This window comes from Mirounga angustirostris, unplaced genomic scaffold (assembly GCF_029215605.1).
Source record: "Mirounga angustirostris isolate CCGP_5_RB_7025 unplaced genomic scaffold, mMirAng1.0.hap1 SCAF_2, whole genome shotgun sequence".
Taxonomy (NCBI): Eukaryota; Metazoa; Chordata; class Mammalia; order Carnivora; family Phocidae; genus Mirounga; species Mirounga angustirostris.
Window position 1 is genome coordinate 83,633,015 of NW_026991710.1, and position 576,716 is coordinate 84,209,730.

The 576,716-nt window shown below is 37.7% G+C and overlaps 2 protein-coding genes and 1 pseudogene across 11 annotated transcripts; 2 read left to right on the forward strand and 1 right to left on the reverse strand.

The window, feature by feature from the left end:
* The first annotated feature begins 7,946 nt into the window (after positions 1-7,946).
* BANK1 (B cell scaffold protein with ankyrin repeats 1) lies at positions 7,947-333,902 on the forward strand. 8 transcript variants are annotated; one of them, XM_064584867.1, is made up of 17 exons: positions 8,079-8,420; positions 41,695-42,093; positions 92,160-92,314; positions 106,709-106,847; positions 115,657-115,796; positions 131,824-131,929; positions 161,258-161,454; positions 278,000-278,078; positions 282,163-282,477; positions 286,651-286,956; positions 299,928-299,993; positions 310,840-311,015; positions 315,178-315,241; positions 319,903-319,932; positions 320,956-321,011; positions 329,452-329,516; positions 329,767-329,903. In XM_064584867.1, exons 1-16 carry the CDS (start codon positions 8,351-8,353, stop codon positions 329,491-329,493), a joined length of 2,340 nt encoding a protein of 779 aa, XP_064440937.1. In that variant the 5' UTR covers positions 8,079-8,350; the 3' UTR covers positions 329,494-329,516; positions 329,767-329,903. The 8 variants fall into 8 exon arrangements, with proteins under 8 accessions (XP_064440935.1, XP_064440939.1, XP_064440937.1 ...); XM_064584865.1 differs by lacking the exons at positions 8,079-8,420; positions 329,452-329,516 and adding an exon at positions 7,947-8,064 and having other exon boundaries at positions 329,767-333,740; XM_045880678.3 differs by lacking the exon at positions 329,452-329,516 and having other exon boundaries at positions 329,767-333,739.
* Positions 107,832-107,952, forward strand: LOC123849047 (U4 spliceosomal RNA; annotated as a pseudogene).
* Positions 333,903-459,383: 125,481 nt separating the features above from the next.
* On the reverse strand, positions 459,384-531,835 carry SLC39A8 (solute carrier family 39 member 8). Of its 3 annotated transcripts, none has more exons than XM_054508796.2 (9): positions 531,663-531,835; positions 530,458-530,937; positions 505,843-506,005; positions 498,397-498,566; positions 497,140-497,262; positions 496,300-496,467; positions 463,524-463,731; positions 463,147-463,331; positions 459,384-460,887 (listed from the first exon to the last, which is right to left on the reverse strand). In XM_054508796.2, the coding sequence occupies exons 2-9, from the start codon at positions 530,674-530,676 to the stop codon at positions 460,738-460,740; spliced, it is 1,386 nt and encodes a 461-aa protein (XP_054364771.1). In that variant the 5' UTR covers positions 530,677-530,937; positions 531,663-531,835; the 3' UTR covers positions 459,384-460,737. The 3 variants fall into 3 exon arrangements, with proteins under 3 accessions (XP_054364771.1, XP_045736631.1, XP_045736633.1); XM_045880675.3 differs by lacking the exon at positions 531,663-531,835 and adding an exon at positions 531,369-531,526; XM_045880677.3 differs by lacking the exon at positions 531,663-531,835 and adding an exon at positions 531,188-531,336.
* Between the last annotated feature and the right edge of the window lie 44,881 nt (positions 531,836-576,716).

Here is a 576,716-nt window from a genome sequence, read left to right on the forward strand (position 1 = left end):
ACGTAATTCAAACAGCCCTGCAGAAAGGAATATCAAATAGCTACCACAACCACCAATTGACAATAAAATACTGTTCCACATGGATTTAGCAAATTAATGCTAAAAGAAACTGAATATTCCTTTTTATTATTGTTCACCCCATGTCTTTTATTTATTTATTTATTTATTTTTATTGAGGTATAGTTCACATACAATAATAGCTCCAGGTACACAACATAGTGATTTGACAATTATATATATGAGGAAGTGCTCAGCACAATAAGTTTAGTTACTATCACCAAAAAAAGCTATAACAATATTATTGACTATATTTCCTAGGCTGTACTTTTCATCCCCTTGACTTATTGTTTCTGAAAGAGAGAGAGAGAGAGAAAATGGGGTGGGGGGGAAGGGGAGAGAGAGAGAGAGAGAGAGAATCTTAGGCAGGCTCCACATGGAACCCGATGTGGGGCTTGATCCCAGGACCCTGAGATCATGACCTGAGCTGATATCAAGAGTCAGACACTTAACTGACTGAGCCACCCAGGCTCCCCTTGACTTACTAATTTTTAACTGAAAGTGTGTACCTCTTAATCCCCTTCATCTATGTCACCTATTATCCCCCACCCATCTGGCAATCACCAGTTTCTTCTCTGTATTTATGAATTTATTTCTGAGTTTTTGTTGTTATTGTTGTTGTTTTTTAGATTCCACATATAAATGAAAACATATGGTATTTGTCTTTTTCTGTCTGACTTCGTTCACCTAGCACAATATCCTTCAGGTCCATCCATATTGTTGCAAATAGCAAGATTTCATTTCTTTATTATGGTTGAGTAAGATTCCATTTATATATAGATACAGATATAGAAATAGATGTAGATAGATAGATAGATATCTCACATCTTCTTTATCCATTCATCTATCAATGGACACTTAGGTGGCTTTCATATCTTAGCTATTGTCAATAATACTGCAATAAACATAGGGGCACATATATCTTTTGAATTAGTGTTTTTTTTTTTTCTTCAGGTAAATATCCAAAACTGAAATTAGTGGATCACATGGTAATCCTATTTTTAATTTTTTGAGGAACCTCCATACTGTTTCCCATAGTGACTGTGCCAACTTACATTCCCACCAACAGTGCATAAGTCTCCCCTTTTCTCCCATCTTCATCAACACTTGTTATTTCTTGTCTTTTTTATATAGCCATTCTGACTGTGGTCAGGTGATATCTCATTGTTGATTTGCATTTCCCTGATGATTAGTGATGTTGAGCATCTTTTCACATGTCTGTTGGCCATCTCTATGTCTTCTTTGGAAAAATGCCTATTCGGTCCTCTACCCATGTTTTAATTGGATTGTTTGGAGTTCTTTATAAATTTTAGATATTAACCCCTTGCCAGATATATCATTTGCAAATATCTTCTCCTATTCAGTAGATTGCCTTCCTGTTCTGTTGATGATTTCTTTCACTGTACAAAAGCTTTTTAGTTTGGTGTAGTCCCAATAGTTTATTTTTGCTTTTGTTTTCCTTGACTAGGGAGACATAGCCAAAAAAACATTGCTAAAGTCAATATCCAAGAGATTACCACCTGTGTTTTCTTTAGGAGGTTTAGGATTTCAGGTCTCATCCTGAGGTCTTTAATCCCTTTTGAGTTTATTTTTGTGTAAGGTATAAGAAAGTGGTCCAATTTAATTCTTTTGCAGTTTTGCATGTAGCTGTCCAGTTTTCCCAGCACCATTTATTGAAAAGATTCCCTTTTCCCCCGTATAGTCTTGCCTCCTTCATTATAGAGTAATTCACCATATAAGCATGAATTTATTTCTAGGCTCTCTATTCTGTGCCATTGATCTATGTGTCTATTTTTGTGCCAGGACCATGCTGTTTTGATTACTACAGCTCTGCAGTATAGTTTACAATCTAGGATTATGATACCTTCTTTCTTGAGATTGTTTTGACTCTTTGGGGTCTTTTATGGTTCCATATAAATTTTAGAGTTATTTGTCCTAGTTCTGTAAAAAATGTTGTTGGTGGGTGCCTGGGTGGCTCAGTCGTTAAGCGTCTGCCTTTGGCTCAGGTCATGATCCCAGGGTCCTGGGATCGAGTCCCACATCGGGCTTCCCGCTCTGCGGGAAGCCTGCTTCTCCCTCTCCCACTCCCCCTGCTTGTGTTCCTGCTCTCGCTATGTCTCTCTCTGTTAAATAAATAAAATCTTTAAAAAAAAAAATGTTGTTGGTATTTTGATAAGGATTGCATTAAATCTGTAGATTGCTTTAGGTAGTATGGACATTTCAACAATATTGTTCTAATCCATGAGCGTGGTATAATTTTACATTTATTTGTGTTTTCTTCAATTTCTTTCATCAATTTTTTATAGTTTGGAGTATAGGTCTTTCATATCCTTGGTTAAGTTTATTCCTAGGCATTTTGTTCTTTATTCAATTTTAAATGGGATTGCTTTCTTAATTTCTCTTTCTGTTAGTTCATTATTAGTGTATAGAAATGCAACAAATTTCTGTATGTTACTTTTGTATCCATAACTTTACTGAATAGGTTTTTCTTGGTGGAATCTTAGGGGCTTTCTGTCTGTCGTATTATGTCATCTGCAAATAGTGACAGTTTAACTTTTTCTTTACCAATATGGATGCCTCATTTCTTTTTCTTTTCTGACTGCTGTGACTAGTTCTTCTAGTACTGTGTTGAATAAAAGTGGTGAGAGTGGAAATCTTTGTCTTATTCTTGATTTTAGAATAAAACCTTTCAGCTTTTTACCAGTAAGCATGATGTTAGCTATTGGTTTGTCATATATGACTTTTATTATGTTGAGGTATGTTCCCTTTAAATCCACTTTGTTAAGAATTTTTATCATAAATGGATATTGAATTTTGCCAAATGCCTTTTCTGCATCTATTGAGATGATGATGTGATTTTTATCCTTTATTTTCTTAATGTTGTTATCACATTGATTGATTTGTGGTTATTGAACCATCCTTGTACCTCTGGAATAAATCCTACTTGATTGCAGTGAATGATCCTTTTAACATACTTTTGAATTCAGTTTGCTAATATTTTTTTGAAGATGTTTGCATCTATGTTCATCAGTGATATTGGCCTGAAATCTCCTTTTTTCTTTCTTTTTTTTTTTTTTTTTGTAGTGTCTGGTTTTAATATCAGGCTAATGTTAGCTTCATAGAAAGAATTTGTAAGCTTTCCTCCCTCTTCTGTCTTTTGGAATAGTTTGAGAAGGATAGATATTAAACTCTTCTTTAATGTTTGATAAAATTCATCTGTGAAGATATTTGGTCCAGGAATTTGTTGGGAGTTTTTAAATTATCAATTCAATTTTGTTACTAATGATCAGTCTATTCAGATGTTCAATTTCTTCCTGACTCAGTCTTAGAAGATCGTTTGTTTCTAGGACTTTATCCATTTATTCTAGGTTGTCCAATTTATTGGCATAATTTTTCATAGTGATCTCATACTTTTAAAAAAATTTACAGTTAACTCCTCCTCTCTCATTTATGATTTTATTTGATTCATTTCTCTCTTCATCTTGATGAGTCTCTCTAAAATTTTATAAATTTTGTTTATCTTTTCAGGTGTTAGTTTCATTGATCTTTTGTTTTAGTCTCTACTTTATTTTCACTATGTTCTTTATTATTTCCTTTCTTTTACTAACTTTGGGCTTTGCTTTTCTTTTCCTGGTTCCTTTTGCTGTAAAGTTATAATGTTTAAGATTGTTCTTATTTCTTGTGGTAGGACTATACTTCTATAAATTTCCCTCTTAGAATTGCTTTTCCTGCATCTTAAAGATTTTGAACCATTGTGTTTCCATTTTCATTTGTCTCAGGTATTTTTTATTTTCTCTTTAATTTCTTTCTTGACCCATTTGTTGTTTAGTAGCATGTTGCTTAACTTCCACATGTTTGTGTTTTTTCTGTTTTTTTCTTGTAATTGATTTCTAGTTTCATACTCTTGTGGTTAAAAAAGATACATAATATGATTTCAATATTCTTAAATTTATTAATAATTACTTTGTGATCTATCTTGGAGAATGTTCCATGTGCACTTGAAACAAATGTGTATTTTGCTGTGCCTGTTCTTTAATATATGTTTATTTAGAAGAATATACATTTTTTATTAATGAATTTCCCCAAACATGCAATTTATCACAAGTTAGTATGTTAGTTTCCTATTGCTGCTATAACAAATTACTACAAACTTAGTGGCTTAAAATAATACAAATTTATTATCTTACAGTTTGGAAGTCAGAAGTTCAAAATCAGTCTTACTTGGGTAAAACCCGAGTGTCAGCTGGACTGGTTTCTTCTGAAGGCTCTGCAGGGAACCCATTTCCTTTGCCTTCTCCATCTTTTGGAGGCTGCCTGCATTTCTTCATTTGTGTCCCCTTCTTCATATTCAAAGCACATTACTCCAATCTCTGTTTCTTCACTATGTCTCCTCTCTGACTTTTCTGCCTCCATCTTATAAATACCCTTGTGATTATATTGGGTCCACCTGGATAATCCAGCTTACTCTTCCCATGCCAAGATCCTTAACTCAGTCCCATCTTCCTTGTAATGTAAGGTAACATATACACAGGTTCTGGGGGTTAAAATGTGGACATCTTTAGGGAGACCATTACACAGGTTAGTATTAAATAATTAAGTTAAACCTGGGAAAAGATAAGAAAATGAGGAAAGCCTCTCAATAACAACAAAATAAGTTTTATTGCTAGGAAATTCCTTCAAACCTTCGAGTATTTCATCCAGTTTTGAGCTAGCAAATGAGAAGTATAACATCCTATGAGAATAACATATAATTCATTGTCTAAAGATCTGGACATGTTCTTCAAAAGGAAAATTGTCCATTAATATAGAACCATGAAGAAGCAAAATACTATTTCGCTTTTATAACAGGTTACTTAGGGGGAAAAAAAAGTTTTATTTTTTAAAAGGATCCAGAATCTAAAAGTAGAAATGAAGTCAACAGCATTAGCAAAAGCATTCAGTCTGCAAAGGGTACAGGGAATCAGCCATAGCAACTGCAACAGGGCAACAGTGAATAGCCTTAGCTGTCCATTTATTGGAACACAGAGTCAGCATGAGGCTCTTATAATCTTCACCAAGTGGGGTAATGATATTGAGGCATTCAATATGCTGCTAGAAAAAGAATACAAGGGAAGAAGTCAATGGATCCAAGAGTTTGATATATTGAGAAACAAGAAACCAACTGTGGCTAGCATTTTTTGTCATTCTGTAACAGGTAAAATCAGAAATCTGTGATTACATGCTGCTGGTGGCATTCTGCCTGAAAAAGCATCTCAGTGTGAGAATTACTGAGTGCCTCTTCCCTGAGAACAAATGTGAAACCCAACATTTCAGACAGTATAATTTCCTTAAGGGAGAAAACACAGGAAAATAAAGTCAACTGTGACTAAAGAACGTGCTTGACACTGAGAAAGAAGACCAAATGAGTGAAAACATTTCTAAAATATCTTTTTGTAAATGCACAGGCAGTTAGAATACATGTAAGACTTGGGCCATAGCATCTCTGTGTATCTGTGATCTCTACACATTTTCCTGTCTTTGTGAAAACAATGTCTACATACCCTCAACCAAACAGCGGCAACCTTATAATGAATTATGAGTGCAGTTCATGCCTATTCTTAAAGATACAGATGTTTACTTCCATGAGATTATTTCCTGTGGGAAAGTAGGTAGGAACACAAAAGCAACTTTTTCGATATGGATATGGGTATAACCTTGCCCATGATGTCCATGTAATCCTTAGCAATGACTTTATATAACCTTAAAAGGAAGGGGAGGATTATAAGAGGGCAGGCTATGGAATCAGATCTAGGATTAAATTCTACCTCTGTTATTCAAACCTTTTAAAACTCAGAATCCTCATTTGTAAAATATGGTTAAAGCCACATTATTTTGAGAATCAAAGGATATGAACATCGTGAAATACTTACATAGTGTTTGGCACACAGAATACAAAACACAATAGGGTAGCTGCTAACAGCAACGGTAATGAAACACAAGAATAAACAGGTAAAGGGACTCAACATTACTTCATAACTTTGAACAAGATACCTAAAACAAAAACAAAGCTGGAATAATTTTTGAACTTTAGTGGAGGATTTTTCAGTATTTTCTAGCACAAAGCCTTATAAAATAGTTTTTAAAAAGCAGCCCCAAGGGGCGCCTGGGTGGCTCAGTCGTTAAGCGTCTGCCTTCGGCTCAGGTCATGATCCCGGGGTCCTGGGCTCGAGCCCCACATCGGGCTCCCTGCTCAGCGTGAAGTCTGCTTCTCCCTCTCCCACTCACCCTGCTTGTGTTCCCTCCTCTCTCACTGTCTCTCTCTCTGTGTCAAATAAATATATAAAATCTTAAAAAAAAAAAAATCAGCCCCAAATTTTAAACACATTTTTGCTTTCATTTTTCCATTTACCAGAATTATATTGATGTAAATTGTCCAAGTGATGATCTGAAAATATGCTTAATTTTCCTGTGTATTTTACATCTTATTCTATGTGTATTAGAGAAGACAGTGTCATAAAATTGTATAGCTAGCAGAGAGTTGAATATAATTACTTCAAGTTCCTCATTTAGTGATTGCACAAGGCTCAGCAATATTCAGAATTGCCCTGGTTGCCCAGATAGCAAGGTGGAGAGGCAAGATGGCAACCATAGCCTTCTGATTTCCAGTCCAAGGCTCTTCCTACAGGAAAGTGACTCCATACATGTGACAGATACAATTTGCTCTCTGGAGACTATCCTTATTAACAAATCTTTGTGCGCATAGAGGGGATGAGCATTGTGTGTTTCCATGGAACAAACTGAGATGCCTTTGAAGATTTGGACACTTAATTGGGAAGCATAAGGTGGAATGTTTATGTCTCTTCCTTCCTCCTCAAAATCATGGTTGAAGTATTTGTGAAGAATATATAGTCTAAGACTATATATATATATAGAGAGAGAGAGAGACACACACACAGACATATGCATATATATATATGACACACACACATATACATATATGAATATATATGCAAATGTATCAGTTAGGACATTGTCTCCCCAGTGGGTTGTTTTAAAAAGACTCACATATTCCTAAGAATTGAATTTCTAAAAACATTTTCCAAGGGTTTATATGTTCCCTGCAAACCAAACCCTCTGTCTTTACCTTATTGTACTGAGATCTCTTAGTAAACAGGTATTTATAGATGACAACAAAGTTCTCAATATATTATTTCATGAATTAGATAAAATCTCTTGCTATATTAATTCAAATACAGAAAATCAACTTCAAGTTAATAATGACATTAAAGGAAATATTGGAAAGCACAAAAATACATCTGTGATAGTTTCAAAATTGTCGTCATTTCATATATTCCTCCAGGGTTTCTTCATTATGGTATAAACTATAAAAACAAATTGAGTTATTTGAGAAAAGCTAACATTTTGGATACTTTGGATACTAAAAAAGACCTTGCATGAGATAAATAGTTGCTACACAGCTCTCCCTTTTAGATTTATTTTCTAAAAAGAGGGAGAGGGACATTTAAGCCATGAATTATTACCAAATCTTCAATTTGATCTTCAAAAGTATTTTCAATTTCAAAATGTATATTACTGATTTAGAGATCTTGAGAGAACGGACATTTATATTAAGGCTCTGGGAAAAGTCTTAGTATTTCTGTCTTCAAAGCAAGCAAAGTAAACTCTTATTTGGAGAACCTATTTCAATCCATATCTAATTTTTTCCTGGAACCAGTTCTGTCTTGGAGCAGGAGAGGGAAATAAATTTTCTACGGGATTTTAAATCACTTTATAGGCTACAAAGTGTGGGCAAAATGAAATATTAAAAACATTCAACTGTATGTCTACATCTGCATCTTTCTATCTTTAAATTACCAGATCTATTTATCTATTTCTCCCCTTTCCCAGCAAGTGTCTCCTTCTGGTATCCCTATTTCTTCCAGGAAGTGGGGGCATGGTGGAAGATCTAGCATGGGTCAAGAGCTGGAGAAACAGGCAACGTTGCTCTTAGGTATTCCGAGTGAAAAGGTGAGGAGGGAACGGGACCAGAAAGTGTTGGGAGAACCTGAGCAGCCTAGAAAGCAGGCGAGCGCAAGCCCCAGGGCAGTTTCACTTCCTCAGGCTCCCCGCGAGGCCGGGCGGTGGCCCTGTGGCCTGAGCCCCGGGGCTGCGCTTCCGGACCCGCTGGCCACAACCGCCGGAGGTGCTCCGAAGAGGGGCGGTGGCGAGAGGCGAGCTCGCGGAGCAGCTCCGGCAGCGGAGTCCGAGGCTCGGCGGGCATCTGTGCGCAGGCTGCCCGGCTTCGGCCGCTGCGATGCTGCCGGCGGCGTCGGAGCGCACGGGCGGGAGCTGGGAGCGGGCCTCCGGCGGCCCAGCGCCCCCAGGTGGGTGTTCGCGCGTGCGGGCAGCCGGAGGGGGAGGCCGGCCGGGCTCCGGGGCTCGGCGGCTCGGCGGAGACCGAGCGCCCTTCCCCTCGGCGGTGACTGCGCCGCGGCCGCTGACGCCAGCGCGCCTCGGGGACCGGGGCACCAGGGCTGCCCCTTCTTCCCGCCGCGGTCTGCCGCTCCGTGGCGGGCGTCTTTGAGGGGCGAGGTGGGAGCGTTCTGTGCTCGGACCCGCGTGGACCGCCGACTCGGAGTGCTTGGAACTTTCCAGAGCACCTGGGTAGGGGCCTCCGGGTTCTCCAATCACCTCGGGACGGGTTTTAAAGTTAAGCGCGTGTTTTAAGGTCGTGCGTAATTCTAAAAATTCTGTTCACGTGTTATTGGCAAACCGCTTGTCCGGTTTATCCGCCCGGCAGGTAATCCAACCGGGCAGATTGCTGGGATGGGCTGTGATCCGCTGATCTGACGGGTTACTCTGTGTAGAGCCTCCTCACTCCGCAGGTTTTGCTAACTTGTTAAAAGCAGAAACCGTCGATGTCGTTGAATACGTAAATGGATTTATAGATCGAACGGACATTAAGGCAGTTGCACTCGTTCTTTTTGAGTGCTGCAGATGCGTTTGTGAACTTTATAATGACTATAAAGTGTTCAGTTTTGAAATTTTGAAATTTGGGTATTAAGATTGCTGGAGTTGTTCACGGTGAGAAATGCAACAAGAAAATCTGAGTGAAAATACTAATTTGCTGAATAGAATTTCTCATAGCTTACCAGCATTTTTTGAGGTAATGTTGCTTCTCTTGGCTAGTGTTTATTTTTAATATATAGATTTTAAAAGACTGCCTTTCTTAAAATGGGAAGTATGTTAGTGACGATTTAAAAGACAAGAAAGGAATTAGAGCCCTTGATATCTTAATATGTTAACATTTGTGATTTCAGCCTAACAATTTATTTCAACAGAATGGGCTACAGTTCGTTCAAACTTCTTGATTGAACAGTTTAGCCAGAAAGTGACTTTTATTCCACTTGATAGTCAAGAATACTTTGAGGTACTTGCTATTGTGAATAATGCTAGAGTGAGGTGATCCAACTCATTAGATAGGTGATCCAACTCATTAGTTAGCTCATTCTGATTATTCCTCTTCCTTCTGTGTGTTTTTCCCCCATTTACTTTTGTCCTTCCCAATATGGTATTTATCACTTGTTTCATTTACCTCCTTTTTGGCCAAGGTAATGAATTTTTTTTTCTTTTTTTCTTTTTTTAAAGATTTTATGTATTTGAGAGAGAGAGCACAGAGGGTGAGTGAGAGGGAGAAGCAGATACTGAGCAGGGAGCCGGATGGAGGGCTCCATCTCAGGATCCTGGGATGGTGACCCGAGTCAAAGGCAGATGCTTAACCAACCACCCAGGCACCCCTGAAATATTTTTCTTATAAGGAACTATCTTTTGATACTAACCCATGCCTAGTCCTGGGTATGAGTAGTCTTCTATGAGAACTAGTTCTGATTAATTCTTTTAACATATGGAGAACTTTTTTGTGTGACCTCTCTGTCTGCTTTGGACAAGCGTTTCCACAGCATGGTAGTAGATTTTAGCTTAACATGACACATTGTGGTAAAGTTAATCCGACTTCATTTTAGAGAAGTGAAAGCTGAGACCCAAGTAGTGATTTTCCCATGGTCCCATAACTAATCATTATTTGAAGATCATCTATTCATCACTTCACCAACTATCTTTTATTCCCCTACAGAAGTTGTGTAGTAATATGAGTATGAAACGGTAAACAGTTTCATGCCTATGAAGATTTTATATATCTAGCAGTAGGTGTATGGTATATTATAATGATACCTATGTATGGTGCCACCAGAAAGATCAATGAGTATCCAACTTGTCTTTTAATGGAAGCAGGAAAGATATGATAGCCTGTATTAAAACAATGTAAAAATGTTGCACAATAGATGAAAATTCCATTTAGAATGTATTTTTCTGGTTTATATTTAACTAGATACTGTCCTCCGATGTCCAAATGAGAAATTTTTCCTTTGCTTTATCCCAAAACTAGTGATTTTAAAAACAAATTTAATTTTAACTGCTACCTTCAATAAGGATTGTTTATTTATTAAAGCGCAGATTATTCCCCACCCCATAGTTTGTTTTTTTTTTTTTTAAAGATTTTATTTATTTATTTGACAGAGAGAGACACAGCGAGAGAGGGAACACAAGCAGGGGGAGTGGAGAGGGAGAAGCAGGCTTCCCGCTGAGCAGGGAGCCCGATGTGGGGCTCGATCCCAGGACCCTGGGATCCTGACCTGAGCCGAAGGCAGACGCTTAACGACTGAGCCACCCAGGCGCCCCAGTTTTTGTATTTTTTATAAACATTATTTGATGCCTTCGATGAAGAGAGTTAAATACATTATTAGTTTAAAAAGAGAAGGCACCTACCCTGTCCCACCACATGTTAGATGCTTATATATAACTCGTGAGGGACATCATAGTTCTCTCTTTGTCTTGAAGTTCTTGAAGATTTGAAGCTTTTTATTCTGAGAGCACTCTTCCAACATAGCAAATAACCTTGATTTCTCATTCCAAGGAAATACCCTGGTTCTATTCTGATGACTGGTAAAACTTGCCTCCTTTAGACCCGCTGGAGATGTTCCGATAAGGTTACTTAAGCTGAGATTTTAAAGAGAGGTAGCTCTCTTAGGGCACTTTCATTTTAACGTGGAATAATTCTACAATATCTAATTGCTCAGAGTTTTAGACTTAAACGGCAGTGTATGTGGTGCATACTTGGAATATCAGAGGGAATTTTTTCACAACACCAGTCTGAAAGATTGTAGGTGATCATGCCCTACTTATGATGGCCTCTGGACTCAGACTGCCTCACATCAGTCTAGCTTTATTACTTACTTGCTGTTTGAGCTTGGATAAATAACTAAATCTGTCATTATCTCAGTTTATCCATTTAAAAAGCAAAAGTGGAGAGAACAACAATACTTATTTGAGAGAGTGGTTTTGAGGATTAAAAGAGAAAATGCATGTGAAGTGATTTTCAGGGTGCCATAGCAAATAGTAATTGCTTAATACGTGTTAGCCATTATTTTAATTCTTAGGTCGTTGGTCAATGGTGCCATACTTACATATAAAAGATAGTTTTTATTGAGAAAACAAACTCTGTTGAATTGGGGGAAAACTTGAATGAAGCCATCAAGCTCCCACATGAAACAAATGAGGGAATATGGCTTCCTGTAGAAAGATACTGCTATATCCTTGGAGAAATATTATGGTTAATAGTTCTGAGAGGAGAAAAAAAAGAACCCACAATGAGAACTAAGGATAAATTGATTAAAAGGGCATTAGACTAGGGCATTTACAGGAAAGAATAAAATTGGAATTTAATAGGACAAAAATGAGAACATGTTTTATTTTCCCATATCACAGAGTACCAGTTGTGACCCAGTTAAAAAATACTTATGTAAATATATGTGGAAAAGTAAGGATCACGCTGAAAATTATGGGATACTTCATTGAATTATAAGAAGATGGAGAAGCTACTTTACCAAAATATTTACTGCTTGGTTAAAAAAAAAATCCAATATAAAGAATATTATTCCTGCCAAATATAAGTTGCAGGTTTTAAGAATTTAAATAACTGTCACCTGATTGCCTGAGTTACATTGCTATTTTATTATTTTATATATTATAGAATATCTTACAGTAATTTCAGATACAGCTATGAAATAAGAATAGGAAGGGCAAACATTGCAGAAGTTATTATTTAAAAATAAGTTGTTATATGGCCTTGTAATTCTTTGCTGTTCTAAATATAAAGAATAGTATCTAAGTTTCACTGCAGACATTGAAATAGTCCAGGTGGTAAAAATATCAGATATTATGTGGAATTATACCCCTCTTGTATTTATTTTTCACTCAGAGAAAAAGAATGATTTTTTTAGACATTTACCACTGAACAGAAATTTCTTTGTTGTTTTCAAGTGCTCCACATTGAAATAATCCAAAAAGATCACTTCCCTTTGTAATCATGAGAAGTAATTTTTCAATCCCTTGTGGTCTTTTATAAGATTTCTTGTGTATCCAGTTAATTAAAATAAGTTATGTTTTATCACACGATGTGTCGTATTTTCCTTTCTTTTAAGCTCTTATACTGCTTTTCTGTATTCGTAATTCCCATGCTTTCATTTTTAATGTGTTCCACTTTATAAAGAGATTCTAAAAAGTATAAAAACAGTTTCTGACTTGGAATTTCATTTACTGTGTGCCTCATTTTTTGGTTATGATCCATGCTGAAGACTAAGTCTCACCCTTTGGTAAGGATCAATATTCCATTCATTTTTTGTTCTAACTTAGCCATAAGAAGGATCATGCCTAACTTTAAAAAAAATAACATAGTGCCAAGACCACTTAAAATCCTGGCCTTCTTTTAAGACTGCATTTATTGTGTTAACTACTTTCAATTCATATGATATGGATATCACATTACCTTGATAAGTGAGAGCATCAGAAGATTAGCACCTACTTTGAATAAGAAGTTATATTGTTCAGTACAATTATATGAAAGTATGTAGTAATTCATTGTGTTATTTCTTTTCCTACAAGAGCTTTTCTAAACTATTAAAGCTGTAACTTCTAAGTCATCATATCTTTTTAGGGAGGGGATAGAGAGTGGGGAAGAAACATACCATATCAAAGTGGTATGATTCTATAAAATCATGTCACTAGAATGACAAACTGTACAGTATTTCTTGAGACTGTGTGAAGAATCCCTAAGATTTACACATTTTCCTCATTGGTTGATCACATTTTATTTCGATTTAATAGGCTGATATAAAATCTCAGGAGACAACTGCATTTTAGTATGATTAGTGAACTACTGGGTCACTAATAAGAAAGTCAGTGAGATAAAATTGAAGCAAAATTCCACCTTCATTTCAGTTAATGAGATAATTTCCTTAATTCTCTCATCACTTTCAATAAAACTTTAGAACTTTCACTACTCCAGGCACCTCTCTATAGACCAGAGACCCATTCTTTATCATGTCCTGTCCATCTGTACCCAAACCATGTATCATTCAGATTCTTGGAAACAGTCACTTGGGTCAAGAACGGGCACTAGATTCAGAGACAGCTTGCTGCTTTTGCCTACTGGCCAACGATGAGTGTTGTCTGGCTCTTGCAGATTTGTTGGACTCAACAAAGCCTTTCCTTTCAAAAAAAGAGAATGAGACTGTTGTCAGTGGAAGGGTAATGTTTGATGACACACAATAGAGGATGACAGCCAGTTGACCCTTGTCCACAATGGATGATTGGAAAGATGAGTTGAGGGACTTGAGGAGGACTGAAAGGGAGTAGTCTTAGTTTCTGACTTTTCATTTACAGCCCATGTGAGACCCAGCTGCACTTGTTTTTCTGATCTGGTCGCCATAAAATGCCTGTAGTATCCTTACAATTACCTTCTTTTTAGGTGACCTAGTTTGAACGAGTTTCTCTTTTTTTGGAGGAAAAGAAGATTTTGGACTATTCTGCCTTTATTTCTCAAATACTGCCTCTTCTGTTTCTGTAAATCTCCTTCTCTTTTAGAAAGTTATTGTTAAAATGATGTCTGCAATGCATCTTCCATCCAAAGTTAAACAATCTGTAAATTATATCTTTCATGCACTGAGAATAGAGTGACTTATAATATAAGTCTAGTAGTCCTCCTGATAAGAATATTTGGAATTATCTTGCTTTATTACTGAAATTTGAAGAAAATCCATCCAGTTATTTTTGTCTCTAAACTTGAAGTCCCTAGAGTTGATGAGGAAACAATTTATTCAAAGATTAATATTCTAAGAGTTAAGCACTGTTAAGTTTAGAATTTTGAATTACGTAGTTGTAAAACTGTATTAATTATAAAATTATAACAGTAGTGTTTTTAAATGTTTTTAGTAGTGTGTTTTCACTTAAAAATTGATTACATATTGTTTTTGGCAAATTTTTAAAATGTATTTAAATTGGGGCGTACAGAGTGAGAGAATGCCTGTGACATTTATCTTGGTAAAAGAGGAAGTGGAGGTATAAAAGTAGCATAGTTTACTAGCTATTATCTCAGTCCCCCTGGGGGATTAAGTTTTTCAAAATAAGGACAGCAGTTAAGAAATCAGTATTTATTAAATGAACCATACTTTTCCCAGTAAATTGAAATACAGTTGACCCTTAACATGGATTTGAACTGTGTGGATCCACTTATGTATGGGTGGTTTTTTTTGGTTTTTTTTTGGTTTTTTTTGTTTTTTTTTGATACAGTATAGTACTGTAAATGTATTTTCCCTTCCGTATGATTTTCTTGACATTTTCTTTTCTCTAGCTTATTTTATTGTAAGAATATAGTATATAATACATATAGCATACAAACTGTGTTAATCAACTCTTTATGTTATTGATAAGGCCTCCGGTCAATAGTAGGCTATTGGTAGTTAAGTTTTGGGGGAGTCACAAGTTAGACGCAGTATTTTCGACTGCATGGGAGGCTGGTGCCTCTCACCCCCACATTGGCCAGGTGTCGGCTGTACCACCTTTGCCATACGACGAAGTCTTATATATCTTAGAATCTGAATTCTGATTCTCTATTCTGTTCCGCTAATGTGTTTATGTCCAAGCCAATATCTGCTAAGGAAAGTACTCCCAAGAGATCTTCTTTTCCATAATTTTCTTGTTTATTATTAGATATTCTTCCATTCTTCCACTTCCATTTAGAGATTATTTTATCTACTTCTTCCATGGAACAAATGGAATGTTGTATAACACCTGATTTAGAGGCATTTAATGAAAGCAATCTAGCCATTTTAAACAGAAAGAAGTTTGATATAGGAAATTAGGTTTTTACGTAATTGATGTAAAGGGTTTGGGAGCAATCTCTAGTCTGGGCCATCAGGAATCATTTTCCTAACAAGGGTATGGAAACCAGTTTTCATGACTGGTCAGGGGGATCTGCTATTTTATCACCATCAGGAAGCTGGGGAATCTGAAGGCACTGAACCAGCTGTTGGCACCTGGAACAGACTCGTGCCAGGATCCCAAGAATTTCTGGCTCATGAGCCATCTCCTATTTTGCTAGATCTGCACCAGCAAAAATAGATGCCTTTCATTCCATTGGAATGGTATTATATTTATATACTTATTTGGGGAGAGTCAACTTTAAATGCTCTTAAATCTTCTATTGGATTAATTTGAGTAGAAAATTCTGTGTATGAAAGGTCTAGGTTTCAAAAGAAATATATAGTAACTTGGTTTATTTAAATCAAATGATAAAGTTGGAAACTTTCCACTCATTCATGTTATAACCACATGAAAGTTGAACTTTCCTGTTGTGGTTCTGTGAACAAATATAACAAGGTATTGCTTTCTGTATTTAAAATGTCCTCCCATGTAAATGAATTTTCTTACAAAATTTGTTCTTTGAATCATTAATTGTGACCTTTACATTGAAATTATAGGAAGGAAAATATCTAATGTTTTATTACTTAGTATTAAACTGTATAAGATGTTACAATGAAAAAAAAAGCATGCAATGCCTTTTTAAAAGAAATTTAAGGTAGATCTTTGGATATGCATATAGAATTGCAGTTTAAAATATATCAAGATTTTTATTTGTATTACAGAGCAGTCAAACTAATCTCTCACCTGTTTTCCTATACATTTTTCCAATTTAACATTGATAAATATTATTTTAAAGACAACGAAATGTGTCCACATTTGTTGACTATCTATACCAATATCTATATCTATCTATATCAACTCAAATATGGGAACTATCACTTATTCTGTGACTGAGCAAATTACTCATCTAAAATCCAATTTCTTTATATCTGAAATAGGTAACACACCTATTTTTGATATAATTAAATGTAATTCTGTTTGTAAAGTGCCTGGAGCATTCATAGCAGGTGCTTAGCAAATGGCAAATGTTATTACTTTCAGCATGAGATAGTATTCAAATTTCACTTTTATTAGAAGGAATGTGTTTACATGGCTCCTTCTCAGCACTTCTGTTGTCGCATACTTATGAATCTCAAGATGGAGAGCTTTATATAAATGTTTTTTCAGTTCTGTTTAATTTTTCTGATTGCTGTATTAAACACAGTAATATCTCAAATGTGTTTCTCTGGGTGTTCCCTATAGATTGAACTTGTTGAAACCTATGATCTGCTATGGAAACAAATTATATGATTTTATATGTGAAATTGTGTGTTATCTTCAGGGAAAATAGTTAATGGGTAAAGAACACTTTTCTCCCATTTTGAGAATTCTGTTTTTATATGATATTTAAAAATAAAAACATTATTTTTTTCATTTCTTTATTCTTTAAGATTTGTATATTATCCATATATTATCTTGCATCCCCTCTGCCACTCCCCCCAAAGAAAAAAACAACACACACACAGAAACTGGATCATAGTGGAGTTGATTCAGAGTCTCTTAACTTTTGTGATGAAGGCATTTCTAATATCCTCATATAGGTAAAAATAATAGTTGATATAATTGTATAGGTAAAGCTTTAGTGATACTTTCAGAATTGCCTGAATTATGTCTAAGCAATTTATTCCCAAACGAGTTTAAATCTATACAATGTCTCACCTAGATCTTTGAGGGTCAGAAGAATAACAGAAAAGTCCTCCTAAGCAAATTTCTAGTTCTGAGTAATCTATGACTAATTAGAAAGCACTAGTAATTATGGAAAGAAAGGGAGAGCTTTTCTATTTCTTTTGTGAACACCAGTCTGCTGAGAAGTTAGCAATTAACACACATTTCATTTCTGCTTCTCCTTAGGAAAATGTAGAAGATTCATTTAAAAAGAATGTTCATATTTTATTATTTTCAAATATTTTATTACTTTATGACTCCTTAGAATAATTTTCTCATCTGGTGCGTATAAAAATCTAGGCTCCTCATTCTTTAGTTAATTCCGTTACAAGATCTCTTTGTACCTCATGATGAAAAGGGGAAAAAGCATTTGGTAAGACTTGCAGCATAGTGGGTGCCCTGTGACTGATAGTTATCATGTCTGTTGCTAGGTGAGTAAATGGGTGGGCACATGGGACGTTATGAAGAGTGACTCATAACTTCTTTTATCTGATGGCCAATACCTGAAAAACCAGAGCTCATACTCCCAGGGCTTGCTTTCTTTAGTACTGTACTGCTCAAACTGTATTGTGTAGCATGTATGTTCCTTGGAAAAAGTGTTCTGTAAAATAAGTTCTGAATGTGCATACTGGGACATTCCAGTGGCCTGAGAAATTCTGCAATTAACAATGTATCTTCGGGGCACCTGGGTGGCTCAGTCGTTGGGCATCTGCCTTAGGCTCAGGTCATGATCCCAGAGTCCTGGGATGGAGCCCCGCATCCGGCTCCCTGCTCCTCGGGGAGCCTGCTTCTCCCTCTCCCACTCCCCCTGCTTGTGTTCCCTCTCTTGCAGTGTCTCTCTCTGTCAAATAAATAAAATCTTTAAAAAAAAAAAATGTATCTTCAATTTTCTCTAATCCATTGTTTCACAAATGTATTTAACCATGGAGTGCATTGTCATCTTAACACTGGTAGAGAAAAAGGATTTTTTTGCACCAAGTTTTCATCCCTGTTAAATGGCAAATAGTTCTTGAGAGAATAGTTCTTTCAAACCAGAGATTGGTAATACTGCTTTTAGCTATGTTTTCCTCAGTGCTCTGGCCACCTTTTGAGTGAGAGGGAGATAAGGCTATATCTATATTAGGAATAGAAACAGAAGAGGGTATAGAGTAGGGAGAATGACATTGGCAGGCTGTGTAGGGCACACATGATTTGCCTATTTCTTTAATTCCCTTATGATTAATTCTAACTATTCAAATGAAGGCTTTGATTGTGGGATGTGCCAGAGAAAATGGGAGGGAAATCAGAGGGGATTATCTGTTGAGGAAAGTAAAGTTCTATGAATGAAATAAAACTGGGAATGTGGGGGGCACCTGGGTGGCTCAGTCAGTTAAGTGTCTGCCTTCAGGTTGTGATCCTGGGGTCCTAGGATCGTGCCCCGCTTCAGGCTCCCTGCTTATTGAGGATTCTGCTTCTCCCTCTGCCCTTGCCCCGCTTATGCTCTCTCTCTCAAATAAATAAATAAAATCTTAAAAAAAAAACCAAAAACTGGGAACGTGCATACGGTATTCTAAATATAAGAATATTTTGGAGTGTGTGTGCTTTTGCAGTTTGTATTTCAATAACATGTATATGTCCCAACTGAGCAACTGATTTTACAGATATTTTCACATGTCAGACTATATAAAGCTGCCACTATGTCAATAATCATGTAAGCTATGTAAGTGGCCTCACATTGTTCAAATACAGGGATTTTATTCATCAAAACACTCCGAAATTAAGATCAATTTGACTATCTGGCCATAACCAGATTGTTTCCATGTTAGAAATGTTTGTCAATGAAACACACCTTTGAAGCAAACATAGGTTCTTAGGAGTCACCCAAATAAATTTCTCCTGAAATATTTTCCTAATGGAAAAAACAGTAACTGTTATAAGTGCAGATAGTTTAAGCTGACAATTTTATGTCTTGGAGATTGACAACATTGAATGTAAAAACAACACTTAGGACAATGACTTTTTATTACTCACATAGATTGGATGCTCTTTAAAGGAAGGAGTAGCCTTTGGCATCCATTTAGCAGAGGTAAGCACATTAATAGATGCTTGCTGATTTGCTGGTAGCACAAGAGTGACAGTAAGTAGCCAAATTAAGATATGAAAAAGGATAAATGAAGTTGTAGCCATTTCTGAATGCCCTAATTCTGAGGTGTAAATCTAACCATAGATAACAACCCTGGTTTTGGCTTTCTTTTTCAAATTGGTTTGCAGAAGGGCTTTCTTTAATTATGAAAAAAATATTAAAAATTCACAAAGCCTTTTACACAAAGATACTTTTAGAGCATTTTCCAATATCAAATTAACTTTTAATCTGATAACAACTGGTTTATTTTTACTGAAATGTCTATAACTTAGAATATTTAGCTTATTAAAATATCTTCTGGGGCAAATAAAAAATATGATTAGTGTCTAAAAACAAATGAAATTTAATATCCTCCTTGTGTATCTAGAAGATGAAATCATTTTGTTTTATTATTCTTTTTTCTAGAATAATATATGCACATAATTGAAAATATGTACAGTGACTAAAAATATAGGAAAAGACATGGTATATGTACTTGTAGTTTTTATTTTTCTATGTTTACTTTTAACAATTTTACTTGTTTAGCTTTGTAGTGTTAATATATTTAATATTTGTATATGCACTTTAAAGTTACAGTTGTATGGCAGTTTGATGACCTGTCATTCATAAATATTTCAATTTTGCTCTCTCTTCACATTAATCTATTGCAGTGTTCAAAAATAAAAGATGAGAAAAGAAAATCCACAATGATTTATTGGATAAAGAGTAGATCGTCCTCCATACAAAACTATTAATAACCTAAAGAAAGCCTGAATAGTTTTTTTTTAAAGATTTTATTTATTTATTTGAGAGAGAATGAGAGAGAGAGAGCATGAGAGGGAGGAGGGTCAGAGGGAGAAACAGACCCCCCACTGAGCAGGGAGCCCTATGCGGGATTCAATCCAGGGACTCCAGGATCATGACCTGAGCCGAAGGCAGTCGCTTAACCAACTGAGCCACCCAGGCGCCCTGAATAGTTTTTAATAATACAGAAAATACTTATTCACTGCTCTGGATTTGAAGTCAAAACAGCACAGGATTGGGCACCTGGGTGGCTCAGTCGGTTAAGTACCTGCCTTCGGCTCAAGTCATGATCCTATGGTCCTGGGATCGAGGCCTGCATTGGGCTCCCTGCTCACCGGGGAGTCTGCTTCTCCCTTTCCTTCTGCCTCTGTCCCTTGCACATGCTCTCTGTCTCAAATAAATAAAAATCTAAAAAAAAAATAAAAAGTACAGGCTCAAGTAATGACTCTGTCACTAATGAACCATGTGACTCTCTGATGCCCAGGAGACAGTATGTATATTGATGAGCACATTAATTATTCATGAGCATGATTGGCTAATAATAATAATAACTCAATTAATCTCTCTTATTTTAAGAGAAAAACACTACAGAAATTAAAATTGCTTTCTCTAGGCATTTGGGATTGAGGATATCCATCAACAAAGAGTGGACTGATGCCTCTTTTGTCTTATGCAGGAGTAATTATCCTTTATTCATTCACTCTTTAAACATTTATTCTTGATCTGTGCTAGGTTCAAGAAATACATAAAAAGGTGGCTCCAGCCCTCAGGGACTGTATTTAAGTGAAATAAGGATGGGAAAAGCTGAATGGCACTATATCTTTTTATCTACACTCTAATTGAACATCAGATGACTCAAAAACCTTCACTGCCTGAATAATTTAGATCTGAATAATTTAGTTATGAGAACTAGTTAGCAGGGTGAGCTATAGCTAAGAGTGTTTACTGTGACTACTCGGGGTGACTCTTGATGCATAACTTCTGTTCCAGAAAGTCACTACTCATTTCAGAATGCAGTCATGAGTACAGTCCCCTGGGACAGAGTTTTGCAAATTTCAGTCATTCTCAAAAAACCTTCCTCAAATTTTTGGCCACTGTACCCTCTTGTTTAAGAAAAAATTTTCTTTAACTTTTTTTTAGCTTAAACATACTTTAAAGGAACATTTATATCACTACCATAAATGAAAAATCATTATCACTTGCCCTAAAGAGAAGGTGACCATACAAATAAACAGATTGAAAATAAAATGTTGAAAAAATTATAGGTAAGGACAGGTTCTGGGCACATAGGTCAACCTCTGTTTGATAGTGTTAGAGTTCATGAAGTCACAAGAGCTTCAATCTAAAACACTGTCCTTGACTGAATCAGGATTGAAGAAGTATTCTAAAGTGAATGACTTTCTCTATGATTCCCTGTCACTATGTCTCCAAGTGCATCCCACCCACTAGCAAATGCTATCCTCCAAAGGCCAATTTCACATTACAGAAGATTGAAATGAAGTTTTAGTTAGCACTTATAGGTGTCAGGAATGATGATAAATTCTCTGCATAGTTTATCTCATTTAATTCTCATAACAACAGTCTCACAACAACAACAATTTCATAGGTGGTATTATCTGTATGTTGCAAGTGGGGAATCCAAGCCCAGAGAAGTTAATTATTTGCTTAAAGATGGCTGAATTTGGATTCCAAGACAGCCTGACTCCAAAGCCTGACCTCCTAGCCACTCTGTAACTCTCTGAAATGAACTCATATTATTCTCACACAAACACATGTGTACACTCTTGTCAGAAAAGCATTCCTCCCATATGGACATTTCCATTTTTGTAGTCAACGAAGTAGCCATGTATATAGAAAGTCATTTTAATAGAAAATGAGAAACATAAAATATGATAGTTTATATCATATTTTATATATTAATATATATATTTATATAATATGTTATAGATATTTATATAGATATTTATATATTTATTATATATATTATATATTAATAGGCCGACATTGAAACATTCTTTACAAGGGATAGAAGAGGCAACCACAGTTTCTAACTAATAATTGTAAACTTTTAGAAAGTTTTGCTGCTTTCAAGGTCCTTGTAGGTGACTGAAATAACAGGAAGTGAAATATCTACAACATAATGCTAGAAAAACAATGTCTTTAATGAAGGCCATTAGGGTATTTAAAATCATCCAGACTAATACAGATGTGATTAAAATATATTGCAAAATGGCTGCAATGAAGAGTACTCTAAAAATGCAAGGCTAATAATTTGTATCTGCCTAATGCTTTGTGTCCTCAAAGGAATTTTCAAATTCTTACTAATTGACTCTTCAGAAAATTCTTCTAATGTATCATTTACTTTGATTCAATGAGAAATCTAAACAATGATCATTTAAACTATTTAATCAGGGTTATCCTGCAAACACTCTGTGGGGAGAAGCAGAAAGTATACTTGCACATACAACCGTTTTACTTCAGAGGGCTTTAGGAAAGGAAGAAAAGGAACGAGAGCTGAAAGTAGTGTTCAGATGTTTGGTAGACAAAATAATGGCTCCCCCTAAGGTGTGTACATCTTAATCCCTGGAGCTATGAATACGGTAGGTTACATGGCAAACAGAATTAACGTTGCAGATAGAGCTAAGATTGCTAATCAGTTTACCTTGAGATGGGGAGGTGATCATGGATTATCCAGGTGGGCCCAGTGTAATCACAAAGGTCCTTACAACTGAAAGAGAGAGGCAGTAGAGGGGAACCAGAGACATGGCAGCATGAGAAGGACTCAGCCCAATTTTGCTGGCTCAAAGATGCAGAATGGAGCCAGGAGCTGTGGATGGCTTCTAGAAACTGGAAAATGCAAGTAAACGGAATCTTTCCTAAGGCCTCCAGAGGAACATAGCCCTGCCAACTTCTTGATTTTAGCTTAGTGAGACCCGTTTCAGACTTCTAACCTTCAAAACTGTCAGATAATAAATTTGTGTTGCTTTCTGCCACAAGTTTATGGTGATTTTATGTAGCAGCAATAGGAAATGAATGCAGATTTTTAAACACACGTGGACACCACAAGGACAAAGAGTAGCATGAATACCACAGATCGGGCCATATCCATCAGACTTCACATGCCATCAGTCTAGTTAAAACATGATATAACCATGAGGAAATAAGCTTTTATAGAATATATAAGCAGTATATCAATATTACCCTTAGGTGGTTATCCTTGGCAAGATATATGCTTACTCATTATTGGAACATCTCTCTGGAATTCACTGTTGTTTTTATAGTTAAATAAAAAAGGAATTCCCATTATTGTTTGTTCACTTTTGGTGTTTTTACCAGTTTAATAATCCTTATCATTAATCCTACTGGATGCTGTTGCTATTATAACTCTTACTAGTACCGATCTGTAAGCTTCAGCAAGATACTTACTTTCTCAGTGCCTCAGACACCACCAGTGCAAAATGGGATAGGAAGAGCACTTGTTCACAGGATTGTTACGAGGTTAAAAGAAGTTAATTCTTGTAGAACACCAGAACAGTCATCGGCACGTATTAGGCACTAGCTATATTTAGGTAGCCTTTTTTATAATTATCATCATCATTGTCATAATCACTGCTACGCTTATCAGTAGCTGCTGAATGCCAGGACCTACTTTGACATACAGGCTTCAGATTTTCTCTCTAGGAATTAGGGATCAGTATTTCCATTTTTTCAGGTTAAGAAACAGAAACAACTTAACCAGGCTGAGGAGTGAGGACTGTTCTATCTGGCTAAACTTCTAGGCTTAGTGCTAGATGCCATCTGCTTCCATTACATAAAGCCTTTTCTGTCCCAACCCTTCGAAGGACAAAAATACTCTGAGAGACAACTGATTTAGATGTGCACTCCTTATAAAAGGTCACTAATATTGTTTTATGGTCCTACTGTATTTAATATCTGAACATGAACCATCTTAAACCCTGATAGAGAATTATTTTGAGACTGTTTTCTCCTAATGATAAAAATTTGGTTGGAGCCAGGCTGGTTAGCCATGAATAGAACCATATGTAATAATTTTTAAGGGTATTTTCTTATAAAAGTAATATGTGTGCATTGTAAAACATGTGAAAAATAGAGAATAATATCAGAATAAAATTATAACAGTCTTCCCCTCAGAAATAGTGTTGCTAATATTTATCTTGAATTATATAAGTTTGTGTGTGCCTTCATAAAAGAGTTCACATTGTATACATTTTTTTTTTTTTTTAAGACTTTATTCATTTGACAGAGAGAGACACAGCGAGAGAGGGAACACAAGCAGGGGGAGTGGGAGAGGGAGAAGCAGGCTTCCCGCGAAGCAGGGAGCCCAGTGTGGGGCTCGATGTGGGGCTCAATCCCAGGGCCCTGGGATCATGACCTAAGCAGAAGGCAGACGCTTAACGACTCAGCCACCCAGGCACCCCTGTATATATGGTTTTAAAATGTTCAATGTGATTTGCACATTGATTCATGATACATTTTCATTCTTTTATGTCAAAAGAGACATTTTGTAAAATTTAAATCTTTCACATTTGTAAATAGCTCAATTCTGCATTTTGTGATACTGAAGGATTTATTGATACTTTCTTTCCAAGATAATACTTTTACACTAACCCTAGGATAAATAAAGTCAAAAGATTCTTCAACTACAGGTCTTAATGCAATATTATAATCAACTAATTGTGTTGAGGTAATTTCCAAAAATCCCTTTCCTTTTTATAGTATGTAAGTTCCTTTAAGGGCAGGAATTGTGCTTCACAATCTTTATATCTCTTAAAGTCTGAATAGTTGTTTTGAATAATAATCATTAAGTGATTATTAAGTAAATATATGAAAAGGTATAAATGATTATGAAATTGATATTGAGTATTGTTGTCAACATTATGATACTTACGGATGATTATGGAAAATATCCTGCTAAGTGTCAAAATGCTTGATCTGAAAATCCAAGCAACGAGTGAGACTATAAAATGTTAGAACAGTTTAAATAGGTGATGGGGATTAAGGAGTGCACTTGTTGTAATGAGCACGAGGTGATGTATGGAATTATTGAATCACTATACTCTATACCTGAAACTAATATCACACTGTATGTTAACTAAATGGAATTAAAATAAAACATTTTAAAAAAGAAATTAAAACAAAAATAATGTTAGAGGGGCACCTGGGTGGCTCAGTTGTTAAGCATCTGCCTTCAGCTCAGGTCACGATCCCAGAGTCCTGGGATTGAGTCTCAAGTCGGGCTCCCTGCTCCGCGGGAAGCCTGCTTCTCCCTCTCCCACTCCCCCTGCTTGTGTTCCCTCTCTCACAGTGTCTCTCTCTGTCAAATAAATAAATAAAAATTAAAAAAAAAATAATGTTAAAGCAGTGAGGGTTAAGATCAAGAAGGGAAGGGACAATTATGTGTTAAATATGACTGTCTGGAAGTATTAATAATTTAATCTTGTGCAAAATATTAGCCATGGGTAAAATAATTGAATGTGAATTTTTTTTTTTTTTTTTTTTAGCTTGGGTTTTTGTAACCTAACAAGTTAGTGCCTGGGCTGTTATTTTTCCTAACATGGCACCTGGAGAATGGTAATTAATAATAGTAAAACAGTAATTTTTATAAAAGTTAGTATGAAGTGGAATACTTTTAAAATTGCTTTTACTTAAGTACATACGGTATAAATCCTCCCCCCATCACCATCTATAGTATTTTATATAGTTTTGGATAAGCATCATAAACAAAATACTCACTTTAGAATTATAATCTAAATTTTAGATATATAATTTCAAATATTGTGTTTTTTGTCTGGAAACAGACAGTTTGGCTGTATATGACAAACAAAATCACATTGGTGAAATAAGGTAGATTTTGAGCAAGTTAATGATTTTAGTAATTTAAATTATATACATATGCATTCATTCCTTAATAAACAACATAAACCATTTGGATTTTTTTTCTCATTAAAAAAGACTAAAATCTTTATATTTTTATATATCAACAGAACTTAAGAGATAATAATGGTAACTGTAATCATCAAATATGGTAAAAAAAAAAAAAAGACTACAGTAATTCTCAAACTTGAGTGGACTAAAGAATTACCAGAATTGCTTTGGGTGCTTCATTATATGATGGGTGATAACCCTAATCCTAATTCTTTCCAAGTCCCAATCCTAATTCTAGAGTCCCAATCCCAACTCTTTCCAAGTTCCCAAAGTGGTTCTGGTGCAAGTAATACCTTGACCACATTATGAGGAGAGAATCGAGTCACAACGGGGCAGTGTAGCTCTTATCAAATGTGTAACAGGGTTGAGGACTTTTCTGGAGGTGCCCAGGGTTTTGATCCTTTGCCATTGTGTGAGCTCTACCCAGAAGTCATGTTTACTAAGAGCATAAGCCCCAGGAGGCTTTGGGTTGCTTCTGGGCATGGTAGGAGACACACTTTGCTAGGTCTGCTGTTTCCTTTTACTCAAGAATGGCTGCAGAGGATGCAGACAACAGGAAGGGGTGAGGGTTTACATGCTTGCTGGTGTTGCTTTCAACAAATGAGTAGACAATTATCCTATTCTTCCTTTCAGTATGTACATATTTCTAGTGTATAGCCATTTCTAAGATATTTTAGAATCCCCATAGTAGATCATGAGATAAACTTCCTGCAGAGGGTTTTGCTAAAGGTGTGTTCTTACTCAGTTATGTTCTCATTTTATGACATCATATATAGTTCTGCACATAACAAAACTGTTGAAACACATTAGTGTCTAAATGATAATCAAATCTTTGCTTATGTAATTACATTGCAAGATTACGTTAGGATTTGAGAACATGGAGTGTATTTGTCATGTCCTTGATTTATATACTTCAGTAATAGGAACTGAAGAGCATTCATTTGCACAATTAAATCTCCCCTTAAGTCCATGAAAGGAATTCAGGAAGAAAAACAAGCTATTTGGTCATTATTCTTAAGCCATGGCTAGCTGTACTTTTTTCCCCCCACCACTGCCATCATCTTGCGCTCTGGAAAGAAGAGGTAGAAATGGGGAGTGAGGGAGAGCAAAGAAACAAGGGAATACCAACACAATTTTCTCTGGCTCAGAACTAGGACAGCAAAATTAGATCTGCCCATGTATCTAAAGGTAATTCTCTTTTTATAATCTGATAACTGATCATATGCTCTTATCCACTGGAAACCTCAAGGAAGGGACTGCAGTTTAACTCATTTTTTCAAGAATATTGCCTGCATTATGACTTGATACCCAAGCCAGAGTTGGTAATCCATGTGAATTTAAGCCCAGCTCTGTGACTTACTCTTGATGCAATCTTGAGAGAGCTTGGGCAAGTCTCTCAAATATTCTAACTTGTGTTTTAAGTTTAAAATTTTGTTTTTAATTGAGTTAAAAAACATTTCTTAAAACTATAACACTATGAGTACCATAAAATTAATGTGAATGTACTTTGTATATTATTAGTACTGAATGGAATTTCAGTTCCTTTGAAGTACGTCCCATTTACATTTAAGTGTTAAGCCACTTTCCAGTAAAAGAAAACTCAGAGGTTTTTATTGGGAATGGTGATGGGATAGAACAATAAATATCCCTCTTCAATCCTTAAGTTGTTAAACAATTGAGAAATAAAACAAAAGAATAAGGCAGAAAGGAAATCAAATATTGCCTTAATTATTGATGAAGTTGGCATGGCTGCTGTGGTGTATATCCGTGAGATTGTAACATGAAATTTCAGAATTAGACAGAGTTACCCAGCCAAACACAGAAGACCTTGGACCATAGACCAAGAGCTATCAAGAACATATGCCCTTGTATGCTTCAGAAGCTTAACAAAACAACTATAGGTAAGAATTGGGATACTAGTTACAAGCTTATCCTGAATCCTGGTCCCTCTTAATGTCTCCTGGTCATTTAAAGAAGATGCAACTTTTAGATTAGAGATTTACTGAATTATTAGTGACTAATTTAGATTTGTATCATATTCTGTCTTCATATATTTTAGGATTAGGCAATATGGGTATATAATAAAGTTTAAAATAGTTGCCATTCTGGACATAGTTTTTCAATTGTTATTAATTTCTCAGTGAATTTATCTTTTATAGTCATGGATATTGAGGTACAATCTAAAGTGAAATAAATTTTTAGTGTACTTTTCTATGCATTTGACAAATCCATATAGTTATATAAATTTAGTCTAGTGACATAATTCCTCAAGGATATCCTGTTTCATGTCTTCAAGATCTCTACCTTTAATTCCCTAAATTTGTTTAATTATATGCTTTTCTTTGAAATGAACTTTGAATGTTTGTGGAAAGTACTTTTCCACAAGGCAGGATATTTCCAATATGAATTTCCTTACAACCATATAAAAACTGATAAAACCTTGAGCCTATTGTGACTCCAGTAAATATTCGCCATTGTGGCATTAGTGATACTGGCTGTTATACTGTCCAATTATACTTGTTATACTGGTCCAATTACTCAGAAAAAAACTGGGAAACGTGAGTTCAAATACATCTTCTCTTTATATAAGCCACAAAGAATATAAGGATATTATTGCATGGAAAAAATAATTTGTAAGGCTCATGTTGCCCAGATATGTTTTCATTTTATATTATTAATATTTTTATTTTAATTCCAGTACTGGTAACATACAGTGTTCTATTAGTTTCAGGTGTACAATAAGTGATTCAGCAATTCTGTACTTACTCAGTGCTTATCATTACAAGCGCACTCCTAAATCCCCATCACTTATTTGCCCCATCTGTCACCCACTTCCCTTTTAGTACCCAAGAATTTGTTCCCTGTAGTTCAGATTCTATCACTTGGTTTGTTTGTCTCTCTCTTTCTCTCTCTTTTTCCCATTTGCTCATTTGTTTTGTTTCTTAAATTCCACATGTGAGTATGAGTATAAGTCATATGAGTATTTGTCTTTCTCTGACTGACTTATTTCACTTAGCATTGTACCGTCTAGCTCCATCTATGTTGTTGCAAATGGCAATATTTCATTCTTTTTTATGGCTGAATAATATTCCATTGTGTATATATACCACATCTTCTTTATCCATTCATCAGTTGCTGGACACTTGGGCTGCTTCCATAATTTGACCATTGTAAATAATGCTGCAATAATCATAGGGGTCCGTGTATCCCTTTGAATTAGTGTTTTGTGGTTTTGGGGTAAATACCTGGATTGTGGGGTAGTTCTATTTTTAACTTTTTGAGGAACCTCCATATGCTTTCCACAGTGGCTGCACCTGTCTGCATCCCCACAAACAATGCACAAGGTTTACTTTTTCTCCACATCCTCTCCATTTGTTGTTTCTTATGTCTTTGATTTTAGCTATTCTGACAGATGTGAGGTGATTCTCACTGTAGTTTTGATTTGCATTTCCCTGATGATGAGTGATGTTGGGCATCTCTTCATGTGTCTATTGGCCATCTATATGTCTTCTTGATGTTTTCTTAATTAGTAACCTCATTTGTATATTTTAATTATGATATGAACATATCTCTTTCCACTCTTTCTTCTTTTACTGAAAGTGGATTAATAGCTCAGGTCTTTTCTTCAAATCAAAGTAGACATGTAAGAGATACAACCCAAAGTTCTGTCAAACTGGGAGAATTTGCTGTCACTGTTCTCTTTCAGGGACAGCTATGAATGGGCTCTAATGCAGCAAGCATTCACTCTGGACTGTTGCCCGTATATTTTCAGACCCATGCAAATACTGCTGTCATGCTTCGTTTTTTCTGTTGACAAGTTAAATAATTCTCCATGAGGCTATAAGTATGTATTGAGGGAAAGGTGGTAAAACAATAGGATCTGGTGTCATGGAAGATTTAGCCACATGCTCATAGAACTTATCGCATACAGACCTACGTGGGTCTGGTTGTGTATTTATTATTTCAGTTTCCTAATGGAATATGGTTACTCACAACCAAATGTATAATTTGGTGGGTCATATAATACCCAGTTTATCAATGACCAGTTAGGCTACATAAACACTTAGTGTCCTATAGGCAGACTTTAATGTCTATCTGGCCCCAAGTATAACTCACAAGTTAATTTTCAAATAGAAAAGAATCATTGGAAGAATAAAGCATGGTCTTTCTCCAAAAAGCTAGGGATATGAGTTGTGGATTTTCTTATTGAGAGTTATCAGAAGTATGAGATAGTATTATTAAAAAGCCCCAGTGACTTCTCTGCACTGCAACCTGGCCTTGTAGTAGAACTCTTTCTTAATCTGGCCCCACTCAGAGCTGGTATCCTTACTGGTTACCTGGTAAGTGGTCCAGATACTGACCCAGGTATATATGCTTCCTTCAAAATGCAAAAAGGCCCATCCAGTGGTAAAATTCAGTAACTTATTTTTCAATACACAGGGGTATCCTGATATGCCTTAAACCATTGAATGTGTAGAAAGTTTGCTGATGTTGCAGGATACTGAACTTCAGCATGGTGATAAACCTAACACTTTAGTACATAAGTGTCATATTAAAGCTTCTAGGGCAGGGGCACCTGGGTGGCTCAGTCGTTAAGCGTCTGCCTTCAGCTCGGGTCGTGATCCCAGGGTCCTGGGATCGAGCCCCACATCGGGCTCCCTGCTCTGCGGGAAGTCTGCTTCTCCCTCTCCCACTCCCCCCTGCTTGTGTTCCCTCTCTCACTGTGTCTCTCTCTGTCAAATAAATAAATAAAAATCTTTAAAAAAAAAAAAAAAGCTTTTAGGGCATTTGCTCTTTATGAGCAAGTTTAATTAGAATCATGTCATCAATTATACATTACATATGTATTATGATATACCTTATGGTATATCAATATTTCTGCAGATTATATTATGACCGAGAGCATAGCCTTGAGGTAAGTCAGTGACAGGTGCTCCTGTCCCTGCCAGGTGAATGCAAACTGCTTATTATCTTTATTGATTGCAATTACAAGAAAAGTATTTACCAGGTCAATATCTGTATATAGCTTCTATTAGCTGGTTTAATTTGTTCCAGTAAAAATATGTGTATAACAGCAGTTGATATTATGTTTATGAAAATCAACAGTTATTTTGTACTGGCAAACTGATGAGTTGAATGAAGATGTGACAATACAATCACTATTACATCTTTCACATCTTTCTTGGTGGCGCCAATCTTTAGTTATCCCAGGAATATAGTATTTGTTTTAGTTTATGCTTTTGATAGTGGGTGGTGGGTGGATGGAGTTGAACAATTCTAGACACTTATATATTTCCTTTCCTACCATATCTTCATTCTCTGTAAGGATTCTCCCATTTGCTATGTGTATGTATTGACATTATATATTGCCCAGGATATCTCTATGGGCTCACTGGAACTATTGTTAAATATACTCAAGGCAAGACTTCCATAAGTTCCCATTCTTACTAGGGTGCCATGCTGACATTTTGGGTCTTCAGGAATTTGTGTCAATGGAGATCAGTAACTAATAAGCAGTAGGAAATATGGGTATTCCTTTTTCCCAGTGTACATAGCTGCAGGTCTCTGGGAAAATGCTTAGAGGAAGATTCATTGTATGTATGTTTAGAAGCATAGAAGAAACCTTTCTCAAAGGGACGTGGCTTTCCCTCAGCCAAAGGGCTCTGAGTCTGTAAACCAGACAGGAGGCTGCGAATCTCCACTTTCCTCAACCGAAGTCATTTTTTGCACCCAAATCTAGAATTGTTTTGTTTACAAAGGTAAAACTGAAGCTTCATAGGCTATACATATATTTCATCTGAAGGTCCTTCAGATGAGTTAGTTACCACAACAGATCCCTGCAGTGAAAAATATGTGGATTACTTAAATAACCTCTAATGATTAAGTGCTGCCATTCAGACTTCTCTACCAATCCAGACTTCATTATTCCTCATTGACATAAAAAATTTCAATTTGAAAAAAAAAATTTTTTCAATTTGAAGATCTAATTGTTATCATCATGTCCAGGCTACACAGGACATATATCACAGGGCTTTTAATGATTGAATTTCTTAATGCTTAGTAAAGAGAATGTCAGAATACTCTAGAACAAGGATCAGCAACCTGTAACCAATGGACAAAATCCAGCTGGTGACCTATTTGTGAATAGTTTGTGAGCTAAGAATAGTTTTTATACTTTTAAAGGGTTATAAAAAAAAGAAAAAGGAAAAGGAGGTGAAGCAGAGGGTAGGGAAAGAGAAAAAAAAAGAATATATCTTATGTGACCCACAAAGCCTGAAGTATTTACTGTCTAGCTGTTTACAGAAAAAGTTTGCTTGCTGACCACTTTTCTTCATCATAGAAGGCAAGTCTGGCAATGTAATCACATTGACTACATAGTGATGGAGTCCAGATTTTAATTATCCATTCTAATAGGCTGCTAGTACCACCCCAGGCACTTGAGTTAACACATGAAGTTCTGAATCTTATAGGAATACAACCATATTGATGGATTCAGTCAGGTTAAGTCTTCTCTTTTGCCATCCCTCATCTAATAACTCTTAAAATCCATTCCATACATACTTTCCAGACTAGTGCTGATATATATTGGCAAGATTCTGTAATAATTTTTGTGTGTGAAATAGTTTTTCTAAATTTCCTTTTACTTATGGGATCTAACGCTAGTTATTGATCTTTTGGGCTGTCAGGGATGGGTGTTGGCATAGATGCTGAGAGAAGTTGACATCACTTGTAAGGCAGCTGCCTTAGGTAAAGTTCTTAAAATGTTTGTTTTGTTTTGTTTGTTTTTACAGGGGAACACACATTCCCTCAGTTAAGAATGATCCAGAGATGCTTGGGAATTTAAAGTTCTCAGCTTCATCTCTGTCCCCAGTCTCTCTTGAGTCTTATGATTCCACACTTTCTTAAACAGTGTCCTCACATTGGTTTAAGAATCTTGGAGGGATTTGCCTGCTACTGGAGCTGTAACTCTGTCTTTGTGCATAAGCATGCACTCTCGGACAGTCAGAGAAGCCATTATACACCCCTCGCCCCATCCCTGTAATTCCTGTTGCCACAATATTAACTAAATTCCATAGGCACTTGATCTCCCAAAACTTTCCGCTCTGTTGTAAGTCCATACCAAATTATCCCTGGTGAAAAATTGAGTCATTATGTTGCTTCTACATGCCATAAATTGCCAATCTATTATTTTCCTTTGGCAAGGCATTGCTTGTATTCTCTGCAATTATGAGAGCAACACAATTCCAAAATCCATCTCATAGAATCTATTTCCTGTGGCCACTCCTAGTACCTAGTATTTATCAGGATCCTGGCAGGAAACAGATATCACCATCAGAGATTTTAACTGAAAAAAAAAAAAATAATAAAGATTATTTATTAACATGTACAGGGCTAAAGAACCCAAGAAAAGATAGTTAACTATTGGAAGACTAACAGTAGGAATCCCTTACTACCCCTGTAAGGGAAGGGGAGGGAAGATGGTTGCTAGAACTGCATGAAAACTAGAGCCAGGGAAGAAAAGCCACAGAAAAGAGGGCCACAAAAGAAAGCAGGTACTGCCAAAACCAGAATGGGGAAGTGAATGAGAGAGTTAGTAGTTAACCCTATCATTCCTTTCTCTCACCTGCTAATGTTCTGATGGTGCTTTCCACTGGCGTGGGCACAGGAACCTAAGTGATTTAATACATATGGGAGGAATCAGTCTGAACAGATCATAAAAAGTATACAGGTCCTAAGGAGATTATTCTTTTTTTTAAATTTTTTTTTAAGATTTATTTATTCATTTGAGAGAGCAAGAATGAGAGAGAGTACATGAGAGGGGGGAGGGTCAGAGGGAGAAGCAGGCTCCTCGCTAAGCAGGGAGTCCGATGCGGGATTCAATCCAGGGACTCCAGGATCATGACCTGAGCCGAAGGCAGTTGCTTAACCAACTGAGCCACCCAGGCGCCCTAAGGAGATTATTCTTGAGGGTGAATTGAAGAAATGAGAAACACTTAAGAGACTGTGTAAGGTGATACTATTACCATATTCAATTAATTCTGACAGTGTTTTTTTGTTTGGAGCTAGTCAAATTCTCTGAAACTAGAATTCATCTTAAAATTTATAGTATATTGGGGCACCTGGGTGGCTTAGTCATTTTAACGTCCAACTCTTGATTTCAGCTCAGGTTATGATCTCAGGGTTGTGAGATCAAGCCCTGTGTTAGGCTTGGTGCTAGGACATGGAGACAGCTTAAGATATTCTCTCTCTCTCTGCCCCTCCCCTTTCCCTCTCTTAAAAAAATTATAGTATATTATAGTTTATTTGACCACAGTATTTTTTTCCTTAGAGGAATATCAAATAATAGCCTATTTTATGGTCAATGTTGTGTTAGATTGAATAATCTATAGAGTAATGGCAATAAAAGGAGGGAAAGGATATGGACATTGCAGAAACAGAATTACACAAATTTGCACTAAGTTTGAAATATTTTAAAATCTGCTCACAAGTATAGAATCTTTTATGTTTACAATTTTAAATAAACTATAACAATTTGTATCAGAGATTCAAAACTGGTAAAGGTGGAGGAGTTGAACATTTGCAGTTTATATATGAGGGGTAGAAGGTCTTTGTAGAATAATCTTGTAAGAGTTCACACCATGGTTTTTTTACAGAAAAGAAAAAAATTGTCCTACAAGGTTGTTCTGTGAAGCACAAAAGCATTTGTTTACATCTTAAAAGGAAGAAGAAAGAGGAAGTTTCTGCATTTATATAAAAATAACTTTTCCTGGTCTTCATCATAGCTGAAAAGCGTAATCTTAAATTGATGTGTTCATGCCTTCCTGTACTTGAGAGGAAGAGCTAAGTTGATATATATATGTATATATCTATATATACACACATATATATATATGTGTATATATAGATAAAGAGAGAGAGAGATTTCCCCTGAAGAAAACTCTGAGAATTGGACATGAGTGCAGGTAGTTGATTTAGAGGATGAGCCCATGAAGCACTAGTGAAAAAATAGGGAATGTGAAACAAGAGGAGAAAAGCTAATAATGTGTATATTAATAAGCAGAATAACACAATAGATGATTACAATTCAGCATCACTGGGGATCCTCTAATTACTGTGTAGAATAAACCCCAGAATTGTCCCACTGAAGGATGGGAAAGCTGTTATTTACACATTGATTTCCATCCCTTTTTGACTGAGAGTTGCCTCCCAGCCCTCCCAGCCCTAAATCCCCACACCTCCGAGCTGTCAGGCAGATACATGGCACTGAGGAAGCTCCCTCAGAACAGAGAAACTCCTCAGGCAGCAAAACAGAGGTTGGAAATGGTCAGTGTGCTTAACAGCTGACCACTAACCTGCAGCTCTTGGGCCAGGAAGATATGGGATGTACATTAGCAGAATCTGCTACACGATGTACACAGAAAACACCTGGTATTTTTTGAAACTACGAATAAGTGAAATTAACCAATTTTCCTGGAGGAGAAACATGAGTTATAGTGTGTTTTACTACCTTAATGCCTTTGAAAATATCCCCAGTTTTGTTTCCTTTTTGTACTAGCTAGAGTACAAAGTCAGAGCATAAGACAAGTTTGGTCCCACTTACTATGTATTTTGAATAATGATATATTTGTGTATGTGTGTGATTCTATCAAGATTAATGTTCATGTTATCACTACTGAGTCCATTATGGCTATAAGTCATTTTTTTGTAATTTTCTGCTCTTTTTTCTTCTGCACTTTGGTCACCAGGTAGAAGAATATAATATTGAAAAGATGCATTATGCTATCTTTCTTCATTATGCACAGACATGGGTAAGAGATGGGATCTTTATTCAAAAAGAAGAAAATATGCCATTTGAAACTACGCATGTGTAATAAGGATTTTGATTCATGATCAGTCTCATTCTTTTGGTAGTATGTAGTATAATCTGTTCTCAGTGCAAAAGCAATTATTGATATTAATTATTGATACAAATTTCCTTCAAGTTAAAAAAATTTGTTATAGTATTTTGTAGGATAAATAAAAGGCATCATTATGGAATCTGAAAGAACACTTTAGAGTAAATTTATAAAGACTGATATGGCTGTATTCTGTTCTACCATTATAAAATGCTGTCATTTACATTATGTTGCTAGACTGGAGATTTACATTTTAAATAATTTATTTACAGACCTTAATTGAATCTTCAAAAGTGATTTCCTTTTATTTTGATGAATCTTTCCAGGAATGAAAATTTTGTGTTTCTGTATTTCAGATTCATCTTTTATTGTTTCATTTCACAGCCTAGAAAAGTCGGCCAATCTTAATGACAATAACCTTCCTTAAACTGGCAAATAATGATTTAGGTTTGATTATTTCAAGTGCGTAAAACAAAGGCCAGTAGGTTCCTCATGAGAATCAATAGAGAACTGTTGTTGGGGCTACAGCCCAGATGTTACTCAAGGAGAAACTTCTGTTTTCTAGAATAAGGAAGAACACCATGGCTGTGAAAAGGCCTTTTATTAACTTTTGCATTTTGACTCAACATGGTTTCAAAATGAAAAGACTGGAAGGCATCTTTGTGGCCCTGACAAGTTATTACTGAACCTCTCTGAGGCTCAGTGTGATCAGCAGTAAAGTAAGAATAACAGGGCAACTCCATATAGTTTTATGAATATTAAATGAAATAATACATGTTACATGCTTAGCAACATGCTTATTACATGGAAGGTCTCAGTAAATAATAATTGAGAAAGTTAAAGATTAAATGATTGAAATGATTTTATAGAGAAGAAAGGGATGCCATTTAATGCTTATCTTAGGCTTTTGAAAATTGTCATACAGGGCTTATTGACTATAAGTCAAATATAAATTTAAAAAGAAGGCTCAATTTCAACCCAAGAATAAAATGGCCATAGAGTATTGAGAAAGACTACCTATCTACTTTTTCTTGGGAAGTTTTGAAAGATAAGTTATGACTGTCTTTAGAATTGATTTCCTATGGTAGTGTGATACCCAACTACATAACATGGAAATATTCATTCTGTACTTTAAAGATTTTGTTTGTTTGTTTGTTTGCTTTAGAGAGGGGGTGGGGCAAGGGGCACAGGGAGAGGGACAAGCAGACTCTGCACTGAGCATGGAGCCCTCAGTCTCACAACCCTGAGATCATGACCCGAGCCAAAATCAAGAGTCAGATGCTTAACTGACTGAGCCCCCAGGTGCCCCTCATTCTGTACTTTCAAATATCCTCAAACCTTGTTCTGTAATTTTATTGATTTAAGTTTTAGAGTCAAGAAGATAGTTCTAGAAGTTCTTCATAGATAACCATACTCCTGGAGTACATGGTATGTTCTATTTCCTCTTTCTCTTTGGTGGGAACCAGTCCCAGTAAGCTTGCACATGCTTTGTATACTTGACATTAACTCATAGGCTGCTAAATATTGACTAACTCAACTCATATCACTATGAAGAATCTGTCTTAATCTTTTAAATAATGTTATTGTGTCCTTTGCTGTTAGAGGTTAAAGTATAGGCGGTAGGGACAGACTGCCTGCACTGGAATCCTAATTCTAATACCACTTCCGTTTTCCCATCTGTAAAATGACAATAATATTTGAACCTACTCAATAGGGTAATTTTGAGAATGAAGTAAAATGATATATGTAAAACACATAGAGTCCTAGTTTATTTGAAGCACTTGATGGTTCACATTATTAGTTTTATCTTTACTCTTTATTTTATAACCATGCAGTAGCTAACCCTGGTTATGTATAATAGAAAGAAAGCTCTTTGTCTGCTCTTTCTCAAACATAAAAATACTGAGTTATGGCACCACGTTTGTGTTTGTTCAACAAGTATTTATTTAGCATCAGGGCTGGCTGAGAAACCTCACAGAGAATAACAGAACTACCCTGATGACTCATACACAACTTGTATATGATTCCCATGTGTTTTCTGCCAGATGTCATTTTCATTCTGCACATATAAGTATATTAAAAAATCTACTGAATACCTGTTCAAGAAATTGTGGTAGGCATTGTCTAGGAATCAGAGTTGAAAGAGAAAGCATCTGTCCTTGGAGATGATATTTATATCATGAGAAAAGACATAGATAATTCAATAAAAATACAATAGCTCTCAAAATCATTATAGTATTAATTGGCCCATCAGTGTTGTAGAAAATACAAGCTTTATATCCAGAGGAAAAAAAAAGATAATGGTGGATTACAAAGGTTTTGGTATTTTGCTCTTTGTATTCATGATAATACCTTACCACTGATTTTTAAGGATGATTATTTTGTTTTATAAAATAATACAGGTTTACTACAGAAATATAAGCAATATGGGAAGAGTTTTTAATTTTTTATTTATTTACTTTTATTTCTTAAGATTTTATTTATTTACTTGACAGAACAAGAGAGCACAAGCAGTGGGGAGGGGCAGAGGGAGAGGGAGAAGCAGACTCCCCGCTGAGCAGGGAGCCCAACATGGGGCTGGGCTGGATCCCAGGACCCTGACATGACCTGAGCTGAAGGCAGATGCTTAACTGACTGAGCTACCCAGGTGCCCCTGGAAGAGTTTTTTTAAAAAGAAAGCAATATATCTCTCACGGTCCTGTCTTTCATGGATAACTGTTGCTAACAATCAATAAAATTATTTTAAGCAGATGCTCACGGAGTGATTGTTTAAAAATGAGATTATATTCTACATGCTATTTTTAAATAAATTAATATAAAGTAAAATTGAAAGACGTTAATTTTCAGACAAAAATCTTTACTTGGAATACTCTCTAAATTATTATTGTTTAGGGAAAATGATACAAAAAATAGTGAGAGAATGGAATCATTTTTTAAATTCATATTTCAAATTTAGGAGGTATTAAATGACTAAATTCTATGAATGATGAGGTTAATATTTTATACTATTTTTTCCTCAAATGCTCAGCTTTCCTATCCCCTGTGTACTTTTATTTCATCAAGATTTTTAACATCTGCATTTTGTAGTGCAATCGTAATCCCCTCAATATTTTGTCTTTGTTCTGTATGTACTTGTATTCAACCTATCATGTGTTCTTTTTTCAAACTTCTTACATTTCCATTTTGTTTACTTTGGTTCTTCTATTTGTAGCCTGTATTTTCCTTTGTTATTTAAATTTTGATTATGGTTACACTTGCATATTGAACAATGATAAAACATCTGTAATGAAAACCAGCAGTCCTCTACTCTCCCGCTCACCAAAGACAATTCCATTCCCCATAGAACCTCAAGAACCGTAGTTCTTCCAAATTTTTCCTTTTTGTTGTTCTATTCCATGTTTCGAAAAGATACATCTATACTACAGCTTCTTGATTTACTAATTCTAACTAGTATCTGTGGTTTCCTGTAATGTGCTCTGGCTCTCTCTCCCTTATAATTATCACCTATTATAACTCCCTGCTGGTCTCTAGGCCTCTTGCATAGCTGTCATCATGGATCTTTCTTCTTTCTTTTGATACTTTACTTTTTTGGTGCAGAATAATTTACACACACAATCTAAGATATACAGATAAATAAATTTTATATATATATATACTTTGTGTGACAGACATTCAGACCCAGATGGGAACATTTCCAGAATCCCGGCAGGTTCTCCCATGCCAACTTTCATTCATTAATCCTATGCCCAGATATTCTATTTGTATCACCATGGATTTTTTTTTTCTGTTTTTGAACTTCATATAAACACAATCATGCAGTATACACTCTTTTTCTTCTTTCACCCCATCTTATGTCTTTGGATTTATCCATGTTGCATGTAGCAGTGGTTCATTTTCACTGCTATACAATATTCTATAATATGAATATGCTAGAAAATTATTTTTGTAAGAACTTTTTTATAATTCATTCTAACCTGAGCTTGAAATTGCTCTGAAGAAATCTTTGACTAACTTAATATTTTCCTCCTCCTGGGTGACTTGCTCTTCCTTCCTGAACACATGAAGACATTGTATAATAATCATTAAACTAAGGTTAATTTAATCAAGATAGGTTTTCCCTTAACAATTTTTCTTAGAACATGATAATGCCCCATTGATACATGGAACTGGTTCCTTTTTCTTTCATATTTTAAGGATTTTTAAAGTTATATTTTAAAATATTTTCTCTTCTACTTTAGCTTTTAGATTGTCTTCTTATTGAGTCTTTTTCTTTTTTGTCTCTTACCCAGATATATCATATCTTTCCCAATTGCTATAACATTGTTCTCTTTTCTGCATTTACTATGAAAATATCAAGCTTTTCTTTTCGTCCAGAAATTAAAATATTATCTGTGTTCAACCAGCTATTGCTTTTTCTAATTTTTATATTATCTGGGTAATGGTACTGTTTTGGCTCAACTTGTCTCCTTATCTTTTATATACTTTTAAATGATACTTTTTTTAAAAAGTTAAATAAACTTGTCTTTGAACTCTGATTTTATTTAATCTCAGGTCTTTTTATACTATAGGCAATTTTTTTGGAGTTTTTTTCTTTCCTGCTTATGATTTCTACTAGTCTCTGCATGCTATGTTACTTTCATTATTTTTATGATCATATTATTACTATTATTTGCATTAATCTCTCCCCACAACTACAAATTTATATTGTTAATCTTTTCATTTTGCTTGTGTTTCTCTTAGCTCCGTTTAGGCTTTCTGTATGCTTAATATAGTGTGGACAAATGATTCTTTAAATTCCCCTCCCCATCTTTTTTGCTACTTTTTATTTTTCCCTTCAAGCTACAGTTTAGGTGACAAAAATCTATATTCCAGTTACTTTTTTATAACCTGAAAGAAAAGGGGAGAAGAAGCAAAGTGTCTTGGGTTGGAGGTCCTGGGCTGTAGTCCTAATGAGACCTGTTAAATGTCTGCGAGGCCCCTCTCCTCTGCCCAAGGATGCACTTGAGTTCCTGTGGGATTTGCCTGGCTTTCCTGACTCAGCTGTGAGCCCTGGCTTGTGGAGAGTCCTGACAGTCTTCCTACTTCTGCAGACATCTCGTGATTAGTTTCCGAATGGGGAAGAGATGCATAAGCACCCTGGTGGTTTTGGTGATGGGTCAAGTTTCTTTATCAGAATTGGTTATGGGGTCAGAGAGAGGTTTAGGATTAGTGTTGTCCCATCAGAACCTTTTAATTATCTCATCAGCCTGAAACTTAGTTTATGACAGAAGATAATACCCCCTTTATTTCATTTCTGCTGTTGAATTTCTTTTTTAAAATTTTTGTTTTGTTAGTATTCTGGGCATGGAAATTCTGTCACCTGTCTTTATGCAGTCATCTTTAATAAGATTGGAAAGTTCCTTAAAGAAAATTCTCTCATATCTTCACAGAACAATCTAATTCCTTAGGTAGGGCTTATTTATTTATTTACTTTTACCGTCATTTAGTAGAAGAAGAAACAATAGCTCAAAGGAGTTAAATACTGTGATCTAGGTAAATTTTGTGGTCACTGGCACAGCTGTACCTGGTAGCCTAGCTCCTATAATCCCACAAAATATTCTTTTTAGTTTACCATGAAACTTCTCTCTTTGGGTTGAGCATCCTGGTTCACTCTGGTACAATGAGTACAGTGTAGACTCGCACAAAGCATGAACTGTGTTGACCTTCAGGATTACTTTAATCCTGTGTGATTTCATAATGGGGATAACATGAATTATATTATTGGTCTCTGGCATAATAAAAGTAACATACTCCCTAGAGAATACATAAAAATTTTTGAGATTAATAATATAATCTGCTGTTAGCATTTCAAACATAAGAAAATTAATACACTATTTTCTCTTTTTCCAGAAAATACAAGAGACATCATAATGATATATGAAGAAGATGCTGAGGAATGGGCTCTGTACTTGACGGAAGTTTTTTTACATGTTGTGAAAAGGGAAGCAGTCCTGTTATATCGCTTGGAGAATTACTCTTTTTGGGATTTGGAATTGCTGAGCTTAAACTCTTACAAATGTAAACTTTTGATATTATCAAATGGCCTGCTTAAAGACCTAACTCCAAGGAAATGTCAGTTTCTGGAAAAGGTACTTCATTCACCAGAAAGTGTGGTTACTCTGCTGTGTGGGGTGACGAGTTCAGATCAGCTCTACAAATTACTAAATATCGCTGGAGGCAGATGGGAGATGTCTACTGAGCAGGAGCCCCAAGATTACATTGCTGTAATTGAGAGTATCATATTCAGAGGTAGTGTTGCCAAATCTTCTTTATATTTTTTTTTATAATTAAGAAATCTAAAGTTTTTTTTGCACCAATGAATATTTGATATTAGGACAAAAAAGAAAAATGGAAGCCAACTCTATGTTGTAGGTATGTTGCACTTTTCTCAAATGAATGAAGGTTCTTAATTTTTAGCTATATTCCAATCAGGGCTTATCAGTTGTTTTAATAATGGTTTATAATATATTCCTTAGGGTAGTCTGTATAAGCTCATACTTGGTAGAACAAGTGTAGTATGCTATACTATACGGCAGTTTGGTTCTAAAAGCTGGTTTCTTACTCAACTGGTAAGGCTTGAGTTAGTAGCTACCCTATTATGTTACAAGTCAGTAGGAGTCCAAGTTTGAAGGTCTGTTTTAGAATTATAAAACTTCTGTTGTGCTGATAATTGTATGATATCTATTGGGATGATATGGAATACTGTTATTTTTATTAGTTTTAAATAAAAAAATTCGTTTTAATCATATAGCCACATGTCAAAGAGCAGAACACAAGGTTCCCCTTTGGTAATTAATTACAGTTCCATGTAATAATCAAAACTCTGAAGCTCTCTAATGTTAAAGTTTCTCCTTCCCCCTGTTCTGTTCTGCTTCTGCCTGGGTGTGGAGGCGGCACTGTGTCAGCTGCATTCCTGGTTTTCTCAACCTGTGTTTAGCCTCTTATTCCCAGTGTTCTAGCTATGGCTCCCTCTCCTGCAGGGAAGAGGTGGGGTTCTTATTTTCTATTGGCCATATCAAATATGTTGCCTCCTTTTCTTAGGGCATATTTCTGGGTTCTTTGGAGTTCCCTTCATTCACTGGGATGTGTCACCTGCGGCTCCTTAATGAGACGACTGTGTCCTCTCTTGAAGCTCCTACTTGTGGTGGTCCACCCACTGTGGTTTCTTACTGTTGATATCTATGGCTCTCTCCTGTGTCATTTTTGATAGATATCACTCTGAGATTTCCCCCAGCTGGCCTTTTCTTTCATTTGGCCCACATCTGTCTGTAAAAACATGTGTTTGTCTTTTCCCTGTCAAACTCTGGGCATGAAGGCCATTTTCAGTGTAGCCAACACCATCTTACCCTCAGCAGCAACACAGCCACAGCCTCTTGCTTTGAGTCGTTTCCGGGCACGGGTCTAGCGTGAATCTTGTTCTGTCAAACCAGAGAACATCTGTCAATCCCCGATGCTTTGCTGGAGGCCTTGTCACTGTGCTTGAAGATGGTGCCATCCATCCTTCTTCCCCAGGGGGGATGGTGGGATGCACAGCACACAAACTACTCTCTTTAAAAATCCTCTTCCTATTTTCTAGTATTCCAACCTCTTCAAATTCAGTTCTCTCTAAGCCATGTTTTATACTTAACTATTGTTGCATAACAAGTTACTCTAAAATTTAGCAATTTAAAACAGCAAATGATGATTGTATCACAGTTTCTGCAATTAAGGAATCTAGGAGCTGCTTAGCTGGGAGGTTGTGAATCAGGGTATCTTGTGAAGTTGCAGTCAAGCTGTCCAAAGGTATAGTCGTCTGAAGGCCCCACTGTCCAGTAGGGGAAGACTTACTTCCAACAGGAGTGTACATTGTTGGCAAGTTTGTTATTTTTTTATCATCTCATTGGATGAGAGTCATCTTTCATAGATTCCTGAGGAAGTCCCTTGGGAGCAACATTTCTGAAATTTTGCATGTTCAAAATTCTTGCATGTTTGTTTCTTGGAGTATAGTTGGGCTAAGGACCATTTTGCTCTTCTTTCTTCTAGCATTGTAGAATTTAGGGAATTCTTATTTACCTGGCTGAATAAATGATTCTTTTTTTTCTTTATTAACATATAATGTATTATTTGTTTCAGGGGTACAGGTCTGTGATTCATCAGTCTTACATAATTCACAGCACTCATCAAAGCACATACCCTCCCCAATGTCCATCACTCAGCCACCCCATCCCTCCCACCCCCCTCCACTCCAGCAACCCTCAGTTTGTTTCCTGAGATTAAGAGTCTCTTATGGCTTGTCTCCCTCTCTGGTTTTGTCTTATTTCATTTTTCCCTCCCTTCCTTTCCCTATTTGTTTCTCAAATCCCACATATGACTGGGATCATATGATAATTATCTTTCTCTGATTGACTTACTTCGCTTAGCATAATACCCTCTAGTTCCATCCATGTCATTGCAAATGGCAAGATTTCATATTTTTTTGATGGCTGCATAATATTCCATTGTATATATATATACCACTCTTCTTTATCCACTCATCTGTTGATGGACATCTAGGCTCTTTCCATAGTTTGGCTACTGTGGACATTGCTGCTATAAACACTGGGTTGCACATGCCCCTTCGGATCACTACATTTGTATCTTTGGGGTAAATACAGTAGTGCAATTGCTGGGTCGTAGGGTAGCTCTATTTTCAACTTTTTGAGGAACCTCCATACTGTTTTCCAAAGTGGCTGCACCAGCTTGCATTCCCACCAACAGTATAAGAGGGTTTCCCTTTCTCCACATCCTTGCCAACATCTGTCGTTTCCTGATTTGTTAATTTTAGCCATTTTGACTGGTGTGAGGTGGTATCTCATTGAGGTTTTGATTTATATTTCCCTTATGCCGAGTGATGTTGAGCACTTTTTCAAGTGTCTGTTGGGCATTTGGATGTCCTCTTTGCAGAAATGTCTGTTCATGTCTTCTGCCTATTTCTGGATTGGATTATTTGTTCTTTGGGTGTTGAGTTTGATAAGTTCTTTATAGATTTTGGATACTAGCCCTTTATCTGATATGTCATTTGCAAATATCTTCTCCCATCCTGTCAGTTGTCTTTTGGTTTTGTTGGCTGTTTCCTTTGCTGTGCTAAGCTTTTTATCTTGATGAAGGAATAAATCCCACTTGGTCGTGGTGAATAATCCTTTTAATGTACTGTTGGATCCTATTGGCTAGTATTTTGGTGAGAATTTTTGCATCCATGTTCATCAGAGATATTGGTCTGTAATTCTCCTTTTTGATGGGATCTTTGTCTGGTTTAGGAATCAAGGTAATTCTGGCCTCATAAAATGAGTTTGGACGTTTTCCTTCCATTTTTATTTTTTGGACCAGTTTCAGAAGAATAGGTATTAATTCTTCTTTTAATGTTTGGTAGAATTCCCTTGGGAAGCCATCTGGCCCTGGGCTCTTGTTTGTTGGGAGATTTGTGATTATTGCTTCAATTTCCTTGCTGGTTATGGGTCTGTTCAGGTTTCCTATTTCTTTCTGGTTCAGTTTTGGTAGTTTATATGTCTCTAGGAATGCATCCATTTCTTCCAGATTGTCTAATTTGCTGGCATATAGTTGCTCATAATATGTTCTTATAACTGTATGTTTTTCTTTGGTGTTGGTTGTGATCTCTCCTCTTTCATTCATGATTTTATTTATTTGGGTCCTTTCTCTTTCCTTTTTGATAAGTCTGGCCAGGCCTTTATCAATCTTATTAATTCTTTCAACGAACCAGCTCCTAGTTTCGTTGATCTGTTCTACTGTTCTTTTGGTGTCTATTTCATTGATTTCTGCTCTGATCTTTATTATTTCTCTTCTCCTGCTGGTTTAGGTTTCATTTATTTCCATCAATTTTTTAAATTCTTCTTTAATTTCCTGGTTGACCCATTCATTCTTTAATAGGATGCTCTTTAGCCTCCATGTATTTGAGTTCTTTCCAACTTTCCTCTTGTGATTGAACTCTAGTTTCAAAGCATTGTGGTCCAAAAATATGCAGGGAATGATCTCAATCTTTTGGTACCAGTTGAGACCTGATTTGTGACGTAGGAGGTGATCTATTCTGGAGAATGTTCCATGGGCACTAGAGAAGAATGTGTATTCTGTTGCTTTGGGATGGAATGTTCTGAATATATCTGTGAAGTCCATCTGGTCCAGTGTGTCATTTAAAGTCTTTATTTCCTTGTTGATCTTTTGCTTAAATGATCTGTCCATTTCAGTGGGGGGGTGGGTGTTAAAGTCCCCTACTATTACTGTATTATTGTCGATGTATTTCTTTGCTTTTGTTATTAATTGGCTTATATAATTGGCTGCTCCCAGGTTAGAGGCATAGATATTTACAATTGTTAGATCTTCTTGTTGGATAGACCCTTTAATTATGATATAGTGTCCTTCCTCATCTCTTATAGACTTTGGTTTAAAATCTAATTTGTCTGATATAAGGATTGCCATCCCAGCTTTCTTTTGGTGTCCATTAGCATGGTAAATGGTTTTCCACCCCCTCACTTTCAATCTGGAGTTGTCTTTGGGTCTAAAATGAGTCTCCTGCAGACAGCATATCAATGGGTCTTGTTTTTTTATCCAATCTGATATCCTGTGTCTTTTGATTGGGGCATTTAGCCCATTTACATTCAGGGTAACTATTGAAAGATAGGAATTTAGTGCCATTGTATTGCCTCTAAGGTGACTGTTACTGTATATTGTCTCTGTTCCTTTCTGGTCTGTGTTAGTTTTAGGCTCTCTCTTTGCTTAGAGGACCCCTTTCAATATTTCTTTTAGGGCTGGTTTGGTGATCACAAATTCTTTTAGTTTCTGTTTGTCCTGGAAGCTTTTTATCTCTCCTATTTTCAGTGATAGCCTAGCTGGATATAGTATTCTTGGCTGCATATTTTTCTCGTTTAGTGCTCTGAATATATCATGCCAGTCTTTTCTGGCCTGCCAGGTCTCTGTGGATAGTCTGCTGCCAATCTAATGTTTTACCATTATAGGTTACAGACCTCTTGTCTTGAGTTGCTTTCAGGATTTTCTTTGTCTCTGAGACTTGTAAGTTTTACTCTTAGATGTTGGGGTGTTGACCTATTTTTATTGATATTGAGGGGGTTTTCTGTGCCTCCTGGATTTTGATGTCTGTTTCCTTCCCCAAATTAGGGAAGTTCTCTGCTATAATTTGCTCCAATATACCTTCTGCCCCTCTCTCTCTTTCTCCTTCTTCTGGGATCCCAATTACTCTAATATTATTTCATCTTATGGTATCACTTATCTCTCAGATTCTCCCCTCATGATCCAGTAGTTGTTTATCTTTTTCTCAGCTGCTTTATTTTCCATCATTTGGTCTTCTATATCACTAATTCTCTCTTCTGCCTTATTTATCCTAACAGTTAGAGCCTCCATTTTTTATTGCACCTCATTAATTGCCTTTTTGATTTCAACTTGGTTAGATTTTATTTCTTTTATTGCTCCAGAAAGGGATTCTCTAGTATCTTCTATGCTTTTTTCCAAGCCCAGCTAACATCTTTATAATCATCATTCTGAACTCTAGTTCTGATATCTTACTAATGTTCATATTGATTAGGTCCCTCGCAGTTGGTACTGCCTCTTGTTCTGTTTTTTGAGGTGAGTTTTTCCATTTTGTCATTTTGTCCAGAGAAGAACAGATGAATGAGAGAACAAAATGCTAACAGGGTAACAACGACCCCCCAAAAATATATACTAAACAAATCAGAAGAGACCTGAACCTGGGGGGAAAAGAAAGGAAAAAATATATATATATGATCAGGCTGGTGAATAGAAAAGAGCCACACACTAGATTTTGGGTGTATTTGGTCTGTTAGAAGAAACTGCCTCCCAAATTTTTAAAGAAAGAAAAACTTATATATATATACAAAATAAGGGTAAATATGATGAAGGGATGGAATATGATTGTAAAAATGAAAATTAAAATAGATTTTATAAAAGGAATTGATAAGAAGTTGGTTGAAAAAAGAAAGAAGAAGAATTAAAAAAAAAAGAGGAGAGAATATGATCAGGCGGGAGACTAAAACAAAGCCATACACTAGATTTAGGGTATATTTTGTTCTGTTAGAAGAAACTGTATCCCAAAATTTTAAAGAAAGAAAAACTTATATATATACAAAAAATAAGATTAAATACAATGAAGGGATAGAGTATGAATGTAAAAATGAAAATTTAAAAAGATTTTAAAAAAGAATTGATAAGATGTTGGTTGAAAAAGGAAAGAAAAATTCAACTAAAAAAATAGAAAAAGAAAAAAATAAAATTTAAAAAATTAACTTTGAAAGACTAAGGAATCATGGGAAAAAAGCCATGAATTCTATGTGCTGTATTCCCCTAGTGCTGTCATTCTGCCATTCTCATTGATCAGTAAACTTGGTCTTGGCAGGCTGTTCTTGCTGATCTTCTGGGAGAGGGGCCCATTGCAGTGGTTCTCAAATGTCTTTGCTGGAGGCAGAATTGCCCTGCCTTTGCAGGGGGCTGGGCTAAGTAATCTGCTCGGGTTTGCTCTCGGGAGCTTTTGTTCCTGCAAGCTTTCCCTACAGCTTTGGAGGATGAGAGTGAAAATGGCGGCATCCCAATCTCCGCCCCGGGGGAACTGAGAACTCGGGGCCCCATTCCTCAGTGAGCCCCCAGAGAAAAGCAGTCACTCCCATCTCCCCGGTCTCCAGCTGCACTCCGTGCTCACACGGCCTGTGACCGAGCGTTTCTATCTCTGGCACACGACCTGATGTGGAGACCTGGTGTGGACCCAGCAGATCCCTGCGGTGCACTCATGCGCCACTCCTTCTGGGGGAAGAAGGGGAGTCTCCCCGGATCTGCCGCTTGTTGGGTCCCTGCTGGAAGAGCAGTGGCCCGACTGTGCCCCATATCAGGGTTTATGGCAACCCTGAGCTGGTAGCCCACTCCTGGGCTCTGTCTTTGCAGCCAGCTTCCCTGCTGTGTTACCTGGGAGCTCTACTGCACTCAGGCACCCCTGGTCTTTCTGTGATCCCCAGGGTCCTGAGACCACACTGTCCCAGCGAGAGTTCCACCCCCCACTTAGCCACTGGAGTGGCGTCCCTCAGCGGAGCAGACTTCTAAAAGTTCCAATTTTGTGCTCTGCTGCTCTTTCACTTGCTGGTATCGGCTGATGAAGGTTCACTCCCCCCCCCCCCCCCCCCCGTCTATCTTCCCGAATGTCACCTTGGATTCACTTCTCCACCCGTCCTACCTTCCAGAAAGTGGTCGCTTTCCTGTTCATGGAGTTACTGCTATTCTTTTCTTCGATCTCCTGTTGAGTTCGTAGGTGTTCAGAATGGCTTGATAACTATCTAGCTGAATTCCTGGGACCAGACGAAATTTAGGTCTCCTACTCCACCACCATCTTGCTCCTCCTCTCTGAATAAATGACTCTTAATTTATATTTGAAGTCTAGTGACTTTCACTAGAATTGTATTCTAGTGCTGACTGTTCTGAACTATTTGCCCATGGACATGGTTATTTTTGTTTTTGTTTTGTTTTGTTTTCTTCTTTCCCCCAAGATAGATTCAAGTGTTCTTGATGTGTCTTTAAATATTTGCACAATTTTATTGTTATTTTATTTCTCAGGGATTCTTTTTATATGTATGTTGGATTTATTTTGTCTGTGCTACACTCTATAATTTCTCTCTAATTCTTTTACATTCATTATGAATATATATTTATTCAGTTTGTGTCTATCACTTCAATCCTAGCTACTTTCTTACTCTTTCAGTACTCTCTCTTCCCCTATATTACTTCCAATTTCTCCTTCACTTTTATTGTGCTTTTATTTTTTTCCATTATGCCATTTGGGTGAGTACTGGAAGCTTACAATTCATGTCTTGTTCTTGTACTGCTAACCTTGCCTTGACCCCTTGCAGTTTTGTATTATATAGTTGCTTCAAAAAGGTGGTTGCTATTCATTACATTTGAAAAGTTCATGGTGAAATATTTGGCCACAATTTTCCGCTTCTTTAATGGTAATGTTTTTAGTGTGTGTTTCCCTGTATGCCATTGGTCTTCTGCTCCTCTCCTCTGCCATCTTTTTCTCCTGCTCCTGTAGTATCTTCATATAGACCCAGTGCTGGTCCAGTTTTTCTTTTCTATCACAGAACTGAGTTTTTCTTGGTCTAGTCAAAGGAGATAGGCAATGTGGGTTTTGTTGTTTGTTTTGTTCTATTCCTCTCACATACAATGAAAGACTTCTCTGTTTCCACAGATAGAGACTGCTTTCTACAAATTGGTCTTTTCTGTATAGTTTCTTATTTAGCCTCACTTTCTCTGCTTTCTGAAACCATCTACAGATGTTTCTACCTGAAACTGCTGTATTATATCTACAACATAAAAAAGCATGGCTCCTGGACTTAAGGAAGGTAGGTTTGTTAGCTCTTTTTTGAAATCTGCCACTTCTGGATTATTTCTTCAAGGTTTCTTTTCTCTTTTTCTTCCTGCACACCCTTTTGCTCAGTCATCACTGATTTTGGAAACATTCCATTGATCTGAAGATCTAGGATTTCAGTGTTTCCTGTTTTCAATACATGGGGAACTTGCATAACTGTTTTTCATTCTCTATGCTTCGGAATGATTTCCAGGAATAAAACGGGAAATATTTACTCTGCACTATAATTTTCAAATTGGCAGTCCCCAAGTTTCTTACAATCTGTGGGTTTTTTAGTCCTCCTCATGTACATTATAGGTTTTTGGGGTTTTTTGGTTGAAAAGGGAAAATGTTACAGTTGGAAATTATAGCAAAAATTCCATTGATGTACATAAAGTGCATGTGATTTTATGCTAATTTCCTCCCCTGAGACATAGGAGCACTAAAAATTGGTGGCAGAATTTTGAGTGATTGTCCATACCCATCATTTCTATTTCCTTGAAGAACTCAAGTTTGTTTTGACCACTTAAATTATGATATCACTGGTAGGTAAAAATATTGAGGAATATCTTTCTGATGTTTTACTTATTTTGTTTTATGATGAGTACCTTGGGGTGATTATGTCAGTGGTGTTCTGCTATATCTTCAAATTATATTTCTATTGATATTTGATAGGAGAAAAGCTTATACTTTTTGGACAACACAGAACTGACTTTGAAGACAGTGTCAACTCTCATCTTCCCACATTCAAGTTTTAGACTCTGATTTCTTTTTTTTTTTTAAAGATTTTATTTATTTATTTGACAGAGAGAGACACAGCGAGAGAGGGAACACAAGCAGGGGGAGTGGGAGAGGGAGAAGCAGGCTTCCTGCCGAGCAGGGAGCCCGATGGGGGACTCGATCCCAGGACCCTGGGATCATGACCTGAGCTGAAGGCAGTCGCTTAACCAACTAAGCCACCCAGGCGCCCTAGACTCTAATTTCTTAAAGTAACTTAGATGCACCTGCCAAGTGGGAAATATAACAAAGTTGTATGGGAAAATACATTCCAAGATGATAAATTTGTTTGAACAGCAAGCATGCAACTGGAATGTAGATCTATAAACAATCTGCAAACCATGCATAAAAGAACTTTTATGTGTAGGTTGTGTCCCTTGACAAGATTGGTGTTAAATGCTGTCATTTATGCAATAATAAATGTTTTAATAAATAGTTTAAGTGATCTGCTAAAATATTTTGTTTCATACTACTATTGGTGTTGAATACATAAAGTCTGGTTTTCAAATAGCATAAAAGGTGTGGAATTCAATTTTTATTGCCCCTTTTCTTACCTCCTCTCTATCCCACAGAGAAATTATACAAAGGAAAAGGAAACTTACTATTCAGAAACATGATAAAGAGAATAATAAAAATGTCAGAAAATCATGGAAATAATTAAATGTTCTAATATAGTCATGTAAGAAGGAAAAACCAGAGGAGATTTTTGTAAAACTTAATGAAAGAGAAAGATATTTTATAATTAATCAAGGTTCCGGAGAAGTTTTTAATATTAAAAAAAAGATGAAAAAAGATACATTCATGGTTAATCTGAGTATTTTTTTTTCCTTTTAAGGAATTAAGAAAGTTAAATTTCCTGTTTTCTAAATTCCCAAATTGAAAGTAATACAAACCCATCTGTGTTTTCCACATTTCTGTGTGTGGTACAGCCACTTTGACCATATTTCTTCCTTTTTTGGTCCTCTATTTCTTTTTTTATTTTTGGATCTTTACCTCATTTTCTCCATCTAGTCTTTCTACATATATAGGTTTCAGTATAGCATTGTTTATATAGAATATAAATGATCTAATCTCAAATTTACATAAAATAAACTAACATTTTTGAGTGTTACCATTGTGTACTTTGTTTATAAATCTTACCCCTAAAAAAATGATGAGTAGTTTCCTGATCATGGCACATTTATTGGTCTCTTTCCTCCCTTGCTCTTTGTTTTATATTGTAACATCTTTTGCCTTTGGACTCTTGCACGGAGGTTTGTTCTAACAGTTGGGTCAGTGCTCTCCATCCTTTATTTTATCATATTTTCATGTATGTGAAAATATAATATTCTCATTTCCTATTCATGTCATTACTGAGGGTGAGATGGAAAAGGAAAAAAGCCTGGGTTCTTTGTGCTGCCACAGTAAAGAATTACAGGACAACGAAACAAAAGTAAAACCAAGCAGTTTTATTAGAGTGCACTTCAAGGGAGGAGCGGGCCAGTCAAGAGAGACAAGGGCCCAGAAACTCTGGGGTGTGGGCTTATATTAATTTTTTCTTTTGGGTAGGTCTTTGCATCACAACATTTGAGAGACAGCTCTGGATTATATAATTAGCCAGCTATACATGTCCTTTCCCAGGAGGTATTCAAAATGCCTGCATGGGGTGAGAAGCTGCAACATTATTTCTATTCTAGAGACAGCTCAAATAAGGACTGCTTGTAATAAGCACAACAAACTTAACTCTTCCTCTTTTCCTCTGAGGGGATGCTGACGGCTAGATGGGTGCAGTGGGGTGGTGCCTAGGCAGTCCTCGGTGGGGGCTCTCCATCATGATGTGTAAGGCCCATCCTCCTGTTGCTGGTGCCTACCTTCCTGCCTAATAATTTTATATTCCAATATTTCATATTTATCTTACTTTCTTCATTGTCAAATGGTAGATGTAATGGCGGTGGGAAAGCTGCTAACTCTTTCATGAAGAACTTTAACATTTTAATTTTGTTACAATGTTACCAAACCAAGGATTCTGATTTTTAGCTTCATTAAACCTAAAGAAGAAGCCTAAATTAAGAGTAGGAGTGTTAGGGACGCCTGGGTGGCTCAGTTGGTTAAGTGTCCAACTCTTGATTTCTGCTCAAGTCATGATCTCAGGGTCGTGAGATCGAGCCCCAGGTCAGACTCTGTGCTGCTTGAGATTCTCTCCCTCTGCCCCTCCCCCTGCTTGCAATCACTCACTAACTCTCTAAATAAATAAATAATAAATAAATAAATAAATATATATTTTTTTTTAAAAAGAATAGCAATGTTAACAGTGGAGTTACTAGAAAAACAACAACACAACAGAAACAAACTGTGCAGAAGCATTTGTTTTTCTTTCCTCCCATTTGAGCGAGGTATTGCTGCAAGAGCTCTGGTTTGCTGGTCAGTGAGGTCACATGACCTTTCAAATGCAGTCCATCCTTACTGTGTGGGCTTTCAGCTTCCCGGGGGTATGGCTCCAGCATAGAGGGTTGGGCCATCTCTGTCGTTACCGTTAGTGTAGGCACATGCTGTACACCAGGGCAATTATACCACCTCCCATTGAACAAACACAGTCACCCATTCCTGCCTCTGTACCATTGTTATCAGCCTGCCTTCTTTACCTGGAATACCCTTCGCATATTTTCAGTTGAAATTCCAGCCATCCTTCAAGGTCAGCTGTGAATAGCTGCTTGATCAATGAGTTCATCTCAGATCCTTTCTGCTTGAAAAATACTTTCCTCATCACTAATTCTATTAAAATGTTACTTTTTACTTAGGACTCTCAATTCTTTGTAATTATTTTTGACAATTTCTTTTCTTCTCCCTATTTCAATTTAAGAATGTAATGCTGGTAAGTTTCTTTTTAAAACATTTCATCATTCTAAATATCAAAAAAACAACAGAAGAGTACAAATTGTGCTTTTTAAGTGCAGGTTTATAAATGTTTATTGGTGCAGTGGGCTTTTCCTTTTGATAATTATGAAAAGGTTTACTGCAGTATTCTTGCCAAGAATACATAACCTGAATCTAATCATGATGAAAATATCAGACAAACCCAAACTAAAAGAGATTCCACAAAAGAATTTGTTGTACTCTTCAAAAATGTTAAGGTCAAGAAGCTAAAAGAAAGGATGAGTTATTGTTCCAGATTAAAGGAATCTAAAGTTTTATGAAAGCTACATACAATGAATAATCTTGAATTGGATGCTGGACTAGGAAATATGGGATAATTGATGAAATGTGATTATCAACTATATATTAGTTAGTAGTGTTGTATGATGTTCTGTTCTCAGATTTTGAAATTATATTGTGGTTATGTAAAAGAGTATCCTGTTTTTCTGGAAGTATATATTGAAATATTTAGGGGTAATGTGGCCGGATGTCAAATGGCATATATATATATATATATATATACACACACACATACATACAGATATATAGACACACACATATATAGATAGTCATATGCATCTGTTTACACGGACATATGTGTCTAGGTATGTCTATGTGTGTATTGGCTAAATATCCTGAGTTATCTACTATGCATATATGCAGTTCTAAGAGATGATATAATTGTATGTATGATAATTGGTGTATGATATGTATGATAATTGGCTAAATATCCTGAGTTATCTACTATGCATATATGTAGTTCTAAGAGATGATACGATAATTGTATGTATGATAATTGGTGTATGATATGTATGATAATTGGCTAAATATCCTGAGTTATCTACTATGATAATTGGCTAAATATCCTGAGTTATCTACTATGATAATTGGCTAAATGTCCTGAGTTATCTACTATGCATATGTGTAGTTCTAAGAGATGAACAAAAAGCAAAGTAAGCTCATTCTTGTGCTAGGGGTTGATAGTTGTGTAGCTTTGAGAAATAATGCTTTTCTGAGGACATGGTGCATACGTTGTGAAGTTAGACCTAAATACCCTGTGATTGGCATCCACGGAGCCTCTAAATGTTTATTTCATACGTAATGATACAGCTTTCTCCTGGCATTCTTACTGTTGGGAAGGGGGAATCATCTGGCATGAGGCATGAGAAGTCAATCTTTTTTTCTATGTAATATTTAGCCCTTATGTCAAGTACCATATCTTAGGTCTTCTACTCTGGTTTGTTGTATATTGTGTTTTCTTCTTAGAAAAACTGAGTGGTTCGAAAACATTAGATGATGATTAGGAACCTTTAACTTACAATGAGTTTCTCCTTGAAATTTCCTGTATAAGCTGAATGTTTAAAAGATCAATTTATTTTATTCATTAAGCAAATTTTAAATAAATATAATTTCACACGGAAACCCTACTAGTTGCCTCAGAATAGTAGGGGTAGCAGAGAGGTGACTTAAGTAATAATACTTTTCACCTGATATTATTATGCTGATTAAATTCCTTGTACATATAAAGAGCTTTAAAGAGTTTCTGCCAAAGAATCAGTGCTCAATAAATATAAGTTGGTTTTATTACTTTTCTTTCTATACATAAAATGAGAGAAAGGAAGGAAGGGAGGGAGAGAGTGGGAGGGGATAGATAGATAATTGGGTTTGTTTTTCTCACTAGCTAGATGTGGTAAATATGGAGAAAAGTATATACATGTTAAAAGCAAGCAGAAATTCCATTTTGTAGTGGTTCTAGTTCATTTTCATAATTTGATGGGTCTGGGCTTTCTCTAATAAGATGAATGAAATAGAACCACTCCTCTTTTATTAAATGTTTGTAATTTTCAAAGTTTAAATATTTTTAAGAGTAAAGGGAACTTGGGGCGCTTTGGTGACTTGGTTGGTTAAGTGTCTGACTCTTGATTTTGGCTCAGGTCATGATCTCAGAGTTGTGAGAATGAGCCCCACATTGGGCTCTGCGTTGGGCATGGAGACTGCTTGAGATTCTTTCTCTCCCTCTTCTTCTGCCCTTAACCCCCTCTCCCTCTCAAAAAATTAAAAAAAAAAAAAAAGAGTAAAGGGAACTTACAAATAGTAAATTAAATTTACTGGTTTTATGAAATAATGGAAATCTTACTGTATTGTTTCATGAAGTAAAGGGAGCCTTCCTATATTGTTCCATCTTTATATAATAGCAAGAAGAATAAACACAAATCATGATTCACTTTGTGAGTCTCTATTCATCTCAGTCAGGTTATGCAAGGAGTGGGGAGAGGGCTTGCCAAAATTTCAGATACCTGGCACCACCCTAGTCCTACTGAATTACAGCTCTTGGAGTGAGTTGTAAAAGCAGAGAGCAGAGGTCTTGGGAATAAACATTAAATAAGTTCCCCTTGTGGCTTGTACACCCTGAAGTTTAAGAACCACTGATCTGGACCAAATTTCTCATGAATATAATCTTTGTTGGTGGATAATAAAGCATTGCTCAAAGAATAGAAATGGTGGAATTATGCATTTTAAATCAGTATCTCTCCTTTGATTGAAAATTTCTAAATTTTCTTTTAGAAAAGGAACTCATTTATGTTGATTTTGTAAGTGTGTATGCAATTATAACTTACCTCATTACTTTAGAAAGTAATGATTATTTTGAAACATGACTCCTGATCATTTTTACTGGTATGAAAAAGTTATTTTTGAAATTTTATTCTTGTACTCTAATGTGAAATACATTATGCATACATAGCAGAGTATATGTGTATAAGCATTTTGTAGAGAAATTTAAAAATCACACACCTGCAGGCTCACCTTCACCTTAAGATACAGAACATTACTAATTCCCTTGAACTCCCTGGGAATCTCTCCCCCCATCATCTTTCCCTTTCCCATTTTCTTAGATAACCACCATTCTGCAATTTCTTTTTATAGTTTTACTTCATGTGTATATATCTGTAAAATATCTGGATTGCTTGGGTTTTTTACTTTATATTAATGGAAACGTATTAACTCTTTTCTGATTCAGTGTTGTGTTTTTGAGACCTATCTATGTTGATGTATATGTAGTTCAATTATTTTCATTGCCCCATAATTGGAATGTACCACAATTTATCTTTCAACTTTATTATTCACATAAATTATAACTACTTACAGAGCTTTTTGGTTTTGGTTTTCTTTAATCAATGCAATTACAATCCCGGTGCACAAGTGTTAGTTTTGGGGCATGTGTCCAGGAAGAGAATAGTTGGGTCACAGGATATGTGCATATAATAGTTAACGTAAATTGTCTTTCCAGCGCTGTTGTGCCAGTTTACTTGGTAGAAATGTAAGAGTCTCCAGTGCTTCCCATTCTTTCTAATACTTGGTACATTCTGAATTTTTAGTTTTTGCAGTTTAGTGGCTGTGAAAGTATATTTTATTATAGATTTAATTTATACTTTCTTGATTACTAATGGACATTTTCTCTTATATTTACATATTTATATATTTCATATATTCAGTCTCTAATTTTGTTTTATGAGGTGCTTCCTTGTGTCTTTTACCCACCTTTTTTGGTCTTTGTAAAAATGATTTATAGGGCACTTTAAAAAATATTTTTTATATATTTTACGGATATCTTCTCAAAGTTTGAGTTTAGGGCTTCAGTCTTCAATTTAGTTTTTAACAGTTTTGATAAATATGCTCTTAATATAGTTAAGCGTGTCAATAATTTTTTAAGCTTTCTATTTATCATATCCTGTCTAAGAAATCTTTGCCTCTCTTCGGTCATACAAATATCTTCTAAAAATTTGAAACTTTTGACTTTCTCATTAAAGTATAACATCCATCTGGAATTAATTTTGTATGCATTATGAAGTTGGCCTACAGATTGTTTTCCATTGTGAATTACCTGTTCTTTGAATGTTTCAACCAAATATTTAAGAGTTTTGGAACCATTCAGATTTTCTCTTTGAGTCATTTTTGTTGTTTAAGAATTTGCTGATTTCACTTGTTTTCAAATTTCTCCATATGAAGTTGTTTATAACATTCCTTTATTTTTTATATCTACTCTATATGAAATTGCATGCTTTTTTATTTCTAAGATCATTTAGTTATGTCTCCTTTTTTAAATATCAATTTAGCTTCTCAGTTTTTCAATGTCATTTGTCCTTTCAAAAGAAAACCTTTAAATTATAAAATTATTTTCTATTGTATATTCTTCTATTTTTTTATTTTCTTGTTCCATTTAATATTTGTTTCCTTCTGTTTTTCTTTTTAATTTTTTAAATGCTTAGCTCATGGACATGTAACCTTTCTTTTTTCCCTTTTTACAATAAACATTTAAGGCTATAATTTCTCTCTAAATACTTCATCTATATCCAACAGGTTCTTAAAATTCTTTTCAATATTATTTAGTTCCACCTATTTTCTAATTCTATTTTGATTTCTTTTTTTTTATTTTTTAAAGATTTTATTTATTTATTTGAGAGAGAGAGAATGAGAGACAGAGAGCATGAGAGGGAGGAGAGTCAGAGGGAGAAGCAGACTCCCTGCCGAGCAGGGAGCCTGATGCGGGACTCGATCCAGGGACTCCAGGATCATGACCTGAGCCGAAGGCAGTCGCTTAACCAACTGAGCCACCCAGGCGCCCTCTATTTTGATTTCTTTAGAAGTGTTATAAATAAGCAGAAGTATGGGCTTTAATTTATCTTTTTGCTATTGATTTCTAGATTTTATTGTATGGTCAGAGATTGCAGTCTATATTAGTCAGGTAGTTTGAAATTTATTCAGTTCTATTTATGGCCTAGTATCTGACTGATTTTTAAAATATTCTACATGTACTTGAAGAGAACACTTATCTCCATATTTGATATGCACTGATTTATGGCCATTGGATCAAGCTTGTTTTTTATATGATATGTCTTTACATTCTTCTATTTTGAGTTGTCTTTGTATCTTTGCTCTGTCTTTATCGATTAGGCGTATGTTTTATAAATGGTATATAGCTGGATTTTTAAAATTCAGTCTCAGTATCTTAATTTTTAATGTATAATTTAATCAATGTACATTGATTATGAAACCTGACATATATGGATTTAATTGTCATTTACTGTTTCTTATTTGTTCTATTTTTTCATGTTTCTCTTTTCTTTAATCTTTTTTTGCCTCCTTTTAGCTTGAGTCCCTCCTCATTCCATTGGTGTGCTACTTTATTCTTTTAGTGATACTCTAGAAATTTCAGGATGTACACTTAAAGTGGCAATTAAATTATTATTAAAAATTGCCTTTAATTATTAACTATCTTTAGTTATTATATTTCCTTCATACTGAAAAATAAAAAGGTCTTTTATAATGCTTTAACTCTAATCATCTCTTTTCCAATTATATAGGATAATAATTCTTAGTTTTTTCCACATTTTTTATACTTATAGAATCAATATTTGTTCAACTTAAACCATATATTTACAGTTTTCTTTGTATGTTGTTCTTTCTTGCATCTCAAACTCTCTTCCTGAGGTCATTTTTTCCCCCCATGAAGTATATCTTTTAAGATTTTCTTTGGTGAGCTGTTGTGGTAATAAATAAAAATAAATAAATAAATAAATGTCCACTTCAATTTGCACCAAAAATATCATTATTTGCATTGTTATTGAAGATAACCTCACTAGATATAGGAGTTGTTTTCTCTCAGTTCTTGAAAATATTATTCTTGTCTTCTCACATCCATGTTGCTGCTGAGAAGTTGGTTATCTGGCATCTATCCTTCTGTAGGCAATCTATTTTTTTCATGATCAACTATTAAGGTCCTCTCATCGTATCTGGGTTTCTTCAGTTTATAATGATGTGTCCTAGATACTTAATATTTGTATTTATCCTGCATATAATTATTTGAGATCTGAGATTCCATGTCTTTCCATAATCTGAAAAATGTTCAGCCATTCCAACTTCTAAAATCTTCCCTCTTCTCCATTCTTTCATTCTCTCCTGGAACCCTGATTAAGCACATGCGCAGCCTTCTCATTCTCCCTGTATGTCTCTTAACCACCCTTCCACATTTGCCTTCCCTTTGTCCCTGTTGCTTCATTTTACTTAATTTTTTTCAGATTTATCTTTTAGGTAAGAGATGTTTCAGCCATTTCTCTTCTGCCTTTGAAAATTTCATTGAGTTTCTAAGTTCAGTTATTACCTGCCATTACACATTTTATCTCTAAGAGTTCCATTTGGGTGTTTTATCAAAGCCTGGCCCATCTTAATAATCTTGGATTTCTTCACAGCCTCATTTTCTTTTATTTCTTTCATTATATTAACACTTATTTATATTCTTTTCCTGGAAATAGTAATATGTGGATTGCTGGCCTGGTTCTCTAAGACTTTCTGCTATTTAAGTAATTTTTTTTCTTTGTAATTGATGTAACATGGAACTTTATCTATGGAAATCCTTTGAGGTCTGATTTTAATGTATTTTGCTAAAGAAAAGATTTAGGTCTGTTTCTGCCAGGAACTCGAATTTCCACCTGGGACCACTTTAAACTAAATTTTTGGCTTGCTGCTTTCTTGGCAGTTTTTTAGGTAGAATCTATCCAGATCCTAAACCCATGTGAATGCTTATAGTTTGGGAAATCTTAAGAAGCAGTCTTTCTGCATTTTAATTCCACCCTGAGCCAAGGCTGAGAAAGAAAATTTCTTTTTGCAGGTTTTGGTGCCCTAGTTTATAAAAAGATTTCTTGTCTGATCTCTCATTTTGCTCATGCCTGGACTTTCCTCCCTTTCAATGAGTATGGAGCTCCTTAAAACCCAGCACTACTAGGGATCAGCAGGAAACTCAGAGCAAAAATGGGTTCCAATGTATTCCCTTAACACCATGACTTTGTGCCTATTTATTGTTTGGTCTCTGAGAAGTTTTCTTATTTCATCTTCAGTTATTCATGAATGAATGTTGTTATTAATATTATTGTTGCTCTAAATATTATTTGGAATATTTCAGGTTTGATACACAGGGATGGATACTTCTGAATCTCTACTCTATTTATATTTCTGTAAACAGGTTACTAGAAATACAGATTGTAAATTGTAAAAAGAATTATTATCTTACAAGTATAAGAAGGACTGTGAACAATTAGAAATTTCAGCTAATTAAGGTCTCTGGCAAGCATCTTGAGAAATGGCCTCCAGGAGCCTTTGAACCAAATAACTAAAACTAAAACTGCCTTTTCTCTTTGTTTTTTCTCTTGAAGTTTTATTTTCATTGTCACAATCCACCCATGAAATAAAAATCCATAAAGCCTCAGTAGATTGTTACTGCAAATTTTTTTTTGTTAGTGCAAAATTTTTAGATATTCCAGTTTGAGAGGAAAAAATGTTTTTAAGTGATTCTAAAATGCTGCAAATAAAAATTCTTTTTAAAAATTCCAATGAAATAAGAAGCTATGTTTAAACACATATGAAAAAAATAGACATATATGAGGAAGGGCTTTCTTAGAAACAGTGAGATTTAATCAATATTTCAAAATAAGCCAACCAGGGTTCTTTAACTGAAAAGAAAAAAAATATATCGTAATAAATAATAACTGTGTTCTACTTTTCCCATCATCTATCAGTCATAAAAGATCTAAGTAGGCCCATGTCATTGTCGGAAAGATGTGATTTAATTAATATTCATGTTTTGTTGGCATTCATGACACATGCATTAGGTTGAGTTCAGATTCATATCAAAGAAAATACTAGTTTTTTCATAGTGGACCTAATAGTGAAGAAAACTTACTAATATAGAATAACAGTAAATTAGAAATAAGTGTGGTATGGCGTAGTAATTAAATGGAAACATTTGTATTATGGGGTGGTTTTTTTTGCAAATTTCTACTGTAGGGATACCTTTTGGGGGAGCTTATTGTATGAACGATGGTGTTCTGTAGTGGAGAGAATCTCTAGTAATCATGCATTTTCTTTGTGCTGGCATTTGGTCAAACGTGCTTAGGGAAATGTGGCATAAAATCTACTTTTAGCTTTACCGAGTATTCTTTTGAATACACTGTCCGCCAGTTTAGGGAGGTATGAGGGAGTTGGTGCAGGAGAGGCCGTATGATGAAACTAAGGTATAGCTAAAAAGAAATGTTGTAGATGAATTCATAAACTCTTAGCCTGTAACTAGAGTACATGAATAGTAACAATGAAGTTCATTACTTCAGTCCATTACAACTTTCTTTAAATCTCCAGTCAATTGCAGTGATCAGAAAGTGTAAACTTTACCCTAGGGTGACTGTTTTTCAGCCATGTAAACATCGCATTCAAATAATTTCTAGTCAGTTCTACTCTTGAACGATTGTTTACTGTATTAGAAAGAAAACCTTTGAGTAATTGTTGTCTAGCCACCTATTTATAGCAATGGCTGTCACTCATAAATATAGGGTGATAAAAAATGACTCTAGGAAGGCTCACTTTTTTTATTTATTTAAACTCTTTGGTTTGGGGAGTATACGACAACATGGACAAATACTCTGACACTAAGGCAAATCTGTTTCACTGAGAAAACATACGTAGCTTTAAATGACAATTCACATGTAGGTGTTCTTGTATAAAGAGACTGGAGAGCCAGCCTGAGCTATGCAGTCTGAAGGGCTTTTTCATGCTCCTGAGGAGTTTGAATTTTAACTTCAAGGCACTGGTTTCAAAGCCATCTAAAAGTGGATAAGATATAACTAGTCAAGGGTTTTAGAAGGATTTCTCTGACAGATAATGGCTATAATGACTGGGCAAGGAAGACGCTGCAATGATACAGAAGAGAAGTAATGAGAGCCTGAATTAAGGAATTAACAGGGGGATGGATTATAGAGAACAAATTGAAAAGATGTTTCAAGGATCAAATAAACAAGTTGTAAGGACAGATTGGATGCCTAGAGGTTGAGCAATCACAGGAAGGTGAGGATCTCTTTCAGATTTCTGTCCTTGGCCCTTTTATTCCGACTAACTCTCCCTAAATGTAGTTTAAAACATTTTGTCTTAGCTGAAAACTTTCATGTCTGTAATTCTAGGCTAGCGATTCTTAAACTTTTTGCTCTCAAAACAATTTTACATCCTTAAAATTTTTTGAGAACCCCAAAGAGCTTTTGTTTATGTCCGTTAAATCTCTTGATTTTTACTGTGTCAAAAATTAAAATGTAGAATTTTAAAAATTAATTCATTTAAAAGTAATAAGCTCATTACATGTGAACATAAATAACATATTTCTATGTAAAAGGGCTATTTTTCAAAAACAAAAATATACTTGCCCCACTTACTACCTGAAGAGAGATTCTAGGCCACAACACAGGAAGGAGTAACCCAGATGCAGTCAGTGGTGTCCCAGAGTTCAGAGATGGAGGTGGGAGTACAAGGGTGCAGGCGGACTGTGGCATCTCAAGTTAGCAGGCAGAGTTCTGGAGCAGTGAAAGCTGCTCATAGAGGGAGCTGTGGAGAGGTGCAGTGGATTCCCCTCGAATCCTCAGCTGAATACGCATCAGGACATGCATGCCAGGAAACTCCTCAAGGCCTCTGGAAGAAACATCCTGAGGGAGAGGAACATCTCAGGAGCTCACTCAGAGCTGGAAAGAGTTTTGTTGCCACAAGCAAGAGTGGAAAAACCTTATAATCCAAGAAACATTGGGTAGGATATTTAGAAGGGTATTGCCTGGGTAGGGGAGGCAAAATTAGCCATAGATTAAAGGCTCTTCTGGCCGCCTCTCACAAAATTGAAAATCAGGCCTTAAAAATATCAAAGTGTTTTCAAGTGACATAACTACATCCCAGGGCAAAGCTCAGGAATATCTGTAGGAACATAGCACCCAAGAAGATAAAGTTCATAATGTCCACCAGCAGATCAAAAATTATCCAGCTGGCAAAGAAGCAGGACAATTTTCCGATAATCAGTAGAAAAATCAATCTAAAAGGACTTGTATCCAGAATATAGCAAGAACTCTGAAAACACAATAATAAAAAGAATAAACATCCAATGAAAAAAGTAGGGCAAAAGATACTTAAAAAAAAAAAAAAAAGGATATCCAGATCACAAGAAAGCACATGAAAAGATGCTTCACATTACTAGTGGAGCATGAACTACAAACCTGTGTTCCAAAGTAGTTTTATCATTTTGCATTCTCACCAGCCATGTTAAGAGTTCCAGTTGCTCAACACCCTTGTCAACACTTGGTCAGTTTTTAATTTCAGTCATTTAAATGGTTGTAGAGTGGTATCTTACTGGTTTTTTCTTCTTATACAAAATAAATATGTATCTTAATCAGGAGCGCCCAGTGGTTAATACCACAGTTGGGCGCCACTGCCTTTATCCTTAACGCTTAGGTGACAGTTGGTTTACTCTCCATTGCTTTTGTGCCATCATAGGCAAATGACATCTTAGTATTCTCACGGAAATTGTTTTGGCTTCAGGGACTCCTTGAATCACTGTTCTACTCTGCACTTTTCCCCTAAACTTCACGTTGTTTATTTATGTCCCACCTTCAGATTTGCTAAAATCATTATTTCTTCTACCCTCCCTCCATAAAAAAAAAAAAAATCCCTATTCACGTGTTCCATATTCTAAAGGCATTACTACTGCCCAGTCACCCCAGTACTATCACAGAACCCTGTCTCCCACATTCAGCTAATTTCACTGCCTTAGAAAAATGTCTCTGCTTTCCCATTCTCCATCCCCATTGACCTGTATCATCATCTTTATTTTTCCAGCCTGATGCTGGTGGCTCCTTTCCTCTCTTTCTGAAACACAGACTCAATTACGGGATTCTACATCACCAACAGAATAAAGTCAAGGTGCCTTAGAGCAGCAGCAAGCTTGCCCATAAGCAAATATTTTAATTTCTTTTAAAGGTTTATTCATTCGAGACACAGAGATACAGAGAGAGAGAGAGTATGAGCAGGGGGAAAAGCAGAGGGAGGGAGAGAAGCAGGCTTCCCGCTGAGCAGGGAGCCCGATGCGGGGCTCGATCCCAGGACCCTGGGATCATGACCTGAGCCGAAGGCAGATGCTTAACCATCTGAGCCACCCAGGCGCCCCATGATTTAAGACACATACATCGATTTTCACTAATTTAGACAATAATTCATCCATTCTAACAGTAAATTCATAATGATAACTTAGTATATTTAGGACAAAGGCTGGTAGAACTGTTTTTGTACTTCTAGAATGTATTAAGGTTTGAGAAATTATTAGCTGCCAACTTTTTGATTCAAGGATTGAATATCTGCTTTTTTTTCTTTCTCTAAGAAACTAATAGTTCATTATAACTTCAGAATTCCAATTAAAATGATGGATTGTTTGAAAAGTATATTACTCAAAAATCTGAATTATAAATGTGAATTCAAGTATGTGATGCTCTACACAGGGTTTTATTTTGTCCCAGTAAGCTTCTCTGGCTTAGATGATTTAATATAGTAGCTCAAATTATTTCTGAGGCTGCAGAAACTTAGGGTTCAAAATGTTCTCCTCACTTTATGACACATTTTCAAATTCTTTTTAAAGTTTGTCTTTTTTTATTTTAATCAATTTATCTTTTTGAATCTTATTTTTCTTTATTTTATTTTACTTTGTGTCCTAATGTCATTTTTTGGTCATTATTATATATGTTGAAGAATGAAATTCAAATACCAAAATTGTTAACAGAAGCTTATTAAGTCTCAGACACCAGATGTAATTGCAAGTTATTTATTGCACATAAAAGAAAGGCATTTGGTCAGAATATTTTCAGTTGTCTTGGCAATGGCCTTTTAAAAGATTTATTTATTTATTTTAGAAAGAGAGAGCACAAGGGGGAGGGGCAGAGGAAGAGGGAGAGAGAATCTCAAGTAGACTCTGCGCTTAGTGTGGAGCCAGATGCAGGGCTCAGTCGCATGCCTGTGAGATCAGGACCTGAGCCCAAACCAAGAGTGAGACACTTAACCAACTGTACCACCCAGGCCCCCCAGCAATGGCATTTTAAACACTATGCTGGGTAGCTTTTCATCACATTCATATTATATAAACATATTGCCCTCTATTCCAGATTTCTACCACCTCCCTTTGTTGAATCAAAACTAAGGTGTACTGTTTCATATTACTCAGAGTCATTATGCTATTAACTACATACTACCTAGTTTGTGTCATTCCTTGCTACTCCAAATATACCACTCTCTTCATTTTTGCTGAAAGCTTGTCCTTTTCATGTTTCAGTACACATGAACATGCTCATCTGCTGCATTAACAGCACCAATCTGAGGCTTCTCTGAATATTAACTCCTGTGTTAAAGGGAATACACTATGTATAGAAAAGAAAAGCAAAAGATTGCCATTTTTTATTGCAGAAAATATATCTCTAGCTTTGAAATGTGTGTCAAGATAGTCAACATCTTGAAACCTATGAAATTGTAATCTGATGCCTATAGAACTTCACTCTCAAGTGAAGATTGAGCCATTGGAGGGAAATTTTACATATGAACTATGTTTTACTTAAACATGCCTTATTCTAGCTGGTAACTAACCATTTGTGAGTCTCGGTAATTATTTTCCTAGGCAGACACTTTAAGTTTTATTTTTTTAACATCAGTAACATTTTCCCATCCACACTTAGGTTTATAGTAGAAGATCAAATTTAGAATCATATCAGATTAACTAACAGCTTGAAACAAAACAATGTATCTAACACCGATTTCCCATAATTTTATATCTCACATAGGAAATAAAGTGAGAGGTCCTTATATTTTAACTTTTAATTCATCACTGAGAAACACAATATGCAGTTTTAAATTATGTTGTGTATTAAAAAAAGATTTAAAAAGTCAGACATTTTATGATATCACCAAATGGGAATTCACTTGCACTCATATATTGAAGATGTGTATTTTTCTCCTTAAGTTTGCATGAGAGATTTCAAATTACTTTTACTAGTGTTTTAATACTCCTATATACTGAGAGAGCTAAAAAATTTTAAATTACCACTTACAATTGCATAATAGCAGAGTTGGAATTGCAGTCTTCCTAGGAACTATATCCATTAACTTTTTATGGTTGTACTCTTTACTAGGCAATTAGGATTTCCTTTTGAATTGTAACGGGAATGTTTGGGCAGATGGAAATCAACAGAAGTCCTTCTCTTAAGTTTATCCTCTGTCGGTATTTTTTTTTACTGTTAATAGTATCATAATGCTATAGACTGTATTTATAGGGATGTAAGTAATGCTCATCAGTCTCTTTAATAGCTTCCCATATGAAGCTTAGCTTTTATTCAACATTTCCTTTTATTCAAGTACCTCAGTAAGAATTCAATTTGACTAACATTATAGTAATAGAGAACATGTATTTTTCAGCCCTGTTTGAATGCCACCCAACCCCCCAACAAATGCTCTATCATCCCTTTCAGCAGTCTGGAGCTTCTTAAGTAAAGGATTTGCTCAATCGTTATTCCATTATTCACAATGACTAGAACAAAACACAATAATTTTGTTACCCAACTGGCCAAGTTCTTTTTAACTCATTTAAATTCTTTAAAAATATGAGAAAATAAAGTTCATGTCTAATCTGCAAATGTTTCTTCATCTTTCAAAGCTGTTTAGAAGGTAGGAAAAAGGAGCTCTACAGTGTTGTTGTTTTTTCTTTCCTTAAGGATACTATATAATTTCACATATTTAATTTTATAGTTTTTTTAATCTCAACAAATATATGACACTGACTTTGAATTATGAGTATTTTTTTTTAAAGATTTTATTTATTTATCTGACAGATAGAGAGACAGCGAGAGAGGGAACACAAGCAGGAGGAGTGGGAGAGGGAGAAGCAGACTTCCCGCGGAGCAGGGAGCCCGATGCGGGGCTCGATCCCAGGACCCTGGGATCATGACCTGAGCCAAAGGCAGACGCTTAACGACTGAGCCACCCAGGTGCCCTGAATTATGAGTATTTTAAAGTAATAAAATATTTAAAGGTTTTATTCTTTTTAATTATAAAAATAATATATGCTCATTATAAAAATCTGAATAGTATGGAAAAAATAAAAGAAGCACACACACACAATAATGTCACTCAGAATGACAATACCTGGACGCAATCACTGTTAACATTTTGGCATTTTTCATTTCAAAGATAAATTCTTATATGTAGAATATAAGATACTTAAAAGTTGAGAGAGTATTTGCCTAATATGTACATACAATCATTTTTAACACAAAATCATAAGTTTTGTTCAAAGAAAAGGCAATGCACAGTAGGCATGAGACTATACTGCTGAAAGAATGTGGGAATGAAAATATTTTTTTTTAAGTTTTAAAACATCTGCAGTGATAGCCCAGGATCTCAGATTTTACCTTTGGCTTGAGAATGATGTATTAAGAACTGTTCCATGAGAAAATGAAAATCTCCCCCAAAATCAATGTTGCACTTTAATGAAAGATTCCAGTTTGGAACAAATAGTTCAAAATAATAAAACAAAATATTAATATATGGAAGCATAGATTTATTTTTTTAAGATTTCATTTATTTATTTGTCAGAGAGAAAGTGCAGCAGGCAGAAGGAGAAGCAAGCTTCCCGCTAAGCAAGGAGCCCGATGTGGGGCTCGATCCCAGGACCCTGGGATCATGACCTGAGCCGAAGGCAGATGCTTAACTGACTGAGCCACCCAGGCATCCCAGGAAGCATAGATTTAAATAGTAGTGATAGTTACACAGAATTGTGCAAAATATTGATGTAGGGATAAGCAAAAGTGTTTCAGAGATGAGCTACAAACAAATGAACTATTATGAAAAATGGAAAATGTTATAAAATTATAATGAAGATTTTTCTAGTACTTCATATGAAGAATTATTTTTTAAAAACTCTTTTTATAAATAAATCACAGAATTGAAAGTTAAAGTTTTCAGAGTTAAAACTCATCTCAAATAATATCTTACACAACATTGTTATTGACTGACAGGTGATGTCATTAGGCCCCAAGACATTAAATTATTTGTGCAGGCTCCATGCTGTTGGAGTGGGGAGGAATCTGGAAAAATCCATGATGAGTCAGAATGTTGGCTCCTCCATTCTGAAGCCCCACTCTCAAATGACACTAATGCTCGTATGAGAAAGCATATTACTGCTCTTCCGTTTTTTGTTCATGATTGATCCGTTTATTCCTTACATTTCAACAAAAATATTGTCTACTGTTCATGTATGAATTTCTGTGAGTCAAGCACTGTTATTATAACTTAATGTAAATATGTATTTAATTGTTACAAAACCGGTGGGGTCTAGATACTGGTACCATTCTGATTTTTAAGTAAAAATACAAACATAGGAGGGTAAGGGAGGAGAAAATGACAGAACTGGAATGAACCAGATACTTCCAGTGCCCGCATTTCAAATAAATACACTAGTGAACAAATTCTGGGTTGATGTTGAAAAAATAGCTTTTAGAGTACTTTAGGAATACCAGATCATTTTTAATTTTTTGGATGTACACATACTCAACTCTAATCAGAGTGTTCTTAAAATCGTCCAGGTCTTTACATTTCAGACACTAGTATGAAAACCTGAGGTAACGATAACTAGAAGCTGAGGTTACTAATGCTGTCACAAACAGTCAATCGTCTCCTTCATCATCTATATTTTCAATTGTGGGGAGATGCTAAGGTTTCATAAGGCACCTCCACATTCTAACTTTAATAGGAGTGTTAAAATTTGACATGTTTTGTGTCTTAAGCCCTACGTCTTGATTTACATTTACAAACTTGCAGTATATTTTATTTGAATAAAATATTATGTAGTTTTTCCATTCCAGTTATCTTTCTCATGGTAAATGGGCTTCAGAACATTTTCCTGTCTGAAACAGTATAGCAATACTTTAAAAATTAAAACTTTTAAAATAAATAGGTTTCTGAATTTTCCATTTGAAACATTTCCTTTTTTGTCCAAAATGTATTCTTTTTCATTTTAGGGATCACATTTCAAAATTGATATCACATTTCAATTGTGATACCTTTCAAAATTGCAAATAAAAAATATTACCCACTTTTCCTGATCTACCGTCTTCTAAGTATGTGTACCTCCCTCATTGATCTCATTTTATTATAGTAAGATTTGTTTTCATGTTTCCTTATCACTGTTACTTCCCTATTTTGTGCTTTTTATGATAAATATTCTATCATATTAACTGACTCAACAACATAAAATGGCACCCATAGTGCCTTCTTCATCAGTGTATTGATCATACCAAATTGTTCTGATCATCATGCACTTAAACACTTTCTTTGATTAGCCTTTTGATCTCCAGGATGTATTTTCACATTGTTAATTGAAACATTTGAATCAAGCATTTATTGTTTTCCCCTTTATTGTTACATTTACATATTAAGAATGCTTTTTTTTTCATAATTTTGAAGACATTTAGAAATTAGGAATGCTTATTCCATAACCCAGAAAATTCATATTTTCTATGTCTAATATGCTTCTTCACTTACTATGCTAGTTAGTACAATACCTATATTATTTATTTTTCTTCATTACTCAATTTTTAATGATTTTCCTTTAAAATATATATATTGGCTATAAGGATCCTTACTTTGCAATACATGTTTTCCCCTTTAGCTTGGTTGATTTTCCACTAAATAATGGTTTTAGCCAATTGACATTTGTTGGGTTTCTACTATGTGGCCAGTGTTTGGTAGTTACCGGAAATTGAGGTAGAAACGAAGATTATCAGTTGCTACTATCAAAAGTTCACTATCTACTGAAAGAGATAGGAAAATAAATAATATATAAATGATATGATCCATGTGACACTTTCTAATGATGTATAGTACATCCTATGAGCTATGATTACAGGGAAGTTGGGAAAGGTCTTCCACAAGGAGTAACCATTGATGGGAGTGTTGAAAATTAGGAGGAAAAAGGGGACTAGGTACAACACACAAAAAGAAAAGAGCAAATGAGTACTGGGCATTATATAAGACTGATGAATCACTGAACCTCTACCACTAAAACTAATAATACATTATATGTTAATTAATTGAATTTAAATTAAAAAATAAATTTAAAAAAGGAGTATACATGAAAGAACGAAAGATGATGGTTCTATTCAGGGACTGGGGAGGAGATTGGAGTGGCTGCAAGACAAATAAAGCATTGTCACAGATGAAGCGAACAAAGTGAGTCATTAGGGCTCCTCTGAGCTCTTAACAGAATCAAATTGGCTGATGAGGCCCGCTTGCTAGTACTTCTTGTGTGTGTAGCTGGGGACGGGCAGGGTGTATGCATCAGCAAAGGGTGTTTCGCTTTAGTGGAAAGTATAGCTCTGTGGCCAAGAGTGCAGTGTTTGGAATCAAAGAGTTTCATTCCAGCTCTGTGAGCTATGACAATTTGACTTTTTTAAAAAACCCAATCGTTCATCAGTAAAATCAGAAAACAATAGTATGCATCTCTTAGGATAATTGTGAGGTCAAAGGAAATTATGTATATAAATCTCTACCTAGGGTATTTCAGACTTAATCCGAAATCAATGCATGTTACTTCTTATTTTTACCCTAACCCAAAAAGACTTCTTTTAGGGGCTTATCTGTCAACAAGGTGAGCCCTCCCTCAAAAACAATTTTTTGGCTTAACTGCCAAAATTTCTTCCTCATTTTATTATATCACAGAATAAATGGGGAAAAAAGGCAAAACCTATTTCTGCCCCAAAGGTGGGTAGATTCAGTTTCTATAATATTTATTCAAGTTGAAGAAGAGTCATGCTTATATATAATATTTCAGTATCACTTAAAAGGCTGCTTTTACATGAAAGCAGGCAATTTCAAAGTCATTTTGTCTAGTCACATGAAAATATGAAACTAAAAACTACAACACATCCTAAAATTATTTACATATAGCAATTATAATTTAAATTGGAAGTTAAAATAACATCCTCAGGTACAGAGTTTCTACTACTTTATGGAAATAGTCTTAGATATATCAGGTTAAGATGTCGATTATTATTTAAAATGTGTTAAATGCTGGTAGACATTTTTCTAAAACATAGAAAAGAAAGTTTGTCATCAAAATTCAAGTTATGCTTAGATAATTGTAAAGAATTTGAAGATACTTGAAAGAATAAAACTCAGAAATGTATCTTTCTCCTTCAAATCCAATTTAGACTGAGAAGAATCGTCATTACCTATTGATAATGATTCCACCTGTTTGGCATTATAAAAAGAGTCATTTTCTCTGGTAGCAAGAGTCAATCCGACCACACATAAAATGCTCCTGGGAATTCTTTGTAAAATAAGACATTCTTGTGAGATAATTCAGTGAGCAACAAGACTGGTAAACATACACACTCACACATAAACTGCCATTTCTATGTAAATTAGCTATCCTAACTGGAACATCAATTTAATGTCAAATGGAGTACAGTCTTATGCTATCATGAGAATTAATGCCTTCGACATTTTCACTGGAGTTTTAGACCATATGTTGTTTTTAACAGCTCTGAAAATTTTGTGTCTTTGATTCTGTCAGATCATCCCTGTGATAAATTGCCATATGTATGATTTCGCTGAGTGCGGAGGGACGGTATAGTGTAGTGATTAGGCATCTCTGCAACCTGATTAGTTTCCTCTTTGTCTTCAGCAATAACTAGCAGTGTGGCCTTGGAAGACTTAATTCGCTGCCCAGCCTCTTATTTCCCTCATTTAAAACAGCAGCTCCCACTCCGTCTCCTTGAAGTCCCGTTAGGCTTCCTGGCTTTACTTTTCTCCCCAGCCCTTTCCAGCATCTGCTACACTCCACATTTTATTCAGGTAGGTTTGCCTCCATCCCATTAGACTGCAAGTCTGGGAAGGAAGGCTTGCCTCAGCATCCTGTATAACACTTGGCACGTAGTGCTTCATAAATATTTGTTCAAAGAACAAATGAATTAATTTGTAAAATGAGGATGATATTATCACCTATTTCATGGAATTGGTAAGTATTAAGTGTGTTAATATATGCAAAGCTGTAAAAACACTACTTAGCACATAGTAAGTGTTTAGTAGTTGTTAGGTGTTATTAATAATCCTGAGGAAGTTTATTTATAAAATCATGGGTATTCATTTTATTTATTTATTTTTTTGCAGGTGGATGATCTGGGATTTATTTATTTATTTATTTATTTATTTATTTTTATTAGGTTATGTTAATCACCATACATCATTAGTTTTTGATGTAGTGTTCCGTGATTCATTGTTTGCATGGGTATTCATTTTAGATCAAATCTCTTTTTAAATTCTCTTCCTTTTAGGCAATGAATTGACGATAGCTTCCTTTTCATTTACTAAACACCATCACTGAAATTCCAGCTTTCTGACAGTAATTTATGGCTGATCTTGCTACACTGGGAGAGGAAAAGTCAGGAGTTAGATCACCTTGTTAAGACAGTATATTCACTCACTGATGATGTCAGAGAAATTCAAGTCCAGTGGAAAGGGCATGAAATTTTAAGTGAAGGGTGGTTTTCTAATACATTTTTCATGCTTTTATTATTTAATTTAATCTAATCATTCATTCATGGAAGTTAAAAAAAAACATTCTATTGACTTATACTTAGGTAATTCAAATGTACAATCTATTTTTCTCACTCTTTCCAAGGGAGACTTTTTGGACGTTATAGAAGGATATGCCCTTCTCTCTCTTTTTAGTCTGTCTTTCTAAGATCCTCTTCTTGTCTTCCTAACAGCTTCCCTCCTTTCTTTTTCAGCTATTGAGTCATTCTTAAGTCTAGCTACTCAATAGCCTCATGCCCTTCTCTGCTGAGCCATTGAGGAAGTCAGATTAGACACACTTGTCTTGCTCTTGCTTCCCTGTACGTAGTCTTCTGTAGTCTCCTGAAACCTACCACATTAGAATCTGTAGCTATGTGTAAATACTTGACCAAAGGCAGTGGCAAAACCAAAAACATTATAATTGCCATTAAAATGGGTGGTTCCCCTTGTTTCAAAGGAAAGACAATTGTATGTAGACCCATCACAAAGAGAGGCTGGCACTTCTCTGCTTTTAGTCAACTTCCCTGAGCCTTATCTTCTTTAAGCATTTTCATTTGTAATATATTACTTCTTCCATTTTACAAATTGTTATGTGTTCAACAATGAATAAGATAGTCAGTTCCTCAATCTCATGTAGATTGACTGGAAGAGTAATAGGAGCGTGGTTCTGGTGATGAGAATGTTCTCCTCCCCCCCATCTTCAGTGTTTTATATTTAAGGCCCACTCTGAGAAGGCCAGTCTGAATGCTTGATCCTCACAGTGGTTTTTATCTTAACAACCAACATGTGGAGCATTAAGTGTTCTTAGTTAGGATATACACATACACATGCGGAGAGTAATGTCTCTAGTTAAACTACTTAAAGCTTAAGGAGGAATAAACTCAAATCATTTTATAAACAATACTGACATTTTATTTCCTACACAAGGACCAGAGGATCTTCATCATTTAATTTGCAAAATTTAAGATTTGAATTTACTATTTATGGTTCTATTACTTTCTTCCTGGGTTAATTATATCTACCTTTTATTTGTTTAACTCTGTTTGATACAAATACTGTATTGTCTGCACATAAAAGATTCTGTTCAGCTGAAAAATTTATGGGGGAGGAACAGTTTCTGATACAGAATTTTAAAACTCTCTGCAAATAGTTTTAAATGGTTGACATAAATTCAGTAATCCATCATTTAATAGGGATTATAGTTTTGTGTGTGTTTAAAATAAAATACAATGTATGTGAAAATCTTGATTGCAAAGAGCCATTGGAATACAGCCATACCTTGTTTTACTGTGCTTTGCTTCATTGTGCATCACAGTTTTTGTGTTTTTTACAAATTGAAGGTTTGTGGCAACCCTGCATCAAGCAAGCTTATCAGCACTGTTTTTCCTACATTTGCTGACTTTGTGTCTCAGCATCACATTTTGATAATTCTTTCATATATTTCAAACTCTTTCATTATTTTTATACTTATTGTGGTGATCTGTGATCAGTGATCTTTGAAGTTACTGTTGTAATTTTTTCTGGTGCCATGAACCACACCCATATAAGATGGCGAACTTAATGGGTAAATGTTGTGTGTGTTCTCTCTGCTCCGCCTACCAGCCTTCCCCATCTCTCTCCTTCTCCTTGAGCCTTCCTAGTTCCTGAAACAAAACCATATTGAAATTAGGCCAATTAGTAACCCTACAGTGGCCTCTAAGTGTTCAAGTAAAAAGAAGAGGTGCATATCTCTCACTTAAATTCAAAAGCAGTAAATAATTAAGCTTAGTGAAGAAGACATGTCAAAAGCCCAGACAGGCTGAAAGCTAGGCCTCTTGTGCCAGTTAGTGAAGTTGTGAATAGAAGGTCAAACCAGCCATGACATCCCCTTAAACCAAAACCTAATCTAGGGCAAGGCCCTAGCTCTCTTCAACTCTATGAAGACTAGAAGTGAGGAAGTTGCAGAAGAAAAGTCTGAAGCTAGCAGAGGTTGGTTCATGAGGTTTAAGGAAAGAAACCATCTCTATTACATCAAAGTGCAAAGTGAAGCAGCAAGTGCTGATATAGAAGCTACAGTAAGTTATCTGGAAGATCTAGCTAAGATCATTAATGAAGGTGGCTACACTAAACAACAGATTTTTTATGCAGTCATATGAAACAGCCTTTTATTAAAAGAAAATGCCATTTAGGACTTTCATAGCTAGAGAGGAGAAGACAATGCCTGGCTTCAAAGCTTCAAAGGACAGTCTGACTCTCTTGTTCGGGGCTAATGCAGTGACTTTAAGTTGAAGCCAAATGCCCATTTACCATTCTGAAAAGTTTATGGACCTGAAGACTTATGAAGAATTATGTGAAATCTCTGTCTGTGCTCTATAAATGGAACAACAAGGCCTGGATGACAGCACATCTGTCTACAACATGGTTCACTGAATATTTTAAGCCCACTGTTGAGACCTACCACTCAGAATAAAAGATTCCTTTCAAAATATGACTGCTCATTGACAATGCATTTAGTCACCCAACAGCTCTGATGGAGTCATACAATGAGATTCATGTTTTCATGCCTCCTAACACAACATCCAATCTGCAGCCCAGAGGTCCAATAGAAATTTTGACTTTCAAGTCCTATGATTTAAGAAACACATTTCTTAAGGCTATGGATGCATCGGGGCAAAGTAAATTGAAAACCTTCTGGAAAGGATTCATCATTCTAGATGCCCTTAAGAACATTGTGATTCATGGCAATATGATATCAGCATTAATCAGAGTTTGGAAGAAGTTGGTTCCAACCTTCATGGAGGACTTTGAGGGGCTCAAGACTTCAGGGGAGGAAGTAACTGCACATGTGATGGAAATAGTGAGAGAACTAGAATTAGAAGTAGAGCCTGAAGGTGTGAACTGAATTGCTGGCGATCTCATGATAGAACTTGAATGGATGAGGAGTTACTTGTTATGGATGAGCAAGGAAGTAGTTTCTTGAGGTGGAATCTACTCCTGGTGAAGATCGTTGAAATGACAACAAAGGATTTAGAATATTACCTAGACTTAGGTGATAAAGCAGCAGCAGGGTTTTAGAGGATTGAATCAAATTTGGAAAAAGTTCTACTATGGACAGAATGCTATCAAATAGCATCACATGCTAGAGGGAAAGCATTAGTGAAAGGAAGAGCCAATCAATGTGGTAAACTTCACTGTTGTGTTATTTTAAGAAATTGCCAAGGTCACACAAGCCTTCAGCAACCACCACCCTGATCAGTCAGCAGCCATCTATGTCAAGGCAAGACCCTCCATAAGCAAAAAGATTATGACCCCATGAAAGCACAGATAATGGTTAGTAATTTTTAGCAAATGTTGCTAAAAATATTTAGCAAATATTTTTTAATTAAGGTATGTACTATTTTTAGACATAATGCTATCACTATCACACACTTTACAGACTACAGTATAGTGTAAACATAACTTTTATATGCACTAGGAAACAAAAAAAATTATTTGACTTGCCTTTTTGCAATATTTGCTTTATTGCAGTGGTCTGAAACTGAACCCACCATAACTACAAGGTACGCCTGTATAAAACATTATTATTACACCCAGAAGAATGAATATGTACAGGATTATCCCATTTTACTCTTTCAAAAATATGCATTTATATTCCTCAAACAAAGGCTAAAAGGTATATATCAAAAAGTTAGCTGGAGTTATCTCTAGGAAATGAAATTATAGGTGATTTTATTTTCTTCTTTTTATTTGTGTGTTCTAAATTACATATAATGAATATTATATTTGTAAAAATATTATATTTATTATTTTGTAAAAAATACATAAATTTAATTATGAAAAATGGAATTGTTGCTGTCCTCTTATCCATTAAGAATGGTGAATAATTTTTTGATGTTCATTTTTGTCTAGTGACTAGAAAACGTAATATTTATGGATTGTTGAAAGTCTAGTGTATATTATAAAAAATGAAAAAGAAAATGACTTTTATTCCCACCTCTCAAAAATAATCAGTTAAGATAACTGTGATTTTTCTTGTCATATTATATATATGTACAAATAGTATATTTATATATACATATACACTTACATATATTTATGCATATATATATATGTATGTGCATATATCTGAACACATATGCATATATAGGCTTTTTTATTCAGGTAACATAACAAAAATTTTCTCAAGCTACTGCAACTTCATATGGAACACTGCTCAAACTATACATTTTATGAATCTCTATTCAAATTAATCTATGCTTTTTCTTTATCGTAACAAAAGAATAACAACATAAACTGGCAAATTGCTGAATATGTCAAGGTTGAGTGTGCATTATCATACTTAGGTATTTCAATGGAATATTTTGTAAGACAACAACAACAAAAAATCTTTCCTCTACTCATGAATTCTATATCCCATGTAAAATTTAACACTCAAACTTGAAATGATCAGTTCACACAAATATTTTTCTTGTAGCTTGATTTTGAAAATATAGCAAATAGATTCAAAGCTTTACAATGTTATTCATTAAAGGTAATAAATGAAAGTCTGATGGTCAGTTTTGTTTGCAATCTTATTCAACAGATCTTGGCTTTATTTCATTCTGGACAATCTGCTTAAAGGAATTATCTTGACACATGTTGAACTTCTTCAGAGAGGATGTAATTAGAGTTTGTTTCATTATCTGGCCTTTCAGTTCCTTTATCTCAGTGCTTCGTATATCCAGATAGAGGAGATAATGTTGATACAATGATGATTCTAAAACTGACTTAGCAACTCTCAGAAAACGTAACAATGGAAAATGTGTAGGAAGAGAGGCAAGCTTAGTGCTTTCTAAGCTATGGTGATTTTCTCTAGCTTTGTTCAGTTCCGTGTTTTCAGAGTCACTGACTGAAACACAGATGTACCCTTTTAAGACAGTCAGGCAGACAGTGTACTAGATAAATTACTGGCCTTGAAATTCAAGCCACTACTACCCCCGCCCCCATAATAAAAGCTAGTCATGGATTAATTCAGTCATTAAATCAGGCAACAAATACTTACAGCATCTACTCTGTGAAAGGCCCTTTTGTATGCACTGGAGACGCTGAGGTGAAGGAAAAGAACTAACTGCCTGATCTCAAAAGCTTGACTTCTAGATGGATGGGCAAGAAACAAGGAAACAAGTAAATACATGATATAATTTCAGTTAATGGTTTATGCTATGATAATGTAATGGAAAGTTATCACACTAAGGTAGAAGTTGTTACTGCACATTGCTTCTCAAACTTCATTGCGCATTCAGATCACTGGGGATCCTTTTAAAATGTATATTCTGATTTAGCAGGTCCAGGGCAGAGGCTGGGAGTTTGCATTTCTAATAGGCCACTGGTCTGAAGACCACACGCTGAGTTGCAATGTATATATAGTACCATTTCTGTGCAGCAAGTTTGACTAAGAGGTCAGTAGAAAAAAGCCCCTTAAAAGAAGAGTGGGTAGTAGGTGATGGATTAGGAAAAGGGAAGGGAAACGCTAGGAAAAAGGAGAAAATATAATAAACAAAATGAAATGGAAATGCAGGTAAGAATGGAACACACAAGCCACCAAAGAAAGCATCTCCTTACACACGCTTTGCCTCAGAAGTATCCCTACATGTTATGAACTAAAATTAAAAGGTAAAATATCAAGAGTCAAGTATAAATTTGCATTCATGCTAACGTTTGAGAGATTTTAGCTAGTAGAGTTTGTGCAATTAGAGTGCCAAGAAAGAAATGGGCATTTAAAACAAAGTAGATTTATCTTCTTATTGGAGACCAACATCTGCTTGGCTATACTGAGTAATATTCATCTTTGTATGTGTTTGGTAGGTAAGAAGTTTTATTGTTATCAGTATTATTTTTGTCTTGGAGGTAGCCTTGAGTGAAATATTTCTTATTTAGTGTCCACTATAATGTACAACATACAACAAAGATTGTTTGAGAATGTGGAAATGGAAGGTGCCTGGGTGGCTCAGTCAGTTAAGCATCTGCCTTTGGCTCAGGTCATGATCCTAGGATCAAGCCCCATGTCAGGCCAGCTCATGCAGGCAGGGGAGTCTGATTCTTTCTCTCCTTCTGCCCCTCTCTCTACTCATGCTCTCTCTCTTGCTCACTCTCTCTCAATTCAAAATAAATAAAATCTTAAAAAAAAAAAAGATGGTTTAAGAATACTAGTGACTAGACCAATATGTTGGTAAAAATTACATCTCTTTGTACAGGACATTTATTTTTTTTAACCTCTTGGAGAAATTATCTGTTTACTTCCCTGAATGGTGTAGAGTATTATAGTTTTGGTTTTGATCATTAAAACTCCAGAAAAGCATGCTAGGTTTTGTACTGCCTTAAGCACACTTAATAAAATCAACAGTACTGTGATGATAGAATCATTTACCAAGATTATAAATTTGACAAAAACAATGATACTCAGTTGTTGAAATTCCAGGGAAATGTTGTAGTCCTTTCTAAATAATAGTTGGATTATAAATTGAGAAAAATTGATTTAGAATCTTTTGAAAATATAAAATGTTGTTTTATGTTTTATGTTTCATTTGATGTAAGAAATCAGAAAAAAGAGAAGGAAACTAAAATTGAATGTCTGTTTTAGGCCTGACACATCATACATATTATTAAATGTAATGAAAACAGTCCAACAGGAAGGGCACTATTTATGCTGTTAAGTAATTGAGGATACTGAAGTTCATAATACATAGTACTTTTCCCAAGGTTACTTGGGAGGACAAGAGGGTTTTATTAGTAGTAGGTATATTTCTTCTAGATTAGTTTTTGTTATTGTTGTTGTTTCCAAAACATTTATGATGAAAAGTGAACCTTTGGTTTGTCTGTTAACTATTGCCAGATTTGAAGAGTCTTTGGAGGAATAGCGCTTTTTTTTTTTCCAAATCAATATAACAAAAGCAATTCAAATATGATAAAAATAAGATTCCACTTTTTTCCAGTCTTCACCTAGTTTTGTTGATTATCTGAAAACCTGTCCTCATGTCAAATGAGGATTTAATCAATTGACAAATAAATAGAAACAAAATTTTAAAAATCTAAGCTAAAAATTATACTTCTTGAAAAAAATATTATTAAAGAATGTCTGTTTTGGAAAGCATATGGCAAGCTTTAAAAATTACATATATGGGCACCTGGGTGGCTCAGTTGGTTAAGCAACCAACTCTTGGTTTCAGCTCAGGTCATGATCTCAGGATCCTGGGATTGAGCCCTGCCTTGGGCTTGTGCTCAGTGGGAAGTCTGCTTGAGATTCTCCCCCTCTCCCCTCCCTGCTCTCTCTTTCTGTCTCTCTCTGAAATAATAAATAAATATTTTTAAGAAAATTACATATATACCCATTTTTGTGACTTAATTCATAAAGGAAAATTTATTTTCTAGTGCTTTATTATTTTACAAAGCTTTACTATTTATTAGTTTGCAGTGCAATTTTATTGGTTGTTAAGAAAAATACACAAAATTATCTTGCCTTAGGGTATCTATAGTTATTTTTGCCTAATATTAAATTCATTTTAAAAGAGGAGAGTTAGGGGAGGAGGGTAGGGTATGGGTTAGCCTGATGATGGGTATTAAAGAAGGCACATATTGAATGGAGCACTGGGTGTTATACGCAGACAATGAATCATGGAACACTACATCAAAAACTAATGATCTAATGTATGGTGATTAACATACCATAATAAAATAAAATTTAAAAAAAATGAAAGAGGAGAGTCACCTTTGTTCTAGATGATATATTTTAGAATTGTTTAGATCACCTTAACATAGAGATGATTTGTGAAAAGCTGATTCATTTCACATACGAATTGCAGAGCAGTGCTTCCTACCCATTTTTGTCATGACCCATAAAGAAAATAATCTTTTCTATTATTTCATTTACATGTGTAGAGGAGGGGTAAAAAAACATGTGCTCAGTCTATAATCTTAATCAGTTAATTTTATTCATCAGTTATTCTTGATCATTCAAATCATTCAACTATTTGAGGAATGTATATAGTTCAATCTGTAAAACAAATAATTTTCATTATAGAAAAACCAAAATATATATTATGTATATTAAATATTATTAATTAACATTATTAGTAATATATATAATAAAATTACCCATAACCCCATCAGTCAGAAATAACCACTCTTGATATTAATGGAATATGTACATCTATATCTATATCTATAGATGTACATTTTGGCTGTTCTAACGAATAGATCTAATAATATATATATATCTATGTCTATATATTATTAGATCTATTCGTTAGAACAGCCAAAATCTGTACACTGACAATATCAAATGTTAGTGAAGATTTGGAACAACATGAACTCTCATATATATATTAGATATAGATAGATACAGATATATATGGCCAATGTATATGTCTTACCTACCAATCACATGAGGTTTCAACATATATATATGGCCAATGTATTCTTATGCATTCAAGAATGTATCTTAAATCCCTACCACATAGTTCTATATATGTATACTTTAAAAACTTTATTTTTTTAAAGCAGTTTTATGTTTACTTGAAAAATGAGGGAGATAGAGATTTCCCATATACTCCATACACCCCACCCCGACAACATGCATACCTACTCCCATTATCAACATCACTCACCAGAATGTTCCACCACTTAAGGATGGATCTGCATTGACACATCATAATTACCTAAAGTCCACAGATTATTTTAGGGTGCACTCTTGGCATTGTATAATCCATGTGTTTGGACAAATGTCTAATGACAAGTACCTTTCACTATGGTGGCATACGGAGTATTTACACTGCCAAAAAAATCTTCTGTGTTCTGCCCATTCACCCCCACCCCACCCCAGACCCCTGGCAACCCCTTATCTTTTTACTGTCTGTATAGTTTTATTTTCTCCAGAATGTCATATAGTTGGTATAATACAGTATGTAGTCTTTTCAGACTGACTTCATTCACTTAGTAATATGCATATAAGGTTCTTCCATGTCTTTTCATTGCTTGATAGTTCATTTCATTTTAGCTGTAAATAATATTTCATTGTCTGGATATACCACAGTTTATCCATTCATCTACTGAAGGACATTTCAGTTGCTCCCAAGTTTTGGCAGTTATGAAGAAAGCTGTGCTATAAACATCCATGGGCAGGTTTTTGTGTTCACATAAGGTTTCAACTGATTTGGGTAAATGCCAGGGAGCATGATTCCTGAATTACATGGTAAGACTATGTTTAACGTTGTCAGAAACCACCAAACTATTTTCAAAAATGGCTGTACCATTTTGCATTCTCACCAGCAATATATGAGAGTTCATGTTGCTCCAAATCCTCACTAACATTTGATATTGTCAGTATTCAGATTTTGTCTGTTCTAATGGATAGATGTGTACTGTTAATTTTTTTTTTAATTTTGCATTTACCTGATGACATATGATGTGGAGCATCTTTTCATATGCCTATTTGCCACCTGTATATCTTCTTTGGTAAGGTATTTAAGATTTTTGGCTGATTTTCTAATTTTGGTAATTTTTTGTTTGTTTTTTGTTTGTTTTTTTGTTTAAGAGATTTTTGAATATTTTTCAGAAGAGTCCTTTAATTAGATGTGTCTTTTGCAAATATTTTCTCCCAGTGTATGGCTTATCTTCTAATCCTTTAGATATTATCTTTTGCAGAGGTTTGTTTGTTGTTTTTTTTTTTTTCATTTTAATGAAGTCCAGCTTATCAAGGATTTATTTCATGGATCATGTTTTTGGTGTTGTATCTAAAAAGGCATCACCATACTCAGAGTTGTCTAGGTTTTCTCTTTTCTTATCTTCTAGGAGTTTTATAGTTTTGCATTATATATTTAGGTCTGTGATCCATTCTGAGTAGTTTTTGTAAGGATGTAATATCTGTATGTAGGTGCATTTTTTGCATGTAGATTTCCAGTTGTTCCAGCACCGCTTTTTGAAGAGACTTCCTTTGCTCCATTGTATTGCCTTTGCTCCTTAGTCAAAGATCCATTGACTATTATTATGTGGCTCTATTTCTCAGCTCAGCTCTCTATTTTGTTTTAATCATCTATTTGTCTGTTTTCTTGCCAAGACCACACTATCTTGATTACTGTAGGTTTATAGTAAGTGTTGAAGTTGGATAGTGTCAGTTTTCCAACTTTGTTCTCCTTCGATATTGAGTTGGCTATTCTGGGTCCTTTGCCTCTCCATATAAACTTTAGAATCAGTTTGCCCATATCTATAAAATAACTTGCTGAGATTCTGATTGGGATGGCATTGAATCTATAGGTTAAGTTGGGAAAAACTGACATCTTAACAATATTGAGTCTTCCTATCCATGAACATAGACTATCTCTCCATTTTGTTCATCAGAGTTTTGTAATTTTCATCATATAGCTCTTGTACATATTTTGTTAAATTTATACCTAAGTATTTCACTTTTGGGGGTGCTAATGGAAATGGTATTGGATTTTTTTCAAATTTTTTCAAATTTGTTAGTATATAGAAAAACAATTACTTTTTTTGCATATGAACCATGTATCTTGCAACCTTGTATAATTGCTTATTAGTTCCAGGAATTTGTCAGTGCTTTTGGATTTACAACATAGACAATTATATTTCTCCCAGCAAAGAAAATTTTATGTCTTCCTTCCTAATCTGTGTTTTGTTTCCTTTTCTTGCCTTAGTTGTATTAGCAAGAACTTCCAGTAGAATGATGAAAAGGAATAGTGGAAGGGGACATTTTTGCCTTCTACATAATCTTAGTGGAAAAGCTTTGAGCTTCTCACATTGAGAATGATGTTAGCTGTAGGTTTTTTGCAGATGATTCGTATCAAGTTTGGGAAGTTTCCCTCTATTCCTAGTTTACTGAGAGTTTTTATTATGACTTAGTATTGGATTTTGTCAAGTACTTTTTTGCATCTATTGATATGCTCATGTGATTTTTTTTAATTTTTTAGTCTATTGAGGTGATGTATTATGCTAATTGATTTTTGAATGTTTAACAAACTTGCAAAATTGGAATAAATCCCACTTGGTCATGGTGTATAATTCTTTTCATTCTTTGCTTTCAATTTGCTAATATTTTGTTGATGGTGTTTGCATCCATGTTCATGAGAGATTGATCTATGGATTTCTTTTCCTGTAATGTCTTTTTTATATGTCTACTAAGATTCCTTCTTTCTTGTAACTTTTTGGTATTAGGGTAGAGCTGGCCTCATAGGATGAGTTAGGACATATTACCTTTGCTTTTAGCCTCTGAAAGCAATTGTAAAGAATTGGTATAATTTTTTTCCTTTATTATTTGGTAGAATTCACCAGTGAACCTATCTGGGCCTAGTGCTTTCTGTTTTGGGAAGTTATTAATTATTGATTCAATTTCTTTAATAGAAATTGGCTGAAGACCTATTCAGATTGTCTATTTCTTTTTGTGTGAGTTTAGAGAGATTATGTCTTTCCAGAAATTGGTCCGTTTCATCTAGGTTACCAAATTTGTTGACATAGAGTTGTTTATAGTATTCTTTTATTATCCTTAAAGTGTCCATGGGATCTACAGTGCTGTCCCCTCCCCCTCTTTTATTTCTCATGTTAGTAATTTGTGTCTTCTCTCTCTCTCGCCTCTCTCACTCTTTAGTAAGCTTGGCTAGAGGCTTATCAATTCGGCTGATTTTTGCAAAGAACCAACTTTTGGTTTCTTAGTTTTTTTCTATTGATTTCCTGTTTTCAATTTCATTGATTTCTACTCTAATTCTGCTCTAATTTTCTCTTTTCTTCTGCTTGTATTTAATTTGATCTTCACTTTTTAGTTTCAAAAGACAGAAACTTGGATTTGATTTTAGATCTTTCTTCTCTTCTAATATATGCACTCAAGACTAAATTTTCATTCTGATTAAAAATATCTTTGTAATTTCTTTTGAGATTTATTCTTTGATCCATGTGTTATTTAGAAGAGTGTTTAATCTCCACATATTTTGGGATTTTCCAGTTATCTTTCTGTTATTTATTTCTAATTTAATCCATTGTGGTTTGAGAGCAGACACTGTATGCTTCATTTCTTTTAAATTTGTCAAAATGTGTTTTATGGCCCAGAATGTGGTCTACCTTGGTGAATGTTCCATGTAAGCCTGAGAAAAATATGTATTCTGCTGTTGTTGGGTGAATTAGTGTATAGATGTTAATTATATGCAGTTTATTGGTGGTGCTATTGAGTTCAGTTATATCCTTACTGACTTTCTGCCTGCTGGATCTATTTCTGAGACAGAAGTATTGAATTCTCTAACCATGATAGTGGATTCAACTGTTCCTACTTGCAGTTCTGTCAATTTTTGCCTCACACCGTTTGATGCTCTGTTGTTAGGCCCATGCACATTAAGAATTGTTAAGTCTTCTTGGAGAAACTCCTTTATCATTATATAATGTCCTTTTTAATCCCTGATAACTTTCTTTACTTTAAAGTCTGCTCTGTCTGAAATTAATATAGCTATTCCTCCTTCTTTGATTAGTATTAATATTGTATATTTTTCCCTGTCCATATACTTTTAATCATTATATATCTTTATATTTAAAGTACGTTTCTTATATACAACATATAGTTGGGTCTCATTTTCTGATCTACTTTGACAATGTCTGTCTTTTTATTGGTGCATTTAGATCATTGACATTCAAAATGATTACTGATATGGTTGGATTGATACCTACCATATTCATTACTGGTATTTTTTTTCCCTTGTTCTTTGCCTTTGTTCATATTTTGTCTTCCACTCTTTATCTGTCTTTTGTGATTTTAATTGAGTGAGCATTTTATATGATTCCATTTCCTCTCCTTTCTTAGTATATCAGTTATCCTTTTTTTCCCCAATTTTTTAGTGGTTCTCCTAGTTTGCTATATACATTTATAACTAGTTCAAGTCCACTTTCAAATAACACTATACCATTTCACGGATAGTATTATTACCTTACAATAGCAAAATAATCCTAATTCCTCCCTTCCATCCTTTGTATCATTGCTGTCATTCATTTTTATATATACATATACATGTACATATCATATACACATAAACATACATACTCAAATACACTGTTGCTATTATTATTTTGGGCAAACTATAATCTGTTAGATCAATTACCAATAAGAAAAATAAATGTTTTTATTTTACCTTCAGTTATTTTTTCTTTGATGCTCTTCTTTTCTTTATACAGATCAGATTCTGACCTATATTATCTCCTTCTTTCTAAAAAACTTCTTTTAACTTTTCTTGCAGGCAGGTCTACTAACAACAAATTATCACAATATTTGATTTTCAAAGAAAGTCTTTATTTCTCTTTCACTTTTGAAGGATAGTTTCATAGTGTCCAGAATTTTGTGTTTGTGGGTTTTTATTATTATTTTTTTACACTTTAGAGATTTCACTCTACTTTCTTCTTACACATGGTTTCTAAGGAGAAGTCAAATATCATTCTTGTTTTTGTTTTTCTATAAGCAAGTTTGTTTGTTTGTTTGTTTCTTTATGTTCCTTTAGGGTTTCTTTTTTCTTTATCTTTGATTTTCTGCAGTTTAAAGATGATATCCTTTTTTGGAATTTTTCTAGTTGGTGTTCTCTGAGCTGCCTAGATCTACGATTTGCTATCTGACATTAAAGTGGAGAAATTCTCAGTCATTATTCTTTAAGATATTTCTTCTGTTCCTTTTTTTCTTCTACTTCTGGTATTACCATTACATATATGTCACACATTTGTAGTTTCCCACAGTCCTTGGATATTCTGTTCTATTTTTTGTTTTTGTTTTAGTTTATTTTTTTCCTATTTGCTTTTCAGTTTTCAAGGATTTTATTGATGTATTCTCTAGCTCAGAGATTCTTTCTTGTCATGTCCAGTTTACTAATAAACCCATCAAAGGCATTCTTCATATCTGTAACAGTGTTTTTAATCTCTAGCATTTCTTTTTGGTTCTTTTGTACGCGCTCCATTACTCTGCTCATATTGCCCATCTGTCTTGCATAGTGTCTACTTTATATATTAGAGCCCTTAGCATATGAATCAGAGTTGTTTTAAGTTTAATTCCAACATCCTTGCCATATCTGGTTCTGATGCTTACTCTGCCTTGTCAAATTTTGTTTTGTTGCTTTTTGATATGCCTTCCAATTTTTCTCAATAAACATGATGTACTAGGTAAAAGGAACTGTGATAAATAGGCCTTTAGTAACATAGTAGTGAGGTATGGGGGTAGGGGAAACTTTCTAGAGTCCTATGATTAGGTCTCAGTCATTTAGTGAACCTATACCTCTGGACCATGAACTTCACACGAGTTCCTTAGTTTTTTTCTCCCCCCTTATGTGTGACAAGATGGCTGCAGTGGGCTATTGTTGGCTATTTCTCTTCCCCAGGTCACTTAGACTCTGATAATACCCCAGTAGTTTAGACTGTCATTAACCAGTCTGCCCTGAGGACAAACCTTTCTTAGAAAAACAGTGCTCTGGAGTATTTTGAAATGGTTTCTCCCTCCCATTGCTGGAAGCAGAGGGGAATTTTCTCTAGTATTTTCTGTGGGAATCTAGTCATGCTCCTGGAGGTAAATCTCAAAATAATGCGGAGCCCCTCCTTTATTTGCCTGCAGTTCTTAACTCTCAGATACGTCCACACTGAGCATCCAACAATTCATCCATTACAATTGAGGTTTCCTTACCCTGGCACTGGTTCCTGGGGTGGCTTTCACTCCTGACTCTTTACTCTGTAAGTTAAGACTCCCTGTATTTGCCTGACTGTCTCTCCAATTTGGGGACAGCAGTTTGTCACCCCTTTCTTAAGGATCAAAGAAGAGTTGTTGATTTTTCAGTCTGTTCAGCTTTTTGTTAGGAGTGGTGATTTCCAAAGCTCCTTACATGTGGAACCTGAAACCAGAAGTCCTATACTTTTTATTTTATTAAATTGGGAACCTACTAAATTGATAATTTTGTAACTTGGAATTTTTTCAGTTATATTATAAACTTGTTCCTTATTGGTAAATACTCTTTGATGGAATTTTTATTGGCGACAGTATCTTTTTCGTAGTGCATATTTTTATCTAGTCCTTTATTGGTTAGACTGCTTCCAATTTTCTGCATTATAAACAGTACTTGTGTGACTGTTCATGGAAATAAATCTTTTTGTACGGTCATGATTATGTCCTCAGGGTAAATAAAAGAGATCTTCCTAACCTAATGCCACAAAAGAATTTAGCAGAAAACATCTAGATACTGCCGTGGTAGAGTAACTTCCACCTCCTTCTAAGGTGATTACATAAAATCAATTTCCTTGTTCTTTCATCAATTCACAAAATGATTGAGCCAGTTCTACACAATCTTCCTTCTACTGTTTTGGTGTGTGTATGTGTGCGTGCACACGTTTGTGTGGGGGGGGGGGAGGAGAGAGAGAGAGAGAGAAAATGAAACTGCTAATGAAACTATTTTAAATTGTTAGAGAAATAAGGTCTATTTTTTTCTTTTTTTAATTTAAATTCAATTAGCCAACATATACTACATCATTAGTTTCAGATGTAGTGTTTGCATATAACACCCAGTACTCATCACATCACATGCCCTCCTTAATGCCCATCATCCAGTTACACGATGCCCCCACCCCCTTCCCTTCTGTAACCCTCAGTTTGTTTCCCAGAGTTAAGAGTCTCTCATGTGGGGGGTGGGTGGGAGGGATGGGGTGACTGGGTGATAGACACTGGGGAGGATATGTGCTCTGGTAAGTGCTGTGAATTGTATAAGACTGTTGAATCTCAGATCTGTACCTCTGAAACAAATAATGCAATATATGTTAAGAAAAAAAAAAAAAGAAGAACATAGCAGGAGGGAAAGAATGAAGGGCGGAAATCGGAGGGGTAGACGAACCATGAGAGATGATGGACTCTGAAAAACAAACTGAGGGTTCTAGAGGGGAGGGGGTGGGAGGATGGGTTAGCCTGGTGATGGGTATTGAGGAGGGCACGTTCTGCATGGAGCACTGGGTGTTACGCACAAACAATGAATCATGGAACACTACATCTAAAACTAATGATGTAATGTATGGGGATTAACATAACAATAAAAAATTTTTTAAAAAAAGAATCTCTCATGGTTTGTCAATAAAGGCTATTTTTCATTTCAAGGAAGACTAGTACTTGGAAGAACCAGGAAATCCCGGGTATTTTTTTTGCTTTTATTCTGCAACTTTCATAGGACAGCAATAAAAAAAAAAAGCACTGTCCTTAGATGTGGCATGGGGATAGCTCCTCTCTAGAGGGCATCTTTTTTGTTATTCTGCTTTACTGATAGAATTACCTCTATGAAGCTGGTGACTTCACTTTTTTTTTTTTTTTTGGATGAGATAGACAGCTGCTTCCATCTATATTGCCTTTGATCTTTTTTATCCTGTCGGTGTCCTTTTGCCACACACCACTAGGAACACACCTATACTTGAACTATTTGGATTTTTTGCTACCTGCAGTGAAGGGAAGGCACACCATAGAAAACCATGGGCCATCTCAGTGAAAGAGTATTAGAAAAGACTTACTATAGGATTTAGGCTTGTTGTTAAGTGATTTGAGGGAGGTTTCAAGAAAGCCATTTGCAACGACGTGGATGGAACTGGAGAGTGTTATGCTGAGCGAAATAAGTCAATCAGAGAAAGACATGTATCATATGATCTCACTGATATGAGGAATTCTTAATCTCAGGAAACAAACTGAGGGTTGCTGGAGTGGGTGGTGGTGGTGGGAGGGATGGGGTGGCTGGGTGATAGACATCAGGGAGGGTATGTGCTATGGTGAGTGCTGTGAATTGTGCAAGACTTGAATCACAGATCTGTACCTCTGAAGCAAATAATACATTATATGTTAAGAAAGAAAAAAAAAAGAAGATAGCAGGAGGGGAAGAATGAAGGGGGGGAAATCAGAGGGGGAGATGAACCATGAGAGACGATGGACTCTGAAAAACAAACTAAGGGTTCTAAAGGGGAGGGGGGTGGGAGGATGGGTTGGCCTGGTGATAGGTGTTAAGGAGGGCATGTTCTGCATGGAGCACTGGGTGTTATATGCAAATAATGAATCATGGAACACTACATCAAAAACTAATGATGTAATGTATGGTCATTAGCATAACATAATAATAAAAATAAATAAATAAATAAAGATGAATCTGAAAAAAAAGAAAGCAAGGCTTTGCAATAGTTTGCTTGCTGTAAAAAAGCAGTTGTAATTTTCTGATTTGATATATTAATGACTTTTATCCAAAATTAGGTGACCAACTATCCCAGTATGCCTGAGATTGAGGGGCTTCTTGGGACACAACATGTTCAGTGGCCAAACCAGGAAAATCCAAGGCAAACTGGGAGGAGTAGTTTACCCTATCTAGAGGGCAAGCGAAATGAAAAGAGAGGCTAAGGCTGAAATTGGCAAAGAAGTAATAGCTACTGACAGGAGCTAGGATTTGGGATGTTTGGTCATTTTTGTGATTTTGGCAATGTTCATGTTTTTGCTTGGATTCAGACATGACTACAAAGTGATCTCTCATCTCTGACTTGATCCATCATGGTGACAGGGTGGCCATGTCTGATGTTGCTTTCACTAGGAGAACATTGGGCCAGCTCCCAGCAACACCAAGGTTTTTACACAGGGTCAGAGCAATTTCTAGCTGTCAGGGGCTGTTTTCCTTTTTTCCAGTTCTCTTCTTTATGGATTTGAGGGATACTTTTGGAATTGACCTAAGAGTTTACACATGTGATCTAGTTGCTAGAGACTTGGTTTCAGCCACATTGATCTGTACCCTAATGAGATGCTTTAAGCTTTGAAACATTGAGTAATAAAACAGTTATCCATCACCCTTAACACAACTTTTTTTTTCTTCAATAGAGAAAAATGTTTTAACATTTGAGAACAAATGCTAAGTTACTAAATGTTAAAACAAGAAGAAATCAAATATTCTTTCCCCTTGAGATTCAAAACTCACATTAGCATATTTCACTGTTCTTAGTAATACTGCTGTAAAGAAACCTAGCTTATCTGATATAGAACAAATGTACTTTTCACAGAACATATAAACATTTGCATGAACATTAATATTTCACTATTAAACCAGTGTTGTATGGATATACTAGTTTATTTAGTGGTGTTTCCCAGTTGTGCTTTTTGTTTTTAAAAATTAGAAATATATTTAAGGAGTAAATAATTATTCTGATTTAAAATAAAATAAATTTTCCATGGGGCGCCTGGGTTTTGCCAAAATCACATTGCCAAAATCACAAAAGTGACCAAACAGTCGGTTGAGTGTCGGCCTTCAGCTCAGGTCATGATCCCAGGGTCCTGGGATCCAGCCCCCCATCGGGCTCCCTGCTCCACGGGAAGCCTCCTTCTCCCTCCCCCACTGCCCCCGCTTGTGTTCCCTCTCTTACAGTCTCTCTCTGTCAAATAATAAATAAATACAAATCTTAAAAATAAATAAAAATAAAATAAATTTTCTTATTTACAGTAATTGAAAAGATAGTTTCATCTTTTTCAGGTTTGCTAATTTAATATTAAGAAAAATGTTAAATGGTGGTTAGATTTTTTTTGAGAGAAAACCTTAAACTAATAAATGAACATATATAGTTGGTGTAGTTTAGTCACTAAGGTTATAATACTAGTTAAATTGTGAAACATTATTTTAATTATTAACATTCAGCTATCTTAAACTATTCTGTTGTCCTGTATATTAATTAAATTAATTATTTAGCAATTAATTTTTATAACAATGGTGGAAATAATATAACCTTAGCTATGTTATAATCATGATATAGTTCACATTCATGAACTTCTCTCTAGATTCTGACGACTACCTTGAGGTCAATATTCCAACAGACCTAGGAGTGGAACATTCTGGGGAAATAAGTAAGAGAAAGGAAATTGAAGAATTATCAAAAGCTTCAAGAGACACCATACCCCTGGCAATGGTGCTTCCTACTGAAATTCCATGTGAGGTGAGTAAGATACCTTATTTAAGTGGCTGGCTCTATTGTTTTCATAAATATTGCATTTCACTAGAATGTAAGCTCTAACATAGCTGGGCACTTCTGTTTACTTTGTTCATGGCTGTGTCCTCAGAACCCAGAACAATATCTGGCAATTAGTAGGCATTTGATAAATATTTGTTGAATAATTTAATATTAGAGAATATATGAAAGCCTAATTTTATCAAGTGGTATTTTACATGTTGCCAAAAGATATATAATTGCTATATATACCAAGCCACTTAAAATAAAAGTTGGATTCATATTAACCAGATCAAGGATTTTATTTTTATAAATGGAAACATATTCTTGAATAGGATTTGAGAATACTTATATTCTAGGATCACCGATTTTTCAATTCTGAATCATGTATTAAAGGCCTACATTATTAAGTGGAAATCATGTATTAAAGGACCACCTAGATGAGGTGGTCCTTTCAGGAATAAAAGGATAATGTAGCAGGGGATGGAGTGTGGATTTCTGAGAAGGTGACTATATGAGTACATGTCTTCCTCCTAAGTCATCATTGGAATGAACTACTAAAATAAACATACTGGTAGAGCTTGACCCGAAACTGGGTCTACATAATCTCCAGACAATAGAAAGATGCTGGTCCTCAGTGTCTGTGGTGTCCTTCAGTGGAACATGCCAAAGATACAGGAGAACGGGAGAGCCTTGGAAGTTGCATGAAAGGGTCCTTCTGGGAGAAGCCAGTGGATTTATGCCACTGGGTGACAGGGGCTGCATTTGTCTGTTTGCTAGTAGCTGTCTTTGGGAAAAGAATCTCCTGTTCTTGCTGGTACTAGCAATCCTGTGCAGTTGGGCAAAATGTAATTCCTTCATCCTCAGACCCCATCCCTAAGCAGAAGACTCATTGTTTTAAGCTATTATGCTATCAATTCCAGAGAGACAAGAACTTCTTTGACACTACCTTTCACATCTCTCTTTGGTATCCCACTTTTTAAGGAATCCTAAGAGTTGGAAGGTCATACAAGATTATTTTAGTGCCAGCCACATGCACTAAAAAATTCAAAATAAACCGATCTCTGGATGAAAGATAGTTATCCCAGCCAAAATCTTGTGTTCTTAGAACCTAGATCTTAGTGCAATCTGAGTCCATGTAACAATGGCCAAGTACCAAAGGAAAGATCATTTGTAGCCAAATGAGTGAAAATGGTGTTTGAGATTTGCCAGGATAACTTTCAGTCTATGCCAGTTGTCTGAAAGCACAACCTCAAGCTTACTCATTTCTGAGACATCTTCCAATTAGTGGGTAAGTAGAGACCACTGAAGAACAGGGCCCCCTCTCCCACTAAGTGAGACTTGAGACTTCGCCACCGTCTTACAAAATCTAGACATTTAGCATACTAACATTGCTAGTCACCAGGTCTTAGTTGACACATGCCTCTTTCACACCCAGCACCTTCGAAATCTAGTGAGTTCCCTTACAGTTTTGTGTTTCCAGCATGCCAGCGCTGAGCTGGGTAGGAGTTTTATATAATGGCATGACCTTCATTCTCTCTGATTAAGGGGGAGTTAAGGTCTCTCCTGCGGCAGCCTCTTGCTGTGAAATTGCTTGGGTCTGGACCTGCCTCTTAGAGAAGTTCCCTCCCTGTTCCCTTATCTGTTCTGGAGAATCAACATTACCTGGGGCAGCAGGCGATGTTGCTACTGCTTTTGACCCAGGAGCATGGAAGTAATGATCCTTCTGCCTATTAATCTTTCCCAGCATTGTTCCTTCCCTTGGATTTTGGATTTCATAGGCCTTGAAAATCTTGTGCCACTTTAAAAACAGCAGGATATATATTTTCTTCAACATTGTGTCTCATGTGCTAGTGAAGATATTCCTCCAATGTTCTTTTTATGTAGGTTATTCCCTGTCTTTTTGAAAAATACCTGGATAAGTCTTAACAGCTTAAATCTGCTACTCAATTTGGCCTCTTCTATTACCTTTTCTAGGATTAGCATTCTTTGCTATATTTTAGTGTTTTTAATTTTTTTTATTATGAGCCAACACATTTGTTTTTCTAGCATATTCCTCTTGATTTTTTCTTGCATGGTAATTGATCGTGAGAGGTAGGAAGTCAACAAGTTCTAGGCCTGCCAAACACATTCATTGTATAAATGAGTCTTATCCAACTTTATGTCCCTAGTGAGAAATCCACCTGGGAGGCATTTTTCCACTGGAAGACATCTAAACCAGAACTGGTCCTGCTCTATTTACCAGCTTTTCTTTCCTGTGCTGTGTATTACTACAAAGTCCTAACTTCATTAATTCCTTGGGCAAATTCCCTCAGAGCGGTAGTTCTCATCTGGGAGTGATTTTGCCCCTCTTTCCCCAGAAGGTTTTTGGCAAAGCCTCCAGACAGTTTTGGTTGTCATAACTGGGAGATTGATACTGGCATCTAGTGGGTAGAAGTTACAGATACTGTTAAACATCCTATAATACTAGGGTAGTCCCCACAACAATGACTTCTTCCAAAAAATGTCAATAGTACCAAGGTTAAATTGTGTCTCCGAGGATAGGAGATATATTTATGGCCCTTACAGTAATAAGTTACCTTCAACTCACCTAATAATGGCATCAAGAATTCAGCACCCCCCTTCAGAGGCTTCTCTGCAATCCACCTGGTTGTTCTAGAATCACTTGTTAGGACTGCACAATCTATAAGCAGTGAATCTAGTCGCTCTTTTTTATGGATTTTACCTGGAGCTTTAAGAGGGAACCTCTAAATGTTTTCCTCAGTGGGCCCTGTTGGAAGTATTGTAGGTTGCTCTCTGATGCCTTGTGCCTCGTATGTTTTTTCTGCAACCCTGGTCACAGGTGCATGAATGGCTTCACTATTTCCTCTTCAAGAGCACCATCCTAAGAAGCAGTTAGGAATGAGCTTCTTTTCTTTATCTTGTTGGGTTTTTTTTATTATGTTATGTTAATCACCATACATTACATCATTAGTTTTTGATGTAGTGTATATCTTGTTTTATCTGTATAGGCAGGCCTGCAATCTATCATTTTCCCTTCCTTTTGATAGAAATCTGTCTATTGCAATCTCAGTTTTTCTCTCCCCCCCCCCCGAATCTCTTACTTCCTTGAGTATGATTAACTGATATTTCTTTATTTTTATGTTATTGTCCCACTGCTGCTTTTCTGATAAGACTGAAACGGTTTTAAAACCAGTCCAGTCACTTGTTGACTTCTTGAGCAAATTTAATTCTTAAAGTTATAGTATAATTTGCAAGGCCTTTTAAGTGGCTTTATCAACATTTGGATCTATATTAATTATATTAATATAATATGTTATTATATTATTATATATTAATTTCATTGAATTGTCTTTGTATCTAAATCCTAGGACATGCATATTCGCTACAAAAGATCTTTGTTTTATTTGACCTGTTCCTTGACATACTTCTGTAGCTACAACTGTAATGTGAGTCTCCAAATCCATAGTGCAGACCTGATTATGTAGTCAACAAATCTAGAAGAAACCCTTAGACTATATGCAGCGGTATGATTCTAAGGACCCATGGGAAAGCCGCAAGACTTTGGGTACCTCCGACCCATTCATTCCTTGGCCCCAGATACAGTTTAAAATAATATACGGATGCTAACAGCACTGCCCACTTATTTTTCATACCAAATCTCACACTAGTTCTTGGTAACCAACCTTAATTTAAAATCTGATCCTGTGCCTTCATTGAAAGATACAGGAAAAGCAATAAAAGATTATTGTGTGTATCAGTGCCTAAAATGTCTATGTTGTGAGTCCTACCCCGTTGGTTGTAAGGTTTTACAGTGACCGAAAGACATCTTTTCTCTTTAACCAAGTGGCTCTCAAACTAAGCTGCACGTAGGGACTATTAGGTGAGGTTTAAGAAAAATAATGCCTGAATCCTATCCCCAAAGATTCAGATATAAACAGTCTGGGTGATGGCCTGGACATTGGCAGTTTTAAAAGCTTTTCAGGTATTCCTGAAGGTGAGAATTAACAGCCAAATTTAGAACTATTGCATAACCTAATCCTTGCTGTGCTGTCATGGGTCAGATAGAGGTCAGCTGTAGGAACCTGTACAATCCTGGCTTAATAAAGCGCATGCAACTCTGCTTGTTAACTAGTGCCTATTAAAGTAGTCATGAACACATGAAAAGAGCCAATGGTCTGTGTACAAAAGTCATAATGATCCACTGGGATAAAAATCCTTTGTTGCCTGTGTGTAATACATCCTTAAAACCTAAAGAACCAGAAACTTCACCATCTATATGTTATATCATAGACCAAGTTCTAGTCCTTTTGTTTAGGACTCAAGGATTGTGACCAATGCCACAAAACTTTAGACTTTGGAAGTGATGATTATCAGAATTCTTTCTGGCTCTGAATGTTCAGAACCAAATAAGGGATAAACAGATGAGTCAGAAAGAATGAGAGCAAAATAGCTTCGTAACTGATAAAACCAAATTTACGATCATTTGAGTGTCATAGTACTTTCTCTATTTAATTAAATGTACCCATATAATTGTATTTTTAATTAAGATGTGCATAATAGTTAAGGACAAGGCTGGACAGTGCAGACCTTCCCTCCTAGAGCAGGCCGCTTCCTCCTTGGAGATGCAGGAAACAGATGAAGTGGTGAGTCCTAAGGGGTGTAAGAAGTAGAGTTGGGCATGTTCAGTTTCAAAATATCATATTCTAACAGACTTATTCCATCTTAATTTTAAAAATATGTACAGATTGTCTCCTATGTACATAATTCTTGCAAGATGCCACAATGATATGAAAATACAAAAAATACTTCAGGATGTGGAAAATCTAGCTGGGAAGCCAAGACATAGACATGAAAAACTAATTAAGAGCAGAGGGCATGACTTTCAGAAAAGGTCAAATGAGGAGTATGGGTATGAAATGCTCCATGATTCCTTTGGAAGTTATTGTGGGCTAAAGTTGTAGGGAGGATTTATGGAGCTTGTGAAACCTGAGTCAGACCTTGATGGAGAGGATAAGTGTGAGGAAATGGAGGGAGAGTAGGAACTAAATGGTACACCAACATTAGGTACAAACAGGCCTGGTGCAAAGTGAAAATGTAGGGGCCCTTGTTCAAATTAGTAAGCACTTTAAGGGAGTGACAGCAGAACGTTAAACAAAGTGCAGGGCCTTCTAAGTGCAGGGCCTCTGCAACTGCACAAGTTGTATGCCATGAAGCTGGCCCTGGGTACAAATGAAGATGTCAGTGCTTCATTTAGGGTGGTCAGTATGATGGTCTTTTGTTGAAAACTGTTCTTTGGAAATGGTTGAAAGGTAGAGTCCTGCCCTCTATTAAGGAGAGAATCTGATGCACAAGAAATAACCTGTGTGAGCATTCATGAATGAGAATGAGTTAGCTGGGTGAATAAAACATTGGCAGAGGTTTCTTAAGCTTACTAACTTTGGGAGGGGAGAGGTCAAAGTTAGACAAGATATGGTGTACCTATGAAAGAGAGCTCTGAAGAACTTTGAAGCAGAGGATCTTGGGGATCTGGGCAAAAGTCAATGGGAAGTCATTAAATATTTGCAGTAAAGTGACAGATGTGAGCAACAAAGGAACTAAGGAAACTGAGCTAAACATGAGGTCCTGTGAAGAGGAAGTGGCAGATGTGAGGAACAGGAGGGGCTCACATTCCTGACCTCAGGGGTCACATGAAGCAGTGCCTTGGTGAGGCATGGGGAAAGAAACAGCAAGGCATTCTTGACAAGTGGGAATATGTGTTAACTGGAATAGTGATATCTTTTCTCCATTTGCAATGTAATTGATGAGAAATTTAGTTTAAAATATTCTTCAGGCAAATATTTGGGAGCACTAGACTCTGGTGGAAAAATTCCTGAGGTCTGTCAGTTGAACCAATTCTGTGACATCAACATATTCATAGAAACTCTTTGGTACAGAGCATTAAAAATACAAGTTTTATCTGTAGGTGATTTATGCTTAGGGAGATAACTTCTAAATAAGAGAACTTTGAAGTTAATGACTTTTGGGTAAACCCAGTTTTGTAAGAGTGTATAAATGAGGTTTCTATTTATTTTGTGAGGGACTGAAATTAGTTTGGCTTTCAAGAAAGCATTTGGAAGGTGATATCTGAGATAAACATAAAAATGGTATTTCATTTTGGTCACTTTGAAGGGTTAAACAGCACAATGTAGAGAACAGATTTTGATTTAAATAGCTCTGATTAATCTTCAGAATGTAATTCTCTGTATTAGCTACCCTGTTCTTAAAAGAGAAAACTAGGGGCGCCTGGGTGGCTCAGTTGGTTAAGCAACTGCCTTCGGCTCAGGTCATGATCCTGGAGTCCCAGGATCGAGTCCCGCATCAGGCTCCCTGCTCGGCAGGGAGTCTGCTTCTCCCTCTGACCCTCCCCTGTCTCATGCTCACTCTCTCTATCTCATTCTCTCTCTCAAATAAATAGATAAAATCTTTAAAAAAAAAAAAAAGAGAGAAAACTAATAGTCTTCCATTTTGGTTTCAGTGTATGTAGTTTTGGTTAGGATTAAAGGAAATATCTTTATATTAAAAGTGCTTCACATAATTCCTAGTATAAAATAGATACTCAAGAAATATTTATTTCTTCTTTTTCTCTGTATTAATGTCAATCTTTTTTTTATTATTATGTTATGTTAATCACAATACATTACATCATTAGTTTTTGATGTAGTGTTCCATGATTCATTGTTTGTGTATAACACCCAGTGCTCCATGCAGAACATGCCCTCTTTAATACCCATCACCAGGCTAACCCATCCTCCTGCCCCCTCCCTTCTAGAACCCTCAGTTTGTTTTTCAGAGTCCATCGTCTCTCATGGTTCGTCTCCGCCTCCAATTTCCCCCCCTTCATTCTTTCCCTCCTGCTATCTTCTTTTTTTTTTAAACATATAATGTATTATTTTTTTCAGAGGTACAGGTCTGTGATTCAACAGTCTTACACAATTCACAGTGCTCACCATAGCACATACCCTCCCCAATGTCTGTCACCCAGCCACCCCATCCCTCCCACCCCCCACCACTCCAGCAACCCTCAGTTTGTTTCCTGAGATTAAGAATTCCTCATATCAGTGAGGTCATATGATACATGTCTTTCTCTGATTGACTTATTTCGCTTAGCATAACACCCTCCAGTTCCATCCATGTTGTTGCAAATGGCAAGATTTCATTCCTTTTGATGGCTGCGTAATATTCCGTTGTGTATATATACCACACTTCTTTATTCATTCATCTGTCGATGGACATCTTGGCTCTTTCCACAGTTTGGCTATTGTGGACATTGCTGCTATAAACATCGGGGTGCACATACACCTTCGGATCCCTACATTTGTATCTTTGGGGTAAATACCCAGTAGTGCAATTGCTGGATCATGTGGTAGCTCTATTTTCAACTTTTTGAGGAACCTCCATACTGTTCTCCAGAGTGGCTACACCAGCTTGCATTCCCACCAACAGTGTAGGAGGGTTCCCCTTTCTCCGCATCCCCACCAACATCTGTCGTTTCCTGACTTGTTAATTTTAGCCATGCTGACTGGTGTGAGGTGATAACTCATTGAGGTTTTGATTTGGATTTCCCTGATCCCAAGCGATGTTGAGCACTTTTTCATGTGTCTGTTGGCCATTTGGATGTCTTCCTTGGAAAAATGTCTGTTCATGACTTCTGCCCATTTCTTGATTGGATCATTTGTTCTTTGGGTGTTGAGTTTAAGTTCTTTATAGATTTTGGATACTAGCCCTTTACCTGATATGTCACTTGCAAATATCTTCTCCCATTCTGTCGGTTGTCTTTTGGTTTTGTTGACTGTCTCTTTTGTTGTGCAAAAGCTTTTTATCTTGATGAGGTCCCAATAGTTCATTTTTGCCCTTGCTTCCCTTGCCTCTGGCAATGTTTCTAGGAAGAAGTTGCTGCAGCTGAGGTCGAAGTGGTTGCTGCCTGTGTTCTCCTTTAGAATTCTGATGGACTCCTGTCTCACATTGAGGTCTTTCAAGCATTTTGAGTCTATTTTTGTGTGTGGTGTAAGGAAATGGTCCAGTTTCATTCTTCTGCATGTGGCTGTCCAATTTTCCCAACACCATTTGTTGAAGAGACTGTCTTTTTTCCATTGGACATTCTTTCCTGCTTTGTCGAAGATTAGTTGACCATAGAGTTGAGGGTCCATTTCTGGGCTCTCTATTCTGTTCCATTGATCTCTGTGTCTGTTTTTGTGCCAGTACCATACTATCTTGATGATGACAGCTTTGTAATAGAGCTTGAAGTCCGGAATTGTGATGCCGCCAGCTTTGCTTTTCTTTTTCAGAATTCCTCTGGCTATTCGGGGTCTTTTCTGGTTCCATAAAAATTTTATAATTATTTGTTCCATTTCTTTGAAAAAAGTGGATGGTATTTTGATGGGGATTGCATTGAATGTGTAGATTGCTCTAGGTAGCATTGACATCTTCACAATATTTGTTCTTCCAATCCATGAGCATGGAACGTTTTCCCATTTCTTTGTGTCTTCCTCAATTTCTTTCATGAGTATTTTATAGTTTTCTGAGTACAGATTCTTTGCCTCTTTAGTTAGACTTATACCTAGGTATCTTATGGTTTTGGGTGCAATTGTAAATGGGATCAACTCCTTAATTTCTCTTTCTTCTGTCTTGTTGGTGTATAAGAATGCCACTGATTTCTGTGCATTGATTTTATATCCTGCCACTTTACTGAATTCCTGTATGAGTTCTACCAGTTTTGGGGTGGAGCTGTTTGGGTTTTCCACATAAAGTATCCTATCATCTGCAAAGAGTGAGAGTTTGACTTCTTTGCTGATCTGGATGCCTTTTATTTCTTTTTGTTGTCTGATTGCTGTGGCTAGGACTTCTAATACTATATTGAATAGCAGTGGTGATAGTGGACATCCCTGCTGTGTTCCCAACCTTAGGGGGAAGCACTCAGTTTTTCCCCATTGAGAATGATATTTGCTGTGGGTTTTTCATAGATAGTTTTTATGATATTGAGGTACGTACCGTCTCTCCCTATACTCTGAAGAGTTTTGATCAAGAAAGGATGCTGTACTTTGTCAAATGCTTTTTCTGCATCTATTGAGAGGATCATATGGTTCTTGTTCTTTCTTTTATTAATGTATTGTATCACACTGATTGATTTGCAGATGTTGAACCAAACTTGCAGCTCAGGGGTAAATCCCACTTGGTCGTGGTGAATAATCCTTGTAATGTACTGTTGGATCCTATTGGCTAGTATTTTGGTGAGAATTTTTGCATCCATGTTCATCAAGAATACTGGCCTGTAATTCTCCTTTTTGATGGGGTCTTTGTCTGGTTTGGGGATCAATGTAATGGCCTCATAAAATGAGTTTGGAAATTTTCCTTCCATTTCTATTTTTTGGAACAGTTTCAGAAGAATAGGTATTAATTCTTCTTGAAATGTTTGGTAGAATTCCCCTGGGAAGCCATCTGGCCCTGGGCTTTTGTTTGTTGGGAGATTTTTGATGACTGCTTCAATTTCCTTCAGCTTTATACAGGTTTTCTATTTCTTCCTGGTTCAGTTTTGGTAGTTGATACATCTCTAGGAATGCATCTATTTCTTCCAGATTATCTAATTTGCTTGCATATAGTTGCTTATAATATGTTCTTATAATTGTTTGTATTGCTTTGGTGTTGGTTGTGATCTCTCCTCTTTCATTCATGATTTTGTTGATTTGGGTCCTTTCTCTTTTCTTTTTGATAAGTCTGGCCAGGGGTTTATCAATCTTACTAATTCTTTCAGAGAACCAGCTCCTAGTTTCGTTGATCTGTTCTACTGTTCTTTTGGTTTCTATTTCATTGATTTCTGCTCTGATCTTTATTCTTTCTCTTCTCCTGCTGGGTTTAGGCTTTATTTGCTGTTCTTTCTCCAGCTCCTAATCCAGGTGTAGGGTTAGGTTGTGTATTTGAGACCTTTCTTGTTTCTTGAGAAAGGCTTGTATTGCTATATATACTTTCCTCTTAGGACCGCCTTTGCTGTATCCCAAAGATTTTAAACAGTTGTGTTTTCATTTTCATTTGTTTCCATGAATTTTTTAAATTCTTCTTTAATTACCTTGTTCACCCATTCATTCTTTAGTGGGATGCTCTTTAGCCTCCATGTATTTGAGTTCTTTCCAACTTTCCTCTTGTGATTGAGTTCTAGTTTCAAAGCATTGTGGTCCGAAAATGCAGGGAATGATCCCAATCTTTTGGTACCAGTTGAGACCTGATTTGTGACCTAGGATGTGATCTATTCTGGAGAATATTCCATGGGCACTAGAGAAGAATGTGTATTCCATTGTTTTGGGATGGAGTGTTCTGAATATATCTGTGAAGTCCATTTGGTCCAATGTGTCATTTAAAGTCTTTATTTCCTTGTTGATCTTTTGCTTAGACGATCTATCCATTTCAGTGGGGGGGTGGGTGGTAAAGTCCCCCACTATTATTGTATTTTTGTTGATGTGTTTCTTTGCTTTTGTTATTAATTGGCTTATATAATTGGCTTCTCCCATGTTGGGGCATAGATATTTACAATTGTTAGATCTTCTTGTTGGATAGACCCTTTAAGTAGGATATAGTGTCCTTCCTCATCTCTTATTACAGTCCTTGGTTTAAAATCTAATTTGTCTTATATACAGATTTCCACCCCAGTATTCTTTTGGTGTCCATTAGCATGGTAAATGGTTTTCCACCCCCTCACTTTCAATCTGGGGGTGTCTTTGGGTCTAAAATGAGTCTCTTGCAGACAGCATATTGATGGGTCTTGTTTTTTTATCCAATCTGATAGCCTGTGTCTTTTGATTGGGGCATTTAGCCCATTTACATTCAGGGTAACTATTGAAAGATAGGAATTTAGTGCCATTGTATTGCCTGTAAGATGACTGTTACTGTATATTGTCTGTGTTCCTTTCTGGTCTATGTTGCTTTTAGGCTCTCTCTTTGCTTAGAGGACCCCTTTCAATATTTCTTGTAGGGCTGGTTTCCTGTTTGCAAATTCCTTTAGTTTCTGTTTGTCCTGGAAGCTTTTTATCTCTCCTTCTATTTTCAATGATAGCCTAGCTGGATGCAGTATTCTTGGCTGCATATTTTTCTTTTAGTGCTCTGAATATATCATGCCAGTCCTTTCTGGCCTGCCAGGTCTCTGTGGATAGGTCTGTTGCCAATCTAGTGTTTCTACTGTTGTAGGTTACATATCTCTTCTCCCGAGCTGCTTTTAGGGTTTTCTCTTTGTCTCTGAGACTCGTAAGTTTTACTATTAGATGTCAGGGTGTTGACCTATTTTTATTGATATTGAGGGGGTTTTCTGTGCCTCCTGGATTTTGATGCCTATTTCCTTCCCCAGATTAGGGAAGTTCTCTGCTATAATTTGCTCCATTATACCTTCTGCCCCTCTCTCTCTTTCTTCTTCTTCTTCTGGGATTCCAATTATTCTAATGTTGTTTTTTTTTATGGTATCACTTATCTCTCGAATTCTGCCCTCCTGATCCAGTAGTTGTTTATCTCTCTTTTTCTCAGCTTCCTTATTTTCCATCATTTGGTCTTCTATATCACTAATTCTCTCTTCTGCCTCATTTATCCTAGCAGTTAGAGTCTCCATTTTTTATTGCACCTCATTAATAGCCTTTTTGACTTTGACTTGGTTAGATTTTATTTCTTTTATTTCTCCAGAAAGATTTCTCCAATAACTTCCATGCTTTTTTCAAGCCCAGCTAGTATCTTTAAAATCATCATTCTGAACTCTAGTTCCGACATCTTACTAATGTCCATATTGATTAGGTCCCTGGCAGTCGGTACTGCCTCTTGTTCTTTTTGTTGAGGTGATTTTTTTCTGTCTTGTCATTTTGTCCAGAGGAGAAAAGATGAATGAGAGAACAAAATGCTAACAGGGTAACAATGTCCCCAGAAAATATACACTAAACAGAACAGAAAAGATCTGAAACCAGTGGAAAAGAAAGGGAAAGAAAGAAAAAAGAACAACAACAACAAAAAGATAAAGATAAAAACAAACAAAAACAAAACAAAACAAAAAAAACAGAATATGATCAAATATGATCAGGCTGGTGCATAAATCAGTGCCACACACTAGATTTGGGGCGTATTTTGGTCTGTTAGAAAAAAGTGCCTCCCAAAATTTTAAAGAAAGAAAAACTTATATATGTACAAAAATAAGGGTTAATACGATGAAGGGTTGGAATATGACTGTAAAGATGAAAATTATAAAAGATTTTATAAAAGGAATTGATAAGAAGTTGGTTGAAAAAAGAAAGAAGATTTAAAAAAAAAGGGGGAGGAGAGAATGTGATCAGGTAGGAGACTAGAACAAAGCCATACACTAGAGATTTAGGGTATATTTTGATCTGTTAGAAGAAACTATCACAAAATTTTACAGAGAGAACAACTTATATATATATACCAAAAATAAGGGTAACTACTATGAAGGGATAGAATATGACTCTAAAAATGAAAAATAAGAGATTTTTTTAAAAGGGGTTGATTAAGATGTTGGTTGAGAAAAAGAAAAATTCAAAAAAATAAAATAAAAAAGTTTAAAAAAAATTAGCTTTGAAAGACTAAAGAATCATGGAAAAAAAGCCATGGACTCTTTGTGCAATATTCCCCTAGCGCTGGAGTTCTGCCGTTCTCATTGATGGGTAAACTTGGTCTTAGCAGGCTGTTCTCGCTGATCTTCTGGGGGAGGGGCCTGTTGCCCTGGTTCCTGAATGTCTTTGCTGGAGGCGGAATTGCCCCACCCTTGCCAGGTCCAGGCTAAGTAATCTGCCCGGGTTTGCTCTCGGGAGCTTTTGTTCCCTGCAAGCTTTCCCTACAGCTTTGGAGGATAAGAGTGAGAATGGCAGCCTCCCAGTCTCCGCCCCGGAGGAGCTGAGAACTCGGGGCCCGCTCCTCAGTGAGACCCCAAAGAAAAGCAGTCAGTCACTCCCTGTCTCCCCATCTCCAGCCACACTCCGTGCTCACCCGGTCTGTGACCGAGCATTTCTCTCTGGCACCCGATCCCGTGTGGAGTCTCCAAACCCAGCAGATCCCTGCGGTGCACTCCCGCATTGCTCCTCCCTGGGGAGGAAGGGGAGTCTCCCCAGATCTGCTGCTTGTTGGGTCCCTGCTGGAGGAGCAGTGGCCTGACTGTGCCTGGATCACGGTTTATGGCAACCCGGAGCTGTGAGCCCACTCCTCGGCTCCGACTCTGCAGCCGACTTCCCTGCTCCGATACCTGGGAGCTCTGCCGCATTCAGGCACCCCCAGTCTTTCTGTGACCCCGAGGGTCCTGAGACCACACTGTCCCAGCTAGGGTTCCACCCCCCGCTTAGCCACTGGAGCGACGTCCCTCAGCAGAGCCGACTTCTAAAAGTTCTGATTTTCTGCTCTGCTACTCTTATCACTTGCCAGAAGCGGCTGACAGAGGCCCCCTCCCCTGCCGTCTATCTTCCCGAATATCGCCTCGGATTCACTTGTCCTTCTACCTTCCAGAAGGTGGTCACTTTTCTGTTCAGAAAGTTGTTGCTATTCTTTTCTTTGATCTCCTGTTGAGTTTGTAGGTGTTCAGAATGGTTTGGTCCCTATCTAGCTGAATTCCTGAGACCATATGAAATCCAGGTCTCCTACTCCTCCACCACTTTGGTCCTCCCCCTTAATGTCAATCTTTTTATGCCTAATTATTTTTTCTAGATTTTTTTTTCCAAAAGAGTTTTCAATAACCCTTTTTTGCCTTATGTACATAGACTTAGCTTTTCTACCTCAATAAAATCTTAAAACTTTTAGATTTATAACCTTTAGTCAACTCAGTAACCTTCACAGATACTCATCACAAATAAAGAGAGAATCTCTATTAGGTAAGATTTAAAACTATTGGACATTTAAAACATTGGACATTAAAGCTCATATTTAAAATATTAAGAGATCTTAGAGCTAAACTTATTCAACCCTCTCATTTATAGATAAATGTACCAAGTTCTAGGTGAAGGAAAAGGATTTGGGGAAAAAAAGGATTTGGTTGCAAATTATAGCTCCCTGGAGATCTGTGAAGTGATGCTCATTACCCTGAGATAGGGAGCCTCACAAACAGGGACGAATCAAGAGGAAAAGGGAACAACTGTGTCCTCACTGTTTTTTCAGTTGCCAAAGATGGGGTTGGAGAAAAAAACAGACGCAAAGTTGATAAAGTTGAAATGTAGTGAGAATCACATTTATGTATTTTATTTCTGAACATAGTTGAAAATATGGACATGGTGGAAGACATAATTATCATGTGCAAACTTTGTCATTAATAAATATAATGTGTTTTTTGGTTAATGTAAACTTTTTCAAGGCCCTAATTGGGTAATATTTTTTATCTTATAGAATCCTGGTGAAATATTTATTATTTTGAGAGATGAAGTCGTTGGTGATACTGTGGAGGTTGAATTTACATCAAATAGTAAATGTGTTAGGACACAGCCAACCCGTTGGAATAAGACAGTCTGGTGGATGAAAGCTTTAGGTAAGAAACTTTTTTATGCATTAATAAATATAAAACATCATCCTGAGTTTCTTTCAATAAATTTATGATAAATAGTTTCACTTCCTTCCAGAAACTAATATTGTTCTGCAGGTGCTTCCTGTGTGTAGCTTTCACATACCCGAGGTGGTTGTTAGTAATCTGGATTCTCAAAAGCATGAAAGTGTAATTTATGAGAAATTAGCTTGTGCACCATGTGGTGAAATGACCACCCGCAATATCACATCGTTTTAAATACATCAACAGAGAGCACTTTAATATATGTCAGTAATTCAATATGGAACTAAAAATATTTGCTTTATTGTAATAGGATTAATGAACATTTGGACTTTCATTCATGACCTCTTTCCTTTCCTTTTTTTTTTTTTTTTTTTGCCATGCCTGTGAATATATTTTTGGATTCTTTGAAAGCATGATTCTTTTTCACTATTTATCACCATGGTACCATTTCTATGTACAATCTTCCCTCTTTTCCTTATTTAATTTATGAGGTTAACCATTTTATTATCCACCTTTGTTTGCAGCATTATAAATTGTATCAGATTTAAAATTCTAGATGGAATAGCCACACCTGACACAAGAATTGTATTTAAAATAAAATCTACTATGTTAATTTCTGATGTTTTGATATAAATGTAAGACTATTTGGTTTTTGAATTTATGATATCATTTTACAATCAAAGAATAAAATTACCTTATAAAAGTTGACAAATGTGAAATTTATAAAATATTTTACAATAAAAAGTACATAATCTTATTATGAATCTAGAAATGTAGTAAAAACATTTAAAATTAAATACTATGTCAAATGCATCCTGAACTTTTTTTTTCTCTTGGAATGTAGCTATTATGAAGCCCTTTTATAGAACACTTACAAACAATTCTATTGTGTTATGAAAAGTATGCATCTCCTCTATGGATTTCCTTACACAGGTTAGTCCAGAGTTGAATTATAGAAAAGGAAGGAGCTTTGCGCAGTGGCAGTATCGTAGCCAATGAGGTTTATCTGAGGCGTGATTATAGCTAATAGAAAAGGAAGGACTGTACACCAAACATTTATAAACATTTCAGATACTGGTCCCTGTCATGGACAAAGATATGTAGAAGTGAGATGAGAAAGAACTTTGTCTCTTTTCTTTCTCTTCCAAAGCCCCTTATTTATGCCACATTTTAAAATGATTTAATGAACATTAATTTCTAACTAATTAGTTTTCAAGTTTAAACTAAATCTAGTTAGACTAAAATTGCTACAGAAAAATCAATATTGCAAATTTATAAGTACTTAGATAATATTTCCCAAATAGCAAATCAAAGTGTCAAATAAAATTATTTGCATTAAGATTATATGTTCAGTTTACCTAGTAGCTAAGAGCAATACAAAGAACAAATTATGTCAAAATGCAGATGTTTTTCAGAAAAGCAGAAAACTAATAGTCTACACCTTTCAAGATATACATATCTTGTATGGTATGGCCAGAATATTGGCCAAGCCATATCCTGTCTATGTGGTTGAACAGCAAATTTGTAGTAAAAAACAAGTAAACCACTCTTTACCAGTTATGCTATTTAACCTCTCCAACTCTTATTTTCAATTAGTATGTTCTGGAAATTAATGAGAAATTTTCTTACCAAATGTAACAGTATATAGGACGGTTCCATGAATGTGTATGGGAAAATGGATGGGACGTGCCTCAGTAGAAATGGCCCCAGAGTCTTATTTTTTCTGCCTCATGCTACTGTTTGTTAACATTTTTTTAACCCTAGCAAGAACTTCATTTTACATCATAACTCAGTACATACTCAGAAATATATAATTAAAGCAAAGGTAGTCATTAGAGTAACAGTTTTAGCCTTGATATGTGAAGAACTTAGAAGTTGTCACTCCTATTCTTATAACAAGAAAAAACTAAACAAACTGAAAAATCAATGACTTCTTGAACTCTTCAGAGAACTAAGGTTGCAGGGCAAACCACCATCCCAAAATCTTGAGAGGAAAATAAATCAAGAGAGTGATGTCCAAGATCTGCTTGGCTGGAGCAGAAGTCACTGGAGCCATAAAGTGGTAGGCACACTTAAATGGTAATTTTGATGAATTGCTGGGGGTGGGGTGTGGACTAGCTCAAGAGTAAGAAACCCCTGACAGCATCCATAATTTTGTGGGATTCGCCTCCAGGAACCCTACCAGGTTCACATAGTGAAGATCTGAGGAAGATCTTCTAGAGGCTCTGCCAGGGTTAGAGGAAGAATAATCATGGTGAAATACTCCCCATATAATCTCCATAGCAGTAGCTTACTCTCCAGGGGAAACCACTTTAAGAATGCCTTATCCCAGCAGGGGAAGGGCATCTATCCCATTGTAGCCCCCTCTAGCTTTTCTGTCTCACTTAAGGTTGGGAGGAAAGCGATGTCACAGGAGAAACACTTGTGAATGTGACAGCCTAGAGATACCAGCCCACTTGAAGACCAAGATTTAATCACAAGATTAGAATGCTTTCCCCCGCCCCAACCTGACCACCACCACAAAAGGGACTCAGTATAATGGCAGAAGGTTACAGTTGGAAATACTGCAAGATGCAGAATCTTTCTGAGGAGGAGTAGTAAGGGAAACAGGTCAAAAGGAAACACAAAAACAAGGATAAGAGAGGAATTTGAAGCCTCTGGCACCTACAGCTATAGCAGACATGAAATATGGCCCACCTCTCAGCCAGATTACTACAAATTCTCTCACTACATGCCTACCTACTTCAGTTCTTACACCCGACACAACATGTCTGGTTTTCAACAAATAATTACAAAACATGCCAAACAGCAAGAAAAAACATAGTCTAAAGAAATAAAGCAAATATCAGGCCAGAATTAGGTATGACACAGATGTTGGAATTATCATAGAGAATTTTAAATAACTATGATTAATATGTTAAGCACTGTAATGGAAAAATGAACAACATGCAAGAACATATGGGTAATATAAATAGAGAGATAGAAATTCTATTTCTTTTCATTTTCTTCAGTGCTAGTCAAAACCAACTAAACTGATACCATGTTGTGTTAGTGGGTCACAAACCATAGGTGGAGAACTATGCTCTGTAGCTACGCTGACCAATATGTTGACCACTAGCCACCATTAGTTACTTAAACTTTATTATAATTAAATGAAATTTAAAATTAATTCCCTCAGTTGCACTAACCATATTTCAAGTGCTTCGTTAGAACATATCCATCCTCTTGGAAAGTTTCGTTGAACAGCACTGAACAGCACAGTACAATAGAGTTCCTTTTTCTCTACACCAATTATGGAATAAGAGAGTGTCCAGCATGCTCTTTAAAGGCTAATGATTTGTCCAGAATCTTTAGTGTAGCCAAAGAAACAATTAACTAGTGGCCAAAAGCATTGTTTTTATTGTGTTTTGAGCCATTTACTGGGTAACTTTAGACAAGTCCCAATCGTGTCTCAACTTCTTTGTTGATAAAATAACTTCTCTAATTACATTTCAAATATTTATAGACATTTGGAGATAAGAGAGATAAGTTACAAGACAACACTTAAACATATCCAGCTGAGGAATAAAGTGTTAATCTCTCCCTCTAGCAATTCCTTTAAACATAAGGAGTGGCTTTTCTGGAATACCTCACCCTCAGCTTCTGGATAGGGTATGATAAACCATTTAAAAATTGGGGGGATCATCTTTCTCTCTAAGTATTGTACTCCTCATATTACGCCCTCTTTTCTCCCAGTCCTCTGTTTATATCTCTTGATATGAAAGCCACCAAATTTGTTCGTCCCCCTTCACCCTTGAGGAATCATGTTCAACAGAACTCCTAATTCCATGTTATCTCATATATAATCCCTGAACTCATTGGTGATTTCCAGGGCGAGGAAAGATCTCAATTAGTATCCCACACTAGGAAGAGTCTATACAGATTTAAGTCTCTAAAAAATTTTTTCTGTACTTCTTTGAATACCAAGTTAAGATGGAGGGATCTAAAACTAAAGTGGAAACATACCAGGGATCCTTCCCTATTATGGATGTATCAAGTTTAAAAGATGGCCTCCATCCTTCCAGTCTCTTTCTGGTGTAGAAAAATTGTTCATGTGATTTGATTTCTGATCATCTGGCTCATGATTTAATCAGCTGTGTTACTCAAAATGGGGTTTGCTCTCTGTAAATATTCTCTTGGGTGATACCCAGAGCTTCATGTACTAAATCTGACTGGTATTGAGGGCTGGTATGGCAGCTTCACAATATTGTCCCAGAGCAGACTTATTTCTACTAACCATTCCATAATCCCTAGGGTATAGCCATAATCATCATGGAGTAAGATGGCTTCTAAGACCCTTACTATCACTCCCAATTTTCGAACAACCTGATGAAGCACTGGTGTTCCAGCACCATCTCATATTGGATTGCAAAAGTCAATTCTATGCATCTCTTCTCTACTTCATATTCAGTGATATTACCTTGTGTATTAGTCTCCTTTGGCTGCCATAACAAAACTCCACAGGCTGGGTGGCTTAAACGACAGAAATTTATTTTCCTCACATTTCTGGAGGCTGGAAACCTAAGATCAAGGAACAAAAAAATTGGTTTCTGGCAAGACCTCTTTCCTTGGCTTGTAGGTGGCTACCTTCTTGCTCTGTCTTCCTGTGGCTTTTTCTCAGCGCATGGAACTGGGGGTGTCTCTTTCTCTTCTTATAAGGATACCAGTCCTATTAGATAAGGGCCCTACCCTATGACTTCAATTTAACTTTAATTATCTCATTAAAGGCCTTATCTCTAAATACAGTCACCTTGGGGGGTTAGGGCTTCAACATAGGAATTGGGGGATGGATGGAACACAATTCAGTCCATTGACTTTGGTTACTTGAAATCAGCCATGGTGGAAGTATATACAACACAGAAATTGGCAAAAACTATAAATCAGAACTTTTTGATTTTCTTTTTGGAGAGTCAGTTTATCAACACAACACTGGGATAAAGAAGGCCTCATTAAATTGAGAAGGTTTCTGTAAGACTCATCTGCTGATATCACATTAATCAGGACCTAATCCCAAGGTCATGTCTAGCTGAAAGGAAGAACAGAAAATCGAGTCTTTTTAGTTGGATAGCAATGTGCCCAGCAAAAATAAATAAATAACTAAAATAAAATCAGGATTCTGTTTCTAAAAGGTAGAGAATAAACTTTGGGATAGGCAACTAACATTCTCTTTTAGAAAATGGTACCCCTTAAAACCAAATAATAATAAAATAAATAAAATAAAATAAAAACAAAAACAAAACCAACTATTATTCCTTATTATTCCTTCCTTTCTTTGGATAGTTTCTCTTAGTCATTTTAAGTGTCTGTGCGTGTGTGCGTGTGTGCGTGTGTGTATGTGATAATACTCTCAGCATGTCACATACTCTGAAACCTACTTACAGCGTTCAGACCTCTCAGATTTTTCACCACCCAACCAACTCTTTGCCGTATTAATGTTCTTTTTAAATGTATGTTTGTTTCTAATTTGGTAACAATTCAGAAAAAAACAAAATTATGTTCAAGTACAATTATGCCAACCAGTGAAGAAATCTTAAGATGCTCTTTTTCTAAATGGTATCTTTCCCTTCTCAGACACTTCCATGGCTTAACCTGATTTTTTTTATTTGAGAAAAATATCCTCTAATTCTGTCTTCTTTTTCCTCTCAGCTTAATAAATTCATACACTTATAATTACTTCATTTTCTAAAAAAACACACCTTTCTAATGGTATCCACAGGTCTGTCACTGACAGGAACTGCCTTGTGCTAAAGGAATTTGAAGTTACTCAGGAACTTGCAGTAGTCTCAGCTTATGCCAAAAGTTATAAAAATACATGTGGAGTCTTTAAACTAGAAATATCAACTAATGTTTACTCAGAAGGAAGAGGGTATTCCTCTGTTACGTGTAGCTCAGCCAGAAAAATACTTTACACAGCAGGGGGACAACCAATTAAGAGTTGAAAGGAATGTAAAAATATCCACAAAGATATAGAATCTCTTTATTAATTAAGAAACTGTTCCGGATAATGTAAATTATAATTTCATATTTCATTAAAAGAGCATGAAAAATACTTTAGGATGTGCCAAATATTATGCTTAACCTGCATAGAAAAATAACAACAATTGATAAGAAATTTTTCTAAATATCATAATTGAAGAGGGCAGTTTTAATATATATTAAATTGGTATCAATTTTTAGGCAAGAACAAGGTTTTGAAACCACCAATATTTACTTAATAATAATGTTCTAATCAAAAGAAAACCATATTGATTTCAGTTCCCATGGAAACACTAGGTGGGTTCATGAAGATCTACCATGTGATAAAGGGCTAAAGTTGGTTGATAAAGGAACACAGCTTCACAGACAAGGGAAATACAGAAAGCAAACAGCTCTTAAGTTACTGGATTTGTGAAATATGTATTTTTAAAGAATTAGTGAAGGTAGTTCTGACTATTCAAAAACACTTTAGTTTATGTTTTCTGTAAACTGTTTCAGTTTGTCCCTCATCTGGAAGGACAGACCACTTAAAATCCCAGAGACAGTGCAGGTTGACAAAGAATTTTAAATGAGATGTGAAATTTGAGTAGAATTCCTTTTTTACTGTTGCTCCTCTATAAGTTTGCTTTCTTGTGTATCTGTGTTTGATGTGGGCAAGAAGTTCCATCTTCTATCTTCTTTTTTTTTTTTCTTAACATATATTGCATTACTTGTTTCAGAGGTACAGATCTGTGATTCAACAGTCTTGCACAATTCACAGCGCTCACCATAGCACATGGAACACTACATCAAAAACTAATGATGTAATGTATGGTGATTAACATAACAATAAAAAATTTAAAAAAAAGAAGTTCCATCTTCTTACACTATAAGCATTTTTTCCTCTCCATAGCTGACTCCAGTACCCTTGCTTGGTTTTGTGATCTTGACCTGTATTCGTGTGTACTTCTAGTGTTAAATGTTACTTCCCGACTTTAGATAGTAAATAGCAGAATTCACTTTCCCTCTCTTCTGAGTCCTTAAGTTAATTGGCTTTTATTTGTATTAAAGAGCTATAAGATGTAGATATTATAATGGCCACACTCAAAATAAAATAATGCTCAGGTGGTACAGGGTGCTGTTTATGAAAAGGCCAATTCAACAATACATATTTAAGGAGGACCTCCCAGCCAGATGAATCCATAAGGAATCCTCCAAGGTCTTGATTTAATAACTGACATTCAATAGATAAGAAAATGTATACAGCAAAGACAGTACTTCAAAGGACATCTCTTGGGAAGATTATTCTAAAATCAATATCATTATCAATAGATCTAATGGTACAAGTTATCAAGAATAAATCAGTTCATTTGCTTTCATGTTAGATTTTAAAGAATTAGAATATTTTAAGTATCCTATATCAAAGAGCTACCAATACATACCTCATCAGGTATCTCTCATGATTCATTGCCTGACTTTCTTTCAGAAGGTGAACACCCCATTGCAAACTCTAATCTCTTTCCTGATAAACAAAATCAATATCTTCTTTCAAAATTGTCTTTCTGAAATCTACCAAAATTGATTTCCTTGACTACAGTAACTCCAGAACCCTCTTTACTATATGTAGGCCTCTTCAGCTGATGAAATATACTTTTGTTGCATTTTCTCTTACCTTATCTACTGGATGGACTTACTTTGGGAGGAGAGAACTTTTACACATATATTTTCTTTATAATACAGGTTAGGTGTCTAGTCAAGCAATATGGGAAGAGAAAATTACAGCTTCTTGATCTAATTAAGCTTAAGATTGCTTTTGCTGGCTTTAAATCTCTCTGAGCAAAATTATAAGAGGTCATTTAATCTCTTCAGGAGATAAAGTAAAATTAATGCTTAAACCTTAGAAACTTTTAAATATTCAAAGCTTCGTCAGGTGCCTAAGGTTAGAACAGGCATTTTTGGTTTTGTACCGAATGGCTTATATTCCAACCCCCAGATGTCTGGGTGACAGTCTTCCAGGAGAATTTGGGAAATATCTCCATGGCCGAGAGTCAGATTTTTTAAAGCAAATGGATTTCAAGGCTTAATTTTGTTTACTTTTGTTACAATAAAACAAAATAACTTTCTTACTGAAATGATTGTTTATTGTTATTCTTTCATAGGGAACCCAACATTCTTAGGAAACTCTAACTCTGTTGGTATGTTAATGCAGAATTCACAAGGTATCATATCAGTCACTTTGAACAACTTTTCACAAAAAGGGTTTTGATGAATGTATAGTATAAATAGTACTTAAATAGCAGGATATTAAACCTTGCCTTCCCAAGGGTTTTTCACTGTAATCAATTGCATAAGAGTTCAGTGATTTCAATCGATTCTACTCTTTCTCTTTCCAAATACAATTTTGAGAAACTTGCCTATAATTAATGCAAATTTTCTTAAGATTATTAACAGATACACAACTTTAAATGAATGATTGCATCATTATAAATTCTAAAGTATTATGTAAAGATAATTATAGATTCCATCAAAAAAGAAGTTTAGTAGTAGGAAGGAAGGATTTAGGGCTTTGCTTTTACCATAATTTTAGCATGTTTTGATCTTGTAAGGTTTTATTTAAGTAAGTATAAAATTGTACATTATATTCTTTGGATACTAAGGATAAAAAAAAACATTTAGTGCTAGAAGTCAGTAAAATTGTTATGAATTCTTAAATATTCCTCCATATTTTCTAACAGATATAATAATAGAATACATGCATTGTATACTCAGCTCTTAACTCTTGTTTGTATTTTATAAGATTTTCCTGCTGGCTCTGTCAATGTCCACGTCTACTGCGATGGAGTCATGAAGGCCACAACAGAGATGAAATACTCTACAACAGTAAAGCCTGTGGAAAACCTACTGGGAATGGCACATCCAGGAGATGGTGTGTGCCAGGTAAGTGGATCTTTCCATGAAGTTGGTAACAAGCCAAAGAGCCAATGCCTGTTAACAGAATGCATGCTTTGGTATAAAGTCTGAATGTTGGTTGAATAAGAATGAATTACGGATCAATAGGGAGGGAGGAAATGGACTTCTGTGGTGCAGAGATACAGATGAATTAGTTTGCTTAACTCAAGTCCTTCCAGATAATGTCACTGGGAGACAGGTTCTCCATTACAAAATCGCTTTTGTGATGGACTCATTTTAAAGTTGTCACAGAGCAGATGAAGAAAGACAGAAGGATTAGACAGAACTCTTTTTTGATTTTTTTTTTTAAAGATTTTATTTATTTATTTGAGACAGAATGAGAAAGGCAGAGAGCACATGAGAGGGGGGAGGGTCAGAGGGAGGAGCAGACTCCCTGCAGAGCAGGGAGCCTGATGCGGGACTCGACTCCGGGACTCCAGGATCATGACCTGAGCCGAAGGCAGTCGCTTAACCAACTGAGCCACCCAGGCGCCCGGATTAGACAGAACTCTTAAGAAACGAATATCCTCTTTATCCAGATCTGGACAGTGCAAAATAAAAGTCAGATCATCTGATGCTTTGAGGCTCAGGAGTCAGACAAACCAAGAACACTACCAAAAAGGGAGCCTAGGGCATTAATCTAGGAATTGTTATTTTCATGTGGAAATTTCCAAGCTTGGTGTGTTTTTCTTAGTTTCATTTATTACTGTTACCTGATAGTGAAAATTATTGCTTTAAATTGTGTGTATTAGGAATTCCAGAACTGCTCAGATTTTCAGGGAAGTGTGCAAAGAGGCATTTTCAAGCCCCAGGTTCTTTCTCCAGAGTGACAAAGCATTACTCAGCAAGGAGGACTTGGTGAGGAGTTTCTAGTCTTCTCAAAAGGCCCTTGTTTGAAACAGTTACCAGTGAACGCCAATGCCCTCATGGGTATGGAATGCAACAATTATATTTTGATTCATCTTAAACCATTGGTTTAATTTCTGCATTTTATTTTGGTTTTGTGTTACCTGACCCACTTTCAAAAGAGAGAAAGCTTGTTTAATGTGGAACATTTATCCTTTATGTGCTTATTCCATCACAGTTTCAGAGTGAACTAAATGGCATTTCTTTTTATAGCTACTTGATAATTAGATTATACCCTTACTTAATTGCCTTGGGTTTTTGGCAGTGGACGGGGAGGGTAAAAGGGAGTAAAAGTGAAAAGAGGTAGCTAAACAATGAGATCTTCAAATTTACCACAAGACACTCTATAACGAAAGCATCAATGATAGTGTGGCTGACAGGTTGTCATGAAGCCTTATCTGTTTAAACTAGTTTGAAATTGGAGGCTTTGTTACTTATTTTGTGTGACACATTTTTCTATTAGAGCAATGGCAAAGGTAATAATGTCTTAGAGAAGGTTCAGGGAATAAAGTACCATTTGTCAAACTGGTGAGTCTAAGGACATTTGATAAAATGTCTATATTGTAATTGCAAAGCAAAAACAAAAGTATTAGCTTGAAATATGGATTATTTCGTTTTATTGTGACAAATCTACCTTATCTTCCACTTTAAAAACTCCATTCACTGCTAAAAGATTAACAAAAGTGATATACTGCATTATCAGCATTCAGTTAGCATAGAGGTATAGTAGCCCCCCCACCCCAACACATTTTTGTGTGGATTTTGCCTTTGGGGAGAAAAAAATTTTTGTATGCAAGAAGATTAAATATAATGTATGACTCTTGGGCAATTTTTCAGAGTGCTTTATTATGCCATGTCATGGTTTCTTCTACAGCTTTGAGTGAATACAAACTGTTTTGCATCATTTTCAGATAACTAGAAAATACTATTTCCTTTTCATCCTCGGTGGGTGTCAGAAATGAGAGGTGAGAAAGGGTTACGATTACATCTTAGGATTCTCCTCTTCACCTATCCCTGGTGGCCTAGCATAAGGAAGGATGCTGGACAGTCACAGCTTGATTCAGGCTTTTACTATCAGGAGAGAATCCCTTTGAACCTGAGTGAGTACTGAGAGGTAGAATTATTCTAACTTGGTGACAGCAGACCACAGCATGGTAAGAAGAGACATTAGGAGATTTAGTTTAACCTATACCACTTAAGATAGGCTTACGAGTTTTGCTACTGTCGTCAGGGGACCTAGACGTGTGATGAAATTAGATCGAACAAATTCTGAGACTGAGATCCCGGACCAGACTGAGCTGTACTATCGCAGGCCTGAAGGAGGGAAAAGGCTGCAATTCGGTCAGCCTCCTCAAAGCTTAGACCAGGAATGATGTAGGGTTCTCCAGTCCACTGACATCTGGACCATTTAAGTTACCCCTAGTATGAATTCATGGAGATAGTGAAAGGCAGACTCTATCCCTGATGAAAAAGAAGGAACCACAGGGGCATTCCTTGGTGTGTTTTAGGGTTGTTTGGCCTCAAAGGAGACGGCCCAGTCCCCACTGGGCTTCTGCTTGCAGGCATTTGGATTTCCCTTTTGACATTTGGCTTTGTTCCCAAGTAGATTATATTTTTAAAAATGTGCAAAAAGTTTTGCTTTTTCTTGCCAGCATAGAACATTACAGTAATTGTTTCTTTCATATGCTTGCTACTCTGTGACTTTATTGGGAAATTTGGATATTTTGCAGATAGTTCACTGAACATCTCTAGTCAAAGAACAACATTCATTGTAATTTTATTCACTCTAGTTATCATGTATTTGTAAGAAAATAGACCAGCAGATTTCAATTTTTTCAGTATCTGATCTACTTCACTGAAATGGCATGGTGTAAGAGCCATCCTGAGTTTTTCTGTAAATTTTAATGGCAGATGTGATTTAAGTAATCTTAAAAATTAGTAGTAAGATACTTCCTATAATCATTTAAAAGCTATTGGGCATATAATAATGTGAACATTCTGTGAATTTGAGGAAAGGAATACTAATGAGAAATCTGTGGGTTTTATTTTTCAGTAATCCTAAAACTTATAATAAGAGACTTCATATTATCATTTAAAAGCTGTTGGGCATATAGCAAAATGACCATTCTGTGCACTTGAGAAAAGAAATGATGAGATACTTGATTTTCTTAGTTTATTTTTAATGATGTCCCTTAGATTTTAAATAGTTTACCTAAATCACCTTAATTATCCAACTGTTTCCTAAATCATTTCATCTTTTTTGGATAGATATTAAATCCCAGCATGTAGCCTCATAAAGGTACAATTTCCAGAGCATTACCTAAAACAACAAATTTAAGAGAGATTGAATGAAAAAAATCCAGAACCCAATTTGGGAAGATAATTAGAATTCAAATACTAGGGTTAGAAATACTAGTAACTCCCATTTAACTGAGATAATTAAAACCTTTGAGATTTTCATCCTATTTACAAAAGCATCTGGGGACAACCATAAAGTTAACTTTGTGTAGGAACAACTAGATACAATATAAGAAACCAAATTAGGTCAAAATGCTAAAGGAACATAGCAATTATTGATCAAAGCATTAGCATCCTATTCGTTAAAAGAGTTTTTGAAGTGGTAGCAAATACTTCTTCTTTGTTGTATTTCTTGTTGGTACAATGATATCTTTGTGCTGCATGTATTGATCATTTTGCACGGTTTACTTTATACTCACTGAAATCTTAGATTCATCTTCATGTTAGGGCACACTTCATTTCCAGTTTTTATTAAATTATGTATACGATTCAATCTTTGGTTTGCTGCTTGCAAATATTTTATACTGTATGAAGCCAGCTACAGTTGGGATGAGGGAGGATACAGGCATAGGGAACTCTGATATCATGAGGAACTTTGTAGTTGTAAATAGTTCTCTTAAATGTTAGTTTTTTCACAAGTTAAATTCAAATGTTAGCAGGGTTCTTCCTTAAAGAATTCTTCAGGAGATTCATCCCAAGGCCTTTGAGTAATTTTTTTTTTAGGTCCTTGTCTCCTTGGAAAGACTGGTGGACACCATCCTTCTTCTTATCATCAGCTCCTGTTGATAAGGGGTGCAAGTGCATCTAGTCTCTAAACTATACTGCACATAATGCCAGTGTTATCTAAGCTGCTCCCTTGCTACAGACTTTCGGTGACTCGCTGGATAAGGTCCAAACTCCTCTGAATGGCACACCAGGCTGCAGAGCCACAAATCTTTCCCAACATCAGCTCTTATGACAGTATACCCTCCATGTCTTCTTTTTTTTTTTTAAGATCTTATTTATTTATTTGACAGAGAGAGATAGCGAGAGCAGGGACACAAGCAGGGAGAGTGAGAGAGGGAGAAGCAGGCTTCCCACGGAGCAGGGAGCCCGATGCAGGGCTTGATCCCAGGACCCAGGGATCATGACCTGAGCGGAAGGCAGCCGCTTAACGACTGAGCCACCCAGGCGCCCCTCCCTCCATGTCTTCTTAATTCTCTCCATGAGTCCTATGTTTTAGCCCTCCAGGATTGCTCACTCTTAGAACATACTCAGCTCTTCCTTCCCTCCCCCTTCTTTAAGGTATGGGCATTGTGGTTTTCATCTTTGCATACCTAGTTACTTTCACACAATTAGCTCCTGACCCATGAGACACCATGAGACAAAAATGGGAAAACACAAGTGCTTGCTTTGTCCTCTAGTGCTAATTAAAAACATAAGTGGAAAACTATAGGTAATGTAAATGATAAGAAAGAGAATGAAAACTGCCTCTTAAAATACAGTTATTTATTTCTCAAACTGAATAAATGAATCTGATACTTATGAAAATGAAAAATGCTCAGAGGCCCTGGATACCAGAAAAGTGAAGAATTTGTGCTATAAACTTTTCACGTTCTACCTCAGAATGAACCGTATGTTCATCATGTAGCTCATTACTGACTTTTAACAGCTATACGGTTCCAGATTCCAGTCTTGCCTTCCTTTTGAATATTAAGGAAATGTTTGGTACTCAAAAAAAAAATGCCTACGATCTTCTCTCTCTTTCAAAAGGCTGCATGTTATCTTTTCTTTCCCTTTCCTGGAAAGCGACAGCATAGCACAGGAGAATCATTTAGTTCCGGATGGGGCAGGAGCAGGTGTTAGATTCTTTAACCAAATCAGCAGTCACTTCATGAGAGCTCATTCTCCTTAGTGTGAGAGGGATTTCCTCATGTGTACAGGGAGGAAGCTAGAATATATGATCTCTGAGGCCACTTCTGACTCAAATTGTCCACAATTTCATGCCAAGAAAAAAAAATACTTCAACTGGGGATTGCGACCACTCTCACCAAAGAGCACTGGCTTGCAAGTATGTGGGTTCTTGATACAGCCTTTATTTCACTTGTATTAGCACTTCTTCCCAATTCTCCCAGCAGAGAAGGAAGTGATGTGAATTTCATGTATCTTTCACCACTTTTATTACATGTTTCCTGTTTCTGGTGAAATATTTGAAATGAGTAGGGGAAGAAAAAATAAAGTGCAATTTGGGCATTTATTTCTGGATTCATTTTTCATATTTTTATGCCCCTAATTAGAATGGATCGATAAGAATAAGGCCTATTTATTGAAACTTGAATTTTACTGATAAAATAAGTGACATTTTGTGCCATGTCTCTGCCTGTGATAACGATTCAGCAATGGTTAAAGATGCCTTATTTGGGTAGTTCAGACTTAAACTTAAAATGGTTAAAGATGCCTTATTTGGGTAGTTCAGCAATCCCCAGTTCAGTTACCAATTATTGAGTCAAACAGGAACATGCCACTTAGTACCTTCATCTACCTATTTAGGAAAAAACAAATAAGTTGGTTAACTTTAACAGCAGATATAGCAGCTGTTGTAGGGGAAAAAAATAAATATTTCTGAGTGCAGTTACTTAGCCATGAACACAACCATACTTTTAGTTCCTGTTAATTCTCTATCTTATAAGCCATTATCAGTCCATATTGGCCCCATTCATTTTAACTTACGTTTAACTGTTGTTTAGAATATATCTTATTAATGACACTTTAATTTATAGTTTCTGCTTACTCAGTGGAAATAAATACTCCTTCCATTTTTTATTTCTCTCAATTTGCCTTTTATATTCCCCTCTCCTCTTGTCACTGGGGTGGCTTTGACTGCCCTTTGCAGAGGATGTTTGTGTGTCCGCGTGAGCGCTGTCCGTAAGCGACCTCATTCAAGTGCAACCTTCTGCATTTACTAGCTAGCTCTTTAGAGGCTTTGGATCTTCTTCAACCATAAAGAATGTTTTTAAACAATCCAGAAAACAAAGCACAAGCCAAATACAGTTAACAATATTCCTCCGTAGCTATTATTCATAACAAGACAATTAGAGAAAATTAGAGAATCTGCCTCTGGAATGAATCGCAAATCATCAATAACCCTTTGGAAATTAGAAGACTGAAAAATCCTTGCGGCAAAATGTGTTTGTTGGCATTTTTTTTAAAAAGTCATTATGCATTCTATGGGCCTCTTTACTAATAATAGTTGTAGTATCAACAATAAGATAAAGAAATAAAGTAAATATGTAATCTGGGAACTCTAAATTGTGTTTAGCATTCATGAACTATGCTTCTACAGTAAATAGCATCAAGACGCAGGAAATGAAGTAAAAGAAATCTTTGACAAGGAAAATTCAACTTCTAAGAATCCTGCCTCTCCCACCCACCCCCCATCAGCCATTTAGCCATCAACCTTATTACCCTAAGTATCAGCACACAAACAAATATAGTACATCAATTTTGCTCAAGTCCCACACAACAAATCCAGTGGATACTTTTCTTGTTCAATTTAACTTGACTGTCAGCAGCAACTGACACCATTGACCAAACTCACTTTTCTGATTTTTTTTCACCTTAGCTTTCAAGAAGCCCTGTCTTTCTGGTTTTCCTTCTACTGCCTTCGCCTTTTCTTCTCAATACCCTTTGTAATCTCTTCTTTCTGTGATCTAGAAAATAAAGTTTCAATTTCAGTGTTTTGATTCTTAGACTCTCTTCCTTTCTTGATAAATATTCACTTGGCAGGTTAGCTCATTAACTTATAAAATACAATCCAAATGTGGTTTTCCTTTAAGGCCCAGTCTTTCTGCCTCAGGATAGGCATCATCATCCAGTTTAAACACCAGAAACGTAAGAGTCTCCTTAATACCTTCTGTTGTCTCACCCGACAAATTCAATCCGTATCACTTTTACTCACTGCATATTGCTCACTTCTCTCCACATTCCTCCAGTTCTAACACCTCAGTCCTCTGCCTTTCCTCGTGCCTAAACTACAATGGGCTCCTAACTGGTCCCCCACCATGTGTTCTTGCACCTGACCTACTTATCTCAAGTCCATAGTCTGAGGGGTTCTTTTAAAAAGAAAGATCTCAGCAGGCGATGCTCCTACTCAAACCCTTCAGTAGATTCCAAAGGTTGTATGGATTAAAAAAAGAAAATCTTTAACGTGAACAATATGGCCCTATAGACGCTGTCCCTTCTCTTTCACTCCAGCTTAATCTCACTCTCATTTCTCTCTCTCTGCACTCCAGACACACTAGCCAGTTTCCAGTTCCTGGACTTTTGGTTCCTAATCTCCTACCACAGGGCCTTTATAGATGCTCCTCTTTCTAACAGAACCTTTTCCCCAATCTCCTTTCCCCTCACTGACGTCCCTAGTTAATTCTAATTCATCCTCCAAATTTTAATTCCAGCTTCTCTTCCTCAGCAAAGCCTCCCTTGACCTTGTACATCTCCCTATGTATCTCTTTGTAGTGCTCATCACATTCTAATCTGACATCTGTGTGTGTAATATTTGTCAATATCTGCTTCTCATTAAACTCCAAGATCATTTAGGGCAGAGATACTGTCTATTTGGTTCCCTTTCTCATCTCCAGAGCCAAGTACACTGCCAGACACACAGCTCCTGAATACCTATTTTGTTGGGTGAAAGAATGAGAGGGTGAAAGCATTTTATGATGCTGAAGTGACCCAGCTATCAGAGCCCCTTATTCCAACAGCCACCAGCTTCCCCATAGTACAGGCACAACCCTTTTTCAGAGCTCAGGTTATTGGACTGTTGGCTGAAGGAGTGCTGTTTCTGACTGAAGTAGAGAGAGCAGGGCAAAGAAGGGAAAGACGAAGGAAAAACCAAGTGAGTATAAAACAGTGAGACCAATTCTAACAGCCTACCTTGGGAACTAGTACCTAAAACAACTCAAAAAAGAATTTCAAAAATTTAGGAAATCATGGCATCATTTAGAGAAGTCTTTTTTGAAAGACATTTCTCTGGATACGTTAGTGCAATTTTTGTTTTAAAATTTATCTTATTACATATTTAACAGTAAGTTGTTACAAAATAATTGCTAAAGGGAGGTAAGGGTGAAAAGAGTCATGGTTCTTATGACTGCTCTTTCTAATGCCTGCATTAGGAAAACTAGTCTTTTGTTTGTTTTCATCATTAATGTCATTAAATATGTCTATTAATGAGTGTTCAGGTTTGGTCAAATTAAAGCTTTGAGCTTTTTGACATTATGTAAACGGGGGTTATTATTGAAAAATTCAGCATAATCAAGCTTCAATCAACTTCTAGGAAAGTTTTTTTTTAAACTTTATTAGATTGCCTTTACTAAATTACGATGTTTATGCATGACTGATAGAGATGGCAGAAGCTTCTATTTGTTCCCCAGAATTTCTTTTTCCTTTCTTATATAATAATATAACTTTTATCTGGGCACATGCTTGCCTAGGTAAATACTGACTTCCTGACTCCCTTGGAGCCAGATGTAGCCATCTAAGTACATAACCAATGGCTGGCAGCATGTCCGTAGAAGTGATATGTGCACATTTCTGATCATGTCCTTCAAAGAAGGATGGAGGCTCTCCTTCACTGACTTTTTTCTCTAACTGGTTGCAGTAAAAACAAGGGAGTGAGAGATGAACCATCTAGGACCATGAGGAGGAAGGTCAGCAGTGAACCAAATAGAGCCTCGATCCCTTAATCAGATTGCCTAATTCTAGGCTTTCGTGTTGAAGAGAAATAGGCTTCCATCTTGTTTAAGCCACTGGCATTTTGGGTCTCAGTACCACGATAGCGAAACCTACATTCTAATTGATTTATAAGATATGTGCCATTTAATTTAAAATTTTAGAAAGAAAAAACAAACTATTTTCTTCAGTTGCTACAAAAGCCAGTTTGGGGAGCAGTCTCCTCATTAGAAACTGGTGTGCCATTCTAAATCACAGTGATTACATTTCATGAGTAGTTATGAGAGCTCACAATATGGTATTTAGAGAAAAGGGAATTAATATGTACTGGACATTTTACACATTTACTCATTTAAACTCTTAAATAATTTTGTCAGTTAAGTATTATTAAGGTCCATAGTTAATGAGTCCTGGAGCAGGAATTTCAACACAGGTTTCTCAGATCTCAAAACATTTTTCTTATTATAATATCATTTTCATGTTATGTAAAGAGATGCCACAAGTCTGAATACTGAACCAATAATAAATATAACATATTTGAAAGGAGTGTTAAACTGCATTGTTTTTATATTTACTTTTGCATTGTAGTCAGATATAGGTTGAAATTCTAAGAACTGAGTCACTCAAAACTTAGAAAAATTAATTTGACAAAGAAAAATATCTCCTTTATCTTACCCTATCCACTTACTTAGATCATTCCTTTAACTGCTTATAGTTAAATACTCATAAAGTAAAAAAAAAAAAAAAAAAGAAAAGGCTTTGTGTAACCCCGGCAAGTATTTGCTTTGCTCCTTTGCCTGTCATTTTCTCTACAAGCTGCAGTAGGAAATTTTGTTTAAGAGATGTTATGTAAGCTATCAAATTCCCCTTTATATGGCTATTTTGGCTCACTTTCATGGCACACATTATGAACAACGGAACAGATGAAGTGACCTTTCTTTTCCTAGTTAAACAAGCATAATAATTTGTTATAATAAAAAGAACATGTTCTCAGCTCAACCGTTGACTTTCCTTTTAGATATCTGAAGGTAAAGAGTAAAATGGAATCATTTAATGGGCTTTGTCTCCTATAACATTTTACAACCCTCCTATGGTTATTTCACTCAAGTTGTTTCTCTTGCTCATCGAGGTACTTTAAAACTATTACTGTCTTTCTCTACCAGATCTGTAACATTACTTTAATATTCTGTGGCCAGCCTTACACGTTTCATCACCCACTGTCAATGCTTAAAACCCCTCTTCTTTGCCCACCTCTGCTGTGAAAGCTGGGCAAGCCAGATTCTCACATTTTTAACCATCCATGCAGCTAGAGTTTTCACGTAAGAGTTTTAGGCAATGAGACACAAGGGGTCATCTTTGGAGCTTTTGCTTTTGTGGTTAAAAAAAGAATAGATGTTATATGAAAACAATGAATCATGGATCACTACATCAAAAGCTAATAATGTATTGTATGGTGACTAACATAACATAATTAAAAATAAAAGAAGGAATAGATGTGACTGACAGTAGACCACTTTACCATCCCCCTTCCATGTATGCCCCTTTCCTTCCACTTTCTGGCTAAACATATGATGTTTGGAATTTCAGTGTCCATAATGAAACCATGGGACAATAATTTATTCTTTATTCAAACACTGTGTCAGATTTTATTCTTTTCTCCATGGCTAGAATGTAGTATTAAGTACAGTGTGTTTAGAATGTAAAGGTGTAAGTTAAAATTCTTGATGTCGCGCTTACTAGCTCTGCAGTTTCAGGTATTACTAAGTTTTTTGTACCATAGTTATCACATCTATTAAAAAAGGCATTTAAAAAGTCTACCATTCAGGAATGTTATAAAAATTAGAGACAAATTATGTAAAGCCTAGCATATTCTAGGTGCCCAGCATTTAGTTAATATTACTACCTCAACTCTTTTGAGTCTGTTTCACTGTATAGACTTGTATCACACTTGCAACATATAGCCTTTCATACCAGTCCAAACATCTGAAGTATCTCCTCACTGCTTCTATTATATGATATTGTTCTAAAATCCTGTTAAGGACAGTCTCTCAATGCAGTCATGCCCAAGCAGTGTTGATGCCCCTTATTCAAGAAAGGGGCACATCAGATTTTTTAAAAGGGTGCTGCTATGTAAATAGATACTCATCTCAGGGAATTCAGCTTTGTGTAATGAATATTTCCTGATTTGTTTTTATTTATTTTTCTGGTTCATTTTTTTCCTGGTTTGTTTGTATTTATTTAAATTTTTATTTATTAGAAATTACAGATGCAAATATATTTGTAAAAAATAAAAAAGATTATGTGTTTGGTTTTGGTTTGTGTTTGATTTGTGTTTTTCAAGGAATTGTCCATTTCATCTAACTGGTCAAAATTATGTGTGTGGACTTGTTCATTGTACTACCTTATTATCCTTTTGATGTCTGCAAGATCTGTAGTGATATCTCATGTTTCATTCATGACATTTGTCATTTGTATCTTCTCTCTTTTTTCTTCAGTCTTGCTAGAGGTTTGTCAGCTTTACTAATCTTTTAGAAGAATTATCTCTTCGGGGCGCCTGGGTGGCTCAGTTGGTTAAACGACTGCCTTCGGCTCAGGTCATGATCCTGGAGTCCTGGGATCGAGTCCCGCATCGGGCTCCCTGCTCAGCAGGGAGTCTGCTTCTCCCTCTGACCCTCCCCCCTCTCATGCTCGTTCTATCTCATTCTCTCTCTCAAATAAATAAATAAAATCTTTAAAAAAAAAGAATTATCTCTTTTTTATATTGACTTTTTTCTATTTTATGTTTTCTCTTTCATTGATTTCTGCATTATAGTTATAATTTTCTTCCTTCTGCTTGCTTTCAGTTTGTTCTAATTTTTTTGTTGTTGTTGTTAGGTTCTTGAAGTGGGAGCCCATTGTATTTACCTATATTTTTTACTTGCTATGTTCTTTCTTCCTTCTTCATGTTCCAGAATTCTTTCTTTTATCATATTCTTACTGTTTAAAGAACTTCTTTTATCCATTGTTGTAGGGTACATCTGCTGGCAACAGATTTTCTCTTTTCCTTCATTTGAGAATGTCATGATTTCCACTTCATTCTTAAAAAATGCTTGTGCTGGGCATAAGATTCTTGGTTAATAGTTCTCTTCTTTTAATTTTTGACAAATAGTGTGCCACTTCTTTCTAATACTACTACTATGTTTCTAATTGTTTTTATCCTATAGGGTAAGATATTGTTTTCTCATTCAAATTTTTTTCTTTGTCTTTAATGTTCAGAAGTATAACTATGATGTTTCTTGGAATGGAATTCTTTGGCTTTACCCTGTTTATGGTTTGCTCAGTTTCTTCAGTCTGTAGGTTTATCTCTTGCTAAATCCAGGAAGTTATCAGCCATTATCTCTTTGTGTATTTTTTCATGCCTCTCCTCTTTCTTCTCTCCTCCTGGGATTCTGATCACAGGAATGTTAAATCTTTTGTTATAATCTCACAGGTCCCTGACACTGTTTATTTTATTTTATTTTTTTTTAGTCTTCTTTGTCTCTGTTGTTGAGATTGAGTATCTTTCATTGTTCTATCTCCAAGTTCACTGATTCTTTCTTTTGCTCCTTGCATTATGCTGTTGAGCCCATCCACAGGAGGTTTTATTTTGATGATTGTATTTTTCAGTTCTAAAAATCCCAATTGATTCTTTTTTATACTTTCTATTTCTCTCCCGAAACTTTGTATTTCCTTGCTGAAGCTTTTTTAAAAAAAATTATTTCAAGAATTATTGTATTTGCTTGTTGAAGCTTTTTATCATGACTGTCTTAATATCTTTTCAGGTAATTCTAAAATCTTTGTCCTCTAGGTATTGACATTTATTGATTGTCTCTTTTCATTCAGTTAGGTTCTTGGTATAACCATTGATTTTCTATTAAAATGTGGACATTTTAGTTGTATTTAAGTAGAAGAAAAGGAGAAACTACAACTACTCCATCTTCTCAGAAGTGGAATTCCATAATTCTAAATATCTTTTAAAGCAGATATTTTATATATTTTTCTCTTTTAGGAAGAAATACTTATTATAATAAAGTTGTTTATCGGGAATAACTATATATATATATACACATATATATGTATCCTCAGATTCAGATAGAGTCGTGATTTATAAATATGTATGTGAATAATTTTTTTTAAAGTACATTAATTAATCCCACATTTCCTCACATGACACTGAAAGACTTATGGAAAAAGTTATATACTTATTTCATATGTACAAAGTTATTATTTTGTAGTATCTTTCTGTCATAGCTTAGTTTTTTCTGAATTCTTTTTCTAATATTCTTGATAGGTATAGATCTAAGCAAAAATGCATATGTATATATGCATATATATGTATATATGTTTATATTATTTATATATACGTAATTTTTCTTATAACCAAATACCAGTGTCAACATAATTTTATCATTTCATTCTACTCTAATTTTCACATGCTCCTTAATAACTAAAAACTTAGGATGGTTGTAAGTGTTGCTGAATAAATGTTAAGATACTCTATTTTAATTTCTTTATTTGAACAACCATTGTATCAATCTCATTAAGTATGTTTTAGGTTGCACAATTTATTTTAAGGAGAGGAAAATTTATGGTATTTTTGAATTTCAGTGTCAGTGTTTAGAAAGGATGCCTATTTGTGTTCTTGAAATTTAAAAATAAGCATAACTGCTCATATCAGATTTTTCTAGTTAGGATATCTTCTGGGGAGAGATCCTTTGGGGATTATTTTTAATAGCCATTTCTGTGATTTTTCATATGTTTGTTTTGTGTCCTATACCATTTTTTTTTGTAGGCATAATAATAGTAGTATAATTATGAAATGGAAAATAGACGTGATTCAACTAGTTATGGTAGACTGGAATATTAAAAGGTATCTATATTCTTTCCTAATTAAATAATTGTCCACATGGTGAAGGTTTTTTTCTTCTTCTGATTTTAAAAACACTGCTACTGCATTTTTTAAATTCAGTGTTATAAGCGGTAGCATTTCTCACGTTAAAGTGTCACAGTGCCCCAGGGGAAGAAATGGTACTTCTCAGATTCTTACTGGGAACTCTTGCTGTTTTGAATTCTCATCTGTGTCTCAGAATCTCAGAACTGGAAGGAATCTCAGAGGTGATCTTATGCCTAACTTATACGTGAGTGTGGTGATTCAATGACACACCAATCTGTCCACATTAAATCTTGTATACTTTGGGGAAGAAATACTAAGTCTATCTCCTCATACAGATATCATTAACTAGATAATAACCTATGCAGAACTCTCGTGGCCAATGGCACAATTTTTTAAAAAAATTTATAAACTAATGTTATGATTTTAATATTTTCATGGTCTCTTTCATTAGTTCGTATAGCTGAGCCATGTTCTTTTTTAGCTTTAGTATACAGAAAGTGTAAATATATTGCCAGTAATGTAAATAAGCCTAATTTAGTCCACATAATAAACATCTCCATGTTAATTATTATAGGCCTTAAACAACTCCTTGTTTCTCACAGGATGAATTACAAACTTTTTATTATATATACAAAACACTTTTTGAAATGCCCACTTCCTTCTCTCTCATTCTTCTGCAGTTTTATGGAAATTCCTAAAATCCTTAACCAGACCATGCTTTATGATATTTCCATGACTATATGCAATTTGTTCCTTTAGTCCAGAATGCTCTTTATATGCATGGCAATCTCAGTTTAGCTCATCTCCCCTATTCAGCCTTTTCTGACCATTTCATCCTGTGTGGAATTGAGCTATCTCCCTTTTGCCTGCACTGTACTTGACCCATGAAGATTTTCTATCATAGTACCTAGAACTCAATTCATTGCCCATATGTAATTAGATGACCATGAATTTCTTGAAGGCAGAACTTATTGTTGACTCTCCTCCCTTTAAAAAAAAAGAAAAAAATGCTCCAGAGCTAATGGCCTCACATAGTCCATAGCCATAGCATGAAGAAGATTAATGTTGTTTTTGCTTAGCATTCTATAGCTATAAGTTGAGAAGACTTTCATCATCTCTCCCCACTTTTAAGGAGGACTTTTAAAAATCCAGAGAAGCCTGAACCACTTTATTATTTAAGGCATGCAGATTTATTGAAAGAAATAGAGTAACAAAAATGTCTTTTTTTTTTCAATCCAGGCATTTAATTTCTGTGGCTGTGTATTGGTAAGAAGTCTAATTTTATTTGGAAATCATACAAAAATCTTAATTAGGAACTTTTGTTCCACAAACCTCTCTCTACTTGATGGCTTTGTTGATTGGCCCACCTCCTCAGATACAGTTATCTATGTCTCAAGTCAAATTGGTCACAGTCAATAGCTCACAAAATACAATTTTAAAAGAATGGTGGGTCCGTAATGGGTTTGCCCCCAGTAGTATGAATCTACATAGCTCATCCGAAAATGCTCAGTCTAGGGAAATAGAGTAGACATATAGTTATTCTATAGCTGGGGGTAGAGGGAGACCAAGATGAATATTCTCCCTCATTTTAACATAGGAATGAAATAATCAATTTAAAACTGTACCATTTCTGATCTTTAAGTTGAAAAACCAGACTCATCATTTTATTACCTCATTTATTAAAATGTAACATGTATTTTAACAGAATTTATTTTTGAAACAAATTCCAGTGTTATCATTGATCTGCTGTAATGCTTTGTTAAAATTAGTAAATATTTAAATAAAGTTATTCACCCAGACACAAAAGCTTTTATTTATTGCATCTATTTTTCCGTTGTTTTAATAACTGACTTTTAGGGGCACCTGGGTGATTCAGTTGGTTAAGCATCTGTCTTCAGCTCAGGTCATGATCCCAGGGTCCTGCTCAGTGGGGAGTCTGCTTCTCCCACTCTCTCTGCTCCTCCCTCAGCTCATGCTCTCTCTCTCACTCTCTCAAATAAATAAATAATTAAAAAAAAATAACTGAGTTTTAGTCAAGCCCCTAATGTTTTGTACTTTTCAAAAGAGGTGTTAGTCTTACTAGAAATATTAACCAATATTTACTCCAGCTAATAATTTTTATTATGTTGCACTAAGATGAGTTTCTCTGTAAATAATTGAACTAAGAAAAGTTTCCTTTTCATTTGAAAACAGAAAGACATTGATGAACTTGATGATATTCTTACATCCATATTCAAACGTGAGATACCATATTATGAGTTTCGATCATTCCAACCTGAAATCGATCCTCAAAAAGAACGTGAGTATTTTCCAACTGCATCAATTATTCACACTGTGTAACTATTTAATAAATATTATAGCCAAGAAAAGAGCTGGCTGCATTGCTGATTAAATGTTTTAGACAATTTTCATCCCCTGGCAAGAGAGCACATTTGTAACAAACTTCTAAAGGTCCATTTGGTAAATTGTTTTATCTTAAGCCCTAAAAATATGCCTAACTTTTAAAATCAGCAAACCTGCTTCCTGATTTTTATTCTAAGGAAATTTTTGGACAATTGGTAATAGAGATTGTTGATCATAGCTTTGTTTATAATTAGCGAAAGTAGAAATAACAATCTTCCAAGCCTAGGTAATTGATTAAATAAATTTTGGCACATCCGTTAATGCAACCATCATAAACAAATTTTATTATGAATTGATTTGTTGGCTGGAGTGATGCTTTGATATATGCTTAATTGAATAAAAGCAGAGTACATAGTCGATCGAGTGTGATCTTCTGCTTAAAACAGTACATGGGTTTAATAGTATATATGTATATATATGTATACACATATTATATATGTAAAATAGTATATATAGCTTATATATATAAATATATATGTATTTATTTGTGTGTGTATATATATATATGGTCTGGACAGACATGTACCTGTTAACAATAGTTATGCAATTTCAGGTATTACATCTTTTTTTCATTTTACTTAATCTGTGTTGTCTACAATGACTGTGGGGGTTTTTTGTTTTTATTTTGGGGTTTTTTTTTAAGATTTTATTTATTTTTGAGAGAGAGATTGAGAGAGAATACGAGCCGGGGCAGGGGCAGAGGGAGAAGCGACTCCTTGCTGAGCAGGGAGCCCGATGCAGGACTCAATTCCAGGACCCTAGGATCATGACCTGAGCGGAAGGCAGATGCTTAACGATTGAGCCACCCAGGCGCCCTACAATGACTGTGTTATTTGTGTCATAAAAAGAAATATATAGAGCTCCTGGGTGCCTCAGTCGTTAAGTGTCTGCCTTTGGCTCAGGTCATGATCCCAGGGTCCTGGGATCGAGTCCCACATCAGGCTCCTTGCTCAGCGGGAAGCCTGCTTCTCCCTCTCCCTCTGCCTGCTGCTCCCCCTGCTTGTGCTCTCCCTTTCTCTCTGTCAAATAAATAAAATCTTAAAAAAAAGAAATATATACGTATCAAGAAAAATTATAGAGGAGCTACTACAAGAAAAATCATACTTCTAAATTTTGTCATGAGCTCAGCAGTATATTTTCAAAATTGCCTGTTCCTACATAGTTTGTTGACAGACTGTTTATAATTTGCTTATATGCCCACCATGCGCCAAACACTATGATAGAGACGTAATGGTGAGTAAGACAGGCATGAAGCTAAAGAATATGAGAGGTCGACTATAGGTATACTCTAGGACTATTTAGCAGAGGCTTATTCTGTAGAGTTTCTATGCTATTTCAAGCAGTTTTATCCTCAGGCTGGCAAGCCTCAGGGAAGCAGGAAGAAAAGAGTAGGAGTCTAAAGTCATAGCCAATTGTGATTTACCTAGATATTCAAGAACCTGTAAGATGTTTACATTATGAATTTACATTATGTGGAAAGGTTAATAATGGGCTAGTTTTGAATAAGGAATCCGGTGAGAGTGGTAAAAACTTACTTTATTTCCCATGTACATTTTAACAATATATAACTCACTAAGGTTAGACATTAAGTAGGCTAGAAAAGGAACATAATGTGATTTCTCACTGGAGACACTCATCATTTGATTGGAAAACAAGATAATATATAAGTCATAATAGAAAGAAACAATGTACTAAACTCTATGGAATTGATTATATCAACAATAGAATTTTAGAGAAAAGCTATGTTATTTTTCAGGCCGTGCTTCGTAAAGGAGGTAGGATTTTACCTGGGTCTTGAATGATGTGTTCCAATAAGGAAAGAGAAAGGAAACAGGAATTCTAGGCAGGAGAATGTGCATGGAAAGGTATGAGGATGGAATTATGACACAATTTTTCAAATTCTTCAGCATTGCATTTATTTAGGTTTTTGGTAGGAGAATTGTGGAATTGGAGAGAATGGAATGGTCTCTAATTTATATGGGTTAAGAATTCTAGCTAAGTTTAAAAGTGCTTCTCAGTATCATATTTAGGTTATAGAATGTGAATGTTAAAGTTGGAAAGGATGGAAAAGTTCTGGTCCCTTGTTTTCATAGAAAAAGAATTCTGGATGTGTTCCTGATACTGTGGATAGAGTTAAGCTTCTGCTTTTCTAACAAACTTCCAGGTAAAGCTGATGCTTGCCAGTCTCAGATCTTTCACTGAGTATCAAATATTTAGATCAGTGGTTCTCAAACTTGGTGCATATTATAATTAGCTGTGGAGCTTTTAGAACATTTGATGCCTAACTGCCCCCCCCCCACCCAGTAATGAAGAATCCGCTCTCAGTACTTTTTTAAAGTTTTCCAGGTGATTCCAATGGGCAGCCACATTTATCAGCCCCTTGTTTCTTCAACATATTACAGATTTCTACAGCAAAATAATTCATCTTCCTACTGATCTTTGGCATAGAGAAAATACTATTCTCTCTTTACAAAGGTTAGAAAATTAGTAACATATGAAAGTTTTGAACCATTACTAGAATTTAATGATCATTACGTGTTTGGAAAAGATTTTTATAAAACAATTACATTTTTAAAAAGAAGCTAAAAATGGAAAGTTCAATATAATCTAGGTAATTCATTCAGAAACCTCATTGCTGGGTATTGTTAGATGACAGATGCTATTAAACCTGTAACAGAAGCAAACAACCCTCATAACTTCAGGCTTTCACCCCTAGTGGAAGTACAGAATAACAAAATACAAATCACGGAACAAAAATACACAAGATAGACATGAATATGACTGAACTCATGTTTTACTTGCCTCCTTGACCTCATAATCCTGAATCAGTGTCAGCTTCAAAAAGCTGGTCTTTCAGACCTTGCACCTGTATTTTCATAGTGTTCAAGTTAAATTGATGATAACATTTGAGAGGCCTTTACACACAAAGTGGAATTAATTGAGCAAGAGAATTTGAGTTGTTAAGGAAGTTCTATAGAAACATTTCTAGAGATGCACTGAGAGGTAAGTTCAGCAAACAGTGAATCGGGTATAGTTCCAGATGTCTCTCCCTGAAGACAGTTCTACAATTGTTTGGTGATATGTTTTATGTATTAAATATTTATTATTTATTACTCTATATTTTAGCTGAAGTAAATTGGAGGTTAGGACACTGTGGAGAAGATAGTCATAAGGAATTGGTAGGGTATATTTGGGTATTGACCTACCCTAAGGGTGAGCCATGGAATTACATACCAATACCTATGGTTCTTTAAAAATATGATGCTAAATGCTATATTAATCAAAACTGTTATATCATTATTCCATCCTCTTTTCTTTTCAAGTTGACTTTGGTAAATTCTGGGTTTAGTTCCCTGTCACTTCATTTATAATAAGTAAAATGCTGTTCCCTGTCATTATGCCGTGGCCATTTTCACTCCTGTCTACGAATAAGTTTCCTCATTTGGCTTCTTTTCCCCCAGGCAAGCAGCGTTGGGGTGCAGGATTATAGAAATAAGATAGAAATTATATAAGAAGCCATATCTACTTTAGTGTTCTCTTACCCTATAATGCTTGATCATTGATTTAAAAATAATATAAGAATTTTCCATAGGCAAAAATTCTCCCTAGGAGTAGAATAATAAAAGGTTTCTAAAAGAACTTGATTATGTTCGTGGAATGTAGGACTTTTGAACACAACAGTCATAGAAATAATTCATGAACAACTTTCCAGTATGTGCATCACTGGGGACTGTGAAATCACTACAGGGTATTTTAACAGGCAGTTTTCTACTGATACACAAGATACTAGAATAAGGAATATCAGAGTACATTCCTTAAAGTAAGTGTGAGTGTGATTTTTGAGCAAATTCTGTTTTGGTTGTTGATTTATGTATAAATGGTGTGGGCCACTGTGAACTCGGTTTGAAGGTAGAGAGCTCAGTTGCCAGACACCACTGCCTTAATTAGCCCCTCTGCAGCTCTCCCCTGTTCCGAGTTTCAAGCCCTCTTCTGCCGAGTCTTGGGAAAGTCTTGCAGCACGTACATGAATTTCCCCAACTTCAGAACCCTTCCAAAGACTGGGGTAATGAAGAGAATCTCCGATTATGGGTAGGAAAAAAATAAAAAGCTTGGCTTGTTTTTAAAAGAGGCTACACAGTGGCTGGTTCAATCACCAATGGCAGTTATTGCTCATGAAAAAAGAAACTAGGTTACTTGGAGGCAGATTATTTACCTTCACCCAGGAAAGAGTACTGGCTTAATTGAGCCCATTGCAGTTTTTAGTTTATGTCAAAACGTATGCATATACAACAAGTAGCAATATCTTAATCTAACAGAAGACCATATACACTCACTAGTGACAAATGAAAGTATTAACTAGGAATATATTATCTCCATATAAATCTACAAAATGTAGAGCATATAACTGAATATTTAGTACCATTGTAGTAGTCACTGTAGCTTTAAGATTTGTCTTAAATTTGTATTATGTCTAGGTTCACAGAAAATAGCTCATTTACCAAGTAGAGGAGAACCAAATCCTCTTGGGTTGTCTCTTTTTATATCATCAAATAATTTAAACATGCAGAAGAATATAGGGAACAATACAAAAAACACCCTTGTATCCATCACCTAGCTTTGCCAGATCTTAACATTTTGTCACATTTGCTTCAGATCTATTATTATAGCTCTATATGGAAAGAAGAGTTTCTGCAATCTTTTATTCTTTATAAACTTTATATATACAGTTGAATTTTTCTACATTTCCCTCTTTGATTCCACACACTTGAAAAGGAACTACTTTAATTAAATTTCTTTTTTTAAATTAAGCTTCTTGATGATCATTCCCATGCAGTCCATCTTTTTTATACATACGTTTGTTTCCATAGTTTACATATACTGTTGTACGATTTTGTGTATTTCATGTAAATGATAACCACATTTTTTTTTCCTTCAACTTACCATTTTTTGCCCAATATAATTTTTTTTCTATTTATACATATATATGTAGATCTAGGTCATTTATTTGAAATATTTTATAGCATTATATTGTTTGATTATATCCCAATATGTATGTTTCCTATTAATAGATAATAATGTTTCCAAATTATTTATCATTGAAATTAATGCTGCAGTCAACATTCTTACATATGATTTCCTATGCATATGTGTGATAATTTCTCAGGAGACAAAATTACCACTAGAATTTCTGAGTTAAACAGGTAGGTACTTATTCTATAGTGGCAGATATTTGCAAATTTCTGTGGAAAATATTTGTACCAATTTATAATTCCACCAGCAGTGTTGTGCCATTGCTCCACATCTTTTCTATATTAAGAATTGTGGGGCTCCTGGGTGGCTCAGTTGGTTGGGCGACTGCCTTTGGCTCAGGTCATGATCCTGGAGTCCCAGGATGGAGTCCCGCATCGGGCTCCCTGCTCGGCGGGGAGTCTGCTTCTCCCTCTGATCCTCCTCTCTCTCATGCTCTCTGTCTCTCATTCTCTCTGTCTCAAATAAATAAATAAAATCTTTAAAAAAAAAAAAAGAATTGTGAGGGAGTTTATTTTAGCCATCTGACGGGTGTGAAATGATATCTCAGGCTTTAATTAATATTGTTATTAAAATAGTGGTGAATCTTTTCTTTTGTTTATTTACAATTTTCTTTTTCTTCAGTGAATTTCCATTTAATAGACTTCATGTATTTCTATTGGTTGCTATCTTTTTCTTATTGAATTTGAGATTTTTTTCTTTTTCAGTTTATATTCTTTATAATAGCTATTTGCTAGTTTTATACATTGCAAATATCTACTTAATTGGTTGCTTGTTTTTTAGTTTATATGGTATTTTATGTAGGCATATAATTAAGTTCATTATAAAATTGGTATCTATTAGAACTCATCCCCACCTCATTCTTAAAATTATCTTTGCTCTTCTTCCTCCTTTATTTGTCCTTTGATATTTAGGATCAGCTCGTCAAATTCTATTAAAAACTCCTCTAATAAAGGGGTCAGTTAGGTGGCTGCCTTTGGCTCAGGTCCTGATTCCATGGTCCTGGGATCAAGCCCCACATGGGGCTCTCGCTCAGTGGGGAGTCAGCTTCTCCCTCTGCCCCTCCCTCCACTCATGGTCTTCCTCGCTCTCTCTTTCTCTCAAATAAATAAATAAAATCTTAAAAAAACTCTAATAAAATTGAAATAAAGTTATAGATTAATTTGATAAAAATTGCCACTTTTATCATACTTAACTCTCTCTGGCCATAAGCTGATAGTTTATTTATTTGGGTCTTTTTATTATATCTTTCAAAAAATATTATATTTTTATAAAATTCTTAAAAACTTTTGTTAGATTTATTTCTGATTATTTTATGGCTTGATACCATCAAAATTATTGCTTTAAAATTATGATTTTTAATTATTTTTGACTGTTCCTTTCCTTGTCACCTATGGGATTGAGCCATGAATCTTATAACATATTATAGCTCTATATGGAAAGAGGAGTTTCTGCAAATGAGGAATTACTATTCTTACTCCCTGAAAAGAAAATTAGGAATAGGTAAAATCAATATCAGGGATATTTTACAAAAACATTTTAAATTAAATATCTTCCCAAAATATAAATTTTGTAAAACATGAAGTTGTATGAACCTTTTCAGTTTTCTTTTTTAAAATTTAATTATTTTATTTGAGCATAGTTGACACACAATGTCACATTAGTTTCAGGTGTACAACAAAATGATTCAACAAGTTTGTACATTATGCTGTGTTCACAAGTGTAGCTACCATCTGTCTGGATACATTGCTATTACAATACACTGACTATATTCCTTATGCTATGCCATATTCATTCCATAACTTGGAAACTTCTATTCATTTTCATTTTAAATCACTTGAGAAGAAAATCAAAAGCAATGAAAAAAATCAGTCTGAAAGGAAAATAAATGGTCAAGATTATTCCTTATTCTGGGATAAGAAGTAATAGATGCAGTCATGTAAATTCATTTTAAATTAGTTACGAACACATCACTGTTTAGTAAATACACTAAATTAGGGACAGATTTACACATAACACACTATCAAAACATGAAGTGTTTGAGTCTCCAAATTGGAGATTTGGTATGTAAATTGACTGTAAAATTACAGATTTTTCCACTTCATTTTCTTGGTAACTCAATCTTACAGGTATATAGATTTTCACATCTTCTACCAAGGACATTCTTTAGCATATTCTCAAGTTAATTTCATGAACTGATGGTTCACTTTGTATCAAATAATAATAAAATAAAACAACCACTTTGAATCCTATAAATGTTTTCCATTTGAATAACCAAAAAAAAAAGTTATTCCTTTAGTATTATACTACTGGTATTCACTTTTACAGTGTTTCTTTGAAGATTCTATATTTCTCCTGGTGAGAAGTTTGAAAAGGTATACTTATAAGCATCATAACTGTGATTGGAGAATGTACATTTTTTTGAAAGCAAAAAAGATAATGTTTACACCTGGGCCAAAATTTGGCCTTCCCCACACATGAATTATTCCCCAGACAAGGAAGTACCTCTGGCCTTGAGTCCATAGAGAGCATAGGTAAGAAAGAACGGTATGTCCTACAGAATCAAAGAAAGCTCCCTGGCCTCAGGCTATATCCTAACATTGTGAAGATAGGCAATATGCTATGTGGAGTCCAGCAACCATTTATGAATGGTTAGCCCTTCACATTTCAACAACATTTGTAATTCTTTCCTCGTTATGCCCATTTTCTTTTTTTTTATTATTTTATTATGTTATGTTAGTAACCATACAGTACATCATTAGTTTTTGATGTGGTGATCCACGATCCATTGTTTTTGTGTAACACCCAGTGCTCCATGCAGTATGTGCCCTCCTTAATACCCATCAATGGGCTAACCAATCCCCCCCTCCCCCCTCCCCTCTAAAACCCTGTTTGTTTCGCAGAGTCCATAGTCTCTCATGGTTCATCTCTCCCTCCAGTTCCCCCCACCTCATTTTTCCCTATGGTAGCTCTATTTTTAAATTTTTGAGGAACCTCCACACTGTTTTCCAAAGTGGCTGTACCAACTTGCATTCCCACCAACAGTGTAAGAGGGTTCCCCTTTCTCCACAACCTCTCCAACATTTGTTGTTTCTTTCCCTGTCCATTTTTGCCATTCTAACTGGTGTAAGGTGGTATCTCGATGTAGTTTTGATTTGGATTTCTCTGATGGCTAATGATGATGAATATTTTTTCATGTGTCTGTTAGCCATTTGTATGTCTTCTTCAGAGAAGTGTCTTTTCATATCTTCTGCCCACTTTTTGACTTATTTGTTTTTTGGGTGTTGAGTTTGAGAAGTTCTTTATAGATCTTGTATACCAGCCCTTTATCTGTAGTGTCATTTGCAAATACCTTCTCCCATTCTGCGGGTTGCCTCTTTGTTTTGTTGACTATTTCCTTTGCTGTGCAGAGCTTTTTATCTTGATGAAGTCTCAAAAGTTCATTTTTGCTTTTGTTTCACTATCTTTTGGAGATTTATCTTGAAAGAAGTTGCTGTGGGCAATGTCAGAGAGGTAAGCTACTGCCTATGTTCTCCTCTAGGATTTTGATGGATTCCTGTCTCACATTGAGGTCTTTCATCCACTTTGAGTTTATCTTTGGGAATGGTCTTAGAGAATGGTTAAGTTTCATTCTTCTGCATGTGGCTGTCCAGTTTTCCCAGCACCATTTATTGAAGAGACTGTCTTTTTTCCATTGCATGTTTTTTCCTGCTTTGTCAAAGATTATTTGACCATAGAGTTGAGGGTCCATATCTGGGTTCTCTATTCTGTTCCATTGGTCTGTATGTCTGTTTTTGTGCCAGTACCATGCTATCTTGGCGATCACAGCTTTGTAATATAGCTTGAAATCGGGCAACGTGATGCCCCCAGCTTTGTTTTTCTTTTTCAACATTTCCTTGGCAATTCGGGGTCTTTTCTGATTCCATACAAATTTTAGGATTGTTTGTTCCAGCACTTTGAAAAATGTCTTTGGAATTTTGATCGGGATGGCATTGAAAGTATAGATTGCTCTGGGTAGCATAGATATTTTTACAATGTTTATTCTTCCGATCCATGAGCATGGAATATTTTTCCATCTTTTTGTGTCTTCTTCAATTTCTTTCATGAATGTTCTGTAGTTCCTAGAGTATAGATCCTTTACCTCTTTGGTTAGGTTTATTCCGAGGTATCTTATGGTTTTTGGTGCTATTGTAAATGGAATCATTTCTCTAATTTCTCTTTCTACAGTTGTGTTGTTAGTGTATAAGAAAGCAACTGATTTCTGTGCATTGATTTTGTATCCTGCCACATTACTGAATTGCTGGATGAGTTCTAGTAATTTGGGGGTGGAGCCTTTTGGGTTTTCCACATAAAGTATCATGTCATCTGTGAAAAGAGAAGAGTTTGACTTCTTCTTTGCCAATTTAAATACATTTTATTTCTTTTTGTTGTCTGATTGCTGTTGCTAGGACTTCTAGTACTATGTTAAACAATAGTGGCGAGAGCGGGCATCCTTGATGTGTTCCTGATCTTAAAGGAAAGGCTCTCAGCCTTTCCCCCATTGAGGATGATATTCGCTGTGGATTTTTCATAGATGGATTTTATGAGCTTGAGGAATGTTCCCTCTATCCCTATACTCTGAAGAGTTTTAATCAGGAAAGGATGTTGTATTTTGTCAAATGCTTTTTCTGCATCAATTGAGAGGACCATATGGTTCTTCTCTCTCCTCTTATTAATATGTTCTATCACATTGATTGATTTGCGAATGTTGAACCACCCTTGCATCACGGGGATAAATCCCACTTGGTCATGGTGGATGATTCTTTTAATGTATTGTTGGATCCCATTAGCTAGGCTTTTGTTGAGGATTTTGGCATCCATATTCATCAGGGATATCAGTCTGAAATTCTCCTTTTTGATGGGGTCTTTGCCTGGTTTGGGGATTAAGGTAATGCTGGCCTCATAGAATGAGTTTGGAAGTTTTCCTTCTGTTTCTATTTTTGAAACAGCTTCAGTAGAATAGGTATTATTTCTTCTTTGAATGTTTGGTAGAATTCCCCAGGGAATCCATCAGGCCCTGGACTCTTGTTTTTTGGCAGGTTTTTGATCACTGCTTCAATCTCGCTACTGGTTATTGGCCTATTCAGGTTGTCAATTTCTTCCTGTTTCATTCTTGGCAGCTTATAGGTTTCCAGGAAGCCCTCCACTTCATCCAGATTGCTCAGGATATTGGCATATAGTTGTTGATAATAATTTCTAATAATTGTTTCTATTTCCTTGGTGTTAGTCTCTCCCTTTTCATTCATAATTTTATTAATTTGGGTCCTTTCTCTTTTCTTTTGGATAAGTCTGGCCAGTGGTTTATCGATCTTATTAATTCTTTCAAAGAACCAACTTCTAGTTTCGTTGATCTGATCTACTGTGTTTCTGGTTTCTAATTCATTGATTTCTGCTCTGATTTTAATTATTTCTCTTCTAATGTGTGGCTTAGGCATCGTTTGTTGCTTTTTCTCTAGTTCTTTAAGGTGTAGAGTTAGTTCATGAATTCAGGATTTTTCTATTTTTTTGAGTGAGGCTTGGATGGCTATGTATTTCCCCCTTAGGACTGCCTTTGCAGTATCCCATAGGTTTTGGACCAATGTGTTTTCGTTCTCATTGATTTACATGAATTGTTTAAGTTCTTCTTTGATTTCCTGGTTGACCCAAACATTCTTGAGCAGAGTGGTCTTTAGCTTCCAAGTGTTTGAATTTCCGCCAAATTTTTTCTTGTGATTGAGTTCCAATTTTAAAGCATTGTGGTCTGAGAATATGCAGGAAATAATCTCAATCTTTTGGTATCGGTTGAGACCTGATTTGTGACCCAGGTCCATCTGGTCCAGTGTATCATTCAAAACTCTTGTTTCCTTGTTGATTTTCTGCTTAGATGATCTGTCCATTGCTGAGAGTGGAGTATTGAGGTCTCCTACAATTAATGTATTGTTATCAATATGACTCTTTATTTTGGTTAACAGTTGGCTTATGTAGATGGCTGCTCCCATGTTGGGGGCATAGATATTTACAATTGTTAGATCTTCTTGTTGGATAGACCCTTTAAGAATGATACAGTGTCCTTCTGTGTCTCTAATTACAGACTTTAGTTTAAAATCTAATTTGTCTGATATAAGAATTGCTACCCCAGCTTTCTTTTGAGGTCCGCTGGCATGGAAGATGGATCTCCATCCCTTCACTTTCAGTCTGGATGTATCTTTAGGTTCAAAATGAGTCTCTTGTAGGCAGCATATGGATGGGTCCTGTCTTTTTATCCAATCTGCAACCCTGTGCCGTTTTATGGGAGCATTTAGGCCATTCACATTGAGAGTGATTACTGAAAGATATTAATTAATTGTCATTGTGTTGCCTGTGAAGACATTGTTTTTATAGATTGTCCCTGTAAATTTCTGTTGTATATCACTCTTGGGGTCTTTCTCCTTTTATAGAACCCCCTTAATATTTCTTGCAGGGCCGGCTTAGTGGTCACATATTCTTTCAGTTTCTGCTGGTCGTAGAAGCTCTGCATCTCTCCATCCATTCTAAATGACAGCCTTGCCGGATAAAGTATTCTTGGCTGCGTGTTCTTCTCATTTAGTACCCTGAATATGTCTTGCCAGGCCTTTCTGGCTTGCCAGGTCTCTATTGATAGGTCTAACGTTATTCTGATGTTCCTCCCTCTGTATGTAAGGAATCTCTTCCCCCTAACTGCCCTTAGGATGGTTTCCTTGGTTCTAGGATTTGCAAGTTTTACTATTATATGCCGGGGTGTTGGCCTGTTTTCCTTGATCTTGGGAGGGGTCCTCTCTGCCTCTAGGACACGAATGTTTGTTTCATTCCCCAGATTAGGGAAGTTCTCAGCTATGATTTGCTCAAATACATCTTCTCGTCCTCTCTCTCTCTCCACTCCCTCCAGATTCCAATTATTCTGACATTGGAATGCTTCATAATGTCATTTATTTCTCTGATTCTATTTTCATGGATTCTGAGTTGTTTTGCCCTGGCCTCCTCTTTTCCCTTTTTATCTATTATATTGTCTTCCAGGTCACTTATTCGTTCTTCTGCCTCATTTACCCTAGCTGTTAGATTATCTAGATTGGATTGGATCTCACTGATAGCATTTTTAAGTTCTGCCAATTCAGCTTTCATTTCTGTCCTTAGAGACTTTATGTTGCCATTAATTGATTTCTCCATTCCAGCCATTGTCTTCACAATTGCTAGCCTGAATTCCATCTCCGACATCTTGGTTATATCTGCATCCATTTGTAAATCTGCAGCATAAGTCATAATCTCTGAGTCTTTTCTATTTTGGGGGTTCCTCCTCCTAGTCATTCTGTTGATGGGTGTTTGAGGGAATGTATAGAGTCCAAATTATTGACCAGAACCCAAGCAAGATGCACCTGTTTTCTTGGGACCTTAGGGTTGCTGGCCTCTTGTTTCCCCAGCCTGTCTTCTGGGGGAGGGGACTGCCATGCTGTTACTCAGGCAATGCTGTTTGGGCAGAGTTGCCCTGCCCCCCTGTGGTGGGGGATGGGCTCAGCGGGAATCAGTCTTTGGGGCTTTTGTTCTCTGGCTGCTTTCCCGGGCAGCTTTCTGCGTCTCTTCTGTGAGTCAGAGCAGAAGAGACCGTTTCCCATCCTCTGCCTCAGAGCAGAGAGATCGCAGTCTGTTCTTCAGTGAGCTCTCCAGGCCACACCATCTCCGTTTCTGTCCATGCTGCTATAAACTGCAGCGGCCTGGGTTGTGCGCCCCTCCGCAGTGCTCCCAGTCCTGCCTCCAGGTTGGGGCACGTCTCTGCCCTTTGTCGCCAGCCACTCCCAGTTCACACCCCCGACCCACCACTCTGCCCCTGGGGGCTGCCGTAAAGTCCTTTCCCCAATGCTACCGGTCTGCGAGTCTGTGTCTGTCTGCAGCGCACGAGGCTGTCACTCACTGGTGGTGTAGAATTCCCACGGCCAGGCTCCCTCTTGCTGCTGTTTATCCTCCGTTATCTGCCCGCAGAATCACTGTTCCCCAGCTTCATACCTCAAAACCAACTGCCTGCAATATTCTGTTTGTAGAGATCCAGATCTTCTTACATCTCAGGCTGGTTTTGTGGGTGCTCAGAATGGTCTGATAGATATCCAGCTCAATTCCGGGGACCAGTTGAAATAGGGTCCCCTACTCCTCTGCCATCTTTCCTTCATTATGCCCATTTCCATTAGCATAACAACACATATGGTGTAATAATTGAGAAGTCTCTAAATTATAGATAAAAAGATGAGCCTGCAAATGTATATTTTCTGCCACTTAAGAGTACTTTGATATAAAAGATTCTATTAAGCAATTTTATTTGTTCATTCATATTAGAAGTGTAAACAAAGTGCCAGATACTCTCCTAGGTACTCCGAGGTTGCCATTGTACAAAAGTCTGTCTTCATGGAACTCTTATTTTAATGAGGGCAACAGAATAAGCAATTAAACAGCAACCAAATAAACAAAATATTGTTTTAAATAGTAATTCTAGTTTTGAGAAAAATAAAACAAAGTGGGGAGGTAGAAAGTTGGGAGGTGATGAGATGTCATGCAAAGATTATAATATGGTTTGGTATTATCTACATGTTAGAAATAGTATCTTGCTGCTACGCAGAGAAGAGATTATAGCTGTGTAAGAATGGAAGCAGTGACACTGGACAGGAGGCCATTCTGGTCATCTTGGGAGGGATGTGATGATGGCTATCACCTGGTGGGGGCAGTGGAAGTAATGACATGTGCCTTTACTTGGTAGATATTTGAAGGTAAAGATGGTAGGACTTGCTTACAGATTGTCAAAAGCCCAGGAATGAGGTCATCGTGGTATTCACAGCCATTGCCTGGATGAGACCACGCTGTAGAGAGGGTAGTTCAGAGCAAAGTTCTGAGTCCTGGGCAATGCAATATTTAGAGGCCTGGAAGAGAAATTTTCATAAAAGGAGACTGAGATGGATCATTCGCTGAAGTAGGAGTGTGGTGTCTTGAGAGCAAGTAAAGAAAATGTTTCTGAGAAAAAGAAGTGATCAACCATGTCTTATCCTACTACCAAAAGTAGGAGTGGGAAAATGCCACATAATAATTCGTGATTTACAAAATCATCCTCTAATGCCCAAAACATCCCCCCAGTGGATCTAGGTATTCCTCAACTCTTTGCACCAAAAATATCACTTGGCCTATCAGTTTCTCCTGAAAGTCTGTATCGATAGATAGTATCTGTAGAGCAAATAATGGACAGATTGAGAATTATAGTTTTTTTTGTTTCGGTTTTTTTTTACATTTTTAAATTTTATTATGTTATGTTAATCACCATAAATTACATCATTGGTTTTTGATGTAGTGTTCCATGATTCATTGTTTGTGTATAACACCCAGTGTTCCATTCAGTACATGCCTTCGTTAATACCCATCACCAGGCTAACCCATCCCCCCACCTCCCTCCCCTCTAGAACCCTCAGTTTGTTTCTCAGAGTCCATAGTCTCTCATGGTTCATCTGCCCCTCCGATTCCCCCCCCCCCTTCATTTTTCCCTTCCTACTATCTTCTTTTTTTTTTTTTAACATATAATGTATTATTTGTTTCAGAGGTACAGGTCTTTGAGTAACTCCCCAAGACCCCAAAATTCTGTTAAAAAAATCTAAAAGTAGTTGGAAATGCAGACTGATTCAGAGAAAGCAAGTTGTTAACAAGTGAAATAAAGTGCTAGAGAAGACACAGAGAAGAGGATTATGTAAAGTTTCAATTAACTGCCTCTCAGGTTCATTTTCCATTGTAGTAAACGTGAATTTCATTTGTTATGTGCCCTTCCCCCCATTTTAAGCATCTCCAAAGTTGAAAGATGTGTTCATATATACACACATTGGGATAAAATATGAATAGAAGCCTACTGGACAAAATGATGAACAGAGCAGTGTAATATACAAGGGACAGTCTAGCAGATAAGTAAAAAAAAATGTAACAGATTAGGCTGAGAATCCAAACTGTCTGGCAACAGCAAGGTTAACAGCACATGATAGAGAACAGGTGAGGCCTGAAAGCTAAAGCAGTAAGCTGCTTTGTGTCCAGCTACTTTCATAGCATTCCTATCCTGAGAGCCAGTTTCTGACTTGGCTCATTCTGGAAGCCAGAAAGGTGAGCTGGAATGGCAAAAGTTGTATCCTTATGGAATAAATTGTTGACAATAATGAGAATCTGGGAAATAAGCATGACCTCTACCCATGATATCTGACTATAAGAAATTATATCCTTTGTGCTCATTTTCCACAGAATCTGAATGGAGATTACCTCTGTAAGAATATAATGTGTGATGTTTGGTTGAAATATTGTTTCTAACAGTGTTTATTTCTCAGATTGTTGTAAGACTATATTTCTCCAGGAAATAAATAAATAAAAATATATTTTAGCATTAAATTTTCTCTTCGATTATAGTCTTTTCCATTGACGACACAAAATGATATTTTAAAATTGGTAAAGCAGGGGTGCCTGGTTGGCTCAGTCAGCTGGATGTCTGACTCTTGGTTTTGCTTGGTCATGGTCTCAGGGTCCCAGGATTGAGCCCCATATCAGGCTCCACTGGGCTCTGTGCTCAGTGCAGAGTCTGGTTGTCCCTCTCCCTCCCCCTCTGCCCCTTCCCCCGCCCTCTGTCTCTTTCTCTCTCTCTAAAATACATACATACATACATACATACATACATACATACATACATAAAGTCTTTTTAAAAATTTTTTAAAAAAGTAAGCCATGACAGAAAAGGAAATCTCTTGGAGAAACAGTGAATAGAATGGAGAAAAAGTCTACCCCAGATATACTTTGTATACTTTGCAGTTTTATTAGCTCTCTGTGAGATTAATCTCAGTTTTCTGGCTATCCACTCTTGCTTAATTATTTGAACCAAGCCGCATTCTTTCTTGTATTTAGCATTTTGCTCTTAAACTTTGGTGGACATCAGAATTACTTGGAAGATTTGTTGAAACTCAGTTTGCTGGGCCCTACTCAGAATTTTTGATACCGTAGGTCTGGGATGGGCCCAGGGATTTTATATTTCTCACAAATTCATAGATGATATTGATGCTATTGGTCTGTGAGTCACCAGTAAAAACCACTGAGTAAACACAGCAGTAATGGGTGATACTGTTATATACATAAATAAAATTGACATGAATAAAATTAAAGTCAAGATAATGTATTTATTTTTATTTTATCAGCTGTGTTCCGGGATTTAAAGGATAGCTGCAGAATGAAGTAATCTTAGAGTGCCTATCTAAAACATGTATATTTTGTGTATATATCATTTAAAAAAAAACAAAAATCCCTCATGAATTCTTAGAAGTTTAACAGACTCTATCCTAGGTACTCCTCCAGATACTGAAGGAAGGCGGAAGAATATGAGATAAATAAAATACAACACAGTGATACAGTGCCACTGTATCATTTTATTTTTTTTTAAGATTTTATTTATTTGAGAGTAAGAGAGATCACGAGCAGGGGGAAGGGTAGAGGGAGAAGCAGACTTCCCACTGAGCAAGGAGCCCAATGTGGAGCTCCATCCCAGGACCCTGAGATGATGACCTGAGCCGAAGGCAGACGCTTAACCGACTGAGCCACCCAGGCACCTGCACTTTACTTACTTTAACTCATTTAATTCCTCATAAGAATCCCATGGAAAGTACTATTTTTAATCTCTGCTTTACAGATGAGACATTGTATCACTTGCCCGAATAGTGGCAGAGCTGGGATTTGGATCCAGAGAGCCCAGCTGAGGTGGCCACATTACTAACCACTCAATGACTGCAACCCTGTATACACTGTGATGAGCTATAGCTCCAGGGTGTCGTGGGAGTCCAGAGAAAGAAGGGCAGTCAGAGAAAGCTTCCTAGGGAGATGATCTTAAATTTAGAGGAAAGGTTATGAATTATTTTTACTAAATTATTTAAAATTACTACTTTAACGAATAATTTATAGAAGCAAGTTTTAAATTATCTCAGATGCTCTGTATGTTATTTTTTTGCAATCCTAGAAATATGATGATTTTTGTTTCAGAGTGCGTGATTTCCTTCCAATCACCCATTTTTACTTCCATGGGCAAATACTATCCTTGAGGATGGAGCTCTGTTTATTTTGTCCATGGATTTATTCCCAGTGCCTATAAGTGTTTCTAGCACTCAATAAACATTTACTACATTAATTAACTTGTTAATGGCAACCAAGTTAACTACAGAATAACATCAATAAGACCCTGGTCAGCAATCCATATAGACTCTAATATTTGAGCTCCAAAAAGAAAAGAGCTCTTCTTTGTAGGAATATAAGGCAGCTATTTATAATGTCATTATTTTGTCTTTTCTCTTCTTTTCTACCTCTGATCTGTGGTAACTGCCAAAGCGGAATGAAAAAAAAAAATGGCATGTGAGCTTTCTGAATATGCTGCTTGAATTCTCATGCACAAAACCCCAAAACACATATGTTCATCTTCTCTGGGCCCACACAAAAAAATACAGGGTTTTCAGGTTCGAAAGTAATAAGTTTAAATCTGTAAGTTTATCATAGGGTAGGGGAAAAAAACATAAACACTGTCCATTAGTAACTGATAACAGGAAAGAGGCTCTGTACTATGCATTTTATTAAGAAATGCATGCCTGGGTTAGCTTCAATTACACACATGCACACAGATAATGGAAATGGTCTTTTTTTATTCTATTATAGATTGAATAAGTTATTACTTAAGGGACTCCTCTTACTTTGCAGCTGCTGTGCAGTAGTGATCCTCAAACCTGGAGTTTCTGTCCTCTGAAATTCTTGACAGGTCCAGAACCCCCCAGCACTAACCTATTATTAACCTATCCCCGAATATCTTTCGTTTCTAAAAGGGACTCATTTGCTTTTGGGATTCTACCATTACCAAATAGTTACAGAAGATCTTTGCAGTGTCACTGCAGGTGTAAAGACTCTGAGAAGGATAGTAATTCAAAGACAGAACTTGTTTTTATGTCTTGTTTCTATAGGTTATGGTTTACCAAAACCACTGTGGTCATTTTCCTCACCTAATTAGTCAGGATGCTCCAGAGAAACAGAACCAATAGGATGTGTTAAGAGAGACAAAGAGACAGAGAGGTTTACTTTAAGGAACTGGCCCATGTGATTGTGATTGTACACAATTCTGAGATGTGTAGGTCATGCCAGGAGGCTGGAAATTTCAGCAGAAGTTGATTTTGTTGCCTTGAGTCCAAAGGCAGTCTGGAGACCAAATTTATTCCTCGCTGGGGATCCTCTGTCTTTCCTCCTACAGCCTTCAGCTGATTAGATGAGGCCCACTCCCATGACGGAGGGTAATCTGCTTTACTCAGAGTCTACTGATTTAAATGTTAATCATATCTACAGTATACTTTCATAGTTACATCTAGACTGATATTTGACTAAACAACTGGGCACCATAACCAAGCCAGGTGACACATAAAAATAACAATCACACTTACCATCATTCTATTGTTTAGAGGTCAGCAGCTCTAAACAACAGTAATTTACCCACACACCTCTTGGGATCCCTAGCAATCAGTTTGAAAAATGCTGGTCAATAGATTTGTAAAGCAACCATAACCTAGTAGATAGAAAATTTTCTAAAATATCCTATCCTAGTTAATAGACTGAGGATGTGTTGATAGTGTGGTTAAGAGAAATAATTTGAATCCTTGTATGTAATATAAATCCTTGATCAAGGAAAAATAGATACTGCTTAGAATGTTAAGACATACTGAATTATAGAGCTATTACTACCTTCCTGTTTCATGAGGGTGTCTTTTGAGTTAACATCTCCTGCTTAGTGTAATAAGCTAAATTATCCCTAAAGAAATTCATGTCCCAATTCCCAGGTCTGCAATTATGTTACCTTATATGGCAAAAATATGTCTGGGGCCTTATTTCAGAATATTTTCTCTTCTAATAAAAAAATCACCTCAGAATATTTGCTCTTCCCCAAAACAAGTTTTCTGTGGTGACCCAGGAGCTAAGTTTGTAGCCAATATGCTCTAGTCAAAGACCCATATGTCTAATATGACTTACTGTTCTATAATTTACTGTGGCAGCTACCCCATCAACACCCACACTTATGCCTCTTCATGGCTATCATTGGCACCTTCCCTAATGAATTTCTCTTTCTCTTACCTTGTAACTTTGTAACCATGAACCTGAATGTTATCTTAAATCCACCTCTTTCCTTCAGAGCAGGCAGACTCAATCATCAAGTCCTATTAACTTTTCTTTTGAAGTGTCTGACATTTCTGTTCTTCCTTGTCCATTCCAGTGTGTCTCCACTCTAATTCAGACCATCAGTTATTTCTCCTTGCTCCTGAAAAAGTCTTCTAGTAGGTTTTTCTAACATGTTTCATTTTCTGTCCTACACTTGGGTGCTCCCCTAGACATTCTTACATTCCATTTTTATCCTGTCCCTATATTATGTATGATGATGCTCCCAAAGGCATCTTAAGCTCTAACCAGTCCCTTTATTGCCCCCAGTACTGCCCAAATTTTCCTTGCTTTAGTTCATTTTTATTTTCAAAATTATTTAACATTTTTAAAGAATAAATCAGTTGCTAAAGACTATAAGAAGTCCTGAAAAATGCTGAATACTCCTTACTACCAAAATCAAGCATCCTTGCGTGATATGTTGGTTTACTGCCTGGCAGTGCATATCCCTTGGATTTCTATGTGAGGCCCATACAAAAGCCAGTGGGTAACTTTCCACCTGTAAGTCATGGCCTCATGGGAAAGTGTCCAGCTTTCTGATCTCAGCTTCACCCATTGTGTTTCCTCACTTATATTGTTCTAGGCTTCCTGACTCTTTCTAGATTCTTTCCTGGCTTCTTCCTGCATTCTTAGTTTTTTTGTTTTTTGTTTTTTTTCACTGTCAAGATTCAGCAGAGCAAAGTAATTTTCAAAAGTCATTTTTAAATGAACACAGAGGAACAATACAGTCACACATCTATAGAAATAAAGTTTCTAGAGATTTCTTAAACAGAGATTAGCCACAGATTGGCTGGATTGGTTGAACTTGGAGCAGCCCCACTCTTTTTATTACGTCATCACTGTCCGAGTTAGATAGTGGAGAATGGATAATAAACCTGCTCAAATGCCATGAGATTTCATTTTAATTGATACCATTCCAAGAACTGCTAATAAGGACTATACATCCTCCTTTGCTTCCTAACATCACCTCCAGGCATGGGATCCAAACTCCCAGGCTATTTATTATGGCTTCATGGATTTACTTCAGTCTTGTTTTACATGTTGCCTTATTTCTCCTTGGCCATTCCTGGCCACTGCCCTGGATAAGAAAGTGTTTTACAGTGTGTCCCCAAATACGCCTTCTCTGGGATCAGATCATCTTGCATCAACCTGCTGCTTACATGTTCTGCTGCTCTGCTGTCACTCATTGTAACACTACATGCCTGCGATTCCTCCTTTTCCACTCCATTCATTCATTAGTTGTCATATTTCCTTCCTTTTCTCTTCCTTCTTCCTCTTTTCCTCTTTCTCCTCCTCTTATTACTACTGTTGCTAATTTTCTGGTGGATTCTATCTATGAGGGTATTCAGTGAACAATGAACTCTTTCTGGATTCAAGGTTACATGCTCCATTCATTTCTCATGCTTCTTGTCAGTTCATCATTCAGATATTTTGCATGCCAGAACATCAATCCTCCAGAACTTTATTTTTATAGCTTTATAAAACTCCTAAATCTTAAGCATTTAGTTACAACAAAATATACAGAATCTAATCAAAATTAAAAAGATCTACAGTCACTCAAAGGAATTTATATTATCTGAGAACAACAAAGTAAGGATTCACTTTCATCCTAGATTTTCCTATTATTTTGCCTAAGCCTGGCAAGTGGGAAGATAAACAAGACAGAGTCAAGGCCCTAGGACTGTTCTTTCAGCCTCCAGGGTGGTTGCCAGTGTGGGCTTTAACCATGCCCAGTTTGTATTTTAACCTTGTAAGCCCTAAACACAGAGACAGGCAGGGAGAATGCCTCAGAAATCATGGGCTGAGATGTTCACAGCTTCCTCCTCTAGCCTGTTGCCTTTCCTGGCCTCACCCTGAGAAACAACACACAGGACTGCACCCAGAGACTCCTTAACCGTGTGGAAGAAAGAAAAGAAGGCACTATACTAAATGCCCCGCCGTGTTGCAATGGGAAACAAATGTTGAACTCTCTCTCCAAAAGGGAAAAGGGGCCTTTAGATTGCTTTACAATGCAATTGATTCTCATTGTTCACGGTAGTTATGTACTATAAAGTCACTGAATAGAGAATACTGAACATTGCTCGAGGAGAATACAGGATTAGCTTCCTGCAAACTTCTGGTCACATTTTCGTCAGCCTATCAATACATAGTCTCATTTTATGCATGTTTCTGTTTAAAAACACAGCATTTAATATGTATTTTTGAGTCATTAACATAGAACTCACCAACAATATCATTATAATTCATGCCTGAATGCAGCTTATCTAACACACTTATTCTCTTCATAAAGCGGATCACAGCCTTTTTATGCTTAGGAACACCAGACAGCACCCCTGTGCTATGCCAGGGGGCCACTTTGTAAACAACTAATCACCACCAACAACAACAAAAAAAACCCACAAAAATGGGAAACATGTGGCACTACATAGACCACAAAGAGGACATTTGTTTTAAGTATGAGAGTTGAAATAAGAAGGCAGGGTGTTGCCTTGTTTGACCTCAGCTGGGAACATGCACTCAGATTTTTTACTGCTCTGCACATGTCTACAAATGACCACAAAATGGCCACAAGTTTTGATTTGGCGGGGGAGGGAACAAATACATTTTAATGAGTAGGAAAATTTGCAAATATGAAATTCTGAATAATGAGGATCAATAGCACTTGTTTGTATGAAAGAATACATTGGACCTAGATTTAATAGCTTATTGGTTAGATGTTATCATCTTCATTTAAAGGTTGAGAAAATTGAGACACAAAGTTCAAGTAACTTGTCCAAATTACACCATTAGTAAATTCTGGAGTTGGGATTCCATCCATCCAATCTGGTTCCAAAGCCCTGATGTTTAAGCACATCTGCACAATATTGCCTCTCAAAATAAATATTAAGTTTTAGAATTCTAAGGTTGATAATAATAAAAGCTGTTATTTTGAACTTTATTAAGATGAAACCAGGATTCATTTGAATATAATGTTGATTAGGAATTCAACCACTTTAACTAAAACACTTATAAAAAAAAAATCTTACATGAAGTTTCCTGAGACAATTAACAAGGGACATACAAATCGGATACAATTTTTAATATATTTCTCTTAAATATTTAAAAGAATATTTTAGTAACAAGAATGTAATTGCAATAATTAATGAGGTGAATACAAAATTGAGATTAATACTAAAGTGTGTATCTTTGTACTTCCCACTCATATTTTATGTAATACAAAAGATAACAAAACTGCAGCAAAGGGATTTGATGGAACATTATTTCCCTTGTGCATTGAATTTACACTGTCAAGGCTTTAGAAATATAGTAACCCTGGAGGTATTTTTTTTTTGTTGCTTGAAATTCTAAATAGGATTCTATGTTTACTATTTCGACAGCATGTGGAGAATGGCACCTCACATGTTGCATTTGTGCTTCTCTTGTCACAGAACAATCAGATTCATACACCCAGCAATGCTCCATTTTACAGATCCACGGAAATACTAACATCTATCAGACTCCAAATCCTATGACGAAAGGAATGAAAATTATTACCTTTCTTCAACCTTCTCAAATATCATCCTTACTCTTTAATTGGTATCTGATTAGCATCCAGGGAAAATTACCCTAAGACCATCTGTGGCATGGCTTCTAACCCAGAAGAAAATCAGAAGTCCCCAACCCTCTGATTTTATAAATGAAGAATCAGAGGTCCAGGGAGATGAAGGAACTTTCTTAAGCATTACAGATTTAGTGGCTGAGCTGGGATTAGAAAGCAGATCTCTTGACTTATCTTCTCTTTGTTGTGTGCTTTATTGTTTTGTCCTGAAGTGGCCACCTGGTCATTCTACTTTGAGTGAATAAATATTTATGATTCCAGATAGTGATTTATGAGAACAAATGGATTACATGATCACGTACTTCCAGTTTGCATCATCATCTTTTAAATTTTTAAAGCTTATATTCCAACCTTTGGTATATTCCCATTCTATTATTCTAGTGAGCTAGGTTAATCTTTTGAAAACTTTGGTTTGATTACTTCAGTCTAATTATTGGCCACCTTTTATAGGGATTACCTTGAACTGTTAGAAATGGCTCAGCACAAATATATGACTCAATTTCTTTACTATGTACCAACTCACCTATTTATTTTTATTTGTAAAACTAATGAAATTGGAATTTCCTTGAAAGGGGAGAGACATTTAATTCTGTTCTTCTGAAATTACCATTCAACAAACATTGGTTGAAACAACTAAAACTGAAAATTTATTTCATCCAGAAAAAAAAGTCAAAAGCAAACTGACCACACTTTAGTGTGAATTGTGGCTTCTTATTTACACCTTGATAATAAAAACAGATGCAATGAATCTTGATTAATTCAGTGGAAATTTCCATGAAATGAAGCAGATGTACACCACAGATTAAGCAAACTTTAAAAGGCTTTTTATATCTTTTTAAGGAATCCATTATTTTAATCCAATAAGTAAGATTATAAACCACTTATAAAATAAATGTTGTAAGTTTAAGAAAATCGCTAAATGGTGTATAAGCTAAGACTAATAGGACTTCTGTTTCTCATTACAGTGTACATCATAAGAGTGTATTGCTCCCATTGTAACAACAAGCAAGATGATTTTCAAAATCAGTTTCTCTTTTTTAATCCAGCAGAAAATGAATGACAAAAGAAATCTAAATGAACCAAATTCCAGAAAGGGACAATCCTTCATAAGAAAGAAGAAATTCATGAATTCCTTTATCCTTTACAGAGCAACAAGAACTCACTATTAATGATGAGTAAAAAGAAACCAACTGAACATTTAGCAAACTTTAAGTGGATATATTAGGCTAGTGTGATGGACAAAAGTCCCAAAGAACCCCAGTTACAGATTGGGTCTGCATCACCCACTACCTCTCTTTTGTAGTCTAAGTACACAGAGGTAGTATACCAATGGCTGAAGGGCAGGAAAACTGAGAGGGGTCCTTGAAAAACATCCCGAGTCTTCCCTAAAAGTCTACTAATGGCTGCTGAAGAGTGAAAGGGGGACAGTTTGCTGAGACAAATCCCACCAAAGCTTTTACCATATGGAAAGCAAGTTCTAAGTAGAGAGAGGCATAAAAGCTGGAAGAAATACCTCCAAGCTATTGGGATGGTAAGGAGTCTGCCCTAACTCGGTATACTACAGAAGCCCCACAAAATCTGAGAGAGATATGCTGATGTGAAGTTTGGAGGCGGGACTGGAGAAAAAGAAGAATATCTGGTGACCCAAAAGCTGACAGCCAGTCTGTACAGCAGCTGAGTTTTCTTGTGTCTCAGTAGGGCTCAGATCCCAGCCTGTGCTGAAGAAAGCTGTGATCCTGCCCTCAAAATATTTGAGGCCAGTTGTTAATGGAAGCTAAGTAAAGACACAAAAATGACCAAACTCAGTTAGTTCATTGACAGATAAGTTTCACTCTGTTCCCAAGTGTAATTGTCTGACTGAGGAAATGGTGTGCCTTATTCTGGGGTAAACGTTATTTATTTCAGTTCTATAATACAATGTTCAGTGTACAATAAAAAATTACAAGAAATATGAAGAAGGAATAAAAGGTGACCCTTGGTCAAGAAAAGAGACAGTGATTAGAAGCAGACACAGAAATGTTCCAGATGTTGAAATTATCAGATGGAACATTAACTATGATAAAAACGTTATAGAATCTATTGTAAGAGTTGGCAAATGTGTAAAAAGTTGGCAATTTTATCAGAGCAATAGAAATTATAATAAAAAAGGATATCCTAGAAATATACAATATCAGAAAATTTTTAAAAATTAAATAGCCTTAATTGTAGAAACAACAAAGAAGAAAAGAGAATCAGTAAACTTGAAGACAGTCCAAATAGCTTATTCAAACTGAAAAAGAGATGAAAAATCTAGACTCAAAGTAAAACCATAAAAAAGAACAAGCTCAATTCATCTACATATTAATTTGACTCAATTCTAATCCAAGCTGTATAGGATAATATTAAATAATCTAACATATGTGTAATTGTAGTCCCTTAGTAAAGGTGACAGAGAATGAGGCAAAAAAATATTTGAAGAAATAATGGCCATGAATGATCCAAAGTTGATGAATGACTTCAATCCACAGATTCAATAAGCCCCATAACCCCCAAGCAGAATAAATACAAAAATATACCTACACACACCATAGTTAAACTGCTGAAAATCAAAAATAATAATAAAATCTTAAAAGTAGCTGTGGGTGGGGAGGGTGAGAGGGTGAGGAGTTTGTGATGGAGAAAGCACATTCCATACAGGAAAACAATTAGAAGAATGATATCTGACTTCTCATCAAAAAAAAGGGCCAGAAAATAATGCAATACACATGTATATGTGATTCCACTTATATGAAATCCAAGAAGAAATCAAACTTACCTATGTTGATAAAAATTAGAAAGTAGTTGCTTCTGAAGTGGAGAATTGACTAGAATGAGATATGAGAGAATTTGCTGCGGTGATACAAGCTTTCTTTAGCTTGTTTTGGGTGGTGGTTACATGGGTGTATATAATTGTTAAAACTCATCAAACTCATCAGTGCAATTTTAAATTATATTTTTATAAAAAAAATTTTTAATCCCTAGAAACATAAATATTACAAACTTGCCTGTTCCAGATACAGAGGAATCCATTCATATCTCAAATTCTCATAATAATTAAATCAAGGTGAAAATATAAAAAGTATGGTTTTACAAAAAGTATACATAAAAGCCTGAACTAGTTCTTAGCATAATCATACCTGTATTGATATGAATATCTTTATTCATATATAGAAATATAATATTATATCCACATGCTGAGTATATTTAATTTGATGTTCTACAAAAATAATGCTAAAGATCATGATTTAATTAGCATTAAAATAACTAACATAGTGCCTGTGAATCATTTCAAATTCTTTGAAAGGTTAACTCTGTCATATTTTAATTTTAAAAACTTAAAAATTTTTTAGTTATTGGTCATGTGTATTAGCAGGCTGAGCATTTCCAACTTAATGAAAATAAGCAGGCAAAATAACCTCATCCAAGATAATAAAAAGGGTTGCTGTAAATGATCATTTAGGCCAATTTAAAACTGTTTCATCATTTTATAAAGGACCAACTATTCTGGGGTCAAGCTCTCAGGATGGTTAGTACTTTGGAATAATGAAAAGAATTAGGGATCTTATGGTTGGAACAAAGATGATTTAGGACAAGAATGCTTTAAACTATTGACACAGAAGAGAGAATATTTATTGAATGCCTATTATGTTTCAGACACTCGCTGGCACTTTTTCTGTGTTACGTCACTTAATTATCTCAATAGCCCTACAAATTTGGAAGAGAAGGCTAGGCTCAGATAATTAGTAGCTTGTTGAAGTTCACATAGTGAATACCGACTCTAAGCCTGTGCATTTGTGACTATCATATTCTATATTGCCCAAAGGATATTTAGAGGAAATACAATTCACCTCAAGAGAAGTAAGAATTGTCCAATAATCAGTGTTGTCTAACCAAGACACAGGCTGCCTTAGGAAGTAAAGGACACTCTGTCATTAGAGGTATGCAAGTAGAACCCAGATCATCTCTTATGAGCTCTAGGAATACAATTCTTTTTTTTTTAATGTTATGTTAATCACCATACATTACATCATTAGTTTTTGATGTAGTGTTCCATGATTCATTGTTTGCATATAACACCCCCAGTGCTCCATGCAGTGTATGTGCCCTCCTTAATACCCATCACCAGGCTAACCCATCCTCCCACCCCCCTCCCCTCTAGAACCCTCAGTTTCTCAGAGTCCATGGTCTTTCATGGTTTGTCTCCCCCTCCGATTTCCCCCCCTTCATTTTTCCCTTCCTGCTATCTTCTTCTTTTTTTTTTAACATATAATGTATTATTTGTTTCAGAGGTACAGGTCTGTGATTCAAGAGTCTTACACATAGGAATACAATTCTATTACTGGGTAGGAAACTGAAAAGATACCCTCTAAGGCTCTTTCATGTCTGTAACCTCACAAAGTATTCTAGTAGATTAGTGGATTTTAAGCTACTACTAAAAATGAAGTAGAGAAATGGAAAATAAAGAAGCCAACCTTCAAACTTGTAGCACCCTTTACTATCACTATAATCTTAAATCAACAGAACTTCTTCCATTTACATATCAGAAAGCACGGTTCAGAGTAGCACGACTGTTAAGAAAGGTAGCCTGAAAAACCATGACCACTTATCATAGTCCTAGTTACTCTTTTTGATGTACAAGAGAGATTCTTAATGAAGTTTGTTGTTGTTGTTTCTATTATATTATCCTAAACTTGAGGGATTTACTGACCGGGGTTTGGTGAGGTTAAAAGGTGACTGTGTTCCCATAATGATTAAACATTTATTTAATGATAAAAACATTTTAAGTTGCATTGACAGTGATTTAAAAGTTCACCAGAATAATAGTGTGCAGGAATAATGCATAAAGCATTGATTTCCAGGTGATGTTTTTTGTTTATTGTATGATGTGTCAATGAGAGAGATGATCAAGGGTATGTAGAAATCTGACATTATCATGTAAATATTTTTCTTCATTAACTTTGCCCTGGTTTAATTATAGCAGAAAATTATATTTCATGGTGCCTTTTAATGAAAATAAATAAAAAATTATATCTTAATACCTTAAGTAACTACACTTTTATTTTGAAGATGGTACCTACTTTAGACAGTTTCAGCTTTCACAGGTTCATCTTCATAAAATATTTGATAAATTTTGACCCACTGCATACCACATAAGAAGGGACCAGTGCATTTATCACTGAAATACAACCATGGGATTTACCTATAGCCATTTAGTACTAACACATTTTGAAGGGTAAAATATTTCCTTACAGCAAAGTTATTAATGTATCCTGGAGGGCTTTGTTTTGTTTTCTGTTAAAACATACAAACCAACAAACTAAATAACACCCTGAAACACCCAAGTGAATTGAAAACTCAACATCTCATTTCCTCATTTCCTTTTTTGTTGCTTTAGTCTACAAAATAGCAAAGAGGTAAATGAAGCCAGATTCAGTTTTCCAAAACATTATGGAAGAAAACTGACTTTTGCTTTGACACCTTTGTTTCGGTTGCCATAAGTCTTCCCATTGCATGCTTCCGATAATGCCACAGCTATTCAAGCAAGCTGGTATGTAATTTCTGTGACACATTTTTTCCAGCTAGGTGTGAAAGTATAGAATAATAACAAACCATCACTCATCTCTGTATGTGTGTTTTTTCATTGAGATAGCAGTTTACACTCACCACTTTATAGTTATACATAATTAATACTCCTAATTGATAGCTAATAACTAATTATGAAACTCAAACTCTGAAACATTGACATGAAAGCTGTAAAATTCTGATGGAAATTTCCATACTGAAGATGTTTATAAAAGTGCTCACCTGTATTTTCTGTTGCAGTTCCTTTTTGAAAGAAAAAATTCACATAGAAATCTAATATAACCCCTCCAGCAGTTATGTGTCCATTTGACCTTCAGAAGGCAGCGAACTAGGCATGGCAGTAGAAAACACAGAAAGGTTTTATAGATGGACCTATTTAATATTGTTAGTGTTTGGCTAATGTTGAAATATATTCAAAAAGAGTTATTACAATATGATATTTGTGTTCTGTTTTATTTTGTATTTAAGGGGTTGATATGCCTTTCCAAATTAAACTTACCCCCCAAGTAAGATGGGGGCATTAATGCTAGTGAGAATATCAGTTTATATTTATTGTATGATGAGAAATAGGAAGGAGGAGATGCCTCATTGTTAAAACCACTGATGGTTTCTTATATGTGAAATCACACTGAAAGTCTGTTCTACTTTATGAGAATTACTTTTAGTAGATTGTGTTTGACTTCTTCTTATGGAATTCCAGACATGATAAAAACATATTAATCCTTTTACCTCTTATGCTTACAGATACTCATTTCAAAGAACTCACAACTCTTCTCCACTGTGCAGCAAAATTTGGTTTGAAGAACTTGGCTATTCATTTGCTTCAATGTTCAGGAGCAACCTGGGCGTCTACGATGAAAAATCTAGAGGGTTCAGATCCAACACATATTGCTGAAAGGCATGGTCACAAAGAACTCAAGAAAATCTTTGAAGACTTTTCAGTAAGGTTTTTTTTTTTTTTTTTTCCCCATTTTATCTCTGGAACTCTTTGTGTGTGTGTGTGTGTGTGTGTGTGTGTACATTGCCCTTTTGGAAATGATGCTACTGGTCAGCTAGAGTATAGTGTCTTTTGGTCCTGAGTCATTCACTGTGTTAAAAAGCATTTTACAAGATAGGTCAACTTGTTTTAGTATCACTATAAACCAGCTCTGATTCCATGCTTCCTCCCCTAAATAGCCCTTTTTAAAACTTTTTCTGGCTTCTATATAGCCTGTTCCATATTGAAGAGGAGATGATGAAAAGGCAATGAAAACCCATTACCTTTATTCTTTCATTCAAGAGTCTGAGTTAGACACTGTTAGGCTCATGAAATTAGATAATTAGGTTAAAGGAAAGCATTCTGATAATCATTCAAAGTCGTCCATAAAAAGTTAATTCATGTTACTTAAATTTGTTTCTCATAGGTGATTCCTTTTCTCTCTCTGTTAAGTCCTGGGTCCTTATTATGTAGGTTGAAGCCCCAAATTTCAGAAGGATATTAGCTTAGAATTAGTAAGAATACAACCAAGGGAAGATTTTGAAGGAGGGGATACTACCTTAGTATATAGAATACACTTTGTGTTTTCATGATCAACTTTAGAAGAGCAATTATTTTCTCTTGTAACAAGAGAAATGTGTGTACATTTTGCTCAAAAAGTGAATTATGCTTCTGATGGCTCTTTAGAAAATGTAATAAGACAATAATTGTTTTGGTGAATATGTCAAAATTTGTCTTTGGATTCTCAGAAGATAAATAATTTTATTGTCAATGAACAGTTAATAAGGAACATTGAAACGCTGTGGGAAGCTTCTGGTCTTTTTAGCATTCATTCTGATTATTAGATTAAGTCAATGTAATATTGGACTTCTATAAATCATTGGTATTTGTGGATTTCAGATGACAACCAATCTAACTTTTTCCACTTTTAAGAAATAGCAAAGTAGTTATCAGAATAGCATGGATATCATTCACAATGAATTACAATAAGAGATATTTTACTTGTATTTAAAATCAATACAGAAACAAATAAATAAACAAACATAGAAATAAATTTTTGTAACAAAATTGAAAAGGTACCTTTTTTATTCTGTATCCTTCAAATTAGGAATAAAAATTTTTATTCCTAAAAAGATTTCAGACTGTGATTCTCACATATCTGATGAGTGCATTCATTTTACTATCTACTCTATAAAGTCATTGACTGGTGCAACATGGTATCTGTCTCAGGTAAGTCAATGAATCAATACAGTCTTGAGCATATTTGCCTACAGTACTCTTGTGCAGGATATCTTGGTTGCCTGTCTCAATTCTCTATAACCCTAGTCTCAAAATTTTAACCACTGGTGGACTTAAGTTAAAATTTCCTGTGAAAATCTTTAGCATCCAAGGTTACTTTCTATGATAAACCCTGATTTTTAAAGAGTAATGCTTTTACTTCTCATTCTCCAGTGAAGACTCAGCTTTTAACAGGTGCAGCCCCATGCAAACTGCATGTGCCTCATAAGTAACATGGCACTAGATATAATGCCAGTAGATATGAACATAAGTTCAGAGATAGGATTTGATGGATATGGGAAATAATTTTCTTTTTCTCTCACATCCTCTGGGTATTTGTACCTCTGCTCCTGCAGTAATAGCAATGATACAAGTTGATGGTATTATGGTATTATAATCTATAATAGTACTGGAAACATGAAAGAAGTGTAGGTGTTAATTAGATAACATTCTCAAAAAAAAAAAAATGAAAGCTACTCATTCATAATGAAGAGATTCTGTTCAGAGATTAGCATGGATAACCTAGATAGCAATCATTGCCTTTAGGTCACTGTTCACTCTTTTATAATGGCTGCATTCTAATTTTGCAGTTATACTTGATCGTTATGCTATGAAATTTGTTAAGTGATTTTATATATTTTGTCTCTTTGTGAGCTGTTAACATTTTGCCAGAATGTCTATAGTAGACATTGCCATTATAGGTAGGATAGATCAATTACTTTGTAAATGTTCTGATGTCAATAAGGAAATGACAATAACAGTTATAAGGGACAGCAATTTTATAAGGGAATATTATGGTTATGGATAATTAGGTATAACAATTTTGTAAGCTACCAAAAGCCTTTTTGAAAATGCGTGGTTAAGGAAATAGGAACATATATTTTAGGTTGTGACACACATGGAAAAATGTGTTTCCTGTTGATTTATTTTTCTGATTATTCTTTTCATTATCAATTTTATTTAAAATAAATCCAAACATCTTATCTTCTTAGTGAAAGTATGCCATATAAACACACAGTGAGGGCGCCTAGGTGGCTCAGAGGATTAAGCGTCCGCCTTTGGCTCAGGTCATGATCCCAGGGTCCTGGGATCGAGTCCCGCATCGGACTCCCTGCTCCTTGGGAGCCTGCTTCTCCCTCTGCTTCTCTCTCTCTATGTCTCTCATGAATAATATAAATAAAATCTTTAAAAAAATAAATAAATAAACACATATGAAATTTTATATCTAAATTATTGTAGCTAAGTCTTTTTAAGAGTATATCTAACAACAACAACAAAAGAATACAGTTCATAATGCATATAACATACAAAATATGTGTTATTTGACGGTTTATGCTATCGGTAAGGTTTCCAGTCACAGTAGGCTATTAGTAATTAAGTTTTGGGGGAGTCAAAAGTTATATGTGGATTTTTGACTGTGTGGTGGGTCAGCATCCCTACCCCCCATGTTATTCAAGGGCCAATTGTATATGGAGATTTCCCAAAGGTCTTTCTGTTATTGAATTTTAATTAAAATAAATTAAATTAAAAATTTCAAAAAAAGGGGGGGGGCGGAGCAAGATGGCGGAGGAGTAGGAGACCTGGATTTCGTCTCCTCTCAGGAATTCAGCTGGATAGGGATCAAACCATTCTGAACACCTACAAACTCAACAGGAGATCCAAGAAAAGAAGAGCAACAACTGTCTCAGCAGAAAAGCGACCACTTTCTGGAAGGTAGGACGTGCGGAGAAGTGAATCCGAGGCGATATTCGGGAGGATAGACGGCGGGGGAGGGGCCTCCGTCGGCCGCTTCTGGCAAGTGATAGAAGCACGGAGCACAAAATCGGAACTTTTAAAAGTCTGCTCCGCCGAGGGACGTCACTCTGGTGGCTCAGCGGGGGGTGGAACCCTCCGGGACAGTGTGGTCTCAGGACCCTCGGGGTCACAGAAAGACCGGGGGTGCCTGAGGGCAGCAGGGCTCCCAGGTATCGGAGCGGGGAAGCCGGCTGCAGAGGCGGAGCCCAGGCGCGGGCTCTCAGCTGGGGTTGCCATTAACCGCGATCCGCGGCACAGTCGGGCCCCTGCTCCTCCAGCAGGGACCCAACAAGCGGCCGATCCGGGGAGACTCACCTTCCTCCCCCGGGAGGAGCCGCGCGGGAGTGCACCGCAGGGATCTGCTGGGTTTGGAGACTCCAGACCGGGTCCGGTGCCAGAGATAGAAACGCGTGGTCACAGGCCGGTTGAGCACGGAGTGCAGCTGCAGACCGGGGAGACGGGAGTGACTGACGGCTTTTCTCTGGGGGCTCACTGAGGAGCGGGCCCGAGTTCTCGGCTCCTCCGGGGCGGAGATTGGGAGGCCGCCATTTTCACTCTCCGCCTCCAAAGCTGTACGGAAAGCTCGCAGGGAACAAAAGCCCCGGAGAGCAAACCCGAGCAGATTACTTAGCCGGGAGGGGGCAAGGGCGGGGCTATTCCGCCTCCGGCAGAGACATTTGGAAACCACGGCAACAGGCCCCTCCCCAGAAGATCAGCGAGAACAGCCAGCCAAGACCAAGTTTACCGATCAATGAGAACGGCAGAACTCCAGCGCTAGGGGACTACTGCACATAGAAGTCACGGCTTTTTTACCACGATTCCTTAGTCTTTTAAAGTTAATTTTTTTTTTAACTGTCTTTTTGTCTTTTTATTTCTTTTTGAATTTTTCTTTTTCCCTTTTTCAAACAACATCTTATCAATCCCTTTTTTAAAAAAAAACATTTTTATTTTTCATTTTTAGAGTCATATTCTATCCCTTCATAGTAGTTACCCATATTTTTGGCTTATATATATAAGTTGTTCTCTCTTTAAAATTTTGAGATAGTTTCTTCTAACAGATTAAAATATACCCTAAATCTCTAGTATATGGTGTTCTCTATTCCCCTGCCTGATCACATCCTCTCCCTTTTTTTTTCTTTTTCTTTTTTCTTTTTTTAAATCCTCTTTCTTTTTTCAAACAACTTCTTATCAATTCCTTTTATAAAATTTTTTATAATTTCCATTTTTACAGTCATTTTCCATCCCTTCATCATATCAACCCTTATTTTTGTACATATATAAGTTTTTCTTTCTTTAAAATTTTGGGAGACACTTTCTTCTAAAAGACCAAAACACACCCCAAATCTAGTGTGTGGCACTGATCTATATACCATATAGATCATATTTGATCACATTCTGGTTTTTCTTTTGTTGTTGTTCTTTTGTTTTGTTTGTTGTTGTTTTTATCTTTATCTTTTTCTTTTTTTTTTCTTTTTTTTTTTTTCTCTCTTTCCCCTTCTTATCCCACTGCTTCAGGTCTTTTCTGATTTGTTTAGAGTATATTTTCTGGGGACGTGGTTACTCTGCTAGCATTTTGTTCTCTCATTAATCTATTCTCCTCTGCACAAAATGACGAGACGGAAAAAATCACCTCAACAAAAAGAACAAGAGGCAGTACCGACTGCCAGGGACCTACTCAATACGGACATTAGTACGATGTCAGATCTAGAGTTCAGAATCATCACTTTAAAGATACTAGCTGGGCTTGAAAAAAATATGGAAGTTATTAGAGAAACTCTTTCTGGAGAAGTAAAAGAGCTAAAATCCAACCAAGTAGAAATCAAAAAGGCTATTAATGAGGTGCAATCAAAAATGGGGGCACTAACTGCTAGAATAAATGAGGCAGAAGAGAGAATCAGTAATATAGAAGATGAAATGCTGGAAAATAAAGAAGCTGAGAAAAAGAGAGATAAACAACTACTGGATCATGAGGGCAGAATTCGAGAGATAAGTGATACCATAAGACGAAACAACATTAGAATAATTGGGATCCCAGAAGAAGAAGAAAGAGAGAGGGGGGCAGAAGGTATAATGGAGCAAATTATAGCAGAGAACTTCCCTAATTTGGGGAAAGAAACAGGCATGAAAATCCAGGAAGCACAGAGAACCCCTCTCAAAATCAATAAAAATAGGTCAACTCCCCGACATCTAATAGTAAAACTTACAAGTCTCACAGACAAAGAGAAAATCCTGAAAGCAGCTCGGGAGAAGAGATATGTAACCTACAATGGTAGAAACATTAGATTGGCAACAGACCTATCCACAGAGACCTGGCAGGCCAGAAAGGACTGGCAGGATATATTCAGAGCACTAAATGAGAAAAATATGCAGCCAAGAATACTCTATCCAGCTAGGCTGTCATTGAAAATTGAAGGAGAGATAAAAAGTTTCCAGGACAAAAAAAAACTAAAGGAATTTGCAAACACAAAACCAGCCCTACAGGAAATCTTGAAAGGGGTCCTCTAAGCAAAGAGAGACCCTAAAAGCAACATAGACCAGAAAGGAACACAGACAATATATGGTAACAGTCACCTTACAGGCAATATAATGGCACTAAATTCCTATCTTTCAATAGTTACCTTGAATGTAAATGGGCTAAATGCCCCAATCAAAAGACACAGGCTAACAGACTGGATTAAAAAACAAGATCCATCGATATGCTGTCTGCAAGAGACTCATTTTAGACCCAAAGACACCCCCAGATTGAAAGTGAGGGGGTGGAAAACCATTTACCATGCTAATGGACACCAAAAGAAAGCTGGGGTGGCAATCCTTATATCAGACAAATTAGATTTTAAACCAAAGACTGTAATAAGAGATGAGGAAGGACACTATATCATACTTAAAGGATCTATCCAACAAGAAGATCTAACAATTGTAAATATCTATGCCCCTAACATGGGAGCAGCCAATTATATAAGGCAATTAATAACAAAAGCAAAGAAACACATCAACAACAATACAATAATAGTGGGGGACTTTAACATCCCCCTCACTGAAATGGACAGATCATCTAAGCAAAAGATCAACAAGGAAATAAAGACTTTAAATGACACACTGGACCAAATGGACTTCACAGACATATTCAGAACATTCCACCCCAAAGCAACGGAATACACATTCTTCTCTACTGCCCATGGAACATTCTCCAGAATCGACCACATCCTAGGTCATAAATCAGGTCTCAACCGGTACCAAAAGATTGGGATCATTCCCTGCCTATTTTCAGACCACAATGCTTTGAAACTAGAACTCAATCCCAAGAGGAAAGTCGGAAAGAACTCAAATACATGGAGGCTAAAGAGCATCCTACTGAAGAATGAATGGGTCAACCAGGAAATTAAAGAAGAATTAAAAAAATACATGGAAACTAATGAAAATGAAAACACAACTGTTCAAAATCTTTGGGATGCAGCAAAGGCAGTCCTAAGAGGAAAGTATATAGCAATACAAGCCTTTCTCAAGAAACAAGAAAGGTCTCAAGTACACAACCTAACCCTACACCTAAAGGAGCTGGAGAAAGAACAGCAAATAAAGCCTAAACCCAGCAGGAGAAGAGAAATCATAAAGATCAGAGCAGAAATCAATGAAATAGAAACTAAAAGAACAGTAGAACAGATCAACGAAACTAGGAGCTGGTTCTTTGAAAGAATTAACAAGATTGATAAACCCCTGGCCAGACTTATCAAAAAGAGAAGAGAAATGACCCAAATCAACAAAATCATGAATGAAAGAGGAGAGATCACAACCAACACCAAAGAAATACAAACAATTATAAGAACATATTATGAGCAACTCTATGCCAGCAAATTAGATAACCTGGAAGAGATGGATGCATTCCTAGAGATGTATCAACTACCAAAACTGAACCAGGATGAAATAGAAAACCTGAACAGACCTATAACCACTAAGGAAATTGAAGCAGTCATCAAAAATCTCCCAAAAAACAAAAGCCCAGGGCCAGATGGCTTCCCAGGGGAATTCTACCAAACATTTCAAGAAGAATTAATACCTATTCTTCTGAAACTGTTCCAAAAAATTGAAACGGAAGGAAAACTTCCAAACTCATTTTATGAGGCCAGCATTACCTTGATCCCCAAACCAGACAAAGACCCCATCAAAAAGGAGAATTACAGACCAATATCCCTGATGAACATGGATGCAAAAATTCTCACCAAAATACTAGCCAATAGAATCCAACAGTACATTAAAAGGATTATTCACCATGACCAAGTGGGATTTATCCCTGGGCTGCAAGGTTGGTTTAACATCCGCAAATCAATCAATGTGATACAGTACATTAACAAAGGAAAGAACAAGAATCATATGATCCTCTCGATAGATGCCGAAAAAGCTTTTGACAAAGTACAGCATCCTTTCTTGATCAAAACTCTTCAGAGTATAGGGATAGAGGGTACATACCTCAATATCATAAAAGCCATCTATGAAAAACCTACAGCAAATATTATTCTCAATGGGGAAAAACTGAGAGCTTTCCCCCTAAGGTCAGGAACGCGGCAGGGATGTCCACTATCACCACTGCTATTCAACATAGTATTGGAAGTCCTAGCCACAGCAATCAGACAACAAAAAGAAATCAAAGGCATCCAAATTGGCAAAGAAGAAGTCAAACTCTCACTCTTTGCAGATGATATGATACTTTATGTGGAAAACCCAAAAGACTCCACCCCAAAACTGCTAGAACTCATACAGGAATTCAGTAAAGTGGCAGGATATAAAATCAATGCACAGAAGTCAGTGGCATTCCTATACACCAACAACAAGACAGAAGAAAGAGAAATTAAGGAGTCGATCCCATTTACAATTGCACCCAAAACCATAAGATACCTAGGAATAAATCTAACCAAAGAGACAAAGGATCTGTACTCAGAAAACTATAAAATACTCATGAAAGAAATTGAGGAAGACACAAAGAAATGGAAAAACGTTCCATGCTCATGGATTGGAAGAACAAATATTGTGAAGATGTCAATGCTACCTAGAGCAATCTACACATTCAATGCAATCCCCATCAAAATACCACCCACTTTTTTCAAAGAAATGGAACAAATAATCCTAAAATTTGTATGGAACCAGAAAAGACCCCGCATAGCCAGAGGAATATTGAAAAAGAAAAGCAAAGCTGGTGGCATCACAATTCCGGACTTCAAGCTCTATTACAAAGCTGTCATCATCAAGACAGCATGGTACTGGCACAAAAACAGACACATCGATCAATGGAACAGAATAGAGAGCCCAGAAATGGACCCTCAACTCTATGGTCAACTAATCTTCGACAAAGCAGGAAAGAATGTCCAATGGAACAAAGACAGTCTCTTCAACAAATGGTGTTGGGAAAATTGGATAGACACATGCAGAAGAATGAAACTGGACCACTTCCTTACACCACACACAAAAATAGACTCCAAATGGTTGAAAGACCTCAATGTGAGACAGGAGTCCATCAAAATCCTAAAGGAGAACACAGGCAACAACCTCTTTGACCTCAGCCGAAGCAACTTCTTCCTAGAAACATCGCCAAAGGCAAGGGAAGCAAGGGCAAAAATGAACTATTGGGACTTCATCAAGATAAGAAGCTTTTGCAAAGCAAAGGAAACAGTTAACAAAACCAAAAGACAACCGACAGAATGGGAGAAGATATTTGCAAATGACATATCAGATAAAGGGCTAGTATCCAAAATCTATAAAGAACTCATCAAACTCAACACCCAAAGAACAAAGAATCCAATTAAGAAATGGGCAGAAGACATGAACAGACATTTTTCCAAAGAAGACATCCAAATGGCCAACAGACACATGAAAAAGTGCTCAATATCGCTCGGCATCAGGGAAATCCAAATCAAAACCTCAATGAGATATCACCTCACACCAGTCAGAATGGCTAAAATTAACAGGTCAGGAAACGACAGATGTTGGCGGGGATGCGGAGAAAGGGGAACCCTCCTCCACTGTTGGTGGGAATGCAAGCTGGTGCAGCCACTCTGGAAAACTGTATGGAGGTTCCTCAAAAAGTTGAAAATAGAGCTACCATATGATCCAGCAATTGCACTACTGGGTATTTACCCCAAAGATACAAAAGTAGGGATCCGAAGGGCTACGTGCACCCCGATGTTTATAGCAGCAATGTCCACAATAGCCAAACTGTGGAAAGAGCCAAGATGTCCATCGACAGATGAATGGATAAAGAAGATGTGGTATATATATTCAATGGAATATTATGCAGCCATCAAAAGGAATGAGATCTTGCCATTTGCAACGACGTGGATGGAACTGGAGGGTATTATGTTGAGTGAAATAAGTCAAACAGAGAAAGACATGTATCATATGATCTCACTGATATGAGGAATTCTTAATCGCAGGAAACAAACTGAGTGTTGTTGGAGTGGGGGGTGGGGTGGGAGGGATGGGGGGACTGGGTGATAGACACTGGGGAGTGTATGTGCTCTGGTAAGCGCTGTGAATTGTGCAAGACTGTTGAATCTCAGATCTGTACCTCTGAAACAAATAATGCAATATATGTTAAGAAAAAAAAAAAGAAGAAGAAGAAGAAGGTAGCGGGAGGGGAAGAATGAAGCGGGGGAAATCGGAGGGGTAGACGAACCATGAGAGACGATGGACTCTGAAAAACAAACAGGGTTCTAGAGGGGAGGGGGGTGGGAGGATGGGTTAGCCTGGTGGTGGGTATGTAGGAGGGCACATTCTGCATGGAGCACTGGGTGTTATGCACAAACAATGAATCATGGAACACTTCATCTAAAACTAATGTTGTAATGTAAGGGGATTAACATAAGAATAAAAAAATTAAAAAAAAAAAAAAAAAAAAAAAAAAAAAATTTCAAAAAAAGAGTATATCTAAATCTGGTAGAGAAAAAATGTACAATCTCATTATGCTACTATAATACTTTATTATTTCTTTAATAATATTTACATAGTTTTAATGTTATAATCACATTCTGATAAATCTAAGATTGTGACATAATGTGTTCAAACTTTCCATTACAAAAAACCTTTCCATTAACTATTGTTTCAGAATTATTGAAAGGAGTAGATATTCTTTCAGGTTTGAGGTTGACAATCCAATGAGCCATACTTCTGTACAGAAGAAATATATATTTTTAAATTCAAACATATTTTGCACCCAACTGATTGGCTGATGCGTTCTATTCTTCCTAATCTCCCTTCAGTGAAACACTGTTAATTTTAAGATTTCACAGAGAATTACAACACAGTGTGTTTGGTCATCTCTGAATAAAATGGGTGGAAGGAAAAAGCAATTGTGATTTTTAAAAATACAGGAAAGAAAAGAGAACCATTGGCAAGCATTCATAAACAAACAAGTGCCCTATCTTAGTGAAACTATATGAATAATAAGGAAAAAGAAAAAAGGGGGGAAGCTTCAGATCACATCACTTACATTTCTTCATGACATTTTTCCTTTGAGAAGCTAATAATTTATACACAATATGTGAGCAGAATATTTTTACTGTGAATGAATAGCTTTCATGTTTTGAGAACATTATCTAATTAATACCTACATTTCTTTTCATGTTTTCAGTACTATTATAGATAGTAATACCACATATTTCTAAAATCCATAAGGTCTTTCAAATAAATTACTCTATTTTCAGTTTCTGCCAATGTCTCCTGGGAGAATCACTCTGAAAGGTGGATGGACAAAGAGGATTAAGGGTTGGTATTTAAATCTACAACCAAGTGTGAACCATGATTTACTTAAACTATCTTTTTTCTTCCACCACAGTGTTCACTTACGTAGTTTTATGTATATGTAAATAAGATCTTAATCATAAATCATTTTCATTAAAGTTTAGGAAACAGAAAATCAGCTTTCCATGCACTTTCTCTAGCTGGCTTTTCAGAAGGACTCTTCACTGGAAATCTTTCTCCTGCTCACATCTGTGATGAGATTTCTGTGACATCTTGCTCTCATTGACTTACCTCAACACTACTCTTTGACCCTGTGGACAGTGGGCGTGTGTGTGTGGGTGTGCGTGCGCGCACGCATGACACAGAGAGAGAGAGGAGAGAGAGAGAGAGAGAGAGAGAGAGATTCTGTTCCTCTAGTGTCTGTCTGACAGACAATGACCCTGCACTTTTTTCCAAATGGTCCAGGGTTTGGAATGAAGGTACAGAGAGTAGATGTTGAGGCACATTGAGAATCCCTTCATAAAGCAATGATTGACTGACTGGTATAGAGAAGCTATTATTCAGAAGTTAGACTATGTTTAGGCCAGTGAACATCACTCTTCTTGACTTTTTATATCTCTCAACCTTAGCATTGCTCACTTGGTGCTTTCAATACTATTTGTGCTCTAGTAGATTGCTCATTTAATTTAGTATGTATTACTATATACTAATTCAGTCTAAATAGCAGCATACCCCGCTTTGCCAATGTAGTTTTTCTTTCTTATAAGTCTAGAAGCAGATAATGAGCAATGGGTTCCCTTCCCCTTCCACTGTTAGGTGTACAGGAGGTGCTCAGCATGTACTTATTCATTGATGAGGCAGAAGGTAAGTGTCCAATTTAAGGGCTTGTTTGATCTCACTTACCCAACAATATCCTTAACTAGGTCCCGTGATGTAAATAAAATAATTGGTCATATCTCTTTATATTCAGGATTTTTTTAAGTTAAGTTTTAGAGAATTCATGGACAAATATCCCAACTGTTAACCTCAGCATATATTTTTAATAGGCCAGCCTACGATGAATTTTAAAACTCTGGCCTTTGTTCAGTATTGATGTTCTGTTAGAACTGAAGAACCTGGAACAAGTCACATAACTGCACTCGACTGCACACATTACAAATTCATGTTTCAGTTACACTTTTGGAACTACTTAGCAACCTCTTTCTAAAATCCCATTAAATGCACCATAGTGGCTATTACAGAATTTTACCCCTCTGCAAGTCTGCAAACCCAGGTTTAATGCCCTAACTCTGCAGCTCTAAACATCCTGTTAAACTCCCTCATCTCCTCTCTCTTGTTTGCCAAATTTTCCATTTTTCTCTACACATAGGGCCTTGGGATTCAGCCAGCTCTGGATTTGAATCCTGACTTCATCAAAGACCAAGTTTGCATCCTTGAACAATCTCTTTGCTTTCTCTTGGCTTCAGTTTCTTTATCTGCGGATGGAAAAAAATAATTCCTTACAGGGTGTTTTTAGGACCTGATGAAATAAATGTGGAAGTATTAAATACATAGTAGATCCACAATAAATGATATTGCATTCACCTTATTTCCTTGGATTGATTGTTGTTTATATCAATTTTAGTTCTCCCCATTAATCATACTGTCTCTTTCTTTTGCATCATTAATCCCTCCCATTATACTGACTCTTCCTTGAACAAACATGTTCAAATATACACGTATGCACATGCGCATATACACACACCCAGGCACACACACACTCCCAACAGCTCCGCTTTCTCTTCAGTTTGTTTTTCAATATCAGAATTAACTGATATAATTAACAGAATAATAGCTCTTCATTTCACTCTGAAGCTGCTCTGTCAAAGGCCATGAATACTCTAGCATAGATCAGACCCATTGGATTCCTCTTAGGTGTCCTTTGGCTCAGGCTTTGGCATGGGTTTCCCTGAACCTGCCATCTTCCTAAATCTCCACTGACCCCTTGTGAGTTTCTTCTCTTACCCCAACAGCTAAAGTTCTTCCTATACAATCTTTTCTTATGACTGATAAATAAGTCATTGTCTTTAACTTGGGCCTTTCCTCTGACTTAAAACTCCAGTTGCAAACTTGCAAACATCGTTATCTTTGATGTATTTGCTTCAGACATGGGCAGTCTCCAGATCCTAACAAGGGTCACACCCCTACTTGTGGTGGCTAGATTGTATTTAAAGTCTCTTGCAACCTTACGTTTTTATAATCATTTGTCTTCTAATTTCTTAGAAACCTTCCAAACGAGTTCTTTTGTTTTTCTCTGGCTTCATTAAAACCAATCAGCTTGTGTAGAACAGAATAGTCTCGAGCTGTCACTTACATGCCTGCTGGTCAAAAGGAAATGCAATTTCAGTGAGTACAAAATTAATCACAAATGTTAATTGGAGCAATCAGTATTGACACCACAGCTTTAGAGAGTAGACCTCATGAAATAAACACAATGATATTATGCTTTCAGAATGAAAGTATACAAAAGCAAGTGAACTGAAATTTCATTGGGAAAATATGAGTCTTGAAAAGTCTTATCTATTAATTGGCTTTGAATTTCAGTCATTCTTGATGGTTGAGGATACAAAAAGGTGTATAATGTAATTCAGTGTAGACAGGGTATATACTTTTCTACTGGTATTATGGCATGGTTTCTACTTTATATAAAGCCCTCTCCAAGGTCAGATTACATATGAGAAAAATACAGAACCATATATATTTTTTTAAAAAGAATATTCATCAAATATCATAGCTCTGTGCCAAGCAGTATGATTTCTTCATTCTTCTTATGTAGCAACACCTTCCTTGTGATATATATGGATGTGAGAAATTAAAGATTATGTCTGACTTATTTTGCCTCCAAAAATATAAAAGAAAAATAGATGGTACCAGTTGAAGACTAAATCTTGGGTTTGTTTTAAATAAATTAATCAACTTTCACTTGACCTGGAAATCAATAGTCTCTTTAAATTTAGTTTGGCAAGGGGCGCCTGGGTGGCTCAGTTGGTTAAGCGACTGCCTTCGGCTCAGGTCATGATCCTGGAGTCCCGGGATCGAGTCCCGCATCGGGCTCCCTGCTCAGCAGGGAGTCTGCTTCTCCCTCTCCCGCTCCCCCCTCTTGTGCTCTTTCTCTCTCTCTCACTCTCTCTCTCAAATAAATAAATAAAATCTTAAAAAAAAATAAAATAAAATAAATTAAAAAAAAAATTTAGTTTGGCAAGTCAACTCATTGACTTATTCAACAAAATTTATTGATACATATTAGGTATTGTTCTAAAGACTAGGAATTCAAAAACAGACCAAAACTCCTGTCATCATAGAATTTAAACTCTAATGGGAAAAAAAAAGACCATAAACAGTAATTAGTATATATAATGTGTCAGATGGACATTAGTGTTTAACACATTGTGTTGGGTGGTATGTAGGGGGAGATTTGGGTGGCAAATTTGAAATGAGTAGTGGAGAAATCCTCACTGTAAAGGCAGTCTTTGGGTAACAACTGGAAAGCTATGAAAACCATGCAGATATCTGGAGGGAAACTGTTCCAATAAGGGAAAACCAGCACAGCAAATGCAAAGCCCTGGAGGTGGATGTGCCAGGCATGTCCATAAAAGAGGAAGTTGCCCGGTGTTACTGAAGCAGAGTAAATGAGATAGAAGGAGAATAGTAATAGTGTCAGAAAGGTCACAAAGGCCAGTATCTGTAGACTGGTGTGGGCAACGGTAAGGATTCTGGAGAATGAAAGCCATTAAGGAATTCCAAAGAGAGGTATGACAAGTTCTGATTTAACTCTCTGGCTGCTACTTTGACAAGAGACTGTACAGGGCAAGAGCAGGAGGGATACGAATGATATGTGTGTATGTACATTTACACGTGAATATATATTTCTCCTTAAAAATTAATCATAATAAAGAGTCTTTCCAAATATTGAAAAGATGGAACAGTGATTCACTGGGAGAACAGAGAGATTAAGTATTTTCTAATGATGCATGAGCGCCATGATACCTTGGGAATGATTCTGGTAAATATTTTACTCTTAGTTTGTCCCAAGTATGTCTTATTAGCTGTGTGTGGAAACAAGTGTAAAGCATATTCTATATCAGACATACATTCTCTCCAAGGGGTTAGGAATCTCAGGTGAAAATCATGTAGGGGAGGAGACACACACGCAGCCTCCCGCTGGGGTGAGCGTCTTAGAGAGAAAGGGAGCTGCCAGGGGTAAAAATCAGAGCGTTTTCATCTGTCAGACATTAATGTCCACTCTCATTGACAAATCTGAAACTCAGATCCTCAATTTTAGCCTGTGGCTGAGACTTCAGCCTAAACAAGAACATCTCTGCCTTTATTAGTGTTTAATTTGCTTTTCTCTGTACTGCCGAGTCCACTTATTCAAATCTGGCTCTCACTAAAATATCAGTAAGCCAATTAATCCATTTCCTTAATGAGAACTCTCTATTACAAGAATGGTTACTGCATAGATTTATATTGAATCTATCAATCTTGCATTTGGTGGGGAGAATGCCAATTATCCGAGCAATCTGGTTCATTACCGCAGTATTGGACCGCATTGCTGAACAAGCCTGCAGTCGATTACAATAGCATCGTGGGAGTGGGGAGGGCTTGGAGTTGATTATTTGTTGAAGACCTATTACATATGTGGTTGGGCTAGAAGCTCTATGCACATTTCCCTGTTACGTGTTCTCCACTACTCTCTGAGTGACTGCTACTTTTTATTTTATGTATTTTGGGAAACAGAGGCTCATAATTTGCAGAGTCAGTGAAATTTGGATCCAGAATCTTCATTAGATGGCTTCCAAAAGAGATGGCTAGCCATAAAAATAAGAACCTACTAACTTTAGGGTCTCACTATGTGAATTCTGTAATGATTAGAATGGTTCTTCCCAATTTTAGCATAGACTATAAAAGTGGAAGAGAAAGGGAATGGATTTTGTATCAGCACAAAAGGAGCCAGAATGATCTAAATTTTAATAATAAATACTGAGCGAGCCAGGTCCTCACCTCCAATCTGCTTATGCTCTCTGCCCTTGGCATTCCAACCTTATACCCATATAATGCTTCTAAGTAGAATGTAACCTCATTGTTATATTGTTATCATTATAATCACTCCCCCATATTTATTGAGCACTCATTCTGTATCTGACATAATAGGATTGTTAGAGGAGGGAAGGAGAACAGAGAAAACTCTGTACTTTTGTTTTTCTCTGAAATCCACTTCATTAAATATCAGAATGTTATAAGTTTCAAATTATGTATACGAAAGGCCTTTGGAATTTATAAAGCTTATCATGATTTTTAAACTTCCCCATGAACATAATTTAATATTTCAATCAGTTTGTGAGTTATTTTAATACTTAGCATTTTATAGTTTTAAAAATTACATTACATATATGACACATGAATAGTCCATAGTATGATTTTTTTTTCTTTCCTGTTTAAGATATCACTCCTGAAGTAAATGCAGCAAATAATATTCATCAAATTTCCTTTTAAACAGGTTATACTGTAACATTCCCTCAAACAGAGAATGAATATGTTTATTATGTTTTATTTTAGTCTGTCTTCTACTTAGTAAGTCAATAGAGGTTTTCAGTTCCCAGAAAAACTTAAATGGTCATAATCTGTGTAGTAGAGATTGGCATTTAGCAACATTAAGCCAATGCTGTTAGCCCTTCCTGGTGCTTATATTCTAATTAGTTGTGGAGAGATAGTAGATGAATGAACAAACAAGGTAATTTCAGAAGGTGATATATGCTATGAATATTTTTAATTAAATAAATAAAATTCAATTTAAATCTAGTTATAAAAAATGGAAATTTGTCACATTATGCTTAATATCATATGTGTTATATAGACCTCCACTGAATGCAAGATCATGATTATCCTCATAACATAATCATGTGTTAATATAATTCATGTATTAACAAATTCAAGCCTAGAATCTATTTCCTTTATCACACTCTCAGTTTGGTAACAGTACATCAGAGTTTATAATTACCTATTAATGTATGTGGATATGTGGTTAATATCTGTCCCACAGAGCTGCAAATTCCACAAAAGCATACGTTTGTTCACCAGGGTATCTGCCATACCCACACAGTGGTTGTCTCAGCAGATGCTCTCACACACACATACCTACCTATATGTACATTTTATGTATTTGTTCCATAAAAAAGAATTGTTTCTATAAATATTAAGAATGTACTTTATGCCGGATATTAACATTTACAGTAATACAAGACAGACAAGTCATTCCTCTCATGAGCTCACATTTAAATGGAGGAATAAAGAATAAGTATTCTTTATTATCTGTCCTTCAGAATTCTACCATAAACTTTGCCCCCTATATCCAATCTCCAACAGTTAAGTACTTTGGAAAAAAGAACAGGTTAGTGTAAGAATCAGTAATAACAAAATTAGCAAAATGTTAGACAGAATTTGCTATGTACTGATAGACGTTTTACTGCTTTATGATAAAAGCTATGTTTTATTACCCCCATTTCACAGATAAAGGAATGTAGCATAGAGTGATTAAGTGACTGCCCAAAGTCACAGAGCTAGCAAGCGGTAGAGCTGAGGTTGGAATTCAGGCAGGGTAGCTCTAGCTTGTGTGCTTTAACGCTGCACTAGACTATATCTCAATACTTCAGAAAGGCACACATAACCTTTTTTTAGTGTTTTCTCTGTCAGCTTATCCCACTATAAATCTGACAGAAGACCTTTCTGCATAAAATTGTTGTAGTACATTACATACAATTCAATGCAAATGGAAGTCTTGGTCCAAATTCAGTTTCACCTGTGTTCCATGCAGATGGACTAAAAGCACCTTTAAAAATACAGAAAAAGAGACCAAATTCTAGTTTTAAGAGGTCAAATTAGCTAATGGCCTTTTTATCACTATAGTTTTATCACTATAGTTTCACTGACTCTCAAGAGTATTTGATGGTTACTTTTATGTTGACCTGACTGGACAATGGGTTGCCTGGATATTTGATCAAACATCAAGTCGGTTGTCTGCAAGGGTGTTTTGGATGAGATTAACATTTGAATCGACAGACTCAGTAAAGCCTATTGCTCTTTTTAATGAGTGTGGGCCTCATCCAATCTGTTGAAGTCCTGAACAGAACAAAAAGACTAAATCTCCTTTAAACTGGGACTTTGGCTTTTTCCTGCCTTTGAACTCAGACTGAGACATCAGTCCTTTCTGAGTCTTAAGCCTGCTGGCCTTTGCACTGGAGCTACACCATTGGCTCTCCTGGGTTTCCAACTTGCTGACTCGCCCTGCAGATCTTGGGGCTTTCCAGAACTGTAAGCCAGTTCTGTATAATAATTATCTGCTTATATATAGGCACACACACACACACATCTATCTATCTATCTATCTATCATCTATCTATCTATCTATCTATCTATCTATCTATCTATACACACACACACATCATGTTGTTGGTTTTGTTTCTTTTGGAGAACCCTGACTAATACAAGTATTCATTTTATTTTAAATTTCTTTCTATGATTTATTTTTTTTTCTCAATCACTCAATGGTACAAATCAAGATGAGGCAATAATCTGAGTGCTAGATTAATCCTGTCGTGTTGCTGTTTGCTACTGGGGATGAAACCAGTTATTGAGTCTTTCTCGTGAGGAGAGAGAGCTGGAGTGCCAGAGATGAAGCAAGAGATACACAGAGCCCCAGAAGGCAGAAAGACAAAAGCAGACAGATGGGCCTCAGACGAAGCAATAAAAATCCATAACAATTCAGGAGTAGGTAACTAAAATTGTTCTAGGGAAATATCATGAGAATCAGTTAAAATGTTTCCTTAAAAGAAAATGCAATCTTCGTATTGGTTTTCACGTAACTCCTAGGAGGTGTTTGGGTACATAGGCAAATATACTTTGGTGCCTGAAGAGTCTTACTGTCAATAGGTGGATGAAGAATGGGCCTGAACAAAATGCTAGTAGACCTCCCTTAAGAAATACTAGCAAAAGGGGGTGCCTGGGTGGCTCAGTAGGTTAAGCATCCAACTCTTGATTTCTGCTCAGGCCATGATCGCAGGGTTGCGAGATCAACCTCCATGCTCAGCAGGAGGTCTGCTTGAGATTTTCTCTCTCTCCTTTTCCCTCTGCCCCTCACCCCACTTACATGCTCTCTCTCTGTCTCTCTCTCTCAAATAAATAAATGAAATCTTTAAAAAAGAAGAAATACTAGCAAAAGATTTCAGGTAATCACACTATAACCTCAGTAAACATAGAATTCAGCTTTTTTCCATATTCTCTCTGATTTCCTTAACCCTTTGACAAGTAGATATGTTAAACAGAATTTAAATAATGGCCATATTATATGTTTCTATGAGTGTGTGACTATGTCTGTATAGATAATCCCTGACTTATGATGGTTTGACTTAGAGTGATTCAATTTAATGATTTTTTGACTTTACAGTGATGAGAAAGTGATATGCATTCAGTAGAAAGCATATTTCAAATTTTGAATTTGGATCTTTTCCCAGGCTAGCAATATGCAGTACAATACTCTCCCATGATGCTGGTGTCAGGGAGCAAGAATCCCTGTCCCCTTCAAGGGTTCTTCTAGCTGGACTAAGAGTCCAGTTGACCTGAGACAGATTAACGGGAGAAAATCAGATTTAACAGTATACATATGGGAAATCCACACAGCCATGGGAATTCCAGAGACAGTCAGGCAAAATGAAGTATACATGTCATTCTGAACTAAAGAAAAGGGGGTAAGAGTCTGGGATTTCATAAGAAAGAAATGCACTTTGCAGGGTAATAAGAAGAGCAGATGTTTGGTAATTAGATGTTTGCCATGCCATACACATTCAGATCATTCAGATAAAATTTATCTCTGTTAATAACCCTTATTCTGGGAAAGACTCCTAATTTAGATTTTTCTATGTAATCAAGGGAGGGACAGATTTTCCCTTGAGCCCACAGGGTCTCAGTTGCCTTTGGCTCAAAATAATCCGCATGCCAAATTGGTGCATTCTGGGGGGACCTGTCCTGAACCCCTTTACTGGGTAGTGGCAGTAAACCATAGCTCCCAGTCAGCCGTGCCATGACAAGCATGAACAACCAACACACTTAAAACAATTCTGTGCCCGTGTAGCCATTCCAATTTTTCACTTTTAGTATAATATTCAATGTTTCATGAGATGAATTCAACACTTAGTATGAAATAGGCTTTGTGTTAGATGATTTTGCCCAATTGTAGGCTAATGCAACTGTTCTGAGCATGTGTAAAGTAGGCTAGGCTAAGCTAAGATGTTTGGTAGGTTAAGTAGACTGAATGCATTTCTGACCTATGATCTTTTAAACTCATGATGGGTTAATGGGATGTAACCCCATCATAAAAGTCAAGGAAGATCTGTATATATGTTTGATAAAAGATAAACTGAGGCATAGCAAACATTTTAATAGTTTATTTGAGCAAAATTTATTGGAATCAGGCAGTGCCAAACCAGAAGTGGTTAGGGGCACTCCACTGACAGGAGCTGGGGGAGAGATTTTATAGAGAAAAGTGAGAGCCGAGCAAGGAAATTATTGATTGGCTGTAGCCTAAAGTTTAGTCAGCTGTTTGTTATTCGTTGTCCATGGGTTTTGATTTTGTACTCTTGAGGCATTTACAGACTTAGATTTTGGTTTGCCACAAGTAGACCACCATGACAGGAGAGCCACTTCAGTCTAATGGCACCCTTGTTTAATTCATTTAATTTACGTGTTCATAAAACTTCTCTCAGTTCCACTGACTTGAAGTCAGAATTTGGGCTTTCCTAAGGGGACTTTTTTATGGTTTCAGATTAGTTGTTCTACAGTAATTCCATTTTCTTAAATATTTATAAATTAAATACTATAATAAATTGTAGTATGTCAGAAAGCGGAGGGCACCATTTTGTGAGGCCCAACTGTCACCACAGAGCACAGCTTAAACAGCTGCTGAAAATAAAACTGAAGATGAAACTATAGCTGATGTTGTAATGCATATCATCCACTGAGTGGCTGTTTCCTACGTTAATGAGATGTCTTTCTTCTGTGTCAGTAACATTTTCACACTCCTGAAAAAAGAAATGTGAGACCACCCATTCTTCTGGGAAATATGTACATCTCCTAGAGGAGATAAAACATTTTCAAATAGAGTTAAGCCTATCCCTCAAACATAGATGAGAGGCAGAACAATAGATTTTGCGAATGGGCAAAAATTACAGGATAAGACTAAATATGAAGTTATGTGATAAGAATCATCATTAAAATGGATCTAGTAAAGATGTTTATATAGGGCTGTCTGATATTATTGTACTCTTTTTTCTGTGATTTTGAAATAGCCTATGCTGTGGAGATACCATAATATCATCTGTAGACTGTACCCTGAAAAATATTCTTGCCTCTCCCAATATGTGGTATAAATTAGTTACATCAAAAACCCTGTTTCCCTTGAAATGCAAGCACGAGTTCTAGACACACAAATGTCATGAATCATTGGCAAGGGGTGATTGTGAAATTTATCAAAAACAATGGCCCATGGTGGGACTAGGGCTATAGAAAGGGAGATTATTTGGAGAAACTAATGGACACAAGATTTAAGAATTTTATTTATGTTGGAGTAACAGTAGCATATTCAATGATCAGAGAAGAAAGGGAAAAAAAAGTAAGAAAAGTAAGAAAAAAACCAAAAAGTTTAAGCATGAGAGTACCCACAAAGAGTAATTTCTTTTGCAGAGAAAACAAGTCATTGAAAGAAAAGCATATTGAAGAGGTGCAAGGTTTTATATGGCTGTAAGCATTGGCACTTTTGACCTAATACAAAAGGCTATCATATCTGTACCTTAATAAGAAAGGTGAGTGTTTCTCAGTGTTTTCCCAGCAGTTCTCACTGCTATGTTACAGCCTCTTCACAAGTATATCATCATATTTTGATCCACATGTATTTTAAAAAATAACTTAGCATATCTAATGTTATAGTGATGACTGTCAAAAAGAATAGTGAGCTAGGTAGCACAACGTAACATAGAGACAGAAACAGCTTATTGCAAAAATAAGAGTGAAAGAAGTAACATCAAGTATGTAGCAAGAGAAGGTCAAGTATTTATTGAAAGAGTGACAATTCTGCCTTCCAAGTTTAGTGGAAAGTGTCCAGGACAGAAAACAATTCTACTCAGACCTCATGACAGTGCTGAAAGGCTACCAAATGGATGGTATCATGACTGTGGACTTTTATAAACTCTGCGAGACACTGACACTCAGCAGTCAGGATTCTCTTGTAATTATTGCTGGCTTGTTTAGAGTGATTTAAGTCTTTTCATCCATTCTAGCTGGCTGCCAAAAAGCTGTATTTCACAGTTTCTCACTGCAGCCACATAAATACTGTGAACTCTGCCTTAGGGCCTGGATACCACCAGCAAGCTGCCCAGTATAAATGTGAAGCCAAGAGCCAAAAGCAGAGGAATGGGCATGGGGCGTGGGATTGCTTATTGGCAGAAAGAAGGCCAACCATGTATTAGCATTAACTAAGGTAAAGCTTCCAGACTGAATTATAAAAGCCTTCGTTAGCAGTTTAAAGGGTATATGCTAAGCCTTTTGAAACAGTTTTGTATTCAACAAATGAGACTGTGGCCCTACAACTTCCTTTTAGAATGGGTCATTCAGTATCTCTCTACTCAGTAGTAACTGGATGAGTAGGCTGAGTTGTATATGTGATATGCTTACAGGCTGCAACAGGGAGGAGTAAAGGGAAAATGATCTAATGGCTGTTATCTTTGAAGGAAATGAAAATTTTAAGCAGTGAAAGCTTCCACCACATGTATCCCAAGTAAATTCTAGAAATCAAAACTACTCCTTTTGTTTCATGTTTATGAAGAGACTTTCAGATGTTGTTTCTGTCAAAACAAGACAATCACCACATCAAAAACCAATGATGTATTGTATGGTGACTAACATAACATAATAAAATTAAAAAAAAAAAAAAAGACAATCAAAGGTTGGTGTAGCCGGTGACCTTATGGCCATAGCTTATAAACAACCAAAACCAAAACAAAACCACTGGCTCACCTTCAGACTCTTAGAACAATTCATCCCTGAGTTAATGATTCCATTTGTGGTACCATAACAGGCTTTCTTGTGCTGTACTGATATTAGAATGCCATTTTCAAACAACTTTGCTAGGTCACCTCTTCCAAAGTACATACATATTTGCCAATACCATAGTTCTTCATTACATTCTTATTTTATGGGCAGTGTTTACCCACCTTTTTTCATAATCAGGACCATGGCTAATTCCCTCTCTTTCTTCTGGAACTTACTGAAATGTCATCTCAATGAGGTCTACTCTGACCCTCTGCTTGAACTGCCAACCCCAATCCCTCCTTCACCTGGCGTTCTAATTCACCTTTATGTTGCTCAACTTTTCTTTTTTTCTGTAACACTTACCACTTTCTGAAATACTACATAGCAGTATTAATTGTCTGCCCCCACCCTACCTGAGAAGATACGTATTATGAGGACGGGGATCTTTGTTTTGTTTTTATGGCATGAAAAATCTAAAGTTGAAGAAAGCAGAGCACTTAAATTAACATATTAAAATTGAACACCCACGCTAAAATTCTGAAAGCAAAGCAATGAATAACTTATAAGAAAAGTTCTTAAGGAGTCAATCAGGAAAACATCTGGGTCAGAAAATTGCCTTGTGAATGTAAATTAAAATATAAATCTTGCTGTGGTCTGTTAATTTTCTGGAAAATACATTTGGTTCATTAGTGGGGCACTGGGACTACTCATTCGCTGAGTAGAGAGAAATATACCATCAATACCTTAGCCCAATGCCCATAATCTATTTTTTGAGAAGATATCTATTTTAATTTTTGAAATTTATCAAGACAAAAGGGTGAGAGGAAAAAGGGCTCTGCCTTGAATTCAGCACATTCAATTTATCATCAAATGCCATTGAAAATACTATATAACATCATAATTGATAGAACCTGTCATATTTCCCTCAAGTAATTAGTTTAAGGAGGCCTTTAGGGAATATATGAAACATGGATCAAACCCTGTCACTACAATCATACTAAAAGGTTCAGTCACCAGGAAAAACAAACAAACAAACAAACAACCCTGACAACACATATATCAGGCACAATTAAGTGAATGGTATAGAGCCCTTGGGGAACATCCATCCATAACAGCCATTTCCTGCATTGAGTAATGACTAATCATACTGTATTCCAAAGCTGGTCCTTAAGACCTTTGCGTGCAGAGTAGGAATGTGTTCTCAGTTCATACCCCCATTTTTTCTAAAATTATACACAGCATCTTATAGTCAGTCCTCAAATTATTTTATTATTTTATTTTTTTAAGATTTTATTTATTTATTTGACAGAGAGAGAGAGATAGCGAGAGACAGAGAGAGAGCACGAGCAGGGGGAGCAGCAGAGGCAGAGGGAGAAGCAGGCTCCCTGCTGAGCAGGGAGCCCAATGTGGGGCTCGATCCCAGCACCTAGGGTCATGACCTGAGCCGAAGGCAGATGCTTAACTGACTGAGCCACCTCGGTGCCCTCAAAATATTTTAAACTATATTCAGTCAAAACTCATCTCTCCGTACTTCCAGAAAATACATGGCCTGAGTTTCTTCATCCCATGTTCCTAAAATCACAGGCCAAGCAAGTAAATAGTAATTACCGGCTCTCTCTACATGAGATGTATCCTTTCCTGAAATATTATGCACTGAAATCCTAATCTTTTGCTGAAATCCCCATTCTTTCAATATTTTGAATTTATATCATTTTTATTGGCTTGATAAGAGTAACTTTCCTTCCCAAATGGGTTCTGCAAGGGCCTCTGTCCCTACCTGTAACTTCTATACCTGCTGCCTTTTAAATTTTACAGCATTCTTTTGTGGGATAAAGCATTGTCATTTGGGTTCTGTGGTAGGTAAACCTTATAGTAATCCTAAAAAGCTACTTCTGACTACCTATTATAAGATAGCCTAAAATGCGATATTAATTTCTTGAACTACATTCATTTTTCCTTACTAGTTGTGGTAGGGTAATTACCACTAAATATAGCAACAGACAAATTTTTATGGCATAATACAGTATGTAACACATATCACATATTCAACATAGGTTGGCAGGGTTTGGAGAGAGGTATCCATCCTACACAATAACAGAAATTTAGGCTAATGCGTGCTACACCGTCTAATACCAGCAGTACATGGAAACTTGACTTCTGACGTCCCAATCTCAGGAGAACAGAGAGGTGGAGGATTAGAGACCTGGGCTCTTTGCTTCTGCTAGAAGTGACTGACCTCACTTCCTTTCACAAATCATCGGCCAAAACAGTCACATGGCCCCAACCCAATTACAAGGAATTTTGAGAAACGTAGTGGAATGCATGGAATATTTGGTAAGAACTCTCTTTGCCACACGTTTCGCACATCAGCTATCGGCACTAACTTAGAATAGATCAAACTTCAAACCACGTAATTTCAAGAAAAATACATTTTAATGTGTCCAGATATTCTGAAGGCATAAGAATATATAAAATAGAATTCATCAATAAGAAAGTAATTTTCAAGAATAACACTAAAATCACAAAATTGATCTCCTCTGACAAGCTAGCTTCTTTGATGCTACTCATAAGTCTTCTAAATGACACAATTAACTTGAGCAAGAGTGAATTCAACTAGTACTTCCTTCTTGACCATTGGGTGAGTCCATAAACCAAGCTACATACAGCTTGTTCATCTGTTGTCAATTTACTTCAATTTGTTTCTTTGATTATTGCCCCTAAGAGATGTGTTCTTTCAGTTTCCCTCCCCTGCGCATCATTATGAAGCATTCACATAGTTCTCTAGATAAATGAATGTAATTAGAATGACTAATGTTCCGTATATTAAAAATTGCAATGGCAAGGACTTTTCACTTTTCTAGGTAGAAAAAAAGTGATATATAAAGTTATTTTATTTAGTTTTTTTAAAAATAAACTTTATATTTAAGAATACTTTTAGATTTAAAGACAAGTTGTAAAGATAGTACAGAGTTCCGGGCACCTGGGTGGCTCAGTTGGTTAAGCGACTGCCTTCGGCTCAGGTCGTGATCCTGGAGTCCCAGGATCGAGTCCCGCATCGGGCTCCCTGCTCAGCAGGGAGTCTGCTTCTCCCTCTGACCCTCCTCCCTCTCATGCTCTCTGTCTCTCATTCTCTCTCTCTCAAATAAATAAATAAAATCTTTAAAAAAAAAAAAAGATAGTACAGAGTTCCCCTATACTCCCCACCCAGTTGTATTCTCTATTAACATTCTACATTATTATAGTATATTTGTCCCAATTGATAAACCAATACTGATATATTACCATTAATATACTTTATTTGAATTTTTATATTTCCTTAGTTTTTACCTAATGTTAATTTTCTGTTACACAGTCCCATGCAGGATACTACATTGCATTTAGTTGTCATGTCTCCTTAGGCTCCTCTTGGCTATTACAGTTTCTCAAACTTCCCTTGTTTTTGATGACTTCTCTGTGAAAGAGTACTGGTCAGGTATTTTGTAGAATGCCCCTCAAGAGGGACTTGTCTAATGTTTCTCTCATTATTAGACTGAGGTTATGGGTTTGGGAGAGGAAGACCACAGAGGTGGAGTACCAGTCTCATCACATCACTCCAAGTCAACAGAACAGACTGTCAGCAGGGCTCACTACTGCTGTCATCCTTGTACGCATGGCTGGAGCAGTGTTCCTTAGGTTTTACCACTGTAAGGGTGTTTCCCTACCCCCACTTCATGCTGTCCTCCTTGAAAGGACATCACTACGCACAACCTCCACTTAAGGGGTGGGGATTTATGTCTCACTTCTTTTTTCAAACCCTAATCCTGGCCAAAGCCTCCCACCCCAGTCGATCATAGTGTGGTGGCAGCTCACCTCCAGGGAATGGCCAGGTTTCTATGCCCTACTTCCCTGAGAGGTACATAAGTGTGCAGAATTCTTCTGCACAGGATAATTGCCTATTCTACCTCCACTTACTTATTTTTATGCAATCGTTTATTTATATCAGAATGGACTTGTAGATGTTTATTTTGTATTTTGAGTTATAACCCAATACTATGTTACTTTGTTGCCCAAATTATTCTAGCTTTGGCCATTAGGAGCTGTTTCAGTTGGTTTCTTTGTCGCTTTGATGAACCCATCATTATGGGTTTCTTTTTTTATACTTTTTTACTTTTGGGCACTATAGTTTGTATAATGTCTTCTATATTTCCCACCCCTGACCTAGTATCAGCCACTTCTCAAGGAGCTCTGGTTCCTTTTGTTGGAGAATGGTATTAGAAATCAAGATTTGAGAACAATCCATTGCTACTGGGTTAGCATTCCTTCTAAGCCCTGTTAGCTGACAAAGCAAAGAAAGCTAGGAGTTTTTCATTCGGTTTTGACTGAGGTCACCCTCAGGTTTACTGGGATTCCCAACAATCCTAGTCTGGAATAAAAGATTTTTCCTTCTTATCTGAATTACTTTGACAGTTGTGGAAACCTGCAAGAGGATAAGAAGAACTTCCAGTTCTGAAAAATAAATGTGGAAGTCTTGTCCTGGAGGAGAGTGTCCTCCATTTATTAGAAGTGTAAGGTGGGACTATGTATAAAGCCAGTATTAAAACTGTGAAAAGTGTGATAACTGTATGTATATATACTTTATAATATATACTTATATATATTTGATAAAAGTGATAGTTAAAGGTTTGCTTTTGAATAAAAGTAGGGAGGTTTGAATTTATTCCAAAGTTTTCACTTTAACAATTGAATTAGTACTGCTATTATTTCCCCCGCATTTCTTTGGAGTTGTTATTGCTCCTTATATTTTTGTGTTATTTTTGCTGATCCTCCTGATAGCCACTGGTGTAGGGTGGCTGAGACTCCTAAGCCATGAAATGGAACAGTAGACTGTGGTTTTTATTGTACCATGTTGAGCCTCTCCAGTAACTGGACTTCATGTGAGAGTGAGAGCAATACTTATTTATATCAGGAGGTAAGCCCAAGAACCAAAAGAGGGATCAGGAAGAGTGAACACTGATGTGCCAGTCAGCAGGGCTGAAACATCTGGGTGCCTACCAGCCTCAGCATCTTCATTTTTCCTCTGTTACTAAGACTGGCAACCAGGGACTTATTCAGCCTTAATTGATTCTGCAGCTGCATCACCCAAAGTCATTCCATAAAATTTCTCTGACTCCACAGCCACAGAGCCCCTTCTTAATGCACCCTGAAAGTTCTGTGCCATCAGACAAGCCTTTTCATCCCCATAGTGAGAAAACCTCTAATAAGCCACGCAGGAAGGTGGGCATCCTGAGCCTCTTCTTTCTCAGAGAGCTCAAGAGGCCCGGATTTCTCTGTAGACTGTTACATGCTGAGGGTTGAGCCAGAAAGCTAGAAGTGAGAAAATAACATAAGTAAGTAAAACAACCACGTGCGCATCTCAACATTGCTCTCTTACAGAAAATAAATAAATGTGCAAGCTAAAAGGAATTTTGAAATTGTTTCAGGTCTTAAAGTTAAGTGACTATACAGAAAAGAAGTTGAGCTCTTTCTTAAAAAAAATCGGAGTCTTAAACAATTTATAGTTCTCATTTTTCTAATCCCACAATTTAAGTGTCAATTTACAACCAGACTTTGTAGCTAATTCTGTACATAGACACGGGAGATAAAATGCTGAGAGGTAAAAGAAGAAAAAAGTAGAAAAATAGAAAAGTTTCATTTTTAAGCATTTGAGATGCTATGTCTATTAAAAATAAAATAAATTCTTTCATTCAATAAATCTTTATTGAATATCAGTCAGGGTGCTAGGTACTATGGCAGACCTTAAGGATATAAATATTAATGAGATGGACTCTGCCTTGAATTATATGACAATCTGGTGTGATTATAGTAAGTGTCATGAATAAGTATATCATCTAAACACTCAGAAGTTAATAAATAGATTATCCAAACACTCAGCCTCTAAGTTGAGTTCCAATGAACCAAGTAAGAGTAGCCAAGAGAAGAAGTAAAGAATGGACATTCTAGGCATAAGGAGTAGGATGAGCAGAGGCTGGAAGTGAGAGAGAATATGATTTATTTATTTGAAAAACTGCAAGTGCCTTTAATAGTGTTAAAATAAATATTTGGCATGTGACAGGAGAATTTTCAAGAAATCAGACTAGAAAAGTGAGCTTGAATCAGTCATATTATCAAATTAATACTTAGTCCTCGGGACAATGGAGAATATTAAAGGGGTTTGGACAGGAGAGTGCTATGATAGTAACCAAGATTTAGAAAGAACATTCTGGCCACAGGGTGGAGAATACACATCAGATGCAAAGGGACCCATCAGAGGAATGGGTATGGGGGAGCCCAATGGAGATAGTGACAGAGGGGAAGACAGAAAGTGGTCCAACCAGGAAGGCACTGAGGTGACAGGACAGGATGACAGGTCATGCTGGCTGTTGGTATGAGGACTGAGGGGGCAGGAAGTTTCTGGCTTAAATTTCTGAGTAAGTGGTGGGGCTTTTAGCTGGTACAGGGAATAAAGGGAAAAGAGGAGATCTGAGAGGGAGATAGGAGCTCAGAGGGAGCAGGCACAGGATGTGCTGCAGGGCGTGTCTTATACTCAAATGTAGGTGCCCGTAGAACGTCTGACCCCTAGATCTAGCTTTCAGGAAAAGGGTCCAGACTACAGACAGTGGTGTAGTGGAGTGTGTGTGTGCATAGACCTTAACTTATTTGATACTTCTTAATATACCGGTTTTCTTTATAGTCAATGTGTCAGTCAGTGAATTTTAGGATATGGCATATTGGTAAAAACTGTATGGGAAGCATAAAACACGGTGCTTTCCAACAAATTCACTATTTACAAGGGTTGCAAAAGAGTAAAACGGCAGGGGATAATGATACATTTTCCCTATTCTCCCCTCTGTCCCTCAGCTTCATCATGTTGGACTTCCCTTGGCTCTTCCATTGCCATGATGACCCCTTCCTTGGGGGAAGGGCCTTAGGACTTTTGTACCTGTTTCCTAAGACTTTGAAAACCCTTGACACTTGGCCAGCTTCCACCATCCATACGTCAGCTAAAGCATCCCTTTCTCTGACTCTAGACTAAATTAGATCCCCTATTATGTTTCCCATAGCCCCTAATTCTTCCTCAAATCATTTTATTCAAGTTATTCAAGAATTCTAGAGACAGAAAAGAAACCTGTGCGAATGAGAGTGACCAGAAAGAAGCCAGTGTGGGCAAAAAAATGAAAGCATTTCAAATGGATGGCAGTACTCAGGTCCCAGATATTTTCTTAAAAAAAAAAAAAAAGTTTCAGATGTTGCAGTTTTCTAAAAGGTTTGGCAAACTCATAGATGGAAAGAAGCTTGTAAATCCTTTCTAAAGAATGTGGCAAATTTGTCGATGGAAAATTCTCAGAAGGCTGCTTTATTATACCTCTCCTCCAGCTTTCGGGGTGAGGGGATGTGCTGTGGATATATGGACTAATGGCCTTTCTCAAGTAATTAAATCAAAAAAACTTTTGGAAAATTTAAATAAGTATGGTGTTATGATGGATCATGACTAAGCTTGCTTTGTTCATAGTTTTAAATGATTTTTATTATGGCCAAATGGATTTAACTTGAGTTGACAATGGAAAAGCCATGTCTGCCACTGATAGTTTTTAATTTTTTTCCTCTATCATTGTGCGGATTATTACTACAAACTTCCCTGTGTCTTGGGGACGACAGGGGCAAGTATTTTTGCATCCCTGCTATGTCTCAGGTGCTGTGTCATGCACTATGTATATGCCATTTTATTCACTGTTCAAAACAACTTGAATGAGGTATTATTGTGTCCATATTACAGACACATCTTTGCTTAAATAGTATAGCATTTATACTGAAAGCTTAATTCTTTCAAGTCAAAAAGGATTTGATGAGCCATGAATCAACAAACTTCATGAATCAACAACAAAAAAAACCCTAGAAATATAATACCAGACTGAGTTATGTGGTCTAAATGTTCCTGCTCAACTCAGAAGAAGACTTTGTATCAGTATTTTTTAGTGCTATTTTTCATTTTTTGAGGAAACTGCATACTTTCTATGCACTAGAATTGTACTGGGTTTTATAAGGAATATTGAGTAGAAATAAGGGAAAAGTTTGTTATACTTGTACAGTACCTCATACTTATATAAACTTTTTCCTCATTTGATAGTTCCTCATTCGGAGGTAAGCAGAACATTATTTTATTATCTCCATATAATTCTTTTTTTATTTTATTTTATTTTATTTTATTATGTTATGTTAATCACCACACATTACATCATTAGTTTTTGATGTAGTATTCCATGACTCATTGTTTGCGTATAACACCCAGTACTCCATGCAGAACATGCCCTCTTTAATACCCATCACCAGGCTAACCCACCCCCACCCCCCTCCCCTCTAGAACCCTCAGTCTGTTTCTCAGAGTCCATAGTCTCTCATGGTCCGTCTCCCCCTCCAATTCCCCCTCTTCATTCTTCCCCCCCCCCCCTTTTTTTTAACATAAAATGTATTATTTGTTTCAGGGGTACAGGTCTGTGATTCATCAGTCTTACACAATTCACAGCGTTCACCATAGCACAAACTCTCCCCAATGTCTATCACCCAACCACCCCATGCCTCCCACCCCCACCATGTAATTCTTTATCATAACTAGGAAACAGAAACATTTGGAAGCCCATGTGTTATTTGTTTCCTCCCCTAGTTGAAGTTTGTGACTTTGGAAAAGAAATAAATCATATATGAGAAGTGAAAGATAAATACACTAAAGCCTTCAAAGAATAGACTAGTGTTCTGGGCTTGGTGCATGATAGCGTAATGCTCATCTGTGGGGGAGGGATGGGATATCTCATGAAGACTAAGAAAAAAATATTTCAAACGGTTACGCCCAGTGTCATCTGGGCGTAATGTGTAATACTGTAAACTGACATTTGTCGGGGAAGGACAAAATAGAAGGTTAAAACAGTAAAACTGAGTGCTTGAGGTTTTAGAGACCAGAACATTTGGGGATAATTCAGGACAAGAATATTCTGGGCAAGAGTACAGCAATCTAGTCACATTAGTGATTGCTTCCCTGTTTTTTTCTCCTTTACCTTTCCTGTTCCCATAGCTTCCCACCCTTGGTTGGTACTTTTGTATTTAGCTACCTCCCACAGACTGCCAAACTCTGCCATCCGGGTGTAACATGGTGAACATCAGGTGTGATGCTTATTTCTCAGGGTGAGCATCAGTGGTAGAAGAAGCCCCCAGTGATCTTCAGGAGAAAGCAGAGTCCAATGGCTGTGTTGCATGCATAAAGCAGAGGTTAGAATAATATAAAATATAAATGTAAAATTCTGCCACATTCTGGTGAAAAACAATGAAAAAGATTTTACTGGATAAGATGCATAAATAGAATAGAGCAATGGAAGAAAGTTAGGTAGGAATAAGTATATAGAAATGATATACCTAAATGAAACATTTAAAATTGCACTGCCTTTTCTACTACATTTGTACTTCTGATACCTCTTACTCTGCTGGGGCATTTTTCTTCTCCATGCATATCACCTATGAACATACTGCCAATTTTCTTATTTATAATTGAATGTTTCCCTCTATTACTCTCTAAGGCCCATAAGCATAGAAATTTTGCTGTATTTTATTCCCGGTTATGTCCTAAGTATTTAGAATAGTGCCTAGCACAAAGGAGATTCTCAGTGTATATTTGTTGAATGAATGAATGAATGAATGAATGAACATAAAAAGGTTGTGAGTGGCAGCCTTTTGAAACATATTTGGGCCAGCATAAGAGAAGATAGAGATATGATGATATCAGCACATAGACTCCATGTTGCCCCTCCAGAAGAGTGTGGAATATGCTTTCCTACTGAGTAGATAAAACTGGAAAAACACAATATATATTAGTGAAAGAAGACTTCATTTATTATCCACATATCATGGGATCCTCTGCCTTTAAAAGTAACGCAAGAAACATTCTTTCCTTACCCTGCAGAAAAATGTATCTCTCAGAAAGCTGAACTAACAACAATAAGCAAACTCCATTTTGGATATCACATAGTAACAATAATTGCAAGCAAATAATAAACACAATCCAATAATAAACACAAACTGATGACATTTTAACTTTCCAATCACAATAAGAAAACATGGAGCGGAAAAGTAGAAATTTTTAAAGACATAAATGAGGTATTACAGTAAGTTCTCTGATGTGCTCATATTTAAAAAGAGCATGTAAAGAAGATTGAAGGAGAGGTGATCAGGCCAATAAGGCCAAATATAAATCATGTGAAACCTACAAAACTAAAGGCTGGTCCCAGGGGAATATGAGCCAGGTTTGTGGTTGAAGAGGCTGTACGTATGTATTATGTATTCTATTCCTCAACAAATTCAGGAGTGGCACCCTCCGTCTCATAAGAGATTAATCAATATGTGAACCCTTGGGTGCCCATGAGAGTCTGGAAGTAGAAAATTTAACTGAAGAGTATATTGAATTGAATTCACTAAGGATGTCTCTCAGGTTCAAGAAGAGGCCCAGATGCTGAAAGTCTGATTCATGAAAGCTCCAGGTGGCATTATTTTGTATTATCTTTCCACGTACATTTTAGATTTAGTGTTTGCAAATTTGTTCCTTATGATTCATTAATTCTACCCATAAACCATGAAAATGTAAATTATAAAATTAAATCCATGCATACACAAGGAAATACACATAATCATGCTTAACGTCTATTCATCTGAATAATTCCGCTGAACTTTGGTCTCAGCAATCATTTTCTTTTACCCCTACCTAATAATATATTGCCACAAGCATTTCAAGTTTTCTCCCATTGGCTTGTCATTCTCTTCCATTCCATCAAAAGAACCAATGATATAAAATATTTTTGAAGAATTTATTTCTCTGTTTCTGTAAGTCATTGAAAATCTCCGGAGACCGATGTAAATTTATAGTCAGTTCTCCCAGGCAAGAGTTCTTTCCTTCTCAGGATTTTTCATTCATCTGTAAACATGAATACATGCTTACTATATGCTAGACAAAAGAAATAATCATTACTGTTGTACTTTTATTAATTTGACACTGCAATTTGGTACATTAAGTAAACAATGAAGGTGTATTATTATTTTAAATACGGTGTACTCATTTTTTAAGCATTCCTGCTACTAGTGTTTTGCAAGGAAAAGAGTATGACCATAGCCCTACACAAGAGGAAGACAACAAAAATGTTAAAGGTGTAGTCATTTGGGGGAATACCACTAGATGAACACCTAATGGATGCTATTGGTCCGCTCCCCCAAACTCTTTCCTTGGCCTGTGCATCCCCACAGCAGAATTGCCCTATGAATGGGAACTTCTTTTCTCCAGAGGTTATGTAATCAGGTAACGGATTGCACTGTGTCACAGCTGAAACTCAGAGGTGCAAATAAAACATTTGATTTAGATTTTATCTTCTTCACAGTGCCTTCATCCCAAAGGGCGAGGACAGGAATCATTTATTGTGATCTTGTACATTCAGTACAGTTCAATAATCAAAGCAATCATTTTAGGAAACTCACTCTCTGTTGGATGACTGCTCTTCCTATTTTTCTCCTTGCCCCTTACTTCTGTCTAAAATGGCCTCAAGAAGTGAGACTATGTCAGACTCATCTCTCGAGAATCCTCACCACCACCCATGCAGCACTGCTCCTAAGGCACAATTATCATGGTGCTAGAAATAAGGTTGGCGTTATCCCAGGGGTCTTGATGTTCTTGGGCTATGCCATACCAGCATGCTACATCCAATCCTCCAAAGGGTTGTAGCTCCAAGAGGAGCAGGGAAGGTGGCATCTCATCCGTGCACCCTATAGCTATCTTCCTTCCAGCTGTAATCTACCAGATCTGGAAGAGCATGCTTTCCTATTTCTCTTTAAGTCTAAAAGGTATTTTATTTATGTAACACTCCATGATTGAATGGCCAGGCCTGCTTCAGATATAATAATATGGGCCAATGAATTTTAGGAATTTTTTTTTTCTATTTCACTGAAGTAAGTCTCTGAAAATGAGGCTAAACAATAACCTCACCTTTAGGGCGCCTGGGTGGCTCAGTCGGTTAAGCGACTGCCTTCGGCTCAGGTCATGATCCTGGAGTCCCTGGATCGAGTCCCGCATTGGGCTCCCTGCTCGGCGGGGAGTCTGCTTCTCCCTCTGACCCTCCTCCCTCTCATGCTCTCTGTCTCAAATAAATAAATAAAATCTTAAAAAAAAAAAATTAAAAAAAAAAAACCTCACCTTTACTTTCCCTGTTAGGATAGGCTTCAGAGCAGGTTAGGCTTGAAAGTAGAGGGTGTACATGGAGCATAATTTAAGTTGGAAAAGGAAATACATGCTTTTAGTATATTCAAAATAAAATAACATTTATTGAGCACTTTCTACATATTAGATTCCAAATTGTATTAAGCCTTATAATATGAATATCCTCATATAATTCTAATAAAAATTATGGCATAAAAGTTACTGTTCACATTTCAAGATAGGGATACTACATTAGTAACTTCCCAAAATAACATAGGTGGTAGGTTGGAAGCTTGAATTCAAACCCAGATCCATCTGACTTTAGTGTTTATACTATTAACCTTCCTAGTCACATATCTCAAGATCAGATTGTTTTCCATGAAATTTATCTATAATAAAATATATATCTGGTTAATGTAAGAGTGGAAAAGTGAGCGTTGTGGTGAAATTGCTTTTACTTGAATACAGGTTCCCCAAGTATTAATCTGTGTGACCTTGAAATTAACCCTTATCAGGGTGTTACTGATGGGTAGGAAACAACTCCCAAAATGGATTAGCTTAAAGCAATAATCATTTGTTATTTTTCGTGATTTCTTGGCTTTGCTGGGTGATTCTGCTGAACAGCACTCTGTCATGCTCTATGGGTGCCCGAGGCAAAAGGAAAAATCAGTAATATCGATCCTATCCTTATTTAAAATGTTGATATTTTGTTCGTCATGGATTTCTTTGCATTATTTTTGATTTTTTGAACTACTGCATTAAAATATTATTTCTTTTCATTTCTGATATTTTTTGGGGGTGCTCCCTTAAATTTTGCACATACTGCAAATGCCTCGTTACTTCATTCTAGTCTTGGTCCTATCACCGAGTCTTGGCTTTACTCACATGTCTGTGGTCAGCTGACAGGTCATCTGAGAGCCGGCTTGTTTAGGATACTGCTGACTAGGATGGCTTGGCCCTGCTCTGTGCAATCTCATGTGCAGGTATCTCTTGCATCTTCCCAGCAGGCTAGACCAGCTGTATTCTCAGGCTAACGTGGGTGTGTTCTCTAGATGAAGACAGAGAACTGAGTCAGAAAGCAGGCATGCAAGCTTTTTTTCAAGTCTCTGCTTCCGTCGTGTTTGCCCCTGGCCGGTGGCCAGACCAAGTCCCAAGGGCAGTGCGGGAGGGGACTATGAAGTGACGAGTTACAGGCAAAGGACATGAATTCAGGAAGGCCGTTACTTAGAACCATAATGCAATCAATCTAACATATTTTACACCTTGACTTCCTCAAATGTAAAATAAGAATACTGTGGAACCTACTACCTAACATTGTCAAGGGCACTGAATGAAGCATTTCAAGTAAAGCTCTTGATATAGTTCCTGGCATGTGGTAAGCTTTCAATAACAGCTATGATTTTATTATGTATTTGAATGTATGTTACATTCTGAATTGACATTTTGAACAACAGAGAACTGAACTATCCTTTGGTATGGGGGAAAGAAGGCATGCTCTGTTCTCTTATCTAGATAATAGAAGCAATAAATACACAAGATCGGTATGTAGATTTTCAAATATAGCATATATGAAAATGGCTATCAAAATGCCTCTCATACACAAACACTCAATATTATTTGAAAATGAGCCTGAGTTTCTTTATCAAGAAACACATGTGGTCTATCAAAGTGAAATTCTGGGGAAAAATAAAGAGCAAAAACAGGCCACATGAGAGAAGCCTTGACTTTTCTACGGTCAAATTGTCTCCAGAACATCTCATTAATTTAACCATGGGCAAGAACACCTATGAACTAAATTTTGTTTAAGGAAGTAAGGTGTGTGTGTGTGTGTGTGTGTGTGTTTGTGCACGTGCCTGCGTGGGTTAGACCCTAAGAAATCATATTCCCAGCAATGCTGGGATTGCTGGGCTCCTTACCTCTTAAGGAGCTGACTGATGAAGGAAGGTGGTGAAAGATGTGACTGGTTGGAGCCAGTCATGGAAATTTTCCATCATTATGCTATTCCCAGTTTCTTTTAGTAATAACTCCAAAATCTATAAGCCACGTAAGAGAGGCAATGACTAGAAAATTTAAGGAAGATGATTGTTATAATGTGCACTGTGGGTAAATCCTTGAAGAGTAGAGTAAGAGGTATGAGATGCACATAAAACTCTATGTGAATTTCTGGGATTCTGCAGATTTAAAGAGAAACTGGGACCTAAACCAATAAAATTCTCTAGGTGAGGAATAGCCCAGTGAGTCCTATCCCTATTTAGAACATCAGTCCCAGCTGTGTGCTTCAGTAAGGGAAGAGACTGATGTCCTATGCATAAATGTTCTTGTTCTTTCTTTGGAAACCAAATATTTCCAAATGTACTTAATTACCACTTCATATTGGGAAAAATGCAATCAAATTCAAAGCTTAAAATATGCTAAATCTGCAGATAGTGACTTCCTTCCAAAACTATGAAGTATGAAGTAGAGGTAGTACCTTCATAGTGGAGAAAACTGGCAAACACTACCCCGGCCAGGTGATGAAGGATTACATCAACAGTGATGAGTGGTGCTGACTGTTGGTACCATTGATGTGATGTGATGTGATGTGATGTGATGTGATGTGATGTGATGTGATGTGATGTGATGATGTGATGTGATGTGAGGAAACTTACTCCCCACCCCTTCTTCCCTCAAACTCATAATCTCTGTCTAATCATGAGAAAAACATCAGACAAACCCTTCTTGAGAAATATTTACAAATCACTGGACCAGTAATTCTTAACACTGAGAAGTCATCAAAAACAAGAAGTCACAACCTCTGGGGCCTTAGGAGACATGACATCTAAATGCAACATACTATGCTGGATAAGCTCTTGGAACAACAACAACAACAAAAAAGGACGTTAGGTAAAAACTTAGGAAGTCTGAACAAAATGTGGACTTTAGTTAATAGTAATGTACCAATATTGTTCACTAGTCAAGACAAAAGTACTATACTAATGAGATCCTAATAATAGGGGAAACTGGGTGTGGAGTATATGGGAATGCTCTACTAGCTTCAAAATTTTTCTTTAAATCTAAAACGATTTAAAAACAAAGGGAATATTTTATCTTAAAATTTTTATTCTTTTTTATTATTAAAGTACAATTGACACAATTTTATATTAGTTTCAGGTATACAACATATTGATTCAACAATTCTATATATTGTGCAATACTCACCACAACAGTGTAGTCACCATATGATATTATTACAATATTATTGATGATATTCCCTGTGCTGTACTCTTCACCTCTGTGACTTACTTATTTTATAACTGAAAGTTTGTACCTCTTAATCCTCTTCATCTATTACTCCCATCTTCCCACCCATAGCCTCTCTGGAAGCTACCAGTTTTTCTCTGTTTTTAAGAATCTGTTTGTTTTGTCTTTTAGATTCCACATAAGTGAGAAGATTATTTTGGTTTAGTTTAGTTTTTAAAGATTTATTTACTTTAGAGAGAGAAAGTGTGCCCACACGCGTACATGTGGGGAGGGGCAGAGGGAGAGGAGAGAATCTCAAGCAGACTCCTGATGAGCGCAGAGCCAGAGGGGAGAGCTTGATCCCAAGACCCATGAGATCATGACCTGACCCAAAATCATGAGTCCGACCCTAAACCAGCTGAGCCACCCAAGCGCCCTGAAAGGATTATTTTAAAAGACTGATTCTAACTTACTAAATGATTAAGAACTCAAAATTTTAAATAAAACATTAAAAAATGTGTTTTTATAAAAATTTGATTAATGTTTATTAGAAATTCATGGGGTTTTTTTCTATTTACCAAGGACTGTTTTAATAAACTTTAGCCCAAACACCAGTTTATAGGGAAAAGTTAGAAATAACTAAAAGCAGTTGCTTCAACTGTTCACATCTCAAGTTGAAGTATTTTATAACTGCATTATTATTCTATAGTGCCTTAAACAAAATCTAAAACATTTTTATTTTTATCATTTGTAATTCAAAAGCTCTTATCTTAGACTATCCCTTTGTAAGAACAAGTCCTTAGATTTTCTCATTTATACAGACATTTATAGACTATAAGGAGAAATAAAATAAACAAAAATGCTGGTTTTGACATTAAAAATATTGTTCTTGCTATAATAAATTCAAGTCCAAGAGGATACCTCTAATTGTTATTCCACTCTGCCAATGTAGAAGTTAAGAATATTATTTAATTACATAGGAAGCAATAGAAATAAACCTATAAATATTTGCTGGGGTTTTCCTTCAACAGTCTAGCTAAAATTAGTTATCAATACAAATGAATTTTTAAATTTTAGTTTTTAGTTTTTATACTCAGAGCCCATTCACATTTATAAGACAAAGGAATCATAAAATGCATGTTCATAGATAGAAAAATATGAAACGTGATCATTTCAGAGCTCAGCTGTACCAAGTGAATGGCCACATGCTGTTTTTGTATATTTCCCTCTAGAACAAAGTGGGTACCTGATGGGTGCTTTTTCCTAACAGTCTAGTGGTAGGCCATATACTTGTGGCTTTTATGTATTACAGAAATAAATAAATGTGCTAGAGTCCTTTATATTTAAGGATGCAGGCCCTTGTATGTGTACTGATAATATTCTGATTACTTTGATTACTTGCGTTTATCTCCACAGTGAAATTTTCTGAGGACAAGAATTGTCCAATGTATACAATAGATTCATAGGAGCTGCTCTAAATAGAAAATAAAACTTCAACAAAAAGGGCATTTATGTTTAGTAATTCTATAGTAGTTACAATGAAAATAGTGATAACAGTAGAAAGAACTATTGGTATATGTAATAACAACTATTAGTGTATGCTTATGATTTGGTACACATCCATTCTACTGAAATTCTGAAGATAGAAATTTGTTTGGGTTACTGTTGTGTCTGTGACATCAAAAACAATGGCATATGATAGGTATTCAGTAAATATTTGTCAGATAAATGAATGCCAGGCCTTGGTTATAGCAACTTAGTGAGGTGGGTGTTTTGTGTTGGACATGTTGGCGAAAGTTGGATGAGAACTGTTAATGAACCTTTTCAGTTGAAGCAGATTTTCAAACCCAGGACTTGATGATGTCAAACCTGTGTTCCCCCCACATTACTACATCACCATGTCTCATTCATGCCAGGTAAGTTTTACATAGAATTAAAATCAAGTCAATACTTTTGATCTTCCTAGCTGCTTTTTTTTTTTTTTTTAATGAACTGACAACCAAAGAAAAAGAACAAAAATTCTTACACTAATGGTTAATGATCACTAGCTAGGCAAGGCCTTTCACCCATATCTGCACCAATAGAGGGCACCCCACACCTATTTAAACAGGTGAGTTGGCTATGTTGGAGATGAGTCTAGGTTAATTCTTACACCAAGGCTTAGATGACAGAAATGAAATAAACAAGAAATTTTGTTACCTGAAGGTTTACTGTGCATAAGAACCCCGGGGGTAATACAATAGTGCTCTTTCAGCCATAAAGTTGATGTTATTTAGATGAGAACAAAGGTAGCATACATAATAGGTGAGTTGGGATTGAAATGTTCCCATCTGTTTTTTCCATCTCTTGTCATATTTATAGAAAATGCCCTGTGCAGAACACTTAATGTTGAAAGAGTGAACAATGAGAAATCTGCCCACAATTATGGCATCTCTGTTCTTGCTCGGTAAATATCAAGATCCCCTATATGGCAGGATTGTATGGTGAGAATAGACTGATTAGAAGAGATTTGTAAAACAAATGATCATAGCACGTTGAAATTTCACAGCAGCCCTGTTGTTGTGCATTGTTTGTTTTCTGGATCCATTTAGCAGAAAAGCCAAGTGTCTGAACTAGAGTGGATGAAGTATGCTGCCAACTGCCTTTCTCTTCCTACACTTCCCTCTTTCTCTCCTTGATTACAGATACTGGATATATGATAGTTCATTTTCATATGAATTTGTAAGTTGTGACCTTTAAAAAGTGGAGAAGTTGCCTGTATTTTGTGAACAAGATGGTACATATGTTAAGTCTAATATTTCTCTACTATCTTGTACCTCTTGCCTTCTGCATTTGTTTCCTAGGGCTGTGGGAACAAATTCCCACAAACTGTACAGCTTAAGGCAACAGGAATGTATTCTCTCATCTGGTCCTAGAGGCTAGATGTATGAAATCAAGGTGTCCAAAAGGTTGATTCCTTCTCAAGGCCCTGAGGGAGAATCCTCCATGCCTCTCTCTGAGCTTCTTGTGTTGCTGGCAATTCTTGGTGTTCCTTGGCACCACATGGCATTCTCCTTGTGTGTATCTCTGTGTGCCTTTGTCTTCACACGGCCCTCTTTTTTTTTTTTTTTTCGCTTTTCGCATTTTATCACATGGCCCTCTTAAAAGGACCATCAGTCATTGAACCTAGGACACATCCTGATGCACTGTGAATTCATCTTAACTTGATTGTACCCCATTTCCAAACAAGGTCTCACTCACAGGTGCCAGGAATTAAGACTGTAACGTATCTTTTGGATACCGTTCAACTCACAACACCCTCCTCATGAAGCCTCATTATGAGGAAATAATGAAGGTGATTTTTACATTCTGGCCAATGGAGGGCTCACTTGTGGTATCTTGCTATTCTCTTGACCTCCACACACAGTGAGAATATCATGTTCAGACACAGCTTCTGATAAATACAATTATGCCTGGAAAAGGTGGTGGTAAACTCCAATGTCCAAGAACTTTGTTTTGTCAAGCAGCCAACCAGTAAGGTGACCTGATTGACAGCGGGAAGAGACTGAGCAAGGGCTTGGAGGCCTGGCATGTTGACAAAGGAAATACCAAGATAAGAGCAGGGGAAAAGACCCACGAACCTAAATCCACTAAGTTTTGTGCATTTTTCTAAGTTGATTGTCATCACAGTTCACCAAATACACAGTTTTCTGAGTAGAATTTTTAAAAACTACACACAATTACTTGAAATATAATAGAAACATTCTATTTAATGGCACACACATTCAAATCACAAAGGGAGGAAATCTTGCAATTTACCAAAAAGGACTCTCCCACTGCTAGATGAGACAGCAGTTTTGAACACTACAAAGAGTATTTTCTAAGTTTTTATTTGTTTTCCTTGAAGAGCAGTGTATGGGTTGTAAAGCCAAACATTAGAAATGTAAAGGTCGGTGACGCATAAGCATGAGCTGAATTAGTTAATGAAAAGAAAAAAATCTTTCTTCATGAGAGATTCTGTTAATATGTTAGCTCCGTGGATATAAGCTGCGTAGTCCCCATTTATAGCTCATAAACGCTACAGTGACAGGTGCTCTAGAAAGGAAGATGACGGATGAGCTAGTGCACATGCGGTTAACGGTGCAGCAAGGGAGAGTGCGTTAGACCAAATGAGCAGCCAGAAACAGGAATAAAGTCATCACTGGGGGAGACTCTAGAGTTAACACAGGAATACACCTTCCTGCCCAGCAATTGTATTTACTGACAGACCACACATTTAAATAGGTTGTCCAAAAGATCCATTCTAGATTTAGATAAGACGGATAATTATCAGGTCTAGGGCTATGTCTCTTCCTGTTTCTCGGTGTTACTGACATAAACTTGATTTTCATTTCCTAGTGCAGTTCGGCTGTCCTTCTTTCTATCTGTAATCCCACCACATAGCTAGAGCCGTTGCTTCTTTTCCTTTCGTGTCATGTATTTTACCACTTAAGTTGTTAATCCATCATACAAAACAAGAAAAATGGTACCCTGTGTGTTATTTTACCATCAACCTCTTGAAAGATAATTCAGTATGGTTATGTAACAGGAATTTGATACATCGTTTCTTGTTGAGGAGGAAAGTGTCTCTTCCCTAGTCCCTTTCTTGGTTAAGGTTATATAAGATCATTCATAGTTTTGAATTATAAAATTTCTCTCCTTGGAAGTGACATGTAAGAATCTATATTTATGTGTATTAGCTGAATTAGCTTTGGTGCCAATTCTTTGCAGATGAATTATCTGATTACAGTGAGGAAGAGGAAGTAAATCAACCCTTCATTATTTTGTGTGTGTACAACAACATAATAATTTGATATTTATACATATATTGCAAAATGATCACCACAAAAAATCTAGTTAACATCCAAAAACTAACCTATATTTAAAGCAAAATAAGCTAGAAAATTATTTAATAATAGCCTTATGCTTAACAGTCTGTGTTTATGTCCCAGTTCCGTGAATTAACTATAGGTGTTTCGTGAGACAAACCATTCATGTATCTTAATCTGTAAAATAGACATAATAGTGTCTATCTCATATCTTGTTGTGGGGATTAAATGAGATCATAGATGTACAGTGTGTACCAGTGTCTGTATATTAAGGGCTTAATAACTGTTAAAACAAAAAGAAAACTAAAATATTTCCAAAATAAACATTCAAAATAACTTTATGGGTTTTTTTAAATTCTACACATTTAATTAAAATAATACTAAATATTTAAAAATATGATTTTCCCTATGATATGTGGGGAATATAGGAAAGTATAATTTGGGAGCTCAAGATAAGCAAGACTCTTCTAACAATCAAAGAGTTAAAACCCGACATGGGTTTCTTTGCAAGGAATATGTTCCTTGCGACTGGAAAGTTTAAGCAAAAGTGGAAGGGCTAGCATGGGACCCCCTTGTGCACAAAAGGCAGGACTAAATGGTCCTGTTTCCCCTCATGACTATCCTGTATTCCAGAGAAACTAGGTTTATCATCTTGTTTCTTTTTTTTTAAATGTGTTCTTTTTTTTTATTATTATGTTCAGTTAGGCACTGTATAGTACGTCATTAGTTTTTGATGTAGTATTCCATGACTCATTCTTTGTATCTAACACCCAGTGCTCATTGCAGTATGTGCCCTCCTTAATCCTCATCACCAGGCTAACCCATCCCCCCACCCCCCTCCCCCCTGGAACTCTCAGTTTGTTTCTCGGGGTCCATAGTCTCTCATGGTTCATCTCCCTCTCTGATTTCTCCCCCTTCTGATTTCCCTCCCTTCCCCTATGGTCTTCCGTGCTATTGCTTATGTTCCACGTATGAATGAAACCATATTCTCTGCTTGACTTAATTCACTTAGCATAAACCCCTCCAGTTCCATCCATGTCGATGCAAATGGTGGGTATGCATCGTTTCTGATGGCTAAATAATATTCCATTGTATATATGAACCGCATCTTCTTTATCCATTCTTCTATTGAAGGGCATCTCGGCTCCTTCCGCAGTTTGGCTATCATAGACATTGCTGCTATGAACATTGGGGTGCATGCACCCCTTCTTTTCACTACATCTGTATCTTTGGTGTAAATATCTAGTAGTAGTATCTTGTTTCTTACCACCATCTTTGCCTTCATTTTCTGTTTTTTTTTTTTCTTTTCTTCTTTAATTGTAGTTTAAAAATCCAGCTTGAAGGGCTGAAACAAATGATCCTCACTCCCCTAAAAATCCTAAACATTACATATTTCAGGCAACTTGGACAATCCCCTTGGTGATACCCCAGCCACTAAAAGTGCATCAAATTGGTCCCAACATCACATGTAGCACTTGAAGATAATAACGAGACCAGGCTAACTTAGAAGCTCTCTGCTTATCTGGAGAACAAACCAAAACCCATTGCAACATTCATCACTCCTACTCAGTCCCTGCCTTGCTCTGCCTTACTGCCGATGTAAAACAAAAAGAACAAAATCTGCCCACTTGAAATTTGCAGAGAAACCGTCTAGTATATATTTTCCCCCCTTGAGAAGAATTATGTAGAGAGGAGAAACCTCAGAGTCCTCATAGTACAGATAGAAAGTTGACAATTATAGAGGATGCACAGGAATTACTCAAGGTCAAATAGTACCGTGAGTACTGTCTTGCAAGAACAAAGTTCTCCTGACATCTTGCTCTTTCCCAAGCCCCATTGCTGCTGAATACAGGAAGAGCATTGCCCATTGTCTCCTTCCAAAGGTCCCATGGCCATTTTTTTTTCCCTGTAATGATATAGCTAGTGAGTCCATTCCATCCCATCAGTTATAAGCTTAATTTAACCAGAAACCATATCTACTAACAAGAAGGTAAGTATGGAATCTTCTTTAGCTCTGTATTGTTTTGCTCAAAGCCAGAAATGCCTTTGATAATCTTAACCTTTTAAACTGTATCTCTGCATCTTATTTTTCTTTAGTTAAACAGTATTACTGCCTTGGTCTATTCTGTTCATCCTCCCCCACCCCAGTCTCATAGTCACTCTTTCAGGGGTTCATTGACTTGGGAGTATGTTTGCATTGACATTAGCTGTATTCCTATGGATCCTGAATCCTGTTACCTACCATTAAACCAGCTTTATTCTTCTAATAAATAATAAGAAGTATGCTACACTTAGGTGATTATTCAGGGCCTAACAGACACTGAATGGATGTCTTTTCCCCAAGGAAGCCACCATTTAGGCAATGCACAGCCCTTTCTCCATTGAGTTGTGGTCTGTGAATCTACTGTGACTAGCACTGGCTTAGGGAAAGCTTACACATAATGAAGGAATCGTTGGCTAAACTCACTCTGGAAACTTAGAAGGGAAACAATTGGGACATTGTCCTTCCAATTTCTGAACATTTTAAGATTATGTGGAAAATTTGAAAGTGTTTCAATTTTCCACTTAAAATGAGAATTTTTTTTGTTTGCATTTTACCTAATTTATTAATCTCCTGCCTGAAGATCTTGGTGCTAAAAGTGTAACACAGACTTCAAAGCCAGAACTTCTTTTTCCATTTCGTACACATGAAAACTATCCTTAAAGTTTGCTATATAGACATCAGTGTTTGTTTATATTTACCATTTATTTACTGTCTGCTATGTGCTGGGCACTAGGCTATGTATTTGACTTACTGAATCCCTACAATAACACTGCAAGAAGAACACTACCATCCCCATTTTGTATAGATTCTTTAAAATTGAGACTCATAGTTGCTTGCAATTTCCTAAAATAGATTAGAGTAAGTTAAATAGCTGGGATTTAAAAGAAAGTCTGAGATTAAAACCCATAATACCCTTTTTCCTAAGTGATGTTAAAAACACTGTCTCTTTCTTTTTGCTTTGCAGACTGCCCCAATGCCTTTTTGCTTAAAATATTTCTTGCTGCTTCTCATAGTTATATGCCAGCTTGGCCCATCTGGTGTTATTTTCCCAGAATTTTACAGTACTGCCTTTTTATTCAAAGATATACTTTAAAATTTCCTTAAAACATTGCTTATGCTCACCTTGCAATGGTGCCTCTACCGTGGTCACCTTGCTGCAAACTGAATTCTGATGAGCTAAGTATGTGGGCCTGAGGATGTCGGGAGGATCCCAGGCAATTGTGTGGGTAATGGATACTGACATCCATCCTCTACACATGCTCGGCTCAGCAGAGTTCTGATGCAGCAAGCACTGTTCGCTGCTGGCACCACGGCTGCATTCCAGAACTCTCTAGTGGTAGACTGAATGGTAGTGCAGGTATTTTGAGACACTCTTACACCTCAACTAGCTAAGAATGTATATGATCAAGAGTCCTTGAGAGGACTATGTGATGTGTCGATAATTTCACTTTGATGTACAAAACCTCATGGCTTGTCTTGTAAAATCATCATTCTCCTGTGGATTCATGATTGGGCACAGAAAGTTAAAGGCACACACTCTACAGCAGAGAAACCTCATGTCCAGTGAGAGATGTTTACTTCCAATACCATAAGCTATTATTATTTTGCTTCCTTAGAAAGTAAATTACTGATGTTTTGATGTAACACACAGTGTTATATTAATTTCAGGTGTACAATGTAGTGATTCAGCACTTCCATACAACACTCCTCTTTAGTTAGGAGTCTGTTTCTTGGTTTGTCTCTCTCTTTCTCCATTTTGTTTCTTAAATACCACATACGAGTGAAATCATATGGTATTTCTGACTGATTTATTTCACTTAGCGTTATACTCTCTAGCTCCATCCATGTCCTTGCAAATGGCAAAATTTCATTCTTTTTATGGCTGAATAATATTCCGTTGTATATATATACACCACATCTTTCTGATGTTCTGATTTATACAGACAAGGAAAATTGAGATAGGACATCTTTTTGGAATCTGAAAGATCAATTCTAGCATGAAAATGCCCACAATGCCAAGGCAAGACTAAAAGTATACGAGTAATAGCAGTACCTATGAAAACATCGTAACAATATCAAAAGGGGTTTCTCCAATATATTCCCCCATGTTATCTGCAAGCACCTTTAGGATTAACAGGAAAGGCAGTCTCGTTGGCTAATCGAATATGGTCAGTCTACTGGAACAGGAGTGATGCTTGCTTTCACACAGCTTCTTTGGTCAAGGCTAGAGGAGCAGAAATCCATCCATCATGAGTTAGGTTGACAAGAAAAATCTTATGTGACTAACCTGCTGCATACTTTTTAAAAGCAACACATAAATTATGGCATAAATAGTCAGAGATTTTAAAGTTCAGTATCCTCCCTCCCATAGTAGCATAGTGTCATGTTTAGAAAATGTAGTCATTACCTTCCCTGATCTCATCATCATGAGTCAGGATCCTGACTTTGACTCATTATATGTTAGAAGAAGAAGGAACCTCAGAAATGGGTAAGTGCACTCCCTCACTTTATAAATGAGAAGCCTGGTGTCCAGATGAATGATTATGGGTAGATCTACTAGTAAAACCTCTAATTCTCATTCATCCTTTCTTTTATAAAGGAAAGTAGAAGGGTGTTTTTACTGGAAATCATCAAACCACCATAGTCTAAGAATACAAGTGGAACTTATTAAGGGGCTTCTGAGTCCCTTGCAATACTGCACTATGCTGACTTGTAAGAAAAATGGATGAAAGAAAGTTGGGTCACCACAGTCCTTCTTGAAGATCTTATTTTCTACTCAAGAATACATGTAGATAATTTACAGAACCATACACAAGCAAGTACAAACTGATATAGTGGGATGGGAGGCCAAAAACAATAAGCAGCTTTAGTCACTGGGAACTCTTTGTCTCTTCATTAAGAGTGCTGGCAGTCACTTTGAATTCCATGGCTGTGCACGTTTACAAGTCCCAGTGTGGCATGTGACTAGGCAGATGATTACTTAGTGGGCAGTAGAGAACTGGAAAAGGTCTGAGGACGCCACAGACTGAGAAAGCAGGCAGCGGGGAAATTAACAAGGCCAAGAAGTGGAAAAGAGAAATTATTTCCACCTGTGGTGAAGGAAAATGGAGGTGATGAGGAGAGTCTGTCTTCAGTCTGATTCTAAGTTTTCTTTTCATTACTCTAACCAGCTTTGCTCAAACATACCAAACCTTCCTGAATTAAATAATCAATGAGCAATTTTAAATATTTTATTTATTTATTTTGAGAGAGAGAGAGCATGAGAGGGGGGAGGGTCAGAGGGAGAAGCAGACTCCCTGCCGAGCAGGGAGCCCAATGCGGGACTCGATCCCGGGACTCCAGGATCATGACCTGAGCTGAAGGCAGTCGCCCAACCAACTGAGCCACCCAGGCGCCCCTCAATGAGCAATTTTAAAGTAAAGTTATGTGCCATTAACCACTAACAAGTTAAGTAACTGTTCAATGTATTGTACACATAAGAAGCGAGGACTTGAGAGCAAAGTGACAGGAGGTTTATCTCTGCCTCTTCTACTAACAAGCTCTTTGACGCCAGACAGGTCACCTCTCAGAGACTCAGTTTCTTCATCTGTAAGATGGAAAGACTTAACAAAAGACATTTTACTGTCTTATCTCTATCTTTCTGACTTGAGAAGGAAGAGAAGAGGAGATGATAGTGGTCAAATGCTGAAAATACATAGAGGGGAAATAGTGTTACTCCTTAAATCTCTTTCCCCAGTTTTTATCACTTGCTTAGGATCACATGGGAAAAAACTATTTGCCAGTAAATGTAAAAATGTGAATAAAAGTATTGAGTGGGAAAAAAAAGTATTGAATGGGAGATATCCAGAGATGACATTATAATCTTTTATTATTGGCAGAAGTACATTGAGCATTCTACAGTCAGTATACAATAGTTAGTTAACGAGGTTTGATTGGGTGGACACACGTGTTTAATAAAATGGTGACAGGGCCATTGTTATTGTCAGAACACAAAGTTAGCATTGTCATGTCTGGATTCTCATGTTGCCAAATCACTCTGTTAGGGTAAGGGCTGTTTCATTAGCTTATTCAGCCAATCAGGGGGAACCCCCCCCACATTAATGCATTAAGTTACCAGCTCTGAGAGAACTGACAGATTCATTTCCCTGGTGAGTGAAATCATTTGTTTTAGTCACTCTTCTTTTATTCAACTAAGAAAATCTCTCCTCTTCTTAGACTCTCCTTGATCTTCTTCATGGTCACAATCTCCCCGCCTTTTTGTGACCACATTGATTTCACTGTCAAACTATTATTCTGAAATAGATTATTTTGAGGAAAATCTAAAGCAAATAAATGGTTCTTTAAAAAGTCAGTTTGCTTTAGGTGAAAAAAGGAACCAAAGGTTTCAGATAGACTAGAGAAATGTGTCTCATTTCATTTATGTTCTTTACTAGAGAGAGAAAGTAAATGCAGCCCCTGCAGTGCAATTTAAAATATTGTCATCCCCTGCCTTACCCTCCACCTCTCAGCTCCATCCAACTGGGTCCTTTAAGAATGGGAAGCAGTTTACCCTGCTAAGTGGTATATTGAAGGGTCAGTGAACAAACTGGAAAATTTTATAGGAAGGCCTACAGGTGCCTCTTTATGTAAGTTCAGTCACTGGAAATAATTTTACTGTCATTGCTGTTTCATTCTCTTAGTTCCTATTTATTTATGATACCTTGCCAATGAAATAATTAGAAAGATTACAAAGCAAGTGGAGATAGAAGTCAAATACATAATCGGGGTGCTATCACCCACTGCCTTGCAATCTGTCTTCTCTTATCATTCATTCCCCTAGGTTGTTCTCTCAAAGGTTATCAATAACTCCAGTGTCAATCACGTTTGTTCAGGTTTGCTTCTGGTGGACTTCTCTCTATTACCCATGACATGGTTCACCTTCCATAGACTCTATTATGTCAGCCCAATGGCATCATGCAAACCAAGTTTTCCTCCATTGTCTCTGGTTCTCTTACGCTATGCTCTTTCCTGCTCCTTTTTTATTGCTTAAACATAGGTGTTGCCTATGTTTTGTCTCTGGACGATATTTTTTTCTATTTTCTCTGTCACCACAGGAAGCCTGCTCACCATGATGTAACTCTCATCTTTATGTAGATGACCCCAAATATTCATCTCTCACAACCTCCGCTGACCTTCTCTTCCAACTTCCAGCTGAACAAATTCATCAATCTGAGCTGTTGACATTTTAAAAACTAGTTCACCATCTGCACCAAACCAATTCCTCACTCCTCTTGCCCTCTTTTGTTTAATGATGCCATCATTTTCCTAGTCATCTGAGGTTGAATGGATACTGTTGAACTGTCTTTGATTCTTGCTTATCCTACCACCAGTCTCAAACAATTAAAACCATACTGTAAACAACATTCTGTAATTTGCCTTTTTCAATTTATATTTGTCTTGCCAATATTTTCTTCCTAATGGATATATAGTATTCCAAAGCATTGGTATATGGTAATTTATTTAATCACTTGTTGGCATATGTTTATACTGTTCCCAATCCTTTTTTTTTTATTGTAAATAATGCTATAATGAAACCATCATTGATATATATGGAATTGCTGCATCTAAAGGTATGGACAGTTCAATTATGAGCATGTTGTCAAATTCCTCCTCAAAATGTAAAAATTTATCCTGTTCCAACAGTGGATTTGTTATCCATATTTTTTCTAGGGATCTGTAATGCCATTTTGTGTTCCAGTGTATACATTAGTTTGTTTTGGGGGCTTAGAATGTATTTCCATTGATCTTCACTGAGACTTACGTCAGTATCATACAATCCTATTTACTTTAATGTTACAATATTTTCATATCTACTTAGGCAAGTACTTCCATATTAGTCTCTGTTTTCAAAATGTTCATGGCTATTCTCCCAGGAAAAGCTTAGCATTTGTAAAAATGTATAAAGCCTCCTGAACTCACAGCTATTAATTGATATTTTAACTTACCTGTATTAAATTTATACATTTTGGATCTTTACAATATTGAATCTTTTAATTCAGAAGATTTTTTTTTTAAGATTTATTTATTTGAGAGAGAGAGTATGAGCACAAGCAGGAGGGGCAAAGGAAGAAGGAGAGAGAATCTCAGGCAGACTCCATGCTGAGCACAAAGCCCAATATGGGGCTTGAGCTCATGACCCTGAGATCATGACCTGAGCACAAACCAAGAGTTGGACGCTTAACTGACTGCACCACTGAGGCACCCCAATTATTTTGATTTTTCTTAACATCCTTCATTAATGTTTTATAATCTTCTCCACTTAGGCCTTGGATACTTACTATTAGTCTCATATTTAGCAACATTGTTGTTTACACAAATGCATTTTTTATTATATTTTCTAAAAGAATATTATTGACCTATAGGGTGACTTTTGATGTCATTAGTTTAATTTTGGATTTTCCACTCAACCTATCTTGTTTATTTGTTAATTCTCTTGGGCTTCCGTATTTTTCATCAAAAGATTCGGTGTTACTTTATCTTAGTATGAGATATAGTACTTCTCAAACCATAAACACAATGATTTTCATTTTGGAAGAAATAAATCTTCAACCAAACCATTTATGCAAGGTCTGTTCTCTACTCTGTACTGGCCTAACTGTCCCACATTCAAGCCTTCCATCCACCTGCAGTGCTCTTGCCCTCATTTCTCCATTTCAATCTGCCAAAAATCTATCCACACTTCAAGCTGTCTCTCTGCCATAAATCCTTTCTTGATATTCTTTTTTTTAAGATTTTATTTATTTACTTAACAGAGAGAGAGCAATCATAAACAAGGGGAGTGGCAGAGGGAGAGGGAGAAGCAAGCTTCCTGCTGAGCAGGGAGCCTGATGCGGGACTCGATTCCAGGACCCTGGGATCATGACCTGAGCTGAAGGCAGATACTTAACCAACTGAGCCACCCAGGTGCCCCTTTTCCTAATAGTCTTTCCACCCCCTCCCAGGGCTGTTCTTTACTGGTTCTTTTTTTTTTTTTTTTTTTATGTTATGTTAAACACGATACAATACATCATTAGTTTTTGATGTAGTGTTCCATGATTCATTTTTTGCGTATAACACCCAGTGCTCCATGCAGAACGTGCCCTCTTTAATACCCATCACCAGGCTAACCCATCCTCCCACTCCCCTCCCCTCTAGAACCCTCAGTTTGTTTCTCAGACTCCATCGTCTCTCATGGTTCATCTCCCCCTCCGATTCCCCCCCTTCATTCTTCCCCTCCTGCTATCTTCTTCTTCTTCTTTTTTTTTTTAACATATAATGTATTATTTGTTTCAGAGGTACAGATCTGTGATTCAACAGTCTTGCACAATTCACAGCGCTTACCTAGCACATACCCTCCCCAATGTCTATCACCCAGCCACCCCATCCCTCCCACCTCCCACCACTCCAGCAATCCTCAGTTTGTTTCCTGAGATTAAGAATTCCTCATATCAGTGAAGTCATATGATACATGTCTTTCTCTGATTGACTTATTTCGCTCAGCATAACACTCTCCAGTTCCATCCATGTCGTTGCAAATGGCAAGATTTCATTCCTTTTGATGGCTACATAATATTCCATGATATATATGTACCACATCTTCTTTATCCATTCATCTGTCAATGGACATCTTGGCTCCTTCCACAGTTTGGCTATTGTGGACATTGCTGCTATAAACATCGGGGTGCATGTACCCCTTCAGATCCCTACATTTGTATCTTTGGGGTAAATACCCAGTAGTGCAATTGCTGGACCATATGGTAGCTCTATTTTCAACTTTTTGAAGAACCTCCATACTGTTTCTCCAAGTGGCTTAACATCATTTTGGTTTTTCCTTCTCTGAAGTCTCTTCCCCCATTGATAGCTCCCATAGTACTTCTTGTACAGGTCATTTGACATCAGTCGTTAGACTGTATATGAGTTGGAGGCAGGGGCTATCTTTTGTCATCATCATTTCTTCTGCAGCATCTACTGCTACTTTGTTGTATGTTGTTAAAGAGCTCAATATACATGTTTTTATTCACTCTAATACATCAGGTGTCTGGAATCTAAACTCTTAGCTGGGGGGGTTCCATTTTCTATTCATCCCACTGATGTACCATTAATCAGGGGTGGACAAAAGTTTGGTTGGCCATCCATCACTGGTAAGTAATTAGATGATGAGGTCAACAGAACACAGGCTTCTTATATACTCGCAAAAAATGCTATTTGATTTCTTCTTGATGAATAGTCCTTCTACTTTGCCTTTTAAAAAATGTGCCATCACACAGCCCCATAGAAACAAAAATGCCTGAAAAATATTAACCTAGCTATAGAACTAGAATTGTAATTGCTTTCTCTTCTGGCTGTTAAAGTGTTCTACTTTGGAAAAAAAAGTCCATTTTATTTTTATAATTTAATTTTATATCTTATAGGTACATAGTGTTATTTTATATTGCAATTTTAACTAGTATGTACCTTGGAGTTCACTTATGAAACTTACAAAATCCATTTATATTAAAAGCTATAACGGTATCATTTTTCACAAAGGCTCTGAATTAAATGACTTCTTTATGGAAACAACTTTTTCCTCTTCCTTAGGAATGGAGAAGCTCAATGATTTTTTTTTCATTAGAGATGAGATAATTTAAAGTAAATATAAGAGAAGTATTCTAAAGAAGGAATAGACAAACTACTGACCCATTTTTACTTATAGTATTTGAAAGCCATCTGCCCTTTAATTTGCTTTTCTTACTCAAAACCATAGGGAAAGCATTTTCAGTCTAAAACAGGCTCTTTGAAATCCAGAAGAAACTGAATAGCTTTTGCTACTCTCCATCACAATGTTTTTACATTGCATAACCACCTAAATAAAAAGCAGTACCACAAAGCATACAAACAACTAGAGCTGAATTCAAGCAAATGTGACAAGTAGTGTTATAAGCCCTGGTAGTGGTAAAGCCTGTTTCTTCTTAATTAAACTGTACAGTTTCTTTGAGATCTAAAGAGAATTTCAGATTGGTTTTATATGCCAATCTTCTTCACTTAAAACAGTCTCCCAGCTAAGATACTGAAAAAACTAGGCACATTTCCCTATGAAGCCACAGCCTTTATGGTCCACGAAACTGAGGTATCAGCAAGTGGTTCCTATAACATAATACCATAGCACTGAGAAACTTCTCTGCGAAAACTGCACTCCCCACATTGGTTGAGCACCCACTGAGTTTTGGGATTCTCAGCCAGTGTTTTCATGCAAGTCCCAATAATTTCTAATTGCTATACTGATAGAAAATTTCTTCAGAAATTTTTAATTTTGGGGGCGCCTGGGTGGCTCAGTCGTTAAGCGTCTGCCTTCGGCTCAGGTCATGATCCCAGGGTCCTGGGATCGAGCCCCACGTCGGGCTCCCTGTTCAGAGGAGGGCTGCTTCTCCCTCTCCCACTCCCCCTGCTTGTGGTCCCTCTCTCACTGTGTCTCTTTCTGTCAAGTAAATAAAATCTTTAAAAAAAAAAAAGAAATTTTTAATTTTATAATAGTGTAAGATGTGCTGGAATAATGCACTTTAAACTAATTCAAAGGCTTGTGATCTTCCAGAAGTTTCGGTAGCCCTCTTATCCCAAAGGTCAGCATCCATTTGTTTTGTGGCTCGCTTCTTAATCAATCCCAAGTGAAGTAATAAGTGCAAAATACCAAGAGATGAGTGGTTTTCCCAGAGGGTTTTTTTTTCCTAACAGAAGTTTATTTTTCTTACCCATTTGTTCTTCTAGTAGAATATCAATAAGATTAAAATTCATATATCCCGAAAATTATGATACCAATCAAGAAGAAATTTTATTTTTAGTCAGCCACTTCAAGGAGGCTATTCAAACACAGCACCTTTAACCATTCACTGAATGGTTTATTCTCCTTTCCCTTTTTCCTACAATCTTTTTTCTCTTCCTTCTCTTTTTTTTTTCCTCCACAAAACAGAGGTCATGAAATAAGGAAGATTTTGAAATGAGTACTTGCTTTTGATTTTAGGAAATGTTTTTTAGGGGGCACCTGGGTGGCTCAGTTGGTTAAGCGACTGCCTTCGGCTCAGGTCATGATCCCAGGGTCCTGGGATCGAGCCCCGCATCGGGCTCCCTGCTCAGCGGGAAACCTGTTTCTCTCTTTCCCACTCCTCCTGCTTGTGTTCCCTCTCACACTGTCTCTCTCTTTCTCTCTGTCAATTAAATAAATAAATAAAATCTTTTTAAAATAGAAATGTTTTTTAGGTTTCCTTTTAATGCAAGGAAGCAAGGCAAGAGTTTGTTATCTAGAAAAGTAATAGTTGAACCAAAAGTGTGTAAGTTAACTAAAAATAATAATAAATTATTTAATCTGCTTTAATAGACATCATGGAGAGTGCATTTAATGTGGAATTTGATTAATGGAATTCCTTGAGTTTTCCCAGGCTTCTAAAAGGATGAATGAAGGAAAAGCAAGTGGTTTGCCCTTTGTATATCAAGGGCTTATAGTTTTTTACTCAATGATATTTCATTAGTCTTTAATTTAGAAATAGATTGGAATTTCACGTGACAGACACACACCCACCTTGTGCCCTGGCTAACAAAGCCAAAATAAGTCATATGAAAACATCTTCAAAGATAAGAAGCATTAATCATTAGCCAGGATTTGAGACTTGGAGGGTGTGGACTCAAGACTCTAGTCTGCTTCTGAAGCATACCTTAGCCAGACATTGGGAACACCTGGGTTTCATTACACCTGAATTCCAGTTAATGGGCTACTGAAAACATACAGCTTTTCTGTGACAACCTTTCTTCAAATCAGGATAACAATTGTCACAAGGAAAACAAACATGCATCTAGTGCCTTACCTGAACTGCAAAGCATTCTAGGTGGTTTTACACAATTTAGTCCAATTCACTAAACATTAAGTGAGCATATAATGTAGGTAATATACTTGCTGCTAGGGAGAAATAAATGAGTGGGACCAAAATGTTGCCATCAAAGAGGTTACAGCTAAATGAGAGTCATAATGTTTACTAAGCAGTTAAAATGTGCCAGATACTATGTTAAGTCCTTTACATGCATTAAATTATTTATTCCTAAAATGTTTATATGATGTAGATGCTATTACATTCCCCCATTTTATAGATGAGAAAACCGAGAGAGAGCCCAAGGGAATTCAACAGTTTAGAACCAGGACTCATGCCCAAGATTATGGCTCCAGAATTCATACTATGATCGTTTCACTGTCTCTAGAGAAACAGTTACAATGCTGTGGTGCCAGGGTGGTTCTAGAAAACTGAAGAGGCACAGAGCAGCACCAAGGAGGGAATGACAGATTTAATCAAACTGGAGGGGGGTGGAGGTAAGTATTCAGAGAAAATAACATTAAATTCAGGAAACCCATAAGGTCTTTATAATTATCCTAATTTTGTTGTCTTACTGAAATGAAAAAAGATGTTGTTGCTCTGAGAGTTTTAAGGTCACACAGCTCATGTATAACAGAAGCAAGCTTCATATCCCAGACTCTCTGAATTCCACTCATAAGCGCTCCTTCTTTTGGCTTCAACCTTAGCTCAACTGTTGCTCATGAGGAAAGACCCTAGCATGGAGCCTGAAAGTAGGAGGCATGAAGTAGGTAAGCATGAAAGCTAACTGGGGAAATAAAAGGAGGAGGATTTGGGGGAGAAGTGAAGTGAAAATTAAGCAGCAGTGTAGAAACAAGGGACTTTTAGGGTGATTCTGAATAAGACACAAAAGAATAGAACTTAGCTGTTTGCAAGCAACCAACTGCAGAGACATAGCATTAGAGAAAGGGAGAGCTGGAGTAAAGCTGGCGGCGGCCTGGCATGGAGGGAAGGGTTGTGCTGGTGAACAAGGGAAGCATGTGGGTCTCTGAGAGAGAAAAAAAAAATTCACATAAACTTTGAAACAACGATTCCATATCCGCGTAAGGTGCCCAGAGGATAAGGAGAAATGCCCACACAACAGACTACATGGGGAGGGCTGGGAGCATCAATAATTCATTGAGAATGATGTCAAAAGAGATATTTACTGCAATTCAAACTGCCTGCAAGAAATAATTTGATTTAACCTTTTGGGATGGAATGATACATGACAAATGTTAAAATACGTATACCGAAAAGCCACAGAATTGCTGGGAGGCATTTACAGAGAAACTGTTAAGCACCGCAGGATGAAAACAGTATATTCGGTGTAGGCACCAAATGTAAAGAACAGAGCAATGGACTGCACAGATGGCACTCCAGTGTTGTGGACTCGCCCGATGAGGCTGCAGGTAGACTTGGGTCTACATGGAAAAGTCAGGGGTGAGGGAGAGCTGTACAAAAAGTTGCCTTTTTTTAAAAAAAAAGATTTACTTAGTTTAGAGAGAAAGCCCAAGCGAGTGGGGGGAAGGGCAGAGGGAGAGAATCCTTAAGCAGACTCCCCGCTGAGCAGGGAGCCCGACATGGGGCTCAATCCCATGATCCATGAGATCATGACCTGAGCCACAACCAAGAGCTGGACACTCAACCGACTGAGCCACCTGGGTGCCCCTGAAGAATTCCTTTTTTTTTAATGGCCAAAATATGGTCTCAAAAGCAGACTTCAGAATATCCCAGTAGACAGAAATGAGCTTCCAGGCTTATCACCGGGGGCTGTGCAGCAGTTGCAGAGCAGGGTGTGCCGGGACGTCCCACTGGCCACGGCAAGAGAACTGGCAGAAGTACCAGGTGAGGGGTGTGGCCTGTGCTTCTAGAGAACAAGAAGTACAGGGCACTGCTGAAGAACATGAGACCAATTTGAATGTGAAATAGGAAGTTTTAAAATGGCAGGGGATTACAGAGAAAAGAAATAAGAACCAGGAAGAATTCTTCCCTCATACAGCATGAGAATGCTAAGGAATTTCTTATGTAGGAGGCATAGAGAGGAAAATCCAAATAGATAAAACTCTTACTCGTGATAAAGCAAGAGAAAAATTAACTGCAAAATAATGAAAGAGTAGTTTGAAAATGGTGGGATGCTAAAATTTTATTGAGGATGGAAACGCCCAAAAGTGATGGGGGCAATACAGAGTATATGAGAATCCATGCCCCTTTCTCAGACGTTTGTGACTGTTGAAGGTTTCTGAAAACAGACAAAGGAAGATGTTGTGAGATAATGTCTGAGATTTGAGCTCATCAGAAGGAGAGCCGCCCTTACCAGACGGTTCTCAGCAAACTTAGGAATGACTAAAGCTTCTTGTATTTGATGAAGATTGGATGCTCTGCCTCCTTGGGAATCGGATCAAAATACAGAGAACAGGGTCAGCCCAGGGTCCTAAATTATATCCTTCTCTATACTTGACCTTGAAAAAATGGAAATGCAAAAATCTGGAAAAAAAAAGCAAACTAGAAAGTTAAGTCATCTGAAATACATATGGGAGTTTATATTCTGTCGTTTGCTAATGTAAGTGAAATTGGAAGTTTCTTTGGCTATTAAAAATGCCAAGACAATTAACTGAATTAACTTAAAAGTCGACGTAATGAGAAGCATATTGATAAAAGTGAAGTTTCAGGTATTATTTGACTAGTGTAAGTAGCTCAAAGTATCTTGATAAATACTATACAAACTGAGAAAATACTAGTAGGTTATTAAAAGTTAACAATTTTATAACAGCACACTACCTTCCATTCTAGATACTGTAAAATATTTCCAAATTCCTAAAAGTTTTCTTCTTAATCACATTTTACGGAGGCAGATAGCCATTTGAATAGAAAACAATCCCTATCATTAAATTTGGTGTCCAAATTTATCCGGGCTAACCATACAAGTGTAGGTAGATTCTAGGAAATCATGTTATTGAATGAAATAGACACCCCTTGATGGACTGAACACCATCTTCCTTGGCAGCTAGAGTAAAGAGGGAGAGAGCAGGGGTGTTCACCCCCTGCACATCAGGAAAACTGTAGGTAGGGACCATTTCAGACTTCCCCTATCATGCTAATTTTCTTTTTTTTTTTTTAAGATTTTATTTATTTATTTGACAGAGAGAGAGAGAGCGAGAGCAGGAACACAAGCAGGGGGAATGGGAGAGGGGGAAGCAGGCTTCCCGCGGAGCAGGGAGCCCGATGCGGGGCTCGATCCCAGGACGCTGGGATCATGACCTGAGCCGAAGGCAGACGCTCAACGGCTAAGCCACCCAGGCGCCCCTATCATGCTAATTTTCAAATAAAATAACATACAATCAGAAGTCAGCAAAATTCATCATTTCTTCCAACTAAGCTATCGTATAAGGTTGCGTTTTTAGGGCCAGTTTTTGTATAGAATGGCTCTAGCTACTAAAATAACTTCAGTAAGTTATCTGTTGCTCTTGCATTACTGTAGGTCTGGAAATAGGAACAGATAAGGGTGGTTTTAAGTAAGATTATAAAATTTTTTTTTTTTCCAAGATTTTATTTATTTATTTGACAGAGACAGAGACAGCAAGAGCAGGAACACAAGCAGCGGGAGTGGGAGAGGGAGAAGCAGGCTTCCTGCTGAGCAGGGAGCCCGATGTGGGACTCGATCCCAGGACCCTGGGATCATGACCTGAGCCGAAGGCAGACGCTTAACGACTGAGCCACCCAGGCGCCCTTTAAGTAAGATTATAAAGGAATATATTGTTATATTAGAAGAGGAAGAGTAGTGAGTCCGATCTTTTAAGTCAGAGTGTTCAGTTTTAAAAGATTTTACTAGCTGTGTGACCTTGGGGAAATGATTTCATCTCTCTAAGCCTCCCTTTCCTCCTTCTTAGTTCCTTCTGTTCCACCTGACTGCACTTCCTATTGAATCCCTGCTGTGGCGGGAAGCTGCTAACCCACAGGGCCCTTGTGAGGATGAGAGGAGCAGGCTTGTGTTAGGGATTCAGTAAGTAGCTACTGTTACCCTTGATAGTTATAGTCAAGTTAGAGAAACTGGAGTTTTAGGGTTATGGAGTTTTGGAGTTATGGAGACAGTTCTAGAAGAGTTGAGGAAAGGGATTTGGGGCAGTTGTGTAGTGAAATATGTTTAGAAAATTCAGGAATTACCTGCAGGAGTCAGGAAAGGGAAAATTAAAATGAGCTAGCTGTGGAAAAGTTTCAGAAGTGAACAGTCCCCACTATTATTTTATTATATCTTTGTCCCAGGGCCACCACAGTCTCTGAAGTGGGGGGAAACAGTAACAACAAACAAACCTGGACATAAAACCCTGTTTGCCTCATTTTTGGATGAATAGTCACTTTGAGAAAGTCATCTTGGCCTATGCAGCTTGGCATTTTAATTAATTAGATAACGGGAAAGGCTGAGGTAGATGTCAGCTTATTTATTGTATTTAATTTCCACCAAACGTGTTCACAGAGCCTTCCAGCCAGCCTCCACAGTCCTCACTTGGGAAATCTCTCGTGACCCCACCACGTTCCCCAGATACATAATATTGGCTTAGAGAAAACCAAACAGCTGGTAAGGGAAAATCAGTAAAATCTGGTTTTCCCTTTCTTAGACTCAACCCAGAGTGAGATATGAGGAGGCAATATGATTTTCTTAAGCCTTTATTTTCCCTATGTTTATTTTAAAATATTTTCTGTAGTGGGATTCTGAACATTCAGCCCCAAGTAACTGGTCCACAGCTTGTCCCATGTGAGCCCCAGTGCACAGGTGTGTAGTGAAGCTGCCAAATAATGGACAAGCAGATGGAACTTTGGGGTGAACTGTCCATGCGATGTGGTGTAGAATGTGCTATGCATTATAAAAAGGAAGGGACAAGAAATATAGAATCACTCCAAAGTGTTACCCAAGAAACCTTGAGCTTTCTCAGTATCCAGCGGATCACTCTTTGGGCAATAAGTAAAGCTGAAGGACAGTCAAGTAAATTAAAGCTCCGTGGGACACTGAAGTATTTTGCATCTTTTACAAAAGATGCAATTGTGCCTCCACCCACATATTCTATTAAGCAAAATATGTCGGAAACAGACAAAAAAATTGAGTATCACTGATCTTTTTGGTAGAAATTCTGATGTAGCAATAGCTATTTGATAAAACTTATGAATCAGCCAAAATCAGTGTATTAAAACAGTAAGACCAACTTGGCTAGATACTAATCTTCTGGTCTAAAGCTGTCTTACATTTTTACTTTAATTATTTATGGAAATAATTAATATTCAAAAAATTTACAGTACAGATTTTATTATGATCTCCATTGTTCAGAAAAGGAAACCTCATTGTATGTTAAGTGATGAGCTTAAAGTTAGTAAGTTGCATAGTTGAAATTTAGACATGACTGAATCTAGAGCTTGCTTAACTACTAAAATCTACTGCCTTAAGTCACTAAACTCCTCTGCCTGAGATATTTTTCATGGGAGTAGGTGATCAGTAAATACTGTTTCATGATGTGGAAATTCCAGGAAATGCCAAATTCTCCTCTAGTGGGGGAAGATAGTCATTATGCATTACTTTCAAAAGATTTTTAGTTCACTTGCTCCCTTTTTCATATTATGCAAAAGTCCCTAGGGTTACATATAATCTAGCTCATTTTTGAGTAATTGATATTATTAAAATTATTGATATCCACAAATGAAAACAAAATTAACATTATCTTTTGTTTCTAAAACATTTTGACACAGTCTGTAGGTTGGAAAAGATATTGTTGTTGTATTAGGTCTATTAGGTCTATTTTAAAGATGGCAAAACTAAGCCACAGGGAAGCTAATTGATTTCCCTAATTCTAACTAGCTATTCAACTTAAGCTGACTGTTCTGTTAAAGAGGTATATTTCAGTATTTTAAATTATTTAACAATGGGGGCGCCTGGGTGGCTTCGCTGTTAAGCATCATGATGCCAGGGTCCTGGGATGGAGCCCTGCATCAGGCCCCTTGCTCAGCGGGGAGCCTGCTTCTCCTTCTCCCTCTGCCACTCCCCTTGCTTTGTGCTCTCTCACTCTCGTGCTCTCTTAAATTAATTAATTAATTAATTAATTAATTAACAATGAAGGGTGTTAACAACATGGCTCTTTACTTCCCTTTCATATTAGTGAATATTGCTTGCTAATTGAACCTGGTGCCTGGTGTAGGGTGCATGCTCAATAAATGCTTATCGTCTTAATTAGAGAAAGAATGTATATATTAAATGAAATTAAATAGTAAAATTCCTATTCATAAGCATTTAAATCTTTCTTTCTTTCTACGTAATATCTTGGTTTATGTCAAAAGATCTGCCTGAATGGGGAGAATTTAACTGAAACCAACTTTGTTCACTCTTCTATTTCTCTGTGATGAGAGCTGTTAGCTTTCACTCCTCTCTAAACATTCCTCTCTTAAAAGTACAAACATGTTTCTAAGCTGCCTGCCCAAACAACAACAAATTTGTGACATGCTGGATAGGAACCAGGGGGATGAGTTATAGTATCCATAACATCTCCTACTTTTTTCATCGGCTTAGTCACTAGAGACAGCATAAGTTTATCTCATTTCATCACCGGATTCAAAGCTTGAAAGTAAGATTGCCATCAATGGACTGATAGTAGCAAACCTCCACTGCACCAAAGAATTCTGTGGTCTCAAAGTTTGCTGTGCAGCAGAGGATTTTGCCAGTAATGTTATGTGACCCTAAGTCTGACATACTTTAAACTATAGCTCTCCTGTTATGTCATATTGAGATTCCAGTCAACCACTGGTAGTCTTGACCTTTTCATTATGAGGGCTTCATCTTAATAATACATCTCTCTAAAAGCTGAAAAATGTAGGTACCTATGCTCATTGGTAGCCTAGAAGCCTGAAAGAATAAACATGGCTCCCTAATTGTGTAACATAAGAGAGAGACACTGGTGGGCAGGGATAGTGGGGGGGTGGGGTGGGAAATTCTCCTTCATTCTAAACCCATTTTCAGGGATGCCAATGGAAAATTCTCCAAAATACATACAGGGAAATGCTAATCTCACAAACCATTATTTCTCCAATGATGGGAAAGTCCATCTAAGATTATTTTTCAATAAATTCTATAAGTGCTTTTGGAGTTAACATTTAGATTGTCATTAAATGTGTTTAGCTAACCGTTGGTTCCTTTTCTTCAAATTGGGAACGAATGACATAAAATATTTATGTGGCTAATTCATTCAGATTGGAGATCAAAGACAAGTTCTTCCTGGATGTCCGGACAGAGTTACAGCCGCCACGAAAGCGTACCAATCCCTGTGTTCCCTTTGATGCTGCAGTCATTCAGCTTAATTAGGGAGACATGGGAGCGTGAGATGTGCAGGCAGATGCTCCTGTTCAGACCTTTGATCTGCCTCTTACCACGTATTTGCCCCAAAGCAGTTCTCTTCTGTCTCAGTTTTCTCACCTATAAAATGGCAGTGCTAAAAACAGAACGTGCTTCACAAACATTATTGTGAGCACTAAATGAGTTAACACAGTACAAGTTCTTTTACTGGCACCTGGCAGGGACACATGGATGTTAGATATTGTTGTTATCATTTGTTTTATTGGGCTTTTCTGAGAAGCTATAAGTTCCAGAAAGCCCATTTGTTTTTCTGCCCTTTATCCTTAGTAATGAGCACAGATCTGGGCGTGGCAAGTGATCAGTCACTATTTATTAAATGAATAAATGAATGTGCAAACCTTGGTTTAATGAGAATGGAACCAGTGACTGATTAAAACCACTAATGATGTTTGATAACTTCTATCATTTTTCTCTGCCAATTTTCTGATTCAGATATGCTATTCTGTACTGTAGACCTTTTCATGAGGTCTCTTCTCAAAGACATTTTTACATAATATATCCTCCCCAAACAATGGAAAGAATCTTGTTAGACATTAATTCATCCAGTAAATAATTTTCAGCACCTGGTATGTATAGAAACTAGCACTGAAAAGCATTTAAAGAAACATCTCATACTCAGTTTGTCCAAAGACCTAAAGCATCTTTGGTCATAAACAGTGAATTAGAGGTATTTCTCATTGCTGTCTCTTTTCAGTATTCTAAGTATAGCTTGGCTGTCTCTGGATCTATACTTCAATGCCACGGGGAAAATCGATAGTAATAACACAAGATGCTGAGAGTAGGGGTTAGGTTTCTCCATTTTCTAAACTAACCTTCTGGTCTGAGACTTTCCTTTGAACTGGGAAAATATTGAACTATCCAGGATTTGGGTAAATGCTAAAATAATATACAAAAAGATATTTTATTTTAGTCATTTTAATGGAATATTTAATGGAGTGAGTACTTGTAGATTTGACATCCTAACATTTCCTTTAATTTTCTAGCCAAAGTAAAGTGTCAGTTTGGCAATTTTCTCCTTTGAGTGTTAATATTTCTAAAATGGAAAATTTGGGTAAGAAAGAATCCAGGCTTGTTCCCTTTGTTCACATGCCAAATAAGCATCATATTTTAATTGTCAATTACAAATTTCATTTGATTCTCAAAAGAGTGCTGTATGCTTCATATGAATGTCATAAAATTTTATCTCTTGAGTTTTATTCAATTTTATAACATACTTTTGCAAAGCTTATTCTTTAGAATAATAGTGTTAATAAAGTAAATTATGTGCAAGCTTAGTCAAAACGGACATTTTTCATGGCTGTAATTTTTTAAAGATTTAGTAGTATCAGAGTTTTCATATATAACCTGAATCTTGCACATTGGAATATTCAGGGTAGGATTATTTTCCAGAATGCAATATTCAATTTATTTCAATGGTAACAATAAAATTGATCATATTACAAATCAGAGAATATTGTGAATCAGAAAGTCAAATTTTACTTAGTCTTGTGGAAATCCTCAGGATTTTGTTCATTTAATCAAGATTGATGCATACAGTCGAAGGGGGTGAGAGTAAACTGCTGTTTTAGTCAGGATAGGCTAGCTGCAGTGAGACACCATCAAATTTCAATGGCTTAGAACCACACTCACACCCTCTTCATGTTAAATGCAGTTCAGCTGGGGGCCTCTCTCATCAAAGTCACTAAGGAACCCAGGCTGGCAGACTCCATCACAGCTCACATTTCCACACTTCCTACCTCAGGAGAAAGGCAATGGGGTGAATCACATCCTGATTCTTAAAGCTTCCTGACAAAGCAAGCCACATGGCCAGGCCTAACTCAAAGAGGACAGTGAAGTATAATCTTACTTTATGATGTGCCCCAAAAGAGGAGCATCAAAATACTTATGACACAAAGTAGTTTTCTTGTCACTGTGGTCATTAGTGCAACAATTTGCATCCTTTCTGTCATAAACCCCATTGTGACTTATAAAATCAAGATATTAAAAAAAAAAAAAAATCAAGAGATTTCTGTGATATGACCCATCCTGTCTTACTGGTTATCTGATTAATTTGAAGAGCAGGATGGCAATTCTTAAGAATTCAGTGATTTTAAGACTAATGATAGCTGAGTTGTATTTCTTTCTTTCATGTATTTCCTGACCTTATATCAACAGGATCACATGAATTTCCATACTGAGTCAGACCCCGTGGTCATTCCAGCCAAAAATTTTATCCTTGGCAAAAAAAATGAGTCACTTCTACTATTTCTCCATTGTCCTTAAAGAAAAATGATAGAACTATTATAAGAATTGCTATTTTAAAAATAGATGAATCTATTTAATATGCATAAAGATGAATATGCTCTTTCTAAAAATCAAATATTTCTTTCTTGAATTTCAACAAATCCCAATGAAAAATACAGTGTATTAAAAATCAGTTTTAAAGAAATATTTCTAAAACAGTTTTGAAAGTTATAATAGAAAAAAATAAAATAGATACTGTTGAACAAAAGTAAAACAGTGAAACTCTAGTGATTCCATTTACTCAGTTTTATAATTACAGGTTAAAAAAATTATGGAATTTAGTTTTAGAATCACAACATTTTATTTTTTTAAGTAATCACACTCAGCACAGGGTTCAAACTCACAACCCCACGATCAAGAATCACATGCTCTACCTACTGAGCCAGCCAGACAGCCCTAGAATCATAACATTTTAAAACAGAGAATTCCTCTAAAACCATACACCTCAGGGTGCCTGGGTGGCTCAGTCGTTAAGCGCCTGCCTTCAGCTCAGGCCATGGTCCCAGGGTCCTGGGATCGAGTCCCACATCGGGCTCCCTGCTCAGCAAGGAGCCTGCCTCTCTCTCTCCCACTCCCCCTGCTTGTGTTCCCTCTCTCGCTGTGTCTCTCTCTGTCAAATAAATAAATAAAATCTTTAAAAAAATAAAATAAAACCATACACCTCAGCCCAATCATTAACAAATGAAGAAACTGAGAGCCAAGAAATATTCTGGTAAATAGGATAGACTAAATCCCTGCCTTCCTAATATTAAATTCAATAAGGGAAGATCTCAAGCTATGAGTTCTACAACCCATTAATTTTAATAAGATACACAATGTGTCTGCAATATTATTGTTACTCCTTAGAGGTAGTCCTTTATTCCAACTTTTCTTCTAATATTTTATTCCCAAGTACACCTGACATACAAACATTTAGCTCCTGATTAAACACTTCCACATCTATAGAGTTTTCAAGGCAATTAGAAAGCTTTCTTGGTTATAGTTTTTAAAGGTGTTGAAAGAACTTAGATATTAGTGACCATAAAATTGTCACAGTTTATTCTATTTCTTTCTAATTACAAAAAGGTGTAATGGCTTGACCACAATAATAATATCATTATATTTGGTTACTTTTCTTATATAAGGACATAGAATTCTGCTTAAAATATTTTTCCTATTGAAAGACAGACTTAGATGCAGTATAGTCATTGGAAACACTAAAATTTATGTCCCATCTAACTAAAATCACCAAATTTCAAAAATTGAGATACTGTAACATTCATTTTTATCAGGATGATGAGTCACTGTTCCTTTAAGCTTAGCTTTCCCACTTAGATGTAAACTTGGTAGATGTCATTTGGCAAGGAGGCTGGCAGATAATTATGTTTGGAATAACACATGCCTTTTTTGTCTAATTATCTTCTTGATGAATTATCAAAGAGTATAGGACATGCAAAGCAAAAAGGCACAGTTTTATAAAATACAGACCCAAAATACCTATAAAATGTAAGACAAGAAGAAATAAATTTAAGTAAATGTTTGCAAGATAAAAGCCAATGTAAAGAACTATTCTTTGAGAAGAATGGTAGCATTGTTATATGTCTCTGCAGCAGAGGTTTTTTTAAGAAAAAAAAAAAAAAAGACTGCCTCTGGTAGCTTTACATATTTTTATAGCATTGGTTTTTGACCATATAAAATTAATTTGTATAAATGATTTCAAAGGAAACCAATAAAGCTATGGATATAATCCAGAAAGAGAAAGAACAGTAAACAACCCTTTATTATTCTGAGTAGGAAAAATACCTGGCTTTTATTGAGATGCTCCAAATGACTCACACTGCTATTAAATGTTTCCTTCTCATAGAGTCAATTATCAGCATTTTTGAGTAATGAGCTGTTTTCGGAAAAACATGTAAGATGAGAACAAATCATAAAGAAAGGCTTAATACATGATGTGAAATTTGCTATTTCAGGTAGGTCATCAAAACAAAGTCTCACCTGTCTATATGATTTTGAGTACCACATTCTTAGGGGCTTCCAATTTATATTTTTACATATGTATGTGTATATATTAAAAATACATTTTTGTAAGTATGTAAATAAACCTGTGCATTTTGAGAGGGACTGCCAAATTGCCCTCCATGGGTGGTGAACCAATTTATACTTTTCTAAGTCAACGTAGAAGAGTGTCATATTTCCTTGCAATGACTTAGAAACTTTAGGAATTTTGCCATTCTCATAAGGGTAAAGGAATATCTCACTTCTCTTATTATGAATGAGATTAAACATCTTTTCATATATTTTCAGACAATTTGCATGACATTTTCTATGAACACTGTTAGTATTCTTTGCCCATATTTGTTTTTGTTGTTATTGCTGGATTGTTAGTCTTTTCCTTTCCCATTTTGTTGAGTTATCTAGATTTGGGGGAGACTGACACTCTTCTATAATATAAATTGTAAAAGTTTTTCCAGTTTCTCCTTTGTCATTTGAGTTTACATACATTAATTTTTTTTCTATGAATAAACTTAATATTTTTGTGTTGTCAAGTTCATCAATTATTTCTTTTTTGGTTTATAGATTTCTGTGTCAGTGATAGATTATTGAAGAGAGCATAAATAATTCTGTCATGTTTCTTTCATAACTTTGTTTACATTTAAACCACTTCTCCATTTGGAATTTATCTTGGTTTAATGAGTGAAACTTAGACCTACTTTTTTTTTTTTTTCCAAATAGACATCTAATTGTTCCAACAATTCCTGGTTCATTTTTCCCCACTAATTCCTATGCCATAATTTTAACGTAATAAATGTCCATGTGTATTTGGGTTGACTTCTATACCTTTTGTTGTTCTGTTCTTTTGCTCTCTCTTTCTGTTCATGAATAAGTCATTATAATGTGTTTTAACCTATTAAGGCTGGTCCCTCTCATTCCATTGCTTTTCTTTTATAGAATTTTGTTTCCTAGTGTCATTTCTTTTTCTTCCAAACTTTAGAAAAATCTTGTATAATTTTGAAAAATAAAATATTATTGGGATTGCTTTTATTTATAAACTAATCTAAGAGACAGCTGACAACCTTCTATTAATCTTCCTCTCCAAAACACAGTATGTCATTCCATTTTTATCCTCATGTTTTCTTTCATGTCCTTAAGAATAGTTTTATATTTTTCCTTGGTTTGCCTATTCTTATTACATTCACATTGCATTACATTCAGCAGTTGTTTGTTGCAATTATAAATAAGGTCTTCGTACCTTGTAACAAGTTATTGTTTACCTATAATGGAGCTATTGATTAATATGGATTATACTTGTACCTTATTAACTTCTTATTTTTTATCTTTATTGAGGTAACATTGACAAATAAAAGTGTAATGTATTCAAAGTGTACAACGTGATGATTTGATATACACAAGCATTGTGAAAGGATTCGCCCCCCAAAATTAACACTTTTGTCACTTCACATATTTACCTTTCATGTGTGTGAGAAAGAGGCCTTAAGTTCCTACTCTCCTAGCAAATTTTAATTGTACAGCACAGTATTATCAACCATGTCACCATGTTACACGTTAGACCTTCAGGTCTTACTCATTTTAAAACTGGACATTTGTACCCTTTTACCAACTTCTACCCATTTCCTTCCATCCCCCATACCCTAGAAACCACCATTCTACTTTCTGTTTCTATGAGTTCTGTTAGTTTCTATTTTGTCAAATACCTTTTTAGTATCAATGAATAAAATATTCTTTTTCTGCTTGGATTAATTAGTCTAAAATAAGTGAATGGATTTAATAACATTGAACTACTACTGTATTCCTGGAAAAATCCCCCTTGGTCATGATATATTTTCTTATATGATGCTGATGAATTCTATTTGACAAATTGTATTATTTAACATTGAAATGCCTGAGGATAAATTTCTATAGTATAGTTTTGTGTAATTGTTGTTGAGTTTTGGTATTCATGGTTTAAATAGATTTTGGAAATATTCTTTTTTTTCATATGCTCTGTAATATTTTAGTAACATGAATTATAATTTTAAATATTTATCCTGATCTATGGCAGGTGGTTTCTGGTAAGAGTTCCTATACCTACTAAAACAGTCTGATCTCTTCATCATTTTTTCTTCTGCTATCTTTTCTGACTTAATCACAATATTTCTTTTTATAATTACTTGACCTTCAATTGTCAAATTTTCCTATAAGATATTTACCTACTTGCATAAGGAACACAGTTGTATTAGAGGCTAGGCGAGTTTCAGCTGCCACAAAACAAAGTATTTTCTGGAAGAAGCAGCTTGGGGCTGCTCTGTATACTTCTTGGTGTACCACTGCCTCCTCCCCTCTCCTTCTGCTTTTTGGAGGTGAACTAGGTATAGTAGGGTGAAGATGGGGAATGTGGTTCCTCCACCACTCAGTTCCACGGTGCTGCTCCTATTACAGGAAAGGCTTTTGTCCCTCCAGGTGGACCCCTCACTTTGAGGAAGTGTCCTTGTGCCATTTCTCCCTGGGCTCTGCTACACTTGGAGTCTCTCCAAAGGGTCTCTTCACTTCCCTCACCTTCTTCCTTTTGATGGCTCCTCTGAGAACCCAATAGCTCTTAGCTACCTTTGTATTTTTGGTGTCTTCCTTCTATTTTTCAATAGAATTTGCTATTTTTATTTCCTTTTCTTGTTGCTTGTGTATGCTTTCCAGAAACAGAGAAAATGATGAGTTACATAGCCATGAATCAAAAAACCTAAGAGTATTTTTAAAGAAAAGACTTAAAAAACCCATGCAAATTGCTGTTGATGGCCTGTGACTCTGATAATGGTCAGTCTTCTTTCACAAATAAAAATTTGGGGGCCTCTTAGCTACTTGAAATTCCTACCATTGTCAAGTCTAAGAAAAAATGGCTTTTCTCTTTGTTGTGCTATGTCTCACATCTAGGAACACTTCAGCCAAATCGGTGCACGTTTACTTTGTGATAAATAAGACATTTAAATACTGGATTCTCTCTACGACAAATTGTGAGTGCTCAATAACTTTGTAAAGCAACTCCTTATTAAACAAAAGTACTTACAATATTCATAAAATATAGAACTACTATTGTACATTTGGGTTATAATGTTTTACCATGCCTGATTTACTTAAAATGCTTCAAGAATACATCACTACTATGTAAAGAGTGAAGCAGTTATATCATATTTTATTCAACTGACAAGTATATTAAACAAATATAACCATGAAGTATGATTTTAAAATATCTCCCAATCAATGCAACAAATTAAAATTTTATATATTCAATAATCTTATTCTGAGATTATGCATACGTATATGCATGCAATTTCATCCAGATTATGCGGAAGCTTCCCCCCCCCCAAATTGATCTCCTTAAATAATGAAAACATGATTGGTTAGTTTTCTGATGGCAAATTTTAAATATTTTACTTTACTTTTATTTTCTTCCAAGGCACACGGTAAATATTCTGTAATAAATTGTGTTTTGCAAGTAACTAGTAATGGAAATATCACTGATTTATCTTAAAAAATTTCTGCACATCAAGTGCAAAGCCAAGTTCATAGATAATCTGAAGTTAGAACTGAGTTTTCTTATTTTAAAATACACATTTACCACTTATTCTCAAATATGGCATTTACATTTAACCATGTTATATGTTAGGGGAAAAACTACATAAAATGCCTGGAAATCTTTTAGACGTTATTGGCAATTGAGTGTAGTATTCAAAAGATCAGCCTTGGCAGCCATACTGCCTGGATTTGAGTCTTGCCTTTACCAATTAGGAGTTATTGTGACTTCAGGCAAATAATTAAATCTCTGTACCTTAATATCCTTATCCATTAAATACTCCCTTCCACAATTTGTTCAAAGCAAACTGCGGGGAGGATAAAGTGGGTTAATATGTATAAAGTACTTGCAACAATGCCTGGCACAGAGTGGTAGCTCTTACCATAGGAGGCTTCCTCTTGTTGCAAGACAACATTTTGAATAACCGATCTATCTGAAGCATAGTATAGTCTTCACTATGATATTTAAAAGCTATCCTTGAGATGAAAGAAAATAGATGGATCTGATTAAAGACTTCCCACCACAAAGGAATTTTTGGAAGAAGGGAAAATAAAGGCTCCAGATATTTAACACAGAAGGGAATTACCTAGCTTGAAGCATTAGATTTCTCAGTGCTTAAAAGCCTCCCCCAAATTATCTTATTCATTTTCAATATTATTTTATTTGCCAAAAGGTAACCTACATATCATATTGAACATTATTATTTTGACATGGACATATTCGAGTAGGAGAGTACTCAGAGGATAATACAAAAGCCTGCAGTATGTGAGAAATAGCCAATCATAATATGTTTTCTTTGTATTATATCACAGTTAATGTTTACAGTAGATAAGAAAGGGCAATGTATAGCTATGTCCAGACATCCTGACATCAGATATGAAGCACATCCAGCCTAGGTAAGCTGAGAATTTCATTTATATTATATTACAAGAAACCTAAATATTTTTAGTCATAATTTTCCTGAAATACTGTGTCAAGCTTAAGGTGCCAAACTTCCGAAAAGATGTACAAGACCTCTAAGCTAGCTTGAAAATGAGGAATAAAAAAAAAATTAAATCTTTAGAAAAGAAGTCCTAGGAAGAAAGTTACAAGTTACGGTAGTGAGCCCGTAGAAGAGATACTTCTACAAAGTAGAAGTCAAAATCAACATTATCTTCCCTTTAAGAAAGTGATGGAATTTTATTAGAGTGACACTAAAGCAGTTGTTCTCTGTGTATAAAACAGAGGTCCCAGCCTCAAGACCACCAGCTTACCAAGAAACTCTTTGATGAAATTTCCCTATCCAGAAAAGAGGGATAGTATTTCATTTACCCCTCACCTCTCAGAATTTTATACACGTAGCATGCCAAGTTGAAGTAAAAGTACTATATAACTAAGGGATGTTATTATTACTTCCATTGATAGTTTTATAAAACAACCGTAATTCTTAAGAAACCAGCTTAATTGAAAACAGAATTTCAATGGGAACTAAGAACAAACTTGCTGATGATCACTGTGATAAACATGAAAAAGAGATTCTATGGAGAGGAACAAACTTGCTATTGTCATAAGGAAAGGGAGGGTGGAACAAGATCCTTTGAGTATCTTAAGAGATCTGAGATCATATGCTCCTGAACTTGTCCTAAAGTGACATCCTGCTAGCAAAGATGCCTCCCTATGCCAATCCTCCATCCGACCACGAGAGGAGGACCAGCTTTACCCACATACGTGATCCAGTGTTTTCTTTCAGTTTCAAAATGTATTACCACTTAATATTCTTGAGTTCCCATAGCAGAAATCCATAATATTGGAGAAAGGATGTTAAATTTTAACTTGTGAGCTGACAATGAGCGTTACTTGCGAATGTTACTGTTTTTGTCCCAGCAGTATTAGTTGATTTTGCTTTATGCCTCAGCAACATGTTTTAAACTGGTGCGTGCGAGATGCTGGCACATTGAATCATGTGTTTCCATTACTGTTTCTTATCAGGACAAAGTATCTTCCAATATGAAAATGAAATGAAGTAATTTTTAAAAGTAAAAAACTGTATTCAACAAATAATAGAAGATCCAAGGGATCTTAGTTATAAATAAAATTTATCTTGGGCAAAATCATTCTTTGGGGCGCCTGGGTGGCTCAGTGGGCTAAGTGTCTGCCTTCGGCTCAGGTCATGATCCCAGGGTTCTGGGATCGAGCCCTACGTCGGGCTCTTTGCTCGGTGGGGAGTCTGCTTCTCCCTCTACCCTTCCCCCCTGCTCATGATCTCTCCCTCACACTTTCTCTCTCAAATAAATAAATAAAATCTTAAAAAAAGAGAGAAAACATTCTTTGTATATTTTATGCATTTATTCAAGATTTATATGTTATATCTTGATTTCAAAGGACTTGAGACAGCTTGCTGAGAGTCAAGGAAATATTCAAGCATCAAAGAGTGTATCTAAAAGCATTTGTTCGCTTATTCCTTCATTCACTCATGCCTTCAACAAATATTTAATGTGTACCAATCAGAGATTGGAGCTCAGGGACCTGAAGATCAATAACGTACGGTTGGTCCTTCCCTTCAAGAAACTCAAAATTCTGTTTTACAGACCCATAAACAAATCACTTAAAATGGTCCAACAAATACAGGTATAAAAGCTAAGGTACGGGAAAAGGGCTAAAATAAATGTATGTACAAAGTGCTAAGGGACCCCTGAGCCAGATTTTTCATTCAAGTTGTATATATTATAGTTGAGCTTAAGTTTTAGACAATAGAGACTGATTATTTTAATACATGGAATAGACCTTTTTAAATTACATTCCTGCCAACTCCCTAGATAAACCAAATGGCCCAGATTGCTCACTCTTCTCTGACCCTCCCCTTTACTTTCTACCCCTCCCCTCCTCCTCATGAAATAACATCAATGAAAAAAATCACTGGCTTCCTAGGATTAGACAAACCAGGATTCAAGTTACATGGTTCAAACTGAGCCTCAGTTTCCTTATTTTTTTAAAAAGATTTTATTTATTTATTTATGTGACAGAGAGAGACACAGTGAGAGAGGGAACACAAGCAGGGGGAGTGGGAGAGGAAGAAGCAGGCTTCCTGCCTAGCAGGGAGCCCGGTGCAGGGCTGGATCCCAGGGTCCTGGGATCATGACCTGAGCTGAAGGCAGACATGTAACAACTGAGCCACCCAGGCGCCCCTCAGTTTCCTTATTTTTAAAATGTAGATGATAAATTCACCTCTCTGAGTTTTTTGATGACAAGAAATAATAAAAGTAAATGTATTTGATATTTTGTAAGCATTTAATAAATGATAGTTACTGTTATTACTAAGATTTTGTCATGCTGTACTCTTTGTACTGAATGCCCTGTCACGCTCCACCCTGATAAAATTCTTTCTGACTCTAAAGCTCTATATTTCATGTAAAACTTACTTTTAATTTACTCATTCTTCTGATGTGGTTACTCCTCTGCTACATAGTTAGGTTTTTACATTGTATATACTATAGGATCTCTAGTGAATATATTTTAAGTTGAATTAAGTTCACCTAGCCTAGAAAGAACAAAAAGAAAAGAAAGGAGATGCCAAGAAAACGTTAAGTGATATATTAAAGGTCAGACAACTAGTTAGGGGCAGAAGCAGGGCTGGAGCCAGGCTGCCTGATGCTCAGTCTAAATGACACTGTCACTTAGAAAGCATGGCTATTTATCTTTCCAGACCAAATTTATTCTCAACTCTCACTTATCCAGTCCTTGTAAGGAATCAGTCAAATGGATAATCCAATGAATTGTAGCAAACACTTATATTAACTAATATTTTACTGAGTGATAAATATGTGTATACAAATACTTAATCTTCATAAAACCCTCTGAAGAGGGCATTAATATTATGCCCCCACTTATAAATGAGGAAACTGAGTCACAGAGAGGATAAGTTCCTTCCTCAAGGCCACGCTGCTGGTGGGTAGCAGGATTCAAACCCAGCCTCTGTGCTCTTAACCACTCAGTGTACAGACTCTCATTTTTCAGATCATCTTACGTACTCATTTAAAAGTGTACAATTACTAAAATATTTCATACCAATAAAGCTTATCTCTTGTGAATTATTCTCTCTCAGTGACCTGGGGAGCCTTTGTATGATGAGTCCCTGTTACTTTTCCAAGTAATTCTCGGAACTTTCTAAGTGCAAAGAAGCCTTTCTGTTCACTATAAATATTAAAAACAGAGCAGAAATTATATTCCACCCTGATTGCCCTTACTTTAATTTTCATATGATACAGGTTTGGACCTCTTTTCCAAATATTTTCAGTTCTTCTTCTGGATAGTGATAGTGTGTTTTTTTTGTTTCTTGATTTTTGTGTTGCTGTTGTTGTTGTTAGCCTGGCCTCTTAAGTCAGATATGGACCCTAGGCTCAGCTGGTCAATGAGATGTGAGGTGCAGTGATGTGTATTGCCTGTGGGAGAAAGCATGAAGAGCCAGTGCAAGATTTTTATATTCCCTTCCCATTGTGGAAGTGATTATAGACACAGGGATTAAGATAAAGTCTGAGTCCCAGAATAACCATGCAGAACAGAGCACATAGACTGAACAACAAACATTTCTTAAGTTAACTCCCGATATATTTATGGCTACTACCAAAACCAGTTTATCCTGTCTCTTTTGAGGCTTAATTATTATTAGAAATACTTTATATAGTTGTATATTTATCTAAAGCAGTTTAATTTTAGAACAGTTAGCAAAATACATGGCATCCTTTGACTCAACTTTTATGCTTTGTGAGTTTTCACAACATATGTATTCTATAAATGTAAACCATTAAAACATTCCCTAGGTATTAAGACAGCTTTTAAAGGCCAAATCAGTACCGAAATAGCTTATGCTTTCACTTCCAGGGATGTTTCCTGAGATAGGAAGCTATTCATAATTATACATATGATTGTGTCGTGAATGTTCAGTTTCTGTGTTTATTGTTGGTTTTGAGTTGCTATGAATGTTTTGTTCACTCTTCTTTCTTATTTGCAGACTCCTGGACATACGGTGCTCCAACAGAACATTGTCAGATTGTTTTAATACAGCTTGATTAAGTTTTCGACTACAACATTTCCTTCCCACGATTCCCCTAGCTCTTGACTATAGCTGCAGCACAGAATATGTGTGTGTGTTCATCACAGCCTCCACGAACTGATTTTGACAAATCGTTAGAGGCCCTTCCAGGGACTGCATCAATTGTTGACTCATTCCAGCTTGGCTCATTCTGCAACTTCATTTTTCTAATGGTCAAGCCCTTGATTATTCAAACTCATGGAAGGAAACAGCACTATCCATAAATTCAAAACCAGAAATGATCCAAAAGGCATTAATATTTGGCTCTGGAGATCATTATATAACATTTTATGAAAGCCACATCTTTATCACCCCAGGTTTGTAGCTCCTGGCCTTCCCTGGATATATATTAAGTGAGCATGGAGGCAGAACCCAGCAATGTCCTAGAGGAAGGAAAGGCCATCTGCCCCTAACATTTACCACCTTATTTTATCTCCAGAGTTGATATGTTTATTAAGTAGGTATCTGATTCCTCTGTCTCTGTTTTGTATGCATCTATCCAGAAGCTGAATATGCTGGAAAAATCAGCCTTTCCAGTTCTGCAAAACATCCTATGTGCCAGGAAAAGGCCATTTTTAATTCAGATTTTGCTCTCAGGTTTTATTGTATTTCTGTCAAATTTTTCCTGAGTCATGCAACTTCTTAAATGTTCAACTCTCTTTCTCCTTTTTGAAACTATGGTGTTTTACACCAAGTCCACAATAGGTGTTTTTTAAACAGATGGGTAGTTGAATGGATTAGTATTTAATAAACATTATGATAAATTTTACAGTAGAATGTTATGTGAACACCTTAAAGTAGTGATCGTCAACTCTGGCAACACACTTGAATCACGTGGGAAGATTTAATTCCTGGACCCCATTTCCAGAGATTCTAATCATGTTGGTCTAAAGTGGTCCCTGGAAAACCAATGTTTTCAAAAGCCCCATAGAGGCACCTGGGTGGCTCAGTCAGTTAAATGTCTGCCTTAGGCTCAGGTCATGATCCCGGGGTCCTGGGATCGAGCCCTGCATTGGGCTCCCAGCTCAGCAGGGAGTCTGCTTCCCCCTCTCCCTCACCTCTCCCACTGCTTGTGCTCTCTCTCTTTCTCTCGCACACACTCAGATAAATAAATAAAATCCTAAACAAATCATAAAATAAAAAAATAAAAAGCCCCATTGATAATTCTATGTGCAGCCAAGGTTAAGAGCCATTGCTTAGAGTCAGAGAGACATGCACTTCATTCCTCACGCTTCTAAAGTGTTTTTTTTTTTTCCATGTGTTTTGGATCGTCACAGCTTCCAATATGGAAAATTTTTATTCCATTTCTTGTGTGATATAAGTACTCATTTCCCTCTTGTCTTTGTGCTTAACTTTTCCAAAGGCACTGAAGCCGTTCTGAGAAAATCACTGTGTAAGTCTCCTAACATTACAAAATAAAATTCTACTTACTAAGATTGCTCTCTAAAACAATATTTGCCAATTCCTCTCAGCCAGAGACCTCCAGAAACACATTTGTGGACAACAAAGTTAGGTTTATAACTTGCTGCAACAAGGGAGACTGTACCCCATGGTTATCAGTGGAGAAGGTGTCTCAGAAGGGATAACAGGAAAAAGATACTTGTAGGTTTGGGAGGTATTAGTCAGCATATGAAAATTAATGAGCTGCTGGAACAGTCAGTGGTCTTATTTTTGGAACACAAAAGTTTGTGAGGAATCACCCTTAGATCAGTTTGTCAATAGTGTTCTCTTGGGACATAAACATTTGCATGAATTGCTGTTAAAGGAGTTTGAGTTTCAGTAGTTGATGATGGACATGATGGTTCTGATGTGGTAGTTTGTCCTGTTTGAATCTGTGAGTTTTAATGGTCCGTTTTCCATCGCAGCAGAGCTAGCATGCAGCAGAGCTTTTATACAAGATTTGTGGGGGGAAAATGGTTTTCCATCTTCAATAGAGTAATGCTCAGTTATCTATGGTCATAAATCAATATATTATATATTCTAGGTTAAAAGTAAACTATAGGAGCCATTCAAAATCTGTTTTTTTTTTTTTAAGATTTTATTTATTTATTTACTTGAGAGAGAGAGAGAGAAACAGCATGAGAGGGGATAGGGTCAGAGGGAGAAGCAGGCTCTCCGCTGAGCCGGGAGCCCGATGTGGGACTCGATCCCAGGACTCCGGGATCATGACCTGAGCTGAAGGCAGTCGCTTAACCAACTGAGCCACCCAGGCGCCCTCAAAATCTGTTTAATAAAGTTTTTACTCTTACTCATTTTGATACTAAACAAAGCATTGTGCTTGTTTGTTTGCTCAAAAACACAAAACCCAGCAAGGTAAGTCACCTTGTTATTTCTAACCTGAGGGCTGATACAAGTCAATTCTGGTGTCCATCAAGGGTTGGGGGTTTCAATCTTCATGAAAACCACAGAAGAATGTCAAAGGGACTGTGACTCGTTGGAAATGGTTTTCCTCCTAATTCATCCCACATTGCAAAGAAATGGTATAGATTTAGAAGAAAAAAATAGTAAGTAATATTTTCAATTCTGATGTTTCTGTTTGTTTGTGGAAATCCAGTATGGGCAATTTAGACTATATCCCTTTTATTTATTTTTAAATAATTATAGGGCTGAGTTTAGGAGTCATTTCAAATAAATGGTTAGTAACCATTTCTTACTAAGGATGTCTTTTCTATAAAATGATCAACCTAGTGTTCAGGCGTAGCACTATAGTATAAAATTTGAGTTTCAAACACACTGCAATTGCATTTTCCAGTGTTCTCAGCAGCTTGGCTTTGGAATAAAAGTCTTGGGAGTGGAACCTTGAATGGGGCACCACTTATCATTGTGTTATCTAGGACACATCGAATTACCTGTGGTTTTAGATTTGAGGTTTTTATTTTTAAAAATTTCAATTTGAAATCACTTCAGATGAATAAAATGTTATAAAAATGGTACAAAGAAATTCCCAGATCCTCACCCAGCTTCCCAAAATGTTAACATTTTACATAACAACATTACAGTTTTCAAAACCAGAGAAGTACTGTTGATACAATACTATTAATTAATCTAAAGAACTTATTCCATTCTTGTCAATTGCTACTGATATACTTTTTCTGGGCCAGGATCCCATCTGGAATCACAGAGTATATTTAACTGTCATGTCCCCTGAGGCTCTGTTAATCTCAGACAGTTTTTTCTTTTTCTTTCATGACTGACACTTTTGAAAAGTACTGTTATTTTGTAAAAAATTCTGTCCATTTGGGTCTGACTGATTTTTTTCTCATGATTAAATTTAGGTTACTTATTTTTGGTAAGAATGCCAGGGCAGTGACATTGTGCCTTTTTCAGGGCATCGTATCAAGAGACACAATGCTGCTTATTCTCATTAGTGTTGTTAATAACTTTGATCAGTTGAACAAAATGATGTATGCCAGATTTCTCCACTATAAAGTTGCTATTTTTTTTAAAGATTTTATTTATTTATTTGAGAGAGAGAATGAGATAGAGAGAGCATGAGAGGGGGGAAGGTCAGAGGGAGAAGCAGACTCCCTGCTGAGCAGGGAGCCCGATGCGGGACTTGATCCCGGGACTCCAGGATCATGACCTGAGCCAAAGGCAGTCGCTTAACCAACTGAGCCACCCAGGCGCCCTAAAGTTGCTATTTTTTCAACAAAGATACATTTTTAAATGATTGTATGTGCCCTCTCTCCCTCTTTTCTTCTATTCCCAAATATGATGTGAAGTGACAATATGGAAAAATGTGAGAGTCACCAATTAAGCTGGTGGATTCCTGGTATTATTTCCCCTGCCTATTCTATATATTTTTAAATAGTGAATGATGTACTATATGTTGGCTAACTGAACATAATAATAAAAAAAAATGGTGAATTATTCTGAGTAAAAGACTCAATTTTATAGCAAAGTGGCCTTCTACAAGTTGATCCCGGGGTCCTGGGATCAAGCCCCACATGGGGCTCCCTGCTCAGCAGGGAGTCTGCTTCTCCCTCTGCCTGCCATTCCCCCTGCTTTTGTGTGCTCTCTCCCTCTATATCTCTCAAATAAATAAATAAAATCTTTAATAAATAAATAAATAAACCTCTGCCCCAGCAGCAGCCATGTGGTGGAGTGAAAGAAAAAAAAACTAAACTGCATTCTGCCCCATTCTAGAACTTAAAGCTTTCAAAATAGAACTGGAATTATATGTCTTTCTAGCTATTTCATTAACAAAAAAAATAATTAAAGAAAATTGCATGCTGTGCACATAGAAATCCATCATAAATTCCCTGTATTTGCTTAAATAACCCTTCCCCCTGGGTTTATTTTTCTACTAAAGCCATACATGCTTGGTCTCAACCCATTCTACAATTTGTGAATAATTTAAAGAGAGTACCTTGAAAGCAGAATCACTTAGAATCCAATATACATTTGGCAGTGCAGATGAAAGATCCAGACTTTCTACTTGGATAACTTGAATATGACTGAGCTCAATCCAAGGTTCACAGAGGCCAGAGCAGTGATCTCACACCTCTCAGAAAATGGGCAATTAATGGCACTTGGGCTGACTGCAACCAGAATACAGCCTGACAAGAGAAAATGCTGCATGCTTTGCAGCTATGAGCGTGATGTCGAAGAATGCCTATAGGGACCAGAATGGGCTAGAACACTCTCTTGTAGTCAGCATCCTGAGCAAGAAGCAGGAGATGGATAGCAGAGTCACAGACTGTCAGATGGCACATGAGATGCTGAGCCTGGAGCTCCCTCTGCCTAATTAATAAGGAGAAAAACCAGTCAGTAGATTTTGAGCACAATAACTAAAAGGTGACTACCTTCTTCTTATAAATAATTCTATTTAAGTGAGTTCTGTCTTAACATATTACTTGAGCTAAAAAAAGTGCTAAAAGTTAAGAATTTCGATTTAAATATTTTAAAATAATAATAAATGATACTCACTTCATGTTTAATATCTTACATCATGCTTTCATACTTAATATCTTCCTCGATCCTCCTAGCACCCATGTGACTTAAGTTTTTCCCCCATTTTAAAGTTGAAGAAGTTGGGTCATGGGGAGAATGCAAGTGGCTTGCAGCAGATGACATAACCAAAAAAAATTGGAGTCAGGAAAAATAAAACTTATCAGGATTTTGCTCATATATTTTATCAATGAAAGTTTTTTATAACTCAATGGAGGTTGGAAATACTAAGTTCTGTAGACTAGTTCATCACGATCATCCTACCAAATCTCAGGATTATGCAATTTTCCTTTGAGTGCCAATCAATCTGTGCAAAGCTATCCTATTTTAATTACATGGGGCAAGATGACTTTAAGCTGTGAATTGAGATGAGAAAGAAGCCAAAACCATAGGTAGACTAAGGTCAGCTCCTGAGAGCCCATGGATAGGATACAAAAAGCTAACCTGGAAAACAAAAATAGGGTTAAGAGTATGTGTGGTTGGTAGAGCGCTAGTTTAATCCAGAAGTAGGCATCAAATCTAATATGTATAAGCATTTCAAGTTGAGTAAGACAAACAATCTGAGTTTGATGTGGATGGGCCAACTTTGGAAACTGAGGCAGGTACCCAGCCCATCCAATGACTTCACTGGAACATAACCTGTTTGGGAAGAGCTTCATCTCTAGGCTTATCCCTGGAGGTCTACCTCCATGAATAGTAAAGGCATGGCCCTCTGAAATTGGCAAAGATGGGCAAATGATCAGATTGGCACTAAATTGCTCAGTGATTGAGTAAGCACAAGGAAAAACAAGGAAATCTGGCTTTGAGGGTGCAGAGAAAGGCAAGTAAAGTGATTGGCCATGGTGTCCAGATCATTTGATGATTGCAATTTAAGCCATCATAATACTAATAAAATGGATGAAGAATAAAGAGAAATTGAGGGATTCAATGTTTAAATGAGATTAAAATGCAGGCAAGACAGAAACAAAATGTTCAAAACTATGGAGACAGTAAAAACAGCAGGTTGCCAGGGGTTAGGAAGGAGGGAGGAATGAATAGGTGGAGCAGAGGATTTTTAGGGCAGGGACACTATTCTGTAGGATACAGAACAGTGCATATATATCATCATGCGTTTGTCCAAATCCATAGAATGTACAACCCCAAGAGTGAACCTTAGTGTAAATTGTGGACTTTGGGTGATAATGATGTGTCAGTGTAGGTTCATTAGCTGTAAAAAATATACCACTCTGGTGGGCATGGGAGGATGTTGATAACGGAGCAGGCTATGCATGTATGGGGACAAGACGTTACATGGGAAATCTTATATTTTCTCGATATTGCTATGAAACTACAACTGTTCTAAAAAACAAAGTATTTTTTTTAAAGGGAGTTAAGAGAGGGTAGGAGGATATGGCTTGGAAATGGAACTTCAGAGTTTAAGATGAAGAATAAGAGTGGAGAATATAGGCAGAACAGACATGGTTAACCAAATTATTATCAGAATTTTAGTATGATGTGGTTATTGATTGAGTAGCCCATCCCCGCCCTGCCACTTCAAACTAGTCCTGTCTGCAGAGTGATTGCTTTTAAATGGCAAAACCAGCAGAGCATCCAAAAATATGACACCACTATCTACCACTTTAGTGGGGTTCTATCTATATGATTATCTGATTACACATCCTTGGGAAAGCTTCCAGAAGTAGATCCGTATACTCTTCAGCTCCTGACTATAATAATTAATAACCACATTACTGAAAAAAACAAAATGTTTGTCTATGACTTTAGAGGATTTTGGAATATAATCAGAGAGCATGTTAAGCATTGCTTGGAATTATAAGAGAAATTCAATTATTTTTCTTGTTCAGTTCATTAAAAAAAAACCAAAAACAAGCAAAACAACAAACAAAAGAGGTATTCCTTGGCTCTGAGAATTAGCGTGAATGATTTAACAATTAGAAATTTTTCTTACATAAAGGATTTCTAACTTGATGTCCTTAAATGTTTCAAAATATATTGCATTCTGTGGATATTCTGCAAAATCTAGTAATTGTGTAGCCTTTCCATGAGTTCTGAGACATTTCCCTTAATTGTCACCGTGTTTATGTTAACATTTACTACTATGGGATTCTCACAGAACAAGCATTGTCATTTGCAAACTTCCCAGAAAAAGCACTGTCATTTGCAAACTGTTTTGACATGTAAAAGATGGAATACATTTTCCATCCAAATCTTTAGGAGAATCATGGGATCTCCAGAAACAGCATGCATAGTGATTAAGCAAAGAGTATCTAAATCCGAAAGTCCCATGTTTGAATCCCAGCTTCGCTACTTACAAAGTGCGGTTATACCTGTGTTAGGTTTTACAAAATAGACCACAGAATGCAATACATTTCAAAATATGGAAAATCATCAAAATACAAATTCTTTATGCAAGAAAATTTAGACAAGATGTTTAATTTATCTTTCCCTCTCCCCATTATCTCATTTGAAAAACTGAGATGATAATGGTATTTAACTCATAAGGTTCTTGTGAGGATAATGTAAATCATGTCAAGTGTTTTGAACAGGACTTGGCAGGTAGTAAGTGTTCAGTAAAATTGACAAAAAGTGCTTTCTTAATAATGGCTTCCATAGGGCAGCCTGGGTGGTTCAGTGGGTTAAGCGTCTGCCTTGGGCTCAGGTCGTAATCCCAGGGTTCTGGGATCGAGCCCCATGTCTGGCTCTCTGCTCAGCCAGGAGTCTGTTTCTCCCTTCCCCTCTGCTCCTCCCCCTACTTGTGCTCTCTCTCTCTCAAATAAATAAACAAAATCTTTTTAAAATTTTTAAAAATAAATAAAAATTTTAAAATAATAAAAAATAAAAATAAATTTAAAAAATAAATTTAAAAAAAATAATGGCTTCCATACATGGAATACTTAGTACAAGGTACCATGCTGGGATTTTTTTTTTTTATATGTAGTCTGTAATCTTTAGATAAACAATATTATCTCCATTTTGTATGTGAGGAAATGAAGGCTTGGGATGGTCATGTTACTGGCCAAAGCCTACCAGCTGGTGAGTGAGCTGGGATTTCATCCTGCTCCACAGGCTCTAGAGACCATCTCATTAGACCCTTTGCTATCCCAACTTCCTTAAGTCTGTACCCGTGAGAAAATTCCCATTTGCCTCTTGAGAGAAAACACATCTAGAGTGATTTCAACAGTTTTTGCAACTGTGGTCACTCACAGTTGAAAATAATAATGAATTCCAAGCCCGGAGAGCAAGCATGCCCACATACAGTGTCTCAAATGAGCTCTTTATTTCCTAGGTGGGCACATTGTTGCTGTTGTGGTTGTTGTGTCTTTTGTTTTATACTTCTGCATATCTGTAGATCTCATTGTCTGAGGGTTAAAGAGAGAGAGAGAAGCTGAAAATGTTTTCTATTATATCCCACATGAGTATCACGTTGTTGACACACTTGTCTTTAAAAATGAGCCCAGGAAATGGCTTTATTGGCCCATGGACAAGTGACCATGTGGAACTCTAATTCATACAAGTTCTCTCATAGTATAAGGCCTCGTGAAACTTTCCAAGCATTCCACATGTGCTTTACACAAACCAGTTCCATGTACATCTAGAAGAAAGAAAACAAACACCTAGTAGGGCTTCTCAAAGATGAACAAACCAAGTGAATGAGGCCTTTTTGCACCGCTTCTTGGTTCATGTGAGAATGTAGGATATAAGCAATGCTTTCGACCCATATTTTTGAAATGCTTCATTTGTACAGATGAAAAATTAGAGTCTTAGGGATGTTTAAAGGCTTAATAAAAATTATATGTTGACTAGATGGTCAAGTGAGGAATTGAACTCAGGTCTTATTCCAATCACATGCTTTTCTTACTGAACGATGTTGCCTTTTTAGTTCAATGGGGAAAACAAACAACAACAATGACAAAAAAAAAAAAAAACACAAGGAAACAGGAAAGTTTTGGGAATCATGTATTGGTGATGACCACATATTGTGGATGACCACATGCAATGGGCTCTCTTGAAACAAACCAACTATAACTTAAAAAGAAGGACCACAAAATAATGTACATATTTGTTAGGAAATCTTCCCTCCACCAAAATCATAAATGAGGACATAGAAAATATGGCATAAGTATTTCTTTTCATACAACCAAGAATATCTTAGATTCCATGACTTTAAATTTAAAATGTAACCATTATTTCATCACTCTTTTATAGACCTTCTGTTTAAAGACTTAATATGATGGGTGTAGCAATTTGTAAAAACTGTATTATAAGAAAGCATAGCAGCATTATTGAGAATTTGAGTTTTTTTTACACATCTCTTTTGAAGATGGCTCATTCTGTACCTCACTCCTCCCCACCTGGCTTCTGGTTTAAATTGCAAATAGATAAAGAACAAGATGATAAATTTCCCGAAGTTCAAAACATATGCATGATCTGCTGGACATAAAAAAGTTATGCCCATATAGGGAAGAAAAAAAAGAAAAAGAAAATAGTCTGGATGGCTATAAATAGATAATCAATGACTATTCTCTAGTTAGTAAGATTATAGACTTATTGTCTTCCTTATAATTCTCTGTATTTTCTGCTTTTTTTAATGAGCCTATATACTTTTGGAATGATAAAAGTTGTTTTGAAAAATTAAACATATTTGTGATTAAAATCATAACAGGAAAAAAATTATGGATATAAATGCCTATTACTGATTCAAGCATGCGTTTTCATTTTATGACAAAATACATTCCTACGATTTCCCCAAGTACTTGGAGATCTAAAAAATGGTATTTAAGCGTTTAACAACACTTTGTACGATGGGGAACCAACTGTCCTGGTTTGCTCAGAAATGAGTTTCCTGGGATTCAGGATTTTCAGTGCTAAAATCTGACCAGTCTCAGATTGTTTACTATATAGTCCACCAACACCTGTATGGAGGTGTTGGTCTACAGTCCCCTCAGAAGTGTTGTTTATCCCCCAGACGGCTCATCTGGACCACTCACAGAGGCACAGTCTGTCCTCGTGGAGTCTACAGATTCTTTTTCATCTTTCTAGATCACAAGTTTTATGGAATCTGTTATATGTGAAGCTAGTCATTCATTCTGCAAAAGGCCTGCCCAAATAAGTGGTTAAAAATATGTATGTCTACATGTTCTGGGTTTGAAAGAATGTGAAAGCAACTATTAAACAGGACAGACAGGAGCCCTAAAACAATTGGGAAAGTTTTATATAGTCTTCTAATAACTTTCTGGTTAGTGTTTCACTAGCAGTAGAAAGCGTGGTTTCTTTCAGGTAATTTACTTTATTCTCTCTTGAATTACTAGCCTAGCAAATCCTGATAAGAACCTTCCAGTTTTTTGATTTTAGAATTCTCTATCACAGAATGCAATAGGAAGAGAGGAGGACAGCTGAGGGAGTAAGTGTGGTGAATTGGGGCATGGGGCTGTAGAGATGTTCAGGGCCTGAGGTTTTTAAATGCATTGCCAAAGCTGATCCAGCATATTTCCTTCCCAGCATTAATAATTACTTGGCAGTAAAGAAACACTTGCTGATAGAACATTTTATGGTATGGTGTTTTATTCTCTCTGTCTTGGAAAAATGGTAGCCACTGATAATCTAATAGAGAGGAGAAACTCACTTCATTAATTTATTATAGCCCAGAATCTTAGGCAGGGTGTTTGATTACAAGTAACATTCTTTATTTCTGCCGGCACAACCCAGGAGATGATGTAAAGCTTTGCTTAATGCCTTCTGGATTCTGTTTTCTAATAGATGAACCAAGAACTTGTTTAAATGTAAGCTTTTCTTACCATTTTTGTATTTACTCTGTTTCCCCAATTGATATGTACTTTAATAACAAACTCACACCAACGATGTTGGGTAGTTATGTCTTTACCACCATGGTGCCGCGGAGTCAGAGACCTGGACCCTGATCCTGGCCGGGCTGCGGTTCACTGTGTGTGGGACCTTGCGCACAGCACTTCATCACCGTAGGCCCTGGTTTCTTTATCTGTGAGATGGACTAAGTCTCCTCCAGCTTTAATATTTTATGGTTCATGTTTGGATTCAAAGTTGGGGATAAATAAGTATGAAGGAAAATTTCTTTCAAAAAATAACATATAGACGTTTTGTTAAATTCCAGTGAAAGACTGAGTTGTTTGGTTTCAGTTTGCCGTGCAGAGTATGCAGAGCCTAGGGGCTACTGTGCTTTATGCTTCAGAAATGATTATTGCAGTTCATGTACTGTGCCTGACAGAAAGAAACATCTGGGGGATTTCTGTAAAAGCTGGGATTCACTCATAAAAGGGACACTTTTGCTTTTGGACGGGTTGTACATTATCCCACCTGCTATACTTGGTACTTTGTGAGAGTCTCTCCATCTGTTAGCAGTTGTTTCCTTAATTAATTGGTAGAATCAATGATTTTTTAAATGCTTCGTCTCAATTTCAAAAAGGCAAAAGGATGCGAGCTACATACTGTTGTGCACGGTGCATGAAAATGGAATCAAAGAAACAGCATGTCAGAGCTGAGTGAGGCCTTAGAGATCTATTAGTCCAACTTCCTCATTTTGTAGATGAGAAACACATCCAGCTCATTGTTGGCAAAGCAGAGAACCAGCATCTCCTGATCCCCTTTTCTTCATTATATCATCAGCAAATCACATCTTTCTCATTCCCAGCAATACATTTCTTCTGATTTTTAAAATTCCTGTGGTTTTATAATAAGAGCTTAACTAGAAGGAACAAATTTTTAAAAATTATTTTACTGAAAGAAAGTTTTCTGTGGACACAGTTGAAAAGCCAAATAGATGTACAAAGTTTGTAACCAAAAAAAATAGATGCTGTCTATTCTGCTCTCCCCGTGTGCAGTTGTGATGACTGAGAGGCAACACATTCATTTCTTTGGGCTGTTCTTTTTTATATTTGCTTTCACATTTCTAAAGAAATATTTTATACTATGATCCCTTGATTATTACTTTTAGATACTATCTATTGATTTGCTACTATAGGATATGAGATTGACTCTTCTTGTGTACACCTCCATCCAAACATACCTTTCCTTCCACTTCACCACCCCCATCGTCTAAATATAGTCATAACATTCATTTTGGTTAGATTATATTCAATGTTTGCATCTTATAATTATTTAAATAACATTCACAGCTGAGCCATTCAGAGATAATTATTACATTTCCTATCTTGTTCAACTTTTTTTCTCCCTGGGATTGGTATGATCTAGTTTTTATTGCTGTTGTTTGCTTGCTCACTTAACATCCTGCATCACTATCAGTAATTCACACACAAGCCCTCTGATACAAGTGTAAATGTCAACTCAGTACATTCAAAATCATCAGATGTCCACCAATTTTACCTTTTCCTGAGCCATTCTGTTGTAATATATACTGATAGCCTTCTGGGCCTGCTACCATCTCCCAACTTCATTATCCTTTGGTTACTCATTAGCTCTCTCACATTTGAATTCTCTTTCCTTGTTTCATTTACTTCTGTATTTTAAGAGAAAGGGTGCATGGAATATAAAATATTTCACAGTCATAGGGCTAAAAATATCTATATTCCGAGTTCACTCTTGCTTAATAATTTGGCTGGATATAAAGATCTAATTTGGAAATCATTTCCTCCTTGAAATTTTGAGGCATTGCCCCATTGTCTTCTAGCTTCCAGGGTTGTTCCAAATTTCATGTGATATGCCATGATTTGGATCTTTAATCATCACTTTAACTGGACACTCAGTAGGGCACTCTCAATATCAAAACTCTTGACCTCCAGTTTGTAGATATTTTGATAAATTATTTTTTGTGAAGTTCTCTAGCTCACCAACCAGAACTCGATCTCACAGTGCTGGCAGACATGTACTTTTTCAAGCCTCTTCGTGTATCAGTCTGCTTATACATTAAGTTAATTTCCTGTGGATGCTGTAACAACTTAACCATGATCTTGATGGTTTAAAACAATACAGATTTATTTTCTTATAGTTCTGGAGGTTGAAAGTCTGAAATAAATTTCACTGGGCTAAAGTCAAGATTATGGCATGGCTGGGTTTTTTTATAGGCTCTAGAGAAGAATCTGTTTCCTTGCCTTTTCCAGCTTTGAGAGGCTGCATCCATCTTGCATTTCCTGGCTTAGGGTCCCTTTCTGCATCTTTAAACCAGAAGCATAGCATCTTCAAGTCTCTCTCACCTTCCACCTTTGTATCGCCTTTCCTCTTATAAGGACCTTTGTGATTATTTCAGGTCTCCCCAGATAACCTAGGACAATCTGCCTATCTCAGGATCCTTAATTTAATCACATCTGGAAAGTGCTATTCATTGTAAAAGGTAGCATCTTCACAAATTCTGGGGATTAGGACATGGAGATCATTGGGAAGCCATTAATCAACTTACTATACACACCATTGGCTATACCAAATCACATTCCTAAACTCAGTATCAACTGGTGCTGAAATAGACATCACCTCTATGGTGAGAGAAACTGCAGAATAAAATGACAAAGGGCATCAGTACAGCATAGAGTGAAGGAATGGGGCCACTAGTGTAATTAATCAATGGCATACATCATCATGTATACATTTATTTAGCTCTTTTATAATATATTTTAATAAAGATTTACAATTTTCACAATAAATTTCTTGCACATTCTTTGTTAGATTTATTCCTAAATACTCAATATTTTGATCATATTTAAATGGTATATTTAATTTTTTTCATTTTCTAATCATAGCGTATAGAAATGCAATTGGTTGTTATATCAATTTTGTGTCCAGTAATTTTCCAAACATTCCTATTAATCTCAATGGTTGGTTGGTTTGTTTATTTGCCTTCTTGTGCTAACTGAGATCAGCAGAACAATCCTGAATAGAAGCAGTAATAGGGGTGCCTGGGTGGCTCAGTCGGTTAAGCAGCAGGCTCTTGATTTCAGCTCAGGTCATGATCTCATAGGTCATGATCGTGGGTCATGAGATCAAGCCCCACATCGGGCTCTGCACTCAACACAGAGTCAGTTTGGGATTCTCTGCCTCTCCTTCTGCCTCTGCCCCTCCCCCGGCTCATGCATGTGCACTCTCTCCCTCTCTATCTCGAATAAATAAGTAAATCTTTAAAAAAAAAAAAAAGGAAGCAGTGATAGCAAGAAGCCTTCTTTTGTGCCATTGCATTTCAACATTAATTATGATGGTTGCTCTAGGGTTTTTGTTACTGTAGATATCTTTAATCAGTTAATAACCATTTCTTTCTCTTTCTAAATTGCTAAGTAATAGTGTTTCTTTTATAATTAAATTCATTTGAGATATAGAAACAAATGTTTACATTTTGATAAATAAATTTACCTGATGGTAAAAAACCCTTTCTACAAAATACCTAGGTTCTTGATATCTTACTTACACATATACCTTGAAGTTTATATAATTTTGTCTTAAATCATAGTCTTCCAAAAATTATATGAGTCCGTCACTAAATATTCCTCCTAGTTAAAGTGAGCTTCAGAATGGATTGGTTAACCCTGTCTACCATTAACAATAGAAAATAACAACTTCTAATAATATCCTTACTCCCTTTACCAACTGAAAAGAACTGTACCATGAAAGAATCTTGCAGTTCTTTGGTTCCCATTTAGAATATTCACAGCAGTGGTCTGCCAAGACTGAAGTTTCCTGAGTTAATGAAGGTAACACAAAATACTGTGAATATATTGTCTTCCAGATTTAGAAAGGAACAAATTCTTATCTAATTCAAGTGAGCTCTTCCTCATTCAGAGAAGATGGATGTTGTTTAAGCATGGATGTTTCAACAATTTTTAAACTCCCTGGATATATATCCACTCTTCCCAAGTACTTCCTCTTTACTGGAGTTTAGATTTATTCATTTATTTTTTAAAAGATTTTATTTATTTGTCAGAGAGAGAGAGAGCACAAGCAGGGGGAGTGGCAGGCAGAAGAAGAAGTAGGCTCCCCACTGAGCAAGGAGCCCAGGACCATGGGATCATGACCTGAGTCGAAGGCAGACACTTAGCCAACTGAGCCACCTAGGTGTCCCTATTCATTTATTTATTTATCACTCAGTCATTTAGGAAATATTTTTTGAGAATCTACAGTGTATTAGGGGCTGCAGAGGCACTGGGATACAGCAGTGAACATGATTTTATCTGAACTTGAAGCAGTTTACAGTTCTGTAGGATGAAACAAACAAATATATAAACAATTACCATATAGAACACGTGCTGTGGTAGAATGAATGTGGACTGCTATAGGAACCTGAAGGAGACTCAGTATCTTAGTCTTGGAAAAGAAGAGAAGATTTTTTAATTTTCCTGGGATACCTAAAGTATAAATAGGAGTCACCTAGACAAAAAGTGGGAAAAGACATTTATACAGAGGGAATAGAATGTGCAAAGACTCAGAAGTGAAAGAAGGAATAGTATTTTCAGGAAAATTACTCGTGTAATCTGAGGCTTAGACAAATAGAAATAGAGATGAGTCTGGAGAGTCAAAATCATGAGTGTCCCTATAAACTGAGTAGTGATAATATGTATTATCCAAACCTGTACATTTTGGAAAGTGAAAGAGATGATACTAATAACTATGCCATAAATACATAATCTGGAAATCACAACAAATTGAGACAATCCGAGGCAAACCAAGATAATATGGCCAACCAATGTAAAATTCTCCTCTTTATCATGGGGCTATTGAGGAACATTTGATGAGTCTCAAGTAAGAGGGTAGGAAGGTGACATAGCTAGATATTCATCTGACAAAGATTGCTTTTGCTATAGTATGGACTACTTAAGGGTTAGGGAAGCAGAAGTATACAAAAAGAGATAAATGAAAAAAAGAAATAAATACATGTGCAGCAATAATTCAGGTAAGCAATGGGGTTACCTCTGGACTAGCAGTATAGTAGTAATGGAGATGGTAAAAAGTTGATGAATTTTGTAGCTATTTAGAAAATAAAATCAACAAGACTTGCTGATTGAGTGTTTGAAGGATTTAGTAGGGAAAGAGGAAGTTAGAAACCCCAAGTACAGTATTTATGTTTCTGCCCTGTGCATATTGATTGAGCTGAAGGACCCATCACACAAGGGAACAGCCACTGAAGATGTTGTTTATAGGGACCTACACTGTGTTTTGTGAATGAATGTTTTTGGGCCAGTGTAGTTGGTTTTTGTTGTTGTTGTTGTTGTTGTTCTAAAGTGTTGGACTAAGTCCTAAATGATCTGAGCTGTCCCACTGAATTGCTGCAGTTGATGCTACAACAGAAATACAAAGACCAGTTGGTGGAATACAAAGCCCATGAAGTAGGTGGAGTACAAAGCGCATGAAGAACACCAAAGCAAAAGCATGCAGGAGCAAAGGAGTGTGTGATCACAGACTGGCTTCTAGAATATCACAGGAGCAACACTAAGTCTCTGTGAATGAAGGCAACCTTTCCATTCCCAGGCAAGGACAAATGAAAGGTCACATAATCTGAGTGAGATCTTACACAATGTGTAGTGAGGTCACTTAAGAAAACCCAGTCTTTTTTTTTTTTTTTGTCACCTCTTATTCTCTTAAAGGGTTTTGATTTTATGGAGATACAAGATGAGAGAGCAGGCTTCAAGATACCATAGGAACAGGAAAGAATTAAAGGTCAGAATGCAGATGGCAATCAATTATAGAGGATCATTGTGAGCCTCCAGTAAGGTTGGGGCAGAACAGAAACGGAAGACTTGTGGCCAGAGAGGCTCAGAAACCAGGCCCTGGGAGGGTAAAATAGAACCTAGCCCAGATGAAAATTGGGCAACAGTCATCATAATGTCAGACTAAGTAATAGGGTGCCATAGGCTGAATCCAGCACAAAGCCCTGGAAACAGAATTTAGAGGCTCAGCAATATTATCTGAATAATCAATACAGGGCACCAAAAGCAAGAGAGGAACCCCTTGCTTCATTCCCTTGTTTGTTCTCCAACCTCTCTGAAGCCCTACTCATCAGAGCACGAACACAGCATTTAGGCTGCCTGTCCACCAACTTCACCATTTTTTTTTTTTTTTTACTTTCCACCATAAAAAGGTAGTATGGGCAATGTCAGCAGCATCCTTCCCAGAATTCTGTCTCATTCATTTACTGTAGCATTCCTGCTCCTTCCCTATGTATAATCCTATCCTTCTCTCTTTGTTCACATACCTATTTTCAGCACGTTGCTTCTTTCACACATATGATCTTACTTGATACACTACATAGTGATTAAGAGACCTGACTGTGCTCTCTGAAAGACCGTTTTTAAATCCCACTCTGATACTTAACATTCAATCTTGGACAAATTACTTAATCTCTTAGGAACTTGGGTTTCTTCCTCTGTGAAAAGGGAAGTAACTTAATTTTAGTATATGTGCTGCTGAAGCGAGCACGGGAGGTAACCTAAGAAATTGAATGGTTTTAAGAGTTAAAATGATGATGTATGAAAAGCACATAGTACATTGCCTACCACATAATATGCACTCAAAAATATTAGAAATTATATGACTCTTGTTAAACTTGAAACCTTATGTGGTAGACGACAATAATACAAATATATATTTTTTTATGCTATAAATACACCCACACACATACATCCAAAGAGACTCTTAAAGGTTAAATAACTGGTTCAAGGTTATACATCTCCGATTTACAGAGTTTCATTACACAACTTGAGACCTCAGGCTCAGTGCCTTACTAGGTAAACCTGGACACAGCACTCAAAGCAATTCCAGGAAAAATGTCCAGACTTTCTGTCAAGATTCAACCTGACAGAACCAACCAAGGGTGTAACCCTACTAAAATAGCCATGCTATTGTTTTTAGTAGCTATGATGGGTAGCACAGTGGTTCCTTTCTCAAGTCACCTAAGTTGTTTTATTTGCCATCTAACCCTTAAAATTGGAAGGAACTCACTCAGTGGAGCTTTAACTGAATCAAGCATGCATATGTATGCATATGTATTGTCCTGGCTATATATTGTTGTATAACAAACCACCCCAAAACAGTGGATTAAGACCATAATGATGACTGACTTCCTCATAAATGTGCAATTTGGGCAGGGTTCAGTAGGGGAAGTTCATCTTTGCTCCAGATGACTTTGGTTGGGACAGTTGAAAATAGGGTTGGAATATACACTATCAAAATTGGATCATTCACATGTCTGGCAGTTGGAGCTCTGGGCTGAGAGCTCAGCTGGAGCTGGGAGCTGGGAGCCTCTGTTTCTCTCCTTGTAGATGAAGATCTCCATACTTCCTGGACTACGTGGTAGCCTGGTGGCTGTGTTTTAGGAGTGAATATCCTGAGAGAGTTGTATCACTTTCATGACCAACTTCAGAAGTCATAGAGAGGCATTTCTACCCTACTCTTCAGTCAAGGCAATCACAAAGACCCACCCCTTTTCAAGGAAAGAGAACATTAACATCTACTCTTAGTGAGGAGTGGCAAGGTTCTGGAAAAGCATGTGGAATAGGAAATAGGTGGGAAATATATATGTGCATATACATACACATGAAAAATATATGTATATATATTCCATATTCAAATGTACATATTCATAGTCCTATATATGAATATTTAAGCATATATTTACATAAAATATCAAACCCACTCTGACCCCACCTATCCCTTTATTTTTTCCATAATAATTATAATCACCTGTCATATCATATATTTATTTGTTTTTTGTCTGCCTTCCACTAGAATGAAGTGCCACAGAAGCAAAACCTTTATCGTATTTTATTTATTGCTATATCATTATTACTCAGAACACTGCCTGATACATAGTAGGTGCTCAGTTTATTTATTGAATAAATGAATTCACGCATGCATAAATGACTATCGCCTCCAATGTATAGGGCCATGAATTCACCAACATAGATGCTGACTCTCAGGCTGGACTGTGAGACATCAGTTAAAAGAAAGGTTACTGGCACTGTCTTCCATATATGACAAACTTGGTACATGACAAAGAAAGAATGTTGAAGCTCCTGATGTCTGCATTTGCAATTCCATGGAAATTATAACTCTAAAACCTCTTTTTCCTCTGCATTTTATTTCTCTTTTATAGACCAGCCATTGCTAGAAGCTTCAGCAGAGGGATTTTTTGGACAGTAGCTGTGAAGCATTAAAAAGGCAGTGGCAGATATAAGGATTTTATTTGCCTTCCACAAGATGCTTCATAGATGCATAGTTAGTAAGTTGCCCACTTTGCCTTCAGGTGTTTTCAGTAGCTCATAATAGTATTTATTTCAGACAGTGTATCTTCTGTCCCTTTAAGGGTCAAGTAAAAATAATGTGAAATGACCTTGTTTGGCTGTAGAAAAATTAAAGCCCTAAAAGCATGGAAAGTAATAAAAGATTATTATGTGCCTTTTGTCAGATATGCAATACATTATAATGAATCCCTTATGACAAGTACCTTCACAGCTGTAGTTGTAAACACTCATATCAGCTGCTAATTGTGATATCTAATAGGGTCCTTGACACTATAATGTGGCCTCCTCCATAGACATTTTGGTTGTAATGAAAAACACTAATAGCTACGGTGAAGAAAAAGCAAACAGTAAATTTATGAATTACATAATGTTTATCTGGTAAAGCATTTTTAAAATATGAAATTTTGCTAAAAGATACAAAGAGTAATATAAAATTCTAAAATGTGATATTCAACACGATTTGGGAGAAACCAAGTATCTCTTTACTCAAGATCTCTAAACATGTCATTAAGAAGATTTGTATTAAAGCCCCCCCAAGAAGCTTTTATATGAGAACTGCAACATATTACAGCATCATAATTTATGAATTCTCTTTAATTTTTTTCCCTTAATATCAACATCAATATGTGATCACATATAACCATATGATATATGACCAAAACATATTTATAAAATAAATGCATATATAAAGAAGATGCTACTTATTAACCACCAATAGAACACGATCTTTCATACCATTTTCAGGAAGTGGATATGGATTTGAATCATTACTTTTAAAAATTCTGTGAACTGGCAGATAAATAAGAAAGATCTGAACCTTGCCCTTGAAAACTTGATTCTTCATACATGGTTCTGGTAGATATGGTGTGACATTCTATTGGAAATGGTGTCGGGGAATAGCTAAAAATGGAAAGGACTATTTGACGCAATATTGGATTTTCCACTCAAGGAAAAGAGACTCCTTTGTTTGAAACATCAGTAAAGAAGTTCACTTACTACCATCATCATTATCATTATCATAATCATGATAGATAACAGTTTTTTAGTACTTTGTAATGTGCTGGAACACACTAACACTAACAGCTTTACATATTGTATTCATTAATGCATTTACTCATCACAACATCTCTCTGAAACGGGTACTATGAGTAGGCAGTTTTACAGATGAGCAAACTGAGGGACAGATCAGTTAAATGTTTGGGCAATGTCACAGAGCTAATAGAAGGCACAGTCAAGATTCCGACCTGACTATTTGCTCCTGAGTTTATGCTCTTAACCTTGCTGCTTTATTGCTTCAAGAAGGCACAACACTGCCTATAAAGAAAAATGTAAAGTCCTAATTCAGGAAGTGCTATGATCATGAAGATCTTGAATTCCATCAGATATTGGGGTATAGACACTAAAATACAGTTTCAGAACTTGACACATGCTGTCACACTTCACCTGCACAGGAAGAGGCTTTTCCCCCACTGCATAATTGTAATAGTACTTAATCTATGCCAAGAACTAGCTCATCTCACTCGTGAAACAACCCAAGGAAGGAAGTACTTGATTTATAGGTGAAAACTAATACTAAATTAAATAACCTGTTCACAGTCAATAGCTAGGAGCCCCTTAGAATCTTAGGTCATCTTACCACAAATCTGTGCTTATAATCACTGTCTATGTGTCTCCCCTCCTGAATGCACAGTAGAATCCTCAGCAGACCCATTAATAAATGTAAATGGTTGGCTGTCACTTCTAGAGATTCTAATTTAGTTGGTCTTAGTTGGTGGGGCCTGGGAATGGGTAGTTTATAAAAGTTCCCTATGTGAATTTAATGTGCATCCAAGGCCAAGATCACTACACTATCTGATACTGTTCCTCATCTTAAAATTATCTTTGGTCTTAACTCCCTATAACTCAATAATCTACATTATTCTTTCCAGGGTGGGGTAAAGTATGAACAGGAAACTTAAATGATTGGCAATCTCCAGTGCTTTCTTATATGAGTTTTATTATACAAAACGTTGATATTAGGTTTGAAATGGATTTCTTTATCCAGTAACAAGTAACTAACTAGGTGATTCTGAGTAGGATGTTACAATTTTAAATTTAATTTTTTCTGATCTTTCTGATAATGTCATATGATTATGAACATATGATTATAAACATATGATCTATTTAAATTGCCTTCTTGCTGTATTTTTATCTTTAGTATACCTGGCCCACACATTTTTTAGCTTGTGCAGTTCTGATTCACAAGAGGATAACATAAGGGTCACCTGATTCATACTGCATTATATTTGGCAAAAGAAAGTGTCTTATCAAACTATGGTTGAAAATGGCAACTCACTGTATAAAAGCCCATCTTTCTGTGATTTGTGTTTATTTCTTTTTTAAAAGTGAAAAAAAAAAAAAGAAAAGGAAACATTGAGCTAATGGTCAAGCCTGGAAAAGAATAAGTTAACTTAAGGGTGAAGAAATCTAGTCCCTAAGATATAATACCTAATGTCTGGATTATCATGTGTTAAGTATTTGATAACCTGGAAATGCATATCTGGACAGCTGTTATTTAGCCAGATAAAAATAATTAGAAGAAACAAGCACAAATCCAGTACCTCTCTTAGCAAATGACCTGTCTATGGGTTCTGAGCTGGAAATGTTGGTAGTGATTACAGAGGCTGTCAAACAGAAGTGGATATTGTGTTCCAGACACAAATCAGCACTGAAAGGCTAAGTGCTTTGGCCTGTCTTTGAAATGTTTACTAAAGATTCAGGAAATAAAAAAGCAAGCATGGATATAAAATTTGCTGTGGTAATAGGGGCTGCGGAAACAAGGTAATCTGAAACCACAATTTAAACTTAATTTTAACCTTGTCATAAAACTTAAACAAATTTAACTATAATGTGCAGAATTTTACTTTTACTTCTCCTTTTATTACATCTATCAAAAACGGATAAAGTCACCTGATAAAAATGTTTCTTCTCTGAAAAGAGCAACACTTCCTAAAAAAGTCAACTACTGGTAAATAGATGATAAAATACAGACTTTTCTATCATCAGGAATATTCAGAGTCATCTTTTAATGACTTTAAAGGCATAGTGACCATCTTTCATCCTGAACTGTATCACAGGATTTTAATTGATTACTAGATTTTGTTGGATTAACTCCACAATTTTCTCTTATTCACATTCTCTAGAAAGTACATTAATTAAAGATAGAAGATATGAATTACATATTCATTTTTACCACCAACATAAATTTTTAAACCTTCATTGTCATTTATAGAATAGAACTTTGATCTGTCATCAGACATGATTTCTTCATTGAGTAGAAAATTTCTTTTCCTAATATCTATTATTTTCACTAGTCTCTTTTTATTTCATCTATACATGGTACAGATTGTTTTGACAGACAATGCCATCTTATAGTGTAAGGGGCACTGGACTTGGATCCACATACCCCAAAGCCCTGGGTTATCCGGGATTTGAATCTCTGCTTTAAATACCAAGAGCCGGGGCGCCTGGGTGGCTCAGTTGGTTAAGCGACTGCCTTCGGCTCAGGTCATGATTCTGGAGTCCCGGGATCGAGTCCCGCATCGGGCTCCCTGCTCAGCAGAGAGTCTGCTTCTCCCTCTGACGCTCCCCTCTCATGTGCTCTCTCTCTCATTCTCTCAAATAAATAAATAAAATCTTTAAAATAAATAAATAAATAAATAAATACCAAGAGCCTGTGTGCAAGCCACCATCTCTCTTTCTCTTCTGTTGGACACACGATCCTGTGTGGCAGGACTGATAGGAGGATCGTGGTATATGTGAAACAGCTTTGAAAATCATTAATTGCTTGATAAATGCAGAGAACTGTAATGAAGACCTTTCTAAATCATGGAATCTGCATCTCTCTATTATTTGACAGCAAGACGAAGGGGAATGCCTGTAGCCACATACCATATATATCTCAGAAAGGATGTGGATAAAACCCTGATTAGGAGAACCTCACTTCATCTAGTGACCGTGAACAAATCATTAAAAAACTCCTCTGCCTGTTATCCTATTTGTGGTATGAGTACAGTAACAGGTAATTGTGTATATTGCTTGAGGTAGGCTTAGAAGGAATAAGAGCCACACACACTTTAGTTCCGTGCTACCAAGGAGACACAGCCCATTAAGTTATCAAATGATATTACTGTGAAACCCATATGTTCTTACTTGTAACATTTTCATCCTACAACAGTTTTTTCTCCCCTGAAAAATTGGGCCTAAAGCAAGATTCTCTGATTATAACATATGCCCATTCATCCCATTTTTTATTTCTCAGAACACAAGAAACATTTATGAGAGATTTTTCCTGTATTTATACCAAGCCAAATGTAAAAATGTAGCTGTCTCCTGCTTCTCAAAAAAAGTACCTAGCTCATTTGCAAGCAGGGATGGCCGAGGAAAATGAACAGGGACGTCTGGAGTCTTCGCTGGATATCCCGTTTTCTCTGGCCCCTGACCCCAGTGCCTCCATTAGCTCTCCTCCATTGGCAGCTGCACAGCTATGATACGGTTTTACCATGTCTTGCTTGTGCTTTCAAATGCCATTTTTGCTGTTTTGCCCATCTCTTCTCTGAGGACTGAGAGCGCGCCTTCCGTTTCCTCCTAACTCAGATAGACAATAGCCAGGGCAGTACTCCTCTCAGCCTGTGCACTACGGGCTGAATTGGTGCACAGCCGGCTCCCAGCCACCTGACCTGAGGGCTGGGAGTACGGGGGAGACAGGAAGCACCGTGCAACTAGGGTTTGCCTGCCCCCAGACACACACGGCTATTGCCCCTACCCTCTAGTCAAGCTGGACAGCCCATTGTTTCCCGAACACAGCCCGTGCTTTTCCATGTCCACATTTGATTATTTTGCTCTGACTGCCCAGGATGCCCAGTTCCTGCCTCTGTCCCTATTTGCAAATACTTTCTCACCTTAAAAGATGTGCCAAATGGGGGCGCCTGGGTGGCTCATTTGGTTAAGCGACTGCCTTCGGCCCAGGTCATGATCCCAGGGTCCTGGGATCGAGTCCCACGTCGGGCTCCCTGCTCTGCCGGGAGCCTGCTTCTCCCTCTCCCACTCCCTCTGCTTGTGTTCCCTCTCTCACTGTGTCTCTCTCTGTCAAATAAATAAATAAAATCTTTAAAAAAAAAAAAAAAAAGATGTGCCAAATGCCAGCCATCACCCTGAGACTTGAATGTTTCTCGCAAATCTTTGTCAGCTCTCTCTCCTGTGAATCTCTACAACTCTTGACTCATAGTACCCTGAGGTGACTTCACACATTCTTCTTTGTATATGCTCCTTTTCCTTTTTCCCTGGTTGTTCGGGCCCTCTAATGAGAGACATTAGCTGTGTAAACGTGGACAAGTTATTTGAGCCCACTGTGCTTATTTTTTTCATTCATTAAATGAGGATTACAATAGCAAAATTGTTTTGAGGATTGACTAAGTTAATGTAAGTACAGACCTTAGATCTGTGTCTGGTACATAGTAATATTATGTAAGTTATCAGTTTTTATAATAACATTGTCATCCCTATCACATATATTATAAATATGTACGTGGATGTCAGTGTTGTTTTTTTTTTTCAGAGAAATGTAAGCTTCCTTATAGTCCCATTTCCTAATACATTTTCTGCTATTTATCAAATTATGAAAAAATGTTTTTAAGTAAGTAAATAAAAAGATAAAGCTCCTTTGCTATTGTTGTAATTCTTTAGAGATTGAACTTTTCCTAAAGATACTGCTTTAGTTTGATGGGCAACTCAGCTCTTTAGTAAGGCACATTTCTTTGTAAAACTTCAAAATGTCCTCAAACATAGGGCATGATATTTAATTTCTTATTCATTCACTTAACTCAGCTGCTAATAAATGCAAATCCCAGGTAAAGTAATTCAGTCCTTACCATACTGTTTTAATTTCATGATCCATAGCAATGCAAAGTGGCTCAAATATCTAGACAGAATGTTAATATGTAGTGCTAGAAAGCTAGATGACCTAGTGATTCAGTAATCATATTTCTGTGTTATGCTATTGTTGGTTTCTATAGAATTTTACCCTAAACAGTTTCAGAAATACTTTCAGACAAAATGAAGAACATTAAATTCACTATCTAATGGCATATGAATTTCTTTTTACGTTTTTATATATTGTATTTTTTTAAAGACAATTTTAGACAAAATTGAAAGGAAGGTATAGAAATTTCCCAAATACTTCTTGCCCCTACACATGCATAGCCTCCCCCACCATCAGTATCACTCACCAGAATGGTACATTTATCTTCTGTGTGGCAGGACTGGTAGGAGGATGGTGGAATATGTGAAACAGCTTTGAAAATCATTAATTGCTTGATAAATGCAGAGAACTGTAATGAAGACCTTTCTAAATCATGGAATCTGCATCTCTCTATTATTTGACAGCAAGACGAAGGGGAGTGCCTATAGCCACATATCAATATGTCTCAGAAAGGAATTGTGGATAAAGCCCTGATTAGGAGAACCTCACTTCATCTAGTGACCATGATGAACCTACACTGACACATCACCATAGTTACCCAAAGTCCATAGTATACCTTAGAGTTCACTTCTGATGTTGTACTTTCTATGGGTTTGGACAAAATTATCATGACATATATCCAACACTATAATAGCATACAGAGTATTTCACTGCCCTAAAATATTCTGTGCTCTGCCTCTTCATCTCTCCTCCCACCCCACCCCTGGGAACCACTGATCTTTCTACTGTCTCCATAGTTTTACCTTTTCTAGAACGTCATATAGTCAGAATTGTATAGTATGTAGCCTTTTCAGATTAGCTTTTATCACTTAGTAATATGCATTTATGATTCCTCCATGTTTTTCAGAGCTTGATAGCTCATGGGTTGTTTGTTTGTTTGTTCTGAGCACTGCATAGTATTCTGTTAGCTGGAGGTACCACAGTTTATTTATCCATTCATGTCCTGCAGGACATCTTGGTTGCTTCTGTTCTTGTAATTATGAATAAAGCTGCTATAAACATCCATGCGCAGGTTTTTATGTATACCTAGGTTTTTAACTCCTTCAGATAAATAACAAGAAGTGAGATTGCTATGCCATATGTTAACAGTATATGCTTAATTTTGTAAAAAACTGCCAGCTTGTCTTCCAAAGTAGCTATACCATTTTACATTCCCACCAGCAATGGATGAGAGTTCCTGTTACTCCACGTCCTCACCAGCATTTGGTGTTGTCAGTGTTCTGGGTTTTGCCCATCCTAATAGGTATGTAGTAATATCGTATTGTTTTAATTTGCATTTCCCTTGATGACCTATGATTAGCAGCATCTTTTCATATATTTATTTGCCAACTGTATGTATATCTTCTTTGGTGAACTGTCAAGGTCTTGGTTCATTTTTTAAACTTGCCATTTGTTTTCTTACTATTGAGTTCTAAGAGTTCTTTGTGTATTTTGGCTAACAATCCACTATCAGATGTATCTTTTGAAAATATATTCCCTCAGTTTGTGGCTTATTTTCTAATTTTTGTGATGTTGTCTTTTACAAAGCAAAAGTCTTTGATTTTAATGAAGTCCAACTTAGTAATTGTTTCTTTCATGGATTGTTTTTGTTCTCATATCTAAAAAGGCATCACCATACCCAAGGTCATCTGGGCTTTTCCTACGTTATCTTCTAGAAGTTTTAGAGTTTTGCATCTTACACCTAGGTCTGTGATCCATTTTGTGAAGGGTTTGAGGTCTGTGTCTAGATTCATTTTTTGCATGTGGATGTCCAGTTGTTCCAGAACCATTTGCTGAAGAGACCATCTTTGCTCCATTGTGTTGCCTTTGTTGCTTTGTCAAAGATGAATTGGTAATATTTATAGGGGAACTTCTTTTTAATTTAAAGAGACCATTTTGAACTACATATATCCTATTGTGAAGCCATTTTTCAGTCAACCGCCATGGTGACCATTTGGAAATAAATAACTGTCTACATTTAAGACCAGAAAAATCCCTCTCAGGAGATATGCAAAGGTAAAATCGAAGGTGAACTGCATTGGGCAAATTTATTTAAACTTCATATAAGGTTACACACTCATGGAGTTACTTCCAGATGAAAATGCATATTAGACACACCTTGATTTCCATTACAGTAGTCCCAATTTCTTTTAGGCTGTCAATGTGAAGATTAGGAATTATTTTCACGTGGGAAATCTGCTAAATAAATCACTTGCAGTTTAAAAAATGCTAAGCTACCACCTCCCAACAAGCAGGTTTGCAGTTCTCAGTAGCAGAATGAAGTGGGATGAGGCTCATTTTAAAGTAATGATAACTAAGAACAACAGTACCGAGTGTCTTGGTACCCAGCCCCTCCCCCAAGATAAAATATATTTCATCGTTACAAGTTAAAAGCTTTCAGATTTCTGGGCTAAAGAAAAAGGCGTTTTTCTTCCAAAGTGAGCTTGTTGGTTTTATTGATTCTCCTCTATTTTGATTTTACATGTGGGTGGGTGGGAAGTGTATTTCTTTAATATATAACAATGCTGTTTCCTCTATCACAAAAGTTTTCCATTTTATTTTACCTTTTAAATGCACTGAAAATTTAGTTTCAATAGATTCTATTATCAACTTATCAAATTTATTCTGCTACTATTTTTTGTTGTTTGGGGTACATAAAAATGCATTCTTATAATTTTCCTTAAATTAATTCATATTTAGGTAAGATCTAAAAGTGTACATCCTGCCAATGTACTTAGAAAGTTAAGTAGAATGGTAAAGGTCTTCTAATAACTAATTTGAATGGAATCTGGTAAATTGAGATAGGGTGAAAATGGTAGCTTTCAATAAGGAGAATTATTCATTGGGGAGACATGCTCGTCTCCCAGGTTTTTCTGATTATGAGAAAACTCATAATTTCTGATCTTACTGCTTTGCTACTGAATGATTTTGATAGTGTTACTAGTTAAACTCCACTATTTAAATATAAAATTATAAAATGGGAGGAAATACATGGAGTACTATAATGTGTTTCAGTATATAAAAAATATTGAATCTACATATATAAAATACGTATTTTTGTATACTTTTATTTGTAGTGACTTTTTTCCATGGGAACAGCCTCTTCTGAATTGTTAACTGCCTTCAAATTGAAGTTGGAGGATAGAAATTTTATTTACTGCCCCACCATGTCTTCATTAATTGATGACTCACCTGCTCTGTTTGTCTTTCATGTTTTAAATGCTCTGATCAATAAGAATTGACTCTTCTAATTCTGTATTTGGAAGTGAGGGATTATTCCAGCCATATAAACACCTACTGGGAATAGACTTGCAACAATATAAGCTTTAAGAATCATTTGGCTTAATTTGTCAAAAACACTTCTTTTTATAATAATAATATAAACTTAAAGGATCTTTTGTTTCATTTGTCAAATAATACTTATTATCTAACAACTGAAGCTTATAATCTTTGGTGGAAACTGCTGGGTCTCTAAGTGGTATTTTTATGTTTGTTTCTGGCTTGGATTCCAGAAACCACTTGCTCCTCCTGTTTTAGATAAATGAGATGTCCCACAGCTGTGGAGATGACAATTCCAGCCTTTTATTGTTCAGCTTGGTTTTTTCCATTGGTTCTCTTTGACCCTCACCCAGATTATCTAAGCCTTAAAAAAAAAGAAGAAAAAGTGATTCTTAGTAATAATCAACATAAATGTAAACCTGGCCACCTCTTTACTAACTCCAGTCTGCCAACTTGGAAACATGTAAACCCATCCATTATTTAGTGTCTGTTTCATTTTCCTCCAAATGAAAGCATGTTTTGTTTTTTTTTAAATTTGATTTTTTTTTAAAGATTTTATTTATTATTTGAGAGAGAGAGCACACCAGAGGGGAAGGGTCAGAGGGCGAAGCAGACTCCCTGCCAAGCCAGGGAGCCCGATGCGGGACTCGATTCAGGGACTCCAGGATCATGACCTGAGCCGAAGGCAGTCGCTCAACCAACTGAGCCACCCAGGCGCCCTTAAATTTGATTTTATTGGAGCATTCAAAATAGCATAATGATTTGTACTTTTGACCTAATGGTATTTTGTGTTTCCTCAATAGAATTTTACCTTTTTTTAACTTATGATTTTGAAACTAAAACTTATTTCAAGATTTTAGAATTGTGAATAGCAAAGCTTTATTTTGCTGTCATGTCTGTGCCTTTGTTCTTCGTATAAAAATAGAAAAAACAGTCAAGGTAATGAATGCAGCAATCATAGGTTCATGGTTTATTAAAACCAAATTTCTGGGCACCTGGGTGGCGCAGTTGGTTAAGCGACTGCCTTCGGTTCAGGTCATGATCCTGGAGTCCCGGGATCAAGTCCTGCATCGGGCTTCCTGCTCGGCAGGGAATCTGCTTTGTCCTCTGACCCTATCCCCTCTCAGGTGTTCTCTCTGTCTCATTCTCTCTCTCTCAAATAAATAAGTAAAATCTTTAAAAAAAAAAAAAACCAAATTTCTTAGTCCCTTCTTAACTACTCATCTGTGTACTTTGAGCCTCATCCATGTCCAGTTTACTCTTCCCTACTCTTGGCGAACCCAGTAAGATACACCCTTCTGAGTTAGCACCTGTGTTTCCTTACATCATTTTATCCTGGAAGAAGGAAATCTAGGTTCAATATTAGCCTAAACAAGCCCTTGTTGTAATATCAACATTGTAAAACCAAATATAAACCATCTCGGAATTAAACACTGTAGAATCATTTGAGAGACCCTTTTCCTCAACAAGAGTTAGATGCTGACATCCAACTCCTAGGGTGCTCTGTATATCATAGTCCATGGAAATGGTGCCTCAGGAGGAATTCCATGTACAGCCTACACAGGCATACCCAAGAGCCCCGCTTAATTTCCATTAGCTTAATTGGTCCAATATTTTTTTTAATTTTTTTTTTTTAGATTTTATTTATTTATTCATGAGAGACAGGGAGAGAGAGAGAGAGAGAGGCAGAAGCAGGCTCCCTGCTGAGCAGGGAGCCCAATGCGGGACTCGATCCCAGGACCCTGGGATCATGACCTGAACCGAAAGCAGACGCTTAACCATCTGAGCCACCCAGGCGCCCTAATTGGTCCAATATTGATCACCATCGCATCTGTCTTATAATTCCTCACATTTCAAAATAAACATTTTTTTGTTGTAAGCTACAAAAAATTCCCTACTATTTGGAGGTCTTTATTTTTATTCTCTATATTCCAACTTGAAAAGAATTGATCTTTACTCAGTATTATAACTGAATATAAATTTTTACATAAACATAGCTTAGTAATATGAAAAAATAAGGCAACATAAAATGTATTCTGTCATAAAATAATGATCTTAATGAAGATAATAGAGATAATAGTTGTTCAGTGCTTTCTATGTGGCAAACTCTGTGCTAAGTACTCGGTATTATTTAACATTCACAATAACCCTGTGACATTGGGCATGTTTATAGTCATTTTTATATCCAGAGAGGTCAAGATTGAGAAATTGCTGAAGCTCATGTGGGTAATAAATAGAATAGTGAGATTTGAATCCAGATTTGTCTGACAATACTTCTGGACTCAAGCTCTTAACCTATATAACCTACATGTATTTATAAATGGGATGTTTAATAGCAATACCAATCATCATCACTATCATCTACAAATATTTCCAATATTCCACAATTGGGATATAATAAGCAAATATTGACTCCACTCTTTGTATCGAAATTCATATGTTCTCCAAAAAATTCACCTGCTTTTTTGATTGGGTAGCTTTGCTCTTTGCCCTCTGCATATGGCCTGCTCAACTTAGCTTTGGCTTGCGCCAATTCTCCTTACAAAGAATACCCACATTCTTCCTTCTTCCACCAGTTCATCTATTGTTTATTCATCCATTAGCTCGGTAATCATGCATTAGTTCCTGGGACTAGATTCAAGATTTAGCTCTCAAATTTTACCCATTTTTCAAATTCCAGCTCTAGTTATTACAACCTAAGATGATTTCATTCTTTTTATCTTCTATTGCACTCTTTAGCCGAACCAAACACTTAAGGGACTACAATTGTTTTATGCATTTCACTTTTATTTTCCTAGCTAAATATGTAGCATCCTGGGAACATATTATATGTAACATATTTTGTATACCCCCTGGAAACTTGCCTAGTATTATAGTATTATGCACATAGCAAACATTCAATAAATATTTATTGACTGACCAAAGTTGGTGATAATTGTCATGCTCAAAATGTTATATGGCATGTATAGATACATACTAAGAATTTCCCTGAGTTTTGCATATTTTTGTAAAGTTGCCTGTAGCAGAAACTCCTTCCTCTTCAAGATGCTTTAGTTGCATTCTGAATACTATTCTGAAATCAAGAAATGTTCATTAAGAATGATTCTTTTAGGGTCGCCTGGGTGGCTCAGTTGATTAAGCATCTGCCTTCACCTCAGGTCATGAGCTCAGGGTCTTGGGATTGATCCCCACATCGAGCTCTTTGCTCAGCGGGGAGTCTACTTCTCCCTCTCACTCTCCCTCTGTTCTCTCTCTCGCTCAAATAAATAAATAAAATCTTCAAAAAAAAAAAAGAATGATTCCCCTAGCTTCGACCTTTGACCTATATGATTACATACTCTTTCTATCTCTGACATTGTTCTCTCTCTGTTTTTCTCTCTTTTACCAAACCCCTTCTTGCTGTTGTCTCCATTCTATTTAACATCATTTCTAAATGATGGATACAACTATCTGGTTTTCGTTTTCAGTGTATTGTTCAGAAGCATCTAATACCCAATCAATCCATGTAATTTCATGACAACCTTTTAAAAAATTTTTTCATTTCTAGGAAAGAAATATAGTAGGATTTGATTAAATGTAATTTATAGTTTATTGTCCAACTGAATCTAAGCACTCTTTTGTTATCTTTATAACTTAATTGGGATTTTGTACTTATTCTTCAATTCAATTCTATCAGTCTGTTTCATAGTTAAAAGTCTTGTTGAGGGGCACCTGGGTGGCTCAGATAGTTAAGCGTCTGCCTTCGGCTCAGGTCATGATCTCAGGGTCCTGTGATCGAGTCCGACATCGGGCTCCCTGCTCCTTGGGAGCCTGCTTCTCCCTCTGCCTCTCTCTCTCTCTCTGTCTCTCATGAATAAATAAATAAAATCTTTTAAAAAAAAAAAAGTCTTGTTGACTTAAAAGTTTATTTGACCATCATAAAATTAACTGATTTCTGTTTTTCCAAATTGGTGAGATTCTTAACTTCATAAAGACATGGGAAGAATCACCATTTAATGGCCATATATCCATTCCAAATGTATTTTCAAATGTTACATGAAACAAAGCAAAGGATATCTAAGATGTTGATATTATATCTTGACCTCAGACTCTGACCTCCTGTTTCATAGGAAAGATTTTTTTAAGATTTTATTTATTTATTTGACAGAGAGAGACACAGCGAGAGAGGGAACATAAGCAGGGGGAGTGGGAGAGGGAGAAGGAGGATTCCTGCTGAGCAGAGAACCCAATGTGGGGCTCGATCCCAGGACCCTGGGATCATGACCTGAGCCGAAGGCAGACACTTAAGGACTGAGCCACTCAGGTGCCCCAGGAAAGATGTTTTTAATCAGTGTTTTCATCTCTAAATGACAAAAGTTCTCTAGAGGGTACCATATAGCATTGAGCTGAACAGAAATTTACATAGCCATATTTGACCCTTTTCCTCCAGCCTTTGGCATCAAAACTGTAAAAAATCTTGTTCATCTCATCTCCTTGATATTTATTAAATATGCCTTCTTCATTAAATATTTTCTTTCACTAGTCCTCAATATCCTTCACCTTGACTATTGAAATAGCCCCCTCTCCCTCTTACCCACTATTACCAGAATTATTTTTCTAAAATACAAGCAGGAACATGCTACTTCCCACTTCTTGGGAAATAATTACATACTCAAGAACCTTTAAAAGTTTGTAAAATCAAATCATAATGCACCACCACATCTTGACATTCAAATATATCCTTCCATGCAACCTAATCAAACCAACTAGGAACCATTCACCAGGTCGTCCTACTGTTTCAGTCATGTTTACCCATCAGCCAAGAATTTGCTTCCTCCCTTTTTTTTTTTTTTTCAGATTAAAACCATACTTACCCTCTAAGTCTCAGTTTGAATACCACCTACCCTCAATTGTTCTCTGTTCCATCCACCTGATGGAAATGATTACGTTTCTATCTTATAGCCTCTTTCAAGTATATGTATATTTTAAAAGCTTATTTCATTTTTCTAATTTTTTTTAAAGATTTTATTTATATATTTGACAGAGAGAGACACAGCGAGAGAGGAAACACAAGAAGGGGGAGTGGGAGAGGGAGAAGCAGACTTTCCACCAAGTGGGGAGCCCAATGTGGGGCTCGATCCCAGGACTCTGGGACTATGACCTGAGCCGAAGGCCGATGCTTAACGACTGAGCCACCCAGGCGCCCCTAAAAGCTTGTTTCATTTTGCCTTATCTATATTCCTTCTCTTCTCCACAGGTGTAAAATTCTTGAGGTTTGGGATCATGATTTTCATGTTTGTATATCCCACTCTGCCTAGTACCATGTTTTGTGCACGTGTGCTCTGGATGTTATTACCATCTTCACAACCCTTGTCTACAATAAAACACTTTCACTGACATCTCTAATTCATTTGTTGAAAAATTTTAAGCACAGTTGACCTATTCATATCATGGTTCTTGAAATTCTATACATGTTGCCTTCCATTCTTCACTTCCATTTTAGGATTCTTCAATCCAGTATGAATTCATCCAATTCTGTTATAATTCCCCTCACCAGGGTCACCAGTGACCTTACTGAAAAATACTGTGAACTGTTTTCAGAGTTTTTCTTTTTCATTCCTGGTGAATCATTTAATATTGGGATTTACTTGAAACCCTCTGTCTTAGTCCACTCGGGTTGCCATAACAAAAATTCCATAAACTGATGCTTATAAGTAACACTTACTTTTCACCAGTCTGGAGACTGGGAGTCCCAGAATGTGGTCCCAACAGATTCAGTGTCTGGTGAGGGCACTGTTCCTTGTTCATAGATGGCTATCTTTTCACTGTGTCATCATACAGCAGAGGGGGTAAAGGATCTCTGTATGTTACTTTTATAATGTACTAATCCCAGTCATGAGGGCCCTTTCTAATGACCTAATCACCTCCCAGAGGCCCTACCTCCTAATACCATCACCTTGACAGTTAGAATTTCAACATATGAATTTTGGGTGTAGACACAAACATTCAATCTAAAGCGTTCTCTCTCATGATTTTTCTGATTATCTCTGCCTCCAGGTTTTCCCCTTCACTTTTATAACTATTTATTCTAATAGCCTTTGCTGAATCCTAGAATATAGACCTCAGGAAAGTTTGAAGCAAATGATGTATCCAGGAATGATCATGATATAGATATAAATTAAAGAGAATGGAGTGAATAAGATCACCTAGAGAAAATGCATTCTGTGACAAGAGGAAAGGGACTAGTATGGAACCCAAGAAAAGCCAACTTGTAAAGAGGGCTGGGCGGTGCAGACTATAGACCACATATAAAAACAACTTTTGCTTGGAAAAATATCTAAATCCTACATTTTTATTGTGACACATTGTTTCAGTATTGTATCAGTGTGTGAACAAGAGAATAAACCAGTTATCCACAGATTCCTTTCAAATTTTGGAATTCCATAATTTTAAATAAAAATAACTATTTCTTACAGTCACAGCTACAATCCTAACAAAAGAATGAATTTAAATTTTGTCATTCCCACTTTAGTGACAGAGATGGCTGAAATCAAACCAAGTGTATGGTCCAGTAAAGGTACAGGTACCTCATCCATGAAGCCACACCTGTGGTGGGTTTGAAACAAACACAACAAAAAGGGTGAGAGTGTGCTGACAGGGTCACGTGCCGAGCCCGAAGTTCATAGCTGTTGTTAGAGCTGCATCATGGGCAGAGATTAAGATCAAAAGGCTGTCTATGGGCGCCTGGGTGGCTCAGTTGGTTAAGCGACTGCCTTCGGCTCAGGTCATGATCCTGGAGTCCCTGGATCGAGTCCCGCGTCGGGCTCCCTGCTCGGCAGGGAGTCTGCTTCTCCCTCTGACCCTCCTCCCTCTCATGCTGTCTCTCATTCTCTCTGTCTCAAATAAATAAATAAAATCTTAAAAAAAAAAGATCAAAAGGCTGTCTAAAAAAATGGAACATATAGCCTCAGGCCAAATTTTAGTCCATACTTAGGAAAATGCCCACTTTTCCCTCCCCTCACAGCTCATCTCTTCTATTCTTCTTTATTCTTTTCCAGTCATGGGCGGACTTCCTATTTAATTTTTACACTCAAGATTTTAATTCCTACTATATAAAGAGAACTTTGTAAAAAATCATATGATTCTACTTTTATACCATATTCCTAAAGATCTAAGGAGAAACAAATTCTCTTAAAAGATGTAATGAGAGCTAAAATAATATAGTCCTACTATGCGCCTTTGAAAAAAATGTTTGAGGCTCTGATATTATTATTCATGGCTTTAGTAAATCATTGTTCATTATTACTCACATTTAGGAAGTATAATCTTTATTACTTCCATTGGAATATTATCTCAGATTCTGCAGTTTAGTGCCTTCATTTAGGATAAAATGTAAAATATTACAGGGCCAATTCATTACTCTTCGAACATATATGTGTCTTCTTACTCTCATTCCATAGACTGCCATGTGCTTTACCGCTGGCAAAATCGTTATAATCAACAGTATGGAAAGCTGGGCGAGAGTTAAGCTAATTATAATATCTTCAGAATCTCATAACAAGATTTGAAAACCAACTGCCATGCGAAGATTGTTTTTATTCACTCCCTCAAAAATCAGAAAATTATGATCAATTTGTACAGTGCTAGATGCCAAAGCCATGTGGAGCTTTATAAACCTCAGTCAACAAGAAGTTCTCTTTTTAGTTTATCTTTGATAATGAATGATTTTAATTTCATTAAACATTGTGTGCCGCAAGGACTATCTGTGGGCTGGAATATTAAATTGAGCATATTCAGCTAGTAGATTTTATTATTTAAGCTGGATTTTTCATTTACAGAATTGGGACCCAAGGCAAGTATCAAGATAATTTTTTAATCCAATCTCCTCACAAAAAAAGCAAATTAATAAAATTTTGCCCTGATTATCTGATTATTTCTTAATTCTCCATTTCACCTCTAAGGACTGGATTTGTGTAGTGAAGTAAAATATTGTATTCTAATCATTTTATTATTTTGTCTTCTCTCCCTATAAAAAAATGATAGTTGTGAGAATGGAAATTATGTCTCTTCTTTTATTTTTAACTTATTTTCCCTAATTGCTAACAGAGTAGTTAGCACATATTAGGCCTGCATAAATATTTAACAATTGAATGAAGTCAGAGTCTAGTCTTAGAAAAAGGAACTTATTAAAGAATTACCTCTTTTGGGGCACCTGGGTGGCTCAGTTGTTAAGCGTCTGCGTTCGGCTCAGGTCATAATCCCAGGGTCCCGGAATCGAGCCCCGCATCGGGCCCCCTGCTCCGCGGGGAAGCCTGCTTCTCCCTCTCCTACTCCCCCTGCTTGTGTTCCCTCTCTCGCTGTGTCTCTCTCTGTCAAATAAATAAATAAAATCTTAAAAAAAAAAAGAATTACCTCTTTTTGCCATTCTTATCTCTATTATCTTGTAAATTATCTAAGTATTTCTAATAACAAAACCACAATGCCACACTTCAATCACAAGAAAGCTTGTATTTCCGTTCTTTTTCTATCAGCAGAACTTCTAGAGGCACACAGTTGAGAGGAAATAAGTTCAATAATTATTGATTTATTATTGATGATTCTCCCATCAAATCAATGTGATCACTGGGCTTATTAAGTGCAGATCTATATTTTATAGCATGAAGGAAAACCTAACATGTGCAGGCTACATTTTTGAGCATTTACTATGTGGTAGAAGTAATATGTGCTTTGCTTACATTATTCTAATTTAACCCTCTCGGCAAACTGATGGCATACATATTACTATTCACATTTGGCAGGATAGAATATTGAGATTTAGAGTTAAGTATCTTGCCTGATATCATGCAGCTACTAAATAATAGAGCTGTGATTTGTCCTTAGATTGACTTCACCATCCATTCTCTGCCCACCGCAACGCACAGCCAAATACTAAAGTGATTGTATGTCAGAGGGCTATCACACTTGTCTTTGAAGCCATCATTGATTTCGGTCAAGTCATTCATGTCACGAATCTAACATATTTTTGAAGATAAATCTGATTTTAAGTGTAAGGAACTCAAGTAAGAAACCTATTGGTTTTTATTATGTTATGTTAATCACCGTGCATTACATCATTAATTTTTGATGTAGTGTTCCATGATTCATTGTTTGTGCATAACACCCAGTGCTCCATGCAGAACGTGCCCTCTTTAACACCCATCACCAGGCTAACCCATCCTCCCACCCCCTCCCCTCTAGAACCCTCAGTCTTTTTCTCAGAGTCCATAGTCTCTCATGGTTTGTCTCCCCCTCCAATCTCCCCCCCTTCATTTCTCCCTTCCTGCTATCTTCTTTTTTTTTTTTTTTTTACATATAATGTATTATTTGTTTCAGAGGTACAGGTCTGTGATTCAACAGTCTTACACAACTCACAGTGCTCACCATAGCACCTACCCTCCCCAATATCAGGCAATGCAGACACTAATTGTTTTCCTTCCTCTCATTCCTGAGAAAACAATTAGTGTCTGCATTGCCTGATATACAAAATGTCAGTTTTACATAATATTTATGAACTTGCTCAAATCTGTCGAACTTCGCTACTTTTTAAATTTGGAAAGCTTCTTCCTTCAATACATTTTTGGGCTTGCTTGTTTGTTCATTAATACAAATGTCATATAGCTTAAGTTATGACACAAAAATGATTCCATTAGATTGTAACCTCAGTGAACACACATACACCCCCACACACTGACACACTTGCTCACAGTCTCTTTATTAATTCACACTGATTTTGAGCTCATAATATCTAGGCTTGTGAATAGTACATAGGAAATTTTCACATAATTTCTGAAACCTTTGAAAACCATCCCTGTCATCTAACTAGTAAAAACTTCCGTGATATGATTTTAACAATATTATGGATTTTTTTTAATATGTTCTTGATCTATCTTATGAAATAGAGAGGTCAGGCTAATTGGAAACAAAGAATGGCTTAAATGTACTAAACAATGCATTTAATACCAAAGCATGCAAATATCAATCAACATGTCAATCTCCCTTGTAAAGTTACATGGCTTTTCATATTAGCATTTGATTGAGTCCACCAAGGGGAAAATATGACTTAAATATAAAATGGGCTTCTGAATCAGGCTCACTATAAAAAAATACTAAAGAGAATTTTATTTTCAAGATTCCACTGGAAATCAAAAACCATGTTGTTTCTCTGGGTAGCATTAGTTAAGGAAGGAAGGAAGAAAGAAGGAGGGAGGGAGGGAAAGAAGGAAGGAAAGAAAGAAAAGGAAGGAAGGAAGGAGGGAAGGAAAGAAAAGGAAGGGAGAGAAGGTAGGGGAGGGAAGGGAAGGGATGGGATGGGAAGAAAGAGAGAAAGGAAAGAAAGAAAGAAAGAAAGAAAAGAAAGAAAGAAAGAAAGAAAGAAAGAAAGAAAGAAAGAAAGAAAGAAAGAAAGAAAGAAAGAAAGAAAGAAAGAAAGAAAAAGAATGAAAGAAAAAGAAAGAAAAAGAAAGAAAGAAAGAATAAATTCCACTGGGGTCCCATTGGCCAAAGTGAGTGACCAACCAAATTGATGAAATCAATATGCAGGTCAAATACTTTTGCATACCAAAGCTATTATAAATGTAATAATGCTTCAATATGGATGATTCTAATTTTTAAAGGGACATCCCAATGCAGAGCAAATGGACTCATCATTTCAGCTTTAATAAAAACAAAAGCATAAATCATTTGAATAATCACTTACAGTTTGTGGTAACAAAATGTGACCTATGTTAATGCAACGAACCTCCATCTCTTTCTCTAGATGCTTTCTCACAGTTGTCACTGGTATTACTTTCCTTACTCTAGGAGCACAAATATGTTCCACTACTGTAGACCCTATGTCTCCTTCAGAGATTATAAACAAAGACTAGCAATTCAGAGATAACAGATTTCTGTCTTTTTTCAGTAATTCTCCCTTCTAAGTGTAGTGAAACTGACTTCAGAAAAACAAACATAAATCCCCTTACTCTGTTTCTTTTTTCTTTTTAAAGATGGAAAATAAACCATTTTACAATTCCACTGTCTCACTGTATTATAATACTTGATGTGATTAAGAATGTCTTTTGAACAGATTAAAGATACAGAAATGTTAAAATGAAAGAAAGCTCATGCTTTGTTTTTGGTTTTGTTTGTTTTTTTTAAGATTTTATTTATTTATTTGAGAGAGAGAACATGAGCAGGGCAGAGGGAGAAACAGACCCCCCACTAAGCAGGGAACCTGATGTAGGACTCGATCCCAGGACCCTGGGATCATGACCTGAGCCCAAGACAGACACTTAACTGACTGAGCCACCCAGGTGCCCCTGAAAGCTCATGGTTTTTAAGAGAAATAGTCCTGTTCAATTTTATTTAAGACTTACTTATTGCATCTAAATTTCATGACTATTGTTTTGAATCTTAAAGTAGTTGCTCTAAGTTTCATTTTTAAATTAATTTTTTGTCTATTATAAACATTCTATTGCCACAGTTATACTTTTAATACTTTGTGTCATTGAACACTTGTAGATGGCACAAATATAGTAGCCAAGATACATAGTATAATCAAAGTATTTAAATAAAAACTAAAACAATTATTTCCACAGGTATTAAGTTCCATTTGGTGTATATTAAAATTAATGGATATTGTTAAAAATTACATTCATTTTTTTCAGATCCCAGAAGTTAGCAGAAATGATGAGCAAGAAAATGACTATGAAGATGATATTACCTCACTACTTACATATTCTCCCAGTAAGTGTTCCTGGATGTTATGAATATATGTATATATGTAGCATCTGGATTAAGGTACATATAACTGGTAGAATAAGACTGAAGAGAGCATAAGAGAGCATGGAAAGGCATTTAATTAACTGAATGACTTTTAATTTATAATATGGTAGAAATGTTACTACATTATCTTGCTAGTTTAAATACTTCTATTAAGGGGCGCCTGGGTGGCTCAGTCATTAAGCGTCTGCCTTCAGCTCAGGTCATGATCCCAGGGTCCTGGGATCAAGCCCCACATTGGGCTCCCTGCTCAACGGGAAGCCTGCTTCTCCCTCTCCCACTCCCCCTGCTTGTGTTCTTTCTCTCTTCAGTTGTTAGTCTTTCCTACCCAGAGAGAATACACAAGTCAGGTTGATGCAAATATTCCATTTGACAACTCTGTTTTTTCATTTTTTTAAAAAACAAAGTCACATTCTTTTCAGACCTTAGTTTTCTCTGCTAGGCAATGAGAAGCTTGGACTACAACTCTCTCTAAGGTCCTTACTGGCTATAATAGGATGTAATTCTATATTCTAATGTCTGAAGACTAATTCAGTCTTCTACCCATTATTCCAGATTCCGCTGATATACAATAGCTTGCTCAGCATCTTCACCAACATGCTTGATAGGCACCTCCCACTCAGCATTTCCAAATCCAAAAACCCTAATGCCTGACCCTTTCAAGCCTACACCACCTGCTGACTTTGCCGTCGTCTCAGTAAGCGAAGATTCTTTCCTTGTTTAATTCCATCCAAAAACCTGGGAGTCTCCGTTGGCTTTTTTACTTCCTCTCTCACCCCGTATCCAATACAGTCAGACAGGACTGTTGACTCTACCTTCACAGCATAGCCAGCATTCAGCTGTTCCTCCCTCTTCCATGATTTATCCTAATCCATCCTGCCATCAGCTTTCCCTGGATTATTTCAACAGCACAGTGGTTCTCAGCGAGGGACTGTTTCCCACTCACAACAGAGGATCCTTGTCAATGAACAGAAGCTTTTTTATTATCATGACTTGAGAAGGGAGGTTTACAACTAGCATTCAGTGGGTGAACACCAGAAATTCTGCTAAATATCTTACGATGCACAGGACATACCCCACATGACACAGGATTATCCGGTCCAAAATGTCAGCAGTACTACTATTAAGAAACCTGGCGTAAGGGCGCCTGGGTGGCTCAGTCGTTAAGCGTCTGCCTTCGGCTCAGGTCATGATCCCAGGGTCCTGGGATCGAGTCCCGCATCGGGCTCCCTGCTCCGCGGGAAGTCTGCTTCTCCCTCTCCCACTCCCCCTGCTTGTGTTCCTGCTCTCGCTATGTCTCTCTCTGTCAAAAAAATAAAAAATAAAATCTTTAAAAAAAAAAAAAAAAAAGAAACCTGGCGTAAGCAGCTTCCACATTTGCCAGCCCTAATACTCTATGCTCCTGAAGGAGTTAGTCATTTTTCTGTTCCAAATTTCCCAATACTTTCCCATCATACTTATCCTCCTCATCATCTAAAAAGCCCTAGATAACCTTCTCGGTCCCATCTCTGACCACTCTCTTGTTTGTTCACCGCACGGTGACATCTCACATAGCAAGCATTCTCTGCCCGCAGGGCATTGCCTTTTAACACTGCACAGCTGATATTCAGCTAACCATTATTGACCACTGGTTTCTCAAGTGGTAGGCAAATTGACCTGCAAATCAAATACAATTAAATACAATGTCTATCTAGCATAATTTGGCAAATCAGTAAACACCTTAAAAAGTTATGGCATAATACAAAATAATGCTAAATATTAATGAATTAATGCACTGATTTTTAAAGTTGCACATTTTATTTTTGTTTTTAGTAATAATAAAACTGATAGTGACCATTTATTTATTATGATTTAATCCTCAGAAGAACTGCCTATAAAGAGAAAAATGTTATTTCCATTATTTATAGAGAGCAACCTCATTTCCACAGATCATTTTTTTTTAATTTTATTTATTTATTTGAGAGAGAGAGAATGAGAGACAGAGAGCATGAGAGGGAGGAGGGTCAGAGGGAGAAGCAGACTCCCTGCCGAGCAGGGAGCCCGATGCGGGACTCGATCCAGGGACTCCAGGATCATGACCTGAGCCGAAGGCAGTCGCTTAACCAACTGAGCCACCCAGGCGCCCCATCCACAGATCATTAGGACCTGGAATTGTCTTGTGTTTGAAATTCTGTGTGACTGGACTCAGGCCTCAGGCTCCTTATTGAGATAGGGGGTGAAGCACAGCACACCTTAGTTGGCAGATTTCCATTGGTATCGCCATCTCTATGAAGCTTGCTAAAACTCACTGACCACTACATCTAACTCTCCAGGGCTGGATTCCAGGTTTGGACATTTTTGACAAGGACCAAGGAGACTCTGTGGCTTAGAAAGTGCATACACAAAACGTAAACACTGAATACATAAACATAAAGCAGCTACAAGTAATTTCCTATAGCATGAGTGTAATTCTAAGTTGATGATCGATTTGCCCAGACAGAAATAGTGAAGTTCCTTTGCTAGCCTGAGCCATAATTCCTTTTCAGTGACTACATCAATGACTCCATCAACATTTCTAGAGACTACTTTATTTCAGGCTCAGTGCTTGGAGTTAGAGGAAGAAAGATGAATGAGATTTGTGCAAGAGATCTCCTTCTGTTGGCTGCTCTGCTTAGGCTGTTAATTAAAGAATCTTGGTCTGCAGCTCTAGTACTGAAATTACATCTTTCTCACATGAAAGGAAAGAACAATAAAAAATAAAATTCCATGTAGAAATATGACTACCATCATGGCACGATTTTTCCTCATCACTAATTTTCTCCCATAACTGAAAAGTTTCTACAAAGTAACTGTGCGTTGTTTAAAAAACAAAAGGTCCTTTTTCTCCCTACTCTGCCAATTGGCTTCTTTAGCCAAATCTCGGCTTAGCAACACTTTAAAACAACCATCTTCTGCTTGTTTATTGCACTGACAACAACAACAATTCACGTAGTCCCTCCAATTTAGAGATTCCAAGTTTGTTTTAAAATTTTGTGAATCCTTTATTTGAAGCAGAATTTTTATAAAGAAAATTTAAACAAAAAATTTTAAGATTTAAAGTTATTGCATTATAATATCTTTTTTCAATTCTTCCCGAGTGGTTAGAGGGTATCTGTTGTGTATACTATAAAAACAAATGATGTAATCATGATTCTTAAGATGGAGGGAATTTGGATTATTTGGTTAAGCTTCAGCATAGAATATATTTTATAGGTGACAGAACTGAGTCTTAGAAAGATTTACCTACTATTGGTGATTTGGATGCCTTCTCCACCAAAAAATATTAACATATTTTCAAGCATTAAGGTATAATCGGGTGATAATTATATATTAAAATATAATTAATAAGATCACATTATTATGATAACAATGATAATCATTGCCTTATTTACAAGCAAGTTAAGGTCTATTTTTTTCCTTGTATTTACCTTTTCCACAACTTACTTTTTACTGATTAGGTCAGTTATACTGTTTTCTTTTCCTTTTTTCTTTTTTTTTTAAGATTTTATTTATTTATTTGACAGAGAGAGACACAGCGAGAGAGGGAACACAAGCAGGGGAGTGGGAGAGGGAGAAGCAGGAGAGAGAGAAGCAGGCTTCCCGCAGAGCAGGGAGCCCGATGTGGGACTCGATCCCAGGACCCTGGGATCATGATCTGAGCTGAAGGCAGTCGCTTAACCAACTGAGCCACCCAGGCGCCCGGTTATACTGTTTTCTAATAAAAGTGCAGTAATACAAACATATATGTAACTCTGCTCAAACAATAACTCTAGAGAACCAGAATGTTATTGTATGCATGAGTGTGTCGTATAGTGAGGTAGCAAGATATGACGAAGCTTTAACTGTTCATTTGGTAAATATTTTAAAAGCCCAAGAATGACTATTCACTAAAATTATGCGCTTGTCATCTTTCTACCATATCAGCTCATAAAAGCTTTATTAGCAGTACTACCACTTCTGTATGAAATTAGAAAATATGAAATGCCTCCAGATGGTGTGTTTAAATGAAATCTACCATCTTCATGAACAGCCACACAGAACCCAGCATTTCATCGCGCAAGCGGGCGGACTTCATACAGGCGGCGTGCTGAAGGAGCTGAGGCCGAGGAACTGGCAAAGGAAGAAAAAGAGAATGCATTGGGCACAGAGGCCGAGCAGAGCCTCGCAGAGGTTGGAGGTGGGAGTTCTGTGACCGAGTATGATGATGACTTGTATGTGTTCATTCCTGGAGACAATCCAGAACATAATTCACCAGAGCAACTCGTGAGCTGCAGACCCCCTCTCCCCCCGCCACGACCTGTAGCTGCTGCCTCCCAACTGGAAACACCGCACTGCACATTACAGGGTAAGTTTAAGGTTAAAACAACAACAGAAGTTTGACAGGCTTCCATAGCATATAGTACAGTGGCAGATTTGTTACAGGGAAGATCAGCTTTTAAAACCAAGAGCAGCTTTCCTGCTCTTCCTTAACTAAGGCCTCAGAAATCAAGCAAGAGATACCTGCCACTGATTCACCCACAGCCTCTTTCCCTCCCTCCCTCTCTCTCTTCCTTTCTTTCCTTTTCTCTCCCTCTCTTCACCCTCTTTCCTCCCTCCTTCCCTTCCTCCTCCCCTCCCTCCCTTTCTTCTAGAACAGTCTCATTATAAAGCTTTAAATAAGTAAAGCAATAAAACTTGGAGGAGTCTGTAGTCCTTCACATAAAATGAACCTCAAGAATCATGTGGGAAAGTAAATGACAACTTTCCTTTTAAAAAGTACTCTTAGTTGTCTGGCAAAAGGAAAAGGCTAAGAACACTCAATATATTGCTAAAGTGGAAGAACAGTTAAAGGGCTATGATTACATTTCTTCCCAAATGCAAGAATGACCTGTGTAATGGGGGGGAGGGGGCGTGGGGGAAGGGGCTGGTGCAGGTCCCATCAAGATGAGCTTCCGTATTGGACTTATCTGGCTGGAGTGTTCAACAGCCTAACAGACTTCCAGCTCCAGGTTCACTCTACAGTCACTAATTATCACCCACTTTATTGATCACTATTTTATATCTACTTTCCACATTCAAAAAGTGTTCTTACAATGAAGTTTTAATAAGAAAGATGAAAGAAATATCTGTTATTAAAACTCTGTCATTATACTTCTTAGCTGTTGAGCCCTAGGGGGCTACAAAATATATATAAACACTCTTTAAAAAAGGTGGATTTTGAAGCCATGAAATTTAGCATTTGCATCATTGAAGGGCCTGTCTCTATAAAGGTTCAAGTTGATGAACATAAACCTTTACTAAGGTTATACACTGTATTTAGAGATGAAGAGTCCTCCTTAATGGAAAGTATGGAAAACCTCATGGTCATGCCTCTGATTCTTTCACTCATTCAACAAATATTTATTGATTACCTACTATGAGCCAAGCTCTTATAGACCATTGCGATAGATCAGTGAAGTAAGTGTATCAATACTGGGGGTGGGAAGAGAGACATAGATAAGCAGTACACTGACAATAAAATTCTGGTATATTTTCTCACTTTCTACAGATGTGAATAATTTCATATAACTATTAAAATACATTGTTAAGAAGGCAAAGTTGTCTTTTATCAGGCTAAATCTCTTAAAAGGACTGATAATAAATAATATTTTCCCAAATGTAAATTTTTATGCATAGTATATTGGTTAGGAGGTCTGAAACTACTCTATAGAGACTATTCACCAGATATCTAAAACCAGAAGTATACATTGGCTAATATATCTTCTGAAAAGTACCAAATAGAAAAAGCAAGATAAAACAAAAAAATCCCCACTTTTTATTTTAAAACTGTACTTTTACACTTTCTATGCAGTGTTACTTTTGATCTCATCTTTCATAGGGCTAATATAGGAAATATTGTAAATGGAAAATAAAATGTCAACATTTTTTCTTAAAATTCTTTGATTAATGTCTTAGTAAAAAGTAAGACTAGAAGCTACCACTTCTTTTTTTTTTTTTTTTTTTTTTTTTGCCGGAGATTTGGTATGGGTTCTTTGAATTTAGCTAGTGATACCTTCAGAACTGTCTTCTAAGACTAGTTTCATATGTCCTCAAATTATCAAAAAAGTGAGGCCCCCTCCTCGTATCCTGAGCATTAGATTCCCCATAATGGATTTATGGGCATATTCACTGGAGAAAACAAGAATACAAAACACTATAGAACACTTTTTGGTTTATAAAGAACACATTGTCCCTTTTTATCTTCACAACACACATGCAAGGCAACAATCACTATGATCCCTCTTTGACTCAGACCCAAGACCACAGAGCCTGTAATTAGAATGTATCAAATACTTCTATAAACCGGCTTCCTCGGCTTTGAAGAGTCTTCTCTTTGTTACACACTCTTCCTCTAATTTTTTTTTTCAAAAATTAGAATGATAGGAGTGATTTATTTTCAACTTTATTTACTAATGTACAGTTTAAATTAAGAATGCTCAAGCCCCACTCTGACATGAAAAGTGGAATCTGATACATTGAGAAATAAAAAAGTAAAATGTGTTATTTCTGGTGCAAGCCCAACTTTAGAAAGAGTTGGGAAGGAAGGTGGGTGGAGAAACAAAGGGAGTTAGCAGCTCAGGAAATGGGTTGATAAAAGTAAGATAGTTGACACATTCCGCTAAAAATGAAACACTGTAAAAATGTTTCCCACACACTTAATCTGGTTTCACCTGTTATGCTGTCAGTGAAACAGAAGTCATGAAGTCAAAATCTCAGTACCATATTATTCATAGGGAGAAAGGCAAGTCATGCTGATTTGGAAGTTAGTGCTAGGCATGTAGTCATTAGTACTTCTTGGCTTAAACTAACTGAAACAATCAGATTTAAGACTCCTTTGGGGGAGTCCTCATGAGCCTACCCAGAACAATGGCTGAACTACTTAAGATAATATATATTTTATTCTGCTCTACAACTTGTCTTTCTCCTTAGCTTCTACATTTTTCCACTAAAATATCCATAAATAACCTAAATTGTTTTGGTCAGATTGTCACCAAAGAGGAAGCGGAATAGTTCTCCCTTCAGTCACGTGTGTGAATCTCTCAGAACAACCCACAAAAGTAATGATTTTTCAGTCAGTAACTGAAATTCTTTCCATTTTATTGTTTTCATTAATGCTTTAAGCAAAACATCGGTCAAAAGTCTAATTTTTTAAAGATTTTATTTATTTATTTTAGAGAAAGAGAGAACGGGTGGGGAGGGGCAGAAGGAGACGGAAAGAGGGTCTCAAGCAGACTCCATGCTGAGTGAGGAGCCTGACAGGGGGCTCGATCCCAAGACCCTGAGATCACGACCTGAGCCAAAAACAAGAGTCAGACGCTTAACTGACTCTGCCACTCAGGTGCCCCAAAAGTCTAATTTTTAATAAAATTCTCATTGGTGTGGCAGGGAGCCATCAAAATGTTTTCCAACTTATTCATTAACCAAAGTACGCGATACCTTTGTCTTCTAAATAACTGCTATAAAATATTTTAATACATTCTTTAAAAAATATGTAAAGATTTTACTGGCTATTAAAACCATGAAAGATTACTCTTTTCATATGAATTAATCTTCAAGTCATTGATTATCCATGCCACCTTCTCACAAACCCTACTTTCAGTGTTCTTTAAGAATGAAGTTCATGCTGTCTTACAGACATCAAGAGTTGCATTTTGGAACCTCAGTTTGTTAAGCCACAGTGAGACTTCCTGTAAGAAACCAAGTGATGGCATGTTTGGCTAGTCCCCCTGTCATTTTCAGATAAATTGAATGTTAAGCAAAACACCCAGTGCAAGCCCAATGAAAGGTGAAATAACTTCAAGTGAAAAAAAAAAAATCTTAGCATATTCTGCTTGAAAAACAAGTTTTCCAAAGCATTTGGGATTTGAGGCTTAGTTTTATCACTCGATTTTCTGATATTAAATCCCTTATAAATTATCTGGAAAATACTTATATGCCTATTTATATGTTTTCAGAGAAGTCCATGTTTTAAACAAACCTTTGTTTTTCTTTAAGATTATATTTTTAAGTAAACTCTACCCCAAAGTGGGGCTCAAATTTACAGCCCTGAGATGAAGAGTTGCATGCTCTACTGGCTAAGTCAGCCAGGAGCCCAAACAAACCGTTATTGGTTTTTTTCAAGATTTTTTATTTTTTATTTGACAGAGAGAGAGTACAAGCAGGGGGAGCGACAGGCAGAGGGAGAGGGAGAAGCAGGCTCCCCGCTCAGCAGGGAGCCCGATGTGGGGCTCGATCCCAGGACCCCGGGACCATGACCGGAACCGAAGGCAGACGCTTAGCCATCTGAGCCACCCAGATGCCCCCAAACTTTTTCTTTAAACAAAGTTAACAATTACAAACTGCAGGAGAATATGTTAGCAAATTATATAGTGTACTTTCCTTTTTGAAATTTATGAGAGTATATATAAATTATTTGGGGAGAGTTTCAAGGAAGTGACAGATGGACATCAACAATATTGCATAAAATAGAAGAGTAACCACCATCTAAATATTTCATAAGCAGGGAAAATGGTGGAAGGCCAGACGGAAAGAAGTCAAAATTGGTGTGATCTCGGAGCAAGACAAGAAACAGGAGGTGAACCCAAAGAAGAAGAAAAGAAAGAAGATGAAAAGGAGCAGGAGAAGGAGGAAGACCCGTACACGTTTGTTGAGACTGAAGACAGTGACTATGACGTGATACTGGCCAATATGAGTACAAAGAAAAAATTGGGGAGTCGCTCTTTTATTATAAACAGACCTCCTGCCCCTACACCTCGACCCACAAATATCCCTCCAAAAGAGGAAACCACACCTTACATAGCTCAAGGTAATGCTTTTTGGTGTGTGTGTGTGTGTGTGTGCGAGTGTTTTGGGGGTGGGAGGAATTGTCCTCTTTTTAGTGGGGTCAAAAACCCCAAAGATGAAAAATCCAAGTCATAGGTGAGTTCTATTGGCCCATTTTTAAATTTAGAAACATAATGAATAAAGAAAACAAGAACAATGGGTAGGGTTCTTGTTTCTAATTCTTCATTAAAGAAGGATAATTTTGACAAATTATCCAAGAACATGAAACCACAGCTTGTGTGGAGAAATTCTATTTGAAACTTTTTCTATAATTCTCTAAGAGGGAAGCTCAACTCCTATGAATAATTTGCAACACAAGATAAGAGGTAAATACTTTACTTTTGCTCCAACTTTACTTTTTGCTCCTAATTCCATGTAAAATAACTTTAAAAACCTAAAAAGTTGTGAAAACTAGAATCTCAGATATACAACCACAATTACTCTGATAATTGTACTTCACCCCACCAATTAAGATTCACTTCATCTGTCATAGAATTTCTACTTCATTTTACACTTCAATTCTTCTTTCTCATTTTCTACTCAGTTGAATCTGAATAAAAAAACTAACAGATCCCGGAGCTTTTTTTATATCTATAGCCCCAGCAGAGTACATTTACACTACTATTATTTCCTGGCATTCTTGTATACTCTGTTTGGTTTGATGTAGTCCACAAGTCCATTGTGTCTGAGAGATGGACTTTTATTTATCAGTGCATTGCATGCATTTTGGGGCTAAAATACCATCCTAGGTACTGAGAAAATGGGCTAAAACAATTTCTTCATCCTTGAGGAATTCCTAGGTGATAGATATGCAAATAAATATCCAGAGTACAATGTGACACTTTTTTAGAGATTTTTTGAGCAAAATGTTTGGGGGATAACTAAACTGAGAAGCAATCAGTTATACATTCAAACAATTTAAACCAAGTACTCAAACAGAACATTTAAATGTATACCACGAACCTGCCCAAAAGAAGCACATTTACTCATCTGTGCTTAATATGTTCAAAAGAAACCATTCTATTGCTTAAGCATTATGTTTTGAGAAATTTGTATAAGAAAATTTAGCGAGTATATATAATTTCCAGTGTACAATATATTTACTCAACAGTGTTCTGCTGATAATGTTCAAGGAACTATTAAAAATTAGAAAATAATAACAAATTAATAAATGTGTCAGCTAAAATAAAATGTCAACTGGAACAATTATCTAGATTATTAAGGCAGGGATTAGCTGTAATTAGAAATTCTTAGATTGTCTAGCATAGTGACATCTAGGATGTTACTAGCTCTTAGACAAGGATACTGCCTCCCAATAAGTATTTTTTAAAGAGAGAAGAGAGAAACAGCTCAACACAAGAATTTAGTTGTATTCGAGAAATTTCTGAAGTGGTACTTCGTCCTCTGTATCCCAGTCCTTGGGGAGTTCTCAGGACCACAAATAGAGACTCCTATGTTGCGGTGTTCTATTTTTTGCATTTTATCTTCTCATCCTTTTATGGGCTGTCATATTCTTATTTTCCATGAGCTCTTTCTTGTTCTCTATTTGGTTTTTTTTTTGGATTTTATTTATTTATTTATTTGACAGAGAGAGAGAGCACAAGCAGGGGGAGTGGCAGGCAGAGGGAGAGGGAGAAGCAGACTCCCCACTGAGCCGGGAGTCTGATGCAGGGCTGGATCCCAGGACTCTGGGATCATGACCTGAGCAGAAGGCAGACGCTTAACCATCTGAGCCACCCAGGCGCCCTTTAAGAAATTTTAAAAGCTATTTATCTCCCCTACTTATCACAAGTTTGACACCCTTCAGCATTTATAAGAAATCTTTCTAATTCAATTACACAATGTGATTTATTCTCCTTTCCATTATTTATTCCTTTCCTCTTTCACTGGAATTTACTTGCTTTCCTCTCCCTTTTGTGCTATTGATTGTTGATCATTCTCTTCCCACATTAAGAAAACATTGCCTCATCAGCTAATTCTTTCTTGATGTTCTTTGCACTTCACAGGATAAAAGTCTTTCATCACATCTTTCCTCTTTTTTTTTTTTCTCTTTTTCATAGCTCAGGCAGCTCTATTAAATAAAATTGCCATCATTTCCCAGAAAGCCATCCATTCAATTAAAAGAACATTAATTTGCCCCGGTTCTTGCCAGAGCACAGAGGTAGTAGCGGAATTTTGGCACATCCAGAGTATGTTAATGTAGCCCAAAGAGAAGGATGTAGAATAGGAGACGGAAGAAGAAAGCAAGATGCAGAATCCCAACTTACTATTTCAGAAATTCAAGAAAGTACTGGCAAGGAAACTAGGCAAATAAACCAGAGAGATATAGGAAAATCATGTTGGCTTTTGCGAGATCATAGAAAACATGTCTGTTGGTGTCCACCTCTAGTTCCTGGCACAGAGCTCCTGAAACCTTTGTGATTTCCTGGATGACAGGAGGGTTTTTTGCTCTAATGAGGCAACTCTGAATGGGCTCCTGAATGGCTGGATGATGGCTGGTCATGAAATACACCAAGCCATGATTAAAAGCTTAGAATCTTCAGCCCTAGTCCCCCATTTTCTTGAGAAGGGAGAAGGGCTGAACATGTACTTACTGATCAATAGTGCCTATGTGAGGAAGATTCCATAAATCCTAATAGTAGGGGATTCCCAGAGATACCATGTTGGCAAACAAATCCACACAGGAAGGCTGACACACCCCAACTCAGTGGGGATAGAAGCTCCTGCACTCAGGACCCTGAGTAATTGTACTCTGGATATTTATTTGCATATCTATCACCTAGGAACTCCCAGACCTTGTGCTATGTATCTTTTCATCTAGCTGTTCATCGGTATCCTTTATCATATCATTTAATACACTGGCAATTGTGTTTTCCTGAGTTTTGTGAGCCACTCTAGCAAATTAATTAAACCTGAAGAGGGAGTCATGGGAATCTCCAATTTGTAGCCAAATTAGACGGAAGCTGTGGATAAGCTAGGAATCTACTACTTGTGATTGGCATCTGACGTAGAGTGGAAGCAACGCTGTAGGACTAAGCCCTAAGCCCTGACTAAGTGTCAGAATTGAGTTAAACGGTGAGACACTCAACTGGTGTCATAGAATTTCCTGATGGGGAGAAAACTCCGCACATTTGGTGACCATAAGTGACTGAAGTGAAGTGTCGTGAGTGCTGTAGAGGTGTGAAAGTGAAAGAGACACACATAAAAGAAGACAGGAGGAAAACTGGGTTTCCCCGTTACAGCTTTGCAGAAAGTATTCAGATTCAGCTGCTATTACTTAAGCAAATAACTTCATATATCTGAGATTCCATTTCCTCCTTGTAAGTTTGGGATAAAAATAATATCTACTTTAAGGATTGCTGTAATCTTTAAGTGAGATAAAATTAGCCATTACCCAGCACAATATTTGGTATGTGGTATACACTCAATAGATTATAATTAATAGCAATTCTACTTTGTCTTTGCTCAGTTTCTGGGCAGACAATGACTTTGAGAAACTAACTTTACAGGAAAAATGTGTGCTTCCTGGATTCTGGTGGTGTCAGAGGCTAAGGAAGCTATTAGAGATGGAGAAGGAGGAGGGGGATATCCTGTCCTCTAAAGGGGCAAGTCTACTTTGTCTACTCTTTATAGTCTTAGTCTACTCCTTATAACAATTATTGTGAGACAACTTTTATGCTTATTTCTAATTCATGCAACAATCTTACATGGTTGGCATTAATAGCCTCATTTTGCAGATGACAAAACTGATGTTCAGTGAGTTTCAGTGTCTTGCCCATGGTGATAAAATTAGGAACAGGAAGATGTAGGATTTGGACCTACCTCAGTCTGGTTCTCTCCACAAATTTCCTTTACTGATATATTTATTTCTGGATTATTTGTTAATATTTATTTCCTCCTCAGACCCATAAGATCGGTGGAGGGAGAGACCAACCTTTTCTGGTTTTGCCCGTCATTGTATCTTTTGGTACCAAGCTTGGTGCTGAATTTATAGTGGAAACTATGAATATTTGAGGAATATTAATTGAATGAATATGAAGATGAAAAGATGATAAAAGTGACAAAAACCACATTGATGTGGTTCATTAGGATACCTTATTAACACTCTGGAGGATGGTCAGAATAATATATCAATCTACTAGTTCCTAAATTTCTCTTGTTTTAAACCATCTTATGTTTTTTTTTAATTTTTTTATTTGAGTATAGTTGACACACAATGTCACATTAGTTTCAGGTGTACAACACAGTGATTCAGCTTCTTTATACAATATGCTGTGCTCACAAGTGTAGCTACCATCTGTCACCACCACACAGCGCTATTACAGTACCATTGACCATATTCCCTATGCTGTACCTTTTCTCTCCATGACTTATTCATTCCATAAATGGAAGCCTGTACCTCCCACTCCCCTTCACCCATTTTACACCCCTACCCCCCAAAACACACACCCTCCCCTCTGGCAACCATCAGTTTGTTCTCTGTATTTACAGGTCTGATTCTTTTTGTTTATTCATTTATTTTATTTTTTAGATTCCACATATGAGTGAAATCATACAGTATTTGTCTTGACAGTTAAACCATCCTATGTTTGAAGTACAACTAATGTGAAAAGGAGAGGTCATACAAAATGGGACAAAGTTCCAGGATACTGACATACAGCTAAGCATTCTAATCCCTTTCACACAGCATAACATAATAGAGGCTCTATTTCGACTATTACCCCTAGAAATGTAACTTATTAATGCAAAACTAAACCCATAGTTTTTTATTAAGAGATATGTTTCTGATTTTTTATTCCACTCCTGTCATACTAAACCTAATTTTGGTGAACAACAACAAAAGAATAATTTATTTTTCTTTCTTTTTTTTTTTTTAAGATTTTATTTATTTATTTGAGAGAGAGACTGAGATAGAGAGAGCATGAGAGGGGGGAGGATCAGAGGGAGAAGCAGACTCCCTGCTGAGCAGGGAGCCCAATGCGGGACTCGATCCCGGGACTCCAGATTAAGACCTGAGCCGAAGGCAGTCGCTTAACCAACTGAGCCACCCAGGCGCCCAATAATTTATTTTTCTTAAATGAAAAGTTTTTGAAGTCTGTGTGCTTTCAGATGTTGCGTTCTCTCCACCTTTTTTTCCCTATAATATGGCAGAAGATCAGGTTCATTAAGTTTCAAGAGTATGGAGGAATTAATATGGATTTATAGTCCTCCTTAATGACAGAATTCTTGATTTAAGACTAATCAAGGAAAGAAAATGAACACTTCGCATAGTGTACATAGATTGGTAGTAAAACTATATGCATAAATCATGACAAGAGATGACTGCCTGTTGGGGAAAATTCTTCAGCATCAATGGGCAATTTCCCATTTTCCCCTCACATAATTAATAGAACCAAGAGCCTTCTTCAGAGTCTATATTACTGGTTTGGGGTAGAATGTAATTTCCCTTTCAATTTTCAATTGCTGCTGAGTTGCCCTTGGCATTTTGCAGAGCAACAAAGTTGTGTATGACCTTTTTGAGAGCTACTCTGCTACTGGGACCCCAAAATGTCAAGTACAACTCAGTTGCTCTCAGAACTTTTCCACTTGCAATTCATTTGTACTTGAAATTGATCACATACAATGTAATTGAAATGCAAACAGAAAAAAAAAAAAGACCTTATAGAATCTCTTAGGAAAATTAATCCGTATCATTGTATATGTGAGAGAACGGAATGGTCTCTGTCCTCGTTAGTGAAAAAATGTGGTCAAGTGGATTAGAGTAGGCCTTAGGTCAAGTGCCTTGGATCCTACTCTCTGGCTGGATGACCTTGTCCAAGCCATTTAGCTTCCGGACTTAGTATGTATATCCTAGATGCTCTCAGGACAGAGGGACATATTTATCATTCTATTTGTAAGCCCAATGTCCCTGTATCCCCCCTGTGATTCTCCACCTCTCCCCTTTCTTTGATAGGGCGCTGGTATAGCTCGGCAAAGGAACAGTTGTTTAGACCTGTGCTCGAAGCGTCCTTCAGAGGGAATCCAGCCTGCCTGTGTGACCCAGGGGTTTTGATTGGTTTTCTGTCCTCACAGCAACACATCACAGCAACATTGAATGACACCTACGAAGGGCTTTGCTGACCATCTGTTAGAGTGCTGGCATAATAATGAAGAACTTTTCCAGTCTCATCTTCCAGAAATTCAATTCCTTCATGTTAGTGAGGGGAGAAAGAGTAATCAACTGTGGTTCAGATTGACATTTATATTACATGTGACAATAAATGCAAATATCATCAAGCACTTAAATTTTCATTCAGCAGCAGAGTAAATTTCTGGTCTTTTTCCCCTTAACTTTTGATGCTTATAGAGTCTGTTAAATATCTCTTTTGTAAGAAGTTTAATTGGCCTAGAATAGTAGTTCTTAACTGGTGGCGATTTGCCTCCCTGGCAACATTTGGCGACGTTTAGGGACATTTTCAGTTATCACCACTAGGACAGTACCAATGGCATCTAGTTCGTAGAGGCCAGGCATGCCACTAATCCTTCCTACAAGGCACAGGAAAGGCCCCATCGCAAAGAATTACCCCCTTCAAATTGTCAACAGTGCCAAGGTTGAGAACCCATGACATGGATTGTTTCCATTGTTAAGACAAAGTAAACATCTGAACAGAGTACTTCAGAGAATGGTCACTTGAACATGAAATCATAGATGGATCAAATAGCTATCCACATGAGTTGTCTTTTTTCTCACATTAGATTTCCTAAATTCACATTATCTTTCAGCAGTACTCTTAGTGTGTACCTCTTTTTTCCTCTAAATATGTAGCAGTTGGAGAAAAACAAGATGTTCTGCGGGCTTGGCACACTGAGAGGACCCTCCTCAGAGGGACCAGCACGAAATTCATGAAGATTGTAAAGCTGGATAAAACTGAATTTGAATCATGACTCAGCCACTTAAAAGTTGTGTGGCTTTGTGCAAGTGATATAACCTTGCTTCATTTGTTTAAAAAAAAAAAAAAGGATAAAACCTCCTGCGTAGAGTTTTTATGGGAATTAAAATGACCTAGGTACCGTAGCTGGCACAACAGAGTAGGATGCAAAAATGGTAATCACCATGATGGAGGGTATTCTGTAGACCCAGAAGTGAGACAGGACGTGCTAGATCTTTTCAGTTGGTGTGCCTTTGGCTTCTTACTTGGGTTTCAAATGCCAGTATCTCATCTTGCATGACTTTTCCAAGTTATTTATGAACTATCAATAATGAACCCTACACAGAACAAGTGGGACAGCCCTGTCCTTTTTGAGTCTTCACTCTGCATTTCTGTAGTTGGAGTCTTAATAGCAGAATTAGTATTTAATGCCTGTTCAAAGTCAGCGTGACCAGGTCCTATTGGTTACCTCTTAAGATAGCAATATTTCCTGATAGAGGGATAAAAAGAGAGGCCAGAGAGGTTGTTTTTGGTAATCACCAAGCATGAACCAAAAGATGAACTCATCATACTTTCCAGAGTATTATAGTGGCTTCTCAACAACCCAAACCACTTCTCTTTCAAACAGAAGGAAAATTACTAGGGATGTTACTAGAGTAATGTCTTCACTTATATCATTATTGAATACAAATGGTCAAAAAGAAAAATCAGGCAATGAACCTGAATGAAATCATATGGAAGGAGACGAACCCCTAGTCCAGTGCTATGCAAGCCATAGGTGTTCAATACACGTTACCTGCCTGGTAACAAGAGGAAGGAGGACCTGCCTGCCCAGTGGTGGATTGGAGATTTTGCTAATAAACTCGTTGCAGTGGCCTCAGGCTCTAATTACACAGAATTCCACAAACCAACTGCTCTCTGTCTTTTGGAAGGTCTCAACTTCCTGGATAAGAAATATTTCTAGAATAGAAATATTCTTATTTGCATCAAAGGAGAAAATATGCAAATAAAAACAGTTTGTATTCTACTCTAGTAAAAATTAAGTTCCTTAGAAAGAGAAAAAAAAATTATAATAAGATTTCCTGTTTGGGGAGAAGATTTTTATGTCTATTAGACTTAAAGTTTCCATTACAAACTGGAAAGAAAATTCATGCTTTCTCCTTAGGGGAAAATTGATATGGCCGTTGAATTAGAATGTTTATGCCATTTTCCTTCCGGTAGTTATGTGATTTCCAACTTTCCTTCCCTACCAATCTCAGAAGTATTCTCCTTTAAGAAGAGAATATCGTAACTCCTGATTCCATATATCTCCCAGGCAGTAAACTACCTTCAGTTGGACAGCCTTCACAGGATGTAGCTGATGTCACTGTCTATGGCCATGCCAACCCTAATGTGCCTATTCAAATGTGGTGACCTATGTTTGATAAATTGGTTCAAATTAATAACCTGTAACTATCGCTAACAGAATGCAATGGTGGTTTTAAGCCAGTAGGAGTGCTTAATCTGTCTTGGTCAATTTGCAAAGAAGCTACCTCTCTCCTCTGAGCTTCGGTTTGTTTAGACAGTGTGACTACTTACAGGATTAGAATATTCTCTTAACCTGTTTTTGCTGCTTAGACAAAGGGGTTGTTTACAGTGTTTTGGGTTTTGTGGGGTTTTTTGTTGTTTGTTTGCCTTTGCCTCATTCCACCTTTTGGTGATTACCTTTCACAGGGTGCAAATTGGGGTGAACAAGGTAGGAAGAGTAAGGCCTCAGGGGTCAAATTACTACCTTTGCCTTCCCTGATTGTTTCTCATCTCTATCCTCTCTCATCAGTAGGCGCTAAGGACACATTTGACCTTTGCTTAAATGAATACATGAAAATGGAGGACATTGTGGAAACTATGACTGGGTTTTATTTACCTTTGCCTAACACTGCAGTTGGTTACACAGTTAGCAACGTAATGAAAGCTTATTGAGTAAATAATAAACACACTGCTGCTACGTGTACAATATCATTCTGAGAACCCAGAGCATAATACAAATCCGTCACTTTTTTATATCAAATCTCTAGTTTCGAGAATAATCTTCAGTGATAGCTCTAAACATTTTATGTTGCACTTCTAATGGGCATGGACCATCAAGGGGTTTGTTGTTTATAAGCCACATCTTTATGAATGCATTTGGCTATTGCACAGACTTTCCATTACCTTAGCCACTTACAAAGAAATTCCAAATAACTTTTGTCAGATGTTTTAAGGAGGGTGGCTTCGGTAGGGTCCCTTTGCTTGAAATAGGCCATAAATGAAGTTGACATGAAGAATGTTCTTGCAAAAGCAACCTGGAAAGACAAATAGTACCAGTGAATTCATTATATTTCACCTTCTCCTCCTCCTCTGTTCTTCTGATAGTTCTGCTTTGCTTAATGTTTTGAATATTTAATACTATGCTAATTTTTTTCCATTTAGTGTCATTTCTATTCTAGAGAAAATTTTATAGAAGTTGTTCCGCCAATATTTAAGATAAATGGGGATGGTATTTGGGACATTTGCATTGTTTGAGATTATTTTGAACTTCAAAAATTGTTTTTCTTTCTCTATGGGCTTTTTTTAATGTTTAAAGGTGGTGACAACTACTAATAATGTATTCATTTTCCTTTCTTCTCAAATTCCAATTTTAGGTAGGAAGAGAAAAATAAGATTTCACTGAGGCAGAGTCATCAATGTTGATGCATGTCATAATTGCCTTAATGACATTTTTTGAACACTGATGCAGTAAAATGTGATTTAAAAAAAAATAGTATCCTGCAAGAATTCAAGCACATAGGGACAGGATCACCTCCATATTTTCTAAAAAATTAACCTTGGTCTGTGGTTCAACTTTCTAGTTTTTCTATTAGTCTAGGCCCTCAGTACAAATAATCTCTTCCTCAAAACAGAGCCCCCTATTTAAATTCGTACTTAAGAATTTATCCAGACACTATTGGGCCTGGAGTGACTTGGGAAATAAGAATTGGTAGCATCTTAGAATGTCAGAGTTGAGTGAGACATCGGAGATCATCTCATCTGAGCTCCACCTTTATCAGCAAGAAAATAAAGTGCCAGGAGGGGAAAGCCATTTTCCCATGTCACATATGTTGTTAACATTAAGATAAAACTATACCCCTTCCCCGGTGCCAAGTTAGTTAGCATTCTGGCATATAGGTAGGTTGTTATTTTTCCGATTTCTGTATGTTTAAAACAGACTCTCTTTTTATTCGCCACAAATCTTGTACAGAAGTATGTAGTTTCATATATAAAGCTGAGTGACCCATAACCCAATGTTCAATTCTCAGGATATCATGGATTTTACATTTACCTCTTATAAAGGTTTGTGTCAGTGAGCATGGTAACTAGAAAGCGTATAAAGCTTTTTATAACAAAGGTTTTACTGGTAAATTTAAAATGTTTCGGCTAATATTAACCGTAAAAAAGAAAGATTAACGAATTCTGGAATTTTATATCTACCTATCCTTTTCCTAAGGCTAACAGAGTTAGCTTGTTATGCATGTTTGAGTCAGTGATCATTTTGATGGACTAGCACTTTCTTCAGGAGACAAGTTAATATAGGTCTTTTTCCAAGATTACCTCACATTCAAAAATACCTCCTAACTTCCATAGCATCAAGAAAACAGTGTGTTTGGTAATGTGCTAATTGCGTCTTTGTAAGGAAATGAGGCTTGTGTGTAGGTGGAAGGAGGGGACCAATTGAAATGGGTGCAGCTGGAGGTGAGTTAAGAGGGAATTTCAAGAGAGATTATCCAGGGAGAAAGGGCCTTTGTACTGTGGGGTGTGACAGGATGCACACCCTGCTTTTAAAAAGTTCTCTTATCAGCACTTTGATAACCATCCTTCTCAGACATCCAACTTCCCTCCCAATCTTCCTTCAGATCCCAGGCTCTTCCAGCTGAAAACCCTGGTGAAATCTCAACAAGAAATAAATAACACTCTTTATAATTCTAAGGCTAGAAACCGAAAGAGAGTGTTGACTTGTGTCGCATTTACTGCATTTCACGCACCCTGGGCATTTGTTGTCAGCAGAACCACATACAGGATGTGAAATGATTTTTAAAAAACTAATGCCAAAAATCTGGAAAAACTAATACCAAGTACTCTGTAGCTTCAAAATGCAGCAGAATTATTAAAACTGATCGATCAATGTACTCTTTATTTGGAGAATTTGTTGTCCAGATTTATCTTTGGATTCAGATTATTTTCCATATTAATGATGCCAGACTACAGCGTTTTTTGTCTTCGACATTTTCAGTTATCATCTTAACAATATTGGCAAAACAGAAAAAGCACGCAAAGACTCCCCCTGTTATTAAAATTTCAAGACTGTTTCATATTTTCAAGACTTTTTAGAACTGGCCAGTGAAAAAAAAATCAAGCACCACTTGTAAAAATTTTTCTAATATCCTAAAATATACTCACACACCATATATCCATCATTATATTTTATTTAAGGAAAAATACAAGCCACAAGCCCAGAACTTGCCATTAAGTTATATTTAGCATGTTTTCCAAATACTAACGTGAAGCAGAAAATTGATTTTCAACCAGAAATGATGTTATTTCATGAGTATAACTCTTCTTAAACACATCATACTTTGAAAATATATTTGCTTTTCCTGTTTGAAAGAAGACAGTAGGGCAGACTACTCTTTGTCTTGACAAACTAAATATGCTTAATAAATCATTTTTGATGTGATAGGATTTGGGGCAATTTTTATAAATTCAAAAAGATGTCATCCAGATTAAACACAGGTGTGACCTTGATAATAGATTGGTCTAAAGAATATTAAAACTAAAGACAGAGAATATAAGACAACTGCTGGGCTGCATCTTCCCATCAGAGTGGTCAAGCACCATCCAGCTGCGCTGCTCGCTCCCTCCCACATGCCTCAGCTCCATTGTCCCAGGAAAGTCTGGTGAGCTGCTAAGAGGATCAAGAGACCCAGGCATGCTGGCAGTGCTCAGGGGTTCTTGTGAATCCCCTCCCTCTATCTCCATCTTTATCTTTCAAAAGAAATAGTTATGGAAGAGAAGAGGTAGCAGTGCTGTGGAGAACCAAGCAATCGGTCGAAGTTAAAGGCTTGAGGCTCTAAATCACGTCTCTACTAACAACAGTGCTGGGATCATTGCGAAATTACTCAGCCCTTTTATAAGTTATTAAAACTTCCACCTCCCTCATCTTTACACATATGAGGTTGGACTCAATCTCCAAGGCCTCTAGCTGTTTCCAAACCCTGTGATGCAGACTACCCATAAAAAATAAATAGCATGAACTCTGGGATGTTCAATTTCTAAAGTCAAGTTGTAAAGGGTATAAGCTTTTTCATTAACAAATGCCAGAAGCTATACGGAACTTTGTGGGGTGCTCAATAAATATTAAACAATCAATTTTATCTTTCATCAGCAAAATGGGGTGAGTAATGCTGATTTGTCTCACAGAATTTCGTGCGAGAAATAATAAATGAGAACAAAGCACTTTTCAGATAATGAAGTAATTCGAATAAGCTGCTTTAATAGGTCTGAGGTCTAGCTAGATGATGCAAGAATAAAGTATCTTTTTTATTATTACATCTGTGAAATACAGCAGTCTTTTCATCTGTTTAAGAAGAAACCGTCATTACCCTTGCTTATCACCAGAAAGTCAGCATGAGTAATTTCTGTGCAAATGGAATTTTTCGTGTGATTTTAACATTTATCACTTTTAACAAAATGCGCCTTTTAGCTTTACCTGATATCAGAATGGAATCATATCTTGATTTAAATAGTTTAATGAGGTGTTCCATCAGCATTACACTCTTCTGCCTAAAGAAAATGCTTTTTGTAATGACTGATAAGCTGTGCAAATGAGAAAATTGTAAATTTAATAATCCTCCTACTCAAAAATAATACAATTCAAGAATTGCTACTAAGGAAAATGAGGTATCACATTCTAGTTTCCTGGAGACTTCCACAGTCTGTTCTTTTTCATGCTTGTGTTTAGTAAATATTATGTGCTTTTTTTTTTTTTTTACAGTGTTTCAACAAAAGACAGCTGGAAGACAATCTGATGGTGACAAGTTCCATGGTCTTAAGAGACAAGGTAGTAACATGAACTTCAGTTTATTCAATAATCTCTAAATAAGATTTAAAGAAGTCCTATGAATATTGGGTAAAGTCTCTGAGGATAGAAGTAAATAATTGTGTGCCTGATTAGTCTTACTCTTTAATTAGTGTCTTGCCCAAATATAATTTTGTCATTAGATTAATACAAGAAAATTATTTCAATTAATAAAGGCAAGAAACAACCTTGTGAGAATGTTTGTGGTGATGTTGATGATGTTGTTACCAGGGCTGTAGGAAGGTCAAGTGATACAACTTCTCTAACCTGTATGGAGACCATGCTTTCATAGACCATTAGAGAGAAGCCTCTGGAGTGTAAGTTGGGTGGGTTGGGGACGGGGGAACAGATGATTGATTTCTCAAAGAAGGGGACCAGCATGGGATTTCTGTACTCTGCATTGAACTCCAATCAAAGATTGGACCCTTGTCTCACTATTCTTTTGCTCTCCACCCTCAATCTAGCAGTTTTTGGAACACTTACTTGTCAGGCAGAAACAAGCTGAAAACTGTAGCTACAGAGACAGCACACACAGTAGCAAAATTGTCCTCTCTCTCTAAGATTTCCCTGACGTGCCTGGTTCCAGTGGGAAAGAGAAACTCTAGCAGGTTATTTACTACGATGTTCCCCCTGATAATAAGCGCTTGGTTAAAGTTCAAAAATGAAAAATGTAAAAGGTGACGGATGTAGGGGGCTGGCTCTGATAATCAATAATCTCAATGCACCTTGGAAATAACTTCAGTCCAAGATAGCATTGCCTTGAAATTGCTACCAGTAAATTATTGAAAGACACATTAAAATAAAACCAAGAGGTATCTCCCAGTAGCCACTGAACACCGCCCCCCGCCCCCACCAGTGTCCTTCGTGCCATCGTAGAGATGGCTGGGCACTGACTGCATCCACTTCTCACTCCACCTCAGTGGACCTGCTCGTAAGGCGTCATGGATTGTCCTCCAAGCAAAGGTATGTCCTTAACGAGTGATCTTCATCCATCCCTTCAAATGGTACTTAGATCATTCTTCCAATTAAGTACATGATGCTTGAATGCAGCACATGATGAAGCTGAATTTCTGGCCCTGAACACATAGATATACTGCTTACAAATTTACATGTAGAAAAAAAAAGAAAAGAAAAGAAACCTCTATTTGACAGCTTTCCATTTCTAGTGATTTCATAATTTGAAGGAAAAGATTTATCTTTTTAAGGTTATTATCCCTCCACTGTACCTTTACCTCTCTCAAGAAAGAAGTGCAGGCCTCCATATGAGATCATTCTACAATTAGAATCAAACAGTTCCTGAGGAATTAGCAAAGTAGAGATTATTCCTATCAGGACTCCCCCACATACCCCACAGAGTTTTGGAAAGAACAAAGAGAGAGGATGCTTTGAGATCTTTAGGAGAAAATTTCCCTGAAGCATTTTTAAATAAATTACTCAATTATCATGTTTTAATTAAATTCTGTTAAAATTGAGGAGGAAATGTGAAGAAACCCATCAGAGATGAAGGAAGGTGACAAATAGCAAGAGGAATGAAGAGGTCCTTGGAATTCTAGCTCTTACCAGTTGTCCTCTGGCTACCCCCAGAGAGCAACATAAGGAAAGGCTGCTAGTGTCTATTAGAGACAAATTATTCTTCACCTTATGTACAGAAAAATAGTCCCTTCTGTAACCAGAAAAAAAAAGGGAGGGGAGAATAGTGAAAGGAAATAAGAACCTAATTATAAAATATTTTATTGGATTAATATCTCTCCATACCTTGGTACCTAATTTGTTTAATTAAGATCAACAATCAGTATATTTTTAAAACTCTTTTAGGGCTAGGATATGAAAATTTTACTCAAATTTTGTATGAATTTTTTCTCTCTGTATATTTAAATCCAACTTATTGATGATGTTTTAGATTAGTCACCTTAGAGCAGTTTCCCTAGATTCTTTTAACCCTGGATATCAGTAATTCTGTAGAAAAGAAAAGAATATTGTTCTACTTGCTAGGAGAAGAGGAACATTAAACCTTGTGAAATGTTGGAAAACCTCCCTGATTACTGCAGTCTGCAGGGAAATCAGAATCTAATGTGAGAACAGAAGAGATAATTAAGAATAATTGGGAAGATTTTAAAATTATACAATTTTACTTTTTTCTTTATTCTCTCCAATCATTTTTCTCTAAACCTTTTCAGATATTTATGACTATTCAGCCCATGGGACATACTAGGCGATCAAAACTGCTTATTCCTGAATTAATGATTACTCTTTAACTATCCTGGGATTTCATGGTATAGTTGGAAAAACAGTACCTGCTTCACCAATGATAATCTCTTTATTTGAACAACAACAAAAAAGGCCCTTTTATGAAATTTTTGTCAGAATCAAGATTTCCTAAAGGGACTAGACAGGTTCTCTAAGGAAAGTTAAAGAAATTATTTAATTCTTTCACTCTATGCTGGACGGAAAAGGGATTACAAGAGCCAACTATTTTCCCACTGAAATTGTAAGTGTTTCGGATGCCCTACATTCAAGACTGCCAAGGGATTGCCAGGAAGTTACATTATTGCTAAGTCAAGGAATTTTCCTGAGGAACAGAAAAAATTAATCGGCACCATTTCCATGGAAACTTAACAGATTTCTTCAATTCAGTTTTCACATCCTGAAAAAATATAGGGAAAATGGTGAGGACTTTGGATCCTCCAGATAAAAATTTCCATCAAAATACAGTTTTAAAATCAGTTTTCCTGAGTTGGCTTTGAAATTAGAAAATGCCAGAGTGATATCTCAGAATATGCTGCTAGCACAGCTCTCCGACCTTCCCCAAACTTGAGCTTCCCAGGGTGCTCAAGGGTTTGTTCATCAACATTGCAAGCCAGAGAACTGAATTTTGTCAGTGGGCTTGGAGCCGATCAGAGTTTTGAAGTCTGAGTCACGTTAATGATGCTGGTAGAGGACTGATTTATAACCCCTAATTTTAATCTATTAAGTCTATACTAGAATGCTTGGATTCATTAGACCCCTGACAAATAATAAAATTTCTATGAAATATTATTAGTAATTAGAAGACTACTAGGTGAACATGATCAAGTCAAAGGGGGCTGGAAGAATGAAAGGGCTGCTTCTTCAAAGACATGGAAATATCTGGTTAATTTCCCCTGCCTTACAAGATCATGTAATAGTCTCAGGTCAAGATTTCTCACATTTCCCATACCTGTTACACCTTTTTTCCCCCTTTGTTGTATCTTTTTCTTGGACTATGCCAAGGAGCCTTTTCTATCCTCACTGGAATCATCCACATATTATTAACGTAGTCTTACCTCGAATATGGTACATGGCAACTGATGAGGTTTAGCGTTCCTAGCATTTGGAAATGCCTCCCTGTGATTATGGGCCACATCCACAAATCTCCTCAGTCACACAGTTAAATAATGAATCTCATCAGGGATGTGCTGTTGCTGTCACTCTTGGAAGGCAAACCATTTCTTTGGGGGATGGGGTTAGGTTGGAGGTAGGGGGAGCACATCCACGCTAGCCAGCTGCCTATATCCACGACTCCCAACCCTAGATGAGCATAAGAATTATTTGTGGCACTTCTAAAATTTGGTTGCCTAAATCTCACCTTAGACATGGCTAAAAATGGAACATGTGAGAATAGTAATGAGCAATAATCTCAAAACCACCATGCAAAAGACAAAATATAACCAAAAGAAACTTTTTTGAAGGCCATATTGTAGTCAAATTTGGCCACTAACTGTTATACTTCAAAAGTAGTCTGCACAATATAATTTTAATTTTTGCCATGTTTAAACCATGCTTAACTCCATGTTTCACATAAAAATTCAGATCTCCAACCACTCCCCATTGTATTATTATATCATTTGCTACAAATGACTTCTGCTGTTATCATTTGTTATCATGCTTTCCATGTTGTTTTCTTATATTCGAGACACATTCGTCTAAGTTCATAATTCCATAAAAAGTGGAAAAATAAACGATATATCAAGAGAATCAGGTCAATAAAAACATGAAGGAAAACACTTATTTTTGATAATGGAAACTATTCACATGTGTTTAATACGTAGGCACTACGTATTTAATACGTAGGCATCTCCACTCAGTAACTACCTGCCTCGCCCCAGGTATAGTCTCTGCCCACTGATTCTTCAGTACAGACTGAAAAGTCATTGTTGGCTGGTCTTTTCAGGGGGTGTGAATGCTCATGGGAAAGATACAGTCAGGGAACATATCTTGTTTGTGTTCTCCAAATGCTCAGTGCTGCAGTAGTCTGATAAATGTTAAATAATGAAATTTTCTGCAAGTTGGAGGCCCAGAGAAACATAGATGTAGATGGTATTGCCCTTACGTGGGAGAAAAGAGAATGCTGGCCTCTGAGGTATTTTCATCAGGCTGTTTTTGCTAGCAGTGGATATATTAAAAAGAAAAGAGGGAGAATTATCGTGGTCATTTGTACTCCATAAAAGAAAAATGGCCTCAGTTCTCTTTTTCAGTGTAACTTACATTTCCATTTTCACAAAAGTTTTTTTATCATAGTCACACCTGAGAAAACTCGCATAATAACTGGATCCTTGTCCGAAATGGTGATGTGTCAAAAGCCCACAGTAGAAAGTGAGGAGGAGGGATTCAGTGTTACACTTTGCATCCCGAGACCCCCAAATAAAGCTCTGTGATGGAGGGATGGCATGTTAAGAATTCTGTTAGTAATTGATGCAGGGAGTTAGTTGCTTACAGACCAATCAGTACATAGTGCCAAAGAATCATATTTCACCTGAACGTGACAAGGCTGCACTAACCAAACCTGCTAAACCCTGGGGTCCTCAGTTGTGGATTGCAACCATCAAAATCCCCTGCACACTAGAGCAGAGAACAAAATTTGAACACAAGGAATAGAAGCAAAGGATAAATAGACACTAAATCCCTTGGTGAACATGATTCTATAGATAGGTTCTCTTTCAAGAAGGATTGAGGAAGAGAACAAATAAATAAAATGAGGACTTCAAAAACCACTCCAGAGAAAAGGAAAGAGAATTTAATCATAAAGGCTCAGGATAATTATACTTCTGTAAATGATTTGTTTAATGAGTACGATTGTCAAACACCAAGCAAGCAAAATACAGCTAATGGGAAATACATACACACATACAATAAGAACATTTCAGCTACCGGTTTGTAATTTTTTAAATCTTAGACTTTTAAAAATATTTTACCTGTTTATAAAATATTTTAAGGCAGTAAAGAAGTATGGATTATTTTGAATTTTCATTTACAAAATTTAAGCTAAACAATTCAACTTTCAGGTTCAGTATCTGACACCTGTCAATATACAAAAGCCAAAAAAGAAAATTTCAGAAAACTGTGAACTTATAAACAAATTGAAAATATAAGGAAGAGGGGCGCCTGGGTGACTCTATTGTTGGGCATCTGCCTTTGGCTCAGGTCATGATCCCAAGGTCCTGGGATCAAGCCCCTCATTGGGCTCCCCGCTTGGTGGGGAGCCTGCTTCTCCTTCTTCCTCAGCCTGCTGCTCCCCCTACTTATGCTTTCTCTCTCTCTGTCAAATAAATAAATAAAATCTAAAAAAAAAAAAAAAGAAAACATAGGGAAGTAACAGCAGCAGACATTCTGTGGTCAAGGTCAAGCTAAGATGAAAGCAAACTACATGGAAGACATTTTAGGTGAGAGGGCAGGATGATATGAAACATATGACATGAAGAAAAGGGATCTAGTGACAAGAGGAAGTATGGTAAAAATAAAATAAACTTAGAAGCTAAAATTTCAGTAGCAAATTAAAACCCACATTGGTCACAATGAGAAGGACTGATGGTGGATAAAAAAATCAGTTATTAGAATTGAGAACATAATCGGAGAAGGGTTTGTTCTCATTACAGGGAAAGACCAGAAACAATCAGATGATATAGAGAAGAGAGATCCAACTCACATATAATAGGTTTGGTACTTTTTTTTTAATAGAATACAAAATACAATCAATGACATAGCTAAAAAGCTTTGGAGATAGGGAAGTGAGGAACTATATGGGCTCACTGTGACCCAGAAAACAGTAAGGAAATATATCCACCTTTAAAAACACCCTAGCAAACTTTTTAATTATAAAGATGAAGAAACAATCCTAAAGTATTGAGAAGATATTTGAAGTTAGATTTTTCTATTTTAAAGGAATCAGAATCAGTTTTAAAAATTAGAGAATCTGTGTAACAAAAATTTGAGATAATGAACTAAATGGTGTATTAAGAAAAGATTGCAACTTAAAAAGTTTATATTTAGTCTGTTATTTCACTCATGTAAGAAGAAAACAGATATAGGGGCACCTGGGTGGCTCAGTCTGTTAAGCGTCTGCTTTCGGCTCAGATCATGATCCCAGAGTCCTGGGATCTAGCCCCAGTCGGGCTCCCTGCTCGGCGGGAAGCCTGCTTCTCCCTCTCCCACTCCCCCTGCTTGTGTTCCCTCTCTCTCTGTGTCTCTCTCTGTCAAATAAATAAATAAAATCTTAAAAAGAAAAAAAAAAGAAGAAGAAAAAAGATATAATTCTTGGATATCTAAGGTTTTAGAAAAGATAGAATTTCTGTGTATATCATGAAAGTATTACCCAAAATATATTCTAAGTAAATGAGAGACTAAACAAAATAAAAAGTTCAAAGAGAACTTTTGGTATTAAAGAATTTGTGGTGAATAGTGAATTCAATAAAACATGGAATTGCATTTAAGTAATTATTGTAAATTTATTTATAAAATGGGAATGTAAAATATTGGTGATAAAAAGTAGGTAATGCAGCAAATCATAGTTTTATTGCAATAATCTGGATCTGGGGCTCAGATAATATAAAATTGTCTAGGAATTAGAAGAAAATGCAAAACTAAAATCGTTCCCTTTCACTCATGATTTAGTAATCAATATATATATATAAGGTAAATAGTATCTCTGAAATGTGAAAGTAAAATATTGGTGATAAAAAACAGGTAATGCAACAAATCATAATTTTATTGCAATAATCTGGGTCTGACTCAAGTTTAGTCAAGGGAGGAACTCTGGCGATATGCAGCCCTAAGTTCAAGAGATGGGGATACTTTGTTGGAGCTTACAAATAATTCAACACTCCAGGTGTTTTGTAATTCACTCATGTGGCCCAGAGTTAATTTACCTGCTAGTTCCTTAGCTATGGGCCAAAAAAATAACTTCAGATGTAATCTTGGTTACTGGGTTTTTAAGTTCTATTACTGACAAGCTCTTTTCAATTACAAAATAATTTGGTAAGATGGTACAGTATGATATGGCATTGGTACAGTGTATATAGCATGGCTTGGAATGGTTTGTATTCCATGGGGAAGGCTCTTGGCAAAGTGGGAGAGTTTCTTACTTTAAAAACGATGCAGGGGCGCCTGAGTGGCTCAGTCAGTTAAGCGTCTGCCTTCAGGTCAGGTCATGATCCCAGGGTCCTGGGATGGAGCCCCATATCGGGCTCCCTGCTCAGGTGCTCAGTGGGGAGTCTCTTTCTCCCTCTCCCTTTCTTCTCCCTCTGCCCTTCCCCACCCCCCGCTCCTGTTCTCCCTTTCTCTCTCTCTCTCAAATAAATAAAAAAAACTTAAAAAAAATTTTTAAATACAGTATTATTACAGAAAGCTAGAAATTAGAAAAAAGTAATCTCTGATATTATCACAATAGAACAACTTGTATCATCTCAAGATAGTTACCCTCCATGCTTTATTTTATGAACAACATTTTTACTGTATATATAAATTTGTATTATGCTTCTGTACTTATCATTATATAATAAGTACTTTCTATGTTGCCATATGGTCTTTTTTTTCACATGATCTTTTTAATTATTATTTTAATGACTACTTAATATTTATTAAGTAAATATTTCATACTTTAAATTCTTTGTTGTTGGGCAATCAAGTTGTTTCCTTTCAAATTTTCAGTAAAAAATGTTCTTCTAGCCAGTCATTCAGTAATAGAAATAATTTTAATGAAAAGCTCAGTTACTTTCTTACCTAATCTAAAGATTCATACACTCACCACAGCAGTGTTACTTGATGTTTTTATTTGATCAAATAGAAAATCTTGTAAAGAGAAACTGATCCAAAAGGAACTAAAATTCTAGAAACTAGAGTTTGTCTTGAAGCTTTTACATTAAGAGACCAAGAGTCTGCAATACGTACAGTTAGCAATCTGACAAACGCTTTTCAACAATAATTATGTTAAACTCATACTACATTTCATGAAAATAAACTAATAATAAATATAAATTTGGGGAGGAAAGAAAAAAAAATTTCCCATCCCCCGTAAAATAGTAATCTAAACGCATTAAAGCAATTTTGCACACCCTGCTAAAAATTAGAGGTTGCACGTTTTGGTTTGACTAGTCTACCCTCAGGAGAAAAGATGGTAAAGTGCCTAAATCATTTTGTTTTGCAACTTGTCATGGCTAGTAATAATTTATCAAGACAATTTGCTTTAATCTTTTTAGTGGGGAGGGGGGATGGGTGAGTAAAAGCAGAAGTATGTAAACTTAGTAAACAGTTCATTTCCAGAACTTGCTCTGTTTAGAACTGCTGCTCCTAACTTTTGTTCTTTTGTTCTCTGCACAACCACACGAGACTGAACTCCGCGCCCCCCAAAAAGTTATCTTACTTATATTTTAGTAGCGAGAATTTGAAAGATGAAGGGGTAATTGAAATGAATATTGTTAAGATGATTCAGTATTTTTTTGAATTCAGCTAACCCTGCACATAGAGCAAAACAAGCTGGTAGGGTTTTCCAGGAAGACTTTCCTTGAGACGACTTCAACAAAAGCAGAAAATCCAGCTGCATAGGTTACTTGAGATAAAAATGCATTCACACTTAGTCAAAGGGAAGACACAAGTAAGGGGCTAGTTGAGTGTCTTAGCTATTAAATGATGGCGCTAAACTTCCATACTCTGTCAGGAATGGCACATAGAATTCTTTTGCAAACTGCATCTCCCAGATGGGAGGTGCCTATAAAAAGCAAATGGTATAAGAATTAAGATCGCAATTGTTATCTGTGCTTTTGGCTGCTGAACCAGTAAGCCCTCTGGCTGACTTGTGCTTCTCCAATTCTCCTGGGATTTCATGCTCTGTCATCCCTGAAGAAAAAGATTTAGAGTGTAGAATCTGTTGACATCTTGTTAGTTCTGGGGGAATAGGACTTATGAAGAGAAAAAGACAAGCCGAGAAAACCCCCATAGGAATCAGAATGATTGGTCATGGAGCAATTTTATGTGTATGTGAATCTTTTCAGAAAGGAACCCTCTCTGTGTCCCCATTCCAAGATTCCCTGTTAGAATCCTTCTCAAAACCAAGAAAGCCGGTAAAGGTCATTCCAAGACAGCCCCAAGGCTCAAGTCCCTTGAAATACTTAAAACCTGCTATGAAGTAGTTGAAATGTCTCTTTTCCAGACTAACCAATCCAAATACTATCAATGAATCCTTATCATTATAAAATGTGAGGGGCGCCTGGGTGGCTCAGTCAGTGAAGCGTCCGGCTCTTGATGTCAGCTCAGGTCATGATCTCGGGGTTGTGAGATCGATCCCTATGTTGGGCTCCCCGCTCAGTAGGGAGTCTGCTTGAGATTCTCTCTCTCCCTCTCCCTCCCCCTCTGTCCCTCCCCCCACTCATGCACATGCCCTTTCTCCCTCTAAAATAAATAAATAAGTCTTTAAAAATTTTTTTGAATGCCCTCCATTTCCTAAGTCCTTGTCTGTCTGGTCTAATGACAGTCTAGTTGATCTGTATCTTTGTTGAAGATGGGCTCCCAGTAATGAGCAATGATTCAGGGACAGCAAACCAGGACACAGCTGAACAGGATTACCTATTCTTTCATTCTAGACTCTGTGGACATATTTAGATTTGATACTGCATGAGATAGACACTGCTGAGGAGTTACCCAATCCCTCCTGAACAATACGATACATAGGTTGGACTTGCTAAAGAAGGTACAAACTCAGATGAGTTCTGTGGCCAGGCAGGTAGCCAGTGAGATGCCATCCAGGGACCATAAGGAGTGACAGGGATTGGGGTAGTCTGGAGAGCACATAGCATCCTCACAGGCTTGCAGCCTCTCTTCTGTCTTTAAACACTACATGGGACAAATAAAGCACCGAACTCACCCATGGTCTGTGGTTTGTTACTGCTGTACCTTGGGCTGGTCTGTGGTGTGGCATTAGCTGCAGCACATGGGAAACTGGACCATCCCATGTTCTTATTGTGCTGAGCAAAATAAACTCTTTTGGGAAGAGAGCAGTGCATTACAAAACGAGCAGGAATTGCTTATTTTAAATCTTTCAGGAGTAACATTGTCAATGCTCCTAAACCTCTCGTGACACTTGGATGTTGGTGGAGATCTCCTTTCCCAAAGCTACAGAGATTATGTTTATTCCACAGATATTTATCATTGATAATAATGTTACTATTTACTTAGCTTACCGTGTGACAGGCACTATGCTAAGTGTTTTGTGCGCATGATTAAAAATAATCCTCACAAAAAGAACATGAAATTGGCACTGCCCACAACTAGTACAATGCAGAAATTTACACTGTTCCTTCTCAGATTGTCCCTTTCTCTTCCCCCAGTGATGACACACGTTGTTTTTACCCATAACACTAGGTACCAGGCACAACAATCCTTAGAAAGAAACTCATTAAAAATTTTGTACTGATTTATTCTGTCACTGCTTGTAGACTGGCAGGAACAAGAAACTCTACTGATTTGTTTTTAGAGTGCTTTCCCCCCCCCCCCAATTGTCATATATCGTCTTCTTGTTAAAACATTTCCCCTCATATTGTAGACAGAGCTCGGATGGAAAGTCAAGCCTTTTCCACTGTGGACTCTCTTGCTGCTGGGCAGGAAGAACTCATCCTCTTGCAGGAGAAGGTCAAAAATGGGAAACTATCTGTGGATGAAGCCCTAGAGAAATTTAAACATTGGCAGATGGGAAAGACTGAGCTGGAAATGATTCAGCAGGTAATACTGACCCCAATCCCTTCTGGAACATTCACTCACTTGCAGAGCCTCTCTATAAATGTCTTTACGAGAAACACAGGTAACTATTCTTTTGATTTTAACTAGCCACAAAAAAAGATGTTTTCAAACTACCAATTAAACGTTTCATGTTTACAAACCATTGGTGAACTCAATGCTGGGACTCAGTGTATCAGTGCTAATACCTGATCATCTTATAAGGCTATGTGAATGTTTTGTGAATCTCATTGCTGAAATTAAGGTGAAGCATCTTTACACTAACATGTGCTCAGCATTCTGAAGAGTAGATTATGTTGACCAGGCTTAAAGGGAACAAGAAAATAATTTATATCATATCAGGCAATAGTCCTCAATGAAATATAGGAAGTTTTCTCTTCTCTTCCCCTTAACCTTTGGGGGGGGGAGGAAACTGTATATATCAGTCAAGATTTACAGACAAATGAGGCCAAGAGTATTAACTTCAGATAAGCTTGTCTTCTATTAATATAACATACATCTTAAGAGGGTATTAGAGTACGTGGTTCTGAGATGAGCCTGAAAACAAAATATACCATATACATCCCATGGCATTCCTCAGTGAGGGGTATCAGGACCATATTCTGTTTTATCCTGCAGGCCCTCCTACTCCCAAAATAGTCCAACAGTTTTTTTCTTCTCATCACAGAAAGCCCCAGTGCCATAGAAACCAGTTCTCAGGAAACTGTTTGATTGAATACATTTAATTAGCTAGTTTCGGCCAAAGTACAAATAATCATTAATAGCTTAATACACTACCTTTCCCAAGAGATCATTTTTATTGAAAAACAATGCTTAGGAACACATTTTTAAACAACAGAAAAATGAATCCCAGTGATAACATTCCAAATAAATGGGCATAGAGGCAGAAGATAGTTAAGGCAAGGGGACTTTCCCAGCACCTCTGAGATCACTCCTTCTCAGAAGCCACCTGTCTTGAAGGGCAGCTCTGGCCGTGGGCGGTGGCTGGACCTGAGCCAGGTTTTGCAGTGCCAAGAAAGGGCAGTTGTTTTGCCAAACAAATGGGAAAAAATGCTGATTGTACAGTTTTGCGACTGATCATCGTTCATGATCAGAAGACAACATTGCTTCTCAATCCGTGCTGACGCCATCACCATCAAAGTCCCTCTTATCCTGAAACGGGTAAACTGTGCCGAGGTGTAGACCTACACAACCACTCTCCTAGCATTGCCAGTAAGTTCTTTTGAAATAAGTCCGTTGCGCCTCATTCTCTTAGATCATAATAAAGTTTACAATTTAGAGTGATCCAACCGAAATACCTTCTTGGAAATTATTTGACTAGTTGTTTTATTGAAGGCTTGGTTGTTGTTATTTTGTTTGTGTATTTATATTTAATACTGTTTTAGCAAGGATTTAAGGTGGCCTCTGACTACTTTGAGACGATCTGACTTGTCCAATATATGGGAAAAATGGGATATTGAATACGGTTACTGTTTATGCAAGACAAAACAAAATTTAACCTGTAAATACAAGAACAAACACTAAGGCTGTTTTCCATTAGAGCCAAAAGTTCAGTGACTGACTGAATACCGTTTGACGATCAGTCAGTCCTTTTCCTTTGTTATGTTTCCAGCTTTAGTGAGATATAATTGGCTATAATGCTGGGTAAATTTAAGGTGTACTACAGTGCTGATTTCACATACTTACATATGATTACCACCATAGTGTTAGCTAGCATCTCCATCATGTCACCAAATGACCATTTCTGTATTGGGGTGACAACATTTAATAGCTACTCTCTTAGCAACTTTCCAGTATATAACACGGTATTGTTTACTGTAATCTCCGTGCTGCACATTGGATCACCAGAACTTATTTATCTTCTAACTGGAAGTTTGTACCCTTTGACCAACTTCTCCTCTTTCCCTCCACTCCTCAGTCCCTGGTAACCACCACTCTACTCACTGAGTTCAGCTTTTTTAGATTCCACATATAAATGTTATCATACCATGTTTGTCTTTCTCTCTCTGACTTTTGTCACCTAGGATAATGCCCTCAAGGTCCATTCATGTTGTCGCAAATTGCAGGATTTCCTTCTTCCTTAATCCATTCATCCATTGACAGGCACTTAGGTTCTTTCCATATCTTGGCTATTGTGGATAATCCTGCAGTGAACATGAGGGTACAGATATCTCTTCAAAATACTATTTTCATTTTCTTCAGATATATACTCAGGAGTGGGATTACTGGATCATATGGTAGTTCTATTTTTAATTTTTTAAGAAACCTACATCCTGTTTTCCACAGTGGCTGCACCAATTTACATTCCCACCAACAGTGCACAAGGATTCCCTTTTCTCCACATCCTGCTGACACTTGTTATCTCTTTTTGGTGATAACCATTTTAACAGGTGTGAGGTGATAATATCTCAATGTAGCTTTGATTTGCATTTCCCTATTGACTAGTGATATTGTGCACCTTTTCATATACCTGTTGGCCATTCGTATGTCTTTTTTTTGAAAAATGTCTATTTACTTCCTCTGCCCATTTCTTTTCTCTGACCATTTTTTAACTAGATTATTTGGATTTTGTTACTGCATTGTTTGAATTCTTAATATATTTTGGATATTAACCCCTTACCAGATAGATTATTTGCAAATGCTTTCTCCCATTCTGTAGGTTGCCTCTTCATTTTCTGATCATTTCTTTTGCTGTGCGGAAGCTTTTTAGGTTGATGTAGTCCTACTTGTTTATTTTTGCTTTTGTTGCTTGTGCTTTGGGGTGTCATATCCAAAAAACTATTACAAAGGCCAATGTCAAGGAGCTTTTTTCCCGTATGTTTTCTTAGTCCTTAACATAAGGGCCTGGACAACACCATGAATAACAGAAAAAGGAATGTTCTCCCCATTTTCCCAACATATATACACACTCATTCCTATACACTCTTCGATATTACTCTTGTAGTTTGCAAAAATATTCATTTATACCTTGAAGATAAATCTTTCGGGGGTAACTGTGATGTTATATTATTAGTGACAGAGGTATTATCCTAAGAAAATAAGAGGGAAAATGGCACAAACATAAAGTTGGTAATAGAAGAGTTTCTAGAATAATGAAGACCCATGTAGAACCCCTGGCTTTGAAGGTGAGATGGTTGAGAAGGTAGAAACCTTGCCTTTCACCGTCTTCACTGCTGCTCATAACCAGTAAGTGCCTATAGAAGAATGTTTACTCCCAAAAAAGGATGCTTACGCTAATGAAAACAGCTCTCTTTTTAGAAAACATGGTTTCTGGGTTCCAAGGGAAACCCTTAGGAAAAAGTGTTATTCTTAGATTCTCTTCTCAAAGGACACTTTTTAGTGTTAGCCTGTTTTACATTTTGGTAAAAATGATAATAGATGTGCAATGTAGAATGTTTTGTAGAAAGCAAAGAAAGATCACAAATGAGCTAAGAAGGGGAATCCAGTTATGTATCATTTGCTTCCAAGTCCCTGGTTCTTAGAAGGAATTCATAGGAAAGATTGTGCCCACAGAAGCTGGAGATGGGCTCAGACAGTAGCAAATCAGCACTGTGTCACACTTTTGCTTTTGGACACCAGATGGCCAAGATAGCCCCCTCAGGTGTTAGATTGGGAAAACAGCAACAACAAGAATTGGGCTTTGGGTCACCATGCTGACTCTATCACTTACAACTGTGTGTTTCCGGGGGCGCCTGGGTGGCTCAGTCATTGAGCGTCTGCCTTGGGCTCAGGTCATGATCCCAGAGTCCTGGGATCGAGCCCCGCATTGGGCTCCCTGCTCTGTGGGAAGCCTGCTTCTCCCTTTCCCACTCCCCCTGCTTGTGTTCCCTCTCTCGCTGTCTCTCTCTGTCAAATAAAATCTTTAAAAAAAAAACAACTGTGTGTTTCGGGAAAATTATGTAACCTCTCTGAATCTCAGTTTCTATATATGTAAAATGAGATGATGACATACATACTTCATGGGTTTGCAAGAATTAAATAAGATAACACATTTAAAATATCAGGGATGGTTGATTAGGACACTGTAAGTACCAAATTAGTGCTACCTAGTCATGGTGGTCCTGGTGACAGTACTTGATGTTTTCATCTTGATTCATGACAAATTTGTAAATATTCACTTGTATTTTCTGGTCAATTCCTCATTAAGGAAAAACTACGCCAACTACGAGATTGCATTATTGGGAAAAGGCCAGAAGAAGAAAATGTGTCTGGTAAGTAAGATTTGTCTGTTATTCCTTTATCACTCTGATAAAGAAGAAAATGCAAGGACTATGGAGTCTGACAGGTTTGAATTCAAATCTGTGCTCCATCACTTCCCAGCTGCGTGAATGGACAGCATCTAATCCCTGATACTCAGGTTCTTTGCCTACAAAACAGGGGTAATTATAGATCTATCCAGAAGTGGTTGTGTGCAAGTTACTATCTAAAACAGTTTTCACCTTCTTTGACCCATAATGAACCTTCAGTAAATGCTAGTTTCTTTCCTTTGATTTCTATGAAATTTGCAAATAAGGTAATTCCCCTCTAGTTTTTTTTTATATGTATGAGCCATTCATTATACAGAGTACTGAGTTATTAAGGAGCCATACTTTTTTAATAAGGTTGAATATTCTCAATATAGTCAGTTCTCACAATTGTCCACATGTGGATCATTTTAAATTGTAAATCTCAGGTTGCTTTCCCTGGTAGCTAGCGTGCTTCTTGGCAATGCAGATTCCCCTTGCTAATAATTAACAGTTGCTCTCAGGGAGGGAAAAAAAAACACTCATTTTCATATTAATACAAACCAAACATTATTAAGATGGTAAATCTTCTCCAAAGATAAACAGCACATTCCAAAATTGAAAATAAATTATGTTGTCACAATTGGACCACTCTTTCCCCAAGTCCTTACCCCTGCACAGATAATTAAAAACTGACAACCACTAGCAAACCTTGAAATTTCCATCTCTTCCATTTTCAATAAGATTGCATAGATTTTAGCTAGTGCTTCATGTTGAAATTGACCCTGAAAAAGTTTATTTTCATATTATTAAATTGGTATCTGCTTTTCCATAGAAAATTCTTTAAGCTCTCTTTCTAAAAACAGAAATATACTTTCTAAAATAATTAAGTTCATAAATGCAAGCTGATTTACAGATAACTGAGTTCTACAGATCTCCATTCTAATGTGGAAAAAGATTAAAATTTTAACAATGTATCAAATTACAAAATATATAAATATCCTCACTAAGGAACATTAGGTAGTAACAGCTAATATTTGACTATCTTCTATACACTTAAATGTTATCTTTTTAATTTCTTACAATAATCCTTTGAGGTAGACATTAGTCCCAATTTATAAATAAAGAAACAGATCGTAAGAAACTAAGAAGCCCAAAGACACACAGATTAGAAACTACAACTTATTTCTTTTTTAATCCAAAGTCAATGCTTTTAACCATTGGTGTCTTAATTAGGAATCGGCTAGTTCCCCTTCTAACCAAAAGTAGTACCAGACAAACCCACTGTACAGAACACTAACACTGGGCAAAAATATGAGGCAGTTGATTTCAGGGAGTAGGCAGGTAGCAGCCTAAGACCATCATTCCAGTGACAAAATATACAAGATGACTCTAATGATTGCCCAGGAGACTGATTTTCTGACTATAGTCTGTGCAAAGCAGGGCAATCCTGTGACAAGAGGAGGCAAAGATCAGAGTTCAGGGCAGCCAAAGCTTCTAGAATGTGTGTGGTGGATCACTGAAGAAGAGGTAGCTGTATAGAGAGGTAGCCTCAGAAGCCACAAGTCTGTGGCCAAGAGATGAGCTGTACATGTGCAGGGCAAGACCACTCAGGCATACAAGATAACAGCTTCTAGGACACTGAAAGCAAAAGGAGACACTAGAGTTTGAGCAGAGCCAGGGAAAGGCCATACTGGGGATGTTTGAGTTCTTGCCCTGCCAGAGTGGAAAGATCTCCTTAACACATTGTTAAAACTGGCATCCTGCTGTGACACTTAAGAGATGTAATGATTAAAAACCATGACGCCTCCTCTAGAGGACCTCCTCTAGACCTGCCTTAACAAAGCCTAAAACCAAACCCCTATAAGGTTCACATGGAAGGCGGAGTTTGTAGGCTCAGTCCCACTGAGGGCTTTAGAAAACACCATGGGCGGCTGTAGATCAACACTGGAAAAAGCATAAAACCAGGCCTATACAAGTTCATGCCAGTCATCAAACTGCCTGCTAAAATGAGAACCTACACTTATTACTTATTAGAGGAATATTACAGAATCCAGAATACACAACTGATTGTCTATAATGTCCAGCATTCAATTTTTTTAAAAAAAGAAGGAAGACATTCAAAGATACGGGAAAATGTAATCCATAGAAAAGAAAAAGCCATCAATAAAAATTACATCTAAAATGGTCCCATTGTTCAAACTGAATGGGAAGAAATCAGAGAGGGAGACAAACCATGAGAGATTCTGGACTCCGGGAAACAAACTGAAAGATACAGAGGGGAGAGGTGGGGGGATGGGGTAACTGGGTGATGGGCGTTAAGGAGGGCACGTGTGGTGATGAGCACTGGGTGTTATACACAACTAATGAATCATTGAACACTACATCAAGAACTGGTGATATACTATATCCCGGCTAACTGACCGTAATAAGAAAAATGGTCCCATTGTTGATCTTAACAGACAAAGACTTTAAAGCAACTCTTATAACCACAGTTAAATTAATAAAAAATATGGTTTTAAGGAGTGAATAAATAGGTAATCTATTGATATTTACAGAACATGACATGGGAAAAAATTAGAATACATGTCTGCTTAAGGTATACATGGAAGGTTTACCAAAATAGAACATATGCTGGGATATTTAAAAAGTTTCAATAAATTTCAAAAGACTGAAATCTTCAGAGTATGTTCTCAGAAAGATTTCAGCCTTTTGAAATCTTATGTTCTCTTACCATGACAGAAATAAATTAGAATTTAATTAAGAAATTAGAAATGTCTCAAAATCGTTAGGAATTAAGTACATTTCAAAACAACCGAAGGGTCAAATAAGAAATCACAAGAAAATATTTCAACCTGAATGATAATGAAAATACAACATATAAAAATGGGTGGAATGCAACTAAAATAGTACTTCAAGGTAAATTTATGGCTATAAATATTATAGTAAATAATATAGTAGAAAAGAGGAAAAACTTAAGATCAGTGATCTAGGTTTCCACTTTAGAAACTAGAAAATGAAAAGCAAACTCAATCCAAAAAGAGATAAGAGGAAAAACTAGAAAGATCAGATTAAAAATCAGTAAAAAATGAAAGAGATGAGCAATAGAAAAATGTACAAAACCAAAAATTAGTTATTTGAAAACATAACTAAAATTGATAAAACCATGACAAAAATGAACTGGAAAAAAAGAAAACAAGAGTTACCATATCAGGAAAGTAAAGTGAGGCTATCACAACAGATCCTACTGGTATTAAAAAGATACTAAGGAAATATAATTAGCTTTTTGCCAATACATTTAACAACTTAGATAAAAAAGAACAAGTTAATTAAAAAACAAAACTTACAAAACTAAAAAAAAAAAAAAAATTACACTCCTCTGAACATAATATTTTACATATTCAACAAAGATGAGGCTGGGAAGGAGGCAATAAGAGCAGAAGAAAATGAAATATCAGTACACACCAAATATAATGGCTAGAATTTTTAGATATTGTCAAAATGAAGTGATTCGGCTATGGAACAACTTGATATACATTGCATGCATTGCTAATGGAAGTGTAAAGGGGTGTGGTGACTTTGGAACAGTTAAATATGCACCTACTTTATGGCCTAGACCAGCCACTCCTAGGGATTTTTCAAAAAAAAAAAAAAAAGAGGGGGGGACATTATGTGTATCCAAAGACTTGCTCAGAAAATTCATAGCAGTTTCATTTACAATGGCCAAACCAGAAACAATCCAAATGTCCAATAGAAGAAGAGATAATTACACTGAAGTATATTCATACAGTGGAATACTACTCAACAATAGAAAGAAATGCCTACTATTACACACAACAACATGAATGAATCTCACAGATATTATGCTAAATGAAAGATACCAAACATGAAGGAGTACATGGTTTAAGATTCCATTTATCTGGAATTCTAGATAAAACTATAGAATAGAAATCAGATCAGGGTCACTAGAGGTAATAGGGTGAGGATTGATGTCAGGGGGCACAAGGGAATTTTCTGTAGAGAAAAATGTTCTCTATCCTAATTGGGTGATGGACACATGGCTGTGTATATTTGTCAAGAGTTATAAACCTGGGGCACCTGGGTGGCTTAGTCAGTTAAGCGTCTGCCTTTGGCTCAGGTCATGATCCCAGGGTCCTGGGATCTAGCCCCGCATCAGGCTCTCAGCTCAGCAAAGAGCCTGCTTCTCCCTCTGCCTGCCGCTCCCCATGCTTGTGCTCTCTCTCTCTCTCTCTGACAAATAAATAAATAAAATCTTAAAAAAAAAAAGTCATAAACCTATATACTTTAAAATGTTTGAGTTGTACTATACATAGTGAATAATGCTAATTCAAAAAAAGAATGGCGTAGCTCAGGCTAAAAGAATATCAAAGCAGAGTAGTAAGCTTTTATTAAGTGTCTAACATATCTAAAATCATAATATCTTGGGACAAGTATCAGAAGGAAAAAAGACAAAAGTAGTAAAAGACATGGTTTCACACTTTGTGGCCAGAAATCAGTATTTTTTTTAATCAGACTATGAAATTTCATAGTCACATCAAAGATAAGAAGTAGTCAAACAATTAAAAAAAAGAAAGTTTAAGATAAATATTGAGCAAAACTCAATAGAATGCACTCTTTCTGTCTTCTAGATAAACTCACCATTGTGCACCATCCAAATGGTAAGTTTTTGGTATTTACTAAGAATATCAGACTACAAAAAAGTACATGGTAAACTAGTTTCCATATTAATGTAAACCTAATATGATTAGGCAGGTCAGTGCAAAAACTCATATAGATTTTCTCTGTATATGCAAAACCACTTGACATCCAAAATAACTTGGAGGTGATTCTAGAATAGCAATGTAGAGGCATTGTTACACAGTAAGAAAACATGTGCTTTGAACTCTGATGGGCCCGGCCCTTCACAACTTACCGGTTACTACCTTTGGCAAACCACTTAAACTCTTTAGGTCTCAGTTTCCTCATATGTAAAATGGAGACCAGACTTCTACCTTGGGGAACTGCTATAAAGACTGATGATGATGTGTTAATGGGAGCTGACACTTAATAAGTGGGAGTTACTGAGACAGGAAATGAAATTGGAATAACATTTCAGAGGGTGATCCACTTTAGCATGGTGGGGAGGAATGTATGCAGAAAGTTGGCAGGGTCAAGAGGGGCCAGAGGCCAGCTGGGGAGCTCTGACTAACCTAGGAGCAACTGTCTACAGCCTGAACTAAGGCAGTGACTATGGGAACAGAGAAGAGCAATAGAAGCGAGCCACGGGGCTGGGATGGAAAATGGAAAGTCGGTGGTAAAGGCAAGAGGAGCAGTGGCCAATGGGGAGTAGTAGGAACAAGTTTTCATTAAAAAGAGTACTTTGCAATTGGCTGCTCACGGTAAATGGGGGAAAACGAAGAAGAAGGCGGCGGCATAATCTAGTCGGGGGTTGTTATTCAAAGGTGCTGGGTTGTGTTTGAACAGAAGCAACTCCTCAGCATCCTATAGTCAACTATATGGGGAGGAGAAATTAACAGCTTACTTGCCAAGGGTGCCCTTTCAATATGCCCCTTTGTATCTCTTCAGTAATTTTGCCCTTTACCTACATCCTACTCAGAGCATATATTGTTTTTTAGAAGTGTTTAATAAATGAATCATTAAATACGTGAAAGACGAAATAGTAACAGAGTTTATATTTCTAGGTAATGAAAGTGCCCGCAATGAAAATATGTTACATAACATACCCTTCCGCAATAAGGTAGGTTGTATTTATGTTAATTTTTATAAAATGCAAAAAAAAAAAAAAAAAGAACTTTGTTGAGAAAGAATGTAGAGAGGGGGCGGAGCAAGATGGCGGAGGAGTAGGAGACCTGGATTTCGTCTCCTCTCAGGAATTCAGCTGGATAGGGATCAAACCATTCTGAACACCTACAAACTCAACAGGAGATCGAAGAAAAGAAGAGCAACAACTCTCTCATCAGAAAAGCGACCACTTTCTGGAAGGTAGGACGTGCGGAGAAGTGAATCCGAGGCGATATTCGGGAGGATAGACGGCGGGGGAGGGGCCTCCGTCGGCCGCTTCTGGCAAGTGATAGAGCCGCGGAGCACAAAATCGGAACTTTTAAAAGTCTGCTCCGCCGAGGGACGTCACTCTGGTGGCTAAGCGGGGGGTGGAACCCTCGCGGGACAGTGTGGTCTCGGGACCCCCGGGGTCACAGAAAGACCGGGGGTGCCTGAGGGCGGCAGAGCTCCCAGGTATCGGAGCAGGGAAGCCGGCTGCAGAGGCGGAGCCCAGGCGCGGGCTCTCAGCTCGGGGTGGCCATAAACCGTGATCCGCGGCCCAGTCGGGCCCCTGCTCCTCCAGCAGGGACCCAACAAGCGGCAGATCCGGGGAGACTCCCCTTCCTTCTCTGGGAGGAGCCGCACGGAGCGCACCGCAGGGATCTGCTGGGTTTGGAGACTCCAGACCGGGTCGGGTGCCGGAGATAGAAACGCGCGGTCACAGGCCGGTTGAGCACGGAGTGCAGCTGCAGACCGGGGAGACGGGAGTGACTGGCGGCTTTTCTCTGGGGGCTCACTGAGGAGCAGGGCCCTGAGTTCTCGGCTCCTCCAGGGCGGAGATTGGGAGGCCGCCATTTTCACTCTCCGCCTCCAAAGCTGTACGGAAACCTCGCAGGGAACAAAAGCCCCGGAGACCAAACCCGAGCAGATTACTTAGCCAGGAAGGGGCAAGGGCGGAGCAATTCCGCCTCCGGCAGAGACATTTGGGAACCACGGCAACAGGCCCCTCCCCCAGAAGATCAGCGAGAACAGCCGGCCAAGACCAAGTTTACCGATCAATGAGAACAGCAGAACTCCAGCGCTAAGGGACTACTGCACATAGAATTCATGGCTTTTTTACCATGATTCCTTAGTCTTTTAAAGTTAATTTTTTTTTTAACTGTCTTTTTGTCTTTTTATTTCTTTTTGAATTTTTCTTTTTCCCTTTTTCAAACAACATCTTATCAATCCCTTTTTAAAAAAAAAAACATTTCTGTTTTTCATTTTTAGAGTCATATTCTAGCCCTTCATAGTAGTTTCCCGTATTTTTGGCTTATATATATAAGTTGTTCTCTCTTTAAAATTTTGAGATAGTTTCTTCTAACAGATTAAAATATACCCTAAATCTCTAGTATATGGTGTTTTCTATTCCCCTGCCTGATCCATCCTCTCCCTTTTTTTTTCTTTTTCTTTTTTCTTTTTTTAAATCCTCTTCTTTCTTTTTTCAAACAACTTCTTATCAATTCCTTTTATAAAATTTTTTATAATTTCCATTTTTACAGTCATTTTCCATCCCTTCATCATATCAACCCTTATTTTTGTACATATATAAGTTTTTCTTTCTTTAAAATTTTGGGAGACACTTTCTTCTAAAAGACCAAAATACACCCCAAATCTAGTGTGTGGCACTGATCTATATACCATATAGATCATATTTGATCACATTCTGGTTTTTCTTTTGTTGTTGTTGTTTTGTTTTGTTTGTTTTTGTTTTTATCTTTATCTTTTTCTTTTTTTTTCTTTTTCTTTTTTCTCTCTTTCCCCTTCTTATCCCACTGCTTCAGGTCTTTTCTGATTTGTTTAGAGTATATTTTCTGGGGACGTGGTTACTCTGCTAGCATTTTGTTCTCTCATTAATCTATTCTCCTCTGCACAAAATGACAAGACGGAAAAAATCACCTCAACAAAAAGAACAAGAGGCAGTACCGACTGCCAGGGACCTACTCAATACGGACATTAGTACGATGTCAGATCTAGAGTTCAGAATCATCACTTTAAAGATACTAGCTGGGCTTGAAAAAAATATGGAAGTTATTAGAGAAACTCTTTCTGGAGAAGTAAAAGAGCTAAAATCCAACCAAGTAGAAATCAAAAAGGCTATTAATGAGGTGCAATCAAAAATGGGGGCGCTAACTGCTAGAATAAATGAGGCAGAAGAGAGAATCAGTAATATAGAAGATGAAATGATGGAAAATAAAGAAGCTGAGAAAAAGAGAGATAAACAACTACTGGATCATGAGGGCAGAATTCGAGAGATAAGCGATACCATAAGACGAAACAACATTAGAATAATTGGGATCCCAGAAGAAGAAGAAAGAGAGAGAGGGGCAGAAGGTATAATGGAGCAAATTATAGCAGAGAACTTCCCTAATTTGGGGAAAGAAACAGGCATGAAAATCCAGGAAGCACAGAGAACCCCTCTCAAAATCAATAAAAATAGGTCAACTCCCCGACATCTAATAGTAAAACTTACGAGTCTCACAGACAAAGAGAAAATCCTGAAAGCAGCTCGGGAGAAGAGATATGTAACCTACAATGGTAGAAACATTAGATTGGCAACAGACCTATCCACAGAGACCTGGCAGGCCAGAAAGGACTGGCAGGATATATTCAGAGCACTAAATGAGAAAAATATGCAGCCAAGAATACTCTATCCAGCTAGGCTGTCATTGAAAATTGAAGGAGAGATAAAAATCTTCCAGGACAAACAAAAACTAAAGGAATTTGCAAACACAAAACCAGCCCTACAGGAAATCTTGAAAGGGGTCCTCTAAGCAAAGAGAGACCCTAAAAGCAACATAGACCAGAAAGGAACACAGACAATATACGGTAACAGTCACCTTACAGGCAATACAATGGCACTAAATTCCTATCTTTCAATAGTTACCTGGAATGTAAATGGGCTAAATGCCCCAATCAAAAGACACAGGCTAACAGACTGGATTAAAAAACAAGATCCATCGATATGCTGTCTGCAAGAGACTCATTTTAGACCCAAAGACACCCCCAGATTGAAAGTGAGGGGGTGGAAAACCATTTACCATGCTAATGGACACCAAAAGAAAGCTGGGGTGGCAATCCTTATATCAGACAAATTAGATTTTAAACCAAAGACTGTAATAAGAGATGAGGAAGGACACTATATCCTACTTAAAGGATCTATCCAACAAGAAGATCTAACAATTGTAAATATCTATGCCCCTAACATGGGAGCAGCCAATTATATAAGGCAATTAATAACAAAAGCAAAGAAACACATCGACAACAATACAATAATAGTGGGGGACTTTAACATCCCCCTCACTGAAATGGACAGATCATCTAAGCAAAAGATCAACAAGGAAATAAAGACTTTAAATGACACACTGGACCAAATGGACTTCACAGACATATTCAGAACATTCCACCCCAAAGCAACGGAATACACATTCTTCTCTAGTTCCCATGGAACATTCTCCAGAATCGATCACATCCTAGGTCATAAATCAGGTCTCAACCGGTACCAAAAGATTGGGATCATTCCCTGCCTATTTTCAGACCACAATGCTTTGAAACTAGAACTCAATCACAAGAGGAAAGTCGGAAAGAACTCAAATACATGGAGGCTAAAGAGCATCCTACTGAAGAATGAATGGGTCAACCAGGAAATTAAAGAAGAATTAAAAAAATACATGGAAACCAATGAAAATGAAAACACAACTGTTCAAAATCTTTGGGATGCAGCAAAGGCAGTCCTAAGAGGAAAGTATATAGCAATACAAGCCTTTCTCAAGAAACAAGAAAGGTCTCAAGTACACAACCTAACCCTACACCTAAAGGAGCTGGAGAAAGAACAGCAAATAAAGCCTAAACCCAGCAGGAGAAGAGAAATCATAAAGATCAGAGCAGAAATCAATGAAATAGAAACTAAAAGAACAGTAGAACAGATCAACGAAACTAGGAGCTGGTTCTTTGAAAGAATTAACAAGATTGATAAACCCCTGGCCAGACTTATCAAAAAGAGAAGAGAAATGACCCAAATCAACAAAATCATGAATGAAAGAGGAGAGATCACAACCAACACCAAAGAAATACAAACAATTATAAGAACATATTATGAGCAACTCTATGCCAGCAAATTAGATAACCTGGAAGAGATGGATGCATTCCTAGAGATGTATCAACTACCAAAACTGAACCAGGAAGAAATAGAAAACCTGATCAGACCTATAACCACTAAGGAAATTGAAGCAGTCATCAAAAATCTCCCAAAAAACAAAAGCCCAGGGCCAGATGGCTTCCCAGGGGAATTCTACCAAACATTTCAAGAAGAATTAATACCTATTCTTCTGAAACTGTTCCAAAAAATAGAAATGGAAGGAAAACTTCCAAACTCATTTTATGAGGCCAGCATTACCTTGATCCCAAAACCAGACAAAGACCCCATCAAAAAGGAGAATTACAGACCAATATCCCTGATGAACATGGATGCAAAAATCCTCACCAAAATACTAGCCAATAGGATCCAACAGTACATTAAAAGGATTATTCATCATGACCAAGTGGGATTTATCCCTGGGCTGCAAGGTTGGTTCAACATCCGCAAATCAATCAATGTAATACAGTACATTAACAAAGGAAAGAACAAGAATCATATGATCCTCTCAATAGATGCAGAAAAAGCATTTGACAAAGTACAGCATCCTTTCTTGATCAAAACTCTTCAGAGTATAGGGATAGAGGGTACATACCTCAATATCATAAAAGCCATCTATGAAAAACCTACAGCAAATATTATTCTCAATGGGGAAAAACTGAGAGCTTTCCCCCTAAGGTCAGGAACGCGGCAGGGATGTCCACTATCACCACTGCTATTCAACATAGTATTGGAAGTCCTAGCCACAGCAATCAGACAACAAAAAGAAATCAAAGGCATCCAAATTGGAAAAGAAGAAGTCAAACTCTCACTCTTTGCAGATGATATGATACTTTATGTGGAAAACCCAAAAGACTCCACCCCAAAACTGCTAGAACTCATACAGGAATTCAGTCAAGTGGCAGGATATAAAATCAATGCACAGAAGTCAGTGGCATTCCTATACACCAACAACAAGACAGAAGAAAGAGAAATTAAGGAGTCGATCCCATTTACAATTGCACCCAAAACCATAAGATACCTAGGAATAAATCTAACCAAAGAGACAAAGGATCTGTACTCAGAAAACTATAAAATACTCATGAAAGAAATGGAGGAAGACACAAAGAAATGGAAAAACGTTCCATGCTCATGGATTGGAAGAACAAATATTGTGAAGATGTCAATGCTACCTAGAGCAATCTACACATTCAATGCAATCCCCATCAAAATACCATCCACTTTTTTCAAAGAAATGGAACAAATCATCCTAAAATTTGTATGGAACCAGAAAAGACCCCGCATAGCCAGAGGAATATTGAAAAAGAAAAGCAAAGCCGGTGGCATCACAATTCCGGACTTCAAGCTCTATTACAAAGCTGTCATCATCAAGACAGCATGGTACTGGCACAAAAACAGACACATAGATCAATGGAACAGAATAGAGAGCCCAGAAATGGACCCTCAACTCTATGGTCAACTAATCTTCGACAAAGCAGGAAAGAATGTCCAATGGAACAAAGACAGTGTCTTCAACAAATGGTGTTGGGAAAATTGGACAGCCACATGCAGAAGAATGAAACTGGACCACTTCCTTACACCACACACAAAAATAGACTCCAAATGGTTGAAAGACCTCAATGTGAGACAGGAGTCCATCAAAATCCTAAAGGAGAACACAGGCAGCAACCTCTTTGACCTCAGCCGAAGCAACTTCTTCCTAGAAACATCGCCAAAGGCAAGGGAAGCAAGGGCAAAAATGAACTATTGGGACTTCATCAAGATCAAAAGCTTTTGCAAAGCAAAGGAAACAGTTAACAAAACCAAAAGACAACCGACAGAATGGGAGAAGATATTTGCAAATGACATATCAGATAAAGGGCTAGTATCCAAAATCTATAAAGAACTCATCGAACTCAACACCCAAAGAACAAAGAATCCAATCAAGAAATGGGCAGAAGACATGAACAGACATTTTTCCAAAGAAGACATCCAAATGGCCAACAGACACATGAAAAAGTGCTCAATATCGCTCGGCATCAGGGAAATCCAAATCAAAACCTCAATGAGATACCACCTCACACCAGTCAGAATGGCTAAAATGAACAAGTCAGGAAACGACAGATGTTGGCGGGGATGCGGAGAAAGGGGAACCCTCCTACACTGTTGGTGGGAATGCAAACTGGTGCAGCCACTCTGGAAAACTGTATGGAGGTTCCTCAAAAAGTTGAAAATAGAGCTACCATATGATCCAGCAATTGCACTACTGGGTATTTACCCCAAAGATACAAAAGTAGGGATCCGAAGGGGTACATGCACCCCGATGTTTATAGCAGCAATATCCACAATAGCCAAACTGTGGAAAGAGCCAAGATGTCCATCGACAGATGAATGGATAAAGAAGATGTGGTATATATACACAATGGAATATTATGCAGCCATCAAAAGGAATGAGATCTTGCCATTTGCAACGACGTGGATGGAACTGGAGGGTATTATGTTGAGTGAAATAAGTCAAACAGAGAAAGACATGTATCATATGATCTCACTGATATGAGGAATTCTTAATCGCAGGAAACAAACTGAGTGTTGTTGGAGTGGGGGTTGGGGTGGGAGGGATGGGGGGACTGGGTGATAGACACTGGGGAGGGTATGTGCTCTGGTAAGCGCTGTGAATTGTGCAAGACTGTTGAATCTCAGATCTGTACCTCTGAAACAAATAATGCAATATATGTTAAGGAAAAAAAAAAGAAGAAGAAGAAGGTAGCGGGAGGGGAAGAATGAAGCGGGGGAAATAGGAGGGGTAGACGAACCATGAGAGACGATGGACTCTGAAAAACAAACAGGGTTCTAGAGGGGAGGGGGGTGGGAGGATGGGTTAGCCTGGTGGTGGGTATTGAGGAGGGCACATTCTGCATGGAGCACTGGGTGTTATGCACAAACAATGAATCATGGAACACTTCATCTAAAACTAATGTTGTAATGTATGGGGATTAACATAAGAATAAAAAAAAGAAAAAAAAAGAAAAAAAAAAGAAAGAATGTAGAGCCTTCTATCCTATGCTTTGAAACATTTTAACAAATATGAACAAAATAGGTTACATAAGCTTTTGTGCGCAAATTTAATTTAAGGAAATTAACTATTTAGAAAAAAAGCAAAGAAGGAATTCAAAGGAAAAAGGCACCAAGGCCAAAGTATGGCTGAATTTACCATGTACAGACCAAATAAATCTTAGAGGAGTGATGGATACATGGTTTTTTTTTTAGCAATAGTAATATGATGAGTCTATCTGAACCACAATGTATATAGTCCTTAAAGTCTAGCTGAGGAAAAAATGTAACCCCAAAATATTGTTCATGTAAATAGCATCACTTCACATGTAGAGTTAACTGAAAATGAATTGCTAACAAGAAGCTAAAAATAACGTGAAGCAAAGAGAGCAGCCATTGAGAAGCAAGACTAGTTCAAGGCAACACTGCTAATGTCCTGATCACAAATTGTTCTTCAAAAACAAGCATGTTATTCCAACTATCTACATATGTGATGTAGGAAATTTTCACTATGGCTCAGGATCATGTGGCAGCTGGATTTCTTGCTAAAATCCAGAATTAGAGCCCTTGGTAAGTTCTCATAATAAACCAATTTTTAATAACCCTTTAAGCTCTCCTATGTTCTGAGTAAATCATAAAGATTCCTAAAAGTCATTTACCCTTAAGAACTGATTGACAGATTTACATTTCTGGACCACCCTGTGGCTACCAGTGAGCTATAGACCAAAGAGTCTAAAGTATAAGGACCTGTTAAACTCACTGGACAGTAGCAGAATCGTGGGGTACCACCAAGGCCTCTGAGTTTATGAAAATATACTTGTCAAACAAAGATCCTTCTACAAGATCTATAAATGTCTTTACGAGAAACACAGGTAACTGTTCTTTTGATTTTAACTAGCCACAAAAAAAAAGATGTTTTCGAACAATCATGGCATATTTTTTGAGAACAATATTTGGGGTAAGAGAAAAAGAATATAAATTCCCAGTACTTAGGCTATTCTCCCTCAAAATGGAAATAAAATGTGAACTCAAGGACTTTGCTCTCGGTGAGCTTTACAAAGCTTCTTTCCTTTTAAGGTGGAGGAATGTCTTGCCAGTTCCCTCTATGAAGCTATTTTCCTATGAACGGCAACTATGACTTTATCATGTTTCTTTGTTCTGCCTTAAAATGGAGAAATGCTAGCTCTGTATCTTTTTCTTTTTTTTTTCTTAGCTTCCTACTCGACTCCAAGTTGAAAAGGAATTTGGTTTCTGATGCAGGAAAGATAATTAAAGAAGGTAAAATATCAGCTGTATTTTTTAGAAAGCTTAAAGCAGACTTATTAGAGACTTGAAGGAATCATTTGTCTAGCAAACAGAATACTTTAAATATTTCACTGTCTTCTCCTGAAATGACAAACGTGTATTTTTCAAGCTAAAGGTGATTGTTCCTCAGAAAGATTTATATATAGGGGTGATTTTTTTGCTAGCTAATCAATTTCAATTGATCCATTATTCACTAATACATTTCCTGTGATCTCACTTACAGGTTATTATAATGAAACCCAAAAATCTGCAGACACTGTGCTTTCTGAATGAAGCAAGCTTGCATTTGGATTGCCTGCTGTCTTCAGGGAAAATACTATGCTATGAAAGCAGAAGCACACCTATGGATTTCACAGTTTGTTATTGCCACAATTTATTGGCATTAACCTGCTTCAGATAGGTATATCAAGATTCAAATTGAATGCCATAGAGCAATTGCATTCTTTGACAATTCTTGCATTTCACAATGCATTTTGCCACTGAAGCAGCTATTTCCCATTTTGACAATTAAAGGAAAACAAGAGCAGAGAAGTGAAATGCTCTGTAACAAAGTTATTGCGCCTGTTTGCAGCACTAACCTTAACAGTTTACTCCTCTGTCCTTAGAATGAACATGAAAATACAAATTTGTTTCATACATACTTGCCTTTTAAATGGCTGGTCCATTTCCTAAATTTCTGACATTCAAAGCCCTAATTATTATCATCACATCATGTTTTCAAAAACCTTCCCGTAGTTAGTGACTATTTGCATATAACCTTGAGAATATTATTTTTTTAACTTTCTACATCTCAAATTAACATACATTTCCACAACCTACATTCTTTATTAAAAGGTTTACAATTTCAGCAACGTATGTCTTAGAAACAACTTACTAGCTTAGAATAGAACAGAGTTTTATCATTCTATGATTTTCCATGTATGGTTCCTGCAAATAAAATGAATGTTTAAAACTATGTTTGACTTTCCAAAATAAATGTATAATAATTAACCACTAAATTCTTCTGCTCACCAGTTTATAAAAGGAAGGCTCCTGAAAAAAAATTTTTAGCTCATTTAATTTCACTGCGTAAGCCCCACAAAGTAAACACACAGATGATTCTTTTCCTCGCTTCTAAACAGTGATAGGAATATCTATTTAAAGTGATTCTGCAAAACACTGATCACAGGTTTCTCATGACTGTTAACATTCTCAAGTAAGCTCAATTTTAAAAAATAATACAGATGTTTGATTCATTCCTAACAGATGATGCTTTGATTATGACACTTGGAAATCTAGTCTGTAGTTTCACATCCAAGCTTTCAAGAAATGGCAGGCCCTTCCACACACAGTGGTTAATTATTACCCAAACAATGATTACAAATCCCCCATTTATGTGGATTGTCTCACCCAAAGAGTTCAGAAAAGCAGTAGAAAAACTGACTGTTTTTATATAATTTTCTGCATCTCTAAATTCAAATATGTGGCTAGTCTCTAAAGTAAAAACCTCTGTATTGGCCTGTGACTGATACCTACGGTTTCATCATTGGCTTTATTCTTATTGAAAGTGTGAAATCCAGTGACAGGTAAAATGTCAACTTTTCTAATTATAAAGCAATTGGATTATCTCTTACCTGAGACTCAATTAAGAGAGGAAGAGGAAGATGAGGCTTGAATATTATTCAGGTCTTTAACATAGATGGAAATTGAAAATCAGGGCCTCTAAATACTTACGCGCTGAGCGAACTTGAATTAAAACTATGGCAAAAAGCCCCTTTAATAGCCTCTTTCCTGAGATACTCTGGCCCTTGAATTCTTACCACTTTGTCATCACAAAGAGACATGGAAAAAAGAAACCTAAAAATAACTGAAGTTTTCCTCATGCTTCCTCTACCATGGCGCCTCCCATCCTTGCCTGATTTGGAAGATGGATAGAGAAAGTTGGAATTGGGGGATCTGTAGGAATCCATAGCATTACCTGTTGCACTGGAGGATAAGATGAAAAGTAGAGAGAATGCAAGGGTGGAGGAAGACTAATCCAAATTTAGGAGTGACTCCAAGTGAAAATGCCCCCTGTGGACAGTGTTTTTTCATCTCTGGACTCCATCCCTAACATGTAGAATACTGCCCATTAACTTTGAGCTGCAAAACAGAAACTTTGCCTCATGCTAGGACAGGGCAAAGGGCAGGGAAATAGAGAGAAAATGTGGACTTCCCTTGGAGATTTGGGGCACTTCTCAGAGAGCCCTAACCACTGCCAGAAAGGAAAGACCTACATGGGGAGATCTTCTCTTGAAGATTTTGTGCTGATTCTGGAAGCCTGAAAGCCAGTACTTTATCTTTCCCATCATCTCTTTTTTTTTTTTATTAACATATAATGTATTATTTGTTTCAGGGGTACAGGTCTGTGATTCATCAGTCTTACACAATTCCCAGCACTCACCATAGTACATACCCTCCCCAACATCTCTTTCTTAAGTCAGGTTTGTTTCCAAGCCATTACTCCTAAATTTGGCCAAGTTAAATTCACCAGAACTCTGACTTCTAAGGAAATTTGAACTGGTACTGAATGTTATCAGAGTTTTACATTTAATATTAATTCCCTTATTTTCTACCTTGTCAATTTCCTAGACTAACATAGAGGAAGCCTGTATGCCAGTGGTTCCTAACTGGGCAATTTTGTTCCCCTTGCCCCAGACTTTTGGCAATATCTGGCAACATTTTGTATTGTCATGACTATGGAGAAGGTGCTTCTGGCATCTAGTGTGTAGAGACAAGTGATACTAATAAATGTCCCATAAAACACAAGGCAAAGAATTATCCAGTCCAAAAATGTCAGTAGCACCAAGGTTGAGAAACCCTGATCTAGACTAGACAGTAAAATGGGATTAACACTTAAAAGAATGTTGTTAAAATAAAAAACAGCTTTATACAGAATTTTCTTAAAGTAGAAACTCCTATGATAGCACAATGAATGTCTTTGTTTTGAAATGCGTATGGCTTAAACTTAAATGGATCATTAAATACTCAAAAGAATGGATGACTCCAATATATTTTCATAAATCTAACACTCAATTATTCTGCCAACAGTGACTCCAATTTTTAGAAAATGAGACTGTTCTCAGTATTCTAATGAGAATGACTTTGTACCTGGAGTCATCATTATATCCTATTTGTACACTAAGTATTTGCTCATCTGAGGTCCTTCTGGTTTCCTATAAAGCTAAGGGGTCTGATTTTAATAACTTGGACTTACCTGAATTTTACTGCATATTGTTGTTCTAAATGGGTAAATATTTAAGAGAGAGAGACCTTCATTGTGACCTGATCTACTAGGTCCCAACTGATTGGCTCAGAGCTGATATAAGGCCCTATTTGCAACTCTTTCTGTAGCTGTTCTTGCCAGCCATCCTGTTGGCCTGCCTTTTGTGGGGGGCTGATCTTCAAAGGCAGGAATTACCATATAAAAGACAACAAAATGCAAGATTCTGAATACAATAGACCTCAAATTTATAAGTTACAGCATATGGCTTCCTCAATATTTTCATCTTCAAAATGTAGACAATAAATACATCTTATATAATTTCATGGTTATTAAATGACATCAGATATTTACATGAGCAGTGTGGTACTTCATTCAAGGGCATGAGCTTTGAAGTAAGACTGATCTAATTTGAATATTGACTCAGCTATGGCCTAGCTATGCAAAACCAAACCAGTTTTCTGGTATTTAATCATTGGTAAATGGATATAATAATACCAATGTTAGCACAGATTGTTTGAGAATTAAAATGTAAGGAGATCATTAATTTATCTTTCAAAGAGGACACATTTGATGGTAAAATAGAGTAGTAGTAACGATTACAATAGAAAAGCAAGCGTAACTACTGGGTATTTACCCCAAAGATACAAATGTAGAGATCCGAAGGGGTACATGCACCCCAATGTTTATAGCAGCAATGTCCACAATAGCCAAACTGTGGAAAGAGCCAAGATGTCCATCGACAGATGAATGGATAAAGAAGATGTGGTATATATATATACAATTGGATATTATGCAGCCATCAAAAAGAATGAAATCTTGCCATTTGCAACAACGTGGATGAAACTAGAGGGTATTATGCTGAGCGAAATAAGTCAATCAGAGAAAGACATGTATCATATGACCCCATTGATATGAGGAATTCTTAATCTCAGGAAACAAACTGAGGGTTGCTGGAGTGGTAGGGGGTAGGAGGGATGGGGTGGCTGGGTGATAGACTTTGGCGAGGGTATGAGCTATGGTGAGCACTGTGAAGTGTGCAAGACTGTTGAATCATAGATCTGTACCTCTGAAGCAAATAATACATTATATGTTAAAAAAAAAAAAAGAAGAAGAAAATAGTAGGAAGGGAAGAATGAAGTGGGGGGAATCAGAAGGGGAGATGAACCATGAGAGACTATGGACTCTGAGAAACAAACTGAGGGTTCTAGAGGGGAGGGGCGTGGGAGGATGGGTTAGCCTGGTAATGGGTATTAAAGAGGGCACGTTCTGCATGGAGCACTGGGTGTTATACGCAAACAATGAATCATGGAACACTACATCAAAAACTAATGATGTAATGTATGGGGATTAACATAACATAATTAAAAAAAAAAGAAAGAAAAGCAAGCATAAACTGGGACTACCCCAGGTGTAAGTGGGAATATGTGGTCAGTCTACTTAAATGAGATATATATATATATATATATGTGTGTGTGCTTAGAACATTTTGATCAAGGAAGACAGTTTGCAAGAAAATAATCCTCTTTGAAATGTGAATACTGTTGTGATACACTAGGCTGGCTCCTTATTTGACTGGCTCTTAGGCACAGTCTTAAAGCATCTGACTTAAATCTGTATCATTTTAAAAAACAATGATTACAAAGTGTTGAATGACACCTGGGTTTCCCAGAAAGATCAAAAGTCTCAAGTGGTAAAGTACTACAGCAGTGTTTCCCAATTTGTGTTGCAAAGAACTCATGGATATTGTATTAAAAAGGGGCTCTGTAAAAAAAAAAAGAGGGGGGAGGGGCTCTGTGATCAAGTGCATTAGAAAGCTCTATTTATTTTAGTCCCTTTTAGAAATAAATAAATCAGTATAATTTGAAAACTACTGACTTACATTTTGTGTAAATATAAGCTGGCCTCATTTCCCACTTAATGGGAAAAGAAAAACTGGCTGAAGGATGCCTGCAGTGATGTGTTCCAATGGAGTCTGAAACCTGAGTTTAATGGGAAACTGTGTCAAGACCAATTAAAGATGTTTGCCACGGATGGATGGTGTCAGGGGGTGACAGGAGTGGTGGCATGCTCAATACTTATTTGGCATTCAGGATTTGCACTTGGTTAGCTTAAGGTGAAATATTACATTCTGACTTTTGCAAATAACCGAAGTCAGTTTCAGTCAGAATGAAGATTACTTGTCTTCAAGCAAATGAATTAGTAAACATGTTTCTGAACAAAACACTATAATTTCTGTATAATTCTTTGTACATCTTCAAATCAACATCAAGCTTGGTTCTACGCAGAATTGGAGTGAGACCATTCGGAAATGTTGTGCACTGAAATGTAGCAAACACTGAAGCAATTTCTGTGTCCATGGAAACTAGTGGGATAGTTTTTCTCAGCCTTTTTGCCCTGTATGGTAATAAGTGACTCTTAGAGAGAGAGAAATTAGCTCTCAGCAAATTAACCAACAATTTCTTATGGATTGTCTCTTTCATTTCTCAAGGTGTAGATGGACAGGATATATCAACTATAATAAAGGTGGTACAATTTTGCTCCTAGCACTTTCTCTTTTCTTCATTTGAGCAAAGGAAGGACAACGGATTCCAGGAAGCATAAACTGATGCTGCTTTGGAATTCATACCTGGCACTTAGTGAAAACAACTACAGTCATGCCAAGGAGCCTTAAGCATCCTAACAAAACACTGACAATTTGTCACAATGTTATAAAATGAGGTGTTCTATAAATCAGACATAGCAAGTCATGTCCAGTACCTCACAGATCCTCTGTATAGGCAGACTTGGGAAATCCCAGCAGATGACCTTCATGAACAGTGACATTGAAGGACATAGGAACCTTCCTCACAATCACCATATGTTCTCCTCAGCCTGGCTTCTCTCTACTATGGTACCTTGACTGTGATGTTTTTATTTTATTTTATGTTATTTTTTATTTTATTTATTATGTTATTTTATCGTGGTAAGTACACTTAACATGAGAAGCAAGAATAGCACTCAAGATAGAGAATATACCTAGTGCAAAGACCCCAAGATCAGAATGAACCACACATTTTCTGAAAATGGAAATACCACTTTTATGTTCTGAATTGTGTCCTCCCAAAAATTCATTTTGACATCTTAATCCCCAGTGCCTCATAATGTGACCAAATTTGAAGATAGGGTCTTTATAGAAGTACTTAAGTTAAAATAAGGTCCTAAACCAGTAGGACTAGTGTTCTTATAGAAGATGAAATTTGGACACAGACATATATGGATGGAAATGATGTGAAGACAGAGGTAGATGACAGCCATCTACAAGCCAAGGAGAGAAGCCTGGAAGAGATCTTTTCCTCAAGGCACTCAGAAGAAACCAACTGCTGGGCAGCTTAATCTCCAATTTCTAGCCACCAGAACTGTGAGAAAATAAATTTCTATCATGTAAGCCATCCGATCTGGATACTTCGTTATGGCAGCCATGGCAAACTAATATAGTCAGTGTGGCCAGGATGCAGTGGGTAAGGGTGAGAGACATGGGATGATTTATAGTGGTAAGTAGGAGAAACATCATGTAAGAAGTTTGAGTTTTATTCTAAGTACAGTGAGAAGCCACTCAAATGTTTTAAGCAGAACAATTCATTCTCACTGCAGAAGAGAAAATGGATTGCCGAGAGTCAAGAGTAGTGACAAGGTGACCAGTCAGGGGGTTTGTGAGGTATTCACAAGATGGTGGTGGCTTAGACTAGAGGGATAATTGAAGTATTTTTAGACATATTTTGGTGGTAGAGGCAATAACACTTGCTGATGGAGTTGATGTCGGGGTACGAAAAAAGAATTTGGGTGATGCCTGAATGTTCTGACTTGAGAAATTTGGTAGATGACAGTATTTGCCAAGATGAAGAAGACAAGAGGATAAGATTTGGTGGGTTGTATGACATTGGACAAGGTAATTAATGTAATTCTCAGTTTCCTCATGGGTAAAATGGAGCGAATAGTATGCCATTTCACTGGGTAGTTATGAAAATTAAATAAGCTATGCTTATGAAATACCTAAAACTTAGTAAGTGCTCAATAAACATTGAATTATCATCAACATCATCATCTTTACTCAGTTATCTTGAAATACAACAAGCAATTAGGTAAAGCTGGATTCAGCGTCATCAGGAACATTATAATCAAGATGATAATATTTCTCCTCCTACTAAATACAGAAGATAAAATTTTATTTAAAAATAAATTTCGGATTATATATCTAAGGTCCTTTAATCCATGGAGGCCTGTGTCATATTCTGACAAAGTTAAGCTTTAGACCCTTGTGAATGTAGAATAGTTTGAGGACGTTTTCCTGATGTTTTTGTTTACCTTCCTAAAAAACTTACCGGAGGCTATCATGAGTCTTCAGAACCGGGGTGCCTGGGTGGCTCAGTCGGTTAAGCATCTGCCTTCAGCTTGGATCATGATCTCAGTGTCCTGGGATCGAGTCCCGCATCGGGCTTCCTGCTCAGCGGGGCGTCGGCTTCTCCCTCTGCCTCTCCCCCAGGCTTGTGCGCTCACGCGCGCTCTCTCTCTCTCTCTTTCTAATAAATAAATAAATAAATAAAATCTTTGAAAAACACACATGAAAAATAGACTAAGTGTGCTAGATGTGGACTTAGCATCCATTTTCATCCCCTTCTATGAAACCCCCTGTATTAAAAGGGCTGGAAGGCAAACCATGCATTTGTTAGTCTCCCCAGCAGGAAGGGGCTATGTGTGATATACATTCTACCAATGAGATAGTTTCTTGGGAGATCTGGAAGATGGAGGTGAGACAGAGAGCACCTCCTGCTGCTGTGGAAACAGGCCAGTACGGTAGACCCATGTTGGTCTCTGTGGTCAGTGGGATCCTCATCTGAGGCTCTGGTCACCAGCGTCAGGAGCTTGAGACAGAGTGGCATCAGTAATGGTAACAGGCACACGCTGCTTTCTGACCACTGGATTTTAGCTACAGTCATGTTAACCTGAATTAACTTCTCTTAGCTCCCTGAAGGAGCTTACAAGGTCTCAATTCCCTGTATTACATTCTTTTTTGACCCAAATGTCTAGAGTGGCTTCTGTTTCCTATGGATCTCTGACTGGTACATTGAGTCACATCAAGAGTCTAATTTAATTCGGTTTTTCTCTAACAAGAGTTTTATCTGATAATGTATTTCTTAACCGAAATACTTTCACCTATTTATCCTGCTGTGCAATTCTCATTTCAATCACTCAATTCACATTTCAGGTACTTATTTGATGTTTTTTAAATGAATAAATATCAGGTCACTTTCTGGGTTACCCAATTCATAAAATAATGACATTCCTCCTGGCATAAGTTCAACTTCCAAGCCAATCTAATACAAGATTCCAATTGCTCAGGTGTCTATAATCAATATAAAATCCTTTTGAACTTTATCTAATCTAAGCATATATATAATAACATAGAATAATTTTAGCTAGCTTACATGCCACGGGAGCAACCAAAGCTTTATTCATCGACTACCTAGTTGTAGAATTTAGATTCTCCTTAAGTTATTTCTCAAGAATATTTAGTTAAATAAAATGACCCTCATTAAACTCATTTTTCATCAAAATCAAAAAATACCAAATTACAAATTCAGGAAGAATTTCACTTACATCTACAATCAAGGCACCAGCATTAAATTATTCATTGGTTAGTTCTTCTTTTGTTAGCTCTCTTCTTCACATAAAAATTTTAGATTATGTTGAATATGATTATTTCCTCTTTAAATATGTTCAACCCCCATTATTAATAATCTTATAATCTGAGTTAATCATACTCTAAAGGTTCAGATTGCAGAAAAACAAACTTTAGAAAACCTGGCACCAAAGGAAACATTATCAGGTCTGTGGCTGGGTTATACTTTCTCAGCTTTGAAATATAGTGGATACACAAAAGGAAACAAATGGGGGGAGTTGATGAACTGAACACTGCTAACGGGTGACCCTGCTAGTGTGAGTAACAGTATCATTTGCTCAGATCTATTTTCCTTCCTAGACTGTGAGGCTGAGCGGAGTAGAGCATGCCTGACACCAGCGCTTAAGACAGAGTCTTGTCTATTGTATGCGGTGGTCCCCAGAGGAGACTCAGGACAGCCTTCTGACCCATCCTATTCACCTTGGAATTAGACGCTACTGTATTCTTAAGACTAAGGGCCATTACAGATTTTATGAAGCAACAATAGACAGCTGGGAATAAGCTCTTCTTGAAATGATGCTAGTTACCTGGCAGGTGCTGAGGACCATAGTTTGATGTCCCCCAAGAAAGGGCATGACATTATCAATGTTACCAGAAAAGTAGGCACTAATCATCTGGTACACTTTTAACTTTGTTTTCCACAGAGAGGGGAAGCATTAGATTGGGCAGTGTGCTCAGCCTCCTTTATTAGAAATACACTGAACTTTTACCTTTAAAATATCTGTACTCTTCTTCTTCAGCCAGCAGCCCCATCTTCATGATAGCTCTCACCCTTCCTAAAACATCTCTGTAGTTATTTGGAGGAACCGTCATAATATATCGCATGTGCTTCTGCTGTGTCTTCTGCTAGTAGCTTTGTGAAGACACTGCTCCTCCTAAGATGACTGCACCCGCAGGTGACCCACTTGATTCTCAGCCACAATTTCATGGGAATGAAAGAAGATGCCCTTTACCCAATTTGGTGTGGCATTTGGTCACCTGGACCCAGAAGATTCTCTACTTTTATTTAAAGTTTTCCCATGGTTTGTATAAACATAGTAACTTCACCTGCTATGAAAAACCAAGCCCCTAGGGAGTCAGAGGCCATCCCCTTCCTTCCATTGTCCTTACATAAGAGGATCTCCTGTTATAGTTTTTTCCTCTCAAAATTTGTATCTTCTAATTCCTTGTTTTAAGATTATTTGTGTTTGTTACTGGCATTCCTTCTAGTACTGATAGCTGACGGGTAACATAGAAGACAAAGCCCAATCTTGCTTTTTTTATGAACTTGAGCATTGTTTTAATCCCTGAGAAGTTGATCATTTTAGTTTGGTGCCATAGGCTTTACCTTCCTGCAGCAAACATTTGTCACATTTGGTGATCCACTATCTGGCTCTTCCCTCTTCCTACTGGCACTGTCATCATTCTTTTGAGAAAATTCCCAATTGACTATAGTTTTAACGAGAAAGAAATTCCAACTTTCTCTGGTGGCAGAGTCTTCTTCAGTTCACTCTTGGCACAGTCAGGTTCCTAAATTCAAGCAGACATTCATTCCTGAGATGCTGACTCAATGGTTGAAGTCAGACGAATCTTGGGGTGGGAGCAGACTAGAAGTCAGATTGTTCCTATAGCATGACCTTGGCTGCAGTTCTGCCTGCTTCTCCCCCAGTGGACCCCTGATTCCCATCCATTTTCCTAGCTCAGTCCTCCAGTCTCCCATTTATTAAGTCACTTCCCAGTATCTTCCCAGTAAATTCCCATGTGCTCTAGATACTCTAGATTGTAGAAATCAAAACCACATAGATTTTGGATTGAACGTATCCCCACAAGAGATATGAAGTCTTAACCCCCGGTACCTATGAATGTGACCTTATTTAAAAAGGGTCTTTGGAGTAATTAAGATAAGGTGAAGTTGTACTGGAATAGGGTGGGCCCTTAATCCAGTACGAATTGTGTCCTTAGAGAAGAGGAGAGACACACACAAGGAAAGAATACCATGTGAAGACACAGAGACATGAGACAAGAGTGTCTTTGAAGTGCTGCAGCCACAAGCCAGGGACCGCCAAGGACAGCTGACAAATCACCAAAGATAGGAAGAGCCACGGAAAGATCCCCCCTCGAGGTTTCAGAGGGAGCGTGGCCCCGGCAACATGTTGATTTCGGACTCCTGGGCTTCAGAATTATGATAGTGTATACTGAGGTCTGTTTAAAGCCCCCAGTTGGTGGTACTTTGTTACAGCCTAGAAAATATATAATTTCCATTCTCACTAATGACAATTATGTACCATTGGTTATGCTATTCGCTCAAGAAACTCATTATATATCTATAACACAGAAATACTTTCCTAGAAAACTGGTCATATAATGTTTTTCGCCTGCCCAACCCCAAATTTTGCATACAATAAACCTATAAATAAGAATCCAATTAATACATGCAAATGAACAGCAAGCATTGGACAGAGTGGGATTACCCTAAGAACTTAAGTATTTTCTGTCTTACCCTCTTCTCCCCAATACTTTTCTCATCTTGTTATCCACTCATGAATAAAATGTCCCTCATACCAACAACCAGGACACTTTCTGAATGCTCTATAAATATTTACCAAAATAAAATAACTCAAGTCCTTGACAAACCAAGAGTTACATAATATACAATAACCCAGGAGTTTTAGGAGATCTGGATTTTCACCATGACAACACTATCACCAACCCTGAAATGCATATAAATAAGGAATGCAGGTGTGACATTTCTTCAGTTCTATTCATATTCAGTGTACTGTGAATGATTAAGATCAGTAAAATGGAAGTATATTAAAACAAAAAGGACAAAGAGATATTCATAACATGAGGATGTACAGAAGGAGCTTAAATAGTATGTGCAACTGTCTTATCAGCTGACCAGACAACAATCATATAATTAAAGTGGCCAGTGATTAGATTTTTAAACTTCTTTGAAGTTTTGTTATATTTTATTTCACAAAGTCCGATGTGACTGCAGAATACTAAGTAAACAAAAATGAGTGTTATAGGTATTACGCTGGCATTTTTATTCGATTACTGGGGTTTTCATTATACATTAGCTCCTCAGTCATTTCAAAATTCCTCGAATTTCTTTCTGATACTGTTATTTGATTTAGCAACTGGATAAAAGCAACTGAAAGCATTTCTTGGTCTTAAATTAGAGTTGGCCATGACAAATGTTCCTATAAGAATATAGGATGAATCCCACACATTTATCACAGCATCTGGGCCATGTTTGTTTCTGTAGGACAGAGGAGAGGGTAGGAAGAATTCTTATGTTGGTAAACTGGAAGTCTAAGAATTACACTTGCCATCTGGGACTGATGAGAATACTGGTCTGTTCTTCCCACTTAATTACCAAAATGAATTATCATCATGCAAAGACAATGATCTTGGTGATCAAGACTTAAGTAAAGCCAGTAAGACTAAATACTTGCATTTAAATGTAGTTGTATTTATTTCTGTAACACTGAACAAGCTTCTTGAGGTCTTGAGAAAAAAAATTCATGCACCCATTTAGCCTATACAAACAAGAAGAAGTTACATAAACCCAACATAATTAAAGCAATTTATATAGGGCATAAACTTCATGATGTTTTACAGTCAACTTGTAAGTAAAGAAGGCAACTAACAGAAATAACTTCTCTCAGCAAAAACACTTATGTGGTTTGCAGAGTTCCAAAATACCAATCTTTAAATATGTACTATTTCACCAAAGTGCCAAAAGACGAATAGCAAACTAAATAGAGTAAAATATGGCCTCAATTTAAAGATTTGGTAAGGAACTAAAATGAAGACCTAGTTTTATATGTGCTGTTATAAAGAATCAGCTTACTTTCTCCAGTATTATAATTTCATTAACTCCATTAGGGAATCCAATTTCAAACAAAAAAACTTAGGTTCACCCAAAACTATTGGACAATTAACTCAATGGTAATATATCCAGTATTAAATCTTCTGAGTTCCAGAAATACTCGAACTTTTCCACTGCAGAATCTTCCCTTTTTATAATAGAAATAGTATATTTTTAAGGCCAGATGGGCAACCAAGAAGCATGCTAAGTGCCTGAGGTCATAAGCAGAACAGGCACTCTCAAATGCTGCCTCTTAGGAAAATAGCACTAAATCAGGTTTCTGCCTATTTGCCAAGTATCTGAGTAAACCTTAGCATAGAGACGCACACTTGCAGTCCTGTGTTGAGCAGATGTCCATCAGCAATTTTTCAAGGCATGTGCTCTCAGGTCCCAAAACTTGCTTTTATAGAATTGTTACAACAGTAAACATTTGCCCTGGGCACCAACTTGACACAATTCTTTTTGACAAGAGTTTCACTGGAGCAAAGAAGAGAACAGATAGGTATGATTCTTGCCTAATAGAATTTCTTGGTAGCTCAGTTGGAATGATATGGATAAAACTAGTAGTAGATGCAACTAATTTTTTGATCTGCATCCCAAAACAGAATAACCAGCTGCTTTTTAGAATTGAGTGTCAAAAACATTTTTATTAGCAGTACTCTCTCTAACACGAGTTGTAAAGATACTAATCATCTTAACGTTCACAGTAATTTATTTTAACCCAAGAATCTTCATCTCTGGAAAGCATCCTTACCGCTGCAGAAGGGAGTGGTCAGGTCATTCAGAGGAAACCCTTAGCCAAGGGTCTACACAGGTAAGCACATCCAGATTTGATTCTGGAATAAAGGATGGAAGGCCTGGCTTTAGTGGACATGAGATTAAATTCTAGAGGAACTACACTGGAAGGGGGACATTTTCAAAGCAGCCATCCTAAAACCAGTTTTTAAATCTCTAGTCTTCAAACCACCCGTAATATGCACCTTTTTTTTTTAATCAAGAAAGGTGTCATTTAAATGCTAAAAGCTGCTTTCCTGATGCCTCTTCACAGTTCTTCCCTCTCAGAGTGAAAATATTCTGTCCTGATGAACCCAGAGAGGAAGAAGTGAGCAAAACCCAGGAGCCACTTTAGTGCAATTTATATCTGCCTTGCCAATTGGTGAACCAGTTCGCTACTTTCTAGAAGCAGATGAAATGCTGCAGGTGTCTGCGGGCTGAGCATCCCTCTCAGACATGCTGGCCCTATGGTGTACTTAGATTTAGAGCTGAGTCAGAGATCTCAGATGCTTTCTCCTGATGGGAATATATTAGAGTTGGAATGTTGCTATTACCATCTTAGGAAGGAGAACCGGGCTTATAGGCAGAAAAGCCATCTATCTTCTTCCCACCCAGAGCCAGCATCTCATCCCTTCTGTCCTCTCAAAGAGGCTGGAGGTGGGGGGTGCTCTTCCTAAAAACTGCTCTTAATCTTAGAGAAAAAGATGGATTTACTTGGTAAATAGTGTGTGACACACTTTGAGGAAAAGATTTAGGAAATATGCTTGAAAAAAATATATCAGAAATAGCACATATTCTGCACAGCCTCAGCTGTGGGACTGAGATCAGTCACGACTCTCAGACACATTTTCCTTAAGCCACACATCTTATGAAAACAGACAGCCCAAAAGAGCAGAGTGATTTGGGTACAGATGCCAGTTTCAGAGAAATAAATGGATGAGATTTAATGAACTATTTGCGAAAACTCTCAGGCCTCAACAGAAGAACTTAAAGGCTAAAACTAGCCAAAACGCATGAATTAGAAAACATAGTAACAGTGTGGCAGGCACAGAGGCGCACTGCTCAGGTCGCCCTTCAAGAGAGAACCTGCTGCAAAGAGCTGGTGAGCTGCCAACTCCAGATGTGCCCTCCGCAGGAGCCCCGGCCTCACTCGGAGGCCACACCCCTCCCGGCTGCTCCCAGCCAATATCTGAGCCTGGCGGGGAGGGGCGGGGCGAGGGGCGGGGTCTGGACACAAGTGATTTCTGCCCCAGGCAGGACTCCTCTACTGGACAACTTTTGCTTTGGGCAGCCCATCAGCCTCACTGAGACTTTCTGGGAGTGGCACTGCAGTCTTTGACTCTTCCAACCTTACTCATTCTTTCTTGCCCTCTCCACCTGTGTGAGGCATGCAGTACATTCTATAGTCTCTCCCTACCTCTTTAACTTGCACAGCGCCCCACCCCCCCGCAGCCCCAGTAAATCTCTTGCACCTCTAATTCCGTCACGATATTAACCTTAAAAACAAAACTGCCAGTTATTTTATCAGCAAAAATGGGTTTATTTGGGAATAGCAGAGAATTGCAATGCAGGACAAGCAAGCTAGGGAAAACCATAGACATGCCAGAGAACAAAGGAGAGGATAGCTATTTTATAGAGGAAAGGGGGAAGCTTGGAGGGGCTGTTATAAACAAAAAGTCCATTGGAGTAAACTGGAAGTTCAAAGTATAGTGACTTTTCATTGGCTGAGTTGTGACAGTTTCTCACCAGCTGAGTCGTTGCTGTGGGGATGGGGGAACCTTACTTCCTCCTGTTGGGGTCTCTTCCTGTTAGGGTCTGTAGTTGACAATGAGTGGTACAGTGTGAGAGTTCTCCCTGCTAGCCTCTCAACTCTATTTTAAATGAGGCTTCTTTTTATTAAATTTCATAGTAGCCACTTACTAGAGGACCTGAACTGATGCCAATAAATATAAAATTAATACAGTTTATGGTTTATCTTGCTGGAAGCTGAAAATGTAAATGAACGTTAGCCATGTTAACCACGTAGAGAACAAATCACCCTCTCTCCCCTCTACAGAAGCATATACCATTTCCACAGTTTAATTTCTTTTGCAAAGTTTGCTTTCCCATAACTATTTCAAATAGAACCTTGCCTTTTCCTGGTCTTCCTATAGTATCCATTGCCCCATATTTCTCTCTAGCTCAAAGTAAAATTGTTCTATTGATATTGATACAGAAGTTATATGGATAGGGAGCAAATCAGCTTCTTCTAATAGACTTCGGCATTATTCAGGAATAGGTATTCCTTAAGAATAGCTCTTCACACTAGATACTTACAATTCTAAACTGCCATGCTTTCTGTTTTTCAGTACTTGGAAGTGAGGTATGTGCACATTCTCAAGTTAATTTAACCTAAATAACCTTGGCTCCAGAGGCATGTAATACCCCAAAGCTTATAATTCACTTGAACACAACTGTCAAACAAAGTCAGCATTAGGACTCACCCAGGATTGTAAATGTGCCATTGGAAAGAACTTCTGGAGACAGTTCCATATTGCTTTAACAATAATTTTTCAAGCTTCCATTCACTCCAGGTTTGTCTACATCACCACCCTCCCTTTCCTGGATGGTTCGGGACTCTAAATTATCCATTTGCATCACTTCTATACAAATTTTTATTTTCTTTGTAAACAGAGAGGATGGAAGCTGTAGGCTAATCAACCTCCCCACAATGCTGTAGAAACTGAGAATACATTTTTATTAGAGGGCAGAGTGGGAGGAGAGAGAAAAAGAAAGTGCTTGCTCCATCCCCTGAGCACCATCTGCATTCGAGGGCACAGACAGTGCCCACCCAGAGAGCACTTCTGCCCACAGATGAGCCCACACGCCTCACCACTGACAGCTGTGTGAGGAGGAAATACTAAAACTGAGAAAAACATGGAACTCACTTTAAGACTGCACATATTGGTCATTAGAAGATGCAGAATAAGCCCCCAAGGAACAGAAATATGAGGCTCATTTTAAGTTTTAAAATCAGCCACTAACTCCGCTAGCAAAAATGAGAGTTTTTCTTTTTTAAAGCCTATAGAATCTCTAATTCCCAATCTGTTCAGAGACTTACCTCCCTTTACAAACTAACAAAAATAGATATGCAGCCAACCTCTGAAACTCAGTGTAAGAAATAGAAATCACTGCTGTAGAGTTTCTTTGCAAAATCAACATCTTAAATTAGGTATGAGGAAGTAAGTCACCTTCTCTATCCTTTACAAAAGGAGAAACGGCAAGATGCTGTCTGGAGTTGATATGAGAAATGCCACTTTTCCTGACTTTGAAGCAGGAAGGGTATCACTAGCAGATAAATGAAAAGCCTGAAGGAAATTGATAGAAGAGGAAGAAAGCGGGGACCGGGAAAGGAAGAAAAGATAAAGGAATGTTAGATTAGTGTAAGTAAATCCATACTTGTTTTCTACTGCTAAAATGACATAAAAACACATTTAGACCATGTTGGGTAACTACATTATTTATAAAATGATTTTGGCATTCTAACGATCTATAACAAATTCATCTGGGGCTTTAAATTTTAAACTACCTACCCTTGTTTTGATCATTATGCTACCTAGTTTTTATTTCTCTAGAAGATTGCTGAAATGTATCCCAGAAAGGCATATTCTTCATCTTGAAGGGGAAAAAAAGATCCAGAAATAAAGTCAGCATCTAAGTCCTTATTCTGAGTCAACAGCAGATCTGCAACTAGGACTCAGAACTACGTCTTGTTAGACTAGGAGATAGCAATAGGATGACTCAATAGAGAGAGACAAACATTAGGGACAATCATAAGCTACTTCATTAATAGAGCAATTGTGCCCTATGTATTGTTTCAGTCCCTCATGTAAAATTGGCTCCTGGTAGCTGTCCCTCCTATTCATTAGCTCTTTTTGGACACCAGCAGTGGATACAGTTGGCTTCCAGCTAAGATCTCTATAACCTAAGATAGTGCAGACATGAATATTGATGCAAAGCTGGAAGATCTGTGGGAATTATCGTTGCCATTTTTTTAATTGTTTTTTCTAAATATCGATATATCAGAACTAAAAACTATCCTCTTCACTAAACTTCCAAACTTGATTCTATGCTAGTTGAGAATAAAATGAGCTGCTTTCTGGCAAAATAATTCATGATAAGATGGTGAACAATCATTCCCCATTTGGAAAAACTGAAGGCATTATTTGGTCAGTCATATGCTATCTTTCCCTTGCTTCATTAAGCCTTAACTCTTCCTACTACCTATGACCTGGCCAAATTCTCCTTCTGTGTAAGTTTTTTTTTTTTAAAGATTTTATTTATTTATTTGAGACAGAGAGAATGAGAGAGAGAGAGCACATGAGAGGGGGGAGAGTCAGAGGCAGAAGCAGGCTCCCTGCCGAGCAGGGAGCCCGATGCGGGACTCGATCCAGGGACTCCAGGATCATGACCTGAGCTGAAGGCAGTCGCTTAACCAACTGAGCCACCCAGGCGCCCATCCTTCTATGTAAGTTTATGATTACATCCTTAATAGGATCTGAATTTTTTGAGTACCACGAGAGTCATCATAAAACATTCAATAAATAATTTTGAGTACCAGTAACACCAAATATACAGACCATCATCAGAAGACTGGAAGGACACATTTATGTTAATTGAATTGCAGACCTTGGACCCTTTCCTATTATTAGTCCAGTAGCAAAAATTGATTTATCAAAGTAATTGTTAATCATTGGAATTACCTGAACAATTATTAACTAATAATAATCTCAATTATTTGATAATGATTAATAGCATTATTAGTAGTTACAATTTATCATCATAAATTCTCCATATTCCAAAAGAAAGAGGTTCCAGAAAGGAAGGGTCAAGAGAAGTGGGGATGAGAATGATCTAGAAACCATACACTTTGAGAAACAATCCATGAGAAATGGGACATTTGCTGCATGAAAGAAACCTAAATACAGGGAAAATTTTAAAGACAAGCCATATCCACCTCACACTTCTGCCTAACTCTTGTTCCATAGCTACATGCTCATCACTTGTTTTAAAGTCAAGGGCTTCAGGTCTATTTTTACAAGATCTGCTGATCTAGAACCACTCGGTGCTTTCTACCTTTTGTTTCAAGGAGTCTCTAGATTGAAAAGTAAAAAGTCTTTATCTCTGATTTTAACGGAGCTGAAATTTTGCATGTGAGAGTAGAATGTACTTTTTCCTCCTCCTCCTATGTTTTCGTAATTGGTGACCTGAAAACAAAACAGAAATTGGGACACATTCCTAGGACAAGTTGATGTACTGAGTTCAGAATCCTTGCTATAAACACAAAGTGATGAATGGCAAAAAATAATATTGGCAGATTTGTTAAACAGATACCTGATGGATGTCAACTTTAAATTATTCTGCTCATTAATTCAATTGGAATTCACTACTAGTCTAATATCCTACATCCGTGAATAAAATGTGTTACTTAGGTAATGCAAATGTAATGCATTTCCTGATGCAAATGTAAAATATGTCTACAATTTTATTTTGCCTATGTATTCACTTATTCAACATGTACTTATTGAGAAGCTACTGTGTGCCAGGCTAAATCCTACTCTAGGATTTAATACACAGTAGTGGACCAAATTAATAAAACCCTTGCCTTTATAGACCTTTACATTCTCCTAGGGGGAGAGAATTTAAAAAAATACATATATTACAACTTTATGCCAAGTAGATATAAGAGCTATAAACAAACCGAACCAGAAAAAGGATATAAAAATGACAGAGGTGCCGTTTTATATATTGTGATCAGGGGAAGAAAGATGATCAAAAATTGAATAGAATGAAGGACCAAGTCCTCCACTGATATATAGGGGAAGAGCTTTCCAGGCCCAGGAAATAGCAAGTCCAAAGGTCCAGACATGGGAATAGGCTTGAGATGTTTGATGAACACCAAGTGTGCTTGAAGTGGGGTGAGTGAGGGGCAGAGTGTAGAAACGTTGTCAGAGAAACATCCAAAAGACAAATCACCTAGGGACTTAAAAATCATAATATGGGGAATAAAATAATAATTAAGGCTACACGTTTTAGAAGAAAGCCACACAAAGCAAGTTTCCATGAGGACCTTTAGCTGCTATGGTGATCGATGGTCCCCCACACTTCAAGAGTTGTCTTTTGGCTCTTAACATTTTGTAATGAGCTAGAGCAGGAAGGAGAGGAAAAGAGAAGGGAAAAGTCAGGAGAAAGAACATGTTTGGACTCGTGGGAGAATCCATTTTCCTCACTGCTGTGAAAAGTAACCCATCTCATTATCAGGAAAGTTTTTTACCTCATTATTAGCAGAGACTGACAAATTCTCCCTCCATGCTCGAATCTTGTCTTACTGAGTCCAGTTCTCTAGGGCTTTTTCTACTAAGCTAGCAACCTGGTCCTCTCTCTCAATAGAGTTTTACAAACTAGTGGCACAGATTGAAATCACCAGCTCTGTATTCCTTGTTTTTTTTTTTTTTTTTTAAGATTTTATTTATTTAGTTGACAGAGAGAGAGAGAGAGAGAGCAGGAACAAAAACAGGGGGAGTGGGAGAGGGAGAAGCGGGCTTCTGGCAGAGCAGGGAGCCTGACGTGGGCCTCGATCCCAGGACCCTGGGATCATGACCTGAGCCGAAGGCAGACGTTTAACGACTGAGCCACCCAGGAGCCCCACCAGCTCTGTATTCCTAATCAGTATCTCATTTCTACACATTACAGATGACCGCATCATAATGGTGCTGGAATTATACCATTGGTTAAAGCAAAAAGTGCATTGAAATTCCCTTCTTACCTGATGAATCAGGATGATGATTTAGAATCCAGTCTGAATGAGGGAGAAGAAAATGTGGTTCCTTACTCTATAATACTCCTCAGGCTCTGGTCATTTCTTTGACAGGTGACCACTGCTTCTCAATCTAACTTGAATCACACAATCATTTTCCTCATAAATCTATTGTGGAAAGCTTCCATGACAATATTAAATGCACATGAACTACAGCAACACATTTCACCAGTAACTAAGGAATCTCATTTGCAAAGTACTTAAAATATGGGCTTTTGCTCATGGAAAATAAGAAATTCGTTCCGTACATGTTCTATTCCAACATTAAAATTGAAAGAGATGCCTAAGACCACTAATCTGCCCATCTGATTCAGAAAGCCAGCACATCAGCTGAAACCAACTGTCATCTGCCAACGATAGGTGTTTACCAGTCATCAAGTATCAACATCCAATCACTTTAATAATGTGCTTTCTTTGGACAGTACTCTCCCTAAACCAAGTTCCAAATGCACAAACAACTGCCAGAGCAAATGACACTACCGTGTTGGGAGGATGCTAAGTCAGGAGGTATGAAGGTCAGGCCGAGTTGGGTCCTCGGCACATTCTCGAGGCAGCAACGTCAGCATTCCAGACATCTCAGGAGGCCACAAAGTGTCTCCTGTGACAGTTGCTCTCCCACCGACCGTGAGTGCTTAAGTTAGTCACATGTGCATGGCATGACCCCACTCCATCCCTGGCTACCACTTACTGGACCGCAGTATCACCTGACCCAGGGGAGACAACGTATTGACTGGGCAAAAGCCTGGTGGAATCTCTTCAGACTGTTGAACTGAGACACAGGCAGAGCAGGGAGGCGGGCGCGGCACTAGAATGAAAGTCCAAGAAGCTTCCAGAACTACACTGAATTCTTCCCGTGGCCTTATACTTCAATATTTCTTTGTATTCCATAAGCTGCTCTAGAGTTCTTGTTCTCATTTAATTTGTGTTTAAGGAATTCTGAAAGGAATCCTTGTGCTTTGAAGCCATAAAGCTTTAACAGATAATGTCACCATGGAAAAGCCACGGAAATCTTTGACTCTGGTAGTATCACTCATTGATTCAACAATGTAAATCTAGCACCTGCTGTGTACTTCCATGCACTGAAGACACAGAGGAAAACTAGACAAAACAAGCGCAAGCTTTCTTGGCGCTTATGTTCTAGAATACTTGCACAGCAACCCTTTTCCTGACAAGCTCAATATTTACAAATATTGTGACCTGTTTCTAAGTCTCAATTTCATCATCTACACAGACAAAGCTCATAAGGACAGTATCAATGTATTCTGGAAGATTGAAATAAATTAACCTCTGCAAAGCACTTAGTATGTGCCTGACACAAATTAAGTAAACAGTAATTTGTAGCTAATATAAAAATAGAAAGTATGTAGTAGGGACGACTGGGTGGCTCAGTCATTAAGTGTCTGCCTTCGGCTCAGGTCATGATCCCAGGGTCCTGGGATCGAGCCCCGCATCGGGTTCCCTGCTCAGTAGGGAGTCTGCTTCTCCCTCTCCCACTCCCCCTGCTTGTGTTCCCTCTCTCGCTGTCTCTGTCTCTGTCTCTGTCTCTCTCTCTCTCTGTCAAATAAATAAATAAATAAATCTTAAAATGAAAGAAAGTATGTAATAAATTATTTTTGAAGTAAAGGGAGGCATACTAGATAGCCACTCATGTATTTATCCATGGTTTGTGGGAGAGAGAGTACAACTCCTCTTGAACACAATCTCCCAAGGTTGAAACATTCTAGACCATGAGGCAAGGCTCAAGGAGAGTCTTCACAGGATAGCTGATTTTTCAAGTGTCACTGCCTTCATTGGCTGAGTTTCTACAGTGAACGGTCTTTGCGCTGCTGGTTTCCATGTGAATGGATCATCTGCCAGAGGAATTGACCAGATGGTCTGTCATCATACAGACTAGCACAAAGTTTCTCAACCTCAGCACTACTGACATTTTGAGCCAGATAATTCTTTGTGGTGGGGGCTTTCCTTGCATTTCCAGATAGTTGGTCTCACCCTTGGCTGGCCTCTATGTACTAGATGTCAGTAGCACCCCACCTTGTTCTGATCACCAAAAATATTTCTAGACATTGCCAAATGTCTCCTTAAGGAGTAAAATCACCCATGGATGAGAACAACTAGGTAGCAATATCATCTGGGTAAAGGATCATCTCAGCAGCCAGTTCAGCTGGAATCTAAACATTTTGAATTCAGAGTTGGGAAATGCAGGTTCTTTTGGGATGGGGGATGTGGGAGAGGGTGGTTCATTTACATGGCTGGTTCTAGAAGCAATGAACAATCAGACCCTAAGGTACCACAATTTTTAACAGACTTGTGCCTGCAGACAACAGTCAAGACTAAAGAGAGGGGCCCAAAGTGAATGGATTCCCAAACATAGTTACAAAATTGCTTATAACTTCACTAAGGAAATCTCTTACCTATTGCCATAGCTCTGAGAGTATTTCTCCAACGGGACAAATCGTCTTCATTTTTTTTTTTTCTATTTGCATTTTTTTTTTCCAAAATAGTTTTAGCATCCTATGGAGGACATTAAACTTCTCGGAGTCCTTGAAAAATCCTTTTGGAGAATTGAAGAAATAATTCACTTTACCTGAAAAGGCTTACGGTGGCCTGTATTGTTGCCTGCAGGGTAGAGTCAGAGGTTTAGAGATGTGTGTTCTCTGACAGCAGCTGATTTTAGACCTCAGAGCTGATGTCATTGACCTGTTACACTCACGCTTCTCTTCACATGCACCTTGAACTCTTTTTGCTATCAGAATGTATAGATTTAAGTATATTAGAAAAAAACTCATCACAAAACTAAATTGAAGAGTCCATAAATGGCTCCCTGGTTTAAAATGGGATGTTCGTGCCATCCTGAGAGTGGCAAGTACCCCTTCACACCTGTCAGAAGAAGTGAATCACCTCTTCTAGAAAGGCATCTGAGTGTGACTGTAAAGCTTTAAATAGTCCCTCCCCCCAGGCCTCCATGTGTATGGTAGAGTTTGACATATTCCAGCCAGGTCACAAACACTTCAAGGTCCCTTCTGAATAAGAGTTTTCCAGCTAAGTTTTCTGGCGCTGCCTGCCAGGGTCAATCTCAGCTAACATCCTCAGGACGCACTTGGATCTCTTAATAATGCAGCTTCCATGGGAAGAGAACGTACCGTGTGCTGCCAGCAAGCTCAGGAGAGGAACTGTTCTCTTGCCCATCTCTGACATACCTAGTCGAGCCAAGGCTTTCTGAAATTGAATTCAACAATCTAGAGTTACTCCTTAGATTTCTTTATAGCTGAGCAGCTTGACGTATTCCTTTCCACTCCCAGATTAATACCTATTTTCTATTAAAACAAAGGGAAAATATATCTTGTGGTTTTGTGTGAGTTCCCAGCAGTGCTAACTCAGAATTTTCCCGATCGTGTATAGGATGGAAGGACAAGCTGTTTTCCGTTTCATTATTCTTCCCAACTCCCACAAAGCTGAATTTGGTTTGAAGTCTCTTTTTTTATATGAATGGTGGGGCACAGTTATCTGCTGTAGTAAAAGAAGGAGGGACGCACATAAAAGAATAAGGGAGAACAAAATTGTGAAATAAGCACTTTGTCACTATTCTAATATATCTCATTATATGAATAGCCAACTACGTCCTTCCACTCAGTTTGACTTTAAACAGTGTTCCTACTGTATAAAAAGATTTACTTTTCCCCCAAATCCCCAGATAAGGTACCTAGATAAGTAAAAGCTACAAATCATAAGTGATTTTTTAAAGTAATCAGCTGATTAATTTCCTTGAATTTTCTTTTTTTTTTTTTTTAAGATTTTATTTATTTATTTGAGACAGAGAGAATGAGAGACAGAGAGCATGAGAGGGAGGAGGGTCAGAGGGAGAAGCAGACCCCCTGCTGAGCAGGGAGCCCGATGTGGGACTCGATCCCGGGACTCCAGGATCATGACCTGAGCCGAAGGCAGTCGTTTAACCAACTGAGCCACCCAGGCACCCTTCCTTGAATTTTCTATCTTCCTTTCTTGTGGAGCACCATATTGGGTGGAAGAGAATTTAAGGAAACTTAGAGCCAAGGCCATCCTAGTTTCTAAATCCATCTTCAGGACTGCTGGAGATCATATCAAAACAATACCACTATGTTCTCATCTCGGGCCACCTGCCCAGGCCACACGCACAGGCCCAGGTCAGCTCATCAAAGCCAAAGGACATGACTTGAACTATTCCCCTTACGTATCAGTTGTTGAGAGCATGCAGTGAATGAAGTCAAGACTTGAAGTCAAGTCCAATCCAAATTGAGATCACATGTCCCCATTCTGTACTATAACTGTAGGTCACTAACTCAAAAGTACTTGTCCAGGCAAAATGAAGACCAGATGAGAGGATCTGGGTGGATGCACAAAAGTCGTCCACTTTCAGTGGAGAAACAACTTCAGGGCACACACACAGACTTGGGTCAGCAGATGCAGCTCTGGGCAGAGAGGCAAGTGTGCTGTGACAACCACAGAATGACTTAGTCCCTGAGAAGAATACAATCCACAGAATACGAAAGTCACACAATTACACTGTGAGGTCAATTACACACATTTTTAGGTCTGTTTTTGTAAGTGACCATATGAAACATTGCCTGTCACAAAATATGTGGTAAATCATAGGCAAATAAATGTCAACTAAATCCCAAGTTCAGCTTTCTTCTACAGTGCCAAAAGGAATCTTGTGATTCCATACCCCAGACCTCACTAAGCTGTGTCAACCACAAAAAAAAAAAAAAAAAAAAAAAATGATAATAATCTGTTCTGCTCTTGCAATCACAATTTTAACTCTCTTCTTATTTATATACAATATGCTTACTAAACATGTGAGATATGAAAGTAAGGACAGAACATACCATATTTTACTGTAATCTAAAACATGGCTTTATTTTTCAAGGGCATAAATGATCTGCTTATCATGGTTTTCTCATAACCCCAAAAATCAAAGCTCCTGTAAATAACTTTCCAATAACCCCTCCAATCTTGTTTTTGACTTCGCTCTAGAAGAGGAAATAAGTTATGACTTTGAATAAAAAAGATTATTTTCCTTTTCAGAGTCTCACTCAACTTGTAGAAGCAAAAATGTTCACCATGACTTGACAACCACCTTCTCCAAATAAGAGTCAACTGAACTTGACAATGCTATTAAGCTCTGGCTTCTTTTTTCTCTTCTGGTGACAAGTGGTTTTAGGCCTTAAAGTCTGGACAACTGTCATCTCTTCTACATTGAAACAGTTGGATCAACTATTCCATTTTGAAGGCTGACATAAATCAGGGTGGAAAGAAAATGGTGTTTTACTTATACTGCCCAAATATCCACTCTGTTCTATAACCTGCAAGAATTCTTCTCTATTCGTCTTACTTTTTGAATTCTCATTCATGCAACCTTGAGCAAATATTTACTGAGCCCCTAGGAGTGGGCTGTATGACATGAGATACTGTATGCACAAGACTGAGTCCCTTCCTCCAACAGGTATCTAGGAAGACAAATAAATAGAGAGGGAGTTGCAATGCAGCATGACTCATTTCATTCTATAACTTGGGTGATGCTGACCAGCATGTTCTGTGAAATAATTATTCTTAACTTCATTTCTATCTTCTTCATCATTAGCCCTGTCCAGTTGAAATTTCTGCAATGATGGAAATGTTCTATAGTGTCACTGTCCAGTACAACACTGTCCAGCCACACGTGTCTACTAAGCACTTGAGATGTGGCTTGAGTGACAGAAAAATTAACTTTTAACTTAATTTCATTTTAACAGATTTAAATTTTAATTTAAATAGCCTCCTGTGGCAAGCAACCACCACATTAGACGGTGCATGAACCGACAGACATCCTTGGTACTATAAACCATATTATCTGATTTAGCTATAAATTAGCCTTTGAATTATAGAAATCCCAGGGAACTAATCACTACAGGCACTGGGTAATACCAGGGGAGAAAACACTTCAGAGGATTCAGCCCAATCCAAGGCAGCCTCCTATCTGAATTGAATCTATAAGATGTCTTTTGGTAGCAACCCATCAATCCATTTGTGGGTTACATAGTATTGAAGGTATAATTCTTTTTAGATTCAGCAGTGTCAAGGAAAAAGAACCTAGAACATACAAAAGTCAATAGTCTTTAAGCTTGCAAGTAATTCCTGCCGTCCCACCTCCAATACAATAGTAAACTGACACACGTCTGTATTCACTCAGTTATTGAGCAAAGAAATGTTTTATTTAGAGAGCTGCTGAATGTTAAATCTGTGCTGAAAATAGAAAGACAGATCTTTGGCCCAGGAGTCGGACATGTAAACTACTCATAACCAAGGCACTGATTGACACGGTACCAAGAGAAAAAGACCAAAGGGATTTCAGTAAAGACAATGAATCAGCACAGGAAAGATAACTAAAGATGCATTATCTTGTAGGTGAGGTGAGAAACAGGCAGTGATGTGAGCGGCATGTGGCCATTTAAAGTAAGTTCTCGATTTGAATCCTAGCTTGACGTTCATAGCTGGGTGTCCTTGAGAAATTTCCTTTATTTTTTTAAAAGATTTTATTTATTTATTTATTTATTTATTTATTTATTTATTTATTTATTTATTTATTTGTCAGTGAGAGAGAGAGCACACAAGCAGGCGGAACGGCATGCAGAGGGAGAAGCAGACTCCCCACGGAGCAGGGAGCCCGATGTGGGACTCAATCCCAGGACCCAGAGACCATGACTTGAGGCAGATGCTTAAGTGACTGAGCCACCCAGGTGACCTGGGAAATTTCCTTTTGTTTGCTCATCTGTAAAGTGAGGGTAATAGTACCTACCTCACAGATAGCTGAGAGGATCATAAATAATGTGTTCCAAATTTGAAACTACACCTCAATAAGCAGTATTTAATGTTATTATGACAGGCATAACTGTAAGAGTTATAGTCTCAGAAGCCAATACCATTTGAATCCCATCAAGTCACTTTTAAGTTTAGGACTCAAGAACCTCTTTTCTTCCCCCCACCAAGAGCCTCTTTTTAATAAGTGAACACCTATTAATAAAATCCCCCATCCTCAAGTTTTATTGGTTGTCATCAAAATTTCTTTCCCTGCGTTAACACTTTCTCAAACTCAATACAGAATTATAAGAAGTTAAAGAGAGAAATGGGAAAAGCGACTGACTAATCGACGAACCAAAACAGTACTTGGGGTTTTTTTGTTTTGTTTTGTTTGAAATCCAAATCATATGCATTTTCTGGAGAGCATCATTTGACTTCAGAGAAATTATCTAGGAAGAAAGTGATTCTAGAAGCAATGCTTAATCTCTTCCCACCATTTTTACCCTTTTGAGTCTGACACTAGCTTTTTATCAGACCCAAATGTTGAGGAGCAGCACTGGAAAAACTCTTAATGGGACTTGTGGATGACAAATGCATCCTCCTATTGAAAAGACAGAGAGGTTATAACCCTGCCCACAGCTCCTAGTTAGCAATCTCCCTTCTTTCAAATGTGGATCTTACATTTGTTTTACTAATAGAGATCATTTCAGCAGGAACCATGGGATGACAGTTTGTGGGGAAAGAGGAATGAGCACACAGTGCATCTAAACCACTTCATCTGCACATCTGTGTTCCAGACACTGCAGTTGTCTTCACAATTGTAGATTATTACATTTTTCTCAAAGCCATTTGCATGAAACCCTCTTTCTCTGGCCCCCTCCCTGACTCTCTCTCCACAAGCACTTATAAATAAAATCATGTAATTTTTTAAGTTAAAGGTAAAGAAATTCCTCCTTGGACAAAAAAAAAACTACTAACCCAAAGCATACCTGTTTAGAGTACTGATCAATTCAATAGAAACAATTTGTCACAATGTATATATAACTAGAGATACAGGGTAACAACATGATATGAGAAAGATCTTGAGTTAAAAAAAAAAATAAAAAAAAAACTGGAATTAGACCCTGCCTTGGCTTCATCATTTGTTAGCTAAGTGATGTAAGTCATGTAAGTGTCTTACACTTTAATTCCTTCATTCCCTAAAGATGGAAACGATAGTATCTATTTCATAAAACTGTTGTACTGGTTAAAATATAATGCATGTAAAACTCTTTGCACAGAGGATGCTGCCTGTGTTCTCCTCTAGGATTTTGATAGTTTCCTGTCTCCCATTTAGGCCTTTCATCCCTTTTGAATTTAATTTTGTGTATGGTGTAAGAAAGTGGTCCAGTTTCGGGGTGCCTGGGTGGCTCAGTTAGTTAAGCGACTGCCCTCAGCTCAGGTCATGGTCCCTGGGTCCTGGGATCGAGTCTCGCGTCAGGCTCCCTGCTCAGCGGGGAGCCTGCTTCTCCCTCTGACCCTCCCCTCTCTTGTGCTCTCTCTCTCACTCACTTTCTCTCTCTCGAATAAATAAATAAAATCTTTGGGAGAAAAAAAAGAAAGAGGTCTTGTTTCATTCTTCTGCATGCTGCTGGGCACTTGTTGTGATGAGCACTGGGTGTTACATGTAAGTGATGAATCACTGAATTCTACTCCTGAAACTAATATGACACTATATGTTAACTAACTAGAATTTAAATAAAACCTTGAAACATGAAAAAACTCTTTGTGCAGAGTCTAACATAATAAGAATCAATAAATGGTTAGATATCATTGTTAACTATAGGTAATCATTGTTTCCTGCATGGTAAATAGACTGATATGAAAAATCATTCATGCAGGTCAATATATTTGGTATTATGCTTATGCAGCAAAACCACATCTTGTATTATTTTCCCAATATCTAAAATAAAGTGTGCTGAGGAAAATCAATAATAAAAAAAGAAATCCATATGCAAGCACATTATCATAAATTACCAGAGCATCAAAAACAAAGTGAAATCCTATTAGCTATGTCCTAGAGAGAAAGAACAAACAACCTAAAAATGAACAATAATAAATTGATATCACATGTCAGAGACACTGGAGGCAAGAAAATGAAGTAATATTTTCATACTGTGAAAGGACCGGATATTTGAACTTAGAATATATTCTGATAAAATATTAATTTTTAAATGACTAAAGATATATTGAGACATAGAAGGGTTCAGAAAATTTACTATACAAGAACTCACTTTTAAAATGTTCTTGAAGGAGGCATTCATGAAAAAAGAGAAATCAATGTAAAAATACTTTCATAAGATATGAGAAGGACAAGAAAACAAATATCTTTTGGAGGGTATGATGTAAATCAGCAATTACCAAACAAGAAGCAGAAAACCAAAAGATAGATTTAAAAAAGAAGAGGAAAAAGCCATAAAACCCAGAAAATCAAAGTCTAAATGATAACACCATCCAAAGAAAATGTACCTGAGATGGAAACAGAACAAAGGCAGTAAGGACATGCAAGGATATGCCTTCCTCAGGGAAAAAAAATAAGCTTGGGTATTGTCCATAATACCTTAGGGAAAACCAGTCAAAGAATAAACATAGAATACACAACTTGTATAAGAAAAATTGACCTCTTCAAAGAAATGTAGAGAAAAAAATGATAAATATACAATTATCAAATAAGCTATCAGAAATAAGAGCTAGTATAAAATTAAAATAATATAAGTGAACTAAATTCACAAATTAAAATAGTGACACTCAAATTAGGCTAAAAAAATAAGCAGCAATATGTTATTTATAAGACATAAATTTATAAATAAAAGAATACAGAAAGGTTTAAAATAAAGGTATTAACAAAGGCAAATTTGAGCCAAAAAACAGCTGTAGTAGCAATCTTAAAAACAGAAAGCATGAAGAGCATACGGCACCACAGGATTGTAATATACTTGAAGCAAGAGGAAATTTTAAATTTTATATATACTATATAATACATATTATATAGTATATTGTTAGGTATTACATACTTATAATATTATAATATTATACCTATAATATATTTATAGTAGTTATATATATATAATTATAATATAATGTATGTGTGTCTGAAACAGGCAAGCAAGAGCAGATAGGATTATGGGGAGAAATAGACTAATTATTACTCAAGCTATCTTCTCCTTTCTATCTAACATCATAATTTATTCCCTCTCTACTGAATCATTCCCATTAGCATATATAAAGTTTCTTTGATACCACTTTCCTCTTTAGCTTCTCTCCGCTCCCACTGGCAGCAAAATTCTGTAGAAGGGTGGTTTACACTCCCTGCCTCCTATCCCCTTCTTCCCATCACTCTTGAGCCTTCTCCAGTCAGATTTTCCCCTCACCACTCACCCAAACTGTTCTTTTCAAGGTCCCCGATTACTTTCATGGTGCTATGTCAGGTGATCCAAATAGGATCCATCCTCATATTTGACCAAAGTTGATTACTCTTTCCTCCTTGAAACAATTATGTCACTTGGCTTCCAGGACACCACTCTTTCTCCTAGCTTTTTTTTCCACTGCCCTGACGGCTTTTCTTAGTCTCCTTTGCTGGTTCTCCTTCTTCCCTCTATCATATAAACATTGGAGAACCTAGTGCCCACTGCCTGGGCTTTCTTATCTACTCTAGTTCCTGAGGTGATCTCATCTAGTCTCATGACCATATATACCACTGTTTGCTAAGAACTTCAGATTCCTATTTCTACCTCTGACCTCTCCCTGGAGCTCCAGACTTATATATCTGACTGCCTGTGACATCGCTACTTGCATATCTAAAAAGCACCTCATCGACATGGCCCAAATTAAATTCTTTACCTACAGCTTCTAAACCTGCTCCTCCAAGAGCCTTTCCCTTCTGAGTCAATGTCAACTACTGTATTCTTCCACTTGCTCAGGCCAAAATTCTTGTTGTTTCCTTTACTCTTCTCTTTGTCTCACAACACACATTCCATATACCTGCAAAGCCCATTTACTTTACCTTCGCAATAGATCCTGATTCTGCTCCCTCCCACGCTCATCTAAGCAACCATCACATCATCTCTCACCGAGAGCACTGTGATAGCATCCTAACTTGCCCCCCCTTAAAATCTACTCTCAGGGCAAGGACCATTGCAATCCTTTTTAAATCTAAGTTAGATCGTGTGACTCTTCCCCTCAAAAGTCCCCGGTAGTTTCCTGTATTTCTCAAAGTAACCTTCAAAGCCTTTATGATGTTCTCTGTGACTTAGTTCTCTCATTCTGCTCTGATATTGACTATAACCACACTGGCTTTTTATTGTTCTGAACACATTCCTCCTAGCTCAGGGCCTTTGCATTTGCTGTTCCCTCTGCTTGGAATGAGTTTCCACCAGATATCCACATCTGGTCTTTACTCAGATGTCATCCTCTCAGTGAGCCATTTGCTTCAGGAAATTCTTGCAGATCAATTTCTTGGAGAAAACAGTGCACTCACCCAAGTAAATATATTGCTCATCAAACAACAGTTTCCTCATCAATATTCACTTTAAGATCTTTGCCTCACTGTGTTCATCAAACCTAAATTATATCACAAACTTAGTCCACTCTCAATCAGCTTCTCTCTTTGAAAGACTCATCTTAAATCATTTCAGCCCAAACCCCCAAGCCCTATAAATATCCCACTTCTGACTTCTCTTCTGAAACACCAAGACTCTGTCAAGACGGCGCTTTCTTCCTTACTGCAGTGAGTTCAGATAACCTTAGTTTTTCTTTAATGACAGGTTGTCTGGTGATACTTTGGAAAATTCAAAAAATGACTAGAAAATTCTTATCCCATTCCAGTTGCTCCACAAACAGAAAAAGAAGGAAAGCTACCCATTCATTTAAGAGGCTAGTTCAACTTTGATTCCAGACCCAAGTGAGGATCTATACAAGAAAAGTAATATACATCTAAATTGCTTATAATATTGACACAAAATTTGTAGATAAACTATTATCTAGACATATCCAAATTGGTTTTAATAAAAAAGGAAAGAACTATGATCAAATAGGGCTTATCCCAAACTTCTCCATTTTCATCTACATTTTTAAATCATATGTAAATATGATTTAACAGAAAAATCTATCAGAGACATCACATCTCCTACAGGAGAAAAATCACGTATTTAACTTAATTGATCAGAAATGTTCTATGACTTAAAAAGAAAACAAAGATATAAAACTAGGAATTGATCCTGAACTTGATTAGTTCTGGCAGATAAAATCATATAAAATACTTCTTTGAGATTTATTTCCTTTCAGGTCAGAAAACAAGAATGCTCACTCTTATCTCTACTGCTCAACATTGGCTTGGAGAAAAAGTAAAAAGAAGTACTAGAATTGGAAAGGAAGAGACAAAACTGTCATTATTTGAAGATGATATGATCATCTACAGAGAAAAGCAGAGACCAAAACTACCAGAGGTCTTTAAGATTGATAAACAAGGTTGTTAGGTTCAAGGTCAACTTAAAAAACAATGTTTCTTTATATCAGTAATAACAAAACAGGGAAGAAAACCAGAATAAAGACCATTTAACTAGCAACAAGGCTTATAAAGAAACCAGAAGTTACTAAACAAAAATGAACATGGTTTTTATGAAGAAAATGCAAATATATTTTGTTGCAAATATTAAGCAACATAAAAGAACATCTGAACACAAATAAATAAAATCTTAAAAAAAAAAAAAAAGAACATCTGAACAAATGGACAGCCAATCCTTGGTCTTGGATGAAACAAATTATTACTGTTAAGATGTCTTATTTCCCCCCAATTAATCTTTAAAGCATTGCGCTACAAATAAAAGACAAGCAGGATATTTTGTACAAATTGACAAATTGATTCTAAAACTTATTGGCCGGCAAATAGCTAAACAATTTTGAAAAGGAAGAGCAGAGGAGGACTCATCAGTTTAGGAGTCAGAGCACAGGATTTTGAAACCCAGCTCTGTTTTCCTGGTTATGTGTCTTCAGGCAAATTGTTTAAATTCCTTTAGCCTTGGCTTTCTCATACCCATGATGAGGTTAATGATACTACCTTCTTCAGAGGTCTAATATTAGTGAAGATTAAATGAAATCATGTATGTAAAGTGCCTGAAAGGCAGTGAGCCCTCAATAAATTTAAGTGATTGTTAATATTATATTAAGATATAGCTATTTGTGCATGCCACCTTCCTTGCAACACCAGAATTCTTTAGCATGAGCATTGGCTACTATTCATTTTTCTGCCTGTAGTGAATTGCCCTTACATATGAGTCTTTTTATTTTTAATCTATAAAGGAGGGGGGGAAAAAAAGGAGGACTGTTTCTTCTTTGCTTAACCTAAGGAAGGCAGAGTCAGAGATACTCTATTCTTTACTAGCCTTTAGAGTATAATCACCAAAAAGAAAAAGACAAGAAAAATTAACTACGCAAGGAGAGGGTTTTGCTGAGACTGAGTAAACATGTGGCAGAAATGTTAACCCAAAATTCTAAGTATCCTGCCCCTTTTAGAATTTGCTATGCTCATTTAGAAAGAGCACAACTTGGTCAATAGGAAAATTCAAGAAGCTTAATGAACTGGAAACTTTAAGGCCTAATGTGCTAAAATATTTATAACAAGTTACTTCCCTCCTTGTCTCTCACTTTCAGGATCTGTAAAATGGGAATAACAATTCTTGTTTCCCAGCACAACTCATGAAGGGATTAATGAAGATGACAGTGCAGTTCAAATGCTTGCTTTAAGAGACAAATTGTGGTGGAACAAAAGTTTGGCAGAATTCCCAGCGCTCTCTCGGTCAAATGGATTGCATATTGAAAAGTTATCATCTATGTTTCAAAGAATAGTGCCACCAACAATTAACATCAAAAAAGCATGGATTTTTGTTCTTCTACCATTGGTCAATTTGATCATCCCTACTTGTAGCCACCAGCTGCAAATGCCTCGGACGATAACTTTTCCCTCCTTGCAGATTCACCCAGGAGAAAATGGAATATGCATCTTAGAAATTATATTGAAACAAGTGTATCCATCCGCTAACAAGTACGTACCATACAAAAAAAGTACTCATTTGAATAGCCACCAGGCGTCACAGAAATTGAGCAACGTACTCCAGCTTGATCTCATTTAGTGGTTTTCCCAACAGCCTGTACTTCATGATGTTTCCTGGGTTTTTGTAAAATGTGTATTGAGTGGTGGCAGAGGAAGAAGAAGACCCTGAAAAGTGTGTGGGAGGGAGATACCAAGACTTCGCAGCGCTATTACACTCACGTTGACATTCAAGAAACACGACCATTAGGCATTCGGGATCCTCAGGGCCAGGAGTTCCCAATTTCACTCCTGTGAAAAAGGTGATAACAAAGAGCAGCACATGTGTGCAAAGAGTAGAGCAAGCAACAGGCAGAAGGGAAGGGCAGCAACTGAGAAGAAATGCTTTCAATGGGGGATGGAGCACCGGCCCTCTGCTTGGGCAGCTCTGAACACTGGGAGAGTGAGGAGACCCAATGATGCAAATGATCCTGTCAACTGCAGCCACGGAGACCACTTCACAGCCAGAGAAATCCTCTCTGACATCAAGATCGTCCTGGCTCCCAGCAGACCATCTACAGTCTTTCTTGATTCTCACCAGCCCCAGCCTGTGGAGCTATCTGCGCTTCTCTCGTTACCCAGACTCTCTGGTGTCTGGGTCTCCATGCTCCCTCCATGTCTGCCTGCAATTGCTCTCTCGCTCCAATCCCCAACCTTTCCATCTTTGCCCAACTTCTACTTGTCCTTTTGGTCTCACCTAAACACTCGTTGCTGGGCAGCCTTTCCTGCCCCTTGCTCCTGCGCCGTGAGCAGAGCCTTTGCAAGTACTCAGGTAGCCCCGTGCGCTATCTCCGTCCGGTACTCACCACTACGTACTGCCTGTTCCCACGGTTTTCCCCAGATGACCTGCATGCTCTAAGAGCTCGAAGGTTGAGCTCCTTTTTTCAATCTTAACATGTAGTAAATGCTCAATAAATAACTGCTGAATATTAAATGTTAATAGGAGAAGACTAGACAAATCTTTGTTCCCATTGACACTTAAAAATTGCCTGATCTTGATCAAGATAGTCCTCTTTTCTGTAATATGACACAGAATTGATGCACAGGTTGTGGTAAGCATTAGAAGGTAATATATGGAAGCATGTAGCTCATGCATGGTAGTTGACATATGGAAAAGTAAATGGTAGTTATTTTGTTAGTAATATTATTAGAAAGAGCTAAAGTTGGACTTAAAGGTATTTCTTTACTTTACAAGCAGTGTTCATTTAAGTCCCAAGTTATAGGGGTTACTATAAATACATGGACCCACTTTAAATTTTCCTTAAGGAAGGTCATTTAGCAGGTTTATGCTTTTTAATTTCATAACAGTAAATTCTCTGGTTTTAATCAACAACAACAAGCTATATGGAGTCTTGGTTAGAGCAAAAACATTCAAAATGGAAGGTAGAGGTAGGGTGAACAGAGAAATAGAATCCTCCCTGGGGACAGCAACCCAAAGAAATCTAGATTTTGAAGTGTATGCCCATGCTTATAATTCCTGACATCTTCAAGCTCCTTTTCCAAGATTTACAGAGACAATTTTTTATCACATGATAAAAATAGTAGCTTCTTAACATAGAATTTAAGCTTAAATTTAGAAATCAGAAGAAGTGTGTAACAAAGAGAACAGTTTAAGATCACAGCCTCAAGGAAGGTCAAAGTGGAATTCCCTTGACATTTTCTTCCCAAGCAAGGGCATTTATCACCTGACTTAAGATCTCGTTCTCTATCAATATTCAAGGAACAGAAATACACTTTCTAAGGACCAACTAACTGATCAGTTGTTTAAAATGTTATTGGAGATATCTATCTATCTATCTATCTATCTATCTATCTATCTATCTATCTATCTATATAAATTGCAGAAGTTTGGAGATTATAATTATAGCATTTAATTTAAATCTGAGTCTGTATTAGACAGATAAGCACTATGCTTTTCAAATGATTTGAAAATCAATTTTATTTGCCTTTTTATTTTGATGGTGGTTTCATTTTTTAAAGATTTATTTATTTATTTGAGAGAAAGAGAGAGAGAGAGTGGGGGGGAGGGGCAGCGGGAGAGAATCTTCAAGCAGACTCCCCCATGCGCAGGGATCCCAATGCAGAGCTCGATCCCGTGACGCGTGAGATCATGACCTGAGCCAAAACAGAGTCAGACACTTAACCAACTGAGACACCCAGGCACCCCTTGATTTTTTTTTAAGTACAATCACTAGACATGTACAAGAGTGACAGGCAAATTATCTGAGGAGACTCCCATGGTTGTGCTTTAGCCAGGGTGGACATAAGTTAAATGACAAAAACTAAAGATTAAAGTACAAGGAAGTATAAGTTCATGCTGCCTCCTTAGAAGAGAAGTTTGGTTCTTCATAACTACATAACATTATCATGCCACTGATTCATGAGGGGTTTAAATGAATTCTGTGGGGTAAGACACCACAATTACTAGTGTCCATTTTCATCTAAGATCTTTATTTCTCTAACATTTTGGTCCTATTAAAACATTTCAGTATACAAAAATACTGCAATGTTAATTCTCAGGAGAAAAGCCATCATGATGTATACTCTGGTCATGATGATCAGGGTGGTACGATTTTTTAAAATAGACTACCATGCCCTTCAAAAGTAAAATAAAATAAAAATGTTCCATGTTGAGACTTACAGTTGAAAACACAAGGAGAGTTTTGCCTACATTCACTCTGGCATTTGTTTTGTTTTGTTGTTATGTTTGTTTTTTATTTTACTTTTGTTCTCGTTTTTTTGAAGGAAAAGCTATCTCCCCATCCTGTCTTGTCCAGAGTAAGTTATGTTCTCTCAGAAAGTCTGTAATTATATCAAGAATATGTTTTAAAAAAATTATATCAAGAATATGATTTGAACTCTGTGGCAGTAACATGGGCAAAGTACTACTTAACAGCTTTCAGCACAAGGATTATAAATGCGATGCTCAAAAGATAGAAAGACAATTAGAAACATATACAGTGATGTGTCGCTGTCTTTGCTCTAGGCATGCAGCATGCCTATAGCGTCCTGTTTTCTGGGTACAGAGTCCAACCATCCCGGCTCATTAGAGCTGCAAGACTGACTTGGTCTTGCGCCTTCCTGGCTCCCCATTCACGACTCTGTGCCTGGCACAGAACTGGGGTTCAAGGAACACTTATGGAATGTATCAGATGCGTTGTGTTGAGCTGGTTTTAAATCTGACTCCACAACTTGCTAAAAGGTCTTGTCCAAGTTACTCAGCTTCTCTGAGCCTGTTTCTCTGTGGGTAATGTTAAAATGATACCAAATACTCCCCATCATCTTAGTGAGGATTAAAATGAGAGGGCATATAAAGCACTTAGTTCAGTGTCTGGCACAGCAGGCGCTCAGGGTGTGATGCTACTTTTCTTTGGATTCTTTCAAATATCCAGAACTAATCATGGAACCCTTTGGACCGTGTTTTCAAATCACAATAGGCAAATGAAACATATTAACAGTACAAGAATCATGACCACCTCCATCAGCCAAAATGGATAATCCTGGAATAAAATAAGAAGTAAAATGGTCAGCCTGTATTGTATTTGAGAATTAGAGGACTTCTCTAAATCTTGCACAGAAATGGACCGTAACTCCAAAACTCCAAGTCCTACTTTGCACACGCTGAGCAGTCACCTCAGAGTTTGGATAAAGCTGCCTAATACATGGGTAACTCTACTTTTTTGTGGAATATTATTTTACTGGTAACACCCTTCAGGAAAAAGAAAAACAACAATAACACTTCCTATATAATATTGCATATAGATTGAGACTATGAGCTTTTTTCCTTAAAGATCTTGTTTGTTTGTTTATTTATTTATTTATTTATTTATTTATTTATTTGAGAGAGAGAGAGCAAGCACAAGCAGGGGGAGCAACAGGCTGAAGGAGAAGCAGGCTCCCCCCTGAGCAAGGAGCCCGATGTGGGGCTCCATCCCAAGACTGTGACATCATGACCTGAGCTCAAGTCAGACACTTAACCAACTGAGCCACCCAGGTGCCCAGAGACTATAAGCTTTGAAATAACTGACCAGGGTTCAATCCTAACTCTCCTGCTAAATAGCAGGATATCAGTAAGCAAGTTAGTCTTCTTAACCATCTGAGCCACCCAGGCAGCCCTAAGCAAGTTAGTCTTCTTAAACCTCAAGTTTTTCATTTTTAAATTGGGAGTCATTGTTACCCCCAGATTGTTGAGAGCAGCAAATGAAATATGTATGCAATACATTATGTAACAGACTACCCTTTGTGTCTGCTAGATAGTAAATGCTCAAGAAGTATTTTCTGTCTTCATCATCATCATCAACATGGAGGAAGTATGAGATATTGCTTGGCAAGACACTTTGATATTACTTGGTTTTAGCAGAGTCTAGATGAAGTTTAAAAATACTCATATTCATTTAACTGGTAAAAAGAGACAAAAAAAGGAGAGAAAGTGTGAGAATGTTTAGCTCTTGGTGTATTCTGCTTATAGTGTATTTTGCCTGACATCTGAACCCAAAATGAAGCAGAGTCCATCGGAAGTTTTCCTGTGCCTTAGAAATCTTCTCCAGAATTGTCCAGAAGTGTCAATGCAATGAGAAGGAAGCTTGTCCTTAGACATACCAGTTTGCATGTACATAAGAAGGCAATCCCCACATATTACTACAAATGGTCTATTCTTTTCATACTAAAAATGTTTTCCATTATAAAATAGTCACAAAATCAAAATATTACCACTTCAAAACCAAAATGGCAAAACAAACAGAAAACAAAAGCACCCGGAAGAATAAACTGACCCCTGTTCACCCCCCACCCCCACCCCGCACTGATGTCCCCAGAAGGATGACGGGCCAGCCCCGAGTCCCGCGGCTCCAACTTTGGCTCTGTTCAATCTGCCTTCCCTCCTCCCTCCGTCCCCACCCACTCCTCCTCGCTCACAGCCTGGCTGCCCAGATGAGTGAGGAATCACATGGTAACTCTGTTTTGATATTCACTTGACATTCAAAACAGGAAGGAGGGGCGCCTGGGTGGCTCAGTCAGTTAAGCGACTGCCTTCGGCTCAGGTCATGATCCTGGAGTCCCTGGATCGAGTCCCGCATCAGGCTCCCTGCTCGGCAGGGAGTCTGCTTCTCCCTCTGATCCTCCCCCTCTCATGCTCTCTGTCTCCCATTCTCTCTCTCAGATAAATAAATAAAAAATCTTTAAAAAAAAAAATATTCAAAACAGGAAGGAAACAAAGAAAAGAAAACAGAGGCATTGAAAAAATACAGTAATGAGAATGGGTTCCAAGAAGCCGACAATAGCATCAGGATTACGGGACTTCGCTGGGCAAGAATGAAAACAACTAAAGGTCCTTAGAGGGACCAATGTCCAGCTGTAGAAAGAACTTTGGTTTTATCATGTCTGAAGAATGAAGGTCACATAGTATGTAAGGGGCAAAAGTTCGAAATCATATGTTATCATCCGAAAAGGATTATCACAGGGAAACTCTTGGCAGTTCAGTTTATAGTGTTGGGCTAAGAACGTTCAAAACAATTTGTTGTGGTCGTCGCTGTATTTTTCCAAAGTCATTTCCTATTGATTCAGCACACCAGGAAACCATGGCTGGGTTCACCTTGCCAAGTATGAGTTTCTACTTTGCTGACTGGATAGCATCCGAAAGCCACATTATACTGGAGATAATAAGCACCTGGCCTTCAAAAGGAATCATCTGCGTCGGCAAGGAAGGAATGTCTCACAGATTTCTCAACCGATCTGATATTGAGTTATCACTTTCCATCCGACCCTGCAATTTGGACTGTTGGTTACAGCACCTTGGAAACAAGTTCTCAACTCTGGGATGGGATGACCCGGTCTTGCTTGCTCTCCTTCCCCACAGGTTCACCTAAGAAATCCCAGTGTCTTGGCAAACAAGTCTGTCAAAACCTATATGCTTTAGAAATAGACCCTGAACGGGAGAATAACACAGATATGCAATATTCAGATGTCCCTTGTGTGCAAGATGTTTGATAGCACGGGACGGCAGGACATTAATACAAGAGTCAGAGGAACTGACTATGACATTAAAATGATTTCTGAGTTTCAAGATATTAATCTACAACATGAAGAAAATAACATTTGTGCTTTCTACTACACAAGGCTGTTGTGAAGAAGAAAGGAAAATGTACACAAAATCACTATGCGAAGTAGACAAATGGAGATTATTTTGTTAGCTTAAAAAGAATTGCAAGGTATGGTTTTTCCAATAGGAAATTTGTCCTTCAGGGACTAAATATTAGACCAAAGAGTATGTTCAAATTCATTTTCCCAGCTTGCTGCTTTCACAGGTAGAAAAAAGGACTAACAGAACTTTCTGTATTATGTTACTTTTTATAAAACCAGGTGGATAGAGCTGAGTGGACACTTCATTATCCCGTTGGGAAGTGCAGCAGAGCCTTATCAATCATTTGGAGGCTCCCAGATGACAAGGCCAGACTAATGACTCAACCTATTTGACAACTGGCAAATGACAGGCTTGCCAGAATGAAGGGCTTGAAACATCACAGAAGATCAAAGTAAATCCTTGAGACAGCTCCAAATCCAAGTCCATGCATTACCAACCACACCTCCTAAAGCCACGGTATCTGCATTACGCCATTGCTGTGCTAGGAAAAGAAGGACAGATTGCAGCGAATATGTTACTGGAAAGGAGCAGAATGGTTGTCTTCCAAGGCAAGTTGATTAGCAATTACAGTACACAACTCTGCAACCTCACCACCTTACCTCACTCACGCACCTGCATTTTACGTAGAGTTGACAATTCAGTATGTAATCTCCACTCACAAACTTTATGAAGGAAGAACTGTGTACTAAACATCACTTAGTCCTAGGGTTTCAAAGGTGATCTCGAATCCTGGTGATGGAGACAGATGGTTGTCTCCCACAAGAGAGTGGCATTATGTGCAAGGTGCTTGCTAGAGGAACCCAAACTGTAGAACTTATTTCTCCTGGGATATGACCGGACGTACATGAAAGGCTTCCTAAAAGAAATGTTGTGAGCTGAGCCTTGAAAGATGGGCAGAAGTTGGACAATAAACAAAGGGGAAGTGAATTGTAGACAGGGAAAGTGGAATATGCAAAGATAGGCGACATTGAGGACCTGAAGGCGGCAGGTGTCACGTGCAAAGGCACGTTCGCCCTTTATTTTTAGTCATGCCTCTCAAATCTCTCACGGGAAGCCTTACTTCCTGAAGCACTGGGAGTGGCTGCCAAGGGGGTAGGGGCAGGGGTGAGGATGATAGCTAGAAGTAGGACAAGCGGAAAGAATTATTTAACTCAATTTTTCTGACCGTGAAATTTCTGAACACTAGATCATCTGTAGTGGCTGTTAAAAAGTGAAGGCTGGTGGCCCCTTGGTTGAGAAACACAGACAGAACGTTTGCTGGGAATGAGCTGCTCCACTCTTTGAATCTTGCAGGAAATATTTCTTCTCCGGCGTTCCTTGTGCTTCAGCCTCCACCGGTCTGCTCCTGCATTTGCATCGGGGCCTCGCATTATAATCGTGTTCATCCTCTGGCCAGCACTGCCTGTATCATTGTCCAAAATGAAAGCAGGGGCACCTGGATGGCTCAGTTGGTTGAGTGTCTGCCTTCAACTCAGGTCATGATCCCAGAGTCCTGGGATCGAGTCCCACATCAGGCTCCCTGCTTGACAGGGAGTCTGCTTCTCCCTCTGCCCCTTCCCCCACCCCGCCCCACTCGTGCTCCCTCTCTCTCTAAAATAAATAAGTAAAATCTTATGAAAGAAAGAGAGAAAGAAAATGAAAGCAAATGCAAAATCATCCAAGTAAAGGGACCCCTAGGGCTATGGAGGGTCTGTGTGTATTCAGTGGTAAAAACAATCTGTCCTTTTGCTTTCAGGTGGCCTAAGGAACATGGACTGACACAGCAGTGACAGTAAGCCTAGAAATATTTCTTAGGAAAAAGGTAAAAATAAAATAAAAAATTTAAAAGTACAGTTCAGTCATTGTAAGTGACTTTTGGCCCACCAAGTTCTGGTAAAAATAGTGAGATGTGTTATAAAGCACAAATTAATTCCTTCTTGCAGGCTAGTAGGGCTATCTGACTCAAGATCCTAAATCATAACATTATCTGAAAAATGGTGATAAAATAATTTATTTCTAACTGATTTGTACCAAGGTTTTATGCACCCCAGTATATATGATCCTTAGTAAGACTCCATGAGGTGAAGAGGTATAGACGGACCTAACATCACTCATTAAAAAGTAGTTTTAGCATAAAAGGAGGGATTCTTCATTTCTTACAAAAATAAGATAGTTTGATAATTTTTCATGTTGGAAGAACATACAAATGTAATGAATTCATTGACTGATGTTAACACATCATTTGCTTAAATCCTTCCTTTGCCCATGCATAAAACCTTTAAAATTTTCCTAAGGAAAATAAACTTCTAGTTTAAAAGGACCATCTTTGGACTTTGAAAATCCAAACATAAGGTTGTTTCCATGTTCAGGAAGGACTAGAGAGACTTAAAGAACGAATTATTGTTCCAAAAGGTGACATTCGTCCAATCTGGAAAAGCAGAGCTGACCACACTATTTTATCTCCAACCGATGGCTAAAAACCAGGATGCCAGTGCTGGCTGCAGCCTTATGGAGAATTGGGCCGAACACATGACAAAGCTCCGTCTGAGCCCAGCAATGACTGCCCCGGGGCCTGCAGGAAACGCACACATTTGTTGTCCCTAAACCAACCCTAAGCTAAGCCATCCGTAAGCTAACATCTCCCCTTGTCTGCTCATCTTCAAATGAATTCATTCTTTAACTTCTTTCTCTTTCTGAGTTTTGCTGCTCACCAAATGGTGAGGCGGTGTTGTTCACTCAGTTAACTCCCTAAAGTGAACGTTCCCAAGGGCACAGATGTCGAAGACATTTGAGAGTTTGGTACAGTGTATGCCATTTAGTGGGCACTGAAGGAAAATTTTGCTTTCCACCAAAAGTCAACCATCGGAGTCTGGAATATCATAGCAAGAATATTACGAAGCTAATAACAATTATTCCAAGTAGGATACAGGCAACAATGCAGATGCCAACAGTTTATGATACAGAAGCCAGGTTAGCAAGGATCTGGACTTAAAGAAACAAACAAATAAAAGAATTATATGCAGAAAATAATTTGGTAAAGGGGCTCCTGGGTGGCTCAGTCAGTCAAGCGTCCAACTCTTGGTTTCGGCTCAGATCATGATCTCAGGTGAGATCAAGCCCTGTGTGGGGATCCACGCTGGGTGTGGAGCCTGCTTAAGATTCTCTCTCTCTCTTTCTCTGTCCCTCTCCCCACCCATGTGTGCATGCTCTCTCTCTCTCTCTCTCCCTCAAATAAATAAATAAATCTTAAAAAAAAAAAAAGAATTTGATTAAGATCAAAGAAATGAAGAAGAGGAACTGATGGTTGTTGGATGCCTTCAGGATTTTCATGCAAACTATCTCAAGTAATCTTTCGTTGTAATAGCTGGTGGCAGTTTATAGGGTGCCAGATGGCTAGGTTTTTTTTTTTTTTTAAAGATTTTATTTATTTATTTGAGAGAGAGAGAGAATGAGAGACAGAGAGCATGAGAGGGAGGAGGGTCAGAGGGAGAAGCAGACTCCCTGCCGAGCAGGGAGCCCGATGCGGGACTCGATCCTGGGACTCCAGGATCATGACCTGAGCCGAAGGCAGTCTCTTAACCAACTGAGCCACCCAGGCGCCCGCAGATGGCTAGTTTAAGCGCTTTATTAAGTCCTTCAGTAGTCATTTAGCTTCCACAACTCTGTGCAGGAGTTCTATTATTCTCCCATTTACAACTGATAAAACTGAGTCACAAGACAACTAAATAATTTGCCCAAGACCGCTCAGTTAAGTGACAAGGCTGGGTTGTGAAGGCAGGCAATCCAAGGTGAGAGCCCACACCCCAAAGCCCCTCACAGAGCTGTTTTTCAGATGAGGGCCCTGAGCTTGGAACAGGGATGTATCCCGGGGAGCTACTGAGAAACTCGGGCCTGCTGCACTCCAGCACCCACATTCAATATAACACTGCACACTGTGGAGATGAAAGTTGTTGAAGTATTTAATTACATTACATTATGCCATGCTTAAAAGAGGATGAAACTATAAACCCCTTGTATTAGATTTTTTTGTCTTATTAAGCTTCATTCTACAACTAATCAGATATAAAACAAGTCACAGAAACTCTCTTCTAGTCGTAAGACAATAGGCTTTTATCGGCTGGAAGCCAAACCCTAAGTGGCTTTCTCTCTGACTTGCGCCAATTAAGAATGCTTGCATCAGTAAAATGAAATGGAAAAAAAACATAAACAAAACAACAATAACAACAAGAAACAGTTTGAAGAAATAAAATAAATGCAATTGTTTTCTCTCAAAAAAGGGGTAGGGCAAGCTGAGCAGAGAGGATGAAGGAAAAGAGGCTCAGTGGAGACCTTCATGGCTCTATTGTTTTATCTTTGGTATAGGAAATGGAAAATGGTTGGGGGCATTTTCAACTCAGCCTCTCGAACCCAAGTAAGCACCAGGCAATAGAATCTGAAAATAAGTGAAAGCAACAAACAGAACAAACGAGAAGTAAGCAAGCAAAAAGGGGCAGAATTAGAGAAAGAAGGGTTATTTAGGTAAATTGAATATGTTCCCAGTCACACAATGGTATCCTGACGTATAATTTTCTTATTCAGAAGTGTTTTCACAACAGCTGCAGTATAAAGCAAAATGAATTAGTCTCTGAACAAGTGAGGCCGAGTCTCTCTCCAGTTCAGTCCTTCCCCGTTGTGCCTGGGTCACAAGAACATGTTGACATCCCCCAGCTATCATTTCTTGACTGCGTCATCTACAGCCCTGCCAACATTTCATTTTCATAAACAACCAATCAACTAACAACAACAACAACATAACCACGGGGAGTCAACTCTGAATTTTGTTAATCATATGTTGTGAGTGTAGAAATCAGCCTTGTCGCAGTTCCCTCCCTTTCTCCACCGAGCCTGTCATGTTTCAGAACTTAAGAACGATTCACAGGAGCAGAAATGCTGACACCGTCCCGGAAAGAAATGTGTCTCACAGCTACCGGCGTTTTCACTGTTGTCGAAGCAAAATGAACAAACCTGTTAGAATTTCTCAAAAAAAAAAAAAGGAAGAGAGTTTTATTGGAGACCAATTAAGGACAGCTGCTGCCCAGGACACACAATCTTCACAAAGAAGAGAGTGCTCCCAAGAAGAAATGTTGAATACGGGGTTCTCTATGGCTTTTGTTACATCAAGAGTGACAACTCATCAGGATGAAGGACATTTCAGAAAATTACCAACTCCATCTTATGCATTTAGTATGTGCCAGGTTGTAGGCTTCCGAGGTACGGGCTTGGAACTCAGGGAGATTTGCACCCTTATCTTTCGTTTGAAGTGTTTCTTTTAGGTTATTTGCTAACAAAGCAGCTGCACAATGTGTGCTCGGGGCAGAAGTAGAGCCCATGCTCTGGAGTTCGGCGAAGTCATTCTGACCCTAGTAAAAGGAAAGCTTCCCCCAGGAGCCCAGGAACAGGGCCCCAAAACATGAAAAGTTGAAAATGTCCTTTATCAATGTCTATTCCGAGTCAGAAATGACCATGCTCATACAATTACTAAAACAAATAAGAATTCCTCCCAATAAATACCACTAAACATGACTAATCATTCTACTCTTGCACTTTAAAATGAAGGTGTTGTAGGGTCTGATGTACTGACTCGCATCCAAATACAGCATTGGGGAGATATTTTCAGGTTGCATTTCTGCCCTAGTAGTTAGCTTCCTCGGCCCACTTAGTTGGTTGACTCCTGGACCCCTGCCTCACAGCTGTGCCCATCTCATCACAGCAAGGCTGGCCCTTCAATGTCCGCAAGCCCACTAACTTGGAAGCTCTACCATGTCTCTTCGCTCACATTCCTAAACGACAGGAAAGAATGCAATGAACACCACACCCCCAACCCTGTAGGCTGGGCCTCTGTCCTGCCTCTGGAAATGCCAAGAATAAAGCCTTTTTTAAATAAAATAGTTTCATATTTTCTTTTTTCACTACTGACATCATTAAGAACTGAAAAAAAAATCAAGATATTCTAATTCCTGCCTTAGCTTCCATAAAAGTCAGGGAGAAGATGAAGACCTAGATAAAAATCATGTGAAAATAATGACAAATCCTCACATTAAAATTTTTTTTTCTAATACCAAAATAGTCTATGTTAAAAGTAATCCAACACAGATTGTGGTAACTTAGCTAAAATGCTCTGGTGTGCTTCTTATATTTGGCAGTGAGAACATATGTGCGTTTTGTGGACACTCGGAAATGTGGGCTATAAAAGACGTGTTATTCATTCATTCATTTCTTCATTCATGAATACGTAATCCCTTCTAAGTTCCAGACACTGTTCTAGGGTAGAGTTCCACAGTGGACAAAACAAATTCCTTGGCCTCCTGAAGCATACATTCTAATGGGGGAGGACTGAGGATAATAAGATAAAGAAGCCAAAGATACAGTATGCTAGACTACTATAATTCCTAAGGGAAAAAGTAAAAGAGGGAAAGAGATGAAGTACTGGAAGCAGTGATTTGAAATAGGAGTACATTTTCTTCTAATCATTCACTAATTGCATAAGTTTATAGCATAATATTCATTTAGAAACATCCTTTAACAAACTGACCGTGTATTCTTTCCATCTCCACACCATATGCTGTGGGAAACTTTGAAGTCCCATAGAGATCAAAGATGCAAAATAATTCTAAGTCTATAAGCAGAAAGTCACATGTTCCAAACTGCTGAAAACTTATGAGACTACTGAAAACAGTTTTTCCTACTCTGTTGGTCTGTGGATTCTACTAGGAGATAATCTGGAAGCCACATACAGTGTCAATTTGCAAGGGACGCAAGGGCTTAAAATTTGGAAGATTTTTCAGACTTCTGGTTAATTTTACCTGCTTAAGAAATTTTCACCACTAAGTACTAACCTTTGATAGCTAGAACTACAATCTGAGTTTCTCTCTGTATTAACAGCAAAAATCTGAGGACACTCACTCCTTATGTAGACAGATGGTTTTAAATCAAGAGTCGTAGTGGCATGATGACAGGATATTTCCATTTTGTCCTTGATTTGTAGCTAAGTCCTGGAACTGAAAATAGGTGCTGTATACTCCATTTTTTAAAGAGAACCACCAAAAATGGGGCCATAGATCTCCTCTCAGGATTTTCCAAAAGATAGCACAACCGAGTATGGTCACCTAACACTACAACCCTCCATCCCAAATCCATAAAATGAGAGGACCAGGAAAAGGAGAAACATGCCTTAGAGTCCTCAGAGGCCTGCAAGTTCTGTTGCCTGGTGAGAAACTATTCATTTTCTTCCCCAGGAGCTTCCTTCTCCTCCCGAAGGCCCAAACTGTAAAGATTCTGAGTGATTCCATCAGAGTAATACAGCCATCTCATTCCTCTGTTGGCTATCTGCTAAGGCAGTCGGACTCACTGATCCTCCTTCGAATCTACCCAAACAAAGAGAAAAAGAGTTGGAAAGAGAGGTAGCCACAGCATAGCCTGCACCTCCCTTTGAGTTCTGAAAAGGGTAGCTGGGCTCTAAAAACTCTGTTGGGGCTTCTTCCAAGAAAGCTCAGCTGTACAGTGAGGTGATCTCAGCAGCAGGAGGCTGGGAGGGAGACACTTAGGGAGAGAGGGTAGAAGAGGTTGGCCAGACCTGGATTCCCCATGTCAGGAATTGTGCATAAGGAAAAGCTTATAGGATCTGTCCCCCATGACTGAGCCAGGCTTTGAACCCTTGCCCCACCAAGGGCAAGGTTAATCATTGGCATCATGACAACCAAGTAGGAGAGATCCACAAAATGGAGAAAGTTAAATAATGAGGTGCTGGCCCTGTTACCTCTCCCTTCTTCCTACTCCAGCACAGTCAAGGGAGCCTGGAAGAAGCAGAAACCCAGAAGTTTGAATCAAGATATGTGTGTGGGACTGGACTGAGCATTAATACCTAAAAGTAACTCAAGACTTATAATATATGTCCAAGATGCCAATAGAGAGCCCACCACTCCATAGAAAAACTGATTCAACATTTTATAATTGAAGTGGAGGCTTGGAAAAAACAAACACATTCACCAATGAAAATATGTAACCAGTTGCAAGATATGAAATAGAGATGTGCCCTTTGGTTTAAAAACCAGAGCAACGTAAGTCCCTGACCCATAGGAGGTGCTCATAACGCTTTTGTTGAAAGAATCTACAGATAGGGATGCCTGGGTGGCTCAGTGCCTTCAGCTCAGGTAATGATCCCAGGGTCCTGGGATCCAGTCCCGCATTGGGATCCCTGTTCAGAGAGAGCCTGCTTCTCTCTCTGCCTGATACTTCCCCTGCTTGTGCTCTCTCTCCCTCTCTCTCCGACAAATAAATAAATAACATCTTGAAACAAAAAGAAGAATCCATGGGTAGGTTGATTTCATCTAAGTAAAAAATAAGCTAACAACTGTAGTTGAATAAACATACTGCAGATGTTCCAATATATGATATCTCTACAGTCTGATCCTTCTATCCACAATTCCAATAAATTGCAAATACGGGCTGAAAAGTCACAGCTTTCTTTTTAATTGATGAATTTGGTATTTAAAGCATACCTCTTCCAGAATGGCTGTTAGTAGCTGGAAAAATATTGGTGGAATAAATCATCTTTTCCAATCAACCCTCAGATGATAACTAGACATCTCTCTCATACTATAACCAGTTTTGTTTCTAGTCAAGTGCAGAAGATTGTCTCTTAGTATAAACACTGAGTGATCCTTCTGAGTTTTCTGAAATACTTTTTAATGCCTCTTGTAATAATGAACCTTTAGTTTCAGTAGGGCATCTGCATTTGGTAATACTATCTCTATAAAGAAATTTTGATTAGGTATAATCTAACTCTACACCCATTATCTTATAATTCCAAACCATGAACACAGAGAGCTACGTGATTTGCCTAAGATTACATAGCTGGGCAGTGAGAAAATTGGGACTACATTACAATCAGTCACTTCCCCTTCTCACTGCTGCCTCCAACTCAGACCAGCCCCCCACAGCACGGAGCCAGCGCGGGGAACCTGGCCAAATCAAACAGCTTATATGTTAAGGCTACTAGTTAAATGCCCACCTTTTGGGGGTTCTTTAAACTCATTACATTAAAAAATCATGACAGCTTTCTCAAGAGATATTAATCACAGATTCTCACTTAGATTAAATGATATGATGAAGAATGAATATTCTGGTACCCCTTTTCCAATTTTAATCAAAACAAATTGTAGATGTCTTATAGGCAACCACCCACAGGCCCCTCTTTAGTTTTCACTCCATGATCTAATATTCCAGGATAAAAGATGCTCCCCAAAAGATCCACATTATTACAATCTGGTCTTGACTGCAGGAAAAAAAAGTGATTGAGGCAACTGTGCTTTTTTTTTTTTTTTTTTTAAGTGTGCAAAGAGAGTTTAGGGAAGGGAGAGTTTGGAAAGCTACTTATCATGCTCCCGTCACTATACTGATGAGTGGAATAAAAAGGCCCAGCATGGAGCTATTCTTCTGGCTTCTCATACACAAAATCATCAGGTTGCTTTCACCTTGTTTTTCTAAGGTTTTAAAACCAGATTTCATCAAGCTCTATGTAGTCCCAAATCCCCTGCAGCACATACCAACATAAATAAATAAACTCCTACAGATACCCACAGCTTAAGAAGAAAAAGATTTGAATTAGAGCTTTGCCTTAAATCAAAGGCAGCCTTGCTGTAATTACTGCCACCACTGAGATAAGAAAGTACATCAACAGCTCTGCTAATATAAGCTGGGTGCTTCTGCTGGCTGGTGACACTCCTGTCTCATATCTCCCAAATTAAGCTCCTTTGGCCAAAGACAATGGCTTTGTAAAAGAAAAAAACAATTCAGAAAGCCAGGGTTACTATAACAACTAGCCCAACAAGGTTTCCTTCCTGTAGGAGAAGGATTTAATAGTTTAATAAGCTCAAAAATTACCTTTAGACCCCAAAGCTCAAAGTGAAGTTCAAAAGAGTTTAAAAGTTAATAATGGTGAGGGCCTTAATAACAATATACTCAGAAGTCTTTTTAAGACTAAATTCAACACTGAAAATAGCAGCTAATTAGGTGAGAACCAGTGGCATGAAGCCAGAAGACAGGTGCCAGGAGGAACCCCTAAACAAGCAGCCTGGAAGAACTCTGTCAACTTTCTGTAATCCATCCCAAGTATGAGAGGCACAAAGTGTAGAGGAAGGAGCAGATCAAAGCAGATGTGTAAATTCTAGAGTTGGAATAGCTTTATTCTAATGTAAAGGTGGGGCTCTAAAGACCATTATCATAGATTTCACAAATCAATTTAGAATTCAGTAAGCAAACAACAGTAACTGCCCATTGTAATGTAACAGCTGGTGATATATTATGGGAAGACTACAAAGTAATAAAAAAAAGCTCACTTGCCCAAGAGAAAGTTCAATTTACAGGTTGGAAGGAATACATAGAAAAATAAACATAAGCACACAAGTGCTGGAAACATGTAAACATTTTCAATTAGGCTCTAAGTTGATGCCTACAGGAGAAATCCTTTAAAGTGGAAACTGTCTTTTGTACTCTTAGTTTTATATAGCAACCTTAACTGTATAACTGAGGGGGAAATGAGTGTCAGAATGATGTGCTTGTGTAACATAACCTGATTATCGAGAGCAAACTCAAATTATTAGTATGTCGTCAAAAACTTGGAGATCTCTTTATTTTATTCCTAAAAGATCTCTTAAAAATATCAACAACAATGTAAGAATCTATGGAAATATTTTCCAAGCCTCTCAACTTTTTGACCCGAGAAAGGGAGCTGAAATGACTTCATTTGGCCCACTGGTAAGGTTCTGATTTGGAATAGTTTGTGTTCAAACTATTTTGGTAGGGCAATGTTTTTAAATTTTTTGAATTTTAAAGCCCTTAGGTGGAATATGATCTCTCCATCTTGCTATAGACTCTACCATTCCCAATTGTTTACAACTGGCCTAATTCACGCATTTATCTTTTGCCAGCTAGCCCCACATAAATATATGAAATTATGATTCTTACCTTGGAGTTACCAACTTTCTTGTGTTCTGGTTTTAAAACTGTACACACACATGCACACACACACACACACATACACAGAAGGTTTGGGAAAATTATCTGACTGGAAGTTTTATATGATCCAATAGTGTCGTATGTTCTTAAAAAAAAAAAAAAAGCCAATATAACTCAAGTTGCACTAAGAAATGTCCAATGGCCAGATTTCTAAATTGAAATGGAGCACCATTTTCAATTCTGAATTCTAGAAATTAAAATTGAACTTTGACAAATTAGAGTATGACATGGATATAGAAGGTCTGTAAGTCATGTTTTAAATGAACATTTGACCAAATCATGGATAGGTAACCTTCAGGAAAAAAAAGTGTAGTAAAAACTGCAAAGTTGTCATGAGGAAGAATTTATAGATTTGTTCTACTTTACTATATGGAAAGCAGAACTAAGGGGGCTCCTGGGTGGCTCAGCCAATTAAGCATCCAGCTCTTGATTTCAGCTCAGGTCATGATCTCAGGGTCATGAGATGGACCCCCACATTGGGCTCTGCACTCAGTGGAGAGTCTGCTAGAGAGTCTCTCTCTCCCTCTGCCCCTTCCCCCTCATTCTCTCTCTCTCTCTCTTTCTCTCTTTCTCTAAAATAAATAAATAAATATTTAAAAGAAAAAAAAAAAGAAACAAAGAAAGCTGAACTGGAACCAAAACTTAGTTATAAAAGTATCAGGTTTAGGGGCGCCTGGGTGGCTCAGTCATTAAGTGTCTGCGTTTGGCTCAGGTCATGATCCCAGGGTCCTGGGATCAAGCCCCGCATTGGGCTCCCTGCTCAGCAGGACGCCTGCTTCTCCCTCTCCTGCTCCCCCTGCTTGTATTCCTTCTCTTGCTGTCTCTCTCTCTGTCAAATAAATAAATAAATAATCTTTTTTTAAAAAAAGTATCATGTTTAAAAAGGTTTAAATTTGACTCAACATAACTATGAGTTTTTGAATTATGGTTATTCCAATAAGTTGGTGATCCTAGAAAGAATGCATTTCCTCCCCATGCAGATATTTGAATGAGCCTACATACACTAATTCAGTACTTTATAGGTCTTTCCATCAAAATCATTTGGAAATCCTCTAAAGTATATATATACATCTCACCAGGATATACCTGGTGAGTATATATTTCTTAGTGCAACTTGAGTTATATTGACTTTTTTTTTTTTTTAAGAACATACGAGAGTTGTATATACATCTCACCAGGATATACCTGATGATGCCAGTCAAAACAGTGTATGGGTCTCCAGCAGCAGAACAACACATCTAAACTGCATGACCTCTATCATTATGTTCAAGTATAAAAATTGAGAATCATTTCAAGAAAATTCTTCTCGGGGCGCCTGGGTGGCTCAGTCGTTAAGCGTCTGCCTTTGGCTCAGGTTGTGATCCCAGGGTCCTGGGATCGAGCCCCACATCGGGCTCCCTGCTCCGCGGGAAGCCTGCTTCTCCCTCTCCCACTCCCCCTGCTTGTGTTCCCTCTCTCGCTGTGTCTCTCTCTGTCAAATAAATAAATAAGATTCTTAAAAAAAAAAAAAAAATTCTTCTCAAGATCTGCCCTTCAAAAAAGAACAGCTTCTTCTGTGCATTTATTTGGATGACCCAGAAAGTCATGCCATCCCTCTGAAACCTCAACTCCAGAAATAAACTGTTGCTTAAATGATTTAATATCTATAAAATACCAATTATCTTTCAGAAGTTCTTTCCTTCTACCAAGAGAGATTATTTTTTCCTAGGATCCAGGCTTTTCTCTCCAAAAACGCATTTCTTCATGTATACATTATTTAGTCTAGATCAGTGTTTCTCAAAATGTGATCCCCAAACAAGAAGCATCAGCATTACCTAGGAACTTTCCTGTAGTGAAGCCCAGCATAACAAGATTTCCACATGATTCTGACGCATGCTTAGGTTTAAGAACCACAGGCCTAGATTAACACTAAGAGAGTGGGAGCAAGATGAGTCACCAGGATGGAAAATTTTACCCACTGACATTCAAAATCCTGCAAAATTGTGGTCCAAGATGGGCATGGACCTTCTAAATCTATTCTCCTTCCAGATCTTCCAGCAGCACAAGATGTGAGACTGCTTATTCTCGCGATTCTCCATCAAGAAATTCTGAACTCAGAATATGCACAAGTACATGCACAAGTACACACACACGCACGCGCACACACGCACACACACACACCCTTTCTAAAAACAAATGTTAACTCTGAGAGACAGAATAAATAAACCCATGAGGATGATAGAAATGTTTTTCAAAAGGCCCTCTAATTTGGAAAGACACAAATTCTCACAATAGAATCAGTACTTCATGTTAATATGCATGAGTGTTTACTCCTTTCCTTCATCCCCTACTCTGATTTGTCAACCTCTTGAAACTAGTTGAAACTAACAAAGAAGCCATTACTTAATGGACTCTCTTAAAACTACACAAAAACATGCTGCTCTTTGACTATGAAATTCCAACTGGTTTAAAATTCTAGTATTGACTCATTCTCAACCTGTCTCCAACATCTGGGAAAAAGATGAAAGAATCATTATTTGGTCCTGTTTTTGGTTCAATATCCTTATGAATATTATTTGAATGGATGATTAAATATGACCATACTTTTCTGTGCACACTTAAATGCTGAAGAAGCCATTGTGTCTCTATTACACAATTCTAATCTTTTCATTATATGGCTTACATTTTACAGAGTGAGAACCTGCCTGCATACAAGAATACAGGCACTCATATTTAAGATAATAGTCATGGGCCATTGGGAAGCAGTTTCTTTCTCTGCATTTTTATGAAGCTTAAATACTTATTTTGATGGAGATTAATGTCCCCTCTATAATTAAGTAGAAACCAAGTATTCAATCACTGTACCTCCCCAATTATCAGTCCATACTTAACTCATCACCAACTTTAGATGAGCCTGTTGATAAAGTGTCTTCTGAATTAAGATTTCACATTCACAGTGCTCTTAATTATATTTTCTGCTTACTCTTTACTTCTTAGAAATAACTTTGACAACTTAAAAAATTTTTCTTGCAGTTAACTTGTGCCAAACTGACTAGATATTACAAAGATGGAAGAATCTTTGGTTGTAATAAACAATAAAATAAGGAAAACAGTTAAAACACATATGTAATGGGGTGCCTGAGTAGCTCAGTCAGTTAAGTGTCCAACTCTTGATTTTGGCTCAGGTCATGATCTCAGAATTATGAGATCAAGCCCGGCCTCAGGCTCCACGCTGGGCATGGAGCTTGCTTAAGATTCTCTTTCCCAGGATCCTGGTTGGTTCAGTTGGTTGAGCGACTGCCTTTGGCTCAGGTCATGATCCTGGAGTCCCAGGATCCTGTCCCGCATCAGGCTCCCTGCTCAGCGGGGAGCCTGCTTCTCCCTCTGACCCTCCCCCTTCTCATGCTCTCTCTCTCTCTCTCAAATAAATAAATAAATATTAAAAAAAAAAAAGATTCTCTTTCCCTTTCCTTCCGCCCCTCCCTCCTCTCTAAAAACAAAACAAAAACAAAAACACATGCAATAAGTCTTTGAACCAGATGATTGCTAACACATCTTCCGGCTCTAAAAGTCTAAGACCCAGTGATATCTAAATAAACATATTGATTCTTACAATACAGCCTCTGGCAAGTGGCATAAAGAGCAAGTAATATGTTTGAGAGACAATAACCTTGGCCACAAAACTGAATGTCGGTTAGCTGAAAGATAAGAGGGAGCACATGTGCAAATAAAAGAAGACAAATAAAGAGGCTCTGGGGCTTCCTTTGTGGAAGACCCTCACTATTCATCCTAATTTCTTCATCAGATGATTTCTCTGAGTGTTGCTCCATACCATGATAAGAAAAACAGAAGGGCATTTGGAGTCTATGTGAATATTAATTCAACCAAATGGGTCCCACAGACACAGATAAAATTGCCACAAACTGGCAAATAAATTTCTTGAAGAACAGAAATCTGGTAAAGGATATTTATCTTTTGCCGTATTTCACAGACAACAAAAGAAGAGATTATCTTCTAGTAGCACTTTGTTTTGAGGCACTTTGCCCAAGGCAAGTTAGGGCTTCAAGATTTAAGAGTAGCATGTGAGAAAGGATTAGTGTATTAATTAGAAATAGGTTTGTCTGTGAATAACAAAAAATGTAGAATAATACTAGCTTTAAAAACAAATAGAAGTTCATTTCTCTCTCAAGTAAAATACAGTAAGATCCTTCTATTTTGTGGCCCACTTGGCATAATTTCCATTGTCAAATTCACCTGATGGTTCAAGATGGCTACTCCAGCCCTGGCCACTATGTGCTCCCCCTCCCCACCATCCCAGTAAACAAGGGTAAGAAAAAAGAAAAAGAAAGGCATATCCTCACCCGTAAGAACACTCAAAATTTTCATAAAATCTTAAAAGTTTTTATCACAAGAAAAAAACTTTTTATAACTACGTATGGTGATGTGTATTAACTAGATTTATTGTGGTGATTATTTCACAATATATACAAATATCAAGTCATTATATTTATACCTGAAACTAATATAATGTTATATGTCAATTGTATCTAAATTTAAAAAGAAGAAAAATAGACAAATTGGATCTATACTTCATTAAAATTAAAAGTTTTTGCATTTCATAGTACACTATCAAGAAAGTAAAATCACAACCCACTGAATGGGAGAAAATATTTCCAAATTACATATATGATAGTGGTCTAGTATCCAGGATATATAAAGAATTCTTACAACCCAACTATAAAGAGACAAATAATACAACTAAAAAATTGGAAAGGGATTTGAATCCAAATCTTTTGATTCAGCAAACAATCTCTTATCAATAAACCAAAGAAAAGATGAGCAAAATCATTAGCCATCAGGGAAATGCAATCAAAACCTCCATGAGATACCATATCACACCCACTTAGCTACAAGCAAAACAATGGACAGTAACGAGGGTTGGAGAGAGAGAATGAGTGAAAGAATGCAGTACAATGTTAACATTTGGGTGGGATTCTGGGTAGAGTATATAGGAATTCTTTATACTATCCTTACAACCTTTCTCAAGATTCCAAATTACATCAAAATAGAGAAGTGAGAGTAAAAAAATAAATAAAATACTACATAACTTTAAAAACAAAAACTAAAAAACACTTCCCAAAAGTTTTCCAACCTTCTCATTTATTTGTCATTGGCCAAAATTTGGTCAAATAACCACTGGACTACAAGGAAGCCATAAAAATAACATGCTAATTAAAATTTGGGAATTTCATTACTGAAAGGGAAGAAGGGAAGACCTAGAGTGACCATGTAATTTATCTTCCAAACTGAAGGCACCATTATTAATTAGGAGGTGATGGAAATACTCTGTCATGATTGTGCTGGTAATTACCTGGTTGAGTTCATTTATGACAACTCATTGAACTACACAACCAGTACTGATAAATTTTATTATATACAAATTATACTCCAATAAAACTTACAAGAAATACGTAGATGCAAACAGATGACAGATGATGATAGATAGATGATAGATAGATAGATAGATAGATAGATAGATAGATAGATAGATAGACAGATAGATAGTAGATAGAAAGATAGAGATCAATCTCTGATAGAGCCAAAAAAAAAAAAAATGGTGGTCAAGGATATCAAAGGTAGGGGAGGTGTGAGTTTGCAAAAATCTACTCACAACTCAATATTTCCATTGGTATTACCGTAAGTAGAGACTGAATAGCTCCATTTCACTAGATCCTGTGCATTTCTGTGGCCTTCCAAATGAGCTAGAGTCTTGATTGGGCCTCTTTGAGGAAGCCTAAGAGATCGCCTCTCTAATAATATGATTCTTCTTCTGAGGTCCCACTTGCTTCCACCTAACCTGATCACATGATTACATCCTTCAATTCTTTTTCTTCCTCCATCTGTTCATTTATCTATGTGCCTAGACGTACTGAACCATCAAAACTATAGATACTCTAGGAGCGAAGGAACAGGCCCCTGTAGTGACTATAACACTTCCAAGGAAAGGAACGCTGAGACTTCCAGTAGCAGAGTTGCTATGGTCTTGGGAAGCACCTTGCATGCAGGTGAAAAGAGTTTTTACTGAATTTGGTCACCAAATGAGAGCTCTTTGAAGGGATTTCTGCAGATATCGTGCAGGAGAGTGATATGATAAAACCATGCTTCTGTTAAAATGAATCTGGCAAAGTCATATAGGATGGATTGAAGAAAAAGAGATTAGAGGAGGTAAATTCAATTATGAAGCCTTCACAATGGCCCAAGTAAGAGCAAATGAGGGTCCAAACACAGTGGAGCAGTGGGTCCAGACAGGCAAGTGTGAAATGAGATGAGGTAGTGAAGTGCTGTGGAGGATGGGAGAGGCGACTGTTCTCTCTCTGCCCACCACCCTCTGGCCCAGACCCAGAAGTGCAATACGGAGGAAAAATAGTACAGTCTGACAAATAAGGGTGTGGGTGGCCTTGGAACAACCTATTGAAATTGAAATTATTATTCTCTCCCTATAATTTATATTTTTTTCCCATCCTACTTACAGTATTTAGGTATTTGTTTTTGTTTTTTTACAATCATATACATTTCTGTTACAGCGAGGGAGCATTGACATTAAATGCCTTACAAATTCTTCTTTGTTAAATTAGGTTCTAATACAACTGACTACCATCAATAAGGCTGTCATTATCTTGTTGTCCTCTTTCTGTAATTCCATTTCCTCCCTTTAATTTTTTTGATTATTTTATGAGTGCATTTCCCTTTGCCCATACGGGCGATAAAAAAGTATTTTTTTTTCCTTTTCTTTCCTTTTTTTCTGAGCAGCCAAATTTTGTAGCAGGTTTATAAAATTTCACTCGCACTTTAACTCAGATGCGAGGAGAGGATGAAAGTTCTTTATAGTTCCCTCTGTTATAGACACCTCCCCACTCGTTAACAAATTTACTAATTAAGTTAAAACTTAATCTCATCCTATCATGCTAACTTCACCTATGGACATATTCAGACTTTTCAAAAAAAAATCATTTAGTCCCTGATCTAGCCATGCTCCCCTGTACTTCTCCCTGTCATGACATGCGGTGCATGGTGGTGGGAGCGGGGAACAAGGCTTTTGAGTCCTCCGGGAGAAATAAAGAGTCAGAGTCTTTAATGCACTGTACTCTGCTTCCCCAGGTCTCCATGGCAACACCCCTGGCTCCTGGGTGCTCTTTGCCTGCTGCTGTGCTGCAGAGTTCCACTCTATGTCAGTGGGACTCCGGTTTCAGTCTCCTGGCTTTGCCAGCACCTTATACTATATCCGGGTTAACCCTGTCTGTCCTCTGCTCCTGCTGGCCACAGATCTCTGCATGACAGCCGCCATCTCCTCCCGGTCCACCAGCCTGGCGTGGGCTGTGCATGCAAAATCACCTGGTGGGCTACTGGCTCTCGGTTTAGCTTCTCATGTAGGCCACTGAAGGCAGCTCAGGAAGGCCATACTGGAAGATCTCCCTCTTCTGAGCACACTGTATAGCTACATTGCTTGGCCATGCCTCAAGTTGGTACAAGATGAGGCTCAGAGGTGATGTCTGAGTCCTAATCTCTGCCCACCTACCCATTCCCATCCACCAGGTAGTTAGATGCCCAGGCAAATTAGGTTGGAGGGCTTGGAAGGAAAAAAAGAATAGCACATTAAAAATTTTAAATGCTACTCCCTTTCATTTATATTCCCAGTCTTGCCCTCTATACTGTAAGAGCTAACCAAACAATGAGAATTATGTTTAAATTTCTCTGTCCTACCCAGTTTAGCATTTGCATAATAAGCCTTCCAGTTTAAAAGTCAATAAATGCAATTTCATCTGCTGCCAATAATACGTGCCAAAATATGCTTATGTTACAAATTATCTCTTACTTTTCCCCCCAAGATATTATCTCTGTATGATTAAATAAAGATCATTAAAAGTGATCCATTCTGGACGCATTGTCAAAGGATAGCAAAATATCTCAACAAGTACCATATAATATGACTATTTAACCTTTGCTAAAAGCAGTAAGACTCGGGGCGCCTGCGTGGCTCAGTCGTTAAGCATCTGCCTTCGGCTCAGGTCATGGTCCCAGGGTCCTGGGATCGAGCCCCGCATCGGGCTCCCTGCTCGGCGGGAAGCCTGCTTCTCCCTCTCCCATTCCCCCTGCTTATGTTCCCTCTCTGGCTGTGTCTCTCTGTAAAATAAATAAAATCTTTAAAAAAAAAAAAAAGCAGTAAGACTAATTACTTGTGGTATGAAATAGAAAGGGAACAATAAAGAATCCCCATATTTTTAATACAACTCAAAACTCAAGGATAAATTATAATGGGCGGTGACCATAACCACATATTGACCACAGCTATTAATTTGCAGTAGTATGGATTGACCATCTATAACAACAACCCTCTAAATTGAATCGTGCTATTTAGAATACTAAAGGTTGAACAGCAACTCCTGAGTGCTAAATGTTAAATTATCACGGAATGTGCAATATTGAAATAAATATGTACAGTACCTCTTTTAGAAAAGACAGGCCCTAAAGTGTAGCTGGCTTGCTTAGGTGCAGCTTACCCATCCATGAACCCTCAGGGTGCATTAAGCCAAATCATAACAGCCTGTACCAACCCCTGCCAACAGTCCCATGTTCCATTTACTCAGAGTCAATAGACTCAATCAGAATAGCTTGACATAATGGTGACAGTAATTGTCACCCAAGGAGATTGGATTTAATTATTCAACACTGTAATGTAGAAAGTAACATAGGGAGTTTGGGGAGAAAAAAGAGATCCAGTAAAACCTTGAATTTGATGAAAGTTTTGAAAAATAAGGATTTAAAAAAAGATGTCATTCAGTCTGGAGCAAAGAACCCTGAGGGGATATTTATCAGCTGTAACTTTTAGAGTCATTTCAAGAATGAGCTTTGGAACCACAAAAACCTGAGCTTAAATTCTGGCACCTCTGCTTACCAGCTCTATGGGTTTGGGCAAATTATACAAAGTTGATGAGCCTCAGCTTCCTCATCTGTAAAACGGAAATATTGATCTTGTCAGAGAATTAAATGAAATAACGTAGGTGTAACAGTGTTGTCTATGCCCCATTATTCTAGCCTGGGGAGCGTTTCTCAGCACCCCGGTAGATATATGTCCTATTTGATCCTCCGGGGGGCCCTGTGGCGTACGTGTCACAGCATAGCTGGCTGGTGGAACAGAGGACATTAGCGGCACTGACCAGGTGCAACTCTCTCTTCCCAGGACTTAGCTGTAAAGGGCACTTAGTCACTGGGGAGATGCAAATTAAAACTACAATGAGATAGATATTTCACATCTACTAGATTGGTTAAAAAAAAAATTAAATGACAATACCAAGTGATACCAAGAATGCAGAGCAACTAGAATTCTCATACACTGCTGGTGGATTACAAATGGTATTGTTTTTGGAACCCAGTTTGGCATTTTCTTATGGAACAGAACTTACCCTTACTGTATGATGTGCAAATTCTAGTTATGGGTATTTACCTAGGATTGCCAAAAGAACATGCCAACAAATGACCTGGGTGCTAATGTTTATAGCAGCTTTATTCATAATAGCCCAGAACTGATGAAAAAATAAATGTCCATCAGTTAAAGAAAGGATAAAAACATTGTGATATATCCATACAAAGCAATACTACTCAGCAATGAAAAAGAACTAATTCTTGATACAAGCAACAATATGGATAAACCTTTTATTTTAAGATTTTATTTATTTATTTGACAAAGGGAGAGAGAGTGCACAAGCAGGTGGAGTGGCAGGCAGAGGGAGAGGGAGAAACAAGCTCCCCGCTGAGCAGGGAGCCCGATGTGGGACTTGATCTCAGGACCCTGAGATCATGACCTGAGCCAAAGGCAGACACTTAACTGACTGAGTCACACAGGCACCAATATGGATGAATTTTGAAAGCATTATGGTAAATGAGGGATGCCAGAAACAAAAGGCTACATACTATATGATTCCATGTATATGACATTCAGAAAAATGCAAAGTCATGGGAACAGAAATCAGATGAGTAGTTACCAGAGTCTAAAGGGCTGAAGAAGGGATTGACTGCAACGAGGTACAAGGCACCTCTAAGGTTAATGGAAAGGTTCTACATCTTAATTATGCTGGTTATAGGAATGGATTCATTCATCAAAACACACCAAACTCTGCATTTAAAATTGTAGTTCTGCCTTATTATATAACTTATGTCTCTATAAATCTGACTTTTTAAAAATCTCATAGCTAGCAAAGGGAAGTAGAAGAAGTATAAAAGAGAAAAAATTAATAGGTTATAGATTTAAACCCAAATTTTTGTAAAAATCTTTATTAGATGATGTTTATGAAAGATATATCTAAAACATAATTTACAGGCGCTTGGAAAAGAAAAGGACTAAAAACAAGATATATCATGCAAACACTGAAAAGAACACAAAAAATATAAAAAGAGAAAATAAATATCAGTGTAGCCAATAATTAATTCTTGGAAAAGAATAATAAAACTCACAAATTTCTTGTCAGACTTATCAAGGAAAAATGAAAGAAGCCACAAATAACCAGTGTCAGAAATGAAAAAGTAGACATCATTACAGATCTTGCGATCAACATCAAAGGAGGATATGGTAAAGAAATTTAAGTTAATAAATTTAAACATGTACATAGGTCATGTTTCTTGAAAATAGAACTTACCAACACTACCAAAAGAAAAAAAATGCAATATTCCTTTAACTATTAAAGATGCTGAATCCAAATTGTCCCACAATTTAAAAACATTAAAATTAAATTATCTTATTCCAGATAACTTGAAATACATAGGAAGAAATAACACAAATCTTATACACAATTTTCCCAAGAGTAGAAATGGATGGTGTGTTAGGAGGCTTCTGAAATGATGCCCAACAATCCCTGCCTCCTGGAATCCTTGCTCTATGTAATCCCCGCCGCTTGAGTGTGGATTGAACTAAGTGACTTGCTTCCAATGAACAAAATAGAGTAACGGTGGGCTATCACCTCCAAGATTAGTCACCCAAGACCAGGGCTTCTGTCTGGCTAGCAGGCTTTTCTCTGACTGGCACTCTTTCTCTCCTTACTCACTTGGATGAAGCCAGCTGTCTTTTTGTGAGTTGCCCTATGGAAAGGCTCACATAACAAGGAATTGAGAGTGGTCTTGGGCCAGCAGCTTATGAGAAACTGAAGCCTTAATGCAACAACCAGCAAGGCACAGAATCTTGCCAACAATCTGTGAGTCAGCCTAAAGTGGATCTTTCCCAGCTGAGGCTTAAATGAGTGCAGACCTGTGAGAGTCTGAAAGCCAGAGGACTCACCTAAGCCTTTATTGATCCACAGAAACTGTGAGAACATAAATGTTCTTTTAAAACACTATGTTTGGGGCTTACTTGTTACACAGCAATAGATAACTAACAGAGAGAAAGAGCTGCAATTTTATTTGGGGGCCTGCCAGGCTTTTAATCTCTTCTATCACACAATCTTAGAATGTAGGGCAAGTTCCAAGGAAACTCAGCTGAGCACCAGGTATTTCTACACTCCCAGCAGAAAAGGAAGCAAGTGCTCCATCCCCCAAGGGAGGAGCCAGAGGGCATACCATGACACCCATTGCAGGCGGTATGTTTGTTAACATCATAAATCTAACAAAACATGTGGAAGCTCTCAATGCAGAAAACTATAAAATGTTATTGAAAGAAATCAAAGAAGGCCTCAATAAATGAGAAATCAAAGAAGACAGCAACACAGGAGAAAATATACCATGGGTATCAATTAAAGGTTGAATGTCATAAAGATGTCAAATCTCCCCAATTTGATCTATAGATTTGATATGATCCTAATAAAAATTCAGAAGTTGTGTATGTGTATAAGTGGCTCTTGACAAGCCAGTACTAAGATATATATGGAAAGGTACAAACGGAAAGGGCTAAACTTAACCAAGAGATTCTTAAAGAAAAAGAAATGGGTGGAAAGTATTTGCTCCACTGAATATTAGTTGTGATTATAAAGGCACAGTAATTAAGACAGTAAGGACTAGCATCCTAAGAATAGAAATAGCTCAAAAGAATGTAATAGAAGTCCAAGAAATAAATTCATGAAGAGATGAACATGTGATTTACTGCAGATATGGCACTGCAGAGCAATAGAGAAAGACTTTTTTTCCAAAAATGGTGCTGGAACAATTAGATAGCTATATGGATATCTTTAGGACAAAAATGAAACTGGACCCTTACATCATACCAAACACAAAAATCAATTTCAGGTAGATTATTTAGCCAAATGTAAAGGACAAAAGACAGGAGATATTCTAAAAAGTAATAAAAGAGACTATCTTTGTATCCATAAAGTAGGACAAAACTTCTTAAACAGGACACAAAAAGCTTGAACTACACAGAAAATATTGATAAATCTGACCATATTAAAGTTCTTTGTCAAATGTCACTGCTAACAGAGTAAAAAAGCAAACCACAGAATGAGAAAAAGTATTTGCAACACATAGAGCCGAAAGAAGACACACATCTTGAATTTATATTAAAAAAAAAAAAAACTTCCAAAAAATCAAAAAAGTAAGTCAAACAATCCAATGGCAAAAATGCTCTTGAGTTTGAATAGGCAGTTTGAACCAGAGGTTATTCAAAGAGCCAAAAAACAACCTCACTGAAAATGATGGAAATAAAAATTAAAACCATAAAGCAATATCCTTAGGCTGCCATTAACACTTCTTGGAAAAAAGTCTAAATGACAATACCAAATGTTGAAAAGACTATGAAGCAAAAGGGACTCTAGTGCTGGTGGGAGTCAGACATTTTGTCATTGTCTACTTAATCCGAAACCACACAACCCCTGTTACTCAGCAAGTCTGCTGCTAGAAGTGTGCTCAGCAGAAATGCATGCACGTGGGCACCAAGAACTAGGTACAAGAATTTATAACAGTGTTACTCATGACAGCCCACAACTGGAAATAAACCAAAAGCCCATTAATAGTAGAATGGAAAAATGAACTGGGTGCATTCATATATAAACACAGTATAAAAATAAACTGCTACCTTTCAGTTATAGGGTAAGATCTGAGGATCTAATGTACAATATGGTGACTACAGTTAATTATACAATTAACTATATTATATGTATTATATACTTGAAATTTGCTAAGAGAGGAGAACGTAAATGTTCTCACCTAAATAAATAAATAAATAAATAAATAAATAAATAAATAAATAAAAATAGGCTGGGGCAGGGGGGATAATAAAAACTCTACACCCTGCAATATGGATGGATTTTATAGACATAACATTGAACAAAAGAAGTCAGCACAACAGAATTCATATTGGATTATTCTATTTATATGAAGTTCACAAATAGGACACTCAGTGTGTAAAAATACATGCCATCTATGGTGGTAAACTCTAAAGAAAAGCAAAAATGTAGTAACCACAAAAATCAGGATAGTTTTTAACTTTGGAACAGAAAGAACTAGGAAGTAGGAGGACGTAGGAAGTAGGAGGAAGTAGGAAGTAGGAGTGCACCACCTCTGGGGTGCGCCTCTGGGGTGCTGGCAATTTTATATTTCTTGATCGAAGTAGTGGTTTCACTAACGCTGGCTTGGGATCTCATCAATCTCTACTTCAAGTTTTGTTCACTTTTATTTATATATTATATTTTACAAGAAAAGAAGGTGAAGAAACTTAGATGGCTAAGAAAAGAAATGCAAGTTTCCTTTTACCTAAAGAAATGAAATGTTCCTCCTGACCTAAGAGCCTCATCAGCTCCAATCCCTGGAACTTCTGTTGGGTATTTCTCTCCTTGTGCATATACCATAAACTTATATCTGTGTACGCCACGGCTTTTTAACTTTTAAAATAAATTTTATGGGAAAGCCTGGGTGGCTCAGTCGGTTAAGCGTGTGCCTTCAGCCCAGGTCATAATCCCAGGGTCCTGGAATTGAGTCCCACAACGGGCTCCCTCTGCTCTCTGCCCTCTCCCTGCTTGTGTTCTCTCTCTCTGACAATAAATAAATAAAATCTAAAAAAAATAAAATATAATAAATAAATTTTGCTATTCATATTAACACATGATAATCTCTCACTATTAATATGTGACAATCTCTTCACTAAATATCATAAACATATTTCCTGGTCAGTATATGTTTATTAGCCTTATTTTTTAAGGCTGCAGAGCATTCCATTGTATAGATATGCCATAATTTACTTAATCATTCACTTACTGGAAGATATTTAGGGGTGCCTGGGTGGCTCAGTTGGTTAAGTGTCAACTCTTGATTCCAGGTCAGGTCATGATCTCAAGGTCGTGAGATCGAGCCCCACATCGAACCTCATGTTGGGATCTGTGCTGGGCATGGAGCCTGCTTAAGATTCTCTCTCCCTCTCCCTCTGCCCCTTGTGCACACATGTGCTTGCTCTTTCTCTCTTTCTTTCTCTAAAAAGAAAAAAAAAAAGACATTTAAATTGGTTTCTTTGCTCTTCCAGATAAGACTTCATTGAATGTTCTTGGATATATATTCATATTACTGTTTTATTTTGGTTTGGTTTTTTTGTTTGTTTGGTTTGTTTTGTTTTAATGAATCATTCTATTACTCTTTCTGAGTCCTTGAAGTTTTTAGCTTCTGACTCACTGTTTCTCCAGCCCAACTCAGTTATAAGTTTTGGAGATGCCGGTATCAATGCATATGAACCTTCCAGCGTCCTGCCTTGCTTCTCCGTCCCTCATCCCCCTCTCCTCCAATGACCACATCTTCCTAGCCTGGTGTTCTCTCCCACTGAGATACTTTAGAGTACACCTTGTTGTGACCAGTACCAAGCATCACACTTTCAAACCATCACACCTATATCCAACGCTCCCTGACTTCACCAAGATCTAAAAGTCATGAATGAAACCCACCTTATACTTTCCTTCTTCTTCATGTCCACTTCCCTACCTGCCCTATAACCTAGGTTCCCTGGCTTAGATCTCTTCTCTCTCACTCCGTTTTCACTTCCTCATGCTCACCTAACAAAACTCCAAACCTGACAACAGCCATATTTTCCTCATACTGTGCCTGCCCCCATGTACTGAATGTCAGCTGGGGAAACGTAGACAATGCTGATTGCTTCACTTTAAATGATCTAATAGATCAGCTTCTCTGGCTTAGATCTGCTTCTCTCTCGCTCTTTTCTCACTTCCTCATGCTCACCTAGGAAAACCCCAAACCTGACAACAGCCATATTTTCCTCATGCTGTGCCTGCCCCCATGTATTGAATGTCAGGGGGGAAACATAAGACAATGCTGACTTGCTTCACTTTAAATGATCTAATAGAAATGGCAAAACTGTCTTCCATCTGCCAGGTTAGAGAACAGCAAGCAAGTGGTCAGCCCTTAGTGCAGACCAGTTAGCCTCCTAGATTTCTCCAGCCCACTCACTCTTGCAGCCTTCTGGAAGACTACATGTCACTGTCTTCTCTCTCTCAAGCCTCCAATACACCACCCCCCTTTACTCTCAACTGAAGAATGTGCTTCCTCTTTCACTGAGAAAATTAACCAGAAAAGAATTTCCAGAGGCGCCCACACCACATTTATTCCTGTACTGGCATCTGCACCCACGTGGTCTGCCTTCGCACCCATTACTTCAGATGGATTATCCCTGCTCCTGTCTAAAGGCAATCTCTCTTGTGCACAAGATCCCATTGCCTCTTGCCTACGCAAACTCATCAGTTCAGCAATGCCTCTGCCTCTCTTTCTTCCATCATTAATTTTCTACTTTCCACTGTGACATTCCCACCAGTGCACAAACAAAAACTGCTATAATTTCTACCATCTAAAAACCATTAAAAAAATCTCTCCTTGACCTCACATCTTCTTCCAGTTACTCCCCATGTAACTGCATCTATGGTCCTACAAAACTCCTTTAACATTTTCTTACACTTGCTATATCTAATTTATCCCCATTTTTGGAACCCACTATAATATAAGGAGGCTTTCACCCTCTACCACCACTCCACTCAAAACTCCTCTTATCAAAGACACCAACCAACTTCTCTTTGATCAAATCACTACTCAACAACTTGACCAGTCAGCCATGCCCTTGGAAAACTTCCATCCTTTAGTTTCTGGAATAACATACTTTCCTTATTTTTCTCCAGCTTCACTGTTCACTTCTTATCTTTTCTGGTTCAACATAGTCCCTTATGATTCAATTTTTATCCCTGTTTATTTCCAGGTTATATATACATATACATAAGCTTCTGGTTCCCAAATTTGCATTAATAACTGAGATCTCTCTCCAGAACTCCAAATTCATATATCAGCTTTCTGTTAGACAAATCCATGTGAATGTCTAATAGACTTCTTGAACCTAACAGACCCACAGCAGAAATTCCTTTTAACCTGCCCTTCCCACTGCCTGCCCAGTTTCAGTAAAGAGCACTTCCATCCTTCCTGTTCCTCAGACCAAAAACCTTGGAGTCATCCTTAGGTCTTCTCTTTTTCTGATTCCATGTCCAATGCATTAGCAAATCTTATTGGACCTAACTTCAAAACATATCCACTTCTCATGAACTTAGGCACTACCACCCTGTCCAGAGCCATTATCATCTTTTATCAGGATTATTGCCATGGCCTCCTAACTGGTCTTCTCTTCTCTTATAGGTAGTCTGTCTTCAACACAGAAACCAGAGTGATCCTTTCAAAACTAGAGTGAAGTTCCCATCATGCAACTACTCAGAATCTTCCAGTGGCTTTCATTCCACTCAGAGGAAAAGCTTCATTCCTTATAATGGTCTCTAAGGTCTTATGTAATCTACATCCTTGCAACCCTTCTGTCCTCATCTATTAGCACTTTTGTTCTTTGTCTCCAGCCATACTAGTCTCTTTAAGAACTACCAACCAAGACTTTCACTTGCTTCCCCTTCTGCCTAGAAACCTCTTCTACCAATAATTGCCACGTCTAGCTCCTTCACTTCCTGCAGATATTTATTCAGTTACCTAATGGACGAGAAATTCCAGGACTATCCTATTTAAAATAGCTTTCTTTTTCCTGCCCCCCACTTCCTGGTTATATGTACTCCACAGAACTCATCATTGTGTGTGCATGTACATAAAACTTACATATACATAAAATTTATTATACATATTATCTATTTCTGCACCTTAAAATGTAAACTACATGAAGACAGACTCTGTTGTACATTTCGTTCACATTCCCGGCATCTACAACAGTGCCTAGCAGTAGCCACAAAATCATTAGTTGAGCAAATTAATGTACACATTCATATTTTTTAACAGATACACAGTCTTCATCATTTAATATGTTGACTCTGCTTTACCTTGGCATTTCAACAAAGCCTCCTCCTCCACTTTGATTCTTTACACTTAGATTTAAGAAGAAAACAATCTTACATTATTTTCTAAAGTTGGTGGTTTAATTAATGTCCCCAGTGTGGTTGATTCATTTTAACACTATGTTATTTCTTTATCTAATCATTGACCGGGACAGGAAGTGGAATTAATGGCTAATCTTTCAGGATTCCCCTGAAGCACTATTGCATGAGGCAATAGAGCTTTTTCCTTAGTAGGACACATTTTCATGTTCTCGTGTATATTTAGACACTGAGTCCCTTTAAAACTAATGGGAGGTCTGTGGGCCAAACACATTTATAGGAAATGAAAGGAAATGGCACAGTAAAAGCCAGCTGTGAAAAAAAGATCTTCTAGGTTGCTGTTACCTAATGTGTCACCTGAAAGACTTATTTTAACATTTCTGTTAAATAAAATGAACAGGAAAATGCCATGCACAGTATTCATTTGGTATTCTTGCTCTTACTTCTATGAATACCTCCTCTTCATTTGAGTCATGTACTGGGGTAAGAAAAAAAAAAGCGTGGAATCTGACTTTCTCCCTAATTCAGAAATGCCATCCTATACTTAATAACTAATTACAAAAAAACCAAAGTTTTTAAAAAATTGCAAAAACAATTTTGATGGAGTTTCAAGTTGCAAACTGTCAATACATAACCAAGTTATTCAAATTTTCAATGAAAAAAATAGCATTTGGTCAGATTGGTTGTGGTTTGGCTTGGTTTATTATTTGCTTTGTTTTTAAGAGACCTAGAGATTTATTCTAACGTTGGGTGTTCTCTTCCCTTCAAAATATACTGAGTAGTGGATCTACTCCTCCATATGCCTGCCAGCGTCACACTTCTTTTCTTTATTCCTTGACACATTCTTACCTATATAGCAGTTTGTCAAAAGGAGTAAACTTCTTTACCTTTTTTCTCCAGCCATTGCTAACCAGTATTGTCTGTTGCCTGCTCCCTTCACATCGCAGGCATACCCCATACCTACCCAGCCTCTTTCAGTATCAAAAACAGTTTCATTTAAGGAACTGTGATTCACCTTCAGGTACTAAAAAATCCCATCCGGTCTAAATTAGGACTTCAATATGACTGTCACTTCAAAACTCCATCCCTCCCCACAGTTCAAACTTGATCATTGAAAGAGGTAACTGCAATCACAAAGTGATCTTGTCTGTTTCCTCCCTTCCTTCCTGCATCCTCACTGTCTTTTGCTGCAACTTCTCCCAGGGTGAAGGTAGTAGATAGGGGAGATTATGATATCTTATATGTCAGGTGCGTAGAATATCTTGTTGTAACAGATAAATTATAATTTTCCATAGCAGATGCCCTCACGGGGCATATTTACGCCCTCTTTGGGAACCCCACTAAGAGACCACCAGCCTATAAGTTGCCTCCAGCCTGTAGGAGTGATGCGTCTCCAGTTGACTTGTTCCAACTGCCCTCAGATCCTGCCCTCTTGGCCTCTTACCCAGGAGTTCCCTCTCCACAGAAGGCTGCTTTCTTGGATAAAAGCTCAGTGAGACAGGTGCCCTTCCATGGCAGCTACTTGGACCATGGGAGATTGTGTATTCTTAACCCACCAAATAGTAGAATACCATTGTGAGGGCTTCATCTTCTCTACTTTTCCTGCCACTGCAAGATGTTCCAGCCAACTTCATGGCTTAAGAGTTCCCCAGGCTGGATGCAGACAGGAAGCAAGCACCAGGTTCTTTGTTTATGTATGCCTCTAAGGGACCTGTCAAGGTCTCTGAAGAATTTTCCTGCCAGACTTCAGTTTGGTGGGAACCCTAGACAAGCTTAAGTTTCTGAAGCTACATAAGCATCCAGCCAGGAAATAGGAGTCTACACTCTCCAAATTCCTGGTACCTCTGGTCTCTTGGAGACACACCATTTCGCTTGAGGTAAGTGCCAGAATCCTATTCTTACTCACTTAGATGGGAGGGAACAGAAAATGTCATAGTACTCTTAATTAATTCAGTGGCATACCTATTTTAACTACTCTCTGATCACTCTTTAAAGTTTGTGTTCTTCTCTAATAGAAATTTGGCAATTGGGTTGATAGTTTCCTAGATAGGTTTTGCTATCTTTTAGTAATTTAGTTATGGATATGTTTGGCATCTCTTTAAAGATTTTTAAAAATTATTTTTATTTATTTATTTAGAGAGAACGAGCATGCGAGCAGAAGGAGGAGCAGAGGGAGAGGGAGAGAGAGAATCTCAAGCAGACTCCATGCTGAGCATGAAGACCGACACGGGGCTTGATCTCATGACCCTGAGATCATGACATGAGCTGAAATCAAGAGTTAGACACTTAACTGACTGAGCCATCCAGGTGCCCCAAGTTTGGCATCTCTTTAAAATGTGAGTGTACTTACCTTTCTCAGGTTTATGACCTCAGTTGAAATTCTAGGATAAAAGGAAAAATCCTAGTCAATATCCTGTGTCACCTATCTTACCATTGCAGAATCTCTGTCATTCTGCTTTGAAGTCAAAAGCATTGTGTAGTAGACTGAATTAATGTCCCTCGAAATTGTTCGTACCCTAACACCTAGGACCCATGAATATGTTACCTTACATGACAAAAGGAAATTTGCAGATGTGATTAAGTTGAGGATCTTGAGATGGAGAAATTATCCTGCATTGTTCAGGTGAGCCCTAAATGTAATCACAAATATCTTCATATAAGGGAGGCAGGGGGACATTTGACTTCAAAAATAAGAGGTGTGATGGTAGAATCAGCAAGCTAGAGTGATGCAAGGAAGGGCTCAGGAGCCAAGAAAGGCAGTAGGCCTCCAGAATCTAAAAAATGGAAGGAAATGGATTTTCCACTAAAGCCCGCAAAAGGAAACAGCCCTGCATACTGATTTTAGCTTAGTGAAACTGGCTTTGGACTTCTGGCCCCCAGAACTGTTAGAGAATAAATTCCTGTTGTTTAAAGCCACCACAGTCTGTTTAACTGTCACATCAGTCATAGTACATGAACACAACATCATCTCACTTACGATGAATTTAGCTATAAGTAATTTAAATGCCAAGCTCAAATAGTTTAAACAATAAGAAAATGCATTATTTCATATATCAGGAAATCTAGATTAGGGCAGATTTTAGGTGTGGTAAAATCAAGACTCTGGCTTCTTCCCATTCTCCTTTGTTATGCCCACTCTGCATGAAATTTTATTCCTGCCAGTGACAATGGGATAATATGCTACCTCATTCATTGATTAAAAAAAGCTGTCACTCAGTCATGGTCCATAGAGTCTGCCTTTTTTTTTTTTTTTAAGATTTTATTTATTTATTTGACAGAGAGATACAGCCAGAGAGGGAACACAAGGAGGGGGGGTGGGAGAAGGAGAAGCAGGCTTCCCGCTGAGCAGGGAGCCCGATGTGGGGCTTGATCCCAGGACCCTGGGATCATGACCTGAGCCAAAGGCAGACGCTTAATGACTGAGCCACCCAGGCTCCCCTAGATCCTGCCTTTTAATCTGATTTGGCCAAATTAGGGCATGTGCTCACTCCAGGGCCAAGAACTACTTAGAAATGTTATTCCCTAATTAATGTGAATAAGTTTTCTTAAATCAATCACAAGTAAGGAGTGAGATTAACATAATTGACATTAACTAATCAGGATCTATCCCTGAAGCCAGGGATAGAATGGATATCTGGGCAAAATCGGCATTAGGAAAAGGGCAAAGGATAAGGAGACCATACAATTTATCATTCAGCTGAAACATTACTGAGAATGAAAGGGTGCACGATTAAAAATTCCCCCATATGACAGATATAAACTGGTACTATCCACTCACCTTGGGACTTATGGACACCCAATAGTGTCAACTACAAGCATTCTGATTAAGGCTGATTAGAACACCCTTTTGGTTTAAGATCAATTCCTGAGAATAAAGGAAAAATGAGAAAACAGTTGATCTGCAAAGTTAGATGACTTTCTAAAGTCATATAATTGGAAAGTGGGAAAACCAAGTCTATAAATAACCAACTTTTCTTAATTCAATTTCAGAGCTCCTTCCATACATCACTTCATGAAACATAGAGTCAAATATAGAAGCCAGCCTTACCTGTAATTGTTATCTAGAATTGGCATAACAAAGTTGTGGCTTAAACAACAGAAATTTATTGTCTCACAGTTTTAGAGGCTGAAAGTTGGAAATCAAAGTGCTGGTCGGGTTGGTTCCATTTGAGGCCTGTGAGGGAATGTCCTGTTCCAGGCCTCACTCCTTGGCTTATGGATGGCCCTCTTCTCCCTATGTCCTTTCTCATTGTCTTCCCTCTGTGCGTGTCTCTGTGTCCAAATTTCCCCTTTTATAAGGACACCAGTCATATCGAATCAGGGCCCACCTTAATGACCTCATTTTTACTTGATTGCTTCTGTAAAAAATCCCACCTTCCAATAAGGTCACATTTTGAGGTACTGAAAGTTAAAACTATAATATATAAATTTGACAGGGGAACACTATTCAACCCATAACATACCCCCAAGGGAAATTCACAGTAAGGCAACCAGACAGGAGAAAGAGCTTTTTATTAGGCTATTTGAGGAGCTGCTAAGAAAACAAGGATATTACCTCAGAAAAAAACTCTTTGAGAGAGAACTTGTATGAGAGGACTTAGATTTATTCTCTATAAAGTGAATAAAATGAGAATTAGAATCAACTGATGGAAATTGACCGAAGGAAGATTTTTATTCACTTCTACAACATCTATTTTCCTCTTGCATCAAGTGCCTTCTGTCTACGCATTTGAGCCTTACAGGTGATTGTTATAAACAGCAGGAAGAGAAATTATTTGGGGGCACAAAAATACTCAATAAGGGAATATACTCTCAGCATCAAAGGCCAAAGATATCACTGTCAGAGACTCCATATTAGTTCTAATAATAAAAGTTTGACATCATCCCAGGGGTCTACTGCCAACATGTGAATGAGAGAGGCTCCTCAAGACTCTCTGCCGTCAGTATGCTCACTGAGCAATAGCTTTGCCCTGTTCTTTCCTGCCCGTTTTCCTGGCAGAGTGGAGTTGGTAACTGCACTAAATTCCCAGAGGGTCAATTAAAGGTCAAAGACCACAGTGGCTTGTGGGAAAGGGAAGAAGATTAATGACACCATAATCAATTATCAATGCCAAAGATAGCTGTAAATCAGACTATTCTGATAACTGTTTGGGCTCCTTTGTCCTTTATGGTAATCATGCCCACATTGCCTCTGCCAATTAAAGGCTGCCATTAGCTCCCTGCCAGCTCAGAAGCCCATTTCCCATTGACTTGAGGGAGTTCATTCCAATGGCAGCAATTACCACTGTCTTAGCCTAGAGAGAACAGACACCACAGAGCTCCTCTGTGACGTTACTGAGGTCTCCCTCATGAATGCATTTGCCACAAATTTGGTGAAGCAAGTGTCCTCTACACTGTCTTAGGAAATATAACTAGGGTGTGAGCAAGCATATTTTATAGGATAAATCCACTATAGCACTTTGACCTTCCAAAGCCTTTATTCAAAGGCTTTCTCCTCAGTATTTCATGGAAGTTCTGACATTTTTAACTTCGATTTAATGTAGGGAATTTGGATTAGGTTTTAGTCAACTAATTAAGAAAACTCTTAGAACTACTCTCAGCTGCTCATGTTAATATATTGAATCCAGAAAATCTGCTCAATGTGTCCATGTCAATGAGTTCAGTCTCATCTGTTTGCTGACGCTCTATTCTGATATATGTTCTCCAGGTTTCTATCATTATAAATTGGCAAAATTATGCGATTATTCTAGTGTGTATTGTAACTGCTAATGGCAAACTCTCTGTACCTCACCCTCTCGGATAACCTTGAACTGAAGTATGATTATAGTTCTAGAAGAAATAGGTGTTAAGAGTAGGTCCTGAGGAGATCACCAATCTCTCACAATGCAACTCTCTCAAGGGAGGCAGCTACAGGTCTTTCAGGAAAGGGAGTCTAACTTCTTCAGACAGGGGAAGAAGGGCTGCTGAAAAAGCAGGCTTCATGGAATATATGACTTTATTAGAATCTGTCCATATGTCTCCATCCCAATTTTCAGGATTCTACTCTTGCCCAAACAATGCTCTTTTACATAAGAGAATCTTCAAGGTTAGGAACTCAGTTTGCATATACACAATAATATGTAAAATATGACATGATTATGATATGATATGAGATAATATAGCCACTCCTATAATTAGACTTTGGGCTTCATTTTCACAAAACTCAGCCCCTAGAAGAAAAGCTAGACATTAAGGGGAAGAAAGTAATGACAAAGGAGACCGCACAAGAATACACAAGGACAAACAGGATTCCGTCATCGCCTCTATCCTTGATGGCCTTGGTGGAGGAGAAGTTGATATCCTTCACCCTTTAGAGGTACAGGCTTGGCCCAGGACTTGGAGAAGCTGAAGAAGGAACACCTTGGAGCCAGAGTCCCTGACTTTGCCCCAAAGTGAGCCAGCAGATGAGCCACAAGATATGTGAACAGCATCTGTTATCCTACACGAACCTTTCTAACGTAATGGCCACTGCTTTACTACCAGCATCTGTATCTCTCTCAAGTTTCTCTCGTGGCCAACCCTAACTCTGAACTATACAGGAAGAGAATTCTGGGAAACAGAGGTCCAGCTTAGCTAAACTGACACAGCACCAAGCCACCATGTTATCCCTCCAATATTAATTTCTCCTCTATGTCTCTGTCCCAGTTACTCTCATATCAGCATCCTATCTCCTTCTTCAAAGAAACAGAAGTCCCTATGCATTCAACTCAATCAAATAATTATCTTGGGGTGGGGGTGGGAGCAAGGGGATAAAAGGTCTCACATGTCTAATCTCTCCTGAAGCCTTAAGCTCATCCAGGTCACCCTAATATATGTGTGTGGATTTATATGTATATTATGTGTGCATAAATACATATACAGTATACATGTGCACATCTGTGTGCCTATAGGTATTTATGTATGTTTAAGTGTGTAGGTATGGTATGTGTATAAGAATATATATAGCATGTATGAGCACACATGTGTACATATGGGTAAAATCAAGGCCCTTCCTTTTTACTTTGAAATATCACATTCATATTTTTATAATAGAAGTCATTTTGAAGCAATGAATAAACTAATACCAAAACATGAATAAACATAAAAAATATAAATGGCGGTTCCATTACAATAATGTAGACATTAAGATGTATTTCTGCCAGTATGAATCAATTAAATTAGAACTGAGGTCAAAAGATCCCATATTATATTTTATTTTTCTTTCTTTTTCCTTACTCGGCTTAATTATACAAAGTAGAATTCCAAGAGAATGACTGCCAGGAAAGTTTTATTACCAGTCTCTCCTGATGTCTCTTTGTTAAGTAGCTTCTAATGTGAAATCCTTATTCATTACCTAGATTCTATTTTATTAAAGACTGATTTTAAAAAAGGTTTCAGATTCTTACAACTTTCCATCTTGTGTAATTTCACCTGCATTTGACATTTTATTAAAGAGAAACCAATTTCTCTTCTTGATGATTCACTGAGCTCCTCAGATCAAACATTCCTTTGTAGGAATTTGTTTATTATATGAACTCATGTCCCCACAGCAGCACCCACACCTAAACACATGCAAAAACAATTTTTAAATTCATAAATAAGTATGGTCTCCTTAGCCCTCCACTCTCTGCATACTCCTGTGGGGACAAGCCTGGTAAAAGGCAAAACTCTAATATAATTATAGAGCTCACACCACTCCTCTTCTGTACCTCTACCTGACTTTCTCCCATCTTCCCCTCCTTTCTCACATACCGGATCTGACTTCCTACCAGAAAAAACTCTATCTTCTTTCTGTACACCTCTGTGCTCAGCTAAATGAAGTCTTCAGCCTTCCAAAGTTCTATCATATAGACTCCTAGTGTTACTGACATTTGAATTGTGAGCTCTTAAAGGATAATAAAATTGAAAATTGAAAATTATTAAACCTCCAAGTGTAGCTCTCAGACAACGTGACAAAAACATTGCAGGGCCCTTAAATTACAGGTAAACAGCACTGCCTTCCCATCTACTCATAAAGCTGACTCTTCTTATTGTACCTAGGGAAAAGGTAGAACACAACAGCATATCTAGTAGCCAATTTTCTCAGAGTGTAAAGGTAAAGTAGGATTATTCTCTTCTTCTCTACTCTCTCAAATGTGATAATCCCTGCCAACCACAGTTTTACACAGACATATCAAAAATCTACTTCCATTATCATTTTTAAAAATGTAAGATTTAGGGCGCCTGGGTGGCTCAGTTGGTTAAGCGACTGCCTTCGGCTCAGGTCATGATCCTGGAGTCCCGGGATCGAGTCCCGCATCAGGCTCCCTGCTCAGCGAGGAGCCTGCTTCTCCCTCTGACCCTTCCCCATCTCATGTACTCTCTCTCATTCTCGCTCTCTCAAATAAATAAATAAATAAATAAATCTTTAAAAATGTAAGATTTAGATCAACATCCTTAAACATGCACATACAATAAAAACAATGCACAGCCATGAAGAGAGCAGAGATAGGTTTATGCTCTACCTTTTCCACATATAATGGAAAACCAAGCCGTGACTGGGAAAAGTACCCAGGACGATCATTTGTGAAAACATTTGGCAGCTACGCTAGCTTTTGCTGAGAATTGCAAAATGGAATCAAGAGAGATTGCAAAGACAAAAGAAAATTTAAATTTCAACTCAGTAAAGGCTGATTTCACTCTTTTAACATAAAACTTGTAGCAGAATCTACCTCAGCAGATCATAACACCAGAAAAGCTTCCTGAATAATTAAAAAAGGGTATTCAGGGTGAGCATTAACTATTAGATTTGGTTTCTTTAATGTAAATTAATCTAGTTTGTTTTGGAAGCAGGGGACTTTCAGATGATTTATATCTGGCATTAGAAATATATACTTAATTCAATTTTCACTGTTCTTTCCTCCATTCTGCATTTTATAGAAAATTTTGATTTTGAAAGCCAGTTTTATTCTACATACCACAGTTGCAAAATTAAATACAACTAGGGTTGCTAAAGAAGAATTGGCTTGAGATGGAGCCTAGGTTTCATATCTTTAAAATATTCTCCAGGTGATTTTAGTAAGCACCCAGGATTGAGAATCACTAAAGTAGACTACACCCCCGTCCACTGGACTCCCCGTTCCTAATCTGCCCTCCTCTGGATATCATGTCCCCCACCCACACCCATGGTTATACAGTAAAATTTACCAATATCTTCAGTCCTCCATAATATCAATTTTAAGCATGCTACTCCTTCTGCTATTCCTTTTCGAAATATTCTCTCATCCCCCTTTGACCTTCACCCCACTGGCTACCTTTAAACTGAAACTCACCTCCTCAGATCCTCACTTTCTTCCACTTTCACCTTGAATTCTTCATCCATCATTATACAAACTCTTCCCATAAGCCATAACTTTCTTGTCTTTCTCATATTCCCTTGTTTATGCCTGACCAAACCCCAGTACTGGATAAATCCAATCCCCCGAATGCCCTGTACCTATTATGTATGTATGTATTATATCCATAGAAATATATTTAATTTTCTGTTCTCTGTGCTAGAATGTGAACAACATGAGTGTAAATACCCCTATTGGCTTTGCTTATTGATGTATCCCAGGGACCTAGAATAATACTTGCACAGAGGAGGCTCTCAGTATTTGTTGAATCCTTCTCATTCATTCTCTCAATTCTCTGTCCGGAGGTCCTATTAGAATATGTTTGGTCTTTTTGTAATATCTGCCATATTGCTCAACCTCTCTTTCATATCTCCTGTCTTTTTAACTCTTTGTTTCGCCTCTAGCTCATTTCCTCAGATCTGCTTTTCTATTTACTAATTCACTCTTTAGCTATGTCTATTTAACCTCTCCATTATATATTTTTTTTAAAGATTTTATTTATTTATTTGAGAGAGAGAGACAGAGAGAGAGCATGAGGGGGGGAGGGTCGGGAGAGTCAGAGGGAGAAGCAGACTCCCTGCTGAGCAGGGAGCCCGATGTGGGACTCGATCCAGGGACTCCAAGATCATGACCTGAGCCGAAGGCAGTCGCTTAACCAACTGAGCCACCCAGGCGCCCTCCATTATATTTTTAATAGCTTTTTTTTTTTCATTTCTGCAATTTCAATTTTGTTCCTTTTCAACATACTTTTTTTCCTAATGCTCTCTTTTGTTATGATTTTGATTCATGTTTGTATCTCCTGAAACATACATATTTCATAATGTCTACTAATAATTCTTATATCTAAAGTCCTTAGGCATCTGATCCTACTGTTTGTGTGTCTATTGACACTAACCATAAGTAGATTTTCCTCGTGTCTTTTGAATTTGGGATTATGAGGGGGCTCTATCCGTGACAATCTTGTGAAACCTGAGTGTAGGGTGGACCTATTCAAAAGGGTATGTATTTACTTCTGCTGGCCACTCTCAGACTAGCTGAGCATTTTTTTATACTAAACTTCTCAGCTTGGTGATTTCTACATAATGCAGTTTGTATAAATGTAAACCTCACACATATGTGGCAGAAACATGATTACAAGTTATTCAGAGAGTTTTTTTCCACACAAGGAACTAAATAGAAATATATAAACTTCTTCGTTATCTCCCATCTTTGTAAGCAGTTGTCGTTGGTTTTTGTTTTGTTTTGTTTTGTTTCCTTGTTCACACCTCACTAGGGATGCAGCTTCCAGAGAGGTCTCAGCTCCTGCTCTCTGTGCTCGTAAGGTCCAAGTCTAATTGCCTGCCTCATGTGACCACTGAGTCCAGCTCTTCTAATCACTTTGGCACCACAGTATTAACTGTATATTAGTCCATTCTTTGTTTTGGCCGTGTAGTTATCACTAAGTTTGCTATACATTCAGCCATATATTCAAAAGAATGACTGTTATATCTTAAACATAATTTCTAATTATTTTGTTGTAGGCAGGTTTTCAAATTACACATGAAAATAAAGTTAAAATCAATGATCATACATGTAATGAGAGCAAATTATGAGAATCCTCCTTGCAATCTTCTCCAGTATCCTTTCACTTCCAGTGTTTCAAGATAATGTTGTGTGCACTATTTGGTGGAATGGTTTATGTCAGTTTATTTTAGTTAAATGTATGATTATGTTTAGTTTTCAGTGTGATTCAAAAAAGAATAACAAAAACACTTTTCAATTGTAATTCAACCTAATATAATGAATGATGTACATAATAAGGACAGTTTCCTAAGCACATTTACATGTCTCTAACACCTTCAATCCTCATAGTTCTGTGCGATAAGTACTGTCATTAGCTTCCATTTTAAATAGAAGGAAACTGACACACAAAATGATTAGAGGCCCTGCTCAGGGTTACACAGTAAATGCCTTAGCTGAGAATGTTTCTAATAATTCTGATATCAGATATTGATGTAGCAATAACTATTCTACCTTGTAAATTAAATAACTACAAAAATCATAGGCCTTGATGAAAGTTAGGTGAGGAAAAGATAAAGTTCTTTGGGATTTCAGAGAATTTTAAGTTGGTGGAGATGGCCAAGGGCAGTAAATCAGTCTCCATGTGATAGCACTTAAAAAACGACTTAATAGAGGGACCCCCGGGGTGGCTCAGTCAGTTAAGCATTCAACTCTTGATCTTAGCTTAGGTGTCGATCTCAGGGTTATGAGTTCAAGCTCCACGTTAGGTTCCATGCTAGGCATGGAGACTGCTTAAAGAAAAATTTAAAAGAATATCTTAGACCCACTAGCATCACTGACCATCAAGTATGACATATTGCTATAATATTAAGTCATATTATTATATTATGCCCCGTATAGACTAAGTTTCTTGCAGCTCTGAATAATATTTGTTAATGAATTTATTTGCCTCTGTATTTGTCTTTCCTTGATATTTCTTCTCAGTCCTTGGCACTAACTTTGCACGTAGTAGGTACTTAATAATCTTTGGAACTGAATCAGTTGAAACAAGCTCGACTACAGTTTCTTTTTCTTGGGCACATACTCCCTGGTCAGTGAGGTGAGAGCAACCTGGAAACTGAGTTTCTAGGGAAACTCGTGGAAATCCAGGCAAAAGCTTGGAGTTTTTAATTGCCATGAACAATCAAAAAGGCAGACAAATGTGTTGTTTGTTGATTTTATGGTCATCAACAACATTACATTTTGTAACAAACACACAGGTATCCCAACTGCTGATTAGTAATAGGAGCACAGATTCAAAATAATATTATCTGTTTTTTAGATAGTTCCTGGCAATTAAAAACTCCAAGCTCTTAGACATCAGTATTGTTTGATAGACTTATACAAAACTAAGTCTAGTGTTTTGAGCTTCAGAACTTACTCTTCCAAGTAAAAACATTGTGATTACCCTACCAAAGTCTCAGGCATCTATTTCTGATCATCAGGGTCCCTTCTTACAACACAATTTATTTCAATATTGGTAAAATTTTCCAATCCAGCTTTCTTTAGAACTCTGAGGGTTAAAATAGGCCACTTCCCTCAAAATGCCTCATTCTTATTTTAGAGTAAATAATCTGGCTTAAACATTTAAGAAAAACTGTGATTGTTAAAATTTGAACCACTCATCCCAATGATATTGACCAGCATTTATTTGAGGGTGCTAATCTAATCCTGTCAACAATTTTATGAGGCAGGTATTATTATTATCATCATCCCCATAGTACAAATAAGAAGACTGAGAAACAACTTATCTAATATACCCAAGGTTGTACAACTAGTAATGGTGACCTGCAGACAAAGCCAAATAGTTTATCTTATAAGGGATATCAATCACCATGTCTATGTTCACCCCAAGATCTACCATAAGACAAATGTGTGCCAGAGGTCAAGTAGGATCTACACCATTAGTATTTTAAAGATTTTATTTATTTATTTGACAGAGAGAGACACAACGAGAGAGGAAATACAAGCAGGGGGAGTGGGAGAGGGAGAAGCAGGCTCCCCATGGAGCAGGGAGCCTGACGCGGGGCTCGATCCCAGGACCCTGGGATCATGACCCGAGCCGAAGGCAGACGCTTAACGACTGAGTCACCCAGGCGCCCCTATACCATTAGTATTTTAAAAGACGGGTTGAGAGCAGCTATGGAAAGCATCTTTTAGAAATGCTACCTCCCACTTTACTTAAGGATTGAGAAAATTATTGTCACCTCTTTTATGGAGATGCTAAAACTGGCTGAGTGGTTCCTCTGTCTTCAATGCCAAGTAGACCTCCAAGGATGCTCTTGAGTTGGAGAATCAGATCCCAAATGAAGAAAGGATATTGCAGCCTGTGCTAAGTCAGCAGGATAGCCACTGGGATGCATAAACATAAAAGCACAGGTCATAATTCCTGCCTTTTCTGTGGGTCCATCAGATCTATATTGCTTAGTGTGTAGAGTATTCTAAAATGGAGGAATAGTAACTGATGTGCCTCAGAGGAGTCCTTTTCTCTCTCCTTCCTAATTGTTCTTTCAAATCCATCTTCCTAAATATTAGGATCTTCTATGCTTTTATTTATTTATTTATTGAATGATTGATTGATTGTTGTTGTTTCTATTCCCAAAAGTTTTCTTAGTGGTGTTTTATTTCAGAGGCCCCGAGTCATCGTCTTTCTCTCCTTTGATGGATCTCTTTGGAGAAGAGACAAAAAATAGTTTAGAGCCATCGCTGGGAACAAACAGTGTGTTCTCATCAATATTCTAGGAAACACTGGGTTGGTTTGGGAAGTTCCAGTGTGCAAGCTGCCATAGCAATTAGTTTTTAATATCTCTGTTTTAAAAAATAAACACCATGAAGAAAACTTTGCAAAAGATAGCTAAAGACTAACAAAGAAATTTTTTTCGAGAATATTTATCTTAAACAAACATCCTCAAGAGGGTGCAGTAGGGAGGAAGAAATTAATCAGAACCAGCAACTAGAAATACAAACCTATTTAGTAGTAAAGAAACACTCAAGATACTAATGCAAAATCATCGTATCAGTTGATACAGGAAGTTTGACATAATCTCTACTTGGGCTGCAAATTTTACTTTTCTCCTTCATTTTAATGGGAGATCAAGCTGATAATAAAATCAAAAGCAGTCTTCCTTGTAATTAAAAATTATTTCAGTGTATCAAATTTAGCTTAATGCTATTACTCTGGTCAGGAATTATCAGGGATTTGGGAGGTATATAAAGGAATGCATAAAATTTTTGTGGGTTAGTGTTTGCCTCCCTATATAATCAGGATATATTATTCTAAGTTTCTTTTTCAAACCATTAGAGATAAGTGTTAATATAGTCTGATAAATGTTGAAGTGAGTATAATCCAAATCCAAGCATTTCTAGATTTACATTCACCAAACACATATTCAGAACATTTTTATATTTGGCCAGTCATGGAAAGCAATTTGAAATGCTACCATAATTTTTAAAGTCAGATGACTTTCTTTTCTTCTTAAAGAATGAAACATAATAGAAAATGGAATTGAAGAAAGTCTGTGCTTGATAGAGCATTTAACCAGGAATCTATAAGGTATATAAAGCATACGATAAAAGTATTAAGATACTGCCTGTACATAAAATAGCAGATTCTTCAATTTTTGCATATCATGCTTCTGAATATGGTGTTCCTTATTGCAAGACAATCTTCACCAATGTCGTGTGGGTCATCAGGTCCCGAAAATAGTTTATAGACCATGGTGATAGTAGTTAAGGTGTTGAGAAGTGATGAATTCTGGGTATATTTTAAAGGCACAGGCAGAGAATTTTCTAACAGAAGGGATATGGGGTGTGAAGGAAAGGAAGAATTTAATAGCAACTACAAGATTTTTGTCCTAAGATCCTGGAATGATACAGTTGACTTCAACAGATAGAGCAAACCACAATGGGACAGATTTAGATGGGAAGAGCAAGAGTTCAGTTATGAGTATGTTGAGTTTGAAATGTTTGTTAGATTTTCAAGTAAAGATGTTTGTTAGATTTTCAAGTAAAGATGTAGAGGAAGCAGCTGAATATACAAGTTTGGAATTTGAGAGGTCTAAGCACAGCAATACAAGTATGAAAGCTGTCAGCTTATGAGTGATATTAAAGTCCTAAGAGTCCATGAGGTTGCCAAGGAAGTGAGTATAAATGCTGAAAAGCAGTGGACAAAGAACTCTTTGGGGCATTCTACCATTATGTGCTCAGGGAAATGGGAACACCCAGGGAAGGAGACTGAGAAATAGTCCATCAGACAGAGGAAAAGTGGTAAGGATGTAATGTCCTGAAAGCCAGTAGAAGAATGGGCATTAAGCAGAAGTAAATCATTCATAAATCAAAGCTGCTCTTAGGTCAAATGGAGAACTGAGAATTCTCCATTGTACTTTGCCACATGAAAATTATTAATGACCTCAATGTGATTAAATTTGAAAAACAGAGGAAAAACCTTGACAATTAAAATGCTATTTAATTGGATTTCGTAAGTGTGGTAGGCAGAATAATGATCCACTCACCCACTCAAAGATATCCAAGTTCTAATCCCCAGAATTTGTGAATATGTTATGTAACATGGCAAATGTGAATTAAAGTTGCAAATGGAATTAAGGTTACCAATCCTTAAACTGACTTTAAAATAAGGAAGTTATCATGGACTATCCAGGTAGGATGATGTAATCATGAGGGTCCATAAAAATGGGAAAAGAAAAGAGTAGAAGAGGTGAGAGTAATGCAATGGACTCCATCCACCATTGATGGCTTTGAAGTTAGAATAAAGGGGCCATGAGTCAAGAAATACAGGTGACCTCCAGAAGCTGGAAAAAGTAAAATAAATAAACAAATAAATTCTTAATTTAAAAAAAAAAAAAGAATTCTCTCTTAGAGCCCTTGAGAAAAGAACCTCCCTGCCAACACCCTGATTTTAGCCCAGTTAGGACTCTTGTCAGACTTCTGAATTACCAAACTATAAAATAATAGACTTACATTGTTTTTAGCCACTACATTTGTGGTGATTTGTGATATAGTAGCAATAAGGAAACTACCACAATAAGAAAGTTGGTAATTATGTCATTGCTGTCCCTGAGTTTTCAGTTTTTAAGACCTCGTTGCTGTCACAAGGAAATGGTAAGAGTATTTGTGGTTTAGTGTAGCTGATCCTTCAGCTTTAGTGTAGCTGAAAGCTATCTTTCACAATCAATCTAAAAACAAATTTCCAAGCAAACTGAGGCATAAAGACAATAAAGAGCTCAATAAGAAGACACTTACTGCTAAGTATCTCAAAGTCCTAAATGGATTAGAAATGCAAATTCAAAGTAGAGATGAGAGGGAGAGAGCAGTTGGTGGTGATAGTTTTCTCATGTTCCTTGGGCATCTGAAAACTTACAGAGTTGGGGCTAACAACAACAACAAAAGTTTTGGGGTGTCTTTTTAAGATTTATTTTTTATTTGAGAGAGAGAGTACGAGCGGGGGAGGGGCAGAGAGAGAAGGAGACAATCTCCAGCAGATGCCCTGCTGAGTGCCATGGAGCCCACCACGGGACTCAATCTCATGACCCCAAGATCATGACTTGAACCAAAACCAAGAGTCAGACACTTAACCGACTGAGCCACCTAGGCACCCCACAACAAAAAAAGTTTTGACCAGCAATAGCCTTTAATGAAGTAAAACAAAACATCCCAATGAGAGACAGAGAAAATAGACAAATGATGGGAGAAGTCTTGAAATGAGAACCAAACTGTGGAATGGGAAGGAGGAACAGTAAGAATTCTTGAAACAGAAGGCAGGTCAGGCACAATGGCAAGTATATAATGCTACATACAACCTCTCATGAGATTATAGGCTCCTTTTGACTTTCCCTGTCTCCAAAGAATATCATCATCCACTAGTTGCCCAAATCACAAACTCTGGCAATCAGCTTGAAGTTCTCTTTTTTTCCTTATGTCTGATTACTCATCAGTTCCAATCATCCCACCTCCCTCTCCTCTCTCCATTCTCTCAGTTGTTTATCTGAATTAACCACTGCCACTTCTTACCTGGTTTACACTATAGTATCCCAGGTTCTCTCCTGGCCTCCAGGTTTCTCCTTTCTAAGTCATTCTTCATACTGCTTCCAAAATGATCTTCTTAAAGCACAAACCTCACCTTAGTTAAATCCCCCAGTAGCTTCTGGAGCCTGTCATGAAGTTCAGACTCCCTATCATGGATTACAGAGTAGTTCTTAATGAGGTCATCTCTTTTCTCCCCTTCCTCCAACCTGCTACTCTATTCCTGAATTATAATGAATTCCTTATAAATCACCATGTTTCTAACCACTGAACCTTGCACAGGCAGGTTTCTCTGCCTGGAATACACTTCTACACCGCTCCCTACCTCCAATGGCCTTAGCAGTGCTAATCTTTGTATGCTTTGGCCCTCAGCTAACAGCTGCGCTTTTTCCAAGAAGCTGTCCTTGATATCTGAAATTGGGTTAAGCGACACTCCTATGAGCTCCAAAACATCCTAAAACCATATGCCATATTGTGATTACCTATCCATTTCCCTGTCTTCACACTAAAGTGTTAACTCCTTGAATGAAGGGACTTTATTCTAACCAGAGTTAACTATGGCACAAAGCAAAATGCCTGACATATACTAGATTTTCAATAATTATTTTTCAAATGACAAAAAAATATGTAACATATGTATATAAAGAAAGAAGGTACAGAATTCAATCTGATGGTTTTCATCTCCGACTTCATGCTGATATTGTTTACTAGAAAGAGGTAACCTAAATTTAGCCTAAGAAGCCAGGGCTGTTAGAAATTTTGTAGTTACTTATCTGCAGCCGAATGTCAAGTTAAGTGTGCAGCACTTAAATTTTCCCAATGAGTCTGAGCAAATCACAAGATTTCTTGCCATGTCCTGGGTAAACAGTGTTAAATGCTAGTTGTAGAACAAATGCTATCCCTTTTTTCTTCCCCATTCTCCTTAGGGCTTCACTCAGTCTGTTTCCTCTCTTCAGTCCTACTACTGCCCTGGGCTCAGGCTAACTCACTATTGGACACAAGATGTTGATTATAGAGCCGAGGCTAACATATTTAGCTTCCAACTTCCTCCAAATAGTCACAGATAATATGTCTTTCTTTTGTGATTTTTAGTGCATCAACCAAAAGGAATCTCTTGATTTGGCTTCTAGTTCAATGTCCTTTGTAAAGTCACAAAAATAATTTTCCCCATTTGTCTAGCTATAAATTTTCATGACATTGGGATATTTGGAAGTTTAATGACCTTATTGTAGAAAACATTTGTAGATGGGGTGCCTGGGTGGCTCAGTCAGTTAAGCGTCTGCCTTCAGCTCAGGTCTGGATCCCAGGGTCCTGGGATTGAGCCCTGCATCAGACTCCCTGCTCAGTGGGGAGTCTGTTTCTCTCTCTCCTTCTGCCTTTTGCTCCCCCTGCTTGTGCTTGCATGCTCTCTCCCTCTCTGTCAAATAAATAAATAAAAATAAAATTAAAAAAAAAAAAAACATTTGAAGATGAACAAGATACTGAGATGGTTACTAGTATAATGTGACTATTCCCTGAATGTTAATCATTCTCTCTCATTACCAGTCCAGGTGCAGCAAAGCAGTGGAAATCTTGCAATTCTTTAGTGTAAACATTCTTAGATATTAGGCAACATTGTGAAGGACCAAAGTGGTGATCAATCTCAGTAAGTATAGCTTAGAATGACTTTTGTTTCACTAGCTCCAAAAAAACCAAATGTGTCCTTTGTATGACTTTTCATTTTGGCACTAAAATGGATTTTTAGAACTAGGTGCTTATTGTTTGGGGGTTTTTTTAAAGATTTTATTTATTTATTTGAGAGAGAGAGAGAGAGAGAGCACAGAGGGAGAATGAGAGGGAGAAGCAGGCTCCCCCCTGAGCAGGGAGCCTGATGAGGGACTCGATCCCAGAACCCTGGGATCATGACCTGAGCCGAAGGCAGACACCCAACCGTCTGAGCTACCCAGGCGTCCCTAGGTGCTTATTGTTAGTGAAAATTAGTAATTATTCTCCAATCATATATTGCCAATTATGGGTTCTCATTTTTTTAATGTAGCTTTTAATCATAGAAACAGGTGAGGTTTGTGGTTCCTATGATCTGAAATAAAACTACATCATATTCAGTAGTTTGCAACTTAATGACCCAAAGTTAAATAAAACAGAATCAAGTTTATAGAAGAAATCTACCAATACTTTAAAGAAGTGGTCATGTAATAAAAAATTCATTGAATTACAGTTTCTCTGTTCTTCATAATGAACTAGTCAACTTTTATGCAAGATATGAGAGACTGTTAATTTCTCTGCGACTCTATACACATTTTAATCATCCTTTATATCACAGTTGACAGCTCTTTTCTGACAAATTTGGTTCTAAGCAAGTTAATCAAAATTTTTAAAATTATAATATTTTGCATTGTTTTATTTTGTTTTGATTTTATGGAGGCTTCGTGCCCAGTATGGAGCCCAATGCAGGCCTTGAACTCACAACCCTGAGATCAAGACCTGAGCTGAGATCAAGAGTTGGACGCTTAACTGACTGAGCCGCCCAGGTGCCCCAAGTATTGTTTCATTAAGCTTTATTTTTAGTAAGGCAGAAGTTTTTCCATGTAAAAGGCTCTCTTAGGAATGATCTTAAAAGTTTTCTTTCTTATCACTGTCAGGTTAAGACTTTACTAAGCAGAGTCACCACTGGAACAGATCATTAATTGGAAAGTAAAACCTTAGGATGCCCACCTCTGACTCCAGGATATCAGATATTGCTTTGATTCTGAATAATTAACTCAGTACGGAAAAAGCACAGCAGTAACTATCACTTGACAACTGCCATGTCATGTCTGTGTTTCCATGGAGACACAGTCTTTTGATTCTCTTGCCTAACAATTACCATTTTGAAATCTGATCTGAGCGTCTATGTCTTTGGATCAGTTTTATGCATTTATATTTATTGTAATTGTTATCGCACTGGGATTTATTTCTTACAGAGTATTTTACATTTCTATCATGTTTTCTAATCCCTCCGCCCTTCCTATTTTCCACTGGATGGATAGACTATATTACTGGTCTATTTCTATACTTCTGGTGGTTACCACTAATTTATTGATAGCATATATCCAATTACTTTCTCCTATCATTTTTAAGCCTAGTCAGAGCTATATTGTCCCCTTTTAAAATGTCAGCTGCTAGGGCGCCTGAGTGGCTCAGTCGGTTAAGTGACTGCCTTTGGCTCAGGTCATGATCCTGGAGTCCCGGGATCGAGTCCCACATCGGACTCCCTGCTCAGCGGGGAGTCTGCTTCTTCCTCTGACCCTCCTCCCTCTCATGTGCTCTCTCATTCTCTCTGTCTCAAATAAATAAATAAAATCTTTGAGAAAAAAATAAATAAATAAAATGTCAGCTGCTAGCTCAGAGGGCAAATTTGTACAAGTTAGAGAACAACACTTCCTCAAGAAAAGACTCATTTTAAATTGGTGAGGGGGATTTTCTAGAGCCCTGACAGGCAGCAGCCCCACTAGCTGTATGCTCACACATAATCCCCACCCCCCAGCATCTCAGACATCACGGGGTGGCAGCACATATAGGTTCTGGCCTCACCCCCACTCCACCCTTCCGCAAGTAAGGTAGTAACATGAGGGCAGAATTCAGGCCTGGATTACCTCAGATGCATCTGCAATGCAGATGATGCCTCCTTAGAGGCCATGCCAGTGTACTGCACAAACCTGAAGTGTCTGTGTTACCTCGTGCTACCGCGCGGCCGGAACGAGCCAAATCCTTTAGCATAAACTTTCCTCCTCTGGCTTTTCCACGACAATGTGATCATCACATAAAATAGTTTAGTTCTGCATCTAAAACTAATGATGTAATGTATGGGGATTAACATAAGAATAAAAAAAAATAATAAAATAAAATAGTTTAGTTCTGGATTCTTTGAGATACATTTTAGCTTGCTGATATCCTTTATTATTTAAACAGTGAATTTTATTGTTTAGTTTACTCATCCTTTGCTGTTTAGTGAACTTCACTGTTTAGTTACTCATCCTAACTCCCCTTATCTTGAAGTAGCCTAGATTCATTTCTCTTCGTGCTTTTGCATCCTCCGTCCTAGAGCAAGAGTTGACAAACTTTCTCCTTAAAGGACCAAATAGCAAATAGCTTAGGCTTGTGGATTATATAGACTCTGTGGCAGCTACTCAACTAAGCCGTCATGGCTGGAAGGAAACCACACATGTGACATCCAGGACCGAGCAGAGCTGTGTTCCAATAAAACATTATTTACAAAAACATGTGGTGGACCAGTTTTGGCCTATGGCCTACGGTTTTCTGACTCTTGCCCTAGAGTATTTTCAAAAAGGATCACCATGGGGCGCCTGGGTGGCTCAGTTGGTTAAGCGACTGCTTTCGGCTCAGGTCATGGTCCTGGAGTCCTGGGATCGAGTCCCGCATCGGGCTCCCTGCTCAGCAGGGAGTCTGCTTCTCCCTCTGACCCTCCCCCCTCTCATGTGCTCTCTCTCATTCTCTCTCTCTCAAATAAATAAATAAAATCTTTAAAAAAAAAGGGGGGGGCGCGCCTGGGTGGCTCAGGTCATGATCCTGGAGTCCCGGGATCGAGTCCCGCATCGGGATCCCTGCTCGGTGGGGAGTCTGCTTCTCCCTCTGACCCTCCCCCCTCTCATGTGCTCTCTGTCTCTCTCATTCTCTCTGTCTCAAATAAATAAATAAAATCTTAAAAAAAAAAAAAAAAAAAAAAGGATCACCATGTGGTAAACCTTTTGAAGCACTGTACGCGTGAGGATTTTTTTCATGCATTTAAATAATTCAGCTGGAAAAATTCTAGATTCAAATATCTTCTTATTCAATACTCTAATAACAGTAATCCGTTATCCAATATTGTTATTGTACAACCTGGTATCAATGAAATTCTTGTTATCAAGATTGAGACGATCTGCTTTTAATCTCTGGAAGCTATCAGAATTTTTCTCTTAGACTTAAATGTTCTTACATTTCATCATAATATGCAGATGTATAAGTTCTCATTTACCTATTTTGTTTCATACTGAGTGGAACTTCTCAGTTTATCGCATGAATATCTTTCCTTAGTTTGAGTAAACCTTACTCATTATTTTTTCAATTATTTCCTTCTATTTATTGCTTGTCTTGCCATCTGAAATACCTTTTATTCAGACACTAATGCTACTACTATTTTCCATAATTCTTAAATTATTGTCACATGGTCCTTCTCTTTATCTCTTTCTGATGCCTTTCGAGAAAGTTCCTGGACCTCCTTTTCCAGTTCTCCAATTTATTTCCATTGTCCCCATTGAGCTCTTTAACCCCTCTATTGAGTTCTTTATTCAAGCTATACGTTTCATGCTAAGTATTTCCAGTGAATTGTATAAATGACCACTTTTTGTTTCATATGTCTAATTTCCTGTCTGCATCATTTGGGAGTTACTTATATGTATGAGTAACAGAAAATCTAGTTGATAAGGGCTGAAACAAATTAAACTGTTTACCTTTCACAAACAGCAAGAGATGTAGAAGTAAGTGGTTGTTGGCAATTCCAAGTGTTAGGGTCAAGGTCTCTTCTCCACACGTCTTTCCCTCATGGAGGCTAGATGGTAAATGCCCTCTAGCCATCTTGCAGCCTGTAGCAGGAAGAAGGGAGGGCAAAGAGAAGGAAGAGAAGAAGCAATATATTTACCAGGCAGACAAACCCTTTCTCAGAAATCCTCAATAGACTTTTTATATCTCATTATCTACCATTGCGTCACATACCCAACTCAAGCCGCAAGGCCATCTTGGTGGCAGGTTTTGGCTTCCCACACCCTTATAGTGGTTGAAGGCATGGCAAAAGCTCATTGGAAAGAACATTGAGTGAGCCAAACTTCAGTATCTGCCGCAATCCTCATTTTTATTTGCCTATTTTAAATTCTTTGTTTGGTTCATGTATCTGTTTATCTAGTATATTTTTAAAAACTTTATTGTCTTTTTAAATAATGTCAAACTTCAGATGTCTTCTTTTCCGCCTGGAAGGAATTGGTGTTGGAGAGCTCAGCTAGTGATGGATTCCTCTGAGGAGGGTGTGAGCCCAGGGTCTTTATTTAATGGAGAGGGGCAAGATACTATTCAAGGTGGAAAACCTCTGGTGTTAAAGACAATACTTCTGTCCTGGCACTGTTCCTTTGCAATCGCAGTCTCCCACAGTAAAAATCATGTCACCTTCTTAGAAAGAAGAATGGGAGGAATGCTCAGAAGGCGTCTGCACCCACTGTTTCTTCCTTTCCACCCCAGCTAGGCTTGGTGTTATCCAACTACCCATTACTAATGCTGTCCTGGCAGCTGGTAAGCAAGCTAAAGACAAGTTACATAGGGACAACTCTCTGGAATTGCTGAAAACCAGCCACCTCGCAATCTTTGAGAGAGCTAGAGAAAGAGGGATGGGATAGGGAAAATTTTAAATCCACAGAGCTCGCTGTTCTGACCAAGTTTCTATTGAATAAATGCTCTTTAAATTGTGGCAAGCTTTTAGTTAATTTTCAGAGTTCTGAAAAATTTGATTTAGATCATTTTTGCCAGTCTTCTTGTTGCTTTAGTGGAGGAATGCATTTTTGGAAATCCTTGCTCCATCTTTCTGGAAGTGCTTCTCAGTACCTCATTTTTAGAATATCTATTTATTTTTATGTAATAAAAATAAATGTAGGTGTTACAGAGGTAGAAATAATATAATAGCCTATTTTATTTCATGCCAAATATGATTAGCTTCATGATTTGAAAATAGTGAACCAAAATGAAATGATTTACCTATATTCAATAGGGGGCATTAAAGGAAAACAAGAAGAAGTACAGGAATAAATACATAGTAGAGAGAATAGCCATCTTTCAATTTTTGTTTTCTTAGAATCTTTCAGTTTGGTTTCACCAGTATGCAAGTCATTTTAGAATTATTCAGATTTATTCAAAATGATTACATCCTTGAGGCAAAAACAAACTTCATACAAGTTTCCCCTGCTATCTGAAAGTAGAGCATTCCTATGAAAACTTTCGTAAGCTGAGATGGCATAAGGCAAGGAAGTAATTACCATTAATTTATATGGAAAAATATTTGAGCCTTCCCAGACCCAAAAAATAAATTATCTTTGGATTTTCTGATACTTTAGGACATGTCTTGCTAAAGGATGTACAAAATAAATCGAGATAGAGCCCAGATGCTCACAGACACAGTTCAAAGCTATGGCAGCTCAAAGCTGAGATGCTGAGTGTGGTTCCTGGGGAAGGGGCTCAGTGGGGCTGCGCTCACTGCTCGGGGTGAACGCAGCCTCTAACTCACTGTAAATACAACACTGAAGGCTATTTTCGCTTATAAAAGCAAAAATCCTCCTTGGATTTCTTTCAGTTAGTGAAAACAGGTACTTTTTTGTAGGTCTTTCACAAAAGTGAAGTGGCATAATGCAAACTTTTGAAGAATGGTTGATAACTCTATTAGGTTCTAAATACTTAATATGGTAGACATGAAATGCATTTTTAAAAAACTGTTCACCTTCATCCTAAAAAGTATGGAGTTTTTCAAAATACTACATTTACTCTGCTACCAAAAATAGCATTTATCTCATTAGTATTTATTATACTTTTCTCAGTCCAAGTTTATTAAATTATTAAAATATTTCATACACTTAAAAGCGAGCAAACTAAAATACAGAAAAATCAGATCAATTTGCATTTTCATACCTGAGAGAGAAAACCTAAGAACAAAGCAAAGAAGTAATATGCAATAATTTAAAAAAAATAAGATTAAAGGTGCCTGGGTGGCTCAGTCGTTAAGTGTCTGCCTTGGGCTCAGGTCATGATGCCAGGGTCCTGGGATCGAGCCCCACATCGGGCTCCCTGCTCAGTGGGAAGCCTGCTTCTCCCTCTCCCAGCCCCCTGCTTGTGTTCCCTCTTTTGTTGTGTCTCTATCAAATAAATAAATAAAATCTTTAAAATAAATAAATATAAATAAATAAAAAAATAAGATTGAGTGGTAAGTTAATGAGAAAGGAAAATCTCTTTATAAAAGAAGAGGACATGCATTGACTTTAGGTAGAAAGAACAGAATAAGTTAAATTAGTAAATTCAGTCTTGCCTGTTAGTTTGGTTCCCAAGAGGGACTCCTCCCTTCCTACTGTTTTCAATGTGGCTTCCTTTGTTCGATTAACTGTGGAGAGTCTGCTCTGCCAGTTTTCAGTTCGGTTTCTGGGTTAGACGCACTGATGGGACTGTTATCTAGGTGTATCGGTGGGAGGAGGTGAGCTTAGGGTGCTCCTACTCTGCCACCTTCCCAGGCTCTAGAAAATTCCGATGAACTATGCCGGTCAGCCATAACGTAGAGTCGAAGAGAAACAATGAACAGAAAATCCGTAGAACAGTGAGATGGTATGTATTCTTGCCTACTTTTAACACTGAGAATGAGGAAAGACCAGAACACAGGGAATCTAAGCAAGTGCAACTAATGATCTCAGGTAAGACTGCATTGTACAGACTCTATTTCTAGTTGCTTAACAATAAGAAACCCCCAACCTTACAATGGCTTTATGAGAAAAACCACAAACAAGTATAGAAGGCAGTAAATAAGCACTAAGTACTATTAGGTCTGGGTAGCTTCTCCTTCATGGAAAATCTGGGGGATGAAGTGAAAGAATTTCTGCCCAAGGCATTGAATGCCATTACAAAGAAAAAAAATGTGATTCATTTGTAAAGTGCTCATGTATCCTGGTTTGCCAGGGATAATTTAAGCCTCTTGTCTTGGCTTAATCATTAATAGTTCCTCTCTTCACTCCCAAATATATTTCAGTTTGCACAATAAGTCATTAGGACCAAATATGCGCTCACTCTACTTACATGTGACAACTTGAGCCTGTCATCTAGAGAGAGCTCTTTGGCCCTCTAGCTTCTCATGCTATCCTCAGAATCAGTGGGGTAAGTCATATCAATTCCCATCCTCAGTGTCATGTCTGGTCTAATCCAGACTGCTTGGAAGGAATTCCCAGATGCTCAGGAAGCCTGGAGGCACTTTGAGCAGGGGCTGGACCTACTCTCTCTTTCTTGGCTTTCCCATCACCCTGAAGAGAGGGTCACCCCAGGGACATGGAAGAGGAGGTAGGGGAAGCCAACAAGAAATCAATCAACCCACTCTCTGAAAATGTAATGCTTTATCTTTTCAAACTTCTGGAAGGTAAATGGGAAGACCTTTCATTCTGAAACAGAGCACTGTTTTCAAGTTTCAGAATACACATGGATTAAATGTTAATTAAATGATTTCTTATTCCTGACCAGTTCTCTCAGGGACCCATAAAATCCTTTCTTTCTCTCCTTGACCTACAGATAAAAACCTGTCCCCACATTCTCTTAAAAGAACTTATGTATACGTATGTAATTTTCAATAAATCACTTGAAGTTGTACATACTCAGAAAATTGATATACTATCTCACTCCCATTAACCCCGCTAGAGGCTTCTGTCAAAGTTACTTTGATCTACTTTATGCTTCCTCCTTCTTTGGTGTTCACCAGAGGGCAGCAAACAATACAGTGCATCATCACGGTGCAGAAAACTTCTAACTCTGCCAACTTATCCAGTAATGAGGATGACCAATTGATGAGTCAATGAAATAGAGCCTTGTATTTGAAATGTAAAAGACACCTTAGAAATGTGGAAACTTGGGGGCACCTGGGTGGCTCAGTCGGGTAAGCATCCAACTCTTGGTTTCGGCTCAGGTCGTGATCTCATGGGTTGTGAGACAGAGCCCCACTGGAGCCTGCCTTGAGCCCCACAATGGGTGCCATGCTCAGTGGAGAGTCTGTTTGAAGATTCTCCCCCTCTGCCCTTCCCTCCACTCATGTGCACATGCTCTCTCTCTCTCTCTCTCAAATAAATAAACCTTAAAAAAAAAAGAAACATGCAAATTTGGAGGACTCAAGAGTCCTAGAAGATAAACACAAACACTTTTTCTTAGAAAACATACCACATTATTATCCATTTTAATTGCAAAATAATAAATATTAGTATTTTTATAAGTTGTCCAAATTTACAGTTGTCCTATTTACAACGTGATAACTTGAGTGAGACATGTAGTTATGGATAACATAAGTCATTGCAGTTCCTCACCAATGTAACTGCACACCAATGAGTATGATTTCTTTGAGTAAAAGGAATGTCATTCTAGTTCCCCCTTCAAAAGAAAGACTTCAAGGAAATAATCAAAAGATCCATGTTATAGAGACCAATTATTTCTTAGAGCATTGAATTGATTCTAACCAATTTGGAAGAGCAACTACCATAGAAATTCAAAGATCTCTTGAAGCGAAAAGGCAGAGAATAAATAAAAAATGTTAATAAATGAGTGAACAAAGAAATATTAATCCTAATTCTAGGGCAAAGGAAAGAAGTCTCTCTTAATTTTTAGCACACTAATATTATGAAGATCAATATTTTTGTCATTGTTTACAACATGTAAAATCTTTAATCCTCAAGTTCTTTGAAATGGAATTAGATCATCTTCTTTCTAAAATAGTTTTAAAGAAGTAAATAAACAAACCCAATGAATTAACACAATCTCTTCTGGCCCTGGGAGTCTATTTATTTTTCACAAAACACAGTTCAATTTTTATAATGTGATAATACACTGCTTTTAATAACACTAGATGCAATGTCTACATAGCAGTGTATATCTCCCACATGAGTAAAACCTAAGCATTACAAGTTGAGATTTTAGCGGCGCTGGGTGGCTCAGCCATTTAAGAATCCGACTCCTGATTTCAGCTTAGGTCATGATTTCAGGGTAGTGAGATCGAACTCTGCTTCTGGCTCTACACTGGGCATGGAGCCTGCTTGAGATTCTCTCTCTCCCTCTGCCCTTCCCTGCTCATGCACTCTTTCTCTCTCTTAAAAAAAAAAAAAAAAAAAAGAAGTTAAGATTTGTGTGTGTGTGTGTGTGTGTGTTTTTAAGATTTTATTTATTTTTTTGACAGACAGAGAGAGAGCACAAGTAGGCACAGAGGCAGGCAGAGGGAGAGGGAGAAGCAGGCTCCCCGCTGAGCAGGGAGCCCAATGCGAGACTCAATCCCAGGGCCCTGGGATCATGACCTGAGCCGAAGGCAGCTGCCTAACCGACTGAGCCACCTAGGTGCCCCAAGAAGTTAAGATTTTAATAAATATCCAGTCCAATCTACTATTACAACCAAAGGAAAAAAAAAAAAAAACAGTTGATAACTCTACATGGTTAAAATGCACAAATAAAGTTGGAATTATAGGTAAATACAGGACGCACTATGGTGCCTTCCTCAGGAAAATGGTGAAGACAATCAAAATAAGCCAGCCTGTGGAGTACACTTGCTCCTTCTGTGGCAAACCCAAATGAAAAGGTGAGCTGCAGGGATCTGGCACTGTGGTGTAGCTGGCGGTGCCTGGACCTCTGTCATCACTTCTGCCATCACAGTAAAATCTGCCATCAGAAGCCTAAAGGAATTGAAAGACCAGTAGAAGCTCCGCCGTGTGAAACATTGCTAGCCTATAATAAATGGGTTAAATTATGTAACAATAAATAAATAAATAAATAAATAAATAAATAAATAAATAAATAAATAAATAAATAAATAAGTTCATTGTGAGACAGAAGTAAAAATTAAAACAAAACCCTACACGGTGAACAAAGAATGCAGGGATGCCATTCCACCTAATGAAGAGGTGCGGAGAAGTGTGGGACAATGCGACATCGGCGATTTCATAGAAACCTGACAAGTCACATCCCCTACGGGGTGATTCATCAACCAACCCCCACTCAAAACCAAGCCCTGAGTATGTCTCCTTTCCCACAGCTCCATCACTGCCCTGGCCCTCCTCCCCTTCGATCACGAAAGCCTCAGGCTTTCTCCTTTATAACCAGTCACCAGGGGAGTGAATACACAAACAAATGAGATGTACTGGCCAGGTCTGAAAACCTCGAATATTACAAACCCTCCTTGGCTAGCCAGTATCCCTCCCCTCTTTTGTTTGCCTTTAGGCAGAGCCTCTGGGACAGTTAATTTTTTTTCCCCAAGGACATTTTGCAACCCCTTTAATCTGGGCTGAAAGGGGTTAAGAGAACACAAGATTACTGGTTGATACCGCCAAAGATAAACTTCTCTTTTGGGAATAAAGAAGGCACTCATAAATTTTTCTTTGCTTTTCTTGGTATCTCCAGGTAAAACTCTGAGTATTTACTATAGAATATAGGTTATTGGAGTGATGAAGCGGAGAGGTGTCCCAGATTGGTAACTATGCTCCAAAATCCATAGTCTCCTTTTCTTCTGGCACAGACTAGATTCCCCACTCCTCTCCAAATAGGTGAAACCACTGAATATGAATGCTTGTGATCCAAGCCTGGCCCATACCAAACAGCTAAACCTTTCTTCTCGCTTCTCTTCTATCTCACTGAAATGGAGGCACCCTCAGAATGAACTTGGAGGCCACTACTTGAAGAAGGCTGGACTTACATCAGCCTCAAGCCTAAGGATAAGTGGAGAGCAGCATCTCTGACTTACTGAACCTTTAAAGTTTATTACATGAGTCAGGAGTAGTCTTTTATTGTGCTTAAGCCATTACTCATTGGAGAGTGTATTTGTGATAGCAGTTCACTTACCCTAAGTATAGAGAAGGACTAAAGTAGGAAAGTATATTGCAATGTGTATAAGCTTCACCTGTATAAAGGGTTATTGGTTTGCTTTGGTTTTAACTCCTTTGAGTTAGATTTACAATACATAACTCATTGTAAGAACACAGGCTAAGGTCAGTAAAATATCTTAAGATTCTAGCAGTTAAACTTGTTTCTGGATTTACTAAGTTAGCACAGAAACTCAGTGAAGCCACAGCAATTGAGAGGGGGCTCTGGTGGTGGTAACAACTTGTTTACTCACTTCTATTAAGACTTCAGCTGAATTGTAAAGGGATATTATCTCTTAAAATGTAATATCACATTTGTGGACACACTAAAAAGCGATCAAATGATAACAACCACATCTCTGGGGTGGGGGGGGTGCTGTAAATCATCATACTATCAATCAGTGCATCTAAACGCTTAATTTGTGTCCAACACTGCCAGAAATTGAGGAGAAACAAAGGGCTTACAATGTTATCTGAAACTGGGTTCGTCTCTTGATAGGTGTCGAACCAAAAGACACAACCAAGCCAAAGAATAAGAAAAGGAAAAGTTTTATTTGCTACGCATAACAGAGAACACCAGGGAAATTTCCCAAACCAGTGTCTCCTCAAACAACACCTTTATGGCTCTAGGCAATTTCAGAAACTGAGAACAAGAGACCCAGTATTATGAGAAAAGATACTCCTATTACTCATATAACTCAAGAAATTCCAAGAGCTTGGGGAGCTTTTGAGCCAGGAATCTTGGATGATTTGGTCATCTGAATGATAAATATATATTTCTTTTTTTTAATATATATTTCTTATAAATCACAGTATCTCAGTACCATGGGTTACTTTGAGAAAAATATATATGTGGGTACCACTTAATTTCAGAAAAGTTTCATGGAGGAAAAACTGCTGCAGAAAAACAATTAAGGTTTGGATAAGGGCAGAAATAGAGGACAGACTGGAGAGGAGGGGGACCCATGTTTTGCACCTCAACTGAGCTCCCAACAGCACCAAGATTTCTTCCCAGTTGCAGAGAAACTGACACCCAAGTCTCCTGTTCTTTTCTGATATATCTCTGGACTATGACTTAGCAGAAAAAAAAAGTTGCACAAACAAGAGTTCAGGAATCTCGTTCCATTTTAATTACTATTTGTATGACCTTGAACAAATCCCTCTGTGCCTCAGTGCTCTTTGTGAAACTGGTGTAGTTAGGCCAAGACTGTCTGTCTCACAGGGTCAAATGGGTCAATGAATATAAAACCCCTAGGAAATATGGGAAGAGCAATTCACATGTAAGTCATTATTACTGCCATCCTCACTGCCTCTCCTGTTATTTGCAAAGGCAGGGGAGGGAACTGATGTATAGATTACTTCTGTTATCTTCAGAGTCATACAGCTGTTCGTGAAAGATAAGCTTTCTCTTACACCTTTCCCTCGATTTAGGGTTGCACAGTGGGCACCGGGCATCAGCTATGGTTATTCAGTTCACTTATAGTCAGATGGCCTTCAGGGGCAATTTGAAGACTTCCTGGATGAACACATATCTCTTCATAGATTGGTTATACCACCTGTTTCCATGGCAACTTTAGATCCATTTCACAGTCACCCACTTTCTGTTCCCATTCACTGTAACATCTCTTTAATAGCAAGAGACAGAAAGTTTAATAAAACAGAAGCATTTTAATAAGTGGAGGTATGATTTACCTAGAAGCTTTTGGCATTTGGGGAATCTCTAGAGTTCTCTGTATGTTACAGCAGACTCATAGTTCTTTGTCTAAGAGAATGGAGGAAAGCAGATGTTCTTTATAAAATTCCTTATAAGAATGTTGAAACAACATTGCCCCACAAAGCCTCTGCCATGTTTTATAAACAGAGATCACTGGCCAGCATTTACTTCTCCTTATTCTCCCAGAAGAGAAAATGCACGTTCTGAGTTCTCATTTGCCACACGTACATCTTCATGACTATCTCACACTCTTCCTTTTTCCCAATACCTGGTCATGGTAGGCGGGAGTCCAGAGGTGGGACAAGGATCACAGCCACGCCAAGACTGGTCTATCAGGGTTCTGAGCAAGCTCACAATTCTACGAGGTAGTAGTGTTTTTCTCAGTTTTCCATTTGAGGTTACTGAGGCTCAGGATATCTGACTGACAGTGTTGTAAAGTATATAGTGACAGAGCCAGGAACCCCCCCCACACACAAGTATGTCTTGAGCAATGGACTTGCCCATATTTTGCTGGCTGTACTGTCTGCATAGCATAATCATCACAGTTCTGAACACTGAAAAATGACTCTGATTCTTAGTTTGGGTTCCTCCAGAAATCAGAATCTGAGACAAAGACTTGGTGCAGGTGCTTTATTTAGGAACTGAATCCAGGAAGCAGGAGCAAATAAGTGGAAACGGTAAGACAGGAGAGAGGAAAACTATCATAAATTGTTTTTTTGAGGTCAGAGATGGGTTGCTCTAGGATGGATTCTTGTCTCTACCAGGACCTCTGAGAAGCACATAGAACGCCTTCTAGAATTATCCAGCGGTCAATGAGAGGTTGGAACATTTACGCACTAATCTCCCACTTCCACCCCCATTGTCTGAGAGTTGTCCCCGGGTATGTTAACTCTCCTGCAATTTCTGGATGCTGTTGGGTGCAACATAAGAAGCCCCCAGAGTCAAAGAAGACCCTGGGCTCCAGGTGGCAGTTGGCTGGGTTGAGCTGAGACTGAGCTATAGGAGCCCTGCCTGCACAGCCACCACTGAAATTAAAGCTGGACCCAGAGGCTGTGGTCCAAGCACCAGGGTGTTAGCTGTACCATAAGTCCAGGATATTTCACAACTTGCTTAAATAACTGTTGATTTAGCCTTGTGACTTACACACTCATGCTAACATGAATGTGACCTTAATGACAGTTATGAAGTTGTACTATCACAATACACACAAGTGATTCAGCCATAGTTTCTCTGGAGCAGTGATCACAGCCTGAGTGTGGGCTCTGTGTGCCTTGCTCTTCTCCTGGTTTCATGACCAGAAAGTCTGCATGCACAAGTTCCTCAAATTCAGTGTCTTTCATTTTCCTCACCTAGGAAATGGACATAATAAAATTCACCTCATAGTTTAAGGTAGGGTTAAATGAAATAATACATGTAAAGTACTTACAAGAGTGCCTGGATGTAGTAAGTACTCTAAGGGGTGGATAGAATTTTATCAAATAATTTGTAATTATGAACATAGCCATTTCCTTCTCTCATAGCAGGAGGTGAGTGCTTAAAAGCACTCCATGTCTTCCCACTCAGGATTATAATATGCGAACCAAAGGCTTAAAACAAAATAACTACAAATCCAGAAACCAAACACCATGAGGACGGGAAATTTCACCACCCCAAACCCAACGTTTTCTTGGCACTTTGTCTCAGAATAATGAAAAGTGTTCTGCGGCGTTCCTCTCTCTCACACAAGCTAGAGCTAAAGGAAAAGATCTCAAAGGCTCATATTTCCACTTGGTAAAAATCCTTTACTCTGATGGAATAACAGCTGGTTAGAAAGGGGGAAAACCAACCCACACAAGAGCTGAGAAGCTTCTGGTCTCCATGGTAACAGTGTGTCATAATCTGACCCCTTTCATCACCTGATTCCCTTAGGATAAAAAAAGCAAGGAGACAAAAGCCCTAAGACAAAAAAAAAAAAAAAAAAAGTCATCTGTGGAGTGGATGATGATAGGTCAGCAAACACGGCTGGGAGGTGATTCTAATCACCTACAGTTACGTGACATTTCCTCGGAATTATTTCTTCAGTAAAGGTGATAGGTTAGTATTGATCAAGCAGAGCCTAGTTGAAATTACCACCCCCCCCCCCCCCCCCCCCGTTGTATGCCATAGCACATATGTAAGATAGCATCCTGGGGATAGGGGACAGTTTGCAGACAAGCCACCATTCATAGCAAGATAATTGGTCTCCACAGGAATGAAATATATGATACTTGTCTTCTTACCATGAGCCTTTGCTTGATTTCTAGGAAAGATACTAAACATCTTTTGAATGATCAGAGCTGCACATCTCAAAGGCAAGTCCAGGAACTCCTACATCAGAATCCCTGGGGGCATTGTGCAGATTCCCAGGGCCGCTTTCAGAGATTCTAGAAAAGCAAGTGTGGAGTGGAGCCAGGGAGGTTGTATTGAACCAGCAGCTTCAGGGGTTTCCTTGACACCCGACAGTTTGAAACCATTCAGAGCTGGAGAATTACTCAAAAATCTAACTATAGCTAACTTTCCTCCACTCTGCTATCTGTGTTGGTATTCAAAAGATCATTTATAAATGTGATGGATGCCACTTTTCTACAGATGACCTACAGAGATAATCCATTTTTTGAGACAAAAAACATAGGGAGGCCTTCAAAACCACTGAAGTGAAAAGGAACAAAAATCTCTTTTGGAAAAAGAGCTGTAAGTTAACAATGAAAAGTGTAAACTTTGGCTTGACTAATTTCATTTAATTCCCTATATGGGATCACCAGTTTTAATAATGTCTATCTAATCAATATTTTCTTTACATTGAAGTAAAAGAATACCTTTTACTTCCTATAAGATAGAATTCTTATGTTAAAAGACAGAAACCTACTGCTATAAATCACTAACTTATTTCACATCTCCTGGAAAATTGTTTTAGTTCCATTTAGATGTCCATCCAGTTTTATTCATATGTTCATATATTCAAACATTTACTAAGTACCTATTAAATGCAAGGCAGTCCTCCATGTGCTGGAGTTAAAGAGGTCAAAACCACTACCATGTTAGTGTTCACATTTTAGGAAGGAAGACAGACAATAAAAAATGAAGTAAAATAGCTACCAACCAGGTCAGGTGGTGAAAAGTGCTATGGAAAAATATAAAGCAAGGAATAAGATGGTTGCAGTTTTTAATAACTGGTATGAGAAGACCTTTAAAAAGAAGGTACATTTGAATAAAAATCTGAATATGATGAGGGAGCAAGTCTTACAAATATTAGGGAAAAGAATGTTCAAGGCAGAGGAAATATCAAGTGTAAAAAGCCCGAGGCAGAAATATACTTGGCCTGTCAGAGGAACGTCCCGAGGTTAGTGTGAGGGAGGGAAGGAAGGGAATGAGGGAGGAAGTAGTAGAAGATAGGGTGACACATAATAATTCCAGCACGGGAGGCACATAGTATGACCTTTGACTTTTATTCCAAATTCAACAGGAAGAAGCTATAAGAAGATTTTGCCCAGAGAAATTACATTGACTGACTTGTGCTTAAAAGGATCATTCTGGCATCTGTATTGAGAATAGACTATCAGAGACACAGGGATAGAAAAAGGAAGACCAGGTAGAATATATTCCAGTACTTCATGGTGAAATGACGTTGGATAAGACTAGACTGGCAGTTGTGGTGGTCATTAGAAATGGTAAGGTTCTAGAAAAAACTTAAAGCCAGAGCCAAAAGAATCTGTGGAAGAATCAAATGTGGGATCAAGAAAGAGAAGAGTCATGGCTTTTTATTTGAGAAGTTAGAAAGAATTTCCAAAATTGGAGCTGCCTTTTATTGGACGTGGAAGATTGGGAGAAGCAGGTTTGGGGACATGTTAATATTAAATCATCTATGAGACACCCAGGTAGCAATGTCAAGTAGACATTGGATCTATGACTGGATCTATGACTCTGAAATTCAGGAGAGATATCTGGGTTGGAGGTAGAAATTTGTGAATCACCAGTCTGGGTGCTGTTTCCTAGGGAGTGGGTATAAATAGAAAATAGAAACTCCATGTCTAAATACTGGACTACTTCAACATTTGAAGATCAGGGATCTGAGTAGGAATCATCAAAGGGACTGAGGAGTGTCCAGGGAGGTAATCGGAAAAGACAGAAAAGTGGAGTGTCCTTGAAGCCAAGCGATGAGCACATTTCAAAGAGTGGGAGTGATCAAGATGTCAAATGCTTCAAAGTCGGTAGCATGAGGGCTGGGAATTGACAATTGGATTTAGCAACATGGAGGTCAATGATGGTTTTCACAAGGGCAGTTAGATGTATTGGTGGGATCAAAATCCCAATTTGATTGAATTCAAGAGCGAATAGAAGAGGAATTGGAGAGAACTAGTATAAAAATTTCATTTCAAAACTTTAGTTGTAAATAGGAGGTGAGAAATGGGATGATAATGGAAAGAAATGTGAGGTCATCAGAAGTGACTTTTTTTTTCCTTTCTTTTCTTTCTTCCTTTTTTTTTTTTTTTTTAAATATGAGACTTTAAAGCATATTTACAGCCTAAGGGACAGGAGGGAAGAAATGCTGAGCAACATCTCTGAGTAGACAAGAAGGGATGAGAGCTAATAGGCAAGTGGAGGCATTAGAATTTTTTTTTTCTTTAGTGACAAATTGTTCGTCTGTTAACATCAGAAGAGAAAGCAGATGCATATAGCTGTGTAGAAGTGGTTGTGGCACCTTATGGAAGGTTTCTGCTGTTTGCTTTTTTTTGCCTCAGGGAAACAGATAGCAAGCTCATCTATAAGAAGGAGAGGGAGTTTTGGAGGTTTGAGGAGAGCATAAGGCTGAGAACAATGTTGTGGTCTATGAGACTGGGAGGCAATGGACTTGAGACTCTAATGTAACTGCCGACAGCACAGGGGGCGCCTTGATGAATGTAAGGTGAGACTAGTTAGCCACTGTGGCCTACATATTCAGGGAAAATATAAGTTTAAGAGTCAAATTTAAAGGTCTGAATTAGCCATCATGAAAAGCTTTCCAACGCACAAAATTTCCCCATTTACTCTTTTTTTTTTTTTAGGATTTTATTTATTTGACAGGGAGAGCACAAGCAGAGGGAGAGAGAGGGAGAAGCAGTTTCCCTGCTGAGCAAGGAGCCCAATGTGGGACTTGATCCCAGGACCCCAGGATCATGACCTGGGCCGAAGGCAGCCGCTTAACCGACTGAGCCACCCAGGCGTCCCGACCCCATTTACTCTTGATAAAAATCTGTTTGAGTATTTCTCACTCTTCCCTAGAAGTGCTGAGTCATGATTATTACCCCTGCACGCCAGATTTGAATTTTGGAGAGTTTGTTGCTGATTATATTGGTATTTCCCTTTATAGGACAGTGAGGTATATTTTTTAAATACCTCACTTTTCCAACCCTCATCCTTTATTCCATGGTATAAAAGTCTCTTTGGCATGATTTAAGCTGACATACTTTCTAAGTTTATTCCTACCAGTATGATGCTAAATGCAACTCAGAGGATATCATTTTCAATCTTGAACTTTTGAGGTTGCAGGGGCCAAGGGCAGGACGCTCCAAGATGATCCACTTGGCATATTGATTATTTTAAATAAAAGTTACTTAAAAGACAGCCTGTGCAAGAAAGACACTCAGCCTCTCCTCTGTCCTCTTGAAAGCAGGAAAGAAATCTCCCATATGGAAGATACTCCTCCCTCCACCAGGAGGTAAAGAGACATCCTAATCACCAGAGATGGGAAACTTAGAGCCAAGAAGGATAGATAAATAATTCTTGCTACTTTTTACGAATTTACTACCCCAGCCCAAATTTTGTTTAGAATTCCTTACTAACTGAAGCTTCCAAAGTTAAGTTTCCTTTGTCCTGTCAATTCCTCACAGATTTATTATCCTTTTGTCTATTTTTGTCTAAAAAGTATAAAAACTGCCTGCCTTGGTCAATTCATTGTTCAATTTCATTATTGGGGGTGCCTGGGTGGCTCAGTCAGTTAAGCATCCAACTCTTAATTTTAGCTCAGGGTAGATCTCAGGGTTCTGAGATTGAGCCCCACATTGGGCCCTGCACTGGGTGTGGAACCCGCTTAAGATTCTGTCTCTCCCTCTCCTCTGTCCTCTCCCTCTCTCTTTTTCTCTTTCTCTTTCTCTCTCTCTCTCCCTCTCAAAAAAAAATTTTTTTTCTTTATTGGGCCTCCCTGTGCACTTAATAAAACTGGGGTTTTTTCCCTGTTAATCTGTCTTATGTCAATTTAATTCTTAGTCCAGCTGGAAGACCTTGAAGGGTAGAGGAAGAATTTTTCCTTCCCTTCAAGGTCTTAAATATTTATACCAAAGAATGATACAAAATTTCTTGAAGCTGAATTAATTTTAGTTCCAGACCATATGGCATATTACATACAATTTACTAATGGCAAGAGAAATAAAACTCAAATTAACCAAGAAAGGATTTTATAGCTCAGAAAGTCAGGATGTTTTATATGAATCACAGGAATTCCTGCAGTCAGTTCTGCTTCGGGATTCTTCACAAATCATGAGTTTTCATTCATTGCTACTAATTAACACTCTGCTTCACATCTTGCTGCATTTCCCATTCATCCATTGGTTTCTGGGCAGTGACTCAAGTAAGCTGTGAGAGAGAGGTATAGCTGGCATTTAGGGGGAAAAATCCTAGATTTATAGCTGCATTGTGATTTCATAGACACCACCTGCTATCACCAGGAACGACTGCTTCTTATGCCTCTTTTTCTTAGTATACATCAGATACCTATTATTTTTTGAAACTTAAAGTTGGTAAGAGAAGGGAGGAACAATATACCAATGCCCACTTTATAAGACTCAAACATATTTTTTTTCACTTTAAGATATCTTACAATTTTATATTCAGATGAATCTCCCTGTTTATGACATATTTTGGTCACCTGTGTGAGTTATTTGATAATGGGTATTTGTTGTTAAAGCCCTAATTATAGCATGTCCCTACAGAAAAGTGGAATTCGTTTGGCCATTCTGTTAATATGATGCCATTTCAGGGTCTACCTGTGTCTCTTTTGTTGATCCTTTGATTAACTAACTGATTAAAAGGCTGGTCTATGTGCTATGATGGCAAATAATTATTTCCAAGCATGTACTAGTTTCATAAAAAATATTATTTCATATTTGCCTTTCTCTTCAAGATTCATTTACCAATTAACATATCATTGAATTTACATGTCTCCTACACTGTGGGTGCTCTGTGTCATTTTGACATAAGCTTTACATTTTAAATTCTTCCTTCTGATGATCCATTCAGATAGAAAGTAGTTTGGATGCTGGATAACAAGAGTATGCTCTAGAGTCAGATTATCAAGCTCAGTCCTCACTCCAATCTTTGGTAGCTTTGTGATCCAGGAAAATTGACTTAAAGTCTGTGAGCCTTACCTGTAATATGGAATAATAATAGCACACAGATCATAATGTCATAGTGAGGATCAAACACACTAATTCATATAACATGCTTAGCACCTTATGCCTGACAAATAGCAAGAATTCACTAAGATGAGTTTTTACTAAATTTGTAATATACTAAATGGACTTATCCAGGCTGTATGATATTTAGAAAGTTTTTAGAGTGGATTGATTCCCAATGTTTCTACTTACAAGTTATTTAACCTCTCTGAGGCTCAGTTGTTTCTCAGTGGTTAAAATGGGATAATTCTTCCCTCAAGTAGGGGTTCATAAAGTCTCCTATTACAGTGTTTGGCACTTTATAAATATTCATTAAAATTCCTATCTGTATTAATTTGTCATAACAAAATACTACAGAATGGGTAGGTTAAACAACAGAATTTTATTTTCTCACAGTTCTGGAGGATGGAAGCCCCATCCTGTGCCCAACCTTCTCCCTGTGCCCTCACATGGTCTTTCCTCTGTGTGCAAACATCCCTGGTGTCTCTCTGTGTGTTCTAATCTCTTCTTATAAGAACACCAGTCAGATGGAATTAAGGCCCACCTTAATGGCTTCATTTTAACTTGATTACCTCCTTAAAGGCTCTATCTCCAAATACAGTCTCATTCGGAGGTGCTTGGGTTGTTTCCACCTCTTGGCTGTTGTGAATAATGCTGCTGTGAACATCGGTGTACAAGCATCTGAGTCCTTGCTCCCTATTCCTTCGGCTTTATACCTAGGAGTGCAACTGCTGGATCTTTTTTTTTTTTTAAGATTTTATTTATTTTTTTGACAAAGAGAGAGATAGCGGGAGAGGGAACACAAGCAGGGGGAGTGGGAGAGGGAGAAGCAGGCTTCCCGTGGAGCAGGGAGCCCGATGTGGGGCTGAATCCCAGACCCTGGGATCATGACCTGAGCTGAAGGCAGACGCTTAACAACTGAACCACCCAGGCGCCCCCAACTGCTGGATCTTATGGTGACTCTATATTTAACTTGTTGAAGAACAGCAAACTCTTTTTCCACAGAGGCTGCAGCATTTTACAATCCCACCAATGATGTGTGAGCTCGTTTCTCCACAAGATCACCAAACTTATTTTCCCTTTTTAAAGATTATAGTCATTCTTGAGAGTGTGAAATGGTACCTCATGGTGGTTTTGATTTGCATTTCCTTGATGACTATGATGTTGAGCACCTCTTCATGTCCTATAGTCCATTTGAATGTCTTCATTGGAGAAATATTATTCAAGTCCTTTGTCCATTTTGGAATTGGGTTTTTTATTGTTGTTGATTTGTAGTTGTTCATTATATAGTCTCAATCTTAATCCCTTATCAAATATGTGATTTGTGGAGATCTTCTCCCATTCTGTGGGCTGTCTTTTCACCTTCTTGGTAGTATCATTTGCATAAAAGTTTTTAAATTTGATGATGTCCAATTTATGAATTTTTTTTCATTTATTGCCTATGTTTTTGGTATTATAACCACTAAACCATTGGGAAATCCAAAAAAAGGAGGGTGGAAGTTAGTTTCAATATATAAATTTGGAGGGAATACAGTCCAGCCCATAACACTATCCTTCATCTCAGGTAATTCAATTATCACAAAACAAACAAACAAAACTTAAAGAAACAGGAGTTTAAGTGCTCCCGTTATCACAACCTGAAGAAATAGAGAAGTTTCTGTATAATAACTTCTTATTCTTGCAATAAACTGTAAATTTTATTTTCCTTCCCCTGCTTTATTTCTTAAATCTTGAAATCTTAGGTAGTGACTCTAAAAATACATCCACTTTAATAAAATGCTATTACAGTAAAATATTACATACTGAGTCATATATTTTTAAATATTTGACTTGTTATCTCTAAGCAATGTTTGATAAGCAAATTAACTATGTGAAGAAGAATTAGAGTACCATTAACTGAGAAAAATTCTTTAAAGATATAAGAGGAAATTTTTTTTTTACCGGAATTGATAATATTAACTTGCCCAAAACAACTTTGGCAAACACCTTAGCTTGCCTACCCGACAGTCATTCACTCTCCTTTGTGCCAAGAAACTCTATTATGTCCATCCTTCTTCAAGAAGCCTTTGGCCACAAGGGAAGTTGAACTCTCCAGACCCTGAGGGTGAATCATGATTGGCCTAATAGCCAACACAGTAATTCCACTCCCCTTTATAGTGATTGGCCTAAGTGTAGATCAATGAACCTGAAGGGAAGTCTGCAAAGAGCTCTGGAAAAAAGAATAGAAGAAAAGGCCACTTTCTTCCAAATACTGTAACAAGAGGCCATGATTCTTGGAGATCCTGCAGCCATCATGTCCTCCAGAATTAATTCCTTTCCCCCCTCTGAAGCTATGCACAAAATAAGAGAGCAAAGTCTCTGAAATCAGAGACTAATTGTTCCCAATACAGAAATTAATTTTTAAAAGAAGTTAATCTTAAAGACCTGCTAATTGTTGAATGAATGGGAACTAAAAAGAAATCAGAGCTACCATTATATACTTGTTCCTTTTAACCCCCACCCCACCTCTAATTACTATACTTAATTATTTATTATCTCCCACTGTACAACTTGATTTTTGCCTACTCCAAAATGATTTGGAGTGAATAGTGACCACTATATGCCCACTTCAACACCCAGATTTGTACTTATAAGCACTTTTAAATTACCAGTGTTTCAAGATCTGTCATGTGTCTCCTGTAATAGTTTTACATGACCCTACTTGTCTATCTGTGATCCGGCATTGTTTCACAATAGGCCATACTCCTGCATTCAATAAATAAAGCTAGGGCTCTTCATAACTCCTAAGAAAGATAAATTTACCCATCATTCTGTTTTCAAGGAACTGGGAACAAAAGATGTGACAAAACAGGTCAGAAAAAAAGTTGATCATGTTGACTGTGCTCTATAACCCAATAATCACACAAACCAAAGTGGCAAGATGATCACAGACCTTTGGTGACAGGACTCATTATCTTAAAGAGCAATTTAGCAGGAAAGAACAGTTCATCTTGTTCAGTGAATGGAAAATGTCGAAGTTTAATAGTTATCATTTTTATAGCATCTGTGGCCTAGCACACAGAAAAAAAACAAATCATGAAGTTTAAATCCAGGTGATAATTTATGTCTGGTAGACACATTATTAAGTAAGCACTTAAGGTTTTAATTTGAATAAGTTAACACTCCCCTCCTGGACTGATGCTGTTCCTATCCACTTTTGAGGGAATGTGATGAGGAGGAGGGAAATAGTGGGGAAATTAGAGGAAGTTTCTTGGTCACCGGTTGACAACTACCCCCACTTCTTGCACTGATTCTAAAAAGCTCTGAGAGTCAGATGGTCTCTTGGAGCAAAGAAATTTACCTTTAAAATATGGAATATTATTCTTCATCTTAGATAAAGCAAATTTTTCTTGGTTAGGTTACCCATTCTTTGCAATAGCTAGAGGAATGACTTCTGTCTTCCAAATCTTCATGGAAGCCCATGAGCCAGTAGAAAGGACAGACAGAAGGAAATCCCCAGAATCAGAAGTAATGGAACAAGAAATGGTTAAATGTTCCACATGGCAGTTCAGTGGATTTAGTGTAATTACACCCGATGTTCTTATCTTCAGCTTTCTTAAAAACACCCCTGATATGTTAGAGCAAGATGAGAAATACAAACTAGCATGAGGAAAATAAAAGAGTCAGTATGGCATGCGAGATGGTAGGGTAAGTTCCAGGATCAGACACATCTGATCATGGTACCTCATGGTGGTTTTGATTTGCATTTCCTTGATGGTATTTCTGGAATGAATTTCTGGAATTGAATGTATTTCTCAGTGGTTAAAATGGGATAATTCTTCCCTCAAGTAGGGGTTCATTTCTACCTGTGTCAACTGGGGAAACAATTTAACTTCTCCAAGCCTCAGCATCCCCATTATATTAGAGGATATATGAATTCCTATTTTGTACCATTGATGTAAAAATTACATGAGCTTATGTATGTAAAGTATTTCCCGAGTGTCTGCAGTTGCTAAGCACCCAAAAAACAGTACTGATTATTGTGCTACTACTAATATACTAATATCTATATTCTTATCTCACAAATAAGCACTATTAATATTTTGGCATGTAGGCTTTCATTTTGTTTTCTGTGTGTATGCTTCACATATTTTTTATTCAATAATGGGATCATACTATGCATAATCTCTGTAGCTTATTTTTTTAAAACAATCTTTCCACGTCAATAAATAAAGTTCCACATTATAATTTCCAGTGGCTGCCTAATACTTCCTTTTATAGCTCTCCAATAATTTATTTCACTGATCCTCTTATTGCTGAGCATTTAGGATGCACCCAAATTTTCGCTATGATAAGCAATGCCATGATGAATAACCTTGCACATAAATACTTCAATATAATCTTCATTGGGTTAAATCCCTAGAAGTGAAATCTCCAGGTCAAAGTGAATGTGCACTTTTTTAGATTTTTTGACACATTTTGACAAATTTTCTTCCAGAAAAGACTCCCACTGAGAATATGTGAAATTCTCTTTTTTCTGAAACTATCCACAACACTGGGTATTATAATTTCACCTTTGCCAATATGATAGCAGTGAGAAAGTGTTTCATTGCTGTCACAATAAAGTAAAAGCATTCTAATGGCTAAATGAAATCTCTTAATTGTTATTTTTCAGTTGAAATTTATTCTAGAGAAGGAATCAACAAACAATGGCCCACAGACCAAATCTCACCTGCTGTCTATTTTTGCATACCCACAAGCTAAGAAATGTTTTTACAGATGAACACTTGCAAACAATTTGATGATAGGGAATGTTAACTTGAACTCCAATTAAGTAAAATGTTATTTAGAAAAAAATTCAATTCTTCTCATTAGCCAAACTACATTATGAAAACTTGTACCCAATAATCATTATTCTATTTTGAATTTTTTCAAAGAACTCTGAGGAAATTTGTTTGCTTTCATGTGATATAATTTTCTACATAATATTCTCAATTTTGCACCCTGGCACACTAAGCACAAAATACTTACTATCTGGCTTGTTTACAGAAAAAAAAACTGCCAACTCCTTTTCTAGAGTCCCAATTACAAATATGAAAGCTTAACCATATTTTTAAGTATTTCACCTTATATATGAGAGTGACAAATTTATCAAGGATATTCATTTCTTCCACATATCAGTGAAGCTCAAACCTGGAGTTGTCAGGTTTCTCAGAGATAATCTTGGAAGGAAAAAAATGAGGGCAAGGAGAAGCCAACAAGTCTTCACACTTCAAACATCTTTATTGCCTCTTCTTTCATATCTAGGTTCCAAATAAGATTTCATGTAAATAATTAGTCCCACTGTAAAAAAAAAAAAAAAAAAGTGTCTGAAAACTGGTTTGTAACATGGAACAGGGCTTCCCTTATGTTAGAGGCTTCTTTTCCGTATCTTCTTCCAGTGACCACTGACAGTAGATGCTTCCCAAGAGATCCCAGTCAACCAGCTTTCAAACCCAACTGCTCAGCTTTTTAAAAGGTTATATTTCTGATTGATGAAAATGGCTAATGACCATTACAAATAAATCCAAATTGGTACTGGTAATTTTTTCTCTTTTCAGGAGGAAACAATCTTGATTCACAAAACTACTTCACACTTAAAACTGTTCAGCAACTATTCCCGCAGGAGGAGAGGAAAAAATAGAATTTAAAAGGAAAAATAAGCAGAGGCACCTGGGTGGCTCCCTTGGTTAGGCGTCGGACTCATGATCTCAGCTCAGGTCTTGATCTCAGGGTCATGAGTTCAAGCCCCATGTTGAGCTCCATGCTGGGTGTGGAGCCTACTAAAATAAAATAAAATGAAATAAAATAAAATAAAATAAAATAAAATGAAAAATGAAAAAAGAACAGAAAAATGTAAGCCTAATTTTCTTTTTTCTGAGCAATTTATTTAGGTTGTGAGAGTAAGCTATACTGAAGCTATTCCTTCACTCTGTGGCAAATGTAATGAAATGGTCAGGAACAAAAAAATAAACACAGGAATAGGGACCGAGTTGTTTTTCCATTAACTGTGACTTTCTTGATGATGGTGCATTTCCAGAAGGTTTAACATAATTGCCTCTTCCCCTTCCTGAAGCTGCTTTAGATACATCCTGACACATTCACACACGCACAGCTCTTCTACCTTCAGGTGCAGTTTGGCAGGAAAATTCTTTCAAATAAGCAAGAAAGAAAATTGTCTGCTCTTTACTGGGTATAAGCTATTAAAAACCAACAACAAAATAGTGTATCAATTCCATAATGCGAGCTTCGGGCACTAGAATTAAAATTGGTCTAATCAGTTTGTATCAAAGTTATCTTCATTCTGGAGGCAGATAAGTCAAGACAATGAGAATATAATCAATCGAATTATCAAAAGAGTAATGGTGATAATAGCAATAATAGCTAATGTCTGGGTGTTGTCTGTGTAGCAGGCCATGAGCAGGTCATGAGAACCAGATCCGACTGACTTTTTTTTATTAAAATATAATGGACATATAACATTACGTTAGTTTCACGTGTACGTCAGTGATTCAGTATTTATATATACTGTAAAATAATCACCACAATACATCTAGTTAACATCCATCACCACACAGTTACAAATCTGTTTTTTGGGGGGGGGCGCCTGGGTGGCTCAGTTCGTTAAGCATCAGACTCTTGATTTTGGCTGAGGTCAGGATCTCAGGGTCGTGAGATTGAGACCTGCGTGGGACTCCATGCTGGGCATGGAGCCTGCGTAAGATTCTCTCTCCTCTCCCTCTGCCCCTCCCCACTGCCCATGTTCTAGCTCTCTCTTCCTCGTCCTCTAAAAAAGTTTTTAAAAATAAATAAATAAATAATTTCCCTTAAAAAATCTTTTTCTTGGGGTGCCTGCGCGGCTCAGTCATGAAGCATCTGCCTTTGGCTCAGGTCATGATCCCAGGACCCTGGGATCGAGCCCCACATCGGGCTCCCTACTCAGTGGGGAGCCTGCTTCTCCCTCTCCCACTCCCCCTTCTTGTGTTCCCTCTCTCTCTGTCTCTCTCTGTCAGATAAATAAATAAATAATCTTTTTAAAAAAAATCTTTTTCTTATGATGAGAACTTTTAAGATCTAGTCTTGTAGCAGCTTTCAAATATAATACAGTATTACTAATTATGGTGACCATGCTATACATTATATCCCTGTGACTTACTCATTTATAACTGGAAGTTTGTACCTTTTGACCATCAACTGACTTTCACTAGTGATAACCCTCACTCGCTTACTATAATCAGGCCCTGTTCCAGTTCCAGCATATGCATTGACTGCTTCGAGTCACTGGTGCCGGGGGGTAGGCACCATGACTGACTATCACCATTTCACAGATGTGGTTTAGCAGATCACCATGCTCACAGAGTTACTACTACACAGTGGGCTGGGAATGTGAGCCTAGCCTCTTGGTTCCACCCGTGAGAGCACTCATCTACAACCTTCTTCTGCCTTGGAAACCTGCCTGATGTGGAAAAATCAGAAGATTATAGTAAGATAAGCCCTAGCTTCAACCATCACTGAAATGGTGAAGAGAAAGTTTGAAAACAAATGAAATAGAAACTGCAGAGAGTATAGAAGGAGGTAACTACTACCAAGAGTGCATTTGATCCTTGTCTATTATCTCCAAAAACTTTGAGAGTAAAAACCAGGAAAATGAGCGACACATCAGCCTCAGTACACTGGGCCATTAGACGGAAGAGAGCAGCCGTCCCCAAATCTGGCCGAGGTGAGGAGACAACCACAGGAAGGGGAAGCAGCCAGGGACCGAGCAGCTTCGCGCCCCCCAAATGCTGGTGCAACCACAACATGGTAAGTATCCGGATCAAGTGGCGGTTAGAAGAATTGTAAAAATTGAAAGAAAATAGCCATCGTTTCCAAAAGTGTATTCTAGGTGATGCTAATAAAACCTCTTAATAGAAAAGGCTAGGAGGTTTGATAATATGAGGAGAAACTGGGGCGCCTGCATGGCTCAGTTGGTTAAGCGTCTGGTTTCAACTCAGGTCATGATCCCAGGGTCCTGGGATCGAGTCCCTGCTCAGTGGGGAGTCTGCTTCTTCCTCTGCCCCTCCCCCTCACTCTTGCTCATGCTTGCTCTCTCTCTCAAAAATAAATAAATAAAATCTTTAAAAAACTAATATGGGGAGAAGCTGGGTGAAAGAGTTACACAGGTTTCTTTCCCTTTTTTTTTTTTTTTTTAAGATTTTATTTATTTATTTGACAGGGAGAGACAGCGAGAGAGGGAACACAAGCAGGGGGGAGTGGGAGAGGGAGAAGCAGACGCCCCACTGAGCAGGGAGCCCCACATGGGGCTCGATCCCAGGACCCCCATGACCCCAGCCGAAGACAGACACATAACTGACTGAGCCACCCAGGTGCCCCTACACAGGTTTCTTCACTGAAAGGCTGACAGGGTCTTTGATAAACTAAAGTGAATTTCCGTGAGATGACCGTAATATGCAGCATTTCCTAAACTTTTTTGAACACAGCATTCTTTTTTCTTAGAAAAAGATGTTAACATTCTGTAGATTACCTATTTTCCATAGAACACTGGATGAATGAATTAACCAGCCTTTATTCATTCTCTGTGGTACAAACTAACAGAGCGCATTGTTGGGGGAAGATCGGTGCTATGCATCTCCTGTGTTCACACCCCTGCTCACTTCCATGTACCACAGTATCATAAATCAGCACACCCAGGCTGCCTTATCATGTACAATGCAATGTGATGTATAAGCAGGACTACTAAAACTAGAGGTTCATTAGCTACCTGAGTTGGGGAGGGACCATGAACTACAGACACTATATGTGTCTACGTTTATTTCCACTGTCATATGGTGAGAGGCTCCATCTTGTTCATCAGAGATTCACATAATTCCAGGATCCAAAAAGGCTTAGGAACCAACTGTACTTTACACAGTCAAAATAATCTTTACAAAGGTGATATGAATGCTGAATTCTAGATCCTGCTTATAATTTCAGACAAATCACAGTTTCTTTGGAGTTTAGTTTCTTCATTTGAATATTCTTTGTCCTGTGTACTGTGTAGAGTTAATATGACAATGAAATAATATAATAAAGAAAAATGATGAAGAGTATAATGTGCTTTGTTACTATTATTATTATTATTGTAACATAGAATTATATTTCCTCCATCAGAGGCAATATAGGAAAAGGAAAAAATCTGTAGCATTTTAAGTAACGTGTGTCTGAAAACCACCACAAACTACAAAGTAATGGAAATCATCAAAGAACTAAAACCAAAGCAAAGGGGAGCCTGGGTGGCTCAGTCAGTCAAGCAACTGCCTTCGGCTCGGTTCATGATCCCGGGGTTCTGGGATAGAGCCCTGCATCGGGCTCCCCGCTCGGCGGGAAGCCTGCTTCTCCCTCTCCCACTCCCCCTGCTTGTGTTCCCTCTCTCGCTGTGTCTCTCTCTGTCAAACAAATAAATACAATCTTTAAAAAAAAAAAAAATTCTCTGTCAGGTAAGGTCAAGATGACAATTAAGTCATTTGATGAATCCATCTGAACCAAGGCAGGAATTCCAGTGATCTTAAGAACCTGTTGCAAAACACAAACATTTTAAGTGAAAATAGCATTTAAGTATTCCTCCTTTAAAGTAATATTAGTAATATTCCTGCTACCCAAATATACTTTCAAAGAAAGCAAATCTAGCATGAGGGCAGAACCTTAAAAATACCTTCAATTACAATTTTTTATAAATGATAACAGCTCGGTGGCCTCGTTACTACGAAACAGAAACCATTCACTCTCCCTAAGTGCTATTTAGAAAATAAAGGGGCTTATAAAATAATGAGTTAAGTGTCCACCACTCACCAGACATATTCATGCATGGTCCATTTAACCCTGGGAGACTGAAATTAATATCCCTGTTTTACAGATAAGGAAACTGAGGTTCACAGAGGAATGACCATGTACACATAGCAAATACATATCAGAGGTAGGATTAAAAAGTCTGGTTTCTTTGATTCCAAAATCTTTTTCCCCTTGGGTAAGTGTGCTGTTTTTACATTTTTTAAAGAAACAAAATAATTTTAAAAATTAATAAACTAAAAAATGCTTTTGGTGATATAAGATGAAATCTAAAAGTGTAAGTAGCTGAAAATAAGCTCATAGTAAATTTGTAATACAAAAAATATTTCTACTGTTATCCCCAAAACTTATTTTTATAATTGCATACATAGGAGAAGTTTCAAAAGAAAAACTACTTTTAAGAGAAGTACTACTTAGTAAGTGATAGTGTAAATGATACATGAAAGAAATAGTATAACTTATCATTTAAAATAGCAGAAGCACTTAATGGCTAATATTTATTGATTGATTGACAGTAGATCAGCACTAAAAAAAATACAAGTGTTATATATAATAAAAGTGTTCTCTGCTCAATATTATCTATTTTTATACTGATCTTGAAATAGCAATAGCAAGTTCTGTATTTTAAAACCAGGGTGAAGGATGATCTAGTTTCTTTGCACCCTCTGAGTCCTTTTTAAGAAAGTTTTTTTACCTTCACAAGTTCTGTGTGAATACCTCACAAATCATTCCTTTCAGCTCTGATAAACAAAGAAGTCAAGGAAGACACTTCCCACTGTTTACTCTTCAGCAGGAAAATACCACCTTCAAAAACACCTTTCCCTGAATATCAATCTACCACTATTTCTTCAATGGATGAGGAAATAAGATGAAGGCCCAGACCAACATCCCAGGGTAAAAACTCCAAAGTTTTGTCAGGAGATCATTCAAGCCTGTGACCCATAACACAGATGGAAGCAGGACAGCTAATAAGGAGTGCCACCTGGATATCAGGGGCTGGATAGCTTATGTGAGTATCCTCTCCCTCAAAACCCGTGTCCCATTCCCCTGTGGAGTTGTGAGTTAGCTCAGCAGCTTAAAGACACAGGGAAGCCATGTGAAGATGAAGAAGTCATAGGAACCCATCCTGTCAGCAAAAGGCAGAGGGGATGCTGGTCCTGTACCTGTGTGGGGAGGGTTAGCAACTGGCACCTAACTGGGTTGTACAGGAAGGGGAGTTCCAACAGGCCAGCTTTCAGGGGCAACAGCCCACCTCAAAGCCTTGTTTGATTTCCCAGGTCTTGTGACCTTAGGCAGCTTTTCCTCTTGGAGATTATGTCCAACCACACAACTTTCCAAAGCTTCTCTCCACCAAAGCAAGGTATGCAAATAGCTACCTTTCCTCAGTCCTAGAGAGTCCAGGCCCAAAAGCCAACTCCAAGAAGTGGGGAGCTGGAGCATAGGCTTGAAATTGCTTCTTTTGTTTCTACCCAGTAACAATCAGGCACTCCCTAAAGCACTAAGTAAAGAATGCATAATGATGAAAGACCTAACAGGCAGGTCTGTTTAGTCTCTCCTCATTAAATGCTGCTCTCTAAATAGCAGAGCAGTGGTCATGACTGGGCTTGACTCCTACTGATGAGAAGAGTAAGATACTACCCTTCCTTCTGGGTTTTTCAGAAGCAGGGCAATCTTGGGGGAGAAAAAAACCGATCTACCCCTCTTTCTTCTTGGATTTTTATTTTATTTGATTGTAAGAATACTAAACATGAGATCTACCCTCAGAACAACATTTGCAGTGTACAATATAATATTGTTAACTATTGGCACAATGTTGTACCACAAATCTCTAGAACTTATTTCTCTTGGAGCACCTGGGCAGCTCAGTTGGTTAAGCATCTGCCTCTTGATTTCGGCTCAGGTCATGATCTCAGGGTCCTAGGATGGAGCCCCGCATTGGGGTCTGTGCTCCGCGAGGAGTCCACTTGTCCCTCTCCCTCTTCCTCTGCTCCTCCCCACCCCTCCGCTAGCTCTCTCTCTCTCAAGTAAATAAAGTTTAAAAAAAAAAAAAAACTTATTCCTCTTACTTAACTGAAACTTGATTTCCATTGATTAGCAACTCCCTATTACCCCTTTCCCCTTGCACCTGACATTCATGGTTCTATTCTTCAATTCTATGATTATAACTATTTTAGATACCCTTAGATAAAATGTCTTTAGGTAGATGGAATCATGCAGAAACAAAACATATGTGTTGACAAGGATGTAGAGAAATTGTGATCTATGTGCACTGTTGGTGGGAATGCAAAGTGGTGCAGCCACTATGGAAAAGAGCATGGAGGTTCTTCAAAAAATTAAAAATAGAGCTACTATGTGATTTGGTAGTCCCATTTCTGGGTACTTTTTCAAAATAATTGAATCAGGATCTTGAAGAGATATTAGCATTCACATGTACATAGCAGGATTATTCACAATAGCCAAGACACGGAAGTAACCTAAAAGTCCATTGGTGGGTGAATAAATAAAGAAAATGTGCTACATAGATACAATGGAATATTATTCAGCCTTAAAAAAATGAAGGAAATTCTGCAATACGTGACAGCATATATGAACCTGGAGGACATTACGTGAAGTGAAATAATCCAGTCACAGAAGAACAAAAAATACCTCATGATTTCTCTTGAGTTTGGACATATAGAGAAACATCTGGGGGATGAGTGGAAGAGGCTGGCCAGAGGGCAGCCTGGGACATCAGAATTTGCACTGCAAAGGAGAACACTAAGGAGAGATGAATCAGTTAGTTTGCTTTAATTGCTAGTAATTGAAAGCAACTCAAAAGCGTTTGCATGACTAGGAAAACTGATATTACACACATCAAGAAGTCCCAAGGAAGGCGGACTGCATGGCAGAGGTTTGTTAATCCAGCCGCTAAGGATGTTACCTCGGACTACATTTCCACTTTCTACTTTGCCTGTTCAGCACTCACCTGGGCTCTCAGGTTATTTCCTCTCAGGGTTCCTGGATGAGTTCACCGAGGCTGCCCTAACCAGGTACCACTGACTGGGTGGCTTAAACGACACAGATGTATTCTCTGACAGCTCTTGAGGCTAGAAGTCCAAGATCAAGCCGTGTGTGAAGTTAGTTCCTTCTAAGGGCTGTGAGGGAAAATCGGTTCCATGCCCCTCTCCTAGCTTCTGGCAGTTTGCTGAGGATCTCTGGCATTCCTTGGCTTGTCGAAGCATCACTCCAATCTCTGCCTTCCGTTTGTCATGGCATTCCTCCTGCATACACATCTGTACCCAAACTTGCCCTTTGTAGAAGAACACCAGGCATACTGGATTAGGAACATACTTCAATCCAATACGACCTCATTTTAATTAATTACATCTACAATTATCCTATTTCTAAATAAGATCACACTCTGAAGTAATGAGGGTTAGGATTCCAACATATCTTTTTGGGGGGGATGGGGGGGAGGACACACAATTGGACCTATAACAGTAGAAAAACAGCTGGTCCAGACACCACATCAAGATACAATGTCCCAAGGAAATAGAGCTATTTCTTCCTCACTCCTTTTAAGAAAATTCTCAGGACATATACTGTCTTGTCTCAGTGGCCAGAACAGTTTTATATGCCTACCCCTAACCAATCTCTGGTGAAGGGGATGGAACTGCAGAGATCTGGAGGCGAAATGTTCCAGAGAATGCAATTAATGTCTCGACTGATAGACAAGAAGAAAGAGCATAGCGAGATATTACACATGTAATATGTATGCACACTTACATTTTCCAGTCATCTAAGTTGTGAGCAATTCTCTATTTTTGCTGATTGCATTGATTAGTTTTTTTTAGAATATTCACTGAAGAAAACTAAGAAAGTATTAAAAATGAAAAATTTTGAATGATTCAAATTCCAACCACTGAGATTTCTTCTTCTAAAACACTGATATATATATGTTTATTGAAGAAAGTTGGAAAAAATGTTAATATCTTACAAAGAACCCATTTAAAACCATTCATAATCCCACAGAGATCCCCTTACTGATGCATTAGAAAATATATTTCTTATCTGTATATATTTATACATATATACATATATAAACAAAAATTGGGATTGTAGTGTATACTGGGTAGACTGCTTTTTTTAGTTAATATTGTTTACATTTCTTTTTTTGTTGTACTGTTCATAGTAATCATATTATCTGGAGCTCCTTACCTCAAACGTACTTACAATCTACAGTGTAAATTATATTAAAAGGTATACATTTGGTATCAGTGGATACCATCATGTTATCTGGAACAACTTACCTCCAACATATTTATACTTTTCAGTGCAAATAAACCAAGATATATACATTTGGTACCAATGGATATCCATCAGATAGATATAGTATAAATGATACCAGTGTGATGATGCCAAATGCATCATACTAGTGATACCAAATGTATCATTCGATATCGTTAATTGCAAAAGCCTTCCATCTCAAGTTAAGTCACAGAGTGAAGTTCTTGGTTCCAGCCACCGATTGGGAGAGAAAGTCTGTTCAGAAAGGAATTACAAATTATTCAGTAAGGCCAAAGTCAAATCATCAAACACTACCTCCTCTGTCAATTATTGCTTATCTGACTCTCACTGCAGCCTAAGAATTCCCCACTTGTGCTCAATTATTATTTGTCTGTGTCTGCCAATCTGATTGCCCGTGTCTTCTCTCATAATACCTTGAATAGTGGTACCAGTGGTTTTTAACATGACTATATCCCCACGATCCTCCTGAGAGCAGACATGAGCTCTGATTCATCTTGTATCCTCTGGGCCTGGCATCAGTAGACATCAAATATATACTTTACTGAACAAATTGAATGAATTCATTCATTCACAGGAGAACATGCTCAGATTTTTTTCTCACTCCCTGCAGTAGTTTACCTTTTTAAAAATAAAAATAAAAAGATAAAGTTGGAATGGTTAGTTTCTAAAGTAGCATTTGGAAGAAAGTGAAATGTAATTATTCCAATACTAACCTGGATATTAGGTGTAAGTATTGCGAGGCATGTGCTTAAAAAAGCCAAGTGTCTCTAAAAATCAAGTGATAACTTGTCAACCAGGTGATGGTTGCTAAGAAACTGCATTTTCCTGTGAACACATGGTGTATGAAGCATGGCCTAGATTCATATCCTACATAAAACATCTTGCTTGGAGTTACCTAAAAAGTCTGGTTTTGCATGGCTTGTCAAGGCACATAAGTTACTCCCTCTGCTATGCTGCTCCTGCTATTAAAAATCACAGTTCTATACATAGAATGTGATTTCAGCACCATTATCTGCTCTGAACCTCAGCATCTCTAGATTACAGACGGAGGCCCCCTTGGTCCCAAAGAGTTTCAGTCACTACTGAGGAACTTTTGATACACTAACAGAGCTAAACACAAAAATTAAAATACCCACAATGTTCCTGTATTCCAAAGTGAAATAAAAATAAATTCGATATTATCTGCACGTTTTGAAAGACTTGGGTTCACTGCCAGTGGAACATAATGAAGATTTTGCTACAAGCTGCCCCAAATAGGAAGTCCACCTCGCACCTTGACAATAGAAGGTCCAGAAAGTACTCTGTGTGTGCTGAATTCAAGAGCTAGAAAAGCTAGAAATTATGCTTGAAATGAATAACTCAATATTAACCGCTGTATTCCTTTGAAAGTTTTTATTGCAAGTAAGAGGAACTCAAATCAAATTACATGAAGCGAATGAAAAAAAAAAACATATGGAGACATTAGAGTAAGTCCTTCACAAAACTGAAGGACTTGCTGAAAAATTAGAAATAGACCAAGTTGTATGGAGAGGTTATGACTGGCCCCGCCTGGGCAGGCTATCCAGCTCGTGGCACAGGGGCGGGGTAGGTGCGGTGGTTGACGGGCCCTCCAGAGCCCCTGGGGATGGCAGCAACGATTTCCAAGAGGAAGACGGAAGCTGTGACAAGACCAAGAGCTGAAGTCAAGATCAACAGAAGTCCATCGCTCCAACCGTGTCGGCAGTGACCTTAATATCACTTTCACCAGTTTCGCCACTGCAAGACTCTGGGGCAACCCAAACCCTACCTTACACAATATTACCCCGAATGTTCACTATTCTAGAATGTCTTAGACTTCCTTCACCTTAAAACAGCAAGAGATGGCTACCACGGTGCAGTTGATTATTCTCACGTGCATCTATAAAGTGCACACACAGAATTCTGAGGTTTTGTCTTGGCAACTTAAAAGATTTCCCTATTGGAAGACAAAAGGCAAAGGTGGAGAAAGGTGAAAGATGCAGAGGAAGTACCTTCCCAACAGTTTCTAAGATTTCTAAAATCAGTGTTTCCAAGTTCATTGATAATCCCTCGCTTAATTACAAGAATAACAACATTATTAACAACAATTATTAAATTATTAAATTTACTTATTTATTATTAAATTTATTTATTTATTTATTATTAAATTATTAACAACAATTACAAGGCTAACAAACATAATGAATCCCATTATCTATTTATAGGTGTCTGCAGCAAATAGGAGGAGCCTCTCAGCTCTCTGGTTATATGCTGGATTGTCTGGTTTTCTCACTCAGATTTGCCTCGTAATAATTCATAGTGCATTTGAAAGAATATAATACATGGGAAAGATTCTCATAAGGCACAAACTGCTTACTCAATAAGTATTTACAGAAACATACTCACTCTTCCTTACCTAGAAATCAGTCTTTGTTTTAAAAGAAGTGATGCTTACATTTAAGAAGCGTTGCCACACAGGTGCTGGGATTTCTTATCTATTCAAAAGATATTTATCTGCCAAAAGTGTGGTAAGTCCACTCCATAGCTTATCTCTCAAAACATCCCAGAGATTCTCTGTTTGAATAGTCAGTCAGACAAATTAATCTAAGCCAATCCCGCCCTGTTAACCTAAGAACACTTAATGCATGCCTTCTAATCATCTTTAGCCCCTACAAATTTTCAGTTTGCTTTCCAATTGTACTAACTCTACTACTATTTTACCCACTTTAGTGTCTTACTCTCTCCCCTCTAATTCACAGAGACGCCTCCTCTTCCAGGCTAAGACATTTCCTGCTGATCATTCCTAATCACAAGAAACAAAGAGCCCACTGAACCTAGGCTAAGGTGAGGGAGGGTTCATTTATTTACAAAGGGTTTCATTGCAAACATCCAAATGGGACTTAGGGACCCAGCAGCCTGCTCTGTGAACCTGGGGCTTCCAGCAACCCTATCCCCGCTGTTACCACCCCTAGGCCAAGGGGACCGGGAGAGTGCTTGCCAGAAGCAAAGGAGAGAAATCCACAGACTGGTGCTGGCCCAGTCAGTAGCTGTTAGATGAGGTAGGTACAGTAACTGAGGGTTAAGCATTTACAAATTTCGATAGCAATTTGATAGAATGATTATGTGTCTCTTGCATCTAAAAATAAAAATGGTGTGGATTATCTATGTCTTTATATTAAATTTTACTTCATTTTTCTGGCAATTCCTTTGCATTCTATTTACAAAAGTACCAACCTGTGACAAACTGGAATTTGGATAATGTAAGAAGCTCTGCTCTGGAGAAGGCTTTCTAGAGAGGAGCTGCCCCTCTGTTATGCAACACAGACAACCCAAGGGAACCCAGTGGGAAGATAGTCAAGGTAATTGGTATCCTATCCTCATGCTCCTCTCTCCCTCCAATCTCCTATTTAAGTTCCCCCTGGACTAAGCCCTTTGATGGCCATACAAGTCAGTCATCTGGGACGAACAGCAGGATATGGAAGTGTGGAGAGTGGATCTCCTCTCTGTACAACTGAAAAGTTTATGTTCCCAACATAGCAAATGCACAAAGTTCCGTCATCACAGAATAATGGCGTCTTGGTCATACTCCTTGTGCCACTTACCAACTTATGACCCCTCAGCTCCAGATTCACCCTTCAGTACATGCTCCACTCTGACGGATAGAATTCCTTTACACACCTCTCCTATAGCGTGAGCACCATGCTGAGCTTTCTCAGGAGAAGGCCCTGGGGGATACTGCAGGAGGAAGGGATTCTCCTGCTGTTGGCAGCTGCTGCATGGGGTCAGCAGGGTGGATGGGAGGACTTCAGTCATGCTCTGCCCCAACCATACACCCAACCATACATCACGTCCCTCTGCCAGCTCTCAGCTCCAGCCTGGCCTGCTATTAAAAATAGAACCCATTTCCCAGGGTTGCTGTGAGTACTAATTTTTAGAGTGCATATATAGTCATACTGACAAGCAGTTCTCACAGGGCGAACCAAAAACACCTTTGATTTTATTGCCCACCTGCCTGAGGCAAAACTGGGGCTAGCAAAATGACTGTTCTGACACAGGACTTGGGAGGTTATCAGGTCCTACAATCACATAGTCTCAGGTCAATTATGGAAAGTATCCAGCCCAATATACCAATCAGTACTTCCATCTTTATTCAAAAACAAGACACATGGGAAGAAATCCTTGTCTTTTGTCTCTCTTACTCCCCGTGTTTGCTAACTGTTTCTTCCGGCCCCTCCAAAGTTAAGTGCTTGGATGGAAAAGAGAAAAAGAGGCATGGAAAGTTCTTATTTGATGGGTACAAAGTGTGGCTTCATGCCATCCGGATTGATAGGTACTTAAGGCTAACCCATTCTCTTACTGGCACTTTTAAGATTCTTCGGAGGGGCTCCCCCCCAAAGATGTATTGTAGTTCTCCACTTGTCCCACCTAAGTCCGTGGTTTGCTGGAAATCCACCCAGTACTCACCTTCTCTGTCCTCAGGATGATATCCCTCTTACACATGACCTGAAATTGTTCCAGACCAGATAGATCTCTTGCCTACTGCATGGCTCATACCAGGCCAAGGAAATATTCATGTATCCTTTGTCCAAAAACTCTAGGACTGAAGGTCTAGCCGAATGCAGCAGTATCTCTCCCACTTGACCTCCAAAGCCACTCACCAGCAAACTCTCAGCCTCTCTGTTTCCTGTGGGGGGGGGAGTCAGACACCAGGCCACCCTGTCCATCCCGACTGCAGCAAGCTCCTACTAAGGATTCTGCAGGGCCCGCTGTGGAGCCTGCCCCAAAATACAGAACGAGACAAGTTTTATACACTATTTCAGCTTTTTTGAGGGAGGGAGGCATTTCTGACTTGAATTCTTCCTAAGAGACTTTGCCTGCAATTCATAATTTTACATCTTTACATCAAATAAGTAGTACTCACAACAGACCAAGACAGAGGAACTGTAAAGGGAAGTACCAATGTGTATGAACAATACTTTTTGGAGGTAAGACTTGTCAAGTGGGCCAGTATAGTTAAAATGGTCAAGGTGACAAGGAATTAATCTGAAAGAAATCATGAGAATCCCTAAAAGAAGCAGTTTCCTGAACTGGCTGTGTCAGAACCATCTAGAATAATAAGTTCCCCAAGTGAACCAGACACAAACCTGTCTATACCTGAGAAGGCCACTAGTCTACCCAATACCCATTCTTTGCTTCTTCTTAGTAACAGAACCCTGATTTTATTGATGGTAGTGTATCCAACTAGAAGCTACATTTCTCAGCTTCTCTTTCAAGTCAGTGTGGCCATATGACTCATTCTGACCAGCGAATATAAGTAGAGGTTGTTGTATGTTCTTTCTGAGGAGGCTCCTTTATGGGGGATGAAGAGCTGGATGTGAATTTTTTGTTTTCTACCCATGCCCCCCTTCTATGTGGAATTAGACTTCAAGACTGGATTTCTCTAGCAAATACCCTACACCATGAAGTCTTCTTAAAGTCAGAAGCCACAGAAGACAGATTGGATCCCCAATGACCAGGAACTGCCATGTCAGCCCTGTGTTGCTTCTTCCACATTCTTTTGTAGGAAGAAAAGTAAACCTAACATGTTTAGGTGCCTATTATTATATACCATCAAATGCTAAACCCAGTGATACTGGCATTTTCTTGGCCTTACCAGACCCCAGCAGATGACTTTCATTTTCACTTAACTTTAAGTATCTCAACAATGCCACCTGCTTGCCAACGACAGCAGTATGTCATTTGGAAATGTTAAAACGGGGGAAATGCCCATCTTAAGAATTAATGGAACAGGTCTTCAGAGTTTTTAGTCCATCCTGCTGCCCTAGACTACCTGAATTCTTCCTAGTAAAGTCCCTGCTTATGAGACCTACGGAAGTTGGGAGCCTCCAACACAGGAAGTTAAATGGCCACAGGGGAACGCCTTGTGCACCGTCAGCACAGAAAGGCAGCTAAGGAAAATGCAATCTCGCTCAGCTATTGCAACCCGCAGTGGGGAGAAGGCAAAGTGTCAGTGAAAAAGCAGCTGTAACAACATTGGGGTGAGGGAATTTATTTATTGCAGGGTTAAGAACCTCTTGTCCTCTAATGGACTCTCCAGAGAGAGTCTGGAAATCATGGTAGCCCCCGGATAAAAACCAAAGCGAGCCCCAAAGCAAGTCAGTGGCGGTCAGAGCAGGGACAGCAGACGGGTGGGGTTCGTCCCCGGCACAGGCCATCAGCCATTAGCTCTGGGAAGACACCTACGCTAAGGATCTGCTAAACTCCTAGTGCTGTTTGGGTTCTTCTCAATTAGTTCATTTTTTTAAAAAAATTTGAGCTCCGGTGAAAGCCTTGTAGACATGGCAGAGTTTACCTAGCATCTCAAGATCATTACAAAATGCCAGTCAGAAACTGCTAGACACCTGGACTCCCGTGTTGGCCATGCTAGGTAACTGCCACAGAAATGGATGTGGCAGGGTTAGACTCACAGACTGAAGAACAACAAATTATCCTGACGTAGGGTAGAGCAATGCTGCACCCACACATTTAGACACACTAACATGCTGGTAAAGGACAGAAAATCATATTCTTAGGAAAGGAATAAGGATAAATGTTAGAGTTGAAACGAAGTTAATTCTGGAAGCTGTGGGTGAATTATTATTGATAGGAGCTATTTTTCTACTAGGTAAAAATAATAGTCTCTGGAGACTAAAGGTAAATTGAAACCATTTGAACTTCTCCACTCTCCTCCTATACTGGAACTGCACGCCTCTGCCCTTTGCCACATGACGGTGTCACTTCCTACTACAGTGGCCCAACCTAGATGACCCCCAGCCAGGAGTGGGGCCACCCAGCCGAGCCCAGGCTGGATCAGCTGAACCTCGTCTGCAGACCTGTGAGCATGAGAATAACATGCTGTGAGCCTCAGGTTCTTCGGGTGGGTTGTTTCTCCATGTCAGCATGGTAATAGGGGTCAGCTACATCCCCCAAATATTTATATATTGAAATCCTAACCCCCCAAAGATGATGATATTGGGGGGGAGGGCTCTGAGAGGGGCTTAAGTCCTTAGGGTGGAGCCCACATGAATGGGATTAATGCTCTTAAAAGAGGCTCCAGAGAGCTCCCTTCTCCTTCCCCTGCATGATGACACAGCAAGAAAGGTGGTATCTATGAACCAGACACCAGATCAGCCAGTGCCTTGATCTTGGACTTCCAGCCTCCAGAACTGTGAGAAATAAATCCCGGTTGTTTACAAGCCCCCCAGTCTGTGGTAGCCTGGGTCAGACAGGGTCTGATTCAGTACTCAAAAAAAAAAAAAAAAAAAATGCCAGCTAGTAGTAGGCATTTTTTTAAAGTTCAATAATGCAAAAGTAGAAGGACATAACCCCAAATATAATGCGTTGGAATGATTTTTGATGTGTCATAGTAGCATCTTTAAAGTTTGCAAATTATAGAACCTTCAACTGGCATAACGAATGCCTCAGTATAAGATATGTTAACCAGTTTTCTGAATTGTTATCTAGGGTAATTTAAGTGCAATCATGGCTTTCCATATCCTACTTTCTACCTGCAACCATAACCTCCAATACGTAGTAATTTTCTTTTTGCTTTTTGGGCCTCCGTGTCCTATTGCCTCTGCTCTCCTCATAGTTGAGGAAAACGGTCAAAAGATCAACAGGTGGAGAAAGTCATATAAAGCACCCTGGTAGCCCACATACACAATGATCTACACCAAATGACAGTTCATTAAACTATCTTGTTTTAATATCATGTTGTAAATAGCTTCTTAACCCAGACATACAATCTGTGCTTTAAAAAGGTAAAGATTATTTCTTAAGACTGAATGTAAACAGATTAAATGATAAAAATAGATTCTATGTTTACTGATTAATCTTTACAGTATTTATTTGCTGAATAACAAATAATATTTGTTATATTTGCAATAAACACATCACCAATTTCCTATATATCTCTCTCCCCATAATGCCAGGTACATGGAAGTCACTCAAAAGGACACATATTAAAATGAATAACGAAGGACACAGTGCACGGCTTCAAAGGTGTTTACTATTTGGTCAAACAAGAATTTCTTAAATTGTCAGTCATAAAGTGAAGTCTACATTAACAGACGTGTTAAACATTGATCTAATCTGCATTGTTGCTGTGTGACATCACTGTATGGCCTGTGGGAAAATGTGATTCCTGAGGTCATTGTTGGCTTTTATCCATCACTTTCCTCACTGTCAATCATCTCCCCTGAAGTGCCGTGGGAGTGTGAATTGGGGTCAGGATGTTCAACTGCAGACCAGCTTTCTATAGCTGCTAAGGAAGCAAATAGGCCCTATCACCTAAAAGAGGTACAAAAATAACCATGGTGTGTGGAAGTTTTCCTCAAGGTATGCCATACAGAAAAAATGTAGACCGAACACAGAAGTCTTTACTGATCGCTCTCAATTATCCATTAAGGAATGTGTTTTCTAGTTAATCAGTCCTTGCCATACAGTGGTCTGCCTGTTATTTTGCATTTATTTAAAATATCCTCTGCTAAATAATTGTGTTTATTTTTAAAAGTAAATTGCTTAAAATTACATTCAGTTTCTTTCTATAAACCAACATAGTCTTTCCCTTCACAAAGCAAAAATGCACGGTATCCTGAAGCCGAGCAGCCCCAGCCTCACACTTTCTGCCGTGTGCCTTGGTGCGATTGCAACCTAAGTTATTTAAAAAAATTAATTCTGGATTTGTGTGGGATCTGGCAGAACTTTGACTTAGCGATAAGATGTGAGATAAAGTCTGAACTTAGTAGGGCTAACAAAACTTTACTGGTATCATAATTCACATTTTTTTAGGATGGTTTTTAAAACAATCCTACGAGTCCCTAACGGGTACATAAAACAGAACAGAAGCTGTAAGCAATCTTTCTTTCCTGGCTCATTAAGGCCTTGCAATCATTTCTATCTGTGTTGTATACATGTCAATCCTCTTCCACATTTGAATGTACTTGTGAAATCACTGGAACAAATTAACTGAAAGAAAACCACTCTGAAACCGCGTGAGCTTTTGAGCCTGCCACGGAGGTTTAAAGGCTTATACAACCTAGCTCGTATTTTTCTCTGGGTCTGGGTGTCTAAGTGGTCATAGAATGCATGAAAGAAGAAGAAGTGGGTATTGACCAAAGATCGCGTGTCCCAGCCTTTTCGGACGGGAACTGAAAACACTTTGAAGCATTTTTCACAACAGATAATGGCCTATTTAACAGATCTGAAACCAATAATCAGTTTTCTTGACCTACAGTTGAAAACAAGATTATCTTTGAACTAAATAGGATCAGCTTAAATATCCCTTTGGAGATGTTTTTATTTATTAAATGCCTTCATTAATAACACCATCTTTCATTTCCCATTACTCCAATTCGATTTCTCCGGCATACAAAGTAATGAGCAGAATGGCTGTGAATCCAGTTAACATTCCAGCATTCTGAATCATGAAGTAAGTAAAATCGGTTTTTCTTCCAGTTATCTTTTCTCTCAGCATATCGTTCATCTCTGGAAACTAAGAGAGAGACATTGTTAGATAACTATTGCCATCTGGTGGTGAAATGTAAAACAGTCGCCTAGAGATTTCTGTGGGGTGTGGGGGTGAGGATTTAATTTGGATGTGTAAATATTTTAGTATAGATAGCATTAAAGGGAGATCTAGCCCTATCAGACACCAACAGGAATAAAAGTATGGAAATAGTGTTCCCCAAGTGAGTGAATCAGTGGAATGGGATTTACCTCATTTTATGCCTCCTATTTTTCTCTCTCTCTCTCTCTCCCCCTCACTCTCTATGCTCCATCCACACCATTCTTTCAGGACCTCAACTAGATCCACCCTTTCCCCCATCAAAATCTTCACACCCAGCCAAACTGCTATCTGAACTCTTCCCCCTCCAATTTTTCAATGAGTTATACCCTTGAGGTTTCAGCTTAAATCATACTTTCTAGCAAGGCTTCCCTTAGCCCCTCCTAACCTATATTAGATTCCCCTAACATCATCTCTCACCGCAGAGATTGCTTTTCCTCTTAGCTCACAGACTTTTTTACTTTTAATTATTTAGTCATGGAGTGCGATTTTGTTCATTGAATTTCCAGTTTCCTCTCTTTAAAGACAGAATGCCCCATAGATGCAGGGCCTGTGCTTCCTTTCCTGACCCCAGTGTCCCCAGTGCCTTACAAATTCCAGGCCAGGCACAGAAATATCAATCAATAGTAGCTGATCAAGTAAATTTTTAGAAATCACTACGCATTTAATTCCTTCTGCTTGCTCTACCCCTCACAAAATCTTAAGGTTTTTATTTTATTTTTTTTAAAGATTTTATTTATTTATTTGACAGAGAGAGACACAGCGAGAGAAGGAACACAAGCAGGGGGAGTGGGAGAGGGAGAAGCAGGCTTCCAGCCGAGCAGGGAGCCCGACGCGGGGCTTGATCCCAGGATCCTGGGATCATAACCTGAGCCGAAGGCACACGCCCAATGACTGAGCCACCCAGGCGCCCCAAAACCTTAAGGTTTTTAAATAAATCATGTGCTCTTTTAGGATTGAAGGCTATAACAATCACATTACAGTAAAAGCAAATAAAACTCTAAGTTCTGTACTTAAAATCTACCCTCACTCAGCAAATAAACTCTACTGAAAAGGCTCCATAAGATCTGTAAATGCCGGCTTTTAAAAACATATTCCAAAACCATTTGCTATATATACAATGGCACATTGTACCAAAGCATCCAAGACGTCTCCAGAATCCCATCAATCCATGTGCCTGATTTAAGAAAGTTGTTACCAGGATCAAGTGAGTGAAAGTTGTGAAACTATTCTGAAAAAAGCAAAACTGCTATAAGGGCATATGGCATCATTTATTAGGATTATTTCCTTAAACTGAACAATTCTAATAGATTCCATTCTTATAACCAAGAAAGCAGTGATGCCCTAGCATACAGTATGAGACATTAATTCTGTGAAGAAAAATATAAATGCAGTGACAGTTCCAAGAGATGAAATGCTTGCTCTGATAAGGGCCTGCAAAGAGCAAGGAACAGAGCTAGGCAGTTATCATTTGGAGCTAAGAATGCAGATGAAGGGAGCTAAATTATTAAATTATGTATGTAATACATATTCAGTTCCAAATGCAAAGGAAATGTTCCTTGATTTGCATATCTGGAGCATATTTTCATTTTCTAGAAAGCTGTCTATGATTCATTTGAAAATGCACAGGGCACAGGACCATTGATATTCTCTCTCTCACACACACACATAAAAGACATAAAGACGTAGACACAGCCCCGGACATAAACAGATAAAAATAAATACTGACCCAAGTCAATGTTGTCCTATTTCAATTTACCAGCTTTAGTTCAACCCAAAAGGCTGCCACTGTTTATAACTTTGAAATAACAAAATGCTATTTACTCTAACAAGTTATTCCCTCCTAAATGTGACATCCTCACAAAAGAGGGGGGAGAGGTCCCGTGGGGACATACTATAATAGAGAACAAGGTTTACCTCCCACAAGGCAAAAAACCTGGGGAAATATCTCTACTTCAGCAGAAGAAAATCGTTTCTTTTTCTACCAATAAGATCATAGATCGAAAGATCAGTGAGAATCACTTTCAAATTACTACTAATATAAAAGAGTTATCTGTTGAGCCAGAATGTTTTAAATTACAACAGAACTTCCACACTGTGGAAAGCGGAAGGTTACCCTTAGTCAACTCATAACCCAGATGTTTAATTCTAAATTTTAAATTAAAACAAAATTTTAAAATTTCTTACCATATCTGCCAGAGAAATATAGAGGAACATGCCTCCAGCAAGAGCAAATATAATATTTGGAGCAAAATTATTGCCCACCAAAATGCCAAAAGCTAGCCCGACATAGCAGGAACACGCCGAAAGGAAATTGAATAACAAGGCTTGCCGAGTGCTCATTCCTGCGCTGAGTAGGATCACGAAGTCTCCTAGAAGAAGAAGAAAACATCAAGTCAATAGTTTGGGCTCTTTTGGGATGAGAAAAGATACGCATCGATGTCCAACCAGGGTTCCCTCATTTTGATGTATCAGTGGGATTTTTAAGATTGTGTCGCCTAAAAGGTCTCACCCACCGAAACCAAGAAGTGACTGACTTTCACAGTATGAACAGAGCCTCTTACCTAACTCATGAGGAAACTCTTCACACAGAATTGCTATAGAAGTACTGAGGCCCTGAAGAAGGGACAAGGTGCAGGAAGCCCCAATCGCCAGGCCATCTATGAAATTGTGGAGGGCGTCACTGAGCGTTATCATCCAGGCGATTGTTCCTATTTTTGACAGTTTGGGTCCCTTCAAACAGGTACACGAACTTGACTCCGTTTTGCCATCCTGTAAAATAACAGAAAATCAACCAACAAAATAACCAATATATTTTTTTTCTTAGAGAGAGACTGAGAAAGGGTACGTTTGCAGGAGCTGGGGGGAAGGGGCAGAGAGCGAGAATCCCAAAGAGCCTCCAAGCCCGAGCCTGATGTGGGGGCTCGATCTCACTACCACGAAATCACTACCTGAGCAGAAATCAAGAGTCCACGCCCAACCCACTGAGCCACCCAGGTGCCCCAATAACCAACATTTCTTGAAAGTCTCAGAGATACACAGAAGTAAGAGATGTGTTATGTATTCAGAAAGACACATGGTTCCAACAGAGAGTCTTTCATAGTGGTTAAGAACTCCTAATCACTTACAATAACAACAAAATGACAACAAAAACTTATGGTAGGGAAAAAGGAAATGAATAGGTTGACAGGCCTTGAACAAGCCACTTAAAAGACATTTTACTCTGGGTTCCCCTTAAAAAAAAATCCTTTTGATTTGTATAAACAATTCTTACTATTGCCTTCCTAAAATGTAACAGATACTAACCTAAGAATTCGATTCATTTGCATACTTTAAAATAAAGGAAGTTTTTCAAACACTAAATTTAAAGTCTTTTTCCATGTTACAATGTACATGTGAAATCCATATTTAAAGCACAATGACATCAAAGAACATTTACTGTAATCCCTCCTATGTTATCTGAGCAGGTAATCTGGGCCTCAGTTTCTTCAATTGTGAAATGAAGATAATGTACTAAATGATACATTTTTCAATGACTTATTAAGTTTCCATTGTGTTCCAAAGTAGCGTGTTGGGTGATTAAGCTGTAACATGTTTCCTATCAGCTCTAAATTTCAATGATTCTCTTAACACATTTCATGAAATGTGATGGAACAGGCTTGCCTTTGCACTAACACCTCTTTCCATTTTGCAACAATAATAAAAACAGAAAATCCTACAACAAAACCTTTGTAAGAATTTAGATTTCCATGAAATTTACAAAATTGTATAAAATCAAATACCAAACGCCAACTAAAGCATTTTCCAGAAACTGGAGAAAAAGATAATAAAATGCAAATTTATTTTTAAGTAGGGAAGCAATTTGCAATTAACTGGAGAACATTTTATTCCTAATTCTCCTCCCCTCAACTCTACCTCAACAGTTAATCAACATATTTATTGAGCATCTGCAATCTGTAAAACAGTGTGCTGAATGCTATGGGGAGTGCCCAGAAGTGGAAAATACAACTTGTGTCTTCAAGAAGTGTATTTATATTGGAGAAACAAGGTGTAAAGAATATGACTGACTATTTAAAAATTGTTCAGTATACATCCGGATGAGAAGGGCTGCCTTCCAAGCCATCATCTGAGAGGTTTTAGGTTTATTCCAATGTCGCTTCATTGCTCAAAACACTTTGGGGACTGCTCTTTCAGAATAGACTAGGTCTTGCAATACACCTTTTCATTGTCATTAGCAGCAAATCTTCATCTTTGGGGGATGTTGTTGTGTGTAGACACAGCCAAAAGTCACTTGGAGCCCCTAAATTCTTAAATTAACACGGAAGGAGGGAGGACTGTTACTCGTGGTAGCCATGGTTGTAGAAGTAGCGGGAGCTGTAATAGTAGGAGGAGGAGACACCGCAAGGCAACTAGCATGTATCATGTGCCAGGCACTGCTCTAAGTACTTAAGATATTTAATTCCTTTCGAACAATTCTGTGAATTAAGGTCTACTATTATCATCATTCTAGAGTTGAAGAAACTGAAACACAGAAATGTTGGTGAGCTTACCGAGGGATGCAAAAGCAATAAGTGGACTATTTTTAGTAACTGTTTTACTACTCCAGATTTATGGGGGTGGGTGGACACTTCTTGTTCGAAATTGGCTCTGAAGGCAATTCACAAGGAGAATACCCCCTTTCTCTCAAAAAAAAAAAACTCTTCTAAACACTTGAAGCAATGGCAGAGTAAGTGTTCAATCTCCTTTCATTTTAAAGGTAAATCTCAGCAGCATAAAAAGAATTCCATCTGCTCTTCAAATGTGGTCTTTTTACTTTACAGTGTTAAAAGATAGACTGAGGTAAATTTAAAACTTTAAGAGTTTATTTGAAAAAAAGTGATTCAAATTGGGCAGTGTCAAACCAGATGTGGTTAGGGGCACTCCATCGACAGGAGCTCAGGGAGAGACTTTTACAGAGACAAGGCAGAAGCAAAGCAAGAAAACTATTGATTGGCTATAACTTAACACCCAGTTGGCTTTTTGTGACCAACTGTCTTTAGGTTTCAATTTCTTAACCTTGAGACATTTACAGGCTTAGATTATGATTTGTTTATATAGGCTGCCAAGGATTAGAGCCACCCCAGTTTAATGGCCTCCTTATTTAATTAATTTAACAATTGATACATCATAAATGGACAACATAATAAACAATCATGATTTAGTACAGGTCATATGGGTGACTTGGGTAAGAAATGCCCCAGAGCAGGAAGAAATAACTGCCAAAGAAGAAACAAAAGTGGTCATGAGAAAAGCCACAGAGGAAGAGACCTTGGCTTTGCAAAAACTTACTGCCAAGAGACACTTAATAAGACCAATTGTTTTCATCTTCCAATTTGGTTTACCTAATCAAATATTTATAATGTCTTTATTTACTTGTGAGGATTTAGGGAAAAGATTAAAAGACCAAATCTTGACTACCTAATATTATGTACAGAATCTGTATACAAACTCTTTTAATTCTGAAAAAGAAATTAAATTAATATATCAGGCATGATTCTCTTACCTCTAAGTACAGATATTATTGACTGTATTTCTTATGCTCTATAAGCTTATGTGTCAAATGACACTGTTGGGTTGGTTAACAGCCATGCATTTTTAATACTTTTGGAACAAACATAAGTAGGCAAATATTCACGAAGAGCTTGTTTTGTTTTGTTTTTTCTGGAAATTTAACCATCATGAAGTTTTATTTCTTTTTTCTGTTTTTGTCTTTAGGAGTAAAAGGAGGGCGAGGGAAGGTATTTCCATAGAGTTCCTACATTATAAAGCTGCTTGTATCATTTTTTTTTCTTTAAAATTCCACAAATTAGAGCTATATATTCTTGTTCCAATCAGTTCTGGGGTGATAGGTTTCTTACCTAAGATAGAACAGAACTAGATTTCAACTTTTAGTACTGCCTTATAACATAAGTGAATGAGTATGTTTTTGGACTCGAAACTGTGGTCAAGTCCTGCCTCTGTTGCTTACTGGCTATATCACTTTTTTTTTTTTTTACTGTTTTTATTGTTATGTTAATCACCATACATTACATCATTAGTTTTTGATGTAGTGTTCCATGATTCATTGTTTGCGTATAACACCCAGTGCTCCATGCAGAACGTGCCCTCTTTAATACCCATCACCAGGCTAACCCATCCCCCGACCCTCCTCCCCTCCAGAACCCTCAGTCTGTTTCTCAGAGTCCATAGTCTCTCATGGTTCGTCTCCCCCTCCGATTTCCCCCCCTTCATTTTTCCCTTCCTACTATCTTCTTTTTTTTTTTTTTAAACATATAATGTATTATTTGTTTCAGAGGTACAGGTCTGTGATTCAACAGTCTTACACAATTCACAGCGCTCACCATAGCACATACCCTCCCCAATGTCTATCACCCAGCCAACCCATCCCTCCCACCCCCCCACCACTCCAGCAGCCCTCAGTTTATTTCCTGAGATTAAGAATTCCTCATATCAGCGAGGTCATATGATACATGTCTTTCTCTGATTGACTTATTTCACTCAGCACAACACCCTCCAGTTCCATCCACGTCATTGCAAATGGCAAGATCTAATTCCTTTTGATGGCTGCATAATATTCCATTGTATATATATATACCACATCTTCTTTATCCATTCATCTGTCGATGGACATCTTGGCTCTTTCCACAGTTTTGCTATTGTGGACATTGCTGCTATAAACATTGGGGTGCATGTACCCCACAAAGAGCTTGTTTTTAATTCACCTGATACTAAGTCACTGAGCAAAGAAAACACTAAATTTAAGACCCTCTAGTTAAGTTAGTGAGTATTCGTCTCTTTCCTTTTCTTTATTTTTGTTTGCTGTTGTTATCATTGTTTGCTTGCTTCTGTGACTTGCATAGTACATTTGAGGCTGTTTCTTTTTCTTTTTCTCTTTTTTTTTTTCCCTTGGCTATTTTTTTAGGCTATTTTTTTTAGGCTGTTTCTAACCTCAGCCATGATGAGGCAATTCAATCCAGTGAAAAGACCTTAGTTCTGAAACCCAGGAAAACCGAGTTCTACCTTGGCTCTGACAGGAATTACCATGTAATCATCAGCAAGACTATCAACATCTCTCATCTTAGTTATCAATGGAAATAAAAGTCAAAGTGAAGGTCCAGACTACTCAGAATGGGGGGATGGGGAAGAATATCATGGACCAAAGTTATAAGAGTAGAGGGGAGACTAGAATCCCAATGTAAGTATAGAGGGGAAAAAGTAAAAAGGAAAAGGAAAACAAAGTACTAAGAAAATAAAAATTAAGAAATCCAGTAGACTTAATGCAGAATCGTTATGTTTAAGCAAAGAGGAGGAAGATCAAAAAGAGGAGGAGGGCATAAGGAGCAGAAAAGGAAGAACATAAGGAGAAGGAGGTATGGTATGATGGGGGAAAGGAGGAAGAGAAATAGAAGAGTAAGATACGAAGGATGGAGAAAAAGAGTAAAAAGGAAGAAGTGGAAGAGAACAAAAAGAAGGGTGAGGAGGAAGAGGAAGATAAGGAAAGAAAAAAGGACTTAGCTATACTTTAGTAAGATATGAATCATATAAATATGGCTTACATGTGCAGTGAAATATTACAGAGTAGTAGAGACAATGGATGCCTATATATTTCCACATTTAAAGGTGTCCAAAACATAGTGTTGAGGTAAAATATGTGTGTGTGTATATGTGTGTGTGTGTGTGTGTATATCTCAGCATGGACAATATTTTGTTAAAATAAATATTATTACATAATTCCATGATGGTCTAAGTGCAAATATATTTGGAATGATAGTTACAAAATCGGTAATCACAGTTCTCCTTGGGAGACAGTATTGTGGATAATCCTTAAGGGCTTTTTTTCTCTTATGGGTGTTCTGGATTTTTTTTGCTTTTATTATATATCATTTTAATACTCAGAAAACAAAACATTCAAGCCATGGGATGAGAAATAGCAAGAGGGAAAAGTGAACCTGTCATGATTCAGGAGTTATCATCAGCAAACAAGGTAAAGCTGGAGAATCAGGCTGCCATCCAGATTTTGTCTGCACTGAAAAGAGCATGTATTGTCCTGTGAAAATTAAACTTTTTTTGTTGGGTTGATGGTTGCAAAGACCAGCATGAGCACAGTCAGATCTCATTTGGCATTTGGGGAGGCAAAATGAACCATGATTAATGAAAATGTTCTTATGGTTTATTGTCTGTTATATGTCAACAACCATTCCAGGTAAAAGTTAAATTCCAAATTCTAAATCCAATGGTAAAAGAATTTTGCAGAGGAAGAACTCTGATAAAAATAAAACCAAACCAAAAAGGAAAGGAGCAACCCACCAAAAAGCATAATGAAGATGGTAAAAGGAAGTATAAATAACAACAAAAGATGAAAATTATATGCAAAGAAATATATAAATTCTATGCCCATGAAAGAGAAATTAATGTAATATAAATAAAAATAATAAAATGACATTTTAGGAGGCTGCAAATAAGGGGAAGGGGTGAGATTTAAGGAGAGGAGCACTGAGTGCAAGCTAGCTTAATGACTGAAGGATATGTGTCTTGGCATAAAATTGGCATGAGTTTGAGTAATGGCTCCTAAATCTCTTTGTGCCTATAGAAAGTTACTTGGGTCCTAGCTAATGCAATAAGACAAGAAAAGGAAATAAAAAGCATATACATGTTGGGAAGAAAGAAATAAAACTGTCTTTGTTGGTAAATAACATGACTGTTTACATAGAAAATCCAAAAGAATTGACAAAAAAAGCTCCTAGAACTAATAAGCAATTATAGCAAGGATGTACAACAAGGTTAATATACAAAAGTCAATTACTTTCCTATATACCAGCAATGAATAAGTGGAACTTGAATTTAAAATCACAATACCATTTACATTGGCACCCCCCTAAAAATGAATAGATATAAATCTAACAAAATATGTACAAGGTCTGTATGAGGAAAAGCACAAAACTATAATAAAAGAAATCAAAAAAGAACTAAATAGATGGAGAGATATTTTATGTTTATGGATTGGAAGAATCAATACTGTCAAGATGTTAGTTCTTCCCAATGTGACCTATAGATTCAATGCAATCCCCATCAAAATCCTGGCAAGTTATTTTGTGGGTATTTGTCTTTCTAAAGTTTATATGGAAAGGCATATACCTAGAATAGCCCAACACAACATTGAAGGAATGGAACAAAGTTGGAGGACTCACATTACATGACTTAGACTTACTAATAAAGCTATAATAATCAAGACAGTGTGATAATGGTGAAAGAACAGACAAATAGATCAAGAAAATAGAGAGTCCAGAAATAGACTCATAAATATGGTCAACTCATCTTTAACAAAGGAGCAAAGGCCGAGCAATGGAGAAAAAATAGTCTTTCAACAAATGGTGCTGGAACCAGTGGACATCCACAAACAAACAAAAAATCTAGATACCTTACATCCTTCACAAAAATTAACTCAAAATGGATCACAGACCTAAATGCAAATGCAAAACTATAAAACTCCTTGAAAATAACATAGGAGAAAACTTAGATAACCTTGAGTAGGACAATGAATTTTTAGATACATCAAAAGCACAACACATGAAAGAAATAATTGACAACCTGAACTTAATTAAAATTAAAAACTTCTGCTCTGCCAAAGACAATGGCAACAGAATGGAATGACAAGCCACAGACAGAGAAAATACTTGCAAAAGATACATCCGATAGAGAACTATTAAAATATATAAAGAACTCTTAAAACTAAACAATAAGAAAACAACCTGATTTTAAAATGGCCCAAACACCTTAACAGACACCTTACCAAAGGAAATATATATAGCACATGGGCAGAACTTTTAGGTGTAGTGTTAAAATTCATGTAAAAGAAATGACTGAGATATAGATCTATACTAACTGGTGGCTGGGTGCTAGGAAGTTGGCTAGGTTGTCAGAAACTTCCAAAAACTACAGTTGGACATTGGTGGCAAGGAGATCTGGACAGAAATATACAGACGGACCTCTTATAAAAGGCATAGAGTGTGAAGATGTTCTCATGAGAGATCATCACAGAGGGTAGTCTCAATAATAAAGTGAACAAGAAGATCTAACTGTAAACATCACTTGGTATCTTTCATTAGCCATCCTAATGTTGGTTTAATGGACCCATAAACAAAGGGGTCAGAATAGTGGGGATGGTGACTATTCACAGCTCAGCATTCTCTTCTTCTAGCCAGGGTTGATCTGGCTTGCACCAAAGAAGGTCCAACCTGTCAAAAACCAGGATTGATGCTGAACCTCCAAAGAGGCATCATCACCCAATGGGATGTGAAGGCCCAGCTGGCTATACGCAGAGGCAGGATGACCCCTCCCATCATAAGGAGGTACTCTTTGGACTCAGAAAGATAGACATATGTAATATGCCTTCCCTGCTTTCAGTGTTTCTGCTAGCATCATCATTCATGGATTTATAGTATGCCTGATATATAGCCAAGATAACCTATATAAATTGTCTCCAAACCATTTTGCAGCAAAGCAAGTGAGACAATTGGCTCAATCCTTAGAATTCACATGTCATATCACTTTCCCCTTCACAGAAGAAATAGCCTGATAGAATTATGGAATGCCCTAGTGAAAGCTCAGCTAAAGTGTAAGCCAAGAGATAAAATCCTGAAAGATTGGAGCTCTGCCCATAGAATGAAGATATATGCCTTATACCAAATATATGGGACTATCAGTGCTATAGGGATGCACAGGTCCAGTGGAGGTTAGGGTGGCCCATTTCATGTTTACACCTAATAACTCACCTGAAAGATTCTTGCTTTCTGTCCCCAAAACCTTAGACTTGGTGAGTCTGAAGGTCCTAATGTCCAAAGGAATAATTCATCCACCAGAAAACATGGTCATTTTCTGATTCATTGGAAGTGGAGATTAACCCCAGGAAATTTAAGGTTCTTTATATCCATAAACCATAGGTAGATGAGGAAGTCACTATATTGTCTAGGATAATGGCACCCAATGATCAGGAAAACCTGAGTTTTTGCTACAGAATAAAGATAAAAACAATGTTGGAACTCAGGAAATTTAGTGGGGCACTTCTTATACTCCCCTCCTAGTGATCCTCGTCAAGGAAGAAGAGCAACAACCCAGTGAAGACCAGACCACCAAGGACTCAGATCTGGCAGGAATGAAGGTCTGGGTCACCACAATTGGAAAAGGACCTTACCAGTCAAGGTGATACCAGACAGTGAGTTAAATACAGAAGGTTTAGTGGAAGGAGGCAGCTATAATTACCAGCATAGGCCTTATAACCATCTACAGAAGCTAGGACCAGCTATTATTTAAATTTATATTCCTTAATTGCATCTCTTCTCCCTATCTCCGTCCCTTGGTATTTATATGAAGAATACTGGTGGTGGCCAACATTTTAGTTCTAGATTGCATATTACTGAATTGCTGTCACACAGGGATGATATACCACACAGTAGTTGATGAGGATTCATGCAGTCTCTGTGTTGGGGACATGCATTTTTCACCCAGATGAAGGGAAAGAGTGGAGGCTGACAGAAAAAAAGGAGTGGAGTATACCAGGTATCTTTCATTTCCCCTTCCAGATCCACTTTCCACCCTTCTTTTTCCAGTTCTTTGCTCTAGGAGACCAGTATCAACTGTGTCAAAGGGCTCCCATGTTCCTGGCTTCTAGTTTGGTTCCAAACAAAGAACTCTAACATAAAATTGGAGGGAAAAATGAGAGGGAGACCAAGGTACTTATTCCTGGGCTCCTTACTTGAGGGGTAACTTGAGCTAGCTATGTCCCTAATTAAAGATCACTGTTCCACGTACAGTGCTTATCTGTACAACACTATCTCCTAGGTTCTAGTAACTTCTTCCTTCCCTTTTCCCTTTGATTATTCTTAGCTTGATAAGATTACTCATAGCTCCACTATTCCAAGTCCCAGTTTTACTGCACTCTCCCTTGTAGCTCACTTACACCTTGCTCAAAGTTTTGTAAATTTTCCCTTTCCTATTTATTATTTATCCTTAGTTGAATGTGCCACCTCTTTCTGGAAAGAACATGACTGATTTAAAGTCTAATGCTCTTTCCACACAGAATGCTCACAGACTCTACATATACCATCAAATATATCTTAATGGGAAAATTACAAAAAGGATTAAATAGATTTAAAGATATCATAATGAGTTAAAGGTGCCATACAAATGCAAAATTTTAGGTGTGCCGGGGTGGCTCACCCACTCTTGATTTCAACTCAGGTCACGATCTCAGGGTCGTGAGATCCAGCCCCACATCGGGCTCCGTACTGGGGTGGAGCCTGCTTAAGATTCTCTCTCTCTCTCTCTCTCTCCCTTTCCCTCTGCCTCGCTCTCTCCCTCCCTCTCTAAAAATAAAAAATAAAAATAAATTTTAAAAATAGCAAATGTAAAAATTTAGTGGGCTTTGCTTTTATGACTGTATTTTGTAGTAATCTTGATGTACTTTATAGCTGGTGGTTCCTTTGTCCTTCCTCTGGCCCAGAAAAGTCAGTCTCAGATCACTATAACCAAAATGAAACTTCATATAAGAAAGAAGAAATCAATTTTATCTTTAATGTATGCAACCAAACATAATTCAAATGTGCTTAGTCTCTGGTCATTTTGTTTTAGGAAAATCTCATACCTATTTCCAAAACTCCCCTCATTAATGAAAATAACCATTAACAGGAAAATAACAATTTCCAGAAACCTTGAAAATTGTTTCCTTTCCCTCCATCCCTTCAGTGGAATGTGAGTAAAGTTGTTTTGGTCTTTAGGAGTTGAAATAATTGCCTTTCATTTTCAGCTTGGGACCATATCATTTTACCGTCTTGACAAAAATTACTTAGGAGAAATCTGACAGGTTTTCAAGAAATATGCTACTATTTTGCCAATGGAATTTAAAGTATACACTAATAAGTATTTGCAGTTATCCTAATGGACCATTTACACCACTCTAAAAGGTTGCCTACTGCTACGACAGATAGGGATAGCGTTAATGCTCTCTGATACGTTCGGGAAGCAGGATATCATTTCTTATAAAAAGCCTGTATAATGTGTGCCCCAGCCCACACAACTCTCGCTGTTACTGAGAAGTCTTAAAGAGAGTCAGGAGGCACCAGGAAACTGGTTAAGTTTTAAAGTAAGCTGGAGAACGTTGCTGGGCTCTTGAAAAGTAGTGTTCCCAAAATCCAGGAATATCTACATTGCTCAGCATCAGAACTTCCAGAATAGTTCAGACAAGGAAAGAGGGGTAGGATGGGGTGTGGTAGAGGAACCAGCCCCATGTGGGAGCTGCCCGTTGTGTAATTACATTAGACACAAGTTATGTCAAAAGAACTGAAATGTAGAAGATTCCACCTAATGTAATACAAATGATTGATTAACCAGCCTTCAAAAGATGAAAGCGTGCTCTCTGATTGGCAGAGAAGATCTAGAAATGCAAGCCCCTTAGGGCAAGAAGCTTGAGAAAAGTGAAAAGAGACAAAGAAGTAAAGATGGCAGGAGGGATGAGAGCAAAGGCTAATTGCGGTCACTGTGACCAAGCAGGTAACTAGGACCCTAGAGGAGGTGTTAGGAAATAGGCCATTGGTCGGGGGTCGAAAGGAAAATGAGCACCAGGGAGTCAGAAATCAAAAGCTGCTCTCTGTGAGGGGGCAGCCAGCAACCCGGTCTATATCTCAGTAGTTCAGGAAAACAGGTAGTATCTCTACTTCATATTTGGAAAGTGAGGAGTGGGAATGCACAGGGGATAAGGGTAGCAGGACCTCGTTCCCTCTTAAAGATGTCACTATGACACTCTGAAGATTTGCTCACCAGTTTAAGAAGTTTTATAGTGGGGAATTGAGCATGGAAGATACAGGACATACTCACTGGCCCAGAACAGTAATAATGACAACATTAGTAGTACAAGTTATTTACTCTTCCCAACGTGGTTATTATGCCCATTTTACAGATGAGAAAACTGAGGTATGAAGAGGTTAAATAATACACCCAAAGTTATACCTCTAAAAAAGAGTAGAGACAGGTTTTTTAACACTTATGCCAAACAGGCATGGCCGTCATCTCTAGCAGATGAGGAATTTTATCTTCTTTCTTGTCCGCCCCTGTTTGCCGGTATCTAGCACTGTTGCAGGCATTCTGAATACTTGTTGTCTGAAGAAGTTAAGGTGTAATAATAGTAAAAGTACATTTTCTCTCACAAGAGGCTCACAAATCGTTGTCATGTGAAGTATCCATTCCAATCTCGCCAAAGAGCAAACACATGGACACTTACACACAACGTTGAAAAGGGTGTGCACTGATGAATGTTCGTTCATCAATTCTAAATTGGTTCAGCTACATTAGAAAACTCTACAAGTGCAGAAGTGTTTCTGTTGTCTTCTGTTTCTTTGCCAATTCTTTGTGACTAAAAGTTGTGGAGGCAGATCAAAAGCTCCTGGAGGACAAGGATTTGTTTTCATTTCAGCCCAGAGTTTAACATTAGTAGGTGTTCAGTAAGTGTGTTCTTTAAATAAATGATGGGGAATGGGGACTTGTTTTGCTAAACCGAGTGGAGAAGTGGAATGCGGGAATGACGTTCTCGCCAACAGATCTCAGAGTGAATGCTCCCACCTCCATCCCAGGGACCATTAAAAGACAGAAGATTTTTATCAGCAGCCATCTTGCATCTCACTTTGGGAGACTGACACATTTTTCAGAAGATTGTTGGAGAAGGGGGCATAAAAATAAGAGTAGTAGCAACAAAGGCAATGAACACTGTGGAGTGCTTACTGTTTGCAAGGCACTCTCCTGAATGACATGAGATGAGTACTTCTAATACCCTAATCACAGATGAAGTAATGAGAATACTACAGGAAAGGACTTGACCAAAACCACAAAACTAACAATGGAGAAAGCCAGGACTCGAACCCACATGATCTGACTCCTGAGCTCATGCAATAAAAACCAGAGACTGCTCAAAAGAACTGAGTTTTTCAGGTAAGAATTTCTGAGCTCAGTAGTTTGTTGCTACAATAATGGATTATTTTATTGCTGTCGCCAGCCTCCACCTTGTTAGATACCAGTGATTCAAGTACCTCTGGTTTTGAGTAGAATACACTAAGCGGGTGTTCTGAGGTTTGCTAACACTTCATACGCACTGAAAATACTTCCAGTCATTGAGGGGAAAAGACACCATCCTTGGACTTTCAAATCCACCGTCTGTTGTTACAGACAGCATTATGGATGGAAATTTTTTACTGCCCTTCCAGGCACCTATTTGAGATGACTGATATATTTAAATGTTAGAATACAGTAAAACTTGAAGAAAGAACCACATCTTGAATTTTCTCCAGTGTCTTTTTTACCAGCATCCACCGTGCTGTAGCTACTCTGACCTTCTCTCTGTTCCTAAAACCCACCAAAAGCTTTCCCACCCTAGAGACCTGTGCGGGCTGTTCCCTCAGCCATGACCTTCTTCTCCCTCATCTTTGCATGGATAGCTGCTTCTTCTGGTTCAGATTTTAGCTTAAATGTGTCCCTGGCCACCCAAACTACTAAAGTAGCCACGCAGACATCATCACACCCCCACATTTTAATTTCCTCAACATCATGTGCAACCCTAGGACATTGAACTGTGAGACCCCTGGAATAAAAAAGAGTGCCGGAAAGCAGGAACATTTTCTAACTTGCCACAGTGTTAACAGAACATAGAACAGAGCCTGGCACTGGGCAGGTGATCACAGCATACATGACAAGTGAGTGAATGACAGGATGAATAAATGAATACCATCTCCTGCCCTTTAATACAGCTTCACTGATTTGACCTATAGACTAGAATGTCATTCAGAACATGAAATATTACCACAAAAGTCCCGATTTAAAATTACCATTCTTGGGGCGCCTTGATGGCTCAGTTGGTTAAGCTTCCGAGTCTTGATTTCAGCTCAGGTTGTGATCTCAAGACACCTGGGATAGAGCCCCGCAGTGGGCTCCGCGCCCAGTACAGAGAATGCTTGAGATTCTCTCTCTCTCTGTCCCTCTCTCTCTCTCAAGTAAATAAATAAATCTTTTTAAAAAAAGATTGCCATTATTGGGCGCCTGGGTGGCTCAGTCGTTAAGCGTCTGCCTTCAGCTCAGGTCATGATCCTGGGGTCCCGGGATCAAGTCCCACATCGGGCTCCCTGCTCCGCGGGAGGCCTGCTTCTCCCTCTTCCACTCCCCCTGCTTGTGTTCCTGCTCTCGCTGTCTCTCTCTGTCAAATAAATAAAATCTTTTTAAAAAATTAAATAAATAAATAAATAAAGATTGCCATTATTATATTAACATGAAAGTTGCATGACTCTGAAATTCTGGTCAAAGTCACAAAAAATATAAAGAATCCAGAGAAAATGGGGACTATTTCTTCCCAGGAAAGGATTTTTGCAATTTTACTTCCGTAAAAGTAAAACTATCTCTAGATTTAAGTATTTGTTTAGCAGCCTAGAAAACTATTAATGATGACCCCTCACTTTGTTTTTTCTGATACATACTTTATAACCTAGTAATTAAAGCAGATGAACTAGAAAGCATCAGACCAGAGACCTGCAAGGTTTACTGAACCTGCAAAGATAATCTTTATTAGTGTTTTCTCAGCTATAGAACTTTTCTGAACTTTAGTGAGCTTTCACTAAGTTGCTATAAAGGTTAAATAAAGTCATTTTCATTAAGCAATTTGGTATTCCTATGAAGAAGATTCAATAAAATAAATTTTGTTCTTTACTTTTAATACTCTGATACCTGATAACAGAAATAAAAAGAAATAATTTCCCAACCTTTTTAAAAATAACTGGGCTCACACATTGGGCTGTCTCCTTTCTACTGATAAGAACTCAAAACTTATAATACAGCTGAATCAATTGGTCCACTAATTAACATGGCGAGCAAAGTTAGACAGGAGAAAGTCACCACTTAACTAAAATAAATGAGTTATTAACTTAATTGGAATGAGACCCTCAGAAAGAGACTGAAATCCCCTATCTAAAAAGCAGGCACATAGTAAAATCAAATTTCACCACCCAACCAATGATCTGACTCTAACTGGGTACATTTATTAAAAGTGAGCACCTAATTCAGTCTCCAAACTACCTCCAATTATTTTTTTATTCACTAAGATTATCAGTGAAGTATTAATAGTTACAAAAGTGATTTTTTTTTATGTTATGTTAATCACCATACATTACATCATTAGTTTTCGATGTAGTGTTCCAGGATTCATCATTTACGTATAACACCCAGTGCTCCATGCAGAACGTGCCCTCTTTAATACCCATCACCAGGCTAACCCATCCCCCACCCCCTCCCCTCTAGAACCCTCAGTTTGTTTTTCAGAGTCCATCGTCTCTCATGGTTCGTCTCCCCCTCCGATTTCCCCCCCTTCATTTTTCCCTTCCTACTATCTAAAAGTGATGTTTTTGATCTGGACATGTGCCTCAGACATAAAAGTGAATAGATATGAACAGAGAGACAAACAGACAAATATCTACAGATGAGTGTGTGTGTGTGTGTGTGTGTGTGTGTAAGAACCTACTAATACTCTATAGTGTAGTACTGTCAAACTCAAAAAACATTTTGGCAAGACCACACTTCATTTGCAAGATGCTTTCACTTTGTCATCTTTCTAATTTAAGATATTTATTTTGAAGTATATGGAATAAATATAACCTGGAATAACTGAACATAGAATAAATTCTACCTCCCCAAGTGCTTCTCTCTGGGATGTAAATTCTATTTATTATAATAAAACAACTCAAGCTTTGGCAAATTTTCCAGCATGCAATCCATGTAAGTAAAAATTACTTACCAGGTCTTGATCCATCATTCCCAAACGGCATGATGTAGCATGTAAAGAATATAGTATTTTATAAATATTTTCAAATGAGCAAATAGCAGAAGTCAAAGAAAAGACAGAGGCCAATGTTGGCAAGTCCAGTATTTATGACATGAACATCTTTTATAATGCAACCTTTAAAAAATTTTTGAAAAGGCTGATGTTAATGACACACCAGCAATAGAATATGTATTTAAACTCTTCCATTGCTTATGCTCCTTTGCAACTGGGCTTCCCACACAATAGAATTAAACAACTTTCTGATGTCCAGAATAATTTACTTGAACCTCTTATATTTTTTCCTCATTTATCAAAAGAAAAATGTGTTGGCATTCATTCTCAATTTTTTTATCAATCAGAGTGTATGACAGAGCAACATAGCAATTCTTCATTATACTAACGGGGAAAATTAACTTGACATCAAGCCTAATTGAGTAAAACCTCACTAATTCTTCTAAATAGGGGTAAGTCCTGCTTGATTAGTGAAAGCCATTTAGTATAGAGTGTGTTTAGATAAATACACTATTATTGCTTTCTAGAACTCACACCAACAAATGGCTTCCACAGCAAGCATGGTGGAGGGTGGGTAGAGGTCCTTAAGCAAACTGGCCACATTGCATGGATAAGACTAATGTAGCATATCAATTACATAATAACAACTTGGTTATTATTTCTTTAGATAACTTAAAAACCTTAGATGCATCTTGCCTACAAATCGTTCAAAAGCAATTTTTATAGATGCTGCCAAGATACTCTGCAGCCCAGCCTATAGTCCAGCATATAAACAAAATATGGCAAATCATAATTCATTAGCTATGACTAGATTAATAGAGTCAAAATTAAGGAGATTTCACTATGCAGGCAATCCTCAACTCACTACAGATTATACAGAAGTTCACCTGTAAGTTAATTGGGTTTTTTTTATTATTATTAACATATAATGTATTATTTGTTTCAGGGGTACAAGTCTGTGATTCATCAGTCTTACACGATTCACAGCACTCACCATAGCACATACCCTATGTCCATGTAAATTAGTTGTTAGGAATCGAAACTGATTACAGCAATGTTCCCATTAGGAAGTTAGTCTCACGTGTGTGGAAGGAACATGGACTTGAGACTCAGGATCCTGGGAGGGGATTTCATCATAGCTTTGCCATTTATCATATGGATGAACTTGAATGAGTGACTTAAGAGTCTTAAGTTACTCATGCATAAATTAATTTAATACCTATTTTACAGGGCTGTTATAAGAATCAAACATAATAATAGCTGTAAAGCACCTACTATAAGTGCTACCTACTCTTACCCCTAGACATCTCTTTTCTTTTTTCTCTCTGATGTATCTCTACATCACAGAGGACTAGCTGAGAGTTTACAGAAGCACTTCAGTGGGTTCATGAACCCCTTTAAATTGTATGTAACAATTGGTGAGTATGTATATTCTTCTGTTGCAAAAGTTAATGCACTTGGGGCGCCTGGGTGGCTCAGTCACTAAGCATCTGCCTTCTGCTCAGGTCATGGTCCCGGGGTCCTGGGATCGAGCCCCGCATCGGGCTCCCTGCTCCATGGGAAGCCTGCTTCTCCCTCTCCCACTCCCCCTGCTTGTGTTCCCTCTCTCCCTGTGTCTCTCTCTATCAAATAAATAAATAAAAATCTTTAAAAAAAAAAAGTTAATGCGCTTCATCAAACAGATTCCTAAGTGAAATGATTAAGAATGCCCTATAGGCACACTTCCCTCAATTTTTCAAAAATTTAAATGGCCAAATGTTTAAAAATAATAGGAAGTATCCTCTGCAACTTGGTTACCATCTCGTCAAATCTTATTTACCTAGTAAACTCCCGCCCGTCCTTCAAGATGTACAAGCATCCTCTTCTCAGGAAAACATCCATGCTCACATCACTTGCATCACTTCCCGCCCTGACATGTGGCACATCTTTCCCGGCACCTGTTACACCTCTGCTACAGAACTCATCACATGGTATTCTAACTATTTTTCACGTGTCTATAAGTACCTTTAAGGAGTACCAAGTACATGGTAGATGCCTGTCAAGCAGATAAGAATTTTTTTTCTCACAAAAATGTATTTACATTTGGATTTCATTAAAAGTAGTCATTTTAGTTGATGAGAAGCATGTGAATCAGGAAGCTACTTAGCTCTGTTCAAAGAACTTTGAGCGTGACTGATCTAAGTTCAAGTAAATTCTGACCTCTCTGAAACTCAATTTCCTCATCTGTGAAAATGGAGATCATCACACCTACCAATCGAGGTCGTACATGAATATTTGCTAAGTACTGAGTATACTCCCTGCACATGAGAGGCACCCCCACCATCACAACACCAACTACCACCATCACTGTCCTTGCTGTGAATAATTCAGGAGTGACAAGTAATAGAAAGCTGACATGCGTATTAAGGGTTGCTCTCCCTGACACTGACTATGTTTCAGAGACAAGAGAAAAGAAAAATCTGTGCAGAAACAGCCTTCCAGGAGATGGAGTGCAAAATAAGGTTTCTGGAACTTCAACATAGGAGCAAGCTACTTTCATATGTGATCGCCTGTCTCCCTGAACCCTCCAGCCCTCCGAAGGTAACAGGCATGCCATTCTCCCTGTCTGCAATAGTGAGGGACTCTACCCAGATGGATTATTGCTCTCTCTGTGGCGCCCAAGCTTGTGGGCTCCACACAAGGCTGTAAAGGCCAACATGTCCATCCCTGAAAGTAAGGACACAGGCTCAAGCCTGAAAATTCTGCCTTTCTGCTCAGCAATCTGTTACAATCACCACATTAACAGAGTCCAGTCCAAACCTTTTGCATTTTTCCCCAACCCCACACTCTTTCACCGCTACTTCCCACTTGCCCGAGATGGAAGCCATCTGACACACACTCCTTCTCCTCTATCCACAGACACTTTCTCCACCTTCCCCTCCATCTTAGAATAGGACCCCTTCTCCTTTTCAGGATCAACAGCTCCACCTGTGTTCTTATTCCCTCTTCATTTCTTTTCTAGGAATTTGCTCCAACAGATATTCTTCCTATGACTTCCATTCTCTTCTGTCCACTCAGCTTTCCTTCCTGTATGAAATCTCCCTTGGATTTCCCAAATCTTGTTCTTCCCTTCAATGACAAACTCCTTGAAATAGTTCACTTTTCTAGTCTTTTTCTATACTTATTAAATCTGGCCTTTCCTCTCCTTACAGCAAACTGAAGCATATTAATGCCTCCAAAAGTAGCTATCTCTGGCTTCAGAAGCATTGAAACTGTATGTATTCTTTTCCAAAGCCTTTCAAAAACACTGAGGAAGAAGCTATTCAGCACACATTTGGCACCACTTCTAAATATCCCTCAGAACTGTCTCGTTGCCCATTGTTCCAGCCATCAGGGCAGATCCTCCCAATCTCCTCTTTCTTGAATCTTTTTCCAAAATTTTCTCTCCCCACCCCACATCAGTTCTCTATCTTCAGATAAACTCGCTACTGTGGACACTGATCTATTATTCTCCTTCAGTATTTACCCTGTGCTGGGTTAATGTAAACAAAGACACACCTTATCAAGGAGGATCTACTAGATACTGGGGACCCACAAGGTTTCTTCATTCACAGATGGAAACATGGCACCACCCCATCCACCTCAGCCCCTGGCCATTTTCTTCCACTTTTTCTCTCTAATGTTCCTGAATATAGCATTGCCTAGTATACAGGACTTTGTCCACCAAAGTCTCTTCTAATGAACTTGACTTTGGGAAATTTTTTTCTGAAAGGTAAGCCAATCAACTTGAAAATTCAAGTCAACCGCCTCCAGATCCTTTATTCAAACTTGCTTCCTGGTTTTGTTCTCTGCAAACTGTCATGAAAACTCTGCTCTCCTCCTCTATTCTAGAAACCTTCATTAATATAACTCTTAGATATAAATTGCTCCTGCATTGAAGTAAGCCATCTATTTTTGAATCTTTAAAATGTCTTCTGACCATATCTTCACAGAAGATAAAATGTATAAAATGCTCTCCTCTTTCCAGTTGACATGTGCTTATAAACCTGGGATATGATCCCACAACTTTGTACCAAGTCTCCTTTTTAAGAGCTGCTCAATACTCGGCCATTGAACTAAAGGACTTTGTGGCTTTGAGTTCACACACAATGCTGTCCACTGTTACTCTCATTTAATCCCCATTGCTCCTCTGGAGCATGGTGATATTTGATACTGAGGTAGTAGTAATAATACGATTTAATATTTACTGTAATACGACCTATACTTATTCATTACTTTTAAAATATTTCATTTAATCCTAGTAATAATCCTGACTGGGTAGAGATCTTTCCAATTTGCAAATGAAGTTTTAGAAAAGTAAAGTAACCTGATTAGTTGTCAGAATCAGATTTAAACTCAAATCCATCTGACTCAAAGTTTTAAAAGTTACTAATCGATTACATCTAATGAATACTGTAGTTCAGAAATGACACAATCTTTGTGAGAAAATAACTTATTTATTCATTTAGTCTTTCACCGTGATTGAAGACTCCTCAATTCTAATGGCAGAAAAATTAACTGTTATAGATTATCCATATTTGGTTATAGTATAGAAAATGAAAAAAATCCAATAAAATCTAACACGGAGAACAACACTTAGTAAATTTCTGAAAGGAAGGAATTTTCTTAATCTAATTAAGGATATATATTAAAAAAAAAACACTAAAGCAAGCAATCTACTGATTTTGGAAGCATTCCCATCAAAGTAAAAAACAAGACAAAATGCTGACCATCACAACTTCTACTCAGCATTATCTCAGGAATTCTCACCAATGTAATCAGACAAGAAAAATAAGAGTCTTTTGGACAATTGGAAAAGAAGAAAAAAATGTGTTTATTTGCTCTTCGATGTCTACATAGAAAATCCGAAAGAATAAGCAAATAAAACACAAGAAATATAGTAAGAGAAGTCAGCAATGCTACAGAATACAGTTACTATATGAAATTTGTCACTTCTGCATACCAGTAATAACCAATTAGAAAATATAGTAGGGGAGGACCTGAAGGGTTCAGTTGGTATGCGACTCTTGACCTCAGGGTCATAAGCCTGTGCCCCACACTGGGTGTAGAGATTACTTAAAAATAAAAATCTTTAAAAAAAAAAAGAAAAAGAAAAATATAGTAGAAAAAGGATACCACTTAGAATACTGCAACGCTACAAAATAATTGGGAATAAATCTTTTTATTTATTTAAGTTTAAAGAGATTCATAGGGAAAATTACAAAATAAGGAAAATCTGAAATATTATAAAGATGTCAGCTGTCCCTCAATTGATCTCTAAGTTCAATGCAAAATCAATAAAAATCCCAAAAATCATATTGATATGGAAAAAGAAAGATAAGTTTCAGTAAAAAAAAAAAAAAAAACAAAACAGGGTGAGGAGTCTTGTCTTAGGAGATTCAATGTTTATTAAAAACTATAATATTTAAGGTAGTGTGGTATTGGGCCCAAAATTTTTTTTATATAGATAAACAAAAGAGAATAGAAAGCCCAGATACAGACACATTGATATACAGAAACTTGATATATGGCAGAGATAAAATGATCTATCCAATAAAGAAGCCAAGACAGCGGCTTATTTATACAGGGGAAAAAAAAAAAAAACAACTAGATCTTTTTTCTTTTATCATATACAAAAATAAATTCCACATGGGAAATTAAATTTTTAGAAGAAAGTATGGAAATGTATCTTCTTTACTTTGGCAAAGGATTTCTTAAACAAAACCAGAGTATAGAAAACCTGAAGAAAGTATTAATATACTGACTATATTAAAATTAAAGCTTTTTAAAAATAAAATCCAAACTAAGTGAACAGAAAGTCACAGACTTTGAGAATATATGTGTAACCCATTTACTCAATGAAGATTAGGATCCGGAACATATGTAAAATGCCTGCAAATGACAACGACTCCTTGACCAACCCTCAGTCAGGTTCCTCTGAGTCCTCTTCTCACCAAGCCTCAATCCTGGGCTTCTTGCAGGGTCCAGTTGTAGCAAGAATCCTGCAGAGTCAGTTTTGTGAGTCCCCCTACCCTTGATGTCGCCTCTTAGTGATCTCCTATCCACTGAGCCCTTCACTCTGCTCGTTAGCTACAAATCCTCAGCTGCCCTTGCTGTATTCCAAGTTGAGTCCAATCTCTGTCCTCTATAGAGGACTATCAAGTCCTCAAGTCCTCTTCACCATTTTAACAAGCATTAGAATAATTTTTTCTTTAAAATGTGAATCAATAAAAAAACCTTCAACTAAAAATATGTGAAATAGTTGAACAGGAAACACAAAAACAAACTTATGACCAATAAGCAGATTAAGAGATGTTTGATTTCACCAGTAATCAGAATTATACAAAGACAAATCACAAAAAGGTAACATTTCAAACTCATGAAAATTGGCAACGAATTTTTTTTAGTCTGAGATTTCCAAGTACTGCTAAAGATGTGAAGAAAATGTGAACTCTCTTCTGCTGTTGATAAGAATGTAAAAAAAAGCAGAGCAGTTTGGAGAGCAGTTTGTTGTTACGCAATAAAATTATCTCTGTGCAAACCCTATGACCTATTTCTTACAAGTCTAGTTATATAGTCCAATCTTTCTCACAGATGTTCTGCAAGACAATTCTTAATGCCTTAAGGCATCCATCACTCATAATAAATTATTTTCTCTTCTGTGCAGGTAAAATGATACTATGTACCATCCTCAAAGATGAGAGAAAACAATCACTTTAAATCATTTTTTGTCTCACAAAACTTGTCTCACAAAACTCCAGTTGAGAAAAGCTCTAGATCAATGATTCTGAATCAGAAACTTCCTAATATCACCCAAGGGCATTTAGAAATGTGAGGGTAATGGCGGCTATTTTTCCGTTGTCATTAGTGACTGGAGTGCTACATCTGACAAATAGCACCCCGGGAGTCTTAAATGTTTAATATCCTTCAATGCACTGGACACCTTAACACAAAGAATTGTTGTACCCAAAACGCCACTAGCACCCACCTCGGCCCTAGACAAACTCTACACGCAGACATGATGAGACATGGATAAGAATGTACATTGCAGGGGTACATTGCAAACAGCAGGTGGGTGGTTCAGTCAGTTAAATATCCGACTCTTGATTTTGGCTCAGGTCATGGTCTCAGGGTCGTGAGATCGAGCCCGGCAATGGGCTCCACGCTGGATGTGGAGCCTAGTTAAGATTCTCTCTCTCTCTCTCCCTCTGCCCCTCCCCCACCTCTCTCTCCCCCCTCTCTTAAAAAAAAAAAAAAAAGAATGTGCATTGCAGCATTGTTGTTACAGCAAAAAGCTAAAAGGGAAAAAAAATTATCAGTGTCAGAGGAAATGGATAAACAAGTAGTAGTAACATCATGCACTTAAAAGGAATGAACTGGAAATAGAAGTACTAAAATAATGGGCAAAAAAAGCAAGTTGCACAATGAAACATCCAAAATACTATTTTCACTCAGTTTTTAAAATGTGAAATTCAATATATTGTATGGATATATCAATATATATGAAAAATATAAGAGCATGAATAGATATGGTAAGGTTAAATTCACGATAATGATACTGATGTGATCGATCTATGCCTACAGTGGAATACTATAAAGCAATGAAAAGGAACGAATGACTACTATGAGCAACAACATAAATGAACTTCACAAATGTAATGTTGAGCAAAAGAAGGCAGATACAAAAGATTACATACTTTATGAAAAACTGCTGTATAATGTTAGAATGCATAGCAGTTCCCTTTGGGAGGAAAGGGTATAATCACTGGAAAGGGGACAAAGGAGGCTTCTGAATTGCTGGTGATGTCCTTTCATGGTACAGGTGGTGGTTCTGGGAACGAATTTACTTTGTAAAAATTTATAGAGCTGTACAATGATGACCTGTTCACTTTTCTGTATGTCTGTCTTGATAAAAATGTTTATTTAGAGAAAATTTAATCATCTATCCTCCTTTCTGCCTGCCCCCCCTTTCCAGGGATCTCTTCCTAACTGCCTCATTTCTGTCAATTACACCATAATTTTTTCTATACCCCAGGTTCATGCCCACATTTTCGGTCTTTCAACCCCAGAAAACTCTTGCCAACACTAACTGGAACTTTTATCAAATTTGTCTTTCCTTCTTTCCCACCAACATCAAACGTATCTTCCGTTTTCTGTATCACTCTGCATTTTATAAATCAAATTCAAAACCAAGACTTTTTTGGCATCTTATCCTGATAACTCATAAAAGGCTTCTGTCCACTGTGAGTAGGACCTTTTGAGAGTATTTTAAAGGATTCTTTGGCAAACAATATGTGGGATAGGAACTAGTCAAGATATCTCTGGTAATTTCTAGGGAGACGGAGAAGGCTTCTCTTGGAAAGTCTTGTCTTTGAACTTCTTTTCTTTCTTGTCCTTTTTACTTCAAGATATTCATTCATTCAACAGAAATTAAATTGTGTTTGTATCTATATACAAAGGGAAAAGAAAGCCCTAAATGTCTACAAGTTATACCCAGAGGTCAAATTTCATAACATTTTAATTATGTTTGCATGGACCTGATAGCACATATCAATTGATTAAAATTATAAGCTCTACAAAAATAGTAACTATTTAAATGTTTATCAGGACACTAATATCTTCCCTTTTCAACTGGATATCATAGTAGTCCCTGACTGAAACCCTTAAGCAACTGTCTGTCTTTCAAATAGATTAAATAGTACAGGTTTGGCTACCTTTCAAAGCACTTTTATATACATTAACTTATCTGATCCTCTCGGCTGGTCTAGTAAGTAGTTGGTAGTACCAACATTCTTTCATTATGATTTAATGTGTCAGTGGTGATACCAGCCTCCCTGTGTGAAATCAGGGGTGTCCTCACCGTCCAAATGACTGGCTCACTTAAGGAGTCACAGCAGATAACCCTAAGTTCCTCCTGAAGGATATCCTTTAGGAACATCCTTAGGAATGTCCTTTCAAATGAACTGAATGTGTCATAGTGTGACAGATACAACTGGACTTAAAGTGCATAGCTGAACAACTCTGATAGAGAATCTGGGGTGCAAAAACTGATAATATCATTCAAATGGCAAATTAAATTAGACTTTAAAGTTTTACTCCATTAAGAATAAATGTTTCAAGTTCTTAGTCCATTTAACAGAAAGTCAATGTCTGACTTGCAAGCATTTACATTCAGAAGCTTGTCTTTATTATCAGATGGTCTTCAAGTTTTAAAAATCAAACTTTAGTTTTTAGAAAAAGTACTCAAATTGTTAAAAAGGTAAATAATGGAGATGAGACGGCATGAAATTCTGTATGTTTTAGCCTCTCCATATGTTACTCTATGCTTCCCAACGGAAAAATGCAAATAGATTGAAAAGCCTTTATGGTTTCGTACAAGAAGCCTTCTTGCAAAGGATGATGTGTAAATAATTAAGCATATAGATTTAGAAATTAGAGGAATGAAAGTTCAAGTGATAGGATTTGATAAGATCACTATGAGTAAAAACTAAGGAAAGAGAAGGATAAAAACTGACGAATGGGAGAAGAGAAATATGTATTTATCACATGCATACAGTGTGCCAGACATTGTTACACAGTAAATTCATAATAAATTATTTAATTTTCACAAAAATTCATTAGCTTAAGGAGTTTTGTTCATCATTTAACAGAAGAGCAAACAAAGGCTCAGAGACATTAATTGATTTTCCCTAAACCATACAATGAACATATTATTGCTGAGATGTGAACACTGGCCCATGTAACTTCAAAACCCTTGCTTCCTCCTCCACATCCAGTTGCCCTTCAAGGAAAAGGAGATTCAGAGAAAGCACCAGGAAAGTAGTAGCTAAAATGGCAGGAGAAGAAGGTTAGTACAGTGTCACAGAAGCTACCTAATGAGCAATTCCAAGAGGGAGGGAATGGCTCCCGGTGAAAAATCTGCCTTTATAACATTCAGCCAACAAGAAGTACTCAAATATGTGCTAAACTACAGGAACATCTTAAAAAGAATGAGAATGAGTGTTAAGAATATAGTGCACTGTCTAGAAAAATCACTTGTATCACCCCAAAGGGAAATTTCAGAGCATAGTACTGATTTTTTTTATACATGATTAAATACTTGAGGAACTGATGAGAAAGAGGAAGGTGCACATAAAGACTAGTCAGCAGATGGAAATAATAGGCGGAGTAGCACAGGGTAAGTGTTAACCAGATGGGCCTATGGATCAGGATGTCTGGGTTTAAATTCTAACTTGGTACCTGTGTGACCTTGGCCAAGTTACTTAACTTCCCTGTACATCAGTTTCCACATCATTACCATGGAGATAATAACTGAACTTGTGTCATAGGGTTGTTACTGTAAGGAGTAAATGAGTTAATATATGTAAGAAAATGTCTGACACCGTCTTCAGTATTAACTAGTCTTTCAAGAAGTTGGACAGTGTGGGGAAGGACTAGGGTAGAAAATGTTGGGGAGAAGCACAGTCAGGAAAAAAAGAATACATTAAGGTAGAAAAGACTCAAGCACGTTTGTAGACATGGGGAGAAGGAGAGATTCAGGAAAGGTAAACGGAAACAGGAAGAAGCTGTGGGAAAGATGAGCACATTTGGAGGAACTGGCCTTAAAAAGAGAGAAAGGATACAAGTCCTGACACAAATGAAAAGGTGGAGAGCAGATGAGGAAACAGAGCAGTTTTCAGGATGTAACAGAGGAGGTGAGACAACAAAGTTCTCAGATTCCAAAGAAAGATCTCCGTCTCACTAAAGGAAGCAAAGGTAAGAGTGGGAATTTTGCAGAGTAATGAAAAGATTTTAGAAGAGATATTCTTGAAAACTTGAAAACATTTGCTAGAGATGCATAAAAGTAGAGTTAATACCAGTGAAGTGTGGGCTAAATTCAGAAAGGATTCAGGCATCAATTTTTGTGGCATTTCCAACACAAAGACTAGAGCCAGGTAAAATGGCCCATGGGGCAAGGAGCATTGATATGGATCCAATGAGAGCAAATTCCACTGACAGCCCAGCCCTCCCCAGAACTCTCCTTCACCACAATCTAGGGGCGTTGTCTCCCTGCCACTAAACCAGCTTTTCCGTAAACACCAATTGATCAAAATCAATGAAAATCATTTCTTATATCATTTTATTACTTACGTAGTTTTCAGTTTTAACTAATAGCTAATATAACCACATATAGGGAAGCAACTGATTGGTGTTTTATAACTACTGTGATTTTAAACAGTAAATAGCTTTTTGGTGAAATACAGTAGACTGGACATATATATTTATCTGTAGCCTCTCCTGAAACTCCTTAAAATAAAGAAAGAAAGGGGTCATCATGCCACGGGACAGAAAGAATGGGAGATGATATGATAACATGGAGATATTTATTCTGGAAAATAAAAAAGTGGAGAATGCAGCCAAACTGACTTCCTGTGAGAAAAAAGTCAACAAAAAACAAAGTGATGCGGGGCCAAGAACTTCAGAGAAGTTTAGGGAAAGGAGGCACCAAGTACCCCTGAAGGTGACAAGTGAAGCATGAAACTAAAACTAAGAGAATTCATTGTAAGTTTATTAAGGAGCAATCAGAACCCCAGATCTTTGCTCCCAAGACAATGCAGCAAGGCAACCACCCCAAATGACGAGAGAGTCACCCTTTGAGAATACTGAATCAGAGACTTTCACTTCAAGGACACAAGGCAAACTGAAGGCTGGAATGACATGCGGAGCTGAAGACAGAAGTAGTAGGGCAAAACTGCACAGTGCCCCGTCCCTTTCTGCTCCCACCTCACTCCCAACATGGGCAGGCAGGAATACACACCACCCTTGTCACCTCTGGGCGAGAATGGAGAAAGACCAACCACCAGAGAACAAAGACCGGTAGACAAGCCCCACACATATGGGCTTCCTTTCCTTATCAGTTTTTTCTATCTCACACTTAATTAAAAAAAAAAAAAGAATGCTTTCCACATTTCAGTACAATATTTTACTTATGTTATGAAAGGACATAAAGCCTGTCTGTTCTATCCCATTGATGTGTACCCAGTACTTAGAATAGTGCCAAGAACATATTAGGTGCTTAGTAAATACTTGATGAATGAATTAAATGTATTTAACATCTACCGGACTCTCATGGAGACCCGAGCATCTCAAAAATGTTCTCTCTGTATTTAAAGAATATCACTTCCTGTCAGTTGTTGATAAAGAAAGTGTCCCTAACATCACCACATTTTGCAGCTAAATTCCACTACCCCTGCACCTCAGTTTTAAACATAAAAGTCACAACAGTTAACTTGTAAAAATGGCCGATATTAATATTTTTTCTATTAGGAAAAAAGGTGATGCCTATCACTTGGTATTTATTGATGTTGATTCCTAAAGAAAAGCACAAGAGGTTTCCTTTAGAAAAAGACTGATTACAGACTACAGGAGAAGTAAGCCCGATGGTCCCTCTGGTGGCCCAGAGAAGCTACCACTCTCCCAAGTACCTAACATGCCTAAGGAATCAACACCTAATAAAAATACAGTCCTTCTATAATGATGTAATGTGTGGTGATTAACATAACATAATAAAAAAAAAAAAGAGGGCGCCTGGGTGGTTCAGTTGGTTAAGCAACTGCCTTCAGCTCAGGTCATGATCCTGGAGTCCCGGGATCGAGTCCCGCATCGGGCTCCCTGCTCGGCGGGGAGTCTGCTTCTCCCTCTGACCCTCCTCCCTCTCCTGCTCTCTGTCTCTCATTCTCTCTGTCTCAAATAAATAAATAAAATCTTTAAAAAAAAAAAAAAAGAAAACTTAAAAAAAGAAAAATACAGTCCTTCTGAAGCTGTAGATTCACGCAGGAAAGACCCATCTGGTTGCACAGGTATTGCAATGACTTCTCTCTCTTTTTTTTTTTTTTGGAACCATCACCCACATTTATTTTTTTATTTATTTTTATTTATTTATTTTTTATTTTTTATTTTTTTAATTTTATTATGTTATGTTAGTCACCATACAATACATCATTAGTTTTTGCAATGACTTCTCCACAGGGTTATGTGGTCGTCAGAGAGAGAAAAAACAAAGCAACAAGTGTCGCAGGGTGGGTGAGCTGTGAAACATTACCTCACGGCATTAACTAAGTAACCGGCTTCCCCTTCTTCCCTCATAACTGACTTCTTACTATTGCCCCGTTACTCCCAGCTTGTCCTGGAAATATGCATGCTCCTGAATACAAGCACCTGTGTGCCCGTGTGCGCGCGTGCCCATGCACACACGCACACACGTGCACACGCACATGCACACACACTCCTGCGAGTCCCGTGGATTGTGATGCCTAACATCTACTGGGTCTGGAGCAAGGCTACTAAGGAAGTCTCACCAATTCGTCTAAATACTTAAAAGATATAATCAAACTAAAGAACAGTTAAAATATTTTCTATCCTCTTACGGCCATAAATACACTCACATGGCAATACATTTTTTTAAAATGCGTAAAGCTATGGTTTTTATATGACTGAACACACACAAAATACGAAGGCAACTAAATTTAAATATGGTTGCATATCTGAGTATTCTGTGATGGACCAGAATTGTTTGGATGAATATCAATAAAGACATCCCTAAGTCGTGGATTTTCATTATTCTATAACAATTCTTTTGTTCTTCCTAAATTCCAGCAAAATCAAGAATCATGCTGTTATCGTCTAGATTGTCATATAATTTGCATTCTATTGATAGAATGTCAAATTAGACTAATTTTCTTAACTTGCTCTTTGATAATTTCTTATTATTTTCAGTTTGGAAAAACTTGACTGTGTTGAAGCAATAGCAACAAGAATCGTCAATAAAATTCTTAAGGCATACTTGGACTTAGAAATGAACCATGAATTTTCCATATCCTGTTCAATTCTCATAATGGGGGCATCTAGGTTAAGTCATTTTTATCATATAAAATATTAGAAAATATTTTAATTTTATTATTAAAATCACTATCACTTATATTACACTACCTACTGCCTCTTAAAGCAATATCTAAACCTTTATGGTATTTCTTAAATTCTACCTCTTTCAATTTTTTTAATGTGATATAAAGAGAAAACTGAAAATAACAGTACATTACTCAGTTTAAGTCTCTCTTCATTTAAGACTATGCCTTCACCCAAAAGAGCCAGAAAATAGTCCTGATAAGAAATTAGTGTCAGGACTATTTGTACGGCTCATTTCAAGGCCTGGTGCATGGCTGTCATCCTGGAACACACCTTCTCTGCCTTCAATTGGACTTCTCATTCCTAGAAGTATATTTCCAGAATCCTAGCTTCATTACACCCTCTCACTAGATTGATAGTTTACCACTGTTTACAATTCCACAGTCATTTCTTTTTTTTTAAGATTTTGTTTATTTATTCATTTATTTAGAGGGACAGAGAGCACAAGCAGGGTGGGGGAGGGGCAGAGGGAAAGGGAGAATCTCAAGCAGACTCCACGTTGAGCATAGAGCCTAACACGGGGCTCAATCTCAGGACCCTGAGATCATGACCTGAGCCGAAATCAAGAGTCGAACGCTTAACTGACTGAGCCACCCAGGTGCCCTCCACAGTCATTTCTATTCAGAATATTAACAGAATTGTGCCATTAGTCCCCAGCGTTGATGTCAGGAAGTCCAAAGCCATTTAGCTTCTAGTTCCCTTGTATATAACCCATTTGATTATTCTCGAAGATTTTCGAACATTCTTTTCTCAGATATTTGCAGTGATTGGCTATTCTTTCTCATTATCCAATTCTCTGCTGATCTCTGTAGGGATCTTTCTTGGTGAAAGAAGCCCTCACATGTCACTCCCACATCACCATTTTTTTTTAAAGATTCCACTTATTTATTTGAGAGAGAGAGAAAGAGAGAGAGAGAACGAGCCTGAGCAGGGGGAGGGGCAGAGGGAGAGGGAGAAGCAGACTCCCTGTGGAGCAGAGAGCCCAACGCAGGGCTCAATCCCAGGACCCCGGGATCATGACCCAAGCCAAAGGCAGACACTTAACTGACTGAGCCACCCAGGCGCCCCCCCACATCACCATATTTTATTTTCATCAAAGTATTTATTGTTATGTGGTATTTTCTAGTTTTACTCTTTTCTATATTGTCCATTAAATAAACCATAAGCTTTACAAGAATTCATTTGCTTCTGAATCCCCAGTGCCTAGGACAGTGAGCGGGTACTCAATAAATGGTTATTGGGTAAATGAATGAAAGCCTGTGTACTAGCATTACTTCCAGAAGTGGAGTAAGAATAGCTTTTCAATTGATATTTCTAAATTACATAAACAGGATCATGTGCAGGATCCCATTTTTGTCATGGTGTTTATATTTACTACAAACATGGTCTTCTGGCCATAGTAAATCATAAATCAGGAGCCCAAAACCTTTAAAACTAAAATCAAACTTTTGAGCAGTTCAATTTATTTGTCTTCAGAAAGCAACGGCCTCGGGCCAAATTATCCTCTTTCCTTACAAAAATTAATAATTATTAGGTTAAGAGTTAATGTCATCATCTTGATTCTAGTAGAACAATGACCTGCAGAAGACAATCCAGCAAGGTACACAAGCGTGCAGGCTTCAGCATCAGATGGCCTTGGTGCTGATCCCAAGCTCTGCCATGTAGGAGCTACATAGCTCCTAGGGTTTGTTATTTAACCTCTCTAAGCTAGTCTCTGAATGTCTCCTAGGCTATGATGAGGGTCCAAGGAGGTCATTCGTTTAAAATTCTAGGCAGAGTCCCTGAGCATTAATAAATGTTAGCTATAATTATTGTAAGAAATTATCTATTTGAACATTTTCATATTCTTTGCAAAATCTTGGCTGAAAGTATCATTCCTTACATTGCATGAAATAATTTCCTCTCTTAGCTCAGTGCTAACACAAAAATGCCTCTTGAAACACCCTGGAGATGTTCCTTAGTCACGTGGGGCAAAGTGTATGACTGATCATGGTTTCTTTCCAGAAGGAAATTCAGGTCACCTGCCATAATAACCTCTTCCAGATATCTTTTTTTCTACTTTTTGTTTTTTCTTAACTGGCTTTCCTCGATTTTATTTTCAATTTTTCTTTTTTATAGTGTGTTTAACTTTGTAGCTTATGGCTCTACTATTTACCAACTGAGTGACTCTGGGGAAGTTATTTAACATCTGAAGTTCCACTTTCCTCATCTGTCAAATGAGAACTGTTGTGAACACTAATGATACTGTCACCTAGCACCCTTTTTTTGTAAGCACTCCTCTACTCCATCCATATGCTCTTGCAAGCCATACAAGTGCCCAACCCTCTAGATTAGTCTAGAAGGGGACATCTAATTCAAGCCAGACCAAGGAGACACTTGCCAGGAATTTTGGATTAGGACTGAGAGTCAGGTCAGTTTCCTTCTAGTGACTTAAACTTTATGTAAGACATAAACCTCAGGAGTTGCTAGTGGCTGTTTCCCACTTATGGAAGAAGCCAGTGCACAGTGAAAGAAAGAATGACTCTAAGCTATGGGGAGGAGGAAGACAAGGACTTCTTTTGGTTCTAATGGTTCCTAGGTTCTTGCTTTTCCTATAGCCTGGCTCTTTCATTAGACAGCCCACTATCTTTCCAATAAAGTCTCCTTTCTGCATACATAATTTGGGTTTGATACCCATCACTTGAAACAAAAATAGTTCTAATGTGTAGAAAATAAACTCTATTTTGAATAATTGTTATAAAAAAATAAACGAGAGGGGCACCTAGGTGGCTCAGTCGGTTAAGCGTCTGCGTTCGGCTCAGGTCATGATCCCGGGGTCCTGGGATCGAGTCCCATATCAGGCTCCCTGCTCAGTGGGGAGCCTGCTTCTCCCTCAGCTGCTCCCCCTACTTTTGTGTTCTCTCTCTGTGTCAAATAAATAAATAAAATCTTTTTTAAAAATTAAAAGTAAATGAGATAAAACAATTAAGTGCCTAGCATACTACCTGGCATATAATAGTCACTCAAGAAATGATACCTATTAACATTATTTAGAAGATGGGGATACAAATTCTAAATCAATTAATTAATGAACACAATTTTAACAGCTTACAGATCTTTTTTTCTTACAGTTTCAAAATTACTCAAAGGGATTCTTTGGTTTTGGATCTTGAAAGAATTGCAAAATAAGAGAAATGCTCTGATTACTTTGCTACATATCACTGTATAAATCTAAGTAACTCATACATATAGTTAAATAATCTTAGAGAATAATAAAGTCTCAGATCCAGTAATCCTCAATTTCTTGCTTAACTCACTTGTTCAGGTAAATATACGGAGGAAAATTAGAAAAAGAATATAGACTCACATTCCACATATCTCACAGACACAAGAATAAGTCAGACACATTCGAGTGTGTAAAATACTGATTTGGCTGCATTCACAGAAGCCTTCACATTATATAAAGGATGCAATATAGTAAAGAGAAAATGGAATCATCATACCTGTAGAGATACCACACTGACATTATCAAAATGGATGTGTCCATTAGGCTCTGTGACAGCCGGATTTGCATAACACGTCACACCATTGATGGCAGGTAACGTTTTAGGTTGATGAGTTTTCTCATGAGAAGGACCAAAGTCATCATTTCTAAAGTGGGTATGATCATTCTACATGAAAAAATTTAAAAAGCAAGAGGAGGTTATAAGAATAAAAAATGATGGCTCACACATACAAGAAAGTAGAGAGTTTAGTGCTTTTTATTTGTAAGAGAAAATTTGTATGTCTATTCAATATATAATCTTTTTAGATTTACAAATGTATCTTCATTTATTAGATTGTTTTTTCATGTTAGGGTACATATGCCTTCTTATTTTGATGAACATGAATGAATACAAATTGTGCACATTTTTCTTGACATTAAATTGTTGGTACTTATTCCAAATTATACACTGTCAATCGTTTCTCTTATATTTATCAATATATTGACTTTTCTTTCTCCTCACATTCACAAGTCTAATAACTGAGCTTCACGTAATCATAAGAATAAATTCCTGGGGCACCAGGGTGGCTCAGTCAGTTAAGCATCTGACTCTTGATTTCAGCTCAAGTCATGATCTCAGGGTTGTGAGATCAAGCCCTGTGGCAGACCCTGCACTGGGCGTGGAGTCTGCTTAAGATCCTCTCTCTCTCTCCTGCCCCTCCCCTCTGCTTGCGCCCTCTCTCTCTCTCAAAAAAAAAAAAAAAAAAAGAATAAAATTTCTGCCTTTATTTGCCTATAAAGCTATATAAAGTAGCTTTAAGGGGTCAAACATCAAACATTTTCAATAAAATCTATTTACCTGACCGTATGTCTTTAATAACATCTTAAGCACTCTTTCAAAAAAGAAAAGTATGTAAAATCCACCAAACACAGCAATTGCCTTCTCAACATAGTTGTCACTTTTGGGATTGAATCCAAATGCCTGAGAGAGAAAAAAAAAAAATTCAAGTAAAACCAAGTAATTTAACCTGATTTCTGAAAAATAATAAGAAATCTTTCAGTATACAATTTTCACCAAAGTTCTAAGTCCATCTTCAGATCAGGTAATATTGGGAATTTAACCACCAAAATCACAAAACAAAAACTCTGAAACTTAAGTAACTAAACTGTGAGAGATCACAGAGGAGTCTTATACCAGAGGAACTTCTATTAATAAAACCCTCAGAGTATCTTATAGTTTCCTAGCTATAAGATAGTTTCATATCTTATAGTTTCCTACCTTCAGCAATATTTGCCTTGAAAGAGAAAGCTTTTCGTAGTAAAAGTGAAGCACTGATTCCCTTTATAGATAATATTAGATCTAGGTAATGAAGAAAAATGAGACATTGATAATCCATTTTCTCTAAAAGTAATATATTTGTCCATCATACCCAGATTCAAATTTTTAAAAGCAAATATGACAAGCCATTTGGATTACTGTTTTCCCAAGAGAGATCCTTTTAAACTTAGAGGATCTTAGTAGGCCCTAAAGAGATAAAGAACTCAAGGGCTGGGCCCAAGAATGAAGTAGAAAAGATTTCTTTCACACACACACATACACACACACACACACGAGAATGAAATAATCTACTGTTTAAAGGACATAGGGCAAGAGCTAGAGTTTGAAATTATAAAGAGTAAAGGTTTTCCTAACAGACAAGACATACAAACTTAAATAAAAGCTGCAGTAAATGTCTAAGGACATTTTGTGGTATATCTTCAGTAAATCTGACACTGTAGGCTCTTTAGAAAATAAATAAATAATAAAAGTACATAGAAAAATTAAATTTGCCAAATGCAAGACAAAATAAATTTTTAAGGCCCTCGGAGGTGTCCCAGAGCTGTCTGAGCACGTCCTGGTGGCTGGCCTCCTAGAATATTAATTTTATCTCTGACACTGATATCCCCTGTAGCTTGAGACAAGCTTTTTCATCTGCTGTGATTCAGCTTTCTCTTATCCAACACTATCAACCAGACCATAAAATGCTGTGAGAATTATGGAGCCTTAAAATGTACAAAGTGCTAAAACATTTAAAAGAAACAATTATTCACAGAAACAAAGAGCCAACATCCTTACCTCTGGAATAAGCTGGAAAATGGCATTTGAAAATAGAGTCCCAATAGCCAGACCCACGAAAAAGGTCAAAATCTTAGGGAAATAAGATTTCTTTATCAATGGAGTCAAAATTAATCCGAGGAGAGATGCCAGATTAATAATTGTCACTGACAGGAGTCCATATCCCCAAACTGTAGATCAGAAGGAAAGAGTAGAAATTAATCAGAGCAACGAAGCCAAATGAAGTCTTACTGTACATGAAGCTTGAGACAATTTTTTCTTTAAAAGCTTAAAACAGATACTTCTTTAAAATAACAAGATCTTCTCAATGAAAATTATGCAGAAAACTGTGAACACAAATACAGAATAATAAATATAAATAGTAACACGGCTTACACTGTCATCAGCCCTAAACCACTCAAAGGCTCAGAGAATTTTATAGCTTGCAAGGAATTCGGAGAACATCTGGAATAGTGACAAACCATCTGAGGCCCACAGGCTCCAAGTCACCTACTTTCACCTGTAGCTCAAAGCCTGGTTTAAAACTCAGCCTTTCAGAGGAATACAGAGAGGCAGCCTGAGTTCAGGGAAAAGGTACAAAGTGATGGGTGGAGGGTAGGGGTGGAGATGGGTGGGTATGGGTTAGCTCCAAGGTGACCAGAGTTGCAGACACTGCGCTTGTCATAATCACTGGTCTGCAGGCGCCTGTGGAGTGCACCTCCGTGGGAAGGCAGCACCTTGGCCCTCCAGCTGGGGCCTCCAGGACCTGGACTCAGCCCAGTGCAGTGAGCACTCAGGAGGGGAGCACGTGGGAACCAGAGAGCAGCCGTGTTACACAATTCACCCCGCTGAGCCCAGATTAGGGCGAAAATATCCTATGTAGTGAGGACTCTGGTGACAGATGGAGGTGGCGAGTCTTTCGACTCTCTATCCCTAAGGCCTGGTACCCAATAGGTGCTTAATAAATATTGCTTCCAGTGAAATGAACGAATGTTATCCTAAGCTTTACAGCTAGTGGCATGTGTGACCTCAGTTTCCTCCTGATTATCCTCTATCGAGGGGTTGGTTTAAGGACACCGTGGGAGTGCAAGTGAAGTGTGCCGCTGAACCCAGGACAGCCTCGGATGGCAGTGCAGGCTGACATACACTGGGCCCCGGAACCATGCAACCTGGCTTTGCCTGCGCCCCACACACAGCACACGAAGGACAGTGTGAAAGATGAGGAAGCTGCCTCTGCTCTGTCGCTTCTTTAAAATGCCCAGAAAACATTTTTAAATGTTAGGCCCCTTTTCTCATTGACACTCTCAATGGAGTACCGTAGCAACACCTAAGGGTTATGAGTGTTTGCCATTGCCAGCTACTGTGCTAAGAAACTGACAGGTAGGGGTGGGGCACCTGGCTGGCTCTGTTCATAAAGCGTCTGCCTTCAGCTCAGGTCATGATCCCAGGGTCCTGGGATCGAGCCCCGATTCAGGCTCCTTGCTCAGTGGGGAGCCTGCTTCTCCCTCTGCCTGCTCCCCCTGCTTGTGCTCTCTCTCTCTTTCTCTCTCTGTCAAATAAATCAATAAAATTTTAAAAAGAGAAAGAAAGAAGGAAACTGACATGTATTCATGAATTTGATCCTCCCAAAACCCTGTGAGGTAAGGACTACTATAACCTCCTTCATACAGTTGAGGAAACCAAAGCATACGGAGTTCAAGTGAGCTGCCCAAGTCATGCAGAGGGAAAGCTGGATTTTGAACCCAGGCAGTCTGGCTCCAAAGCTGACATATGTTAGCAATATGCTTCATTACTCGTGTAGAGGTATTCTAATTTTTAAAAAGACCAAGGGACTCAGCAAAACTGTAGATATTTTATATTGGGCTTCACGAATACAAGGTTGCTCACCACTATTCTAGTTCAAGCGATTCTGTCTACAAATAAACAACCTTAGCAAATGTTTATGGAGCCTCGCATATAGACTGAACCATGGTTCCTGCCAACAAGGAGCCTGGATCTTTTGCTTGGGGAACGGGAAGAGGAGTAGGCACATGTACACACAGAGCAGTACAGGTCGCCTATGCTGCAAACCAAATAAAACGAAGAGAAAGTAAATGTTACTGTCACCACAAGAATCACCACAGCACTGACCGTGACTTTATCTTCTCCAGATGCTTTCCTATCGGTTCCAGATCCCTGACCAGGCCCTGCAAAGTCATTTCATGGGAACCATGAAGGTCCACCTCATTCCTGTTTACTACCTTATCACCTAAAACAATACTACCTACTCCCCTCAGACTCTCCACTTAGAGAAAGCTCGCAATCCCACCTCTCCCTCCATGGTGTAGTGATGTGGTAGTTTCCTTGAACACGAATAGCCTTCTATCCCTTCACTAGCCTACACGCATTCATTCATTCAACAAATATTTATAATCTCATCAAGTAGACAGGATACGTACATGTTGAACCTAACATAAAGATGCAAAGAAGTTTCTGAGTACCAAACTGAGGCAAAATCACATACACATAAGAAACACATCACCTTCCCTTGAGAAATCTGTGATCTCCGTAGATAGCAGAAACGTTAGAATCAATTTCAATTTCTCAATTTCATAGATGACTGACGACCAAACCCTATCAATTTTGCTTGAGACATCTCTCACTTCAGCTTCTCCGTCCTCATCGCCAATGCCTTGAGTTCAGGCCCTCATCATCTCTCACTTCCTCTTTGGATGCATTATGACAGTCTTCCTCCCACAGTGTGACGTGGCCACCAGACTTACAGCCCTAAAACACAGCTTGGATCATCTCATGCCCCTATTCGAGACTACTGTTCATAAACTGACTCCCACACGACTTTTCCAGGTTATTTGCACACTTCTCAACATGGCCTTTATGCTAACACAATGCTTTCCAAGTACAGAATGACCTTTACTTGTGGTTCTTTATCTGAAAACATCTTTCTATCTTCATTGCCTGAGAAACTCACACGTGTTTCTCTAAGCCGACTCCAAGACATCTTCTCTAAAGCTTTCCTAGCTCTTCCAGGCAGCTGTCCCTTGCTCCTCAGGCTTCCATGGCTCTTTGATCAAAACAATGAATCATGGAACGCTACATCAAAAACTAATGATGTAATGTATGGTGATTAACACAACATAATAAAAAGAATAAATAAATAAAAAAGTAACTGGACCACGTACCATGTTTATAAAATCCTTATATCATGACTCCTTTGAATAGTTTTACTTTGGTTTTTCACTTCTTTGAATTAACTCAAGATTGACTCTATATTAAGTGAACGTTACATCAAGAATCCAGGGCTTTTCATTACTTAAAAAATAATTTATTTGTGGGAAAAGAATAGGCTTACACAGGGAGCAGGGAATGGAGTGAACCTATGAACACATGGATAAGAGGAGTGAACGCACAGTCTTCCTTCCCTGTGTCAGGCACTATTCCAGGCATTTGCAATATTAACTCATTTGATACAATTCTAGAAGGAACGTACTACAATTCTAGAAGGAATGTACTATAATTCTAGAAGGAACATACTATAATTCTACAAGGAACGTACTATAATTATCTCCATTTTACAGATGAGAGAACTGGGGCACAGAGATATTAAATAAATTGCTCAACACAGCTGCACACACAACTGCACATTTTAAAATACAACAGAGTGCGCCAAATAAAGGCAATGTAGTATCAAATTAAACAGATTAGTAAGAATGAGTACTTTACCAGTTTCCCTAATTCTCCAGAAATTTTTCTCTCTCTTCTCCTACCCTGTCCCACCCACTCCAGCCCTATTTCAATTCCTAAGATAATGTGTACCCTAAGCAGCATTTCTGTCTTTATTGGGCCTCTGTCCAAATATTTGGTGCCTGTCTAATCTTGTAATTCAGAACTATTGATTTTCCATTTTATGACTTTGCAGTCTTGACCCTGAAATGCTCTCACTTCCTGTTTCCCAATTCCCTGATCCTACCTCCTGGCTCCTGAGATAGAGGAATTAAGGTTAAAAAAACTTTTGAAGGTCAGTCACTAACCTGCACGGAGTAGAGGACTTGCTTTTTCTGAAGCTTCATCTCCTATGCCCAGAATCATGTACATGGTAGATATATTTTATTTAACAGATGTATATATAGGGCCTAAATACATTCCATATTATATTCTACATGCTTTACAAATATTAAGTTATTTAATCCTTATAGCAACCTTATGATAAAGGTACTGTTTTAGATAAGAAAACCGAGGCAGAGGGGCGCCTGGGTGGCTCAGTTGGTTAAGCGACTGCCTTCGGCTCAGGTCGTGATCCCGGAGTCCCGGGATCGAGCCCCGCATCGGGCTCCTGGCTCAGCAGGGAGCCTGCTTCTCCCTCTGACCCTCTCCCCTCTCATGCTCTTTCTCTCTCTCTCTCTCTCAAATAAATAAATAAATAAAATCTTAAAAAAAAAAAAAGAAAACCGAGGCAGAAAGACATAGTCATGTGCCCAACTGGAAAATTATAGAGCTGGGATTTGGGCCCAGGTGGGCCAGCTTCAGAACCTATGCTTTTCATACGTTATACTACTATTAAGTGTTGATATGTAAAGCATTTTCTGAATTTACTTTTAAATATAAAATGCAAACCATATTAAACAAACTTGTAGAAATACAAACATATTCCTATTTAGTATACAATCTAGAAAAATATTTGCTTAAACAATTAGTTGTAAAATTATTGTTATTCACAAAATTGCTAACTATATTAATAAAGTATGTTTGGGGCCTTCTGTTCTTCATGTATGTAAATATAGAATATAAAAGAGAACGTGGATCCTGAAGTTGCGACAGCTTGGGTTTTGAACCAGGCTTTATCATGTACAAGTTGTGTACTTTTGAGCAAAAGACTTGAAACTTCTCTGGACCTACGTTTCCTTGGCTGTAAAATAGGAACAGCAGTTCCCACACCTACATATAGTTGTAGGAAGATTAAATGAGTTAACACAGGTCAAGTATTTGGAACAGTACCCGCCACACAGTAAATACTACATAAGAGTTGGCTATTATCAATATTTTTGTCACTGTGGTAATTCCTGTTACTCAGAGAGAGATCAAAGTATTCATATATACAAAAAGGAATCCAAAAGTCAGTAGAATAAGCACTCCCTTTGTTGAGGTGTCCCTTTTCTTCTCTATCTTTTCTTTCTTTCTTTCTTTCTTTTTTTAAAGATTTTATATATTTATTTGACAGAGAGAGAGACAGCGAGAGCAGGATCACAAGCAGGGGGAGTGGGAGAGGGAGAAGCAGGCTTCCCGTGGAGCAGGGAGCCTGACGCGGTGCAAGATCCCAGGATCCTGGATCATGACCTGAGCCGAAGGCAGATGCTTAACCGACTAAGCCACCCAGGCGCCCCTATCTCTTCTTTCTTTATAGTCTTTTATACTCAGTATAGATGTGCTCACTCAGACCAGTGGCTTCACATGCCATCTCTAAGCCAACAAATCTCTAGCCTTGACCTGTGGTCTGAGCACTAAATATGTGTATGCCACTGCCTACTGGACATCCCTCCTTGTGGGTCTATGTCAATGTCTCAAACTGACCATGTGAAAAATTACACCTGATCCTCACCACTTGCTTCCCCCATAAGAAACTGCTCCTCCGGTCTTCTCCATCCTGGGAAATGGCAAATCCACCTCTCCAGTTTCAGTGGCTCAAACCTTGATTCATTCTTCCCAACCCCCACATCCAACCAGAGGCAAACCATTCTAACACAGTTTCCAAAATCCATCCTGGATCTGATCACTTCCCCTCCCTTCTACCTCTCCCACCTTAGTCCATGTCCCATCATCCTGAGCACCAATCCCTGGCAACTGCCTCCTGACTAATCTCTTTGCTCTACTCTTACCCCATTACAATCTGTTCTTCAAACTGCAGGTAGAATAATCCTTTACGAATCCAAACAAAATCGTGTGCCCCCGCTCTGTTTAGAACCCTACAGTGTCTTCATACCATATTCAGAATAAAATCCAGTCAACTTACTGTATCCTACAAGGCCCCGGGCATCATTTCCTTCTATTCTTCCTCCTGCTTACTATGCTCCACACACACACGCTTTCTTACTGTTCCTTACATACGCCAAGCTCATTGCCAAGCTTATGCTGACTGTTCCCTTGACCAAGAATGTTCTTTTCCCAGAAAAGATCTTGCTACGGTCCTCTCCCTACCCTAAGTCAGGACTCTGCTCAAATGTAATGTCATCAGAAAGGCCTCCTCTGACCTATCAACAATCACACTCACCCACTGTCTCCTTCTATCCCTTACCTACTTTATTTTCTTCATAGTACTTATCACCCTGAAATTCTATTATTTATTTGCTTGTTTGTATAAATGTTTATTCTTTCTCTTCTCCATTACACTGTAAGTCCTAAAAGGGCAGGGAGTTTTCTTGTTGACCACTCAATCCCCAATGCCCAGAACGGTGCTTGGCATGTCATTCAATAAACATTTATTGAATGAACAATGTACCAACAGATGAGAATTAAAATATCCATGTGGGTCAGGTTAACAATTTGAGGATACCAAGAAATTGCACATAGATGGAAAAACAGACCCCCTGAACAAGTGGTTTATTTCATTTGCAAAAGAATTCTTCTACATGTTTAAATATGTGAACTATATAGTAAGCATGCACTTGTTTTCTTATATTTTAAAATTTTTTTGCAGCAGGTTATCCCTTTGAAATCCAACATCTACGGCAATACGATTAGAGGCATTTAAAATAGTCACTGGCGTTTTCTTTCATTTACAAAAATTAAAGCAGTAATAACTCAGCACTTTAGTATTTAATCTAAAACCATGCTATTCGCTATCACTTTACTGAAAATTATGGATAAATTGACAAGTTTTTAAAATAATATGATAAGCACGAGGTAATGGAAATTGATCACTTATGAGCCAAATAGTGAATGTACAATCCAACATGAACAGTATAAAGCATATATTTTTTAAAATCAGGAATTGAGAGGGGCATCTGGATGGCTCAGTTGGTTAAGCGTCCAACTCTTGACTTTGGTTCAGGTCATGATCTCAGGATTATGAGATCAAGCCCCACATCGGGCTCCGTGCTGAGCATAGAGCCTGCTTAAGAGTCTCTCCCTTCCTCTTGGCCCCTCTCCCACCCCACACTCACTCTCTCTCTCCTTTTCTCTCTAAAAAAACCCAATAATAGGTAAATAAATAAATAAATAAAATAATAAAATAAAGTCAAGTATTGAGTTTTACAAAGTTTTTAAGCAGTACCAAGTGTAAGTTTGACTCCACAAATAGAAGAGCACAATTCATGAAGTTTAAATGAGTTTTAATTATTCTTGCTCTAAATACTTTCAGAATATAAGTACTTTTGTACATTAACTAAAAGCAATAAAGCAAAGAAAGAAGCATGTTAATTTAATTTCGGACCAGCCTATAGACTTTTCGAACAGAAGAAAAAACTTCCAACATACCTTCGGAAATACTTGGTTTTGTTTTGTGTTTGGGTCGATCCCCACAAGGATGGAAGTTCAGTTGCTGTAAGACTGCTGGACAGATGACAGAGAAGTTGGAGCTGCTTATCTGAGTAGCATTCGAAAAGCCATGAAGGGAAAAGATCTCTTCAGCTGATAGACACTGAAACAGGATAAACAAAATAAACATGTATGTGTTAACATAGTAAAAGCATGCCAGCAAAGATACTTTAAAGAGACAGAGAATATTTCATCTAGACACCCAGCACTAACTCTGCACAAAAGCCCTAAAATTTTAAAACAGTCTATACCTCTTTAAACCTAGAAACAAGAAAAAAATAGCAAACAAAAAACAAAGCAAAACAAAAAAATCCTTCTTGATCAATAGTCTACCTATGGCAGCAAAAAAGGTAAGAACTGGTTTGGGGGTTTCCAAGGACTTTACAAACATTAAAAGTAGACCAATAGCTTTCAAATCAAAAGCTTTAAGAGGATTCTATATTCTCAATCTCTCCTCTCTGTCTTTAGATTGGATATTTTGTGTAGGCTATTGGAGTAACTCTCTGTGAGATTTCTTGTAGACAAACACCTGGCTCCTTTACAGTTTCTTAATTAAGAAACCCATCCATGCTTCTAGTCAGCAATAAGAATTCCAACATATAATAGTTGTTTTAAAGTATGTCTTTAGCAAATATGGTTATTTGCTAAAATATGTATTGTTCTCAGTGATGGTGGGTAGCTTTTCTCTACTATATAAGGTTTTGAAAATAGTGCTAGGCTGTTTAGAAATTCATTAACTATTAATAAAATTTTTCAGGAAAAAATTCTTTATGAAAATCACTTTTTAAAGGTATCATTTTATTCTTGGGCATATTTTAACTGTAAACTATCATCCACATACTTGCATTATTGAGAATATAAAAGAAATTAAATGTGTTACTGTGGTTAATAATCATCGTAAGAATTACAGACTGTGAAAAATATCCATTCACTCAAACAGAAGAGTCTATTTTTAATAAGTACAATTCAGAAAAGTTCTTTGCATGCTTCAGCCAATATTTAAACCCCACTAAGGTTTTACTTGGCTTTGCGCCACAGACTGGACTGTGTTCTCCCAAAATTCATATATTGAAGCCCTACCTCCTATTATAATGATACTTAAAGTTGGGGCCTTTGGAAAATAATTAGGGTTAGATGAGCTAATGAGAGTGGTGTCCTAGTCCAACTAGATTAGTGGTCTTCTAAGACAAGACACCGAAGAGCTTGCCTGCCCTTTCTCTCTCCACCATGGGAGTAGACAGCTAGAAAGCAGCCATTTGCAATCCAAAGACAGAGCCCTTACCAGACATCGACCCCTCTGACCTCTCGATTTGAACTTCCAGTCTCCAGAACTGCGAGAAAACTAATTTCCATTGTTAAAGCTATCCAGTTGACGGTATTCTGTTACGGCAGCGCAAGCTGACAAACACTCTATGAATGGCATTTGAGAACTCAAAAGTTGATGTTAACTGTTTGACCTTGAAGCTCTGTGATTCCCTTTACAACAGAAACAATGAAACTAAAAACTTAAGATGTGGGTAAAAAAAAGATCACTACTGATTATTAAGAAGAAAAAACATCAAATACACCAAGATGTGTGCACATGTCAAAACTAAAATTGCAAATGCCTTAAAGAAAGTTCACATTTAGACTTCTTTCTTTGTTTTTTTAATGCCTAAGTATGTGCTTAAAGCTATTACATTCAAGCCATGACAATGGATTTGGATTCATGACATACCATCCCTAGAAGAGGAGACTCACCACTCTCAATGCTCCATTCCCTTCAAAGGGAAGAATGCTACATTCTTCCCTTTGGCTGACTAGGGGGATAATAAGCTAAAGGAGGGGGAAAATAGCTCGACTGGGCGAAGGAAAGTGGGAATAATTTATTCGTTACCATGAAGCCACCCAGGAGCATAATGGCTAAACTCAAAAATTAGAGTCCATGTGGTCAAACTGCCCACACAGCATGGCACGGTTCCAGGAATAAATGACTACGGCAGCATAAACATAAAACGGCCCTGTTTCCCTACAAGAAATTCTTAACCTACTTGGACTTCAAGTTCCTCCAACTCTAACCCAGGATAAAAAGGGGAAGCTGCCCATAGATAATTTCCAAAGTCTTCTCAGAATTAACATACTAAGACTTCCTAAAACTTGATGGCTGTTAAGCACTTCTTTTCAGACTCGGATGGTGACTCCTTAGCGGGTCAGGAAATCCACTTACAATGTCACAGTCAGCATTTTGTAAGGAGCTAAAAAATATAAGAGAAACTACAGAGCATACCACACATCACAAGAGTAAGTATTATTTAGTGAAACTTTTGCTCCAATTACATAGCATGCACAGAGATACTGGATCACAATGTAAAATGCATTTTTTTTACCGTAAATGGCAGTGAAGAGTTTGAAAGTCACTGCCCTCAAAAATGCTTTAATTGTGCTGCATACATCATTAAAGACACTCTCCTCCATACAGTTGGGGGTAAAACTCGTGTAGCCAAAGGAACATATAATCAGTACTTTAAAACAGCTTGGAGTCTTGATGATCTGTGAAGCGTCTGTGTAGAAATTTTGGCTGGACAGGTGGTCATGGATAATAATACTTTGACAGTGGCAACTGCTCAGTCTTCAGAAAGAACAAGGAGGTGGAGAGACAACAAGACTCTAGGCTTTGCCAAACGGAGAGACGGACTCTTAACTCTAGAGAACAAACTGATGGTTACCAGAGAGGAGGTGGGTGGGGTGTGGGGAAAATAGGGGATGGGGATTAAGGGGCGCACTTGTCATTTTACACCTGAAACTAATATAACGCTGTATGTTAACTAACTGGAATTTATTTACTTTTTTTTTTAAAGATTTTATTTATTTATTTGAGACAGAGAGAATGAGAGAGAGAGAGCACATGAGAGGGGGGAGGGTCAGAGGGAGAAGCAGACTCCCTGCTGAGCAGGGAGCCCGATGCGGGACTCGATCCCGGGACTCCAGGATCATGACCTGAGCCGAAGGCAGTCACTTAACCAACTGAGCCACTCAGGCGCCCCTAACTGGAATTTAAATAAAAACTTAAAAAAAAGAACTCTAGGCCTTGCTTTATGAGAATAAGGACAGAATAATCACAGAATCCTAGCAGTATGGCAAAACTCAATTAATGGTAAGTGTGATTTATTTAAAATAGCCATCAAGGCTCTTTCCACAGTTTGGCTATTGTGGACATTGTTGCTATGAACATCAGGGTGCACGTACCCCTTCAGATCCCAAGATGTCCATTGACAGATGAATGGATAAAGAAGATGTGGTGTATATATATATATACATATATATATAATGGAATATGATGCAGCCATCAAAAGGAATGAAATCTTGCCATTTGCAACGACGTGGATGGAACTGGAGGGTATTATGGTGAGCAAAATAAGTCAATCAGAGAAAGACATGTATCATATGACCTCACTGATATGAGGAATTCTTAATCTCAGGAAACAAACTGAGGGTTGCTGGAGTGGTAGGGAGTGGGAGGGATGGGGTGACTGGGTGATAGACACTGGGGAGGATATGTGCTCTGGTAAGTGCTGTGAATTGTGCAAGACTGTTGAATCTCAGATCTGTACCTCTGAAACAAATAATGCAATATATGTTAAGAAAAAAAGAAGAAGAAGATAGCAGGAGGGGAAGAATGAAGGGGGGGAGAAATCGGAGGGAGAGATGAACCATGAGAGACGATGGACTCTGAGAAACAAACTGAGGGTTCTAGAGGGGAGGGGGGTGGGAGGATGGGTTAGCCTGGTGATGGGTATTAAAGAGGGCACATTCTGCATGGAGCACTGGGTGTTATACGCAAACAATGAATCATGGAACACTACATCAAAAACTAATGATGTAGGGCACCTGGGTGGCTCAGTTGATTAAGCGACTGCGTTCGGCTCAGGTCATGATCCCGGAGTCCTGGGATCGAGTCCCGCATCGGGCTCCTTGCTCGGCAGGGAGTCTGCTTCTCCCTCTGACCCTACCCCCTCTTGTGCTCTCTCTCACTCTCTCTCTCAAATAAATAAATAAAATAAAATCTTTAAAAAAAACTAATGATGTAATGTATGGTGATTAACATAACAGTAAAAAATAAATAAATAAACATAAATAAATAAATAAATAAATTTTAAAATAAAATAGCCACCGACCAGCAAGTGGGATGACAATAGCTTTATGCAGCCACCTATTTGGCTTTACAATCTCAATTTCCATAATGCTTTGATTTAACAAAGTTGAACCTGCAACAAAGGAAGCAGTTGTCTAAGAAAGGGCGGTGTTTCTCAGGGCAGGGGCAAACAGGATGAGAGCCCAGTGCCTGAACAGTGAGGTGACAACAAAATAGCTGGAACGGTTGAGGAAGGTCAAACATCCTCTCAAACATACCCCTTCGCCTCCAAAACAAACAAGGAAGAAATTATGAAACCAGTAGGAGCCACAAGGTCTCTTTATGAAAGGATCCAGGATGATGTGTCTGAATAATATGTGTCTTAATAAAACTTCCTGAGCTTTTCTACCATCTGCTTTACATTTACGTACTGAGCTTTTTTCTTTACATCTATTTGTTTTTACAACACTGCTATTCTCGAGGGTACCACCCTGCTGCTTGCTGCGGCCCTTTGAGCTTTGTGTTACAGGAGGCAAACTCCAACCAACAGATACCCTAGTATTCAGTGGGTTGACGTCTTTCTTAAAGACATTTTCTCAGTGTCTGAGTTAAACTCCTTGAGTCTCTTGCCACATTAAGGGGATCTCAAATGGGTCTTCTGTAGATGAAGTGCCAAAGTAAGGAAGTAGTAAAGGTAAGGGGGTTGAGATTCATATCATACATGAGATCTCCAATTATATTCAAAACCATTTAACCAAAGAGTTCCATGCATTTCTTCTTCTACTTCTCCTACTCCTTTTTCCTCACCAATTCTGACTAATCGGAAATTTTGGGGTTTTTTTTGCTGTTTTTGCATCCTTCCCAGACATATCTTTCTGGAAATGCTGGTGCAGGGAGGGGACGGGGCAGGGTTGAATGATAAAGGCAACTTCCTCCTCCAGCATTTTGTAGAGTTAAAACCTGCTTATGATAAATGCCAAAGAGTCAGGTAAGATTTGAAATTACACAGCATGGGTAATGACACAGGGGCTGTCCTTGACTAAACTTTGATCAGGCTCCTCTAAGCCCATGAGGCCTCAGTCTTGCGTCCATCCTTATAGGGCCTGCACTGTCCGGTTTTAGCAAGAATCCTGTTAAGTTACTTTAGAGAGAATCCTCCATCCTTGATATTTGATCACCCTGGTCTGCCTTCAGCAAGAATCCTATTAAGTTTGCTTAACCAAAATCCGCCCCACCCACCCGTGATGTTTCTCTGTAGTAATTTTCCATTCATTGACCCCCACCCTGATCCTCAGCTATAAATCCCCACTTGTCCATTGATGTCTTTGGAACTGAGCCCAGTTCTGGAATAAAATCTGTCTTTACTGCTTCAACTACTGTTGTACTATGCTATAGTATCATAACCGTGTAATCGTACGACGCATGGCATAAATGCCTTCCTTCGTCCCACAAATACTTCTGGAATCATAAAATCTGGGTATAATATTGATGGGAGAAGGGGAAGGTGGGGAAGCTAAAGGATGACAACCAAGAAAAAAATCGCACAAAGGTAAGTAAGTCCTAAGACCCTCCATCAAGAAACCTAATAATTGTGGCAGAAATAAATCTCACACCCATATCTATAAAACCAAAGAAAAAGTGATAAATTCGTGAAACATAATGATAAAGAACTAGGGAAGTTCCTATAAGATAGAAATGATATGCAGAGGAAATCGTCAAAAACAACTTTGAGGTTAGACCTCTGAGAAAGTAGACAGAGGATATTGCCACCAGTGTGACTGGGGGACCTCGGAAAAGAAACACATTTGGGAGGATGGTTGCCAGTTTGGTTGTAGACATTTTAAGTGATAATGCCTGTGGGACACCAGATAGAAATAATGAGGGAGCTTCTTCTGAGAAAGGTCAGGCCAGAGATAAGGACGGGGCTGTCTTCTGTGAGGAGATAAGAGATGAGTGGGAGGGGAGGAGATCATCAGGAGACAGAGCACAGAAAGAAGAGAAAGCTTTGGGAACACATATATCGTTTGTGCAAAAGCAGTAAGAGAGAGCCAGAGAACAAGAAAGAGTAATATAAGCCCCAAACAGAAGAAATCATCTAGGTCAGTAAAATGTACTGAATGCCTGTTATTTTTGCCTGTCCGAGATCCCCATCATCCAGCAACAGACCACCTTCCTGCCACGGGAGCCTCCTTCCATGTGATGTAGCTGGGGCTGACCAGGGAACATCCCACACCTGCCCACTGTCCGGTAGAGCAACTGGAAAAAATCTTTTTTGACTAGGATTGCTATGAGTCTGGGATTTCCTGAGGCCACTTTTCTAGCATGAAAAAGGTGAACTAATGCATAGAGACAGACAGGTTTCCAATACCATCGCTCATCCCCCAGATACAGCTGTGCCTAAAGCTTGACTCCAGTGAACTGAGACAATGAACTGCCTTTGTGATTTAAGCTAATTAAGATTAAGTTTTTTCACTTAAAAATGAAAGAGTCTTGATTGATAAATAATCATTCAAAAGACATTTTCAAAACTAGGAAATGAATGCTACATCCAGAACCTATGGGAAAACAAAAAGATAAGCTTTTCCACTCTTTAAATCTTCTCCATTCCTCTTTTTCTCAACACATAGGCTATTTTCTCTAGTCAAATGGCACAGATTAAATAATACAGAACGCTACGACCACCCGATCCCACATCCACTGTGCCAAGGCCTTCACCACCACACCAGAAGTGAAATATCATCCCATTCAAAAGTCACCCCAAAGATGGTTTCAGATTTTGTTTTTCCATGAATTGTGCTTCTGTGGAAGCTGAGCAATTCACAAACCCAGTAAGAACTAACGCTGCTAGGTGTGGCTGTGTTCTCTCTTATGAGGGTAAATGTAGGAAGAGAGAGCACCTTGTAATGCACTTAGACTCAGGGACAATCAAAATTAGAATGAAACACCTAGTCCAGGCTGTTGTTTAGGATGTCAAATAACTGAGCCACACAAACCTTAAATTTCATCACCAAGCCCCAGGGGAGCCAGGAGTAAAATTGGAACTAGAATCTGAATCTGAAAAAACCCTGTCTAACCCCTTTTCGTTTAGTGACTCCTCTACCCTGCCTTGCCCTGCACACCTGTTGTTTGACAGCAAGAACTACAGCTACCTTCTGGAACTTTCCATGTATGGAGCTGAGATGAAAGCCAAACAACTCACCCTTCCCCAGACTCCAAGTGAATGACTCATCTCCTGTTCTTTGAAGAGATGCGACAGGTAAGAGTTTGAATAAGAATCCACCCAAAATCTTCATCTGTGCTACTCTCGTCAAAGCCAGTCCCACTCCTCCCTCACTGTCATTCATGTATTCATTCATTCACCAAACACAGGACGATCCACATCTTCTCTGGGCCAGGTATTCTGATAGGTGTTGAGAATAATACATGGTTCCATCTTCAATACGCTCACCATTCAGTAGATAGAACATATATATACAAATACTACAGCTATAGTACAATGTAGGAAGGGGAATAGTAAAGATATGTCCGAGCTATTGTGAGGGAAGAGGTCTGGGAAGGCTTCCTGAAGAACAAGATACATGCGCTGAGTCCAAAGTGTTCGTTCAGTGCTTTTGCTGGCTGGAGAGATAAGACAGGAGCCACAAAAACTTACATTAGGCAGAAATCAGTAATGTAAATAAGTATGTGATTAGTTGACAAATGAATTTTATAAACCATAGTTATTATAGGAGTACTGAGAAGCACAGAAAAGCTATATTCGTCTAATCCCCACATCAATGACTAAAGTAGATTTAAGGAGAAATCTGGGATGAAGACATCATGTCTTAGAAAAAAGTAAACTGTCCAGGATGAAACAACTTATAACTGTTAACGACAGAATTCAGACCAACGACTTTGAGCGTTTTCTGACTTCTAAGCCCATCCTCGTGCAGCTATGCCCCTGTTTTGCTGGTTGAACACGGAGAAGAACACAAATAATAAAAGAGAGAACCATTTAGACCCTGGTGAGGAGTATATTTGTTGTCCCTAAAGTGACTTGAGTCACAGAGTTAAATTACTCTTAGATCATATTTAGCCTTATACCCAAAGAGAGATCTCAAAAACCATCGAACATGAGCCAGGTGTTCTCACCGTGGTGAGAATTAAGAAGGAAATGCATGATGGTTGTGATTCTTTGCCTTTCAAATAGCCCTCCTACCCATCAGCCAAACAGGAATGCTGGGCAGGCACAAGGACCACACTCGAGCAGCACACAGCCCAGAACCTGGCACAACCCTCTCTGCCACCTATGCCCGGCTGCTGACACTACCCTGAAGTCCTCCTGTAACAGGTTCATCAAACCTAGAATACCTGGATGTGTGCCATTTTGAATGCTTTGCTTCCCTGTTACTATTTTAAAGTCCGTGTTTTTGCAACTCAAGCAGAGAAGGCAACTGGTTAATTCATCCACCCGAGCTACCATCGCATAACCATACTGGACCATGAGACCAGTACAAGTGGCCATAGATTGTTAGGAACATATTAAGAGGAGGAAAAAGTGAAGATCCAAAATAATTATGTGATGGGAGAGAAACCTCTGGAATCCTTGAGATCATGTTTACCTCAGTATTCACGAACACTAATACTAATAATATAATACTGTGTGCCTGGCACACAGTAGGGTTCAGGAAATACTTGTTGAATGAGTGAATGAGTAAATGCATGAATGAGCTCCTCACTCGTCTTCATGGTATTTTTAAAAGCCAATTGCCAAAACATTTTAAGTTCATAGTAGTAACCTGAACAAAATTACGAAAAGTAAACAAGTGCAGAAAGTGAAGTATACAGAAGAATGTTTCAAATACGGCAACTAGCCAAAGTTCCCAAAAGAACAACTTAAATAGTAGTTGGAGTTTAACAGTCGGGGGTGGGGGGCACTTCTGGCCCTGGAACAAGGGAGGAGTCCCATGCCTTTATCCTTTCCAGGGTGATTGTACAAGCTCATAAGCAGTGGCTCATAGAAGCACACTGGAAGTAGGGTGTTCAAAGTCAGAGTGACTGAAAACACACTTCCAGATTTGTTACTGAGGCAATAATGGAATGACCAAAGCTTAGTCACCAGGAACTGAGAGTACTTACCATTTCCGAACCTCCTTGATATTGCTCAGTGCACATGTGCACTGAGTCACACTTACCAATGTTCTCTTGAACTTTTCCCCCCTTAACTTCCTCTCCAAAGTTTTCTCACAACTATTTTACTGAGCTAAGACAGACTTTTCTAAGGTTTGAGCAAAAAACATTCTAGACACGTGATCTCTAAGTTTAAGAAATGGCTAATCAAGTGATTCCCAACTCGGTTTTCCCAGTTCGTTTTTCCACTTCTCCCCTCAAGTTTTCTTACACTTCTCACCGAAGGCACTAGGGTGCTGATGCATTCCCACCCAGAATGCACACACAGACACACACATGCACACTCACATACACATACGTGCACACGTTCACATTCACTCTCCAAACTACTCCTTAAAAGAAGATAGAAAGGGCCTTTCCTAGATATGCTATTTAAAGAAGATACTTTGGGCGCCTGGGTGGCTCAGTCGTTAAGCATCTGCCTTCGGCTCAGGTCATGATCCCGGGGTCCTGGGATCGAGCCCCGCATCGGGCTCCCTGCCCAGCGGGAAGCCTGCTTCTCCCTCTCCCACTCCCCCTGCTTGTTCCTGCTCTCACTATGTCTCTCTCTGTCAAATAAATAAATAAAATCTTAAAAAATAAGTAAATTAATTAATTAAAGAAGATACCTTGTTTTATGACACATTGTTCAGGAAAATAAGATTATCATGAAATAATATGCACAGAGTGACATCATTGCTATGAATAAGGTTAAATAAAATCTGGACACGTGTCCTTCAAAGTATTAACAGTGTTTATCTCGGGGTGACGAAATTACGCGTGACTTTCATTTTTTCCTTTCTGTTTCGCAATATTTGCCAAAGTTTTAGACAATATATATGTATTCCTATCTCAATTAGAAAAATAAAGTTAGATCATGGGGAGTTTCTTAAGTCTCTTTTTCTAGGTTCCTCCAAACACAATTAAGACAAGTTGGAATTTTTTTTTTTTAATTTTACTAAAGAAAAAGGGATTTTAACGCCATGATACACTTTTTAAAAGAGGTTTACAAAGTTTTCTGATTTCACCGTAGCTACGGACACATTTCTCAGCTCTATCCCATCCACATTCAGTTTCTTAAGGCCCTCTCACCTCTAAAGGCTTGGCATTGTATCAGAGCCTAGACACTGAGTCTGGATTCTTGACTTTCTGACCCGGACCTGCCTCCAGATGGCAGAAGCTACCCTATTTTCCAACACCTGTGAGGATGACCTTCTTGTATTTGCTGCCAGGCTCAAAAAGTCTTTGGGCCTTGCTGCTCACCAAGGGCCTCCCACTCAGTCCCTCCAGGATTAAGTTGTAGAAGGTATGACTGTTCTCCAGGCAAGGCTGGGGCAAATGCCACCAGGAGTGAGTTCATCCTTCAAAGTCATCTTACCTCTGCATACAAGGAATGACTTTATCCATCACAGCCCCAATTTTATGACAAGCCTTTAGCACAGTGGTTCTCAAAGTGTGATCCAGGGACCCCTAGGGGTTACCAAAACCCTTCCAGAGAATATATTAGGTCAAACTTATTTTTATAATAATACTAAGACAGCATTTTCCTTTTCCACTTTCATTCTTTTATGAATGAACAATGGGTGTTCCAGAGGCTATGTGACATACGTCATAACAGACTAAATGCAGAAGCATGTATGAGAATACAGCTGTCTTCTACTAGGCCAGATAGTAAAGAGATTTGCAAAAATGTAAAACAATGTCATTCTTCTCACTAATTTTTTGTCATGGAGAATACTGTTACGTTTTCATCAAAAATGTTAACATAGTATGGGCTTATTAATGCTATTTTTAATCTATGGAATAAGTATTTAAAATTTTTGTCGGGCGCCTGGGTGGCTCAGTTGGTTAAGCAACTGCCTTCGGCTCAGGTCATGATCCTGGAGTCCCGGGATCGAGTCCTGCATCGGGCTCCCTGCTCAGCGAGGAGCCTGCTTCTCGCTCTGACCCTCCCCCCTCTCATGTGCTCTCTCTCTCTCTCTCTCTCATTCTCTCTCTCAAATAAATAAATAAAATCTTAAAAAAAAAATTTTGTCAACATTAATTTCTCTAATAGTAAATATCAATAGATATAAACCACATACACTAAAGGTCTTTGGTGTTCTCAATAATTGTTAAGAGTACAAAGGGGCACAAACTTTGGTCTGGCACGTAAGAATGACACACAGACCCCTACATACCACTTAACTGACAAGTTGGGAGCTTCTATTTGATCTTACCTAATATACTTTTCACCCTGCTTATCCTACATCCCCATAAGATGGTTTCTGCTGAAAACTGCCATTGTCACTCTTCTACTCAAAATGGCTCCCCACACAAAAACAAAAAACTTCTCTTCCGCCAAGAATCTGAAGTCCAAACACTGAAGAACTTCAAGTATCTGTCTCCAATCTTCCTTACTCTCTTTACCATCATCCAAAAGCATATTTGAACTCTCTATTCTAATAAAAAGTTTTAATAAGTCTTGTATTTTACATTCACTGTGACTTTGCACACCCCATGCCCCCCACCTAGAATGCTGATGTATCTCCTCTCAAAGTACCCAACTCCGATGTGTGCTAACATTTGGGCCCTGCCTCCTCTGCTTAATACTGCTATGCTCACTAGACTACTATGCCCACAGTATTTTTGGCATTCACTGTGTGCTTCCTTGTATTATCATCCATTCGTGAAAATGGGTATCTCTTTAATAAGGTCACATGAAGATCTAGAAAGGATGTGTGTGTTCTTTTTATATCTTCTTCAACCCCTACCAAGGCTTTGGACATGTAAGATGCTCAATGTATAACAATCATTAATTTGCCAGATTAAGGAAAGTAAGCGTGGATGAAAAAAATTAGAAACTAGCACACAGGGTGCCTGGGTGGCTTAGTCGGTTGAGCTTCCACCTTCGGTTCAGGTCATGATCCCAGGGTCCTGGGATGGAGCCCCACGTCAGGCTCCCTACCCACTGGGGGGCTTGTTTCTCCCTCTGCCCCTCCTCCCACTCATTCTCTCAATATCTCTCTCTCTCTCTCAAATAAATAAAATCTTAAAAAAAAAAGAGAGAAAGAAACTAGCACACAGTACCTGAGTATAATTCTGAGAAATACAACTGGATAACCTGAGAGTCATTTACCTCTGAAGAGCCAAATTTTCCAAACACTTGTTTCTCTGCTCATGCCAGGAAACTTTCCCAGAACCAGCTCGATGTGGCCCTAATACTACAAATAAGCTATACTGACAGCAACATTTCCACTTGCCTTAGAAATTAGAATTATAAGCTATGGAGAAAATCCAAGTCTAAATGAGAAAAAAAAAAAATCTGACAAAATTCACAAATTAGGAATAAAAACTATTATTTCCTTCTACTTCAATGATATACAGGTTGTATTTTAACATACTGTTTCCTTTATACTATTTTAAAAATTTGTCTGCAACAAATAAAGGAATAGCTGGTTTACCTTGAATTAAGTGAGACATCTAGGCTGACTTAGAAAGTTACGTTAGTATAAAATTTAGTGTTGAAAGATGGAAGTTTTCATTCATTCGACAGATATTTCCTGAATACCTACTAAATGCCGGATACTATGCTAGTTACAGAAATAGAGAAAGTGATTGAAATGCACCCAGCCCCTAAGCTCCCAAATCTTAGAGACTATTACAGGTTTGGATAGAAATATAAGTAACTACAGGATGAGCTGATAAGGGCTAGGGTGGGATCCCTTAATGAGAAGAAAGGATAATTAACCCACCCTAAAGTTATGGGACTGTCAGAGGTTACCAGGAGAAAACAGTATCTAAGCTGAGATGTAAAGGAAAAAGGAAAAACAAGGTTGGAGAAATATGGGGGTAGGAATACTACTGCAGGGCCTTAAGTATCAGACAAGGTGTTTAGATTTTATTCTAACAGTAATGAGAAGCCATTTGAGGATGGTGCAGTGATCAGATCTGCATATGAAAGATTAAGTCTGGTGGCAACGCAGAGCACAGAGTGGGGCACAGAGAGGGTCACAGAGAGGGGCACAGAACGGGGCACAGAGAAGGGCACGGGGCAAGACTGGGGGTGGCAGCAGCCACATGGCAGACATTTATTGAGCACTTAGTGCATGCCAGGCACATGACAAAATGGCAAGATACAATCACTCATTTAATCTCCACAACAATCCCATCAAGCAGGTAAAATTACCCCCATTAGACAAGAGAGAACCCTGGAGTTTAGAGAGATTGAGTCAGAAATATGTTGACGTTCCAGTGACAGGACAGACTGAGGTTGTGCAGAGAGAGTGTGTAAAATCACAGGGAAGAGGACTTGAGACAGAACCCTGAGGAACATCAGTAGGTAAAGAATGAGCAAAGGACACTGAAATGGAAAAGAAGCAGAGAGGTAAGAAAATCAAGGCACACGCAGTTGCTGGCAAGGAAAGGGTGTTTCCAGTAGGATGTGCTCCACACCACCAACACTAATAGAGAGAGGTAAGGCCTGAGAAGCGTCCATTGTGTTTAGCAGTAAGAAGGTTCTGGGTAAGGTCTTGAGGGATAATTTCATGAAATTATGGTCATGATGGTCAGAGCCAGACCAAGCCAGGCCACAATGTGCTGTGGAGGGACGGAAAGGTGCGGAAATGGAATGGAAAGTCATATATTGGGGCGCCTGGGTGGCTCAGTTGGTTAAGTGACTGCCTTCGGCTCAGGTCATGATCCTGGAGTCCCGGGATCGAGTCCCGCATCGGGCTCCCTGCTCGGCAGGGAGTCTGCTTCGTCCTCTGACCCTATCCCCTCTCATGTGTTCTCTCTCTCTCATTCTCTCTCTCTCAAATAAATAAATAAAATCTTAAAAAAAAAAAAAAAGAAAGTCATATATTTCCACTGTCCAGTTATGTTATACAGAAAGCGGGGCACAAAGACCACAGCATGTTCAGGGGATTTCACAGCACAGGGGCCCCACTAACAGAGCCTCTGCCCCAAACCATGAGAAGAAATGGGCATTCGAACTTGAACGTCTGTTCTCCCAGACCAATTTGGACACTTGGTGACTTCTGCCAAATGACTTATTTGTGTCTCAGTTTCTGGGGAAACTGATATGTCTTCATTCTCTCACAGTACTGTTTTGGGTATCAAATGCCAGTAATCAGGAAATAACACTGTAAGGTTGGAAAATGGCTGCGAAGGAACTAACATCAGGTTTTAGAGCTAACTCTGGCTCCTGCAGAGACAACTTCAGCAGGGGAAAAAAATAATACCTTTTTTCTCGTTTTACTGAAACAAGAGTAATATCAGCAGAGAATACCTTCCTACTTCAAATGATTATACAGGTCCAAGTGGCTACAAGAAGCTCCCATCAGGTCTACCCTGACATCCAGGCACATGGATGACAGTAGGGGGCACTTGGATTTTTGGAAAAATCAACCAGCCCCTCCTTGGGATGATATTCTTCAGCCTGAGGAACAAAAGGGGAAGGTCCTACTCAGAATATTTCCTTAACTGAAAAAAAAGGAGGAGGGCGCCTGGGTGGCTCAGTCGGTTAAGCGCCCGACTCTCACCAGCTCAGGTCGTGATCTCAGGGTCGTGAGATGGAGCCCAACTTAAGATTCTCTCTCTCCCTCTCCCTCTGCCCCTGCCCCTCCTCTTCCCTCTCTCTAAAAAATAATAATAATAATTAATTTAAAAAATAATATTTCCTTAACTGGCATTCATCCCAAGATTAAGAATAGAGCCAATGTCTAGCTTTTCTTCTCAAGGTGTGTAGGTGAAGTAAGCAAAGAATATCCCTAAATTCTGAGATCCCTGATCCTAAAGAGAACCGTAGAGCATGATGACTTGATATACAAACTCAATCAGCTGGTATCATCAATCGCAAGCATTCCTTAATAAAAGAGACTGTGTTTTCTTGCACACGTGCTCAATATGTATATAAAGCAGGATCAATCTGTGACCCAACTCAGAATTGGCCTACTGATTTTACCACTCCCATTCCCTTTCATCTGAAGTCTGGGCTACCTTTCATCTCTCACTTATTCCAGTGAGACCAAAGCAGCCCCTGTTCTCTTACCTGCTTTCAACTAAAAAGGCCAGCTAGACGTGAAGGGCCCTGGATTCTGTCAGCTTATAAAACCCATACAGAGATCCTGAAGTAAATCTAAACTTCAAACCACAAGTGCATGAATTTCTAGAAATAGAACATCGACTCCCAACCATTCACATTTCAGGAGTGATGTAAATTTTGGACAAGGGTAATAAAATACAGCCAACTCCTAAATGTAACCTCAGAAGTAATCTGGAGGAGAGGAAATGTCCATAATTTCAATGCATGCTGAAATACTCAATATCATCTCATTAGCCTATACACCTAAGTTTTACATTTTTAGGAATTTATCGGGAGTGTTTGATCAAAGGGAAGCTGAGGCAAAAGGTAAAAGACTCTAGAGGTGAGAGCTGTCATGGAAACTAACACTGAAACCAAAGTCAATGGACTGACGTGTTTCTCACTGAACTTTTCATTTCATTAATCCTTGCTGTCCTTTTATAGCAGTGTTTTCCTCTGTAAGTTGACTGACCCTGGGGTACTCAGGCCTCCAGTGAAAGAGAATTTTGTTAAGAACAGTATAGTTATATCAAGTAACACAGTATTATAATAACTATGCATTGAGCATATATTTGAGCCAGGCAATATGTGTTTTACATATATTGTCTTACTTGTTATTTATTATTTGAAGTAATATAGGCAATGAAGAAAAATCTTATTTGAATTACTACATGTAAGGCAGTAAATATATAAGTGCCTGAAATATAGTGGTTGCTCAGTAAATGTTATTATTGTTCTTATTTTTTAGTTCAAACAACCATCCTATGAGTAAGGTTCATTTTTTTCAGTTCACAGATTTAAAAACTAAGGATTAAGGAAGTTAAGTGGCTTGCCTGTGATTCCCCAGCTAATAAGTGACAGAATTAGAATTTCAGCCCGGGTCTGTTTGATTCCAGAGGCCAAATTGTTAACCATTATGTTGTATTCTCTACTATAGTTAGAGATCTAAGGAGCTCACCAAATAAATCGATGACAACTCTGGATTATTTTTGAGCTAGGTTCATGGAACTAAAGCCTTAGAGGCCTTATCAATGCATACCTGTTTTTGTTCTCTAGCCATTCAGTTAGTTATGAAACAGTCAAGGTATTAAATATTTGGACTTGGAAAGCATACTACTACTTTTCAGGTTAACACCTTTGATCTAGATTCACAAATTTTTGTTTTTGTTCTCCTTAAACTCCAGGCCAAGAAAAACAACAGAGGATCTTTGGAAGGAGACAGAAACCAACTGAAACAAGGCTCCATTCTGGAGATTTTCTATGCTCCCAAATCCCATCATCACACAGGTAACTCAATGATAGTTTCATTTCTTTATAAAATAAATCTCAAGACCTGGTGAACCCATTTGGCTCCTGAAATAGACAACTGGGAATAGTTTGAGAATAAACTAATTAGTTTCAATTACAAGCAGGAACCTACTGTTATCTGGAGTTGGGGATGGGAAAACTCTCTGAAAACTACAGTTTCTTAGGTGGTCTAGAGTTCAGTAACATTCTTTTTTTTTTTTTTTTAAATAAATTGCATGGTAAATGATCCTAATATTAACTGTTTACACCTAGCAATATGGACAATCCCTTGAGGAAATGCCACTCTGAATATAAGTAACTTGCAGACTCTTATTACCAACCACATTAAGCTGCCTTCATAAAGGGGTTGCTTTTCTTTTCCCTGAGGAATATCAATCCCTCTCAACTTCAGGCCTCATTTTCCATTCCTATTTATAGTCCTATTTTTCTCCCCCAACCCCTACTACCACCAAAAGAAATGGATAACTTAGAGGATTCAAATGTACATTAAATTTAAAAGAAAAAAAAAAACCTTAAACTACAGTCATAGTTGAAAAACAATGGGTTTTTATGATGGGTAAATGAAGTCCCCTCCTCTCAGCATCTCCCAGGATGGGTCTCATCGGGAAACAGGAATATGGCATGACTCCTGGAAAGCATAAAACCTGCAAGGCTCCCACCCAGCTACTCTACTCTGCACATCCCTCGTGAGGAATAAGATCTATCCCCGTTAAGGAAGAACGTTTTTACCTCTGCCCTCTCCTGTTCACGTGTGTGAGAGCTCAAGCTCCCTCACAGCATAGACTGCCCCTGGTCAGAGCTAGGAATTCCGCTCACCGCCTCTTCCCTCACTGCTTCCTTCATGCTATCACTAGTGTTCATATGTTGGTGAGTCACAGCCAGCCTAATGCTATCTCTCACCATATTTGCCCCAGGGATTACTTAGCTACACAGTTTTACCTTGCACGCCTCTCACAAGTCTCCATCTTATTTCTTATTTCAATTCGAAGCTCTCTGAGGAAAAGGACCCATTATCACCACTGTGGTTTCTATAGTCTTGCCACAGTTCCCTTCCTGTGACCAAGGAATGGATAAGCTGATTGTGATCAATGGTGAGTAACTTCTATTCATAGTTCAAAATCTGAAGGAACAGTTGCCCAAGCTAGAGAGAGCATGATTTTCAAGACCATAATTTAAAACATCCACTACGGCATTGTGTTTAGGATTGCCTGAGGCCCTACCACTTACTGTGTTACACTGGTTAAGTTAATTAACCTTTCTGTACCACATTTTTCTCATGTGTAAAATGAAGATAATAATGGTGCCATTATCATAGGATTGTTGTGAGGATGAAATGTGATAATACAAATAAATCGGTTAAAAAATATGGCACATAGTAAAAGACCAATAAATTCTGAGATACCGTTATTTATGATATGTACAAATGGGTGCATGAGACTCTTCGGGTAGTTAGACATGGAAAGAATAAAGCGCATTTTCCCATACGCATCTCGGTCATACCTTGTGGGAAACAGAAAGCCTCAACAACAGTGGTGCATGTTCGCTCCAACTCCGAGATCTCTGAGAAAACTCGAGATTGCAGGGTTAAAAATAACCCGAAAGAGGGGCGCCTGGGTGGCTCAGTTGGTTAAGCGACTGCCTTCGGCTCAGGTCATGATCCTGGAGTCCCTGGATCGAGTCCCACATTGGGCTCCCTGCTCAGCGGGGAGTCTGCTTCTCCCTCTGACCTTCCCCCCTCTCATGTGCTCTCTCTCTCTCTCAAATAAATGAATAAAATCTTTAAAAACTAAAAAAATAAAAAAATAAAAAAAATAAAATAACCCGAAAGGATCAGAGTGAAATGCCCTTGGGACATGTGTGGTCAGTTCTGAAGTACGCAGCAGAAGATGTCTTGTAGATGGGAAGCCAGCTGTAAACGGCACACTGGGCACTCCCCTCTGTTCCTTTATTCTGTTTTAAAGATTCTTACGTGCTTGACTAATCCTGTATACAGGGAGGAATGTGCCTTACTACGCCCCTGCTGTAAACCATTATAGATCCATATCGCTGTAGAAGGTATATAAGAGTATGGAGAATAGGGACGCCTGGGTGGCTCAGTCGTTAAGCGGCTGCCTTCGGCTCAGGTCATGATCTCAGGGTCCTGGGGTCGAGTCCCACATTGGGCTCCTTGCTCAGTGAGGAGCCTGCTTCTCCCGCTCCCCCTGCTTGTGCTCTCTCTCTCTGACAAATAAATAAAAATCTTAAAAAAAAAAAAAAAAAAAGAGTATGGAGAATAAACCTCAGCACCTCGGACCGCTCGCTCGGGGTCCCCTGTGCCTCGTTCTACTATCGCCTCTTTTTCTCAGTTCCTTCGCTGCCCCAGGTCCCCGACTCTCTGAGGTCGACAATACCTGGCATGGAGGCAAACTAAGCTCTGACATCATAGTCAAATGAATTATGAGCGTCCTTCATTTTCCCAAAACCTCTTGGAAACAATGATCTAACTGTACACCATCAACTAAAATGAGAATGATATAATAGAGGAGAATAGATACATTGTCTTGAAGGAAAAGCAACCAGAGACCTAAATGCAGCCTCGCCCTCTGTCCTGCCCTTCTGTCTCTCCCTTCATCTCTCACCTGAACAAGCAGGCTGGAAGGCATTCCTAGAAGATTTACCCCCACCCTTTCTCAGAACATAAAGGTCAAAAGAAAACCCCCCTCCGTCCACGTCAGGGGTTCCCACAGCCTCCCTCATCTAACCCACCACTACCCCCACTCCAGGAAAAAGTACAATAGAGAACAACAAACTATGCACACAACACATAGGTAATGAACACACACGCACACACACACACCCCTTCTGTTGGCTACACACTGCTAACCTGGCCATCCGGTGAAGTAAAAAGCCAAGAGTTACCTCACTGCCTCTCCCTCTGGCATCATTAGGCTGGAAGCAATGAAGGAAAAGATTTAACAAGAGTCAAATGACACTATAGGCAAAAGATAGAAGTAGAAGGTATTTATTGGGGGAGGGGAGCTTTTTTGCCTGCTCTTCTACAAGAAGCAGCGCCTTTATGCTACCTCCTGACTGTCTCCAGGCTCAAGCAATCATTACATTGGCAAACCACTGCAGTCTCCTCCTTCGTTCCATCTAGACCCAGCCCAACACATTCCACACTCTCATGCAGATGAATTTTCTGAAAACACAAGGCGGATCCCTATTCCACTTTCATTTGCAATTCTTTAATTAGACATATCGTGTTATTGTGCATTATTATAGTTATGTGTGCATATGTCATACCTCCCTCAATAAACTGTAATGCCATGGGAGAACCCAAACTATATTACTCATATTAAACAATCTTCACTCATTCATTCAAAACATGCATAAAATATGTGTTATGTACCAGGCACTATACTAGCCCCTAGAGATGAGTCAGGTCATTCCCTTCAATGTGTTTAAAATCATATGTGTATATGTCGGTTGTGGGGGCTGGGTGGGGAGAGCCATATAAACAGAAAATTGTAATGCATGGAATTATTTACATTGTATAATATTATGATATAATTGCAATATATAATATATTACTATCGCATAGGCACCAATTAACATAAGATCACATAGAAGGGGCTCCTACTAGGGACGCCTGGTAGCTCAGTCATTAAACATCTGTCTGCCTTTGGCTAAGGTCATGATTCCAGGGTCCTGGGATGGAGCCCCGCATGGGGCTCCCTGCTCCGCGGGAAGTCTGCTTCTCCCTCTTCCACTCCCCCTGCTTGTGTTCCCTCTCTCACTGCGTCTCTCTCTGTCAAATAAATAATTAAATCTTTAAAAAAAGAAAAAAAGAAGAGGCTCCTACTAAACCCTTGGGCAGATCAAGAAAGGCTTCTCAGAAGAAATAACATCTAAACTGATAGCTGAAGCATCAGCAGATACACAGGGAGAACCAGGAACTATGGGCAGTCCATTAAGACATAGTAGTGGCAAAGAAGAAGGCTTGAGAAATACACAGGAACCAGATCATAAAAGGGCTTAAGCCACATTAAAGAGTTTGAAGTTTATCCTGAAGAAGTTGAATTGTTTTAGTAAGAGGAGTGATGTGATCAGATTTCTACTTTAAAAATGACCACTTTAATTAGAGTATAGCAGTCATTCAAAGTATTTGTTGAACACATGACTAGTTAAGTGTAAGTAGCGTAATAAAAAAATATCGCAGGAATTCAAAAGAAAGAGAAATCAGTGAATCGGTGCTGGCTGTGATACCCCAAAAAAGTTTTATGGAGGAGTTTAACTCGTCTTTCAAAAAAGTACGATTTTGATAGGGTAATTGAAGGAAAAGCACTTTCTAGTTGGAAACAGGAAGAGTACAAGGAAGATAATGAGCTAGGAAGTGTCTGTGCCAAAGTTTCAGGTGAATTCACAGAAGAGCAAATAGTTTAGTTTAGTGCGTGCTAGGTCTGGAGAGATAGGTTGGCATCTCAGGGTCAGCCTTGAGGGATGGGGGGCCTTGAATGCCGATCTCAGGATTTAAACTTCACCAGCAAAGAGACTGCCAGCTCCTGGCTGAGTTTTGAAAGGAGAGAGGCATACTCCAAGTGTTGTGTTAGGAAGATTGAATATGAATTGGAAGAGGTTTAAACACAAGGTCCAGGTAACAAGATGTAGGAATGTAAAAGGAAAAACAATGTGCTGCAAGATACATATCAAAAAAAAAAAAAAAAGAGAAGTAAAAGCATAGGGTTGGGTGATGGGTAGAACAAAGGTCACCTCACATGCCAACCTCCTACATCTCCAGCACCCCTACTAATTTCCCTGGTAGGCTGATTTATCTGAATAGACAAATCTCCTGCAGCTTTGTGTTATCATCTGGATGATGAGAGTCTTCTCTTTTATGAAGCTGTTTAACCAGTGTCTACACCTAAGAACTAGGAGGTAAGGTTTTTTTGAAAAGAAAATGAAGAGAAAAGAATATTTGGAGAATGAGAGAAGACAATCGGAACAAACAAAAGGTAACACTGAGGCCATTCTTAAGTCCCCTAAATCAGTCACCCATGGTATTCATTCAGTTGGGGCACCACTGTTTATTGCAGGAACCCCCTCAGATAGATCAGACTTACACCCAGTCCTGGGACCCCAGAGACTGAATTAGCTCAAAGAGTTCCCTCCTCTCATTGTTGGGGTCACCTCCTCTACCCACTCTTTGTAACCTCAGTAACCACAAGAAGCAGAAGGATAAACTCAATTGTTCTGTTGTCTCCTGTTTGAACTCGGGTCACTTTGGTCTCCCAAAGCGACAACTTAATTTAATAGTACTTACGGATACTGAAAAAAAATATTAGAAATCCCCTTCCAAAATTGTCTAACAAACTTCCAGGGTACAGTAGTCTATTACTTAAGAAAAGCTGACCTAAGAAACATCACAGCCCTCATCCAAAGGAACAATGTCATTTACAAATAGATCTCTTAGAAGAGTCAATAAATCCCTGGCTCATCAAAATAAATTCTATTTTCTCAGCCTTTTTCAAAGTCAGAAAGTCAGGCTTCTCACAATAGGCCCATGTATTATTTATTCTACTTTACGGCAGGTGGGGAAACTGAAGTTGCATTCTTTAAGATAGAGATATTAAGGGGCGCCTGGGTGGCTCAGTTGGCCAAGCGTCTGACTCTTGGTTTCGGCTCAGATCCTGATCTCAGGATGGTGAGATCAAGCTCCTTGGCAGGCTTGGCACTCAGCAATGGCTCTGCTTGGGATTCTTTCTCTCCCTCTATCCCTCCCACTCATGTATGCTGCCCTCGCGCTCTCTCTCTCTCTCTCTCTCTCTCAAATAAATAAGTAAATCTTTAAAAAAAACAATAGAGATATTAATGGCTCTAAATTTTGTTCCAAATTGGATGGTGTCTTGCTATAACAGATATGAATGCCAGCTAATTAGTAGATTCTCTGCAATGGCATTTCATTTGTCACTGTTTAACTGATGACTATTGTTTTCTTTAGCACTTTTTAGTTGATGTTTGTTAGGCCTGATTACATGATAAAATTTCCTCAGCTTCCCTTTGTTTCCAAAGTAATTATAGGCTTCTTCCTCTCTCTTTTTGATGCCCACAGACGCCATAATGAAGGCAGTTAAATATGCAAAATGAGAATAAGAAACAAGGTGTCAACATACATATAATTTACTTTTGAGGCATCCGACTTACTCATAAACTAGGGATCATATTGCTAATAAAATTATCCGATTTTCCAAAAAAATTTGGACATATTTTCCAGTGTCTTCGCCAACAGATGGTTCAGGGGTCTTTTGCCACTTTATAATTCATCTACACCTCTTCAGACATGACGAGATAAGGAGATAATGTAAGTGAAAACAATGTGTGGGCCACAGATATGCAGCTGCAAGCAAAATCCCCACACTTCTTTCCAAGCATATGACCGCCCCTACTCCTACCTAGAACAGTTTAGTCAGCTATCTCCCCTAATTGAAAAGAGACTGCAACTAGACAGAAAATACTTAGGAAGGTGTTTGCTTTATTTTCTAAAATAGCTATATACTATGGGGGCATTTCAGTTACCCAACATAGAAGTTCTCAGACTTTAAACCAAAGGTAATATCATGCCAGAACGGAAACTATACATAATTTACCAAAGAACATATATAAGCAGACCACAAAACACTTCCAGATCAAAGGCAGTTCACTTTCTGAAACCCCCACGGCATCAGAAAGCCCTACTTCTTCCCAAGTATTGTATGTTTTAATTGAGGTAAGCTATTTGTAATAAAAAAAAAAAAATGCCAACCTATCTGTAATTTTATTAGCAAGGATTTTACCTGATTAAAGTTTCCTTATCTGGCATCTAAGATTAGATACGTTGGGAAATGCTAAATTCCTGAGTGGAGAACACATAGTATGCCGTATTTCCCAAACATCTCAGAACACAAACACTTTTTCTAACACAAACAAACATTGCCCAGAAGTGGCAAACACTATGCAAAATACTGCATACTGCTGCTCATCATCAGTTGTCACTGGAACAAGAGCAGAAGGAAAAAAAAAAAAATCGAAGCGTTGAGTTAACTGAATTTTTAGAAGTGGGGAGGAGTTCTGGGGAGGATGCTAAAAGCACATTTTGCCTACCTCACAGTTTTAAGAAATACTCAGTCACAGAACATTTATTATGGAGGTGACTAGGAATCTATAATGGCATCTTTTTTTTTTTTGAAACTTACTAACAGGTATGATCTTAAAATTCTCCCAGGTAGCTCATGGCTGTCTTTAAATCCTAGGCATTACCAAATGTCTGGCTAATACTGTGTATACATACTGAGAAATATATTTTTATTTTGAATGAAAATTAGAATCAAACACTTGACCTGACAAATGACTAAAAACTAAGACTCTAAACCCAGTCTGGGCATCAGCTGGGTACGTGATCTTGGTCAAGGCCTCCTTGGTTTCCCGATGTCTGTACAATAGACCCTTCAGCTCTGTAAGCCTCATGAAACCCACCTAGGAAAGACACCTACAGCAGTTCTTACCCCTCAAGCAACAGTTGATGAGGGTGGCATGTGAGCCACTATCTTTGCTGGGAAGATTTAAGTACACCGTTCCAATCTAAAAAGCATCTCATAAGGTGCTTCCAGCCCTCAACTACTTCATAAACTGTTCTGTAAAATTTTATAACCACAGGCGTCTGCCCTCTCCGCTCATCAGGAGTAAAACTGCAACATCTGGCTCCCTCCACAACACCAGCCCTTTATAAAACCCTGGTAAAAGAAAGCCCAGGGCGGTGCGAATCAAGGGCCACCGATCAGTTACCGCCTCACACTTGAAAAATGCCCCGATAGTCTTCCTCCCTCACTTTTCCCAAATAAATAGCGTTCTTACACAAATGAAAGTCCACGGACCCCGAGAGGCTGGAAGGGCCGCGCGGGCCCGGCCGTACCTGATTGAAGTGCAGCTGCCCGGCCTCGGCGACACCCTCCTCGGGGGCGGCTCCCAGCTGCTCCAGCAGGCGCGCGAGCTGCGCCGCCGACAGGCTGCGATTCGCGCCGAACACGCTCAGCACATCCTCGCTAAAGGCGAGCCCGGGCCCCACCGCCGCGCCTCCGATGCCCGCGGCCGCCAGCAGTAGGAGCCCAGCCACCGCCCGGCCCGGGGCCATCCCGGCCGGGGCTGCCTCTCGAGGGCCTGAAACGGGCTGCAGCGCCCCGGGACGCTCTGGGCGCACCGGCGTCGGTGCCCAAGGGCGCGCGGATCAGGCGTCGTCGGCGCGGGTCCGAGTCAGCCGTGACTGGGGCGCCCGTGGTCCTCCGCCGCCTTCGGAAGAGCAGCAGCCCGCGACCTGCGGGGCATTGAAGTGGAGGTGCAGCGGGGGGGGGTGGGGAGCGATAAGCAGAGCGGGCCCCCGGGCCTCCTGGAGAGCCTAAGATAAAGAGGACAAAGGGGGACAGAGATAAAGGCCAGCGGGCCACCCGCCGGCCAGCCCCGGGAGCACTGCCTTGCCCGAGCCCTCGAACGCCCGGCCGGACAGGGGGCCAACTGCCCTGGAGCCGGGTTTGCAAATGTCCCAGGATTTGCATAGTGTGGTGACACACGCTCCTCCCGGATATAAAGCCCCAAGCCAAACAATTTCTTTAGGAAGAACTAAAACCACTCTCACTATAGAACCCCACCTCTTCTTCCTGTCTTGCTGCTAAATTCCCTCAGAGCAAACTCAGACGCGGGGAGACAAGGCAGTCCCCAAGGAGCTGCAGGAAATAGCTCTTTCGGAGTCCTGGACTTTGCGTCCAAACGGGACCTCCCTCTCCCAGATCTCTTTGCTGGGCTTGGCAAACTAGCCTGCTAACCTCTCACCTCGCCTGTCTCTTTCTGCTTCTGCGTCTCTGTGTGTGTCCACGTGAGTCTCAGTCTCTCTCTTTCTCTCTGTCTCTCTCTCAACACTATCTGGCAAGTCCGCTCGGAAACTCCGAGCCCGGGCCCTATCCCCTTTACAGATAAGAGGCGGGCCCTGTCCCCGCCTCTCTGGCACGTGGTCACACGCACTCCCCCAGCCTGAACTCCCGCTCTCGTCCACGCCGGGGCGCAGAGCCGCCGGCGTTGCGCATTCCTCCCCGGACCCGGCTCTCCACCCTCGCCCCGGGGGGTTACCTGAATGCCACATCTGTGTCGGTGTCCCCAGCCTCCTTTCTGGTCTCGGTGGTCTCTTTGTTACCTTGCTGAAACCAACTTCCTGGAATAGAGTCTGGAGCCCCATGCATTGTCTAAGAGATTAGCAGGAATTGGCTTTTTTGTAGTACTTCGTAAACTCCGAGGAAAAAAAGGAAACCAAATCTCCAGCGTGGTGGCGGGCTGACTGAGCCTGCACTTCCCAAGTCGGCCCTTCCTGACGCCGCACAGGATATCCGCAGATCAGAATGAGTGTTTGTTTGTTCAAATGAGGGTTCAAGAAAAGCTGACTTAGGTGTGAGATCAACAGGCTTGTGCAAAGTGAATGCGGTGTTTGGGGACAAAGGTTGTGTCTAGTGGATATAATTGCCCAGAAATAAAGTAAATCTTGGTTCGCTGCTCCATGGCTAAGTACAATAAGAATTCAAAGTGGTGTTCTTGCCTTTCACTCGGAGAGTGCACAGCCTCCTAAAACAGCCGAATTTAAGAGACACTAAGTGCAGAAAAAGGCAAGGAGATGTGGAAGAGGGACTTAAATGTAAATGTGAAAAATAGAGACAGAAAGAGAAAATTCCAGAGGGATAAGGATCTAGGTGGACATAACTGAGGGCTATCATATGGAAAATGTTTAACTGTATTCTAACCAGTAACAGGGCAGAGTCACCAAGAAGAAGGTTTCTGCGGAATATAAAGCACAAGTGCTTTGGGAGGTAGTGATTTCTCCATGATTGAGAGTGTTTCAAACCCACAGGTTAAGTGGTAGAAGGATTCCTGTCTTGGAGGGAGATCAGCAAAATGATCTTGATGGTGTGTCCCTTCCAATTATAAAATCTGTATATTTGTTGGGAATAATTTATGAATTTATAATGGTACAAAAAGGGCAAGTATTTCACCCAAGGGCCAGAAGTAAGTTCATGTCACAGTTAAGCTCTTAAACTATACAAATGATGGGACTCTTTGAGATTTTTATTGGATTCTTAAATGTAGTTTGTTGTTTATTTTTCCTTTTGACCTCAGTGACTCAAGGTGATTCTTTGAAATTCATGAATGCTTCAGGTAGTTCATCCACATCCAGCAAGTTGTTTATTCCCATCTTGAACTGCAACATTGCTAAGATGTTGGATTTTCCACAAATATAAATGGGTTTTAAATAATACAAATTTGTATTGCAGATTTTTTTAAGTAAAATTTTTGTATTAGTCATTCATGCCTAAATACATACATTTTGTCTGCCCATCAACCCCAAAAGACAATAAACAGTAAAATAAGTAATAATCAACTTGCTTGGCAACTTTACCAAATACGGTTAATATGATTTAAGCATGCAATTAAGAGAGAGTATTCAGAAAATTACAAGGTACTAACTACCAAATTGGCAAGGCTAATTTCTAGATCTTTCACTCTAATGAAATATAATCACCAAAGTACTACTCAGATAATGTTTTAGGGCTCAAAATATGGCATTCTATCAGCAATATCATTACTGAAAAAAAGGACTTCCAGTTTAAAATATAAAGTGTAATGTTAATAACTATAATTTCTCTCAGAAATTTGCCTTAAAGTTTAAGTAATTTTAAATGGTAATATTTAACAGAGCATGCCAGGAACACCAGCCAGGATATTGAAAGATGCTTTCTCTTTCTGACAATGTCACCTGGGAAACTTGGTGACAGATTCAATTCCCTCATCTATGAAACAGGAAAACTGGGATAGAAGAACAAGTATCTACTCCAGCCTTATTTCTAAATGTCTAATTTAGGGCGCCTTCGTGGCTCAGTTGGTTAAGCAACTGCCTTTGGCTCAGGTCATGATCCCAGAGTCCTGGGATCAAGTCCCACATCGGGCTCCCGGCTCAGCGGGGAGCCTGCTTCTCCCTCTGACCCTCACCCCTCTCATGCTGTTTCTCTCTCTCTCTCTCTAATATATAAATAAATAAAATCTTTAAAAAAAATAATAAAAAAATAAATGTCTAATTTAGGAGTCATCTTTGAGAACAAAACATGAAACTCCTAGAAGAGAAATAAAAGTTCAATTCTCCAGAGGCCCCTGGGTAGCTCAGTCAGTTAAGCCTCTGACTCTTGATTTGGGCTCAGGTCAGGATCCCAGGGTCCTGAGATTGAGCCCCTCCCTCTTTGTCCTTGCACTGGGCTCCCTGCTCAATGGGGAGTCTGCTTATCCCTCTCCCTCTGCCCCCCCACTCTCTCTGCTCCCCATTCATGCTCTCTCTCTCTTTCAGATAAATAAATAAATAAATCTTTTAAGGAAAAAAATGATTCTCTCTCTTCTTCTTCGCTAAAAAAAATAACAATTCTCCAATGGAAAGGACATTTAAAGTCAAGCCTTACTTTTTCTAATAGCTTCAGATTTTCTTTTAAACTTTCTCATGCATTCATTTCCCTGTGGAAGGACTAACAAGCAAATCGAAGAGACAGCCCTTTCCCTTCTTCCCCTTCCCTTCTCTTCTCCTTCCTCCAGTCTTAAAGCCATGAGGTGGAGCATAGCATGATAAATAGTATCTGTGTGGAGGGCAGTCACAGTGACCCAAAGAGGGGTGCGTTTGGAACCTGAACGAGAGAAGAAGGGTATCCAAGGAGGAGGGAAATTTAGTGTGGGCACTCATAGCCCACGCAGGGTGGCAAAGGTGTCCAGATGGTAAGGGGAACATGGAAAATCAGAAGATGCATTTATTTCTGGACAACAGGAGTGTGAGCACTCAGCCCAGCACAGAATGTCAGCACCCAGGTATGATGAGGGGAGCATCCTTCCCAGTATAGTTTGTCAGAGCCCAGGCTGGAGGGAGAGTGTGTCCACAGTGGCTTGGTGTAGGGTTTCAGAGCCAGAGCGAAGATAGGAGGACATCTATGGGTCGAGGGAGAGAGAGGCAGCTGAGTGTGGAGAGTCAGAGCCTGAATGGGTGAGAGAGGTGTCTGTGCTTGATGATGACCTGCACAGGAAGTCAGAGATGGAGAAGGGTGAGGAGAGAGACCCTGCTGAGCAATAGCATGAGGTACCAGACTCTGTGCAGTGAGCAGAGAGCTGCCCGATACCCAGTGTGTGACGGTGGGATTTATAAAAAGAAATATGTATTTGGTCTTCATCCCAGTTTCTGGCACACAGCTCCTAAAACCCTTGGATTTCCCAAGTTATGAGAACGACAAACGTGTCTGAGGTGACTTTTGGACCGCACCTGAAGTTGGGGGCTGCTTGCCAGGAGAATCAACCATATGATTATAAGGCTGTAACTTTCAGTCCCACTCACCTGACTTCTGCAGAGGGGAGATGGCCTGGAGGTTGACTCAATCGCCAATGGCCAATGATTTAATCAATCATACCTATGTCATGAAGCTCCCATAAAAACCCAAAAGGACTAAGTTTGGAGAGCTTCCAGGTTGGTGAACACATGGAGATTCATGAAGAGTGGTGCCCCTGGAGAAGGGTAGAAGCCCCAAGCCCCTTTTCCACACCTTGTCCTGTGCATCTCTTCCATCAGGCTGTCCCTGAGTTATATCCTTCTATAACAAACTGGGGATCTAGTAAGTAAAGTATTTCTCTGAGTTCTGTGAGTCATTGGAAACTCCAATCTATAGTCAGTCAGTTAGAGCACAGGTCTAACTGTGTCTAGAGCCTGGACTTTGTAACTGCTGGGGGTAAGGGGCAGTCTTGTAGGACAGAGCCCTTAAACTATGGGTTCTGATGCTATCTCCCGGTAGGTAATATCAGAACTGAGTTGAATTGTGGGACCCTCAGCTGGTGTCTGAAAATTGCTCAGATGTGTGTAGAAAACCCCTCATATTGAATTTGGGGTGTAGAATCATAGAGTGTCACAACCCAAGCAAGAGAGGGAGGGAATGAAGGGGAAGCAAATGGCAGCAGAAGTAAAAAATTAATTATACATAAAGGGATTCATTAAACACATGACTATATTAAAGATAATAATCGCAACCAGTTTTCTCACTGTCAAGGAAGGAATTTGCAAACTTGGAGAGGGAGAAAACTTAGAATGAATCCATGCTGTTGGGTTAGAATTGGAGCTATCATTGCAAATTCATGGTTTTCACTACACAAACAGATTTAAAAAAAATAGATATAGTTGTAAAAAATATCCTAGCTCTGGCCACTGGCAGGTCCTAGAAACAGTGATGCCCCAACAACAATCAATGAGCATACCTATGGCCCTCAGCTTGGCTTCTAAAAACTATGGGGGTGGCTGGCTTGCTGGCTCAGTTGGAAAGAGCATGGGACTCCTGATCTCGGGGTCGGGAGTTTGAGACCCATGTTGGGGGTAGAGATTATTTAAGTAAAAATAAAACTTTAAAAAAATTAAAAACAAAATAGAAACTATTCTCCACTAATAGGAGGGCTCCTTAGAGAAAAGTTTGATTCCAGGACAAGGCAGACAAAGCACAAGCTAACCCTCAAATCTCTCATTGTGCCTGAAAACAAGGGAGTGGTCAAAGAATGTAGAAAATACATATTAAAGTATTCCAAAATAGTGGAGCATTAGATCAGCATCTTACACTCAAATGATTCAGTGAGAAAAGGTCTTTGCTTACATCTTTTCTGTAAGTTTGTAATTGCTTCAAAATTTAAAAAATAAAACATTGAGTATTGAAGATAAGAAGAAAGATCCCACAACAAATTACATAGAAATCAAATCTGAAAGTTTTGCTAAAATTCCAACCTTATAGTATTCAGTGAAATTGATTTACTCGTTTCTTACATATTTTTAACATCTGTATCACAGTCCGTGCTGTCTGGGAATACAAGAATGAAAGGATGCATTTTATCTTACCTTTAAGAAGCTTGTAGTTCAGTTTAGACAGTAGTAAGATGATTGCTATAGTGGAGATTATAAAGGTTGCAGTAGAGAAAGTTAAAGGCACCTATATTTGCAGAAGATGCTGAGCAAATAATTGACAGAGCAGGTAACCCTTGAGCTTGAAGGATAAGTAAAGTTTGAGAGAAAAACAAGGAGTAGAAACACATTGCAAGATGAAGAAATGCTGAGAGACCTGAAAATAAAAAATAAAAAGAAAATTAAAAAACGCTGAGAGACCTGAAAGAGCAAGGAGAACCACAAGGAGGACTTTGGAACTGGAGAGTCTGGAGCATAAAGCAGCATCTAACAGAACCCAAAAAACTCTCCAAGTTCCACTGGGTCAAAGATGTCTTCATCCGCTGATGCTCCAAAGATTCTTTGTGGTCATCTGTGGTAAAAAATCTCCTCAGTGAATTTAAGCCTCCTTTTTCCTGTATTATAAGCACCAAGTAATATCCATTCCTCATTACTACAAACATGCCACACATAAAATTCTCAAGTAAGGGCAAGGTAATGACTCTGTCCATATCATATGTGTCTATATATCTCTCCAGCCATCAATGCTACAGATGATGTAGGTAGGAATCAGATTTCTGCAAGTCCTCTGTGGATTATTCGTAATCTATAAAATGGAGGTTAAAATAATATCTGCGCAATCTATGTCACTGAATAACTGGGAAAATCAGATGTGATAAGGTGTGTGAAAACTCTTTATAAACTATAAAACAGAATGTCAGTATTATTATAAGCCAACATGGTAGGCTAATGTGACCTTTGTAATCAGCCCCGTGAGGTGCCATTGAGAAATGGACAAGAACAACCAAGAATACCGTGGAACAAAAGACTGCTTTATAGCTAACAAAATTCTTGAGGTGTTTTTTTTTTCTCTCCAGGAAATTAAAGCACTAATCAAAAATAGAAAGAACCATGGACACCAGCAAGTCTAATCTGGTGGTTTTTTGAGTAAGGAAAAGAAAGGTCAAGAGAGTCAAATGAAATAGTAAAGTAACACATTTAGACAGTTAGACTGGAGTGCCTGGGTGGCTCACTCGGTCCTGGGATCAAGTCCACATCAGGCTCCCTGCTCAGTGGGGAGCTTGCTTCTCTCTCTGCCTGCCACTTCCCCTGCTATGCTTTCTCTCTCTCTCTCTGACAAATAAATAAAATCTTAAAAAATAAAAAACCACCAATGTTTTAAAAATAATATTTGTGTGACTTTGAGTTAATTAAACAAAATTATATTAGCCTTTGTTTTACTTAGCTCTTCTTCCTTCTTTTTCTTAAGTTCTTTTCTAATGGACCAATAGCCCAAAGCCTTTTGCTCCCATTCAGCTCAGCTCACCCAGCAGGACCTCATCGTGGCTTTTGTGTTTCGTAATTCTATACAATTTTTATCATATTCTTAAAATTCTGGGAAAATGTATATGTACTAACATGGAAAGGTGTTGAAAAAAATAATGAAAACAGCAAGAACAGAATATGTTGTAAAACAATATAAACAGCAGTGTGTGTGTGTGTGTGTGTGTGTGTGTTTGCACTTAAGTTAACAAAAGTCTGGGGGAATATGCACCAAGCTGTTTACAATGTTTTCCACCTAAGGAACAGGTTTGGTGAGCAGGGGATTCAAAGGGAAGAATAGTATCTTTCTCTAGAAAGAAGAATAAAGAAAACATACCTTTTTCTTCATATACTTTTATGGTGTTTGAATTTTTTAAAAGGTATATCTTTTATAATTAAAGGAGCAAAAAATTATCAAACTATAGATAGTGGCAGAAGTCTGGGTGGCCTCTAAAATGGGGAGTTAGAATCCGTCAATGCGTCTCCAGGTGCCCAGTGGGGACCATCTTGAGCAGCAGATGCCAAGATCCCATGCTGTGTGGCTGGCATGCTTCTTTTTAGCACAGAAAGCTTGCAAAAAGAGCACAGATTTATAAAAAAGAGCCCCAAAAGGCACCCAACCCCTTACTCTATGAATCCAGAATAGCCCCAGGTCTTTGATGGGGAATGGAGTAAGCTCAACAGCAGGCATGAATAAGTCTCCACAGGAGAGGTTCTACCCCTATCTCAACCCTCCCAAAATTTGAGGCTCAGAATCCCAAAGCTTGACTGAAATTGAGCTGCTGGGAGATATAATCATGTAAGAACAATAAAGAATTTTGTTTTCAAGATAAAAACTTAGTACAAAGCTTAGCCGTAGGCAAAATTATAGAATGAAACTATAACAAGGAGCTCTTTTCTCCTCTGGGTTCTCAACCCCTTAATACCTGGGACCCACACCCTCTGCTTTGCCTTCCCTTCCTCCACAAGTTCTAATCCCAGGATCTCCTGTTCCCTTTAAAATATAAAAAATTACAAATCAAAAAATGATAATTGACTATTTGCTTTGTGTGTGTGTGCGTGCCAATGGTATCACTGGCTTTTCTAGTTCACAAAACATTTTCAACTTAAGAATTTAAATGAGAGGGGCGCCTGGGTGGCTCAGTCCTTGAGCATCTGCCTTCCGCTGAGGTCATGATCCCAGGGTCCTGGGATGGAGCCCTGCATTGGGCTCCCTGCTCCACGGGAAGCCTGCCTCTCCCTCTCCCTCTCCCCCTGCTTGTGTTCCCTCTCTCGCTGTGTCTCTCTCTGTCAAATGGAGAAATAAAATCTTTTAAAAAAAGAATTTAAGTGAGACTACTGGAAGTAAGAAAACAAAATACTAAGTGTCGTCTCCTCAGTGTCTGGGCTAGTAGAATCCTCTTGACGAGTTTCACTTCTAGTCTTTTCCAAAAACTCATTCACACATTTTTGCTGAACAGAAGTGCTTTCACTGTTACTGCACGTTCATCTAGGACTCCTGATAAGGCGGTAAAACCCTGTTTGAGAGAGTTCCGTGATTTCCAAGCAACGTGCACGGAGACTACTCCCACCCCAGGTCTCCTGGCAGCAAGGTATTGAGGAAGAAAAAGTGAAATAAGAATCAGAAGACTTGAGTTCTCCTTCTAACTGAAACATGTGAACAGTTTTGTCATCTCTGTAGTTGGCATTCCTTAGTTCTTCCAGGTATCCCAGGGGTCGTTACAAGAGTTCCTTGAGAGAATACAAATTAAAGCATTTCATAAACCACAAAGCCAAGGAAAACTAAAAAATTCCAAACGAGCCAAACCAGATTGAGATGTCATTTTCAGCACAATTTACAGCATTGTGACACAATTTGTCTCTCTGAGGCACACAACAACCTCAAACAAGCCAGGTAGCTCACCTTCTCCAGAGAGAAAAGTACTTCTCTGTAGGACCAGAGCATGGTCCAGAGAGCTCACTCTAGAATATCCAGTTTGCTTTTTTTTTTTATATAACTTGGATGGAGTTTGTCACTTTATCAAAGAAACTTTAATGTTTTCTAGTTCTATTTCTTGTTTTGATGCCTTTGTTTGGTACGCTTCAGAAGGAGGAACATTATTCTTGGCACACACAAATGAAAAACCAAGCTTTGATACCTGTGGCTTTACACTTAAATATGATCCATTCTTAGGTGAAAGTCTTAATGTAGATAAATGTACTCGGAATAAAGTATGATTTACACAAAAATAGAATAAAAGCAGGATAGATATTACAGGGAAAGATAACAGTTACAATACACAGAAAACGTCCTGTCCAAAAATAACATATCCTAATGGCTGAAGGACTGTAAAGGAGTTTTCAACTTGTATTTGCGATGGAAGAAATATTCTCCAGACATAAAATCTGGTGCCACTGAGAGACTTATGGGTTTACTAATGTCCAAGGTTTTTTTATGTTGCAGGCACAGTCTCTAGACTGCCTTGTCTGGAGGAAGGCACGGACAGACAACCGATGGACGACTGATGGCCCTTGGGTGTCTTCTAGGATCTCCGCAGCTTATTTCTTAATTCAAGCTATCCAAACCATGTTTGCTCTTTTTCGTAACAGAAAAATATATTTTCCATTGAAGTTTGGTAGCTCAATTAGATATGAGAAAAACTCACGTTGAAAGAAGCCTAAATATTTACTCACACAAAAGCACCATGAGTCCTTAAGCTTATTACAAGCAGGAATAAGTAGGTACTTTATTCCAAAGTCCTATAACTACTGCCTAGGTTTTTCTCTTAAAGAAGAAGAAAGAATTGCTATCATGGTGTTCATTCCAGGAAAACAGAGAGTTTAGATGGATTTCTTCTCCATCATTGATTATCTTCACTTGTGAATTTGAGGGGAGGAGAAAAGAAGGACAGTAGAGGGAGATATTCTATAATGATATAAGTTTGATAAAATGAGTTGCATATACTGAATTAAGTTCTTATTTCCTCTGACACTTCCCAATTAGTTTTATTATTAAAAATGGAATCTAATCCCCAAACAGTGATTTCTAAACTCTTTTATATTTTAAAGATAACCTGAGGGTTTATTATGTATTTGAGCTCTCACCCTGCTACTATTGCTCTTTAATTGCAGTTTTCATTATTTTAAATGTCATGGGAAATTGTTGCTGAGATCGCCTTAATTTTTTTAAATGAGCTTGAATTCATTTTCGTAAAAAAATAAGTTGATAAATGTGCACAGAGAAAAGACTTGCATGCATAAATTTATCAACCCTGATCATCTCTAGATGGTAGGAATGTGAAGTTCTTTCTTCATGATTTTTTATATTTTCCTAATCTTCTGAAAAAACTATTTCACAATTAAACGTTTAATATTAATTTTAAGACAGTAACAACAAAATGAAAAGTTAGAGAGTTAAGTAGAATGAGGATATGCACAGCTTTTTATTGAAAAGCCGATGTTGGGTGCCTCAGTGGCTCAGTCAGTTAAGCGACAGCCTTCGGCTCAGGTCATGATACTAGGGTCCTGGGATTGAGTCCCACATCAGGCTCCCTGCTCAGCAGGAAGCCTGCTTCTCCCTCTCCCACTCCCCTTGCTTCTGTTCTCTCTCTCACCATCTCTCTCTCGCTGACAAATGAATAAAATCTTTATTTAAAAAAAAACAGAAAAGCCAATGTTAATGTGGGGTGAAGTTTTCCCATTGTGGATTTCATGTCTGTGGGATTTCCCTTAATTTGAGGAAAGAACTCTTCTTTCTCCTTATTTATAGGGCTAATAATAGACTCATATTAAGAATAAAAACTGAGTTAGCAAACTCAATATGTAGCAGGGGAAAATCCCCAAAGGCCAGAATTTTTATGCTTCATAAGACTTTCCAACTGTAATCGTTCCCTCCTACATGTAAAGGAAAAAGGTAGACTAAAAGCATAAATTCTAAAGGACTAAGATATAATAAATGGCCCAAAAAATTCTAAGCAGTTACCATTTTGCAAGTTTTTATCTAAAATATTACATAGGAATACATAAGGCACTTGTGATGAGCACTGGGTGTTATATGGAAGTGATGAATCACTAAATTCTTAAAAAATAATAATAAAATAAAATATTACATAGGAAAAATAATTACTTTAGAGAGTTTTAATCTAAAATATCAAATATCTAAAAACTAAATAAAACTAATAAATCTAACTAAAATCTAAATTAAACTAACAACTTAAAATAATCTAAAGCATTTCATCCAAAATATCTAAAATTCTGTTCTTTATTAAGAAGGGGTCGTGGGCTAGTGTCTGGGCTAGTAGAATCCTCTACTTGGAGAAGTTACTTTGAATAAATCAAAGTCCAAGTTGTTTCTTCCTATTTATTCCACTGAAGGTTAATATAAAAAGGATTTTACCAATATTATGTTCAAGTCTTTAATCTTAATAACACAAAATTATTTCTATTAGGTCTCTGCCTACCTTATTCTTCATCATTGTGTGATTCTAGGCTTCGAATTTTCAAAGAAGACTCAGAAAAATCTTGGAACAAACTTGGAGCCAAAATAAAGGTGTCATCTAGAGAGCTCAGACAGGAAGTGAAGCTGATAAAACTCAGTGTCTTTTCTGCTCTTTTATATCAAAAGAGATTTGTAATGCTCCATTTGGCCAACTCTGGAGAACAAGACTAGCAAAATGGCTGGGATTAGAAAAGGAAGAGGTATGCCAGAGCTTCCCCATCTGCATACACTGCCCCTGGGATCTGTAGATACAGAACCAAAGAATGGGGTTGGGTACCATCACAGACCAGATCATATCAAAAACCATTTCTAAAGCAGGTTCAGAGATGCCTGGGATTTAAGATAATTAGAGAACATTTGTATCACTGTCATGTTTTACTCAGCTATCTCCCCACTGACACTATAGAACTCAACACTGATGGCCGCAGATCCAGCGCCATCGCCAAAAATCGTATCTGTAATCTGCTCTCTCGAATCCAAAATTACTACGAAGACATAATCTCTCTGAGGCAAGCTGGTCTGGGGGGCCCGTCTGATGGAAGCCTACAATGAAATAACAGCATTTTCACTGCATCATCCCCATTCGTGTGTAGTTGGCCAAATGCCATCTTTTCCTTATGGATGTTATTCTGGTCATATAATCTGTGCTTGAACAACTACCTGGCATTTCAATTCCAGTGTGTCAGTATTTGGGAAGTTAATTCATTGCCTTCACCAGAACTCTTCACATATAGTTTACATTCTTAACTATTTTAGGAGTCCATTTAAATCAAAGATAGGGGGCGCCTGAGTGGCTCAGTTCTTAAGTGTCTACCCTCGACTCAGGTCTTTGGTCCCAGGGTCCTGGGACAGAGCTCCGCATCAGGCTCCGTGCTCAGCAGGGAACCTGCTTCTTCCTCTGTCCCTCCCCCTGCTTGTGATATCTCTCTCTCTCTCCTCTTTCTCTTTCTCTCTCTCTCTCAGATGAGTAAATAAAATCTTAAAAAAAATAAAAATAAAAATAAATCAAAGATAGGCCAGATACAGAAAGGTAAACTGGTTTTTTAAGTGTTGACTCATTTAAAACAAAGACCAGCATTAACATCATATGCAGTATATATTTCAAATTTGTAGTCTTCTTTTGATATAAATATTGATAAGGGTGGTAAAGAGCACTACCTGCTAACTAACTGATCTGCATTTGAGAAACAAAAACAAAAAGAGACAATGTCTCGTCACTAGGCTTCTTGCCAAGAAGTCGGGTCAAAGTACATAGAGGCTGCAGTGTTTGATCAGTTGGTGAAGTGGGTTACAACGAACCCAAGTGTGCTCATTCATGGTATTTTTCTCCCTGCAAGTCTTTTATAACTGTTAGAATGGGTTCCCTTTTGTTTCATTTTGGTTTTTTGGTTTTATTTTTCATTTTTTTTGGTGTTTTGTTTTGTTTCATTTCTTTTCTTGGCCTAGATTCTTCTGACAGCTAATTATTATCTAAAATATATGACAAAAATAATAATAATATGGAGTTCCTTAAACATTTTAAAAGACAAAAGAAGGACTTTTTGCTTTGGTTGGTTTGGGACCACTTGATCCTGTCACTTATAGCACATGGTTGATTATTGATAAACACCAGTTTTCATAAAGTAGTTTTCTTTGGTAAATATTCACTAATTGATCTTTAGTCTATATCCTAAATACTTCTTTTAAAAAATGTTAAACCCCGTTCTTCTCAGCTTTCCACTGATTACATTACAACCTTCACAGAACCTATTGATAAGACAACGTGCTATTAGTAAACCTCTAGACTACTATGTGAACATATTTAACACTTAGCCCAAACCTTTGTGGTATATAGAAAAAGAGGATCTTTAGCCAGGAGATGCCTTTTTCAAATATTGTGAGAATTAGAGTAGGCCATATATGTAGAGGATCTAGCATAAAGGCATAGGGATGTGTGTATGTGCCTCAAGCACTGTGCTATACTTCCTTATGTGCCCCAGTTCCCTAAAATAATACTAATTGTGATTATGACATTGATCTGAATTCCAAATCAGAAATATCTGTTTTCACTGAGAAAATATAAACCCTCAGAAGAGAACATTATTTTCCTACAGCAACTCTGTAGCCCACCCTTATCTGAATTCTTAAACTACCTTCTTCCCTGGTAGAGCATATGAACTTTCCAAGCTTTTTTCCAAGCCCAGCCCTCCACTGGAACAACAGATCATATCCTCTCTTGCTTACTCAAGGTCTTTGTCCCCACATTATACCTTCTCTCCCCAACCATATCATCGGTTTTCCCCTCAGTACTCGATCATTCCCAAGAGAAAACATTATCTCTTACCTCTTACAAGTTCCTTTCACCTCATAAATGTCTCAAGCTATCACTCTATTTGTTATAAGTTGAATTGTTTCCCTCAAAAGAAGACAGAGTGAAGTCCTAACCCTCAGTAACTCAAAACATGACCTTGTTTAGAAATAAGGTCATTGCAGATGGAGTTAGTTAGGAGGAGGTCATCCTGGAGTAGGGTGGGTCCTGATCGAATAGGACTGGTGTCTTGTAAGAAAATGGGCATGTGGAAACAGGGAGACACACATGGGGGGGGGACACCACGTGACGATGAAGACAGAGATTGGAGTTGTGCAGCTGCAAGTCAAGGAATGCCAAAGATTGCTGGTAAACCACCAGCAGCTAGGAAGAAGCAAGGAGAGTTTCCCCTAGAGGTTTCAGAGGGAGTATGCTTATGCCAACAATCTGATTTCAGACTTCTAGCTTCCAGAACCGCGTGAGGCAATACATTTCTGCTGTTCTAAGCCACCCAATGTGTGGTACTTTGTTACAGCAGCCCTGGGAAACAAATAGACCATTTCCACTCTGTATTACATTATTCCCATGAGCAGAAAACATTATCTTTTATCACTGAAAAATTCCCTTGACCCTAAATCTTCCTTAAGCTAGCATCCTAATCCTGTGCTTCCTTTTTATAGGAAATGTCTTTAGAGAGTCCCTTCTAAGTAGTGCCATTACTTACTCTCCTCCCGTCCTCTGATGCACTCATTCTAGTCAAGAAACTCACTCTTCTCTCCACTCCTCAGCTGCCATTTTTGTCAAGATAACTTACTGTACTTTGTTTTTCTTCAAAACAAATAACATTATATGTTTATTTCTTAATTTTGCTATCGTCTATCTCTCTCACCAGAATCTAAGCTCCACAATGACAGGGAATTGGTGTATGTTTTCACTGGCCCCCTCCAGGTCCTGGCGCTAAGTAGGTCCTTAGTGAAATTTTGTTGAATGAGGCAATGCATTTACTTTTAGAGTATTAATTACATGTGATACATAAAGCTTCCATTGGGATTTAAATATTCTTTAATTATGGATACTAGAAATTTTGTAAGGAATTTGTTGCAGTTTTCAGGAGTTTGAAGACTACTAATAAAAAGTGATTTATGCATTGCAAGCATATATTATCACTCATTTTTCACCCTAAGGTAAACTGTGACGTCTTTATTTTATACTATACCTTCCCAAGCTATGAGCAGATATTAATCTTCACATTCTCCTATGTATTGGGGAAAGGCAGTTTTTTTTTTTAACTTGTATCTTACAGATTTGGAAACTAAGGGACTTATGAGCAAAGGGGCCTTCTTGTAACATCTAAGTGCATAAATGAGAAAATAGAAACTGATCAAATCAATTTAATTTCCACTAAAATCACCCACCATCAACCCTACCTTATAATTTTGTTGACATTTAAGATTATTATCTTGATTATACTAAATGAGAAAAAATAACTTCTTCCTCGATATTATGGCAATTTATAGATGAGAAATATGAAATCAGATATATTATGCAAACAAATGCATAAACGAAGATTTCTTGCTCAGGTCAGGGCTCTGAGGAGTGGCAGACATTTAGCACAATGAACTGAGTAAAAAGAGAAAATTGAGAAGCACTGTTAAACATATTCATAAAGTGCATTATCTGCAATGTGAATAAGACTATGGTCACATTAGTCTATGCTGTGATAGTTCACAGTGATCAACCATCTATATCCACATAAACTTGTCTTGCCATTTTCTCATTGCCCTCTCTATCAGTAACAGCAAGATAAGGCAGCAAATTAAAGATACGGAATCTTTGCTAAAGAAGATATCAGGGATACATTGTTACACTGCCTATGGAGGCCTCCATAGAAGAAGAATACTATGAATTTTTTTCAAGCTATTTTTTGGAAATGAAAGTAATATAACAATAGTATTTCACCCATGTATATATACAATAACAATACTTTTATGAATACTGTGTTTCATATTTCCACTAAACTCACCTTTTTAAAAATTACATTAACTCACTAATGTCATGAAGAAAATTAATTCCAGAAATTTTAAGGACAAGTGATATTGGATTTAACAAGACAAAAACTATTTCTAAAAATACATTTGCATTCTATTTTATGAAATCTTACTTCAACCCTTGGTTTAACTCAACTATCTTCTCTCTCCCCCAGAACCCTGCCTCTTAACCACCCTTCCTTACTTTCCAATCAGATTTCCCATCATTTTCTCCTTCCAACCTAGACAAATGGAAGAGGAATCTCTACACTTCTCTGAAGACAGTCCCGTACCTGAACTACAAAACCTCTTCTCTCCCTGCACCTGAAGCCCTGCTCACCAATTGTCTCCTCTCTCTCCCATACCTTCATCCTTTTCCTGGCCCTTGGTTTCTTCCCAGCAGCACTCATACCTGTCTACCTTCTCCATGCTCCGCTGGAGCCAATACACTATTTCACTCTTCTTCTCCCAGCCAAGTTTGTACCTTCTTTTCAATTATCAACCCACAGGCTCAACAGTCTCAGGGTATCCCTCCTTTGCTAGGTCTCTCAGCAGCTTTTGGCATTGGCTGACCACTCTCTCCTTGAAACAACCCTGCCTTGTCTTTCCTGAAGCCACACTCACCTTGTTTTTCTTCAACTTTTCTATACTCCTTATCAGTCTGTTTTGTTAATGCTAAATATGAGTCCTGCTAGCGTTCGTGTTACTCCTATTCAATGCTGGTATCCCTCTAAAGCCTGTGCTGGGACACATGGCTGACTCAGTTGGAAGAGCATGCCACCTCTTGATCTCAGGGTCGTGAGTTCGAGCCCCATGTTAGATGTGGAGATTGCTTAAATAAAAAGCTTTAAAAGAAAAGAAAAGCTTTAAAAAAATAATAATAATTTTAAAAAAATAAACCTTGTTCTAGATCCTCTTTTCTTGAACAAGCTTGTTTATTCCCTTTCTTTCAGTTATACCTGTTAGGGCTGAATTATGTCCCCTCAAAATTCGTATGTTGAAGTCCTAATGCCCAGTACCTCAGAATATGACTACAAATGGTCTTTAAAGAAGTAATTGAATTAAAATGAGATCATGTGAGTGGCCTTCATCCAATATAAATGATGTTCTTATAAGAAGAAGAGATTTAGGCACAAGTAGACCCAGACAAAAGATGATCTGAAGACACAGGAGATGACCAAAGAGAGAGTCCTCACAAGCAATCGTCCCTCTAGACATACTGGTCTCCAAGACTGTGAGAAAGTACATTTCTGTTGTTTTGGCCACTCAGTGTGTGGAATTTGCTTGGCAACCCCAGCAAATTCACACATGACCCTTGATTAGGCTGTGGCTCCTAAACTCCTTACTGTGGTGCCATCTCTCATCACCAGGTCATATCCCAATTCTGCTGAACCTCACCACATGGATGTCTCAGAAATATTTCAAGAATTCACCGTATGTTGGGGCGTCTAGTTGCCTGAGCCAGAAACATGGTCACTGTAGTAGATGTTACTTGTGCCCCATGTCAAACCCCTTCGCCCACCTCAAACTCCAGTTTCACCTCAAAAAATTCTCTCAGATTTTCTGCCTTGGGGTTTTCTCCAAAATTCTAAGAACTTGCTCAGCAGTTCTCAAGAGCAAAGGAGTTATCCCTGGAGGTACTCACAAACCAAAGGGAGGAGAGTCCAGTATAAAGGCCATCTCCAGTGGTCCAGAGGGACACTTCTGAGGAGCTTTCAACACAGTTACACAGAAGATTCCCTTCAAGATTGTACTCCAGCTTTTGCAGCAATAAACAGCTCAGTAATGTACACCTTCTTGGTTTTCCTCCTTCCTAAATTGGCTTTTCTCCTTTTCTGACTCACTCTCTCCATTCCCCCACTCTTACTTCCTGAGATCACCTCTAAAATGAACCTCCTGAGCCCCAGTCCTAATCTCAGACTTGTTTTGGGGGGAAACCCACATGAAGACAGTCAATGTCGTTCTCTTAGCTTTCTCCTTTACCCATTTTATCTGGCCATCTATTATTAAATTCTGGTGATTCTACCATGGATTTCAAATTAGTTTACTCTCTCCAAGCCCACTGCCTTTACCCTGGGTTCAGGCCACCATCTACTCTTAATTGGATAATACTACAATCTTCTCACTAATTTTCTTTGTCTTGTGAATTGCCCCTCACCAAATTGTTCTACCGAGGGAAGTCAGTGTGTGCTTTCTAAATAGACTGTCTGATCCTACTTACTCACTCATAAAAACTTTTAAATATTCCCAATTGTCTTTAGCATGATGTCCTTTACATAATTTGCAAGGTCTTTTAGTTTTCCTCCCCAGTTTCATCCTTCATTTATCACCTGGTAGACTGGATCTATTAAGCTATTTTTAGGTCTCTGACCAGCCATGCAATATCTCGCCTCAGGGCCTTTGTACCTGCTGCTTCCTCCTCTTGAAATGCTTTTCTCCACTCTTCATCACCACTACCACTCAGCTTTGCCATTCCTAGTTTAGTTGGCACTTACTCTTAAAAACCTCTGATTTTGACTTATTAGGTGCCTCTCCTATTTCCTCTCAAGACATATTATGCTATGTCTTAATTGCCTGTTTATTTGTTTATCTCATACATTTGATTATAATTTTTGAGGGTTTCTATTTCCTATCATTTCTCAAGTACTGCACAGATATTCAACAAATATTGGTAAAATAAATGAATTAATAAATGAAAGACAAATTGTTGAATAATGTTACCCAACATTTTTACAACAGAAAACCTGGCAAACAAGTTTTCAAATCATATTGAAAGGATAAAGCAAAACAGAAGGAAAATTAATAAATAGAAACTCTATAAAAATCTAGGACAAAAATGCCATCTTCAGAATTCTTTGATACCATTACTGCTGTAACCATGGATACATGCCTACTCAAACTTTTTAAATCTATTACTTAGCAAGCAATTTTAAAAGCTTATAATACAAAACCAGCATTTCCAGTGGAAAATTAAGTCAGTCGCATACCCTAATGAATTTTGAAATGACTTTTTAATGAGATGGTTCTAATTTATGACCTCACTCAATGGAACAGTTCAGTGCTAACCAGGACTACCCTCTCAGTAAGACTGACAAGTAAGTAAAACTACTTCTAGGCCTTGACTCTATGATTTCTCCCTCTGAGAGTGCTCTTTATCCTCTCACTGCTTCCACCTCAGCTCCGTGCTCTAAAATCAGAAGCCTCCTTTGTCTGCCCATCACCCTCCCTTCCCCTTGGTGAATCCGAGTTTTACCGGATGTCCTGGTAAACCGCCCTTCCCAGCTATCCACCATCTAAATAATGTGTCATCACTGCCATTCCCTGCCTCTCCACTTTGTTGGATACAAACAAATGACAGCACTTGAGTGCATGAGTGGGGAATTTGGGGTGAGCTAAGATGGGGAGGTTGGTTTTCTGGGCATTCTACGAGGAATCTGTGGCATCTTACCAATCACCCTAGGTAAATGATTCCCATCCCAGGAAGACCTGAGAAGCACTTCCTAGCTGAGACTCTGTCATCAGGGCATCGCTGCTACCATGTAGGAGTTGTTTCCAGCATAATCCAGACAGTGTTGCTCAGCCTCTTAGCAACACGGTGCCATTGTTCTCAAGAGAAGGGGCGGGGCAGGAACCATACTACCCCTTTACTGAAGTACCCCAAATTGTAGACGTATTGTCATCACTAACCATATGAGAGAGCCACTACAATACTCAGTTCTTTAAAAATGCTCGATTGGAGACTGCACAATTATTTTGACTCCCAATTTAGCAGGCAATAACTTTTACTATCAGTTCTGGGGTGACTCTAAGGTGTTAGCTAATGAATCCATACAAATTTCCAAAATACGATTCTTCCATTTATTCAACAAATGTTTTCGGAGTGCCTGTTATGGGTCTGCCAGGCACTCTTCTAGGTACTAAAGGATCTTTGATGAACAAAGCAGACCAAAATCCTTGCTTTCTTAGAGTTCATATTTTAGTAGGAGTAGAGTGAAATAACATACAGTTCATTTTAAAAATCACTTATCATACAATGAGTCACTGTGTAGTTTTAAATATCGTCTCCCAAAGAATGAAATTTAATGATTTGAAAATATGTACACATAATGCTTCCATGTTAAGTGGGAAAAAGACTGGGATACAAAACTATATATATGTATATATAGCTCTCTCTATATATGAGTCCCAAGCTTATAAAAAAATTAATTGAGGCAAATGTAGACATAGATATAGCTTCCAAATATAGCTAGATATAGATTTAAGGAAAAAAGAGAGTATAGATATACACTAAGAGTTACTAGTGCTATCTTTGGAGTGAGATGACCAATAACATTTTTTTACATTTATTTTCTTTTTTATATTTCTTGTATTTTTTGAAATTTCATGATGAATATCCTTTTATTAATAGCAAATGAATACTAAATTATGTATTTTTTTTAAAGATTTTATTTATTTATTTGAGACAGAGAGAATGAGAGACAGAGAGCATGAGAGGGAGGAGGGTCAGAGGGAGAAGCAGACTCCCTGCCGAGCAGGGAGCCTGATGCGGGACTCGATCCCGGGACTCCAGGATCATGACCTGAGCCGAAGGCAGTCGCTTAACCAACTGAGCCACCCAGGCGCCCTAAATTATGTATTTTTTTAAGGATTTTATTTATTTGACAGAGAGAGAGACAGCAAGAGAGGGAACACAAGCAGGAGAAGTGGGAGAAGCAGGCTTCCCGCTGAGCAGGGAGCCCAATGCAGGGCTCAATCCCAGGACCCTGGGATCATGACTGGAGCCGAAGGCAGACGCTTAACGACTGAGCCACCCAGGCGCCAGCACATTATGTATTTTTAAGAGAAAACTGAGGGAACGGAAGGGGGCTTATGAAAACTCTGTACTTTTAACTCATTTTTCTATACACTTAAAACTGCTCTAAAATAATATAAAATATATATATATTTAAATATATATATATATAAAATATATAAAATATATAAAAAATAAATCAATTAATTTTTTTAAAGAAATAGGCTAAGATGAACTCTCTCTTTTACCTTCCATTCTATAAAACACTGTACAAAATAACAGCTTCCAGCTCTTGGAAGTTCGGAGACCAGTAAAATTTCTCAGAAAGAGACAGATTTTTTTTCACTTTCCTTTGCCAAGTAAGTACATTAAATACACACATGCGTGCACACATACACATACCAGTATATCCACACTCACTCTACATAATATTCCTTTAGAAGGAAGGATATTTTATCACCTAAATGTAAAAGCATAATCTTAAAGTGAGAGAAATTCTGTCAATGCAATAAACTTGGCCTTATGAACAACCCACTCCATTTTGTGACTTTTCTCATTTCACCCTGCCTTTGTGAATAACTGTACCACGTGGGTTGGGAATCACTGGTATACAGCCCAGTGTTTTATCCAACTGCAACTCAGAAGAGGAGAGGGATGTGTTACAAAAATCAGGACTTTCAGCCTTGTCTTTCAGAGGATGGAGAAGCAATCTCCCCAAGCCATTCTTGAGCAGTTGGCTCATTGCATGTTTCATGCTGTTCTTAGTCATTTATCATGGTTGTGAAATCATATCAAATGTGCAAATGCTATCCTCCTGTAGACAGTGAATTGGTCTTCCAGGCTGGTCATTGGATTTGTTTATGACCTTGAAGTTCTCACACCTGTTCTTGTGAAACAGAACTAGGAGTGAATGTTCACAGACCAGATCGCCTGGCAAACCCTTTTAGAGTATGGTCCACTGCAGACTCAATGAAGTGATGAAGGAGGACTGCCAGGGGACACAGGTGCTGTGCCTCACTGAAGATCTCAAACAGGTACTCCCTGCTTCTCAACGAGAGACTCAGAACTTCCAGACCCAGTGCCGTGGTCCACTGGTTCTTCTGCAGACTCTCGTCTCTGGCCCAGGCTGGCAGCATCCCAAGTGTGGCTCAGATAGGATTTACCTCTCCAAGAGGGACTAGAGGGTGGGGGGCACTTGAGTTGAGGAGCTGGAGTCACAGCCAATTTTTAGTTGTATGTTGTTTTACACAATTACTAGAAATTGCAAAGCTTGTTCAGGCCACAACATTCAGGGGGATTCCGGATCCCACCATCCAGCTAAATTCTCTAGCTACCAGTCTAGGTAGGGCAAGTGGGGACTCAGTGCAGACTGCAAGGCTTTAAGGGCAAAGTCACTGAAGGGGGGAGGGGGTGGTCTCACACACACCCTTCCCTTCCTCTTCAATCTCAGGCAGGTAAGAACAGGCCCACATTCTTCCTCTCACACTCTCACCAGAGACTAGAAATAAAGACTTTGAACTCTGTGCTGGGCTTCTCGGGCACTTGAGTGATTGTTATTCTGGGATGAAAGCAATGTGGCCATATCCTTTTATCTGATTCCTCTGTAAATTGATAAAGAGAAAACAGATGAACTCATCCGGTTATTCCAGTTCCACAGAAATGACTCCCAATTTAAAGAGAAACTTTTAGCTAGAAATCTTGAGGATTGAATTGCAACATAATATATAATGTCTCTATTTATTAAATAAGAGAAAATTGATCTTTCTTCTGCAGGTATTGGTCCTTCCAGAGAAAAGTAGTCTCACGCAACTGATCACAGAGACTGTGATAATATTTAACGCATCCATTGTGCTCCATTTAAATTATCTGGCTTCACTCACTGACTGCTATTTGTAACAAATTAACACCTCAGTTTTGAGGGTGAAACTGCCAAGTTCTACATACTGACAAAGTGGCCTGAAAAAATAACCCTGCATTGTTAATAAGTGACCCCTCAGCCCAGACAAAATCATGGAAGTGCAGAACATACCAACATGGCAAAATTCAAGCTTGGAAGCAAAAGTCCTTCTCTAGACACACAAATTTAGACATATGCTCAAAGCCCCTTTTCCAGTATGTTTTTTTTTTCAATCTGTAGAACCACTAGGAGAATACAAGCAGCCTGACTCTTCTGTCCTCCTGACAAAACGATTGATGACCTCTGAACCAATTTTCCTAATTCTCCAGCTGTTGATTTGTTTGGACAGATTATTCTGCTGGGGTTGAGTCTTGGTAACAAAAGAGATTGGGCAACTTGCCTAAACCTGAAAACCAGAGTCACTTTTATTAGGGCCCATTGACACATCTTGCTTAAAAGAGGTAAGCCCTGGGTCATCTCCCTTTGGCTCAGGTCATGATCTCAGGGTCCTGGGATCTAGCCCCACATTCCATTCCCTGCTCAGCAGGAAGCTGCTTCTCTCTCCCTCCCCTCCCCCTCCCCCACCTTTCCTCTCCCCCTCTGCCCCACCCCTCCCTTCCCCCTCCCCCTGGCACATACTTGCTCTCTCTCTGTCTCGCTCTCTCAGATAAATAAATAAGGTAAACCCTACATTTTCTCTCCTTTCCTCTTCTGGTAATTCCAGACCACTTCCTTTCCTGTCTTGCATCTTCCAGCTGTACTGGTTAATACTTTATCTGCGCAGTTAAGAAATGACGTGTTACTGTCCTGTTTGCCAATCCTGGTTTAACCTTCTTCCCAGATTCTTTCTTCCTCATTCAGGGAATGAACTCTTAAGGTCCCGACTTAGCAAGAAATATTACTTTTATTTTGTACATATTGCAGTAACCTCTAGGTAAAATGGTAAAGGTGACATTTTTCTCAGAATCTCTCACCTTTTGTCCCTTTCAGGCACACATTTCAAGCTTCCAGTTTTTCTCTACTCTTACCTCTCACACAACTTGCTTTCCAGAAAAATTAATAAATCATTCACTCTCGAGTACAAAATTGGCAAAAATTAGCCCCTTTCAAAAGATGTTTCCTTTAACAGAGAACCAAAATCTCATTTCTAATGTTAGAAATGCAACATCAGTAAAAGGTCTTAGGGGAAGATACCTTTGTGGTATCCTTTAAATCTTACCCCTTGGGACATAGTATTCAAATTGGGGATAACAACCGATTGAGTGGGTTAACACTAAGTTATTTATTAACGAAATAGAAATGTCAAGGCAAGAATCACTTTAAAGTAAAGGTAAATACTGTTTCTTAGAATTTGCATTTCTGTTTCTGTTTTACATATAATGTATTATTCGTATACGTATTTATATGTGAAAAATATAAATGCCTGTCTTAGAATAATCATTATCAAAAAGTTTGAGAGTTATTTGCCCCTTGACTTGAAATTGCTAAATTCTTCTGATTTTTCTTGTATCACTTCACTAACATCCAGCCCTGCTCTCCTATTCCCACCAGTATCAGTGCTGACTGGACTTTCAATTCTGAAATAATCACAAAGTCTACATAACTGCAGTCTCCTTTGTTCTTCTGGGTTTTTGGAGTTTCAGAAGCAGAGCACGGCCCTAACCAAACTCATTTTTTAATTCTCAAACATTTGCAAGACAAAAACCTGCATTCCTTAGCCTGGCCCTCTACCACCTGCCCCATTTTCACCTTGTCAACCTTTTCTTCAGCAGCTCTCAGACTTCCCTGCAGGCATTCTTCTGTCCTGTCTCTGTGGCTGTGCTCACACCCTTCAGCCTGAAATGGCCTCCTCATCCTCATCCTCATCCTCAGTCCTATGAATCACACCAGCTTTGGAGGTATACCTCAGTCCCCCGCCCCCTATCCTCCATAGGTAAGTCCTGTTCTCCATCAGTCCCCAGACCCTCCAACCTCCATAGTGCTTCCCACTGACCTCTCAGTACCTCACCTTCCTGGGAAGCCCTACATTGTATTATTTTTAACCATTCATTGGCCGTATTGTCGTTGTCCTCATATTTTCAGTTATTTTTTCTATTTTTATCTTACTTGTTCAAAGAGATTATAAGCCCATTAAAAGGCAGAATCTCAAGGTTTTGTTCATCACCCACAGCACCTACAACAGAGGTCCTCAATAAACATGTTCAATTGATGGATTTCTCCTATTATACACATGACGATCACTATGACCTAATAGTCGAAAATTTGTCTATAAATTTAAAGAAATACTATTCGGTTTATTTTTGATATTTGACTCTCCATCAAATTTCATTTTCTAAGTAAAAAGAAATTAATATTTATTATTCTTAAATTACATGGGAGCAATTCATTTTAACTTTCTAGCTAACTGTACTATTACTGATAATAATAATCTTGTCTCATTTAGCTTGCTTTACCACTCTCTGCAGAAAGTTTTTTTTTTTTTCATTTTATTTATTTATTTGACAGAGAGAGACACAGCGAGAGAGGGAACACAAGCAAGGGGAGTGGGAGAGGGAGAAGCAGGCTTTCCGCGGAGCAGGGAGTCCTATGCAGGGCTCGATCCCAGTACCCTGGGATCATGACCTGAGCCGAAGGCAGATGCTTAACGACTGCAGGCGCCCCTGCAGAAGGTTTTAATGAGAAAAAAATTTAGGTCATTGAAACAATAAATGTTCTGAAGTGCTCAAGGTGGAATGGGTGATAGTTTCTTCTCACCAGAGGGTTTGAACCACAGGTTACATACATACTTTAAAAAACTAAGGGTAGGGGCGCCTGGTGGCTCAGTAGGTTAAGCCTTAATATGAAGAACAAGCTTGCATGATTCACACTTCCCAACTTCAATACTTACTACAAAGCTACAGTAATCAAACTGTGTGGTACTGGCACTAAGATAAACATATGGATCAATGGAATAGCTTAAAAGTCCAAAAATAAACCCATACAAACATGGGCAATTGATTTTCTACGAAGGTACATGGCAATTCAATTAGGAATGAATAGACTTTTCAACAAATGATGCCATGGCAACTGGTTAGCCACATGCAAAAGAATGGAGTTGGACCCCTAACTCACACCATATACAAAAATTAACTCTAAATGGATCAAAGGCCTAAATGCTAGAGCTAAGATTATAAAATGCTTAGAAAAACATAGGTGCAAATCTTTGTGGCAATGGATTAGACAATTGTTCTTTCAGATTTGACTACTGAAGCACAGGTAATGAAAAGAAAAATAGACAAATTTGAATTTCAAAATTAAAAAATTTGTGTTTTAAAAACACTGTCCAGAAAATGAAAAGACGACCCATAGAATGAGAAAATATGGTTGCAAATCATGTATCTGATAAGAGTCTAGAATCCAGACTATATAAAGAACTCTTATGATTCAATAATAAAAAGACAAAGAATTCAATTAAAAAATGGCAATGAATTTGAATATACATTTATCCAAGAAGACATACAAATGGCCAACAAGTACATGAAAAGGTGTTCAACATCATTAGTCATTAGGGAAATGTGAACCAAAACTAAAATGAGATACTTCATACCCACTAGGATGGCTATAATAAAAAGATGAATAATAACAAATGTTGGCAAGAATGTGAAGAAATTGGAACCTTCATATGTTGCTGGTGGGAGTGTAAAATACTGCATACACTTCGGAAAACTGTTTGACAGCTCCTCAAAAAATTAAACATAGCTACCGTATGATCCAGCAATTCCTACATATGTACCCAAGAGAACTGAAAACATATTTTTCAGAAAAACTTGCACATGAATGTTCATAATAGCATTATTTAAAACAGCCAAAAAGTGGAAACAACTCAAACATTCATCAATGGATGAATGGATAAACAATATGTGACATATCTGTACATTAGAATATTGTTCAGCCATAAAGAGGAATGAATTACTGATATCTACCAAAACATGGATGAACCTTGAAAGCATTACATTAAGTGAAAGAAGCAAGACACAAAGGTCATGTATTATAGGATGCTATTTATAGGAAATGCCCAGAATAGGCAAATCCATACATACAGAGAGTAGATTAGTGTTTGCCAAGGCTTATTATGATATGAAGAAAATATTGAAATCAGAGATTAATTTGATGACAGGAAACCTAGTTATCGGTTATTTATAGTTCTTGATTACCTCTTGAATACCTATAGCTATTTGTTTACATGTCTGACATACTTTTTTTTAAGATTTTATTTACTTATTTGAAAGACAGAGAGAGAGCATGAACAGTGGGGAGGAATAGAGGGAGAGGGAGAAGCAGGAGGAGGACCCCGAGATCATGACCTGACCCAAAGGCAGACGCTTAACTGACTGAGCCACTCAGGTGCCCCTGACTCACATACTTTTAACAGGTGCCTCTCAAACCATCAGCAGAGTAGGATAATTTTTTTTTTCAGTCTGTCTCAGACCAATGTTTTTTCAAAATACAATAAAAGTAAATGGCTAGCAGAATAAAATCAACACACATAAATGACTCTGTTAAATTGCTATAGTATTTCTTAGACATTACTTTCAATCTCTGTAATTATTTCATACAGGGCAAGAAACTGGGCGGACTGGCACTGGTCCATGACCCACACTTTGGATAGTGCTGCTTTCGGATGTATATTCCTCGAGGATGGGGGCATGTTTTATCCACCTTTGTATCTCCTCAGGTAGCACAGATTGATTGCTAGTTAAATTGGATCAATCAAACTGCTAGAGATAGCAGCTTCGGTGATAAATAATTCAAACAACCAGTGAAAAGACTTAGATTCAAAACTCAGGCAATAGAAACTGGCTAAAATCAGCTCAACAAGAATCAGTAGCTACAAAGTCATGGTTCACAATGGCAGCACTAATTATTCTGCATTAAATGGTAATTATTTTTTTCTCATTTCATAGGTTTATACCTTAACTTCATTAAGTAGGGTGACATCTTTAGGAGATAAGTTACATAATCAAAACAAAGCCGAAAATAGAGACAGAACCATTTTAGCTCTCAAATGACAAAGAACATCAGCATTGAACTTTCATACACAATTCATATATTATTTACAGAAAGTGATTCCTAACGTTGCTGAGAATAGCCTTAGTTGTTTTTTTTTTAAGGGGGAGGGGAACTTGAAATGCTAGCAACTATGGAAGTGGCTCCTAGAAGTCTTCATAATCAAGAGAATGAGAGGTGTTTGAGAAATGGAATCTGGGACTGGGCTAGGGTGCCAAGCAGATTTCATAATACAAGTATCCCCCGCTATCTGAAAACAGAGGGTTCCTGTGAAAACGTTTGTAAGCCAAAGTGGCCAAAAATGAAGAGTATCACCCAATTTCCAAAATTTCCAAAAAATTCATGTTAGTCTATTTCCCTTTTATGAAAGATCTACACTAGCACAGTAATGGAGTTTTTCCTAAAAATGAAAATCCTCTTTGGATTTCTTTTAGCAAAAACAGGAACTAAGGCAGATCTCTCATAAAAGCAAAGTGGGATATGCGGTGCCTGGATGGCTCAGTCTTTTAAGTGACCAATTCTTGATCTTGGCTCAGGTCATGATTTCAGGGTCGTGAGGTCAAGCCTCAAGTGGGGCTCCACACTCAGCAGGGAGTCTGCTTTTAAGGATTCTCTCCCTTCCTCTCCCTCTGCCCCTCTTCCTGTGCACGCTCTCTCCCAAATAAATAAATTAAATTAAAAAAAGCAAAGTGGGGTAATGCAAACTTTTGGAAAGTGATGGATATCTGTACCCCTTTATTATTGCATAGAAATTATAAATTTTTAAATTTCAACAAACCCCACCTAAGGAGAAGATATTAGCTGAAAGACTCCTGAAGCCAAGATTTTTTAGACTTAGGAATGTTCCCAATTCTGTCTAGGGCTTGAAAAAATACGCAGTGCTTACTTGATCCCCTTTTCACCACAGGAGAGTGAACAAAACTTTCTTATGGCTGCTCCTCTTTACTGAAGTGGTGCAAGGACATGCTGGTGCAGAGCAGTTACCCAGCCTGAGTGGGATCCACAACCACTGTGCCCAGGTTATGGCTATGATCACATGCCCCCAAATGTCTGGCCACCAGCACAGCCTTCCATGGAAGTACATTTCCTCTTTTTAATTTTTTGGAGATGAAGTTATTCTACTTCCTGAATGAAAGAAATAAAGTGAGATTATCAGAGTCTGGTCAACTTGAGATCCTCACATATTAACTCTTAATGAGGTAGCTATAATTTCTAACTTTCCTTTCTCTTGCAATATTTTACTGCCAAGGAATTTATGAAGTAAGGAAAATGGTTCCTTAAAATTTCTTATATAAACCTAAGGACAGAAACATCCATAAGGATAGTGATTTAATACAATGTAGTATGTCATAGAGCAGACAAACAGTGGTAATTTGTCTTGCTTTACAGAAAAATTACTATGTGGAAAGTGAGGGGCGCTAGTTATATTAGCCAAAGTACCATAATTCATCAACATTCTTATTGTGCTAGTTTATTTCTCCTGTGACACACACAGTCATGATGTATATCTTGGCAAAACAGCCAATTTTTTTTTTTTAGATTGTATTTATTTGCGAGAGAGAGAATGAGAGACAGAGAGCATGAGAGGGAGGAGGGTCAGAGGGAGAAGCAGACTCCCTGCCGAGCAGGAAGCCCGATGTGGGACTCCATCCCGGGACTCCAGGATCATGACCTGAGCCGAAGGCAGTCGCTTAACCAACTGAGCCACCCAGGCGCCCAAAACAGCCAATTTTTTTTTAATACTAGCATAATCGCTAGCACTGTAGGCAAGAGATTTTTTCAAAACCTTTTTCAAATTCCTTCTTCCTATACATATATAAAACTAATTATTCACCTACAGAGGATGATATGGAACCAATTCCAATTCTTTACTTAAAAACAGGGCATGGATCAAAAGTTTATCCTGCCTTTCCTATATACATTGTACTAGGAGATAACCCAGTAGTAAGTGAAGGAAGCATCTCTTCATAAAAGCATTTTAGCTAATAAATGCAAACCATGATAGAATTAGAGTATTACCCTTTACAACCCTCAAAGAATGAAAAATTTGAGACAATGAGTGTTAATGTCGGCTCACATCAGATAAAGTAAAGGAGCCAGACATATGGGTCAATGGAATAAAATCTGAGACTGATCTAGCTCCTGGATCCAGCTGCCAATGTTTAGGAAACACAAAAGATAAAAGATGCTGAACTTCACCATCAGGATGCAATAAGAAAAGTCCAGGGTGTAAGATGCTTTATGTTAGATGGCCTACACTCTTCAACAGATAAGCTGTAAGGCAAAGAATGTGATGGAGGATAAGCCTGCAGAATAAAAGAAACATAAAAGACATACCAAATTTTTTTAGATAGGCAAAATCAACTATAGTATCTAAAAAAGCATACTCACGTGATAAATTCTAAGGAAGGAAGTGATTACTGTGAAAGCCAAGATAGTGATCCCCTTTGGAGAAAGGGGTGGGTGTATTTGGAACAGATCACCTGGATGGGCTTCTGGAATGGTTGGCAAAGTTTTACATTTTGGCATAGTGGTAGTTAAAAGAGTGTTCAGCTTATAATAATTTGAAGCTATACAATTCTTTCGTGTGGTTTTTCTGGATTTGTATTTTATTTTACAATAAAAAAGAAAAAAAAAGCCTTGTGATTAAAAAAAAACTAATACAGCTTTATTTGACACCTCATCACTCACATGGACAACACCAAACAGGCTCATGGAAATATTTTCCCTTGTGATGTACAAGTATTGCCTTCTCTCAAATGAAGAGTTCTTTCCTCTAGGTAGAAGTGGAGTTTTAAATTCCTTTCATATCTCCAAAGTACACAGTTGAAAGTGGCCAAGTGGTTAGTTATCATTTTCTGAGTTAAATACCAGCTTTACTAGCAATTAAAAATCATACAAATATTTTACAAAAATTCTGGGTGGAAACCTACACATACATTTTGGCTTTAGGCTAGGACAAATACTGGCTTCCCAGTTTCTGTTCCATTTCCTTCCAATCCTCCCCACACCGTAATCAAATGATCATTTTTAAAACTCAATGAGAAAGACATGAGCAATTCAAAAAAGGTCTGCTCGTTTCTTGTAAAATGAAACAGACCTATTCTATGACCCATCAATTGCACTCCCAGGGATTTGCTCAAGAGAAATGAAAATACATGTTTATAGAAAGATTTTGTACAAGGATCTTTTCACAGCTTTATTCATAATTGCCAAGTACCACAGACAGCCCAAATGTCCATAATTGCCAAGCACCACAGACAGCCCAAATGCTGAATATTTATATGATGGACTACTACTCCACAATAAAAAGAAACAAGTTACTCATACATACAACAACATGGATGAATTTCAAAGAAAACATGTTGACTGAAAGACATTTTACACAAAAGAGCACATACTCTATGAATATATTTATAGGAAGTTCTACAACGGGCTTCATTAATCTATGGTGGGGAAAAATGAGCACAGTAGCTGCCTCTGGAGCAGAGGGCATGAACATTAACTGGAAAAGAGCACAAGGTTTTTGGTATGATGATAATGGTCTGTATCTCAATAGGGGTTTGAGTTGCACTGGTGGTAATATTTGTCAAAAGTCAGCAATTTGTCGCAAAAATGAACTATTGGGACTTCATCAGGATAAAAAGCTTATGCACAGCAAAGGAAACAATGAACAAAACCAAAAGGCAACCTACAGAATGGGTAAAGATATTTGCAATGACATATCAGGTAAAGGGCTAGTATCCAAAATCTATAAAGAACTTATCAAACTCAACACCCAAAAAACAAAAAATCTAGTCAAGAAATGGGCAGAAGGGGCACCTGGGTGGCTCAGTCGTTAAGCGTCTGCCTTCGGCTCAGGTCATGATCCCAGGGTCCTGGGATCGAGCCCCGCATCGGGCTCCCTGCTCAGCGAGAAGCCTGCTTCTCTCTCTCCCACTCCCCCTGCTTGTGTTCCCTCTCTCGCTGTGTCTCTCTCTGTCAAATAAATAAATAGAATCTTAAAAAAAAGAAGAAATGGGCAGAAGACTGGAACAGACCTTTCTCCAAAGAAGACATACAAATGTCCCACAGACACATGAAAAGATGTTCAATATCACTCAGCATCAGAGAAATACAAATTAAACCTCAATGACATACCACCTCACACCAGTCAGAATGGCTAAAATTAACAACTCAGGAAATAACAGAAGTTGGGGAGGATGTGGAGAAAGGGGATAATGAAGATGTGGGGATATATATACATATATATAATGTATATACATATAACATACATATATAATGATGGAATTCATTATATACATATGGAATACATATATATATATGGAATATATATATGATGGAATGTTACTCAGTCATCAAAAAGAAAGAAATCTTGCCACTTGCAACAATGTGGATAGAACTAGAGGGTATTATGCTGAATCAAATAAATCAATCAGAGAAAGACAAATACCATGATTTCACTCAGATGTGGAATTTAAGAAACAAAACAGATGAACATAGGGGAAGGGAAGGAAAAATAAAATAAGATAAAAACAGAGAGGGAGGCAAACCATAAGAGACTCTTAACTATAGGGAACAAAATCAGGGTTGTTGGAGGAGAGGTGGGTGGGGGATGAGGTAACTGGGCGATACACATTAATGAGGGCACTTGATGTAATGAACACTGAGTGTTATATGCAACTGATGAATCCCTAAATTCTACCCTGGAACTAAGAATACACTAAATGTTAACTAACTTGAATTTAAATTTTTTAAGAAGTCAGCAATTTGACAAAAATTATGTAAATTTTTCATTAAAATAAAAAGAACCAAAATTCTAAGTAATGATAAACACACCAAATTAATTAGAGGTAATATACTGGGGGTCTGTAAATTATTATAAAATACATTTAAAAATCTGATAGATTAATGGATGGACAAGTAAATGCGTATGTGATAAAACAAGTTTGGAAAAATGTTAATAGTAGAATCTATGGACATCCAGGTATTCAATGTAAAATTCTTTCAACTTTGCTATATGTTTAAAATTATCATAATAAGATGTTGGGCAAGGGGAGCAAATGAAATCATTTCATTCCTTATTTAGAACCTAAGGAAGCTCCTCATCTCATTTGGAATAAAACACAACTCCTGATGCATGGCCGGCACTGCCCTGTATAATCTAGGCCAAAGAGAGCTCTCTGTTTTCATCCAGTATCACTCCATCATGGTGTCATTCTGCTCCAATGACTTTGATCTCCTGTCTGTTCTTCAAGTATATACCAAGTTTATTTGTCCTCAAAGTGTACATATGTGTCTACCTGGAATGCTCATGTCCCAGACCTGCTCATTGCTGTTCTTTACCAGTCCACTCCCAGCTCAGCTATAACCTCAAAAAGACCTTCAGTCAATGCTAACGTACCTAACATTCCCACATCCATTCCATCACACTGGCATCACATACCACTTACCTTCACTGAAATGGTTTATTCATTTGGAATTGCCTAAGGTCAGAGTTCTTCTAAATATGTGTTTCCAGACAGGTAGCCGGTATCTCCATGGAAATACTAGGAACTGCCTACATAACTAATCATGTAAGGATTACTACCAATATAAAAGAAAGAAATCAAAATGAAAAGAATCTACCACTTAAAGAAGAATTTAAAGTAAGCATAATAATTACCCTTAATGACACACAAGAGCATAATAGTAATAAGAACCCAGAAAAGAAGTCATAGAGGTTGAAGAAATATTATAATTGAACTAAAACACAATAAATTGGATAAATAAGATGGATACTACTAAGAATATTACACAATATTTGAAAGACTGTGCTATTTACACAGTTACACAGATAGATCTTACCTCAAGAAGCCAAGTTTTAAAAAAAAGAAAGAAAGAAAGAATGAGATAAAGTCTACAAGACAATAGCATTTCTATAGTGTTTCTTTAAAAATACACATAAAACAGCCATACAGGTTTAGCAAAAACTAACAAACAAATGAATCAAGTCCACATATAAAATTTGCAGGGCCTGGAACAAGAATGCAAATAAATGCCTGCATATATGTAAAGATTTAAGAGTTATAAATCAAGCTGATGTATTGTTAAAATGTTTGATCCTTTTACTTTAGCAAATACACCTTCCTAATGATAAAATTTAAAAGCATATGTAAAGATACCTTTACAAATATATATATATATGTACACATATATGAAAAAGATATATATATAAAATTTGGCAAAATATCAGCGATGAGATTGAACTCCTTGCACATGGCTGGGTGTTCTGTTATGGTACAACAATGTTTGGCTGAGTAATTATTGAATTACAGACTATTCCTTGGCTGCCATGTGTAACTGTTGCAAATAACACACTAATTCACAAATCCTTCTTCAACCACACAACTTGAACACAAGGAGAAGCAAGAAATGGACCCAAAGAGAAGTCAAGAAAATACTTAACACTTAAAATGATATTTCATTGATCCATAATCTGTGACATTCATACTATCTGAGAGCAAGGATTTGACAAAGTAATTTGTCTTTTCTCTGACCTAAGTGTTTGCACTGCTCAAACCCTTCCTGCCCTGCAGACATTGTCTGTCCTGATGCTGGCAAAAGCACAATGCACAAACTTTCTGTGTATTTGCCCACAAAGGATACAGGCAAAAGACACAGAAGTTCTCCCCGGAGTAGGTAGTGGTGTTAGTCAGGAGTGTGAATGCTGAGAGAGATAGGTTATTCTGTATCTCTGGACACCGGACTCTGAGTGATAGAGGCTCCTGGGTGCTCTTAAATAAATTTGTTTTTGTGATATTCAGGTCCCTCTGAAGTGAAGTCTAAAAGCCAAGAGCCAAGGGTCAAAGGATGACATTACTTGGATACACAATAAATATGTTAGAGTTCATATGGGAGGTTGCTGAACAGAATTAGGAAATGGGGTAAAAACAGAATAGATGAGATAGATGAGAGATGGATAGGTGATGATAGATAGATGATAGATAGATAGATAGATAGATAGATAGATAGATAGATAGATAGATAGATAGATAACTGACAGAACAAGAGAGGGACTTAATAGAATAATAATAATGGTATGTCATGAGCCAAAAAAGTATTATTTTTTTTATTAATTTTATTTTATTATGTTATGTTAGTCACCATACATTACATCATTAGTTTTTGATGTAGTGTTCCATGATTCATTGTTTGCATATAACATCCAATGCTCCATGAAATATGTGCCCTCCTTAATACCCATCACCAGGCTAACCCCCACCCCCCTCCCCTCTAAAACCCTCAGTTTGTCAGAGTCCATAGTCTTTCATGGTTCATCTCCCCCTCCGATTTCCACCCCTTCATTTTTCCCTTTGTACTATCTTCCTTTTTTTTAACATACAATGTATTAGCCAAAAAAGTATTATTAAGTTAATCTTTTCCACTTGCAATCAAACAAAAGAGGAGGAAAAACAAGTAAAAAATATGAGGCAAAGTACTATTTGAATTTGGGTGTGTTTTGGCAGCATTTTTCCAACAAAATTCCAAGAGATCACTGTATTAGATCCTTTACATTTGATCAGGCAGCATGGTCTAAGTCTCATCATTTTTGTAGAAATATTTAAGTGCTGGTACAGTAGTCTCCCCCCTTACTCACATGGGATATGTTCCAAGGCTGCCAGTGGATATCTGAAACCACGGATTCTACCAACCCTATACATACTGTTTTTTCCTATTCATACCTACCTATGACAATGTTTATTTATAAATTAGACACAGTAACTGGGGCGCCTGGGTGACTCAGTTGTTAAGCATCTGCCTTCGGCTCAGGTCATGATCCCAGGGTCCTGGGATCGAGCCCCGCATCGGACTCCTTGCTCTGCAGGAAGCCTGCTTCTCCCTCTCCCACTCCCCCCTCTTGTGTTCCCTCTCTCACTGTGTCTCTCGCTGTCAAACAAATAAATAAAATCTTTAAAACAAAAATTAGACACAGTAACAGATTAACAATAACTAGTAATAAAATAGAGCCATTATAACAATACACTGTAATAAAAGTTATGCGATTGTGGTTTCTCTCTCTCAAAATATCTTAGTGTACGGTACTCACCCATCTTTTTCTTGTGAAGATGTGAGAAGATAAAATGCCTACATGATGAGATGAAGTGAGGTGAACGACGTAGGTACTGTGATTTCATTTTGCTCAGATATTCAGAAATGTACTACTACTAACGTCTCAATTATTTAGCAGCTGACTTTTAAATAGTTGGATTTCTTGAGCACCTTTGACTCGACTTCTCTTCCTCTATATATTGGGCAAGCCTTTCCTGAGGTTCAGGAGGACACAAAGAAGCAGAAACATTAATCACTTAATTTTAGGAAGTCTCGTAAGAGTTTTATGAGAAGAAAAGTGTGTGCTATTATGTTAGTGTTCTTCAGAGAAAACAAAACCAATCTGATGTATATACATTTCTATTTTTAAGCTGAGGTAAGTAAACCGCCATTGCTCCACAGTAGGAATCATCTCTTAAGGGAGGCTAATTACTAAAAACAAAGATAAAGTCCTCCGTTTGCTGAAAGATGATGTGGTTTACCACTAAAGATTTATTTTGTGAAGTAATAATCTTCACCACTTAGAAACTTCACATGGGTGAAACTGCGGTTATATAATTAAGCAAAAGCATCTGGCTTTCTTCCTGATAGACCAGGCACTCAACAAATACTTCTCATTGCCTCCTCCTATCCTGTATCAAAATATTAAGGAAGAACTCTTTGACATCAAGTTAACAGAAGATAAACTCAGCTCTGTTTTACTACTTCCCACTTTTAGAGACAGAGATGTTAACTGGGAGCATATTACTCTTTACATTTCAAGTAACAGAAGCCCAATTCAGATCTCCTTAAGCAAACGAAAGAATTTACTGGATTACACAACTGTAATCACAAACTGCTCCAGAGATTAAGGATGTCATCAGAAGCTTTCTTCATCTCTTGGCTACATTAATAGTCAGCCTTTTCCTAAATTGTAATCAAGTCCATCTTTGGGCTCTATTTTTCCACACAGTGCCAGATTTGCCTCCTACCAATTTAACAATCCCAGTAGAGAAGACCTCCCTCCTGAGGGCTCCACAAAGGCCCCTTGTGACTCTCATTAGACAGGCCTGAGGCCATGCCCACTCCTGGAGCCAGAGAGTGGAGTTAGCCCCACACTTGGTGATGGCTGAGAGCGAACTAACAGTGGCAATGAGACATCTCCCAAAAGGAAAAAATGGTATACCAAGAAAGCAAAAACAACAAATATCCATTGTAATAAGGAAACCGTCTTTGATACTTAAAAAAAAAAAAAACAACACATTTTCTAATGCCTTGGGATAATCTAGCAAAGACAAAACCTTCCAGGGACTCAGATATCTTGACTTCTTGTTTAGACTAAGGCCTCTAATTAGTTATGTGACCTTTCCAAGTAATTTATGCTCTCAGGATATCTATTTCATATGTATTAAATGAGAGAATTTGATTAGAAACTCTTTAACTTTTCTTTTAGGCCTCAATGCAACATTTCCATAACGGCTATAAAACAACACAATCTATAACTTAAGTTTCCAAAAAGACAAGGACTATATAAATGGCTTTCCTTTATATCATTAACACTGGATATTTCTTCAGATTTCTCCCTTTCTTTCTTCTTTTCTTTTTTCTTTTTTCTTTCTCTCCCTGATGGCAGCCAAGATGTGGCCAGAGCCCACATGAGGGTCCCAGAGGACAAGAAAGCAGCCCACCAGAAATAAGAGTCATACAAGAAGGATGTCTGAGTGAGAAGGGTGTCTCAGGGCCCACACAAAGAGGGTGGCCAAATGGGGCTGCAGCCTAGTGAGGTCAAGAAAGCGGTACTCAGAGAGATTGAAAAGTAAGTAAGTATGAGGAGGATAATGGTAGCAATATTTCTCAGTGCCAGAGAAGAAAGGTATAAATACAGACAGAAGGAAAGCTGGAATATACCTTGTGGTGTTGATCTGGAATGGGAGACATGAGTGTGAACTCATGTTTTGCAATATAGATTGAAATAAATAAGATAGAGATGTGTGTGTATATATATATTTTTTCTAATGCTGTCCATGGACAGGATGTGAGAACAACAATATTTGGGGAGCAATAAGCACACCTATCAGCCAGATTTTGGGCTTCTAAATATCACTCTCCACTAAGTAGAACCAAAGTGCTTGGGAAAAGTGGCTAATTCTTAGACTTGAACAGGGAAAGAACAAGATGATCCTAGAACATGTCCCAAAAATGATAGAGACTCATTAAACAGACTCAGAAACCATTTGAAAAGGCTGTTACCAGCCAAATCTGGAATAATTTGAGCATCACAATAACTAGTAACAGCAATGAATTATAACCTATTTATTAAAATAAGGATTCAAAGGACCATGGATATAAATAAATATATGAGTAAATAAATGGAGGAAAAGTAAGTTCCTCTTTAGAGTAAATGCCAACTAATAAATGTAGAATGAATGACAAAACTGAAATCACAATTTGGCAATCACCATCATAATAATTAATTTGCACAACTATTATCAATAAATGTTAAAACTAATAGGTGAGGGTGGAAAAGGACTAAGATTTTACCTGATCTCCACACAAATATAAGACAAGAAACCATCAAAATCCTATAGAAGATAACAGGCAGCAATCTCTTTGACCTTGGCTGCAGCAGCGTCTTACTAGACACATCTCCAGAGGCAGGGAAACAAAAGCAAAAATGAACTATTGGGACTTCATCAGGATAAAAAACTTTTGCACAGCAAATGAAACAATGAACAAAACTAAAAGGCAAACTACAGAATGGAAGAAGATATTTGCAAATGACATATCAGGTAAAGGGCTAGTATCCAAAATCTATAAAGAACTTATCAAACTCAACACCCAAAAAACAAAAAATCTAGTCAAGAAATGGGCAGAAGACTGGAACAGACATTTCTCCAAAGAAGACATACACACATGAAAAGATGTCCAACATCACTCAGCATCAGGGAAATACAAATCAAAATCATGATGACATACCACATCACACCAATCAGAATGGCTAAAATTAACAACTCAGGAAATAACAGAAGTTGGGGAGGATGCGGAGAAAGGGGAACCCTTTTGCACTGTTAGTGGGAATACAAACTGGTGCAACCACTCTGGAAAACAGTAAGAAATTTCCTCAAAAAGTTAAAAGTAGAACAACCCTATGACCCAGCAATTGCACTACTATTTATCCAGAGAATATAAAAATAGTGATTCAAAGGGGCACATGAGGGCACTCATGGGTGGCTCAGTTGGTTAAGTATCTGCCTTCGGCTCAGGTCTTAATCCCAGGGTCCTGGGATCAAGTCCCGCATTGGGCTCCCTGCTCAGCAGAGAGCCTGTTTTTCCCTCTCCCTCTGCTACTCCCCCTGCTTATACTCTCTCTCTCTCTCTGTCAAATAAATAAATAAAATATTTTTTAAAAAGGGGCACATGAACCCCAATGTTTATAGCAGCAATGTCAACAATAGCCAAAACATGGAAAGAGCCCAGATGTCCATCGACTGATGAATGGATAAGGAAGATGTGGTATACACACACACACACACGCACGCACGCGCACGCACACACACAATGGAATATTACTCAGCCATCAAAACGAATGAAATCTTGCCATTTGCAACAACATGGATGGAACTAGAGGGTATTATGCTAAGTGAAATATGTCATTCAGGGAAAGACAAATACCATATGATTTCACTCAGATGTGGAATTTAAGAAACAAAACAGATGAACATAGGGGAAGGGAAGGAAAATAAAATAAGATAAAAACAGAGAGGGAGGCAAACCATAAGAGACTCTTAACTATAGGGAAAAAAGTAAGGGCTGTTGGAGGAGAGGTTGGTGGGGGATGAGGTAATTGGGTGATGGGCATTAATGAGGGCACTTGATGTAATGAGCACTGGATGTTACATGCAACTGATGAATCACTAAATTCTAAACCTGAAACTAATAATACAGGGTATGTTAACTAAATGAATTTAAATTAAAATTAAAAAAAAAAAAACAAAAAACAAAAACAGGGGCACCTGGGTGGCTCAGTCAGTTAAGCAACTGACTCTTGATTTTGGCTCAGGTCATGATCTCAGGATTGTGAGACTGAGCACTCTAATCGGTCTCCACACTGGGTGTGGAGCCTGCTTAAGCTTTTCTCTCTTCTACTCCCTCTTCCCCTCCCACCCTGCTCACACTCACTTTCTCACTCTCTAAAATAAATAAATTAATTAATTAATTAATTAAACAAATACAGAGAAGGAGGCAAACTATAAGAGACCCTTAAATATAGAGAACAAACTGAGGATTACTGGAGGGGAGGTGGGGGGGGAAGAGCCAGGTGGTTGATGGGCATTAAGGAGAACACGTGGGATGAGCACTGGGTATTGCATGAAAGTAATGAATCAGTAAATTCTACTCCTGAAATCAATACTACACTTTATGTTAACTAACTGGAATTTAAATAAAGTTAAAAAATAAGGGAAAAAAAGAGTCAACCAATAAAAAAAAAAAAGATTTTAATTGATCTCAAGGTGTCTCTCCACGAATATTTATTAAGTGGAAAAGCCACTTTATAATAAAAAAACCAGGCAGACACATCTAGATAAAGTGATTAATATTAACTCCACTGGTAATGGGACAAATAGCCACAGTATGTTCTTGACAGGATAGATGGGAAGAACAGAGAATTACTTCTGTGATATTCTGCAAAAATGCAAAACTCAGCTATAGTCACAAGGATACAATGGACAAATCCAGATTGATAGACATTCTATAAAATGATTGGCTTATCATGTTCAAGAGTATCAAGGTCTTGAAAGTGAAAGAAATACTGAGGAACCGTTCTAGATTGAAGTAGACTGGAGACCTTGACAACTGGTGCAACACATTGTCCTGAATAAGATCCTTTTGCTATGAGAACCATTATTACAATAATGGGAAACTTAAATGCAGTCTCTGGACAAAAGATTTCTGGGAGTTCTTTGTAATATTCTTGTAACTTTCCTGTACATTTAAAATTATTTCAAAATTAAAGTAAGTAGAGAGATATTTCTCTAAACTGTTTTACTTTGCTTATGCATGCAATCTTTCTGTACATGATTGGTATTATGAATTTGTCTCTCATTTAGCATTTTGGAGCTAAAAAGATAAATGAATGAGAGTCACACTTCATATGAATTTTTCTTATTATAAAAGTAATATATGGTTACTATAGAAAATAGAGATAAGTATAAAAAAGAAAATAAAAACTATTCAAATCTTCTCTCTCCCCCACAACCCCCCCCCACACACCCCAGAACGTTAACTTGGAAGTTGCAACTAAAGACCAAAGTACAAAAGATATCAGATATAAAATTGAGTTATGAGAGCGCCTGGGTGGCTCAGTTGGTTGAGCATCTCCCTTCACTCAGGTCGTGATCCCAGAGTCCTGAGATCCAGTCCCCGCCTCGGGCTCCCTGCTCAGCAGCTTCTCCCTCTCCCTCTGCGCCTCCCCCATTTGTACCGTCTCTCTCTCTCTGTGTCAAATAAATAAATAAAATCTTTTTTAAAAATTAAAAAGATAAAATTGAGTTATGAGGCAGATTGCTAAGATGTGAATTTCAAAGGAAATCTTCAAGAATTATATGTATGACGTTTGGCTCCCTTCCTGGATCAGAAAGAGTAGAGTGCAAGAGAAATCCGCAAGGAAGATTCCTCTGGGGACAGCTCCTCAGACTAGCAGCCGCAGGCTCAGGGTCCTGACCTGCGACACTCACTCTAGCTTTAGGCACGGTGAAGGCCCACATGGATTATGCTCTATAATTAGATCCCCAACACCGAATCCCTGAATTTAGTACCTGCTTTCATTAAACAGCATGTCTGAACCAGACGAAAAAAACAAAACACGGCCACCGCCTCCCTGGGACCCAGCTACTAGTTCGGCCTCTGTAATGTTTAATCCCCATGGAAGTCAGTCACTAGCTGTCTAGTACGGAATTTTGCTTTTGTTTGTTGTGTCTGACTTGTTTTTGTTCTCGTTTTTGTTTCTGTAGTGGTGGTGCACTGTGAGGAAGAGAGAGATGTTAAACCGAACTTCTCTCTTCTTGATTTCAGCAGGGCTGATGGAAGATTTGCAAAACAGTGGTCACGCTGGCGGTCATTGTCCGCTCATGCGCTGTTTTTTCCAGTCAGTAAAAATGGGAATCGATGTAGTCTCCCATAAAGCAAAGAAAGGGGACGCCTGGGGGGCGCTCAGTCGGTTAAGCGTCTGCCTTCGGCTCAGGTCACGATCCCGGGGTCCTGGGATCGAGCCCCGCATCGGGCTCCCTGATCAGCGGGAGGCCTGCTTCTCCCTCTCCCACTCCCCCTGCTTGTGTTTCCTCTCTCGCTGTGTCTCTCTCTCTGTCAAATAAATAAATAAATAAAATCTAAAAAAAAAAAAAAAAAAAAGGCAAAGAAAGAAGAAAGACTGCTTACCGAGAGCCCTTCCGGGAAGGTCCAACTTCCGATTCACCGCCTGGTATTAATTCCTGGCATTTATCTGCAGTACATTTCACACCTCAGCAGCCTAAAACTAGGGCTCCTTACCTCCCTGGCTTTTCTTTGACTATTGATTATTGTTTCTTTCTAGTTTGAATCTATAGTTCAAAGTTCTCTTCAAAGAGAATATCAGTCAACACACTACCCCAGAATTATCAGAGCTAGACTATTAGTTAGATATAGTCAAAGGCCCTTCAGAGATTAGATACACATCACCATTATTGGATTACTAAATCACCCCCACTGACCCTGAGAAACCTTGCCTCATTACTATTTTCTCAGAAAGTAGGTCCTTTCTTCAAATCAAAAAACTTGCTATACCGTTGGACCCTGGCCTGTGGGTTTCCTTTAATCTCATGCAAGCCTGCTGAACCCTTGTCCTGCAATGCTCAGCTTATTCTGAACTCCTCAGTGAAGAGACTTTTTGCATCGGCCACTGTCTGCCTCCCCTGGGACCCCACTACAGAGGCTCTGGCCTGCCCCCTTATATACTGGACGTGGTACCACAGTTTTCATCTTAAGTATGTCTCTTCTCCTAATCCTCCAATGTTTAGGCTTCCTCTCATATCTAGACCCAAAGTACAGTGAAAATAGAATTTGATTGTCCTTTAAATAAATTAAAATTAAACGACCAGGAGCTGAACATCTTTTTCATGATTAATCATTGTGGTAGTGGATCAACATGGGCACCTTATTAATCCCCCTGGATCCCACACATACACACACAAGTCTATCTTGAAGAAGGAAATAATGTTGACATGGGCAGGGTTTGGGCACCTAAAGTAAAGGGTAAGGGAACCAACATGTGAAAAATACTTGGTATGTACCAACTTCACACAGGATGTGCTCACACTTCAGTCCTGAGGACAGCACTCGTGCTCCTGGAGGCCTGCGGTGCACCACCAACAAGAATAGGCTGTCAGTCCCACAATCTCACAGGTCTGCCTTGAATCCTGACTCAGGCACTCACTCATGATGACTTCAGGTATATTACTTAACCACTTTGTACTTCATTTTCTCTTCTATTTAAATGAGAAAGGAGAAAATCATGCTTAGTTTATAAGGTTGGGGTTTTTTAAGATTTTACTTATTTATTTGAGATAGAGACATAGTGAGATAGAACATGAGTGGAGGGAGGGGCAGAGAGAGAGGGAGAGGCAGACTCCCTGTTGAGCAGGGAGTCCAATGTGGGGCTCGATCCCAGGACCCTGGGATCATGACCTGAGACGGAGGCAGAAGCTTAACCAACTAAGCTACCCGGGTGCCCCATAGGGTTGTTTTAAAGACCAAAAATAATGAATGTGAAGCACTTGGTCGATGCTCACTAGACATAGCTATTATTATTGTCTTTATTCTTCAGAGAAGGAAACGGGCTTAAAAGAATGTAAACCAAGGCCACTGACTCCTTAATTTAAGGAGGCACTCAATGTATCAGTCACCTTTCGATATAATGCGCTTGATTTTGCTCCTTTGGTCAAGGTTTTCCAAGGTAAGGTGTTGCAAGGGACAGGACAAACCACAAGGACAGGATGGAGGAAGTACAGTCTGGATTGGGAGACAGTTGCCTTTTATACCTCCCATTTCCCAGCACTTTCTCTCTCCTGGTGCCAAAAAACCTTTCCCAGATGCAAATTTTATAACCCAATCATTCCTACAGAACTTTGCTCTTAGATACCTGTCTATTCATTTCCCTGGAGTCTCTCAAACCACAAGTACATTGCTTACATTAAATCTCTGGATGGGTAAGGGTTAACATTGTCCATTGGAAAAAAATCACTCTAATGAAAGAATGAATCTCTACCCAACAGCAGGTTAGAGCAGGGGGAGATCAAGCCTCTAAGTCACTACTAAGCATTTCAGATCATCTTGGAATGAAACAGCATTTACTGGAAGTCTTATGATAAAACCTTTTCTGTCCTTTCACAAATTGGTTCTTCCTGTTAGGTGCTTCCTTTTTTTTTTTTTTTTTCTTTCACTATCTCAGAATTGAGAAATGTCATAAATATTTACTGAAAAGGCCTGGACCATATTCAGGTATGCAAGCCTCAAAATACCTAGTTGATTTAGTTTGTGCAGCTTCCACTGCTGCTCAATTGGCTCACCCTCCTCAAATTCCTTAGAGCCCTGCAAATCGTAGGCCAAGTAAACACAACAAGCAACACTCCACACACACACACACACACACACACTTCATGGGCGTCGATGGCCTGCCCACCTGCTTTACCCGTCATGCCCCCTGCTTCACGAAGCTCCAGCTCCTAGAACTCTGTGATAAATTATGACATCTGTCTCCCCCAAACACAGAGTACTGCTTATAAAGGACAACACAAGCCTGATTTTACTCAGTGGGAAATTAACATAGAAGAGCCATGGATTTTAGAGGTAGATCCCAATTTGGGGACACATCTGGCAATCAAAACTCAAAGAATGGCACAAATGCCACTTATCCTCACGGCTGTCAGTACTTCTCCCTCTCACTCTCCCCCACCTGTCTCTTCTCTCTTGCACCCACAACTCCTGCACTTGATGCCCACGCAGAGGTAGCAACCAAATCAGAGAAGCAATTCTGTCTGAAGTATTAGACTCATAGAGCACTGAGATTCATAAAGGTCAAATGAGCTGCCCAAGGTCAAAAAAGTAGGTAGTTGCAGAATCAAGATTTTTTTTCAAAGATTTTATTTATTTATTTGAGAGAGGGAGAGAGGAGGGGGGTAAGGGGCAGAGGGAGAAGCAGACTCCCCACCGAGTAGGGAGCCCGACTTAGGGCCCGATCTTGGGACTCCAGGATCATGACCTGAGCTGAAGGCAGATGCTCAATCGACTGATCTACCCAGGCGCCCCCAGAATCAAGAGTTAAACCCCGGCTCAATCTACCTTCAAATCTTACACTCTTTTCTGTAAGACACTGATGAGAAATGGGATGAGAAGGAAGGAAAAATAACCAGAAGTCTGCTCTGTGCCTGGACTTACTCAGGACCATGTACTTCCAATGTCAGAAAAGCAAGGGCTGGTTACTTACAAGATTTCAGCAAATTACCTGTGCTCTTTTTATATTCCACCCAAATGAAATCTGGCCCCTGGGGTTGTAAAAACTTCACCCATCCACCAGTCAACACATACGAAAAGCAGGAATAATAGCTCCACAGTGGAGGTGATACTGAATCTGAGTCTTAAAAATGAGTCAACACTTACCAGGCAGTTGGAGAAAGAACATTTCAGACTTACCACCTTTAATCGGTAAAACACTTTCTGAATATTACTGATTTGACACTAAAGAAAAAGAAAACACAAAAAAAATTCCATGAGTTATATGGGACTGTTACCATTACCCCATCTTAAAGATTAAGAAACTAAGGATGAGGGAGGCTGAGCTGGCTTACTGTACGTCTTCATAACACTTTTGGGCAGCAGTATACAGAGAACATAGTGAGGAGGGGAGCTTTTTGTGTGTGTAGTGTTAAAAGTGACTAAAGAAAACAATTTATGTGACACCCACAACTTCCATCCAACACTCCATGAAGCGGGCAGCCTCTATTCCCAAGGATCCAGAGAACTACAAAATGGGGTGGAAGGCAGGAAACTTTACTGGATAAAGAATAAGGAACAAAAAAAGAGAAAAATAGAAAAATGAATAAGGAACAATAAAGTAAGTATAGAGTCCAGACTTGGCTTGGAATTGGCTGACTGGATATACTATGACTCGGGTCAAGGGGAGCATTCACAAGGAAGGAAAGTTATCTAAGGATGGACTTGGCACCAGGGGCAGGAATGGCTCCATCTTGGGC

What these genes read in the sequence shown, in the direction of transcription:
- BANK1 (XM_045880678.3), top strand. Translation starts at nt 8,351, where the DNA reads ATGCTGCCGGCGGCGTCGGAGCGCACGGGCGGGAGCTGGGAGCGGGCC. An exon ending in ACCGCACTGCACATTACAGG is followed by an intron (nt 282,478 to 286,650) that starts GTAAGTTTAAGG and finishes ATATTTCATAAG; the next exon opens with CAGGGAAAATGGTGGAAGGC. An exon ending in ACATACCCTTCCGCAATAAG is followed by an intron (nt 321,012 to 329,766) that starts GTAGGTTGTATT and finishes TCTCACTTACAG; the next exon opens with GTTATTATAATGAAACCCAA.
- SLC39A8 (XM_054508796.2), bottom strand. Translation starts at nt 530,676, where the DNA reads ATGGCCCCGGGCCGGGCGGTGGCTGGGCTCCTACTGCTGGCGGCCGCG. An exon ending in TCAGTGTGGTATCTCTACAG is followed by an intron (nt 463,732 to 496,299) that starts GTATGATGATTC and finishes GTTATTTTACAG; the next exon opens with GATGGCAAAACGGAGTCAAG. An exon ending in ATATTTCTCTGGCAGATATG is followed by an intron (nt 460,888 to 463,146) that starts GTAAGAAATTTT and finishes TCTCTCTCTTAG; the next exon opens with TTTCCAGAGATGAACGATAT.